Source organism: Rhinoraja longicauda, chromosome 3, assembly GCF_053455715.1.
Source record: "Rhinoraja longicauda isolate Sanriku21f chromosome 3, sRhiLon1.1, whole genome shotgun sequence".
NCBI lineage: Eukaryota > Metazoa > Chordata > Chondrichthyes > Rajiformes > Arhynchobatidae > Rhinoraja > Rhinoraja longicauda.
In genome coordinates, this window is record NC_135955.1 from 50,699,517 (window position 1) to 51,276,232 (window position 576,716).

At 41.1% G+C, this 576,716-nt stretch overlaps 5 protein-coding genes and 1 non-coding gene across 11 annotated transcripts; 5 read left to right on the forward strand and 1 right to left on the reverse strand.

Moving 5' to 3' along the window:
* Positions 1-50,016: 50,016 nt before the first annotated feature.
* Positions 50,017-50,123, reverse strand: LOC144592515 (U6 spliceosomal RNA). The gene has a single exon (XR_013547140.1). It is a non-coding gene; the product is annotated as a U6 spliceosomal RNA (small nuclear RNA).
* A 1,017-nt stretch (positions 50,124-51,140) lies between these two features.
* On the forward strand, positions 51,141-75,732 carry sptlc1 (serine palmitoyltransferase, long chain base subunit 1). Of its 2 annotated transcripts, XR_013547052.1 has the most exons (17): positions 51,141-51,207; positions 56,718-56,825; positions 56,922-57,016; positions 57,867-57,960; positions 58,289-58,361; positions 61,238-61,370; positions 63,414-63,543; positions 63,653-63,742; positions 63,922-64,029; positions 65,138-65,233; positions 65,948-66,044; positions 66,506-66,560; positions 68,437-68,554; positions 69,406-69,479; positions 72,499-72,717; positions 75,472-75,580; positions 75,713-75,732. XR_013547052.1 is itself a non-coding variant. In XM_078396098.1 (15 exons), exons 1-15 carry the CDS (start codon positions 51,154-51,156, stop codon positions 72,593-72,595), a joined length of 1,422 nt encoding a protein of 473 aa, XP_078252224.1. In that variant the 5' UTR covers positions 51,141-51,153; the 3' UTR covers positions 72,596-74,283. The 2 variants fall into 2 exon arrangements, 1 of the variants encoding a protein (XP_078252224.1); XM_078396098.1 differs by lacking the exons at positions 75,472-75,580; positions 75,713-75,732 and having other exon boundaries at positions 72,499-74,283.
* A 75-nt stretch (positions 75,733-75,807) lies between these two features.
* LOC144592253 (uncharacterized) lies at positions 75,808-131,576 on the forward strand. The gene is made up of 13 exons (XM_078396785.1): positions 75,808-75,822; positions 75,924-75,987; positions 94,676-94,715; positions 97,171-97,289; positions 101,381-101,692; positions 105,198-105,272; positions 106,505-106,582; positions 108,704-108,781; positions 114,545-114,622; positions 117,591-117,668; positions 123,065-123,352; positions 127,531-127,818; positions 128,963-131,576. The coding sequence occupies exons 1-13, from the start codon at positions 75,808-75,810 to the stop codon at positions 128,989-128,991; spliced, it is 1,542 nt and encodes a 513-aa protein (XP_078252911.1). The 3' UTR covers positions 128,992-131,576.
* An 18,457-nt stretch (positions 131,577-150,033) lies between these two features.
* On the forward strand, positions 150,034-359,825 carry ror2 (receptor tyrosine kinase-like orphan receptor 2). Of its 2 annotated transcripts, none has more exons than XM_078396964.1 (8): positions 150,034-150,473; positions 338,689-338,976; positions 342,741-342,777; positions 349,194-349,321; positions 351,701-352,015; positions 353,582-353,836; positions 355,273-355,475; positions 356,826-359,825. In XM_078396964.1, the coding sequence occupies exons 1-8, from the start codon at positions 150,380-150,382 to the stop codon at positions 358,272-358,274; spliced, it is 2,769 nt and encodes a 922-aa protein (XP_078253090.1). In that variant the 5' UTR covers positions 150,034-150,379; the 3' UTR covers positions 358,275-359,825. The 2 variants fall into 2 exon arrangements, with proteins under 2 accessions (XP_078253090.1, XP_078253089.1); XM_078396963.1 differs by having other exon boundaries at positions 353,594-353,836.
* Positions 359,826-393,982: 34,157 nt separating this feature from the next.
* Positions 393,983-405,103, forward strand: nfil3 (nuclear factor, interleukin 3 regulated). Of its 4 annotated transcripts, XM_078396966.1 has the most exons (3): positions 393,983-394,302; positions 395,426-395,514; positions 403,051-405,103. In XM_078396966.1, exon 3 carries the CDS (start codon positions 403,307-403,309, stop codon positions 404,816-404,818), a length of 1,512 nt encoding a protein of 503 aa, XP_078253092.1. In that variant the 5' UTR covers positions 393,983-394,302; positions 395,426-395,514; positions 403,051-403,306; the 3' UTR covers positions 404,819-405,103. The 4 variants fall into 4 exon arrangements, with proteins under 4 accessions (XP_078253092.1, XP_078253091.1, XP_078253093.1 ...); XM_078396965.1 differs by lacking the exon at positions 395,426-395,514; XM_078396967.1 differs by lacking the exons at positions 393,983-394,302; positions 395,426-395,514 and adding an exon at positions 394,442-394,665.
* Positions 405,104-413,308: 8,205 nt separating this feature from the next.
* Positions 413,309-543,008, forward strand: auh (AU RNA binding protein/enoyl-CoA hydratase). Its single transcript, XM_078396099.1, has 10 exons — positions 413,309-413,575; positions 419,446-419,513; positions 420,875-420,962; positions 449,875-449,961; positions 478,940-479,032; positions 481,356-481,412; positions 525,866-526,053; positions 529,119-529,169; positions 539,555-539,602; positions 541,775-543,008. Exons 1-10 carry the CDS (start codon positions 413,347-413,349, stop codon positions 541,850-541,852), a joined length of 987 nt encoding a protein of 328 aa, XP_078252225.1. The 5' UTR covers positions 413,309-413,346; the 3' UTR covers positions 541,853-543,008.
* The last annotated feature ends 33,708 nt before the right edge of the window (positions 543,009-576,716 follow it).

Below are 576,716 nucleotides of genomic sequence, written 5' to 3' on the forward strand. Positions count from 1 at the left end.
GGTGGGGGGGTTGGGGGAAACCTTTTTTTCAAATCTCCTCCTCAACGGAGATGCGACCTTTACCGTGTCGTATCTCCGTTCGTGCTACGGCCTAACATCGTGGAGTCGGCGTCCTCCAGCTGGGATCGACCTTGAAGACTCCGGTCGCAGGGCCGGGACTTACCATCTCGGAGGCTTCGGCCGTGGGCCCTGCAGACCGCAACATCGAGAGTTCGCAGGTCCCTGGCTGGCGACCGGTTTTTGGGAGCTCCAGCCGTAGCAGCTTCGACCGCCCCGAAGCGCGAGGTACGATCGACCCGCTCGCAGGCCCTTCATCGCCCTGCGTGGCCCGGCCGCAGCACTTTCCATCGCCCGGTGGGGGCTCAGGACCTTCATCGCCCTGCGTGGCTCGGCTCGGCCCTGGGACTTTCCATCGCCCGGTGGGGGCTCAGGACTTTCATCGCCCTGCGTGGCTCGGCCGCAGCACTTTCCATTGCCCGGTGGGGGCTCAGGACTTTCATCGGCCTGCTCGGCTCGGCCCTGGGACTTTCCATCGCCCGGTGGGGGCTCAGGACTTTCATCGGCCTGCTCGGCTCGGCCCTGGGACTTTCCATCGCCCGGTGGGGGCTTCAAAAAGTTGGGAGCCTCGATCACCTCGTGGCACCACGGGAGAAGAACGAGGAGGAGATAAGACTTTGCCTTCCATCACAGTGAGGGTATGCCTAGAGCAATCACTGTGATGGCTGTTTTGTGTAAAAAATTATATCTGTGTGTCATGTGCTTTTTAATGTCTACTGCCGGACCCTGACGTGAGAGGACGCTGGCGTTGAGTATTCGCCGCTTTTCCGTCAGGATAGTTTGTCTGTTTGTTTCTATGTTAATTGTTTTTGTAAAGCGCTTTGAGCATGTGATAAGGCGCTATATAAAATAAATGGATTATTATTATTATTATTACAATGATGGAGTAACTCAGCGGGACAAGCAGCATCTCTGGATAGAATGAATGGGTGATGTTTTGGGTCGAGACCTTTCTTCAGTCTACCTCCTGCTAAGAGTAGGGGTGACACCGTGGCGCAGTGGAAGAGTTGCTGCCTGACAGTGCCAGAGACCCGGGTTCGATCCTGACTGTACAAAGTATATTGTACAACATTCTCTCTGTGACCACGTCGGTTTTCGCCGGGTGCTCCGATTTCCTCCTACATTCCAAAGACATGCAGGTGTGTAAGTTAATTGGCTTCTGTAAATTGTCCCTGGAGCTTAGGATAGAACTAGTGTATGGAGTAATTGTTGGTTGGTGCAGACGTGGTGGGCCAAAGGGCCTGTTTCCACGCTGTATTTCTAAACAGAAATCTAAACTAAGAGTAGAATGCTGGCACATGAAGCAATTGCTCAAGGCATTGGCTTCTTACGTTTTGCAAATCATTCTAGGGCCAAGTACCTGATCCACACCCTAAACGAGAGAGCCCCTGGGACATCAACCCTCTTTAGGAGGAAAATACTTTCGAAAAATCTCACTTTAGCCCATTTATAAATCTGAATGAGAAAAATGTGTTAAACCACAGAGGGCATGTTTGGTTTAATTTAAAGGATACCTGCACAGAAGGTTTGACTTTTTGGTTTTTGATTGTTACCTCACTGCAGGAGGATGACGGAGGGTAGAGGTGGAACACGCACAATTTGTGAGGAAATGCAGAAAGGGAAAGCAGCAGGTTTAGAATACAGCATGGAAACAGGCGCTTCAGCCCACCGAGTGTGTGTTGACTAACGATCGCCCATATATTAGTTCTATCCTACACACTAGGGACAATTTTACAGAAGCCAATTAACCTACTAACCTGCATGCCTTTTGAATGTGGGAAAAAAATCAGAGCACCCAGTGAAAAGCCACGCGGTCAGAGGGGGAACGTACAAACACCATAAAAACAGCACCTGTCGTCAGGACAAATCCGGATCTCTGGCGCTGTAAGGCAGCAACTCTACCGCTGTGCCACTGTGCAGCCAGCTTTTAGATAGCACTGGAAAGTTGGTGAAGTCGTCAAAGCTAAATACGGAAAGCATGATGTAGCAGTCATGGGATCATTATCATGAAGAGCCTTTAATGTGTAAACTTCTCAATAATGCACTAATTGCTTTCAGCGGGATTGATCAGAATTGCTAACAATTTCACGCTCTTTGAAAATCATCTTTATAATTTCCAATTTAATGCAAACTTGTTTTAACAGTGTTTCTCCTGCTGCTTACGTACGACAGCATGCTTTGTGATTTAGCAGATTTGATGAGACAATTGTGCTTGCAGAGTGTGCATCTCACAATCTCTGTCCCCACCCTCACCCCCTGAAACAGTAAAGATTTTACTGGGTCTGTGGCTGAACCCCAAAATCTCCACTGCAATGCAAGCTTCTGCAAAGTGTTTCAAGCAGCAGATTTTGGAAACAAAAGTGTTGGAGGAGAATGAATAACCCAAGCATTTTTTTGTCCCCCATTGCTATGCTCAGTCAGCACACCCATTGCTTAGAATAACATTTCTAGTAGACATCACTGTGAGAGGAGTATATGCACCCATTTAGTTTAGAGGAGTATATACACTGCAGATTTAGTTTAGTTTAGAGATACAGCATGGAAACAGGCCGTTCGGCCTAACGAGTCCGTGCCGACCAATGATCACCTGTACTCTAGTTCTATCCTGCACACTCGGGACAATTTACATCAACTACAAACCTGCACATCTTTGGAATGTGGCAGAAAACCGGAACACCAGGAGAAAACCCACATAGTCCCAGGGAAACATACAAACACTGTACAGACAGCGTCCTTCGACAGGATCGAACCTGGATCTCTGGCAATGTAAGGTGGCAACACTACCACTGTGCCGCCCTCTGGAGTTACTCCAGTACTTTGTGTCTCTTTGTGTGTGTACACTCATGCCTCCTGAATGCAATATTATTGAATGGGACAGTACTGAAGGAGTAATGTGCAGGTTTTTTCAATCCCTTTTTCCTCCTTGGAAGAGTTAGCTCCACAAATACTGGAATCAATAACAAAACAGACAAAACAGCTCAGATGAAAATATACATAACCATCACCCATCCATTGACAAAAATGGCGTTTGCTTTTGCAAAACTATGTTTAAGATGGTGAAACATGTTGAGATTTATGACATTCCTCAAATGATTTAAAATCAGATGTAGAATTACAATGTTCTTTATACTGCTGGGACCACATGATGTTTTATTAAAAATCTGGCAGTATTTAGAAGTTTAAATTTCATTGTGTATTTCTGAAATTATTCTGAAAGTCTTTGATGTGACTTTTTGAAAGCAGACTTGAGCTTTGTGCTATAAAAATAAAATTATGGATTAATTTGTTCTGTTAAATACTCTACAGGGATCTAATTTGACTTCATTTTTTTATATAACATGTTACCAATAAATGATTCAAGTTTCTAGTGTGTTGAAACATATTGAAATTAAATATCTCTGAAACCTGTCATTATGTCAGTAAAAGGACCTCTAAGGAGAGGTTCATAATTTCATAGTGCAGGCAGTCTCCTGGGCTTGGTTATGAACTGTTTGTATATTTTCACAATCTGCTATGTATTAATGTATTTCCTGCAGTATGCAAGGTATTTGTATGCGAAGGTCCTGAAGGGAAGAATTAAGGTGTTGAAAAAAGCTAATACACATTGTCAGTTTGGATGCACAAATGACCCTGTTCCTGTTTTTGAGGAGGCAGTGTAAAATAAACCATGTACATTAAGTATGATCTCATCCTGGAAGTTGCCTGAATTACGTAATTAGCAGTGGCACTGACAACTGCAGCATCACGCTGAGACTGTGTGTGCTGTGAAGGGAAATGATCCTGACGGCATGGTTTAGGGCAAAATGCCAACATCGAGGATCTTCAAATTCCATTGGCACATGATTCGCTAAAACATTTCAATTTGAGATCCGCGACAGTTCACAGAGGAACACACACCAGGACAAGAATTAAATATAAACTGAATGCAATGTTAACGTCAAACCTCGGAAATCACAGAACGTGGAAACAAGGAACTGCAGATGCCGGTTTGTACCTGAGATAGACACACAGCTGTAGTATAGACACACAGCTGTAGTAACTCAGCGGGTCAGACAGAAAAATGATGGGTGACGTTTTGGGTCGGGACACTTCTTCAGACTGAAAGTAAGGGGTGGAGGTGAAAACATAACAGGACCAACCAGGGCCGGCCATAAATGACCTCAGGCAGGGAGGTGCCCATGTGGGCCCACTGTTGGCTAGGGAAGGGGTGATCTCAAGAGGGAACTATGTGGAGAACTGTGGAACTGGTAAAACGACTAGGGTGGAGGGAAGGGGAAGGGAGTATAAATAATGTTACTTAAAATGAGAGTATTCAACATTCACACCGGGTGTTGTAAGCTACCCATGCAAAATATGAAGTGCTATTCAATATGCATGCTCTGCAAAAATCAATTGCTGAGAAGTTCTGATGGCAGACGCAAGATTAATATCAGCCTTCGATATAATACGGACAATTGATCGACCATCAGTTATCACTGTACCTTGGTACACGTGACAATAAACGAAACTAAGCTAAAAGATAATTCCAAACTCCAACCATCCTTTGCATACATTTCTCTACATCTCCATTCTCTACAGAGCGGTCACGGTGGCGCAGCGGTAGAGTTGCTGCCTTACAGCGTTGCAGCGCCGAAGACCCGTTTTCGGACACGACTAAGGGTGCTGTCTGTACGGAGTTTGTACGTTCTCCCCGTGACCGCGTGGGTTTTCTCCGAGATCTTCAGTTTCCTTTCACACTCCAAAGACGTACAGGTTTGTAGGTTAATTGGCTTGGCGTATGTGTAAATTGTCCCCAGTGTGTGTAGGATAGTGTGGGAATCACTGGTCGGTGTGGACCCGATGGGCCGAAGGTCCTGTTTACATGCTGTATCTCTAAACTAAACTAAACTAAACATCACTAGATAAAAATTTTAGAGCATGCTCACAGTATTCTAAATTGGTCTAATGAGCGCTTTACATAACTATAATTTCTGCAGCTTCACTAATGTAAGGGGGAGGTACACGGTTGATGGTAAGACTGTTAACACTTCTCTTAATACAAAGGCCAGTATTCCATTACCCTTTCTGATTATTTTTCTGTCTCTGACATTTTAAGTTTTGCCATATCCATCCAGGGCATTCCTTGCCCAATTCACCAACACAAATGTCAGTGAACAAAATAATCTGCTGTTTCATGATTCAGGAGAAAGTCTGAATTAAAATCTGCCACATTCTTCCAGCCACATCTGCAACACCAAGCAGGGGCTAGGCTGCAATGGCATTGACTATCAAAGTGATCTGATCATGAACTTGTACATCAACCACACCCTTCACACTGGAATTGAGTGCAGGATTTTCCTCTCCGCACAGGGCAGCAGGTGAAGCAAGCACATTACTGTGCCAAGATTGTGCGCTTCCGCATGGTGCAAGATGATATCAGGTCTGCGTGCTGCACACCAGCTCAGCTCTGCCCCAGATTCCACTTCCTCACTACCCATCTGGTATGTGGTCAAGGGCAGCTAATCGATAAGGACAGCTCACATTCTCCAGGCAGCTGAGCCAACATGGCAAACTAAAAGATAGTTATCAGTTTCCCAAGAGACCGCAGAACTGAGAAAAGGCGCAGCGTGGAAGATGTTAAAAGCAGCCATTGATGTAAGGGCTCGTTAGTTTCAGAATAAGCGGGGGCCAGGCTTTAACAGAGCCGCCATTTTGGAGCGGCCATTGTGAGAGTGGCTGTGGGTGGCGTTCCAAGTGCAGTGTTTGAGTTGAGTTGGCTTGTGAACTTCATCCTGACTGCAGTCTACATCCCACCCTGGGCAAGATGGCAAGCTACACTTGGAGACTTGAGCGCCACGAACAACAATATTGAAGCAGCACACCCTGGAGCATTCCTCATCATCACTGGCAACCTCAACCAGGTTGGTGGAAGAGTTGTCTGCCCAACTATCTTCTGAAGAAGGGTCTTGACATGAAACGTCACCTATTGAGTCTGAAGAAGAGTCTCGACTCGAAACATCCCCTATTCCTTTTCTCCAGAGATGCTGCCCGACTTGATGAGTTACTCCAGCTTTTTGTCTCTATCTTCAGTTTAAACCAATATCTGAAGTACTTTCCCACACATATTATCTACGCATCACCTTCAACAGCGGATGCAACCAGGATGAAGGGATGAGGAAAAGTAGCCAGATAATCCATGACAAACTCATTTGATTCACATCAAGTCTGCTCAGCCCCAGCTCCCCATTCTCACGCAGTCTCACGTCATTCTTTCCATTTGTCACTGACCACCACAATGTCCATTTGAGTGACTCTGCTTCTTCCCAGTGACGGAACTATATCACCCATCACTGCTGAAATTAGGATCATCAATGTCTCAGGCTAATTTCCAGGTCACTCCAGGAGAAAAGTTAAGAAAATGTGCTTTTCTTTCATTACCTTGAGCACTTTTTAAATTTGTTATGAGAATGTTGCATATGGGATAAAAGACTGTGTTACTCACAAGAGTAATCTAATTGGTTAATAAAGACTCTTTTCACGTTCCAATTGGTGCAGACAGTTGGAATACCATAAGGAGAGATATATACGTTGATCAATGAGGTGGATTTGGGGTGGGACTGTTGAAAGCAGGATGCTATATGATGAAACCTTCAGCCAATCAAAGATAACTGTGTGACGAAAGGGCTGGACCTGAAATGGTATCTGTCCATTCCTTCCATAGGTGCTGCCTGACCTGTTGAATTTAGTTTAGTTTAGAGATACAGCACGGAAACAGATCCTTTGGCCCACAAAGTCCGCACCGACCAAAGATCCCCTAATACAAGCACTATCCTACACACTTGGGAGAATTTACAATCTTTACTGAAGCCAATTAACCTCAAACCTGTATATCTTTGGAGTGTGGAAGGAAACCAGAGCACCCGGAGAAAACCCATGCAGTCACGGGGAGAACGTACAAACTCCGTACAGACAGCTTCTGTAGTCAGGATTGATCACTGGTCTCTGGCACTGTGAGGCAGCAACTCTACCGCTGCCCCACAGTGCTGCCCCTGAGTTCCTTCAGCACTTTGTGTTTTGCACAGAGTTAACAATCATTGGCTCAGAAGTTTGTACTGATCCTGATTTTCCTTTTGCAGACATCAGCAAGAGATATTTGCTATGGGAAACAATCTGCAAGGCATGACAGCCTCAGGTTAGTAACCGATGAACTTTTCACTACTCACTTTTCTTCCAGAGAGTACATAGCAAGATTACGAGGATCATAAACCTTCCCAGGTGAGGACTGCATTGATTACATTTAAGTGGTCACTCAACGCGTCATACTGGTCCATGCTTTGTATCACATCACTTGTCACTGAGCCTTTGTCTTTGCACAAGGCTTTATCTATTCATCTGAAGAAGGGTCCTGACATCAAACATTGCCTATCCATGTCCTCCAGGGGTGCTTTCTGAGCCATTGAATTATTGTTGCATTTTGTGTTTTACTTTATCATGCACCAGTCTGCAATCACCGGTATCTTCTCGGCCTGATCCTCAATTGTCAAGATGGCAGCTTGGGAATGAGAGGAAATTCACTGAGCACATTATTTGTCAGGAATCAGACCAGGTGAGAGTTGAAGAAATGTGTGGTGCAGATGTTCAAATGTCTGGTATCGTGAGCCAGAGATTTTACATTCTAAAAGTTTCTGAAAGTCTCTTTGCTACCATTTGCTGTGATCGCGTAGGTTTCCTCTGGGTGCTTCAGTTTCCTCCCACATCGTAAAGACATACAAGGTTGCAGGTTAATTTTCTTCTGTAAATTGATCCTAATGTGTAGGATAGAACGCTTACTATCTACAGTGCATTCAGAAAGTATTCAGACCCCATCATTTTTCCACATTTTGCTACGTTACAGCCTTATTTTAAAATGGATTAAATTCTTTTTTTTTAATCATCAATCTACACACAATACCCAATAATAAACAAGCGAAAACAGGTGCTTAGAAATTTTTGCAAAGTAATTAAAAAGAAACAACTGAAAGATTACATTTACATAAGTATTCAGACCCTTTGTATTCACACTCAAAATTGAGCTTATGTTCATCCTGTTTCCATTGATTATCCTTGAGATGTTTCTACAACCTGATTGGAGTCCACCAGTGGTAAACTAAATTGATTGGACATGATTTGGAAAGGCACACACCTGTCTATATAAGGTCCCTCAGTTGACAGTGCATGTCAGAGCAAAAACCAAGCCATGAAGGCGAAGGAATTGTTCGTAGACCTCCGATACAGGATTGTGTCGAGACACAGATCTGGGGAAGGGTATAAAACAATTTCTGCAGCATTGCAGGTCCCAAAGAGCACAGTGGCCTCCGTCATTCTTAAATGGAAGAACGTTGGAACCACCAGGATTCTTCATAGAGCTGGCCGCCCAGCCAAACTGAGCAATCGGGGGAGAAGGGCCTTGGTCAGGGAGGTGACCAAGAACCCAATGGTCACTCTGACAGACCTCCAGCCTTCCTCTGTGAGGACGGGAGAATCTTCCAGAAGGACAACTATATCTGCAGCACTCCACCAATCAGGCCTTTATGGTAGAGTGGCCAGACGGAAGCCACTCCTCAGTAAAAGGCACATGACAGCCCGCTTGGAGTTTGCCAAAAGGCATCTGAAGGACTCTCAGACCATGAGAAACAGGATTCTCTGATTTGATGAAACCAAGTTTGAACTCTTTGGCCTGAATGCCAAGCGGCACTGTTCATCACCTGGCCAATACCATACATACGGTGAAGCATGGTGGTAGCAGCATCATGCTGTGGGGATGTTTTACAGCAGCAGGAACTAGAAGACTAGTCAGAATCAAGGGAAAGATGAACGGAGCAAAGTACAGAGAGATCCTTGATGAAAACCTGCTCCAGAGCGTTCTGGACCTCAGACTGGGGCGGAGGTTCACCTTCCAACAGGACAACAACCTTAAGCACACAGCCAAGACAACGCAGGAGTGGCTTTGTGACAAGTCTGTGAATGTCCTTGAGTGGCCCAGCCAGAGTCCGGACTTGAACCCAATCAAACATCTCTGGAGGGACCTGAAAATAGCCATGCATCAGCGCTCCCCATCCAACCTGACAGAGCTTGAGAGGATCTGCAGAGAAGAATGGGAGAAATTACCCAAATACAGGTGTGCCAAGCTTGTAGCGTCATACCCAAGATGACTTGAGGCTGTAATCGCTGCCAAAGGTGCCTCAACAAAGTACTAAGTAAAGGGTCTGAATACTTAAGTAAATGTGATCTTTCAGTTATTTCTTTTTAATCACTTTGCAAAAACCTGTTTCCGCTTTTTTATTATAGGTTATTGTGTGTAGATTGATGATTTAAAAAATGAATTTAATCCATTTAAAAATAAGGTGGTAACGTAGCAAAATGTGGAAAAAGTGAAGGGGTCTGAATACTTTCTCAATGCACTGTATGTGTTTACACATAATAAGGGTGAACGCTGGTCGGAACGGGCCTGGTGGGCTGAAGGGCCTGCTTTCACACTATTTCTCTAAAATAAAAACTAAACTAAATCAAGATTAAAGCAGCAGGCTCAGAACATTGGCTGCTGGACTGGCATAGTTTCCAAGCTGTGTAGGAAGGAACTGCAGATACTGGTTTAAACCAAAGACAGACACAAGTTGCTGGAGTAACTCAGCGGGACATGCAGCATCTCTGGAGAGAAGGAATGGGTAACATTTCAGGTCAAGGTTCTGAAGAAGGGTCTCGACCCGAAACTTCACCCATTCCTAGTTTCCAAGCTATTGGATTTTATTCTACTTGATACTACAGCACAGTTTACCTTTTTAAGATTTTGCATAATGGTATAATATATTTCCTAGGGAATCCAGTTAGTTTAAAAGGAGGTAGACACAAAATCCTGGAGTAACTCAACGCGTCAGGCAGCATCTCAGGAGAGAAGGAATGGGTAACGTTTCAGGTCAAGACCCTTTAAAAGGAGCACAGGAAAGAGAACATGATGATTGAAGGCAGTATGGGGATGAGGCCCTGTGAGTTTACAGGGAGACCCAGAACAATAGCCCCAGTGACTTTGAAAGGGGCATTGGAAGCAGGGCTCTGGTGAGTTTAAAGGACCACAGAAACTGTGGCCCAGGTATATTAAAGGAAGAGCAGAAACCTTGGCCCCTGGTGTTAAATGCAGTGTGGAGACTGGGGTCTCAATGTGTTAAAGGGAGCGTGGGAATTGGCACTAGGTGAGCCAGAGGCTGGACCAAATAGACTTCCCTGCAATTAGACAGCGGTTTATTTAAAGTTTTACCTTATATGGCCTTTGATGGGCTGCTGACTATGAAAGGTTCAAGTACAATAAACAATTGCAGCCTGCTGTTAGATTGCTTCAAGAGTAAAGGAAGAAGCAGGGGATACAAATATTGGCCTCAAAATGCTGTAACACTCCTGGGTGGAGCATGTGGGTGTAATTCTGGGCCCAGAATGTACCTTATTGCTTCCCATAGCTACAAATGAATCAGAACTGAAGTGCTGACCGCACCGGACTGAAATTGCAAGCAATCAGTGCCTGGGAGAGATGATTTGGTGCCTGGGAGAGGTTCGTTGCTGTCTGTGGGTGAGGGTAACTGGGTGGGTAGTGTGGAGGTGAGGAGAGTAGTTTTGTATCATGGAATCGGGGGGCAAGCTTCTTGAAACACGTACGAACCCTTTGTATATGCCCCAGTGCCACTTTGGGAGAGCTTATTCAGCATGTGGGAAATGTGTTTGGCAAATATAACTGGAAATGTGCCCAGTATTCAGTGAGGAATTGTATTAAGCAATACATTCTGCTGTTACTGTAATCTAGGTCAGCACATCAATGCATCTGCCAGCAACTCTATGGCCGTAAATACTATCCCAGCTTGTAATCATCTTGCACATCCTCTACACCTTGTTAAAAGATTCGAAGTCCATTTAATTTCTGAAATAGCAACATGTGGCATGTTCTTTGTGTAAGGGACCATAATTAAAGCTAGGTGTTCCTGGTACGGGTGCTGTCAGGGAGATCTCTGAAAGGATTAATACTGCATGAGTGTGGTCTATGAATGCATAAAGTGTGGGAAAGGCTGCAATGCAGACAAATCCCTGTGCCCAATCTGATTGTTTCTGTGGGTGGCAGGAAAAGTCATGTGAAGTGCTCCAAGTTTTAATCACCTCGCTAATGCAATAAAGAAGAATAAACGGTGAATGTGGCAGTATCGACAGAAACAGTCTGGAGTGAGCCTGAGACAAGGACGCTGAGACCTGGACTTGCATGTTCAAGGACATATTTGAGGAGGCAAACATCACAGATCGCAGTAAAAAATAATGCAGTCTTGGTATAATGTAATAAAAAGGAACTGCAGATGCTGGTTTATACCAAATATTGAAACAACTGCTGGTGTAACTCAGCGGGTCAGGCAGCGTCTCTGGAGAAAATGGATAGGTGATGTTTTGGGTTAGGACCCTTCTGGGTGTTGTTTTTATTTTTAAAAGAGTATGATTACAGTGAAGGACTATATGAGTAAAAGCTTGGAGGTTTTGTGAGCAAATAGAACTGGTGTTTTATAAATTCGTGGGGTGAAAATCACCTGGACGCAGTGTTGTGGTCCTGTTGATGTCAAGCAAAAAATCACACCAAAATGTCATGATTTGAATTTCACAATGAAAGGTAAGATGACCACACATGAAGACAATGTTGCTGCAATATAGATTAGATATTTTTTGACTGCACAGTACCATTTATAGTTTCAGAATTGTGGAAAGAAAATTCTAAGCTTAGATCTTCAGAGAGTAAGATTGTTTTCAGATTATGGAATTTGCTGTCTTAGTGCAAAAGTAGGTAACACCCTGGCTGCTGGTAATATACGATGGTGATACAATGCACTGACTTCACAAGCTGATTGAAGATGGAATTATATAGGCTATTCAGCCATATACCAGTGATAATGCTTTGCAGAAACCTTAATCATCTCACCCTATCAAATCCTTCTATTTCTTTCTTACCAAACACCTCTCTCAATGTTACTCCCTCGATTATTACATGCTTCAGCACATTCTATTTTGTTCTCTGATTAAAGGGGTTAGTCTTGAATTCCATATTGGGCTTGTTCTTGTGCTTTTATAATTCCGTTTTGCACTTTTCATCAAGTTTGTTTCATGCATCGACCGGATGTGGCAAAGCCGGAATTTATTGCTCACGTCCCCTGTACTTCCATCCCATTAAATCCCTTGATAATTTAAAATTCCACACTTTTGACTCATGGAAACTAACAATTTCTTAATATAAATGCAGTCAAATGAATGGATGAATCAATGAAATGTACAGAGATCTGCATCCGCATCTTTACCAATGCATCTGAATTTGTTTGAAGGCAAATGTCTAAATGTAAGACATTGTTGCAAATTTCTGGTCAACTACTTATGGTGAATTTCGATTGTAGTAATTTTGAGTTGTAACTCTTTCCTTGGAAAATTAGCTGGTATCCACAACAAAGTGTAAATACAGGTTGGGAAAATTTGCTGGATCTGCCCTTTGCCAGTAACTGCTGATCCAGCGGTAGACACAAAATGCTGGAGTAACTCAGCGGGTCAGGCAGCATCTCAGGAGAGAAGGAATGGGTGATGTTTTGGGTCAAGACCCTTCTTCAGGTCTGAAGAAGGGTCTCGACCCAAAACGTCACCCATTCCTTCTCTCCTGAGATGCTGCCTGACCCGCTGAGTTACTCCAGCATTTTGTGTCTACTTTCGATTTAAACCAGCATCTGCAGTTATTTTCCTACCCTGCTGATCCAGCAATATCATTGAAGCTGCAACCATTTATTCTATTTAGTAACCAATGAAAGCACAGCCACGATCCAGGCAGCTACACCCCATGCAGCTCATAAAACTATTATATTACAATAATCATGAATTCATCAGAACAGAAGACACTGTATCTTCTTTCTGCTCGCCCACAATGAGAATTGTTAGTACAGGTTTATTTACACCACATGTTCCAATGTCTTTCCATTTGCATGACTAAATCAATGCCAATTCTCCATAAATAAGCAATAGTCATAGTTTTCTAGTGCACAGAATACAAAGCAAGGACTTTTCAAACACATCTTGAAGCATTTATACTCTCCTCATTATTATGTTGGCCCTGAAAGACTGTACTTCAAAACCATAAAAGTTTATGATAGCCTTGGATTACAATCCGAAACGTAATTGAAAATGAGTTGCAGTGCACATTTTTGCTTGCTGACTTTTCGAGTTTGTAGATGGCTTGTGTTTAGGAAGTCACTTCAGAGACCAATGGAACAGACCATCGCCTCTGATTGGTGAAGTGTGTATCTTTCACCATGGCTGCCATTGGAAATCATGCCCCAGGCTTTCCCTTCTGACAGCAAAGGCCATGTTTCGAGCAAGCAGAACCTCAAACTGCCTTGGAGCTCCCTGGAGACTGCCTTACAGGGATGGTGCCCTGTCAATCTGAGTCAGATTTGATTTTCCCCAGATAACACTGGATTGCAGTTTCACCTATACCAGAAATGCATCTTCAACCTCAAGAAATTAGACATTTGCTTTCATCAGAGGGAATGAATTTCACCTATTGTGACAGAGAATGGCATCTAATGCAGGATAAAATTTGAACTGCAGCTGAGTTTAATATGTACAGATGAACAATGACCCAGATTGTGGAGTCAATGGCAAAGGAAGGACCTTGGAAAAGTATATCTGCAAAATCGGCATTTTCCTGAGAGCACGTTTCCCTTTTCTAATGTCAAATTCAATCTGGCATTTTCCATTCAAGAATAAGGCAAGCACGAGGCTAGATGATCAACGAGTCAAATGAAAGAATCCTATTGGACAGCAAAGCTGGAGTAAAAATCAGGAAATATAAAGCACACATTAAGAGCTCAATAGGTCCTGAATGAATGTGGTTTGTTGCTTTGCCCCCCCGAGTTCCACCAGCAGTTTTTTAAAAAATTATCGTTGTTTCTTAAAAGGAAAATATATTGTCAATTGTTGAAGTCTGCAACAAATCAACAATTTCCATCTAAATACAATTGCAAAGATAGTGTATCCGTTGGAGGAACAGAGCATCATTCTCAGCAGTTATGGGAAAATGTTACCTTCAAAATTTTACGTCCAAATTATGGCCCATTTTCCCCAGTCTGATTTCAAACGTCGAAAATCAGTGACCAGCGATATGAAGTGTTTGCTAACAGTCTTGGGGAATTAGAATGTATTTTGGGTAACTACAGTTCTTGAAGACACAGTATTTCACACATTAGAAAAGGGTCACCACAATAGCCATGCCGTTAGTATGAAAATACTTAGACCTCCTTTACCAGACAAGATCTACTGTATGAATTTACTTCATTTTCTATTCAACCTATTATTTACAAAACAATCATGAAAGAATATTCATATTTATATCAATATATGGTTGTTTGTAGATAGTTTCTAACTAAATGACAGTAGAAACTATAAAAGATCGGAGAGGGGTATCTACTAATGAATGATACTTCTAATTCGCTTGTCACCAGCTATTGGGGAGTGGGGGGGAAAGTGGGAACAGTAGCTCTGGGATCTTGGTTTTGTATGGATCCCAATATGCAAAATTTACAAAACAAAATTAAGTGGAATGTGATCAGAGATTTCAAAGAAAGGATAAAGCAAAATTCCAATTGACTCCAAAGACTTACGGGTATGTAGGTTAATTTGACTGGGTAAATGTAAAAAATTGTCCCAAGTGTGTGTAGGATAGTGTTAATGTGCGGGGATCGCTGGGCGGCGCGGACTTGGTGGGCCGAAAAGGCCTGTTTCCGCGCTGTATATATATGATATGATATGATATGATGACTCGTTCCAATTTGCTGCACCATTTCATAGGGATCCAAGCACGGTCTCAACATAATTCCCAGCTCTTTCCCTATGCACTGTGACTCCAGTTGTAATTTGAATGTTTGCTGGTCTCCGCCAAAATTAAAAATTCTCAAAATTGCCAACTCCACGATAGAGGGTAATCCAAATATTCGTAATCACAGAATGAAGACATTCCTCCTCTCCTCCATCTTAAGCGAGTGACCTCTTATTCTGAAATAGTTTCTCGCAGTTCCAGACACCCCCACCAGGACAAACACTCTCTCGGCATCCACCCTGTCAACCTCCTTCAGAATCTCATGCATTTCAATAAGATAGCCCCCCCATTCTTCTCACTCCAATGAGCAGGTCCAACCTGCTGAACCTTCCTTCATATATAATAATAATAATATTCATTTATTGTCATTGCAACGAGTACAACGAAATTAAAAAATAGCCAATCCTGATGGTGCGTAAAAACATATATGCAATAAATGCAAAAACAAATAAATACAATTATATTAAGTACAAAAGTTTTAACAGAGTTGCCTAGTGCAGAAAGTAGTGTTCAATTCTCGTATGGCCCTGGGGTAAAAACTGTTCTTAAGTCTGTTTGTTCGGGATTTGATCGATCTGAAACGTCGACCAGAGGGCAGATGAACAAACAGACGGTGGCCGGGGTGGGATGGATCTTTTATTATTTTGCCTGCTCTACTGAGGCAGCGTAGGCTGAACAGGTGCTCCAGGGAGGGCAGTGAGCAGCCGATGATCTTCTGGGCCATTGTGATGACCCTCTGAAGGGCCTTCCTGTCCTTTTCTGAGCAGCTGGCATACCATGTGGTTATACAGTATGCCAGCACACTCTCGATGGAGCAGCGATAGAAGGACATCATGAGCTTCTCCTGCAGGTTGGTCTTCCTGAGGATCCTCAGGAAGTGGAGTCTCTGCTGTGCCTTCTTCACTGTGGTGATGGTGTTGGTAGACCAGGTAAGATCCTCTGCGATGTGCGTACCCAGGAACCTGAAAGCGGGTACCCTTTCCACACAGACCCCATTGATGTAGAGTGGGTCGTGTTCTGCACTGGTTTTCCTGAAGTCTATTATAAGTTCCTTTGTTTTGGAGGAGTTCAGGACAAGATTGTTCACTGAACACCATGCTGCCAGCCTTTGGATTTCATCCCTGTAGGCTGTCTCATCTCCTCCTGAGATGAGTCCAACCACAGTCGTGTCATCCGCAAACTTGATGATGGTGTTGGTGGGATGGGTGGGGGCGCAGTCGTGAGTGTAGAGGGAGTAAAGGATGGGGCTCAACACACAGCCCTGTGGTGAGCCAGTGCTCAGTGTAATGGTGGAGGAGAGGTGAGGGCCTATTTTGACGGTCTGGGGGCAACCCTATCATTGCTGGAATTAACCAGTAAGTAGTTAAATAACTTGGGTGATTTGAATCCACGTTCCATGCCTCTCGCTCAAAATATAATAAAAGAAATATTGCTTTCAATGCAGTGGACACAAAATGTATACAAAACTTTAGTTATTACAACTGGTGTAGATGGACACAGCATGAGATCAGGAAACTATTTCCTTTTCTGTTTCCTTTAAATAACGTGAAGATCCCTCTGTGCCATGTAATGGAAGCAGGTATTTTATTAAACTACAGGAAATAGATTGCAGACAACCTAAATCATGTCAAATATTAAAGTTGTCCTTTTTGCCTGAAGATAAAATCTTGGTGAACAATAAATTTAAAGAATTAATTGATGCCACATCCCAGACAGGATGCTGATTTTTTTAAAGCTGATCCCACAACTGGCATGCCGAACATTTGTATAGCTTGATCTCCTTGCATTTATTATTTTGCTGATGACTAGAACATTAATTATTTCAATCTGTGGTTGATGTGGATTGCAATAAGGGCTTAAAGGTTTGGATGCTTCAGTTTAATTTCAGTGCTAGGGTTAGGCTTATTTTTGCCATGTGCTCTGAGATATAGTGAAAAGTTTTTGTTTGCGTACAATGCAATCAAATCAGATAATACTATACACAAACACAATCAAACCAACACAAATATAACAGGTATTTATGGGCGACACGATGACACAGAGTTGCTGCCTTACAGCACCAGAGACCCGGGCTCGATCCTGACTACGGGTGCTTGTCTGTACGGACGTTTGCACATTCTCCCCGTGACCTGCGCGCGTTTTCTTCAGGATCTCCGGTTTCCTCCCATACTCCAAAGACAGACAGGTTAGTAGGCTAATTGGCTTGGTATAATTGGAAATTGTTCCTGGTGTGTAGGATAGTGTTGGTGTGCGGGGATTGCTGGTCTGTGCGGACTCGGTGCGCCGAAGGGCCTGCTTCCACGCTGTATCTTTAAACTGAACTAAACAAAGATAGAGCAAAGAGAAAAATATGAGTGTGCAGAATATAGATTCTCAGCATTGTAACTTAACAGTTCCAGAGAAAAAGTCCAATGTCCACAATGAGGTAGATTGGAAAATCGGAACTGTACCCTAACTTTTATGTTACATGTCTGAAATCCATTTATTCCTATAGTGGAACACAATTGTGACTGTTCTGTTTTATCCAGTCACTCCTGAAATTCAACCACCATTTAACCTTAGTGCCTCCATCTTGTATTTTGTTGCAAGGGGCAGTGTTCATTTTTTTTCCTGAGATAGTCATGCAGCAGTGAGATTTCAAGAGATCCTTTTGGACTCGGTCGTGGCTTCCCAACTTAATACCTGATCAAGGCAGGTCTGCTTCAGTTATTTTAACTTATCTGTTCTCCTTAGGCCTCCCTCCCCCAATATTGTCTGCGCCCCCAGTCACTGTGCTGAACCCAAATCAACCCCTGACACTGATGTTGAGTGGGAACAATGTTAGCAAATGCACGATTTTCCATTCTAATGAAAATAATGTTTAAATAATACTGCATGTTTGCAGTAAATCAGGGTTTTATTGTGTGTAAAATGCTGATCTTTCCTTCTCATGCTGATAGCTTTTTGCTTCAGGCCATGATTTGAGGAATATATGAGATGAAGTGGCTTCTGATGGTATTTCTCCCAGAAACCTAATTCTTCCAAATCTACTGCATTGTATATATGTTACTGTAGTAACCAAGAGTGCATCGTACAAACTATGTGCTGAAGATATATTTTGTTTCCATGTTATACTTACTAAAATACATTTTCATAATGAGACGTGAATCAGTTCCAGAAAGGGTATATATTGCAATCGTCAAGGCTTTAGGGAATTGAAATGTTGATTAGCCTACTAATCATGAGGTCATCTCTTATGCCCAAGAAAAATAAGAATAATAAACATGAGGAATTCCATTGGCAGAACGCTGGAATATTTAACTCTTCAATGTCAACAGGCATGATTTCACCTCGACGCAGCTCACTGTTATCGTTTGGTTCAGAAACAAACTGCAAGAGAAAAACACCCTTAATTCGGATGCTTAGCATTTTTTTTCAGCACCACAAAGCTGAAAATGCTAATTTTGGCAGAGGAATGCGAGTGTGACCATTTCTCATCTTATCCTGCATTCTGGAAAGTCAACCATCCATTTCACTATTACATCTATGTGTCACACAGTTTCCACGGTGACACAGCTAGTCAGTTTATGTCTCAGAGTTCCAGTGAACTGAATATAACCCAGACCTCCAATGCAGTCGATGCAGAGTCTGCGTTTTCTCCTTGATAATGTGTAAATTTCCTCCAGGTACTCTGATTTCACTATCATATCCCTTGCTTTCCCTCTCTCTCCATCCCTTCCCCCTTCCCAGTTACCCCACCAGTCTTACTGTCTCCAACTACATTCTATCTCTGCCCCGCCCACTCCCCTGATATCAGTCTGAAGAAGGGTCTCGACCCAAAACATCACCCATTCCTTCTCTCCAGAGATGCTGCCTGTCCCGCTGAGTTACTCCAGCATTTTTTGTCTCCCTTCGATTTAAACTAGAATCTGCAGTTTTTTCCTACACATATCCCAAAGACATGCAGGCTTAGTTTAGTTTAGTTTAGAGATACAGCGTGGAAACAGGCCCTTCGGCCCACCGATTCCACGCCGATCAGTGATCCCCGCACATTAATGCACACCAGGGACAATTTTACATTTATATAAAGCCAATTAACCTACAAACTTTTATGTCTGGAGTGTGGGAGGAAACCGAAGATCTCTGAGAAAACCCAAGCAGTCACTGGAAGAATATGTAATCTCCTTACAGACAGCACCCATAGTCGGGATTGAACCCGGGTCTCTGGTGCTGAAAACGCTGTAAGGCTGCAACTTCACCGCTACGCCACCTTGCCGCCCTTTAAGGATTGAGCTTAATTGGCCATTGTAAATTACCATTCGTACAGAGATGAGTCTGGGAAGTATTAATTGGAGTGCAGAGAGAATAAATAGACTTAGTGTAAATAGGTGCTTGTCACAGACTTGGTGGGCCTAAGGGGCTGTTTCCCCACTGAATTCTATGACTCTTTTAATAAAAATGCTACCTCATCCTCATGCTCTTTCCTGCCCAAGGTTTGTTCTTGGTGGACTGTGAATTGAAGAAAGGGTATCAGCATGCTGACCTACTGAGAATTTCCAACAACGTTTTTTTTCAATGCTGTATTCAATATCGTCTGGAACTAAAAATCAGGCACAGCTGACACAGGGGTGGCACAGTGGCGCAGCGATAGAGCCGCTGCCTTACAGCGCCAGAAACTCTGGTTCGATCCTGATTACGGGTGCTGTCAGCATAAAGTTTGTACAATAGACAATAGACAATAAGTGCAGGAGGAGGCCATTCGGCCCTACGAGCCAGCACCGCCATTCAATGTGATCATGGCTGATCATTCTCAATCAGTACCCCGTTCCTGCCTTCTCCCCATACCCCCTGTACATTCTCCCTGTGATCGCTTGAGTTTTCTCTGGGTGCTCCGGTTTCCTCCCACACACCAAAGATGTGCAGGTTTGTAGGTTAATTGGCTTTGGTAACATTGTAAATTTCCCTTGTGTGTAGGATAGTGTTAGTGTAGGGGTGATCACTGGTCGGCGCGGACTCAGTGGACAGGAGGGCCTGTTTCCACGCTGTATCTATAAAGTCTAAGCTGGATTTTGCATGAAGGTATTACCAGTTTCGCACGAATGTCACCAAATACAAGGGAAATAAGCTACACTTAGAAATTACAACCCATTGGATCTGCACACAATTGCATGATTGCATTGAAACTGTAAGAAAAAGAGCCTCAGGCATACAATGAGCTTAGATCCCACACCATCTATTTATTATATATTTCCCTTTCAAGCACAAGCATACATTCCAATTCAAAAGGACAGCTATATCTTTGCAGCATTCAGATTTTGGATTGAAAATATGCTTTCACAAATGAGATGCAAACAGATGGTTGCTGCAGCAATTAACTAGGAGCATGCAGGAAAGATGTCAATCGACAATCCCCATTGTATGATCTCATTTTATTTGCATGGATTTAAATATTGTATCAATTGCTGTTGATCCAATACTGTTACGATAACTGCAATTTAAAAAAAAATTGTATTATATTTTCACAGGATGTTGACCATGCATCATATATTCACAAGCTATTGAACAGTTAATTCAATAATTTGTCACAGATCAGTGAATCAAGGCAACCTCAGACCAGTGATGCTTGACTGACATTTTTAGCTGATGTGCGGATAATGCCTTGGAGAAAGTTACAGCCAAAGGGAATAATATGTGACATGTCTGCTTGCTGATGGAGTAGACAATGGGTCAATAGTTCTTTAGAAGAATCTACTCCACCTCCGTTTCAAATAATTAAAAGGATATAGTTGATTTTATTCTCAAAGAGGAAAGTTCAGTTCCACCTTAGAACTCCAGAAAGCCCCATAACCATAATCCCTGAGGGCAAAATGCATTGGGAGATGGGAGTGGGAGAGAAGGCCAGAGTGAAGATATACCAAGAGCAGGTTAACAAGAAACCGCAGATGTTGTAATCTTGAATAAAACACAAAGGGCTGGAAGAACTCTGCAGTCAGGCAGCATCTGTGGAGGGAATGGACAGGCAATGTTTTGGATCCGGTATCACCTTCAGACTATGAGGAGGTTTCAAAGTGAGGGAAAAGAGGCAAGGAGGGAACTCAAGGATATGAATCAATAAATGTCTGTGACTCTGAGTTCTATGGCATAGAAACAGGCTCTTCGGCCCAACTATGCTGACCAAGATGTCAATCTGATCTAGTCCCATTTGCCTGTATTTGGCACATATTCCTTTAAACCTTTTCTGTTCATGTCTGATGAGGTGAAAGGAGTTTTCCATTTAAAAAAAGGTCCTCCTTCATATTCCGCTACTTAAAAATTGTTGACACTGTAGAATAGCTTTACCATGACTTTGAGTTACAATAAACATACTAATCAAATATAATTTATGTCGCATTTAAATCAACCTGATTTACATGGGGCATGTACTGAAGTACACTTTTACTGCACTATAATAATGAAGCAAACTACAGTGAAATATGAATGTTTATGGTGTATTACATATCTTGATGTAAATAGATTTAAATCCTATATGGTTTACATGAACAAAATTGCTCAATTGTAGTTAATCAATGCCAAGATCTGGACAGCTTCCTCCGATGAATATGCACCCATAGAAAGCCAGGTTGGTATTGCCTAGACTCACTTTATTTAAGATCATTAAATTTGATCAGAGTAATGTTATATTTAAATTGCATGTCTATCTATTTATGAGCTTGCTGTTACCATTTTTGGCATCAAAATTTCCTCACAAATTTAGATAGAGTGAGTGATTATACAAATGCAAGCCTTCACCACAAAAAGCACAAATTTAAGTACGAATTACCATTCAGATGGCCGGAGAATGTTGAAGGGCACGATTTCAATGGACATCCAGATGTCACTTGTTTGGGGGTACATTTAGGGTTATTATCGCACATGTACTGTGGTATAGTGAATCGCTTTGTTTTGCATGTTATCTCATCAAATCAGATAGTGCTCTTCATAAATACCACCAAGTTAAACTCAGGGTGCAATAGGTAGAGCAAAGAGTAAGATGTAGAGTGCAGGATATAGTTTTCAGCATTGTTATGCATATTCCAGAACCAAAGTTCAATGACTGCAATGTGGGAGAGATGAATCGTACAGTACCCATGCTTGTAGTTGGACCATGCAGAAGGCTGATTGCAGAGGGGAAGAAGCTGATCCTGAGTCTGGTAGTGCACACTTTCAAGCTGCTGTATCTTCTGCCTGACAGGAGCGCGGAGTATAAGGAATGACAGGTTGGAAAAGATCTTTGATTATATTAGCTTCTTGTCCTAGCTAGCTTGAACTGTAGATGAAGCCAATGATGGGGAATGTTGTCTGTGTGATGGACTGGGCTATATCTATAACTCTCTGCCATTTCTTGAGGTCTTGGACAAAGCTGTTCACAAACCAAGCTGTAACAGTATCTTTATGCGGTGCATCTGTGCAAGTTTAAGAATTAATGATTCAATGGTTCTTTACTGTAAGTCTGAAGAAGGGTCTCGACCCGAAACGTCACCCATTCCTTCTCTCCAGTGATGCTGCCTGCCTCACTGAGTTATTCCAGCATTTTGTGTCTACGTTGTTTACTGTAATGTATGTACTGCAGAGTGAAATTCTTTTTGCACAGCTTGCATATGCACAAGTTGTCATATTTTGGTGCCATTTACACAAAGAAAAAGTCCAAAGTCCGGTTCACATGCTGGATGTACTAAGCGCTTCTGATTCAGATAAGTCCAGGTTTGCCCTAGTCACCCCCCACCGACGTCCCTCTCCTTGGCTGGGTCCTACTACGCAGTGGCGAGTCAAGCATGCCGGCGCACGTGGCTGCACACCGAGTCCATCTATTTTCACATTGGCGTGTTGGGATCATTGGAGACATGCCGTGTTGGCGTGTTGGGATCATTGGAGGCATGCCGAATTTCCTCGGTGCCCTGAGAAAAGAGAGCCATTGGTTGTCACCTCAATGTGGATGGTCTGCAACAGATTGATGGTAATATTTACGCCAAGGACTCGAAGCTTTCAACTATTTCCACCATGGCACCATTGATGCTGTTTTCGGCAATTACATCACCATGCTTCCTAAATTCGACAACTTGCTCCTTTGTCTTGTTGACATTGAGGGAGAGGTTGTTGTCTTGACACAATATTACCAAGTTCTCTATCTCCTTCCTGTGTTCCGTCTCATCATTGTTTGTGGTCCGCCACACCCTAGTGGTGTCATCTGCAAACTTATAGATAGAGTTAGAGCTGAATTTGGCTGCACAGTCGTGAGTATACAGGGAGTATAGTAGGGGACTGAGAATGCACCATTGTGGGACACCAGTGAGTGAATGATAAAAGAGAGAGGAAGAAAATGGTCAGATACTCAACTTGGGGGCACAACTACGGGTCATATTCCTTCATGATTTAGATGGTGCAAGGCCTAGTATACAAGCTTGCTGATAATGCAAAATAAAGAATTTTAAACTACTGGGATGAGAATATAAATTTATGAAGAGATATTAATAGATTAAGCAAACTGAGAAATGAACGTCTGCATAAACAAATGCAAGGACATATTTGGGCTTGAAAACCTAGAACAGAATATCTTCTAAATGATGAAAAAACAGAAATTGTGTTAGCGTCCAAAAAAACAAATTGATCATAAAAATGTCATGCCTTTAGGGATGTCCCCAAAGAACTAACCTACAAAAGGTGGAGTTATGCTACAGCTATGCAAAACCTTATTTAGGACATATCTGCAGTACTTTCAGTGTTTATGCGATAATCTTTAGGCTTTGGAGAAAGTACTGCAAGAATTCAGCTGAATGGTTCCACCAATTAAGGAATATTTTAAGGAGTGATTTACACAAAGCATGTTGTATTCTGGAAATATGGAAATGTACGGGGCGATTTGATTGAAAGTTTTAAAATTTTAAGGGGAACTGATAAGAGAGAGAGAAATAACTCATTCCATCTGGTTGGAAATTAGATCCAATAGAATTAGATGCCGAATTTTTTAGGGATAAAATTAGGTAAAACTACAACATGCAAACAGTAATAGAAGTTTATGACACCCTTCCACAAATAGCAAATGATGACAGGTAAATTGCTAGTTTTAATCCTGAGATTGATAGTTTTTATTATTAACCAAAGTTATTATCAATGGAGGGAGGTCACAGGCAGAGAAAGCCTTGGTTTCTATGAATGGCAGAATATGTTGAGGCATTAAACGGCTACTCATTATGGGGTTTTTTTCCTGAACCTCACAGGATAATTTGCACGTGTTTGCAGTTTGTGACGCTCTAAGTGGCAGGCATGTGAAATTATCCCAATTATTATACTCTGGTTGCAATAAGCGAGTTCGGTACCTCGACTGAGCATGTGCCGGTCATAGGTCGCACGGGCTAAACATTCTCGCTAGTTGATCTGCTGCGTGTATACAGACCTGCGTTTCATCTGTTTTTTCCAGTTTTGCTTCATAGAGGTAAGAAAATACTGCTTTAAAAATATTAATTAGGTGTATTTATGGTTAATTTGTATGAGATAGCCCAGCTGTTGGCGGCTGGCAGACCCTACAGGAAGTGTCTCAACCTGAAACGTCAGCCATTCCTTCTCTCCAGAGATGCAGCCTGTCCTGCTGAGTTACTCCAGGATTTTGTGTCTACCAGGTGATATTATAGGGAGGGTTTGATCAGACAAACCGCTCCGCTGGATGCTGACCTCTGCAGCTGTCTAATCGCTGCACGAACTGCAGCTTCAAGTTTACAGTGGTCATCGATTGACATTCCGGACTGTAGCCGCCGCCCGCACAAAGCAGCAATTCATTCACTCAAACCTTTATTTTTCTTTTGCATCGCCGACAATCCGGAAAACCAAGAATAACTCATGGTTTGGGAAGTGCGACATATTCCTGCTTGAGGAGCAGCTCTTACAAATGCAAACGAAAATCGTAACAATCTCGCTCACTCACCAAAGCATAAAGCAATAAAACCTACAAAATCATCGTAGTCTTGTATGAATTAACCCTAAATACACCTAATTAATATTTTTTAAAGCAGTATTTTCTTACCTCCACGAAGCAAAACTGGAAAATACGGATGAAATGCAGGTCTGTATACACGCAGCAGAGCAGCCGGCGAGAATGTTCAGCCCGTGCGGCCTATGACCAGTGCATGCTCAGTTGAGATGCCGAACTCGCTTATACCAATATCCATTGTGCAAGCAGCTTTATGAGAGGGAAGTGATGAAGGAAGCACTATGTGTGTTGGCTTGCAGACAGCACTAATACTTTTATTACAGGATATAAGGTTGCAGTTGCTATAGATTCATAAGTTTTCAGATAAACAACACTAGTTAGCATCTCTGAGCTTAGGAAAAATAAATGGGCAGCACGGTGGCACAGCGGTAGAGTTGCTGCCTTACAACACCAGAGACCCGGGCTTGATTCTGACTACAGGTGCTGTCTGTATGGAGCTTGTATGTTTTCCCTGTGACCTTGTGGGTTTTCCCGGAGTGTTCCGGTTTCTTCCCACATTCCAAAGACATACACGTTTGTAGGTTAATTGGCTTTGGTTGTAAATTGTCCCTAGCGTGTAGGATAGTGCTTGTGTACAGGGATCGCTGATTGGCGTGGACTCGGCGGGCTGAAGGGTCTGTTTCCCGCTACATCTCTAAAGTAAACTAAACTAAACTCTGGGATTTGTTTTGCCACCCGTGGCATATACATTATCGATTGCTTCATCACCGTCGTACCACAACCTGCAAAGTAAAAGAGGATACTTTGCTCTGTGACAGAGATATTCTTAATTTAAGATCATTGGATACAAGAGCAGGTGCAGAGTGCGAATTGTGGCATTGTAGCGACCATAGGGATTGGTCCTGAGATTCGAACCCTCGGATTGGCCAGCAAGGTCACGTGGCGGTTTTGGCGCCCAAAACCAGTCAGTGGGAAGAGAACTTCGATGTGAACAGTTTGAGTTAATGGTTGTCTGTAATCTCATTTGTTATCCTTTATAATTGAATATTGCTGCCGCAATAAACTTCTTTAACAAAGTACAAGCCTCCAGACTCGCAAGAGCATGATATATGGATAGATTTTGTTTCTGTGATAGTACAAAACTGGTGATAAGGAAATTGCAATCTCCTTTAATGGAACTAAATATCATCAAAGAAGGAAACTGGACAGCTGGCTCACTTTGTTTACATAATCACACAGCTCTAAACATACTCCCTTCTGTCCACCTTTAAATTTAAGGTATTGTTTTACAACCATGTATTGTATAATAGGTACACTGAGTGAATCAACATCACATTGAGGTGTAGATTTGACGGTTGAATTAAAGTATTTCAGTTGGTTCATTGCAATGCATTCAGAAAGTATTCAGACCCCTTCACTTTTTCCACATTTTGCTATGTTACTGCCTTATTTTAAAATGGATTAATTTATTTTTTAAATCATCAATCTACACACAATAACCCATAATAAAAAAGCGGAAACAGGTTTCTGCAAAGTGATTAAAAAGAAATAACTGAAAGATCACATTTACTTAAGTATTCAGACCCTTTACTCAGTGCTTTGTTGAGGCACCTTTGGCAGCGATTACAGCCTCAAGTCTTCTTGGGTATGATGCTACAAGCTTGGCACACCTGTATTTGGGTAATTTCTCCCATTCTTCTCTGCAGATCCTCTCAAGCTCTGTCAGTCAGGTTGGATGGGGAGCGTCGATGCACAGCTATTTTCAGGTCCCTCCAGAGATCGGGTTCAAGTCCGGGCTCTGGCTGGGCCACTCAAGGACATTCACAGACTTACCACGAAGCCACTCCTGCGTTGTCTTGCCTGTGTGCTTAGGGTCGTTGTCCTGTTGAAAGATGAACCTCCGCCCCAGTCTGAGGTCCAGAACGCTCTGGAGCAGGTTTTCATCAAGGATCTCTCTGTACTTTTCTCTGTTCATCGTTCCCTCGATCCTGACCTGTCTCTCAGTTCCTGCCGCTGAAAAACATCCCCATAGCATGATGCTGCCACCACCATGCTTCACCGTATGTATGGTATTGGCCAGGTGATGAGCGGTGCCGCTTGGCATTCAGGCCAAAGAGTTCAATCTTGGTTTCATCAGACCAGAGAGTTTTGGCAAACTCCAGGTGGGCTGTCATGTGCCTTTTACTGAGGAGTGGCTTCCATCTGGCCATTCTACCATAAAGGCCTGATTGGTGGAGTGCTGCAGATATAGTTGTCCTTCTGGAAGGTTCTCCCATCTTCACAGAGGAACTCTGGAGCTCTGTCAGAGTGACCATCTGGTTCTTGGTCACCTCCCTGACCAAGGCCCTTCTCCCCCGATTGCTCTGTTTGGCCAGGCGGCCAGCTCTATGAAGAGTCCTGGTGGTTCCAAAGTTCTTCCATTTAAGAATGATGGAGGCCACTGTGCTCTTCGGGAGCTGCAATGCTGCAAAAAATGTTTTATACCCTTCCCCAGATCTGTGTCTTGACACAATCCTGTCTACGCACAATTCCTTCATCTTCATGGCTTGGTTTTTGCTCTGACATGCACTATCAAATGTGGGACCTTATATCGACAGGTGTGTGCCTTTCCAAATCATGTCCAGTCAATTTAATTTACCACTGGTGGACTCCAATCAAGTTGTAGAAATATCTCAAAGATAATCAATGGAAATAGGATGAACATAATCTTAATTTTGAGTGTCATAAGCAAAGGGTCTGAATACTTATGTAAATATGATATTTCAGGGTTTTTTTTTAAATTACTTTGCAAAAATTTCTTAACACCTGTTTTTGCTTTTTTATTATGGGGCATTGTGTGTAGATTGATGATAAAAAAAGAAAAGAATTGAATCCATTTTAAAATAAGGCTGTGACGTAGCAAAAGTGATGGGGTCTGAATACTTTCTGAACGTACTGTATACTCTACTAATAGGTAACTGCATAAAGTTAAAACATGTTATTACACTATTCTCAATCAGATCTGCAAACTAGTTTTTTCAAAAGCATTAGTTAATATTTTTTAAGAAAAGCTTGCTTTTTATATAGTGCTTTTTGTGCACAGTCGCTGTTCCTTTGGGAATAAGTCTGGCTGTCAACTTGGACACCCCAAAGGGCTGGATCAGAAAATAAGATAAATAACATAACAGTCTGTTTGGGGAGAGTACAATGAGAAATCTATCCATGGGAGCTGCTGGAGGGAGGGTTAAGCTATGGCATAATCTCAACCCGCATAACAATAACATGGTTTTCATTCTCAGAACATCTATTCTGATATTTCCCCATCAGTCAGAATGCCCTGATAAGAACTCGTCAGCAACAACACTTTCTAACCTTTCTTGTCTCAAAACATTCCAGGAGATCCTTGGAGACTAATATCCAAAGGCCAAAGCCACTTGCTTCCACGTGATACAGGCCTTCCCTTCCCTTCCCTTGGCATTTAGTTGTGTGTTTTTTGTGTGTAATTAGATGTAGTTTGTCTCAGTAATATCCTGTGCTCTTCATTCCTTTTGAGTATCTCTGCTGTCCTCACTTTGGAGACTTGTTTCTAAAAGGCGACAAAAACTCACATGAGCTTTTTCATACAGTCAGAGATTAATACATTGCGGAACCAGGCCCTTTGGCCCATGCCGACCCAAGATGCTAAACTCGCTCCATTTGACCACATTTGGCCCCATCTATATACTAAAACCCTCGCTTGTTTGTTCCTGAACTACAGCCAAAACGGTACACGAAATCGGTGTTATATATTTAAAGTTATTCACATTTAAAAGTTTAAATCTATCTCCTGGGGGGGGGGGGGGGGGGGAGGGAGGGAGGGGGGACGATAAGGCGGGTTGAGGGGGATGGAGTGGGAGAGGAGGGGAAGGGAGGGTGGGAGGGGAAGGGGAGGGGAGGGGGAAGGTGAGAGAAGAGGGGAGAGGCGAGAGGAGAGAGGAGAGGGGAGGGGGGAAGGAGAGGGTGCTGCACCAATGCAGGAGAGGTTTGGACCCAACGGGTCCATTTGGCCGAGTATCCCTCTAAATCTTTCCTATCCAAATGTTTTTTTAGATGCTGCTATTGTACCGGCCTTAACTACTTGTTCCATGTACACATCGCCCTAATGTGTGGAAAAAGTCATCCTTCAGCTTGCAATTAAACCTTTCCCCTTTCACATTAAATCAATGCCCTCGAGTTCTTCATTCCCATGACCTGGGAAAAAGACTCTGGGACTTCTCCTCATGATAGACAATAGACAATAGACAATAGGCGCAGGAGTAGGCCATTCGGCCCTTCGAGCCAGCACCACCTTTCAATGTGATCATGGCTGATCATTCTCAATCAGTACCCCGTTGCTGCCTTATCCCCATACCCCCTGACTCTGCTATCCTTAAAAGCTCTATCTAGCTCTCTCTTGAATGCATTCAGAGACTTGGCCTCCACTGCCTTCTGAGGCAGTGAATTCCACAGATTTACAACTCTCTGACTGAAAAAGTCTTTCCTCATCTCCGTTCTAAATGGCCTACCCCTTATTCTTAAACTGTGTCCTTGGTTCTGGACTCCCCCAACATTGGTAACATGTTTTCTGCCTCTAACGTGTCCAACCTCTTAATAATCTTATATGTTTCGATAAGATCCCCTCACATTCTTCTAAATTCCAGTGTATGCAAGCCTAGCCGCTCCAGTCTTTCAACATACGACAGTCCCGCCATTCCGGGAATTAACCTAGTAAACCTATGCTGCACCCCCTCAATAGCAAGAATATCCTTCCTCAAATTTGGAGACCAAAACTGCACACAGTACTCCAGGTGCGGTCTTACTAGGGCCCTGTACAACTGCAGAAGGACCTCTTTGCTCCTATACTCAACTCCTCTTGTTATGAAGGCCAACATTCCATTGGCTTTCTTCACTGCCTGCTGTAGCTGCATGCTTCCTTTCAGTGACTGATGCACTAGGACACCAAGATCTCGTTGTCCGTCCTTTTCCTAACTTGACACCATTCAGATAATAATCTGCCTTCTTATTCTTACCACCAAAGTGGATAACCTCACACTTATCCACATTAAACTGCATCTGCCATGCATCCGCCCACTCACAACCTGTCCAAGTCACCCTGCAACCTCATAGCATCTTCTTCACAGCTCATACTACCACCCAGCTTTGTATCATCTGCAAATTTGCTAATGTTACTTTTAATCCCTTCATCCAAGTCATTAATGTATATTTTAAATAGCTGCGGTCCCCCCACTATATGCGGTACCCCACTAGTCACTGCCTGCCATTCTGAAAGGGACCCATTTATCCCCACTCTTTGCTTTCTGTCTGTCAGCCAATTTTCTATCCATGTCAATACCCTACCCCCAATACTATGTGCTCTAATTTTGCCCACTAATCTCCTATGTGGGACCTTGTTGAAGGCTTTCTGAAAGTCGAATGATCTTATAATATCACCCCTCAGCCTCTGCTGCTCCAAGGAATAAGTCTTTAGACTTTAGAGATACAGCACAGAAACAGGCCCTTTGGCCCACCAAGTACATGCACACCAGTGATCACCCCATACACTAACACTATCCTACCCACTAGGGATAATTTTGGAACCTACCGAAGCCAATTAACCTATAAACCTGTACATCTTTGGAGTGTGGGAGGAAACCAGAGCAATTGGTGAAAACCAATGTGGTTGCAGGGACAACATACAAACTCCATACAGACAGCACCCATAGTCAGGATCAAACCCGGGTCTCTGGCGCTATAAGGCAGCAACTCTACCGCTGCGCCACCGTGCTGCCCTAGCCTCAATTCGCATATTTGACAGTTCTCTCTGAAGAAATGATTCACCACTAGCCCTCAGTCTGATACTGCAATCTTCCCCCTTGCAGTGCCCTTGCAATGTGGCCCAATGATATCCACATGGTCCCCGATCCTCCCATTGCCAAGTGGTCCAACCTTATATAGTCAATGAGTTTTGAAATGCATAAGATGATTTCACTTCCTTTGCAATACCAGAGAAACTGCTCTCTGGATTTCCATCTGTTCGACTACCTTATATTTACTTTACTTAATTTAAATCATTACATTATGGGAAACTTTTAAATGGAAGTTATTATATAAAATGTTGAGCAGTTGACTGGGACCCAGATGCATCTTTCACTTTTGGAGAGGGATGTTACATGCAAATAATGATGGTTTATTTTGAATATTTCACAACAATTGAATGTTGAGGGACTGAGAGCTCTTTTGTTCAAATTGATTAGTTTCATGTGCCTATGTGGGTGCAGCCAAGTACAGCTAACTTCTGGCAAATTCAGCATCAGTGTAAAACTGTTGCTGTCTGCCTAGCTAGATTTTCTGCTCCTCTTGGAAATAATTGGACCTTGCAGCAGTTTGGGTGTGTGCGACCTTCGCCTCAGTGAGACAGGTAGCTTGGTTGACTGCACTGCCTCAATGATCTTCCTTAATGCCTGTAAGCCGTCAGCCGTGCAAAACAAAAATACAAACTGCAGTTGTCAATTTTGCAAGTTTAAGCAGAGCAGCTGGTTTAAATGTTGCTGAGTACACGTCAGGAACTTAGATGTTGCAATTTTGTGTTATTACTTCTTAGGTATAATGATAACTTCTAACATATTGTTTCTCTGATACTGGTGGTTCACCCTCAGTCTGCCAGACCGTACTCTGGAAATAGCTTTCTTTGAGTTACTCTCATCATCCCAGCAAGGTTTTTCAAGTCCTTGCTGCAGTCTACCACAAAATGTCCAATTTGTCATCTTATATAATATGATCAAAATGTTATTAGATTAAATACAGAGAGTAGGGAGTATATACATGAAGCTTCCTTTAATTCAGTACAATGTCTTCAGTTTGTGTACAACTGTACAAGTTCGAAACAGGACCTTCGGCCCACCTTGTCCATGCCGACAGTTAGTTGAAAGGGTTTCCGTGTGCAGATCACAGAAGGAAATAAAGGAAGTATTTAAAAACAACATGGGGAATCCTGTAAATGAGAGAAATAACAAGAGGCAAAGAGAGAGAGAGCACACAAGTTGTACCAGTGAATTGGATTGCAAGTTTGAAACATTCAGCAGATGATAGAGGAGGACGAATATCTGAGCAGTTTATCCAAGAATGCGATTACATCATGTGGAGAGGCAGAGCTCAGGGACAAGGGCAATGGGACTCTCTGGTCACCAGCAAGGGGGAAATCTAGTGGAGATAGACTAATGAAGGGTCCCCAGCCTGCCCACATCTCTCCACAAATGCTTCCTGATCCGCTGACTTCCTCCAGCAATTTGTTTTTTTGCCATGGAAGCTGGTTCTGCCTAAAAGATGTGATGTAATTGCTGAATGTAGGAAAAGGCTGAAAGAGTAATGCCCAGAACATTAACCCAGGCAACCAAAGGCAGAATGAGGACTGGTGGTGTGGGGGAGGAGGCCATAGTCATTCAGCTGGGAAACAGGCCCTTCGGCCCAACTTGCCCATGCCAACCAAGCTGCCCATCTGCATTCGGCCCACCTGCCCGCATTTGTCCCACATCCCTCTAAACTTTCCTGTCCAAATGTCTTTTAAATGTTGTTATCGTACCTGCCTCATCTACTTCCGCTGGCCACTCATTCCATATGCCGACCACCCTCCGTGTGGTAAAAGTTTCCCCTCAGATTCCTGTTAAATCTTTCCCTGCTCACCTTAAACCTGTGTCCACTGGTTCTTGGTTCCTGTACTCTAGGTAAAAGACTCTGCACCTACCCTATCTATTCCCCTCATGATCTTATACACCTGTATTAAATCACCCATCATCCTCCTGTGCTATAAGTATAAAGCTCTAGTCTGTTCAACCTCTCCCTATAGCTCTGGCCCTCAAGTCCTGGCAACATACTTGCAAATCTTCTGTGCACAATTTTCAGCTTAACAATATCTTTCCTATGTCAGGATGACCAAGACCAAACACAATACTCCAAATATGGCCTTAGCAACACCTTGTACAACTGTAATATAACATCCCAACTATACTCAATACCCTGACTGATGAAGGCAAATGTGCTGAGAGCCTTCGTGACCACTCTGCCAGTGATGCCATTTTCAAGGAACTATGACCTAACTATGACTCTTAGATCTCTCTGCTCTACAATGCTCCCCAGGCCTTACCATTCACAGTGAATGGTGGATTTTTAAGGGGGGCCAGTGGAAGGTGGAAGGACATAGAGAGACTGAAGTAATTAGAGTTAAGCACACTTGAGGGATTGAGCATATTTTCTGCAGGTTGAACTGAAAAGGCAGAAATCCTCAGACTAAATTACTGAGGACAATGCCTTAATGACAATGAAGTAAACACTCGCAGAAGGAAGCCTCAGAAGATTGTTGCACGGGCCATGTGGAAGCAGCTTTGTTTTGCACCAAGAGCATCCTTACTAACAGGTAAATATTGGAAAAGTAACCAGGCGATGCTACAGTGAGCAATGAGAGTAAAGTTATTGTTGAAGTGCTGCAGTGTTGTCACTGAGCAGCTCCCTGGTGGATATGTGAGACATAATATTGGCCATTAACAGTCATTGATGTGTAAGACTACACCAGTTTATCAGGGTTAAATAAAGCCAATGACTGTTTGAAGTGATTCAGACATTGAACCAACTATACTAACCAACACTCTCTGTATGTTGCTGCAAATGTTTCAGTGCAGTCCAGGGAGGACTTGGTCTGTCGATGTGGAAGTAAGGCACAGCAAGAATTTAAGAGAGAGTTAGATAGATCTATCGGAGCTAGTGGAATCAAGGGATATGGGGAGAAGGCAGGCACGGGTTATTGATTGGGGATGATCAGCCATGATCACAATGAATGGTGGCGCTGGCTCGAAGGGCCGAATGGCCTCCTCCTGCACCTATTTTCTGTTTCTATGTTTCTAAGAAGACTGCATTGCACTATACTATACCTCACTCTAGGCTTTTCTCTGATTTAATAACGCACCTGTTTTTAACCAACTTGAACAAACCAATATCCAATATCTTTGATGGAGGTACTAGGAACAACTACATATTTTCTCAAATAGTGCATTGTGTGTGGTGTTTTGGAGCACTGGAAAGAAAGGATTAGGAACCAGCAACATGAAAAAATGGGAAGTAGGTTCATAAAATAACAGTATGCATCAGACCCAAGTCCTTGCTGATCTCTAAAACCACTAGTTTAACCAATAATAATTCACTTTATGATAAACAGAGCAAATGAAAGCCGACGCGGACTTTGTAAAACTAGGGTGGGAAAGGTAGCTAAACCAAAGCTAGAAAGCATTATATTGTCTAGACCCAACACGTAACAATAGCCTAGTGCTAACAGCCAAATTGTTTGCAACTAACTTCAATGAAGAACAATTTGAAAATTACTTGTTAATTTTTTACAGTGATATTGGTTAGTACATCAAGAAATGTCATTCTGAAGAAGGATCTCGACGATGCTGCCTGTCCCGGTGAGTTACTCCAGATTTAATCTTCAGGAAATACACCCTGGCTCTTCATCAAAATGGCATGGCTAATGGCATGTTGGCCTTCATCGCGAGAGGATTTAAATATAGGTGTAAAGAGGTCCTTCTGCAGTTGTACAGGGCCCTGGTGAGACCACATCTGGAGAATTGTGTGCCGTTTTGGTCACCTAATTTGAGGAAGGACATCCTTGCTATTGAGGGAATGCAGCGTAGATCCACGAAGTTAATCCCCGGGATGGCGGGACTGTCAAATGAGGAAAGATTGGAAAGACTGGGCTTGTATTCACTTTCTATTTAGAAGGATGAGAGGGGATCTTATAGAAACATATTAAATTCTAAAAGGACTGGACAAGCAAGATGCAGGAAAAATGTTCCCAATATTGGGGGAGTCCAGGACCAGGGGCCACAGTCTAAGAATAAAGAGGAGGCCATTTAAAACTGAGATGAGAAAACACTTTTTCACCCAGAGAGTTGTGAATTTGTGGAATTCTCTGCCACAGAAGGCAGTGGAGGCCAATTCACTGAACAAATTTAAAAGAGAGCTCTTGGGGCTAGCAGAATCAAGGGGTATGGGCAGGCACAGGTTACTGATTGTGGATGAAGGGCTCGAAGGGCTGAATGGCCTCCTCCTGCACCTATTTTCTATGTTTCTATGTTTCTAAAATAGCACCATGGGATACTCTATATCCCCCCTGAGAGAGAAAATAGACTTGCGGTTTAATGTCCAAACAGCAAAACCTCCCACACCATCGCTGGATTGTCACAATAGATGTTTTGATTTTCTGATCAAATCTCTGAAATGCAACTTGAACCTACAATTTTCTGACTTAGCCACAAGAACTGAGCAAAGAGAGCAGGAAGTGTAGGAAAGAACTGCAGATGCAGGTTTAAATCAAAGGTAAACTCAAAATACTGGAGTAACTCAGCGGGACAGGCAGCATCTCTGGAGAGAAGGAATTCCTTCTCTCCAGAGATGCTGCCTGTCCTGCTGAGTTACTCCAGCATCTTGTGTCTACCAAAGAGAACAGGAAACCACAAACATCAGTTGTGGATATGTCACTGGACTCTGACATCAAAGACATAGCTGAATCTGACACATATTTACATTGTTCAAAATCATTAACATGAATGGAAAAGGAATGTTTAGAGATGATTCAATGAAGAATGATACTTTAGTGTCACATGTACCTAGGTACGGTGAAATTCTTTGCTTTTGCACACAACACACAAAGTACACAAAGAGTCGCCCGGTATCTGGCACCAACAAAGTTACAAAAGTATTCAATAAAGTCCCGATGGACCATCCTTGTTCTCAGTCCCGTCCCCCCCCCCCACCGCTCCACCTCGCCCCATTGGGTATCTGGGGATCTCTTTGTTCTTGTTGGCCGCCCCCTGCTTGGTCCAGGCCTCCCCACCGGGTTCCTCTTTGTTCTCCGCGGCCCATCCTCAGCCTGGCCACCTCTCCCACTCGTACTGTTCGCCAGCGAGCCGTCCATCTCCTCTCCTATCCTTCTGCCTTTGTGCCCCAGGGGGTGCCTCCCACAGCCGACTTTGAAGGATGCTGCTAATGCACAGGTCAGTAATCTGTTGAGAGATAGAAGAGAAGAGAGGGATAAGAAGAAAAGATAGAATAAAATGTTTTTTCCAGGATGTAGCTAATGATACTTCAGTGATTGGCACTGAGACCTAATGTATTTTTTATGTTTTCAGCTCAGTTGCCTTTATTATAAAAAGAACGTGAAGTGACCAAAGGTGGTCTTACAGAATACCTGGAGTACCCTTTTCAATCTGGACAATGTATGGCATAAAATATACTTTGGACTTGCAGAGGGTGATGTATGCAGAGGAAGCCTTAAAGGGTTAAATATTAGTGCAAGCTGAAGAACCATGGCTTGTATCCAAGAAGAGGAAAGTTTGAACATTGATCTGATCAAGTTGTATCAAATATTGAAAGCATTTGATACAGAATCTGGTGGGGAATACAAGTGGGACATCATTTTTTTTAAAATTAGAGCTAAGGGAACAATCAAAAAGCATATTTTTCCACAAGGAAACTGAGACAGGAACTTTCAAAACGGAGATATGACAGTAGGGTATCAAGGGACAGAACAGATGTGAGTAAGTGAAGTACTGATAAGATGATTGAATGTAATAGAGGAGGCCTGACAGGGGAGGAGGTGCTCAATGACCTACGCCTGATACTTTCAGCAAAACTTTAATGGGCTGTCATTCTGGACTTGGGGTGCACCACAAGTGATAGTGGATGAAAGAAAGACATATGGTGAGTGCACTTGCCAGTGACGTTTTCATAAGTTCATAAATTATAGGAGCAGAATCAGGCCATTTGGCCCATCTAGTCCTCCACCATTCAATCGTGGCTGATCTATCTTTCCCTCTCAACCCCATTCTGCTGCCTTCTCCCCATAACCCTTGACGCCCATACTAATCAAGAATCTAATAATCTTCACCTTAAAAGTATCCATTGACGGTCTCCACAGCCTTCTGTGGTAACGAATTTCACAAATCCACCACCCTCTGACTAAAGAAATTCCTCCTCATCTCCATTCAAAAGGTAAAGGTTTTAATGCAGCCAATTCATTGACATTTTATTTGCAGGTTTCTACCAATTCATGGCAGTGGGCATAGGCAGACCCCTAGGATGTGATCCAAACTCTAGTACCAGAGAGGACAATCCAATGTGCGGTTTGGTGTTAAAACAGGTGAAACACTTGGAGTTGGGTAAAGAGAGAGAACTCTTGCAATGGAAAGCCAGCAGTCAAATGCTCAGCCTGAATTGATGGAAGTGTCACGAAAGGAGCTACAGATGGTTGGGAAGGGCCCAGAGGGAAGAATAAGCCTTTGGCAAAGGGCAAAAAGTCCAGGTTGAAGTTGACGGAAGAGATCAGCAGCAGGAGCCATTGATAAAACAAAGATGGTTTAATGACAGAAGGAAGTGAAAAAAGCAGAACCAATGTATTTTTCACCTACACTCTGATATGTCTCTCAGCCAACATCCTCGTTTTCCCTTTCCCTACACCCCTGCAGCATGACCAATACCAAACCACACATAATCCTCTGAAATTTTCACCACCCCCAACGGGATCCCACCACTAGTCACATTTTCCCATCTCCACCCCTTTCCGCCTTCCGCAGAGACTGTTCCCTCCACAACTCCCTAGTTAACTCATCCCTTCCCACCCAAACTACCCCCTCCCCAGGTACCTTCCCCTGCAATGCAGAAGATGCAACACCTGCCGCTATACCTCCTCCCTCAACTCTGTACAGGGACCCCAACAGTCCTTTGGGGCAGAGGTTCACTTGCACCTCCTCCAACCTCATCTACTGTATCCATTGTTCAAGATGTGGACTCTGATACAAAGGCAAGACCAAACGCAGACTGGGCAGTCGTTTCGCGGAACACCTTCACATAGCTCGCCTGAACCTACATGATCTCCCGGTTGCTGGACACTTTAATTCTCCTTCCCATTCCCACACAGAACTTTCTGTCCTAGGTCTCTTCCATTGTCAGAGTGAGGCTAAATGCAATTTGGAGGAACAGCATCTCATATTTCGCTTGGATATGAATATTGTTTTCTCTCACTTCAGGTAGCCCTGGCATTCCCTCTCTCTCCATCCCTCCCCCACCCGTCGCACGAGCTTCCCATTTTCACCTTACAAACAGCTTACAATGGCCTGTTTCCTTTATCATCGTTACATTTTTGCATATCTTTCATTCATTGTTCTTGATCTCTCCACATCACCGTCTATATCTCTCGTTTCCCTTATCCCTAACCTGTCGGCAGAATGGTCTCGACCCAAAACATCACCCATTCCATCTCTCCAGAGATGCTGCCTGTCCCGTTGAGTTACTCCAGCTTTTTGTGTCTATCTTCGGTTTAAACCAGCATCTGCAGTTCCTTCTTACAGCAAACCACTATTCATTAACCTTCCAACAGGGACTCAAGGCCACATTTTGCCAGTCAGCAAACTCTCGGTGATTCTGTTCAAACTGATGGTGAAGTGCAGCAATCCCTCCCTCTGGTGAATCCTGCAATGCACTGGTTTCACTGGCCTGTGTGCAGTTACTGGACTGACCCTTGCTTGTGCTGAGGACACCCACTAAAACTGATTGTTCAACTTCACATGCATTGCCTGACACCAGACTTCCCTTTTGTGTGGGAGTATAAGGATAAAAATATAACAGGGTTCAACACAAGGCAAGTAATTACTTTTATTGATTAGGGTCTTGGCAACTAAACAATATTCAATTACACCACAAATTAGAATCAGAAATTCAAACTTTGGCCCAGCGATGAAAGATAACAAACAATTTCCTCTTTCAAGGTTATAAAATGTATTAGAAAATACATTTCTGCATACAGAATTTTGATCACGACGGGACATTACTGCATTATCCTACAAACTGAATCAAGGCCACTCAGTGGCAGAAGCGAACACATTTATCTTGGCCGATAAATCTGTGATATTTTCATCATCGGTATTAAACAGTGAAGTGGACTTTGTGAACTGTTCCTCTTCTTTGTTGGAGAGGAGAGTATTGCTAAGGGGTGTGTTGATGGTGGCAATGGAGTGGCCTGGGACACAGATCCCACAGATCTGGGACACCCATCCTGTGAAAATCAAAAACTGCAGATGCTCAAAATCTAAAACAAAAGCAGGACATGCCCCATCCATTGGAAGAGAAGAGAAGAGATTGGATGAGGCTGAAGAAGGGTCGCGACCTGAAACGTCACCTATTCCTTTTCTCTGGAGAGGTTGCCTGACCAGGTGTTGCCTGACCAGGTGTTGCCTGATGCTGGTTACCCCAGCATTTGTGTCAATCTTCGGAAGAGAAACAGAGTTGACATTTCAGGTGGGAGTTTTGACGAAGGCAGATAATTCCTTGGAGTTGTTTGTGTGTCGACTAATGAATACTAGAATTGCTGTGAGAATGCACTTCTGGTGAAATTAATTTGATATCATAACCATTTGCAAAACCTATTGGTGTTATTCGTTCTTTGGGAGATATTCGTCATCATAATAGGGCATTTGGGATTTTTGGTGCAGTTAATAAATTTACATTAAACAAGATGTTGTTTCAAAGATCTCATTTGTCCTTTCATTGTTACAGTTAAATTATAAGCGGTCTCTGGCAAAAAGTGAATAATTTTCATGCTTGTTATGCAACAGCACCACTGAGTGGCCAAGGGAAAAGCTGGAACTGGAGTGTTCTGCAGCTGACTGCAAGGTCAGCAAATGATTTGCAGCAAATGATTTGCAGCAAATGAGCATGTGGAGAGATTGATATGTTGCTTACATAGAAACATAGAAACATAGAAAATAGGTGCAAGAGTAGGCCATTCGGCCCTTCGAGCCTGCACCGCCATTCAATATGATCATGGCTGATCATCCAGCTCAGTAGCCTGTACCTGCCTTCTCTCCATACCCCCTGATCCCTTTAGCAAAAAGGGCCACATCTAACTCCCTCTTAAATATAGCCAATGAACTGGCCTCAACTACCTTCTGTGGCAGAGAATTCCACAGACTCACCACTCTCTGTGTGAAGAAATGTTTTCTCATCTCGGTCCTAAAAGACTTCCCCCTTATCCTTAAGCTGTGACCCCTGGTTCTGGACTCCCCCAACATCGGGAACAATCTTCCCGCATCTAGCCTCTCCAACCCCTTAAGAATTTTATATGTTTCTATAAGATCCCCCCTCAGTCTTCTAAATTCCAGCGAGTACAAGCCCAGTCTATCCAGTCTTTCCTCATATGTAAGTCCCGCCACCCCAGGGATAAAGATAAAGAAGCAAGGAAGGACATGGAGCCAATGGGGCTACGGGTTTTGTGTAGGAAGGAACTGCAGATGCTGGTTTACACAGTAGATGGACACAAAATGCTGGAGTAACTCAGCAGGTCAGGCAGCATCTCTGGAGAAAAGGAATAGGTGATGTTTTGGGACAAAACCCTTTTTCAGACTGAGAGTTAGGGGAGAGGGAAACTAAAGGTATGAAAGGGTACAAAGAACAAAAGAATTAATAGATATGAAAAGAACAGATCAAGGCGAGCAAAAACGATCAAGGAAAGGTAGGGCCCACAATGGTCCCTTGTTGGCTGTGGAAGAGGTGATAATGATGGGGTATGAACAGTGGAACTATGCAGGACAACAGTGAAACTAGTAGGATGAAGAGGGCGAGGGGAGGGGGGGGGGTGATTGGAGAGAGAGGGGATACAAGGGTTACTTAAAATTAGAGAAATCAATATTCATACTGCTGGGTTGTAAGATGCTGCTCCTCCAATTTGCATTTTGCCTCACTCTGACAGTCGAGGCCCAGAAGTGTTAAACTCATTAACTCCCCTTCCCATTCCCATACTAACCTTTCAGTCCTGGGCTTTTAATATAAAATTTGAAATATTACTTTATAAGTGAAAATTAAAAAACGTAAGGAAGGAAATAAAGTTTAAAAAAATATTTTGAAAGAATGTAAGTAACTTAGATATATCTCCTTAGGTAGCTAGTTTTTTTTTTAGCCAGTTTCTATTATGGTCACATACACCTGGGTGCAATGAAATTCCTCCTTTGCATGAAGCTGATAGAACAGTACACATGACTTGTTTATTTTCTAATTGTGCTTTGCACTATGTCTTGTTTTAATGTAACATTTGCTTTTGTGTGTTTGTATCTATATGCCAGTTATGCTGCTGTTTTTTCAATGTATCTGTACTGCTCTCTACTTGTGTATAAACTTAAATACTAATTCCTGATGAACAGCACTGTTTACCATGTTCAGTTGGTGGTGAGCACCCAATCTGCACACTAAAAACATTAATGTCAAGATTCCTAAAGTTCCACTTATTGAAAACTCCTTCCAGATTTATAAAACCCCAAGTACCCCTGCTCGCACCTCTTAGTTTAGTTTCAAGATACAGCATGGAAACAGGCCCTTCGGCCCACCGAGTCCATGCCAACCAGCGATCACCTATTTCTTTTCTACACACTAGGGAAAATTTACAGAAACCAATTAACCTACAAACTCGCACATTTTTGGAATGCGCGAGGAAACCGGAGCACCCAGAGAAAACCCATGCACCCGTAGTCAGGATCGAACCTGAGTCTTTGGCACTATTACACTTGTTCCATTTCAAACTCTTTGTGCCAATAATGTTCCCACCGCAATCATCTGCCCAACTTACATAGAAACATAGAAAATAGGTGCAGGAGGAGGCCATTCAGCCCTTCGAGCCAGCACCGCCATTCATTGTGATCATGGCTGATCATCCACAATCAGTAACGTGCACAACTTCCCATATCTCCCAATATCCCTTGATTCCACCAGCCCCCAGAGCTCTATCTAACTCTCTCTTAAATTCATCCAGTGATTTGGCCTCCACTGCCCTCTGTGGCAGAGAATTCCACAATTTCACAACTCTCTAGGTGAAAATGTTCCTTCTCACCTCAGTTTTAAATGGCCTCCCCTTTATTCTCTGTGGCCCCTGGTTCTGGACTACCCCAACATTGGTAACATTTTTCCTGCATCTAGCTTGTCCAGTCCTTTTATAATTTTATATGTCTCTATAAGATCCCTTCTCATCCTTCTAAACAGTGAATACAAGCCTAATCTTTTCAATCTTTCCTCATATGATAGTCCCGCCATCCCAGGGATCAATCTCATGAACCTACGCTACACTGCCTCAATTACAAGGATGTCCTTCCTCAAATTAGGAGACCAAAACTGTACACAATACTCCAGATGTGGTCTTATCAGGGCCCAATACAACTGCAAAAGAACCTCTTTACTCCTATCCTGAAATCCTCTCGTTGTGAAGGCCAAAATGCCATTAGCTTTCTTCATTGCCTGCTGTACCTGCACGCCAACTTTCAGTGACTGGTGTACAAGGACACCCAGGTCTCACTGCACTTCCCCCTTACCTAACCTGACACCATTGAGATAATAATCTGCCTCCTTGTTTTTGCCGCCAAAGTGGATAACCTCACATTTATCTACATTATACTGCATCTGCCATGCATCTGCCCACTCACTCAACCTGTCCAGGTCACCCTGCAACCTCCTAACATCTTCTTCGCAGTTCACACTGCCACCCAGCTTTGTGTCATCTGCAAACCTGCTGGTGTTACTTCTAATTCCTTCATCCAAATCATTAATATGTAAATAGTTGCGGCCCGAACACCGAGCCTTGTGGCACTCCACTCGCCACTGCCTGCCATACTGAAAAGGACCCGTTTACTCCTACTCTTTGCTTCCAGTCTGCCAACCAATTCTCTATCCATGTCAACATGTGAACACCCTACCCTCAATACCATGTGCTCTAATGTTGCTCACCAATCTCCCTTGTGGGACCTTATCAAAGGGTTTCTGAAAGTCTAGATACACTACATCCCTGGCTCCCCTTCATCCATTTTACTTGTCACATCCTCAAAAAATTCCAGAAGATTAGTCAAGCATGATTTCCCTTTCATAAATCCATGCTGACTTGGACATCCTTTTACTGCTTTCCAAATGCATCGTTATTACCTCTTTGATAATTGACTCCAGCAGCTTCCCCACCACCGATGCCAGGCTAACTGGTCTCTAATTCCCCATTTTCTCTCTCGCTCCTTTTCTTGAAAAGTGGGATAACATTAGCTATCCTCCAATCCACAGGAACTGATCCTGAATCTATTGAACATTGGAAAATGATCACCAATGTGTCCACTATTTCTTGAGCCACCTTCCTGAATACCCGGGGATGCAGACCATCAGGCCCTGGGCATTTATCAACCTTCAGTCCCATCAGTCTACCCAATACTATTTCTCACCTAATGCAAATTTCTTTCAGTTCCTCTGTCCCCCTAGATCCTCTGTCCTCTAGTACATCTGGGAGATTTTTTGTGTCTTCTTTAGTGAAGACAGTTCCGAAGTATCTGTCCAACTCTTCTGCCATTTCCTTTTTACCCATAATAATTTCACCCATGTCTGCCTTCAAGGAACCCACATTTGTCTTTGCTAATCTTTTTCTCTTAACATACCTAAAGAAGCTTTTACTGTCCTTCTTTACATTCTTGGCCAGCTTCCCCTCGTACTGCATCTTTTCAGCCCTTATTGCCCGTTTTGTTACCTTCTGTTGTCCTTTGAAAGTTTCCCAATCCTCTGGCTTCCTGCTACTCTTTGTTATGTTATACATCTTTTCTTTTAGTTTTATTTGATCCCTAACTTCCCTTGTCAGCCACGGTTGCCCTTTACTCTGCTTAGAATCTTTCTTCCGCTTTGGAATCAAATGATCCTGCATCTTCTGAATTATGCCCAGAAATTCCTGCCATTGCTGTTCCACAGTCATTCCTGCTAGGACCCCTTTCCAGTCGACCTTGGCCAGCTCCTCTCTCATGCCTTCATAGTCCCCTTTGTTCAACGGCAACACTGACACTTCCGATTTAACCTTTTCCCTCTCAATTTGCAGATTAAAACTACCTTCTTCCCCCACAACAGTAAATACCAAAGGCCTTACAATCGACCATTGTACAAACTCTGCCACTTAACCCTGACTCACATTACATTTGGGAACTTCTACAATAAAGAATTTTCACAGCGGGAGGTGAGAGCCATGAACTGCATCCTCTACTTTATCAGAGCTGAACACCAGAACCACGATACTGGCCGACTCAACACAATTCATATACTGTGGGTATGAAGTCTTGAAGTTGCAATATAATGTGACTATGTGTCAGTTGGAACAGTCTTCTTCCATGCACCCATTTCAAGCTGGAAAGGGTGCAGAGAATATTTTCGAGGATGTTGCCAGGACTTTAGAGCCTGAGCTATAGGGAGAGGTTGAACAGGCGAGGTCTCTATTCCTTGGTGCTCAGGAGGATGAGGGGTGATTTTATAGAGGTGTACAAAATCATGAGAAGAAGAGGTTGGGTAAACGCACAGAGTCTCTTGCCCAGAGTTGGGGAATCTAGAACCAGAGGACATAGGTTTAAAGTTAGAGGGGAAAGATTTAATAGGAACCTGACAGGTAACTTTTTCACACAAAGGGTGGTTGGTGTAGAGAACGAGCTGCCGTAGGAGATAGTTGAGGCAGGTACTATCACAACGTTTAAGAAACATTTGGATGGGTACATGGATAGGACGTTTAGAGGAATTTGGGCCAAACACAGGCAGGTGGGACTAATGTAGCTGGGTCATGTTGGTTGGTGTGCGCAAGTTGGGCCGAAGGGCCTGTTTCCACATTGTAAGGCTCTATGACTCAAAATCTATCATGATACATGTCGGAGCTGCTGGTGTTAAAAGCATGAATATACAGTAATGCGTTGGAAAAAACCTGCCTTGGGTTCTATGCTGTTTATGCTCTTTGTAATATTGCAAATCATTGCCAACAGAAGCTAAAATGAATTGGTCCTTTCAGAGCCAATTGAAATTGAACCATCCAAGTTGCTGTCAAGTAATTTGACACAATACAAGTTAATTTGTCGGCAACAAATGTAAAATAAGTTTTCCAGCTCCTGTTTGAAATAGTAGAATCTTTTGAAATATTTCAAAGGCAAGGTGAGCCACAAGACCCATGTCAAGCAGTTGTATGTCAGAAGAGTAGCATTTTTACAGGATATGAATATAAATTGAATTCCGCACAATCACCAGATGCTGAGATCACAGAGAAACAAATTCCACAAGGCTCTAAATCCAATTTGTTGAATCTATTTTTACTCATGGTGTCACGCCTGATCAACACAATGTATTTTTTCTGTGGTGCCAGCTATTGTTTGTAGGTGAGTCTCATGCTGAGCAGTGGAAAATCATTAATCTTTCATTTGTCAACCAGTGCTGCCAGAACAAGGCTTCATCCCAGGTAGAGCAGCTGTTGCTAATAAACAGTGATAAGAGCACTTGGACATTGCACACAGTTGTATCCTCACAAACTAATTAAACATTGGAAAACCTCTATTAAGAACTCATTAATCTGCAACAGTATCAATCACAATGTGGGCGGCACAGTGACACAGCTGGTAGAGATGCTGCCTACACATTAGAGGCAGATAACATGTTCCCAATGTTGGGGGAGTCCAGAACAAGGGGCCACAGTTTGAGAATAAGGGGTAGGCCATTTAGAACGGAGATGAGGAAGAACTTTTTCAGTCAGAGGGTGGTGAAGGTGTGGAATTCTCTGCCTCAGAAGGCAGTGGAGGCCAGTTCGTTGGATGCTTTCAAGAGAGAGCTGGATAGAGCTCTTAAGGATAGCGGAGTGAGGGGGTATGGGGAGAAGGCAGGAACGGGGTACTGATTGATAGTGATCAGCCATGATCGCATTGAATGGCGGTGCTGGCTCGAAGGGCTGAATGGCCTACTCCTGCACCTATTGTCTATTGTCTCACAGAGACCCAGGTTCAATCCTGACCTCGGGTGCTGTCTGTGTGGTGTTTGCTTGTTCTCCCTATAACAATGTGAGTTTCCGCCGGGCACTCTGGTTTCCTGCCAGATTCCAAAGACACGTTGGGTGTAGATTCATTGGCTACTGTGAATTGCCCCTAGTGGAATTGAGTGCAAAAGTAAGATAACATGAACTAGCCTGAACAGGTGATCAATGGTCTGCGTGAACTTGGTGGGCCGAAGGGCCTGTTTCCATGCTGTATCTTTCAATCAATCAAAAACCTCTGTTATTGTTGTATTTTTGTCTTGTCGCTTTAATACATTTACTGTTCCAGGCAAATCTTGTGACTTGAAATGTTCAGGCTATCTTTGAGTTGTGCGTCTTGAGGAACTCCAGACAGCATTCAAAAGTTAGAAAACTTACAAAATTGGACTAACTTCACAAATCTCATCCTTATACACTGTACTTTAGAGCTAATTCTAAGCATGTCTCTACATTTTTGTAAATAATAATAATAATAATAATCCTTTATTCATCCCACGATGGGGAAATTTGTAGGGTTACAGCAGCAAAGTGGACAGCAAAAATAAATACGCATCAATTAAAAAATAACAAAATACATTTACTGTTCCAGACAAATCTTGTGACTTGAAATGTTCAGGCTATCTATGAGTTGTGTGTCTTGAGGAACTCCAGACAGTATTTAAAAGCTAGAAAAGTTACAAAATTGGACTAACTTCACAAATCTCATCCTTATACACTGTACTTTAGTGCTAATTCTAAAGGGCCTGTCCCACTTTATGCAATTTTAAGGCGACTGCCGGCGACTAGGCTGTCGCCGACAGTTCACTGGGGTGTCGCGGGCATGATCGTGAGGAGTCTTCCAAGAATCGTAGTGGATCTCAGCGCATCGCTGAGAAATTATCCAGAGTGAAATTTCTCGGCGACAGCTGGCTTGTCGCCAGGTATTGTTGCTTATTGCGAGTGCTGTCGCATGCTGTCCCCAGGTTTGCTAGGTTCTCTTAGATGCATTTAGAAGCACATTATATTAAAATAAGTAAAGTCATTTCAAAATACCATAAAATGCTTGTGTTTAACCAATTTATTTACCGTCAGGACATTTGACAGGTAGATTGGAGGCGACAGTTTGATGGTCAAGTAAGCGTGGGAATTTCATGATGTTTATGGCCATCAGCCATTACATTTAAAGTGGGCTCCCAACCCAGATATGCAACCCAGAAACCAGATATGCATCTCCCATACATTTTCAAAGAATGCCCACACACTTTTCACAAAAATCCACATAACCACTTAAAAATTTTTTTTTTTTAAATCCAGTTTATGCCTTGTTACAGTGATGCTTGTTTTTTAAGTAACCCATACAAGATGTTTTAGTTCAAAACTCTCAAGTATTTACCGACTTGTCAGAGATTTCAGCAAAAATTAGGACGCCAGAGAAGTATTGACAGCGTGGGAATTTTGCGATGTTTCCGAAGACGCTGTAATCGCAACCTGATTCGGCATTGTCGTGGTCATTGTCATCGGGTAAAAGAAAAGTTTGCCGATCTGCTATGACTTTGACAGTCGCTGGCAGTCACCTTAAAATCACCTAAAGTGGGACAGGCCCTTTAGCATGTCTGAACCTGAAACCATTCTAAACCTGAAACATCACCCATTCCTTCTCTCCAGAGATGCTACTTGTCCCGCTGTTACTCCAGCATAAAAGCACATAATCAATAGACTAACTCAAATTACTTCCCCCTATGCTGCGTTTCTGTGCCTGACAAACAACAGGAGACAGTCACGCCATTTTATTATCTGGAACAAATCCATCAGCAGCTCTTAACGTTAAGCCTAAATATTCAACTAATGTAGCCATGGAGAAACTTTGCAGACTGAAGAAGGATCTCGACCCGAAACGTCACCCATTCCTTCTCTCCTGAGATGCTGCCTGACCTGCTGAGTTACTCCAGCATTTTGTGAATAAATACCTTTGATTTGTACCAGCATCTGCAGTTATTTTCTTAAAATATCCATGCTAGTATCAGTCCTTTGACACCATGGGCTCTCATCTTCCTTAGCAGCCTCATATTCTGCACCTTTTGAAAACCTTTAGAAAATCCAGGTAAACAACATCCACAGACTCTCGTTTGTCTATCCTGCTATTTATATCCTCAAAGAATTCCAACAGATTTGTTGGGTAAGATCTCCCCTTCACAAAACCATGCTGACTTTGGCCTATTTTATCATGTGCTTCTAAGTACTCAGAAACCTCATCTTTTATAATGGATGATCTTTATAATCTTACCAACCACTGAAGTCAAGCTATAGTTTTTAGAATGAAGTTTCCCTTCATTTGTTTCGATCCCTTCTTGAACAGTGGAATAACACTTGCAAATTAAGGATTAAAGAGTTACGAATTCTGAAGAGAAGGAATGTAGGGTGGAAGAGGAGAATAGTCAATAGTCAAGTTTATTTGTCACATACACATAAATGTGCAGTGAAATGAAAGATTACCCACAGTCCAACAATAAGAGCAATAAAAATAAGCAATAACACACACAATCATAAACCAACACCAAACAAAAAGAAACATCCATCACAGTGAGTCTCCTCCAGTCACCTCCTCACTGTGATGGAAGGCCAGAATGTCTTTTTCTCTTCCCTGCCGTCTTCTCTCGCGGTCAGGCTGTTGAATTTGCCACGTTCCAGGCCGCGCCGGACGGAAGGTCCGCAGCGGGCCGGCCCAAGCCCCGCGATTCAGGGCGGGCGAAGACGCTGCTGCTGCACGTCGGGGCGGTCGTGGCTCCCGACATTGAAGACCCCGCAGGGCGGAGAAAATCCCACGGCCTATTTCAGGCCGCGCCAGATGGTGAAAGGTCCACGGCGGGCCGACCCAAGCCCCGCGATCCGGGGCGGGTGAAGACGCTGCCACTGCCAGAGCTCCCATGCCGGAGAAATAGGTGCGACTCCTGGTGCGGCACAGTGGAGGGATTGGGAAGGGAAGTGGGGAAGGGAGTGGGGGAGGTATGGGAAGGGGAGTGGGAAGGGGAGTGGGAAGGGGAGTGGGAAGGGGAGTGGGAAGGGGAGTGGGAAGGGGAGTGGGAAGGGGAGTGGGAAGGGGAGTGGGAAGGGGAGTGGGAAGGGGAGTGGGAAGAGGAGTAGGGAGGGATGTGGGAAGGGATGTGGGAAGGGGAGTGGGGAGGGTTGTTGGGGGGGGGGAGGGAGGAAAGAAGAGAAAGGGGGAGTGTTTTGTAGCTTTCATCCAATGGTATGAGTTATAACCTAATCAGTCTGAAGAAAGGACTAGACCTGCAAGTCAGCATTTCCATTGATGTTGCCTGACCTGCTGAGTTACCCCAGCACTTTGTATCCTCTGGTATGAGCATTGAATTCTCCAATGTTAGGTCAGCTTGGGTAGCGAACCATTTTAACTCCTCTTCCCATTCTGACCTTTCCATTCAGGGCCTCTTCCATTGCTGCCCACAACCTGGAGGAACAGCACCTCATATTCTGCTTGAGTAGCTTACAACCCAACAGTATGAATATTGAATTCTCCAATTTTAAATAACTACATAACCCTCCCGCACTTTCTTCTTCCCCCACCTCCCTCCCCCCACTTTCCTCTATGCCCCACCTGGACTTGCACCTATTTTTCCCCCTTCCACCCATGTTCCTTTCTCCAGCTTCGCAATTCACAACTCTTCAAACCTTTTGTCTCGCACCTTCTCTATTTTCATCTCTGGTCTTTGTCCACCATCTGCCTATCAAAATTCCCAATCACTTGCCAGGTTTTGTCCTATTGAAATGTCACCTATTCCTGTTCTCCAGAGATGCTGCCTGACCCGCTGAGTTACTCCAGCTTTTTGTGTCTATCTTCGGTTTAAACCAGCATCTGCAGTTCCTTCCTGCACATTTTGTCCAAGCTTTGCTGTCTTCCAGCATTCTCCCCAATTAGTCTGAAGAAGGGTCCAGACTCAAAACCTCACCTACCAATTTCTTCAGAGATGTTGCATGACCCACTGAGTTACTCCAGCACTTTGTGTCCTTGTTTGTTTCCACAATAAAGGACCAGTGATGCAATGTGTTGGAAGGGAGTGCAGATGCTGGTTTAAACCGAAAGATAGACACAAAAAGCTGGAGTAACTCAGCGAGACCAGTGATGCATTGTTAAACCAAGATGATATACTAGCAGGGACGGGGCTATTCAATAAAGGGAGTGGAGACTAGACTAAGAATAAAATTTGCAAAGCTAGTCATTATATCAAGAAGATTGTAAAATTAAGCAACCAGTGTTTAAAATTGCAAAATATGGAACGCTTCACGAATTTGCGTGTCATCCTTGCGCAGGGGCCATGCTAATCTTCTCTGTATCGTTCCAATTTTAGTATATGTGCTGCCGAAGCGAGCACAACTACAGAGGGCAGCTGGACGCTATATAAGGTCCCATATGTCGCACAGCTTTACATCTGTGGTGATTTATAAATCTTTGTTTTTCTGATACACGTTTAACTCCACAATTTACAAGTTAGAAAACGTATATCTTGCTGAATGTCTGCGAATTCTTTTTTTGTTGTCAAATATTTACTGAGAACTATTGCAGCGCAATATGGGAGCCTCTGTATGTAAATGATGCGCCGCTGATAACCAATAGGGATCTGGGTTCTCAGCAAAATAAGTAAATGTTGAGGCGTGGGTATTGCTTCACTGAAAGGTTGTGCCCAACACTGTTAATGCTACAAACTTCACATTTTGGTGAGGACTGAAAGTGAGAAATACTTTGCAATTCGAAAGTTGTGATTCGGCAATGGAGGTATAAATTGCAAATCAAGGCCATTGATTTGCTGAACAAACTACTCCTTGCTTGGCGTGTAATTAAAGTACCTTTGCACCACAGATAAATTCTCACAATGGCAGTCGCACTGCTACAATTTTTGTAGAAAAATATATATTTTATATATATATATAACATATTAAAATTCTTCACGTTTAAATTATGTTTTATTTTTAATTGTTTACTGTATATCGTATATTTTCTCCTCATTGTATATCGTGTTGTTACTTACGAGCAAAGCACCAAGGCAAATTCCTTGTATGTAAACATACTTGGTTAATAAAATTTATTCAATTCAATTCAAAAGTAATATATATATTATACATTTGTTTATATATATTTGTGTATGTATATATGTATGTTTACATATACTATCATATCATACATATATCTATCTATATGTGTGTTTGTGTGTGTGATGGACAAAATGCTGGAGTAACTCAGTGAGACAGGCAGAGTCTCTGGAGAGAAGGAATGGGTGACAATGAAACTTGATTCTTCCCTGGGCATCCGGCGCCCGCATTAAAGATGCCGGCCGCCTGTCACAAGGCTGCAACCACACATGCGCGCCGCCATCTTTGGCACTGGCAACTGGATGGCGCAGCAAGATGGCGGCGAGTCAACAGTGGGTGTTGGTAGAAATGGTCCAGGCCTTTTACGAGGTAAGATAAAACTAACCGCACAAAATATCGCTAGAGCGTGTGAGCCAGGTTGTTTATGATCAGCAGCCGTGGTCACGCTGTTTAGCAGATCGGCTGCGGGACGTCGGGAGGCGGTTGGGCGCTAAACTGTTGATTCCATCGCCGTAAGTAGGCGGCGACCGTCGAAGAAACAACCAATGGCAGCGCAGCGCCCCCGTGACGTGCCTCCGCGGCGTGTGACTGACGGGGCAGCCGTCCAATGGGGACCGAGCGGGGGCGGTGCCTGCACCAGCCCGTGATGTCATCCAGAGCAGTGCAATTGAGAGTTTCAGGGCTTGGATTCAATCTGGGAAATTGAGAACATAGAAAACAGGTGCAGGTGTAGGCCATTCGGCCCTTCGAGCCTGCACCGCCATTCAATATGATCATGGCTGATCATCCAACTCAGTATCCCGTACCTGCCTTCTCTCCATACCCCCTGATCCCTTTAGACACAAGGGCCACATCTAACTCCCTCTTAAATATAGCCAATTAACAGGCCTCAACTACCTTCTGTGGCAGAGAATTCCACAGATTCACCACTCTCTGTGAAAAAAAAGTTCTCATCTCGGTCCTAAAAGACTTTCCCCTTATCCTTAAACTGTGACGCCTTGTTCTGGACTTCCCCAACATCGGGAACAATCTTCCTGCATCTCGCCTGTCCAACCCCTTAAGAATTTTGTAAGTTTCTATAAGATCCCCCCTCAATCTTCTAAATTCCAGCGAGTACAAGCCGAGTCTATCCAGTCTTTCTTCATATGAAAGTCCTGCCATCCCAGGAATCAATCTGGTGAACCTTCTCTATGGCAAGAATGTCTTTCCTCAGATTAGGAGACCAAAACTGTATGCAATACTCCAGGTGTGGTCTCACCAATTCCCTGTACAACTGCAGCAGAACCTCCCTGCTCCTATACTCAAATCCCCTCGCTATGAATGCCAACATACCATTCGTTTTCTTCACTGCCTGCTGCACCTGCATGCCTACTTTCAATGACTGGTGTACCACGACACCCAGGTCTCGTTGCATCTCCCCTTCTCCTAACCGGCCACCATTCAGGTAATAGTCTGCTTTCCTGTTCTTGCCACCAAAGTGGATAACCTCACATTTATCCACATTATACTGCATCTGCCATGCATTTGCCCACTCACCTAACCTATCCAAGTCACGTTGCAGCCTCCTAGCATCCTCCTCACAGCTAACACTGCCCCCCAGCTTCGTGTCATCCGCAAACTTGGAGATGTTGCATTCAATTCCCTCGTCCAAATCATTAATATATATTGTAAATAGCTGGGGTCCCAGCACTGAGCCTTGCGGTACCCCACTAGTCACTGCCTGCCATTCTGAAAAGGATCCGTTTATTCCTACTCTTTGCTTCCTGTCTGCCAGCCAGTTCTCTATCCACATCAATACTGAACCCACAATACCGTGTGCTTTAAGTTTGCATACAAATCTCTTATGTGGGACCATGTCGAAAGCCTTCTGGAAGTCCAGATATAACACATCCACTGGTTCTCCCTTATCCACTCTACTAGTTACATCCTCGAAAAATTCTATAAGATTCATCAGACATGATTTACCTTTCATAAATCCATGCTGACTTTGTCCAATGATTTCACCACTTTCCAAATGTGCTGCTATCCCATCTTTAATAACTGACTCTAGCATTTTTCCCACTACCGATGTTAGACTAACTGGTCTGTAATTCCCTGTTTTCTCTCTCCCTCCCTTTTTGAAAAGTGGGGTTACATTAGCTACCCTCCAATCCTCAGGAACTACTCCAGAATCTAAAGAGTTTTGAAAAATTATCACTAATGCATCCACTATTTCTGGGGCTACCTCCTTAAGCACTCTGGGATGCAGCCTATCTGGCCCTGGGGATTTATCGGCCTTTAATCCATTCAGTTTACCTAACACCACTTCTCGACTAACCTGGATTTCACTCAGTTCCTCCATCTCATTTGACCCCCGGTCCCCTGCTATTTCCGGCAGATTATTTATGTCTTCCTTAGAGAAGCTAAACTATTTATTTCACGCACATGGCCTCTCCCTTATTAGGTTGGATTATATGATGAAAATATGGGTTGGAGAAGCTATGGCACACAGATGGAGTGTATAGCCAAGGTGAAGTAAAACGTGGGATTGTGAGTTGCTCACCCACGAGTTCAGGAAAGAACCTGGTTATTAGGGTGAAGGTAGACACAAAATGCTGGAGTAACTCAGTGGGTCAGGCAGCATCTCAGGAGGGAAGTAATAGGTGATGTTTCGGGTCGAGACCCTTCTTGAGGTCGTCTCTGTGTGGCCCATATTGGGGTTATCATTCATTTTCTCCGGAGATCAAACCTGGATCATGTACCCAGTGATATAATGCATGAATCTTTAGAGAAAGAGAGCAAAACCTACCCAGTGTAGTCTTTATTCAGATGCCTATGTAGCTGCATCAAGCAAACAGTGCAAAAAGTCAAAGGAGTGGAGAGAGCCTGTCGGCTTCTTGATGGTTAATGGTTGGTCCAGACTCTCGTGCTTGCTGTCTTCTAAGACCTTCATGATAGGGGACAGGAAGCTTTGGGAGGCTATGTTGTCTGTGGCCTTTCTGTCAGACAGACTGGCATGGAAGGATCTGCAGATCTTCAATATGTCTGTCCGTGGGAATGTTACCCAATCATTCTCTTCCCAAAGGCTCTGGGCTAATGCTGACCAAGATGTCCATCTCAGCTGGTTCCACACTGTCTAGCTTTCTGAAGACTTCTGAGGATAAAATATGTCTTGATGACCTCCTTGGATGGCCTCCCACATGTACCATGGATCTAAAGAACGGCGTCATGGTTCTCCAACCTGCATTGTCTCCTTTTAGCTCCTCTAGATTATATGGGGTGGCACAGTGGCTCAGCGGTAGAGTTACTGCCTCACAGAGACCCGGGTTCAGTCCTGACTGCAGGTGCTGTCTCTATGGTGCTTGTACTGCGTGGGTTTTCTCCGGGTGCTCCAGTTTCCTCCCACACTCCAGACATACAGATTTGGAGATTAATTGACTTCTGTAAATTGTCCAAATTGTCCCGAGTGTGTAGGATAGTAATAGAGTATGGGATGGTCACTGCTCAGCGCGGACTCGGTGGGCGAAGGGCCTGTTTCCACACTGTATTTCTGAAGTGAAGTAAAGCAGCTTTACGTTCAACTTCCCTGGTCCCCCTGGCCTCCATCTGGTCCTCTTGTAGCTGACGGAGGCTTGAAGGGGGCAGTCATTAGAGAAGAACACCAGCTTGACAGTGGATCTGACCGTGACTGCCTTTGACACAAATTGGAAGTCGATCTGGGGCCAATCGACCCAGTGGATTGCTTCTGTACTCTGCCTGCTGCATTTCTAAGGCAACGCACAATGCTGCTTCTTTACCCATTTCCATCAGTAGTCTGGAGGTGCTGTCCAATCTGCTGTCGGCACTGCCTGATCACCAGCCGCATCAGTGATCTGTTGAATTCACCGACTGGCTGGGACGTTGCATCCTAGCCACAGTGGGAGCTACGGGAAGAAAGCCAGATGCTTACCCCACGTGGGTGATTAGTCAGAGAGGAGAGTTACAAAACACCACGAGATGTCCACCAGCCACCTCTTGATTTCAGTGATTGAGTGTTGCTGCAACAGGATATCCAGGCCAGAAGCCCAGCAATAATTTCTCCCAACCATAAAGCAAACTGTGGGACCACCATTATGACTCTCTGTGATTGGTCTGATAGTCCACACTCTTGTTTTTAAATGATGTCAAGGTTTTCCAAGATGGTGCATATCATGCAGTGCTTTGCACGCTGCACATGTTGAGTGACGGAATAATCTAACTAAATTCATGTTTGTGATTGATCATTGGACAACAAATGTTTTTTTAATGTCACATTGCAAGATATTGCTAATTCAAATATATCACCAATGGAAAATTCAATGGAACATTTTATATAGCATTGTGAATCAATGGTTATGTTTATGATACATATCAAACCATCTCTGTTTCCTAAACAGTTTTTCGATTTCTATGTAGAGAATTCATTGATAGTTATGTGTCCTTATTCCAAGGAGTACACCAGTCTCTAAACATTTGGTCTTTGGAACTTGTATATGAGCTGCGTACAAAGTTGCACTCTCTAATGTGAGGATTCATGTAAGCTGGAGTGAGTACGCCTCACCTGATGAACAGGCTATTGCTGCAGAGGTGACGTGTGTGAAGTCCTCACCAGACTGGCTTTAAAAGAGTTGAATATGATTAATTTAGCATCAAGTGTAGAATTCCACAGCAATTTAACTGTATGTTTTATTTTACTTCATAATTAATAGACAATAGACAATAGGTGCAGGAGGAGGCCATTCGGCCCTTTGAGCCAGCACCGCCATTCAATGTGATCATGGCTGATCATTCTCAATCAGTACCCCGTTCCTGCCTTCTCCCCATACCCCCTGACTCCGCTATCCTTAAGAGCTCTATCTAGCTCTCTCTTGAATGCATTCAGAGAATTGGCCTCTCAGAGCATATGCTTTAAAAAAAAAAGTGAAATGTAATACATATAACAACTACAGCATGGAAACAGGCCTGTCCGGCCCTACCAGTCCACGCCGACCATTCTCCCTGACCTAGTCTCATCTACCTGCACTCAGACCATAACCCTCCAATCCCCTCCTATCCATATACCTATCCAATTTACTCTTAAATAATAAAATCGAGCCAGCCTCCACCACTTCCACCGGAAGCCCATTCCATACAGCCACAACCCTCTGAGTAAAGAAGTTCCCCCTCATGTTACCCCTAAACCTTTGTCCCTCAATTCTGAAGCTATGTCCCCTTGTTGGAATCTTCCCCACTCTCAAAGGGAAAAGCCTACCCACGTCAACTCTGTCCGTCCCTCTCAAAATTTTCAAAACCTCTATCAAGTCCCCCCTCAACCTTCTACGCTCCAAAGAATAAAGACCCAACCTGTTCAACCTCTCTCTGTAGCCTAAGTGCTGAAACCCAGGCAACATTCTAGTAAATCTCCTCTGTACCCTCTCCATTTTGTCGACATCCTTCCTATAATTTGGCGACCAGAACTGCACACCATACTCCAGATTCGGCCTCACCAATGCCCTGTACAATTTCAACATTACATCCCAACTTCTATACTCGATGCTCTAATTTATAAAGGCAAGCATACCAAACGCCTTCTTCACCACCCTATCCACATGAGATTCCACCTTCAGGGAACAATGCACAGTTATTCCCAAATCCCTCTGTTCCACTGCATTCCTCAATTCCCTACCATTTCCCCTGTACGTCCTATTTTGATTTGTCCTACCTGGTGCTTTGGATATATTGTGTGGATTACAATGATGGAATGAGATGCTGTTGCTTGTGTGATTTAGAGAATTACGTAGAAACAGAACAATACAAGATATTGCACCACATTTGTCACAGTGAGGAGATATTTGCTCTAATAATGAGTTCTTCAATTAATCGTCGATTTTTTTTGTCTTTAGGCACCAGCATACCATCTGATTCTAGAAGGAATTCTTATTTTGTGGATAGTGAGACTACTTTTCTCCAAAACCTACAAACTTCAGGAGCGTTCCGATCTTACAGAAAAGGTAATCAAGCAGATTTTTTAAAATAATTAAAATTTAAAAAAACATTTTTTGGGTAGTGCAACATCTTGTAATTTCAAATGGCTTCTTCCCTAACAGGAAAAAGAAGAGCTTATTGAGGAATGGCAACCAGAGCCACTTGTCCCACCGATGTCAAAAAACCATCCTGCTCTTAACAATAACGTTGTCTCAGGGTATGTGAAATAATGCATTGCTGAAAATGTTATCCATTATCATAATAATTATTTTGTTTTAACTCCTAATTGGCATAGATCAGTGGAAACACCATTTTTCTAAATATGTATTTAAATATTTCATATTTTAAGCACCTATTCTTAATAGTGTACTTATAAAAAGTTGTTATTTACTGTTCTGCTGAGCCACAGGAACTGGGAAGGTCCCAGGTACATGGATAGGAAAGTGTTAAAGAGGTTTACAGGGATTTGGATCAAACGCAGGCAAATGGGACGAGCTTAGATGGGGCATCTTGATCGGCATGGAAGAATTAGGTCAAAGGACGTGTTTCCATGCCGTATAATTCTGATTCTAAGAATAAAGCCTTATCTGTGGTATGTTAGCTGGTCTATGTCAGACATGTATTAAAACCAGCTTCAGCCCCTTGGGTTCTGGAGTCCTCAGAGGCTCAATTATCATACTTGCTTTGTGACCTTGAATGATCCCTGATGTGTTTGAAGCAAAGAATGAGGCAGAGGAGAAATTCTTTTGCTTGCAGAATACGGCCAAGGCTTAAATTATTGCCTTCAGGAAATAGGAAAGGAAGAAAATTGCAACAACAAACAAGAAAATCTATCATCAGAATGTCATTTTCTCAGTTAATGAGTTGATAAAATCAGTATATTTAATTCCAATGCACGAGGTTTGCTTTGTTTTCTACTAGTTTAATTTGGAATGTCTTTTTGAATTAAAATTTTGTTTCAAACTAATCTAATTTTCTCTTTATAACCATACAAAGCTTAAGGGGTTATACTTTTTTTGTCTGGGCTTTCTCTGACGTCTGCTAATTTTAATTTTTATTACTTTCAGCCCTCCAACACACAACATCGTGGTTAATGGCAAAAAATGCATAAACCTTGCGTCCTTCAATTTTCTTGGATTGCTAGACAATGAAAAAGTCAAGGTAAGTATTTTGCTGTGTTGGTCCAAGCAAAAAATATGCTTTTATATTAAGCATGTGTCATAAAATGAAGGGAACTGGTGATTAATAAATGACTATTAAAATGGACTTCATTGTAGTGGAATTGCTGAATGGGACATTTCTTCATAGGGGCCGTGTAATTTCTGGAGCAAATGAAGGCTCAAAAATAATGAGTGTAGTGTGTATATTTCCAATTGCAACTTCCTGGTAATGCTACGCTCCAGCTTATGAACGAATCATATAATTTAAATGTTGAATCCTTAGAATTTACTTCTATGTTTTTGAAAAGTACATCTTTGTTCATGCACAGAATGCGGCTTTAGCTTCATTGAAAAAATATGGTGTTGGTACCTGTGGACCCAGGGGGTTTTATGGAACATTTGGTAAGTTTAAACTTTTTATAGCTAATTAAGTGGAATTATCTCACTTTTTCTGTTTGCAAATCTGTTCGTGAACAGAGTATTTTAGAATCAGTCGTTTTCCAAAATCACTTCATAATTGAAAACAATCTTAAATGATTTAGTATTGTGATTTAGAAATGGGCTTTCTTTGATGTCAACCTGTTGGTCTAGGATCAACCATCAAAGAGAATGTGACAACGGATTAGGCTGGCTCGTATCCACAATAGGCCTCTATTTATCAGACCTAATTAACTGCCTTTTAACGTTGTTTATTTTAATGTTCTTTCCCAAATCTTTACATGACTTCAAATTAAATGATGGTTTCATCACTGAGCAATGTAAGTTATTTATCAGAAAAAAATTAATTTCCTGTGAGTTTATCCAGGACTGGTTTTGGACTCTAGAGTGCTGAATGAATGAAACAAGCTGTCTCTATTGCCAATAAAAACCTTCATGGGGTATGGTGGTAGTGTACTGGTTAGTGTACTGCACTGATGACCTATATACGTCAGTGGTGGAATTTAATTTCAATTAATAGGCTGGAATTTTATAAAACTTAGTCTTTAGGAAGGGTGATAATAAACTTACCTTATTATGAAAATCTACGGTTTATTAATTTCCTTGTTCAGAAATCTCTTGTCCTGGCCTGGCTGGAACATCAGACTCACCCATGTAATAATTGACACCAAAATATCACGCTGAAATGTTCTCGCTGCCAAGAATAAGATATTTTATTGTTTGTGCAGAGTTCTTTCATCTCCAAAGCAATCTTTGATTTTCTTTATCCTGTACAGCCAATAATCTTCCAGGTAGCTCTGCTATAATGCGAATTGGATGTAACATGAGTGATGAATTAGGGAACACTATTTGTTTGAAACTCTAGCTCCTTTCCCTGATTGATACAACAATGTTTTCAAAATGCAATTTCCGTTACTCTGAGGCTTCTTAGAAACCCAACAATCGTGTTGCAGCGGAACTACCTGTATTTTGTGTTTCATTGTTGAAAATATTACTCATTGATCTGTACAATCATATCATCAACACAAATTGACATTTGTATGATACAACACCCAAGGGCACTTCATGTGAGTGCTATCCAGTAATCTTTTGTCGCACGTTTTATGAGGAAACAACATAGCAACTGATCAAAACCTTAGTCAAACAGGTGGTTTTAAAAGCAAATGTTAAGGTCTGGTGAAAGTTAGGGGAGGGAATTCTGAGTTGGTCTTGGACAATTGAAAGTTGTCACCAATGATGTAGCGGTTTAAAAATCAATGAGGTTTTGTTTTCATTCTTTGAAAGTCGTGGATGTTCAGCTTGCAAAAATCAGAGGAGTACAGAAATCACACAGCTATTTTTTGAATGAAGAATGAACGTAAATAATGAATGTATCATTCGAGATCCCTAAATGCAGGTGTTAAGGTTTCTCAGTATTTAGTTTTTATTCACTGCTTTAACACTATTTGTTGGCAGAAACAGTGGTAATGGTGACATAACTCTGGTCAAACACCAATGCGAAAGATAACGTAATATACACTGATCAGCCAAAACATTATGACACCTGCCTAATATGCTGTTGGTCCTCCGTGTGCTGCTAAAACAGCGCCGACCCGCCGAGGCATGGACTCTACAAGACCCCTGAAGGTGTCCTGTGGTATCTGGCACCAAAACATTAGCAGATATCCTTTAAGTCCTGTATGTTGCGAGGTGGAGCCGCCGTGGATCGGACTTGTCGATCCAGCACAAACCACATATGCTCAATCGCATTGAGATCTTGAGAATTTGGAGGCCAGGGCAACACCGTGAACACTCCATCATGTTCCTCAAACCATTTCCCGAACAATGTGGGCAATGTGGCAGGGCGCATTATCCTGCTGAAAGAGGCCACTGCCATCAGGGAACACCATTGCCATGAAGGGGTGTACCTGGTCTGCAACGATGTTTAGGTAGGTGACACGTGTCAAAATGACGTCACATGAATGGCCGGACCCAGGGTTTCCCAGCAGAACATTGCCCAGAGCATCACACTCCCTCCACCGGCTTATCGTTTTCCCACAGTGCATCCTGGTGCCTCCTTCATTGCCCTCGCGCATGGATGAGCCTTGGGCGCCCAACACCCTGTTGCTGGTTTGTGGTTTGTCCCTCCTCGGACTACTGTCGATAGGTACTCACCACTGCTGACTGGGAGCACCCCACTAGACTTGCCGTTTCAGAGATACTCTGACCCAGTCATCTGGCCATAACAATTTGGCCCTTTTCAAAGTCGCTCAGGTCTTTACTCCTGCCCATTTATCCAACACATTAACTTCAAGAATTGACTGTTCACTTGCTGCCTAATATAATCCCACCCCTTGACAGGTGCCATTGTAACAAGATAATCAATGTTACTCACTTCACCTATCAGTGGTCAAAATGTTTTGCTTCATCGGTGTATATTAATTATATTTTTGAAAAGAAAATTCAAAATAACACACATTGTTGGTTTCAACATATTTTATTTTTCTCTGATAACTACTAGACTTTGGCCCTGTCATGATTTCTGCTCTCAATTCTCCTTGAAATGACAACTAGTGATCTCGGACTAAAACTAGGGATACATTTTTCTTTCTCCTTCAATTGACTATGTTGGTGCCGTATATAAATTGTCAACCACTGTTCCGATTATCAAAATAAAACTGATTATTATAATTGTACACCTTTAGTCCATCAACTCTAAGCCCTATTCCAGTGACTTGCTATCAAATATGGTTTATCTCTAAATTAGGAATATCTTCAAATTGCTTTGTGAACCGGCCATAATTTGACGTTTAAGTGTATACTTACTAGCATTTTTTTCTTCATTGCTTCCTTTTCGTTAGATGTTCATTTAGAATTGGAAGAGAGAATTGCCAAGTTTATGAGAGCAGAAGAGGCTATTATTTATTCCTATGGATTTGCCACGATAGCCAGCGCCATTCCAGCCTACTCAAAGAGGGGAGATCTTGTATTTGTGTAAGTCTTTTCTTATTTAATTCAAACCTTACATATACCAATAGACAATAAGTGCAGGAGTAGGCCATTCGGCCCTTCGAGCCAGCACAACCATTCAATGTGATCATAGCTGATCATTCTCAATCAGTACCCCGTTCTGCCTTCTCCCCATACCCCCTGACTCCGCTATCCTTAAGAGCTCTATCTAGCTCTCTCTTGAATGCATTCAGAGAATTGGCCTCCAGTGCCTTCTGAGGCAGAGAATTCCACAGATTTACAACTCTCTGAGTGAAAATGTTTTTCCTCATCTCCTTATTCTTAAACTGTGGCCCCTGGTTCTGGACTCCCCCAACATTGGGAACATGTTTCCTGCCTCTAATGTGTCCAACCCCTTAATAATCTTATATGTTTCGATAAGATCCTCTCTCATCCTTCTAAATTCCAGTGTTTACAAGCCTAGTCGCTACCCATAAGTAAATAACGTTTTCCCCCCTAACAAGCCCAGCTGGGAGAAATAAAGCAATAGGTGATACAAACTTTAAAACTAGAATTTTATTTAGAACTTTGGCAGCGAAATTTGAATGAAATTTAATTTCACATCCTTACCTCAACAAATCCCCACACAAATTCCACTCATTACTGAACAGCGCTGTACTTTGAAATGTTGGCAAATTTCTATACAACCCTTCAGGTCATTTTGCAGAATATTATGATGGAAATAAATGAGCCCAGCAGCATACTTCATTTAATTACATGTAAATTGGACAGGAGTTGACTTCATTTAAAGTTATAAACAGAGGCTAAAGAGGCTGATTCTGCTTTCCCTGGAGTGGAGGAGGTAAAAAGGAACATGATTGTGGTACATGAAATTATGAGCGATTAGATAGACTGCAGGAAATCTTTCCTTACATCGGAAATAGACAAAATCACAAGACATTAAATTTAGTGTAAGGAGTAAGAAATTTAGTGGAGACTAGACCAAATGGGCCTGTTCCCCGTAGAGGGGGGACAGGGAAGGGAAGAGGGTGCCGCTCACCTCGGCCCCGTGGCGCCAGCACTGCAGCCAGAGCGAGCCGTGGACCCAAAGCCTCTCATGTATTGGTCTAGCACCCTCACCCCCCCCCCCCCCACTCACCCACTCAATCCCCCTTATGCCCCCCACTCACCCACTCCATCCCTGCAGTCCCACCCCCACTCCCCCCTCCCCTCCCCCCACTCCCTCCTCCCCACCAATTTTGAAAAATTAAAAAGTGACATTTATTCCAACCCCAGAACAATGGTGAGTAAGGTGGGCCTAAAATTGTCGTGCTATCATGTACCGTTTTGGCCAGCCACAAATATATTAATATACACACAAACAAACAGAGAGTTTTAGTAATATATAGATTTGAGGGGGACCTTTTTCATCCAGAGAGTGGTGAGTATCTGAAATACACTGCCAGTGAGAATGGTAGAAGCAGAGTTGCTGACAGCATTTAAGAAGTATCCAAACAAGCATTTGAACCACCTGGGCATAGAAAGCTGTGGACCCATTGCAGGAAGGTGGGCTTAATATGAGTGTGTCCCCAGTGGTCACGTGATTGTGATGGGCAGCTTGTCCTGTTTTCTTGCTGTACGACTTTATTTATTAAATAGATCAAAAGATGCTTGCTCTGTATAGAGTGCAAAGGCAATTTGCCATAATGTTGCCTGGGATAGAGTGTTTCAGCTCTGGGGTTGTTTTCCTTGAAGCAGTGGATACTGAGAGGAGAGCTGATTGAGATATCCAAAAATTATGAGGGACTCTGAGAAGGGAGGTAATGATAAATTAGTCCCCATAGGAGGTGCTTATTAGTTTAGATGGTTACCTTAGATAGATATTCTTGTGATTGTAATTTTATGAAGCAGTGGCAGAAAACAAATCGTGATCAGTATTAACCCAGACTGACTAGAAAGATAAATCTGCCTGGAAAAATAATGTTTCCATTTAGTTACTTTGATTAGAATGTTTGTGGTGAAACATCGTGGATCATCTGCACTATTAGAGGACTTAATGCATTTTGATGCATTAACCTTGTGTTACAGGGATGAAGCTGCGTGCTTTGCTATTCAAAAAGGCTTGCAAGCTTCTCGAAGCAGCATAAAATATTTTAAGCATAATGACATGGATGACCTGGAACGACTACTGAAAGAACAGGAACTTGAAGATCAGAAGGTAAGATGCATCTAAGTCAATTGGAATCAAATAGAACAAGCTTGTTTCAAAGGTTCTCCATCTTTTGCTGAATGTTTAAAATAAATCCCATGTAAAATTATTTTTCCAGAATCCACGTAAAGCTCGGGTAACCAGGCGATTTCTTCTAGTGGAAGGATTGTATATGAACACTGGATGCATTTGTCCTCTCCCAGAACTGGTAAGTGAAAAATGTTTGGGGAAAATAAAAGATGGCTTGTGAGAGAGGGAAGAAGTAATATAGTAATGTAATGGAAACTGAAAACATTTTGTACATGTTCAATGCCTTAAACTCATGAATCTTCTACCAGGATTATTTCTAAATCATTAAAATATCATTTCATATCCCTTGCTGACCAGGTCAAACTGAAATACAAATACAAAGTGCGAATATTCTTAGAAGAAAGTCTGTCCTTTGGGGTTCTAGGGGAACATGGACGAGGTGTAACTGAACATTTTGGGGTGAATGTAAGTTGTTTTTTTCTTGTAATATGTGATTTGCAAATTGTGCATTACTTTGACACCAGTGATATAACAACATGAGATTAAATTGTTGCACCAACAATCTAGATATGTGTAGTAATGATGCTAGGACACCATAGCAGCATATTTGAATTCTGTTTCTTTAAAAATAATTTGGAAATATAAATCTGGTATAATTGCCTATTTAGGCAAACTACTAAATTATTAGCTACTGGTTTGTTAATGGCTTGTAGTGAGAGCAATCTTCTGTTCTCTCACCATCTGCCCTAGACTGTTGCAGACATTTAAAGGGTATGTAGCTAAATTACAGAATGAACTAAAAATCCAGGGCAATGAATAACTGGGACGAAAGAGGAATTGAGTGCTGGGCAGATCAGCAATGATCATTTTGAATGATGTGGCAAGCCTGAAGGATTTAGTGGCCTACTAGTAGTTCATATTTTCTGTTATGTTTTTATGACGTAGACCTAGAATCGAGCTGTGTAGATGCCTGCCATTTGTAACACTATACCTTTGCTGTTCTTTTTGAAATAACTATCTAATTAATATTAGTCCTGCAAGTAGTTGACTCTTGCCCTGGACCAACATGGTTAAGGTAAGTCCAAAATGGTCTACGAAGTGCCTTGATCAAATTAAAGACCCTGGAATGAACGACTTGTTAAAGAAGATCCAGACCACCAAATCAATGGAAAGCTAATAAATGGAGTTTGCCAACTTTGCAAACATCTTGGGAAAAGATCAAATCTAATGCTTCAGTGATAGAACTCCCTTTGTGTTGACTAGTTACCTAAGTCAATCTCCTACCTGACACGAAGCCATGGCACCTAATCGTCTGAGGAAGGGTCTTGAACTGAAACCTCACCCATTCCTTCTCTCCAAATATGCTGCATGTCCCGCTGAGTTACTTCAGCATTTTGTGTCTATCTTCACCTAATAGGTGAAGCAGGATTAGATGGTGTAACATTTTCCTAATAAGGCCATGAGCCAATATATTGCCTTTGTATTTTTTTGACTTTGTATAGCTTCTAATAGAATTTTTTCTTTAGCAGTGAAAATATTTCATAATTTTTCTTTCCCAATCAAAATATAACAGATTGATGACATTGACCTTATAAGTGCAAATATGGAGAACTCATTGGCTTCTATTGGAGGATTCTGCTGTGGAAGATCCTTTGTTATTGATCATCAGGTAGGTATTGATCATCAAGCAGCTGTTGCATTGAAACATCTATTTTTCCAAAAACCTTTACCCAGATGTCAGCCCACTGCCAACTAAATATCACCATTGGCCTATCTACATTTTTAAAGAACGGTTATTTGAATGACATAGCAGAAGATAAAACAGTACCCAGTTGGGAAGAAAATTGTCAGGAAAGAGTAAATATGTCCAAATCTTAAATTATCATAAAATTTATTGATTTAGACTTTAAAGATACAGTGTGGAAATCGGCCCTCCGGCCCAACAAGTCCGTGCCGATCAGCAATCACCCTGCACACTCGTGCTATCCTACAATTTACACTAGGGACAAGGGACAATTTACAGAAGCCAATTAACCTACCAACCTGTACCTCTTTGGAGTGTGGGAGGAACCCCACGTGATCACAGGAAGAACCACTACCATGACATTGTAGAAAGTACAAGTGCTTACTTTGTGTAAAACAAAATATTTTTTGTTCCCATTTTGAACATGACCCTCCAAGGCAAAGGCAATAAATGTACTAATTTAGCTTAAACTAGGTATATGTAGCATTTTGTGTGGAGACCCAAATTCTTTCTATGTAATACCTTATGGTTGAATGGATTTTGAATCAACGGGTTTGTTTTCCTGAATTCATAAGCATACTTTTGAACTGAGTTTGCTAACGGTGCATTTTCAGTTAATTGTATTGTCTTTATCTGCAGCGTCTTTCCGGACAAGGCTATTGTTTCTCAGCATCTTTGCCACCTATGCTTGCCTCTGCTGCTATTGAGGGTCTCAACATAATGGAGGATGATCCAGGTATTTAAATTATCAACTCTGAAGTGTAAAGAACCAGTTCAGTGAAATTTGTTACTAAATGACACAACCTGTAGGAGTACCGCGGAAATAATCTTACACATTGATTTATCCACTTCATGATATTTGTTAATTTGTAATTGCAGTTGTATAATGAAAGGAAAACATTAACTACAAATCACATTTTTCCTACATAAATGAAAATGCCAAACTTAGAATCATGATTGTGCTGTATTATTGTGCTTAATTGCTGCCGTTCAAGGTAATCTTAGTAAATTAATCATATTTGTGGACAGAAAACATAAATTGTGTACTGAAGAAAAAATGATTTTGTTTTCATTTTGAGAAAAAAAATCTTCACACAACATGAAGTCAGAATGCTATTAATTCTGTTTTGAAGATTTAAATATTTGTGATTTACCTTGCTTATTAACATAGGATACAAATTCTAAAATGTTTTTCAGATATTTTCAGATTACTAAGCCAAAAATGTCACCGAATTTATTGTGCATTGCAGGGGTAAGTGCATATTTGTTAATGAACTGTTAGTAAACAGGATGCATTTTGTTTTGACAACTGGTTATATTTAGAATCTTCAGTATATCTGTTGTTTTACTGTATGTTTCCTTTTTTGTTTATTATTCACCTACAACTTGAAACTTGTTTTACTGTATGTTTCCTTTTTTGTTTATTATTCACCTACAACTTGAAACTAAATAGCAGACTGGTCACCAAACTTTCCGACCTTGGATTTTCCCAAACCATCTGCCAATGGATCAAGGACTTCCTGACCAACCGCCCCCAGACCGTCAAAATAGGCCCTCACCTCTCCTCCACCATTACACTGAGCACCGGCTCACCACAGGGCTGTGTGTTGAGCCCCATCCTTTACTCCCTCTACACTCACGACTGCGCCCCCACCCATCCCACCAACACCATCATCAAGTTCGCGGATGACACGACTGTGGTTGGACTCATCTCAGGAGGAGATGAGACAGCCTATAGGGATGAAATCCAAAGGCTGGCAGCATGGTGTTCAGTGAACAATCTGGTCCTGAACTCCAAAACAAAGGAACTTATAATTGACTTTAGAAAAACCAGTGTAGAATACGACCCACTCTACATCAATGGGGTCTGTGTGGAAAGGGTACCCGCTTTCAGGTTCCTGGGTACGCACATCGCAGAGGATCTTACCTGGTCTACCAACACCATCACCACAGTAAAGAAGGCACAGCAGAGACTCCACTTCCTGAGGATCCTCAGGAAAACCAACCTGCAGGAGAAGCTCATGTTGTCCTTCTATCGCTGCTCCATCGAGAGTGTGCTGGCATACTGTATAACCACATGGTATGCCAGCTGCTCAGAAAAGGACAGGAAGGCCCTTCAGAGGGTCATCACGACGGCCCAGAAGATCATCGGCTGCTCACTGCCCTCCCTGGAGCACCTGTTCAGCCTACGCTGCCTCAGTAGAGCAGGCAAAATAATAAAAGATCCATCCCACCCCGGCCACCGTCTGTTTGTTCATCTGCCCTCTGGTTGACGTTTCAGGTCGATCAAATCCCGAACAAACAGACTTAAGAACAGTTTTTACCCCAGGGCCATACGAGAACTGAACACTACCTTTGCACTAGGCAACACCGTTAAAAAATCTTGTACTTAATATAATTGTATTTATGTATTTATTTGTTTTTGCATTTATTGCATATATGTTTGTACGCACCGTCAGGATTGGCTATTTTTTAATTTCGTTGTACTCGTTGCAATGACAATAAATGAATATTATTATTATTATTATTATTATAAGTATTCCCTTTTATGAGCTTCAAGCTCTTTTCCACCAAGAATAAGGGATAGAACGAGAGTATGTGTGTAGGAAGGAACTGCAGATGCTGGTTTATACCGAAGATAGACAAAATGCTAGAGTAGCTCAACGGATCAGGCATTATCTCTGGAGTGAAGTATGGGTGACATTTTGGGTCGAGATCCTTCTTCAGACCAGAACATTTGGCCTGCTACAGGCGAATCTCCATGAGTTTTCTTTGATACAATAATATTGAGTTTTCTTTGATACAATAATAATAAAAAGAGATCTTGTTTTAAAAATGAATGGTGCCCAGGAGGCCAAGGCAAGTAAACTTTACCTGACTAGGCTATTATTGAGCCTATTTTGGAATGTTGGTCTTGGAATAAATTCATAGTTAGGTAAGGGTTGGCTTAAATTCAATATTGCCCAACTAGATGAAAACAAGATCAACTGGACAAAACTGAAAGTAATGTAGTTAATGTTAGCAAAATAGTTACTCTCCCACCTTGTTGCTTCTTTTGGCAGTTCAGATGATTGGATTATGGAATTATGTTAAAGTTTATTTAATATTTATATTTTTTATCATTACAGTATGCCTGGTTTGAAAGTTGTGGGCGATTCATTTTCTCCGGCCATTCATTTGCAGCTGGCAAAAAGCAGAGGATCACGAGAAAGTGACGTCAAATTACTGCAAGAGATTGTTGATTATGTAAGTGTTTCTTTCTGCAACATAGAAACATAGACCAGAAAATAGGTGCAGGAGTAGGCTATTCGCCCCTCGAGCCAGCACCGCCATTCAATATGGTCATAGCTGATCATCCAAAATCAGTACCCGTTTCTGCTTTCTTCCCATATCCCTTGGTTCCGTTTGCCCTAAGAGGTATATCTAATTCTCTCTTGAAAACATCCAATGAATTGGCCTCCACTGCCTTCTGTGGCAAAGAATTCCACAGATTCATAATTCTCTGGGTGAAAAAGTTTTTCATCATCTCAGTCTTAAATGGCCTACCCCTTATTCTTAAACTGTGACCCCCTGGTTCTGAACTCCCTCAACATCAGGAACAATCGGCAACAATGATACATAAATATTTAAATTTTAATTTACTATCTTGAAAAATTGTGCACACTATTTTATGACATATATCTTGCAACATCAAGTTTTGTTAAAGTGTTAAACAATTTCTTGATATTGAATCTTTGTGAAATTATGTTGATCTAATTACTGTTAACAATTAGTCATGTTTAAAGGGATCTCGCCATAACCACCACGATTACAATGGGGATTTACGATGCTAGGTATAGCGGTAATCCTTGAATTTGGGTATGAGTGTATAGGAAGGGTAATTCAAATTGCTATTTAAATATTGCATTTCGTTATACTAATGCATTTTTATAGTTTGACATTTAAAATTATGGTATAAATTTACCAAATGTTATATTAAGATAAGCTCTCATAAAATATTTTTTGTGTTGCTATAAGAATACGGAATCTAATAATTTTCAGTATTAAATACTATTTTGATGAAAGTATTGATTTGATCGTGTTTTTTTTCCTAATAGTGCTTGAATCGAGGGATTGCATTAACTCAAGCCCATTATTTGGACAAGGAGGAAAAGGTTTTGCCATCACCAAGGTAAATCTTGTTTGTATTTTGTATAATAAAAATCTATTCAAAAAAATGATCTCCTGCTTTAACCATTTTGCTATCCTTTTTGTTTCATTTATTTTCAAAGTAAATTCTTATTATATTACTCTTGGGCAAGGCTGATCTACATACTGCCGCCTGCTTGTTCCTATATGAATAACATCGAAACTAAACTTACCATTGAATATCAACAAATCACGTCTTTGACATTTTTTGCGTGCCAACATTTCATTTTAAGATTTTAGATTAATCCTTTCCTTGTCTATTGCAGTATTTCGGATACTGTTTCATAGGCTCATAGTTCAAATACATCCACAGAGGCTCCGGTCACAAGTTTGTCTACTCCCAGACCGGTCACTCCATCCCTGCACTCTGGTCAGCTGATCGGACTTCCACTCGTCCATTACATCATCACAACAACGCACACGAGCGTGCCCCCTGTCTACAAGCCCTGGCTAAATCACCCGTGTCCATCCACACCACACAAAGCAACATGAAGCTCACTCTGCTCAACATCCGGTCCCTCAACAATAAAAGCCTCATTCTGAATGACTTCATCCTGGAAAATAAACTGGACTTCCTCTGTCTGACAGAAACCTGGCAACAACCTCTGGACTACCTCTCACTCAACCTCACTACACCCAACGGATACTCCTACATCAATAAACCACGCTCGGAAGGCCGAGGTGGTGGGATTGCCGTAATTCACCGACAGGACTTCAAGATCAACCTCATCTCCATCTCATCTGCTCCGTCATTTGAACACCTGGCTTTCAAACTCTCTGGCCACACAAAATTAGTCATGGCAGTTGTCTACCGCCCTCCCAAACCACACCCATCATTCCTTTCTGACTTCTCTGACTTTCTGACCCAGTTCTGTTCTCTCTCCCCCTCAATCCTCCTCCTCGGTGATTTCAACATCCACATGGACTCCACTGACTCCACAATAACCGCTGACTTCACTGAAATACTCAACTGCTTTAACCTCACTCAACACGTAAATTTTCCCACCCATAACCGTGGGCATATTCTGGACCTTGTCTGCTCCACTGGACTAAATCTACATCACCTCTCTGGCTCCGACCCCACCCTCTCTGATCACTTAGCCATCACCATGTCTGTCAACATTCCCACCCCAGCTCCAAAGCAAAAACGCAAAATAAACTTCCGCAAGCTGAACTCTGTTTCACCTACCTCGCTCTCATCCTCCCTCTCTGAAATAATGTCCGCCTCTCCCTTCGTTGACCTCCACAGCCCCTCTGACCTCACTGACTACTACAACCGCACTCTCTCCTCCTGCCTCGACCAGCTTGCACCTATAAAAACCAAAACAGTTTCCTTCACCCACTCTGCTCCCTGGTTTACCCCTGAACTCCGCGTGATGAAAACTCATGCCCGCCAACTTGAAAGACTCCGCAACAAAACAGGTCTCACAATTCACTCCCAAGCCTACAAAGACCACATACAGCACTATAAAGATGCCCTCTCCCATGCCCACTCCACCTACTACTCTCAAATAATTCACTCTGGCTCCGGAAACCCAAAAACACTCTTCTCTACAATAAACAAACTCCTCAGCCCCCTGGACACCATCTCCCAATCATTCACAGTTGACAAATGCACCACTTTCCTTTCATTCTTCCAAAGCAAAATAGACAACATCTACAGCACCTTATCCACCAACGCACCTGCTCCCCCTCAAACCACCTGCCCCCCCTTATCCTGTCAGCCCCTGCCTCAATTCTCCCCAATCTCCACCACCGACCTCTCTGACCTCTTCACAGGAATAAAAACTGCCACCTGCTCTCTGGACCCCATCCCCTCCAGCTTTGTCAAGGCCTGCCTTCCTGCTCTCTCTCCACTTATCACTGCAACAATAAACTCCTCCCTGTCCACTGGCATCGTTCCGCCATCCCTCAAAATCGCTGCTGTCACCCCCATTCTGAAAAAACCTGGTCTAAACCCTGACACCCCAAACAACTTCAGACCAATCTCCAACCTACCCTTTCTGTCCAAAGTTTTGGAACGTGCTGTAGCTTCCCAACTCAAATACCACCTCTCTACCAATAACCTGTATGAAACTTTCCAATCCGGATTCCGCTCAAACCACTGTACTGAAACTGCGCTCCTCAAAATCACAAACGACATTCTCCTCTCCTCCGACGCTGGCAACCTCAACATCCTCATCCTACTTGACCTCAGCGCCGCCTTTGACACCATATAGCACCTTTTCCATATAGAAAATAGTTCAGACTATAGATAGAGACAAAGCGCTGAAGTAACTCAACGGGTCAGGCAGCATCTCTGGAGAAAAAGGATGGGTGACGTTTCGGGTTGGAACCCTTCCTCAGTCTGAAGAAGGGTGCTGACCCGAAACGTTACTCATCCTTTTTCTCCAGAGATGCTGTCTGACCCACTGAGTTACTCCAGCTCTGTCTATCTGGAGAATAAACTGGCAGCATTTCTTCCTACACAAATGGTCCAAACTTTTGCTGATAATGTAGAAAATTAGATAGATAAACAACTAAAATTTCAAATGAGATTTTAAACATCATCCCCATCAGATGAATATATATATATATATATATATATATATATATATATATATATAAAAATCCATTGTTACTACTTTGAGGTGATGAGTTGGGCAGTTATTGCTTTCATCCAGGCCCACATTTCTCCATCAACATCACATTGCATCGTCTGGTTATTATCACATTGCTGTTTGTAGAACTTCATGAGTCTTCCCTACATCATTAGATAAACCACACTTCTTTAACTTTAAAATACACTGGAATTACTTGAGGTTGTGAAAATTACAATATATGTGTAGATCTTTTTAGCTATCAAATAGCAGATGACCCTACAGATGACATCACTGAAAGGTGGGAGATAACCAAAAAATATTTTTCTGTATAACCATATATGAATGCAATTAGCTCTTTCAATAAGTGAACTTCTTGTACCTCTGGAATCCTTAATATACACTTTTAATTGCCTTCCATAGTGTCCGGGTGGTGGTTACGGTAGAATTGACAGAGGAAGAATTGGACATGGCTGCAGCATTAATCAAGGAAGCATCAGAATGCGTCTTGCACCAGTAGGATGGTTTGATGCTTGATTTTTGTGGACTAGAAATCACACATGGATGTCATACCCTAAAGGACCATACTTGCAGAATATGCTGAAAGAAATCAGAACTGAAAATAAGGATAAGCGATCCACAGTAAATGAATTTAACGTATTTTACTTTTTACATGTTTTGTAAAATGATGGAAATTGTACTTAAGAACCTGTGTACATTTGTTTGATAAATAAGTGCAAAAATTGATTTTCAAAGTTCGATCAGCTGAGGACCCAGATAAACTCCTCTCCAACAAATTCTTGTCTAAAATGTTGCTTTATATTATAATAAGATTGTTCCACTATTAATGAGAATTTTGTGCATATAGGTAATGGGGTAGAGTGAAATATTCTAGAACTAGATGGTATTAAATGAGAAAATGGTATAAAGATTTCCGTAAGATGTATAAGGCGCTGGAATACATTGCCTATTTAAGATTGCCAACTTTATTGATCGTACTATAAAACTAATTCTGCATTTGCTGAATGAGAATTTGGCATGTCACACATTTACAAGAATTGCCCTCATTGACTCATTCATTATCTTATTTTTAATATTACTAATCTTGCTTGATTTTTGGGATGTAGGTACCCTATGGACTTCAGATGATAAACTTTAGGTTTAAAAGACATGTTGGTCGTATGATCACCCCATATTTTAAACGTGGCAGCAAATGGCTTAATTTGATTGAAGCTAGACAGGGATTGTAAGGTGAAGTTGCCGAAGGAAAACCTGCTTCTGGCTGACAATGTGTCACAATATAGACAAAGTTCACTTATAAACCTTAATCAGGAGGAGAAGGGGCTAAATTTCTCGTTTCCATTTGAGTTGCAGATTAGTCCTGACTGTTTTACATTTTCAAAATATTGTAAAATACAGTGGAATCTAGAAAAGAATGGAGATCATCTCTGCCACTTTCAATGCACTGATCCGTGATGTAATACTATGTGCCACACTTCTCAACAAATTAGTGTGCTTCCATCAGGATATTGCAGTGTTTCATAGTCTGGCTTACCTGCTGATAATTTTGTTATGCAGAAATTTGCACAGTCAATTTACAGTTTGTCATATAATGTTGCAGAGGTTACTATCAGCATCATTTTGTAGGAAACCCAGAGAAGTGTGACATTTGTGCTGTTCAGGAGATTTGTACAGAGATGTTAGTTTTAAGATAAAGTTGGTTCCATCTATTTTAATACTGGTTTACAGGATTTGCAGCATTAAATGCAAGAACTGCATGATTTTTCAAATGCTAACGACATTAGGAATAATTATTGTAAAATTTTATTTAAAATTGAGCAAAAATAGCAAAGGTAAATGGCATTTTTGGTGACTGGGAAGGTTATTTTTGTCGTCTGTGCCTTTTACTGTTAAATTTATTGTGTTTATCCAGGACTCAAGAACATCAGGTCTTTCCTACCAATTATATATTTTTTCCAGGGAATGGGCGTCTGTTTACAGATGTATTTGTTATATACCTCTGCGTATAACTGCACTGTATGTGTGCATTAGAAAATTGCACAACACTATGTGAAATTGCAACTGGTATTTTCATTGGAGTTAAAATATGGGTACCATTGTAATCTCGCAGTTGACTTGCCAGCTGCACAATAAAACCAAATGTCACAAGTAAAAGTGTGAGTTTATATTTTTTATTCATACCAAAATGTGTACCATAATAATAAAATAACTAAATACTGTCTCAAATATTGTTATTTTTAATACAGTACAGCACAGTAACAGGCCCTTCACCCCACAATGTCTGAACTGAACAAAATGCTAAGTTAATCTCTGCCTGCATGTGATCCATATCCGCCTATTCCTTGCATATCCCATGTGTCTATCCAAAAGCCTCTTAAATGCACTATCGTATTTACTTCCACAATCGCCCTTGGCAACGTGTTCCAGGCACCCACAATTCTCTGTGTTTAAAAAATGCCTTGCCCTATACATTCTCCCTCTTGCTATGCTCTCTTGTCTTTGGACATTTCCACCTTGGGCAAAAGATTCTGAGTGTCTACCCCAAGGTTCTGAATGTGTAATACAGTATAACACAAGCTGTATAAATGATCTGGACATTCCTAATGATGTCATGTGCCATAGCTTGGCTTTGCATATTTTAGTAGAATTGCACTCTCCACCAACACACCAGCTGATGTTTATCAGTTTTGTCACCTAAACATAAAATCAGCTACATAACTGCTGCCAAATTTTGAATTAAACATTATTAGTTTAACGTTTCCTCCAAGCATGACAATTTAATGATATTTTGGGAGTAGAATGTAAAGAGAAGTGACGCCCTCTGCAGACATCTGAAATCTGACGGAAAAGGGCAAGCTAAAGTCAATATCCTTAACCAACCATGAAAACATGACAAAATTAACAATGAAAGTATTGGATAGGTGAGATACATGAGAGGGCAGGAACACGGACAAATAGAGAGAATTAAAAGCCAAAGTATTGGAAATTAGCTGCCACAAGAGGTATTTGAGGCAGGTGCTATCGCAACATATAAGAAACATTAGGACAGGTACATGAATAGGACAGGCTTAGAGGGATATGGGCCAAATGCAGGTAGGTGAGACAAGTATAGACGGGACATGTTGGCTGTTGTGGGCAAGTTGGGCCGAAGGTCAGTAAGACTGACTCTTCTGACTCTATATTTCAAATAGTTATTTTCTAGTTCTGAATCAACTCCAGTAATTATTGAAAGGGTATTTAGATTTAATTTCAATTTCGATTTTTTTAAAAAGTGGTTATTTGAAGAAAAAGAATCAAGCGCTACTTGGAATTAGAGAAACTTGAGACCCTTCAAGGGTCCTGACCTGAAACATCACGTATCCATTCCTTCCACAGATGCTGACGGACCCACTGAGTTACTCCAGCACTTTGTGTTTTGCTCAAGATTACAGCATTTATAGTTCCTTGTGCCTCAACTTGGGTTGCATCCTGATCATTTGCCAAGGTGAGTATCGTGTTGAAAAGCAAGTATAGAATAGTTCAACAGTGCTTAATTGTCACATGTGCAAAACATAGTGAAATTCTTTTTCACGTCGCCAAATTTAACGTTATTTTCAAAATCTGGTCCATGTGCTAGGTCTTGTGGGGCGGCTCCCTGGATTGTTCAGCATACTGCCGTTCCTCTACCTGCCCAGCCACCTTTGTGCCCCGGTGCATCTCCTGTGGCCGATCATGAGGGCTCAGAAGGTAAGACCCTAGTTGACTTTCTTACCGGCGTTGCTCCTCGTGACCGTCGTCGCCAACTCCCTCCTCTTCAGTGTTACAGTCTTCTTATTTCCCCTTTACAGGCCACAGCCTGCGTCCGGCCACGTGGACCGCCAAGTCTTTTTACGATCCACGGGGTCTTTTCGGGTGAGTTCTATTAGTGATACCACTGTAAAACTCTTCTGTCAAGTGCTCCAATTAATTTAGACATGGATCAATTTTGGGAACTATGAATGAATGAATGAATGAATAATGAATGAATGAATGAATGAATGTTTATTGGCCAAGTACAAGGAATGTGCCTTGGTGCTCCCCTCTCAAATGACAACACTAACATACAGTTAATAATGAAGAATAAAGCATAACCACATCAAAACAATAAGGATACAACATTATGGTCTAAACATGTGGGTGAAAATAAACCAGAGCAAAAAAGAGACTACAGACTTTGGTTATTGAGTAGAACTACTACTCGTGGAAAAAAAGCTGTTATGTCTGGCTGTGGCTGCTTTGACAGATACTGTGAACCTCAGGCAAATAGAAAAACCAAAAGTTACATTCAGCAGGTCAAATAATTGCCACTGACATTGAGGAAAAGTATGCTATTTGCAGAGTCCCTGATGTTAATGTGCTGGGAACTTAACCCAAACTGGCGATTTCTGGGTCTTGTGCAACTTAATGCTGTCACTTGGGTAGGTTAAAACTAGCACTGTCCACAAAATAGTTGAAAAACAAATGAACAGCAGGAAAGGCATGGCTCCCCATTTTGCAACCTCTCAAGGACTTTGAAAGATTCTGAATAGTTCTGACATTCAGAAGCAATTAAAAACTAACATCAATTATAACATGTTAAATATTTAATAAAAATTAGACTAGACGAGCTAGATGCAGGAAAAATGTTCCCAATGTTGGGTAGTCCAGAACCAGGGGACACAGTCTACGAATAAAGGGGAGGCCATTTAAAACTGAGGTGAGAGGAAACTTTTTCACCCAGAGAGTTGTGAATTTGTGGAATTTTCTGCCACAGAAGGCAGTGGAGGCAAATCCAGTGGATGAATTTAAAAGAGAGTTAGATAGAGCTCTAGGGGCTAGTGGAATCAAGGGATTTGGGGAGAAGGCAGGCACAGGTTACTGATTGTAGATGATCAGCCATGGTCACAATGAATGGCGGTGCTGGCTCAAAGGGCCAAATGGCCTCCTCCAGCACCTATTTTCTATGTTTCTATAATTAAAACTAAATAAATATTACTTAAAATCTCCAAATAATTACACACCTTAAATAATTACACACCATAAATGGAAATTATTTTATCCTTTCATGCAGCAGTTCCGGCCTTTTCAAATGAATTCATTTCTTGAGCCATCTCCAACCTACCATGCAGCGTCCATTATCTGAGCAGAGCAGGAAATGACCCGTAGAATCTAGCAAGCAAGGGTTTCCCCATTCTAGTCAGTCATTAACTGATTGGCACTCATAGGAGGTAAATGCCAGGTATTTAGTGTGGAACTATTGGTTTGTCCAACTGGTTTTGGCCCATCATTTCAGGCAACCTGGTCAAATAGGGCAGGACAGTGATGTGTCGGTGGAACTGCTGCCACACAGCATCAGAGAGCCAGGTTCAATTCTGACCTCAGCTGCCATCTGTGTGGAGTTTGCACGTTCTGGCTATGACCGCATGGAATTTTCTCCGGACACTCCCCTTTCCTCTCACATCCCAAAGACTAGCAGGTCAATGGGTTAATTCTCCCTTGTGTGGATGCTAAAGTGGGATAACATAGAACTAGTGTGAACGGGTGATCAATGATCAATATGGACCTGGTGAGCTGAATGTTGTATCTCCAAACAAACAAACAAAATGCTTCACTGATATGTTAAGTATTTCCTGAATTTGTTTTTTCCAAATACAAGCTTACGTTGATATAAAGCTTTTAGTACAAAATCATATCCTAAAGAACATTTGGGTAATGAAGCTAGAAAGCAGCATGAGTAAGATATTTGTAAGCTAATTGAACTGGTGAATCTTCAAGTTTACAAGGATGGAGGAATAATTGGAGAGGCACAGAAGAATTATTAAGCAAGCTAGAGTGAGAGAGTAGGACCAATGTAGGACCAATGATGGAAGAGTTTTCAGCCATAGAAAATTAGACAAAAGAATGAGGAAGACTTGTCATAAGAATAAAATGTTGTCGAAAGATATTACATTTGAAAAGTCTGCAAAGCTGTGCATGGAAATGACCATATAGGGATTGATATGCAAGGACAAATATTTTGAATTTAGTATGCGGCAAGAAATGAACCCAGTGTGCATCAGAAGGACAAGGTAAAGAATATGCAGTACTTAATGCAGGACAGGAAATAGGCAGCTGAGTTTTGGAAAAGTCCGTTCAAGCAAGGTCAATGATATATTGCTGGCAGTGAGCTTTCTTGGGTAGCTGAAGTTGGAAGAGACAGAAATTCAGACATTAAGATGTCATTTGGAAGTAAATGGTTTTGATTATGACTAGGATGTTGGTCCAAATATTTTTTGAGGTGGAAAAAGATAATAACCAAGGCTGAGAAAACGTTCAGGATGGAAAGTGAGTAATGGCTGTAAGGGAGCAGAGTTTGTATTGGGTTGTATTCAGAAGCACATCTTCAAGATTTGAAGACGGAGAGTAGTGCGTTCGGCTGAACGCACTATGAGAACTACACTCGCCCTCCTGCAAGGCCTATACATCAGGAGATGCAGATTCAGAGCCAGCAACATAATGGAGGACCCCTACCACCCCAGCAACGGACTGTTCCAGCTGCTACGGTTGGGCAAACGCCTCCGCTGTCACGCTGTGAAAACAGAGAGGATGAGATGGAGTTTCTTCCCACAGGCCATCAGGACTGTTAACTCTCATATCACCAGGGACTCATTTAATTTACTGTATTAATTAATTTTTTTGTGTTAAAAAAATTATTTGTATTCTGTTTTGTAGTTTAGCACAATCCGCAGGCATTGCCACTTTCATTTCACTGCACATCTTGTATATGTATGTGACAAATAAACTTAACTAGACTTGACTTGACTGCTGGGAAGTTAACCATTTGAGCTGTAGTAAAGGCCTCAAATTATAACATATAACATATAACAACTACAGCATGGAAACAGGCCTGTCCGGCCCTACCAGTCCACGCCGACCATTCTCCCTGACCTAGTCTCATCTACCTGCACTCAGACCATAACCCTCCAATCCCCTCCTATCCATATACCTATCCAATTTACTCTTAAATAATAAAATCGAGCCAGCCTCCACCACTTCCACCGGAAGCCCATTCCATACAGCCACAACCCTCTGAGTAAAGAAGTTCCCCCTCATGTTACCCCTAAACCTTTGTCCCTCAATTCTGAAGCTATGTCCCATTGTTGGAATCTTCCCCACTCTCAAAGGGAAAAGCCTACCCACGTCAACTCTGTCCGTCCCTCTCAAAATTTTAAAAACCTCTATCAAGTCCCCCCTCAACCTTCTACGCTCCAAAGAATAAAGACCCAACCTGTTCAACCTCTCTCTGTAGCCTACGTGCTGAAACCCAGGCAACATTCTAGTAAATCTCCTCTGTACCCTCTCCATTTTGTCGACATCCTTCCTATAATTTGGCGACCAGAACTGCACACCATACTCCAGATTCGGCCTCACCAATGCCCTGTACAATTTCAACATTACATCCCAACTTCTATACTCGATGCTCTGATTTATAAAGGCAAGCATACCAAACGCCTTCTTCACCATCCTATCCACATGAGATTCCACCTTCAGGGAACAATGCACAGTTATTCCCAGATCCCTCTGTTCCACTGCATTCCTCAATTCCCTACCATTTACCCTGTACGTCCTATTTTGATTTGGCATGATAGGCTGAATGGACATAATGGAAATATGAGGAAAGAAATGTATTTATCAACCCCAACAAAACTGAATATCACCTTAGGACATTTTAATAGGAAAAACTGAAAATCATAAAACTGTTGTACATTCCTGGAACAAAAACATAGAAACATAGAAAATAGGTGCAGGAGTAGGCCATTCGGCCCTTCGAGCCTGCACCGCCATTCAATATGATCATGGCTGATCATCCAGCTTAGTAACCTGTACCTGCCTTCTCTCCATACCCCCTGATCCCTTTAGCCACAAGGGCCACATCTAACTCCCTCTTAAATATAGCCAATGAACTGGCCTCAACTACCTTCTGTGGCAGAGAATTCCACAGACTCACCACTCTCTGTGTGAAGAAAACAGTAAATTAGTTTAAAGTTTCTCATAATAATTTTGCCTTCTGTTTCAAACAAATGTAAAATAATATTTTACATGTTTAATTCATTCACAAGATGTGGACATCAAAGTTAATGACAATTTGTTTTCCATCCATAATTGCCCTGGAAGTGAGGAGGTAATTAAGAATCAAACACACTTCCAGTTTGTTTTGTTGATGAGGGTCATAATAGATAATGTTTTAAGTAAACACCAATTATGCCCACGCAAGTTTTTGATGCTGCAGTCCATTCTCGCACTGCTAACATCCCTGCTTCATGTCTTCTGTGAACCATCACTTAGTTCCTGCACTACTGCAGACATAAAGACTTGCTATTGTTGATTATTTATTTACCTTCCTCAGCTAGCTGCACAATGGTTTGTTTATTTGCTTTATCTTAAACTGAAATTTGCAGTCGCCAATGAGGCAGATTTACCTGGTAATGGCTGCAAAGAAAGTTTCCAGCAAATCAATCACTGGCAAGATTTTCACATTTTCCAGCACTTGGTGTTATATAATGTCAGCTTTGTGATCATAGCTGTGATTCTCAACAAACTGACTGAACTGCCAATCTTATTAAAATAGTTTTACAGACAGCAAATCAAGAAGGAAAGAATAGCATTTTTAATTGACCTTTTAGATTGCATTTCTTGATTAGTATGGGTGTCAGAGGTTATGGAGAGGCAAGAGAACGGGGTTAGATGGGAGAGATAGATCAGCCATGATTGCATGGCAGAGTAGACTTGATGGGCCGAATGGCCTAATTCTGCTATAATCACTTGTGACCTTATGTATATAAATATTGAATATAGATTGAAACATACACTTATGATTATGTTAGAACCTGAAATTGAAGTACAGAGTTATCAGGATAGTTTATGACAAGACTGCTTTATAAATACCTGAAAATAAACAAGTTCAAATGAATTTTCTTGATTGATGTGGAAAACTGCACACACTGCAAACTGGGGAGGTAAGGTGAATACCGACAAGGTGAATCACTGACAGAAACTTAAGCTTTACTCTGCAAATACAGAAATCCCAAAACTACCAGTAGGCACAGATCCAATAGTTTTGCCATCATAACTACATAATATGGGCCAATATTTCTGTTAGTAGGCGTGAACCCACTGCTGAATTCATAGATGATGGCGGTCCAAATGCAACATATTTAATTCTGACCAGATAATCAAATCATTCCTTTTATATTTGTCTCCTCTGCATCTTCCTTCAAAGACCCTATCTGCTCATGCTAAGATTACCAATTGCAGATATTCGCAAACCTATTTGCATTTCCCACGCTCAATGCAGTTCTTCAATTTCCACAGAGATCTTAAACAACTCGATCACCAGTTCCCTGAAAGAATTATAGAATAAAATGGTGAATTAATTGGGTCCTGTGGTGAGGGACAAACCATCAATAAAGGAATAGAATAAATTAAGACGGTAGAGAGAGCAAAGAAAAGTGAGGGGTCAATGAAAGAGGGGGATAAGGAGATCAATGGTAGAGAGAATTCAAAGAAAAGACATGATATGAGAAGCAAAAACAGAGACATGAGAGGCAATAGGGAAATGGAAACATTGTACCGTATGTGTCGGCCAATGTAAACTACTGTTGGTACTTCCAAAATTCTTCAGAACTGTACTTACAAAATCTGCAGGGACTGATATTTAAGGAGCAATAAAGTATCTCTTCAATTCAATACTTGAGCAACAACCAGTTGTTCCCATCCTTGAATAGTCTGTAACTATTCTTCTTGAAAGTGCGCAATGACAGGAAAAGTATTCAGCGTTCACATACAGCAGCATAATCTGCTAGAATAACGGAACAGAAGAGAGAGGCAGGGGCCATAAGCAGGTTGTTCAGGGAATGATTCTCCCATTTGAAACTCAATAAGGAAGAATGTGGAAGCTCCTGTGTTTTATCCCATTGAAATATACCTAATACTCTGGCCATAACAACAACTGTGTGGTGGTTCAAATAAATTTTGATTCCATTGACTGCTCCCTCCAGATCTGAGTTGGAAAAATCTCAGTATATTTGCTTTTGCTTTTCATTGTTGGATAAGGGAAGTAATTTTGCACTCTGTTCTAAGGGAACCAAACATTCCTGATTTTTCTTTGTGTAGGAAGGAACTGCAGCAGGATCGTTTCGCTGAATACCTCTGCTCAATCTGTCTACACCTACAATGCCCTCCATAATGTTTGGTACAAAGACCCATCATTTATTTATTTGCCTCTGTACTCCACAATTTGAGATTTGTAATAGAAAAAAGTTTCACCTTGAAGAAATTACAGCAGTGTTTATACATAGTCCCCCCATTTCAGGGCACCATAATGCTTGGGACACAGCAATGTTGTCATGTTTAATATTTTGTTGCATATCCTTTGCATGCAATGATTGCTTGAAGTCTGCGATTCACGGACATCACCAGTTGCTGGGTGTCTTCTCTGGTGATGCTCTGCCAGGCCTGCATTGCAGCCATCTTTAGCTTATGCTTGTTTTGGGGGCTTGCACCCTTCAGTTTTCTCTTCAGCATATAAAAGGCATGCTCAATTGGGTTCAGATCAGGTGGTTGACTTGGCCACTCAAGAATGGACCATTTTTTAGCTTTGAAAAACCCTTTTGTTGCTTTAGCAGTATGTTTGGGATCATTGTCTTGCTGTAGACTAAACCAATGAGTTTTGAGGTATTTGTTTGCACTTGAATAGATAGGATGTATCTATGCACTTCAGAATTCATTATGCTACTACCATCAGCAGTTGTATCATCAATGAAGATAAGTGAGCCAGTACCTTCAGCAACCCTACATGCCCAGGCCATAACACTCCCACCACCGTGTTTCACAGATGAGGTGATATGCTTTGGATCTTGGGCAGTTCCTTCTCTCCTCCATACTTTGCTCTTGCCATCACTCTGATATGTTAATCTGCGTCCCATCAGTCCACAAGACCTTTTTCCAGAACTGTGGTTGCTGTTTTAAGTGCTTCTTGGCAAACTGTAACCTGGCCATCCTATTTTTGCGGCTAACCAGTGGTTTGCATCTTGCAGTGTAGCCTCTGTATTTCTGTTCATGAAGTCTGCTGCGGATAGTGGTCATTGACAAATCCACACCTGACTCCTGACAGGTGTTTGGGGATTTTTCTTTATTATTGATGGAATTCTTCTGTCATCAGCTGTGGAGGTCTTCCTTGGTCTGCCAGTCCCTTTGCGATAAGTAAGCTCACCAGTGCTCTCTTTCTTGTTAATGATGTTCCAAACAGTTGATTTTGGTACGCCTAAGGTTTGGCTGATGTCTCTAACAGTTTGGTTCTTGTTTCCCAGTCTCATAATGGGTTCTTTGACTTTCATTGGCACAACTTTGGTCCTCATGTTGATAAACAGCAATAAAAGTTTCCAAAGACTAGAGGAAAGACTAGGTGCTGAGAGCTCTCTTATACCTGCATTAAGGAGGCAATTAAACACACCTGAGCAATTACAGACACCTGTGAAGCCATATGTCCCAAACATTGTGGTGCCCTGAAATGGGGGGACTACGTATAAACACTGCTGTAATTTCTGCATTGTGAAACCAAAATGTATAAAAATACCCTTTAATAACATCTGATATTGTGCACTTTAACCACGTGTGATTTTTTTCTATTACAAATCTCAAATTATGGAGTACAGAGGCAAATAGATAAATGATGGGTCTTTGTGCCAAACATGATGGAGGGCACTGTTCCTGATCTCCCGGTTGCTAAACACTTTAACTCCCATTCCCACACTGACCTTTATGTCCTGGGCCTCCTCCATTGTCAGAGTGAGACCCAGCACAAATTGGAGGAGCAGCACCTCGTATTTTGCTTGGGTAGCTTACACCCCAATGGTACGAACATTGACCTCTCTAACCTCAAGTAACCCTTGGTTTCCCTCTCTCTCCATCCCTCCGCCTTCCCAGTTCTCCGACCCAGTCTGACTGTCTCCAACCACATTTTATCTCTGTTTGGTTCGTTGCAACCTTCTCCCACCTAACAATAATCTATTCTACATTTTCCTCGATCTCCATCCCCTTTGTCTCGATTTCACACCTCACACTTCCTTATCTATGTATCTCCCTCTCGCCTGACTTCAGTCTGAAGGGTCTCAACCCAAAACATCACCCATTACTTCTAACCAGAGATGTTGCCTGTCCCACTGAGTTACTCCGCATTTTGTGTCTATCCTGATTTTTCTTTGCTGACGATTACGGATGGATTGAGCTCACAACGTTTGCACAACGATGGATCGAGCTCACAACGATTTTCTGTGGATCAAGATGTTTTGGAAAAACAAGGAACTGCAGATACTGGTTTGCAAATTGACATAAACTGCTGGAGTAACTCAGCAGGTTGGGTAGAATCTCTAAATTAGGAAGGTGTCAAAGGTTACAGGCAGAAGGCAGGAGAATATTGTTGAGAAGGAAAGATAGATCCGCCATCATTGAATGCGGAGCAGACACAATGGGCGGAATGGCCTAATTCTACTTCTATGTCTTATGGTTTGGAGAACATGGATAGGTTGTCTTGGTGAGCCTGAGCAACATTCTACGAGGTACCCCTCTATCCTAAAAACCATCCACATCCACAGTTTATTCTAACTTATCGCTATCAATGCGCAACATCTAAATAAAGGAAGCATCTCAATTGTGCACGTACACTAAACAATCAGCCAACTTGCATTGTAACATCACAACAGTGACAAAAATGTGCTCCTGTCCCACGTGTGAACTCGCCATATTGTTGTATGGCTCAGAAGTATAGACAGGAAAGTGAACACATTTAGTTGTGCATGCTGAAACCCATTCCTTTTCCAGTAGAGGAAGATTCTCCACAAGGGAACGAACGTTGCATTGCCTTTTGAAGAGGTATGTGCTGAGGAATGCCCTAAGCTCAATTCAACCACTGCTGCAAAGGCTCTTTGCGGAACAACCTAGGTAACTGCAGCCACTAGACATTGATGTGCTGAGTCCTGTGTACCATCGCCACCATTTTTAAAGAGGAAATGAGTGTGGTGTTTATACATCATAAGAAATACATTGATGATGCAATGAATTAGAGTAAGACGTATATCAATTGTATTTACTGTGTGTCATATGCAGAACGTATAATCTTTTTAAATGAAAGAAATGTTTGGAATCCATTTCAGCAAGTGTATTACCAACTAAGTTTTGATGCTGAACACCACGTTGTAGTGGCTAGAATCATCAGGACTGCAAGACTTGGCTTCTTTGGATGCATTGTCTAGTGGATATCTCAGCTATCGCTGATGATGAGCCCATCTAAAACTTAATAAGTAAACTTAAAAAGCTTTTCACTGTACCTCGCTCGGTACACGTGACAATAAACTGAACTTAAACGTATTTCCTTTTGTTGCTGAAGATGGACACAAAAAGCTGGAGTAACTGAGCGGGACAGGCAGGCAGGCAGCATCTCTGGAGAGATGTATTGGGTGACGTTTCTGCTGTTGCTGTGCGTGATCGGAGTGTCCTTTCCTCGCTCTGCACAACTATATATTCGCACCTGCAGGACGCGCTCGTAACTCCTGCTGAGGACGGTGATGCCGGTGGCGGGGGCGCGCTCTGTGGTCCCCGGGAGCCTCCGCGCGCGTGAGCATTGACAGCGCTCGAGTGTGAAGGGGAGACTCGCTGGGCTGCAAACCTTGCGCTCTCTCGGCTGCAGGAGATGTTGCAAAACCCTCCTCGATCTGCTCGGGGCCAACTTTGAGCTTTGGATGCTCGATTGGGAGGGAGTGCGCAGGAGAGGCGAGCGGCTCTGTAGCCCGGTGCAGATTGGGGTCGCCCGTTTTCGTGGTCGTGCCTCCCTGGGGGGAGGTGTGGGGGGGGGGGAGGGGGACCACTCGGGCGCTGTGGATGAACACGACCAGGTCGCCCTGGTCTGCGTGCAACTAACGAGTGATGTACAAAACCAACATAAAGTGGAAGCTTCCTGCGAAACACTTGGTGCCGCTTCTGTTCATGTGCTGCCCACTTTTCGGAGAGATTTACACAGGTATGGTGTTTAAAGTGGAAAACGTGAAAATAAAATGCCATCTTATATTTGTCAATTCACGTTTGAACAAAGCAGTTGCAAAATTATTCGTTTTTATGACTTACATTTTCACAGATTTTCATTTTGAACTTGCAGGTCTCAATCATGCAAACTTCCGAGGCGCGCTTTCATTTAGTTGCGCAGACTATTTTCTAATTTTACTTGGTGATTTTAGATCAAGGACAAAGAACGTGAATTGGAATTGTGACCGAATACTTTCTCAGAGGACATTTCCGATGATTTGGCGTTTATTTTTCAATTATCCCTCTTTTTTTTCGAATTATGAGAACTTTCATGTTCTCATTAGAATTAATTTGCTTAATGGAACAGACTGATGAAAAAGGGTCTTGGGCGTTTCTGTTTTTTGTATTTTACTAATGGTCCATTTTGGTAATGTTATGGTGGGTGTCTATGTTTTAAAGAGGGTTTATCATCTCCCTCCTGATGTCGTGGTCAATGTTTATTTCAGTCAATGCCCCAGAAATAGATTATTACTGTTGCCAGCATCTTCTTGTTGTGTGCACTGCTACATCCCATGCGGCAGCATTCTGGTGAATCTCCTCTGAACACACTGACATGCTGAGTTCCTCCAGCAGTTTGTTTTTGCTCTAGATCCCGCCATTCGCAGTCTCTTGTTTCTCTATTTCCTTCTGATAGTGTTGTGGTCCCCCACTTACTCAACAATGCTATTTTTTATATATCCACAAGGCATTTACTGTTTATTTTGATATTACTTCAATTTTCACAATACTCCTGATGTGGCCTGTCTGATGTTTTGTAAAATTGTACCAATTCCCTCTATTCCAATATGCCATGCATCCTGTATGTATTCTTTATGATGATGTCTGCCTGTGCTGTCAACTTCAGATGCCCTTGAACTTGTACACCAAGATTCTTTTGTTCCCCACGTGGTGGGCATATGGAATGAGCTGCAAGAGGAGGTCGTTGAGGAAGGTACCATAACATTTTTAAAAAGAAATATGGACTGAACCTGAATAGAATAGGAAAGGTTTAGAGGAATATGGGCCAAACCTGGGCAAATGGGACTACATCGGGCATCTCGATCGACATGGAGAAGTCGGGCCAAAGAGCCTGTTTCAGTACTGTTTGACTCTACTCTGCCCTAAAGCCCTATCTGCCATTGAGCATGCCCTACCCTTATTAGTCCTCCCTAAGTGCATCTCTTTGTATTATCTATATACTAAAATTCTCGTTTGTTTGTTCCTGAAGTACAGCCAAAACGGTACACGATAGTGTGACAATTTTAGGCTCACATTACTCACCGTCGTCCCTTTGGTGCTAATGGAAGAAGTTTCATTGAAATCGGTGTTATATTTTTAAGGCTATTCACATTTAAAATCTATCTCCTAGGGAGGGAGGGGGGGGTGGAGGGAGAATAATATTTACAATACAATAAAACAAAACAGAACCCACCACCATAATACAAGACAAACAAATATACTAACTGAACTACTATACAACTATGTTACAATCCTTGTCCAGGAAGCATTCAACCCCTCGCGGTGCCCAACAGTCCCGGAAATCCCCCTGGGTACCCGTGGACAGCGCGTAGCCCCTCTCTAACACCATCCGGGCACGGACGTAACCCTGGAAAAGGGGCAGGCAGCTGGCTTGGGCAGAGCCCTCTTCCGCCTGGCGCCGTGACTCGCGGATGGCCAGCTTGGCCAGGCCCAGGAGCAACCCAACCAGGACATCTTTGGCCCATTGCAAAGCTAACTATGGCGGTATTGCACAGTGCATCTTGAGTTCATTCAACTGAGTCCTGCCTAGTTCTTCTTGAAAGCAGCAAAGTTGGTAATTGTTTGGTCCATTTTGGTAATCTTCAGTGTATTTTGAGCCTTGATGTTTGGGAAGTTGATCTGGGTGAGTTTGTTGACATTGGTTTCCATATCCTGCTAATGGGTTTGGAAGATTTCAGTGGTAGCATTGGTGTGTCTCCAAAGCTTTGATTTACAAGCTGTAGGTAGACTTTGACTTGGACACAGATAAATGGGCAGGGATCACTGCAGCCTGGTGGACCATGAGCTGTGTGACATATTTGAGATTGTGATATTTAAAACAACCTTTCCCTCAGATAACCAAAGGTTTTGCTGGTGCACTGAACATGATGGAGAATCTCATCGTCAATGTGATTTAATTAAGAGATGATTCCTGAGGCATAGGAAGTGGTCCGTGTTTTCCAAGGTCTTTTTATTGTTGGATGGCACAATTGTACAATGAGAGCAGGTTGGTAGGGTACTTTCAGTTGACTAAGCGTAAGGCTGATTCTCTCGTACAGTTGCAGTTGTAGTACTTGTTACCTTTTGGTCTTTTGCCTTCTAATCAAATCCCTACCTACATCGCCTTATCTTTAATCAAAATAATTTAAAATAGGACACAGAAAAACAAATATGTGGATTCTAGAAATCTAACACAAGAACAGAAAATCCAGAAATACTCAGCAGATCCATTAGCGAACATAAATATAAACTGTTAATTTAACTGGTGTGGTTCTATTCAGTTTCTATAATTTTTTACTTGTCGGTTTCCTACAACTAATCAGTTGAACGTTTCTGGTATTTTGTAATTTTGTGTCAATATGTATTTCCTTTGCCTCTGCACATCCTGTTTGCTTTAAATATATAAAATGAAAAAGTAAAAAGATGCCAGCTAATAACTCAAACCGTGAGATTTGACAGAGATTGGTGCACAAACATTTGATGGCTGCTAAAGTCATAGTTCTGGGATCTGCCTGTTGAACTGATCTGGCAAAGCAACCCATGGCGGTATTGCGCATTACATCTTGAATTCATTCAACCGAGTCCTGCCTCGTTCTTGAAAGCAGCAAATTCTCTTAAAACATTATCATTGGCATTGAATTAGCATTAAAGCACAAAGGTTCTGCTTTTAAATAAAATATATAATAGTGATAAAGCTTGGACAGCAATGAAGGTATCAGTGCAACATACTGTTATTGTCACTTTTGAAATGTTTAGTTCAGAAATTAGATCAAACAAGAAAGAATCACATAGACAGTTAAAATATAATAGAAATATATCGTTAAATTTTAATGAAAAACTTACAAAAGAACTGTCTAAATTATTTTGGTATGGATTATATTTAATATTCTGAAGTGTAACATTATACTTTTGATGAAGCATTAATATGGTTTTGATTAACTAGTATTACATTGTTTTTGAGTTCTCTCTGTTGATCTTACTGATATTCTCCACTGACTTGCCATCTGATTCTGGTTTAAAAAAAATTCTGTTGGTTAAAAAAATTATCGCCATCCAAAATTTATGCTTTGACTGTTTCTTGCGTCGTTTCTGTTACTGCCTTCTTAACCTGGTTTGTGCTTGTGCGACAGTATGTAGTACTCCATTGAAATGTTTTGGTTTGAGTTCTTGAAATACTAGTGACAACAAATGATCTCCAAGAAGATTTTAAGTGTCATCAAGTTGTCAGTCCACCTCCGTCTCAATTATTTGATATAACAGCTCTGTGAAAATATTAGTCTATTGGAGGAACATCGGTTTTGCACCAGCAAGGACCTGAATAGGGACATTGAAAGAAGTCTGAAAGCTTTTAAAATCTATTATGTCATGCAGACGACACAAATGTGTCCAGTAAATGGTGTTCTTCCCTGATTTTAAAGCCAATTTCAGCATCTGTAAATTTGAATTACTGGTGATAGGTTTTGTTTAAAAACAATGATTTTTTTTAAATTACAAATTTTTGCTTGTTTAACTGTTATAGTAAACCAATATCAAGATATCATTCTTGATACTTATGAAGAAATAGACTTCCATGTTAAATTAAAACAAAAACTCAATATTACTGTCCAATTACATTGGCTAAAAGTAGATTATATATTTAGCGATGTTTATAGTCATACCTCATGGAAACAAGCCCTCCAACCCAACTTGCCACACCACCTATCATCTCCCATCTACACTAGTCCCACCTGCCTGTATTTGATCCATATCCATCTAAACCTATTCTATCCATGTACCTATCTAAAAGTTTCATAAAAATTGCGATAGCACCTTCCTCAATGACCACCTCCAGCAGCTGTTCCATACATCCACCAACCTTTGTGTGAAAAAGTTACCGTTCAGGATCCTATTAAAAATGTTCCCCTTCACCCTAAACCTATGTCCTCTGGTTCTCTATTTCCCCTATGCTGGGAAGGAGACTGGGCATTTTACCTGATCTATTCCTCTCGTGATTTTGTACACCTTTACAAGATCACCCCTCATCCTCCTGCGCTCCAAGGAATAAAGTCCTAGCCAACAGAGCCTCTCCCTATAGCTGAGGCCTACGAGTTCTGATAAAATCTTTGTAAATCTTCTCTGCACTCTTTCCAGCTTGACAACATCTTTTCTATGACATGGTGCCCAGAAAATCTACTGATGCAAATAGTCTTTTTCAATACTCTATGATTTGGTCAGCCTTGTAATTAACGAATGTCAACAATTTGACTGTGGTCCTAACATTTTATCTTGTTTTTCACTTTACTATATATTTAAATACTAAGAGGTAAATTTCATAATGAATGAAATCAAATTGCTTTCAAGTGAGAGACTAACAAGCTTCTGGAATTTGTTGAATCCATGCAATGTAGGTCAGATACTTGAAAGCATTTGAAATAAAAATAGTTGATCCCTGCATTCCCCAGAAGAGGAGTTTATATTGATGAAACTTGCATGTTATGTAAATAGTTTCTATTCTATTTTGACTGTGATTAATGCTTGTAGATAAACATGAATTAAAGAGTTACCGTGTAACTATTCCAGAATATTCACCGCAGAACTTATTTTTTAAATAAAAATGTTAATATTATTAACTTGGCCCAAAGGAATTTAAGTACACAGGTAACTTGAAATAAAAACTATGAATTTAGAAAAAAAATTGTTTGTACCAGTTAATATAAAACATTAAGTCTAACATTAAGATATGTACCTGAAATGTTAACCTTGTTTCTTAATCTTTAGATGCTTCCTGACCTGAGTATTTATAGCATGTTTTTACTCTTGGGAGTGGTTGGAATTTTGGGAGGATTATTTCAGTCATGATTTGTTGTGCAAAAAAATTAATTTATGTTAGAATCTAAAGGGAAAGAGGATTAAGATAATGTTAATGTGCATTTTTTTAATTAATCTGAAATTAATTCATCATTGGAACAGATGGAAGGTGTCTAGTCAGGAACCCATGACATCTGACTGGTGCCAGAGCACAGAATATCCAGGCCACAGAATTTGCCCCTGATCAGCTTCCTCTGAGCAAAGAACCCTTCTTTAAGTATAGACTGCCTGTGCCAAGTAAAGATTCTGAGAACTAAGCCCAGCCCAAATTTTCCGCAAGTCGTAAACTACTGTCGGCTGAGATTGCTGTCGTCGAGGGTCATAAAAGTTGCACCGGCAGGTTAATTGGCTGCAGATTAGTACAAATCTTAGTTAATTTTAGGTCCTAATTAGAATTAATAAATTGCATGACTACGGGAGTTACCAGTCTGCAGAATGCCAGATTGGAGAGTTTCAACCTGTACTTTGGAAAGTAAACGTTATATTTTCACTCTAGTGTCTTCACACAGACCCTGTAAAAGGTTTAATTCCAATGAATGCAGATACAGCTGTGCAGCTTGTTATTGACTGGTGCACCATTGTCAAGTTTGCAGACGACACAACGGTGATCAGGCTTATCACCAACGGGGATGAAACAAACTATAGAGCGGAGGTGCAGAACCTGGCGGACTGGTGCTCGGATAACAACCTGTCCCTAAATACCACCAAGACCAAGGAGCTGATCATCAACTTCCGTAGGTCACATAACGGGGAATATGCCCCGATCTCTATCAATGGGGACAGTGTGGAGAGAGTGTCCAGCTTCAAGTTTCTGGGCACTCACATTTCGGAGGACCTAACATGGTCCAATAACACTGCTGCGCTGGTCAAGAAGGCACAACAAAGACTGTTCTACTTAAGAACACTGAAAAAGTCTGGTCTACCCCAACAGCTGCTGACGACTTTCTACCGCTGCACCATAGAGAGCATCCTAACGCATGGCATCCCTGTGTGGTACCTCAGCTGCACGGAGGCAGAAAGGAAAGCTCTACAGCGGGTAATCCATAGAGCTCAGAGGGCCATCGGAACACAGCTACCAGACTTGGAGGGCATCTACAACACACGATGCCTCAGAAAAGCCACCAGCATCCACAAAGACTCTTCACACCCCTGCAACAGTCTGTTCGAACTCCTTCCATCGGGCAGACGATACAAGGCCTTCTACGCCCGCACCTCCAGACTCAGGAACAGCTTCATCCCCAGGGCCATAGCTGCTATGAACCGGTCCTGCTGAGCCGGATGGCCGCAACGCATAGACCAACTTGCACTTTACCCTGTCTAAAAACTGTTCCAACTGTTTCGTTTCGTTGGGTTGCTTTTAATTACTTAAATTATTGCATCGTATGGGAGGCGCATTCCCAATCTCGTTGTACCCCTGGGTACAATGACAATAAAGATATATTGTATTGTATTGTACCTAGAAGGCTGAATGCTGCCTGCTGCATCGCAAATCATTTGCTGTTTACTTTAATGAAGTTCCATGTAAAGAACAAGCTTTTATTTACATAAAGGCTTTGGCATGCAAGTGTTAGTGTCCCCGGATAGTTGCACTAGATAGCCATTTTGCTGGCATACCAATGACTATTTTGACAGTGGGTTTGATCTTGCAGACTTAAATGGCACCCACAAACTTGCAATACATACTTCAAGTAAGTACAAGAGTATATGACAGAATATGGAGCAGATTATCAATCAGTCAGTCTGTGCAATACAAAGAGTAGGTTAGATTTTTTTTTCAAACCGTTCAAATTCATACTTTCTGTAATCATTATTCATCAGAAAATCGAAATATTCATGTAGTCCAGGTGGGTAGTTGTATGTTCGCAGTCATTGCATAATAAAATGGCAGTTTTAAGAGGGTAGCAACTGCTGGGCCCATGGTACTTGTTTGCATGATTTCAACTAAAGCCCTATTGCTAGAAATGTGGGTATTGCTGGACATGGGGAATGGGATTCCTTTAGAGGACTCTCCTGGAATAGGTACAGTAGATTCTTCTGGATTACAGTTAGGACCATTAGTTTCCAGGAAAAATCAACAGCACTGTAGACCGACATGATCCATTGCAAATCCCCCCATACTGGCACCACGTCCATTGAATTTCCATTCACATGATCAGCATTTGAGCAGTTCATCAATGCAGACATTATTTGCTGTGACTCTCAAGCATCACAAAATGTGCTTTTGACCAGATCATAAGCAAGCACCAAACACAGCAAATGTTGTTAGACAGTCTTGTGGGAAATTTAAGGGGAAAGATACAGTTAATGGCAAGATCAAGTTTTGATGTGGTAGAGGGATCTCTGTGTCTAAATCCAAAGCACCCTCAAAGCAGTAACACAAGTAAGTCAGAGTGGTAAAAAAGGCATATGGTATGCTTGCCTTCACATCTCAGGGCATTGAGTTTAAGAATCAGGAACTCTTGTTGCAGCTTTATGAGACTTTGGCTTGGTCGCCTTTGGAGCATTGTGTGCAATTCTGGTTGCCCCATTGCAGGAAGGATGTGCAGACATTGAAGCGGGTGCAGAAAAGATGTACTAGAATGCTGCCTGGACTACAGGATATTAGCTATAAGGAAAGGTTGAACAAACTTGGATTGTGTTCTCTGGAGTGTTGGAGGCCGAGGGGAACCCCAATTTGAAATAATGAGAGGCATAGATATAGTAAACAGTACATATTCACCAGGGTTAATCTGCAACTGCATGCATGAGGGACTGCACGTTTATAGCCCAACAGTGGTGGTTGGTGCCCTATCAACAAGACAAGACAAGGGTTGAAATGTCAAAAACTAGAGGGTTTAACTTTAATGTGAGAGTTTAAAGGAGAAGTGGGCCAGTTTCCTACACAGAGAGCGGTGGATACCTGGCACATAGTACCAAGGGTGATGGTGGTGGCAGATTCAATAATGGCCTTTTAGATAGGCACATAGATGTGCAGTGAATTAAGTGATGTGGCTCTTTGAGTAAACCAAACGAGAAGAAATAGAAAATGCAGATGACTGTATAAATAAAGAGCATAAATTAGGTGGTTGATGAATGATGATTAATACGATGATAAATTATTTCACTCAACCAAATTTGCGCTTAATGCTGCATTTGAACCTCTTTCCATCCCACCACATCTAATTCTATAAAAGATTTTCTCTATTCCCTGGTGCCTATCTGGCTTCTGCCTAAATGAATATCTTCTCTTTAAATACACCCTGTGGTCGCGAGTTCCATGTTCTGGCTGCTCTGTAGGTCAAGGTCTTTTACCTGAATGTCTGTTTGATTCCCTGCATTGGTGGTGTCTAGATTTCTGTATTTTACAAAAAGTTTTAACTTGCCAGATATTAACTTTGATTATTGTCCTGTTCCTTTCTTAAAGGTAATTCTCTATTAACACTCGATTCGGAATTCATGGAACAGTAAGTACTGTGATCAGTCAGCTATTTAACAGTATATTTTTTAAGGTTCTCAGATCATGTTAATCCAAGTAAAGGTTTGCATGGTTTAATGGAGATGCAGGAAACTGCAAATGCTGGAATCGGGAGCAAAAAACAAAGTGTTGGGGGATCTTGCAACATTTGGGGAGGGATTGGATGGACAATGTTTGGTCGTGAGCCTTCTTCAGACTGATTAAGTTGGAGAGAGTTGAGGGGGAGGAGGGGAGTAGCTGGAAAAGAGAGGTGGGGTGGAGCAAAACCTAGCAAGTCATAGTCAATACAAGTGTGGTGGGGGGGGGGGGGGGTTGATAGCGATTGGCCTATGATGGAGTAACGTACAAAGGCTAGAGATGAAAAAGATAACGGTGTTAGATAAAGAAGAAATCTTCTTCTTCTTGCGTATGGCGTGCACAGCCTAAAGTTGTAGGTCAAGGGTAAACATCCAGGCCAGGGCAGCATCAGTTGTTGGGTTGATGGCCTTGATGCCACCAGGGAAAAGCCTCAGTGAGCAATCACTCACGATGTGTGGGATGGTCTGGTCTGGTCTGGATATCCGCAGTCGCAAGCAGGGCTGTCTGTCATGCCCCACTTGTGCAGGTGATGGGCTGTTCTTGCATGGAGGGTGTGGATCCTGTTCAGGGTTAGCCATTGCTTGCAATGGAGGTCAAATCCTGGTGGTTTCACTGTGGGGTCTATGATGACCTCTCTGTTGTTGATGTTGGCATCTTTCCAGGCTCTGCGCCACTCAGTCTTGGGGTCAAAGTCTTCCAGGGATTTGGCTGAAGACCAGAAGGGTTTGTGGGACTTCAGGCGCATGTTGGGCAGATTGTTCAAGTCAGCATGGCTGGGAAGGCTAGGGTCAGCTTCGATGGTGCACCAATCTTTCAACATCCTCTCCCTTCTGCGTATGCTGGGAGGGGCGATGTGAGAGAGTACAGGGAGCCACTGCAAAGGTGTTGACTTAAGCGTCCCTGTGATGACCCGCATTGAAGAGTTAAGGACAGTGTCAGGAAAGAAGAAATGTGGAGGGGTGAAATGTATTGTCGGACGAAGGTATAGGGGATATGGAGGGGAAAGGTTTGATAAAATGGAAATGTGGGACGGGGATGGTAAATGAGTGTACGGAGGAGGGGAAAGGAGCAGGGTGATTCGGGTGTTTGAAGGTGGTTATGCTGGGAGATATTGTTGGGGGAAGGGAGGGGAAATAGATGTGGGTAGGGCGGGTATTGCTTGAAATCGGTGAATTGAATGTTCATATTGTTGGATTGGAGGCTACTGTAGCAGAATATGAGGAACTATTCCATTTTGTGTGTGGCCTCACTCTGGCAAAGCAGAAAGGTTGGTATGGTAATGGGAAGAAGAGTTAAAATGGTTAGCAACGGGGAGATCCAGCAGGCCTTGGTGGAAGTATCGTCTAGTCTACATTGATATAAAGGAGGCAACTTTGGGAGCACTGAATGCAATAGGCGAGGTTGGCAGATGTGCATGTGAAACTCTGTCTCACTTAGAAGGGTCCCTGGATGGAAGTGAGAGACTAGATGTAGGGACAGGTGTTGCTTCTCCTGTGGTTGAAGGGGAAAGTGCCTGGTCATAAGGTCATAAGTGTAGGAGCCGAATTAGGCATTTAGTGCAAGGTAAAGCCAGCAAAGTCCGATCAAGGATAGTCCTAGGGTCATCGATGAGGTAGATAGTAGTTCAGGACTGCTCTCCATAACCACTATAGATTATGTACAAATTTCTGCAAGATTATGATTCAGCGCTGAGAACTGCCATGTGATTATCTCCTACAATCCAAGTTGAAACAGCAGCAAATAAAGGCTGAAGAAGGGTCCCAAACCGAAATGTCACATTTCCATGTTCTCAGAGATGCTGTGTGACCTGCTGAGTTACTCTAGCATTTGTGTCTTTCCTTATTGTGTCTTTGGTATAAACCAGCCTTTACAGTTCCTTGTATATACAAATAAATGTGTTTGTTTCATGCTTAAGTACGCTGTGATTTCCAATAATTTGCTTATAGTTAGAATTTGAGTATGACTCACATCACATAATGGGCAAGCAATCATTCTTGAAAGCATCGAACTATGAACGTCCTGGTTCAAGAAGGAAGTTACAGATAAAACAAAAAAATCAGAGCCATTGATATAGTGTCTCCAATGTAATATAAACATCCTAATATAAACACCCTAAAGAACTTGAGGGAAGAATTAGCGAAAAGAGATTGACTCAAAGTCACAAAAGGAAATATTATGGTAGTGACTTTAGTGTCATCAATTTATTACCTTAAGATGAATAGTCAGTTGTAATTCTGACAGCCAGGTCTTTCTTTCAAACTACCCAGAGGGCTAAGAACATTTGCAACAGAAAGAAACAATGCAATTTGTAATATTACCAAGCACCAAAAATATTTTTCTTAACAAGAATAATTTATTTTCTGCAGTGAAGGAGATGGATTCTGTCAGCAATACAGAGGAGTTACATGTGCTCAATTCATTAAAGGCAAGAACATTTATGTTGAATCCCTCGAAATGCAGGGAGACATTGAAAACCAAATTATTGGTAAGCACAGCAGAGGAGCAACCATTTCTACTGCTTCCCTTTGGACAAATCCCCACTGAAATGTTTATTATCATCTGGAATGACACATCAATCGCAGCAGCATTTTGATTTTAATATATTATCAGATTTCTTTTTTGCATGATGCTTTTTTGCGACATTTTCATTTTAATTCATCAATTGCGAGTCTCAAACCTGAAATATTTCCTGTGATTCTCCTTCCAAAGATGCTTTCTGTTCTTTTGAGTTTTGATAGCATTTTTGTTTTATTATAGAATTCTAGAATTTGCAGTTTTCAAATGTTCTTTTTACTTCTTTATGGTTGTGTGAACTATTGTACTTTTCTCTATTTCGTAAGAGCTGTTTAATGATGGAGGATTATGCCTTTTAAAACTAACATAATATAAAGTAAAAATGAAAGTAAGTTTTTCAATTTTAAAATAAAACACTTTAAATTTGTTATATCTAGTAGGCAGCAGCTATAGAATTTAAATATTCACCATTTAAATAAGCAGAACTAGCCAAGTGTAAAGTGTAAGAAGGAAATGCAGATGCTGGTTTAAACTGAAGTGTGATGTTCAACAGTCTGCCATTTTTCTGATGTAAATCTGAATTTGACTGAAAAGTTATGCTTTTTCTGGATGTAATTATAAGTAGTGGTGGACGTTTTGGTGAAAACTATACTTGCGATGAATGATTTGCAGTTTGAAGAAGCTATGGGAGAAAGAAAATTCTTCAATGTCAGGATAGGTCAGCAATAGCTGCACTTGTGCAGGATGTCCAACAGCTGGATTCTAATACACACAAGGCTTAAGGGGTTGTCAATGATACAATAGTGCTGAGAATATGGGCCTCGATGTGAGGGGAGGGGATGGGTTGTAGTCAGGAATATTAGGATAGGGCATTGGACACTGGAGTGGTATCTTTGATCAGTCATTGTAGGATGGGATGGCATTGAGAGATGGAGCAAGGGGGTGGAGTGGAATGGAGAAGAGGAAAGGACCAGGGTGACTGGGATGGTGGGAGAAGTGTATGTGCACAGGTTGGGGGGAGTAATGTCTGATTTACATTGCTATCAAGTTCATATTGCATCCAGCTATGGATAAGTTATGGAAAGCTATGGATCCAGCTTTCAGAATAAGTTAACGAGACCAGAGAAACATTCAGTAGATCAAGCTGCAGGACTGAGTCTTGGGTTTAGGGCATTTCCATAAACTGGAAAATGGAGAAAACAGGCAAGTTTTAAGTTGCAGAGAGACGAAGGTGGAGAAAACAGAGGGAATGTCTACAAGGTATAGAATAAATCTGTAAAGTGAGAAAATCTGTATCTGTGAAATTCTTTGCCACAGAAGGCTGTGGAGGCAAAGTCAGTGGATAGATTTAAGGCAGAGATAGATAGATTCTTGATTAGTACAGGTGTCAGAAGTTATGGGGAGAAGGCAGGAGAATGGGGTTAGGAGGGAGAGATAGATCAGCCAAGCTTGAATGGCGGAGGAGACTTGATGGGCTGAATGGCCTAATTCTACTATCTCTTATGATCTTATGAAAATTGGTGGGAATACGCTTTGAATCTACATAATGACCGACCAATGCTATCAATTGTCAACTAAGCCTTTGGCTTATCATTTTGTTCAATAGATTTTTACTTTTTTATTTCCATGATTTCATACAATATTAGAGATCATTTCAGTACATTGTCTAAGCTAGCACACAACGCAGTTGTATTCTTCCACTTATCTTCCCTGTAATCTATTCTCTCCACATTTTCATCAAGCCCCGATCACTCACTCAACTGTGTACTATGAGCAAGTTACAGTGGCTAATTAACTACTAATTTGCACATCTTTGAGATGTCTAAGGGAACCAGAAGATTGTGAGGGCAAACAAGTGGCCACAGTGAGAACGTGCAAACTCTACACAGAAAGTTTAGGAGGTCAGGATTGAATTCGGTTTTCTGGAGCTATGAGACAGCAGTTTTCCTAGCAGTGCCACTCCCTCAAGTATTATTTGTATACTTCGAATTTAATTGAAACATGCATTATCCTCAAATATATGGCAGATTAGTACAGGTGTCAGGGGCTATGGGGAGAAGGCAGGCGAATGGGGTTAAGAGGGAAAGATAGATCAGCCATGATTGAATGACAGAGTAGGCTTCATGGGCCGAACGGCCTAATTCTGCTCTTATCACATGAATTTACAAAGTTACTTCAGGAATTAGAGTTGAATATTCATTTCCAGGGCACCACAGTGGCGCAGCGGTAGAGTTTGCATGTACGGTGTTTGTACGTTCTCCCCATGAACTGCGTGGGTTTTCCCCGGGATCTCTGGTTTCCTCCCACACTCTGAAGATGTACAGGTTTGTAGGTTAATTGGCAGTTTAATTGTAAATTGTCCCTAGTGTGCACAGGATAGTGTTAATGTGGAGTTTGCACGTTCTCACTGTGGCCACTTGTTCGCCCTCACAATCTTCTGGTTCCCTTAGTCATCTCAAAGATGTGCAGATTAGTAGTTAATTAGCCACTGTGACCTGATTGGCGCCGACTCGGTGGGTCGAAGGTGGGTGGGCCTGTTTCCACGCTGAATCTCTAAATTAAAACTAAAACATTGGACTTTGTCTATTGAACCGATGTGCTCTACCACACTCTATCTTCCTCTTTGCTCTATCTGTTGTACTTGAGTTTGATTTGATGGTATTTATGCACAGCAATATCTGATCTGTTTGGATGGCATTGCAAAATAAAGCATTTCACTTTACCTCGGCCCACGTGACAATAATAAACCTAAACCTAGAATCAAAGTTGTCTGATTTAAAGACAATTTAAATCAAGTAGTAATGTTTTGGTTCAAGTTCAAACCAATATAAATTATTTAATAAAAGAGCTGAAGTCATAATATGAAAGATATGTTATTTTAAGCTATTTTACTGGATTGCAGATGAAGTAATTTACTGAACGGTGAGAAATTTCAAATGAAGAGCATATGTTAAAACAAGCATCTTTAAAGCTGCTTATACACCGATCAGCCAAAACATTATGACCACTAACAGGCGAAGTGAATAACATTGATTATCTTGTAACAATGGCACCCGTCAATGGGTGGGATATATTAAGCAGCAAGTGAACAGTCGGTTCTTGAAGTTGATGTGTTGACAAACCAGCGACAGGGTGTTGGGCACCCAAGGCTCATCAATGCGCGAGGGCAATAAAGGCTATCCCGTCTGGTCTGAACCAACAGAAGGTCTACAGAGCATAAGTCACAGAAAATTTTAATGGTGGTCACGGGAGGAATGTGACACAATACACAGTGCCTCGCACCCTGCTGCGTATGGGGCTGCACACGGAGGACCAACAGCATATTAGGCAGGTGGTCATAATGTTTTGACTCATCATGTCATAATGTTTTGGCTGATCGGTGTATACACCGAAGACCACTGACAGGTGAAGTGAATAACATTGATTATCTTGTTACAATGGCACCTGTCAAGGGGTGGGATATATTAGGCAGCAAGTGAACAGTCAGCTCTTGAAGTTGATGTGTTGGATGCAGGAACAATGGGCAGGAGTAAAGACCTGAGCGACTTTGCCAAGGGCCAAATTGTTATGGGCAGACGACTGGGTCAGAGCATCTCTGAAACAGCAAGGCTTGTTGGGTGCTCCCTGTCAGCAGTGGTGAGTACCTACCGACAGTGGTTCGAGGAGGGACAAACCACAAACCGGCGACAGGGTGTTGGGCGCCCAAGGCTCATCGATGCGCGAGGGCAACAAAGGCATATTAGGCAGGTGGTAATAATGTTTTGGCTCATCAATGTATTTCATTGAGCAGTCTGTTTCAACTAATATTGTACTCTATTTAAAGAAACATTTTTGGTTGTAAATAAAAAAGCTCATTGGGTGAATTGGCTCAAATAAATTCCACACATTTTCTTCATTAATATTTTGACTCTTGAGCATTATTCTTCATAATCTGCATTGTTTATGAATTATATCCATTTAAATAAGTTGCGGGTAAATATCTGCAAGCAACTGCGACAAGCCATTTCTTCTGTTATAGGTTTTGGTTTGCTCTGATCTGTTAACTTGTGTTTTCCATTTCAGCTGTTCAGAATACGAATGTTACTTCCATAATGTTGTCCGATCAGTGCTCCCAATTTGCCTTTCCGGCCTTCTGTCATTTTGTGTTCCCACTCTGTGATAACGACTACACTGTTCTCAAACCACGGGAATTATGTCGGGCTGAGTGCGATATTCTGGAAAATTATCTGTGCAGTGCAGAATATATCTATGCAAGGTCAAACCCACTCATTCTTATGCAACTTCAGTTGCCAAACTGTGAGGACCTGCCACTCCCGGAAAGCCCGGAGGCTGCAAACTGCCTGGGAATTGGAATTCCTCTGGATGTTAGCAGATGTAAGTATGAAAAGATGTAATTTACTTTGACTAAATTCATTAATAATTGACAAGTTCCATTGCCTTATTTTCAACTAATCAAATTGTCTCTCAAACACTTGAATTGTTTAGACCATTTGAACATGCACACACAATGGCCTGAAGTAAAAATGCATGGTTTAGCTCACAGGCCAATAGAATACAGTAGCTGAGTTTGAAATATCAATACATGGAATTAATAGTTGTGCAAAGAAGCAAAGGTCCTGGCAACTGCCCTTCCCCTCACCCCCATCATCACTTTTTGCTGTGAGTTAAAGCACTTAACTGGTCGATTTGACACTGACAACATCTACGGACCGAGGATGGGAATCTTATATTGGACAATAAATAATGCATTCTTATGTGATTTAAGGAAAACTTTATTCCCGTATTGGGAATATAATTTCACTGTCAATAGCTATTTACAAGGTGAGTTTACTCTGTGCCAAACTGCAATTCAGCTGCATCATCAACATGTAATACTTTAGAACATATGCCACTGATGGAATCTTGATTTAATTAATAGTAATATTGCTGTAAAGCATGGATTTAATTTACTGAGACATAGCTTCCATAGATGTATAATCTATGTGCTGATTATATCTGAGGATAGGATGCCACACATGCTGGTTTTTGTAGGTTGTGCTTGTATTTTCATGTTAAATTGAGGCAGAGATCATGGAAATAAATTTCAATACAAAATGGCAGTATGTACGCAAAAGGTGTGTTTATAACTTTCACAACTCAATGCTTAATATCATTGAGTTGAGAGAAATCTAAGGACTATCTTTTTTCCCTCCTATTTTGATGTCCAGATAGAGTGGACATGGAAAGGATGTTTCCAGTATTGGGAGAGTCTCGAACCAGAGTGCACAGACACAGAATAAAAGGATATACCTTCAAAATGGGAATGAGGAATTTCTAGCCAGAGGGTGGTGAATATGTGGATTCATTGCCATAGATCGCTGTGGAGGCCAAGACATTGGATATTTTAAAGGAAAATATTAGTAGGTTCTTGATTAGGAAGGATGTCAAAAATTATGGGAAGACGGCAGAAGAATTAGGTTGAGAGGGAAAAATAGATCAGCAATGACTGAATGGTGGAGTGGACAAAGGGCTGAATGACCTAATTCTGCTCCTATTTCGTATGGTTTTGGGAGTGCTCGTCAATGTGTAACACATGTGGATTCCTGTTTTGGAGAGGAAACCCATGTACTTACATGTGTTATGTAAGACTTCACAGCAAAATCTTGAATTCTTCAGATTATATTGACACTGTCAAAATATTTGCAAGGACATTTTTATCTCTATATAAAAATGTGCAAGATTGTAAAGCTAATTCAAAATTCTTCTGAATAATAACCATGTGTTACTGGGAGCCATGCACTACGATGCAAACTATTTCCCACATACGAATAAAGCATGATTTCACAATATTTAAGAACATATTAATTCAGTATCAGTATGTCACAACATTATTTATGCATCGTCATGTATTGTTTCCAGATGTTTAAGTTGTATATTGAATTCTGTACGTATCACAGAAGGACTCATTCAATCGGGGAAGGGAGTATGAGTCCATTGATTTGATGGAGTTTGGTACGCAGTGAGTGTGCTGTGACTGGACAAACATTCAGAAGGGAGGGATAGATCGGGGAGCAGATGAGGTGCTCCTGATCATGGGTTGATGGTTGGTAACCAGCAATTGCATGGGAGGCGGAGGATGAATGTTGCCTCTTCTGATTCAAACTTACAAACCACCTTGATGCAGCTGTTTCTCTCTACTTTTAGCTTCTGTGTTTCCAGAAAGCTTGCTAAGCTGTCTGATTAAAGTCCAATTTAGATTAATTTGCCTATTACATGCTACTTTTTAACACAAGGGCCTGTCCCACTTAGGCGATTTTAAGGCGACTGCCGGTGACTAGGCTGTCGCCGACAGTTCGCCGGGGTGTCGCGGGCATGAGAAATCAACCGGAGTGAAATTTCTCGGGCGACAGCTGGCTTGTCGCCAGGTATCGTTGCTTATTGCGGGCACTGTCGCATGCTGTCCCCAGGTTTGCTTGGTTCTCTTAGATGTATTTAGAAGCACATAATATTAAAATAAGTTAAGTAATTTCAAGATACCATAAAATACTTGTGTTTATCCAATTTATTTAGAGTCAGGACATTTGACAGGTAGATTGGAGGTGACAGTTTGACAGTCAGGTAAGCGTAGGAAATTTCACGATGTTTATGGCCATCAGCCATTACATTTAAAGTAGGCTTCCAACCAAGATATGCAACCCAGAAACCAGATATGCATCTCCCGTACATTTTCAAAGAATGCCCACACACTTTTCACAAAAATCCATTTAATCACTTTTAAAATTAAATTTCTTAATACTGCTATTAGTAAACTGGAAGTCAATCCAGTTTATGCCTTGTTACCATGAAGCTTGGTTTTCAAGTAACCCGGGCAAGATGCTATATTTCAAAACTCTCAGGTACTTACTGACGTCAGTGATTTCAGCGAAAATTAGGACGGCGGAGAAGCATTGACAGCATGGGAATTTTTGCGATGTTTCCGAAGACGCTGTAATCTCGACCTGACTCGGTATTGTCGTGGTCATTGTCGTCGGGTAAAAGAAAATTTTGGCGATCTGCTACGACTTTGACAGTCGTCGGCAGTCGCCTAAATAATCGCCTAAGTGGGACAGGCCCTTAAATAAGTTAACATAATTGAATAAATGATTCAACTAATTTTGAAGACAATTGTTTCTCAGGACAAACATAGGATCAAATCTGCACTGATATCTTTAGTTTACTGAGACTTACATAATTCCTGAAGCAGTAATAATTGTGAGGAGTGTTGCAGAAAATTAATGAATACAGATTATTTAACAATATTTGACACGAGGTTCTCAATCTACTTCCTGTACTCCGTCTCATTGTTATTTAATTCCAGCCCACAATGGTGATGTCGTTTGCAAATTTCAAAAATTAAATTTGATTTGTACATGGCTGCACAGTTGTGGCTGTACAAGGAGTAACAAAGGGGGCTTTCGAAGCCTTTCTTATCCAAATACCTTTCTAAGAGTCTTTTAAACATATTCTGCATTTTTTGTACCATTATCACGTAAGGAAAGAATTACATTGGTTATTGCATTTGTATAGTTTTTTGGTACTTTTAAGGAACAATGCGTGTATTGATTCAGTCTTTCTGCTTGGTATGGCGTGGCTTTTTGTGATCTCAAAGCCAAATGGCTCTGACTTGTGTTCCTGTTGTGATGGTGACTATCGACCAAGGGACTCATCACTTCCAAGTGTAGTCATAATCTTGAGGTTGATTGGGTTGATTAAATCCTGTTCAGGATAGGAGGTGATGTCTCCAAACTCCATCTATGTGCCCTTTGTTAATATTCTTTGCTTGCTGACTCACTGATAATAGTTTAATATTTTTGTTGATTTTATGTAAGTCCACAATTATAAGCTACAATTTTGTTCACAGATATTCCTCCCGAATTTGATAAATTTGAACTTTTTGAACCTGAAGATCTGCACAGTCCGCCACCTACAACTGAAAGTAAGTCTTTTGCCCTTGTTCCAGATAAAGTCAGAATATAACAAATTTAATTTGCAGTAGACATTGCACACACATGTTAGTTGAGGTAAATGGTAAATTCAGTGTAGTTTTGGTTCGAAGGACTAGGAGGCAAGACCCAGGGTTGTACAAATAATTCTGGCTAGAAGAAGAAGAAGTTGTACAATCATTTTACAAATTAATATAAGCCAGTTATATAAAAAATATAGCAGCTAATTTTGAAGACAGTTGTTTCTCAGAACATAGAATTAAATCTGCACTAATATCTATGGTTGACAGATTTACATAATTCCTGTAGCAAGAATAATGAAGAAATGTTACAGAACATTATCTTAGTTTAAAAAAAATCCAACACTGTAATTGTGTAGTTGAATCCTGAGTATATCCCAGATAGTAGATCAAATTATGCCATTCCCTGCGCAATACTTTTTGGAGGATTTTGGGGGAAGTCAGAACATATTGTCTTGTGAGATAACTTTTATGCAGTGTGAAGCCTGAGATCACTACACCTCCTTCGGGACCAGGACTGAGCTGCTGGGCCAAGTCAGAGATCGCCAGTACCACCGCACATGAGTCTTCATGGCGAGGTTCAGTGCTCCAATGCAGTCCTGGACCTTTTTACCATTGTAAATAAAACATATCACAAGAGTTCACCCTCCTGCAAGTGTCAGTGCGGTCAATGCCAAACCCAGCGTCAACCCAACACCACAACCGGTACATGGATAGGAAAGGTTTGGAGGGATATGGGCTAGGCCATCACAGTCAGCCAGTGATAGGGATCAGAGCGGCCTCCAAGGGATGGAGTGCTGTCACATTGTCTAAGTTTCTTTTGAATGTCTTCTGGCCACTTTTGTTTTGTACCGCTGTCATATAAGATTTTTTTTTCTGTACGTTTGAATGACAATACCTGCAATGATTCAAACGTACTACTTGGTAAGATGTGGATTTTAATCATGTCAAAGCCAACTAGCTGTGACCTTTGAACGTGTTGTGATGGTGAATATCGACCAAGGGACTCATCACTTCCAAGTGTAATAATAATCTTGAGGTTGGTTGGATTGACTGAATCCTGTTCAGGGTAGGAAGTGATGTCTCCAAACTCCTTCAATGTGCCCTTTCTTAATATTCTTTGCTTGCTAAGCCACTGATAATAATTTAATGTTTTTGTCGATTTTATGTAAGTCTTCAATTATAGGTGACAATTTTGCTTTCAGATGAATCTTCCCAACTTGATCAATATGACTCTCATGAACCTGGCAGAAGCCTGCTACATCCGCCACCTAGAGCTGAACGTAAGTCCTTCGCCCTTGTTCCAGCTACAGTCAGACTATAACAAATTTATTTTACAGTAGACATTGCACACATATGTAAGGTGAGGTCAATGGTAAATTCAGTGCAGTTTTGGTGGGAAGGAGTAGGAGGGACTAGGATGCAAGACCCTGGTTTGTACAAATAATTCTGGCTAGTTATACGATTATTTTACAAATTAATATAAGCCAGTTATATAAAAATATAGCAGCTCATTTTGAAGACAGTCGTTTCTCAGAACATAGAATTAAATCTGCACTAATATCTTTGGTTGACTGAGATTTACATAATTTCTGTAGCAAGAATAATGAAGGAATGTTACAGAACATTATCTTAGTTTTTAAAAATCCACCATTTTTATTGTGCAGCTGAATCCCGAGTATATCCCAGATATTAGATCAAATTATGTCATTCCCTGCGCAATACTTTTTGGATGATTTTGGGGGAAGTCAGAACATATTGTCTTGTGAGATAACTTTTATGCAGTGTGACGCCTGAGATCGCTACACCTCCTTCGGGACCAGGACTGAGCTGCTGGGCCAAGTCAGAAATCGCCAGTACCACCGCACATGCGTCTTCATGGCGAGGTTCAGTGCTCCTATGCAGTCCTGGACTTTCTTACCATTGTAAATAAAACATCACAAGAGTTCACCCTCCTGCAAGTGTCGGTGCGGTCAATGCCAAACCCAGCGTCAACCCAACATCACAACCGGTACATGGATAGGAAAGTTTGGAGGGATATGGGCCAGGCATAGATAAATTGGACTAGTTACATTAAGCAATTTGGTCAGATTAGGTGATTAGTGGTGGATCTATGGAGAGAAGGAATGGGTGACGTTTCGGGTCAAGACCCTTCTTCAGTCTGAAGAAGGATCTCGACCCGAAACCAGGGCCGTCTTAACGCATGGGCCTGATGGGCACTTGCCCGGAGCCCCACGAGCATAGGGGCCCCATGCTGATCTGTGTATGTTAAGTGACTTGCAATAAATAAATACTACTTTAAAAATGTAGGTTCAATAAGTGCTTTTTTCGCTACATTTTCGGTCACTAAGTGCTTCTCACAGCGATCTGTAAGTGCTTTTCGCAACAATGTAGCACCCTAAGTCCATCGCTAAGTGCTTTTCGGTAAGTGCTTTTCGCCGGCACGACGGGGGGGGGGGCTGGTAGGGAAAGGGGGGTGGGGGAGAGTAACGGTAGGGGCCCCAGTACACTGCTTTGCCCGGGGGCCCATAATGCTGTAAAAACGGCCCTGCCCGAAACATCACCCATTCCTTCTGTCCAGAGATGCTGCCTGACCCACTGAGTTACTCCAGCATTTTGTGACTACCTTCGATTTAAATCAGCATCTGCAGTTTTTTTTCCTTCACAGTGGTGGATCTATAATAGTTCCCCCCTTTTTTTCCTTCTTTCCCTCTCTGTAGAATGTGTGGGTTTTATAGGGAATAGGTTGACACGGTTCAAGTAACCAACCGATAGTAGCTGATTGGACCCAGCTGTTACCAGTGATGCTGGGATTGGCCTCTCCTGGCCTGTCAGCCAGTGATGGGGATCGAGCGGCCTCCAAGGGATGGAGTGCTGTCACATTGTCTAAGTTTCTTTTGAATGTCTTCAGGCCACATTTTGTTTTGTACTATAAGAAAATAACTGCAGATGCTGGTACAAATCGATTTATTCACAAAATGCTGGAGTAACTCAGCAGGTCAGGCAGCATCTCGGGAGAGAAGGGATGGGTGACGTTTCGGGTCGAGACCCTTCTTCAGACAAGAAAAAAATTTCCCGTACATTTGAGTGACAATACCTGCAATGATTAAATCTTACTCCTTGGTAAGGTATGGATTTTAATCATGTCAAAGCCAAATAGCTGTGACCTTTGAACCTGTTGTGATGGTGAATATCGACCAAGGGACTAATCACTTCCAGGTGTAATAATAATCTTGTGGTTGGTTGGATTGACTGAATCCTGTTCAGGATAGAAGGTGATGTCTCCAATCTCCTTCAATGTGCCCTTTCTTAATATTCTTTGTTTGCTAAGCCACAGATAATAGTTTAATGTTTTTGTTGATTTTATGTAAGTCTTCAATTATAGGCGACAATTTTGCTTTCAGATGAATCTCCCCAACTTGATCAATATGACTCTCATAAACCTGGAGGAAGCCTGCTACCTCCGCCACCTAGAGCTGAAAGTAAGTCTTTTGCCCTTGTTTCAGCTACAGTAAAAAAATGACCGTTTAACCCTTTTTTTGTGTTATACTAGTGCACACACATGTTATGTGAAGTAAGTTGTAAATTCAGTGTGGTTTTGGTGGGGAAAGGTTGGGAGAGACGAGGAGGCAGGACGATAGTTTGTACAACAAATTCTGGCTGGTTGTACACTCACTTTAAAAACTGATATAAGCAGTTTGCATTGCATGAGCTCCACAGTCCTTTTTTTGTACGGTTGTGGAAAAGAAGACCCAGCAATCGCATAGAATGTTTTACATATTCAGGATATTCTGGCTGTCGTAAGATATTTAGCACCATGTCAAAGTGAATTAATATCTACATTATTTGACATACAAAATTGTTGTGTATTTGTGCTGTAATTGGACTATGAATAAATCTCGGACACGCACAAGTATTCAAACGTGCCTATATTCATGTTAGCGCCATCTTAAGTCCTCCTTGAGTATGCGTACAATCGCGCAAGTCATTTCATATTAAAAGTCATTTCATTTTAAATCAGGTTTGCATACCCAACAGAAATCCACAAATGGTAATTTTTCCAACATGTCCAATGTGCTGGTCAGAGTTTTGATCAAATTAAACCATTTCTAAACTAGCAACCTACCATGTTCTACGACCAGGATCGGACACATTTTATGCAGGACCTTGTAATCTTTTTATGAGAAAGATATTAGTATAACTAAAAGATTTCATAATATTAATTTAAGATGGTGCTGGAGAGTACAATTAGGTGATCTTGTAATAGTTAAAACTTTCTTCCACAGTAGTTTCTTTTCTTATCATCTATCCATTCCAGTGCAAAGAAAATCATTAAACCCAGCCCTATAAGTCTCCTTTCAGTCACTCCTAAATCAATTCAGCTTTTGGAACTACCAGACTTTCTTTCTTGGATCTGATACTAGCAGCACAGCTGATAGGACAAACAAACGTGGAATGCAGGAGACTCCGGTGGCTGTACGTACTGAAAACAGCTACACCCTCTTGGAAGCAGACAATACAACAAAATTGAGTGGTAGCCAGGGCTGTTATTCCAACCCTGGTGCTGAGGCTCAACGGGGAAGAGTGACGTCAGGCAGAGCCGTAGTGGTGGGAGACTCCATCGTCAGAGGTACACAGGAGATTCTGCGGCAACAGGCGAGACTCAGGGATGGTATGTTGCTTCCCTGGTGCCAGGGTCCAGGATGTCTTGGAGCGGCTGCACAACATCCTCAAGAGTGTGGGGGAGCAGCCAGAGGTTGTTGTGCATGTTGGCACGAATGATATAGGTTGGAAGAGGAAGGAGGTTCTGCAACAAGATTTTATGGAATTGGGCAGAAGACTGAAAAGCAGGACCTGCAGGGTAGTGATCTCAGGATTGCTTCCAATACCTCGTGCTAGTGAAGGTAAGAATAGGAAGATAGAGGATATGAATGTATGGCTGAGGAGTTGGTGCACGGGGCAGGGATTCAGATTTCTGGATCATTGGGATCTCTTCTGGGGCAGGGGTGACCTGTATAAAAGGGAAGGGTTGCACCTAAACTGGAGGGGGACCAACATCCTAGCAGGAAGGTTTGCTAATGCTACACGGGAGGGTTTAAACTAGAGGGTTTAAACTAGACTCGTGAGGGATAGAGGCACATGAGAGGCTAGTTGGTGTGGAGGGTGGTGTGGGTAAGGTTAATGGACAAAATAGGCAAAAAGCCGGAGAGCAAGGAAGGAGGGTTGGTTTAAACTGCATGTATTTTAATGCAAGAGTCTTGATGGGTAAGGCAGATGAGCTTTGGGCGTGGATAGGTACGAGCGACTGGGATGTTGTAGCCATGACTGAAACCTGATTAAGGGAGGGACAGGACTGGCAGCTCAATGGTAGGAGCTTCAGTAGAGACAGGGGTGAGGAAAAAAGAGGAGGGGGAGTTGCATTGTTGGTTAAGGAGGATGTCACGGCTGTGTTCAGAGGTGACATTACAGATAGTTCGTCTAGTGAGGCTCTATGGGTGGAGCAGAGGAACAAGATAGGGATGATCACCTTGTTGTGGGTATACCACAGACCCCCAAATAGTCAACGGGAATTAGAAGAACAAATGTGCCGGGAAATTGCAGACCGCTGCAGGTCAAATATGGTTGTTGTAGTAGGGGATTTTAACTTTCCCAATATAGATTGGGAAGATCGTAGCGTGAAGGGTTTAGATGTGGTGCAATTCCTCAAAAGTGTTCAGGAGAGTTTTCTTAAACAGTATGTGGAGGCAGCCATACATGAGAGGGCAATGCTGGGTCTAGTATTGGGAAATTGGGAAGGGCAAGTTAATGAAGTGTGTGGAGGAGCCTTTTGGGACCAGTGACCCAGAGTTCGATTAGATTTAAGATAGTTATGGATCAGGACGGAGCGGGTCCACGTGTTAAAATGCTCAACTGGGGTAAGGCCAACTTTGAGGGTATGAGAGAAGGTCTCGCTCAAGTTGACCGGAGCAGGTTATTTGAGGGGAAAGGAACATCGGCCAAGTGGGATGTTTTTAAAAGTGTACTGTAGAAAGCTCAGGATGTGTACGTCCCCGTTAGAGTGAAAGGCAAAGTAGGCAAATGTAAGGAAGCTTGGCTGACGAGGGAAATTGAGACGTAGTCAAAAACAAGAAGGATGCATGGGACAGGTAAAAGCAGCTGGGATCAAGTGCATCCTTGGAGGAGTTTCGGGAACTAAGGAGCAAACTAAAAAAGGAGATCAGAAGGGCAAAAAGGGGCCAGGAGATAGCTCTGGCAGGTAGCATAAAAGACAATTTCAAAAGATTTTATAAATACATTCGGGGGGGGAAAAGGGCAACTAGAGAGAGAGTGGGACCTCTCAGGAATAAAAGCGGTCACTTCTGTGTGGAGCCACAGGAGATTAGCAAGGTGCTCAATGAGTATTTCTCTGTATTTACCAAGGAGAAAGACAGAACGGAGGAAATTGGAGCAGTCACTGGAAGTGTCTTGAGAGTAGTCAGGGTTACCGTCAAGGAAGTACTGAAGGTACTGTCGTGTTTGAAGGTAGACAAATCTCCGGGGCCTGATCAGATATATCCGAGGACATTGCAGGAAACTAGAGAGGAAATTGCGGGGGCCCTAGTTGAAATTTATGAGTCGTCCTTAAATACAGGAGAGGTGCCAGAGGATTGGAGGGTGGCAAATGTTGTGCCTCTTTTCAAGAAGGGCTGTGGCGAAAATGCTGGGCACTATAGGCCGATGAGCTTAACATCTGTAGTTGGTAAGCTAATGGAGAGTATTCTGAGGGGTAGGATATACAGGCATTTGGATGGGCAAGGGTTGATTAGGGACATTCAGCATGGTTTTGTACGTGGGAGGTCGTGTCTCACAAATCTGATTGATTTTTTGAAAACGTGAGCAAAATGATTGATGAGGGCAGAGCTGTAGATGTTGTGTACATGGACTTTAGTAAGGCATTCGACAAGGTGCCACATGGTAGGCTGCTCTGGAAGGTTAGATCACGTGGGATCCAAGGAGAGATAGCTGAATGGTTAGCAAATTGGCTCCATGGAAGGAAGGAGAGGGTGATGGTGGAATGTTGCTTCTCAGACTGGAGGCCTGTGACTAGTGGTGTAACTAGTGGTTGCTTTAGATGAGATCATACAGAGCAAGATTAGCAAGTTTGCTGATGATACAAAAGTTAGTCGTTTTACAGATAGTAAAAATGGTTGTGAACGATTGCAGCAGGATCTGGATCGATTGGCCAGGTGCACGTAGGAATGGTTGATGGAATTTAATACAGAAAAGTGTGAGGTGTTGCATTTTGGGACGTCAAACAAGGGCAGGACCTACACAGTAAATTAAAGGTCTCTGGGGAGTGTTGTAGAGGAGAGGGATCTAAGCCTACAAGTACATGGTTCCTTGAAGGTCGAGTTGCAGGTAGATAAAGTGGTCGAAAAGGCTTTTGGCACTTTGGCTTTCATTAGTCAGAGAGTATTGAGTATAGAAGTTGGGAGGTCATGTTGCAGTTGTACAAGATGTTGGTGAGACCGCATTTAGAATATTATGTTCAGTTCTGGGCACCACGTTATAGGAAAGATATTGTCAAGCTTGAAAGGGTTCAAAAAAGATTTACGAGGATGTTGCCAGGATTAGAGGGTGTGAGCTATATGGAGACATTGAGTAGGCTGGTCTCTATTCTTTGGAGCGTAGGAGGATGAGGGGATATCTTATAGAGGTGTACAAAATCATGAGAGGAATAGATCGGGTGGATGCACAGTCTTTTACCCAGAGTAGGGGAATCGAGGACCAGAGGACATAGGTTCAAGGTGAAGAGGAAAAGATTTAATAGAAATCCGAGGGGTAACTTTTTCACACAGACGGTGGTGGGTGTATGGAACAGTTGAGCAGGGACTATCCCATTGTTTAAGAAACAGTTGGACAGGTACATAGATAGGACAGGTTTGGAGAGTTATGGACCAAGCGCAGGCAAGTGGGACTAGGGTAGCTGGGACATTGTTGGCCGGTGTGGGCGAGTTGGGCCGAAAGGCCTGTTTCCATACTGTATCACTCAATGACTCTAAACCACAGAAGCAGGAAGTCAGGGAGGGGAAACAAGAGGTACAACTGGAGTAATGGGACTTTCACCCACCCCCTCCACCCCACCCCTGCATCCCATCCCGCCCCACCCCCTCCCCCCCATCCTGCAGCATACATCTAGCTAATGTTCAGTCACTCTATAAGAAATTTGAATAGCTTGAAGAATTTGAAAGAGCAATCGGGGACCGCTGGGACCATGTGCCTTTATGGCATGGGCCAGCATCCCCGTGCGGTCCTGGACTTTGTTACCATGGTAAATGAAACATATGACAAGAGCTTTCCCTACTGCAAGTGTCGGTGCTGTCAATTTCAAACCCGGCATCAACCCGACACCACAACAGGTACATGGATAGGAAAAGTTTAGACGGTAATGGGCCAGGCATAGATAAGTAGGATTAGCTCCATTAAGCAACTTGGTCAGAATAGGAGTCTGAAGAAGGGTCTCGACCCGAAACGTCACCCATTCCTTCTCTCCTGAGATGCTGCCTGACCTGCTGAGTTACTCCACCATTTTGTGAAATAAATACCTTTGGGCAGAATAGGTGATCAGTAGTGGATCTGTAATAGTTCCCCCTTTTTTCCTTCCTTTCCTCCCTCCCTCTAGAATGCATGGGTTTTATGGGGAGTAGCTGACAAGGTTCAAGTGGCCAACCAACTGCAGCGGATTGGACCCAGCTATAACTAGTGATGCTGGGGATTGGCCTCTCCTGGCCTGTCAGCCAGTGATGGAGATCAGAGTGTTGGGACAGAGTGTTGTCACACAGTCTAAGTTTATTTTGAATGTATTCTACTTTCTGGTCATATTTTTTGCACTGCCATCATATCAGAAAAAATGGTTATTGCGTTTCTACAATATTTTTTTGTATGTTTGAGTGACAATCCCTGCAATGATTCAACCTTATTGCTTGGTATGTGTGGATTTTAATCATGTCAAAGTCAAATAACACTGATCTTTGGACCTGTTGTGATGGTGAATATCGACCAAGCCGTTCATCATATCCAAGTGGAATTATGATCTTGAGGTTGGTTGGATTGACTGAATCCTGTTCAGGGTAGGAGGTGATGTTTCCAAACTCCTTCTATGTGCCCTTTCTTAATATTCTTTGCTTGCAGAGCCACTGATAATAGTTTAATATTTTTGTTGATTTTATGTAAGTCTTCAATTATAGACTACATTTTGCTTTCAGATGAACTTCCCCATCTTGATCAATATAACTCTAATGAACTTGGAGGAGGCCTGCAAAGTCCGCCACCTGGAACTGAAAGTATGTTTTCTGCTCATGTTCTAGCTAAAGTCAGAAAATGACCATTTAACACGTTTCATTTGTAGTAAGCAATGCACACACGTTAGGTGAGGTAAAATATAATTTCATTGTGGTTTTGGTGGGGAAGGTTAGGGAGTGACGAGGAGGCAAGACGGAGGTTTGTACAACAAATTCTGGCTGGTTGTACACTCATTTAAAAAATTGATATGAGCAGTATACATTGCATGAGCTCCACAGTCCTTTATTTGTATGGTTGGGGAAAAGATGAATAAAATCGTATAGAATATTTTACTTGAGGATATACTGAATATTGTACTATATTTAACTCCATGTCACAATGAATTAATATCTGCTGTATTTAACATACAAAATTGTATTTTTTTTTGTATTGCTTTAATTTCCATTGTCCCTATTTATTAAGCACCAATCATAAGGAAACAACATGCAGTCTTAAACAACTGTGCAAGTTGGCCTTTGATCATTTCCAACACGTCAGATTTTTGATCAAATTAAACCATTTCTGAAACTAGCAGCTCATCATATTCTACGACCAGGATTGGCCACATTTCATCCAGGACCTTGTGATAATTTTATGAAGAACATGTTACCATAACAAAAGATTTCATGGAAAGTCCGGTCATCTGTTGATGCTCTGACGAGCTTACGGTGATTGAAGTGTGAGCCGTAAGTGATGAGGGTAATACAGCAGTGGTCTGAGGAGGCTATGGGTCAATTTCAGGACTGTCTTAAGGTAGTGGACTGGAACATGTTCAAGACCACATCATCCAGCCTGAATGAGTGTACTCAGTCATCCACTGTTTTCATCAAGAAACACATTGACAACTGTGTTCTGACAAAGACAATTGGGGGCTTATCCCAACTGGAAACCTTGGATGAACTTGGAGGCCAAGTCAATGGATATTTTTAAGGCAGAGATAGATTCTTGATTAGTATGGGTGTCAGGGGTTATGGAGAGAAGGCAGGAAAATGGGGTTAAGAGGGAGATTGATCGGCCATGATTGAATGGCGGATTAGATTTGATGGGCCAAATGGCCTAATTCTGCACCTACCACATATGAAATGAATGGTACTCCTCAAGATTGCGTGCTCAGTCAAGTATGCCAGCTTGATCTTTTGATTCACTGATGTTGGTCAGATCAAAAAAGGTGATGAGACTGAATACAGGAAAGAGACCAGGAACCTTGTCTTGTGCATCTATCCCTTAATGAGAGAACACGTATCGACACAAAGTGCTGGAGCAACTCAGCAGGCCAGGCAACATCTCTGGGGAAAAGGAACAGGTGACTGAACCATTTTTCAGACTGAAAGTAGAGGGGGTAAACTGGAGGTAGAAAAAGCTTTTTTTTATAGCTAAAAAATGATTGAATTATTCATTGATTGAATTAAAGCTTTTTTTAAATAAAAGCTTTATATTTTCGATATATACCAACATCTGCAGTTCCTTCCTACACAAGAGAAAATGCACATTGACCTAAGGAAGAGGGGGGTGAACACAACCCTGTCCTCATCAAGAGTTGCTGCAGAGATCGTTAACAACTTCAACTTCCTCAGTATCCATATCACCAGCAACGTAAACATAGGATTCAATCTGCACTAATATCTTTGGTTGACTGAGACTTGCACAATTCCAGTAACAATAATAATTGAGGAATGATGTAGAACATTTTTTAAAATCCAACATTGTAATTGTGCAGCTGAATCCCGAGTATATCCTAAATATCAGATCAAATTAGGTCATTCCCTGCGCAATGCTTTTTGGAAGATAACTTTTGTGCACTTGGTGCAATTAGATCAGTGTCGTGCAGTTATGGATTAGACTCTGCCAACGTATCAGTGATATCCTCCTCCCAATTTTTCTTGGATAATTTAGGCTGAATTACTTCTGTTGGGTCCTTCAGACAATATTACAGATCCAATACTAATAACCTGGATGATGAAGCTGAGACAGCTAGCTCGGCCTCTCGAGCAACTTGACTTGAAGTGCAGGGTGGAGCCTGAAAATGCTACACCTCCTTCCAGACCAGGACTGAGCTGCTGGACCAAATCTGTGGTTGCCAGTACCACCACCGCACATACCCCTTTCTGGCGAGGGACAGCATCCCATGTGTCTTGGATTTCCTTACCACTCTAAATAAAACATATCACAAGAGTTCACCTTGCTGTGAATGGCAGTGCCAAGCCTGGTGTCAACCCGATACCACACCAGGTACATGGATAGGAAAGGTTTGGAGAGATATGTGCCGGGCATCGATAAGTGGGACTAGCTCCATTAAGCAAATTGGTTAGAATAAGTGATCAGTAGTGAATTTGTAATAGTTCCCCTTTTTCCCTTTCCTTCCTCTCCTCTCTCCCTCTAGAATGCGTGGGTTTTATGGGGAGTAACTGACAAGGTTCAAGTGGCAACCAACTGCAGCTGATTGGACCCAGCTATTACCAGTGATGCTGGGGATTGGCCTCTCCTGGCCTGTCAGCCACTGATGGAGATCAGAGCGGCTCCCAAGGGACAGGGTGCTGTGACACTGTCTACGTTTCTTTTGAATGTATTCTGCATTCTGATCATATTTTTTGTACTGCCATTATATGAGAAAAAATTGGCTATTGTGTTTGTACGATTTTTTTCATACGTTTGAGAGACAATACCTGCATTGATTCAACCTTATTGCTTGGTAAGGTGTGGATTTTAATCATGTCAAAGTCAAATAGCTCTGACCTTTAAACCTGTTATGATGGTGAATATCGACCAAGCCTTTCGTCACATCCAAGTGGAATCATGATCTTGAGCGTGGTTGGATTGACTGAATCCTGTTCATGGTCGGAGGTGATGTCTCCAAACTCCTTCTATGTGCCCTTTCTTAATATTCTTTGCTTGCTGAGCCACTGATAATAAATTAATATTTTTGTTGATTTTACGTAAGTCTTCAATTATAGACTACAATTTTGCTTTCAGATGAAGTTCCCCAACGTGATCAATCCGATTCTCATGAACATGGAGGAGGCCTGCAAAGTCCACCATCTGGAGCTGAAAGTAAGTCTTTTGCTCTTGTGCTAGCTAAAGTCAGAAAATGACCAAGGTATGGAGGGATACAGGCCAGGCAAAATGAAATAGGACCAGCTCCATTCAGCAATTTGGTCAGATTAGGTAATGACTGGTAGATCTATAATAGTTCCCCCCTTTTTTTTTCCTTCCTTTCCTCCCTCCCTCTAGAATGCATGGGTTTTATGGGGAGTAGCTTAACATCTATAGTTGGTAAGTTACTGGAGAGTATTCTGAGGGATAGGATATACAGGCATTTGGATGGGCAAGGGCTGATTTGGGATAGTCAGCATGGTTTTGTACATCAGAGGTCGTGTTTCACAAATCTGATTGATTTTTTTAAAGACGTGACCAAAAAGTTTGATGAGGGCAGAGCTGTTGATGTTGTGTACATGGACTTCAGCAAGGTGTTCGACAAGGTTCCGCATGGTAGGCTGCTCTGGAAGGTTAGATCGCATGGAATCCAAGGAGAGATAGCTGAATGGGTAGCAAAATGGCTCTATGAGAGGAAGCAGAGGGTAATGGTGAAAGGTTGTTTCTCAGACTGGATGCCTGTGACTAGTGGTGTGCCTCAGGGTTCGGTTATGGGCCCGTTACTGCTTGTCGTCTACATCAATGATTTGGATGAGAACATACAGAGCAAGATTAGCAAGTTTGCTGATGATACAAAAGTGAGTGTTTTTGCCGATAGTGAAGATGGTTGTGAACGATTGCAGCAGGATCTGGATTGATTGGCCAAGTGGGCGGAGGAATGGTTGATGGAATTTAATACAGAGAAGTGAGAGGTGTTGCATTTTGGGACGTCGAACAAGGGGAGGATCGACACAGTACATGGTAGGCTTCTGGGTAGTGTTGTAGAGCAGAGGGATATAGGAGTACAGGTGCATGGTTCCTTGAAGGTCGAGTCGCAAGTAGATAAGGTGGTCAAAAAGGCTTTTGGCACTTTGGCTTTCATCAGTCAGAGTATCAAGTATAGAAGTTGGGAGGTCATGTTGCAGTAGTATAAGACGTTGGTGAGACCACATTTAGAACATTGTGTTCAGTTCTGGGCACCATGTTGTAGGAAAGATATTGTCAAGCTTGAAAGGGTTCAGAAAAGATTTACGAGGATGTTGCCAGAACTAGAGGGTGGAGCTATAGAGAGAGGTTGAGTAGGCTGAGTCTCTATTCCATGGAGTGCAGGAGGATGAGGGGAGATCTTATAGAGGTATACAAAATCAAAAAATCATGAGAGGAATAGATTGGGTAGATGCACAGAGTCTTTTGCCCAGAGTTGGGGAATTGAGGACCAGAGGACATAGGTTCAAGGTGAAGGTGAAATGATTTAATAGGAATCTGAGGGGAACTTTTTCACGCAAAGGGTGGTGGGTGTATAGAACAAGCTGCCAGGGGACGTAGTTGAGGCTGGGACTATCCCACCATTTAAGAAACAGTTGGACAGGTACATGGATAGGACAGGTTTGGAGGGATATGGGCCAAGCGCAGGCAAGTGGGATTGGTGTAGCTGGGACATTGTTGGCCGGTGTGGGCGAGTTGGGCCGAAGTGCCTGTTTCCACACTGTATCACTCTATGACTCTAGCTGACAAGGTTCAAGTGGCCAACCAACTGCAGCTGATTGGACCCAGCTGTTACCAGTGATGCTGGGTTTGGCCTCTCCTGGCATGTTAGTTAGTGATGGAGGTCAGAGCGGCCCCCAGGGGATGGAGTTCTGTCACGCTATCTAAGTTTCTTTTGAATGTACTCTGCATTCTGGTCACATTTTGTTTTGTACTGCCATCATATAAGAAAATAACTGCATTGGTAATTGTGTTTGTACAATTTATTTTGTACGTTCGAGAGACAATACCTGCATTGATTCAACCTTATTGCTTGGTACGGTGTGGATTTTAATCATGTCAAAGCCAAATAGCTCTGACCTTCGAACCTGTTGTGATGGTGAATATCGACCAACGGACTCATCACTTCCAAGTGGAATCATGATCTTGAGGTTGGTTGGATTGACTGAATCCTGTTCAGGGTAGGAGTTGGTGTCTCCAAACTCCTTCAGTGCCCTTTCTTAATCGTTGCTTGCTTAGCCACTGATAATAGTTTAATGTTTTTGTTGATTTTATGTAAGTCTTCAAATATAGGCAACAATTTTGTTTTCAGATGAATTTCCCCAACTTGATCAATCTGATTCTCATGAACCTGGAGGATGCCTGCAAAGTCCGCCACCTAGAGCTGAAAGAATGTCTTCTGCTCTTGTTCTAGCTAAAGTCAGAAAATGACCATTTAATAGGTCTCTTTTGCAGTAAACAATGCACACACAAGTTAGGTGAGGTAAATTATAAATCCAGTGTGGTTTTGGTGGGGAAGGGTAGGGAGAGACTTGGAGGGAAGACGGTGGTTTGTATAACAAATTCTGGCTGGTTGTACACCTACTTCAAAAAATGATATAAGCAGTTTGCATTGCATGAGCTCCACAGTCTTTTATTTGTATGGTAGAGGAAAAGAAGACCTAGTAATTATATAGAATGTTTTACATCTTCAGGATATTCTGAATGTCATACTATATTTTACTCCACGTCAAAGTGCACACTGGACAATTTGATAAAGAAAATTTATAAATTGTAATTTTTTGTATTAGAATTTAATTTCCATTGTCTCTATTTAATAAGCAACAATAATAAGGAAACAACATGCAGCCATTGAGCATTTCCAATGTGTCCAATATTCTGGTCAGAACTTTAATCTAAATAAACCTATTTTGAAACTAGCGGCTCACCATGTTCTACAACCAGAATCCGCGATGTTTTGGCCAGGACTTTGTAATCATTTTACAAGGAAGTTTTGATTGTTAAAATTTTCACAATCGTGATTTAAGAAGGCACCAGAGTGTTGCAACATTTTATTCGTAGGTCCTCTTGAAATAGTTAATACCATCTTCTGTGATTGTTTTTACTTTATAATCTATCCATTCCAGCGCTACAAAAGTCACTAAACCCAGCACTGTAAGATCCTGTCTGTCACTGCTAAATCAAAGCACCTTTTGGAACTAGCAGTCTTTCTTTCTTGTACCTGATGCAACCAACACAGCTGTGAGTAGAAAAAAAACTTCATCCACCCATGGCACTTCATCCACCCAAAACTTCAGGCACACTTCCAGCTAATATTCAGTGGCCTTGGCCTTAACTTGGACAGTCCAATCGATCAACAACTATCGGGCTCAATCAACAAGACCAGAAATCTTGTGTCATGGTGTTGGAACAATATCTAGCCCTTAATGTCAACAAGCCAAAAGGAAACGGGGGGAGGGGGGCGGGGGTGAAAACAACTGTCCTCATCAACGGAATTGATGTAGGGATGGTCGTCAGCTTCAAGTTCCTGGGCATCCATACCACCGGTAACTGAACCTGGTCCCTTCACACTGATGCAATGATCAGGAAAGTGACCAGCGTATTTAATTTCTTAGGTGTCTGAGATGATTCTACATGTCCATGAAGATTCTCTAGAATTTCTGCAGATGCGCTACAAAAATCTTACTGTGTGAACCTCTGCTTGATATGCCATGTGCTTTGCTCTTGATCTCCAGAATTTGCAGAGTGGTACATACAACTCAATCCATCGCAGTCTTTTCACTTCCTTCCACCCAGTCCATCTTCACAGAGCGTTGCATCAGGAAGGCTGCAAGTATCGTCAAAGATAGACAAAAATTGCTGGAGAAACTCAGCGGGTCAGGCAGCATCCCTGGAGAACATGGACAGGTAACGTTTCGGGTTCCGACCCAAAATGTCAGCTATCCATGTTCTCCAGAAATGCTGCCTTCTCGCTGAGTTTGTATCTGTTTTTGTAAACCAGCACCAGCAGTTCCTAGCAATGTCTTTTGTATCTGAAATTCCTTTTTTCTCTACTATAAATACCTACCTTGCACAACAAACTCTCTATCTCTGACAGCAGTGCTATTTTTGTGATTGCACATGCCGGTCAGTAGGGCCTACCAGCACCTCTTAAAAAGTTAAAAACTAGCTTATCAAATTTTTACAATTTTTAATATTGCAGAAAGATTAAAGTTTTTTAAAAATAAAATGTATTAGTTAAATCAAGTTGTCTGGCCTTAAACAGCTTAAGCAGCTCATGGGGCGACGATCTGCCATAGACACCACCAGCAAGGAACAATATGCGGTCTGGCACATTTCTGTCGGCAAAAAAACACTAGCTTTCAGCCTATGTTTTTGATTAAGGTCGTGTTCAACAGAGCATATTGAAAAGTTGCTGTATTTTTAATACATTTTGTGATCACTCTGCGATTTTTATTTTCTATAAATAAAACTTCCTCTGTACATGGTTAAGACTCCTTATTGCTACACTGGATTTCATGTGGAGGAGTTGCCACGTCTGTCATGCAGCTTTCTGTCTGAGGATTTTCAAAGCAAGATCACACAGACTATTGCACAGTTAAACTCACGATCAATATTTAAATTGCCAATATTTTCAGACTGTCAAAGTTTTGACAGAGAATTCAAGTCAAGTCAAGTCAAATTTATTTGTCACATACACATACACGATGTGCAGTGAAATGAAAGTGGCAATGCCTGCGGGTTATGCACAAAAAGAATTACAGTTACAGCATATAAATAAAGTTAATAAGTTACTATTAGTGTCGACAAAAATTTAGTCTCTGGGGTTATAAAAGTTGACAGTCCTGATGGCCTGTGGGAAGAAGCTCCGTCTCATCCTCTCCGTTTTCGCAGCGTGACAGCGGAGGCGTTTGCCTGATCGTAGCATCTGGAACAGTCCGTTACTGGGGTGGCAGGGGTCCCTCATGATCTTGCTTGCTCTGGATCTGCACCTCCTGATGTATAGGTCCTGCAGGGGGATGAGTGTAGTTCCCATGGTGCGTTCTGCCGAACGCACTACTCTCTGCAGGGCCATCCTGTCCTGGGCAGAGCTGTTCCCAAACCAGACTGTAATGTTGCCGGACAGGATGCTCTCTACAGCCTTGTAAATGTATTTTTGTGTGCAAAATATTAACCTAAAGTGAAAAACAATTAATACTGTGTAAAAAAAGATACTAAGTGCTGGAGTAACTCAGCGGGTCAGACAGCAACTCTGGGGAAAAATGGATCGGCGATGTTTTGGGTTGGGACCTGTCTGAAGATGGGTTCCGACCTGAAACGTAACCTGTCCATGTTCTCCAGAGATGCTGCTTGACCTGCTGAGTCACTTTGTGTGTTTTTTTTAATCAACCAGCATTTGCAGTTTCTTTTATCTTACAATTAATACAGTATACTATTTCATCTGTGGTTCTGCAAATTAATTAATTCTGTGAATATATCTAACATTGGTGAGCATTAATCAACACCTATATCTTCAGGATTAACTTTGAATATGATAACTATGATTTCAGGTTATTTTCTGACCTTGTTGGCACCAATGAACAATATCACAACAGTCCAAGGCCAGACAGCGAACTTACACTGCAAAGTTGTGGGCTATCCATTACCAAACATAAAATGGCTAAAAAATGATTCTGCAGTTTATCAGGAGCCAAGAAAGAGCACAATAAGTAGAACAGAATACGGATCCCGACTGCGAATTGTAAAACTAAACAAATCAGATGCGGGCTATTACCACTGTGTTGCATCTAATGGCAATGGAACCGTCAAAGCCACTGGGCAGTTAAATGTGACGCTTGGTATGTACTTCTTAGTTATACAAGATACATTGAAGCACATTTATTAACTGACCTTTCGCATGTAAATAATGTAAGTTGGTGAATAGAATTCATGGGTTAATTTGCTGATTACTACTATTATTTCTCTTTCACTCCACATCAATGCATCTTTCTCTTTTGTTATTATTATCAAGTTGATCAATGAGTAAAGCACATGCTTTGTTTGGCCGTTCCTCAGGATTGAAGATAACTTGCTTCCCCTACAGTTTTGTGGATTCTGAGTTTGTTATTGGGGCCAATGAAAGAACCGCAAACATTCCACAGATGAGGGGGGTGACAGCTGACCAAGTGGGTGGATGGGGAGTTTTTGATGTTGTGAGCTACTTCAACCATTTACACAGGGGTTTCATGTGCTCTTGATGCATGACCTTGACAATGTTAATGCCATCGTGAATGCTCCTCCTCCCCCAACGTCTTCATTTTGGGTTAAAGATTGAGAGGACATAGTGGAAACATTGCATTTCACCATGGAATCTCTGATCACCCTTGAATCATTTCCTCTGTCTGCCTGGTAACCTCTCCCATGACAGACCTCAGAAGAGCGACATAGTAGCGCAGTGATAGAGTTGCTGCCTTACAGCGCCAGAAACCCGGTTACGATATTGAATACAGGTACTGTCTGTACGGAATTTGTACTTCATGTGACCGCATGGGTTTCCCCAGGTGGTCCGATTTCCACCCACACTCCAAAGCCGTACAGGGCGGAGAAAGTGTTCGGCATGGACTAGAAGGGCCAAACTGGCCTGTTTCCGTGCTGTAATTGTTATATGGTTTATATATGGTCCATAGGTTAATTTGGCTTCCGTAAATTGTAAATTGTCCCTAGGATAGTGTTGGTGTACGGGGATTGCTGGTCAAGTCAAGTCAATTTTATTTGTATAGCACATTTAAAAACAACCCACGTTGACCAAAGTGCTGTACATCTGATTAGGTACTAAGGAAAAAAATGAAATGAAATGAAATGGTCGTCAAGGACCCAGTGGACCGAAGGGCCTGCATTCGCGCTGTGTCTCTAAACTAAACTAAACTAATAGAGTGTCTGTTTAGGAAGCATGGGAGTGGTGTAGCTTGCCCACAGTAGCTGACTGCGTGTAACTGGGGCCTTAAGGCTGGCAATGTTAGCCTTTTCTGATCCTTCCAGTGAACGGCATGGTGCAGCAGTGGTAGAGTTGCTACATAACAGCACCAGAGATCTGGGTTCATCCTGACTACGGATACTGTCAGTCTGGAGTTTATATGTTCTCCCCGTGACCTGCGTGGATTTTCTCCAGGATCTCCGGTTCATCCAATACTCCAAAGACATACAGATTTGTAGGCTAATTAGACAATAGACAATAGGTGCAGGAGTAGGCCATTCGGCCCTTCGAGCCAGCACCACCATTCAATGTGATCATGGCTGATCATTCTCAATCAGTACCCCGTCCCTGCCTTCTCCCCATATCCCCTGACTCTGCTATCCTTAAGAGCTCTATCTAGCTCTCTCTTGAATGCATTCAGAGAACTGGCCTCCACTGCCTTCTGAGGCAGAGAATTCTACAGATTTACAACTCTCTGACTGAAATTTTTTTCCTCATCTCTGTTATTAATGGCCTTCCCCTTATTCTTAAACTGTGGCCCTTGGTTCTGGACTCCCCCAACATTGGGAACATGTTTCCTGCCTCTAACGTGTCCAACCCCTTAATAATCTTATATCTTTCAATAAGATCCTCTCTCATTCTTCTAAATTCCAGTTTATACAAGCCTAGTCCCTCCAGTCTTCCAACATATGACAGTCTCGCAATTCCGGGAATTAACCTAGTAAACCTACGCTGCCCGCCCTCAATAGCAAGAATATCCTTCCTCAAATTTGGAGACCAAAACTGCACACAGTACTCCAGGTGCGGTCTCCCTAGGGCCCTGTACAACTGCAGAAGGACCTCTTTGCTCCTATACTCAACTCCTCTTGTTATGAAGGCCAACATTCCATTGGCTTTCTTCTCTGCCTGCTGTACCTGCATGCTTCCTTTCAGTAACTGATGCACTAGGACACCCAGATCTCGTTGTATGTCCCCCCTTCCTAACTTGACACCATTCAGATAATAATCTGCCTTCCTATTCTTACCACCAAAGTGGATAACCTCACACTTATCCACATTAAACTGCATCTGCCCTGCATCCGCCCACTCACACAACCTGTCCAAGTCACCCTGCAACCTTATAGCATCTTCCTCACAGTTCACACTACCACCCAGCTTTGTATCATCTGCTAATTTGCTAATGGTGTCAGTGAATATAAGCCCAGTCGATCCATTCTTTCATCATATGTCAGTCCCGCCATCCCGGGAATTAACTTGGTGAACCTACACTGCATTCCCTCAATAGCAAGAATGTCCTACCTCAAATTAGGAGATCAAAACTGCACACAATACTCCAGGAGTGGTCTCACCAGGGCCCTGTGCAACTGCAGTTGGACCTCCTTGCTCCTAAACTCAAATCCTCTCGCTGTGAAGGCCATCATGCCATTAGCTTTTTTCACTGCCTGCTGTACCTGCATGCTTACTTTCAGTGACCTATGTACAAGGACACCCAGGTCTCGTTGCACCTCCCCTTTTCCAAATCTGACACCATTCAGATAATAATTTGCCTTCTTGTTCTGCTCACTGCTGCCCTGTAGAATACCTGTCGTGCATTTTCTTCATTTGACCACGGGTTGTGCTTGACAGATTGAAGGTGGTGGTGAATTTTATCATCTTTTCCCCTCACCTCCAATATGGTTCCCGCTGAGGAGGAATTAATTGACAAAAATAATGGAATATCTCCACAAATCTTGTCACCTCCAATCTAAAAACAAGGTCACTCCAAGGTCTGCTGTCAAACTGCTGTATACAGACGACATTTGCGAATGTACTTTTTGGAGGCCAAGCTTTAAGTCATCATTAAATTGTTCATTGAAGCACATTGTCTTCAATGGCCAGATTAGGTTCAGTGTGAGCAGCAGGGATGAGGAAGAAGACTGTAGTTTAAAAACCAACCATTAGTACATTAGTATTCCAGAGTGACTGCTCTAGAGGTAAAAAAAAAAAAGGAAGGCAGGCACTGGGGGAGTGGCCATCTTGGAAGGGTAACTTTTTTCTTGTTTGAGGGTAATGTTGAGTGTTTGGCTCATGAGGCTTTGGTGAGGAGGCTGAGCAGAGGTTAACAGCAAGATAAGATAAGGTCCTTTTTAGAAAAAATCTTCCTTGCTCTTACTGCAAATGAATAGCATTTAGGGCATTGGTATGCTCCTCCTACAGGATGTGGAAAATCAGGGAGTCTTCCAGGTGTCCCCGAGGACTACAACTGCGGGATGTGCATCCAGCTGCAGCTGCTGACTGACTGCATGAGGGCACTGATGCTGCAGCTGGATGACCTTATGATTGTCCGGGAGACTGAGGGCTTCGTAGATAGGATGAGAGTGAGGTGGTCACACCAAGTGCAGGCAGAAAATACTGTAGATGGGTGACCAGAAGTGCAGAAATTCCCAATGGTCATACTCCTCAAAAACAAGTATACACTTTTGGATTGGAGCATGGGGGTGACTGTTTAGTGGAAAGCAGCAGTAAGGTTTGTGGCACCAGCCCTGGCTCTGAGGCACAGCGGTGAGGGTCGAGTGAGGTGAGACAGGGCTATGGCGATAGGAGACTCATTAGTTAGGGGGACATACAGTAGGTTCTATGACAGCAAACAAGACTCCAGGATGATGTGTGCTTCCCTGATGCCAGGTTCCATAATGACTCAGAATGTCTGCAAAATATTCTCAAAGGGGAGGGTGAGCCGCTGGAAGTCATTGTGTACCTTTCCTGTTCTGTTACATAACATATTTCCATGTGCAGTTAAACTCCGCAAATTAAATTTTTTACTTTAAATCATTGTTTTAACATATTTCGGCATTCTATTAGGACATCTTTTGATTGTTACTTGTAAGCACATTTTCAATCTAAAACTGAAGCCCCATTTGATAATGTTATTATTTGTTTTATTTAAATGTTCCAATACCGGTTGACATGGATTAGACGCAGTCAAGTTTAAAAACATTGGTTATCTGTCTATAGTTTATAATCTGAGAGTTTTAAACATTACTTAAATATTCATTTCTGACAAAGCTGATCTTTTGCCTCCAGGTCATTTTCTGAACTTTTTGTCGCCTGTGAACAATATCAGCACAGTAGAAGGCCAGACAGCGAATTTGCATTGCAGAGTATCTGGTTATCCAGTTCCAAGCACAAAGTGGCTGAAAAATGATTCATTAGTTCGCCAGGAAGGAAGACGGATCACAATACGGAAAACAGAATATGGTTCTCGATTGCGAATTCAAGACTTGAATAGAGCGGACACTGGCTTCTACCAGTGTGTTGCTTTCAACAGTAATAATACTCTCTCAGCCACTGGGGTTATTTATGTGAGAGCTGGTATGTACCTTTTAACTTCATTAGTCTCATTCTGCTACCTTACACTCACCTTAGTCCCCCAAAAGAGTTCTGCCCCTATTAATAATGCCAGTATGTTCAATGGTTTATGAACATATTTTATTATAACAGAGTGAAAAGTCCTTTACCTTTTGGTTGACATCTTATAAATTGCAAAGCCCAGGCTGATTTATTTTGGGGAAGCTACATTTTATGCATGTTCCCAAAGTTGTCATTGTTGGAGCTGAGAAGTTTGTAAGAACTTTCATGATCAAATATCATTAGCACTTTCTGGCCTATTTACTGAAACTTAGATCAGATCTTTTGCGAAATTAGAACAGTACTTTAGATCCATGCAAAGATTGATTGCATTATATGGGTGAACAATCTAACCGACTCATCTTTGTCCAATATAACGTAATAACAGAACAGTTAAATGAATGGCTACTGGTAATCCTCTGTTAATTTGGAACAAAATTGTCCACATTGTGATGCACAAGTTACACTTAACTGAGAAATGGAGTGGAAGAAAATGATGAATCGTATATTAAGCAATCTGGGAAATTTGTTATAACTTGCCAATAAAGTTGGTCATACTTGAAGAATGTTCATTAGTTAGTGTTGGCATGCTGACGCCAAGGAGCATGAAGATCGACTAAACTTGCATCCAGTGATATTGAACATAAATAACATAAATTGTAAAATGTCTTACTAAGATAATATATAAGCAAAGAGAGAAGGGTCTCGACCCGAAACGTCACCCATTCCTTCTCTCCAGAGATACTGCCTGACCCGCTGAGTTACTCCAGCATTTTGTGATACCTTTGATTTGTACCAGCACCTGCAGTTATTTTCCGACACAAGAGAAAAGAATTGATTCATGCATTCGTTGAACATACCCTGCATACCAAGTGATATAAGACTTCAAAAGAACAATATATTAGGAAATAATATTAAGCAATCACATGAAACTAAAACTAAATTTCAAACAGCTGGCATCAATGCCAGTGCAGTAAGCCCCCATTACTTTTAATGGATTACTTTTGAAAGATGGATTATATATTATGAAAACAATCTGCCTTTTACTGAATTCATTAAATGTTATAGCTTGTCACAAATTAATTTTGATTTTGCTCTTTTCTCATAGGGCCATCTCCGGCGCTCAGTGGACCATAAGAAGTGTGAACAGAGTCAACTCCTTGTTTCAAAGATTTGATTTCTGGTCTTCTGAATATCATGGCACATTTGGTGGATCTTAACTTATCAATACAGAAATGTTGTTTACATTTTCTTTTCTGTATTGACTATTTTCAAATGCATGCTGTGACAGAATGGGTCAAATTAAGTGCATTTTTTTCTATCTATCTTAGTGATGATAAAAGTGGAGAAAGAGATATTAACCTGGAAATGTTTGATTCTCCACATTTTAAAAAAAATGTATTTTCCGCTCTTTTTATATGTCCGTATTTTATTGGTTATGTATTTTGTCTGTTTTACTCTCATTTCTGTGTAATTAACAGAGGTCTATTTAGTATCCAGGGCAGGATGGGTTTCAATCCCAGTTTCCATGAATGCCTTAACTCTATGCAACACATTTTATTGTAGAGAACATTCTCTGATCTGATAGGTTTTTGCTTCCAGTTGGTTGAGTTCACTGAAGTAGATTGTAGTCTCAAGTAAGGGTCCTGTAGCTGCCAGTTATAGAGTCATACAGCACAGAAACAGGCTCTTCGGCCTAACTTGCCCACGCTGACCAAGATGCCCAAACTACACTAGTCCCACCTGCCTGCATTTGGCCCATATCCTTCTAAATCTTTACTCTCCATGTACGTGTCCAGATGTCTTTTAAATTATGTGATAGTGCCTGCCTCATCACCAGCTCGTTCCATGCACCACCCCTTGTGTGAAAAGTTGCCCCCCGGGTTTCTATTAAATCTTTCCCCTCTCATCTTAATCCTATGTCCTCTGAGACATAATGATGGGATGAATTCTGTTTTGGACCCCAGCATTGATTTTAGAGAGTCTGAAATGTAATCTGGGTGGGGTTTGGGGTTGGGTCTTCGTATGGAGATAGAAAGGTCCAACCCTAAATCAGTAGTTGAGCTCGGATCTGGGGAAGCACCTTTTAAAGCACAGCATATAGACTAGAAAGGGCCATTGTGTTTGTCTTTTGTCACATGCCCATATGTCCAGAGATCAACTGTAGTGACTTTTTGTTCTATACCCTTAAATACTCGTGTCACCTCAATCAGCCATCTACAATTTCAGTGTAGCTCTCATTAAAAATATGCAAATACAAGATCATATTTTCCACGTTTATATTGATTTTATCCAGATTTTTCTCGAGTACCTCTGATAGTCTTTGCACCTTTTATCAATGGTCAGACTTTTTGCCTGGTTGACAGCAATGTAGTCAACTAAACCTTTGGAAAACTGTCACCTAAACATTTGGAAAACTGAAGCCAGTGTCTTCAGTTCTCAACAACAATTCTGTTTCCATAGTCAGCAACTCCATCTCTCTTCCTGGAAAGTATGTGAAATTGAACCTGGTTCTTTGCAACCTTGCCAGTCATATTTGGCCCCATGTTAGGCCTTAGCAAGTCTGATTTATGTTTGCATTTCTGCAATGTCCCTGAAACCGCCCCTGTTTCAGCTCAACAACTGCTGAAGTCCTCATCCATCCTTTCAGTACCTCTGGGCCTGACTGTTTCAATGCACCCCACTTCAAGGATGGCCTCTCAAGAGATCACCCATAGAATTGTGTCACTAATTTACACCAGATCACTCCTGCATTTACAAACCTGCATTGGCTCCAGTTGAACCGATGTTTTGAATTTATGGTTTTCATCTTTATTTTCAAATCTCTCTCCCCATTATTGGCTCCATGTAACTCTAAATCATATTTGCACTTCTCAGGACCACCTAGCCAATTTTAGATTTAAATGATGCCCATAACTACAAATGCCAAGGCCAGGCTCTGTGGAATTCCAAACCAGAACTCCACGTCTCTCTTCCTGTTTTTCTTACTTCAAGATGCTGCTTAAAACCTGTCACTTTGAGTAACATTTGATCATCTATTTGGATATTTTCTTGTGCACTTGTGCCGAGTATGGCCGAGTATAAACTTTTGTCTGATAATACTCCTGTGAAGTGCTTTGGAATGTTTTTTGCTCTGTTAAAGACATGGCGTCGCAGTGTCAGAGACCCGGGTTCGATCCTGACTGTATGGAGTTTACACATTCTCCCTGTGACCGTGAGTTTTCTCAGGGTGCTCTGATTTCCTCCCACATTGAAACATCGTACAGGTTTGTAGGGTAATTGGTTTCTGTAAATTGCCCCTATTATTAGGATGCGAAAGTGGTCCAACGTAAAACTAGTGTACGGGTGATTGATGGTCAATTGATTGGTGGTCTGAAGGGCTGGTTTCTACACTATCTCTAAACTAAACTCAACTAATGTCATGGGACCCTTTGCATTCACCTGTAAAATAAAGCCTCAGTTTAATGTCTAATTTTAATAATGAATTGGCAATGTGCTGTGCATTCTTAAAATTATTTTGTAGCTATAATTTATAATTCCAATCATAAAATTGCTCAATTGTTTTGTTTGTGTTTGTGGAAACCATATGGACTATGTGTTTCAGATGATGTGAAGTCACTGAGCTTGTGTGTCATTTCTTGCCTAAACACAAATATATGTTGAAACAAATCCTCAATCTTTGTTGCTTGCATTTTTATTCGCCCTGTTTGTTTCACGGTCTTGGGTTAATTCTTTCATTATATCGACCTTGTTCAGAGTAGCTCCCACCCGCAAACCACCAAGTAATATTTGTAGGTTTTGGAAGCTTCCATTCCTGACAACCTGGCAATGCCAAGACTTGAGGTGGACAGAGTCTGGGAGGGCCAAGTGCTCAAGAGATCGGTGGGATAAGGCTGAAACAAAGACTTCATTTAATTCACATGTAATTAATCTTCACAAGGAGGTGAAATAAAAGTGCATGTTCCAGCCAAAATCAACTTTATGTACTAAATGAACTTGCGACTTCTGGAATCTGATTCATTGCCCCATTTATATACAGTAATCAATAAATGTTGTTGCATTTTCAAATTCTTCCACATGTTGGTTTCAGAGTCCTGGCAAGCAACATGGGAACAGTCACACATCAGTAAAATTTAGGCTCCTGCTGTTGGGAAAGCTTGAATGAAGCATTAAACAACTTCACATGTACCTGGCTAAAGTTGAATCAGGATTGGAAACATGAGAAAAACTAATGCATTCTTTAATAAAGCACATGGGGCATTACAGAATATTGTTTTTAAGTCTTGAAAGTATGCATTTATGATATTGGGCCTACCATGCAAATAATTTTTCTACATGTTCAAATAGTCCACATTTTTCAAAGGTATTTTGATTTTGTTGTTGACATGCCTTGTTAGTTACTTGCTCTTTCTGATATATAACATGTTAATGCCCAGTTTTGGCATGGAATGCAACAAATCGGATTGTTTCTCCTTCAAGTTTCCCTGGCGATTGTAACCAGAGACTTAAATCAAGCCAAACTCAGGGGTGTACTACAAAAGTACTATCAGCATGTCCCACCAGGAGCCAGAACATCCTCAACCACTGCTACACATTAATAAAAAATGCCTATCATTCTGTTCCTCATCTACCGGATTTCGGGACATCTGTTAATCGGGTTGTGCTTCTGTTCCCTGCATACAAATAAGAACTGAAGCAGGAGGATCCGGTACAGAGATTGTTCAATGCTTTTTTGGCGGACACAGATTACATCTTACACGACTGCTTTGAGTCAGTGTACTGGTCCATATTCAGGGATTCTGCAGCCAATCTGAATGAATATGCCACTGCCGTGACTGACTTCGTCAGCAAGTGTGATGAGGAGAGTGTGCCGAAGAAGACAACCTGGAGTGTTCCCCAGCCTGAAACTATAGATGAATCGTGAGCTACATTCCCAGGTGAAGGTCAGATCTGCTGTAAACAAATCAAACGATCCCAAGAAAGTTTGCCATAATCTTCACAAAACTATCAAGAATGCCGAGAGACAATACCGGGACAAATAATCATTCGGACACCCACAGACTGGCACGGTCTAAATACTATAACTGGCTGCAAAGCCAAGTCAGCACGGAAAGCAACTGGCCTGGACAGAGTTCCTGGCGTCCTTAGGAACTGCGCGGACTAACTAGCCTGAGTATTTGTGGACATCTTTAATCTCTCCCTATTCCGTTCTGAGGTACCCACCTGTTTCAAGAAGACCACTATCATCTCGCTACCAGAAAAAAAGCATGCCTTAACGACTACTGTCCAGTGGCCTTGACATCCACCATCATGAATTGCTTTGAGAGGCTTGTTAGAGAATGCATTCAATCCAATCTACCAAGTAACCTTGACCCACTGCAGTTCACCTTCCGCAACAACAGCACCACGGATGATGCCATCTCCCTGGCCCTACACTCATCCCTGGAACACCTGGAGGAGAGAGATTCCTACGTCAGATTTCTTTTCAGAGACTACAACTCTGCATTCAATACAATTAGCCCAGCCAAGATAATCTCCAAACACATGGAACTTGGAGTCAGCATTCATCTCTGCAACTGGACCCTTGACTTCCTGAACAACAGACCACAATCAGTGAGGATAAGTGACAAATCATCCTCTGCAATCATCCTCAATACTGGTGTTCTGCAAGGATGCATTCTCAACCCCTCTTATCACCCACAAATGCGCAGCCAAACACAAATCCAACTCTATTTACATATTTGCAGACGACATCACCATAGTGGGCCAGGTAACAAATAATGACAAGAAGGAGATTTATTCACAAAATGCTGGAGTAACTCAGCAGGTCAGGCAGCATCTCGGGAGAGAAGGAATGGGTGACGTTTCGGGTCGAGACCCTTCTTCAGACTGACAAGAAGGAGTAAAGGAAGGCGATTGAGAACCTCATATGTGTGGGAAGGTACTGCAGATGCTGGTTTAAACCAAGGATAGACACAAAATCCATTGTCAGAGTGAGGTCCAGCGCAAATTGGAGGAACAGCCCCTCATATTTCACTTGGGCAGCTCACACCCCAGCGGTATGAATATTGACTTCATTAACTTCAAGTAACACTTCCTTTCCCTCGCTCGTTATCCCTCCCCTTCCCAGTTCTCCGACCAGTCTGACTGTCTCCGATAATATATTTTATTTATCTCTGTTTGCTTTTTTGTTACCTACTCCCAGCTAAAATGATCTATTCTACATTTTCCTTAATCTCCATCCCTTTGTCGCATTTTCACACCTTACACTTCTTTATTTATGTATCCCCTCTCCCCTTACTTCAGTCTGAGGAATGTCACCTATTCCTTCTATCCAGAGATGCTGCCTGTCCCGCCGAGTTAGGGCAGCATTTTGTGTCTATTGAGAACCTCACAACCTGGTGTTGAGACAACAACCTTTCTCTCAATGTCAGCAAGACAAATACGACTTCAGGAAGCGATGCGATACACATACACTGAACGCTAAAGTAGAGATGGTTGAAAACTTCAGGTTTCAAGGAGTAAATATCACCAGCAACTTGTCCTGGACCAGCCATATCGAAGCATGGCCAAGAAAGCCAACCAATGCCTCTACTTCCTTAGAAGGCTACAGATGTGCCATAGAAAGCATTATATCGGAGTGCTCAATGGCATGGTTTGGGAACAGCTCCATCTATCACCAGATATTGCAGAGAATTGTGGACACAGCCTAGACCATCACACAAACCAACCTCCCAATCCATCAACTTCATTTATACCTCACGCTGCCTCGGCAAGGCCACCAGCATAATCAAGGACAAGTCACGCCCTGGTCACTCCTTCTCCCCTCCCCCATCAGGCAAGTGGTATAGGTGTGAAAATGCACACGTCCAGATTCAGGGACAGTTTCCTCCCTGCTGTTATCGGGCAACTGAACCATCCTATCACCAACGAGAGAGAGGTCCTGAGCTATCATCTACCTCATTGGAGATCCTCGGACTATCTTTAATCAGACTTTAGTGGATTTAATCTAAACGTTATTCTCTTGATCCTGTCTTTGTACAGTTGGACATTGTAATCTTGTATAGTATTTCCGCTGACTGGATAGCATGCAACAAAAAAACTTTGAAATAAAAACAGAAGATACTAGAAATACTTAGATGGCCAGCCAGTCTCCATGGGGAAACAGTTGACATTTTAGGTCAAAAGTGAGAAGTGGGAAAACATTAGTTTTCAGTTTCAGAAAGGATGACGGAAAGGTTAATATGATAAAGGGGACATCTCTGTCGGGACTGCCATGGTGATCAGCTGTTGATGAAATCTGGTAGATCAATGAGGACAGTTAGAAGGAGACAAAACATACAAAGGAACAACAAAGCTGTGAAATGTAAGTCGGGGAATGGGGATAAAGGACGGCAGAACAGGAAGTGTCAACAGGGAGATAAAATTTAAGCAAACGTTACAGATGAATAAACTACAGCAGAACGACTGTGGGAGAGAACTGGTGTCTGTGTGGCAATCTTCCTGGTTTTTATCAAAGAGCTTGTGCAGGCGTTCCAGGCTGATCAGGTCATTCTTGCAGGTGATTCAAATATCACAGCCGTAGAACAGAGTTGGGCCATTTATACGCATAATAAATGCCTACGTAACGCTGATATCAAGGCTTACATAAAATGGCCAGTATAGAATAAAATACGAAATAAAAGCCAATTAACTATCTAATGCCGAACACTTTAATATTAATGTTTGAATTGCAAGCATTTTTGGCACTGATAAAAAAAAACAAATCCACAAACAAAGTGATGACCAACCAATCGTGTGTTCTGTTTAAAAGCAGTTTTTTTTCTTTAAAGTATGGTTGTGGCTGGGTGGAGCACACACTAAACTGTAATTTTGTTGAGTAAACTAAAATTATAATCCCACACGTATAGTTTAAACTTTATTTTAATCAATAAAAAATAGTTTTCAAAACCAAATTCTACACATTTTCTTCAGGAAAGCTTTGATGTTTCATTAAAATTGCCATGTCCCTCTCTGAAGTTTAAAAATATGTAATGATTTTTTTTCAAATTTAGACTAGCTGCAACTCGAAGTTAAGTTGAGAATAGTTAATAAAATAACATGTATATATAGAAAGAAAGAAGTGAGTTATTGTAATGATATATATGTGATAATTATAGATTACATGAAATATTTTGTAAAGTAGATTTTATGCTTCCCATTTCAGCTGTATTTATAATGATTTCCAAGCCAACCCATTGGATTTTTCTGCCTCTTTATATTCCCACTATATGATGGTATTCCCAATCAACAGGAATTATGTTGAGTTGAATATGACATTTTAGAAAGTGATCTGCACAAACAAATCACATTAGCAGAATGTTGAGCCTACTCATTCTTATGCAGCTTCAGTTGCCGGTTTGTAAAGTAATGTCATTCTCCGAAGGTCCAGGTCTTCAAAATGCCCGAAGATTAGAATCTGTGCAGATAATAACAGACGTACAGGTATGTAGGTTAATTGGCTGGGTAAATGTAAAAATTGTCCCTCGTGGGTGTAGGATAGTGTTAATGTACGGGGATCGCTGGGCGGCACGGACTTGGAGGGCCGAAAAGGCCTGTTTCCGGCTGTATATATATGATATGATATGATATGATATGCCATTGTGGTGAGGTGAATTTCAATTGCCTGTGTTTGCAATAACTGACAAACCCATCATAGATAGTTTTGAGTCACTCCGAAGGCTAAAAATCTTTGAAATTCTCCATCTGAGAAGACTAAATATTCTGCGAACAATTAACTTTCATCAATCAGGAATTTAAGCAATTTTAAGGCTAGGTAGGATAAGTTTCTTTTAAAAGGGGCAACAGACTTAAAAAGCCTTCTGGCATGCATCTGCTCCTGATTTTCATATTCTACCTTTCGCCTCAGCATTTCAACAACCAAAACTTATTTAGATTAAGCAAATCATCAATGATTACATGTTCATATTTATCAGTTGACAGAAATGGTATTGGATGTTTTTGTGGTGTGGGACTGAGAACATTAAATATCTGTGCCTGGATTACTGGCCATCTCCAGGGGATATGGTTTTATTGTCTGAGATTGACTGCCAGTCAGAAACAGGTAGAAGCTGTCCACAGTCAGCAAAGATGTATGATATAGTGGCTGCAGCGTTTGGTTCTGTGACATGCATTCCATGGAAAGTATGTGCTGAATCTGCATTGAGAGACATTCAACATTCAAAGGATAGATGTACCTATGCCGTATGGGACATAGTAGAAGCATTAAAGTTTTGTTGTATGCATGCAGCCACTTACACATTGTGAGATGTTGAGGTCAATTAGTGTGTCACGCTTATTAAATGCCAACAATACCACTTTGGAATTCAATACTCCAAGTGAAACTTTCAACCTCACATGACGGTGCATCATTCAGTTGTTGATTGATCTAGGTGGGTTGTTGCTACTTATGAGCAAATTGCTAAAGGCTGTCGGGAGTGGTGGGGCAGATGATAAAGGACTGTCTTGATTTCAAGGGTTCTACACAGCTCAGTTGCTCCCAGACCTCAATGCAAATGCCATTTTCCTTGGAGTGCTGTGAGAGGTTGGTTGACGCATATCAGCTCCTATCTTAACAAGGACCTGGATCCACTATGATTTGCCTTCTGTCACAATAGATCAATAGGGGATGAAATCTCACTGGCTCTCCATTCTACATTGGATGAATGGAACAATAAGAACATGGATGTCAGGCTATTGTTCTTTGACCACCAAGGCTCAGCATCGAACACCATAATCTTTTCTAAACTTTTCATGGAACTCAGAGAAATGGGCCACTGCTTATCCGTCTTTAATTGGATCCTCGACTTCCTCATCGGCAGACCACAATCTACAAATTGGCAACACTTCCTTGTCGATAACCACCAACAGGGCTTTGTGCTCAGTCCATTGCTCTACTCTCTCTGTACCCTTCAATATGTAGCTAGATGCAGCTCCAATGTAATCTTTAAATTCACCAACATTATTGGATGAACAATGGATAATGATGAGTGAAAGTGAAGGATGAGTACAGGAGGGAGAGTGAAAATCTGAGTGACTGGTGCCAGAACAACAATCTTCCTGCCATGTCAGTGAGACTGATTGTTGACCTCAGCAGGGTAAAGCCAGTGATCCGTGAACTTGTCTTCATTGACAAGCGGCAGTGGAGAGAGCAAATCAAATGCCTGGGAACAAAGAAGATTACAGAAGGGTAGATTTCGGCGTTTTTTCCATCTGGAAATCCATTGTAGATCTAGCTTTCTGATCTGGATTAAAGAATGGGATTTATATCTCATCAAACGTGCAAGTTTTTTTTACAGTAGGTAAATCAAATTAATTGAAGAGGTAGGTTCCCCCATAGAAGGTTAATGTGCTGCATTTTCTATGAGAAATGTTTGAGCTACACTAGTTTATATTTCCAGTGACTTGCCTCTAAAACTTATACTTTGAAATGTATTGTCTGAGCAAAATTGCTTAGCCTTACAAAAGGATTAGCTGCTGATTTGTTTGCTTTTGTTTAGTCTTTAGTTTCTAATATGCCTTTAGTGTGTAACATCTTTGTTCATATGTCTCTATAAAATGATGGGGTGGGGAAGTACAGTTTACGTTAATTTTTATTTTGTAACATTACTTCAAATACATGCCAGGAAGAAGTGGATTAAGAAGCAAAACAGATTTGCTGTAAATTATGCGGCATCGTCAACTAAAGGAGTATTTTTCATGATTTGTGTAGAAGGCCTGGGATAGTTTCAGGTTAAAAAGATTTCTCGCATCAATATATTGGTCTTGGTTGCTTCCAATAATGGTGGGTTGTTGATATTTCTGTACAAATTACACATGGTGAAGACCATCCTTCAGATCTGTTTACTTTTTATAACCTCAATTTAACACAGATGGCGGTACTGTTGCTGCCTTACAGCGCCAGAGACCCGGATTCGATCCGTACCAGGGGTGCTGTCTGTACGGAGTATGTACATTCTTCCCGTAACCTCGTGAGTTTTCTCAGGGTGGTCCGGTTTCCTCCCACATTCCAAAGACGTGTAGGTTAATTGACTTGGTAAAATTGTAAATTGTTCCTAGTGTGTGTAGGATAGTGTTAGTGTACAGGGATCACTGGTCGACGTGGACTCTGTGAGCCGAAGGGTCTGTTTCCGTACTGTATCTCTAAAAGAAAAAAAAGAAAATTGCTACGGTAAGGATGATAGAAATATGATACAAAGGGAAGAGATTTTTAAAAGAAAATGCATGCAACAAATATATTTGTTCAACCAGTCTGATAAGGTTCTCAATGGAGTCTGAACAACATGAAAATAGTGATTCAACACGAAATATTGAATTGTAAATATTGAACGTTTTTTGAGCCTTGTTAATTTTTCTCCAAAACTTATTTACATAAATTTCTGGGCTCATTCACTTGAATTGGGCCAGAGGAATAAAGATAATGCCCCCCAGCGTCTGCAGTAAAGGTGCCTCCTCTGTCTTAGAAGGACCTCACCAGTAAAAGTCTTTATGTTTCATAGAATCATAAATGTGTCAAAGCACAGAAAGTTTGACTCTGTAACCACCAGTTTTATAGGCAGTGAATTCCAGATCAAGACATTTAAACAAACCTCATACATAACTTGCGTTTATATAGTATCTTCTCTCTAGTGGTGCATGGGGTGCTCTGGAGGGATAGTACCTCTGATGTGGAGGGGGCGGGGGCGGGGGCGGGGGGGCTTTCATGTAATGGCAGCTCATCCACATCGGTCTACCTGGTATTCAGCTCTCAGCTATGGCTCCAACCAGCTGTCTTCAAACAACAGCAGCCACATCCTGTTCAACGGCTTTGGCAGATCAGTTTAGTTTATTGTCACCTCTACCGGGGGTACCGGGGGAAAAGCTTTTGTTGCATGCTCACTAGTCAGCGGAAAAACAATACATGATTTAGATTAGTTACCAGTTAGATTAGTTACCAATTAGACCATTTAAATCAGATAGTCAATGGATTCACATCCACGGTGAGATAGGGACCTGCTCAGCCTAATGTTCAAAAACTGTTTTCGCTGCCTGGGTGGAGGAAATCAACAGGATTATGCAATGACCAGGAAGGTGATCCTGCAGTGCACAATGGATAGGTCATGCCTGAGCACAAAGGTTCAACTAGGCCATCCACTGCAGCCAAAGTAGTTATAGGTCATAAATCCTCATTGTGCCACTGGACTTTGGCTTCAGGTAGGGTGGGTTTGTTCCAGTGTAACAGTTTCTCATTCACACAGTGTAACAGAAACTCATTCACACACTAGTTTTATGCAACTCTTCATTTCAACTCTAATGTGGCTGCTGTCGTGGGCAGACAGCTTGTTGGAGCCACAGCTGCATTTGGCCCTGACCCAAAATAGCCTTGTCTCAAAAAAAATTGGTTGAAGAAATTTACCGATGGCCGAGCATGACTTGGCTCAGTTGTATGCTGAGAAGCATGTCTATGCTGTTATAGTGAAGTCTCAAAACAGCTACAGAGGACTCCACAGAGATGAGGATAAATGAAAGAGAGGGTGAGACGATGGAAAATAGAAGTTTGGGAAACAAGGAAAGAATGGAGAAATTGAGAGGACAAGGAGGGAATTAGTAATGGGGAATGTAGAGGTATGTGATCGAGGCACCTGATGTTATGGAGTGGCCTTGTATTGGAAGATTCTGATGAAAGGTCATTGATCTGAAATATTAACTCCATCTGACTTGCTCCATCTGAAGTATTTCCACCATTCCCTGTTTTTGTAACTGACAATTAGGTTTGGCTCTTTAGCTCAAAGTGGCTACGTGTTGGATTATTCAAGCATTCCAACGTTAACCACTGAGGCAGCTTGGAGACATCAGAGCCTTTACGACTGGAAAAGGTCAGCCAGGAGTCATGCCATGGAGAGATTTTAAAACAGAGATGAAAACGAGAACAAGATACAATGGCACCAGTTTACTCGATATTTAAATGGAAGAAACTTCTCCTCATTCAGTATTGGCAGTGATTCAGGGCAGGGAGGAACATGGCTCCTGTTTTGAAGATGTCATGAGGGAAAGCACAAGGGACAGAAAAATGAGGCCAAAGAGAGGTCTTGAAGGGCAACATCCAACTTTAACTTACTTTTAATTCACTTTTTTAGATGTTAACAAATAATAAAATTCTTCTGTGAACCAGGGAAATGTGGGAAATGGGGCCCTTCTGATTTTAAAAGATATGTGGAAATGGGGTCCTGGAGTGTTTAAAAGGAGTATAGGAAAGAGCTCCATTGAGTTTATGAGGAGTATTGGAATGAAGCCCAGGTGAGTTTATAAGGAGAAATGAAAATAAGGCCCCAGTGAGTTTATAACGAATGTGGAACGTACTCTGATGGGTTTAATGGGAACGGAGAAAACATCACTCAGTGAGCAAGATTCCTATCAGTCAGGATTTATAAGCCATTAGACAGTGGATAGTCGGACTGGTCCAAAGATGTGAATGTGGGCACTTGATTCCAGTTTTATATAATTATTATTATTATACAGTTAAACCTGAGAATTCCACATATTTACTGTAAGAGACATTATTGCAACAGCAGATTTATTGAATTTTTTCCTTTGGTTTCTCCTCTGCATTGGAATCTATTTGTGTACATTGGCTGAACACTGCTCATTCGATCAAAGCTAAGAATTGTATCTTGAGTGTCTTGTACTACAGCCCATTTTTTGCTAAAGCTTCCTCTGAAATTGGCGACACAAGTGCCCATACTTGTGACAGTGTTTCATTAGTTTCAAGAGTTAAGATGAGTTGAGAGTATTTGATTATCATATGTAAACTAACAACCGAGAAATAAAATTCTTACTTGCTCCAGCTTAATAGACTCATAAAACAATGACACTGATTAATACATAATAGTTAATAATACAATATATTAATAATCCTAATATTGGGCAACCATAATAGTGCAAAACCAAAGTCTGTAGTGTAAACAATGACAGTCCATGCAATATCAGAATTACTGAGGTTGGTGTAATGTGTGATGTTCAAGAGCCTGATGGTTGCTGAGAAGATGCTGCTTTTAAATCTGGTGGCCATGGTTTTCAGGCTTCTGTTCATTCTTCTCCGGAGGTAGTAGAGAAATGAGAGCATGTATTGGTATTTTAGCTTTATCCAGTTCTCCAATGGATTAAGATATATCCCATTTTTTTTCCAATATGAAGGTAGACGGGACACTACAAAAAGGAGGTCCTGGGTTCTTTCCCAGATGTTTGCTGAATTTAGCAAGGAGGAGATATGCTGTTCACTAGACCTCAGCAATTTCTATTAATACCTTAATGCTTTTTAATATTGTGCCTTTTGTAGTTTTATGTTGATTCACTAGAGCTCACATGTGTTATGCCCATTGAAAGGGAAACATTATTTAGAGAACCAAACATATAATCCTTCTTGGAAATTCACTGCATGTTTATATCAAACATTCACTGTGCATGTTTATATCAAAGGGTGTGAACCCATTGGCAGATGTATAATTATATGGATCTTTAATTGCTTACTTCAAGGCTTTGAGGCTCAGAACACTGACACTGAACGACTTATTCTACTTGATGATATTTGTGCATATGCTGCTAAATCAACCAAACGACAGATGGATTAAGATGTGTTTAATAAAGAAAATAGGCTTGTAAAGTTTAGAGAAAAAGGGCTATGTAAAATTTGAAAAGGAAAGGAGAAAAAGGTCAAAGCATGATGGAATGATTAGGAAAGGTGACTCAAAGCCGACTCTAAAATGCATCCCAGTAAACTTCTTAAAATATGGAGTTTGATGGCACATGGCTGCGGGCTAAGAACGTGCATGGGTGGAATGAAATGATGGGCCTGTACAGTCAGGATATTAAATAGTGAAGTTATTAGGTGGGTTTATGAGGCTGACGCAAGTCTCAGATGTGGAGGAATTTGAAAGCAATTATAGATTTGAGTTTAGTATTCCTTTGTTTAGAGTGATGTCGAACTACGAACCAAAATCATGGATTATAGAGGAAAGTGATATAATGTGGCTGGATCTATTGATGTGAGACTGGAAGGAAGGATATTAGGGAGATATTGTCTCCATATGACAGAAACATTGTGTAGGACAGAATAGTTTAATTTAGTTTCTTGTGACATTTACTGAGGTACCATGAAAAGTTTTTTTGTTACGTGCTATCCAGTCAGTGGAAAGATTATACATGATTACAATCAAGCCATCCACAGTGTACATATAAAGGATAAAGACAATAACGTTTAGTGCAAGGTAAAGTCCATCGGTCTCCAATAAGGTATATGGTAGGTCAGGACCGCTCTCCAGTTGGTGATAGGATGGTTGAGTTGCCCGATAACAGCTGGGAAGAAATTGTGTCTGGAGGAATACTTTTTCACACTTCTGTACCTCTAGCCTAATGGAGGTGGGGAGAAGATGAAGTGTCCAGAGTAAGACTCGTCCTTGCCTATGCTGGTGGCCTTGCTGAGGCAGCATGGTGTAGGGCCAAAGGAAGGGTGGTTGATTTGTGTGATGGTCTATGCTGCGTCCATAATTCTCTGCAAGTTATTGCCATCTTGGATGGAGCTGTTCCCAAACCATGCTGTGATACATCCTGATAAATTACTTTTTATGGCGCATCTGTAGAAGTTGGTGAGAGCTGTTGGGGGTATGTCGAACCTCATAAGCCGTCTAAGGAAATGGAGGCATCAGTGTGCTTTCTTGGCCATTGCTTCGATGTGGCTAGTCCTAGACAAGTTGTTGGTGATATTTACTCCTGGGAACTTGAAGCTTTCAACCATCTCCACCTCGGTGCCATCAATGCATACCAGGGTATGTGTATCACATCGCTTCCTGAATAATTTGTTGGTTGGTGTACATTACCATAATAAAATTCCAAACTCCACAGATGTCATGGTTTTGCATGCTACATTTCAGGCCCAGCAAATCCTGAAAATTAGGTGGAATCAATGACACCAATAAATTCATCTTACCATATTGTTGAAAGAAATATAGATTCATCAACAACTTGCATTCTGAGAGTTGTCGAAGCAAACCATTGCTTTCAAACAGCATTCATCTGGAAGGATGCGTCTTGACTAATATCCATAAACTGACCCGCTGAGTTACTTCAGCACTTAGTGCTGTCCAGGGATGCTGTCTGAACTGCTGAGTTACTCCAGCATTTTGTGTCAATCAGTCTGAAGAAGGTCCCGACCCAAAACATCACCTATTCATGCTCTTGAGGAATAGTGTCTGACCTGCTGAGTCACTTTAGCACTTTGTGTCAGAAGCAAAGGGATGTTTGACGTTTCGGCTGAGGGAGTCGTCGTGGCTATCCCTCGAGGTCGAGTTCCGATGTCAGAATGAAGACGCCTGTGCGTGTGTTTGTTTAACGTGTACTTGATGTTACACGCCAAGAAGCACACGGTCCTTCACAAATCAATCAACTAATTCCAATGGCAAGGGAACCAAGACGATTGGAGCTGATAGATTTGTTGCAGCCTTCATCCGCCTTCACAGCCGTCGAGTTCAAGATAACTTTGTCCACCTGGTCCGCTGTTGAGGTCTTGTACGTTGGATCATTTTTATTCTGAACCCTCATCCTCGACCTTACCACCATGGATGACCCTACCAAAAGCTAATGCTTCCGACGGCATCGCTCTCGGAATCATGGGTGCATGCAAGCCTCTTCACCACAACAAGGTGAACGATCCGAAGAATCACCTCAGCACTTTGTGTCAGAAGCAAAGAGATGTTTGACGTTTTGGCTGAGGGAGTAGAGGGAAGATAGCCAGTGTGAAGAGATGAGAGGGCAGGGTGAGATGTTAGGTGGAAGGTGGAATCTGGAATCAGGCAGGGTAAATGATGATGGACAGATTAAACCAGATGGGAGGAGGAGGAGGGGGGGGGGGTGGGGGGGATATGGTAGAAATAGAGGCTGGAGGTGATTTAGATAAAGAAGGGGTTGAAGGCAGATGGAGCCAGCTGTGATAGGAAAGGATGAGGGTTACCTGAAACTGGAACATTTGGGCAGAAGAGAAGCATGATTGAAGAGTTTTGAGCAGTGTAACTTTGTGCAATGGATGCATACCTAATACACATTCAAAGACCTTGGAGAAGAAATGGAGATTAGTAATGGGAGTGATTGTCAGAACTGCAAAAAAACTCTAATAATCCTGCATCTCATTATTCAGAAATCCAGATGGTTTGGCTTCTGACTCACTTATTTGTCCAATTTGTGAATGGGAATGGGGGGGGGGGCTCCAATGTGCAACTGAGCTCCATGGTTAGAGGCTGGGGTGTGGAATGTGGAATAATATCTCTCACTGTTTCTTCTCCCTTTTGCATTCCGAAGTGAACATTCCTTCCATAATTTCCCGTTAAGGTTTACATCTTCACCAACCACTCATTTTCTCATGGCGCTCCCATGACACCACAGGAGATGCAACATCTGCTCCTTTACTTTTTCCATTGACACCAACCGGGGATCCAAACAGGTGAAGCAACAATTCATGTGCACTAATTCCAATTTAGTGTCTGGCCTTTGGTACTCACATTGTGATCTTCCCTGCATTGGAGAATGCAAATGCAAATTGTTGACCGGTTTGCGGAGCATGTCTATTTAGACTGCAAGGGCGAGTCTGAGTTTCCAGTTGCCTATCACTTAATGTTGACTCCCATTCCCAAACTGATCTCTTTCTCTTTGGCCTTCTACATTGCTCTAACGATATCTAAACTAACAGCATCTCATCTTCCATTTAGTTATGTTGCAGCCTTTGGGACATTAGTGAATTTAATCATTTCAGATAATCACCATTTTATCCCTCTTTCCATAGATTAGGCTGTACCTATTTGCTTCATTGTGCTTTTCAGTTTCAATATGGTTTTCTTTTCTCGAACCACTGTCTATTAAAATAATTAGTAACTTGACAACTACAGTCTGATTGAGTACGATGCTAAAGAACTCAGGTAAAACTCAGCTCAATGGGTATCAAGGTGAAAAAATTCATATGACTTAAGTCGCGCTTTACACAAAGGAAGATAGTTTGGGCTTTCAGGGGTCACTCATCCCATTCTCATAATGTTGCTATAACTGTTCCTCAGGCCGACCCTAAACTAACCATCTTCAGCTGTTTCATCAATGACCTGCCATTCAACATGATGTCAAAAGTGGGAACCCAGTAAATTTCTGATAATTCGACACACTCAGGATTTTGATGGTGCCGGATCAACCAAGTATATGGAGATGATCACCAAATAACTCCAACTCTTTGTGTCTAATTGTGTGGACTATTTTGGTGTTAGAGTTGAAGAGTCAATTAGTTGACGTGGGGTGCCACAGTGGCGTAGATTCTGGTCTGAAGAAGGGTCTCGACCTGAAAAGTCACCCATTCCTTCTCTCCTGAGATACTGCCTGACCTGCTGAGTTACTCCAGCATTTTGTGAATAAATACCTTCGATTTGTACCAGCATCTGCAGTTATTTTCCTACACTCCTTGACACTTCAATGACCTTTAATTTCTAGGCCCCCATCGCCTCATCCTTGCTATGGAATCCAGTCCTGATACATTCCCCACCAGAAAGGTCTCTAATTCTTCCTTGAACAGAGATCCAATCAGTTCCTCTCCTCTGACACTCTCCTGAGCCTGGTGGAACTTGTTCTCGCCCTCAACAACATTGCCTCCTGTCACCTTTCAAGTTAAAGATGTAGCCATTGCAGCTGTTGGTACCAACTATGCCCCCCTTTTTGTTGTTTACATGGAACAGTCCTCCACTTTCTCAATCTCTCTGTCTCCACCACAGGAGACAAACTATCATCTGATGTTTACTACAAACCCACTGAACACAGTTATCTTGACTACTTGTCCTCCTCCCCTGCCTCTTGCTAGGACGCCATCCCTGACTCTCAATTTCTCCGTCTCTGCCACATTTGCTCTCAAGATGAGGCTTTCCACTCTGGAACATCGGAGATTTACTTTAGCAAACATGGTATCCCCCCTGGTGTTGTAGATGTACCCCTCACTCTGGTCTCCTCTGAATCCTGCAGTTCTGCTCTCACTCCCTCTCCCTCCAGACGGAACAAGAATAAGGTTCCCTTGGACCTTACCTTTTACCCTACCAGTCTCCGCATCCAACACATTATTCTCCAATATTTCCACCACTTTCAACGTGATCCCACCATCAGTCTCATCTTCCCATCCCTTTCCGGTTTCCCTAGGGAAATACTCTCTCTACAACTCCTTGGTTTACTCCTCAAGCATGGACTTGCCAATTGAAACAATGAACACTTACACTTGGTCCAAAAGAGGTCTGCTGGATGTCCAGGTTGCTAACTTTTTAAACTCCTCTTCCCATTCCTATCCCAAACTTTCTGTCCTGGGCCTCCTCCATTTGCCCCCCCCCCCCCCCCTCTCTTTACCATGCTCCTCACCCTGGTGTGCAACAATTCCTCCCACCATTTGCCACTCCTCTTCTCCTCCTCCCTTTCCCACCCCATTCCATTCCACCTATATCCCTTGCTTTACATTTACTTTTTTCTCATTATCTGACATCTTTTTGTCTCCTTTTCATCTCAAGTCTTTGTCTACCCATCTGCCAATCAAACCTCCCTCATATGTATCCATAGAACACTTGCCAGGCTTTGTCCTGACTCACCCCTTTTGCAGCTATCTCCAACCCCCTCCCCCACAATCAGACTGAAGAAGGGTCCTGACCTGAGACATTGCCCATCTGTGTCCTCCAGAGAAGCTGCCTGACCCTCTGAGTTGCTTCAGCAGTTTGTGTTTTACTTAAGTAAAATAACTCCTACTAATATGATATGTGACCACCTTCTAACTCTTTATTCCAGCGAAGTAATGTATTAGTAAGCAACAATAACCTGTCTGGTTGTTCTTGATTCTCTGTAGAACAACTGGTCAGATAGATAGATAGACAGCGTACTGGTTGGTTCTGCAATAAGATTGTCTATCTATCTGCAATGTTAACCCAGGTATTTTTTTCTAGCTCCTTTGACGCTGCCTAATCTGTTGGACATTTAAAGCATTCTCCTTTTGACCACGTCTCAGCAATAGCTTTCATCAGTTTTCCTCTGATTCCCCCCCCCCCAAATCTATCTTATTAAAAGTCAGATCTTGTGTATGAATTAATATATATGTATGTATCTGTGATTTCGCTGATTACGGCAAAACGGTAAACCGTAGCGCCACGATTTTTGCGCCGCCTTAAAAACCACGCGGACAGCTGCTGGAAAATGGTTTTTTAATTTAATTCGGTCGCATATTTTTTTAAGTTACAGAGGTTTTAAAGCGCTGCCCCCCCCCCCCCCCCCTGATTTGTTGAAGGTTTTTAGGGGGGCGTTGTGGTGCGGCTGTGCTCAGGACGCATGCGCGGCATCTCCTCACTTGTATATATATTTCACTGATTCGGCTGATTACGGCAAAACGGTCAACCGTAGCGCCACAATTTTTGCACCGCATAATCACACCGCTGGACGTTTGCCGAAAATGGTTTTTTAATTTAATTCGGTCGTTTATGTTTTAAGTTACAGAGGTTTAAAAGTCAAGACTTTTTTTCTCTCAGTTATTTCGTCTGATTTCGGCAAAAACGGTGAAGCGCAGCGTCACGGTTTTTGCACCCCCTTAATCACAATGCTGAACGCTGCTGGAAAATGATTTTTGTATTTGATTCGGTCGTGTATTTTTTAAGTTACAGAGGTTTTAGTAAAAAAATAATAATTCCAGCCGCTTTTTCAATTGCCTTCAGCGTGTGACGGGCAAGAGAGAGTAGGGGAAAGGGGTGTGCTGGGGAAAGGGGTGTGCTGGGGAAAGGGGTGTGCTGGGGAAAGGGGTGTGCTGGGGAAAGGGGTGTGCTGGGGAAAGGGGTGTGCTGGGGAAAGGGGGGGGTGGGGGAGAGTAAGAGTGTGTCTGGGGGAGAGAGAATGGTGGCGGGGTCTGAGAATGGGGACTGGGGAGGGGGACAACAGGGGTCGTCCGGAGGGGGCTTGGTGGTGGGGGAAAGAGGGGTACTGGGAAAAGGGGAGGTCGTGGGGAAAGGGGGGGTGTGGGGAGAGTAAGATTGGGGTTGGGGGACGAGAGAATGGGGGGGTGTGGGAATGGGCCCAATGGGCCCTCTTCGCTAGTTTCCTTTAAAACCAGTAGAGAGCTCCAAAATAGCAGAATCTCTTCGGCAATTGTGGTCTTTTACCCTTGTCCTGCCAATCCCTCCTCTACATTCTCTGCCACTTAAAACTAACTTGCCTTCTCATTTTTGTAGTTCTAATGAAAGATCATTTACCTGAAAAGTTAACATTGTATCTCTTTCCACAAATGCTTCCAGCAGTTTTTGTTTGCATTTTATATTGATTACTTATTGTGCTTTGCTCCACTTGTGAGGTCTGTTAAATTTCCACCAGCCTTCATTTGTCAGACAGCCTTTAGTCCTTTCTTGATAGCTATAACCTCAGTTCTTTCATAATCCTTGCTGATCTATTTACTATTTTCTGTATGCTCCGAGAGCTATATAATAATTAAACCAGAACTGTGATCCAATAAAGGACCAATAGAGATTTAACCTGACTTCATTTGTCTGAAAAAGGGTCTCGACTCGAAACGGCACCTATTCCTTTTCTCCAGTGATGCTGCCTGACCCACAGTTGCTCCAGCACTCTGTGTCCGTTTGAGTATTAACCAGCATCTGCAGTTCTTTGTTTCTTGATTTTTTTCAATTGTATCTTCCCAAAATTAAAACTGAGAGCCCAAATTTTCAAAGTAATGGCTCGGGAAAGTTTAAAAAGTGCTCCAATGTTAATATAAATGCATTGTGTTTGATCAGTGTTTGCAATTAAAGCGGAGAACAGGGTGCGCATCACAACTGAATGAGGCGGTTTACTGTTTTGAAGAGCCAGCCCACCCTCTATTGTTGTTTTTCTCCCTCTGCAGCTTCTTCACTTGTTGCTGTGCATTGTCGGAGAATCCCCTATCCCCGGCTGTGTGGAGCTGCATTTTCCCACCTGCAGGACGCGCTGTTAACTTTAGTCGAGGGGGCGGGCGAGTCCCGTCTGCCTGGACCTGGACCTGGACCTAGCAGGCGCGCGCTCCGGGGTCTCTGTCGTGCCCACGCTCTCTGTCGTGCCCGCGCACAGCCCGGGGTCGCGCGCACACGTACACAGACAGAGCTCGAGTGTGAAGGGGAGACTGTCGCTGGGCTGCAAAACCTTGCGCTCTCTCGGCTGCAGGAGATGTTGCAAAACCCTCCTCGTATTCGATCATCTCGGGGCCAACTTTGAGCTGTGGATGCTCGGTTGGGAGGGAGTGCGCAGGAGAGGCGAGCGGCTCTGTAGCCCTGTGGCTCTGTAGCTCTGTAGCCCTGTAGCTCTGTAGCCCGGTGCAGAGTGGGGTCGCCCGTTCTCGTGGTCGTGTCTCCCTGGGGAGGAGGGGGACACCGCTCGGGCGCTGTGGATGAACACGACCGGGTCGCTTATTTTATAGTTGCTCTGGTCTGCGTGTAACTAACGAGTGATGTACAAAACCAGCATAAAGTGGAAGCTTCCTGGGAAACACTTGGTGCTGCTTCTGTTCATGTGCTGCCCACTTTTCGGAGAGATTTCCACAGGTAAGAATTTTAAAGGCGAATTTAATTTAATTCGAGGAGAAAAAAAAAGTGGATTGTTCAATCTGAAACTGCAAGCCGTATATTCCAACTAGTCGAACGGAACTTTGAGGTGTTCAGTCCACAGTAAAGTTTAAGCCTCTTTATAATCACTTAAAACAAAAGAACTAAGTGGTCTTCAGGCTGAATTCGTAAAATGTTTGCGGCGAGAAAGTATGTGTCTTTCCCTCTTCGTTTATGTGTTCCCAGCAAACAATGCTGGGATAAGGTAAACTCGAATAAACTCTTCTAATTTCCTGTCTGCTTTGCCGAATGCACGTTTGGAATCGGGGAAACATCGCGCTTCACGTTAACAAGTAACACGATTGTTTTTAGAGGTCGCTAAACTCAGTGATTAACATTTGACCTCTGTTTGTGAGTTATAGTTTCTCCAGATTTCCGTTCGGTATGTGCAAGTCTTCCATTGCAACAGGCTGCTGATGCATATTTTGTTTCTTTTTAAAAATGGGGTTGTAATTTTTTTTTTTAGCACCCAAGGGATAAAGTGATTGCATTCATTCGAGGCTAATTTTGGCCAAGCGGTTTCCTGTATTTTATTTGACTATGCAGCCGCTGAAATGCAATTAATTGCTTTGGAGTCGGGGGTTAAGAAAAGTGTGTTGAGATGAACTTTTCCTTGATGTTTAGGAGCATCGCTGTTGTGTGCCACGATATCGGGGTCTGATTTCTATGAGACGAGCTGGGCAACAACCTTTCCTAATCGGAAGAATTTGAGTTTAATCTGTATTGGAGACATAGAATGGCAAGGAGCTAATTTAATTAGATACATGTGTTTTTGTTGCCTGAAAGCTACAAAAGTTCAATTATGCAGCAGTATTTCTACCCGGTACTCGCTGTAAGAGAGAGCCATGATGTTGCAGATTAGGTTGCGCGTGTTAATCAGTTGCATATTGAGAGCGGTGTCTTCCTGGCAAATTCTTTGTCGGTCCCTCTAATCCATTTTCTTCTCAATGGGAGGTGACAGAAGCTTACGTTTCCTGGTGTTCAAAGGCAAATTTCCTAGGTTCTGCCATTTGGTACCACTGAGGGGGGAAGGGAATCAAACGCTGCGAAGATAATGCAGTTTAGATGGAGTTTATTTTCAATTGGCTTTTTACAGCCCGCTTTTGAAGGCACGGCGATAATGCGTGCTAAGACTGGCTGTGTGTATCCTGTTGCTAGGAAGAAAAGCAGTCTGAAAAGAGATCAGATACTGATTTTTTTTGTGTAACCTCAAGTGCTTTTTCTGAACCACCTATAAGAATGTAGACACAAGGGGCTGTAGATGTTGGTTATCCAAAAAAAACTCCAGCACTTTGTGCCATCTATAAGAATGGCCCACTTGCTTGATGCGTCACTCTTTGTTATTGTTACAATGTTGGAATGCTCACAGTTCAAATAACATGGATGGAGATAATACGTGATTCAGAATTTATGGATGTAAGTTTTTGGGTGCTTATTCTGCATTTCTGCTTCATCGTGTCATGAATGAATGGGTCATGCAAGGCTAGTTAGGATGCATCAATTTTCTAATGACAATGTTTTCTTAATCAGCTGGTTCTTTTTGTGGAATTGATATGATGCAATACAGTTTCATGAGATTAATTCTATCATGTTATGCCTCAAGATCAAACCTCCTACTTACAGGAGTGTCCTTTGTCATCCTAAAGTTGATTGCATTCATTCTTGTGGTGAAGTGAAGCCTTGGTTAATATTTTAAGTCTTAAACAGGAATAATTTTACATGTTTCTGTTTACATGTTATTTTTAAATTCATGATACTTTTCTCTTTTCTTTAAGCATCAGAAAATATTGTAATCAACATTTTCTTCCACACCCCTCCTCCCACCACTGCTTCAGGCCAGCATGGTGGTAGCTCTCTGGTAATGGATGGAAAGGAAATAACTTTCACCGTCATCCATTTTCACCTCTTGCCCCGGGTGCTCATTTGGTGGGGCAAGGTGCACCCATGGCTGTGTGTGCTCAACTTTTCATTCTTTCTGTTGAACTTCACAGTCGGGAAGTCATCTCATGGGCAGATCACTGTCTAGGTGAGGAAGTTGAAAATTGCCTCCCATTGAATGAAGTCTAGCCTCCTTTATTGTAAAGTTTCAACTCGTCCAACATATCCTTGGAAACCAAACTTCTAGTGGGTTCAGCTAATTAGTCATTGGGGTGACACAGGAGTGCAGCGATGGAGTTGCTGCCTTCCAGGGCCAGAGGTCCGGTTGTGATCCGAACTACGGGTACTGTTTGTACGTTCTCCCTGTGACTGAGGGGTTTTCACAGGATGCTCTGGTTCTCCCCCCCCCCCCAACACTCCAAAGACACACAGGTTTCTAGGTTAATTTGCTTCGGTAAAATTGTAAATTGTCCCTAGTGTGCTGGATAGTGCTAGCGTATGGGGTGATCGCTGGTCGGTGTGGACTCGTTGGGCTGAAGGGCCTGTTTTCGTGCTGTATCTCTAAAGTCTGGAATCGCTGCAATCAAAGTCTTTGCAACCATTCTCATATTAGTTGTGCAAATGATCAAAGATAATCGAGCTTTAGTCCGTCAATGGAAGTAAACAGAGATTACAAGGAAGAATCCTATTGACAGTGTAAGGGAAACTATTAGTGCCACTACATGATGTTGGTTCTACCTACAGCATTGATAAATAGTGAAAATTAAACAAACTTTTCAATACTTCCTCAGACTTGCTGAATAGAAACCAGGTGCTCAGCAAAAAAAGTTTACGTCTCCTGGATTGTGCCAAGTGTTCCATTCTGCTGCAAAAAGATTTGCCAGTCATATTTTGAACCACATCTATGGCGTCACATGCTGCTGGGTTTAAGGTTGTCTTGATGTGCAGATATATGGCTGCACCTTGATGCTTTCTGATGCAATAATGGTAGGTCAGTTAATATAAGTAAGACCTTACAGAATAGTGGAATCTGAAAAAGGTGATTAGTTGGTTCTCAACCAGAGGAATTATTGGAGGTCTGGTTCCTATTTTTAACCCATTAATATGGAGTGTGTAGGAAGGAACTGCAGATGGTGGTTTACACCGAAGGTCGACACAAAATGCTGCAGTAAATCAGCGGACCAGGTAGCATCTCTGGAGAAAAGGAATAGGTGATGTTTCGGGTCCAGACCCTTCATCAAACAATATAGGTATATGACAGACAATATGGAGTAGATGGTAAGTATTTGTTTAACTCAGTTGTTGCTTGTGAAGTGAACACTTAACTCATTGTCAACACATTCAGTGGTAATACAGGTTTGTATGTCGAGATGTGACCTGAATATTGAGGAAAATATGTTGGATTCTGTGCAAAGATTGTTTGCTGGACTATTTTTTACTTTTTACTGTAAACATATAATTTCTCACAAGATAGGATAACCCAGCACATGAAAGCTATGAGTTCCTGGGACAGCAATGATTTCTAGTTTTATTATTAGTTTCCTGCATGTCTAACATGTTTATACTGGGTAAGATTGCATTGACAATGATAAGATAAAGATGGAATACAGGAGATCATAGATTTAATTGCATCGTGCACAGAAACCTATCTTCTCAGCAGTTGAAAATGGGAATTAAATGTGTGCTTGACTGTTCATGAATGTTGAAATCCATCTACTTGAAGACATACATAATGCTACTCAACAATTAAAGCCTGAGACTGTACAAGTTAGCTTTACATAATTTAAATATGGATAATATAAAGACAAGGTTCTCAAAAATTACAATTTTGTGTCAGATGTTTTAAGTTTAATTAAAACAATACATGTCCTGTGGACATATATGGTTTCAAGTCGTAAGATTTAATGTAATTTCTTTTAAACCCAGATTCAGTTAAATGAAAACATCATTTTCAAATAAACTCCAGTGATGACATTTTTGTCCTTTTTTTTGTAGGGCCATGAAGAATTACTTGGCTACAAAGAGTTTTATTAATTTAATGGATCCCATCTGGCTGTATTTAAATCTTTCAGTTGTGCTAAAAGGAATGTCTGAAATGAAATATAGGTGGTTTTAAAACTTCAAAATGGTTTTAAATGTATGCTTTCATTGAAGACAAGCATGTTATGTAAAACTATTAATTTTGATAAAATGTAGTAGTTAATGACCAATCTGTTTCTTTATCTATTTCTGTTTCTTGTACAAGTTATCAAATCTTGTAGAAAGGATATTGTGCTCTAGATGAATTAAAATTGGGACACTGTAAAAGTAATAAATTTCCTCTGGCAATAAAGCTGTAATATATTGTCATTGACATGTGGCTATTATGTTCAAATTGCCTTTTTCAGGTTCAGCTTGTGATATCTAAATTATGAATGTTGATGTTCAAGGCATTTTATTAAAATACTCTTGGTCTTTTCAACAAGAGATCAAAATGCATGCAAGCTGTAATGTGATGTTGATTTGCATTGTGTCAAGCATAAAAGCTTATCGAGTTAAACATTTTAAAAATAATTGCAGCCTTTGCGTGAATACGCTAAACATTACATTGTTAGGTGGCATAGACATGTGACACTTTTCAAAAGTTCAAATCCTTTAAGCTCGTAACCACTTACCTATTCATAGAAAAAAGCCTTGTGCATAATTTTTGAAATCATCTTATTTAATTGTATTGACTTGTTGGGGGGGAAACTGATAACTTTATACTGAATAAAGTGGGATTATATGCTATAATTGTGGTTCATTAGAAAATTTGTGCGTTGATATCCCTTTTCCACTCCAACTTATGAGAAGTTAAAGGCAGCACAAGTGTTGAGGGTTATATTATACCAAACTTTCGAGATTGAAGCAGCCACTCTGCTGTGCAGAACTGATTGATGTGGTTACTTTAACCAAAACACACTCTGGTAAGGCACAGATATTACTGCGTAATAGAAGAATTACTGTTTGCATAATATGATACACCGCCTACATGGCTGTGTTAGTTTGGCATATCTATGCAATCAGGCACTTGAAACTGTACTGAGCAGAAGCTGATGACATGCGTAGTGATTGAAAAATGGATCCTTAGTTGCCTGCCTTTCAGCTCTGAGCAGCAATATGTGTATTAAAAAAATGGTTTGTAGAGATGACAAATGGTTATGGGGGGAGGGGGGGGGGGGGGGGGGTCGAGCACCAGTGCAAGTGGTTTCATGAGTTTTTGTTTGCAAGCCTTTTTGGGAGCATAGTGGTCAGATTGCTAGACTTATTGGTCAGAGGCCTGGACTTCTGATCTGGTGACATCAGTTGGATTCCCACAATTACAGCTGAAGAATTTAAAGTAATTAAATCAGGGATTTAAAAAATGTAGGTTCATTAATGATGACCATGGTATGCAGTTTTTTTTACTTGATGAAGGGGATGTCCTGGAGCGAATAGTTAAGTGAAGTTTGCAAAGCAAAAGTGCTGGTTGAAATCTATTTTGTTTATTACAGTGCATTCCCATGTTTGAGAATTGAACACTATGGGTTCTAATAAAAAACAGTTTTAAGTTATCACCCCCAAAGAGTCAATGGCATAATGAAAATTCAAAATTGGACATTTGTAAAAAGAAGAGTTATGGATTGTCATTAAAGCCCAACTATTTCCTAATCTCTAGCATGGAAGGAAACCTGCTGTTATTGTGCAGGCTGGATTGTATCTGATTCCAGACCCACAACAATGTGGTTGATTCTTAATTGGTCCCTGAGGTTTGACAAGTAACTCAGTTTGGGGCAGTTTAGGCTGGTCACTAAATTGTCGGTAATAATCACATCCTGTGAATAACTTGTCCAAATCTGAATTATTCAAATTGTTCATGTTAATTTTCTTGGAACATTTAACGAACTTTTAAATATTTTTTTATTTTATTGCCAAATATTTAAATGGAAATAATTGTCGAAAATGAAATGTGGTTTTCCAAAATCTAACCATTTGGCGAATAATTTATAATCTCTGAATTAACATGCTATTTGCTATGATATATGATTTTCAATTGCCATGATGTGGAACTGTGATAAATTATTTAGCTTTTTAGAGCACTTGATTAAACTAAAATCAATTTAAAATGGTACTTAAGGATAAATGTGATATGTTGGCAAAGCAGTAAAGGTGAAAGAAGCAGAGCTTTCACTTTTATATATAATGTCATTTGCTAATAAAGCACTTTGTGTATTCAAAATAACTTTTTTCTTGAAATGACCACTGTTGGATGATATATTATTGCAGTTATGTGGTGGGATGATGCTGAGTATCTCAGTAATGCATTTTTTAAACATAAAACTTGAATTTTCCATGAATCCACTCTTATTTAAATACCTATTATAAAATTGGATTGATGAAAGTGCGTGAGAGGGAACATATGTGGGAGTCAAATATTAATTTTCTTTCGGGGAAAGCGGTTGGCAAGATTTCTATGCTACGCTGGGGTCAGGGTGCAATGTGACTGGTTTTAAATTGTTACAAGTTGAGGCTACCAATGTTAGATTACATATGGATGTTGGTATTTCAGTACTGTACACAATTTGAGTATAAATCTTAGATTAGGCAAGTAACTGACTTGCTGCTGCTCTGCAATTTGTAATCTGAGATGTCAAAGAACTGAGAATGTCTTCAGGGTGTCCTTAGAAGAAAGAGACCTGAAGGGCGGATTTATATGATCATCACAATTTGCTTGGTACTGTTTAATTATTAGGAAAAATTGTGGGAAATCTGAAATATTTACTCTTTTGAGTTGTGTGTATATTTATCATCATCAATCCCATGCTGAATTAAAGAAATGTATGTAAATTATATGGCAGGGTTCATCAGGGATGTTTTTATTAATATGCTGCTAGACTGACCATTATGTGGAAAATAAAGACTTGGTACCTACAAGCAATTATCCAACAGTGTAATTGGTTTTGTTTCTCTATCGTTTACTGGATTTTTGATAAAATAAGGAGGGGAAAACACATTGCTGACATAAACCTTTATGTACATTACTTCACAAAGTATTCTCACTTTTTGTGGTTGTCTGTCTTCATCAGGCATCTAACTATTTTGTTAGAATTTCATTGGATCAGGGCGATGGAATCAATTTGAGTAGGGAATATCATTATCTATTATGACTGAACTGGATGGTGTTCTGAAGGACCGGATTGGCAAAGCTTTCAGTGGCTGGTGCCTGGTCCAATACAGGATAATTTACTCAACCAAATCTTCACTAATGTGCCTTAAAAAGGTTTACTGTCCATGAAAGCAATGGTGGAGCCACCAGCACATTTCTTGTAGATATCCCCTCATTGAAGCAGACCGCATGATTAGAGGGATAAATCGGGAACAGTTATAACTCTGAAATTGTGGAACTTTGGACTCTATTGCTGCAGAATTGTATATCACAATTTCCCTAACCCTAAAGCCTTTAGACTGATGTGATTCAATGACGAATCGGAAGAAATCAAGGTATATGGGGAGAAGGCAGGCATGGATTACTGATTGTGGATGATCACAATGAATGGCGGTGCTGGCTCGAAATGCCAAATGGCCTCCTTCTGCACCTATTTTCTATTTTTCATTGTTGCTAAATGTAGTAGAAGAGCACCAGACAACCTAAAAATGAGGATTCAAACATGTGAAATTATGGTGTAGGACTATATGCATGTGGGAAAGTGTGGGAATTCAGTGATCCCGTGACCGAATGATCATCCTGGGAATCTGTAATCATAGAGTCATGCAGCATGGAATGGGCACTTTGGCCCAATCCTTCCATGCCAACCAAGATGTACCGTCTAAGCTAGCCCCATGTGTGCGCATGTGGCCCATATCACTCCTATTTCCTATCCATGTACTCTCAAGTGTCTCTTAAATGTTGTTATTGTACCTGCATCAGCTACTTCCTCTGGCAGCTTATTCTGTATACCACCACCCTCTTGAGTGGAAAGGTTGCCCCTCTAGTTCCTATTAATTTTTTCCCCTCTCATCTCAAAGCTATGTCATCTGTTTTTTTTAATTCCCCTACCCTTGGTAAAAGACTGTTTTATCCTGTCACATCCAGCCACAAATAACGCGTTACAATTATGAAACTTGCAAGAAAATTGTGGAACATGGCAGGTACAATACTTTGCAGTGACTGGCAGAGCTGAAGTGTTTGCAACCATCTTCAACCAAAGGTGAACAGTGGATGATCCTCCTTTGGCTCTTCCTGAGTTGCTCACCACCAGACTCATTTTTTTAACTTATGAAAAAAAACTGCAGATGCTGGTTTAAATCAAAGATAGACACAAAATGCTGGAGTAACTCAGCGGGTCATGCAGCATCTCGGGAGAGAAGGAATGGGTGATGTTTTGGGTTCAGACCCTTCTTCAGACTGATCAGTCTGAAGAAGGGCCTTGACCCGAAACATCACCCATTCCTTCTCTCCCGAGATGCTGCCTGACCCGCTGAGTTACTCCAGCATTTTGTGTCTACCTTCATTTTTTAACTTGTTCAGTTTATGGGATGGTTAAACAGCTGAAGATGGGTAGTTTATAAAGCTTGACAATATCCTATTCTAGGGCAGAAAACCTCCAGGACTAGATGAGAAGTTTTCCCCCGGCACACTATAACACTGGGATCTTCCCATTGTGTCTTGTTCACAAAGCAGGTCACATTTAGTGGAGCCACTTACAACCACATCTTCTTTCAATCATCAGCAAAATACTAGTGTTCTACTCAAAACCCATTTCATTGACAACCTAAATGTACTCATCATGGCTCTGTTCCTGCCCCTAGCTATTGCAATTATAAATCCCTGTAGTTTTGACGGTAAAAGGCTGCATAATTGAAGACCCATGGTTGCTAGTGTGACATTGTGGCATAAGCATTATTTGGATTTGAATGTAAGTGCTGCATGTACTTGAAACCGGTTTTCACACTAAAATTAGTCAAATAGTAAACCTGTGTGTTCTTACGGATGTTCAGGGACAAAATGCATTAAAGATGGTGAAACGTGAATCTGAGAGAATGCAAGGTAAATTCAAAAAGGAGATTTTCTCATGATTTTTATAATTCTGAGATTTAACTTGAGTGGCAGTTTATGTTAGAGAAAGAATGTATGGGGATTTGTTGATGTTGAGCACCGAGGAGGAAGTTTAAAATGCAGTTTGCAGTAAGACGTGTTTTGTGAACCCAAAGATATGGACCAGACCAGAAGCTGGAAACTCCTGTGATGCGGGCGGCTCTGTATTCAACAATTTTAAACTGCCACCTATCTCCTTCATATCTCATGCCCGAGAACAAATGTGAATTTTAGGGTTAAGCTGGAGCCTCGAAATTGGTGGAGGGAAAACATTTACTCCTTTTATTCTATTTAAACATAAGAAGCATATGATGTGATACGTTGCTTCTCTTTTGAAGTATGCATGCCCTTTTCCTGTCGAGATCCCACCCATTGTGTAATTGGACCAAGCACGTTCTGTTGTGATTCACTAATGCTAATATCATTTCTGTTGGATTTTGCATATATGATGTGATAAATTACTGATAGAAATTTGATCGTGATTAAGCAACTTAAAGCTGTTACTGTAATAAGTGTACTTCCCAGTTTAAGGGTGCAGAGGAGGTTTACCAAACGGCTGCCTGGGTTAGAGGGTTTCAGCTACAGGGAGAGGTTGGATAGACTTAGCTTGTCTTCTTTGGAATGTTGGAGGTTGAGGGGAGGAGACCTGATAGAAGTATGTAAAATAATGAGTTATAGATTGGGTAAATAATTAGAACCATTTTCCCAGGGTGGAAATGTCCATCGTTAGAGCACATAGCTATAAGGTGAGAGGGGCAAAGTTTAATGGAGATGAGTGGGACAAAATACTATATGGTATTTAAGATAGGTGTATGGAAGTGTTGGGAATAGAGGGATATGGATCATGTAAAGGTAGATGAGGTCAATTTAACTTGGCATCGTGTTCAGCACATAACATTGTGTTCCTGTGCTGTAGTGTTCTCTGTTTATCAAGGAATACACTAAGGAGATTCAAGTCCAATGGGGTATAAATTGTACATAGGCAATCACCCTCTGTAATATTCTGTGACAGGCATCATTACAGATTTGAGGTTCCTGTGAAATGTTAACTGTAGTTCACATATCACCCGACCTGTGATCTGATGCTATTGCTGACCCAGAGGTTCTGGTCTACCTCTGGCCAAGGGGCACAATCAGCTGCTCTGAGCTTGGCTTGGGTATCTGACCCATGGGCCATAACTACCCCTCCTTCCATGCCATTTTATCTCACTGCCCCAACCTTGTTTGACCTCATTTCCGCAGGAGCCTGACATTGTGGCCTGATCACTTTAACAGCATTGCTTCAGTTGAATGCAAGTAGCAGAAACAAGCAGCAGTGACTGTGAAGCACGTAGGTTAAGTTTCCAGACTTCATAATTTCTTAAAGCACAACTCGCATTTTTTTTTGTTGGATGTCACCACTGTATGGAGATCCCATTTCATGCATAAAATATAAGAGAAATCCATTTTCTAGGCATTATCTTTTCCAAGACCACTGATGCACTGAATTTCTTTTGCAACTTAATTACCCTGGTTTTAACAACTCATTAGAGGCTGGTTATGTTATGAACCACTGCAGATTGAGCTTGGATTGCCATCTCCATTTTCATTCGGTTTTAGTCACGCTTTGCCCTGTTAGCATGTTAAGCAGTCACTGCTGGAGAATGGGGATTAAAAAAAATTTTAAACACCTCGTGTTAGCATCATCCTTTTTTTGTTTGAAAGAAAAAAATGTAATGGAAATATTTAAGTTTTAATAAAGGGTGTGGAGGAGAAAAATAAAATTTAACATTCTAGGTCAATAACCTTTAATCGGAGTTAGGAGTAGTTGGAGATAAACAGCTTTTAATTTGGAGAGAAGTTGGGGGAGCGAGAACATAAGGAAGTTGAGTAATAGGATCAAATGCAAGAGATTAAATTGCCCAAAGCAGTGATAATGTGCCTAAAGTAAGCCAGTGATAGTGCAACAAATGTAGAATAATTATCTGAAATTGCCAAAGGTATTTGGAAGGAATGCTGGAAATTTCCAAAGTTGCAAGTGGAATCCTGAGCAAGTTTTCCTAATTAGTTGGAACTATGTAAAAGGAAGCTTTTTTTCGTGGGTTCCGACCATTTTCTTTGAAGGACTAAGATCGCCATTCAGGGCGGTTCCTGAAGAAATTTCTAGTGCCTAGGATATTAATTTTATGAAATTTAAATGCTCATCCACTGAGTCTATGTCCACAGCACTGCACTTTAACTTCAGTAGCATTTGAATGTGTGTCCAGAACATTAAAAGATGGCCTGTTGATAGGATGTGCTTTTCTGAAGTTAACAGTTGATGGATATAGTTGGAACAGAATTGAGGAAAAGTTGTATTGCTCAAAATTGACTTTCTCATGTGGAAACAGGAGGACTCCAGTCCAGGTCCATTGTCTTCCTGAGAGAGTCGCTTGTTTAGTTTTGTGCCCCATGAGATCTCCTCCTTCTTTAGGCTGGAATGAACTGCCTTTACTCAAAAACGTGTGTTATTCTACATCCCAAGATAGAATTCGGTTCTCACCTGAGGGCATTGACAATAGCCTGTTGATGCCTCAACTAACTCCATTACTTTTTTATTTAAAAAGCAGTCCTTTTGACAGGAGAAAAATGTAACTATCTTTGATTATATTTCTACATAGACATTGGTTTCTTTTCATTTTCCCTGTTGTTCACGTATATAGAAAAATAGGCGCAGGAGGAGGCCATTTGACCCTTCGAGCCAGCACGACCGTTCATTGTGATCATGGCTGATAATCCACAATCAGCCTGCCTTCTCCCCACATCCCTTGATTCCTTGATTTCTTCTGATTTGTCATTGAATCACATCAGTCTAAAGGCTTTAGGGTTAGTGAAATTGTGATATACAATTCTGCAGCAATACAGTCCAAAGTTCCTCCATTTCGGAGTTATAACTGTTCCTGATTTATCCCTCTAATCATGCGGTCTGCTTCAATGAGGGGAGATCTACAAGAAATGTGCTGGTGGCTCCACCGTTGCGTTCATGGACAGTAAACCTTTTTTAAGGCACATTAGTGAAGATTTGGTTGAGTAAATTATCCTAAGTATTGGTCCAGGCACCAGCCACTGAAAGCTTTGCCATTCAGGTCCTTCAGAACACCATCCAGTTCAGTCATAATGGATAATGATATTCCCTACTCAGTTTGATCCAATGAAATTCTAACAGAGCAGTTAGATGCCAGATGAAGACAGACAACCACAAAAAGTGAGAATACTTTGTGAAGTAATGTACATAAAGGTTTATAACTCAGCAATGTGTTTTCCCCTCCTTATTGTTTTTATCAAAAATCCAGTAAACGATAGAGAAACAAAACCAATTACACTGTTGGATAATTGCTTGTAGGTACCAAGTCTTTATTTTCCACATAATGGTCAATCTAACAGCATATTAATAAAAACATCCCAGATGAACTCTGTCATATAATTTACGTACGTTTCATTAATTCAGCATGGGATTGATGACGATAAATATACACACAACTCAAAAGAGTAAATATTTCAACAGATTTCCTGCAATTTTTCCTAACAGTTAAACATTACCAAGCAAATCGTGATGATCATATAAATCCGTTCTTCAGGTCTCCTTCTTCTAACGATGCCCTCAAGACATTCTCAGTTCTTTGACATCTCAGGTTACAAATTGCAGAGCAGCAGCAAGTCAGTTACTTGCCTAATCTAAGATTTATACTCAAATTGTGTACAGTACTGAAATACCAACATTCATATGTAATCTAATATTGGTATCCTCTACTTGTAACAATTTAAAACCAGTCACATTGCGCCCTGAGCCAAGCTTAGCATAGAAATCTTGTCGACCGCTTCCCTTGAAAGGAAATTAATATTTGATTCCCACATATGTTCTCTCTCACGCACCTTCACCAATCCAGTTTTATAATAGGCATTTAAATAATATCGAAGTACGTTGTAACTTTCTTCTTTCTCTCTCCCAAATGAGGCAACATGCAAACTAGCGGAGCAACACCTCGTATTCCAATTGGGTAGTTTACAAACGAAACATTGTATGAACATTGAATTCTCCATGTTCAGTTAATTAACCTGCTAGCAACTGCCTCTCTCTCCTCCCCCTCTTTGCCTGGCTTCTCAATTCTCATCATTTCTGTCCTTGTCTCACACTTTTTGTCTCTTCATCTGTGTCCAACCATCTACCTGTCAAACCCCACCCCTTCCCTGTATTCATCCAGCACTTGCCAGGCTTTATCCTACCCCCACCTCTCCCAGTTTTCTCTACTAGCCCCCTCCCCAGCCACAATCCGTCTGAAGAAGGGTCATGACCAAAAATGTGCAGGAAGGAACGGCCCATGCTGGTTTTTACCAAAGATAAATGCATAGTGCTGGAGTAACTCAACGAGTCAGGAAGCATCTCTGGAGATAAAGGATGAGTGAAGTTTCGGTTTGGAACACTTCTTCAGACTGAAAGTAGAGGTGGGGGGAAACTGGAGGAAGGAAAAAGCCAGAACAAATTGGAACCAGCAATAGGTGACTGAGGAAGGGTGGAGCCATAATAGCCCATTAGCTGGGGAAGAGGTGATAACGAAGGGTTACAGGGTTATGAACAGTGGAACTAGTAGGATGACGAGGGAGTGGGCAGAGAAAGAATGCAGGGGTTACTTGAAATGAGAGAAATCAATGTTCATACCGCTGGGATCTAAGCTGCCCATGTGAAATATGAGGTGCTGTTCCTCCAATTCCACTGATGTGGGCTCCTGTATATCGATGGGACCAAGCGCAGACTGGCGATTGTTTTGTTGAACACCTATGCTCAGTCTGCCTTGGCCTACGCAATCTCCCGGTTGCCAAATATTTTATCTCCCCATTCCCATACTGACCTTTCTGTCCTCGACCTCCTCCACTGAGGCCACATGCAAATTGGAGGATCAGCACCTCATATTTCACTTGTGCAGCTTACAACCCAGCGGTATGAACGTTAATTTCTCTAATAGGCCATTACAGATCCACCTATCCTTGATCGTCTATTACCGGCTCTAATTTGTTCTGGCCTTTGCCTGCGTCCAGTTTATCTCCCTTCCACGCCCCCCCCCCCCCCCCCCCCCCCAACTTTCAGTCTAAAGACGGGTTCCAAACTGAAACATTACCCATCCTTTTTCTTCAGAGATGCTGCCTGACCTGCTGAGTTGTTCTATCACCTTGTGTCTTATCGTGTCGAAATGCCACCCATCCATATTCTCCAGAGATATTGTCTGGCTCGCTGAGTCTCCAGCACTGCCTTCTTTTGTAAACCAACCTCTGCATTTCCTTGAGCTTCCAGTTCTGTGCTTTAGTTTGTTAAACTGCATGTATTTTAGATTAGCTTCCTTTTATTTTTATTTTTTGCTGATGACAATTTCATCCAGATCATGGAAATCCCTACAATCAATGCTTGCTTCTTATATCATATATCATATATATGCGCGGAAACAGGTCTTTTCGGCCCACCCAGTCCGCGCCGCCCAGCGATCCCCGCACATTAACACTATCCTACACCCACTAGGGACAGTTTTTTACATTTACCCAGTCAATTAACCTACATACCTGTACGTCTTTGGAGTGTGGGAGGAAACCGAAGATCTCGGAGAAAACCCACGCAGGTCACGGGGAGGACGTACAAACTCCTTACAGTGCAGCACCCGTAGTCAGGATCGAACCTGAGTCTCCGGCGCTGCATTCGCTGTAAAGCAGCAACTCTACCGCTGCACTACCGTGCCGCCCAATCTCTTCTCGAGATACTTTCTCTCCTCACTCTCATAGTCTGTTGATAGTGTTCTGTCTCTGAGTCAGAAGGCTGTGGATTTCAGCACTTTGCTTTTGTCTAGAATTCTTAAATTTACTGACACTTGATTGTGTAGGATTTCCATGAAAAGTTGCTGGTTTCAAATAAGTCAGGGGCTCCCATCTTCATTGAATACAAAAGATCCTAGGCCAATATTTAAGGAAGAATAGGGATGTTCTCCTTGGAGGTCTCCATGCATTTAAAATCTAAAACTTAACCTGACCGTGTCCATTCAAAATCTGATCTGCTGCTGTGTACGTTTTCTTTGCTTGACCTGACCCTGAAGGGTTTGCAAGAAATTGCATTGAGTCAGATGAGATTCACACCTGAGAAAGGTATTCCCATTCTGAGTGAAGACCTGTGCCTGCCTTGGAGACTGACCTGAAATGATGCCTGGGATCGGGTAAGAGGTTTCCCAGATGGCGTTCCCTGGCCACTGACTTGCCAAATATCACAGCCAGCGACTGACACCAAGTCATACCCAAAACTAATGCTGGCAAATAACCCTCACATCCTGGATCAAGCCCCTAATGCTTGCTGATCAAGTGTTCAGCCAACACAAGCACCACCAGTTGACATCGATCAGTCCAGAGCCAACATGGTCTGACTCAAACCAGGCTGATCTAAACCTGAATCTCTCTAAATTTAGCAGATGTTCCGTACAATTGTGTCCAGTTTTGCCAAAATTGGCTTAAGTTCTCTTGGCCAATGTTTCTGCCAGGATTAAATTAATAGCAAATTGCCTGCCCATTTATCAGATTTCTGTTTCCATACAACAGTGATAGTTTTCTAAAGACCCTAATTTGTTTTGAAAAATATTGGTTTAGGAAAGATACTGGGCACACTTGGATTGTGAAAGACACTATTAATGCAAGATATTTTCAAATGGAGAATTATTTCATTGCCATGGTTTTGATAATATGTTCTTGTTTCAACTCTTATATGAGGAGCTGCAGATGCTGGTTTAAACCAAAGATAGACACAAAATGCTGGAACAATTCAGTGGGACAGGCAGCATCTCTGGAAAGAAGGAATGGGTGTGTTTCAGGTCCAGGCCCTTCTTCAGACTTGTCAGGGGAAAGGGAAACAAGAGATTTAGTCAGTGAAGTGGAGAGATATAGCACAAATGAATGAAAGATATGCAAAAAAAGTTACGATGATAAAGGAAACAGGCCTTGTGAGCTGTTTGCTAAGTGAGAACGAGAATCTCGTGCTAAAAAGTAAAGATGATAAAGGAAACACGTTCTCGTTCTCACCTACTAAACAGCTAACAATGGCCTATTTCACCTATTGTCGTAACTTTTTTGCATGTCTTTCATTCATTTGTTCTATATCGCTCTACATCTCTGTCTATATCTCTTGCTTCCATCCTGAAATGTCACCCATTCCTTCTTTCCAAAGATGCTGCCTGTCCTGCTGAGTTACTTCAGCATTTTGTGTCTTAAATGAGCATTATTATGGGCTTATCCAGATGTAGACTTTTTTTCTTCCTGTGATTCACAAGAAAGGACAGAAAAAGATAGGAGCAGTTGTAGGCTAGTAGCCCCTCAAGCATGCCCTGTCGTTCAATGTGATCATGGCCAATCTATGTTGACCTCTGCTACTCTTGTGTTGGTTGCTTGTAGCCTTCAATTCCTCAATCTTTTGAAATATTTATCTTTCCCCACCTTAAAAATTTCTAATGATTTTGTTTCCTCCACTCTCTGGGACTGAAAAGTCCAGCGGCTCACTAAGAAATTTCTGGGCACGTTGGTTTTAAATGATGGCCTTCTTGTTGTGTCTTCCTGTCCCAATCTTTTCCCTATACTACTTATGACTGTTTACCCTATTCTACTTATGACTGTTTACCCAGGACTGTTGTTCATCCTTATTCCACTCTGAGGTACCTTGAAGAAACTCCATGTGTTGTGGAGTCTAACCAGTATTCCTGTGTTGAACCAATGAAACCTCCCTGCGTCTACATTTCTCCTGTTAATTTTGCAGGTGGGAAGTGTTGCACATATCATTATCCTTGTTTATGATTCTGCTTTTACTTTGAACTTAATTTGCAGTTACACCAGGTATAATTATAATTGTAACTTTTTTATGGCTCCAATTCATCTGACTCTCGAGTTGAATATACATTTTTTAGTTTGCTTCTTTTTATTATCCATGACTTGTTAAACTTGAATACCTATTTAGGGCCCATTCTGTCAGCACAAACATCTTTTTTTAATATCTGCTAGAGATCAGACTAGATAAAGAATTAGTGCTCTGTTGACAGGATGCAGGTTAATCTATTGCCTACATATTAAAAATGTTAAACTATTAAAATAGTTCATTCCATATTAGTATCATATTCATGGGGATTTTAATCCAAGTATATTTTTGTTTTACCAAATGGCTGAAATAAGAATCATCATCTTGTGTACATAATTACATTTTGGCATGCTCTGAAAAGGTCTCTATACTCTTGGCAGAGATATCAAATGAAAAATCTTCTCGTCTCATCTCTCAGTCTCTTTTCTTTTTGATGTTTAACCCAAATCAGAGGGCTGCAGGCTATCTTGTTCTACACTTCATGCACAACACAAATTCGATGGAAAAGAATGTTGGCTGTGATAATGAGACGTAATCCGCAATTTTAAAGATTACTGCAAGTGTTGGAAACAATCATTTAATGTATACTGTGTTTTATATAGACAAAGTATTTGTGCAACTAAATTTCAAACCTTTATATTGTTCAAACTTGATATTTTCTACTTGCATTGTTTTTTTAAGATAACTCATGAGGAATACACAGTAAAAGTGTGGTTAACTGCTACAGAGGGCCTGACTTGCAGAAAGTCTATGTGTATTCTCCTATTAAAATTTTAAAGAAGCCTAACTTCTTAAATGTTTTTCTCTCAACAGTAATGTGTGTCTTTAGGCAAGAGAATTCTGATTGTGTGAGTAGAAGGGATTTTTTTTAATTTTACTAGAAATGGATGTTAAATTGTTTGATAAACTATTGTTGTACAAGTTTCAACAGAAGAGACTGCCTTGTTAGTTTATCAAACAAAATCCCTTAAATGGCCTTCCGCTGTGAACCTGTGGCCTATGATTATTACTTTTAATAAACGAGTTCAGTTTTCTGTGCAAGTTTCGTGTTTAGTTACTTTATCGCATAACTTTTTTTGCTGGTGATTTTGTGAACTCCGTAAGGGTTCACTAGGTTAATTCCCAGAATGGCGGGACTGTCGCATGTTGAAAGACTGGAGCGACTGGGCTTGTTGTATACACTGGAATTCAGAAGGATGAGAGGGGATCTTATTGAAACATATAAGATTATTAAGGGATTGGACATGCTAGAGGCAGGAAACATGTTCCCAATGTTGGGGGAGTCCAGAACCAGGAGCCACAGTATAAGAATAAGGGGTTATAAATGAATAAGGCCATTTATAACGGAGATGAGGAATAACTTTTTCACAGAGAGTTGTAAATCTGTGGAATTCTCTGCCTCTGAAGGCAGTGGAGGCCAATTCTCTGGATGCTTTCAAGAGAGAGTTAGATAGAGCTCTTGATGATAGCGGAGTCATGGGGTATGGGGAGAGGGCAGGAATGGGGTACTGATTGTGGATGATCAGCCATGATCACATTGAATGGTGGTGCTGGCTCAAAGGGCTGAATGGCCTACTCCTGCACCTATTGTCTATTGTCTATTGAATTTCCGTTCTGTGAATTGCCATAGCACAGGGGTTCACGTTACATATTCCATTAGATTAATAGGGTGAAGATAAAAGATATTCCATGAAATGAAAGAATTGTCAGATGTGAATGCAAGAGAAATTGATCATTTCTGACTTACAAAAAAAAACAGTTTTGGACCGTTCTCGGGAATGGAAAATTTGCATAATGTGGGGTCTGTTTGCACTGCACAAACTGTTATTTCCAAGTGGCTGGCTGGGCTGATGGAAGGGCGGGACTGAAGGAATGCCCAGCCTGTGCCTTTATTTGCCCGGCATGTTTGACTGATCTGCCGTGTCAGGTCTGGCACGTGCAGGTTTACAGAGCCTTTACTGTAGCAACAGTTTCTCAGAGTGCGACTGAAAGAAAAGGCAAAGAGTAAGATAAATTTAATAAAATTGTTCCGGCAGTAATGTTTTTTTCATGTCTCGGTATCGTTACAGCATAGATTTACTGTCAGATGTATCTTTGATCTTCAGTAAATTGTGATAGGTCAACTTTGATTTCAACTTACTAGTTCCTGATAATTTAATATAGAAGAGGGTTCACTAGAAGTATGGGAGACTCGATCCTGTGCATGTCTTCACTTTTCTACACCCAGCTCCTGCCCGTTGCTTCTGCCTCACAAGGCTTGTTATTCTTTTCAAACTTAGCCATTTCAATCCCAGAATGATTAATTTAAATTTCAGTCTGCTCCCCCTTCCTCTCTCAACTTGTCATTCACAACCAGTGTGGTTTTGCATCAATCTCACCTTCACGGATGACTCTTTCACTTCAGAGGCAATCACTATGAATGAGACCAACTTTCGTTGACTTTTCCTCATTGTTTCTTGGTGTCCAAATACGTTGCCCTTCACTGCCACGGATAGGCTAGGCAGACGGAACGTGGTCCCTTGATTGAATGGCATTTCACAATTGTCACCTTTCTATTTTCCTCCTAACATTTATCACTTGTTTCGCAACATAAACAGAAAATGCTCGAAATACTCATTTATGGCCTGCCCTGCTAATTATTAACAACATTTTCTGTTTTTGTTTTAGATTTCCTGCTTCTGAGGTTTTCCTGGTGTTCACTTTTCACTGCTTCACTTACTCATTTGTTGCCTCCGTTTGTCTTTTGATGCATGACCTTCATTAAATTTCTCATTTCTGACTAGTATATTTTCCATCTTTTTAAATAGGACACAATGGTGTGCGGCAACCAAAATGATGGAATTATTTATTCATTCTCGGATATGATTTGAGTGTGTTAAGCACAATCATCATCTTCTCAGCCAAACCTTCTATTGTATTTTTCCTCTTCCTACAAAGGAGAAATCCATGCTGCTTTTGCAATCAGACCAGTACTCTTTCATATTGTTGTTTCTGTCCTATTAACTCCCTGCTTCCCACAATTCAACTCTTGCCTTCTGCAAGTTCATTAAAAATGCAAATTAATGTCAAGGCTTTGAAGACCTGCAGCGTTTTTACTGAAAATAGTGCCAGGATGTCATTCTGTTGAAATGACAGCAAATTCAACAATGGTTTCAGCAAATAATCTGTTTATGGGTTTGTTAGGGGGTCGGGTATGATGATACTACATTTGGTAGGATTGTAAGCCTACAGAGGATGCTGGAGGAGTCAGGAGTATATGGATAAGTTGAGGCAGTGAACATTAACAAGAAGTCAAATGACCCAGTTTTACTTCTATGTTCAGATGCTTGGATGGAAACCAACTGCTTGCCTAAACTCACCCCAACAAGCCCAGAGCTCCTGGTGCTGCAATTTATGTTCCACACTTCATTATCCATTCCCAGAAAGACCCTGCTGAAGGCTTTGTGCAAGACCCAATCCCCTCCTCACCCACCCATCTCTTTAGTTAACCTTCATTTGGAATAAAAGTCGGCCTCGGTGTTGGTGCTCTGCTATTTTAATCTGTAAATATCTTAATGTTTCATCAGTTTCAAAGATCATTGACCAAGTTGATGCTTTCTTTTTGGTCAGTATTTCATTGTGATCTGCCTTCCTTACCACAAATTGCCCCACATTCCTTCATTTTAATTTCAGTGTTATTTTTTTTAGAGTTTCTTATGTCAACAGTTTGCAAGAGGAAGTTGCAATCTTTCTTCTCTTTAGGTGTAGTAAGCATTTCCTCACTGTGTTCTCAAAAAAGAAGCCTGATACCAATTTTAATTCTTTCTCCCAACCAAGTCATATTCTTCCCAAGCAACAGAAATAGTTCTCTCCATTTAATGTTATCAGTTTTAATTTATCAAAAACCTTCATGTTTTGTACCTATTTGTGATATTCAATAATGTATTCTCCTGCAACCTCTGCTCATCCCCTCTGTCTAAATTGCATAATCTCAAGTTGGCCTATCATGACATTCATTTGCCTTGTCTGTTTATATGTATTCATAATTTAATTCTTATATCAATACCAATCATCCTTGTATATCGGCAAATGTTGAACATGTTGCTTTCAAGCCACAATTTACAGTTATAATCTAGGCAAATAGTTGGTGTCTCAATCACACATCCCTTTGGACACCAGTGATCACAAGCTGCCAATTTTAGTCCCTGCCCATTATTCATGTTCTCTGTGGCCTGCAGTTCTGACTATTTCTCTATGTCCTTCAGTTCAATAACCTTCAGTTTTGGTCAACAATCTCTAAGGGATTTGATCAAATGCTCTTTTAGGTCTGTAAAAATAATATTGAAATGAATCTTCCTATCTACTACTTTAGTCATCTCTTTGAAACAAAGAATGCATGTTGTTCTCCTCCCCATCCTTCAACTAATGTTGTGTGATCTTGAACATCAACTGAAGAATACTTTTCTGATAAGCAGGACTATCATTGAAGGGTTAGCTGGGGGAAATATTCAGGCAAGCCATCCAGTAAGGAAAATCTATTAACTAACTAGATGAAAAACTTGATAGCACGTTGTAGTCTCAACTAGCCTTGGTTAAATCTATGGCCAGTCAGTTAATGCCATGATACATTTTAAATATCAAATTTCACCTACAAAAAGTAAGCATATAATTCCATGTGTGTATGTTGAATGCATTGATCATTGGTGAAACATTTTGGGAACTAATCAATATATACATTATTCAATATACACACATTCGTTGGTGACACCGCTGAGGAACTCGAGCTTTATTACATCAAATGCTCAAACATGAATGTCGTTTTAGATTAGCTTTTCGTAAATGGTGTCAAATAATCATTCTATTTGCGTTCTTTAGGTTAATATTTTTTTTAAAGAAAGGGTGATTCAACACTTTCGTTACACTAATGACTTTTGGGTATGAACAGGAGCACAAAATGGATTGTTTAAATGTCATTGCTCACACATGCAGAGCACAAGGCATTCATTGTATGCATCATTCAACTGCTGCAAAAACAAAACCAAAAACCTGCATGTTCTTACTTTATTAAAGATTTGTTGTAATTTCATGATATATCAGTAGTTCCAGTGACTAGGAAGTGCCTCGCTATATTAAACAAAACTTCTAGAACAAGATTTTCAAAGCTGTAATCCAAGTTACCCTGCCGCAAGGAAAATAAAAATGTGACTTCTTATTACAAGGTAACAGCACTCCATACTCCAGCAAAACAGCATGGCTCACTGAATACACAAAGGCAGGCATTTTTCTGTAGGAATAGCAGTCAGGGATTGCTGTCTGATTTACTCTTTAATTGGCAAGTTTAACTGCATGTGTGCAAGTATTCAAAAGAAAATGTTCCCTTCCACAAATGTAAGAACAGTGATACTTGGTTAAGAGACTTGGCATTTAAACATGTGAAGCGCATGAATTTGATGTTCTCATCTGCAAAATATACCAGAAACGCTGGGATAAACCCCATTCGTTTTAATTACAAGCAAACAAATTTGCTGCAATACAAAAAAATACTTTTACAGATGTGGGTGGTTTCAAATTTTAAATGTAGTTATCTCAAATAATCTTATCTTTTTTGCTCCTTTATCTAGCTATAGTGCATCAAATTGCATTTCAATCTTTCATTCCCAACTTTACTTAGTAAGTATCCTTCAGTTAGATTAGGTATGGGGCGAAAAGATTTTTTGTTATTTTTCACACAGACTGCAGGATACCCGTTACCACACGATCTTAGGGTGGTGTGCGAGACAATTACAAGTGGTGTAATGGCTAGTCCTATTTGTTATTGACCGCATAACTTTAGCCCAAATCCTTTTAGAAGCATAAAAAAGAGGCCATTCAACTCTTCAATATGATCATGACTGATCATCCAAAATCAGTACCACATTCCTGCTTTTTCTCCATATCCCTTGATTCCTTTAGCCCTTAGAGCTAAATCTAACTCTCTTGAAAACATCCAGTGAATAGGCTTCCACTGCCGAAGAGGCAGATAATTTCACAGATTTACAACTATCTGGGTGAAAAAGTTCTAACCTGGTGAACCTACGCTGCACTCCCTCAATAGCAAGAATGTCCATCCTCAAATTAGGAGACCAAATCTGCACACAATACTCCAAGTGTGGTCTCACCAGGACCATGTACAACTGCAGTAGGACGTCCTTGCTCCTATACTCAAATCCTCTCACTATGAAGGCCAATATGCCATTTGCCTTCTTCACTGCCTGCTGTACATGCATGTTTACTTTCAATGATTGATGTACAAGCACACCCAGGTCTCGTTGCACCTCCCCTTTTCCTAATCTGACACTATTCAGACAATAATCTGCTTCGTTTTTGCCACCAAAGTGGATAACCTCACATTTATCCACATTATACTGCATCTGCCATGCATCTGCCTACTCACCCAACCTATCCAAGTCACCCTGCAGCCTCATAGCTTCCTCCTCGCAACTCACACTGCCACCCAGCCTTATGTCATCCGCAAACCTGGAGATTGAATTACATTTAATTCCCTCGTCTAAATTGTTAATATATATTGTAAATAACTGGGGTCCCAACACAGAGTCTTGCGGCACCCCACTAGTCACTGGCTGCCATTCTGTAATGGACCAGTTAATTCCTACTCTTTACTCTGTGCGGGAAGGGGAATTAAAGTGAAGGGACCAGGTTAGGTTGCTGGTAATATGGATGAGGTTATATGACATGAATATGTATTATATTGAAGATGATGACCATCTCTGCAGCAGTTCTGTTAATGAGGAAAAGTTGTGTTTATTTTCCCCTCCCCCTTTCCTTATTTCAACAACCAGGTCTTGCTGATATTAAGGGTTACGTTCTTGGTCTGACACCATGACACAAGGCTCCTGATCTCTTTCCTGTAATCGAAATCTTCATAGATGTTGATTCAGCTGACACCAGTGACACATCATTGGCAAACTGAAAAATCGAGTTGGTGCTGTACTTGCCACACAGTCATGGGAGTAGAGAAGGGGAAATGGTAAAGATGAGGCAATGGGGGCCAAGGAACTGGAATTTCACTGTCCCTTAATTGGTACATGTGACAATAAACTGACCGTGAAACTTTGATGTCCAGTCATTTTACACTTTCATTCTCCATTAAAGAGGCCTTGAGGGTCTTCTGTTTCTTGCGCGAACAAAGAGCCACACAGTTGTCCTCTACTAACACTCGCCTCTGCCTGGTGGAACTTTTGATTCCTCTTACTTTCTTCAAGTCAAAGTTGAAGCTATGGGCACTTGCAAGGGGCCCCAGCTCTTGTATGTCTTTGGCAATGTTGAACAAGGTTTCAAAGCACCCCAACACCACCTCCCCAACTCTGCCACATTCACGACCGCATTGGGGCTGTCTCCTGTGCCTAATCAGAACCTATCAATTTAATCAGCTTCATCGTCAACTTTCACCATGCCCTCAAATTTACTTGGACCATCTTTGCCACCTCTCTCCCATTTCTTGATCTCTCTGTCTCCATTTCAGCAGACAATCTCTCCATTGACATCTACTACAAACTAACTGACTCTCACAGCTACTTTAACACCACCCCCACCCCATCTGTTGCAGTTTCTGCACCTCTGCCACATCTGCTCTTGAGATGTGGTTTTCCAATCTAGGACATCTGAGATGTCCACTTTCTTCAACTATCCTGTAGTAAAGGAGCCCTCACCCATATCTCCTCATTTTCCACAGTTCTACTCTTAGCCCCTCACCCCAGAGACAGAATAGGGAGACAATTCCCCTGGTACTTGCTTTACACCCATCAGCCCTCACGTCCAACACTTCATTCTCGTCATATCCACCACCTTCAACACGATCCCATCACTGGTCATTTTGCCCCACCCCTTTTCTGCTGTGATGTCAGTGACTCCTCGATTTGCTCAACCCTTCCCACTCACCCTCCCTGTACACAGGCATTTTCCCCAGCGAGGTAACATTTGTCCCAAACACCAACTCTCACCTCCATTAATGGACCCCAATGGCAGTTCCAATTGTGACAGGTTTACTTCCACCTCCTCCAATCTTGCGCGTTTTGCATGCGGTGCTCTCAATGTGGCCTACTCTACATTAATGAGATCAAGCGTTGGCTGGATGACAGTTTAGCTGAACGCACGTGCTCTATCCATCAGGGCCTGCTGGAACTTCTGCTTGCTCATTGTTTTTATTTCCTCTTCCCAATCCCATACCAACCTTTCTGCCCTCTGCCTCCTCTATTGCTGGAGTGAGGCCATATAAGAGTGGGTGAACGGCACTGCTCTGGTCTGCTTGGGTTACCTCCTCCCCAATGGCATGACTATTACATTCTCCAATTTCTGGTTTCCCCCCCCCCAAATCTCATCCACCCAGCTTCTCCCTGTCTGCATACACCTTTCTTTCCACTCCCCTGCCCAAGTCAGCTGGTTCCTTACTCTCCTCCATCTGCTCACCTTCTGCTCCTTGCTCTGTGTCCCCCATTTTCCTTTCCTCCTCCCCCTCCCACCACACTTTTTCCCTTCCACCCAACTTTACCCTGGCACTATATTTCACTCCTCATCTTTCCTGAATTTGCCAACTATATCCAATTGGGTTTAACACAAAGTAATAATATCTGATTAATTTTAAATGAACTCAAGTGCAGACAAGATATTTGGCTTTATCAGATGAAGAAATGAAAAACGTTCAACACCATGCCAAAAATATGGAACAACAACAAAGAGGAACAACATTTTAAGAGAAATATAAATCATTGTCCCTAAGTGCCTGTTTCTTCACAACTCCGTCCAAAGTATACTACTTAATTCTGAAGAGATTTAAAGCATCACAATTTTATCAAGTTTTGATTAAAGTAACACCCTGAAATTTTGGGCAGAATGTAATGATGGTGGTTTATAGAAGACTTTCATGTTGTGTGGAGAGGCAGTTTACAAGGATGTTATGTCAAGATGTCACAAGCATTAACAGAAGGAGCAGGGACTGCTCCTTAGGAATCCAGCAACTTCAAAGTGGAACCTGATATCAATTAGTGGGAGGGGGAGGGTATTTTCCTTATTGATATCTTAGAACCAGATTTGGCAATCTTGGGGTAGGGGCACAACATGTAGGATATGGATGAGGAGAAATTTCTTCCATCAAAAGGCAGAGTGAACTGTGGAATGTGCTACCAGAGAGTTTTGTTTATGTTTAGGAAGGGATATTTCTGGGCATAAAAAAAACATCAGTGGATAGGGAGAGCGCATGGGAATATGATATTAAGATAGAGAGTCAGCAAGTGAGCAGTAGAGCAGTCTCGGAGTTGAAAGCTTGCTCCTAGTTTTCTATTTCTATTAGGATAACTGGCGCAAACTTGATTGCAGGACTTGATTGTAGTAGGGTATATTAAAAATGAAATGAATTCCAAATCCAAAAAGCAAAGCACCATTTAAGAATGGTGCATAAATTGAGAGAGAACACACAATCCCTAATCCCGGAAGTCTAATACCATATGTGCTTAGATGACCAAATCCCTATGCAAGGAATGAGAAAACATATTTCTGGTCACCAGCAGTCAAGTATGTAGACAGAATGGAAGCAGGAGATGGAAAAGATAAGCAGCGATGAATGCGACCACATTTTTTGCATGAAGCATCAACTTCCAGACAGCTCTTTAACTGATTGAAAATGGTCTTACTCACAACATTATTGCGATGGGCCAGACTATTACAACCCACTGAATAATGACATATGAATAAACTGGGCATTAATGGAGCCCTTTGCCACTTACTTCATTTTAAATGTGGTGAAGGTTATTTTAAAACAAAGCTTAATGGTTTCAAACCTTCTATAAAACTTAGTTCAATGAACACCCTCAACTTTTGCTTCTTTGAAGACTTTTTAAAACAAAGGCCAAATCAATGAACATAAGATATGGTTGGGCAATTTTAAATGATGCTGATTAAACACAATTTATTAGCACAGGCATCAGGTTCTTGAAATTTTGTGGCAGGAATAATGAGTTATTAATCATCTACCAAATTAAAAAAGGTAAAGATAAAAATCCAAACTACTGCAATAGAGTATAGTGAAGGGGTTTGAATGAAAGAGAGGGACCTATTCAGAACAGAGTTGGCATCTGAAGGATCTAACCAATGAAGCAGTGAAAGGTTATTGAGGCAGGTACTAGGCCAACATTTAAAAGCCATTTGACCAGGTACACGAATAAGAAAGGTTTAGAGGGAACTGGGCCAAGCATGGGCGGTGTGGTTGGGTCCAGCATAGATGGGGCATCTTGGTGGGCCTGGGCAAGTTGAGCTGAAGGGCCTGTTTCCATGCTGTCAGACTCTATGACTGCCTGGCCCCTTTTAGTTTGCTTTTTCTTTCAATGTTAACTGTTCAGAGAACAATCGCATCCACATGCATACCAGGCCCAAGAATCCTAATGTACAAATTATATTAATGAGATATAATTTTTCATCATGCTAAGCCTATTAAGCTACGATCATGCACTTGCTTGCTTTAGACTAAGTCTTCTATGAGGGGGTATTGTTTTCCATGTGTGCGTAAATAGTCAGAGAGATACAAATGGCTGATTGATGGTGGTGCTACGCACCGGCCATTTGGTCCCATTGTCCAGTCTGACCATCAACCTGCCATCAACTAGTTCATATTTTATTCTACCCACACTCTCATCAGTTCTCTCATTGTTCTACCACTGACCACATACTTGGGGCAACTAACCCACTAAACAACAAGTCTTTAGGATGTGGGGGAATCCCATGCCACCATAGGGTGAATGTGCAGACTTCACGTTGACAGCACCAGAGGTCTGGTTTGAACCTGGGTGTCCGGCAACATTACAGTCTGGTTTGGGAACAGCTCTGCCCAGGACAGGATGGCCCTGCAGAGAGTAGTGCGTTCGGCAGAACGCACCATGGGAACTACACTCGTCCCCCTGCAGGACCTATACATCAGGAGGTGCAGATCCAGAGCAAGCAAGATCATGAGGGACCCCTGCCACCCCAGTAACGGACTGTTCCAGATGCTACGGTCAGGCAAACGCCTCCGCTGTCACGCTGTGAAAACGGAGAGGATGAGACGGAGCTTCTTCCCACAGGCCATCAGGACTGTCAACTTTGATAACCCCAGAGACTAAATTTTTGTCGACACTTTTTGTGCTATGTTTAGTAACTTATTAACTTTATTTATATGCTGTAACTGTAATTATTTTTGTGCACAACCCGCAGGCATTGCCACTTTCATTTCACTGCACATCGAGTATGTGTATGTGACAAATAAATTTGACTTGACTTGATGCTGTGAGGCAGCGACTCAATGAACTGAAGCATTGTGTCATGGGTTGATGCAGGTATCAAATAAATCAAAAGTGAATTGCTGGAATAAAGATCAGTCATGCTGGAAGTAACTGATAAGTTGATGATTACGTTTGGTCCCTTCTTCAGTATTTGCTATTTCAATTTAAGTTTTGGGGGTTTTTTTTACATACAAAGTACAAATTCTGTGCAGTTGAAATTAAATGTTCATGAACCTGTATTTATTTCTTTTTACTGTAAAAATTGACCTTGAAGTGTTCTTGATTTTAGAGACTGCAACTATGAGAATTTTACAAATCACAATGCCAAAGATATATAAATCTTAACCATTAATTAAGCCTTGGGATACGAAAGCATTCTTAAATGATGGATCATTGGCAGAATTATATGGCTGAAGGGCATTGATCCTCATCTTGCAAAACCTTGACATTTGTTACTGTTCATTTGAAAGAAAAAAACCATCAAAAATTCAGATGTGGATGATGGTACAAAAAAGTAACGTCAGGTTTTGATGTTTAGTTCTTGAAATGTCTAACTGGACGTCCTTTCCATTTTTAGCAGCACCTTGATTACAACTTAAAACGTTATTTTTGCAATTCTCTGTTTCCCAGTTCTGAAGAAGGGTCTTCCATGTGAAATCTTACACTGAAAATCTGGAATGTAATATGAATGTGACCGACACACCACTGCACCCTTTAGCTCCTGCCAACAAGAGCTCTGTGTTCCTTAACTGAATGTAATAGCCAGTGGAGTATTTTCAAAGTAACCCTGGCACTTGTTTTCTGTACTTGATATTTACTGTTTATTTTTATAGTAAGGCCACATAATAAGTAGCTAAAGAATAGTTACTCATGAGTTGTTTTGCTTAGTTCATTGAAATTATTGAAACTGCCTGCTGGATGTTGGTGGGAGTCAGTGGCTAACCAGTGGCTAGAGGGAGTCGATGCCAAAAGCATTTATTTTCACCAAAAATATTCCCGAAGTTATCGCTGCTTTGTTTTCAATCTGCAACCAACCCAATTCTGACTTGGTAATATTTCTTGCTTGCCTCTTGGTGGAAATTGACTGAGCAATTTGATCCCACATCTTTGTCAATAAAATGTCTGTACACACAACACATTTGCACAAGGCTCGTTCTTTCCCTTGCCCTTGTGAGTAGGACTAATCTCCACCTCCCTGAGCAGCACCATTGATGGTCAAATATATGGGCATCGAGTCTAAAGCATTTCCTTTATGTTCAACTGGTTTTTTTTTAAACTCCACATATTTTAGACAAATTACCAACTTTTATTCTTTGGCCAGCGGTTGTGATACTCAAGTCTATTAAATTCCTCCCTTAATTTATAACGACTGAAGAAGCATTTATTTTAGCTGAAAATTTGAGGTGTTCCTTGCAATTTTCGGGGAACATCAGGATATTCCTAATGCATGTAAGAAATAGAAAACGATAGCTTTATAGTGCTCCACTGATGGATCTGAATCACTGTCAAGTTGTGTCAAACAGATTGTGACTGACCTGTTCTAAACAGATACACAAGGCTTCTTGAGTTAGAAAGAATGCAGTATATAATATGTAGATGATGTATAACCAGAAACTAGTCTATTTAATTATACTCTATTATTCCGCCACATGCAACTAAATCTGAATTGTTTTTAGATTCTGGCCTGGAAATGATAGATTATGTTTGTGCAGCCTGCCAATGGCACAGAAATTGGCGCTGAACTATCTGGTGCTTTACAATCATATTTCTTCTTGATCAAGAGGAACAGAAACCAAAGTGTGGATAGCGGGGAAAAAATGGGTAGCAAATGAGTATTCAGAACTAACTCAAATTGTTTTATTCAAATTTGGAAGTATTTCTTTGTGATTTAAAAAACACAGGGATGGTGGAAATTTTCAGCAGGTCAGGCAGCATCTTGGAACATCTGCAACTTCTAAATCATTTTCTTTTTCCACCGATGCTGCCTGACCAACTGAGAATTTCTTGAATGTTCTGTTTTTATTTAAGGTTTCTGGAATCTTCTGTTCTTTTTGTCTTTAAAATTTAAAGTGCTGGTGGTGCATTCCAGACTGTAACCACTTGCTGTGATTGAAAAAAAATGTAATCTTTGTCCATCACCTTCATTCTCTGATCCTTATTATTGATCTTTCCACCAGTGGGAATGTTTTTTGTTCTCTACTGTCTTTCGTCTTCATGGTTTCAAATATATAGATCCCATCAGAACCTCCTCTGAGTCAACTCCACTTTCTCAAGTTTTCCAATGAGGTACATGGGAGGTCAGCACTGCACTCTAGTTGATGAGAGGACCGTTCAGTTGCTTGTTAACAGCTGGGAAGAAACTGTCCCTGAATCTGGAGGTATGCATTTTCAAACTTCTGTACCTCTTGCCTGACGGGAGGGGAGAGAAGAGGAAGTGGGACTGGTCCTTGATTATGCTGGCAGCCTTGCCGAGGCAGCATGAACTGTACATTGAGTAAATGGAAGGGAAGTTGGTTTATGTGATGGTCAGGGCTACATCCACAACTCTGCAATTTCTTGTGGTCACGGATAGAGCTGTTCCCAAAGGTGATGATGCATCCCAATAAAATGCTTTCTACGGCACATCTGTAGAAGTTAGTGTGGGTTGTAAGGGACATGCCAAACCTCCTAAGCCTTCGAAGGAAATTGTCATTAGGCTCCAAATTATGTACGAGTCCCACGTCAATGAATTCCCAGACTGTAAACTGGTTAATTGCTCTGATATTTTAGAATGGTTGTGCACTTCATAAAGAAAATTAACTCAATTCTGGTCACCTAAAAGTAGGCTATTTCTCAATCAAAGTGGAATCTTTCAAAATCAAGGCTGTAGATTGCCACCTACAGCACCGTTTGCTCTGTCTTGGAGACACCAGGCAAGTGAATTATAAGCATGATGCTTGGGCATTATTTATACATTCTGTTTTTGTCCAAGGAACACTTTTCTTGGTGATGATTTTGTATCTTAAACTGTTCCTTGGGGAAAAAATGTAAGGAACGTGCTTTGTTTGATTAACTCTGGGAGTATGTCTCTGGACTTGTTATCCTGAATGTAGCTGTTAAATTTTAATCTGTTCAAGATGTGTTCTAAGCAATAGCTCATGCAAAACCAATCTTTGTTTTCTGAAATAACAAGAGTCATACCGTCATAGTAATACAACATGAAAACTGGCCCTTTGGATCAACTTGCATGGGCCATCATGATGCCCCATCCAGCCTGACAAACCAGCCTGCATTTGGCTCATATTCCTTAAACATTTCCTATTCATGTACCTGTCCAAATGTCTTTTAAATGTTGTTATAGTACATGATTCAACTATCTCCTCTGGCTGTTTGTTCCATATACCCACCACCCTCTGGGGAATGTCACCCCTTGGGTTCCTATTAAATCTTTTCCTTCTTGCCATAAACCTGTGTCCTCCGGTTCTTGATTCCCCTACTCTGGGTAAAAGACTGTGCATTCACCCTACCTATTCCCCGCATGATTTTATACACCACTATAAGATCACCTCTCTGCCTCCTGCGCTCCAAGGGATAAAGTCCTAAAAAAACATTTTAGATCAATTTATTATCTGAAATAAGTATACAATAAAGGGAAATTGTTTGCTCCGTTACAAACTACTCGACCAGCGACTAATCATGTGAAGTTCTGGATTCTGATGACTTTGACATTATCAATGAAAGATGGGTTCAAGTGGGAATGAAATGAATGGAAAGATTCACATATTACAATTTTTGCATTTACTTTTTGCCAATACCTCCTTCATGTTTGTGTTTTTGAGACCTGTGCCATTTATTGCAACCACTTTTCAAAAATAACATTAAATTCGTGCTTTTTTCAGGTATGAGGTATCACTGGCAAGGCTGCATGTATCCCTTGTTGCCCATGAGAAGGTGGTGGTGAGCTGCCACCTTGAACTCCCAAAGTGTGATGAGGTAGGGAGTTCCAGGAGGTAGAGCAGCAAAGAGGTGATATATTTCCAAGACAGGATGGTTGCAATGTAGAGAGGAGAATGCAGATGGCGGTGTTCCATACTTCCATTGTCTTTTTGATAGTGCAGTTCCAACCTCATGAATTGTTGTTAGAGAAACCGAGGCATGAGGCTAAACTGCATGCTGTAACTGTTAGACAGTGTGGTCTTTGGTGAGAAAGGCAATCAATGTTTAGGGTGTTTGGAGCAGTGCTAATTAAACAGGCTGCTTTGTTCTCGATGTCATTGAGCTGCTTAAGAGTTGTTGCAGCTGCACTCATCTAGACGATTGAAAGTTTTCCATTAACTCCTGACTTGGGACTTGTCAACATGGAAAGGATTTAGGTGTCGGGAGATGATTTACTTGCTAGAGGATACCCATCCTCCAACATCTTCTAACTAATGATATTTATGTGGCTGATCTAGATGGGTTTCTGTTAATTGTTTACCCCCATGATATTGATGGTGGGGGACTCTGGCATTGAATGAGAAAGGAAGATCATTAGCCAGAAAATGCATCTCAGTCTTTTTAGTTTCTCTGTTAGTTCCACGGAATTAATTACACAATGAAAGCAAGGCACAAATTGTTTGAAGCTGAGGCGATTTTGCCCAGCAACATGGCATTAATGTTTTATTGGAATACTGTTACATTATTTAGCATGCTACCCTCAAAGAGATGGGAAAATTGTTTTTTTTATTTGACCCATCTACAGTATTAATACTTAACATTTTACGTTTTATTATCCAGAAGTTACAAATGCTCAGATTTCTATATTTTCTTGCAACATGAAAGCAGGCCAGTTGGGTCCATCGAGCCTGTTGTTTCAGAGCAATCCTGTGACTTTCCATAATTTCTCCATACTTTATTCTCGATAACCATCAACCCAAACACCTTAATGCTGTGTGCTCAGTTTCCCAGCTCTAATGTCTCTATACCCATGACTGTGTAGCCAGAATGGCTCCAATGCCATCTTTAAATTTGCTGTTGATACTGCCGTTGTTGAAAGAATAATGGTTAATGATGAGTCAGAGTAAAGGAGGGGAATTAATAATCTGATTAATGGTGCCCGAACAACAATCTTGCGCTCAACATTGGCAAGTCCAAGGAGCTGATTATTGAATTCAGAATAGGAAAGCCACAGATCCACGAACTTCTCAGGACCGCAGTGAACCGATGAACAGCTTCAAGTTCCTGGGTGTGCGTATTTCTGAAAATTTATCCTGGACTCAGCACAATGATGCAATCATAAACAAAGCACATCAACACCTCTACTTCCTAAGAAGATTGAGGAGATTCAGAATTTTGCCAGATATTCCATCAAACCTTTGCAGGTGAACAGTAGGGAGCATACTGACTGGTTGCTTCACACCAAGTTAGGTCACTTGAATACCTAGGATGAAAAAGGTTGCAGAAACTGATGGACATTGCCCAGTCCATCACGTTTACTGATATTCCTTCCATCAAAGTACAGGAGATGCTGCCTCAAAAAAGCAGCTATTATCATGAATCGTACACACTACACGCTCTCATCTCACCACTACCAGTGGGAGGGGAAAAAAGGTACAGGAGCCTGAAAACTGACCTATAGGTTCAGAAACAGCTTCTTTCCAGCAAGTATCATGCTCTTGAACCACCCTGAACAACTCTAACCACTAGTTCAGTAACTATGACCTACTATGAAGTTTGTATTGGTCACACTGTGGATTTTGGACTATTATGGTCTGATTGCCTAATATTACAGATTATTAATTTATTATATTGTTGGTTATTGTGTATTTGTGTGTTTTACATTTGAGGGCCTGTAAAACTGCAGCAAGTAAGAATTTCATTGTTTTGTTGCCAGTATATATGATGGTTGAACACTCAGGACACATGATTCTCCAGATCTCTACCAGCTGCTCCCAGATTCAACCTGAAACATGTACAACAGGGACAATTTACGGTGGCAAATTAGTCTGTCATCCTACTCATCTTTGGGATGTAGGATGAAGCCTGGGCACATGGGGGAAACATTCAGAAATGTGGGACAACTGCAAACTCCTTATAGTCAGCACTGGAGCTCGGGATTGAATCGGGTTTGTTGACGCAATGATAGCTCAATTAGCTGAACCTCCTCTGTTGCCCATTTCTCATGCATCACTCCACTATGCATCAATAGAAGTATGCTTAGACAGAATACGGATTTTTACAGGATTGCTGTCATTGGGAATCTGAGGTATATTATTAGAATCGACTTTTGATTAAAATATTGATTTACTTTGGGAGCTCAACAGTAGTCATGTCAACAGTTGTAAAAGTACACATTAAGTACAAACTTGTGTAAGAAAGAACTGCAGATGCTGGTTTACACCGAAGATAGTCACAAAATGCTGGAGTAACCCAGCGTGTCAGGCAGCATCTCTGGAGAATAGGAATAGGTGACGTTTCGGATAACGAAGGGTCTCAAACTGAAACGTCACCTATTCCTTTTCTCCTGAAATGCTGCCTGACCTGCTGAGTTACTCCAGCATTTTGTGTCTATCTTAAGTACAAACTTGTTAGATTTCACACAGAAATGGGAAATATATGCACATGCTCAAAATAAAGAGCAGTTCAGGCAGCATCAATGGAGAGAAAAGTAATTAATGTTTTGGATTGATAAGCTTTCAACAGAACTGGTACTTTGGATTCAAAGGAGAATGGTTACTAACCTATAGTAACTCTAATATTTAGAAAATAATGTACACCATGAAGTATTGGTTTGAGTACTGCAGTTACTTGATGTGAGCGATTTCTCAACTTTTTGCACACTTTTATGCACTGAACATATGGTTTATGTAGCATATTAAAATATTTAGATGCATTCCAGATGTTGCAACGTGATGACTAATCTTCACCTAAACAGGCATAATAAAATCTCACCAGGAAAGTTGAGCGTGTGGTTTTCCTATGGTGTTTAACTGCTTTAAAAACATACCAAATGGGAAACATGATGGGATATCTGCCCCATATAAAACACTGATATGTAGTCCCATGGAGTTAATTGGTACCATTGACAAAAGGGGCAAAGCCATAAGATTCTACTTTAAGATGTAAAGATGTGAGAGTTACAGCATTTCAGGTAAACCGTAGTAAATCTTTATAAAACCTCTTAAATTTTAGGAGCATCTTGATTAATTAAGCACTATAAAGTGTACTAATAAAATTTACAAGTAATTGATATTGCTGCCCTCGATATCATGTAATTAAGCATTGTGGCTCACCGTGGCTGTTCCAACTGATAAACTGATCTAAAGGCATAACACACCAACCTCCAGAAATATGAAATAACCTCAAAATGGTGGACTTGCTTCATGGGTCAGACAGCATTGTGGAGATAGAAATAGAGCAAATGTTATTGGTCAATGGCTTTTCATTAGGACTGGAAAATGTTTAAGAAATGACATTGTAATATGTTGCCAAAGGATGATTGGAGAAATTTAATATAGTTCTGTGCTAGTTGATCATGAGATATTAATCACTGTTCTCCAAATTTCAAATTGCTATTCTTGCCCTCTACAAAGACTACTTCCCTATTGGAATTGAATCCATTACCAAGGAATAGATAGCTATTTAATCTTCACACAACAATGGGGTCAATAAGGCACCTTCACGCTCTTTGCCCATGCCATTCTGGGGATAACCCTCAGTCCACATTGCATCTTTGTCCATAGACCTGCTGTGGTCTGGAATTTTCACTTAATGAGAAAACTTACTGGGGTAAAGATTCTCATGCACCGACATTGCTGGATCACACACAAATGTGTGGCTGCCAGATTCTCTTCTCATGTCGTACAAGCATTCCTCTTTTGGCCGGCTTACAATTGGAGATCCAATGGTAGACACAAAATGCTAGAGTAACTCAGCGGGTCAGGCAGCATCTCAGGAGAGAAGGAATGGGTGACGTTTCGGGTCGAGGCCCTTCTTCGGACTGATTAGTCTCAAGAAGGGTCTCGAGCCGAAACGTCACCCATTCCTTCTATCCTGAGATGCTGCCTGACCTGCTGAGTTACTCCAGCATTTTGTGTCTACCTTCAATTTGAACCAGCATATGCCGTTACTTTCCTAGGAGATCCAATGGTGGTCTGAAGAAATGCAATAAAAATGCAACATACCTTAAAAATATAATTTCTGAGTTCAAAAGTTAGGGGATTCAAGCCATCATTTGGTCTTGATTGCCCAGTGTTCTCCATTAGCTTGTAGTTGGCTTTAAGGAAAAATGTCCTGCCCTAGAAGCTTGAAAGAGAGTGAGAAGGAAGAATGGGGAGCAATCTGTGTCTTCTTTGAATGGGTTTATAGTTCCATAATTAGACTGCTGAGTCATCTCAGAACCTAAAGCTCCATCTTTAATTTGAGAAATTGACAATTAACTAATTTTAGTGATGTGTGCATGGTCATGACTGATTACATTAGGATAAAGAGGGGGCTGTTCTCAGGTCCAAGGAATTTTGATTAACATTTTGGGCAAAAAGGTACAAGGGAGATACGAGGAAGGTTTTATTTCCATTTTGAATAGTTTGGAATCTTGCTTGAAAGGGCTGACAGCAACAATGAGTAAGTGGAACTGAATCGGCATTTTTAGAATAGTTTGCAGTGCTATGGGGAAAGGTGGGGAGGGGGGTGGGGGGAGTAGAACTGACACAATTGTTCTATTTGGAGGCAGCATACAAGATGAATGGCCTCCTGTGTCTTAAAAATACATCGTTCTGTGATGGTCTTATGTAATAACGGGTAGCAATAGGAAAAGTAATAAAGCAACAGATGGTTTTGGAGGGGGTGAAAATGGGAAAAGCAGAAACATCTGAAATTGGTTGCATTCAACCTGGAGCCAGAAGGCAGCATTGCAACTAATCCAAAGGTGAGGTGTTGATCCCCGGGCTCCTTTTGAACAATGCAGGAGACTGAGGAAGTGGGTCAGAGTGGGAATGATGCAGAGAATTCAAATGTCAAGCAGCTCAAAAGTCCTGTTTACCTACTGAGCAGAAGTATTTTTCATGCCTGAAACAAACTACGTTATATTTCCCCAACACAGAGAGACTCCATTTTGAGCAGTGGATACATTCTTCTCAAAGGGGAAAAAAATCTCTCGTAAATGGCGGATTCAACTGGAAAGCATGTGGAAACCCTTACAGTGGGAAATGAGAAGATAAAAGAGCAGGTATTGGATATCCTTTGATTACACAGGAAAGTACCGTGGAAAGGATGAGGATTGTTGGAATTGGTTGAACCATGGTATTTTGGAGGAAATGGCCTCTAAAATGTTGGAAAGAAGGGAAAGACAATTTTGTTGTTCAGTTAATGGATGTGGCTTTGCGGGGTGAGCCAACATTTACTTGTCCATAGATAGACACAAAATGCTGGAGTAACTCTGGGACAGGCAGCATCTCTGCGTTTTGTTTACTTGAAACATCCCTCATTACCCTTGAGAAGGTGGTAGTGGGCTGTCTCCTTGAACTGCTGCAGTCCTTGAGAAGTGGGTTCCATCTTCTCATTGTTAGGGAGGAAGTTCCTGCAATTTTACCCGGTAATGGTGAAGGAACACCAATATTTTTCCAAGTCAGCATGATGTGCCGTTTGGAGGACAATTTCCAAGTGATGATGTTCCCATGATTTTCTTGCCAATTTCCTTCCTGCCGGCAGAGCTCGTGGCTTTGGAATGTACAGTCTGAGGAGTATTGGTAAGTTGCTGCAGTGCATGCTGTAGATGAGCAAACTGCTGCAGCAGTGCATCGATGGTGGAGTGAGTGAATGGTTGTGAATGGGGATGCCCAATGTTGATGAAGTTACATTCATGCAGGGAAGTGGATGGTATTCAATCAAACTCCTGACATGAGCCTTGCAGATGATGGACCGGGTTTGGAAAGTTAGGAGTGACTTACTTGCTGTAGTATTCCTAGCTTCAATGTGTTCTTGTAGTTACCTTATGTGTATGACTACTCAGATCCATTTCTGGTCAATGTAACACCCAGCATATCGATAGTGGGATATTCAGTGATGGTAACACCATTGAAACCGGGGGGGGGGGATAGCTGGGTTATCCCATATTAGATATTTCCATTGCCTGGAGTGAATTTTAATTGCCACCCATGGGCTCGGGTCTGGACATTGTCTAGGTTTGGCTGCATATACATGTGAAGTGCTTAGTTATCTTAAGGAGTTGTCAATGGTGCTGAACATTCTATAATCATCAGCAAACATCTCTACTTCTTACCGTACAATTTAAGGAAGGTCATTGATAAAACAGCTGAAGATGGTTGCCTGAGGAACCACTGCAGAGATAATTGATCTCCAACAGCGACAGCTATCTTCCTTTGTGCTAGGTATGATTCCAGCCAGTGTGGGATTTATTCCCCTTGATTGCGATTGACCCCTAGGACTCCCTGATGCCATACTCGATCAAATGCTACCTGATGTCAAGCGCGGTTGCTTGTACTTCACCTTTGGAATGCAGTTCGTATGTCTATTTTGGTCCAACATTGTCATGAAGTCAGGAACGTAGTGACTTTAACAGAGCTCAAATTGAGCTTCTGTGAGCAGGTTGTTGCTAAGTGCTGCTTAATTATCTTTTCATTACTTTGGTGATTATTGAGAGTAGACTAACGGGACAGTAATTAACTGTGTCGGATCTGCCATGACATACCAGGGCAAGTTCCCCACTGTTGGTAGATGCCAGTATTGTAACTGTATTGGAACAGCTTGGCCGAAGGTACTGTAGGTTTTGGAAGGTCAATCTTCAGTACTATTGCCAGACTGTTGCCTTTGCTGTATCCAATGCCTTTAGATATTTCTTGGTGCCATAAGAAGTGAATCAAATTGTTTGAAGACTGGCATTTTATATTCTGGGGACCATTGGAGCAGGCTGCGATGACTGAGTTTAGTTTATTGTCACGTGTGCAGTGAAAAGCTTTTGTTGCATGCAACATGTCAGCGGAAAGACAATACATGATTATAATCGAGCCATCCACAGTGTACAGATACATGATGAAGGGAATAATGTTTAGTGTTAGGTAAAATCCGAACAAAGAGAGTCCGAGTGTCTCCAATTAGGTATATAGTCGGTTAGGACCGCTCTCTAGTTGTTGGTAAGTTGGACAATCTACTCGACAATTCTGGCTAAAGATTCTTGCAAATGCGACTGATTTTTTTTTTTGCATTGCGGTGCTGAGATCCCCCCCATCATTGGTGAATAGAAATATTTGATGAGCCACCTCCTCCAGTGAGTTATTTAATTGTCATCTCCCTTCGTTTATGTTGTTTGGAAGGCAAGTGGTTCTGTTTTGTAACGTGACCAGATCGAACCCTCATTCTGAGGTGTGCCTTGTGCTGCTCCTTGTTTGCTCTTCTGAACTCTGAATTAGTATTGATCTCCCGGTGTGATGGAGATGGTAGAGCAGGAGATGTGTTTAGTCCAGGAAAGTTTATAGGTACAGTGCAGAAACAGGCCCTTCGGCCCACCGTGTCCGCACCGACCAGGGATCCCCATTACTCCAGCACACACTACACACTGGGGACAATTTATAATTTTTACTGAAGCCAATTAGCCTTCAAACCTGCACATCTTTGGAGTGCTGGTGGAAATCGGAGCACCCAGGGAAACCCCACATGGTCATGGAGGTCCGCCTAGCAGAGCTGGTTCTTGCCCTTAACAACTTCTCCTTTGACTCCTCCCACTTCCTCCAAACCAGAGGCGTGGCTATGGGCACTCACATGGGCCCTAGCTATGCCTGCCTCTTTGTCGGGTACGCCGAACAATCTCTGTTCCGGACGTACACTGGCCCCATCCCCGAACTCTACCTCCGCTACATTGACGACCGCATTGGTGCTACCTCTTGTACCCATGCAGAACTCACTGACTTCATACACTTCACTTCCAATTTCCATCCTGTCCTTAAATATACTTGGACTATCTCCGACATCTCCCTCCCATTTCTGGACCTCACCATCTCCATCACAGGAGACAGACTAGTGACTGACATCTACTATAAACCCACTGACTCGCACAGCTATCTGGACTATACTTCTTCCCACCCTGTCTCCTGCAAAAAGTCTATCCCCTACTCCCAATTCCTCCGTCTACGCCGCATCTGCGCCCGGGATGAGGTGTTTCACACTAGGGCATCAGAGATGTCCTCATTCTTCAGGAAACGGGGCTTCCCCTCTTCCATTATAGATGAGGGTCTCACTAGGGTCTCTTCTACATCCCGCAGCTCCGCTCTTGCTCCCCTTCCCCCCATTCGTAACAAGGACAGAATCCCCCTCGTTCTCACCTTCCACCTCACCAGCCAGCGTATCCACCAAATCATCCGCCAACATTTCCATCACCTACAACGGGACCCCACCACTGGCCACATCTTCTCATCCCCTCCCCTTTCTGCGTTCTGCAGAGACCGTTCCCTCCGTAATTCCCTGGTCCACTCGTTCCTACCAAAACCACCCCATCCCCGGGCACTTTCCCCAGCAACCGCAGGAGATGCAACACCTGTCCCTTTACCTCCCCCCTCAACTCCATCCAAGGACCCAAACAGTCTTTCCAGGTGAGACAGAGGTTCACCTGCACCTCCTCCAACCTCATCTATTGCATCCGCTGCTCTAGGTGTCAACTTCTTTACATCGGCGAAACCAAACGCAGGCTCGGCGATCGTTTCGCTCAACACCTTCGCTCAGTCCACCTTAACCAACCTGATCTCCCGGTGGCTGAGCACTTCAACTCCCACTCCCAGTCTGACCTTTCTGTCATGGGCCTCCTCCAGTGCCATAGTGAGGCCCACCGGAAATTGGAGGAACAGCACCTCATATTTCGCCTGGGCGGCTTGCAGCCCAGCGGTATGAACATTGACCTTCAACTTTAGATAGTTCCTCTGTCCCTCTCTTTCCCTCCCCCTTCCCAGTTCTCCCTCTATCTTCCTGTCTCCAACTATATCCTTCCTTCGTCCCGCCCCCCTGACATCAGTCTGAAGAAGGGTCTTGACCCGAAACATCACCCATTCCTTCTCTCCTGAGATGCTGCCTGACCTGCTGAGTTACTCCAGCATTTTGTGAATAAATACCTTCGAGAAAAAGTAGAAACTCCGTACTGACAGCACCTGTTCTCAGGATCGAACCTGGGTCTCTGGAGTTGTAAGGCAGCAACTCTACCGCTGCGCCACCATTCTACCTCATGTTTAGAGGTCCTCAAGGTAACACATCTTTTGATTGAGCCATTGGAGTGAAAAGGAGAAACCAAATTGACCGAGAGAGAAGCTTCTTCATGGTGAATGTCCCCAGCCCATAACACTTCTATGTGCTGCTGACATCTCCATTCATAGTTTTGAAATCACTAAACTTATGATTCCTGTACGTATCCTCTTATATTCTTACAGTCATCCCAAACATTAATATTTTTGTCCTAACTTTTCCCGTCTCATTCATTTATCACCCCATCACAATTTTGCTGCTTGATTAACAATGCCTTGATTTGGTAATTCTCTCTCAAGTAAATCTCGTTTCTTCTTGTGCCATTTCCCTTCCCTACCTCTGATTTACCAAGATATCTATGGTTAGAAAGCAAAATGAAGCAGATGCTGGAAATCTGAAATAAAAACTGAGAATGCTGGAAATAATTAGCAGTGAATTCAGTATCTATGAAGATGGAAATAGAATTAATGTTATGATGAAACTCCAGTGAAATGCCTTGTATTATTTTACTACATTAAAGGAGCTACAGAGAAATCAGTTGTGGAGATGGTTTTTGGATGAGAGTTTATAACTTTCTCAACCTAGGAATCAAATGTGCACTATACTTTTGAGAAAGAAATATTAACCTGGAAATGTTTGATTCTCCACATTTAAAAAAAATGTATTTTCTGCTCTTTTTATATGTCCCTATTTTATTGTTTATGTATTTTGTCTGTTTTACTCTAATTTCTGTATCCAGGATGGGTTTCAATCCCAGTCTCCATGAATGCCTCAACTCTATGCAACACATTTTATGGTAGAGAACATTCTCTGATCTGATAGGTTTTGGCTTCCAGTTGGTTGAGTTTACTGAAGTAGATCGTAGTCTCAAGTAAGGGTCCTGTAGCTGCTTGTCATAGAGTCATACAGCACAGAAACAGGCTCTTCGGCCTAACTTGCCCACGCTGACCAAGATGCCCAAACTACACTAGTCTCACCTGCCTACATTTGGCCTATATCCTTCTAAATCTTTACTATCCATGTACCTGTCCAAATGTCTTAAGCATGTTGTTGTCTGCAGCTGAAGCATTTGTGATTTAGGGGGAAATAGGAAGTCAACTATAATGCGGTTCCATACTTTTTTGCTGAGAATGCCTCTTGTTTAAATTGTAATGATGACTGGCTGGCAATACATAATGCGTTTCATCACGTTCTCTTAAGTTGGGGACAAGATGTGAGTATGGGTGGGTGTAAAGAAGGTGGAATGATCTAAATATTTGTTTGCTTTTCCACCACCCTCTTCCCTTTCTCCCCCCACTCATTTTCTTCTCCTACTCCCACTTGCCAAAGAATATTTATTATCTCATAACCAGGTATAATAAGGTGTGTATAAATAAAGCCATATGGTCTGTTCAATGAGTTATGTGCCCTTCTACTTAAATGAGAAACAATGTTATTGCCAATTATAAAATAACTTTATTTAATAAGATGTTTTGTTAATGCAGAGAGAACCATTTATAATTTAACTTAACGGCTATGCTCTACTTCTGTAGCTATTAATTTGAAGACTGATTGGGGGAAAATGCACTAAAATTTTAAAATTATTATTTCCATTTATGAGCAGCTTTTGCTTAAGTTAAATTATTGACTTTTCTGATGATTGAAAAATGCTTTATTTGATTGCACACATGGCAGAGAGAAAGTTCATCCAGTGAAAAGATTATTTTTCTCAAATTACGTGAGGAGAGAGTGAGAGAGGATGAACTGGCACTTTTGTTCCTAGATTTAATCAGTTAGAAAGAAAAAATGACTCATTTAGTTCCAGTGTCTTTGTGGGGGTCAGCTATAGAGGTCCCAAGTAGAAACTTATTAGTAAGCAGTGGTAACAAAAGAATTTGCAAAGGCATTTTGCAGCAATTATATGACTTTATTGATTCAACTGTTTATTCCCAGAAATGCAGTCATGAGTGTAAGAAACTGTTTCTGGAAAATGTATACAAAGTTTAATGAAAGTTGTTTTTTAATTTTTACCCTCTTCCCTCTCCCCTCATTCATTCCTATATCTTATGTCAGCTGACTATTGCTAATAGTTCTCTTCATTCTTGTATGCCAGCACTCTCAGATGCAGGAAACTCAATTCAATCTGACCACAGGTGTCATCTTTGTAGAGTTTGCACGTTCTTCCTGACCATGTGCCTTTCCACCTGCATGGAACTGCAGATGCTGGTTTATACCAAAGATAGACACACAATGCTGGTGTAACTCACTGGGTCAGACAGCATCTCTGGAGAAAATGAATTGGTGACGTTTCGGGTTGGAACTTTTCTTCAGACCTGAAGTCCGAAGAAGTGTCTGAAGAAGTGTTCCGATCCGAAACTTTATCTGTTCCTTTTCTCCAGAGATGCTGCCTGACCGCTGAGTTACTCCATTTTGTGTCTCTCTTCTGTCTTTCCGCCAGGTTCTCGAGTTTTCTCCCACATCCCAAAGATGTGTTTGTAGGTTTATTAGCCACTGTAAATTGTTTCCTTGTAATGAAGTATCAAAATGATCAAAAAGGGAGTTGGTGGGCAGGAGAGAGAGAGAAATGTTGTAAGGCAAATAAGGTAAGGTGAGGAGGTAAGGAAATGCTGAGATTTCACTAGTGGTAGTTGGAGTGGACCTGATGGGCTGAATGGCCACTTGTTCTGTTGTAATATATATGAGACTTCCTTTCATCACCAAAGTCTTTAAACATGCTCTGGCCTCTTGAATTTTTGCCCACGTTTCCAAAAACCCATGTTTTGAAATTTTGCAGGCTGATTATACCACTAACGCAGGACAGAAATGATTCTGACCAAAGTTGCCTCTTGCATCTTGCACAACTGTGATGAAAGTATAGGAAGGAGCTACAGATGCTGGTTATTCACCAAAGATAGACAGAAAATGCCAGAGTAACTCAAAGGGACAGGCAGCATCTCTGGAGAGAGAGAATGAGTGACGATTCTCGACCCAAATCGTCTCACATTCCCTCTCTCCAGAGATGCTGAGTTACCAGCATTTTGTGATGAATTTAATTTAGTTTCCCTTGTCTTGCTACAGCAGGACCTGTAGCCTTGACTAACCTATTCCATCGTTCTCCAACAATTGCTGTCTGCTGTCATCTATTATCATCTATGTCATCTATTAAACAGTTACATTCGTATTTAATCATAATCAGAAGAGCACCTGCAGTGGATGCTTTTGTTTTCCTTTAAACATTATTGTTGGTGTCCCCCAAGGATCTTTCTCTGAGCCTCTAGCTGCCCTCTCCTAATTATACATGAACGCCATCTGTACTTTCTGCGCTATCTCCAAAGTGTCTCATAACAAGAAGTGAATGAGCAGGAATTTCCTCGATCTAAGTGCCATCGTTGCTCCTCCAATCCTGGACTTTTGATATTCCCAGAGTTTATCCACTTCATCGCTGTCAGTTGTGGCTTCATTCGACCAGTCCCTATGTCCTGGAACTCCTTCACCAAATCTCCAGGGTCTGCTTCCAATTTCTCTTTTAGGTTTAAGTTTATTATTGTCATGTGGTCCAGTTTCAATTTTTTGGCATCTGCTCTAATGCCTAATTTTATAGATTGGTGTCAGGTTAAATTTATGCCATCCCTTTAATGCTTCCTGCACATGGACTATATGATTTGTGGACATAGCAGTAAGGTGGAAGTAAAGGTGCTGAAAAATACAAAGATCTAAATTCCAAGATTTATAGCCTCAGAATCCTTCACAATGTGCCTGTTCACATGTCCTATTCCTATCCATGTCCCATTGCTACATTTTATTCTTCACAACTCGCAGTATCCCCCCAAATGAACGTCATTGGTTGCGGATGACAGCTCATTGTCACTTCATCTAAGACTTGAGCACAAATGATTATTTTAGATCAGACATAGATACAGAAGATGCTGGGAATACCCTACAGGTCAGTCAGCATTTGTGGAGAGAAAAGATGGGTTAACATGGAATAATCATCCTCCTGGAATAGTAGCTCTATTTCTCTCTTCCATGGTTCTGCATGAATGCTGAACATTTCCAATGCTTTGTTGTCATATCATGTTTCCACTATCTGCAATGTTTTGAAGTAAATTGGAAGTTTGCACATAGCTCCTGTGCTTAAAAGAAAAAGGAAAACCAGGGAATTTTGAGTGTTTAGCCTGACATCTGTTGATGGAGAAATTACTGGAGTCAGTAATTAAGGATGTAGTGACAAAACATTTCAAAACTTCAACTGAATGAGAAAAAGGACATTGGATTTTGGGATGGGTGGATCTTGCTTTATTTATTTGAATTTGATTCTTTTATTTGAATAGTGGTCAGCATTGTATGTGAGTTAATATCTTTAAAAAGTTTCTATACGTGCATAATTTCCAGAATGCATTTAATAATATGTGTTATGAGTACAGTTTAAAACTGAAACTAATGGAAATGAAGGCATATCAGCGTGTGGCAGATAAGTTGTTGAGAAGGATTAATGTACAGGATCTGACAGCACCTTCCCAAACTGCATTCTTGCCATCTAGAATAATGAGTGCAACTGCATACTTCTGATTTGTTGAGTGTTTCTGGCATTTTCTGCGTTATTTCAAAGAACATCTGCTGTTTTGTTTTTCTGTGGTATCTATTTTACATCTGGCATTCCAAGACCTGAAAAGAACCACCAAAACTAGGGGATGGGACTCTGTTGTAAAGGTTGTGTGCTGAAAGATTGTGGAGAGCAAATCTTAATGATAGCTGAAGACAGAACTCTTGAAGCTGGCTGCTCACCTGGATTAGCATAACAGCCTCGTAACTGTGTTGCTTGGTGTCACTTTTCCTATTTTAATTTAACACAATTATGGTTTATTTTGAAGCTAGCAAACTTATTAAAATATATATATATATATATATCTTTTTTTCTTAAAAAGAATAGCAAATTCAAGATTGATGGGATCGGCACAGCATTAAAGATATCAGTGTAACCTCCTAAGATGGTTTCAGGTTTGAAATGGTTATTTCAGCATATGGCAGGATCCAATTAGAGATTGGAAGGGATCAGAGTATACGTCAAGGCAAATAGCATTAGAAATCAGATGAAACAATTGGCATGAATTCTTGGGAAGGAAATGTTTAGAATTGGAGTTAAAATTTAACAAGTAAATGAATAATCAGGGTCTTAAAAAGGAACTTGGAAGCCTCGATTATATTGCAAATTTTGAAATGTAACATAATACTGAAGAGAGTCTCTGTTAATATGGTGTTTTCTGACCAGCATTAATGTGGTTTTGATTAGTTGGCATTTCATGTTTTAACTTCTGTTTCCGTTCATCCCACAAACTATATTCTCCATTAACTTGCATCTGATTTCAATTTGCTTTTTTCTGTTTATTGAGATAAATAACAGCTTCACATGGCTGTCTATTTTGAAAACACTGTTCCTTAGCTTCATGGAATCCTAGAAAAGTTGCAGCCTAAAAAGCCATTCGGCCGATAATACTCATGCCAGCTATAAAAGAGGTACCCAGCTTAATCCTGGTTTCCACAACTTGGTTTCTAATCCTGTATAATCCTTGCTTCGTGGCTCATAATCGTTGCTTCGTGCCTTATAATCCTCTACATCGTGGCTCATCAAGCATTGTTCCAGTACTATTTAAATGGAAGGTTTTCTACATATACCACCGTTATAGGGCAGTGAGTTACAGACTCCGATCAACCTCTGGGTGGACATCTTTGTTTGTTATCTAGCTAATCCATCTGCTAGTTACTTTAAATCTATACCCCTTTTTAATTAAAGCAAAACTCTACTTGTAGATCTTTCACATTTTGTCTTGCCCTATAATTTTAACTGTCTTAGTCAAGTCTCTCAATTTCCTTAGTAGCTATGATAAAAGGAAGAAGAGACTAAGATGTTCTCTTTGTTTTCCTTTATTAATATTGCAACCTTGTAAATCCGTTCCAATTCAGTTGTATCTTTCCTGTAATGTGGTGATCTGGGCTGTGGGCAGGATTCAAACTATGGTGTGACTAGCATTTGTATAAAGGCCCAGCATAACCTCCTTGCTCTTTTAGATTCTCGACCACAACCAAGAAAAGGGCATCTTGAATGCCATTTAATTACCTGTGGTTATCTGTTCCGCAACCTTTTCTAAGGATGTGAACATTCAAGCCAAGTCTCCTTTGTGTCTCTGTACCACCCAATGATATTGGTATATTACAGCAAACGCTCATTCTAACGGATCATGGGGGGAGGGAATGGTGTCTGTCATTGCCAATTGCCCGCTAGAACCAAGTAAAGTATTAACATTGTATGTAGTTGAAACTCGAGATGATGGTTAATACACAAAAGGACAAAAGTGCTGCAGTAACTCAGTGGGTCAGTGCTCCACTGCTGCCGCCACCTCCCTGTCCCATTGCATTGTCCATTCTGCCACTCCTTCCTCCCCCGCAGTCACTGACATCTTCTAGGTGGAGTATATTGGTGACTTCGGAAGAGAATGAGGAGGAGGAGGAGGAGGCGGCTGAGGAGGGGAGAGGCTGAGTGATGGGAGATGGAGGAGGAGGCGGGTGTGGAGCGAGGAGCGGACAAAGCGACGGCCGACGGGATGAGGCAGCAGCTGGTGAGAGGGGAGGGAGCTCCATGGTGACTGTCGGTGGCAGCAGCCTGAAGAAAGTGCTGTCCCCAGGGGCTACAACAACAGCCGTGTCAACTGGACTGTGCGGTGGGTGAAGTAGGACTCGCGAGGCCATCGTGCGAGTTGGGCGTGTGGTCAGAAGCAAGGGCTCTAAACGGCCGTGGACGAAGTGCCAGCCGGGGGTGTCGTCTGCAGGTCCGTCCGCTATAACCAAAATCTGTTGTAAAGAGGTCCGTTAATACAATGGTTTACTGTATTGTGATGTGTACCAAGATACAGTGGGCAGCTTTGTGCGCTATTCAGTCTATCCTTCTGTTTATTGTGCATTCTTTAAACTTGTTGCACCTCCCAAAAGATTTACTTAAACACATCTCTGGATCAACTTTTATTATCTCTTTTCTGTGAAACTACTTAACCCCATCCATACCTTCTTGCATCCACAGCTGCTTTCCTTGCTGTCAACCAAACAGTCAACTTTGAAACATCTGCAAACTACTTTAGCATACTCCCTCTATGGTTAAGACTAAATCATAAATAATGTATTACAAAAAAAAAGTTTAAATTCGTACCTTTTTTGCATTTCTTGCATTTTTGTCACAAATCCATCTGTCAGCCAAAACCTTTCACCTCCTACCACCAATCCAAGTTGCCACTGGTGGATTCCATGGATGATTACATTTTGACACGCTTGTTGTATGCGACTGCTTTAAAAGCTTTGTTAAAACCATATAGACCACATCAAGCACATTACCCTCATCTGCAGCTTTGGCTTCTTGTTTTGTGAAGACAGCCACCAGTATCAAGAACGTTGCCTACATACTCTGCCCCCGCACCTAGCTCTTTAATTCCTAATAAACTCTACTCTTATTTGTAATTCTTTTGATGTAAAACACTTTGAATATTTTAAATATAACAGCTGGTATTTTCTCTTCTTTGCTTTCCCAATTTCCTTTTTTAATTTCACTCCTTCACATAGATCCTGCAATTTTAAAAAAAGGTTTGCTCCCATTTCTCCCCTTTCCACCCTATTTCTTCCTCCGTGCTTTCTTATCTGGATTTGACAGTCCCACCTGTTCTCCTCATAGGAACATATTTATTCTTAGTCCCTTGGATCTCCCTTAGATGTCTTTCTTTGCTCTGACTGTTTTGATTTATCTTCAAGTAGATGTTTCCAGTCTACTTTTGCTAAACCTCTTTTTTCAAGTAAAACCGACCCTAACGCAACTTTTCTGCTGTTTTATCTTTTGTCGTTTTCCACAACTATGCTAATCTAAATGCATTTTCATCACTCGTATCAATGCTTTCCAACTGCTAATATTCTCAACTGCTCAGCGTTATTCCTTGTACTAAATCCAAAATAGCCATTTTGCCCATCTCCTTAACAGTCCACACATCTATCTGCCCCTTGCCACGCCTTCTGTTAAGCTTGCACTTTATCACTGGTTTCTTAAACTAGTCTTTGCTCATGGGTGCAATATGCAGCACTCTGTTTAAATGTTTTCATTCAAGTTCTTGAAATACTGAGAGAGTGATGAAATCCAGTGCTTCAAAGACCAGCTACATCTGGCTGGCTGTCTTTGTTGAATGGACATATGTTAAGTCATCATATGCCAAATAACTCCAGATCTGTTTTTACTTCACAATCTTTGATTGTATAAAAATAACTGAAAAAATGATTGAACTAAATATATCAGTAGATGGTTGTGAGAAAAAAAGCAAGATCCCATCCTGTTTAGTTCTGAGCTAAAGTGCACAGTTTTAAAACTATTTTTAAAATCAAGGGAAGAAGCTGTTTGATAGCTTTTGCTTTAGACCTCCAATTTAAATTTTGCCAGTATGAAACAATGTCTGAAAGCTAAAGACAAGGAGTATGGTGCTAAAGATTGAAATATTTTTCCCATTGTAGTATATATATAATTTGTTATTGATTATTAATTTATTATTTATTATTGTTTCCAAATCACAGATTATGAAGAAAATGTTTCTATTTATTATCTTCCTCTAGTTTATATAACATTTTTTGCAGGAAAATAAGAATATTTTTCGCTAATGGTTCTTTTGGATTCCAGCATCTGACTGAGGGGACTCTGCTAATTTGGCAGTGGTTCCATTTTTTGGTCATTTGACGTGTATGTGAGATCCTTACTCTATTTAAATAATTTCTTCCTGTGCAGTTTGGCCACCGTGTTTGGTAACAGGGACATTCGGCGCGTTGGCTCTGATGACAAAACAGGTTTTATTAAATGAATGCCTTATTTCAATGGAGCAAATGCAGTAATATTGATTAAGAATCCATGTTCTAGTCCCAAGTGTTTATGAATAATTGGCTTAATGCACATTTGCGCGTGACTTCATCTTCAAGAATTTGTGAATGTAATTGTTGTTTGGAATTTACAGTTAAGTTCAACTTGTTATTTTATGTTACTTCACTGATGTTTTATCATCCAAGCTGTACTCAGGCAACAATGTTTAATCAGAGGTAAGGGCTGAGTCACCAAAAATAATTGACAGAAACTGTGCAATAAAATTGCTAGACTTGATTCTCTGAAGCAAGTTAAGTTTGTGACTTTTTACCAGAAATCTCGTTAATTTTTGTCTGGGGTTGTCTTCATGAATGTAGACATGGAATTTTTCCTTACTGAAGCTCTACATCTTGAATGCTGTAGCGTGAGTTCAGAAGGTTCACAAACTTTACTCACTGCGCGCCAGTCCACACATCCAAGTTTACATGTACTCGTGAACAGTTAGTCTTTTGAATTATAGGTCTTCATTATCCACCGTTGCCTTTAGGATGTGTGTTAATTACACAGTTCAGTTGCCCATTGGTTAAAATGCAAACTGGTTTGCCGTTTTCTGTTTGAGTTATTTTTCACTTGTTCAGTAACTATCACATTTGTTGACACAAATGAATTTCTTCATACTTTATCTTCTCATCTGTTCAGTTGCTCATTGTGTTGCTCAATGAAAATTTGTTAAAGACATGGGTGACTTTGTGTTCCAAGTTCTAAACCTTCCTTTCAAATATCAAAATCTAGTCAAAGTTTTGTAAACTTTTTTACGTCTTCATTCTAAACACAATAGAATGTGGGGATAAGATATATAGACATTTAGATGGACAAGGGCTAATTCGGGATAGTCAGCATGGTTTTGTATGTGGGAGGTTGTGTCTCACAGATCTGAGTTATTTGAAGATGTGACCAAAAAGCTTGATACGATATGATAAAACTTTAGTCATTCCTGGAGGGGAAATTGGTCTGCCAACAGTCACAACACACAAGGTACACGAAAAACTTGAAATTTAAAGTGAAAACAAAAAGAAAAAGACAAGCGACTGTTGGCTGGCTGGTTCACCGGAACAAATGAATGAACAAACAAATAAACGCACTTATCCTCTGGGCAGAGGATTCTAAACTAGAGTGCGCCCCCCCCCCCCCCCCCCCCCAACACTGGGACCCTCTTTGTTCTCCCTCCATCCCTCACAGCAGTCCCCGCACTCCGGGTCCCCATTGTCTGCCCCTCCCCCCTCATGCTCATCGACCGTTGATCGCGGGTCGATCACGAGGCCTCACTGCTGCCGAGGCCCTTGCTGCGAGGGCGGAGCTGCAGATGTTGTATATATGGACCAGCACAGCATTCAACGAGGTTCTGCATGATAGGCTGCTCTGGAAGGTTAGATCGCATGGGATCCAAGGAGAGATAGCCGAATGGATAGAAAATTGGCTTCATGGAAGGAAGCAGAGGGTGATGGTGGAAGGTTGTTTATCGGACTGGAGGCCTGTGACTAGTCAATAGTCAAGTTTATTTGTCACATACACATAAATGTGCAGTGAAATGAAAGATTACCCACAGTCCAACAATAAGAGCAATAAAAATAAGCAATAACACACAATCATAAACCAACACCAAACAAAAAGAAACATCCATCACAGTGAGTCTCCTCCAGTCACCTCCTCACTGTGATGGAAGGCCAGAATGTCTTTTCTCTTCCCCTGCCGTCTTCTCCCGCGGTCAGGCTGTTGAACTTGCCACATTCCAGGCTGCGCCGGACGGCTACAGGTGTGCCTCAAGGTTCAGTGCTGGGCCCGTTACTGTTTGTCATCTATATCAATGATTTGGATGAGAACAAACATGGCAAGATTAGCAAGTTTGCAGATGATATAAAAGTGGGTATTTTTGCAGATAGTGACGATGGTTGTGAAAAATTGCAGCAGGATCTGGATCGATTGGCCAGGTGGGCTGAGGAATGGTCGATGGAATTTAATACACTGAAATATGTGGTGTTGCATTTTGGGAAGTCTAACATGGGCAGGACCTACACAGTAAATGGTACGGCTCTGGGGAGTGTTGTAGAGCATTGGGATTTAGGAGTGCAGGTGCATGGTTCCTTCAAGCTGGAATCGCAGGTAGATAGGGTGGTCAAAAAGGCTTTTGGCGCATTGGCCTTCATCAGTCAGAGTATTAAGTATAGAAGTTGGGAGGTCATGTTGCAGTTGTATAAGACGTTGGTGAGGCCCCATTTGGAATATTCTATTCAATTCTGGGCGCCATGTTATAGGAAAGATATTGTCAAACTGGAAAGGGTACAGAGAAGATTTATGAGGATGTTGCCAGGACTAGAGGGTCTGAGCTGTAGGGAAAAGTTGAGTAGGCTGGGTCTCTATTCCTTGGAGCGCAGAAGGTTGAGGGGTGATCATATAGAGGTGTACAAAATCGAGGACCAGAGGACACGGGTTCAAGATGAAGGGGAAAAGATTTAATAGGTTTCTGAGTGGTAACTTTTTCATACAAAAGGCGGTGCGTGTATTGAACAAGCTGCCAGAAAAGGTAGTTAAGGCTGGGACTATCCCAACATTTGAGAAACAGTTAGACAGGTACACGGATAGGACAAGTTTGGAGGGATATGGACAAGTTTGGAGGGATATGGACCAACCGTGGCCAGGTGGGACTTGTGTAGCTGGTATATTTTGGCCGATGAGAGCAAGTTGGGCCGAAGGGCCTGTTTCCACACTGTATCTCGCTATGACTCTAATTAAATCTGTTCATAATGAAAACCATATTAATGACTTCATTTGGTGTCATGCAGTTCCAGTCAAATTCTCAGTCTATTATTGCATCAAGGCTTGGCATGACAACAAGGTTAATCACAGCTAAAAAACTTGTTACTCTCACAGCAGGTTACTCACAACATGAGCTGTAATGGGAACTGGGAGACAAGGCCAGATAGGTTAGCATTATTTTTAAAGTATTTGTCTAAATTGGAGTCCTGGTGTGACTAATTGCATTTTTGATTACGAGGGAAGTGAATAATCACTGTTTTTTTTCCAATATTTACAGAGATGTGGAGCTTCCATGAACACTTTAACCTTTTGTTATTTGTTGATATGCTGCAAAACAGAATACATAAGTCATTGTAGGTGTGTGCTTTAAGCTTTGGTTATATGTTGAAATGATGTGCAACATTTAATAAATGTCGCCTAATCGGCAACATTGAAATCCGGCAATAGTTGATAAATGTTCCTTCTCACGATGAATTTACGCACATATACAAGTTTTTTGTATACTTACCTATCCAATATTTCGAGTTTTTAAATTAAAACTGAATTACATATTTGCATTCAGGAAACAATGTTTGATGGTTTTGAAATTTGTTTCCAAAATTAAAAGGGTTGACTCCTTTATACTGAAAGATTTTGCAGGACTGATTTACAATGTAATATTTTTAAGCCATTGTTTACTTCATAAGAATATTATCAAACAAAAAATAATAATGCCTTGCCAAAGAAAGGTTAGAGGGTAATGATCAATTACTTGGTTAAGAGGCAAAACTTAAGGAGCATTTTAAAGGAAGAAAAGATAGGAAAGACATGAAACCTACACTAATCTTGGTTTATTTTCCTCTCGCATTCCTATTAACTCCCCCAGATTCTACCATTCACCTATACAATAATGAGTATTTAAACTGTTCAATTAATTTATCAACCCATTCTTTGGGGCACGAGAAGAAACAAACGTCTGGAGGATAAACGTGGTCACAGGGAAAGTGTGTGCGCTCGACACAGCACCCAACATCAGGATTGAATTGCACTTCAGGCTGCAGCTTTTACAGTACTGCCACTGCACCACCTCAGTTGTAGATTTGATTCAAAACGTGCATGCAGAATTTTTGAAACTTGTGGAATTTATTTTTGTAAACCTTTTGAAAGAATGAACCTTTCATTGTTTGAGATAGTTTCTTTATAGGACCTGGTTAAATAAAAGCTGTCAAAGTTGGCAACTCACTAAGTTCAGTAAAGAGCTGAAGCTTTGGTACTTGGTACCAACACACTCCAGGAACACATCATAAATTTGGGCCCTTCCATCCACCCATTTCCATCTATTAATGTTAGGCAGCAGAAGAATTATACTTTAGTGCCTTGAGGCAGTAGCATAAACAGAGCTAATTGCACAATGAATTGAACATTGCGACCAAACTGTTTCATGAATTTTTGTTCCACCTATTCCCAACTCCAAAAAACAGTTTTTTAAATTCCTTTCTCCTGTGTGCACCTTCCTAGCTATCCCTTGAGGGCAGCTTGTCCCATAAGCTCAAGGTGAAAAGATTTCTTCTGAATTCTGTGTGGTATTCCTTAACGATCTTATTTATACTTTTTAATTTTCACCCTTGACTGGAAATGTATTCTCTTTGTGTTTATAATCAGGTATAATCGGATTCCTTTGTAATTTGGGAAACGTTTGGCTTTTTTTTGCCTTTTTAATCTTTATTCATTGTACCTTTCAGTTCATTGAATTAAAACATACAACACAGAAGGAAGCCACTCAGCCCTCTGTGCCTGTGCTGGGTTTGAAATGGAAGTTGTGTTCATATATCGATGTTTTGTTAGAAGCAGAAGTTATTTTTATCTTTAACTGTGTGTTCAGTTCTCTCTTAAAATGGCTAGTAGATTGGCTTCCCTTTATTCTTCAGGGAGATCACTCGAGCTCCTAGTAGCTTGGATAATTCTCTTTTGTCTTTCCTCAAGATCCTTTTCTATTGATTTTTGCATGCATGATCCCTGGTTATGGTTCTGCCCATCTGAGGAGCAAATAAAATTCTATGCTGACATAACCATGTGGTGGATCCCCTCGTGCTCTTGGAATAAAGGATAAAAACTTTAACATATGCTAACTCTCCATATAATTCTGTCTCTCGTTCCTAGTAAAGTCCCAGTAAACTACCTTTATAGCCTTTCTGAAGGCTTTACATCTTGTGCTCAGAATAATCCACAATATTTCAGCTGGGTCCCAAAGGAACCCCTTTATTTTTATGTCCTCTGCCTCGAGTTATAAATCCAAGAAATCCATTTGCTTTTCTAACTGCTTAATCAGCTTTTGCAGAATCCGTGAGGGACCAAGCTCTTGTTAAATTACACTTCAGGAATTGAGCCACTTATTGTATTTTTTTTCCCTACCAGCCATTCCAAAGAGCATCACATATATTTCTCCATCTTTAATTTTATTTGCCATGTTTCTGTTCATTTCACCACACTATTTATGAAATCCTGAAATGTCCCAAGTATCCACCTCACCAAATGTTGTATCACAATGATGTGCTTAGCATGCAAGTTAAGGCCAGTTATAAAAGTTAGTGAACCCAAACTGACTGTTGTGGAAACCACAGCAAATCAATTCCCAGTGTGAAAACTTGCAGCCATCATTGTTTCTTGCTACTTATCGCTGTAATTTTCTGCTTAATTCCTACCATCTTTCTTTTTTTTCTCTTGCTTCCTGTTACTATTTCCCTTTTTCTACACGGTCACAAATTGTTGATTGGGGAATTTTCAAGTAAGACATTTAGGGTTTCATTGCATATTCCCAACTGCATTTGATTAATTATATAAGATACAGCAAGAAACACCTTTTTAAAACTTAAAGGGATCAAAATGATTGAAATAGTTTGGCTAAATATAAAGCAGCCTAATACACAATGCAATACTGTTCAATTAAGATCCATAATGAAGGAATGTACCAGATGCCCAAAGTAGTGACCGTTGCCTAAAAACTAGTACTTGCCTGATTTTCTGCTGCTGTTGCTACATGACATCTAATTCATTAAATGTCGATGAAAAGTTCAAGTCAAGTCAAATTTATTTGTCACATACACATACTCGATGTGCAGTGAAATGAAAGTGGCAATGCCTGCGGGTTGTGCACAAAAATAATTACAGTTACAGCATATAAATAAAGTTAATAAGTTACTAAACATAGCACAAAAAGTGTCGACAAAAATTTAGTCTCTGGGGTTATCAAAGTTGACAGTCCTGATGGCCTGTGGGAAGAAGCTCCGTCTCATCCTCTCCGTTTTCACAGCGTGACAGCGGAGGCGTTTGCCTGACCGTAGCATCTGGAACAGTCCGTTACTGGGGTGGCAGGGGTCCCTCATGATCTTGCTTGCTCTGGATCTGCACCTCCTGATGTATAGGTCCTGCAGGGGGACGAGTGTAGTTCCCATGGTGCGTTCTGCCGAACGCACTATTCTCTGCAGGGCCATCCTGTCCTGGGCAGAGCTGTTCCCAAACCAGACTGTAATGTTGCCGGACAGGATGCTCTCTACAGCCCCAGAGTAGAAGCAATGGAGGATCCTCAGCGACACTCTGAATTTCCTCAGTTGTCTAAGGTGGTAAAGGCGCTGCTTAGCCTTACCCACCAGTGCGGCAATGTGCGTTGCCCACGTCAGATCCTCTGAGATGCGGACTCCCAAGTATTTGAAATTGCTCACCCTATCCACAATAGACCCATTTATCTCCAGTGGCGTGTACGTCCTTGGATGTTTAGCCCTTCTGAAGTCCACAATCAGCTCCTTTGTTTTAGTGACATTCAAGAGGAGGCTATTGTCCTGACACCAGAGTGCCAGATCAGCCACCTCCTCCCGGTAGGCCTTCTCATCGTTGTTGGAGATCCGGCCCACCACCACAGTGTCATCAGCAAACTTGATGATGGAGTTTGAGCTGAACCTGGCCCTACAGTCATGTGTGTACAGGGAGTACAGTAGGGGGCTAAGGACGCAGCCCTGGGGGGATCCTATGTTCAGGGTGAGGGAGCTAGATGTGTGTTCCCCCATCCTGACCACTTGGGGCCTGGCAGTGAGAAAGTCCAGGACCCAGGCACACAGAGGGGTGCTAAGCCCCAGTTCCAGCAGCTTCTCAACCAGTCTGCTGGGGACTATTGTGTTGAATGCTGAACTAAAGTCAATGAACAGCATCCTCACATAGCCCCCCTGGCTGTCCAGATGAGAGAGAGCGGTGTGTAGAACCTGGGAGACCGCATCATCCGTGGACCTGTTCGGACGGTATGCGAACTGTAGTGGGTCCATGTTGCGAGGAAGGAGGGCGCAGATGTGCTTCTTGACTAGCCTCTCCAAGCATTTCATGACAACCGAGGTGAGGGCCACCGGTCGGTAGTCATTTAAACACGCTGGAGAGGCATTCTTTGGCACCGGTACAATGATGGATCTTTTGAAGCATGCAGGGACCACGGACTTTGCCAAGGAGAGGTTGAATATTGTGGTGAGCACTGGAGCAAGCTGAGTAGCACAAGACTTTAGTACTCGCCCAGATATACCATCTGGGCCTCCAGCTTTCCTCGTGTTCACACGCGTCAGAGCCCACCTCACCTCATGCTCGGACACCGAGAATGTGTGCACATCCCCGGCGGTGGATCCCCCTCCAGCCTCGCTAGCCAGCGCCCCTTCGGTGCTGTTTTTAGACGGCGAGCTGGTGGTGTTACCCGTCTCAAACCGTGCGTAAAAAGAGTTCAGGTCATCAGCTAAGGAGGAGCCGGCACTTCCGGTTGAGGGGGTGCTGGACCTGTAGCTAGTTATAGTCCGTAGCCCCTGCCAAAGGCGCCTGGTGTCCTGCTGCTCCATCTGTGACTCCATCTTGTCCCGGTACCTCTTTTTTGCATCCTTCACTGCCCTTCGCAGTCGGTAGGACTCTCCCTTGTAGTCCACATTGTGGCTCACATTTCAGATGCTACCAATGAAGGCTGCAATGTAACCCAGCATAAACAGCATTTACAAAGGCATCAGGAACCTAAATCCGGGCTACTCACAAGGATTATTCAAATGGTTTTGTTTCAATGGAACAAATATGTATGTTTGTGCATGTTACAAAATGTGGCTGGAATACCACTTTAAAGGTGAAGCTTGGTGAACAAAGAGAGGGATCTAACTTTTGAGTCATCATTTTATTCACTTTTGCATTTAGGCTAGAAAAGGTGAGATCACTCCATTGGAGTCCTCTCTTGCCCTTCAAACTTTGCCAACAGTCTGTCTGCCTCTTCCTTCTTTGTTGTTTGTTTGTGTTAAATGTTTTTAGTGTTCTTTAGCTTGTTTCATGTGGGGAGTGGGGGGGGGGGGGGGGGGGGGGAAATTGGGGGAAACTTTTTTCTAATCTCTTACCTCAACGGAGATGCGATTTTTTTTTCTCCCGTATTGTATCTCTGTCCGCACTGTGGCCTAACATTGAGGAGTTGGTGGCCTTTGCTGGAGACCGACTTCGAGAGCGCCACAGTGGGTGCCTGCGGACTTTAACATTGTGGAGCTAGCGGTCGCTGGTTAGATTCCGACTTCGGGAACTCCAAGCCCCAGGAGCTTCAACCGCCCCGATCACAGGAACTTCGATCGCCCCGAAACGGGAGCTTCGATCACCCCAATGCGGGAGCTTCGATCACCCCAATGCGGGGGCTTCGACCGCCGGCTGTGGGAGCTTCGATCGCCCCGACCGTAGGAGAATAAAAGAGGAAGAGGATTGGACTTTATTGCCTTCCATCACAGTGAGGAACGAGAGGAATCCACTGTGGTGGATGTTTATGTTAACTTTTATGCAGTTGTGTGTCTTGTTGCTTTTTTTTTAGTATGGCAATTTGAATTTCACTGTACCTTGTGGTACATGTGACAATAAACTGACCTTGAAACCTTGATTTGTATTCTCTGCCTCCAGCTATAAATCTATGAAACCCATGTGATTCTGCAGCCGCTTAAAATGCTTGCCCTGCAACCCTTCACAGTTGGCACCTGAAATTCTAGCTGCTTTTCCCTGACACTTTTGATGAATCAGTTGTCATGTAAGTAACTGCAGCAGAAAAAAAAAAAATTTAGTTGACCTCCTATTGCAAGCTCAGGTCAATTCTGCCCAGATGTTGAATGTCTGAGTCAATCAAAGGCTTCAGATGATTTCAGTGTCAGTTCTTTTACAATGTTAATAGATTTTAAAATTCTGGCATGTAATGCAGCTAAGCTGTATCTGAACGCACAGTTAATCTTTTCCAGAAAGGGTGACTGGATAAAGCATCCCAATGAATTTTCTTCAGCATTTCCTACCTTGGATGACCCGATTCCAATACGTGTTAGCTTGAAATTGGACCTATTATTGCCAGAATTATACATTCGAAGTTGACCTTCAGAGAGTTGGGAGAGTTCATCAATAAGATTTTAATGGCGCAGCCTTCTTACAACTCGTAAAGGAATTTCAACATTTTGCTTTGCAATGCTGCAAAAAGGCCATACCAGCATACCACAGAAGTGAGTTTTCCAAACAGTCTAAACTAAAACCAAATTGTGCCCTGGAGCACAAATGCATTGTCCTAAGCTTGACTGCATACTGTCAGATCCACTGCGCATTTATTTCGAGTGAATGTATAATTTCTGAATAATTTACCAAAAACACTTGAACATTGAAATCTCCATTATTGTGTTAAAATAAAGGTCAAGCAAATTACTTTGTTGTCCAAATATATATGAACATAGATTAATTGTCATCTATATCAACGATGTGTATGAGAATGCTCAAGGCATGTTGAGTAAGTTTATAGATGACACTAAAATAGGTGATATCGTAGAGAATCAAGAACTCGAGAACATAGATTGAAGGTAAGACTTTACATTTAGGTAAAAGGTAAAAATTTAGCAGGAACATGTGCGGCAGCTTTTTCAGTCCGAAGGGAGTGGCAGTATGAGATGAGCTGCCAGAGGACGTATTTGAGGCAGGCACAATAACAACTTTTAAAAGACATTTGCACAGATACAGGAAGAAGAATGGTTCAGAGAGATTTGGGACAAACGGGCAAATGGAATTAGCAGGTGAGGAATTTTGGTCCGCATGGATGAGTTGGGCTGAAAGGGGCTGTTTTTGCACTGTCTGACTCTGACTCTAATTACATGATACTTGCCTGCATTACACATAATTCATTTAAAAATATTTATATTCAGCTTCATCTACTTGTATTTTTCATTGAGCTCGTCACAGGCGTAAACCTCCAATGTAAATCAAGGCTTTTGTCATGTGGTGATTCTTTGCTATAAGTATACAGTTTCAAAACTTTGCATCATAAAACTATTTCCTAGCAAGCAAATAACTATTTTGTACTTGCGTATAAAATAGTTATTTTGCATGTTAGGAAGAACAAGATTGCCACATGTAAATAACTATTTCTACACAACTCGTGCACGTCTGATCCCTCTTGTGCGGTACAAGTGAAAACCACTGGGTGTGTTTAGTGGACAACAGCACATACGATTGAGGGAACTTGCACAACATTTACTCTGCAGTGGAGGGTTGAATGTTAGTTTAAAGGGGCTTGCCCTTTCCTGGGCTACAAGCTTTTTTCCAGGTAGGGTCTTCTATAAGATTCATGTCTGTCATATTGATTGCACTCCCACCTCCACCAGGGTTTCAGGCACTCAATCAACATCCCAGCCTCCCCAATAGGCTCCCCCACAAATCTCACTCTCGCGTTTATCATTGCTCCCGCCCATCCTGAGTCTTTCAGTGAGTAACTGTAAAGGTTTAGGAAGGAACTGCAGATGCTGGTTTACACCGAAGATAGGCACAAAATGCTGGAGTAATTCAGCAGGACAGCCAGCATCTCTGGCGAGAAGGAATGGGTGACGTCGCCAATTCCTTCTCTCGAGATGCTGCCTGTCCTGCTGAGTTTTGTGTGTAACTGTAAAGGTTCCTTTGCCATCTGCATTCAACCACATCACCATTCTGCCCCTCCTGGGAGTGGCAGGAGCTCAGAGAAGAAAGGCTTTTGTGGCAGTCGACACTCGGTTCCATAATGTTGATTGCCTTGTGCCTTGAAAGCAGTAGCATACGTCTGTCTGAGGGTTTCACGTGGTTCAGCTCAGTCTTCCCGTAAAGCAAGAGAGATCTGTGATGAGGAAGAAAGTAATTTTATGTTTAGAGAGACACAAACTGCACAGGGCAAGGCATAGATTTGATTCTGTACATTAGAACTGTTGAATTTATACTGTTCACTCAGAATATGGAGTTGGCTGCTTGCATTTGTTTATTTCTGCTACCTCGCAAGGGTGTGGAGAATTTTCTCTCCAGCAGTTCTTTTAGATGGCCAGTAAAGAAAGGAAATGGTTCTAAAATCATGGGACAAAGATAATTACTTCCACTACTCTGGTTTTTTCTTCCTGCTGACGAGCCCTAACAAGAAGTCTGTCACTGGTTTATTTATTGTTCTGTTCGTGGAGTGACAGTGAATTGCAGGCAGTCTTTGTTACATGTATAAATCATTTACAGCAAAGCAGTTACTATTCAGATGCAGGAAAATTAGGTCTGACCTAGAATAAAACTCTATAGTGCAATCAGGTGCCATTTGAACCATTTTGTCTGTGACTGCACTTTGAAAGGAATGCCTGAAGCCCTCCTTTATCGACTTAAACTGAAAGGTAAGTTATTTTCATGTCTCCTGTGGTCCCTTTTGAAATATCCCATGCTATTTTATCAAAATTTATAAGATTATTAAGAGGTTGGACACGTTAGAGGCAGGAAACATGTTCCCAATGTTGGGGGAGTCCAGAACAAGGGGCCAAAGTTTAAGAATAAGGGGTAGGCCATTTAGAACTGAGATGAGGAAAAACTTTTTCAGTCAGAGAGTTGTGAATCTGTGGAATTCTCTGCCTCAGAAGGCAGTGGAGGCCAATTATCTGAATGCATTCAAGAGAGAGCTAGATAGAGCTCTTAAGGATAGCGGAGTCAGGGGGTATGGGGAGAAGGCAGGAATGGGGCACTGATTGAGAATGATCAGCCATGATCACATTGAATGGCGGTGCTGGCTCGAAGGGCCGAATGGCCTCCTCCTGCACCTATTGTCTATTACATGTTCAGGTTGTGTATTATAGATTTCAGCAGCTATCTGCATGAGAGGGAGTGGAATATTCCCTTTGATTACCTTGTACTTTTTGACATTTACATTCTTTTAAGATAGTTACCGACTTGCTTTTCTCAACTACTTCTGTCACACCAGCTAAAACTTATAATTACTTCCCATCTGGTTCACCTTCTGCTCGAAGGAGAATAATCCCAGTGAATCCAGTTTCTCCACCTGAACAGGGTCTTTGCTGCCTGGTATAATGCAGAGAAAGAGAGATTCCACCCTTTTAGGAATGCATTGACTTCCTTCCTAAAGTGAAGTGCATGGATGGTGTAGGTTTTTTCTTCAATTTAGTCCCTGATTGAGTGCGCCATATGCTGCTTTTGTTACACTATCAATTTGTCCCAATTGCAATGTTTATCTTTGTAAATAATTAATATAATAAAGTGTATGGCATGTACTTGCCCTGGAATTGGAATGGGACAAACTGATGGAGAAAGTAGGGATGAAAGTCGGACATAAAGTGAAAGTCAATGGCCAGAAAGAAAGCACAATTCAGAAGCAAAACACCTTTGCATCGTGTGTAGTTGTGTCTTGGAAGACATCACCAGCAGCTTATCCGACGTTGCAGACACAATAAAACCTTGGAGGCACCAGAGACTGCAGATGCTGGAATCTTGAGTGAAAACATGTTGGAAGATTTTAGCGGGTCAGGCATCATCTGTGGACCACCCGGTGGTTGCAGGGTAAACCATCTACAAAATGCACTGCAATTATTTTGTTTCAGTGCAGAGATACAGCATGGAAACAAGCCGTTTGGCCCACTGCGTCCACGCTGACCCTTTGAGTCCACGCTGACCATTGGTCACCCTTTCACACTAGTTCTGTGTTTTCTCACTTTCTTCTCCACTCCTTACACAACAAGGCCAATTAAGAAGTCTTTGGGATTTGAGAAGAAACTGGAACAGCTGGTAAAAACCCATGTGGTCACACAGAATGTGCAAACTCCACATAGACAGCACCCGAGGTCGGTATAGAGGCTGGGAGTTTGGGGCTGTGAGGCAGCAGTTCTACCAGTTGCACCACTGTGCTGTCACCGGCACCTGTGGCTTCTCTTGCAAGCTGCATTGCATCTTGACATGAAAGTTTATTGTCAATTCTTCATCGTAGCTGAGTCTAAATGCTGGATTCCCACAAGGGCACCATAGAAGTACTTCACCAGAAGGACTGCATCAGTTCAAGACCGCAGCTCACTATCGCTTTCTCATAGGTAATTACTGGTGCGAAATAAAAGCCGGACTTATCAAAGAAGCCCAAATCTCCAAAATACAGTGCCCTCCATAATGTTTGGGACAAAGACCCATCATTTATTTATTTGCCTCTGTACTCCACAATTTGAGATTTGTAATAGAAAAATATCACGTGGCTAAAGTGCACATTGTCAGATTTTAATAAAGGCCATTTTTATACATTTTGGTTTCATCATGTAGAAATGACAGCAGTGTTTATACATAATCCCCCCATTACAGGGCACCATAATGTTTGGGACACAGCAATGTAATGTAAATGAAAGTAGTCATGTTTAGTATTTTGTTGCATATCCTTTGCAATGACTGCTTGAAGTCTGCGATTCATGGACATCACCAGGGGTGCAGTGCTGCCGGAGCTCACCGGACGCCGCTCCTGCACCTCTAAAAAAAATAGCCAAATAAACAGCGGGGAATTTAACAGCGGCTGCTCCGGCGGCACCTGAGACAGCGCCGGCACCTAAAAACTTAGCACTGCAACACTGGACATCACCAGTTGCTGGGTGTCTTCTCTGGTGATGCTCTGCCAGGCCTGTATTGCAGCCATCTTTAGCTTATGCTTGTTTTGGGGCACAGCCCCCTTCAGTTTTCTCTTCAGCATATAAAAGGCATGCTCAATTAGGTTCAGATCGGGTGATTGACTTGGACACTCAAGAATTGGACAGTTTTTTTCTTTGAAAAACTCCTTTGTTGCTTTTGCAGTATGTTTGGTATCATTGTCTTGCTGTAGAATGAACTGCCGGCCAATGAGTTTTGAGGCATTTGTTTGAACTTGAGCAGATAGGGTGTGTCTACACACTTCAGAATTCATTATGCTACTACCATCAGCAGTTGTATCATCAATGAAGATAAGTGAGTCAGTGCCTTCAGCAGCCATACATGCCCGGGCCATAACACCCCCACCACCGTGTTTTACAGATGAGGATTTGGATCTTGGGCAGTTCCTTCTCTCCTCCATACTTTGCTCTTGCCATCACTCTGATATGTTAATCTTCGTCTCATCTATCCACAAGACTTTTGCCAGAACTGTGGTTGCTCTTTTAAGTACTTCTTGGCAAACTGTAACCAGGCCATTGTATTTTTGTGGCTAATCAGGGGTTTGCATCTTGCAGTGTAACCTCTGTATTTCTGTTCATGAAGACTTCTGCGGACAGTGGTCATTGACAAATCCACACCTGACTCCTGAAGGGTGTTTCTGATCTGTCGGACAGGTGTTTGGGGAGTTTTCTTTATTATAGGGAGAATTCTTCTGTCGTCATCTGTGGAGGTCTTCCTTGGCCTGTCAGTCCCTTGGCGATTAGTAAGCTCACCAGTGCTCTCTTCTTAATGATGTTCCAAACAGTTGATTTTGGTAAGCCTGAGGTTTGGCTGATGTCTCTAACAGTTTTATTCTTGTTTCTCAGTCTCATAATGGCCTCATGTTGGTCCTCATGTTGATAAACAGCAATAAAACTTTCCAAAGGTGATGGAAAGACTGGAGGAAAGACTAGGCACTGAGAGCTCTCTTATACCTGCATTAAGGAGGCATTTAAACACACCTGAGCAATTACAAACACCTGTGAAGCAATGTGTCCCAGACATTATGGTGCCCTGAAATTGGGGGGTGGGAGGGACTATGTATAAACACAGCAGTAATTTCTACATGGTGAAACCAAAATGTATAAAAATGGCCTTTAATAAAATCCGACAATGCGCACTTTAACCACATGTGATTTTTTTTCTATTGCAAATCTCAAATTGTGGAGTACAGAGGCAAATAAATAAATGATGGGTGTTTGTCCCAAACATTATGGAGGGCAGTATAAGTAACACATAAAGCTGCCATCGTGAGTAGATAGATGATGAATGAATTATGACTTCTGGGTGAATGTTGTGAGTGCTTGGGCAAATATCAATTGTTTGTTGTTCATTTCATTTTTCTATTTCGGGATATATGACAATAAAACACTCTTGATATCTGTCTGTCTTAGAAATGAGACAGGCAGAGCCAAGAACGGTGATGGAATAAGCTTGGGATGTGGGGTGAGTTTGATTCCCTTTGTATGACGATATCTGGCTGTTCTTAAGTGATGAGTCTGTCTGTGGATGGCTCGTGGAATTTCAAGGTTTTCAAAAAAATTGTTGTAGTGGTTTTGTGCAATTGGATATCTTTCGAAATGATATGAGAGCATTATGAGTTACACGCATTACACAGGGACTGAATTCATTAAATGGGCAGACAAAGCAGATCTCATGGAGCCTAACATGGGAGCAGGAATAAACTATAAACCTTTGGGATTTTTAAGTTTAAGATCAGTTTCCTACCTGAACCCCAGGACCCTTGATTTCCTTAGAATCATTTTACAACAATTCAGTCAATAAATGATGGGAGCATTTATTCACAGCTGATGTAACTCAAATTCCTCAATTTCTGCGGTGAGATTTGAACGTCTCTTCAAATCATTAAGCCAGGCCCCTAGTCCATCCACACGATCAACTTGCAACTGTGGCTATTGCAGCATTGATGTTGTCTGACTCCAAAAGTATACACTCTAGTCAATGGCAGAGCCAGCTGGAGATAAATTCCTGTTGTTATTGACAATTGTGTGACTTTGGAAGATAAATGAAGACGCACTATTCAGTCAGTGGTGCAGATTCATACCTCTGGATTGTTGTCTTATCGTCTCGAAACAGCAATGTGAGGAAATTCCTTATTTAGGGGGGTGGGGGGGGATCTTATCTTCCCTGTCTCCAAGGCAAAGTCACTGTGGGACTTTGAAAGATAAATTAAGATGCACTATTTAGTCATTGGTATTGCCCAGTATTTTGGGCACCATATCTGAGGGAAGGATGTGCTGGCTCTGGAGAGGATCCAGAGGAGGTTTACAAGAATGATCCCGGGAATGAGTGGGTTAACATTTGATGAGGGGTTGACGGCACTGGGCCTGTACTCGTTGTTTAGAAGAATGAGGGGGGACCTCATTGAAATGTACAGAATAGTGAAGGGCTTGGATAGAGTGGATATGGAGAGGATGTTTCCACTAGTGGAAGAGCCTGTGACTAGAGGTTATAGCCTCAGAATTAAAGGACGTTCATTTAAGAAGATGAGGAGGAATTTCTTTAGTCAGAGGTTGGTGAATCTGAGGAATTCTTTGCCACAGAAGGCTGTGGAGGTCATCAATTGATATTTTTAAGGCAGAGATATATAGATTCTTGATTAGTACGAGTATCAGAGGTTATGGGGAGAAGGCAGGAGAATGGGGTTAGGAGGGAGAGATAGATCAGCCATGATTGAATGGCGGAGTAGACGATGGGCCGTATAGCCTAATTCTGCTCTTATCCTTTATAAACTTATGAAACTATGGCACATCTGAGTTGTTTCAATTGCCCTAGGTGCATCTCATCCACCCTTAATTTGCAACAAAGTCCCAATAATTAGAAATGTTCTCTTTCAGGAGTTTGCCATGTTTTTTTTTAATATAGTTTTGTAGTGAATTAATACTTGATACATCTGAGCAGGCAGGTTGTAGCTCCCAAAGAAAGAAAGCTTTTGTATTCCTGTCCTTAAGGTGTCCTGTAGCACTCTATCGTCAATGTGGTGTGGTTACTATGAGATTGGTGCAAGGCGGGATTGCAATAATCAGGTCGGTGTGATAAAGCTCGTCTTCAAAAAAAGTATGTAGAAATGGTAAACCCTAGCATCCAAAGTTTTGGAGATTTAAAGTCTGTTTCCCCTATACTATTCAAATAAATTAGATAATCAGTTATTAACAAATTCCATTAGTTGAAACATTTACTGCTTCCATCTGCTTTTCTTTAAAACAAATATTCTGATAATTTGGATATGTGATATCATTTTGACCACCCTTCACTGTGATATTCTTCACCATGTGTAGGGATTAAAGTTGAACATGCTGCTTGAGCTGCATTGTACTGTTCTAAGGGCTGTTAAGCCTTCCTTATTATGATCTAGCTGGATGTTTCATGATTGGCATTTGGTTAAGATGCATATTTGTTTTGAACAAGAAAATAGATTTTCTTAAAAATTAAAAAGAAAGGTGATAGACATTGCACAGATTGGATTGAGGGGAACAGTATCAAAAAGTGTTGAACATTAACAAAACATCCCTTCTCAGAATTTGTGGTTAAAACCACTTACCGAGTGTTTTTTGCTCATAAATTGTTAAATGAAAATTCTGTGCAATGTGGATTGTTCTGGAACCTTCCAAAAATGTCTCCTTGAAAGGTTATTAGTTTAATAGTTATATTAAATTGAGGTTCATGTCAACACAACTTGGTTGTTGGGATTATGCAGACAACTATTGTGATTAACGTAATTGATTTGAATGGTTAGTGTTTTATATTGGCTAAAGTTTGCATCTGTGGGCTGTCTGAATGTGATATGATACAGCGCAAGTCCTATTTCAGCAGACTAATGGACATATATTATTTATTATTGTTTTGCTAAATTTGAGCTTCATTCACATTTAACTGGATCAACATTGTGTTAAAACTGTTAACATTAAAGATTAATGAGGTTTGGAATTTTGTCCCAAGTGGTCAAATGACAGTCTTTGGTTAATGTTCTTGCATGCGTTTCTACGGGTTAATTGAGGTTAGGGAAGTTAACTCTTTACAAAATTAACACACTTTTGCTGAAACAAGATGACTCCATGATGTCAGTTCATTGCAATAAACAAATAACATTTAGACACGAGGCATTTGTAATTAATAAATGGAAATAAATTGCCTGTCCTCAATTCACGAGGCTATTTGGAACTGTTTGAAAATATTGACTGGAAGATACGTAAAGCAGAGTTTCTTGCTTAAAGGTTGTGTTCATGTTTTTGTACAATGAATGAAGAGAATTCATTGATTGTGCTCAGAGACTTTCTAAGGGAATCTGCAGTGCAAATGCCACAATTTACGATTGGGAGGGAATCTTGAATATTTGGCTTTACAGAAACAGATGCTGCTTCTTGGGTTAGCAAATTCTGGAAAATTAGTTGCCTTAAGTGCATTCTCTGATAATTATGCAGAATTTAAAAACAGCCTAAAAATGTTGCTAAAAATATTGTTTGCCCACAGAATACAAGAGTTACGAAGGGTTGTAAATCTTAAATCTTATATCCTTTGAACTTGTAATTCGTTCTAAATTGTGATCACTTAACTGGAGGTCATGTAGTATTTGGGTTTTTGCCAGTTGCCTTAGTGGGAATAGTCACCAGATTGTGGACATGGATGTTTTTTTATTCTCTTCATTCTCAATACTGCTCTTCTAAATTGACAGTAGTCAATTGTTAGTGATTCTGATGCAGTTTTTTGACCAGATATGTTGACCATCTCTCTGCCTCCACAGATGCTGCCTGACCTGCTGAGTTCCACCAGCTTTTTTTTTGCTTTAGATTGCAGCATCTGTAATTCCTTATGACTCAATTTCATCTGATGGATGATTTGTGAATGATAACCATATATTACAATGGGTTTATCTACTGTGGCAACTCCTAATGAGCTATTACGATTTAGACTGAGTTTATTTCTTTAAAGTTTCAAGAACATGGAATGATTACATATAAACTTTTTTGTTGGTATGTGTTGTGTTCTTTAAAAAGATACAGTGAGTCCGACTGTGTTTTTACGCGAGTGTTTATTCAACCGCACATCTGCTCCCCCAGGCCCTCTGATGACCCCCTACCAATAGACCTGTGTAGTCTTAAAGGCACATTGCAATAACACCACATCTCCCCTTTCTAGAATCAATCGGTAGACTGCGGTTGATTCACCAGACCTTAAAGGATTATTCTGCCTCTTTAGCTGGAAGGTCTGTTCCTATCTGAACTAAATTAATTCAACATAAGTACATGTGAACACATTGTCTTAGTGAAACATTTTTCTTTAGAAACTCTCTTTTTTTTCACTTATAGTTCAACCTATCTGGTCTCACCACTCTTCTCCCAAACCTGGTTCTGGGAGTGGATGGCAGTTCTGGAATGTTATCTTTTGGTGGCTCTGCTGAGCTCTGCTCTGGAATGTTCTCTTTTGGTGGTTCTGCTGAGCTCTGCTCTGGAATGCAACCCGGGAGTTGGTCTTTCATACCACCCCCACTCTGGTCCGGCAAGGGTTTCATGGGAATTAGATGGCGACGGTTTCGCCTGACCGTCCCGTGAGGTCCCTCCACGATGTAAGAGCGGGGGGCGGTGTGGCTGCCGATCACAGCTCCAGCTTCGCCTTGATCCGTGACCCACACTTCTTGTCCGGGAAAGAGCCTGTCGAGACTCCGTGCACGATGCCGCAGGTTGTACCGTTGTGCATCTCTGATTCTCTTCTCCTTTTCCTTCCACGCAACCACTTCATTGTCGGGAAGAGCAGGATTCAGCAGGGCTGGAAGTGTTGGTACCGTAGTGCGAAGCCTTCTCCCCATAAGGAGTTGGGCCGGGCTGTACCCGTTTTGCAGTGGGGTCGCTCTATATGCAAGTAAAGCGAGGTAGGGATCCGCCGCTTTCTTCAGGAGACCCTTCACTGTCTTGACTGCACGTTCGGCCTCCCCGTTACTCTGAGGATATCTCGGGCTGCTTGTGACATGGCGGAAACCATATGACTTTGCAAACGCAGCAAAGGCGGTTCCGGCAAACTGAGGCCCATTGTCTGTGACCAATGTCTCCGGAATGCCGTGACGTGCAAACATTGATTTGAGGTGGTGGATTACATCTGTCGACTTGGTGGGGCTGAGTGGAGCGATTTCCACGTATCTCGATGCATAATCCACTACCAGCAGGTAGTTCTTGCTTCCCAGCATGAACAAGTCAGCTCCCAGCTTTTGCCATGGTCGGCCTGGGTATTGTGATGGCATCAGCGGCTCTGTGTGGTTCTGTCTCTCTTTGCTGCATGTCTGGCAGTTGAGGACCAATTCGTTCAGCTGCTGACTTAGTCCAGGCCACCACACTGACCGTCGTGCACGCTCTCTACACTTCACCACTTCATCGTTCCTCATAGTTGAGGGTATGACTAATCTGTCCCCTTTGAGTAACAGTCCGTCATTTACCGTGAGCAATGCTTGTTCTGCCCAGTACAGCCTGAGTGCCGGTTCACTGTTGCTATTCGTTGGCCATCCTTCCTGGCACAGCTGCATTACGCGTGCGCACACACTGTCCCTTTTTAGCTCCGCTCTCAACTCATCCAGGTAGGCAGTGCTTGCCGGCAGGTTCTCCATTATCATGTCCACATAGATGTTTGTATTCTCAAACAACTCCTTTTCGTCAGGCGTTTCCCCCATTTTCACAGGAGCACGCGACAGCGTATCAGCTGTCCACAGACACTTTCCTGGCACATGAGAAATGGAGTAAGAATAGCGCATGAGGCGCATCCGGAAACGCTGAATCCGTGGAGGGAGAGCATCCAGTGCCTGTGACCCCAGCAGACTCAGGAGAGGCTTATGATCCGTCTCCATCTGGAAGTGTTTACCGATGAGAAAGTTGCGGAACCTTTCACAAGCCCAGGTCAGGCCCAAGGCCTCTTTCTCCACCTGCGCGTATCTCTGCTCCGTCTGTGTGAGAGATCGCGACACGTAGGCTACCGGTCTCCACTCCTCATCCCATTTTTGGAGAAGTACACTTCCCAGGCCGTAAGATGACGCGTTTGCTGAGACTTTGCATTCACGGTTCGTGTCGTACATGGCTAGTACAGGTGGGGATACCAGTGCATTTTTCAAATCTTGAAACGCTCTTGCCTGGTCGACGCCCCACAGCCAGCAGTTCCTCTTTGACAGGAAGTCTCGCAGAGCCTTGTCTCTCTCTGCTAGTTGCGGGATGAACTTCCCCAGCTGGTTAACCATTCCGAGAAAGCTCCTCAGCTCACTCACATTGGTCGGCTCCTCCATCTTCCTTACAGCCTCAGTCTTGCTTGGGTCAGGACTAATGCCACTGGAGGAGAGGACATGACCAAGAAAGGTCACCTCTTCCTTCGACAGGTCACATTTGTCAATGTTAAGCGTAATGCCCGCCTTTTGGATCCTCGCCAGCACAGTATGCAGACGAGCGTCGTGCTCCTCTCGTGTTTGGCCCCAGACCAGTACATCATCCATGTGGCAGACGATTCCCTCGAGTCCCTCCGTGACCTCTGACACCATCCTATTTTGAAAGTGTTCGGGGGCAGAGGCAATGCCGAAGGGCAGCCGCTTGAAGTAGTAACGACCGAAGGGTGTGATGAATGTTGTGTATTTTGCTGAGTCTTCGGTCAGGGGTATTTGCCAAAACCCCGTGTTGGCATCCAACTTGCTGAATATTCTGGCTCCAGCCAGCATCCCCAGTGTTTCCTCCACCGATGGCAGGATGTACTTTTCTCGACACACCGACTCGTTGAGGTTAGTGAGATCGACGCATATGCGTACGGCTCCTGTCTTTTTCGGCACCACCACCATGCCTGAACATCAGTCAGTAGGCTCTTCAACCCTGGTGATCACCCCCAGGCCTTCCATGCGGGACAGTTCTCGCTCGACTTTACCCATCAGCGGCAACGGAATCCTTCTGGATGTCTTCAATGAGAACGGTTGGGCCCCTGGTTTCAGCTTGATGGCATACTGCTGTCGTACCTCCCCGAGACCGCTGCATGGCTTTGGGTAGTTAGTCTTAAGTGTCTCTATGGTGATGCTGTCTAGCCGAACCACAAGCTCCAGCTTGCCGATAGCAGGCCTCCCCAGCAATGCAGTGTGCAGGTGTCGTGTGACGTACACATCCTCCATCACCCTTTTCTCTCCTCTCACCAGGAACAGCCCAGCGACGCCCACAACTTCTAGTGGACTCCTCCCGGGTCCCAGCAGTGGCTTGGTTGCTTTACGGAGGGTAGGTGGATCGCTGTCTCTATAGATCTCTTTAAACACGGTGTGGGGTAGGACTGTAACATCGGCGCCGGTGTCAATTTTGAATGACACATTTTTATCATTTATGTCGATGTTTACCATCCATGGCTCTCCATCGGCTGTGACGCTGCCTAGGAACATAACATCCTCGTCCTCTTCAACTTCCTGCACGGTTTTGGGTGATCTACACACACGCTTGTAGTGTCCCTTTCTCCCACATAATTGGCATTTTGCATCCTGTGCCGGGCATTCCTGCCTTGGATGGGACGGAGAGCTGCCACATTTATGGCACTGTACATTTTTCCCCCTGCTGTGTTGGGCGCTGTGTGTTTTGAGTTGGTGGCCATAAGCCTGGTGAGGTTTGTTTTTGGCACCTTTACTACTGCTCTTATACACTCTGTCCACAGATTTAGCATCACTTGTCTCTGTCCTGGTGTCACCTCGCAGAGAAGATTGTTGCCGTTTCACCTCCTCACTCTGCCTCGCCATATTGACGGTCTTTTCGAACGTCAATTCTGCGACAAGCTGCATACGTTTGGACAGCCGCTGATCCATCAGTCCGACAACAAGCCTGTCGCGTATCAGCTCGTCGTGTAGCACCCCATAGTTACAGTGCTCTGCCAGCGCATATAACGCAGTGACAAAGGCATCCACTGTTTCATGTTCTCCCTGCCTGCGCATGTTGAACTTGGCACGCTCATCGATTATATTTGTCTTTACTATGAAAAATCGTTGGAAGCCATCGCGCACCCCTATGTACGTTCCGCTTTGTGCTACTGTCAGGTTTAACCCGCGCAGAACATCGTCCGCCTCATCTCCCATGCAATAAATCAGCGTGTTAACTTGATTATCTTCGGAGCTGGCATTCAAGTTACTTGCCAGACGGAACCTTTCGAACCTCCGTATCCATTTGGCCCACTCTTGCGGCTTTGAAAAGTCGAAGGACTCCGGAGGCTGGATGCTAAATGTAGCATTTGGTCCTACCGGGGCTCTCTGTGCGTTGTCGTCTTGCATGTCGCACTCTTCTTTCTCTTTTGCCGTCAACGAGCTCCAAACGATAGTTGTTCGACTCAAAGTACACTTCACGCACCCTACAGGACTTCTGACACCATGTTGTGTTCTTTAAAAAGATACAGTGAGTCCGACTGTGTTTTTACGCGAGTGTTTATTCAACCGCACATCTGCTCCCGCCGGGCTCCTCCCTGTCGCCCTCTGATGACCCCCTACCAATAGACCTGTGTAGTCTTAAAGGCACATTGCAATAACACCACAGTATGGGCAAAATTCAACATTCATTTATATTATAGTGGCTTTGGATTTGTTATGTTTTGAATATTGCTTTAGAGATGCGCACTGCTGGCTTTGGTGCACAAAATCTTAGTGGAATCACATTGTTGATGAGAAGGAGGATATTGATTGGTATTGGTTATTGCTTGATTGTCATTGTAGATGGTATTGCTGAAATGCCTTGAAATATCATTTCACCACAGGAAGATTAAATTATTATCAGACATTTTAAATTTTGTTTCCACCTTCTGTTGTTAAATATTAGTTATATTTTGTCAGTTTATGATGTCATCATGATCTAACTATAATAATAATAATAATAATAATGTATTTTATTTATATAGCGCTTTTCATATACTCAAAGACGCTTTACAGAGATTTAGAGAACATAGGGAAATTAATAAATAGATAAATAAGTAAATAAATAAACGAACAGAGAAAGGAGACAGAAGGTGAGGTGACCTTCAGTGGTTGAAGGCAGTACTGAACAGGTGAGACTTCAGCAATGTTTTGAATGTGGTGAGTGTGGAGGAGTCTCTAACGTTTTGGGGTAGTGAGTTCCATAGGGTGGGAGCAGCGATGGAGAAAGCCCTGTCCCCCCAGGATCTGAGTTTGGTCCGGACGTGGGGGGATAGGAGATTGGCAGCAGCAGAGCGGAGGGTGCAGGTGGGAGTGTGCCTGTGGAGGAGGTCGGTCAGGTAGGATGAGGCCAGGTTATGGAGGGCTTTGTAGGTTATGAGGAGGATTTTGTACTATATGATCTGAACTATATGATCATATATGAACTATGTAAATACCAAATGGTATTTAGTAATATATTCCTTTATTTGTCCCACATCGGGGAAATTTACAAATTGATAAACAACAAGCAGTATCCTGATTTTAGTTTGGGCTTTTCATAAACGTAAAATTTTAAGTGACTTGCACATTTTCAGAGCACCTTCATGTAATTATTCTTTTATAAAATTCTTCTTATAGATACACTTAAGGTGTGAAATCAATGATTATTGAAATATTTGCTTTAATTTTATTCTTTGTGATTTTATTTACACTTTATTTTCAATTCTGAAATTTTTCCAGAGTAAACAATTCCTGTATTTCTGGCTAAATCTATATCTAGGCATCGGTGATTTGTTTGTACATTTGAATTGAAACTGAGTTAATCCAGCTGTTTATATCAAGGAAACCATTGGTTTTTAAATCGTACTTTTGAGGGAAATTAAATAACATTGCAATGCCACCACGTCGCAAGACCTATACTCCAGTCCTGTTTAAAATCCTCAAGACTGCCCCTCCCGATGCTGCCAAGGGCTAGACTTCCACCTCTGTTTTCTTTGGGATTAGGTTTCAATCTTTGGTAATTTATGCAGGCAGAGTTTGCCTTGAGCAATATGACTTGCTCTACAACATGGACTGTTGCTTTCGTGGGGTGGATGATGTGCAATTGCTTTTTAAACCAGCCACAAGGCAGAATTTTCAGCTCATTGTGAGTAGTTAAATTCTGGAATATCTGCCATCAGGAGCTGAAGAAGAACCCAATTTCAGATTTCTCTGTATAACGATTTTCTCGACTTCCTCTAGCTTCAGAGGTGGTATTGAACTCGGAACAAATGATCCTTTCAGAACGCTTCCCCAGATTTGGTTTTTCCACCGAAGTGATGAAGTGGAAATAAACCATGGGATATTTATGTCTTACTTGAATTTGAAAATAAATCTACTTTTAGAAGCTAAATTATTCAACAAATGCCCTTTTAAGCACAGGAGGTGAATATATATTTTTTAATTCCAGAAAAGAGCTTGAAAGCATGTCATGTGATTGATAATTGATATGATTCAAACGCATTAAAATATAAAAGCACACAATTCCTCTTTTATTCACTTATTAAACTTGGATTTTTTAATTAAGCCTAACGTGTGTAAGATTAGGAGCACAGTTTCTTAAAACATAGAAGAGAAAACTATGCACAAATTATTCAAGTGAATTATGTGTTTAGTCACAGTTTTTGCACTGAGAAGACTGCTTTCATTTTTCTTTCAGTCGCACAGTAATCTGCGAGATGCAGGTGGGTGAATGTCCTTGATACTCTTAATTCCAGATTTCTGTTTTGACTTGGCATTCTGAAACATTCTGCAAAATGTTTGCTTTCTGCATTATTCCTTGGCACTAAAACTAAACTTCTTGGGGAGTGTGAGGGAAGCCTGGGACAGAAGTATGTTTATGATGTGTGAATTAAAAGGGTGGAGGCCATTTGTTCAGCACTTGATGTTTTTACCAATGAAGCTAACTCCAAACTCCAGTCATCATTCCACTTTGGCCCTCGCCATTTGTCTTTGTTCTTTTCAGCAATTTCACAATCTTGTCTTCCACTCTAACTTTCAGAGTGAGATCTAACCTGCTTCTTTGTACTTTTTACAATTAATTGCTGACCCCAGGCCCCCTGTGGGATGATGGTATTTGATCTGCTGTCCCTGGAGTCCTGATGCACGCTTTCTTGGGTGCAGTAAATGATATTAGCAAGAATGAGGACCCAGTGGCAGAAGTAGGGAGAGCGACATATTGGTGGGACAGCAGAAGGGGGCATTGCTCGCATTGAAATGGACGACTGTGTGCTTTGAAAAGCCTGACCCTTTAGAAGTATTGACTGGCCTAAGCATCAGGCTAAAGCACTCGCACATAATGACAAACTGATTGAGAGCGCAGAGCCTCAGAACCTTGAACCGTTTAGAAACAAACTGCTAGAGCAACTCTGCAGGTCAGGCAGTATCTGTGGAGGGAAATGCTGGCTGGCCAGCTGTTACCCCAGCAATTTGTCTTGTGCTCCCGATTCCAGCAATTGCAGTCTCGAGTTGACGTCATGCAGGTTGTGTGCGGCACAGTGGCGCAGAGGTAGAGCTGCTGTCTCACAGCGTCCGAGACCCGGGTATGATCCTGACAACGGGTGATGTCTGAGTGGAGTTTGTACCTTCTGCCTGCGTGGGTTTTCGCCAGGTGCTCCGGTTTCTTCCCATGCCCCAAAGACATGCAGGTTTGTAGGTTAATTGACTTCTGCAAATTGCCCCTCGTATATAGAATGCAAAACTGGCTTAAGGTCGAACTAGTGTACGGGTGATCGTTGGTCAGCGTGGATTTGGTGGGCTGAAATGTCTGTTTACGTGCTTTATCTCTAAAATTAAAAACAAAAACTATGTATGTGCTTTGCATTTCAACTGAGAGCGTAAGGAGAGATCCAAATCTGTTATTCCTTGCTACACGAGTGAACAGCCAATTGTTAAGCAGCAACATAAAACATTTTTAATGTGAGTGGTAGTGTGCCCATGTTTACTATGGGTTAGTTGATTGCATCTGTGTCTCCTGAGCCAGAGATTCTGGTATTGGTTTATTATTGTCATGCGTACTGATTTACAGTGGAAAACTTTGTCGGGTGTGCTGTCCAAGCAAATCCTAACATATATGAGTACAATCTAACCAGACATGAGCACATCAGATAAGAGCAAAAGAGAAAATAAACAGAGTGCAGAATATAGTGTTACAACTACATAGTGAGTGCAGATTGAAAAATTGGAAAAACAGAATATAGTCTTAGCATATGAGAGGTCCAGTTTAGGGTCTGGTAACAGCAGGAAAGAAACTGTTCTTGAGTTTGGTGGTAGGTATTTTCAAGATTTTGTATCTTCTGCATGACGGGAAAGGGAAGAAGAGAGAATGATTGGGTGTGAGTGTTTCTTTATTATTTTGGCTGCTGTCCGAAAGCAGCATGCGGCATGGGTGGAGTCAATGGGATGGGGAGGGAGGGAAGAGGTTGGTTTGTGTGATGGACTGGGCTGTGTTCAGGTTGTGGGAGTGGAGAAATCAAGCCCCACGATGGTTGTGTGAGTACCGGGCCCGGCCTTGATGCACCACATGTGGCTCTGCAGCTCCCCGGCCTGTGAATTCCTAGTTGTTTCTTCCCTCCCAGTGTTGGGTAAACTAGTTAATTAGTTGTAGCGGACAATGGGCAATAACTGACACTGTTTCTACCCATGGTCCATTATAGCGAGGCTTTACTGTACCTTTGTCTCAGCATCTTTACTGCTGTTAAGATTCTCCATAAATAATTTGTTTCGTACATCGAGGTTTTGAATACATCCTTCTGATCAATTTACCTGTATTTTAGTGTTGGTTCTGTTTTTCTGGTCTCTGCTTTTTTTTTGCAATGCTTTAATTTGGCTGGATCTACTGGTTTTAATGATCATAACCTATTCAAAGTTTTCCATTGTTATACTGTTACATTGACAGTAACTTTTGAAAAATGCACTAAAACTAACAAAGGTAAAAACTAGGAAAATGTAGTAACTAAAATCTAGGTTTTTCACAGTTTGAGCTGTTTGGCAGTTCTTTCCAATCTCATTAAGTTAAATTGGGGACCTCATGGTACTTATACACCATTCTTGCAGTAAAAAAAATCTGAAAGTTAAACTTTGCATGATTATTAAATGAGTTTTTAATAAGCTTAGCAGATTATAATTGCCTTGCGGCTAAATGTCTGGTACTTAAATAATTTTATGTATAGATTGTTATTTTGTTAATTTGTAAAATATCTTGAATGTTTTTTAAAATTGTTACTATATGTACATTTCTACCTTTCAATAAGTGTATGCACCAATCTTCCCCCAGTGTAATGTTTAAAGTACTGTAATATATATTGCTTTTTAAAAAATAATTGCTGGCTTGTTGTTTGAGAAGGCCCATGACTGCTCTGCCATTAAGGTTACAGCTTTGTGTAGGAAGGAACTGCAGATGCTGGTTTAAACCAAAGATAGATACAAAATGCTGGAGTAACTCAGCAGGGCGGGCATCATCTCTGGAGAGAAGGAATGGGTGACATTTTGGGTCGAGACCCTTGATCTGAAACATCGCCCATTCCTTCTCTCCAGACGCTGCCTATCCCGCTAAGGTTTCAGCGTTGCTCTATACTAGGGATCCCTAGATCTGTTCCTCAAAAGCAGTGTTGGGAAAGGAGAACTTCATGCCACAGAAATCACAATCTTTTTATTGCCCTATGTTTTGCTGGATGGATTTATTCAGGATTATTGGTGAGAACCATCACTGCAAGATGTAGGACAGTAAAAAGATGCTGCATGCAAAATGTTATTGTTGCGGTGATTTATACATCTTTAAATTCCTAGGTTCACATTAGTTTTTCTTGTTTGTTTGCAGCACTTTTCCTGGATTTGATTGTGACTCAGGTCCATTCATTGAAGAAGACTTTATCAGGACTTGACTGATAAAGCCATTCACACTAATGATAAGCTTTCTTGAATCCAAGACAAATCATCAATGCTTGAATCAAAGACTAGCCATCAATCCTTCAATGGCATCATATTAGGCAAAGCAATTATAGTACTTAGGTTATATATTCATTCCCATCATGGTATACTGCCAGAAGGCTCAAACATCAGTTGTGGACTTTGGACCTTTTAACAGTTGTACTTTACCTTATCTCAAGAATGGTTCAGGCAACCTTTTTTTCATTTTGTATTTTAAATGTGAAGCCTAACTTTATATTCTGCGGTATGTTGTTGCACACTTCCATATTTTCACCCATCCATGGTTTTAATGATTCTTCTGTTATCCTACTGTCTGAGATTTTCTGCAGAATATTAATAATGATTCCTATTGTTGCAGTTGTGGATACAATTTGGATGTTGGATTGAGAGAATCATATTAGTGGTATATTACTTTGGTGCAACATAACTTAAAACACAGCCTCTTAATGCAATCTGATTTAGGAAGAACAATAGATATTTTATGAAGCAATGTTTAACACAGAAAAAAATGTATATTATGTAACATTTTAGTAGCAAAGTTCAATACTAAATAACAAATTCTACGTGATTTAAAAAAATGGCTGTGAATGTAGAAAAATAAGCTATTCATTTGTCACAATATAATGGAGAAAACCTACACATTCTAACATTTTCATATGCCTCAATGTAGGAAAGTAAGTTTCCTTGAGCTGTTCTACTACTAAATTTATTCTACCTGAATTTGTTTTTGTACTTAACGTTTTGTACGAAAAATTGAAGATTTTCAATTTTCAAACACTTACAAAACCAAAGCAAAGGTATTGTTCAATGGGAGTCTTAATTAATATGTCCACACTGAATATTAATTAAATCAGAAACAGAATGAAGAAATAAATTATTTTTGAAAATCTGAAGGAAAAGGCCACCTCAATTTGTTAGCCTCGATTACTGGAACAACTAGTTAATGTTTTAAGTAGAAGGATCTAAATAAATCATTTTTTGTTTTCAACCTCTGAAGCTTTGCTCGAGCATTTATGTATTTCAATTATGAATATGCAGATATTAAAATCAGTACTTTGTCATTTGGTCGGTGTGTTAAACAAATTATTTTTACCTAAACAAATAAAGCAGAAGGTAAGAAGTGTCTGAAGACCAAGTCTGAAGAAGGGTCCCAACTCAAAGCGTTGCCTGTCCATTCCCTTCACAGATACTGTCTGATGCACTGAATTTCCCAGCAATTTGTTTTGCTGAAGGCAAAAGGTAAAATGGCTTTTTGCTGTCTGATCCAAATGTGATAGTGTTAACATTTCTACTCAAAGTACTATTCATGATGATGATGATGTCATCTACCAAGCAAGAAGGTTAAGATGATCTGTGGGCCAAATGCTACATTCTCTATGTTCTAAAGCCTATCCAACCTAACCCCAGAAGGCAAGACGTGGACTTGGTACTTGGATGGGAGGATATCTAGCAATGGCAAGTGATAGAGGTTTTACCTAGAGTGCAGACAGGTGTCACCAGATCACACTGCCTGAGATTCGGCCACGATGCAGAGGCTAAGGCGTAGCCTTGAGATCAATATGTTGTATTCTTTTTCTTTTTTGAAGCATCATAGAATAATGGACTGTCAGGAACAGTCAGCCAGATTTATTGATGTTAACTTTGCCAACTGGAGGTTAGGAGTAACAAAAATTGGTTAAAATGGTTGAGCTGTAGCAGTAGATAAAGAAGGCATATGGCAAGCTTGCCTTCATCAGTTGGGGCATTGAGTATAAAAGTATTGCAGCATTATACAACTTCAGGCGACACGTAGAGCATTGTGCTCAGTTCTTGATGTCATGTTATAGGAATGATGTAGTGGCCTTGGAGAAGGGGTTAACCGGGATCTTTCTTGCATTGGAGTGTTGCGCGTCGATTAGCCTGAAATAAAGGTGAGGAGCCAGGTATTTCGGGAGGGATTTATTCGTTGTTGTTCTCTAGTCCCGTCGAGTCTGCAAGAGAGATATCGCACCTAAAATGCCGTCCTTTATCCCTGTAGCTAATAATAATAATAATAATACATTTATTTTATATGGCGCTTTTCAAGATACTCAAAGAGGCTTTACAAAGCAAACAAGACATAAAAACAAACAAACAAACAAAAGATTTGTCCCAACGGAGAAGCGGCGAACAAATAGCGCCAGCGTCCTCTCATGTTATGGTCCGGCAGTAAACAATAAAGAACACAAGTCACACAATTACAATTTAACACAAACAACCATCACAGTGATAAGGGCCGCCCCCCCTGGACTGGTCCATTCCCCTGCTGAGGGGTTCGATAGTGGTATGGCCCGACCCATGGGAGCCGCCACAGGAGTATATTAACCATAAGGAGACAGTGGATAAACTTGGATTGTTTTCTCTGGAACATTGAAGGTTGATGGTGACCTGATAGAAATATGAGAGATGTGGATAAGGTAGATAGATGGGTCAGAATCCTTTTTCCCAGGGTGGAAATGACAATTAGAAGGAATACATTAAATATGAGAGGAGGAAAGTTTAAAGGAGAAGTGCAAGGCAAGAGAAAGGAAGAAGCCAGGAATGCACTGACAGGGGAGGTGTCAGAAGTAGATAGGGTAGCAATGTTTAAGAGGGATTTAGACAGACACGAACAGGCAGGGAATAGAAGGATACGGATAATATACAGGCAGGAAGGATGAGTTAGATTGGCATCCTGGTTGGCACACAGACATGGTGGACTGAAGAGTTTGATCTTTTGCTGGAATTTTCTGTATTTCATTGATACACATGGCTTTTGTGCATTTTGTGAGTGAAACCCGATTTATTACAATATGCTTAATGAGTATGCAATACATTTAGGGTGGTCGTGAAATGTTTCTGCAGTGTTATAAATTTAATCACAGTGGTTATTTTACTGTTTTGTGTGTGAGAGTGAATCATTTGCAATCAAAGGGACAAAAATGTAAAAAAATTGGAAGCCTTAATTTCAATTTGGGGATCCTGCAATTTACATAAGTTTCAAGAACCTTACTGGAGAAAATGTGATGGTTTAACATGACCATGCACATATTGACAGGAAATGCTGAAAAAATAAGATACTGCATTTTAGAAGCTCTACATCCAGAGTAGAATAGCAAATTGTAATAATTTGTCTAAAATTTAAAAAGTGAATTAATATAATACTGAGGGATTTCATATCATATCATCATATCATATATATACAGCCGGAAACAGGCCTTTTCGGCCCTCCAAGTCCGTGCCGCCCAGCGATCCCCGTACATTAACACTATCCTACACCCACTAGGGACAATTTTTACATTTACCCAGCCAATTAACCTACATACCTGTACGTCTTTGGAGTGTGGGAGGAAACCGAAGATCTCGGAGAAAACCCACGCAGGTCACGGGGAGAAGGTACAAACTCCTTACAGTGCAGCACCCGTAGTCAGGATCGAACCTGAGTCTCCGGCGCTGCATTCGCTGTAAAGCAGCAACTCTACCGCTGCGCTACCGTGCCGCTACGTGTTTCAAATGAACACATGGTGGATTTCTTGATTTTTAAAATATTCTGCTGGTGGGAACTAAAAACTTTTATTTACATGGTGCCTCAAACATGCAAAGAATGTCACTTGCATCAGGAACGTTAACAAACTGATACTGTACGACCATTGGTGAGGAGATCCTAAGACAGATGACTCCAGTTTTCATCAAAAAATAGGTTTTAAGGAGGAGCTTAAAAGCAACTTTATAGAGAATACTTCTGAGGCTCAGCGGGGAAAAAAAGAGAGGGAGACAGCTGAAGAGAAGGAATACTAAAGTTATTTGTATCAGGAACACCCATTTGGTCCATCTACCAAAAAAGATTTAGGTTCAGATTTTTATTTTGCATATGGGCTGAAGCAGTGTTGGTGGTGAAATTGTGTATCCAATCCTTCTGGTGGAATGGTGGAAAACAGATCATTGAGGCCAGAGAGACTATTTCCTTAGTTAAGGCTTTGTGACTGCAGCAGGGAGGGGGTGGAACTTTGGTGCAGGGAGTGGATTGGGGTGTGGGTGCCAGAGAAAGAAACAGCACAGTGGTTAAAGAGCTGTTGCAGAGTGGGCTGCATAGTGGTGCAGAAGTAGATTTGCCTCCTTACAGAGCCAGAAACCCAGCTTCGATACTGACTATGGGTGCTGTCTGTACAGAGATTATATGTTCACCCTTTGATTGTATGGTGTCTGTCTACATCCCAAAGGTAGGTAGGTTGGTGCGTTATTGTAAATTGCTCTAATTTCATGAGTAAGAGGGAAATGGGAGTGCAGGATGTGGAAGGGGGTTAGGAATTGGGAGAATTAATGGAAATTGGGATTCGTACTGATGGGTGCTTGATGGTTTATGCAGGGGCAGTCGGCCAAAGGCCTGTTATTGTGGGCAGTATGAATGCATGCCTATTACGTGGGAATTTATGGACAGAAGTGGAGCTGAAGAGAGAATCAATGCCTTAGTGATTTGGGAGAACGAAGGTGTGTGGGAGATGATTTGATCTGATAGAGAGGAGTCAGAATGACGTATCAAAATCTCTGGTTGAGGAAGATGGGGTTGCTGAGGATGGAGATCTGAAGTATGTGGGAAGCGGCACGACAGTGAAAGAGTCACAAGGGGAGGATGAGAACAGGCCAAGACCCTCCTGAGGCTGGAAAGGAAATTGAAGGCAGATTTTGTTAAAAGAACGGGGGGGGGGGGGAGAAGGAAACCCAGCTATGCTGGGCAGGGGAAACAGAAGAGGCATAGAGGCATCATGCAATTGGGATTGTAGTAGACAAGAAAATTACCTAGATGGGCAACAGGAGAGGGTGAAGTATTGGGTAGAGGCTTATGAGATGGTAAGTGAACGATGCCTGAGGATGCCAGCAGCTTTGGTGTGAAAAGGAAGTGATTTTCTAGGAAGAAGAAGAGCTTCTTGGCTGTCTGGCAAGTAATACTGAGACACATCTTAATAATCTGTTTATGATCTGCTTTAATGGTAAAGGGCTGTGCCATCAATTAACTTGGAATGCCCAATAGAATTTTGTACAGGAGATGTTGAATAAGCATCAAGTGCCTCCTGATGCCACTTCCATTGCCCAGTAACATAAAGCTCCAGAGCATCATTCATACAGGATTCTTGGCAGTAATTGTAGCTCATAGTCTCCAGCTCAAACCTGACAATGGACCTCTGAGCACAAAAAGTGGATGCATCTGGTAGTAGCCACAGCTGGCACAGTGATTAATTTCAGAAGGGTCGAGAGGGTAGAATTTGGATACTTGCAGGTGTGAGTATTAAATCTCTGGAAAACAACAAAGAGGGAGGGACAAGGATGAAAATGATCCTGGTGGTGAAAGCGCTGCTATAGTCACAATGTGGTCAGCTCCATATGATTGCTTGCCAATTTGCCCTTCCTGTTGGAACTTTCTAATTACTAACTTATGTGCTGAGGTTTTGAGGAGACCTTCAATAGGAAATAACCAACTTTTTGAGTCTTGTAGATGAAAACTAAAATACCATACCAGTTCAAAAACAATATATCAAAATAGAAATAGGAAAATGCTGACTACTCTATCTTCCTTGTTGTAGTGCAGAAACTTGGAACACCTTGACCCTGAGTCAGACATAGTGGGCAGGAGATAATTAATTCAAAGAACAAGATGGTGGGATGCACCTCGTGCAGGGATAAATCCGAAATTCAAAGCCGTTTACACAGAGTGGACAACACATCAAGAGTGTCCATGACTCTCCCTGCAGAACTGGTGAATATTTCATGACCTGGAAGTAATGCGACACAATCATGTGCATAGGCACATCCTGGAGGTGATAGACAAGGCCAAGAGGATTTGTACTCCAGGGGTGCGGTGGGGGGAGGGAAGGGGAATATGTTGACCCTGGTCTACATCCCAAAGGGAGACAAGCTGATTCTTCTGAGTGACCTGATCACTAGGGTGGGAAGGGATGACCACTGACAAGCTATGGTCAGCAAGAAAGAAATAAGGAAGGCTAACAACTGAATCCTTTTCCTGTCAATTAGTAGAGCATGATCTTATCATAGCTAATACCCTGGTATATTAAGAGGAATAAGCTCAAGTCCTCCCCCCCCCCCCCCCCATACCTCGCAGACTGGTTTTACCTATTTGGTTTTGTCTGAGAGAAGGACCATGAACATGTCAACATCATCAATAACATGGCCCCACGACTAGACTGATCTCTACCAAATCTGTTTTGTTATCTCCATGGGCCTTGCTCCAAATCTTCAGCACCAGCATAAATATTGCTACAAAATAATTTGTCAGAGCTGTTGAGAATCCCATAATGGTAGCTCTTCTGAGACAGTTCCTCTGTCACCTCCCGGCCTATGGGAGTGACACTGCTGCAGTTTACGCTGAGGTTTCTCATAACTGGCAGCTGTGAAGACACTCTTGGTTTAGTTTGGATTAGCAGGATTAGTTTGATGAGAATGTCAAGGAGATCAAGCAGCTGATTAACTCCTACAGCAAATCATTCCTGGACTGCATGAATTTATGACTGGAAGCTTCACCGTCCCTCAACAGGCATGAAACAGCTCTACGAGCACCTGAAGGTCGACATCCACTTGACAACCCATGACATAAAGAATGGAGCACACGAGGCTTAGCTTTTAGCTGAACTCAGGATGCATGTGGTTTATTCATGCTATTGGGCTAGAGAGGACCACAAATACCCATGAGGAAGGGATGAGTGAGACAAGGAGCTGTAGAGGGAGTGTTCTCTATGGAAAGTGGTGGGGATAGGAATATGTGACTAGTGGTGGAATTACATTACACGTGGCAAAAATGTCTGAGAATGATGTGTTGGATGCAGAGACTGGTGGGGTGAAATGTAAGGATTGGGGGAGAAGGGTAAGAATCATCTTCTACCCGGGGAGAGTGGGAACGAGAACAGAACTATGGGACATGGGTGAGGGATCCATCCACAAGGAGTAAACCACAGTTACTGAAGAAAGATGACATCCCACTTGTCCAAGAGCAGAGAACCTCATTGCAGATGCGATGGAGATGGAGAAATTGAGGAAGAAATTACATCCTTGCAAGAGGCGGGGTGGGAAGAGATGTAGTTAATATAATTGTGGGAGCCGGTGGGATTAGAGTAGATGTCATTTGGTCGTCTATCCCCTGTGATGGAGACCAAGAGATCAAGAAAGGAGAGAGAAGTGTCAGAGATGGTCTATGAATTTGAGGGCAGGGCGGGTTAGTGATAAAGTTGAAGAAATCAACAAGTTCTGCATGGGTGCAAAGGGCAGCCCTGATGTGGCAGAGAAAGATTTGGGGGATGATGCCAGTGCATGTTTGGAACAAGGACTATTTGATGAAACCAGCAAAAGGCAGGCATAGCTGGGGCCCATGCAAGTGCCCATGGCTACACCTTTGACTTGAAGAAAATGGGAGGATTCAAAAGAGAAGTTGTTGAGGGAAAGGACAAGTTTCACTAGGCAAAGGAGAATATTAGTGGAGGGGAACTAATTAGGTCCTGGTTCACGGAAGTACCAAAGGGCCTAGAGACCTTCCTGGTTGGGGATGGTGGTGTAAAGGGACTGGAAATCCATGGTAAAGATGAGGCAATGGGGTCCTAGGAATTGAAAGTTATTGAAGTGATGAAGAGCGTGCTATGTGTGTTGAATGTAGGCCGGAAGGGACTAGATAAGGGGGACAAGATAGAATCAAGAAAAAAATAGAACAAACAACATTGGAAGATACTGAATTAGAACCGCAAGAGATCCACACCATTTCACAATCAATTTTCTTCCTGTGGTTATACATTCTCTATATCGGCTGGTTATACTCCTCAAATATGCTGATGAAAAGTCAGTCTGGCTTTGAATCAAGTCAAACTGTGCTATATAACTTGGCAGTGAAGTTGACCAATTTGTGTAATGGAGTCTTGTGGATGTTCAACATCTGCAACAATGTACTAACTGAAATATAATTATTGCCATTTCAAACTTAAAGCTATTTTTCTTCCTCTAAGATTGATAGTTAACCCCCACGCCTCAAACAGCTTCAGGGACCCACTGTCCCTCTTGAAATCTTACATTCTCTGTGGATACCTTAAGCTTATTTCATTCAACTATGTCTATTCATTTGCAGCCTGCTATAGTGTATTCTTCACAGCTAAGTTTCCCATCTCACTTAATTATATCAGATCAGTTTGCATGCTTTGCATTGATGCTTTCATTCTGCTTGCTTATAGAATTTGTATAATGTTCTGCCCCCAGCATCCATTGAACACCATGTGGTTTAGGTTTATTTTTGTCATGTGTACCATTGTATAGTGAAAAGCTTTGCTTTGCATGCTATCCAATTAAATCAGATAATATCATGCATAAATACAATCAAGCTGAGCTCGAGTACAATAGGTGGAAGATAGGGCAGCGTGGCGGTAGAGTTGCTGCCGTACAGAGCCAGGGACCCGGGTTTGAACCTGACCACCTGACCATGAGTGCTGTCTGTATGGAGTTTGTACATTCTCCCTGTGACTGCGTGGGTTTTCTCCGGGTGCTCTGGTTTCCTCCTACATTCCAAAGATGTGCAGGTTTGTAGGTTAAATGATTTCTGTAAAATTGTCCCTGAGTGTAGTATAGAACTAGTTTACAGGTGATCACTGGTTGGTGTGGACTCGGTGGGCCGAAGTGTCTGTTTCCACGCTGTATCTCTAAACTAAACAAATGGAAAGATACAGAATAGATTATAATTCTCAACATTGTAACGCATCAGTTATCAGTTATCAAGCTGTGTTACTTGGGAAGTATTGTGTGGGTTAGTAAGGAGTAAGACCTGTGTGATCTCCCGGACAAGTTTCGATCACCTAGCTTGGGGTCGGAGAGGAATTTCCCGGATTTTTTTTCCCAAATTGGCCTGGGTTTTTAATCCGGTTTTTCGCCTCTCCCAGGAGATCACTCAGTTCTTTTGGGTGGGCGGTTGGAGTAGCGGCCGGGCGGTAGGTTTAGAAACCGAGCACGGGGCTTTGTTTGGGGAGTATGAGTCCCAGGGCAGTTTATTGTTCTGGGTGTCGGATGTGGGGAATCTGGGAGTCTGATAGTCTTCCAGACATCCACATCTGCGCCAGGTGCGACGAGATGGGGCTCCTAAGGGACCGTATTAGGAACCTGGAGCGGCAGATTGATGACCTCCGTCTGGTCAGGGAGAGTGAGGAGGTTATAGAGAGGAGTTATAAAGAGGTGGTCATTCCAAGACCACGGGAGGTAGACAAGTGGGTCACGGTTAGGGGGGGCAAGGAGCAGAGGCAGGGACTAGAGAGTACCCTAGTGGATGTACCCCTTGGTAATAAATACTCCTGTTTAAGTGTTGTTGGGGAGTACAGCCTACCTGGGGGCAGCGACGGTGCCCGGGCCTCTGGCACGGAGTCCGGCCCTGTTGCTCAGAAGGGTAGGGAAAGGAAGAAGAGAGCAACAGTAATAGGGGACTCTATAGTGAGGGGGTCAGATAGGCGATTCTGTGGACGCAGTCGGGAGACCCGGATGGTGGTTTGCCTCCCTGGTGCCGGTGTCCGGGATGTGTCTGAGCGTGTCCAGGATATCCTGAAAGGGGAGGGAGAGGAGCCAGAGGTCGTGGTACATATAGGTACCAACAATATAGGTAGGATAAGGGAAGAGGTCCTGAAAGGAGAATTTAGGGGGCTAGGAAGAGAGTTAAAAAAAAAGGACTTCCAAAGCAATAATCTCAGGCTTACTGCCTGTGCCACGCGATAGTGAGAATAGGAATGGAGTGAGGTGGAGGATAAATACGTGGCTGAGGAACTGGTGCAGGGAGCAGGGATTCAAGTTTCTGGATCATTGGGACCTCTTCTGGGGGAAGTATGACCTGTACAAAAAGGACGGGTTGCATCTGAACCTGAGGGGAACCAATATCCTGGCGGGGAGATTTGCTAAGGTAATTGCGGAGACTTTAAACTAGTACGGTTGGGGGGAGGGACTCAAACACAGATAGCTAATAGGCAGTGTGTGAGGCAGGAGGCAGAAAAGGGAAACACTCAGACCCAATATGTAGGAGAGAAAGAAGGGAAAATAAATAAACTGAGAATAAGAAATGATGGGTCCCTTAAATGTGTATATTTTAATGCTAGGAGCATTGTAAGAAAGGTGGATGAGCTTAGAGCCTGGATTGACATCTGGAAGTATGATGTTGTGGCGATCAGTGAAACATGGTTGCAGGAGGGTTGCGATTGGCAATTAAATATTCCAGGATTTCATTGTTTCAGATGTGATAGAATCGGAGGGGCAAGAGGTGGGGGTGTTGCATTGCTTGTCAGGGAGGATATCACAGCAGTGCTTTGGCAGGACAGACAAGAAGGCTCGATTAGGGAGGCTGTTTGGGTGGAACTCAGAAATGAGAAAGGTTTAGCAACACTTATAGGGGTGTATTATAGACCGCCAAATAGGGAACAAGAATTGGAAGAGCAAATATGTAAGGAGATAGCAGATATTAGTAGTAAGCATAGAGTAGTGATTGTGGGTGATTTTAATTTTCCGTACATAGACTGGGAATCACATTCTGTTAAAGGGCTGGATGGTTTGGAGTTTGTAAAATGTGTGCAGGATAGTTTTTTGCAGCAATATGTAGAGGTACCTACCAGAGAAGGGGCAGTGTTGGACCTCCTGTTGGGAAATGAGACGGGTCAGGTGACGGAGGTATGTGTTGAGGAGCACTTTGGGTCTAGTGATCACAATGCCATTAGTTTCAATATAATTATGGAGAAGGTCAAATCTGGACCAAGGGTTGAGATTTTGGATTGGAGAAAGGCTAATTTTGAGGAGATGAGAAAGGATTTAAAAGGAGTGAAATGGGACTTTTTGTTTTATGAAAAGGATATAATAGGGAAATGGAGGATATTTAAAGGAGAAATTTTGAGAGTACAGAGTCTTTATGTCCCTGTTCGGTGGAAAGGAAAGAATAATAATTTGAAAGAGCCGTGGTTTTCCAGGGAAATTGGACACGGTTCGGAAAAAGAGGGAGATATACAATAAATATAAGCGGCAGGGAGTAAATAAGGTTCTTGAGGAATATAAAGAATGTAAAAGGAATCTTAAGAAGGAAATTAGAAAAGTGAAAAAAAGATATGAGGTTGCTTTGGCAAGTAATGTAAAAGTAAACCCCAAAGGGTTCTACAGATATGTCAATAGCAAAAGGATAGCGAGGGATAAAATTGGTCCATTAGAGAGTCAGAGTGGACAGCTATGTGCTGAGCCGGAAGAAATGGGGGAGATATTAAACAATTTCTTTTCTTCGGTATTCACCGAGGAGAAGGATATTGAATTATGTGAGGTAAGCGAAACAAGTAGAGTAGTGATGGAAATTATGAGGATTAAAGAAGAGGAGGTACGGACACTTTTGAAAAATATAAAAGTGGATAAGTCTCCAGGTCCTGATAGGATATTCCCTAGGACATTGAGGGAAGTTAGTGCAGAAATAGCAGGGGCTATGACGGAAATATTTCAAACGTCATTAGAAACGGGGATGGTGCCGGAAGATTGGCGCATTGCGCATGTTGTGCCTTTGTTTAAAAAAGGTTCTAAAAGTAAACCTAGCAATTATAGACCTGTTAGTTTGACGTCTGTGGTGGGAAAATTAATGGAATAGATACTTAGGGACAATATATATAATTATATGGATAAACAAGGCCTGATTAGAAACAGTCAACATGGATTTGTGCCTGGAAGGTCATGTTTGACTAATCTTCTTGAATTTTTTGAAGAGGTTACCAGGGAAATTGATAAGGGCAAGGCTGTGGATGTTGTCTATATGGACTTTAGTAAGGCATTTGACAAGGTTCCACATGGTAGGTTGATTAAGAAGGTTAAATCGTTGGGTATTAATAGTGAGGTTGCAAGATGGATTCAACAATGGCTGAATGGGAGATACCAGAGGGTAATGGTTGACAACTGTATGTCAGGTTGGAGGCCAGTGTCTAGTGGAGTACCCCAAGGATCTGTGTTGGGTCCACTGTTGTTTGTCATTTACATTAATGATCTGGATGATGGTGTGGCAAATTGGATTAGTAAATATGCAGATGATACTAAGATAGGTGGTGTAGTTAATAATGAAGTAGAGTTTCAAAGTCTACAGAGAGACTTGGGCCTTTTGGAAGGGTGGGCTGAAAGATGGCAGATGGAGTTTAATGCTGATAAGTGTGAGGTGCTGCATTTTGGTAGGACAAATCAAAATAGGACGTACAGGGTAAATGGTAGGGAATTGAGGAATGCAGTGGAACAGAGGGATCTGGGAATAACTGTGCATTGTTCCCTGAAGGTGGAATCTCATGTGGATAGGGTGGTGAAGAAGGCGTTTGGTATGCTTGCCTTTATAAATCAGAGCATCGAGTATAGAAGTTGGGATGTAATGTTAAAATTGTACAGGGCATTGGTGAGGCCGAATCTGGAGTATGGTGTGCAGTTCTGGTCGCCAAATTATAGGAAGGATGTCGACAAAATGGAGAGGGTACAGAGGAAATTTACAAGAATGTTGCCTGGGTTTCAGCACTTAAGCTACAGAGAGAGGTTGAACAGGTTGGGTCTTTATTCTTTGGAGCGTAGAAGGTTGAGGGGGGACTTGATAGAGGTTTTTAAAATTTTAAGAGGAACGGACAGAGTTGACGTGGGTAGGCTTTTCCCCTTGAGAGTGGGGAAGATTCCAACAAGGGGACATAACTTTAGAATTGAGGGACAAAAGTTTAGGGGTAACATGAGGGGTAATTTCTTTACTCAGAGGGTGGTGGCTGTATGGAATGGGCTTCCGGTGGAAGTGGTGGAGGCAGGCTCGATTTTATTATTTAAGAGTAAATTGGATAGGTATATGGATGAGAGGGGATTGGAGGGTTATGGTCTGAGAGCAGGTAGATGAGATTAGGTCAGAGAGAGTGGTCGGCGTGGACTGGTAGGGCCGAACGGGCCTGTTTCCATGCTGTAGTTGTTATATGGTTATATGGTTATATAGACAAAGTCTGCAGTGGGGTTGCAGTGAATCAGAAAGTATCAGTTTATGGAGACTGATAACTGAGGGGAAGAAGCTGTTCCTAACTAGTGCATGCTTTCAAGCTTCCATATCTTCTGCCCAATGGTTGTGGGGAAAAGGAGGAATCATCAGGTGGGGCAAGTCTTGGATTATGTTGGCTGCTCTTCTGAAGTTACTGTTTCCAACCAAACCGTGATGCAATCTAACTGTATGCTTTCCATGGTGCATCTGTAGAAGTTTGTAAGAATGATTGGACATCTGCCAAATTTCCTCAGCCTCCTGAGAAGGTGGAGGCGTTGGTGCATCTTCTTGGTGGCTGCGGCTTCAATGTGGTTGGTCCACATCAGATCATTGGTAATATTGATGCCAAGGAACTTGAAGGTCTCAACCATTTGCACTTCGGCACCATTGATACTGATTGGGACTTGTACTCCACCACGCTTCCTTGTACCAACCTGGATAAGGTACATTTTTGTCTGCACTGTTTCCTGTTAGCCAGTCAATCTTCTGAACATTCAAAAATGTTACCAACCTACAAATCTGCACATTTTTTGGATTTGGAGGGAAACCAGAGAACCCAGAGGAAACCCACGTGGTCACAGGGAGAATGTGCAAACTCCACATAGACAGCACCCGAGGTCAGGAACAAATGGGGTATCTGGTGCTGTGAGGCAACAAATTTATCACCTGCACCACTGTACTGCCCTTCTCAAAATATGAAGTACTAGAGGGCTTAAGTGTAGGGTGCAAGGGGCAAAGTTTAAAGATGATGTTTTATACAGAGGGTGACGAGTGCTGCAATGATTTGCCAGGTGTGGTGGTGGAGGCAGATATGATAGTGTAATTTATGAGACTTCGATGCAGATGGATATGGAGGGATATGGATTATATGCAGACAGATAAGAATTTGTCTTGACGTAATGTTTGACACATTGTGGGCCAGAGAGCCCATTCTTGTGCTGTACCATTCGACCATTCGATGCTCTAAGACTGACTTACTCTTCCTTGTGACGCTTTTCACTCTACCTTGTGACGCGTGACAATAATAAACTTTAAACCAAAACCTAAATTATGACAACTCTCGATTCCACTTGCAGAGACAACAACAGCCAATTGTTTGGTATAGCTGGGCATCACGGATATTTTTGAGATTACAATTTTAAAAGGAGATGAGAATATGATTGCATCAAGTTTACATAAAAACGATGAAGAGTGCCCACAGTTTGTCGTTATTGTCACAATATTCAGACCTAGACCTTAATTAAATGCTTCAAAAAGATGCTGCTGCCTTATTAGAAAACTACCACATTAAAGGACAATACTGCCAAAACTAAAATAAGTCGTAAATAGCACTTTAAATTTAAATTTTTGGGGGGGTATATTTTGGTAGACAATAGACAATAGACAATAGGTGCAGGAGGAGGCCATTCGGCCCTTCGAGCCAGCACCGCCATTCAATGTGATCATGGCTGATCATTCTCATTCAGTACCCTGTTCCTGCCTTCTCCCCATACCCCCTGACTCCGCTATCCTTAAGAGCTCTATCCAGCTCTCTCTTGAATGCATTCAGAGAATTGGCCTCCACTGCCTTCTGAGGCAGAGAATTCCACAGATTCACAACTCTCTGACTGAAAAAGTTTTTCCTCATCTCAGTTCTTATTCTTAAACTGTGGCCCCTTGTTCTGGACTCCCCCAACATTGGGAACATGTTTCCTGCCTCTAACGTGTCCAACCCCTTAATAATCTTAATTTTAACTAAAATACTAGCGCATAGATTAAGTACAGTGATGAATAAATTAATACACCCTGACCAAACAGGCTTCATTCAGAAACGATATTCATACTATAATCTAAGAAGATTATTTAATATTATATATTCCAAGAGAATTATTAATGAAGATCTAGCAATAATCTCACTTGATGCTGAAAAAGCATTTGATCAGGTTGAATGGTCTTATTTATTTTCGGTGATGGAAAATATGCAGCTAGGGGAGAAATTCTGTACATGGATAAAACTGTTATATACAAATCCCACGGCCAGAATATTTACAAACCAAAGGTTGTCATCGAAATTTAGCCTATCTAGAGGTTGTAGACAAGGATGCCCGTTATCCCCATTATTATTTGCGCTTGCTATTGAGCCACTGGCAGAAAGAGTTAGGGGGCATCCGGAAATACATGGATATAACACAAAGGACACAGTGAATAAAATTTCTCTATACGCAGATGACGTATTAATTTACATTACAAAACCAGAAATTAGTATCCCAAACTTATTAAAGCTAATAACCCAATTTGGTTCACTTTCAGGATACAGAATAAATTGGAATAAAAGCGAAATTATGCCAATAAGGGAACATAATAAACAGATAATACAACAATTTCCATTTAAAATAGTAAATGAAAAATTTAAATATCTAGGTATCTATGTAACTAAGATATATACATCATTATTTAAAGCAAATTTCCCCCCATTACTGAACAAACTACATAAGAATATTCAATATTGGAAAACACTCCCTATCTCAATGGTTGGCAAAATTAATGCCATAAAAATGATTTTTTTACCGCAAATATTATACCTTTTTCAGACAATTCCGATATATCTGACAAAAAACTTTTTTAAAAAATTGGACTCTATTGTTAATGATTTTATCTGGGATTATAAGAATCATAGGATAAACAAAAGACACTTGTGTAAATCAAAAATAAATGGAGGCCTGGCTTTACCCAATTTTTTGTTTTATTTCTGGGCAGTTAATATTAAAAATATGAATTTCTGGTTGGAAGAAATAGATCATCAACCAGACTGGTTAAAAATGGAAAAGGAAGATTGTTTGCCTTTTGATATTGGTTCGATATTATTTGCTACGTCTAAATTAAACAAAAAAATTTATAGGGAAAACCCTATAATATTTAGTGCTATACGAATTTGGAAACAATTAAAAAAGACATTAAAATTAGATAATTTATCACTTTTTCTTCCAATTGTGAATAATCCTTTGTTTAAGCCTTCATGGGTAGACGGGGGTTTTACACAATGGAAGGATTATGGAATTAAAAATATGGGACAACTTTATAAGGAAGGCACTTTTCTGACATTTCAGGAGTTGCAACAGACTTATGGTCTTCGTGGAAATGATTATTTCAGATATCTTCAACTTAGAGATTATGTAAAATCGAACTCCCAAAATTTTCGAATTAGAAATTCAGAAATTCTTGATGAATGTTGGAACAAACATCCTAATACAGAAAAATTAATATCTTATATATATAATATCTTATTAGACAGTGACATTCCCTCCACGGACTTATACAGACAAAAATGGGAAAAAGAATTAAACCAAGTAATTACGAAAGATACTTGGGAAGAAAGTTTGCAACATATACATCAGTGTTCACTAAACGCCAGACATTCTCTAATACAATTTAAAGTAATACATAGGTTACACTATTCAAAAACAAAACTACATAAAATTTTCCAACATATCTCACCTAAATGTGATAAATGTCAACATTTAGAAGCTACATTATTTCATATGTTTGCAAACTGTATAAAAATTAAAAAATTCTGGGTAAATATTTTTAGCATAATATCTAAAGTAACCAGCACACAATTGGACCCAGATCCAAAATTAATTATACTCGGAATATTAGAATTAAATCAAACATTTAGAACAACACAAAGAAACTTTATGGATTATAGTTTAATAACAGGAAAAAAATTAATTCTAAAATTTTGGAAAGGCCCTACGTCCCCCACAATCAAAATGTGGATTATAGAAATGACGGAGACCTTAAACGTGGAAAGAATCAGATTTTCCCTGTTGGATAAACAGGAATTATTTATTGGAATATGGTCTCCTTTTATTGATTACTTAAAGGGTCAGAATGGTTCAGCACAGGAACCTGACTAGCACTCGGACTAAAGAATGGATGAAATGCTATACTTTGAAATGTACGAATATATCTCGAATGAAGTTTTTGATATTTTAATAAATTTCTCCACTCTTCTTTAACTAACTTTTTCCTTATCTTTATAATCTGTTTTTGTTTTTGTTTTTATTTTTCTTCTCTCTTTTTTCTTTCTTTACTTCATCTAGTTCTTTAGTTCTATCTAGTTTTAAAAAAAAAGGGGCAAAAGGTATTGGAGACAATATAATAATAATTGACAATATTATCAATTTAATAATGTATGACTGTAAAGATGTAAACAGGTTATGTACCTATCTCCAATAAAAAATTTATTCAAAAAAAAAAAAAAATACTGCCAAAACTAAAATAAGTCGTAAATAGCACTTTAAATTTAAATTTTTGGGGGGGTATATTTTGGTAGACAATAGACAATAGACAATAGGTGCAGGAGGAGGCCATTCGGCCCTTCGAGCCAGCACCGCCATTCAATGTGATCATGGCTGATCATTCTCATTCAGTACCCTGTTCCTGCCTTCTCCCCATACCCCCTGACTCCGCTATCCTTAAGAGCTCTATCCAGCTCTCTCTTGAATGCATTCAGAGAATTGGCCTCCACTGCCTTCTGAGGCAGAGAATTCCACAGATTCACAACTCTCTGACTGAAAAAGTTTTTCCTCATCTCAGTTCTTATTCTTAAACTGTGGCCCCTTGTTCTGGACTCCCCCAACATTGGGAACATGTTTCCTGCCTCTAACGTGTCCAACCCCTTAATAATCTTATACGTTTCGATAAGATCTCCTCTCATCCTTCTCATGGATCGTAGATTTAATAGTTAAGATAATAAAATAGTTTCATGGTAATGTTTTATCAACTGATGGAACTCCAGACTGTGAGTGGAGGTGGTTGTATATTTCGCCTCTTTCTCTTTTCTTACTCTTTCCTTTCTCTGAGGAACATTTATTTCATTGGATTGATAATGTATGACTTGGAGCCAAAGAAACACTTAAATGTTGATTTGATGGGTGGAGTATCCAGAGATATTATTTTTCCATAAACCACTCCTGAAGTTGTAAAATACATTTAACTGTTCTGGTGATTGGAGCGATTACATTTTGTATTTCCTCAGATGAGCACTCTTTAAAAATGAGTGAAATTAAATGTAGAAATGTTCGCAGTCAGCGACCAAAGAGTTGAATTATGATCATTCCTGATCATTTCAAAGCATAAAATTTTGAAAAACGTAGAATTTGTGAACATTCCTGAGATTCCAACTTTTTGCTTAGTTTCTTCAAAAGCAAAACTGCTGCCTTAAAACATAAATCTAGGATTAAATAACCTAATAAGGGCATGGTGTTCTCTCAAGGAAGGAAAACACTAATTTGTACCAGATGGTATAGAAATAAGCTTGAGGGGGTCTTAACTTTCAATGACCTGAAGTGACAATTACCATTCCATTCAGCTGCTCCTGATAATAATAAGCTGCTGGGGGTGGGGGTGGAAGCACAGACGAAGATTAAAGTCACTCGGAAATTTCCCACTTAACTAAAATGAAAATATTCCTAATTCGTTTTTACTCTTCTTCTGACACGTACCTTTGAAAATGTTTTTATTTTTACTTTTCAGCACAGTCATTTTAAATTATTTTATTCAAGTGTCAATCTTAGAACAACAGGCAGATTGACTTCAGAAAACGAGAAACAATGAACTGCAGATGCTGGTTTGCAAATGAAAAGACGTACAGTACTGGAGGAACTCAGCGGGTCAGGCAGCATTTCTGGACAACATGGATAGCTGACGTTTTGGGTTCTGATGCTTCGGAATGATTTGGGGAAAAAGAGAGAAGAAAGTGGGAGGGTGGGGTTGTATGTTAGTTCCGAAAATTGGATAATCTGCCCACATGTGCTCGGTCTGCCAAAGCCTGCTAGATCTCCTGGTTGCTATCCCTATAAACTCCCCTTGTCATTCCCATACTGTCCTTTTTGTCCTGGAAGGCCTCCATTGTCAGAGTGAGGTCACGTGCAAACTGTAGGAAGAGCACCTCATATTCCACTTGGATAGCTTACAACCAAATGGTATGAACTTTGAATTCTCCAATTTTAGATACTAAAGTACAAAAAACCCCATCCCAATAGACAATAGGTGCAGGAGTAGGCCATTCGGCCCTTCGAGCCATTCGCCATTCAATGTGATCATGGGTGATCATTCTCAATCAGTACCTCGTTCCTGCCTTCTCTCCAAACCCCCTGACTTCGCTATCCTTAAGAGCTCTATCTAGCTCTCTCTTGAATGCATTCAGAGATGGCCTCCGCTGCCTTCTGAGGCAGAGAATTCCACAGATTCACAACTCTCTGACTGAAAAAGTTTTTCCTCATCTCCGTTCTAAATGGCCTACCCCTTATTCTTAAACTGTGGCCCCTGGTTCTGGGCTCCCCCAACAATGGGAACGTGTTTCCTGCCTCTAACGTGTCCAACCCCTTAATAATCTTATACATTTCGATAAGATCCCCTCTCATCCTTCTAAATTCCACTGTATACAAGCCTAGTCGCTCCAGTCTTTCAACATATGACAGTTCCGCCATTCCGGGAATTAACCTAGTAAACCTACGCTGCATGCCCTCAATAGCAATCCCCTTCACTTCCTCTTTTTTTTCCCCCACTCTCCCTTCCCTGTGCACCACCTGGACTTGCACCCATTTCTCCCCTCCCTTCCAGTTACTTCCTTCCTCTGCTTTCATAATTCACACCTCTTCCATCCTTATCTCATACCATTTGTCTTTTCATCTCTGGCCTTTGTTCAACCATCTGCCTATCAACACCCCCTCCCCCATTTCCTGTGTCTACAGGTCACTTACATTTCCCCCACACACCACCACCATCACAATCAGTCTGAAGAAGGGTCCCAACCTGAAACATCATCTCCAGAGATGCAGGCTAACCTATTGAGCTCTAGCACTTTTGTGTATTTTTGACATCTAAAAGTCACAGGTATCATCCAAGCTGCAGAGCCTTTCTGTCCCCATGTATAACAAGCATGGTCCATAGGAAGCTTTTTCAATTCAATGTTCCCTTTCAAGAACAGCATCTGTAATTTCTTCAGTGAACAATCTGAACTTAAAGTATCTTATCTCCAAAACCTGTAAGCATGTTCATTTATTTTTAAAAAACTATTTGCATATTAATATTTCACCAATTTAGATTATACACCCTTTTTAAACTGAGGGTCCATTTGAAAGTGTAACAATAACTTTCATTTTTTAGCATCTTTATTGTAAATTATCTTACCAAGATTTTTATTTCAACGTCCTATACATGGGTTTGTTCTAAAATTACTTAAGTTAAATTTTTGCGTGTGTGTGATCTTGCTACTCTTCCTGAAAGATCGATTTAGAGCCCGGCATTAAATTTTTTACTGATTGTAAAGAGGAGTAAGTGGGAAGAGCAAGAAAGAGCATGTGAATGGGAGGTCTGGGGGAAATTTAGTTTATTGTCATGTGCACCGTCAAACGCTTTTTTCCTGCATACTATCCAGTCAGTGGAAAGACATTGCAATCAAGCCGTGTACAGATTAAGGATAAAGGGAATAACATTTAGTGCAAGATAAAGTCCAATTAAAGATAGTCCGAAGGACTCGAAAGAGGTAGATGGTAGGTCAGGGCTGCTCTCTAGTTGGTGATAGAATGGTTTAGTTGCCTGATAACAGCTGGAAAGAAACTGTCCTGAACCTGGAGGTGTGCATTTTCATGTGATGGTCTGAGCCACGTCCACAATTCTCTGCAATTTCTTACGGTCTTAGATGGAGGTGTTCCCAAACCATGCTGTAACGCATTGCAATAAAATGCTTTCCACGGCGCATCTGTAGAAGTTGGTGAGAGTTGTTAGGGACATGCTGAACGTTATAAGCCTTCTAAGGAAGTTGAGGTGCTGGTGTGCTTTCTTGGTCATTGCTTTGATATGGATAGTACAGGACAAGTTGCTGGTGATATTTACTCCTAAGAACTTGAGGCTTTCAACCGTATACCTACTTCGGCGCTGCCGATGTATATCGGCGTGCCACTTCACTTCTTGAAGTTGATCTCTATCTCCTTTATTTTGCTGACATTGAGGGAAACATTGTCTTGACACCAGGTTACGAGGTTCTCAATCTCCTTCCTGTACTCCGTCTCATCATTATTTGATGTCTGGCCCACTACGATGATGTCGTCTGCAAATTTGTAAATTTTGAATTTGTGGCTATATTCGGTGTAAACCAACATCTTCAGTTCCTTCCTAGACAATTTGTAAATTGAGTTGGATTTGTTTTAAATGGACAATCTTGGATGCATAAGGAGTAAAGGTGGCTGGGAATGCATCCTTGTGGAGCACCAGTGTTGATGATTATCGCAGAGGGTGACCTGCCATCTATCCTCACTGATTGTAGTCTGTTGGTAAGGAAGGCTAGGATCTAGTTGCAGAGATGAATGCTGACTCCCAAGTTCCATAGTTTGGAGATATGCTTGGATGGGATAATGGTATTGAAAGCAGAGCTGTAGTCTATGAATAGAAGTGTAACATAGGTGTCTTTGGTGGAAAAGATCTGGATATCAGTGTTCCATTTGTACATCAAGCCCATTAATATTGAAGAAGGGTCTCGACCCGACACGTCACCCATTCCTTCTTTCTAGAAATGTAGCCTGTCCTGCTGAGTTACTCCAGCATTTTGTATCTATCTTCCATGAATATCAAATTTGCAATAGTTGACAACCTGTGGTTCCACAAATGATGTCCCTTGTAATGACATTGCCCTTACCTGTTAACTTAAAAATGAACTGGACTTGTGCTGCTTTTTACCTTGACACTGGCCAGCTATCAGAGATGGATACGTAACTGTTGACTGCTGCTGCATAGTGGGGCTTCTTCCACAACCATGTTGAGCCTCAGCATCCACGATGAGGTCAGTAGTTCCTGGAAGCTCCTGCCGGGAAAATCTTTGATTGCAACAGATAAGATTCTGTTTGCGTTCAGTGGAATTCAGGTAATTTACTCTGCTGGTTGTGATCTTAGCCATTCGGCCATTCTTGATCTGGGGGGACTCGAATTGTGTGGATCAGGTGGCTGTGTCAGAGTTGTGATACTCATACAGAACTGATATTATGCCAGGCAGCCAATGTTCAACTGAAATCAAAAAGTCTCACAGTAGAGGATTGTATTGCCTCAATATTTAATTTTTTATTTTAGTTTATTGTCACGTGTACTGAGGTATTGATGGAAAGTATGGAACCAACACTATGTACTTGGCATCTAAGAGTGTTGGTGTTTGTTATTCTAATTTAATGATGGATGCAGTGTGTGGTGAAGTTAGTTCCAGAAATGCTCTTCTCAGTAAGCTGAGTACCTCAAAATGGGGAGCAAATTCTAAAACCATTCGATCAACAGCTCTGGCTCTCTGCTTCTCCACTGCCGTGTATGCCAGCGCAATATGGGAGCGCTCAGCTCATGCAAGGAAGATTGATCCTTTGCTAAACACAAGCTGTCGCTGCATCAGTGGATGCATGAAACCTACCAAGACTGACAGCATCTACCTACTCTCTGGTATTGCACCTCCTGGAATCAGAAGAGCTGTAGCCAGTCAAAACGAACACCTCAGACAATCAGAGGATGAAAGACATGACCACCCTTTGCTACCTCAGTGGTTGAAATCACACAGAAGTTTCCTCTCTTCTGTCCATCCCCTGGACTGCAGTGCATCGTCCAGAAGGCTCAAACTCTGGGAAGAGAGACTAGAGAAATCTCTGGAAGACATTCACATGGCAATCAATCCCTCTGAGAAACTCCCACCAGGTTCCGACCAACCATGGATAACCTGGCGCAGTCTCAACAGACTGCGGACAGGCATGGGGAGGAACATGCTGAAGTGGGGATATACTGAAGATGTGGCAGACTGTGAGTGCGGACGGGGCCTCCAGACTATGGAACATCTCCTGAGCTGTGACATGCTGCACAACACATGCACTGTAAAGGATCTTGCAGAGGCTAACGACGTGGCATTAAAATTTGCTCGCTATTGACAAACTGTTGTGTGATGACACGAAATTTAAAAAAAAAATCTTACCTTAGTAGTATTGGCATTGTGCTTCATTGAATTTGATTGCATTAGCACAGGGCATTTTCATAACTCTAGTCTAATTTTCTGAACTTGGCATTGTGCTGTCGAGATTTCTCTAGTATTGGCTTTATTTTGTCTCTGTACTTGGTAACATAAATATTTTGCATTCTTCATACTTGGAATACACATCACCATGAACAGTATTGGTAGTGCTGCTCCATTCTAAAGTTGCAGGCTTCCCAACAATGACTGCAATAAGTTGCACTTTGCAGAGAATTTAAATGACCCTGGAGCAGACTTGATCATATTCCACTTTACAAACAAAGTTGTTGGGTGAGTATCGTCCTCCCACAACCTTCTGTTGAGATTAAGAAGTTTACTGTTTCCAAACAGTGGTGAAAATAGATTCAGCCAATTTGTTCACTCCTTCTTTGAAGAGCCTGTGTGGCCTAAGGGAATTCATCTACAAACAAGAAAGCTGTTCACTGCTGTCGCTTTGGGACACAAAGAGAGAATGATTAGTTTGCTGCACTAAGAAGTTTTTGGTTGTGATATTCAGGGAGAAAAATGCATTCAACTTGTTTGTATTGAATAAAACTCATGGCTAATGTTGGGTACAGTACAATAGTAAATATTAGAAGTAGTATTTTCCTACTTTAATTCAGGATCAAAAGATTGAGTTCAAATCTGGTATAGTGATTATGCCTTCTTGCCTACATGTTTTATGGCCTGTAGTGCTGGCGCGTGCCAGTGTTCAAATTTAATAATACAATAATAATAATACATTTTATTTATATAGCGCTTTTCATATACTCAAAGACGCTTTACAGAGATTTTGAGAACATAGGGAAATTAATAAATAGATAAATAAGTAAATAAATAAATGAACAGAGAAAGGAGACAGTAGGTGAGGTGACCTTCAGTGGTTGAAGGCAGTGCTGAACAGGTGAGACTTCAGCGATGTTTTGAATGTGGTGAGTGTGGGGGAGTCTCTAACGGTTTGGGGTAGTGAGTTCCATAGGGTGGGAGCAGCGATGGAGAAAGCCCTGTCCCCCCAGGATCTGAGTTTAGTCCGGATGTGGGGGGATAGGAGATTGGCAGCGGCAGAGCGGAGGGTGCAGGTGGGAGTGTGCCTGTGGAGGAGGTCGGTCAGGTAGGATGGGGCCAGGTTATGGAGGGCTTTGTAGGTTATGAGGAGGATTTTGTACTGGATTCTCTGGGGGATGGGGAGCCAGTGGAGTTTATAAAGGACGGGGGTGATATGGTCACGGATCGAGGTGTGTGTGAGTAGACGGGCAGCGGAGTTTTGAATGTATTGAAGTTTATTGATGATTTTTGATGATTTTTGAGGGTGCGCCATAGAGGAGGCTGTTGCAGTAGTCCAGACGGGAGGTGATGAAGGCGTGGATGAGGGTTTCTGCAGCTGTGGAGGAGAGGGATGGACGGAGACGGGCAATGTTTTTGAGGTGGAAGAAGGCTGTCTTTGTGATGTGTTTGATGTGTTTGTCGAAGGAGAGGGTTTGATCAAGGATGATTCCAAGATTCCGGATGTGAGGTGAGGTGGATACTGGGAGACCATCAATGTTGAGGATGAAGTTTTGGGTGGATTTGGTGTTAATTAGGCGTTAATCCAAAATTGATACCTAATTCTGAAGTGAGGAAAGATGCAGTCTGCTTCCTGGTTTTGGGTCAGGCTGTGTAAAACGCTTTTATTGCATTGACTGTTTACCTTATGCCATGGTGGTTTTTCATCATTAGAGGTGCACTATAAAAATATTTATTTGCCTATTTTTCCCACAAGAGTTAAATTTATCATTTTAATTTTTGATTGGCCACTTTTATTAACTTCTATTCCATTCATTTTCCAGGTAATTAGAATGTAGGGTGGCTCTGATGGTTTGGTGTGATTAACCAAAACACCAGACTTTGGTGTGAATAACCAAAGTCTGTAGTCTCTTTTTTGCTCTGGTTTATTTTCACCCACATGTTTAGACTGTAATGGTGTATCCTTATTGTTTTGATGTGTTTATGCTTTATTCTTAATTGTTAACTGTATGTTTGTGTTGCCATTTGTGAGCGGAGTACCAAGGCACATTCCTTGCATATGCATACTTGGCCAATAAACTTATTCATTCATTCGTTCATTCATTCATTCATTACAATGGGGCGAAATGCAAGAGGAAACTCCAGTTAAGAATTAGTTTAATTGGTAGCTTCAGGTCTGCTTAATAATGAACAAGTCTGACACAATTGATTGCTTTTATAATAGTGGTGTTAGGTGCACAGGTACAGGATTTATTGATGTGCCTGTGATATATCCTAGTACTGTCTTATATTTCAAATTTTAAAAGGCTGGGAATAACTTTAGAAAATAAAAATTCTTTATAGCTTTTGCTTGTTATTTCCAGCCTCATATCTTGAAATAATTCTGGTCAGATTAAAGCTGCTGCAACATGAAAAACTTGGTTAATGCAACAAACCTTTAGATTCTGTAATGAACTATTATTGGGAACTCTTCATAAAAGGTTGTAATAAGCAAATGTCAAAATATATTTTTCTACATAGCAGATTTATTTATACATGATATACGCTGTTGTCTTTGATTTTATTATTGTTTCTTTTCAAAGAAAAGATCTACATAGTGTTGATTAAGACCACATATTCTTATTTTTATAAATATTCTGCCAGTGTGGATTGTTTCAATTTCTCATGCTGTAAACCTTTCCATATTGATGGTATTCCTGGAATCAATTATTAGAATTTATGGGTCAAAGAATAGGGAGAGAATGACATTGACAGTGCACAGTTCTGAGAGAGGTGAGAATACTGACGTACAAGAATTAAACAAGTGGACAATCTCAATTTAATAGATAAAAACAACCACATTTTCATAACTCCTGTATCTTTCCACAGCTAAACTTCTGCACAATTCTGCAAAGATTTGCATCTTCAGTTAGAAATTATTTTGAGGAAATATAGTTGGTAATGGACATCTTAGAGTAGTTAGCATAGATCGTTCAGCCCATTGTATGAGTACCTTTCTTTGGGGAGAGCAAGAACTCTCCAGTAGGACACACTCTCACTATTGGTTTACAACTTCAAATGGATATCTATTTTCCTTTTGAAAGATAATATTTATATATAATATTCATTTATATCGCTCTTTCAGGTAATGAATACCAGATCGCTGTAATTCACTGAGTAAAAGATTAATTTCATCTACATTTTCCTCTCGTTTTTTCCACTAGTTATCTTTGATCTCTGATTACCGTCTCTCCTCTCCTGCCAAGGAGACATCCCTCCCACTCCATTAATTGTCCCCAAAACTTTAATCTACTGTAATACCTATCTTTAACTTTTTTTTGCTTAAAGAGCAAGATTCCTGGCTTCACTTACCTTTCTCCATTACTAAATAACCACTTCCCTGATAGTACAATGTTAAATCACCTCTGTATCACTACAAATGTTTTAATGGCCTTCATAAAGGGCTCTGTCCGGAATTGGATGCAACTTATAAATGCTGTATAACCAAAGATTTCAAAAGATTTACTATTACATCTGTTTTGTATTCCACACCTCTATTTGTAAAGCTGAAGGTTGTATGCACTTTTCAACTGTCTCCTCAATGTCGTCAGATTTGTTTGTGAATGGTCTGATATTTTTTCCCCCTCTGCGAGTTGTCTATTGTAAATTGTTCTGTCCCCTAGTCTATAAAGTAAATTGACTCCATAATTTTTGTCACAAGGTTTATGCAGAAGTAAAATTTTGAATAAAAGATAAATCAGATGACCTACGGGATGAAATATTACCTTATTGCAAATTCTGCATGTGGTCTAATGTTGACTGTAGCCATTCTACTGAACAGGAAACTGTGATCAACTAATCATGGATCATATGGTTATATTTCAGTCCTTTCATGTGGAAACAATAGTGTTCTGCTCAGTAACTTCAAAAAAATTGAGTCAGTGAAGTGAGCAGAATATAATTGCACAAAGAATCTTACAGAGCTGCAATAAAAAGAAATGAACTTCTGTCAATCTCATTTTGCCTTTTTGTTTTTTTCCATTGTATTCCTATTTGAGGGCCTCTGTATTTGAACTGTTGTGTTACTCATTACAAATTTGTTTTATCTTGTATTATAATTTTTCATGCTGAGATCAATTGCCACTGCTACAGAGTGCTTGGAACTTGAAGCTGAAAGTTAACTTCAAGTGAGTGGATGAAACTTTAGCTGTACTGTTAAGAGCCATTTTTGTGTTGGCTGTCTGATCTGCCTCCACTGCTAGCTGCCAGCCACATGGCTCTTGTCAAAATAAGAGTAAACATTGTTGGATTTGCTAAGAATGGCTGTTGGGAATAGGGTCATCCTTGTGTCTGACCTTAACAAATCTGGTGTGTTTACTTAGGAGCTGCCACTAGTTGTATGAAACAGACACATCAGAATAGTTAACACAAGCATGGTACAAAACCATTCTAAAAGGTTCCAGAGACTTTTATATTTAGAGTCAATAAGATCTTTGTTTGAAAATTGGAAAACTTTTTATTTGCATTGGAGCCGTTTACATAAAGAAATCAGATTAATGTTCAAATTGAATGGAAAAATAATTATTTTGGCACTTCAAAAAAAGTTATAACGTAAGCATTTTTTCTAGAGCTTTTTGCATTTTATCCATTTTAATACACTGAGGTGATCAAACTGCATCTAACAAGTGGGATACAAATGTGTGGTTGAAATACAAATAAAAACTAGACTAAGGCAGTCAAACACGTGGACCACAGAACAGTTCTTTTGCGGGTGCAATGTGCCAAGTAATATCTTTTAAATATTTATTTAACAGAAAGAGGAGCCATCTTATGGCAGGGAGTTGTTACAGTCTGTAAATGGATAATAAATGAATGTGAATCAGCTGAGTTGAAGTCTGGGTGCAGGGAAGGATGCTCTTGGGCTTTTTCTTTTTTTTTAAATGTCATTGAATTTTGTAAGGACAGGTAGTGTGTACAATTACAATTGCAGCACTCGGTGAGAAACATAGAGACAAGATAAAGTAATGTCCGTTTAAAGCAAAGCATAAGGATTGAAACAGCGTATAGAAGAACAAACAGCAAACAAAGAAGAAAACAAAAATTACCTTTTAAAAAAATACTAAATGTCATTCAGGAAATGAAGGAAATAAACAAAAAATGGAAGACAAAACAAAACAAAAACTAACATTGGGCCTTTTCTGATGTCCCGCTGAGTTATTCCAGCTTTTTGTGTCTATCTTCCTTTTTCCATATAGTTGTGACTAAAACCTTAATAAGTAAAGTTGTCTTGCTGGGGAACATCACAGAACAAATGGAGTGGTCTCAAAGTGAAAGCAGTGCCCTCAAAAGTCATGGCTAATGGTAGTATCGATGACCAACAATAGTTTACAAAGCAAGGCACTAGTCTGAAAAGCAAGAGCTCAACTGTTTTAATTAAGATTACTTCCTGCCACATTCTGAACAGATTTGTGAGGGAGATTAGTAAGGTGAAAGTGTGACTGCATTGGAATGAATTCGAGAAGTGTTTCCCAATGAAAAATAATGTCTAGGAACCGCGAGCTACACTTACTAATTTTAGCCAAACACTAATTACAGATATAATTCACATACATATATATCGTTATTTTTAAAAAAGGAACTAAAATACTTGCATTTAAAAACTACCCACGACTGCTGCTTTTCATCTTGCCCATTTTGCCCACAAATGGAGAGAACCAGAGTAGTATTGCTTAATGCAGCATGCTAATGTAAATTGGGATCACATGCCTACTTGCTCATTCACATTAAGGACAGCTTGCAGTGCCCAATTAATGCATTAGGTCGCTTGCCTTTCGGATGTGGAAGGAAACTGGAGTACCCAAGGGAAAATGTGGGTTATTAGAGAAAACGTACCGACTCCACACAGACTGAGTCTGAGGTCAGGATTGAGGCCAAGTTGGCGGCAGCAACTCTTCCAGCTGTAGTGGTGGGGCTTGTTATTAATGTCTTGATCTAGATTGCACAAAAGTAACAACAAAATGCTACAGTAGACTACTCGTTGTGTCAAGGTATAAGGCCTAAGAAAGAACAAAAATGCCGTTATTCTAGAACCAGAACACTTTACAAGGGACTGCAGATGCTGGTTTACAAAAAAAGACGCAAAATGCTAGAGTAACTTGGCAGATCAGGCAGCATCTCTGGAGAACATGGATAGGTGACGTTTCAGGTCGGGACCCTTCAGTCTGAAGAAGCAGAAATGAATGAAGGGAAAAGTATTTTTTTCTTTAGGAAATAGGTGCTTTCTTCCCTAATTGTCGTCAAAGGTGAGGTTGAGCCACTGCTTGTTCTTACAGTCTTTGCTATAAAATAACATTTAAAATTATGTTGGAGAGTGAGTTCCAAGATACGGACCCAGCAGCAATGAAGAACGGGTGATATTTTTCCAAGCCAGGATAGTGTGTGACTTGGAGAGGTACCCACAGCTGATGGTGGCTCCCACGGATCAGAAGCACCAGTCCCTGTAGTTGATATTGTAGGTATTTGAGGGGTTGTCAGAATAAACAAGATGAATTACGACAATGAACTTTGTGGATGGCACACATTGCAGGTGCTGTGAATAGACAGTGGTGAGAATGAACTTTTCAGGTGATTGCTGGAAAGTGAACTAATATATCCAGGAAGGTGTCGACCTTGATTATAGTTGGAACCACTGGTGGGGAATGTTTGATCATATATGGCCTTGTAGATGGTGGAAGGCTTTGGTGTGCCATGAGGCTTGCTGAAGGAAACCCAATCTCTGTCCTGCTCTCCGAGCCACAATATTTATTTGGCTGGTCCAGTTGAGTGTTTGTTCAGTGAGGTTGCCCCACTCAGAATGCTGATATTGGTGGCTTTGCAATGAGAATGCCATTGATTATCAAGGGGAACTGGCTCGATTTTCTATTGTTAATGGTCGTTGCTCGACATTAGGGGGAATGAATGTTAGTCGTCACTTAGTGGCCCATGCCTGAATATTGTTTTGCTGTATGCAAACATTGTTACTTCATTTACTGAGGAGTTGCAGACAGAATCTAGTATTCGGCTATCATCGACAAGTCTCTTCCTTTTAACATGTGTAGGAAAGAACTGCGGATGCTGGTTTAAATCGAAGGTAGACACAAAATGCTGGAGTAACTCAGCAAGACAGGCAGCATCTCTGGAGAGAAGGAATGGGTGACGTTTCGGGTCGAGACACTGCTTCATTCGGAAGAAGGGTCTCAACCTGAAATGTCACCCAATCCTCCTCTCCAGAGATGCTGCCTGTCCCACTGTTACTCCAGCATTTTGTGTCTATCTTCCTTCTAACATTTTGACAAAGGAAGATCGAGCAAATGCAATGATAAATGGTCAATAAAAAATCTTGTAAAGAAGCCCATAGGAAAGAACAGCCATAATATAATGGAATTTGATATCCATGTTTAAAAATTATGTAAAAACCATTTCACACCAGGAATTTCAATCTAATCAAAGGAAACTAAAGCATAGAGGGAAAGGATGGTGTGGCAGATTGAGCAACTGTTAAAACATGACACTGGACAGGTAATGTGCTGCATTTAAAAGGAGAGTGGTCCAACCAGAGATTTTATGAAAATTAAAGATGGTATTAAATTTATGGAAAAGGCTTCAGGTAGTTGCCAGAAAAAGCAGGAAACCTGTGGGTAAGGAGTATTTAAGAATTCTACAATAATTATGAAAAGAAAAATCGGACATGACAGTAAATTAGCTATAAATATGTAACAGTAGCCTATAAATGCTTTATGTATGTAAAAAGAAAATACTGAGGGCAAAACTTGGTCATGATTTGAAGAGAAATTATCATGGAGATTTAACAGAAATTTATTTTAAAATATAGATGTGTCTGTCTTCACAGAACAAGATGCAAAAATCTCCTAAGTAATGAAGAACCAAGGATCCCTTGTAAAAGGAAATAAAATAAAAAGTTTATACAAAAATACCAAGGAGTTAGTGAACCTTAAAACTGATAAATTCCCAGCATCTGCTGTTTTTTGCACAATCTTTTTCCTTTCACTCTCTTGTAGAATTTGTGTAATTTGTGTATAATCTATGTTCTGTGTGCTCTTGAGTCTAGGTCTGTGGTGCTGCCGCATACAAGCTTTTTTATTGTGCCTGCACCTCGCTGTGCATATGACAAGAAACGGAAATAGATGTCGCATGCTGTCCCCAGGTTTGATAGGTTTTCTTAAGATGCATTTAGAAGCACATAATATTAAAATAAGTAAAGGGCCTGTCCCACTTAGGCAATCTTTTTGGCGGCTGCCGGTGACTGTCAAAGTCGTAGAAGATTGCCGAACTTTTCTTTTACCCGACGACAATGACCACGACAATGCCGAGTCAGGTCGAGATTACAGCGTCTTCTGAACCATTGCGAAAATTCCCACGCTGTCAATGCTTCTCCGGTGTCCTGGTTATCGCTGAAATCACTGACAAGTCGGTAAGTACTTGAGAGTTTTGAACTATAACATTTTGTATGGGTTACTTAAAACCAAGCTTCACTGTAACAAGGAATAAACTGGATTTACTTCCAGTTTACTAATAGCTGTATTAAAAAAAAATTTGTTTTTAAGTGGTTCAGTGGATTTTTGTGAAAAGTGTGTGAGCATTCTTTGAAAATGTAAGGGAGATGTATATCTGGTTTCTGGGTTGCATACCTGGGTTTGGAGCTCACTTTAAATGTAATGGCTGAGGCCAAAAACATCGCAAAAATTCCCACGCTTACCTGTCGCCTCCAATCTACCTGTCAAATGTCCTGACAGTAAATAAATTGGTTAAACACAAGCATTTTATGGTATTTTGAAATGACTTTACTTATTTTAATATTATGTGCTTCTAAATGTATCTGAAGAGAACCTATCAAACCTGGTTACAGCATGCGACAACGCCTGCAATAAGCTACGATGCCTGGCGACAAGCCAGTTTCAAACTGTTTGATTTCTCGGCGACATGCCAAGATCCATTACGATCCACTACGATTTTTGGAAGACTCCTCACGATCATGCCCGCGACAGCCTAGTCGCCGGCAGTCGCCTTAAAATCGCCTAAGTGGGACATGCCCTTAAAGTCATTTCAAAATACCATAAAATACTTGTGTTTAACGAATTTATTTATCGTCAGGACATTTGACAGGTAGATTGGAGGCCACAGTCTGACGGTCAGGTAAGCGTGGGAATTTTCACAATGTTTTTGGCCTCAGCCATTACATTTAAAGTGGGCTCCAAACCCAGATATTCAACCCAGAAACAGGATATGCATCTCCCATACATTTTCAAAGAATGCCCACACACGTTCCACAAAAATCCACTGAAACACTTTTTAATAAAATAAAAAAAAATACAGCTATTAGTAAACTGGAAGTAAATCTGGTTTATTCCTTGTTACAGTGAAGCTTGGTTTTTAAGTAACCCATACAAGGTGTTATAGTTCAAAACTCTCAAGTACTTACCAACTTGTCAGTGATTTCAGCGAAAATTAGGATGCCGGAGAAGCATTGACAGCGTGGGAATTTTCGCAATGTTTCAGAAGACGCTGTAATCTCGACCTGACTCGGCTTGTCGTGGTCATTCAATAGTCGTTTATTTGTCACATACACATAAATGTGTAGTGAAATGAAACATTACCCGCAGTTCAACAATAAGACCAATAAGAATAATCAATAAAAATGCAATAACACACACAATCATAAACTAACACCAAACAAAAGAAACATCCATCACAGTGAGTCTCCTCCAGTCCCTCCTCACTGTGATGGAAGGCCAGAATGTATTTTCTCTTCCCCTGCCGTCTTCTCCCGCGGTCAGGCTGTTGAAGTTGCCACTTCGGGGCGGTCGGGGCTCCCGACATTGAAGCCCCCACCGGGCGGAGAAAAACCCGCGGCCTCTTTCAGGCCGCGTCGGACGGTGAAAGGTCGGGCAGACCCATTGTCATCGGGTAAAAGAAAAGTTTGGCGATCTGTTACGACTTTGACAGTCGCCGGCAGTCGGCAAAACAATCGCCTAAGTGGGACAGGCCCTTTAGATAACATGTGAGAAAAAGAGACAGGAAGGGTGCACAGTACCTGAAATTGAAGAATTCAATGTTCATGCCATTGAAACAAAGAACTAGGTGGAATATGAGGTACTGTTCCTCTAGTTTGCATTTGGTTTCATCCTAGCAATGGAGGATGCTAAGGACAGCTGGTCGGCGCGTGAATGGGATGGGGAATTAAAATGGCTGCCAATGGATAGGGCACTGGCGTTCAGCAAAGCAGTTACCTGTGTCTGCATTTGGTTTCTCTGATGTAGAGAGGGCCACATGGCGAGCACTGAATGCAAGAGAAGCTGTTTTTACTGATGCCGACATGTAGAATGAATACATTGTCTGTCAAATTCTGATTCTTAAAGTGCTTGAATTCCGGTCGTAGACCAATTGGAATGCTGTTTAATAATAGAAAATGTCAGAAATACAGAGAATCTGAAAGAAAAACTAGATTAATGTTTTACTATAGTCAACTGCTTTGAATCAGAGTTTTAAATGGGGATTTTTTAATGCCTCAGATAAGCAATCTATTCATGTTTAATTATTCTTTGAATTTTTTTACTCTGTTAAAAATGCGCCATACTTAGACTATTCATGGACTGCTTATTTTTGGTGAAGGGTGCAATTGATACAGAACATTAATTTGAAGAAGGAAATTGTACATGACTGTGCATACGAAAGGGATACTTTAGGCTGTGCACAGAGTGAAATAGGAAACTCATTTGGTTTTCTGGTCCATAACTTTGAGCTTTTCTGACAGTCTTTGCTGTTACCAGTTTGTCTCATTCATTTTCTGCCTCAAAGTAACCACTGTTTATTTACTCTGTTTATTGATTGTGATTTTGAGTGTGTCAGGATGTTATTTGTGTGTTATGGTTAAGTTCTCTCTGAGCATCCAATTTGAACCAGACTTTGTGGCTTGGAGTTGAGGGAGGGGGGAACACGAGTTCCATATTCCATGGATGAGAGATGTTCCCCTAATGAAGTTTGTCTAATCCACCCGGGTCATGTTACATGAAATGTGTGGCAACATATGAAAAAGGGAAACTGGTTTGGGAAAAAGAAACTAGATCCAGTACTTAGCAGCAAGAGAGAAACAAGGGCCAAACTGTTTCCTTCCGAAGACACAATAAACTACAGATGCTAGAATTTTGAGCATAGCACAGTGTTTTAGGAACTCAGCAGATCAGGCATCATCCATGGAGGGAATGGACAGATGACATTTCATGCTTCTTCAGGCTGAAAGGTGTAGATTTATATTTAATATTGTCAAGTGCACTGAAGTACAGTGAAAAGCTGTGTTTTGCATGCTATCTAAACAGATCAGATATGTCTGACAAAAATACAACCATCAAACTCAAGTACAATTGATGGAGCAACAGAGAAGATATAGTGTAAAGTGGAGAAAACTGGAAAGGAGAGGTAAAACCTGGCAAGTGATAGGTGGATACAGGTTACAGAAGGGGGGTTTGCAGATGGGTGGATAAAATGACAAAGGCCAGAAGTGAAAAGCAGACAAAAGGGCATCATATAAGAAAAGGAGGAGTGCAATGTAAATCCAGAAGAAGGGATATATAGGTGGTAGGGGATAGAGAGGAGGGGAAGCAAGGGGGATAAAAAGGAACTGTGGACCATGGGATGGGAGATGATTGTATGAAAAAGGAAAAAGGCACAGGGTGAGTGGGGTGGTGGAAGATGGTGGTGATTTGACTGTGCACCTGGTTGGGGGGAAACGGGAAAGAGATATATATTTTTAGATTTAGAGATACAGCCCGGAAACAGGCCCTTCGGCCCACAGGGTCCGCGCCGCCCAGCGATCCCCACACATTAACACTATCCTACACACACTAGGGACAATTCTTTTTTTTACATTTGCCCAGCTAATTAACCTACATACATGTACGTCTTTGGAGTGGGGCTTGGAGATATTTTTCTTGAAATTGGGAAACTCTGTGTTCATACCATTCGATTGTAAGCTACATCGTATGAGGTGATGTTCTTCCAGTTTCTGTCGGCCTCATTTTGGCAATGGAGGAGGCCCAGGACACAAAAATGTTAGTAGGGAATGGGAATGGGAAGGCAGTTGAAACGGATAGCAACCATGAGATGAACCGATGGACCATTGCGAACATAATGCAAGTATTCAGCAAAATAGTCACCTAGTCTACATTTGGTCTTGCAGACATAAATCAGGTCACATTGGGAGCACCATATACTATAGACGAGTTTGGAAGAGATGTGCGTGAACACTTGGAAAGGCTGCGAAGAGAATGCATAGAGGGAAGGTGTACATATGCTGAAATTGCAGTGGAGAATGGCTGGGGAGGGGTAGGTTGGGTGGGAAAGGATGAGTGAATCAAAGAGCTGCAGAAGGAGTGGTCTCTTGAGAAAGTGGAAAGGGATGGGGACGGAATACACGACTCGATCACGATGAAGGTGTTGGAAATGTCAAAGCGTTGTGTTGGATGCAGAGGCTGGTGGGTGAAACATGAAGACCAGCAGAACTCTACCCTTGTTCTGACGAGGAGAAGAGGTTAAAAACTGCGGGACACAGAAGCTGCACGGGTGAGGACACCATCCACAGCAGCAGGAGAGGAAGCCCCGTTCTCTGAAGAGAGAGGTCATCAGGAGTGGAAAGGCTCACCTTGGGAGGAGATGCGGCGGATATGGAGAAATTGAGAGTAAGGGATGGCGTCCTTGCAAGAGGGAGGGTGGGAGGTGATGTAGTCAAGGTTGTTGTGGGAGTCGGTTGGCTGGTGGTTGATATAAGTTGTTTGTCCCCTTTGATGGAGATAGAGAGATCAAGAAATGGGCGAGTAATGTCAGAGACAGTCCAAGTGAATTTGAGGACACGGTAGAAGTTAGTGGTAATCAAGGAAGTCTGCATGAAAGCAGGAGGCATCCCTGATGTAGTGGAGTAGCGGAGAATGGTGAACAAGGAGTGTTCAACATAACCAACAAAAGATAGAGGTAACTGGAGCGAGTGCCTATGGCTACATCTTTGACTTGAAGAAAGTGAGAGGAGTCGATGGAAAAGTTGTCAAGGGTGAGGGCAAGTTCTGCCAAGCTGAGGAGAGTGTTAGTTGAGGGGAACATATTGGGTCTCTAATCAATAAAAACCTGTGGGCCCTTAGGCCTTCCAGGTGGGGAATGGGGTGTAAAGGGACTGGACGTCCATGATGAAGAGGGGACGATGCGAGCCGAGGAATCAGGTCGGAAGGGACTGGACAAAGGGGGACAAGATAGAATCAATGTATTTCGAGTTGAGTTCTGTGGGCAGGAGCAGGCAGTCTTCCATGTGAAAAGTTTTGCATGAAAATATGCAGCAGAACGAAAGAGAATTAGATTTGATTCAGCTGGTTTAACAATGCTGCCCTACAATCCTGACCACAATTCAAGTCTGCAAACGACCATTTTAATTATAGTTCAGTCTGCTGACTTGAGAGGCCGGAAATTAATACACACAAACACGGCTTTCAATAACTCACTAACTAGAAAACATTTTCATGTTGTAAAATGTCTCAAGGTGCTTCACAACAGTTCTATCAGATAACTTGGGCACCAGCCACGTAAAGAAAAAGGTTTAGGTGACTGTATGTTTGGTCAGAGCTTTGAAATGTGCCAGAAATGAGGTTGTGGGAGGAAAGAAAGAGAGAGGGTGAAGTTAGGGATAGACAACTGAAACTATGGCTGCAAATGCTGGGCTGAGGGAGTGGGGAATCAAGGAGGTGCCAGGGTTGTTGCAGTGTAATGATTACAGTAATTTGGTATTCTAGCATTAACCATAATGTGGTATAATAGTTTGCAAAAGTACACATTGTAACTTGATAGTTGAATAAATCCATTCATTTGTCTGATGGCTCTGCTCCCAATTCTGTCACACATTAATGAAGAAACATGGTAGACACAGTATAATATTTTTATATGAGGATTTTGTTTACATTATTTTATTTCAGTAACTTTTATCTGCTGGAAATCTGATGAAAAGTTATTGCCCTGCAACAGTAAATGTTTCTCTTTCTACAGATGGTAGCTGGGCTCTTTGGAGATTTTTCCAGTAACTTCTATTTATATTGCTCACCTGCTATTGATTTAAATATAACAGGTATAACAGAGCTTTATTTGTCGTTCGGCACCGAAGTACCGAACGAAACTACATAGCAGTCATAGAAAAAAAGAACACAAGACACATAACCCCAACACAAACGTCCATCACAGTGACTCCAAACACCCCCTCACTGTGATGAGGTTAGGACAGAAATAGTTGAACATTATTGCAAGGAAAAATGAGAAATGTAGTAAGGGGAAGAGTCCATTCAGCCCATTGAATCTGTGCAGCTCTCAGAGCAAGCCCATGAGCAGCATTTCCCCAGCGTATTTCCCTTAACCTATTCTCTTTCACAGTACCATCAACCCTCCTTTGATTTTCCTATGACTCGCGCATGGTGGGGCAAAATATGATGGCCAGATTAACCTCACAACTAGGTCTTTGGGGCGTGGGAGGAAATCAATCTAACAACTAGGTCTTTGGGTGTGGGAGCACCCTGGGCAAACCCACTCAGTCACAGGGAGAATGTGTAAACTCCACACTGACCCCACTGGAGGTCAGAATCAAACCACGGTCATTGGCTTAGAGATGTTCACACCACATGCAGTGCTGCCAAGCCTGCGGGGATGCACAAATAAAAACTGGACAGAACAATAATCTCCACCTTACATATTCAATGCAAGGAGCATGATTCCTAATTAAGGATAATAAATGTATCTGCATACAAACATTTAATAAAAATGAAAGTGGTTTCTTTGAGAGGGAAGTGTTCAAGCTGATGTGATTTGGCATAATTTTTGCTTAAAATCTAATGTTGAAAACTGAGGAAACAATGTAGAAGTGGAATGGAGGGCAATGTATTACAGATCCCTAACCAATTAGGGGACGTACCTTGTACAGGTTGAACACCGATTTCCCAGCACCCTCGGTTCCAGAACCTTTCTGGATTTTCAGTTTTTTTTGGACCAACAGAGGACATGTGATAATGAAAGGACAATACACCCCTGGCCCGCTAATGACACCCCTTCTGTGTCTCTAAAGCACCATGGAGTGCCAGAAACATAAATTAAAAATATAAAATGTAAACTGAATGTGAATGGAATGACCTGCTGACCCATCCCAGGTTCCCACCATCTCCCCGGCCGTTTCGAGCACAAGCTTCCGATCCCATTCTCGACACACAAACTCCACCTGCGAACCCTTCTTCACCCAATGCACAGTCCGATGACATGGCTATATTGTAGCTGATATTGTAGCCCCTGGCGACAGCCCTCTACCCCCCCTCCCCCCCTTCTGTATTCCATGGCATGTTCCATGTTGGGGTATAGTATGGAACGTCAACCAAATAAGATGCTTTGAAACCGCCATACTGAGTTAATAAAGTGCATTTGTAGAAGTTACACAATCCAAGCACATTATGTCAGTGATGAAGAGAGTGACCTTGATTCTATTGAGTTAATATATTTGGTCTATGCTTGCCTATGGCACATTTTTAATTCGCTCTTACATTGAACAATAGCTAATTAGCCATGCCACTCTCCCTCTAACGGTGTGGAGAACAAACCATTAGTTAGTCCCTCCTCCTACTAATTATGTTCATTAGACTTATGCCAATTTTTGTCACTTCAACAGGATATTGTTGGCAAGAAACTACGTGCTTGTATTTTCAACCAGTTTACTAATGAGACCATTGACATCATATTAGTGGGAAAAGTAAAATTTTAAACTGTGTGAAAAGCAACCTAATCTGGTCCCTTCACATTGAAGCAGTACTTAAGAAAGGACATCAGTGTAATTACTTTCTTGGGTGCCTGTGAAGATTAGGCATGTCCACATGAATTCTCTTGAACTACAGGCACGCTGTAGAAAGTATTCTGACAGGAAGCATCTCAGCCTGGAATGGCAACCGCTCTGCTCTTGACCACCTGAACATGCAGAAACACAGCCCAGTCTATCACTGTGCGTTGCATCAGTGAAGTGTCGTCAAGGCTGTTTGCCAGCCTCTCTATTATTCTCTCTCCTACTTTCTGGGAGAAAATACAGGAGATTGAAAGCTCAGGTGTCCAGACTAAAGAACAGGATCCTCCCCACTGCTACTGGATTCCTGAACGTCTTTCATGGACCCTTCCTAGAGGTGCTGCCTCATACTGTTTCTCTTAACTCTACCTCATTCACTTAATTTGTCATTGTATTTTAAGATTTTTCTGCACTTCTTCGGGTTGCGCAACTGTCTTGCTCCGTTCTGCTGCTTTGCACGTCATTGTATTTATTATATTTTATCATTACTGTAATTATATTGCTTATTCTGAGCACTTTAGGTGAATAAAGAATTTTATTACAACAATAATAATATATATACATCATAAATGTCATATTATTATTGTTGTAATAAAAAATTTTATTCACCTAAAGTGCTCAGAATAAGCAATATAATTACAGTAATATATATATATATATATATATATATATATATATATATATATATATATATATATAAAACAACAAAGTAATCTGCATCTGATGTGCAATTACACATTCAGCATCAAATCAGATTGGAAATTTGCAGCATGAAGAATTCCTGTTAAATTTGACTTTTGCGTGGAGAGTTAATCAGTTCAATAATTACTGCAGTGATGGAGCTGTGAAATGTGTTACTGAGTTGTAATAAAGCTTTTGATGACATCATAAACCACATAAGCAAGCTCTAAGTAGTTTAAATGTCAGAATCCTGGGATTATATTACAGCCTTGAACTTCATTCAAAGCATCTGGCATTTTTAGTTTTAATAATCTGTGTGAAGTACTTGATAAAACTCAACTGTGCCACTTGAGATGATGATTAAAGTAGATGTTAATGTTTGCCAGTACTGATTTTTGTCCTGTCTGAAAGAGAGTTTAACAGTTTTTACCCCAGAGAGTACTTGAATTGTCTCTTGTGGAGTAATAGAGTAACTGTTTGAATGTAACATATCTATTTTTGATAACGCAATGAAAATACAGCATTTACTTATCGCAAATGCATTGTCGCAGATAGTTACAGCCTAACGACCTACTCTTTGCATTCAATGGCATTCCTGTTGAGAGAAACAGCTCAGGAAGCCATTTAGTCCCCTAGTGCACACCAGATCTTGAAGAATAATCCAGTTAGTCTCTTTCATCACATTCCTGCATTTTAAAATAAACTACTCCTCTAATGCCCCACTGAAGGTTACTGAGGAATTAATTTCCTCAACACACCATAGTTTTAAGGTGAGAGGGAAAGATCTAACAGGAACCTGAGGGGCAACTTCTTCGCACACACAGAGTGGTGGGTATATGGAATGAGCTGTGAGAGGAGGTATTTGAGGCAGGTACTTAAGCATTGAAAAGATATTTGGACAGGTAGGAAAGATTTATAGGAATATATATGGGCCAAACGTGGGCAGGTGGGATGTGTAGATGGGACATTATGGGCAAGTTGGGCCAAAGGGTGTTTCTGTGCTGCATGACTATGATCTCTACAACATTCAGGGATGGGCTGATAAATAATGACCGTGCCACAAAAGTATCAGTCAATAACCATCAACAAGAGAGCCAAACGGCCTACTCTTATCATTCAATGGCATTAACACTCCACCATCAATATCCTGCATCTGAAACAATAGGTCAGAGGTTAGTATTCAGGGGTGAGTGACCCACCTCCAGATACCATAATCTACAAGACACAAGGGAGGAGCAGGACAAGGCAACACCAACTCTCAAGAACCAAACATTCTACACATGGCTTTTTCTGCCTTTGCTCTGCAGCTCTGTTTATCCATAACCACTTACCATGCCAAACGTCACTCATCACTGGGTCTGGCTTCAACTACCTCCGCCCATTGTTCTGAATTTCCCTTAAGTTCCTTCCATTTTTCCCAGCCCTCTTGAGAATGAAACTTTCAGCCATGGTTCCTAATATCTTTTTTGAATCAGCATCTGTTTTTGCCTCTGTAAAGTGTTAAATTTGCATTCAAGGGAAAACACTGTGGTGATGGGATACTTATCAAGTGCAAAGGAAAACGGTTGTGTTTGTCAGAGGTCAATCATCCGTGTTCCAGGACATTACTGGAGAGATTCCCTACGGTAGAGAGCTAGGTCCAACCATTTTCAGTTACTTTATCTAGTACTTTATTTATTTTATTCAGTTATTTTATTTCTTTCATCACAATGTCAGAAAGGGGAATGTTTAGTGATATTTGCACAATCTTCAACTCCATTGGTATCCCTTGGCTGGTGAAGCGTTTCATGTCTGCACCCAGAAAGACCTAGAGAAGGGATTGTAGGAGCCCTGGTGGAGATAGACGAATCATCATCATCGTACAAAGGTGTTGAAAGACTGGAGGATGGCTGATGTTTTGTCTCGATTTAAGAAAAGGGTTGCAAGGAAAAGCCTGGGAATAATAGACCAGTGAGCCTAATATCTGTGATAGGCAGGTTAATGGAGGGGGTTCTGAGCGATAAGATATACATGCATTTAGATAGACAAGGCTGATTCGGGATAGTCAGCATGGTTTTATACATGGGAAATTGTGTCATGAATCTTAAGGGGTTTTTTTGAAGAAATTACCCAAAAAAGGTTGCTGAGCACAAAGTAGTAGACTATGCAGACATAAGCAAGGCTTTTGTTAAGGTTTTGCATGATGGACTGCTCTGGAAGATTTGATCTATGGGATCTAGAGAGAGCTAGCTGACTATCGAGAACTGTCTTCATGGAAGAAAGCAGAGGGTGATGGTGGAAGGTACTTTTTGGACTGGAGATTGTGAATAGTGGTGTGCATCAGGGACAGGTGCTGGGCCCATTGCTGTTTGTGGTTTATATCAACGATTTGGATGAAAATGTACAGGGCATGATCTGTAAGTTTGCTGATGACACAAAAATGGGTGGTATAGATAGCGAAGATGGTTATCAAAAAATACAGTAGGATCTTAATCAGCTGGGAAAGTGGACAGAGGAATGGTTAGTGGAGTTGAATTTAGATAAGTGTGAGGTGTTGCATTTTGGGAAGTCAAACCAGGGCAGGACCTTCCCAGTTAATGGCAGGGCCTTGGGAATATTGTAGATCACAGGGATGTAGGAGAGCACAGTACATAATTTCCTGAAAGTGGGTCACAGGTAGATAAGATGGTCAAGAAGGTTTCTTGAAGTCTGGTTGGAAGATAAACCAGGGCAGTGCACGCACAATAAATGACAGGCACTGAAGAATGTCATAGAATGTTGAAAGCCAGGGTTCAAGTACAGCGTTCGCTGAAAGTGGCAATGCAGGTAGACAAGGTGGTGAAGTAGGCATATGGCATGTTTGCCTTCATAAGAGGGACCATTGAGAGCAAGGTTTGGGAGGTTGTGTTGCAGCTGAATAGGACATTAGTGAAATTACACCTGGGGTATTGTGTGCAGTCCTTGGCCCCATTCTGTAGAAATGATGTGATTAAGCTAAAGATGGTGCAGATTCACAAAGATTTAGCCAAAGCTGGCTTAGGTTATAAGGAGAAGCGAGATAGACTGAGATGATTTTCTCTGGAACGAAAGAGACGTGAACTTGAGGTGTGACCTTATGGAGGTATATAAAATCATAGATAAGAAGGTTGGTCACAGCATTTTTCCCATGGCAGGGGAGTCTAAATGCGTAGGAAGGAACTGCAGATGCTGGTTTAAACCGAAGATAGACACAAAAAGCTGGAGTAACTCAGCAGGTCAGGCAGCAACTCTGGTGAAAAGGAATAGGTGAAGTTTCGGGTTGAGACCCTCATTCAGACTAAAACTAGAAAAGTCTAATATTAGAAACTAAAACTGGTGGTATAGTGGACAGTGAAAAAGATTGTATGTAATTACAATGGGATCTTGATCAGCAGGGCCAATGTGCTGAGAAATGTGCGGAGTGTTTTAGTAAGACAGAGTAAATAATTGGGTTCTGGGGAGTGTTGTTGAACACTGAGGGTACAGGTACAAACAGTGCCCTCCATAATGTTTGTGACAAAGACTCATCATTTATTTATTTGCCTCTGTGCTCCACAATTTGAGATTTGTAATAGAAAAAATAACGTGTGGTTAAAGTGCACTTTGTCAGATTTTAAAAAAGGCCATTTTTATCCATTTTGATTTCACCATGTAGAAATGACAGCAGTGTTTACACATAGTCTCCCTGTTTCAGGGCACCATAATGTTTGGGACACAGCAATGTCATGTAAATGAAAGTAGTCATGTTTAGTATTTTGTTGCATATCCTTTGCATGCAATGACTGCTTGAAGTCTGTGATTCATGGACATCACCAGTTGTTGGGTGTCTTCTTTGGTGATGCTCTGCCAGGCCTGTATTGCAGCCATTTTTAGCTTATGCTTGTTTTGGGGGCTAGTCCCCTTCAGTTTTCTCTTCAGCATATAAAAGGCATGCTCAATTGGGGTCAGTTCGGGTGATTGACTTGGCCACTCAAGAAATGACCATTTTTTAGCTTTGAAAAACTCCTTTGTTGCTTTAGCAGTATGTTTGGGATCATTGTCTTGCTGTAGAATGAACCGCCGGCTAATGGGTTTTGAGGCATTTGTTTGAACGAGCAGATAGGATGTGTCTGTACTCTTCAGAATTCATTACGACACTACCATCAGCAGTTGTATCATCAATGAAGATAAGTGAGTCAGTACCTTCAGCAGCCATACATGCCCACACCATATCACCCCCCAGCACTGTGTTTCACAGATGAGGTGGTATGCTTTGGATCTTGGGCAGTTCCTTCTCTCCTCCATACTTTGCTCTTGCCATCACTCTGATATAAGTTATCTTCATCTCATCTGTCCACAAGACATTTTTCCAGAACTGTGGTTGCTCTTTTAAGTACTTCTTGGCAATTTTAACCTGGCCATCCGATTTTTGCGGCTAACCAGTGTTTTGCATCTTGCAGTGTAGCCTCTGTATTTCTGTTCATGAAGTCTTCTGCGGAGAGACATCATTGACAAATCTACACCTGACTCCTGAAGGGTGATTCTGATCTGTTGGGTTTTGTGTTTATTATAGAGAGAATTCTTCTGTCATCAGCTGTGGAGGTCTTCCTTGGCCTCCCAGTCCCTTTGCGATTAGTAAGTTCACCAGTGCTCTCTTTCTTCTTAATGATGTTCCAAACAGTTGATTTTGGTAAGCCTAAGGTTTGGCTGATGTCTATAACAGTTTTATTCTTGTTTCTCAGTCTCATCATGGCTTCTTTGACTTTCATTGGCACAACTTTGGTCCTCATGTTGATAAGCAGCAATAAAAGTTTCCAAAGGTGATGGAAAGACTGGAGAAAAGACTAGGTGCTGAGAGCTCTCTTATACCTGCATTAAGGAGGCAATTAAACACTCCTGAGCAATTACAAACACCTGTGAAGTCATGTGTCCCAAACATTATGTGCCCTGAAACAGGGGGACAATGTATAAACACAGTTGTAATTTCTACATGGTGAAACCAAAATGTATAAAAATTGCCTTTACTGAAGTCTGACAATGTGCACTTTAACCACATGTGATTTATTTCTAATACAAATCTCAAATTGTGGAATACAGAGGCAAATAAATACATGATGGGTCTTTGTCCCAAACATTATGGAGGGCACTTTAGTTCCATGAAGGTGGCATACTTAAACTAAAGTGGAGTTTACCTGTATGTTGACATGCTGGGTGAGAGGATTAACTACATCACTCCATTACAGAACGAGTCCAAGATACTGTAGATATTTTGGGGTATTTTTCCCACTAAATGGCGCACTTAGCATTTTTTTTGCCAGAGAATTGTTAAGGTGGAATGAAGAAATGGCCAGCTTTGTCCTATTGAATTTCAGAGGTAGTCCTCTAGAATGTGCGGATCATTTGCAGGGAGTGTAATTGCCTTTAATCAACCATTTCTTTTGAAGGGGAATTACCCAAGCATTTCACATCTGTTTACCATCTTCATGATGACCAGCAAAATAATCCTTCATAATATATGCCAGCTACAACATTGCAGCCATAGAATTTCCTAGCAAAGAATGGACATTATTACAAATTCAATTCATTGAAAAATAAAGAGCATGCATTTTTAAATACTTTCATTTTAGTGTCACAATGCATCAATGGTGCATTCAGGAAAAGTGGATGTTCCCACAAATGAAAGTAGAATTGCAAAGTGTGTGTTTTGTGTCTTTGTGGAGATGAGTTAATGTAATGTAGGGTGGAGATGTTTCAGCACATTAACATTTAGGCCCCAGGTGTTTGGAAGTATTGCAGTTGAGCAGTTAGTGTTCAACATCACAGGACAGGGGCCTTTTCTGCCACAGCATCACTTTTAGGATGGAATCTGGTTCTTGGCAGAACTGGTGAGGTTTATTTCAGTTAAGCATTCCTCCTGTCTGTTTGCAATGATATAGAGAGGGATATAATCTTAACCAGTGTGCAATGTGTGTCTGGCAGCACCAAGTTATTAGTTTTTTGCAAGCTTTCTGAAAATTCATTTTGGGTAATTGTGACTGGCTTATGGGTAGCTCTCTTTCTACCTTGCCTGGTCTCCTGCTCACACTCTTCCCATAGTTATTATTGGAAATGATTACTTTTTCTAACTACCTATAAAGTACAGTTAATAAAAATGAAAGCATATTTTCCTTGAGGCTTTGGATCTAATATTAGAGAACAACTGAAACTAGATGGAGTTTCTTTTTAATAAATTTTCTGAACATTTTAGAATCTTTATATTTTAAGCACAAAAGTGACAACAGGTGTGCAATATGCACAGTCAGTTCAAAGTGTGAATTGATCTGGTTTTTATTTCCCCCACTCCTTGCACATAAGCTTACATCTCCACAAACTTTATCAAGATAAAGTCTTGTTTAGTTTAGACCAGGGGTGTCAAACTACCGGCCCACGGGCCACATCCGGCCTGTGAAGGGGTTCAATCCGCCCGTGGGATGATTTTGGGGGAAAAAAGTATATTCACGGCTCTCTATCGCCGCTCGCTCTCTCGCCACTCTCTCTCTCACCACTCTCTCTCGCCGCTCTCTCTCTCTCTTGCCGCTCTCTCTCTCTCTCTTTAGCCGCTCTCTCTCCCTCTCTCGCTGCTCTCTCTCCCCGCTCTCTCTCCCTCCCTCGCGGCTCTCTCTCCCTCCATTGCCGTGCTCTCTCCCTCCCTCGCCGCTCTCGCTGCCCTCGCTGCTCTCTCTCCCACCACTAGGGGTGCCAACTATCTCACTCCCAAATACGGGACAAGGTGACGTCACCCAGCCAGTGGCCACGTGTTGTTTGCTGCTGTGGTTCAAAATGCTTTCCAAGAAAAGAAAAGTTGACATCGAAGGTCGGATATTCAACAATAATTGGAAAGATCTTTTTTTCTTCTGTGAGGTCAACGGCAAACCTGTGTGTCTGATATGCTCGCAACAAGTGGGTGTGGCAAAAGAGTACAATATCAAACGACACTATGAGACGTCACACGGAGAAAAATATGACGAGGACGCAGGACGACTCAGAACGCAAAAGGCAAACGAGCTTGAAGCAGCAGTCAGTGTTCAACAAAAGTCGAGAGACTCATGATGGAGCTGTCAAGGCCAGCTATATTATTGCCAACAAAATAGCTGCTGCATCAAAGCCATACTCAGAGGGGGAATTCATCAAAGCATGCATGCTGTCGGCAGCTGAGCTGGTGTGCCCGGAGAAGAGACAGGCTTTTGGTAATATCAGCTTGTCAAGAAATACTCTGGCAGAGAGAACCAGGGACCTTGCAGAGATTTGAACAGTCAACTAAAAGACAAAGTGAAGTTATTTATTGCCTTCTCTATTGCAATTGATGAGAGCACCGACGTGTCTGATGTAGCTCAATTGGGAATATTTATTTGTGATGTTGATGCATCTTTGACCGTCACCGAGAAGTTTGTGGAGATGGTGCCCATGACAAACACCACAATGGCGAACGACGGTTTCTCCAGCCTCGTTGAGACCTTGGACAGACTGGGGGTTGACTGGAGTCACGCAGTCAGCATGGCAGCAGATGGTGCACCGTCCTTGGTCGGAAAAAAGGCAGGTGTTGTTGCGAAACTCAGAGAGAAAGTTCAGACAGAGAATCCAGAGCAGGAATTCTGGAATTTTCATTGTATTATACACCGAGGCGTTATGTAGCAGGAGCCTGAAAATGGACAATGTCATGGATGTAGTAATCAAAACGGTTAATTTTATTAGAGCCAAGGGATTCAACCATCAGCAATTTGACACACCTTTGTCCGAAAGTAATATTGGACCTGGCCTACCCTGCCACACTCAAGTCCGTTGGTTGAGCAGAGGGGTTGTGCTCAAACGTTTTTTTAAATTACGTGCGGAAATTGGACTGTTCATGAATGAGAAACGGAAGCCAGTGGCAGAGTTGGATGACCCAGACTGGCTTCATGATCTTGGATTTCTGGTGGATATAACAGAGCACTTAAATGTGCTTAATGTTAACATGCAAGGCTGCAACAAACTTGTTACGAAATACTACGACAGCATTTGTGCCTTTCCAATTAAATTAGGCCTGTGGGAGATGCAACTATCCCGGAGCAACTCAGCTCATTTCCCCTTGTTGCAGTCTGTGCGTCTCGCTCATGAGAATAATGACAACATGGACAGGTACAAGGACAAAATATCATGGCTGAAAAGTGAGTTTCAGAATCGTTTCCAGGTCTTCAATCAGCTCGAGAAGGAATTCTCACTATTTTGCTCGCCGTTTGCCATCAACGCAGCATCAGATGTGCCGGAGGAACTCCAAATGGAACTAATTGAAGTTCAGTGTAACTCGGCTTTGAAATATAAATTTGAGACTGTGGATCTGGACTCATTCTATCAATGCCTGGGACTGATGTACCCCAAGATGACAGACTTTGCCTCAAAGATCCTTTGCATGCTCGGGACAACATATCCCTGTGAGCAGGCGTTCACCATAATGACCATAAAAGATCCAAACTGCGCTCGCAGCTGACACAGACATCTAAATGACTTTATGAAAATCACAACTGCCCAGAAACTGGTCCCTGATGTTGACAGGCTGGTTAAAGCTAAGAGATGTCAGGTGCCTGGAAGCAGCAAGTGAAAAATGAGTCACACTGTTCGATGCACTGCGACATGTAAGCAAAATGCATTATGAAATATTGAGTGTCATAAACATTATGATTCATTCATTTTCTGACTATTCTATTATTGTAAATGCGATCACTTCACTAAACATTCGAGGGTAAATTAAACTGCTAAAGTGTTACTGCTAAACTGTAAATTAAACTGCTAAAGTAAAATACAGGGTAAATTAAACTGCTAAAGTGGCAGTCAGTGCCAATAGAAAAATTACTTGGGAAAAGGGCAACAAAATTTTGGATCACTTTATTGAAAGATGGTAGAATGTAGAAGGCTCACCAGGAATGCCTTTACATCGAAATAGAACAAGGTAAGAACAATTATGTTAGCAGCAGATGAGAAGGGCTTGGCCAAGTTGGAAAATGTAACACTTATGGAAATAGGCTACCTTATTGACTACATGGATTAGTAGTTGGAAGGACATTGTGGATCATATATAACTCCAAAGGTTCAGACTTTGCACTTCACTATTAGGCAGTTACTGGGATGGAAGAAGAAGTTCTAAAACAGAATGCTGCTGCTGCAGCTGCAAATTTGAGATGGAACACAAAATGTGAGGAGTATTTGCATGTCATCTGTGGAGAGAGGGTTAAAATGGAAAAGCATGAAATTGGTGGGTCGAGAATGGAAATTGTGTTGAGTCCAAAGATGATGCATTTGGTTTTCCATCAATTTAGTTTATGGAAACTTCTGCTCATAAATTATTGGATATCAGTCAAGCACTGTGACAATTTAAAGACCATCTAAGCTGGTGATGGCATTATCACTGGCAACACGTCATGTTTCTTTGGATAATATTGCCAAGGGGTACCATGTAGTGGAAAATAAGAGAGTTCAAGCTTAGTTGAATGGAGCAAAACAGAGGATGAATGAGAATAGAGGCCATCGAGATGATTATGGGTGTGACCAGACTTAAGATCTGAAGAAGGATCCCAACCCGAAACGTCACATATTCATGTCTCCAGAGATACTGCCTGACCCGTTGAGTTACTCCAGCACTTTGTGTCTTTTTTGTAAACCACATCTGCAGTTCCTGTGACTGATAAGAGTGGAGGCAGGCATATTCAGTCTCAGGCAATGATGGAGAGATGTTGGAAGAGATGGCAGTCAATTTGAGGAGGAGGAAGAGGAAAGAAAGATTAACTTCCATTGCATTCAATTAGACCTAAGAACACAACAAAGCATGTTCAGTCTTTTGTGCCTGATCTGCCATTCAATGTCATGGTTGATCTTTTACCTCAGTGATCCTTTCATGCATAAACATCGTAGGTGTTGATTTCCTAAATATTTATAAATGCATCAAGATCTGGCTTGAATGTTCTCAGCTACTGAGCCTCCTCATGGATAGTAATGCCATTAAGACATTTCTTTTCGACTCAGTCCTGAATGACTGACCATTTATTCTTGAGAGTGACCCCAGCTAGCGGAAACGTAATTCCTACATTTACTCTATTAAGCGCAATAATAATAATAATAATAATAATAATAATAATACATTTAATTTATATAGCGCTTTTCAGGAAACTCCAAGACGCTTTACAGAGCAAACAAGACATAAAAACAAACAAACATAAGAATTTTGCATGTAACAATGATATCACCTCTGATACTTCAGTCCAAAGAGCACACCAAGTCAATTTAACTTCTCGTTGCTGTTCCAGGAATTAATCTGGGGAACCTTTGTTGCACTCCTTCTATCTCTCCTCGTGTGGGGCAACTAGACCCGCACACAATATTCCAGCTGAGATCTCAGCAGGGCCCTATATAATTTCCAAAAGATGTCTGAACTTGTATCCATTTGCAATAAATTTGCTCTCTAATTACTTGCTGTGCCATCACATCAACTTTCACAAGGAAAGCCAAGTCTCTCTCGACACCAGTACCTTCAAGACTTATCATATCATATCATATCATATATATACAGCGGAAACAGGCCTTTTCGGCCCTCCAAGTCCGTGCCGCCCAGTGATCCCCGTACATTAACACTATCCTACACCCACTAGGGACAATTTTTTTACATTTACCCAGCCAATTAACCTACATACCTGTACGTCTTTGGAGTGTGGGAGGAAACGGAAGATCTCGGAGAAAACCCACGCAGGTCACGGGGAGAACGTACAAACTCCTTACAGTGCAGCACCCGTAGTCAGGATCGAACCTGAGTCTCCGGCGCTGTAAAGCAGCAACTCTACCGCTGCACTACCGTGTCTCAGGAAAGGTGAGCATGGTTTTGGATGGATAGACGATGTTGAAGGACTTCAGAGACAAAGGTGAGGTTGGAGATGAGGCAGTAGTTTACAAGGTTTTGTGTGTGTGCACAGATTTGATAGAGAGTGGCTCAGTAAAAAGTAGGTACAACTGTTAACAACATCAGCTGTTATGGGCAGCCACAAGTGAAAAGTGTTGTTTGGTATTTAGCTGGTAGAGGATCAAACAGCAGGAAACAAGTCTCATGAGCAAGTGAGGGGAAGGGAGGAAAGAGGAAATCAGAAAAATGTGCCAATTCAGAGCTGGGAGGGAACAGAATGTTGGAGGAGCAGAATGTTGGAGGAATGATGGGAGCATTGGAGGTATATGAATGGAAGGTTTCAATGTGAAGAAAAGGAAGATGAGTTTAAGAACTGGAGATTGGAATAGAAAATTGAAGCTGGGGGCCATTTCAGGACGGTCTTGGAATAAGTAGTGATCAGTTTTGGCAAAAGAGAGCATAACAGTATCAAATGCCTTTGTGTGATCTTGTCAGCAGTGCTGGTGAACAGCTAAACCACTTCTCCACAGTATCCATTCATGTCTTCCTCTCCTTGTTGGGTTGTTGGCGTAATAAATCTGGATGAGTACTGTTGAAAACTGGAACAGTAGAACTAAGAGTTCATACCCTGTCATAAATGTGATGTCTTCTGGCCCAGAGTTTTGTCCACTCCTACGCTTCAGCATGTTTGTTCACCGTAGTGGTTTACAGGATACAGTACTCCCTCACAATCCTGATGTTAATGACCTCCCTGATTGCAAGAATAAAAAGTCTTGAAATTATTTATAAATAAAATGTACGTATTTCTAACACCTTTTATAACAGAAAAGAGCGGTTTTTAAACTTTGAGATTTAATGCTTTCCTAATTCATTAAGAACCCTATTAGTTCAGAATAAATCATTATAACAACATTGTTCCTCAACTAACGATTAAAAACTCATGATATCCTGACAAATCCTTCCAATGCCATCAGATTAATTAGACAATAGTTAAACTGTAGCTCTATTCTCATTACCTGCTGTAGATCTTTATCCATTTTAACTTTATGTAACAAGAATTATTGTGGTGCAAAAGCAACAATTGCCGTTGCCTATATTAATGGCTGTCGGAAATTCTCCTGTCACCTTTTCACAATGTGCATTTGTGCACAAGCCCAAATGCATTTTCTGTTCTGTTTGAGGTGTACTGCTCTTTCTTCCAACATACTTCTGATCTATATTCTGCTGGACTGCATGTTCTTCAAAAACTTTAGTTATGGAACTCTTGTCAGAAACCTTCTGAAAATCTCCAAGTATGTAATGAACAATGTTTCCATCAACATTATTTAATAATTTGGAGGAAGTTGAAATGACGTACTTGGCAGGATTGACTATTAAATCAAGGGAACACTGCACTAAACATTGTGAATTGGGTATAAAGACTTTTTGGAAGTAGTCTGTTTTCTGTTTCAATAACATTTTGTCTCTAACTGCTGGTTTTCCAAGTAAATGTCACTTTGGCAACTGGTTTTCACTCCATTACAGATATTCCCTCTGCTCTCCATCCTCCCCTTCTCTGCAATTTAAAATGTGCCTATCTTTTCACTGTTCCAGTTCTGCTGAAAGGTCCTTGGCCTAAAACGTTGAATTTCTATCCCTCACTATTGTTGATACTGTTGTGCGTTTCCAACATTCTGTGTTTTATTTGAGAAGAAATACATTATCATGAGAACAATGTATGATCACAGATTATGGCGCATCACTCAAGAAATGCAGTGTTAATCTGGCTAAAACATGCTTGTCTTCACAACTTGTTTTGCATTGCTGTGGCTGGTGTGATTAAAACTGTTGTAGCAGTTTTCAGGCAATGTTTTTTACCACTGTGTTAGATGTAACTTATGTGTGGGCTAAATACCAATTAGTAGATTGGTATATATATATATTAGTAAAGGGGAAGGGGATACCTTTTTCAGTTTGCTTTCTTACATATTTTAGTGATGAAATCTTTAACTACTTGGAAGTGTTGATTGTAATTTGAGGGATCTAAACAATTATGTTGGTGTATTCCCTGCAGTCATTTGGCTGAATTGTTAGTGATGGGGCTCAATAATGAGGGAACAGTATACTCAAAGGTAGCAAAATCTAGGCATACAATGATGCCAATTTAAAATTGTACTGTGAGGTAATTTCAGTTGATTTGAAATATGGGATCCTTACCTAAATTGTGATGGTGTATTTTTAGAATAAGTAGTGTTTGGAACAAGTGCACATTAGTTTGGCTTTGCTACTGAATGGTAGAACTGAATATTTGCTAAATAAATATAGAATTAACTCTTATTTTTAGAAAACATTGTGGTGTTGCGTTCTACAATGAGTACGAGCACTCTTCCACAAGAAAGCTAAGTTTTGTAAATTGAACATTTAAGACTGCTGCAATTAAATTCTAACTTCTAAACTCTTTTAAGGAACAATTGTACATTGAGAAACCATTTCCACTGCACAAGGTTTCAATCAAGCACAAAGCATACCAGAAAGAAAAGGGAAGTGATGATTTATAACTGGGAAGAGTGGTCTGTCTGAGGAGCTGCCAGTGCTGGCGGTGAAATACATCTCAGCCCTCTGAGAATTTAGTCAGATTTTTGAAATGTTGCCTGGGAAAAAAAAATTAGAAGCAGCAAAATGTGAATGTGGATCAACAGTTCAGAAATTGATTCATTTCTTCTCTGTTAGATAAAAATGATTTAATTTAAATACTCATATTTCCTAATTATCTGGCAAATATATAAAAATGTACATTTTTGAAGTAAGTTTTAAAGGGGTGGTAGGGGGGTCTGATTTTCGGTGGGATTTGTTTGTTTTAAAATGACATGGCTTGCAGGGTTAATTGAATTTCCAGTGATTTGGAGGATAGGATATGATTCTGGGATTACGCTAGTAAATGTTTTAAAATTTCACACAGCAGTAATCCATTTTCTATCAATGTTCACTATTTTGAAAGATTACTAGGGTTTGTCATTTTAGGCATCACTGAAGTAACTTTTAAATCTAAAAAATGTTAACTGATTTGGTAACAGGTCATTTCAGTACAAAGGCCTTGCATCATAGGGTTTTAATTATTTTTCAAAAAACTAATCGTTTTTCATCTATTTGTTGCAGGTGCAATTCTATCAGATAATTATAGTTGCTTATTCGCTTTCAGGTGGTCAGTCAGCAAATTGCAGCAAACATATTAATTTGGTTGTAAAAGGGCAGTCATAATTTCAAGAGACCCAAATCAATTACATCAGTCTGCTGGGCTTTGAGGTAGTTCTCTGGGCAGGATGTTTTAATCAAAGATTCAAAGAAACAAGCATCAGGTTAGCAGTGGCCCATTTTAGTGCCGTTTCAATATAAGAGCACGAGTGCAGAGAGAGCTGTGTGTGTACAGATGTATGTTTAAAAGTTGACAGGAGAAATGAAAAGTACATAAGACATCCAGCCCGTGGTTTTGCTTGAAATGTCTTCTAGCGTAGTGCAACACTCAGCATTGTTTCACCTTCAATATACTTGCTTTCAGACAAAAGCCATGTCGCTTACGGACCACTGAATTTTGATTGTCATTTTCTTTGCCATAATCCCAATTTCTCAGCATCTACAACAAGCCAAGCTCCATATTCAATGGTTCATCTTTCATAATTTCTGATACCTCTAATGTGATACCACCAGCCATGGAAGCACACTTCCCCCACCCTCTCCCATGTTCCTTCTCGGCATCTTGAAGAGACTGTGACCTCCATGAGACTGTGGCTCATTCTTCCATCTCTGCCAATACCGACTTCCTTCTTCACGGCGTTTTCGCATGGAGCCACAGAAGTCACAGCAACAAACCTTTTATCTCTTTCCTTCCAGCTCTAAACACATCTTCCAGTTGACTTAGTGATTTACTTGTACTACTTACAATTTAATGTATGGCATTTATTGCACATTTTGTGATCTCCTCTATAGTGCAGACTATAGTGAACACGAGTTGAGGGATCACTCTGCAAAACTCCTGTTCAGTCTGTAACAGTGGCCCTTTTAATAATCTAAATATCTCTGATTCACGACTCAACATTAAATTTAACAAATTCAGATAATCAACCATCCTCACATTTCCAGCCTTCTTGCTGCCTCGATCCTGGTGGGTTTAGATTTTTTGTCGTCTCCTATTTATACCTTATCCAGACATACTTGTTCACCTAAAATGGACACAAAGTGCTGGAGTAACTCAGCGGGTCAGGCAGAATGCTGCCTGACCCGCTGAGTTACTGCAGCACTACGTGTGCATCTTTGGTATAAACCAGCATCTGCAGTTCCTTTCTACACACACCTGTTCACCTGTCTGTCCCACCTTCTTTCAACCTGCATCATCACCTGTCATTCAATCCTACTGATCTCCCATCTATCACTGAGCTGCCCTTTTGTCCTCTGTCCAAACCTCTTTATATGCATCTTTATCTCTAACTGCTTTCAGTTCTGATGGTCGCTGGATATAAAAACCAGATTGAATAGTTCAGATGTGGTCTGACCTCCAGCTGCATCTTTACAACATTTTCTGGGTTTCTTGCATTTGCAATATTTTGCTTTGGGCATCTCTGTGTCTTTTTGCTGTTTTATTTGGTTTTCTGCTGAATTAACTCCAAGACCTATTTTGAACAGTTCTGGATTTTTAATGCATCTCCCTGGCCAATATTCACTGTCAGGCAACCCATAAAAAACTGTTCTGGACATTTATGGGCGGCACGATAGCGCAGCGGTAGAGTTGCTGCTTTACAGCGAATGCAGCGCCGGAGACTCAGGTTCGATCCTGACTACGGGTGCTGCACTGTAAGGAGTTTGTACGTTCTCCCCGTGACCTGCGTGGGTTTTCTCCGAGGTCTTCGGTTTCCTCCCACACTCCAAAGACGAACAGGTATGTAGGTTAATTGGCTGGGTAAATGTAAAAATTGTCCCTAGTGGGTGTAGGATAGTGTAAATGTACGGGGATCGCTGGGCGGCACGGACTTGGTGGGCCGAAAAGGCCTGTTTCCGGCTGTATATATATGATATGATATGATATGATATGATATATGTTGGTATATAGGCTGCTACATTACCTTTATCAAAACTGTGACCACACATCCAAATTACTGCTTTGCCTTTTAAGCATTTTGAGAATTCTACAGTTGTTGCAAATTCCCAAATGTAATTTTTTGAAGAAAACTACTTTTATTATTACTAACACTTTTGGCATAACTTTTCGTTTATCTAAGCTGCAAGTGATCTTCACTCTTGAATTGTCACATTGTAACAACAACCCCTCCCTCACCAATCACCTCACTCCAAGTTCCCAGTTTAAAAACCTTGCTTCTTGCCATCGATTTATTTGGCCATTTCACTGCTTATTTTGGCAGAATATCTTCCATTTGCCCAGTAGACCGACACTAACATCCTGTGAAATGAAAACTCTTCCTGGCATCATTCTTTTCAAAGTCAATGACTTTCCCAATCATTAGTTCTGCACTAGTCTACCAAGGTGGCTGCGGAAATAATCTTTGGAAAACCATTTATCAATCCCTACTCTCAACACTTTTCAAATTAACTTCACTAAATTTATGGTTTGCTTTACCAATATCCCAGGCACCCACAATAAACCAATGTTTGGTTTATTCCATTTTTCTTGTACAGGTTTCTATGCTCTGATTTTTTTGTTTCTGAATGGGGCCTATCAACTGCACTCGCTGCTGAATGATGTCAGTATTGTGCACTGACCCATTCCACATCTGGAAAAGCAATCTTGCTGACCATGACCGTCAAGGAGCTGAACAGTAGCTGGGTCAAACCCGGTGTAACTGAAACATATGTGCAGGCTAGATCAAATGCCAGCCAACGATTTCAAGAAGAATGATTAGCTAGCACCAAATAAGATTCTATCTTGCCCGAACTCTTAAGGCTTTAGTAAGGCATTCCACAAAGTCAGGAACCAGCTGAAACAGATTAAGGTGCCTGGGATCCATGGTGGTTTGGAAAATTAGATTCAGAATTGGCTTGGCCATGGAAGACAGAGGTATTGGCAGAGGGGTGTTATTCTGATTGGAGATCTGTGTTTAGTGATGTTCCACAGTGATCGGTATTGGGACCTCTTTTTTTAAAAAAAAGTATATGTCAGAGTTGTGGATAGCAAGGAAGGTTGTTGAAGGATACAGCAGGATATAAATCAATTGAAAATATGGATATCTGCATTTTCTTATGGGATATTCACCCATCTCTCCCGTTCCTACTCTTCCACTTCATGCTCATTGACTTTATGTTCTGAGCACACATCTCAAAATCTTGCTCCAAGAACACTTCACACTTCCTTATTTTGCTGAATTGTCTCCAACTCCACACCTAATTTTTTGACTGAACTAACAATTCAGAGATGCATATCCTCTGGATGTGAGTTTTCTAAGACTTCACATGGTACTTAACACTCTCTCCCTTGCTGAGATAATTCATTTTTCTTTCACTAGTGCTATTATTTTACTTGCTCTATTTTATTTAATGTTTTTTAATTATTTGTATATTATACTGAACATCTACTTCCTCTTAATTTAGTTCTGATTACTCTTTTATTTGCTCTTTTTGATAGAAGAAGATGGCGTGAGGATGCTGGGGTGCTACTTTTTTAATGACAGGAAGTGCAATTGATCCTTTTTTGAACTGGAACTGTCTTTTTGTAACTTGGAAAATATTAATTATGTTATAGTCTGTTCTAACGCTTTGAGATGATTTACTATGGTAAAAGGTGCTACTTAATTCATGCTCTTATTTAAATGATTTCCATTTGATATAAAAAATGAGAAAAATCCCCAAAAAAATTCAGTCAGACCATTTAATACTTTTCATAACTGTATTTGTAGTTCCTGCAAGAGCGCTGAATATTCAGAGCACCAAGGGCTTCTCATTGCTCAGGGGGAAATTTGAATTTGGAATCACACTATCAAGAATTTGTTGGTAAACCTTTAGACCAAGATGAGACTGAACTGTATCAAAATTATTTATAAACATTCTTGTCGCACATTTGCATGATTTTTGAGGTTGTTGTGCAGAAGGTGCAAATAGAAACATTCTATACATCCAGACAAGATGTAAAGGAACTTGGAGCTTGTAGAAGATGTAGAAGCTTGGAGCTAGAGTCAAATAACATAATTGTTCTTATTCTTGCCTTGATCTCAAATATGGCTTGTTAAGAAAAATATATTCCTGTACTATTTCTTCTGCATTTAATTCACAAGATTAAAATTTGCAAGTCATCCATGAGTTGAAGAATAAAGTTACTTTGCAAGCTTGAGTAACAACACACCCAGCAAGAATGAAGATTTGTCCCGTTATGCTTTTCTCCTTTTTCACCCACTTTCGTTACTGTGACTTAATATATGATCCAGAAGCTATCAAAGTAAAGAGAAAGCATTTTGTGCAGCAGCATTTGGGTAAGATCGCGGCTGTACCTAAGTGATTTCATTTTGTACAGATGCTTCAGAGACATTGCGATTGTGAACCACCTGGATTTCAAAATAAAGTGAACATGCAATGTTGGAATCTTGAAGGTGTTTCTATTGTAATTTAAATATGATACGGCGAGAAATGCGATGAGGATTTGAGCATTGTGCTTATCTGTTGCAAAATCAAACACAAGGTACTTGGTGACCAAAATAAAATCAGAAAATGCTGGAAATGCTCAGCAAGTCAAGTCAGGTAGCAACAGTGGAGAGACAAACAAGGTTTAAGTTTCAGTCTGATGACCTTTCATCAGAATTAGGAAAAATGTTGGAGACATAGATGGCATAATGGCACCAGAGGAACAGCTCAACCCAGGATAGTCTACAACCCAATGGCATGAACGTTAAATTCTCCAATTTCAGTGAACTGGCACCCCACCCCCTCCGTTCATTCTCTCTCCTCTAAGCTATTCTAGTTTTCTGTTACACCATCTTCACACCCTCTTAGTGTCATAGAGTCAAATAGCATCAAAACAGGCGCTTTGGCCCAACTCATCTATGTCAATCAAGTGGCCATCTAAACTAATCCCATCTCCATACATTTGGACCATATCCCTGTTGCAAGGGAACAGGTTCAAGGGTCTGACTAGTAGAACAGAAAAAGGCTCACTCGTCGGTTTAGTTACAAATCAGTTTTATTGGCAAGAGAGGACAAAAACAATACTTGTCTTGGTATGCGCGAGGTCCAGTTTTAAGGCAGCACACCCCTCTTTCTCTGCCTCCGCCCGTGGCGCTGATCATGACTCAGTCTGTCGGTGAACCCCTCTCGTACATGAGCTTGAACTAACTCCTGGCTTACTGGCGCCTGCCTTTATACAGGTAAGAAATCAGGTATTGAAATTACCGCCAGTAAGTTCTGGCCAATAGCGCTGCTCCCAAATTCAAACTATAACCAATTGCAGGGGACTGCAAACACAGCCAGTGCCCCCCTTTCCCCCCCCCCCCCCCCGCCCTCCTTACCTCCATAGATGCTGCCTGAATTCCTACAAATCCTCTCCTTTTGGTGCCACTGTGACACAGCTATTAGCTTTACAGCTCTGGAGCCCTTGTTCAGTCCTGATCTCCATTGCTCTTGGCATGTTCTCCCTGTGACCTTGTAGGTTTCCTCCCACATCAAAAAGATGCATGAATTTGGTAGTAAATTGATCACTGTCGTTATGTGACCCTTGGTGTGTAGTTGAGTGGGGGGAAACTGGAGTGAGCTGATAAGAATGTGGAAGAGTCCGTTTCCATACTGTATCTCTCCCTGAAATGCTTTGCAACTCATAGATGGGGAAGGGTGGAGAAAATCAAGGCAATGCCTATGATGGAGTGGTGAACAAGAGAGGGTGAGTGATCCAAAGTGTGGCGGTGGCAGCTGAGGGAGGGTGGTGAATGCTTGAAAAATTGGATCTCTGGCAGAGATGAGATGTTTGAGGACAGAACAAAAACAAATACTGTCAAAAATACTTTGACATAAAAGCTTTACTGTTGATGGGTATTTTCATTTCTAGTTGTCAGAAGTCATGCCACATCTGTGGAGGGAGAAACATTGAGTTAATGTTAAATACACATGATGATCTTTTGTCGGAATTGGCTGTCTCTGGTGCAAAATAAAAAGAAGTCTGATTATCCAAATTCATCAAACAATATTGAAACATGAAGATGCGTGAGTTACAATAAAATATTTTTTATTTTTTCTGGCAGAATTCTACCCTTATGCCAACCTTGGCAATTCTTATCACTTTTTAATTTTATCCAAATAGATAAAAGTTCATAAAGTTTGGTATTTTGAGCACCAGTAGAAAGTTCTTAACGTGTATTTTATGAATCTCGGGAAAATAGTTAAGTGACAAGTCCCAATAATCCAATTGTGTGTATGTATCTTCCTCAATATAGGCATGTGCTTGGTGATCAGGTTGAACCAGAATCACCCATGATCGGTATCTTAAGTACACCTCCCACACAGGCCCTACAGACGCCAGCTATGCAGTTCACAATGTCCCCCCAGCCTCGTTGGCCTGCCATCCAACAGAGAAGAACGGACCACAAGCTGTAGTCAGGCCTCAGGTATTAGAACCTGAGACCGGACTCCCCAGAACTCCCTGTTGATCTCTCACTTCAAGCTGATGTCATGATGTCAAAGGCTGTTTCAACTGTGTCCATCGGGGATGTCGAGAAATATATTTGCTTTTCGAGAAAATCAATTTTAACTGATCCATAAAAAAACGTTTCTGCTAGTCATGCAGTTTTAGTTAAGGGGCAGAAATGAAGGCCAGCCATCCCATCAGCTCTGTTTGATCAGGAACTATCCCAGCGAGGCCAGCAGTGGGACGACAGGTTGTTTGTCATTACATCTGATTTCCAGCATGCTCAGTATTTGTGTGTTGCTATGCTTTGGCTAGAAAGAATGTGCAGAAGGATATGCAACAAAGACATAGGACAACTCCACCTCAAATCCACCAGTTGTTTTCTGTTTAACATTCCTTCCCCACCCCCCGAAGGATGGATTATCCCAGCATTTTCACCACTCCAACAATTAAACTATGACTTTACTATGTATGCCTGCAATAAGTTAACATAATCACGACATTCACGCAAGCCTCAAAAAGGCAGTTCAATTCTAAACTGCTGGCCAAGGAAAGTGCAATCTAGCCCAGTACTTGAGGGAGAGAGAGAATAAATACAATCGTCTTTATAATTCTACTAGACCAAGTGGACCCGTTGGGCCCATTCCTCGTAGAGGGGGAACAGGGAACAGGGAAGGGGAGAGGGTGTCACTGAGTGAGCCCTGGAACCAAAGCCTCTCCTGTATTGGTGTAGCACCCTCAACCCCCCCACTCAATCCCCCTTATCCCCCCCTCGCCCCACTGACCCACTCCAAACCCCCTACCCCACCCCCACTTGTCCCTCGCCTGCCCCGCCCCACTCCCCCAGCCCTGCCTCCACCCCATTCCCTCCTCCCCACCCCTATTCCCCCTTCCCCTCCTCTCACCCCCACCTCCCCCACCCCCACTCTCCCCTCCTCCCCACCCCCTTCCCCCCACCCCCACTCTTTCTCCCACCCCCGCTCTCCCCTCCTCCCCACCCCCACTCTCATGCCCCTCACTGTCCCCCTCACCCCCACTCCCACTCTTCCCACTGCCCCCTTCCCCCCACTCTCTCCTCCCCACCCCACTCTCCACTCCTCCCCACCCCCACTCTCCCCTCCTCCCCACTCCCACTCTCTCCTGCCCCCCACTGTCCCCCTCCCCTCCCACACTTCCCCCCACCCCCACTGCCACCATCCAAGGTGGTGTCCATTATTTTCCTTTAATATTCTTTGAAATTTATTTTTTTGTGATTGGTCTCAACTTCTTTAGTTGCTTTCCCACTGCGGAAATTTGTCAGGTACTTCCATTCCATAATCCTCTCTCCTTCAACTCCCCTTATCCCCTTTGATTAGTACGGGTGTCAGAGGTTATGAGGAGAAGGCAGGAGAATGGGGTTAGGAGGGAGAGATAGATCAGCCATGATTGAATGGCGGAGTAGATTTGATGGACTGAATGGCCTAATTCTACTCCTGTCACTTGATCTTATGATCCCCTGTTCCATACTTCCCAGTGCTTCCTCTCTAGCCCCAGGGTTGCTGAAGACTCCTCTTGTATTTCATGTGGATCTGTCCACGCTTCAGAGGTTTTGCATTTCTCATAAAATACCAGGAAAAGTGTTTGGATATTATAAAATATACACATTGAGGAGAAATGCATTGTTCTTGGTGTGTTTCCAATTATCAAGCATTATAAATATTCACATTAAGGTTTTTTCCTCATTTGTTCTTACAGCTGTTGAGTGCAGTTAAGGATGGGCTGGCTCTGAGGAAATGTGCAAAACTCATTTAAATGAGTGGGATGAATTGATGAAAGATCATTATGAAACATTTCATAAGCTGTTGGAAAATCCCAAATGGTCCATTGTTGAATTTATTATAAGAACATATGAATTTACTTGAGATGAAACATTGAGCGATGAACATTTCTTCAGCATCTCATTATGAAAAATTACCGTCTTCCTGGAACCAAGATATGTGCATGATGCAGCTTTTGAAATGTGTTTTTTTAAATCTTGACGAGGGAGTGAATGAGTTTAAGTTTCATTAATATTGAAGATCAACTGGCAGTTTGCCACAATCTGTTCATCAGCATAATGCTGAAGTGGGTTCATTGAGTGCTGAATTCCATGTTAAGTTAGTGGGAGGATGTACAATTAAGAGACAGTTCATTTGGCCAGAATGTGAATATACCTTCATAGTCTATGTAGGGAGGTGAAGAATGTTACAAATTTGGAAGGATGATAGATTTTAAGCCACATGGCTGTTAACGAAATGGTGGTATGAAATTCAATCTTAATTTTCCGTCTAAAATGACATATCTGAAATGTATTGTGTATACACGTTGCATGTATATTCGATATTTTTTAAGCGTAGAGTATACCTGCAATTCTTGTTCTCTAAAGAGTTTTTGTTGCAGGGTGTTAATAGAAATGACAATCTCGCACCTTCCTTCAAGCAAGTTGGGAGTGTTTAATTGTCATATGTACTGAAAACGCAAAAATGATTTTTTTACTTGAGGCAGCATAACAGATCTGTCAACACAGTGCTCATAGATAATATAATTAATAGAAAAAAGTTTAATAAATGAAAAACCCTAAAATTAGTGCAAATAAGCCCAAAGTCCTCAGTGCAAACAAGACAGTTTATAATTCGTATTTTAGTTGGTGTTTGTAGTGATCAAGAACCTGATGGTTGCTGGTAAGAATTTGTTGTTGAACCAGGAGGTCACAGTTTACCAACTCCTATATACTCTTCCAGACGACATGAGTGAAATGAGAGTGTGGTCAGAGCAGTGTGGGTCTTTGATGATGCTGACTGCCCTTTTGAAGCAGCGCCTCCTATAGATCCCTTCGATGGTGGAGGTTGGTGAGACTGCATTGAGAGTATTGTGTTCAGTTCTGGGCACCGTTTTATCGGAAAAATATTGTCAAGCTTGAAAGGGTTCAGAGAAGATTTACGAGGATATTGCCAGGATTAGAGGGTCTGAGCTATAGGGAGGTTGAGTTGGCTGGGTCTCTATCTTGAAGTGCAGGAGGATGAGGGGTGATCTTAGAGAGGTGTATGTAATCATATTTATGAGGAATCGATCGGGTAGATGCACAGAATCTCTGAAAGGGTGGTGGGTGTATGGATCAAGCTGCCAGAGGAGGTAGTTGAGGCTGGATCTATCCCAACGTTTAAGAAACAGTTAGACAGGTACATGGATAGGACAAGTTTGGAGGGATATGGAACAAGCACAGGCAGGTGGGACTAGTGTAGCTGGGACATGTTGCCTGGAATGGGCAAGTTGGGCTGAAGGGCCTGTTTCCACACAATATATCACTCTATGACTCTATAACCAAAGTTCATGCAATCCTCGAAATTTGTTTTTGGCGATTATGGGTTTTGGAGTTGAGCTTGATCCAGTTTTCATTCAGTGTTAATGTATGTTTTGAAGTTGAGCTTGATCCAGTTTTCACTCAGTGTTAATGTATGTCTACTTGCCAGCAAGTTGAACTAATAGGTGACAACTCCTTCCATCCCCTCATTTCCTTCACAACACACCCAACTCCTAAACAGCTAACTAGGATCCACAACAACAAATATCTTGAGACTAGCTTTTCCTCAGTAATCCATTTAATCTGCCCTCCATGGATTTTATCATCTTGAAGTACTCATTGGGAAGAAATTAACACAATTAATACTTTCGTGCCAGGCTATCTTCTTGAAAGTATGGATCTGGATTCATTTTACATTTGGTCAATCCTAAATACCATTGGATTCTAAAAAGAGAAGTAATAATCATCAAATGACATATCTTTTTGCCATTGTTATATTTATTTGACTTCACTCCTTGGATGAGACTGATGCAGGCCTGATATGTCAAGCCCTTACGAATACTGCGCCATAGTAATACCAGCCCTTATTGATTTCTCGATCATTATTCAAATATTTATTGGTGGCACATGTACAGTTTCTTCAGCCCACACTGTATTTTCTTAAGTGTGCGCCTGTTAATGGTATTTACCTTGCAATTATTTAATTTTTGAGTTTATGTGCGTGTAGTTTGTCAAATTAGCAAGTCTTGTGCACACTGAATAATGTTCCCACTTGCAGGGGGATGGTCAAGGGGAAATACAACAGATGGTAGTAATCTTGAAATTCTTAAAGCAGTTGTGATGGATTATTATTTTAAAACATTTAATGAGTAGACTAGTCTTAGGCTTTCATGTCATAAAGCAGATTTATTTCAGGCATCAAGTAAGAGCACAATTGATTTAATTAGCATCTGCCATGCATATATCACACATGAGGTGCAGGTGCTGTGTATAATGAGGGAGATACTTTCCAGGTTTTGACAGCTCTGGGGGCTTGGATCATTGTTTCATGCTGAATGAATATATTAAAACAAAAGTGAACTTTAAAAAAATATTCCCTTTTTAAGATGCATTTCTCTAATTCGGTTTCATTTGTGTTTGTTGCTGATCTTTCACATATAACAACTCCTGTGAGGGAATGCAAAGTGATATGTCTTTGTCATATTCTACTTGCATTGCAGCCATGAGATTCCCACTGCATGCAGGTGTAAATTGTGTTTTATGCATTCGAGAAACTGCTGCTTCAAACTGGAGGAAACTGGGTTTAAAGTAAATGTAAACTTCCAACGAGATTGAAATTGAAAGCTTGTAATTTAGTTTTCTCTATGGGGTCGTGGATAGGTTGAATCTTTTTCTTCCAGTGCTCCCAAAGAAAGATCAATATAGAGTTAAGTGGCTCGTTCAAAAATGATCTGGTGAAATATCTACTGCTTGTGATCTTCTTTCGTATATCAATTACAACAATCAAAAATGGCAATTGGTGCTTCAGAGTACCATAGTTGACGCTTTGCTGCAAATGTTGCCAATTCCGTAGAACTACCCAGGGTGGACGACGAGAACGTAAAGCAGCTTCCACCCCAGTGCTTGTGATGAGAGAGGGGTTCAGAAATGATAATTAAAGTTAGCAATAGAGCTGATGGAGTAAAAAAACAGTGATATTTGTGACTGCACATCTGTGGGAAGGGGTCCATTTTGTGGCTTGAATTGTGCACTCATGCTGAAGTTTTTTTGGGGGTAGACTCTAGGGAAGGAATAGTATTTCTCCTTAGCATAGAAGCAGGCCCTTTGACTCACCGAGTCTGCACCAACCATGAGGCACCCATCTACACCAGGCCTATGCTAATTCAATTTTATACTCTTCACATTCCCACCATTATCCCCTCCCCCCAGTTTCGAGAGTAAGAGATTGTTTAGACTTTTTCCTCCCTTTAATTTCAGAGAACTCAACTTATTTTACTTGACTTAGCACAAACCTTTTCTCAAACCCAACAGCAAAATTAGATTAGTTCACTTTGCATGTATAGTTAACCAGATCTCTACTACAAAGCATTACATCCTCTCTCCCCATCATTCCTTAGCCTACTTTTTGATGATGTCTTCAAATAAATTGGATACATATCTTGTTCCTTGAATCTAAACCTCTGCCCCAGGTGTATCTTCAGGTTTTTTTAAATTTGAAACTCTTTCATTCCCATTGGACTAATTATTTCAACATATCCGCATGTGGGTTTGAGGTAACGAATGAATCATATACCGCTATACATTATCAAAATTCAAAACAGTTTTTGAACATTTAAATTAGTAACAGGTGGCCCAAAGACCATCTGTTACAACAACTTTGAAATTATGATATCTAGTTGTGGAAGTTATTAGATTGATGAGCATTGTAGAAGAAAATGGAAGACTGATTCATTAAAACAGACAGCTTTTCCAATGATTTGCTGTCCAAGGCTGGGGTAACTACTATGCAGTGACTTTGACCGTCTCTCCACCATCATTAAGTGTTCAGGAGGCTGAGTCATGGCTCACTAACTTCAGCCTCCAGGAGAGTTGTTGCTCCACTGCAATTTGCTGACTGTCATAACAAATCCACAGCAGCCAACATCTCCCTCGGTCTTCACTCAACCGTGGAACATCTCAATAACAAGGACATTTACGTCAAACTCGTGTTTATTAATTTAGCCTTCAGCATCACAATCCCAACTAATCTCATCTCCAAACAAAGAAGTCAGCACATCCCTCTGCAACTGGATCCTTGACTTCCTGACCCATGGACCACAATCGGTGTGAGAATAGCGACAAAATATCCGGTGCCCTGCAAGGGTGTGTCTCAGTTCTTTACGAGGTTCAGCCCTATGCACGACTGTGTGGCCAGGTTCTGCTGTAACTCCTTTTACAAGTTTGCAGATGACTCCACCATAAATGGGCCAGATCTCAAACAATGACAAGACCAAGTACTGGAAAATGCAATTGAGCTAATATTCAATGTACTTCTCCTGAGCTGATTGAGCAACTACTGCCTCATCAGTCCCCTCTTGATCACCAGTGAAGTGATGGAAGGGGTTGTTGTCAGTGCTATCTAGCTCCGCTCACTCATCAAGCTGAGCACATTCGGGTTCCACCAGGAGCACTGCTCCAGAAATCATCCAAGCTGTGGCTCAAACATGAACGAAAGAGTTGTATTCTGGATGTATGGTGAGAATGTTTGCCCTTGACTTCAATGCAGAATTTGATGTGCAGCCTCAAGGACCCTCATAAAATAGCAGATATTCACGAGAAAACTCTCCATTTGGTGGAGTTATACATGGCACAAATGAAGTTGATTTTGGTTGTTCAAGAACAATCACTCCAGCTGCAGATGTTCCTCTGGCCATCATTCTAAGTCTAATCATCTTCCACAGTGTCAGTGATCTCTCTTCCATCAAAAGGTGGGAGTTGGGGGACATGTATTCAGAATTGAAAAGCGTGTCCCCTTCAATCCAGATTTCTCACATTGAAACAATGCCAGTGCTTACCAGATTAGTACATAAATCAGATTTACATTGGAGTTCTGCGTGAAATTCAAATGTTTTTCTTTGCATTAATTTAAAAGAAAATGTGATTGATTAACCTTAAAATTTTGGGGCTATTCATTCAGGATTGAATCATGGGAGTAATAAGAGTTAGCAATAGTGCAATTAACCTACTACAACTGTGGGCTAAAATTTGTCAGGCTTGAAGATGAAAATTAAAATAATATCTATAATTTTCTTTAAGTGGCAATAATTCTGATTACCAGAGCACTAAAGGCTAACTCGTGTTGTTTAGAGGGGAAATTTCAATGCCACAATGAAAGCTTAATTTAAAGAAGCAACATGTCATGCTTGGCGAATGGGAGTTGGTGATTGTACTCCACTCAACATAACCACTCATTAGTAATTAGTTTGAGCTTAATCAGATTAGTAATAGAATATATTTTAAAATAATCAAAGGATAAAACACAGTTAATGCTTCGATTTTCTGAACTCTTTGAGTAGTGCATTGCTTTACATTGACACAAAGAGACCTGAACAAGGAACTCCAAATGCTAGAATCTTGATCAAAGCATAGAGTGCTGGAGTAACTCAGCAGGTACGCTTTCATCCCTGAAGAAGGATCCTGACCTGAAACATTGCCTATCTCTGTCCCCTAGGAACTGAACATTGATGTATTGGCCATGCTTTTCGACTGGCCACAGTTCTTATTAAAAATCAGTGCGTAATTCAGTTTTAATGAACCAATTAATATAACAGTGAAGTGAGCTAGCATGGAGGATATTGAAAAGGTGTAAATGGTGACCAAGAAAGAAATATGTTGTCGTGAGGAAATTGATGAGAGGACAGGAGCAGTAGTTTGCTGAAATATTTATAGGGGGTAGGCTTTTGAGTGGAGGAAGACATGTTGTGGCATGTGTTCAGACGTAATGATTAAAGATAAGAATTAATTGGATCACAAAGTGAGCTGCTGGAAGAACTTGGTGGGTTAGGCAGCTTCCGTGGAGAAAATCATCAGTTAAATTTTTGGGTCGTGGTCCTTCATCTGGACTGAGAGAGTAGAGGGAGATGGTCAGTATAAAATGATGAAAGGGAGGGGTAGGGGTAGGGCAAGCAAGAACTGGCAAACAATAAGTTGATCCAGGTGAGGAGGAGTTGATGGGCAGATGGATTCAGGTGAGAGAAAGGATGGTGGAGGTGGTGACAAGCTGGATAGTGAAGTGGAGACAACAAAGGGGTGTAGCTAATGGAATTTGATATGAAAGGAAGAGTGGAACCAATAAATGGAGGATGGTGAGCAGATGGGGAATGTGGGAGAAGGACATCAAGGGCCCAAGTGGGAGGAATGTGTTAGTGGCAAGCAGATGGTGCAAGTAGAGGAGGGACAAGAAACTGGGGAATGGGGGAAGGGGTTGTTGCAAAGAATGTGTGGTGTGGGTAGTGTGGTGTGTGTAGTGGGTGTGCAGTGTGTGTGTGTGTGTATGTAGTGGGTGGGTGTGTGTGTTTGGACCCGAGTAGATTATAAGGAGAAAGAGGGTGAGCGATTACCTGAAATTGGAGATTTCCATGTTCATGCTTTTTGGGTTGTAGATCTGGCAGAATATAAGATCCTGTTCTTCCAGTTCGCATTTGGCATAACCCTGGAAGTGGAGATGGCTAAGGACAGATAAGTCAGTGTGGGAATTAAAGGGAAATTAAAATAGCTTCCAAAGGGAGATCCAGAATGCCATTGCGGACAGAGCTCAAGTAGTCCTAAAGCAGTTACCTAGTCTGCTGATGTAAAGGGGTTCACATCGAGAGCACTGTGTACAATAGATGAGTTAGGCAGAGAACTTGTTGAACTAAGGAGATAGAATGAGAGCAATGAAGAGGCTCTGCTTTTATCTAGCATCTGTCAACCCTCTGACCAAAAATGGTGTGTTGCCAATGTATAAACTTATAAAATGGAGTTGTGATGTGAATTGACAAGTGAAAGAAAAATGTGTGTCACCGTGGACAATTGAGAAGAAGACATCATCACTAAACTTGTTCACAGGGAACCAACTTACTAATGTTTGTGACTGAATGTTGGGCAGTAACCATGTGGGTAATGCTTCATCTGTTGAAAATGTAAATAATAGTTTGGTTTGTTTCAACATTTTGTTATCAAATGGGTAATAATATATCGAAATGATTAAAACCGATCAAAATTGGTTGCATTCTGAAGAAGCAACTACTTGTGGTTGTTCCGATAAAAAATAATTGATTGAAACATTAAGACTTTTTCTCCAACAAATGCTGCCTGATCTCCTTAGTCTTTGGAAAATTCTGTTTCAGATTTCTAATAACTTCAGCTTTTGCATTTAAACTACCTTTCACCAGTCTAGGACAAGTCAGGAAAACGTATCATCCTTATACACTGTTTGAGGTGCATATTTTTCTGTGCCACATCCATTCTTGAGCTTTGAGCCCGAGATATGATTGTTTAAAAAAAATACTTGCAAGCTATTCATAGTTGGGTATAAAGGCATTTTTGTGGTATGTTTCCGTCCACCACCCACATTCCCTTTTTCTTGAGCCAACTATATCTTCTGGGATTGAAATTTATCTCTAGAGATGTTGGTGTGAGCATCAACTGGGGAAAAACTGGTGTGAATATTTTTTTTAGAAAACACTATTCACAGAAGAAGTTGCAATTCTTTTCAGGCAGGACATGCTGCTCTTGTAGTAGAATTAGAATTGTAATTTATCAAAATGAATGATGTGGTTGAGAGTTTTATTCAGAGACAGATTGTTGAAAGCGTTGCATTTAATATTGTTTAAAACTTTTCCTTCTGCAATCAGTCTCATTAAATCAAATCATCAGAACTTTTTTGTTTGTTACGTTGCACAGACCTTTTATCAAATGTACTCTGGCACCTTTCTCCAACTCTTTCCCCACTATATCAATTACCGTATCAAGGCTGCATCCATGCAGAACTTGCTGATTTCTTCACTTTTATTATTAATTTCCACCCTGCCCACTAATTCGCTTGGACTACCAATTATGCTCTTGTGCCCTGCTCATTTTTGTCAGCATGCATTGTTCTTGCAACTTACTGTGAATTTTTTTTGGGATCTATTTTATATGGTTTAATAAAGATCACCAGAGCATGGACCCATCAAGCTGCTGGTGCTTGCGGAATAATAACACAGCATGAGAATTTATTCATCACATGCGCTGGATATGAAGAGGAATTCCCTGCTTGCGGAAGCCTCACGGTCACATTAGACACAACAACAACAATTAATATACAATGAAATTGAGGTTGTAGTTGTATTCAAAGGTTGTGGTTTGGGTTGTGCAGGGTTCAAGAATCTGATGGTTGATCAGAAAAACCTGTTCTTGAACCTAGAAGTTAGGGTTCTCGGGCTCCTGTGTCACCTTCCTGATGATAGCAGCGAAAAGACAGCATATTCAGGGAGGTGTGGACCTTTGATGTTAGCTGCCTTCTCGAGGCAATGCTTTCTGTAGAAATCTTCAATGGTGATGTGGTTAGCTCCCATAATGGACTGGACGATGCCCACCACTTTCTGCTACCACATTCGTTTTTGTGCGTTCGAATTTCTGAACCAGGCCAGTCAGTATGCTCTCTGTCGTACACCTGTGAAAGTTCAATAGAGTATTTGATGACATGCTGAACCTTGTACTTCTGAGGAAGGAGAGCAAGCAGTTGGTGAGCTTTCTTTGTGATTGCATCAATATGTTGGCCCAGCACAGATCATCAGCGATGTGTATGCCTAGGTACTTGAAAACTATTGATTCTTTCCATCCCACCAATGAAGACAGGTGTATGGTCCATCTGCTTTCTTTTGCTGAAGTCAACAGTCAGCATTTTGGTCTTGCTTCTATTAATAGCAAGGTTGATGTCCTGGCATCACTCACCCTGATTAACAATCTCACTCCAGTACTCTTAGTTGTCGACAATGGTGATATCATCGGCAAATTTAAAGATGATGTTGGACCTGTGTCTAGCTACACGGTCATGAGTATAAGGAGCATAAAGAAGGAGACTGTGCACCCAACCCTGAAAAGAACTACATATCCCAAAGATATGTGGGCTTGTAGGTTAATTGGCTTCTATAAATTGCCCTTGGAGTGTAGGGAGTGAATGCAAAAGTGGGATAACATAGAACTAGTATAAATGGGAGATCTATGGTCGGCGTGCACTTGCTGGGCCAAAAGGCCTATTTCCATGCCTTATCTCTAAAATAAAATAAACGCCCTTGTGCTGATGGGTCACTAAGGAGAATGAGGTGTAATGCTGTGAAAGATGAGGATCCAGTTGCACAGGGATGACCAGAGACTATTTCCCTTATTTCTAAGAGTCTATTACACTCTAAGAGTTACACATAGCTGTTGGAGCTAACAGAATCGAAGCATATGGGAGAAAGCAGGAATGGGGTACTGATTTTGGATGATGATCGTATTGAATGGCGGTGCTAGCTCGAAGGGCTGAATGGCCTACTCCTGCACCTATTTTCCATGATTCTATTTGACGATGGGATCGGAAGGGAGCTTTGGGGCCCGTGTAGGTATGATGAGGATGTTCCCTCCAAGGTAACATGAAAAGCATGTTCAGGAGAGATTGTTGTTGGTTGAGCTGTTCAGCTTCACCTCATAGGAGGTGATGGTGTGTAAGCCCTGCCACTGTTGCCGAGCATTTGTCTGAGCTTCCCGTTTAGCCCAGAAGTGTCTCTTTGCATTCGCAATGGTCTTCTGGAGGTCATACCTGAACTATTACAAGAGAAGAGTCTTTAAGAGCGGAGGCAGAACACAAATTAAGCTGCTGATGTAATTTGAGGCTGAGAAAGGGTGTGGGGAATGTAAACTAAAGCAAATGTTTTTATGCTTGGAAGGTTTACCAGAAGAGTACAAACGTCTCCACTTAATAGCATTTCTTCTGAACCTTTTCTCAAATACTTGTATAACTTTTCTACTTTTAGATCATATTGTTACTGAGAAACAAAATTAAGTTTGTAGTTTTAATTTCTTTCAAATACAATACCTGATATAAACTTGATATTCTTACAGTATTGGAACTGGGCGAATTTGTACAAAAATAAGCAGGAGAAAATGAGTGATGTTTGCTGTTTTTGTCTTAATACATTTTAGTTTAGTTTAGTCCAGAGATACAGCGCGGAAACAGGCCCTTCGGCCCACTGAATCCACACCGACCATCGATTCCCGCATATTAACACTATCCTTCACACACTAGGGACAATTTACATTTATTCCAAGCCAATTAATCTACAAACCTGTACGTCTTTGGAGTGTGGGAGGAAACCGAAGATCTCGGGAGAAAATCCACACGAGGAGAACGTACAAACTCTTTACAGACAGCACCTGTAGTCAGGATCGAACCCGGGTCTCTGATGTTGTAAGAGCTGCAGGGCAGCAACTCTACTGATGCGTCTGATACTAATAACATTTTCTCAAATAAATGGGCATAAAGTTTGACCTGTCATTTCACAGAATATTTCCTCATTCATTGAAACACCTACTATCACCAACTTCTATTTGAGCAACAGAAACAAACATCTACATCTTTTTTTCCTCCATAGGTTTTCTTGGTTTTATTTGCAATACATACCTTATTAATATATACTGTAAATACAATTGATACACACCTCTCTCTACTTTCATTGTACCATCAATTCAACATATTCTCTCAGCATCACTCCCGTTTCCTCAATCAGGAATCCCCCTCCGTGATTCCTGCTGCTTTCCGGCTCCACAACCATGTTTTTACTCGCACTTGCCATCCCCTCTTGTGAATTGACGGGCTGTTAGGCCAGGCTCAGCCGCTCAATGTCCAGTGTTGTCAGGACCCTGGTCGGTGATCCTCACCCACTGAGCCTTTGTGGCGGCCTGCATTGAACTTCAGTGCATCCGTCAGCAGGCTCACTCGCATGCTGGAATGTGAAGCAAATCTCTGCATGTGCTTGCAGACATCTCCTTACACTGAACAACCAACAGGTTTCAGGCAGAGCAAAGTGTGTTTTTCAGCATGTTGGTGATCTTCCAGCATTACTTGATACGTGCCCCTGGGTACAGCCCGTAACTTAGAGAAACTGAATATAAAAACGATGCAGTTATGGAAAATATGAAATGAAAGCAGAAAAGGCTAGAGAAACTCAGCGGGTCAGGCAGCATCTAGGCAAAGAGAAAAGGTTAACATTTCAGGTGTGTAATCCTTCTTCAGAACTGGGAAAGAGAGATGCAAGTTTGCAAGGTTCTATTTCTTTTTTTTCTAACATGTTTAAAATTTTTTGTTCCATATTACAGTGTCCTCTGATATGCAGCTGATTAAGGCAAACCTCCACAAGATCCTGTGCTTCAGCAAAATACAAAGTGTTTGAGGAACTCAGCTGGTCAGTTAGCATCAGTCCGAAAAAGGGTCCTGACCCAAAATGTCACCTGTCCATTCCCTCCATAGATGCTGCCTGGTCTGCTGAGTTCCTCCAACAATTTGTTTTTTTGCTCAAGATTCCAACATCTGTAGTTTCTTGCGTCTACAACTCTTACTTCAGAACTTCTTGGCGAACACGCAGACCACAAAGAGGTGAACAATTTTCTCAGGGCCAGCATGTGACAGGAGTAAGACTGATCAGGCAGAAAGGATAGATGGGAAAACCCTCTCTCATTGCCAGCCATGCGAGGTATTAGTGCTTTTTCTCCCAAACGACTTTGACGTCACCCATTCCTCCCAAACGTCGCCCATTCCTTCTCTCCTGAGATGCTGCCTGACCTGCTGAGTTACTCCAGCATTTTGTGAATAAATACCTTCAATTTGTACCAGCATCTGCTACTTTCTTACACTATTTATTCACAAAATGCTGGAGTAACTCAGCAGGTCAGGCAGCATCTCGGGAGAGAAGGAATGGGTGACGTTTCGGGTCGAGACACTACTTTTGACTAGGGGAAACCTTTATACATGATTCACCATGTACTTCTCCCATCAGGTCTGTAGGATTTTGGACGTAGTCAAAGGGTGTTTTATTGCATAAATGTTTTTAGGAAGGACAGGTTGTGTGGAAGGTTACAGCCAAGCGGCACGAATATTGATTTCTATAACTTCAAATAACCCTTGCATCCCCTCTCTCTCCATCCCTCCCCCACCTTAGTTGTCGTACTAGTTTCACTGTCATCCTGTTCAGTTTCACTCTACATAACTTATTATCTCTATCGCACAGCCAATAATGGACCATTGCGGGCTCCACCTTTCCTTGATCATCGTTGCTGTTTGAATATCTTTCATTCATTTGACCTATGTACGTACTATATCTCTCGGGTCCCGTTCCGCTGACTCTCAGTCTGAAGAAGGGTCTCGAACCGAAACGTTACCTATTCCTTTTCTACCGAGATGCTGCCTGACCGGCTGAGTTACTCCAACTTTTTGTGTCTATCTTTAGCTCAAAGGTAATCTGAATGGAACATTGTGCAGCAATGATGCCAGGCCCATCCTTCCTAACACCAGGACAGGTAGAACCGTGGCACATTGTGACACATGATGTTTATATATTTCAGGTCTAAGCACAACTTCATGCAGCCACACATAAAATTGGCCATGTAGTTCAGGACTATGCTGAGACTGTTTTTTCTCCTTTTTTTCCTGGAAATTCATACATCACGAACTGCCAGATGCCATCCACCCTTAGTCAAGAAATAAAATGGAAGTGGCTTGGTTGACTGTCCGGGCACAGGGACTCATCCGCACAGCGTCCAGCACCACTGAGAACATTTGGTGACCAGGTTCTTCCTTACCATCAAGAGGGAACACTGCTCCCACAGTCCCAATTTCTGTTTAACCGTGGTTTGATCCTTATGTGGCTTCCTCTGTCTTCTCTCTGCAGCCCCGTTTACCCATAGCACCACTCACTGTGCCAAAGCTCCCGTTACCTCATCACTGGCTCGAGCTTCAACATCATGACCCATTGTTCCTTATTTCCCTTTAAAAAAATCCTTAAACTCCCCCCCCCCCCCCCCCTCAGAATGAAACTTTTGGCTAATATCTCCTTTGACTCCTCATCTGGTTTTGTTTATACCTCTGCGTAGTATTTAATGCAAGTAGTTCTGAAAAAACAATTGCAATCAAAATTTTCAATCCTTTATGCAAAGTGCAAATAGAAATTACTGTCATTTAAACCTTTATCCTAATAATAAAAATAGTTACACTTCTGAATTGTATCCAGTAAAAATGTTTGTATTCATGGGCGGCCGATGTATTAGGCTGAGCAACATGACCTTGTTCCAGGTTCTAACATTAGCTTGCTGATTATTAAGTAAAGTTAGAGAGAGCAATACAAACTAATGATTGAAGAATTCAGAAACTTTGCTTTTAGTACAAATATCTTTTGAGAGAACTGAATATTGTTGGAACTGAATTCTAAAAATGACTGAAGTTTATGACCAAGACATTTTGTGCATAAAAATGCAACAGTATTTAATCTAAAAAGTATTGGCATGCAGTAATCACAAACTGTATCTTGACATAATATGTTTGTAGAAAATATATGATTCTCACACCCATAAATCTCTATGGTGTTTGTGAATGGTGGATCCTTCAGTACAAGAGCAGGATTTGCCCAAAGGGTCAAGATTTGCTTTTAATGAAACAGTCTCTGGTGTACCACTGTGAAGAAATCCAGCACTGTATGTATAACTGTGCTGCAGCAGAATGGTTACAAAGTCTTCCTCTTTCAAAGTAAATACCTCTTTTTTTTAACCAGTGTTCCTAACATCTGTGATCCCAGCTTGACACTGGTGATTACCTCTCATCAATTTGTCCAATTGGCCATCAGAGACACATGGAACCCATATCCATCCCACTACTGTCACTCAAAAGCAAATTTATCCCGTCAATAGACAATAGGTGCAGGAGTAGGCCATTCGGCCCTTCGAGCTAGCACCACCATTCAATGTGATCATGGCTGATCATTCTCAATCAGTACCCTGTTCCTGCCTTCTCCCCATACCCCTTGACTCCGCTATCCTTAAGAGCTCTATCTAGCTCTCTCTTGAATGCATTCAGAGAATTGACCTCCACTGCCTTCTGAGACAGAATTCCACAGATTTACAACTCTCTGACAAAAAAAGATTTTCCTCATCACCGTTCTAAATGGCCTACCCCTTATTCTTAAACTGTGGCCCCTGGTGGTCCACTCTACTGAAGCAAATATTAATTCCCATTAGGAAGTGCCATGTTAAGAGATTCCCCTCATTGAAAATTGTAGAAGCAGGTTTACATTTCTATTATCACTTTGGATATGCTGTACATTTTGTATGTGGTTATGTGTTTACAGTTATGCATCAGAAACCTTGTGCGCACAATGCATTGAATGTTCAGTCTATTACTCTGTCAGCGTTTCAGTCAACTGGCCTAGGTTCCCCTGCATTGTTATTTCACCATGCATTTTACAAATTTATTTCTAGGCCTATCTGTCATTCAATACTTTCTAGGGTCCCCTCCTCCCCCTGTCCAAAACATGAATAGAATTCCCTTAGTCCTTACATTTCGCCTCACCAGCCTTCGCATTCAACATATCATTCTCCAAAGTTTCTGCCATACACAATGTGATCCCATTACCACCCATGTAGCCTTTGTCCATCCATCTGCTAATCAAACCCCCCCCCCCTTGCCTGTAACCACCTATCACTTGCCAGGCTTTGTCCTGCCTCCACTTCTTTTTCAAGCTATCTCTCACCCTACAATCAGTTTGAGGAAGTTTCCCAACCCAAAATGATGCCTATCCATGTCCTCCAGAAATGATGTTTAATCTGCTGAATTACTTCAGCATTCTGTGTTCTAAATAAGATTTCAGCATCTGCATTTACTTGTGACATAGACAGTACAGTACAGCCCCTTCGGCCCACAATGTTTGTGCTGAACATAATGCCAAGTTAAAGTGCCAAGTGTCATTGTATTAAATATAGTTAATCTAATAAACAGTGCCTGTAAGATTACCGTGGAGGAAAGAACTGCAGATGATGGTTTAAACCGAAGACACACACAAAATGCTGGAGTAACTCAGCTGGACAGGCAGCATTCCTGGAGAGAAGGAATGGGTGACGGTTCAGGTCGAGACCCGAGTCACGATGACCAAAATCAGAGACAGAATTTAAAGTGAATGAATATTAAATTGCATAGATATGTTTTAAAAGTACTTGTATAGCTGTCAGACTTGTGCAGATCACTCCCATTTTCAGGCATGTTTTATAGGAAGGGAAAAGGGAGTTTGAAATATCTTAACCCCGAATTTTGAATGGTGTCTTACTTAATTTTATAAGGAGTATTAAATTATTTGGTAAAAGATTGGATAAGATCCTGATATTGTGTGGAAGTGATACACGTATGTCAGTTGGAAACTGAAGACATTGTACTTTTTAGAATTTTTGTGATCTTTTCATAATGTGTAATTCTGCAGGTAATGTCAGTTTTATTCTCCTATATTGTGTTGGTATTAAGCTGTGTCCCTACAGTGCAGTTGTGATACAATATGCCTGAAATGTAGATGTTATTCTTTTCTGTTTAGTTCAAGGCCACTCGTTCAAGGGTATTACACAAGGGCGACTCAGGAACCCTGCAAATCTTTGATGAAACACAGGTTTCCAGCTGCACATCTCCAAATGGAAAGCTTCTCATTTCAGTCCCGTTGACAGTTGGCAATCAGAGTTGAAGCACAGGGAAGATAGACTGGGAGCAATAGTTTTATGAAATGATTTAATTTTTATCAACTTACTTCACCATAGAATATTTTAATAACCTTCTCTCACTGACTTTTACCAGAGACCAATGAAATATACTCAACTTAATGCTGTTAATATTCTAGAGACAGCAAAATCTGTCTGTGGGGACAGACATATGGATCGTCACTGGCTAAGGCCACAAGTGAAGGGGATGTTTTAACAACCTCTTCCACAGAAGGCAGTGGAGGCCAATTCACTGGATGTTTTCAAGAGAGAGTTAGATATAGCTCTTAGGGCTAAATGAATCAAGGGATATGATGAGAAAGCAGGAATAGGGTACTGATTTTGGGTGATCAGCCATGATCATATTGAAAGGCAGTGCTGATTCGAAGGGCCGAATGGCCTACTCCTGCACCTATTTTCTATGTTTCTATGTTTAAATGTCTAATGGTGGTGTCATGCCAACTGTTGTCTCTCCGCTAACGTATTTGGCATTTTTTTTGTCTGAGAAGTTGAACAAATGTGGATGAAAATAATACCATATTATCTAATATACATTTATAAAGATAAAATTTGAATGATGTTATTGCAAATACTTTCCCTTCGATTTGGCTATGGTCTGCTTGACATTGTTGCATCTCTGATAATGGCGATAATGAATAATCCACCGGTACCTTTCCGGTTGTTGTACCTCCATGTTGATTTATTGAAACATTTGAACTGTGATGGTGCAGGGTGGGTGCATTATCACATTAGGTATGTGGATGTAGGAGTTCTTTGTAGTTGAAGGAACTGCTGATTATGATCAGATCACAAAGTGCAACAAAGCAAGGTATCACTGTAGTGTTTAGAACGTTGTGCACTTTGCGTGATGATTCTTGTACAATAGTTATCAGTACAAATATATGAACTAGTTATGCAGTACTTCACTAAAGAGCCTTTGCACCATGGTCTACTTTGTTGATATAAATGTATGTTCATGGAGCTTTTTATTCTATACATGGGCATGTACAATTGTATTACTGGTTCAACACTCTTTCAGAATCAACCACATGCCACAGAGAGCTGTGTGCTTTGGAACAAAATAACTTGACATCTACCAGTGAATGATTGTATACTATTACAACACTTTATAATACATTAATCTATAAGTAATTCTGGTGAGGAATTATTTGTGCATTACTATAAATGGATTGCTGACATTTTAAGTCATTTTAACATTGATTTGTTTATCTTTATAATGTAAATGGAAAATGTGACAGACCTACCTCATGTTCTCCAGCAACTTGGTCTAATAATCCACAACTCGTTCGGTGGTATCCATACATATGTGATATCCATACATATCTCACTGTAAAATATTGTGAAATAACAATAATCGCTAAACAATCCATTATTTATTTTGTCGTTCATAATTCATAAGTTCTAGGAGCAGAATTAGGCCATTCGGCCCATCAAGTCTACTCAGCCATTCAATCATGGCTGATCTATCTTTCCCTCTCAGCCCCATTCTCTTGTCTTCTCCGCTTAACCCCTGACACCCTTACTAATCAAGAATCAGACAATCACCGCCTATCTATTGAACTGGCATCCACAGCCGGTTGTGGCAATGAATTCCACAGATTTGCCACCCTCTGACTAAAAAATGTCTTCTCATCTCCTTTCTAAAGGTGTGTCCTTTTATTCTGAAGCTATGGTCCATGGTCCAAGACTCTCCCACCAATAGAAACATCCTCTGCCAGTGCCTTACATAGCCTCAGCGTTACATCCCTGTTTTTGTATTGTAGCCCTCTCAAAATAAATGCTGGCTTTGAATTTGCCTTCCTTACTACCGATTCAACCTGCAAATTAACTTTTTGGGAATCCTGCACCAGCACTCCCAAGTCCCTTTGAATTCCCTCCCAATTACTGAATTCTCTTCCTATTTAGAAAATAGTCTATGCTTTTATTCTTACTACCAAAATGCATGACTCCACACTTTACTCTGCTGTATTCCATTTGCCCCTTCTCAGCCCACTCTCCCAACCAGTCCAAATCATTCTTCATAGTCACTGCTTTCTCTACACTACCTGCCCCTCTACTTATCATCTGCAAACTTGGCCACAAAGCCTTCAATTCCCTCATCCAAATCATTTTTATACACCACGAAGATTAGCGACCCCAGCTACTTCATTATTCTGTTATGTTTTAGCCAATGAAATTGGTCAGAACCTGTAGCTAGGAAGCGTGTGAGGGTCAGCGTGAAACGCATTAGAAGCCATTTGAGAAGGGTATTGTGATGAAGTTCAGGGGGTTCTGATGGGAAGTGGGTGGGAGGTTAGTGGTCTGTGGTTGGAGGGTACTGTGGGAAGATGGTGATCAAGGGTAGCTTGCATCAAAGAATGGAAAGCTTTGGGGGTTGGTGTGAATGACTAAAACATGTTGGCTCATGAAGTAACACTTCTGCTTGTCCTGGCTTACAAAGTGTGCTGTAAAGATGCCTGCTCTGGTTAATTCAACACTCCTTGCTTGTTTTTTTTTGCTGCCAAATTTCTAAGGACTGCGTAATGGGATCAATTGTCTGCAGTTAAAAATAGAATGTGTTAAAAAGAAGGCAAGCAGACTGGTTATGATTTTCATCCTGTGTACAGGTTGGTTGTCCACACCTTGTCTCAACTCCATTAAGATCAGATGTAGGAGACTGTTGCTAGATTTCTGTTCCAAACTCTCTTCACTTTAACCTTCGACAGACCATGTCCTTCCGATTCTGTGAGTTGACGTGAAGCCCCTTGAATATGGTCTCTTGCCTGAGGACTGCTACCTCCCAGGTTCAAGAACAACTTCTTACCATTATTCATCGGGTTCTTGAACTACCCTATGCAATCTAATGTGCCTGGAAAGTTGCAGCAAGTGAGAATTTCATTGTTTAATTTCATATCCCATGCATATGATTGGTTTGGTTTATAGGTTTATTATAAATGCCATATATACCAAGATACAGTGATAATATTTGTTTGCTTGTTATGACAAATAAACACTTTTGAACTGCTCCTGCATTTTAGAGGACTTCCTGTCAATATTTTTGAACGGTGAAAATCACAAAGCTGATCAACTTTTATGGTCCATGGTGAGATTGATTTGAAAAAGCATCATTGAAGGTGGAAGGGGCTTCAAAGTTTAACTGGATTAACAGGTGGACTATAAGCATCCATCGATAATAATTGTATGAGGTGTAATCCCTGAATGGTGGAAGTTCCTTGGTGTTTTGTCCGAGGGTAGGTTCAAGGACCTTAGCTTTTCCGTATCAACGTTAATAACGAGAGCAGAAGCCAATTGTAAGCGCATTAAAAGAAGAACATAAAGTGGGACCAGGTTTAGGCCACTTGGCCCCTCAAGTTATGCTGATCTGCCCCAGTCATCTCTTTCCTGCTGTTTCCCCGTAGCCCTCTGGTCCCTGATCTTTCAGAAATTCATCTACTTCTACTACAGGGAAAGGTTGGACAGACTTGGGATTGTTTTTTCTGGAACGTCGGAAGTTGTGGGAGACCTATTTCTCATAATGGAAATATCAAACCACAGCTTTAAGGTGAGAGGGGCAAAGTTTAAAGGAGATGTGTGGGGCATGTTTTTTTACACAGAGGATGGTGTGTGCCTGAAACAATCTGCCAGGGTGATGGCTGAAGCAGACACGTTAGTGCTATTTAACAGACTTTTGGGTAGATATATAGATATGCAGGGAATGGATAGTTATGGGCTATATGCAGGTGGAGAAGTGATGGTCTTGGCATCACGTTCGATGCAGATATTGTGGGTTGAGGGGCCTGCTCTTATGCTGTACGGTTTTATGTTCTATGTTCCTCTTTAAGTGCCCCAATGATCCAGTCTCCACAACCCTCCTGGATTGAGATTCAATAACCTTCTGCAAGAAGTTCCTGTGTACCTCAGTTTTAAATGATTTCCCCTTAATGTCATAACTATGTTCCTGTTTGAGATTCTCGCACTGATGGAAACAACCCAATTTCTACCCTATCATACCTCTTCAGGGCTTTTAAAACTTTCAATGAGATCACGACATATTGCACTGAACTTCAAAGTACATAGATCTAATTTCATCCAAAGTGTCATGTGGTAAAAGCTTTAGGGTCAAGGCTGATGTTATTGGGCGAAGAGAGATTTAAGTTAGTTATGCTGATGGATGGATAAGTAGGAAATTCACATGGTACTGACTTTTGAATAAATGATATTGTTGATAATAGAATGAATTGGCCATAATTTCAAAGTGAAAATAATACAGCAAAGCAATATATATATTTTTTAAACTAATGGGATATTGGTACTTATGCACAGAGGTTATTATGCTGGAGCTTAACAATGTCTGTTGTAATACTGTATTACAACAGTCTGTATTACAAATGTCTGTTGGAATACTGTATGCAATGCTATCATTTAAAGTCAATCTGTTGGTGGTGAATCTGTGGAATTCTTTGCCACAGAAGTCTGTGGAGGCCAAGTCAATGGATATTTTTAAGGCAGAGATAGATTCTTGATTAGTACGGGTGTCAGGGGTTAAGGGGAGAAGGCAGGAGAATGGGGTTAGGAGGGACAGATTGATCAGCAATGATTGAATAGTAGACGATGGTCTGAATGGCCCAATTCTGTTCATATCACTTATGAACAAACAAAGAGGTTTTGAGTGAAACTTAATGATCTTGGTGAAAAGATTAGAAAAAGGTGAAAATGTGCAGTTTTCCATAAGGCTAATAAATAATTTCACCTGAGACACAATATTTCATACAGAGTATTAAGTAATATAAATGGAGAGAATGAGCTCCATGAAAATGAATGGACTCGATGGGTCGAACTGCCTAATTCTGCTCCTATGTCCCATGATATTATTTAAGTGATCAGACAAGAAAGGATTTAGAATTAGTGAAAATAAATTTACGATGGATATATATTATAATAAATTGTATTAACTTATTCCAGAATGTTATTTCACCAAAAATGTAATCAGATGTGTAATCAAAATATAATCGAAGCCTCTTGGTAGTTAAGTTGAATATTATAGAAATGTTGTCTGAAAAGTACATTCTTGAATTATTATTATAGCTTTCAAAAGCTTGCATGCTACTTAGGCCAACAAAAACAGCACTTTAGTTCTTAGTACCAAGAGGAATTGTGCACATTTGTCTTGGTAACTTAAAACAAATATATATTCTAAAATGGATAGTGCAGATAGATTGTTGGAATTGCGTAGAAATTGCAGGCACTTCTATTTATATTTACTTTAGTTTAGTTTAGAGATACAGCATGGAAACAGGCCCTTCGGCCCACCAAGTCCATGCCAATCATTGTTTACCCACGCACAAGCTCCATGTTATCCCACTCTCGCATCCTACACATTCGGGCAATTTACAGAAGTCAATTAATCGACAAGCACGCACATCTTTGGAATGTAGCAGAATACTGGAACAGCCAGAGACAACCCACGTGGTCACAGGGAGAATGGACAAACAGAGGGGACCCATAGTCAGGATTGAACCCGGGTAACTGGTGCTGCGAGGCAGCAACTCTGCCACTGCGCCATTGCACCAACTACTTGTTAAAGTACAATATAGTTAGTGAGATTAAAACCATATATATCTTAATGTATTGTAACAATTGGAAGATGTTTTTACATACATGTATATATAGATGTGTCTTATGCTTACATTTTTAGATACTACGTTCATAAATAAGCAATGTGATTTATTTCTCCCCAGGTGCAAAATGCAAGGATTAAAAGAAACCTGAATATTATATTGATATAGAGCAAGTAGTGTAGAAAGTAATGTACTTGTAAAATCATTAAATACCACTCAAAAATGGGTTGCTTTCAGCACATAACTTTTTAGAAAATCTATGAAGTGTAAACCTCTACTCAGTGGCAGCACTTTTGCTCTGATTTAGAAGCTTGTAGAGGTAACCTTAACTCCAAAGGCTTCACTATATAATCTTGGTTGACACTTCATAGTATTACCGAGGCTTTACATTTAAACGTGATTTTGTTTCAGATGAAACATTAAACCAAGGCGCCAGTCTGCCAGTTCAAGTGGTCGTAAATGATCCTTTGACACTGTTTGAAAATGAACAGTGTTGGGCCGGTTTGGTGGGTATGGATAGAGGTGGGGGTTAGGGTTCTGATGTCTTTGCCTATGTTTATTATTTAACAAACTTCACCGTTTCATTTGGACATTTATTTTATTGATGTTTGTGTGATCTTGCTTTGTGCAAAGAGGCCACCAAAGAAGACTATACTTTTTAATAGTACATTATGGTACATTGCTCACATTTACTGATATTTTGTGAATATAAAACAAGCAATATAAATGCATCGTTGCATATAAATGCAACAGTAAAATTTACCAGTTAGTAGCTGTTGTTTAAGCTAAGGGAAATGTTGGAGAGCAAGTTGTACCTAGTCATATGATGCTTCCTTTTTGCTTGGGTAGCAGTTTGGATCTGGTAATGCTGTTTATGTTGCGAGATCAATGAGCTGGAGAACATGAACCGGGAAATTCAGATGTGTTTTTTTCTCTCTGCACCACTGAACATAAAATTATTTGATCCATTTTTGTATTCTCATCATTTCCACATGGAATTTCACCACGCTGGAAACTTGTCCAGGCACTTCTGATTGCGATTCCTTTTACGCGTAATGTACTTCCCCTTTAATTGCCATTAAAAAGGGGTCTCAAAGCAAGATCTAGCCCAGTGCTGTTAAACTGACCTGGATCCCCTTTTTACCACCCCACCTGTCTGCTAACGTCTGGTCACCTCAGCCTCCTGGTGGCCATGACAGCCCCAATCATGTGACCCAGGCTCCAGGAGGCCTTCCATCCCCCTCTCCTTCCATGATTTCAACAGATCAACAGTTCAACAGAGCTTTATTTGTCATTCGGTACCAAGGTACCGAACGAAATTACATAGCAGTCATACACAAAAAAGAACACAAGACACATGACCCCAACACAAACGTCCATCACAGTGACTCCAAACACCTCCTCACTGTGATGGAGGCAACAAAACTTCCACTCTCTTCCCCACGCCCACGGACAGACAGCTCGTCCCCGACCGACCCGCACAGTCCCCGCAAGAGGATGGAAGTCCCCGCGGCCGAGTCGCACCGGGCACTAAAACATCCCGCGGCCGAGCCGGGCGATGGAAGGCCCCGCGGCCGAGCCGTGCGCAGCTAAGTCCCGCGGCCGAGCCGCGCCGTGCGATGCTAGGCCCCGCGGCCGAGCCGCACCGGGCACCACTAAGTCCAGCGGCCGAGCCGCACCAGCGATGTTAGGCCCCGCGGCCAAGCCGCGCCGTGCGATGTTAGGCCCCGCGGCCGAGCCGCACCGGGCGATGTTAAGTCCAGCGGCCGAGCCGCACCAGCGATGTTAGGCCTCGCGGCCGAGCCGCGCCGGGCGATGTTAAGTCCAGCGGCCGAGCCGCACCGGGCGATGGAAGGCCCCGCGGCCGAGCCGCACCGGGCGATGTAAAGTCCCGCGGCCGAGCCGCACCAGCGTTGTTAGGCCCCGCGGCTGAGCCGCGCCGGGCGATGTAAAGTCCCGCGGCCAAGCCGCACCAGGCGATGTTAGGCCCCGCGGCCGAGCCGCACCGGGCGATGTAAAGTCCCGCGGCCGAGCCGCACCAGCGATGTTAGGCCCCGCGGCCGAGCCGCGCCGGGCGATGTAAAGTCCCGCGGCCGAGCCGCAACGGGCGATGTTAGGCCCCGCGGCCGAGCCGCACCAGGCGATGTAAAGTCCCGCGGCCGAGCCGCACCGGCGATGAAAAGTCCCGCGGCCGCGCCGGGCGATGTTTATGAGGATGTTGCCAGGACTAGAGGGTGCGAGCTATAGGGAGAGATTGAGTAGGCTGGGTCTCTATTCCATGGAGCGCAGGAGGATGAGGGGGATCTTATAGAGGTGTACAAAATCGTGAGAGGAATAGATCAGGTAGATGCACAGCATCTCTTGTCCAGAGTAGGGGAATCAAGGACCAGAGGACATAGGTTCAAGGTGAAGGGGAAAGATTTAATAGGAATTTGAAGGGTAACTTTTTCACACATTTGGTAGATGCACAGAATTTCTGAAAGGGTGGTGGGTGTATGGAACAAGCTGCCAGAGGAGGTAGTTGAGGTTGGGACTATCCCATCGTTTAAGAAACAGTTAGACCGGCGATAGGACAGGTTTAGAGGCATATGGACCAGACGCAGGCAAGTGGGACTAGTGTAGCTGGGACATTGTTGGCTGGTGCGGGCAAGTGGACTCTATCTATATATCTTCTATTCTATATATTACTTGTGAATTAATATATATGTATGTATATTTGATTTCGCTGATTTCTGCAAAACAGTGAACCGTAGCGCCACGATTTTTGAACCGCCTTAATCACCACGCGGACAGCTGCTGGAAAATGATGTTTTTATTTAATTCGGTCGCATATTTTTTAAGTTACAGAGGTTTTAAAGCGCTGCCCCCCCCTGATTTATTGGTTTTCAGGGGCGCGCTGTTGCGCGGCTGTGCTCAGTACGCATGCGCGGCATCTCCTCACTCGCACCAAAAAAATGGACGCCTTTTAGCGGAGCCAGCCCGCGATCACCAGATCACCTCTCCTCTCTCCCCTTGCTTCTCTCCTCTCTCCCACACCCGGGAGACCCTCTCCCCGCTATCCCCCCCCCCAGACCTTTCACTGATCCGCTCCCCCCCCCCGGGCCTTTAACTGATGCTAAGAGTGTGTCTGGGGGAGAGAAAATGGGGGGGTCTGAGAATGGGGACTGGGGAGTGGGACAACAGGGGTCGTGCGGAGGGGACTTGGTTGTGGGGGAAAGAGGGGTACTGGGAAAAGGGGAGGTCACCCTCCCTCCCCTCTCCCCCCTCCCTCCCTCCGCCCAAGGGGAGGGTGTGGGGAGAGTAAGAGTGGGGCTGGGGGAGGAGAGAATGGGGGGTGTGGGGACGGGCCCAACGGGTCCTCTTTGCTAGTATATTACTAAAACTATCATCTTGTATGTATATTGTTTGTTTGTTTGTATGTTTGTTTGTTCCCAAAATACAGCCAAAACGGTACACGATAGCACAAAAATTTTAGGCCCACCTTACTCACCATTGGCCTGTGGTGTGTGCAAGTAGCAGGTTTCATTCAAATTGTTGTTATAGTTTAAACCCGGGTTGCCAGGCCCGCAGGAGAGGTTTGGACCCAATGGGTCCACTGTCGTCTAGTGTCTCCTATAAGCTCTGGTCTCCAGGGACAACTCTACCTTCTTGAAAACTCTGATCCAGGGTTAATCCCTACCACACCCATCTTTTCACCATGACTTATCAAAATAACATCATGGAGTCATTCAGCACTGGACCACCATGTCCATGCTGAGCATCAAGTAGCCATCCATTTACTAATCCTGGTAATTCAACTGCACATCTACTTTTTTAAACATTGTGAGAATGCCTTGCGCAAGTCAATCCCTTGGACAGTGTTTAACAGGTAATCGGTATAAACTGCAGAGGGGCCAAGTTCTGTGGTGGTGGATCTGCAACTGAAATGAGTACTGGCACTATGCATATTGACCCTACAACAGGCTGTAAACAACACCAAAGAATTTCCAGGCTGATTTCGAATACCACCATGGTGTAGGAGAATTTAAACGCTTGTTATTTAAAAAAATCTTAAATTAAAATCCTGGATCCATGAAAATTGCTGTGAAGTTGATAAATTGTCTTTAGACCTAACTGATCTCCAACTGCCCAGTTTATGGAAGGAATGACATCATTAACAGCCGGATTGATGTGTCTGTTCTTTGGTTAAACACAATTATGAATGGTAATGGACTGTTTAAAAGCTAACCGGAGGCAGGGGCATGCATGTTGACCATTGCAGGAACATTTTCTTGGTAGATTTTGAGGTCCATCCATCTGCAGCTGCTGCTTCAAGGGTCAATCTTCATGGGATGAAAAGTGCGAATGCTCACTTGCTTTATTTGTGGAATGTTAATTATATTCAGAGCCACACAGATGGCGAAGCATTCCGTGAATGCGGACGACAGCAAGACCTTGACAATACTGAAGCTTGTGCTAATTACTGGCAAATAGCACTAATGCCAGGTAATGACCATCTTCAGTAGGAGTGTCTGGCAACCTATCCTTATTATTTAGCATTGTTAGTGCAAATTGAACTACTCCCCACCTGCCATCAACGTCATGCATATTATATTTAAGCAGAAACTTAAGTGGAGCTACTGTATAAACACTGCAACTATAAATAATCCTGTGGAAAGTGATGGGCCTACTGACACTTATATCCCAAGGCCAGGTCTTTGGTGGAAAGATGTGTAGCTGTCCTTTTACCTGGATGAGTGTAGCTCCAATCACACTCAAGATGCTTGAACTCAATACGCGGACAAAGCACCAGCTGAATTGGCATACAATTCACCAATTCAAACTTTGTCTCGCTGTACCACCACGGCTGCCATTTGTAACTTTGACATTCGCAAAATACATTGTATCAAGTCTTTGATGACATTTCCCAATCTCACGACTTCTACGATGCAGATGGACAAGAGAACAGAACCACAGACACCACGTGTCACACGCCATCCCAATCTGGAAATGTATCACTGTTCCTTCGTTATTGTTGGGTTTATATATTGTGGGACCATCCAACAGTAATCTAGAGGGACCATTGCCACAGGGGGTAAGAATGTGGTCTGCCTCTAGGCTCGAAGGCTATTGGGAATGGAAAATAAGTGACCGTCATCCCCATAATGTCCACATCCCATCATTTGTTTTTATTTAATTTTGGCCCCATTCAAGCCTGTTGATCCTTGAATACCCCATAAAATTATTTAACAAGCTCCTCAAATGAATGAAATTGCTGTAAATAGTTCATTGGGTAACTAGGGATAAATGATATAGTCCGTTCTAACTACATCCACATTCTGAAAATACGGAACTAAATTTGTGCTTTTGGTTTATGGTGGGAGAGGGAAAGTATTTGGCATTCCATTAACCTTTAAAGAATCTGATTTCTAAAATTGTCAATCGCTCTTTTTGTTTGAGGAGAGGAATCCTTATAAAGCAGTGATGCATTAGAGTGTAAATTCTTCATAGGCTCGTGCTATCTACAAAACAGATTAAATCTGAGTTTTGAAAGCATAACATTCATCAAATAAATAGAAGGAAATAATTTAAGCTGTACAAAAAACCCTTTACGTAAATCAAAATAATCCAACCATTTGCAAACCTTTATGGAAGTGTAAGCATGCAAGTTGAAGTAACTTGGTAAATATGTAAATATACACAGCTTTTAACAAATTATGTTTTAACCCAATGATCAGGAACAGTAATTTTCCTATAAATATCAAGTTCTTGAATTGACCTGCACAAGCCTAATCCGACCACAGCAACAGAACACTACCGACCACCTCATGCACTACCATGGACTTGTTTTCTAATTCTGTTTTATACTAATATATTGGCTTAATACAGTCCTTCTTCTTTTCACTGTTTTGCAGAATATATATGTATATATATTTGTATCTGCATCCCACCAAATTTGTGCATATGACTGTAAACATGACTTTACTTGACTTGGCACTGTCCCAAATCCATGATTGCTGGTAGGGTATGTTGTTTTTTTTGGGACCTTGCATTTTTATAAGGGTGTATAGGTATAGATTTATTATTATCACATGACCCAAGATACAGTAAAAAGCTTTCATTTGCGTGTTATCCAATCAAATCAAATAACACACACATTAATATATTCGGGGAAATAAAAATACATTAATATATTCGGGGGAAAAGCAAGTGCAACAGGTAGAGCAAAGAGAAAAATACTAAAGTGCAGAGTACAATTCGTCTGCAGAGATTTCTTCAGAGATTTCAAAAAGTTAACCATATGGTTAAGTGTGAGAAGGCTGTGGTATGAGAGTGAGGCACTTTCACATCCTTCCTATAATGTAAGGTCCAAATGCACAACGTATTCTATTTGTGGACTAACCAAAACATTATCCATTTTCAGTTTAGCTTCTCCGCCTTGTGTTAAATATCTCTAATTCTACAGCCTGTGATGCATCAAAGACAAGTGATTGGAAGTGGTCTTGATTTGCACTTTAATATTCCATTTATCAGCCCCTTCCTGAAAATTCTCTTGTTCTTGCTCCGTGGAATTGTGAAAGGAATTAAACATTGTGCTATTGTCAGCAAATTTATTCTGTAAAGATTTTATTTTCGGGATCTAGGGTTGCCAGCAAGGCTAACATTTATTGCATCTCACTAATTGCACTTGAAAAAATTACAGTGTGGGCTTTTTAGAACCGCTGCAGTCCTTTTGATCAAGGTACTCCCACACAGATTGGATGACTGTCCTTGAAATGAAGGATTTGAGGTAGATGTGCACGATTATTCCTTCATAATGAGAGGATTTCAGTTTAGGAGTAAAGAGGTTCTTCTGCAGTTGTATAGGGCCCTGGTAAGACCACATCTGGAGTATTGTGCACAGTTTTGGTCTCGTAATTCGAGGATGGACATCCTTGTAATTGAGGCAGTGCAGCGTAGGTTCACGAGATTGATCGGGACTGTCATATGAGGAAAGATTGAAAAGACTAGGCTTGTATTCACTGGAGTTTAGAAGGATGAGAGGGGATCTTATAGAAATATAAAATTATAAAAGGACTGGACAAGCTAGATGCAGGAAAAATGTTCCCAATGTTGGGGGACTCCAGAACCAGGGGCCACAGTCTTAGAATAAAGGGGAGGCCATTTTAAACTGAGGTGAGAAGGAACTTTTTCACCCCGAGAGTTGTGAATTTGTGGAATTCTCTGCCACAGAGGGCAGTGGATGCCAAATTACTGGATGAATTTAAGAGAGAGTTAGATAGAGCTCTGGGGGCTAGTGGAATCAAGAGATATGGGGAGAAGTTGGGCACAGGTTACTGATTGTGGATGATCAGCCATGATCACAATGAATGGCGGTGCTGACTCAAAGGGCTGAAAGGCCTCCTGCACCTATTTTCTATGTTTCTATTATGCCAGGTTTAGATAAAGGAATAAAAGGAAAGGTTGTTCCCTCCAGCTGATGTGCCATTTAGTCCTTGCACCAAGTTTAAGATTTTAGGCAAGAAATATGGAGGTCTAAGATAGTAAGAAGCGTAGCAATGGCCAGAAACCTATAATAATATCCTATCCTTAACTTCCTGTCCTTAATAGTTTTTAAATAAAATTGGATAGGCACTTGAGGGAATTAAACGTGGATGGTGATAGGGTTAGAACTGGTAAATGGTTCCCCAGTGGAGAATTGGATTGAGCTCAGCCAATCGAATGGCCTTCTTTACCCTAATGACTATGATACCCTTCCCTTTGCTCTCTCAGTGCATCCTTATGCCTGAAATCTGCCCATCCCCACACTGAACTGTATTCCCACAAACTATTGATCACCAAACCCCTTCCTGGCCCTTCTGTCGATTAATGGTTCTCATTAGTTCAGGCCCTCCTATCCATCGAATCTGCTGTTATTGATACAGACTTCAAAGCCACAATCCTTGCAAACTCCTACTAAATCTTCATTCCCCCTTCCCCTCTTCAAATTCTGTGTATGTTTATAGGCTTTCAAATTCCTACCCATTTTACCCAAAAACTATGAAATCTGCTTATTTGAATCGCAGATAGACGCAAAATGCTGGAGTAACACAGGGGGTCAGGCAACATCTCTGGAGAGAAGGAATGGGTGACGTTTCGGGTCGAGACTCTTCTTCAGACAGAATAGTCTGAAGAAGGGTCTCAACCCGAAACGTCACTCATTCCTTCTCTCCAGACATGCTGCCTGTCCTGCTGAGTTACTCCAGCATTTTGTGTCTATCTTCGATTTAAACCAACATCTGCAGTTCTTTCCTGTTTATTTGAATCTCTCCAAACAGATTTCTAACTCCTCCATCAGAGTAAACATCATTTGATCAATGACCCCAGTGATCCAATATAATTGTGGCAAAGACGATGTCTCTTTTCAACCTTTGAACCACTTCCGACCCATTGAAAGGAGTTCAGGAACAGATAGACCTGACCACTGAGGTCCAGAACATTTTCGAAGGTGCCAATTTGTTTTAAAATTTATACATGGTAGTTTAGGATGGTGGATTGGGAATAGATTAGGATTTTAATGGAGTGCGATTTTTGCCAACAAAGGTAGGAGTTGCTTTGCGAGTTAAAGATCGGATCAGTCTTGAAGAAGGATCTGGACCCAAAATATCATCTGTCCATTTCTCTCCACGGATGCTGCCTGACACGCTGATTTTCTCCAGCATTTAGATTCCAGCATCTGCAGTCTCTTGTGCCTGCATCGGAATTGTTGGCAGATTTAGAATTAGTAAGTACTTAGCCTTAATATTTTCGGAAATTATATTGGTAGTTGGTGGATGAGCTTAGATATGCGGCTAGGTAATCTAGTGGCTGGGAGTTAGGCAAGAATTGTGAATTTGGCTTGGGCAGTGATTGCCTGGGGATGGGGGTTTGCGGTGATGATGCCTTTTGGACTCAACTATAATTTCTACACCTTCAGCTAATTAATAATTTCCTGCACACATTGTTCATTTCTTGTTGAGTCTCCTGATATTATTTTGCTTCTCTTTTTCACTCCTTATCTTAATCTTGTGTTGTTCAATAACCATGCACAATTATTCCTTTCATGCCATGCTTTGGACCCTGCCATAAAGCCTCCCGAGACTGAATGTTAAAAGCTTATAAATCTCTTAACTTTTCACAGTTCTGATGGAGGGTCATTAATCTGAAACAGAACTCCACAGATGCTGCCTTATCTCGAGTATTTCCAACACTTTGAGTTATTCCAGATTTCTCTCTTCTACATTGAATATAATGATTTCAGTTACAGCAGTAGCAGTGCACAAAGTCATTGTCTCAATGGGCCAGCTGTGGTGGGGAAAACATGCCAATGTTTCCATTTCTACTTCCTATTCACTTACGACGATTGTGCTGCTAAAGGTCTATGTGGAATAGATCATGTTTATTTGTGGTACTCCACCCAGCCTAAGGACCTGACCTAAAATTCCCTCTACGTAGCAGGTCAGGCAGCATCTCTGAAGGAAAGGCATAGGTTTTGGGCCAAACCCCTTCCTCAGATTCAAGAAGAAGAACCCATCTGAAGAAGGGTTTCGACCCGAAACATCACCTATTCCTTTACTCCAGATATGCTGCCTGCCCCATTGAGTTACTCCAGCATTTATGTCGATCTTCGGTGCAAACCAGCATCTGCAGTTCCTTCCTACACAGGCACTGTTGATATTCATTTATCAAAAAATAAAATGCTGTTAAGGTATGGGCATCATTGAAAGATGTTAAAGAATGGGAAAATATATAGTAATGGAAAACGATGGCTTAATGAATGGAGACGAACAAAAAGTTCATGAAGACACAGATTATGTTATCTGGAATGATTAAGAGGAAATCATAAAGCCTCAGTTATCCAGTGTGGTGGAAAAAACTTTTTAGCCCACCGTGTCCATGCCAGTCATCAAGTACCAATTCATACTGACCTCATTTCCTAGCATTTCCTCCATGGCCTCCACCAGAGACATGAAGATTATCCTGGAAAGCAGAAAATAAAGAAGTGTGGGACATGCTCAAGAAACTGGAGCAATCCATTTTTAGGAAAAGCTGCAAATTTGGTCAATAAGAAGGTAGTGAAAAGGATAGATGCTGCTGAAACATTTAAAATGAGATGAGAAACATTTAAAATGAGAAGTGCAGGAAAATTTAAAATTAAAAACATTTAAAATGAGAAGATTGGTTCACCTAGTGGAGAGATATAGATATGAAAGCAAGAATTTAGTAAAGACGTATCAACTCATCTAAACTTTTGTCCTGAAGAAGATTGTTCAAAATCAGCAAGGAATTCCAACCATTCCTCCCTGAACCAAATAAAGCCTGTTTGTTCTCATGAGATTATGAAACTCAATCGATGCTGGCTTAAACATGATAGAATTGAGATGATCATCATTGCTGAGAAATTGGAAGGAAGCAGAAAACCCCCCAGCAAATAAACTGGATGGATGAGGTAAAGAAGTCTATCATATCAGCTTTACCATATCGCCTCTGCATCAGCTTTAGTATGTTTTTGTTGATGGGTCCATTGACTCAACAGAAATCAATACTCGTTTGATGGCATTTCACTGACTCTGTCATCAACTTGTACCCTGATTCCTTCATAACTCAAGATGGGGATAGAAATAATACTGAAATTTAAAGATTTAATTTTAGTTAATATATATATTTATAGAACGACAGAGTCTGCCTTCAATTTACATCAAAATTATGACTGTTTGTAGAGGAAAACCTTTTATGTGAAGGATTGAACACTACGAATAAATCATATGGTTTCTATAATAAATTTCATACATGAGAAACAGTGCAGTTGGTAGTTGTGTTTATAAAGTTTTCAGCGTTACTGATAAACTGCAGCTGTGGTTGAAAAGCGTAAAGGAGATGTAAAACATATTGAAAGGAAGGCATTTTGCACAACTAACCAACACAGCTTTGGCAGCTGAGAGGAAAGGCACTCTTTCATTCTCATTGATTTAGCCTCTCTTGTTCGTCGCCCTGCTTCTTCTAAACTAGTTTTGCAGATTGTTGCTCTGTAGGTAATCTAAATAGTTCTCAAAGCTAAAACTAATTTTGGATAAGTTTGGCTGTTGGCACCTTTTCCCACAGCGCAGAACTGCTGTAATTATTGCCATGTTTTTCAGATGAAGATAACTTGCATATTTCAATATTATTATAGCATAACAAATTTAAAAATCTGTTTCTCTGACTATAACATTTACCTTCTACATTTGGGTCATATTTGGAAGAAGGAGCTAGATTGGCCTTTGCTTTTGTACTTTTGTACTGAGTGATGAGTTTGTGTCGCTTCATTATGCTTATTTGTTGTGGTATCAACCAAATTAATGCAGGGGCATTATCCCCCTGCATAATCCTGTCTCAACCAGTGTGCATAATTAGACATGATGACTGAATCGTGTTCAGGGTTGGTTATGATGACCTCAACAAAACTCCATTATCAACATTTCTTGCTCGCTAGGCCACTGGGAGAACCACTGCACTTTGATCTTTATAGTGGAATAGTGGTAGATTCTTTTTATGACCAACAATTTTACTTCCAGATGAAGGTCACCAGTCTGATCCAAGTGGCTCCATTGAAACTGGAGGAGACCAGCACCATTCTTTGCCTACAGCTGAAGGTAAATCCTATTGATTTTCTCTTATTACAAAGTCAAAAATTAGTATTTAGCCAGTTCCCCTTGCAGATGATTTGTAGAAGTGTAGCTTTTCAACACAACATATTCCCAGATTGAAGGGATATTAATTGGAAATTGAGTGTGACTTTGGGAGGTTGCAAACAAATTGCTTGGTGATTGTACAACCATTTTTCCAGTGCATATGGGCAAGTTTCATTCATTGGTATCTGAAGTTTTATTCAGATGTTTAAGGAATGGAGTGCCTTGCAATCAGGGGAGCCAGTATGGTCATTTGTTTATGTCTTTGGAATCCAGTGAATGCAGCAGAGCAGTTACCTTTCAGTACTCTTGACGTGCAGGTCCTTTTTGGACCATTTCACTGCCACTTGTCGTGCATTGTTACTTTTCTTATATTGATTTCCAATGTATTTAATTATTGATTTTTTAAAAACATGTTATGCAACCATGAACAAGCACACAGTCGTATCAATTAAAATGTTTTGGTATTAATCCTTCCTGGAAGCTTTGATAGATTCATTGATATTTTTGAGTGATATTAAGACTCTAACTCTTTTACCCTTTTACCTCTCCCATAGATCAGTACTGTTGTTCTCTTATCCCTTGCACCCCAAACCCAATCAAAAGTGCATCCAGCATAAACCATGAACCAAAATGTTCAGTCGTGGGCAGAAGTATGGGAGAGGGGGAAGGGACCAGAGTCAGAGCCTTAATATCACTCAAAAATGTTAATGTTTTGTCTTTAAGCATTCCCACAATAGCCTCTTGTCTAACTATCTTTCACCTGTCATACCTTACTGGACCATTCAGGACTTCAATTGCAAACATCCTCCTTGCTATTCCATCGGGTCCTGCTGACTGTTATGTTTCTCCGCTTGCCTTTCTATTGAGCAGTAGAATTTCTCTTGTTAATCTGCATAAATTCTGAATTTTGCAGTAATGTTGAAGTCTGCAACCACAATTTTTTGTTGGGTTCTTACCTTTGCTTCTCAGTACTGATGGAGAGTGAAACATCAATATGGTAACAGCAGTTTCTGCTATAAGTGTGCAACCATTTAAATTGGAAATTTAAGAATGGCATTGTTAAAACTGGATGCATTCATGCATGCATTTTCCCCATAATTTCCCACCCTCCCTAAGATGGCTTTAGCGGTTGTGGAGGCATTAGTGGTGATCATTCAAGAATCACTAGTGTCAGGAGTGGTTCCAGAGGATTGGAAAATTGCAAATGTTACTCCACTGTTCAAGAAGGGAGCGAGCCAAAGGAAGGGAAACTCTAAGTTGGTTAGCCTGACCGCAGTGGTCGGTAAGATTTTAATAGTCCATTTTCAAGGATGAGGTTTCTGAGTGCTTAGAAGCACATGATAAAATAGGGCGATGTCAGCATGGTTTTGTGAATGGGTGGTCTTGCCTGACGAATCTGTTAGAATTCTCTGAGGAAGTAAATGGCTGGATAGACAAAGGAGAGTCCGTGAATGTTGTTTAGCTGGATTTTCAGAAGTCCTTTGATAAGATGCCACGTATGAGGCTGCTGAAGAAGATGAGAACACATGGTATTAGAGGGAAGATACTAGCATGGAAAGCAAGTAGAGGTTGGTTGAATGGCAGAAGGCAAAGAGTGGCAATAAAGGGGACTTTTTCTGGTTGGCTGCCAGTGACTAGCGGAGTTCCGCAGGGCTCGGTGTTGGGGCCGCTACTCTTCATGTTGTTTATAAATGATTTAGTTGAGGGAATTGAAGGCTTTGTGGCCAAGTTTGTGGATGATATGGAGGGGCAGGTAGTGTAGAGAAAGCAGGGACTCTGCAGAAGGGCTTGGACAGGTTGGGAGGGTGGGCAAAGAAGTGGCAGGTGGAATACAGTGTAGCAAAGTGTGGAGTCGTGCATTTTGGTAGTAGGAATAAAGACGTAGACTATTTTCCAAATGGGGAGAGGATTCGGAAGTCGAAGGTGCAAAGGGAGTTGGGGGTGCTGGTGTAGGATTCGCAAAAGGTTAATTTGCAAGTTGAATTGGTAGTAAGGAAGGCAAATGCAATATTACCATTTATTTGGAGAGGTCTAGAATATAAAAACAGGGATGTAATGCTGAGGCTTTATAAGGTGCTGGTCAGATTGCATTTGGAGTTTTGTGAGCAGTTTTGGTCCCATACCTGAAGAAGGATGTGCTAATATTAGAAAAGGTCCAGAGGAGGTTTATGAGAATGATCCCTGGACGACTGGGTTAACATATGATGAGTGTTTAACGGCATCAGCCCGTACTCGCTGGGTTTATAAGGATGAGAGGGGACCTCATTGAAACTTGCCAACTGGTGAAAGGCCTGGATAGAGTGGATGTGGAGAGAATGTTTCCACTAGTGGGAGAGTCCAAGACCAGAAGGCATTTCCTCAGAATAAAGGGATGTCCCTTTAGAAAGGAGGTGAAGAGGAATTTCTTCAACGAGACAACTGTTGAGGCCAAGTCATTGATTATTTTTAAGGAGGGGATTGACAGATTATTTGTAGTAAGGTATCAAGGGTTATGGGGAAAAGGCAGGAAAATGGGGTCGAGAGAGAAAGATCGATCGGCCCTGATTGAATGGCGGAGTAGGCTCGATGGGCTCCTATGATCTTATGAACCCAATAATGAAATGATTTTGAATTTGTGGATTTTCACACTTTACAATTCCAAATTAAAATCAACTCCAGAATATAAGGAGCTAAATTTTGTATGCTAATGCACATGAGTGCACTGCAACGATTCAAACATTGCTTTTGAAATTTAGAATAAGAATGAAAATTCATGTTTTATGACTTTTATTAAAAATATGTGTCAATGATTTAGGAAAGCATCCAAATTAATGGCTCCTGATTTTATCACCTCAGTCACCCCAAGCTTTCCTTTTGCTGTTTATCATCACCTCATGTCACTTTGTCACGCCACTTCTGTTATCTCTCTCATTTTGCTGTCTGTACTTTATTGATCTTCCAAGAATTTGTTTCCCCATTCACCATAACTTTTCCCATCCTCACCCTCATTGTTCTCCCCCTTCATTCTCACTCTCCATCTTCACATCTGTGCCATAACTCTAAACTGTGGCACAAGGTAAGAAATTAATCCCAAGGATAACAGTGCTTCTTTCGTGTCCATCATCTATGTTTCCAATGTTACATCACTGGCATCTCTCGTCCTGAAAAGGACGCAAGCTTCCGGCGACAATCAGTGGGAGCCATCACTTGTACAACAGATGATGGTGGTAGCAGAATTAGCTTCCAGTTTCCAGCCCCGCGACATGGACACTTCTGCTATGGGGTCATAACAGTGCTAGAACCACTGTTGTTTACAAGTTGTTTTCAATTGTGTTACTGCTTCTTCTCAAGCCTATCTACCAAAGCCATGGATCCTTCTACTGGCAGGCACTATGATATTGGTTTACACGTTGACAGTCAAAATACTCTCCAGACTCCGATGTCCTTACATTTGGCATAGGGCTATTTATGCCTGAAATAGTCAAAAGCTTTACAGGGGGTGGGGGAGATGTCACCATGCCAGCCAAACAGTAATGAGTTAAATCAATCGGTCATATAGTTTAGACACAAAATGCTGGAGTAACTCAGCGGGACATGCAGCATCTCTGGAGAGAAGGAATGGGTGGCGTTTCCAGTCAACATGCTTCAAAAGGGTCTTGACCCGAAATGTCACCCATTTCTTCTCTCCAGAGATGCTGCCTGTCCGGCTGACTTACTCTAGCATTTTGTGTCTACGTTCAATTTAAACCAGCATCTGCAGTTCTTTCCTAGTCATATAGTTTAGTGAAAAGCTTTTGTTTGCATGCTATCCAGTCAAAGGAAAGACTACACATGATTGTAACCAAGCCATCCATCGTGCACGGATGAAGGGTACAACATTTAGTGCAAGATAAAATATGACTAAAGATAGTTCAAAGGTCTCCAATGGGGTAGATGGGAGATCAGGACTGCACTCTAGTTGAGAGAGGACGTTCAGTTGCCTGATAACAGCTGGGAAGAAACTGTCCTTGAATCTGGAGGTATGCAAAGAGGTATTAATACTCTCCAGGTATATGATAATATAGAAACAAAAGTCTAACATTTTCAACGTGGTAACACAATTAAATTAAAATGTCATAACAACACTTGTAGTTTTTCTAAAGATTAGCATATTTTTCCTGCCTTTCTTGCCCTAAATTCATTCAAATCATCAGACAGTTTTTAGTGAATGCTGATGCTCAGCTTTAGGATAACTCTATTCTCTTTGTATCTGCTTCTTCTCATATCGTATTGAGTTTCTTGAAATGCTTCCATAAGGTAAATGGATCTAGTTTTGAAGATCAGATTTCTTTTGGACCACTTCAACGCTAAGGTTTGGAGGATTGATTTCAATTAATTACATGGCAATGTACGAACACAGCCTGCTGTTCAGTTGGGTCTTAACCCCTAACCATGTGGCAATAAAGATTTTCTTTTAAATCTTTACACTTCATCACCTGCCATTAAAAAGGTAATAAGTACCGTCTCCCTGCATTTGTTTGTGTAACATTTTATTTATACATCAGTATTATTACTTACTTTATATTGTATCGTAATCCCATGCATGGAAAATCTTTTAGCAATGATGCAGCACGTTTTCAAATGTCTTAGTATCACAAATGCGCAACTTAACATGGAAATTAAGACTTTATAATGTTCCCTTGTTTGATGGGAAGGTCTGAATGAGGAAGGTTTTTAAAGATCAAGGAGGGAATATTAATAATTTGTTGATCATATCATATCATATCATATACATACAGCCGGAAACAGGCCTTTTCGGCCCTCCAAGTCCGTGCCGCCCAGTGATCCCCGTACATTAACACTATCCTACACCCACTAGGGACAATTTTTACATTTACCCAGCCAATTAACCTACATACCTGTACGTCTTTGGAGTGTGGGAGGAAACCGAAGATCTCGGAGAAAACCCACGCAGGTCACGGGGAGAACGTACAAACTCCTTACAGTGCAGCACCCGTAGTCAGGATCGAACCTGAGTCTCCGGCGCTGCATTCGCTGTAAAGCAGCAACTCTACCGCTGCGCTACCGTGCCGTTGTAATATAATGTAAATCCTATTGCCTCGATGAAATGTCGACAAACACTCTGTTTCATATTACCTCCAAGATGTTTGAGGGCATTCTGTCTTTTAAAATGGAGTGTCATTCATTCATATGTCTAGTTAAGTCCAACATTATGGTAAATTTTTAAAATCACATAATTTTCAGTTTACGCCTGATTTCTTCCTCTCCTTTATTTGTTTCCCCTAAGGAAATTACTCTTTTTCTATGGGATCTAGTTCCACAAGTACCAGTCAAGTGGTTAAGCCCAAATGGAACATTTAACTGTTATCAAGTGACAATCCCAGTTCCAACCCAGGATGAATCTATTACCAGAGAGCTTTCAGCAAGGATTTAATGTGGAATGTTTCTTGTCGGTGTGGAATGTCCCCAGTTGCTGTGGTTTGGTACTTGAAGATGTTATGTGTTTACTCCATCATCAATTCAGTTTCCAGTTTTTAAATTCTATGTTTTCCTAAAGTCATTTTGTGTATAAACCACCGATCAGCCAAAACATTATGACCTGATGAGCCAAAACATTATGACCACCTGCTTATTATGCTGTTGGTCCTCTGTGTGCAGCCCCATATGCAGCAGGGTGCGATGTACTGTGTATTGTGACACATTCCTCCCGTGACCACCATTAAAATTTTCTGTGACTTGTGCCACAGTAGACCTTTTTTAATTTTTATTATTTTATTTTTTCATATTTCAGATACAGCGCGGAAACAGGCCTTTTCGGCCCACCAAGTCCGCGCCGCCCAGCGATCCCCGCACATTAACACTATCCTACACACACTAGGGACAATTTTTACATTTACCCAGTCAATTAACCTACATACCTGTACGTCTTTGGAGTGTGGGAGGAAACCGAAGATCTCGGAGAAAACCCACGCAGGTCACAGGGAGAACGTACAAACTCCTTACAGTACAGCACCCGTAGTCAGGATCGAACCTGAGTCTCCGGCGCTGCATTCGCTGTAAAGCAGCAACTCTACCGTTGCGCCACCGTGCCACCAGACCTTCTGTCAGTTCGGACCAGACGGGATAGCCTTCATTGCCCTCGCGCATCAATGAGCCTTGGGCGCCCAACACCCTGTCGGCGGTTTGTGGTTTGTCCCTCCTCGGACCACTGTCGGTAGGTACTCACCACTGCTGACCGGGAGCATCCCACAGGCCTTGCCTTTGCAGAGATGCTCTGACCCAGTCGTCTGGCCATAACAATTTGGCTCTTGTCAAAATCGCTCAAATTTACAATTTACACACTCTTATGGTATCTAACTTTTTTTTCATTTATTTATTGATATTATATCTCTTTATTTATATATATATATATAATATTTATTTGATTGTTATGGACAGGTGAGATTAGAAAACAGCTGAGTTTACATATTTTGGTTACATTTTATGTAGTTGGGAATTTAGCAATACACTAGGAGGCATTCCAGGAACATAGGCAATAACGTCCACTAGGCCAAACGAGATTATGCATTTCAGCATAAAAACAATTTGAAAGATTCCTGAAGGAGAGAGAATTATTTTAACAAATGATTTGGACGAATCTGAGACTCCAGTTTAAAGCTCTGTTCTCTCTGACACTGGTCAACTCAGTGGACCGGGTGACCTGCTACCATGGTATGAGGATCCAATCCTATCAAAACAATCTCATTTCCAATATTTGGGATGAACTGTAGGAGGTGAACGTGGTGGGAGGTTGCTCTGGCCTTCTGCGTGTTTGGAAGCATTGAGATTTGTACTGTTGCTTGTTCTGTGGTGGGGGAATTAAATACTTGCATCATACAAAATATTTAACACTTTCTTTCTCCCCTATTTGAAAAGCATTTATTTTTAACGTAAACCATGGTTGTTTGAATGATTGGTCACACTAAGCTTGGGCAGCACCCAAAGCTATGGGCTGTAGTAGTTCCCCTGTATGCCATTGCCCATTGCAACTGGGTTTGCACTCCTGTGAGTTCCAGGTACATGTGCATCAATGTTTGTGTAACCTTATGTCCTTTTTTGACTAAGAGCTGTTTCAAGAATAGTTTGTAATTACATTCCCTCTTTAAATAACGGGTAAGGTTGTAAAATTTTGTCTGCAGGCTTAACCACAAACCATTCATTGTTTGACCAGCACAGCACAAAGTAGTGTCAGCTTCATTAAAACAATGTGGGAAGCAGAGACAATGTAAAACTTTTTGCCACTTAGGAAACTTTTTTTTCAACTTTGTTTTACTTATTTGCAACAGTTGATTATGAAATAAACCAATAAATGTGCTAGATTTTTGTTTTTAAATGCTTATTTAATATGCTAAAGGGACAGACAAATTACATGGTAGGAGAATATTACTTTGAATTACAATATGAATCACTGTGCATTAAAGATTTGAGAAGAGGAAAAACCTGATTGCTGAAAATATTTTGCTGAACAATAGTCCTGCTGTGTGAGCAATTGGTTCCATATGTGACTTTTCTCCAACATACTTGCAAGGCTCTCCACCATCATTTGCATGAGTTTGTTTTACAGAAAAACTGATAGCACTAATGAATCAGTGAACAAATGCTACTGCAATAAATGCAAGAGGGGCAGTACTGATGATCCTTGTGAGTCTGTTTATAATGGTAATGTACAATGTCTTTACAAATGTTTCAGTGGTAACTGAAGTGCAAAGCCAGTGCTTTCTCTGCACAATGTCTGTTGAATTCAGAGACTGGACTCCTGTCCACATATCTAAGCAATTGTGCTTCTCTCGCATATCTGCAAGATCTCTTATAGAATCACTCTAAGCAGTATGACCGTGAGGAGTATTGAATATTCATATTTTGATGCGATTAATTCAGAAGGAGAACAATTTTAAAGCAGATCTGTTGTCTATGTACTTGGGCTTTTTGCATTACTTAACGACAAAAGTGGTGAAAATAAACAGAGGCCAATCTGGTAGCTTGTAGCATTCTAACTAAATATTTTGGAAAAATGTTTGAATTTTCCATCCACATGTTTTGAAATGGTTACGCTATTATTAAACTTGGGTTTGGACTCTGAATCGACGTTTTACTCATAAAAGAAAGTTGTCTCATCTCAAATCTCCTTACTTGATACTTTAGCATTTAAAAATCATAGTCTATCATTTTTGTCTGTGTTTTTCCAACTCTTATCCAACCACGCACTAACTAACTGCCAAGTAATTCAGCTCCATGACAAGGCCATAATCGGATTTTCCAGTGGGGATGTCACGCTCTGTAATCATTGGATGACAGACGGGATTATTCTTATAAGCATTAGCCTTGACATTTGTGTGGTCTATTGCTGTTTTAAGCTGCATAGCAGTAGTAAGAAAAAAAAGGAACGATATACTCGATCTGGAGGAATAGGGTGAGCTGGGATAATATGTCCAGCTGACACCTGGCTGAAGTGGAGATTCAAAGGGATACGTTCATAAGTGCTAGGAGCAGAATTAGGCCTTTCGGCCCATCGTCTACCCCATCATTCAATCATGGCTGATCTCTCCTCCTGACCCCATTCTCCTACCCTCTCATAATCCCTGACACCCGTACTAATCAAGATGCTGTTGGATTGATACTTTATTCTTTGTTTTTGGCTACATAGTACACAAGTGTCGCCACAAGGCGCAGACAAAGTTACAAAGTACCCTTAAATATTGTCGGTCCGTTCTTCAAAGTATTCCATTTCAATTTGAAACTGAAACATTGGATCAAATGATTGAATTTGTTTATTGAAGTGTTTCATTTAATGCAACTGGTTTTGTGTTTACTGAACTAAACTGCAGTCATTTTCAATGTAATCTAGCATGGCATGAGTTAATTTCTATGTACAAACAAAAATAATTTATCTGTTCAATTTCCCCTTTCTCGCTCAAACAAAAACCCAAAATGCATGAAACACTCAGTCAGGCAGCAAAATCAGTTGGAGATATATAGTTGAAATTTACGGTGATAGACCCTTCTGCAGAATTATGAAGAGAGCAAGGTGCAGGTAGGTCTGGTGAGGGTCAGGGGGTTGTGAATAGAACAAAGTGAATAACTCTAGTAGGTGAGGGCAGGTTATCTTGAGCGTAAATTATAGATGAAGTTACTTGGTTTATAGATTATTGATGTTAAAGAAAGCAGCTTCTGAGGAACATTAAACCTATGAAATGAGGGTGCCGAGAGCAAAAACAGGGCAAACAGTAGATCATAAAAACTGCATAATGCAGGGCTATAATCGATGCCTAGCAAGTCAGGCCGTGCTAGTGGATAGAGAAAACAACTAAGCCATTATTACTTCATTTTCCTTCCCACCCAAAACGTACGGATTTAGTTTTCATCAGTGCCCAGAGGTTCCCATCTGATCAAATGGGCTCCATGTTAGAAGGTTATGCTTCCCCCAATTTACACTTTTTCGCTAATTTTGTTAGAAAATTGGTTTGATTGTCCTGTGTTTAAAGGAGCAAGAATGGGTCCATGATCACCAGGACATGAATCAAATTTCAAGAAAATTTGTGGTAATGTCGATGTACTTAAAGCAAATAGAAATGGGATTATTTGAAGAAGAAACTCGAACAGACCATGTTTTCTCTATAAATGTGTAGGAAAGAACTGCAGATGTTGGTTTAAATCGAAAGTAGACACAAAATGCTGGAGTAACTCAGCGGGATAGGCAGCAACCTTGGAGAGAAGGAATGGATGACGTTTCAGATCGAGACCCTTCTTCAGACCTATGTAGACCTCTAGGCCATTCATAAAATAAGGCTGGATTCTTTTCTTGTAATAACTTCACAGTAAGGGCCATTTGTCATCAGTTCTCTCCTGCTCCTACTAGTAAATCAAAACGGCAATTGAAATTTTTTGAAGATTATCAGTCTTTCCCATGACCTACAGGTTAAACTTCCCTTGAGTGTACAGATGGCTGTTTAATGCTTTTGATTAAAGTTGTCAGGGTCTCTCTGGATTATATAAATTATAGGATTCCATTTCTAACTCGATACAGGTTACATCATGTTTGTTCTACCCATTTCACTAGGGATTTAATGATTGCTGGTTGTTGGGCTGTTAAAATGAATCCCGGAAACCACTAACAAAATCGGTACTCCATTGTGTTGCTTATATTTATGGTGTAGTGGTTGTGTTTATTTGCGGTGCCTCTCCCTTTATGCAAGACAGACCTCCATTCAAATTCAAGGTGTTTTGAAATTGCTCTGTCTATTGTATGTTTTTTCCGATATTACAGGGAAAAACTCCTTAAATTATGTAATCTATTTACTTTTGAGTCTTATGCAATAGCAGAATGCTATACCTTTTAAGGTCCTTCTGCATAGTCCAAACACTCTCCCCTCTCCCACCAAAAAGGATAATGCTTCCCATGCTAACTGCCATGCTGAGTTAAATGTGGCACATTTGTGGTGCTTTATAGTAGCAGGTTTTATGTCTTTGGGTAATATAAATCAAGAGAAAATGTAAACAATACAGTTTTCATGCTTCTAGTGAATGAGAAGGAATATCAGTAAACATGGCCTTGGGCACTTTCATGATGCTATGCATTCTGGTCACAGAATATGCCTGAACATTCTCATTATAATCTTCTGCTAAGAATCTCTTTAAATAATCCCCTGTAGAGGCAATGGAGTAGTTAAGCCCTGAGGAATGATGATTCAGTAGCTTGGATCCTGATTTTGTTTAAAAACGAGAATTATTAAGTCTGGGGTAGTGATATAAACATTGACAGACCGAGGATTTATCATTAAAACTTTATAGAGATGTTGCCTTACATTAATTGTAAGACACATCTTGATTTTATTCTCAAGAGAGGGGGAATCAAACAACGGATAATTATAAAGGGGGAATAGAACACAAAGTTGTATTTTGCTCCAACTGTGCAAGACTTTGGCAAGACCATGACAGGATACGCTCTTGGGCTATAATCAGTATATTTCATCTATTAACACGGCATAGAAGACCTCTCGGCCCATTGCGTCTGTGCTGACACATCTCCCCACCCCGGCCTCTACTCATGGCACCCCAAGATGAGGGATGTCATGTAGGGTAAAGAATTACCAGAACAGACGTGCTTTCCACAGTTTTCACAATATGAGAGAATCTAATTGAAATCCATAAGAATCCAAGAGTACTTGGCAAGGTAGTGCTCTGAGAATATTTTCCTGGAAAACATTATAGTTTGTAATTAAGATGGTGCCTTGAAATATTTTAGTTGGTCAGAAATTGAGAGCATAGTTTTGTAAAGGATAAATCATTTGTAATCAACCTGACAGAATTATTTTTTTTAAAGAGATGACTCAAATATCTATGGATATTAACTTTTTTGGACTTCCAAAGGAATTTTATGAAATAATTCACAAGATAATTAACTAAGGATGAAGCTCACTGAGCTGCTGGCAAATGATTGTTGTAATTAGTAAGTTGACTTACTGATAGGCAAAAAATCAGGGTTAATGGGCAAGTACTCACTCCGACACAATCTCCAAGATTGTTCACAACTTTTGTATTATACGTTAATGGATATTAAGACATAGATCCAATTTGCTCATAATTAGAGAAGTGTGTAATCGAGCAATCCATTTCTGTGGTCAAGATTTTATTTTTGGGGTTGTCATGCTGAAGGCTAGGATGTTAGTAGGTGATGATAAAGGAGGTGGAAATGGCTTTTATAAGTGAACATTCTGTTGGCTGCTTCTCAGAGCATTGAGAAACCTGCCTGCCGGTTATTGCTAGATCTTTAACTGCTTTATGCATGGGCGGCACGGTAGCGCAGCGGTAGAGTTGCTGCTTTACAGCGAATGCAGCGCCGGAGACTCAGGTTCGATCCTGACTACGGGTGCTGCACTGTAAGGAGTTTGTATGTTCTCCCCGTGACCTGCGTGGGTTTTCTCCGAGATCTTTGGTTTCCTCCCACACTCCAAAGACGTACAGGTATGTAGGTTAATTGGCTGGGTAAATGTAAAAATTGTCCCTAGTGGGTGTAGGATAGTGTTAATGTACGGGGATCGCTGGGCGGCACGGACTTGGTGGGCCGAAAAGGCCTGTTTCCGGCTGTATGTGTATGGTATGGTATGATAGTCAATTTCTGATAAAGGTTTTGAATGCATCCAAAACAACCAACAAGCCCACGTTCTTATCCAAATAATTTTTTAACGGTTAGGAATTTGTCGAAAAATTAAAAAATCATATGTGCAATATGCCATGATTAAATTCTGATGAAATATGGGGAATACATTGCAAATACTGGACACCCCCCTCATTGGATGAAACAACTGCCCTCCAGGGCAAGTCTGGATGACAGATGAGGGCAAGGAAGTGGAGAGTGCAAGAGCAGCCCATACAAAAACGCTTTCCCACACCACCGAAGCCAGGATACATTCTGTTGGGATCTCCTCGCACATCTTTGCTTATTGTGGCTTTTCAACAATAGTTCGTACCGCAGCGAGTTGTGTATTTTTATTTAAACTTGGTTTTAATAACAAGCATTAACTAGCAGTGAGACTAGCAGTGACTATATTTTATATTTTATATTTTATATTTTATGTTGATTGTTGTTTGCTGTGCCTTTTGTTTTATGCACTTTGTTCCTCGGGATTGTGGGAAACGGTATTTCGATTTTCTGTCTGTGTAAACTGGCTGAGGATTGACAATAAAATTGACTTTGACTTGACTTTGACTAATAAAAAAGAAAATGTCTGCTCATTTATTTCTTGTGCATATTTTGTAGAAACAAACAGATGGCATTTCCAGTTGGGACCCTTCTTCAGACTGGTAGAAAGAGGTCAGAGGAAGGAGTGTGGCAAGAGTTGGCAAGTGATGAGTGGATTGAGGTGAAGATACATAGGTTGACAGATAAGTCAGGTGGGGGGGGGGGGGGGGGAGAAGGGTGGAGGTAGTAACCAAGGCTAGAGGTAGAGGAGAGAAAATGGTGGAAATAGTAGAATCTTATAAGAAAGTTAGGTGGGGGCTATGATGTAGAAACAGAAGGTGGTGGGTGGAAGGGAACAGGGTAGGTCAGATTAAAAGGGGACCCAGTCTGGGGAGGGGTGGAGTTGAGCAGTTGGAGGAGGGAAAGGAACTGGATGATGGGGCAGAGGGAGCTGTGGAAAGCAATGTGCGGGTGGGATTAGGCAGGGATGGGGTGGATAACTGGGTAAATGAGAAGGAGAAGGGATTACCTGAAATTCAACATTCATTCTGTCTTGTCGGCTCAACAAGCAGGATATGTGCTGTCAGTCTGCTTTTTGCTCAAGACTCCTGCATCTGAGGCCTCTTATGTCTCTAACTTGAAAACATGGCAGATATCAGCAAACTCAGAACTGTTTGAACTCAGTGTCTGATAATGGAAAGTCCACACCACTGTGATTGCCAGATCTTTGTGGGCATCTTTCTGTAAAGTCAGCATGGTTGATGCGGTCATTTCACTGTAAAATTACAAAAATCCATGCTGGTGTGTTAACAAAACAGCAGACCAGGTAGCGTAAGAGACCAGGCCATCAAATGTATTGATAAAGATTCGCCATTTCGCTTACAAAACTGATTAGGCCACATGTGTATTTCCAGAATTTATTGTTTGAGTCCATCCTGTCTTTCATTCAGCATTCCTCTGGTGATGCTCCTTCTCTCTCCATCCACCACACATTATAATCACTGCCTCCCCGTCTTTCCCTCCCTGTGGGCTGAAACCTCTAGTTTCAATTGCATTAAAACACCAATTAAACAATTATCTGCCTCTTTGGAAATTCCCATAATTGCCGGGATCTTGTATTCCACTCTCCTTTAAAACTCAGAGTTCACTGGAAAATATATTGTAATATCATGTAACATCCTTTATTTAAAAAGTAAATCCGAAGTGTATTGAAGTATTGTAGGGGTAACCTGCAACAATCCAGAAAATTGGCCTGATGGGCACCACCATCTAGCGTGCCGGATTATTCGACTCACTTTATCAAAGTAGTGAGAGTTCTATAACTAGTTATAATGATCCCTGACCTCTGGGGTCATGAACTGTCCTTACTGTACAATCTTCCAGAGTGGGATCATCAGTTTCATTGTGATATGCCACTTTAGGCTTTGCCTTCCGTTTCCCAACATGATATGGTTAAAACTCCCTCCCAATTTAATTCATTTTGAGCACTGAGATTACTGTGACGGGTTTGTCCAGCTTTTTCCCTTGTGACTTCATGCGCATTTTTGATCTAATGTTTAAAGCCAATTAGCTGTGTATTCTAGTGCATCTGCGGCCTTTACAAAATTAAATTAAAATTGATTAGATACAGTGAAATGTGAAACAATGCATACTGTTTGTGCAGCTTGTGCTTGAAAGTTTTGAACTGATTGTTTCTGATTTTCAATTTCCAGGCTATTTTCTGACCTTTCTGGCTCCTGTGAACAATATCACGATAGTACAAGGCCAGACGGCGACCTTGCACTGCAAAGTTGCAGGGAAACCACCTCCAAACATAAGATGGCTGAAAAACGATGCACCGGTGTTTCAAGAAGCAAGACGGATTACAATAAGGAAAACCGAATATGGTTCCCGACTGCGAATTCAAGACCTGGACACAACCGATACAGGCTACTACCAGTGTGTCGCATCTAATGGGAATAAAACCATCACAGCTACCGGGGTACTATATGTGAAACTTGGTATGTTTTTTTTTTTGGACGCATCTGTGAACACTAGACCTTGAGTTTGGTTATTTTGTGTTCCCTCTCTACTGTTCTCACACTTGTTGAAATACTTCACAAATGAAGCTGCTAATTACGATTCTCACAAAAGCAGAAAATGCAGGAAGTGCTCAGCAGGTCAGGCAGCAGAAGTGGAAAGAGAAACTGAGGCAACGTTTCCGGTCGGACCACACGTCAGAAGGAAGGTTCTGCAACCTGAAACGTGAATGTTTGTCTTTCCACAGGTCCTGGCATCCTAAGTGTTTCCAGCATCTTATGTTTTTGTTTCGTATCTGCAGCACGGCGGATATTTAGATTTTCATTTAATTGCGATTGTCGCTTGTTTTTGTTCTGCACATCTTGTTCCTTCCTAGCAGGATACATGCTGCTGCTGCGGAGCATTTTTCCCATCCAGTTGCTGACTCAAAGCTGCTCAATTTACTTGTTTGTGATTCCACCTACTGGGCTAGTACCAGACCCAATACCTAGACCTGATCCCCAAAACCACACTGGGCCAGTGACGCAGAGTGAGATAAACCACACATAAAAAAACAAAATCACTGGGCAGAAGAGAAGGAGCACTTGATGTAGAAACAAGGAACTGCAGGTGCTGGAATCTTGCATAAAACATAAAATGCTGGAGTAACTCAGTAGATCAAGCAGCATCCTTGGAGGACATGGATAGGCGGCATTTTGGCTCAGAAACATTCTCCAGACTAATTGTGGTGGCGAAGAGAAGGTAGGTACAGATACAGATGTATGAGCAGGTGTTACATCTCCTGCAGTTGCTAGGAAAAAGTAACTGGGCAGGGGATGGTTTGGGTGGGAAGTGAGGGGGGAGTGGTGGGAGCCACTTTTACTGAAGAAAGAGGACCTGAGATTATGATCTTTAGTTGGAATTACCAAAGTTAGCACCAACTGAGCATCTCGTCTCATTCTGGGCTGGACCATTCTGTGTCCTGCCACAATTGGTGACCCCGACGCTCCAAACTAGGCATTTTAGAGTACGACATGCACGCCGCCAGCGCTCAACCCGCCGTTCCGGCCAACCAGGCCCAACTGAACGCGGTCGCCCTGAAGCTACCAACCTTCTGGACCTCTCAGCCGCAGGTATGGTTTCAGCAGGCCGAAGCACAATTTCATATCCGCGGGATCATGGTCGACGAGACCCGTTTTTACGACGTCGTCGGCGCGCTCGACTAGGAGATGGCCGGCCGTGTGGCGCCTTGCCTGCACGATCCACCGGCGGCCGGTAAATATCAAGGCCTCAAGGCGCTGCTTCTCCGCACCTTTGGGCTCAGCTGCATGGAGCGAGCAGCGTGGATCCTCAACATGGGCGGGCTCAGCGACCGGAAGCCATCGGCCCTCAAGAGCGAAATGCTCACGCTCATGGATGGCCACCAGCCCTGCTTGCTCTTTGAATACGCGTTCCTGCAGCAATAGGCAGACGACATCCTCCTGCTCCTCCCTGGGGTAAAGTTTGATGACGCCCTGGAGCTAGCGGAGCGCACCGACGAGCTGTGGCTGGTCAGTCGGCAGGTGATGGGCATGCTGGATCGGGGGTCCACAGAGCCCTGGAAGGCGCAGCCTCGATCGTTTGGTTGTCGGCAACGCCCTGAAGGTCCCAGCGACCGCGCCCTGTATCCACCGGGAGTCCGGCTGGGCAGCCGGTCCCGGGCGATTCCGGTAGAGGGGGGTGGTGTTATTATCGTCGGTGCTGGGGTTCCATAGCCCTGCTCGTACCCGGGAAACGTCGGGGCCGGCCGCCAGTAGTCGCTGCGGCGGCTGGCTTCTACTGGGCACTTGGCAACATCCACAATTGCAGCCCATTGCTGATCCAGCATCTCGACACCCATCTCCACACAATCCTGTCAACCACCTCGTCAAATACCTGCCAACTGAGGCAGATTTTGGAGATTCTACGTTAGCTTCATCAGCCACCTCTATGTCTATAGAATGGATTGGAAGCAAGTTATCGTTGACCCCAAGCAACTGCCTTAGAAGCAGATTTCTATGCTGACTATATTTGAGAGGATTTTAGCAGATACTCAGTAAGGCTGTGGTTTCATCGTTTCAGGACTCTGCAGCTCCAATGGATGTAATTTTGCGCTGTGTAATAGTATCACATCATATGACAAACTTACATTTCAATCATATTTGAAGCCTCTGAATCAAGGTTTGTGGAGGGAAGTGCAAAAGTTACAGTCCCATCCCTTGTCTAAACATTTTATTTTTCAAAATAAATTTTATGCACCAGACTTAATGTCAGTGACGCCCAAACTTTCTGATTTGGAAGGCCAGTTTGAGGTTTTCGCAGAAGACCGTGGGTTGAAATCATTTCCAGCTGTTCCACACACACAGGCTACTGGGCATGTCTTGTGCACAATGCTCATTTGCCATGTTGCACAAATTTCATTATGAACAGTGTGTGCCTGAAACTTCAGCTGGTCTTAAGCATTGTATTGAGGCCTGCTTCAGCCTTGGAATATTCAAGTCTGGGAGTTATTCAAACTACCAATTCAAAGGTTCGAGCATCCAGATTTGATTTTGTGTCTGAGTTTGGGCATCTGGTTTAGACAATTAATATATTCAACAGCCATAAAGAACTGGCAATGGATTTAGCAACATTTGCAGTAATCTGTAGATCATCATTTTTCATCATCTTTCGGGGTAATGGTTGAAATGACTTGTACCAAGGTTGGAATTAGTAATCAGATTTTTTCATTGTATGATACAAAGTTGGCTATTAAATTGAACTAAAGGAGAGTAACCGTGATATCACACATCAAGATTGCATCGTTTACCCAGAAGGATGTTGGAATGACTGCTGGAGACATGAGAAGTAATGTTATTCTGAGTTCGCTTTTGAGATTGATAAATATCCTGTCTAATATCCTACCTTTATGAAATATTCTGTGGAATACAAGAATTAGCATCACAATGATTAAGCCATAATTCAATCAGCAATTTTCATATAACACTGAAGTTCGGATAAAGGATGAAATCTGGAAGCTATTGTTCTAGTAACCCTCCATAAACTCTGCTAAATACCTCATTGAGATCCTAGATATTTATAACACAAAGAATGAATTATCAGTGTATACCCTTTCAATACCCAATAATGCTGCCAAAGAGAATTACCATGTGTCAGTTAAAGTTTAAATTAATTTCAAAAATTGTGATGAGTTTTAATTACTGTCAAATAACGAATACAGAACTAAAAAAATATTTCTAAAATTGGTCTTGATCCTTCAGATTTTGATTGGAATTGGAGATCTAAACCTTTGTCAAATTATTTAAAAAAATCCTAATTCTCTTTCATCTTTCAATAGCACCTTCCTTCCGTTGTGCCTTCCATATGTTATTTGGCATTTAATTAAATATTCAAACTAATATTACCAGTTCTTGACTGTGCATGTTTCAGTGAGTATTTTTCAGTTTGATTGGAGAGGAGATATATTATTGCTTTCTACCTGCACAAAGAATCCCACAGAGGACAATGTGCTATTTCAACTCTAATTCCTTTAAGACTCGAAGCAAACACCCACAAAATGTTTACTGATAAGTGTAAGTCAGTTGCCTCCGATTGACAGCAAATTCCTGTGCCAGGAGGAGAAGTCTTCAGACAATGGCTCTTTAACTGTTCATAAGACAAAAAAGGACTGGCAGGATTATTAATTGTTTAAGAATTAATTCAACATTTTGTGAGGTATTCATTTTAATTTTATATTCTTTTCTTATAGGTCAGTCTCCTACTCACAATCCACATCACAGTTCACAGTAAGTATTGTTAGTTAGTGAATCAACAATTTCTATCATTTTCTTAAAATTGAGAGCATCTTTTATAAAGGCTATATTTACTCTTTTCCTTTAGAGTTTTTATTTGAATATTTTCAATGTGAGCTAAGGGGAAACATCTTCCTGTGCATCCTTCCACAACAATATATTCGAGGGGGTGAATTCAACATAGGAAAAGACGAAGGCAATAAACTACGTTCATAAATGTTTGGACACAAAAGCAAATGCAGTTGCTGGAAACTGGAGCAACAAGCAAACTGAGGAGGAACTCAACGAGTCGATCAGCATCTCTGGAAGCAAATGGATAATCGATGTTTTGGGTTGAGACCTTGCATCAGTCCTGAAGCATAACTATCCCTACAGATGCTACTTGACCCATTCAGTTCTTCCAGCAGTTTGATTATTACTTCCTTAAGTGCCTGTCCCACTTAGGCGATTTTAAGGAGACTGCCGGCGACTAGGCTGTCGCCGACAGTTCGCCGGCGTGTCGCGGGCATGATAGTGAGGAGCCTTCCAAAGATCGCAGTGGATCTCAGCGCGTTGCTGAGAAATCAAACGGTTTGAAATTTCTCAGCGACAGCTGGCTTGTCGCCAGGTATCGTAGCTTATTGCGGTCGCTGTCGCATGCTGTCCCCAGGTTTGATAGGTTCTCTTAAGATGCATTTAGAAGCACATAATATTAAAATAAGTAAAGTCATTTCAAAATACCATAAAATGTTTGTGTTTAACCAATTTATTTACCGTCAAGACATTTAACAGGTAGATTGGAGGCGACAGTTTGACGGTCAGATAAGCGTGGGAATTTTCGCGATGTTTTTGGCCTCAGCCATTACATTTAAAGTAGGCTCCCAACCCAGATATTCAAGCCAGAAACCAGATATGCATCTCCCGTACATTTTCAAAGAATGCCCACACACTTTTCACAAAACTCCACTGAACCACTTTAAAAATTATTTTTTTAAATACAGCTATTAGTAAACTGGAGGTAAATCCAGTTTATTCCTTGTTACAGTGAAGCTTGGTTTTTAAGTAACCCATACAAGGTGTTATAGTTCAAAACTCTCAAGTACTTACCGACTTGTCAATGATTTCAGCGAAAATTAGGACGCCAGAGAAGCATTGACAGCGTGGGAATTTTCACAATGTTTTTGGCCTCAGCCATTACATTTAAAGTGAGCTCCAAACCCAGATATGCAACCCAGAAACCAGATATACATCTCCCTTACATTTTCAAAGAATGCCCACACACTTTTCACAAAAATCCACTGAACCACTTAAAAATTTTTTTTTAATACAGCTATTAGTAAACTGGAAGTAAATCCAGTTTATGCCTTGTTACAGTGAAGCTTGGTTTTTAAGTAACCCACACAAGATGTTATAGTTCAAAACTCTCAAGTACTTATCGACTTGTCAGTGATTTCAGCGATAACCAGGACGCCGGAGAAGCATTGACAGCGTGGGAATTTTCGTGATGTTTCAGAAGACGCTGTAATCTCGACCTGACTCGGCATTGTCGTGGTCATTGTCGTTGGGTAAAAGAAAAGTTTGGCGATCTGCTACGACTTTGACAGTCGCCGGCAGTTGCCAAAAAGATCGCCTAAGTGGGACAGGCCCTTGAAGGTTTTGCTGCCTCTCCACTTCTTTCTTCACGCTACATGAACCCCATCAACTATTTTACTCTGCACTTGGAATTGAACAAAAAGTTCAGAACTGCAGTACAATTTCCCATTTGTCTTTTGCTTCTGTTTATTTAAACTTAATCTTGGGAAAATGGTTAATAAATAATTTAAAGTAATCATGTAGTTATTAATTTTCATCATTTCAATTATACAATTTGGTTTTTACTGTTGTTATTGCAGTAATCTACTGGAAGTGACACTTATTGAGGAACGGTTTCAGTCTAATGCCAAGAAGTCAGCCTTTTGCGTTTTTGTGGAATTTTCTGTGTGAACAAAAATATTCTGCAACAACTCCTCAATTCTTGCAGCTTATTTTCTTTCCTTTGGTTTCAGTGTCTTGGGTTAATTCTTTCATTGCACAGACCTTACTTTCAGTGCATTTGCCACCTCAAACTGCCAAACGATATTTGTTGGTTTTGCAACTTCCATTCCTGACAATCCAGTCACACCAAACTCAAGACGGACAGAATCTTGGAGAACTAGATGTACAAAAGGTCAAAGGAAAAAGGCTGAAACAATGGCTTCATTTCATTCGCATGTAATTCATCTCCAAAAGGAGGTGAAATAAATGTGTACAGTTCCAGCCAAGATCAACTTCTATTATTCAAGTGCATTTTCCAGTTTTTACTTCTTTAACCGTATTATGTGGAAGTAGAATGGGGCTATTTTTATGCTCTGGACTTGAGACTCCTGGAAGATGATTCATTGCCCCATTTATTTTGAGGAATAATTTCCCAACTTTTCCATGTTTATACTGTGGGATGTTTTCAGAGCCTTGGCAAGTAACATTGGAAAGGCCATGCATCAGCGAGATTTGGTCGTCTGCTGTTCAGGAAATATGAATACCGTGTTAAACAATTCCATGCACTTGGCTACAATTGAAATTCAGGTAGGATGGTGAGGTATAATTAAGAGGAGAGAGAGGACCATGCAATGGAGCTAAAGCATAAATGGAGAGGTAGTCTTGGTAAAATAACTGGAAATAGCGGAGGAATATATTAGCGATCCATAGTGTGGAAAAAGAAAGAGCATTAAATTCATAACCAGACTTGGGAAACTAATATAACAATGTTTTATAATTGGTAAAGATTCTATTTATCCTCAGAAAAACTTTGATCGCGAAAATATGTGGTGAAAGGGGGACTATATTTTAGTGCTATATGCCACAACTACAGCAAGGAAAAATCGAATCTCAATAATATTTTTTTAATCTATCTCTGCAGTTTCACTAATTCTCATCATGAAATATAGTTAACACAGAATGGGCAATGTCTGTGTCGAACACGATGCCTAGTTGAACTGATTTAATCTGCGTGCACATGATCCATATCCCTTTATTCTGCCGGATCTGCACGCACATGATCCATATCCCTCCACTTCCAGGTGCTATCTAAAAGCTTCTTAAATGCCACTGTCATATCTGCGTCCACTACCACCTCTGACAATGCATTCCAGGCTCCAGCATTCTCTGTAAACAACTTGTCCAGTACATCTCCATTAAACTTTCCCCCTCTCACCTTATAGTTATGCCCTCTAGTGTTGGAAGTAGAAAAGAATCAATGGACCATATTACAATTTTGGGGTACACAAAAAGCACGGAATATCTTCTCTATGAGGGACTTCAATGTCCATCATGGGCAATGGCATGGTAGCACCACCACTAAGGAGCAACCCACGTCATGAAGCACATCACTGTCTGACTGGATTTGTTACAGGTAATGAGTGAACCAACAGAGAGATAGAACTATTTATCTCATCCAATCTACCCATGGCATATGTATTGTCCTTGACACATTGACAAAAGTGACTGGTGCACTTCCTTTTGAGTCAATATCACATCTTCACATCGATCCTGTGTGTGCTGCCACAATTTAAATGGGATGGGTTTAAAACAGACCCAACAGCTCAAAATCATCTTCCATGTGGCGCTGTGGGCCATCAGCAATGCTGAAATGTGCACTCCCACTATCCATGGTCTGGCATATCCTTTGCTTTACCATTACTCTTGTTCCTGGGGATCAACACTGGCTCAATGACAAGTGCACAAGTGATTCCGGAGAGCAGTTGCTTGCATAAAAATGAGCTGTCAGCCCAGTGAAGCTGTAATGCACAACTGTGCACAGCAATAAGTGAACTAAGCAATTTTGTAATTAACAAATCAAATTGAAGTTCTGCAATCTACTGCACCGTGCTGTCTATGCTGGTGGGCAGTTAAAGAACCTACAAGAGGAGGAAGCTCCAGGAATATCCCATCCTCAGTGATGGTAGGCCACAGCATGCAAGTGCTAGAAGGAAGACTGAAGAATTTGTAATCCTTCCAAGATTCTTTTGAAACATTTTTTCAATCTCTTACCTTGCTGGAGATGCAATTGTTTTTCGGATCGTATCTCCGATCGCTCTGCGGCCTAATATCGTGGAGCTGGAGGCCTTGCCTGGGACTGACTTTGAGCCCCCGCGGTGCGTGGACACCATCTGAGTGTGCGATTCCTTGCCTGGATCGATGCTCCAACCGCGGCCTGTGGACTTTAACATCAAGCAGCTCACAGTCTCGGGTTGAGACCATAGTCGGGAGCTCCAAGCTACATGAGGTTCGACAAGCCCCGACCCGGGGTAGATCGCCCGGCAAGGGGGAGCTGAGATTCCCCCCCCTCCCCCGCCGATGCAGGAGCTTGATCGCACCGACGAGGAAGGCCCGCCGCTGGCTAAGGGAGTCAAGATTTTCCCGTGAACGGAAGGTTAGAGCCCCCCGACCGCTGGAGGACAAAGAAGGAGGAGATTGAACTTTTTTTCACCTTCCATCACAGTGAGGAATGTGGTGGAGTCATGTTAAAATGTATTTTGTGTGTCCTGTTGCTTTTTATTGTTATGACTGTATGGCAAATGAAATTCCTCGTATGTTGCAAAACATACTTGGCTAATAAAGTATGATTGTGATTGATTGTGATTATGATTCCTACCATCCCAGAAGACACTCTGCAACCATTAAATCCACTCTAGATGATGTCATGAAATAGCTGAGAGTATGGGATACAGCAGAGATTACAGGACCAGACAATACCTCAGCTGTAGAACTAGAGACCTGAACTTGCTTAGACTCTCCTCTTTACACTGGCTATCTTCCCTCTCCACCTTCAGTCCTGAAGTAGTCTCAACCCGAAATGTCTATAATTCCTTTCTCTCACAACACATGCTGCTCAACTTGCCGAGTTCCTCCAGCAGTTTGTTCTTTGCTCCACATCCCAGCACCTGTAGTCTCTTGTGCACCACTTGCTCACCAATAACTTGCTCACCAATGCCTAGATTGGGTTTTGTCAAAACCGTTAGATTCCAGACTTCATCGCAGCTTTGGCCCAAGCATGGAACAATGGGCTGAATTCATTTCCCAAGAGGGGAAATGAAATTGACTGTCCTTAACATCAAGACAGCATTTCCCAGAATGTGAATTCAAGACACCTCATAAATAGATGGCCACCACTCCAATATTGGAATCACAAAGGAAGATGGTTGTAGTGTAGGAAGGAATTGCAGATGCTGTTGGAAACCGAAAACTGGGAGTAATTCAGTGGGTCAGACAGCATCTCTGGAGAAAAGGAATAGGTGACGTTTCAGGTCGAGACTCTTCTAACTGGCACAGTTGCACAGATGGTAGAGCGCCAGGGACCCAGGTTCAATCCTGACCTTGAGAGCTGTTTTTGTGAAGTTTGCACGTTCTCCCTATGACTGCATAGGTATCTTCCGGGTATTCCATTTCGTCCCACATCCCAAAGACGTGTCGGTTTGTAAATTAATTAGCTGCTGTAAATTGTCCCTATTGTGTAGGGAGTGGATGCAAAAGTGGGATAACATAGAACTTGTGTGAACGTGTGATCCCTGGTCAGCGTGGACTCGGTGGACCGCAGAGCCTGTTTCCATACTGTATTCCTAAACTAAAATTAACATTCATAATATTGTAGAATTTCACTTTTAAGTTTGTGAATGACAAACTGAAATTGGAAACTGGTCTTAAATTTAATGTAACAATGATGACAAAAGTTGTTTTAGATAGATTTGGAAATTTAGTTTTAAATGGTATGATGCTCAATGCCTAATATTCAAAGGAACATTTTTAAAATTCTACACATATTCAAAAGCCTTGCCTGTCAGAGCATCGATTAAGCAAAATCGTTCAGACCACCACCTGGAATTTGCTCCATTTCCAAGTGTGGGTCTTTCACTGCCCATTATGTTGCACATTGGGATTCATTGACACAAGCATGAACCCAGGGCAGGAAGATGTGTTCCAGCAAAAATAGCTACTAACGTAGGTGATACTAAGATAGTGACAAACTCCCCAGATTGTGCCTTTTACAGAGTCTCGGGCTGATAAGGGCCATAAAATCAGTCGGATCTAGGCAAAATGTTGGCCCGAAAACATGTGAAATAATTCTCTGGATTTTCATTAAGAAAAACATGTTTGCTATCAATCTGAACACTAGGTAGTCATTAACCTTTAGCATTAGTTTCTTCATTTACGCTACTTAAACTTTCAATATCTGATTACTTGGATAAGTTTAAATGTAACCTGTATCACAATGGTGGCCATCAGAAGAGATTCAGGTGTGTAATCCAGCCTTTGTTTAAGAGGTTTAAGAAGTTTAAATCAGTTAGCCAAAGCAGGAAATACCCTATCCCTTTGAAGGTCCCAACATGGGCTCCTACAAAAATGTATTTATTTTGCAGTGATGATGACAATGAAGATGGATTCTGCCAACCATACAGAGGAATTGCCTGTGCAAGATTCATTGGAAACCAGAGCATTTATGTTGATTCCCTCCAGATGCAGGGAGAAATTGAAAACCGAATTACCGGTAAGCATTCTATACCCCTATCATAAGAAATTAACCATTTGTGCTTCTCATTGAAGCAGGAACACCTTTTTAAAATCAAAAATATAGCCCTCAAAGACAACCCCTCAAATTTCACATTTAAAAATGTCAACTTATTGTTTGTATTTGATCTTTGAAAATATGTTTATACCGTGTGCATACCACACAAACTGATCATCTACATGTTCAAACAAAAAGCCAGCATTTTTCTAGTTTCTTTCTAGTTTTTGAATTCCAGCCATTGCTTTTTGGAACGGCTGTACTTTCTCTTTCTGTTTATTAAAGGCCTGTTTAACAACGTCGGACTGTCATCTAAAGTCAGCGAAATAAAAAGTATAATTGGATTTTTTTTAAATAATAGCTCTTTAACTTTTTGATGCCATGTCTGCAGATACGAGCAACACAATTTAAAGGCTGAAACAAAAACAAAGCAGATTGCCCAAGTTTGATTTGCACTTGTTTGTTTGCCTCTTAATATCATGTGAGCTATCTTCTTCTGATGTTATCTGCGTCTTGATTTGACTCTATGTCTCGCACTGTGTGGGTCAAAAGCTGCAACGATCTTTCTCAGCATTGCTGCTATTTAGTGATTGAAATGCTGTTGATGCCTGTATTTATAGGAAATTAGTTTATGTAAAATGTTCAAAGTATGTACATGAATACAACACAAATATCAAATTTCACTTTTTTATTATTTCATTCCCACTAAAATGCTTACTGAATAATTTTGACAAGATAGAGATACTATTATATATCCGGGAATTACTTATAAACATCAAGAAATAATAAAGTGAACTGTAATTGTGCAAAATGGAAAAGTCCCCCAAAATTTTATGTTTAGCTTTGAGGAGGATAAAATTACAGCATTCTTGCTTGAGTCACATTTTCTGATCCATAAGATTTGTGGTATTTGATTTTTCTTGTTACTTATTATACCACTCCCTTCATAAAATGAAATGAAGTATGACAGCTCTGCTTTTGCCTTTATTCCCTGCTTTCCTTCTCTCTTTCTGCTGTTTCCCAGTCAGACCCTTGCCCCCTTAATATGTACAAGTTTTAATGAGCATGCTACTGTGACACTGGTGTAACAGACACTGCTCTCAATACTGATAACATCTTTAAAATCTTTGAAATACCAAAGGTACCCTCAAATTAATGTCAGATAAATATGTTTCCAATATGTACAGCAAGTTCATTTCTCAACTAAATTACTGATCGGTTCATTATCTTTCCTTTTATTGATCAGATTCAATGCTTTTTGTTCAAATGCTTACTTCAAATATGCAATTTCTGCGTTGAATAACAAAGGATTTTCAAACTAGTACTAGGATCCATCCACTGTGTTGACAATATAATTCATGCAATGAATATTCACATCCTGTAGTATAGAGACACCATATGGAAAAGTGAAGCAATTGCTGGCCTGTCGGTATTTTGAGATGCTGTGATAATTAAATATTGTTTGACAAAGAAAAATGAATTGACTTGCTAACATGCTTCCAAAGAATGAAGATCTAAAGTTTGTCGAATGATACAGCCTTTGAGTTTCCTGGGTGCTGTATTTTCTTGACAATCCATTAAAATTAGTTTGTGATGCTTCATGTAAAGTGCTGTCTGCATCTTCTACGCAATTAATCTTTATTTGTTCATGATAGACTTTAGAACCATTTTGCAACCAGTCTAATATAGATTTGACAGCTGTTACTGATGGTATTGAATTGGAGGAAATGGATAAAATCTTGTCCTTTTGTGCTTTTAAGTGGATATAATTTGGTGATTCTTGCTGCCAGTAGACCTAAACCAAACAATTTTCAGAAACATGAGTGGAAGAGATTATTCTTTATATCAGTATCAAAACAAAATTATTGACCTATGTAAAACAATGTGAGCAATCTACTTAAATCTGAATAGGTTCCATTTATGACCAGCAGCATCAAATTGATCAACCATTGGATTCTTGATAACAAGTATGTTCTGGTTAAAACCATTATTTCCCTTTGAAGTAAGGCCGTCCTTGACTGGAATTCAGGCTAAATAATTTTGTTGAACTTTCTGTGAAGAAAACCACCACGTATATATGTAGTTACGCTTTATTTTGATTTTTTAATTCTTAATTAGAAGTTTACTATTTAAATTTCACAACCTTTTCTTCAATGTTACTTGGCCACCAAAATTTTTATCACTATTTTTAAGGCTAATATCAATATGAAATATTTTCACTTCAGACTAGTTGAAACTTGAGTTAGTGCCTTAATCAAATAAAGGGAGTATATAAAGCTGGCACAAGTGAAGTATTGTAATGCACTTGATAACTAGTTTAAAAGCAATAATGTTCAATTAAATTTTGTTTTCCCATTTCAGCTGCATTTACTATGATTGGCACTTCGACCCACCTCTCTGATCAGTGCTCACAGTTTGCTATCCCATCCTTCTGCCACTTTGTGTTCCCACTCTGTGATGATAATTCCCGCAACCCTAAACCACGGGAGTTATGCCGGGACGAGTGTGAAGTTCTGGAAAACGATCTGTGCAAAGCAGAATATGTCATTGCAAGGTCAAACCCGCTCATTCTTATGCAGCTTCAGTTGCCAAACTGTGAGGACCTGCCACTCCCAGAAAGCCCAGAGTCTGCAAACTGCATGAGAATTGGAATTCCCATTGATAGGATTAACAAATGTAAGTATAAAGAAGATTGTTAGTCAGCAAATCCCATCAATCAATGATTTTGTTGTATCTTCCCAATGATCTTCCTTGAATCAAGCTATCATGTACCTAGACATTAGGAACTAAAAGATTTGATGTTCACAAGGCATGCAAAATCTACTTCAAGAACTATTAATGTTGAGACTTAGAGAATGTATATTACAGAACAATAAAATTTGTAATCTGTGGTCAAAATAACTGAAAACAACAGGCGATGCTGAATTTGCTTTTTCCCAATATGCTCCTTAATGATACCATCTTTTATTTGGGTTCTAGTTCTCAGAAAATCATGAATCGTATTTTAAATGTTGAAGGATCCACATTACTCTATATACATTTGGCTGCACATATGGGCTAACATATGATGAGCGTTTGAAAGCACTTGGCCTGTACTCACAGGAATTTAGATGGATGAGGGGGAAACCTTCTGGAAACTTACCTAATAGTGAAAGACCTGGATAGAGTGAATATGGAGAGAATGTTTCCTCTCCAGAATGTGGGAGAGTCTATGACCAGATGCCATAGCCTCAGAATAAAAGGACATACCTTTAGAAAGGAGATGAGAAGGAATTTCTTAAGTCAAAGGGTGGTGAATCTGTGGAATTCATTGTCACAGAAGGCTGTGGAGTCGGTCAATGGATATTGTTAAGACTGAGATTGGCAGATTTCTGATTTAATGGGTGTCGAAGGGTAATAGACAATAGACAATAGGTGCAGGAGTAGGCCATTCAGCCCTTCGAGCCAGCACCGCCATTCAATGCGATCATGGCTGATCACTCTCAATCAGTACCCCGTTCCTGCCTTCTCCCCATACCCCCTCACTCCGCTATCCTTAAGAGCTCTATCCAGCTCTCTCTTGAAAGCATCCAACGAACCTACGCTGCACTAATGCGGCGATGGCAGGAGAATGGGATTGAGAGGGGAAGATAAATCATCCATGTTTGAATTGCGTAGTAGACCTGATGGGCTGCATGGCCTTATTCTCCTAGAACTTATGAACCTATTTCCTTTCCGAGACATTAATCTGAAAATAACTTCCTGTTTGAGCTCTAGGCTTTGGTGCTTAAATGCTCACCAGTTTTAACTGGAGATAAGTCAATGTACCTAATATGCTAAGATTAAATATATTAGTGCATTCGTTGAATTTTATGCTACTTTGCATTTTAGCAGATTTTATCTCATGGGATTATAAAAGCACATTCTTCAAAAAAGTAACACCCAAATAATTTTAATAGAGAGAAATTAAATGGAAATGGGTGTGTACAACAAGATTGAAATATTTCTGTTTGTGCTTTGACTTGGTTGCATAGGAGTGACACGGCCACACTGCCATACTCTTACATGTGGATTTTATTAGATTGACTCGAGGTGATTAAATTAATATTGGCAGAGTGTAAATGTTTTAAAAAGTGGTTTGAGTGATGATGTGTAACAGAAGAACCAACTTTAACTGTTGAAATAACTTGATTACTTCTGATCATTAAAATGCAATGTATTAAGTCTTGTGTGCCCAATATGCTAAGTGGATCTTTGTTTAAGTTGGCCGCACAGATCACAACTGTTACAATGGCAGTGGAGCAGATTATAGAGGAACAGTCAGCATGACCAAGTCTGGATACAAGTGCCAATTGTGGAATTCCCAACACCCTCATGCCCATCAGTTCAGCAGCTTGGAATATCCGGAGCTTGGAGGTGGCCATGCATACTGTCGAAATCCCGGTGGACAAATGGATGGGCCATGGTGCTACACACAGAGTGAAGCTCGTCTTGAGCTCTGTGACATCCCTGCTTGCTGTAAGCATTAGTAGCCTGTTTCATGATAACATAACCTGCACCATGACAACAATTGTTAATGGGACACCAAACATGTTACGGTATGATGGTGAAATTGCCTGTTTGTGATTTGAGCATAAAATGTTTAAATAAAAGGCAAGTTATCATTGGTCCGAGGTAAAGTGGATTAGCTTACTAGCCCTATATTTTCGGAGGAGATATCCATGATGTGAATGCAGGACCGAATATTGATGGTATCACTGATTATCTATTTCCACATCTTAAACCCGCTCTTGGTCTGACCTTACCGTATTTTAGCTACAGCTGAAACCCGTATGTATGCCTTTTGTTACCTACAGACTGTTCCAAACACTCTGAGCAGCCTCTCAATCTACCATTTGTGAACGTGGCCATCTGTAACCTGCTGGCTATCCTATAATTCAAACCAAGTCACATATTCATCTTTGATTCTGCAGTTTGACCTTTATTGGCTCCAGGTTAAACATAGTTTCAATTTTGATATTGTCACCCTTGTTTTCATATCCATTCATTGCTCTGACCCCTCAGGATCTCTTATGCCCAGCACTGTAATCTTCTGAGACATCCATGTTATTGTAATTCTAGACTTTTGACCATGCTTAAATTTAATGTTCATCCCTTCCATAGCTTGGATCGATCAAAGATGTTTTTAAATCCAACTTTTAAATTCTTGTAGCGCAATAGCTTTTATTAGCAATGAGACTAGATTATGTTCAAGAGACAGACATTGTCTCTAAGACAAATTGTAGATTTGAAGCTGTATTCTGCGTCCAATTGAACACTAATTGTGGACATCATTGGGGGCACAGTAGCGCAGTGGTAGAGTTGCTGCCTGACAGCACCATAGATCCTGGTTTGATCCTGACTATAGGTGCTGTCCTTATGGAGTTTGTACATAATCCCTGCAAAGGCGTGGGTTTTCTCCGGATGCTTCAGTTTCCTCCCACACTCCAAAGACATGCAGGATTGTAGGTTAATTGGCTTCTGTAAATTGTCCATCGTGTGTCGGATAGAACTAGTGTGTGGGTGGTTGCTGTTTGGCGTGGGCTGATGGGCCTGTTTCCATGCTGTCTCTCTAAACTGAACTAAACGAAACTAAACTAAACCAAACCTTCTTAAGAAGATGTTGTAGTCTCCAATAAGGATTTGAAGTTGTTGTGATGGTGTCATTTTACTGATGTTCAGCTGAACAGAGTGGCTTGTGAGACAAGTATGCCAATAAGCCAGTATGCCAGTAAGCTAGGAAATTAAGAAAATTAATATATTTTTTTTAACTATTTTCTTTAAAAAAAATCATCAATCTAAGTTTATAATAGGTGTATACATGTTCTATCACATTCACAATCACAATCACATTGAAATATTCTAAAAGGGCAAACAGCCATATTAACAATGTATTTATGTTTCTCTCTCTGCAGATCCACGTGAAAATAGCAAAATGGAGATTCTGTACATCCTTGTTCCGAGCATAGCCATTCCATTGGTCATTGCTTTGCTGTTTTTCCTAATCTGCATGTGCCGAAACAAACACAAGGCATCAACCCCTTCTCCACAGAGGCGGCAACTGATGGCATCTCCCAGCCAGGATGTGGAGATACCACTCATTAGTCCTCACAAACAGGTAACTTCTGTAGCAAAATTATTTTCTTATCACGTGCCAGCATAACTCGGTGGCAATGTCCTCTGTCCTGCGAAGGTTTATACATAATCTGCAATGGCATTCTAATGCAGTGGTTAAAGGGTGCTGTGTTATCAGAGATAGTCACTCTGTGGAGGGAATGATCAACTTGTTTGCTTGGTTCATTTGTGGAAATGAGCACAAAGATCCAATTAGAAGATAGACACAAAATGCTGGAGTAACTCAGTGGGACAGGCAGCATCTATAGAGAGATGCTGCCAGTCCTGCTGAGTTACTCCAACATTTTGTATCTTCGATTTAAACCAGCTTCTGTAGTTCTTTCCTACGCAAAGATCCAATTGCACTATTCAAAGAAGAGTTTGGAGATTCCCTGGCCAACATTCCCTATTATTTGTCTCATTACTTTCTATGATATGCACTGATGACGAAAAGCTGCAGCATATGTATTTAATAGTAATTTGTCTTGATGTAACCGGCTTTGAAATATCTTGGGGGTGAAATTTGTTTTGAACTATATTTCAATAAGAACTTCTAAACTCAAGATTTCTGTGCCACTGCGATAATCTAGTTTCTGTGTACCAAGTTATACCAGGCTCTTGCATTGCTGTGGAATTAGTGCTTGTTGATGAACAGTCAGTTTTTGAGGCTGGGATGATGTTTGGAAAGAAAAGGGTCTGGATGACTGGAAATTGTACACCATTTAAACTGGTGATTTGTATTCCCTGTGAAAATCTTATGCCAAAGTCCATTCACCCAATCTCAATATTCAGTCCAGGGGAGATTCCAAGTTCTTCCAGGAAGTTCCCTTCTATATGTGGTCAATACCTCATTGAGATCAATAAGGTGTTAGACCATTTTGATGTGCACTTTGCTAAGTAAATGGTTCTGTCCTTGAAATTTGGTGTAGTGCCTCACTATAAAATGGAACCATGAGAACCTCTAATTGAATGTGACATTCTGATGTGCTTTGGGAACTTTAACATTTTTCCAAAATTTTTATTTGATCAAGCTATTTTTGATAGCGGTACTGGAACAGGTTACTGATTTTAGATGATCAGCCAGGATCGTATTGAATGGCGGTGCAGGCTCAAAGGGCCGAATGGCCTACTCCTGCACCTATTTTTCTATGTTCCATGTTTTTATTTTGAAGATCTGTTTACAATCTGCATGTGCTTATCGATTATAATCATATTGCTTTCAGCATTTTACATTGGAATCCTGACCAGTTTGATATTAAAATGAAATACATGTTGAAGTTGACAAAACAAGATTAGAATTGTGCATGGATACACCTTCCTAAGAGAACCAATTTGTTTTGGATTGTCTTTTCAGGGGAAATTGAAAGATATTTGCCTATCCGCAGTGCGCTTTATGGAGGAACTTGGGGAGGATCGGTTTGGGAAGGTGTACAAGGGGCATCTGTACAGCACAGGACCGGGCGAACAAGCACAAGTTATAGCTATTAAAACCATAAAGGATAAAATGGAGGTGTCACTCCGGGAAGAGTTCAAACACGAAGCTTTGATGCGATCTCGGTTGCAGCACCCAAACATCGTCTGTCTGCTGGGCATAGTGACCAAGGAACAGCCCATGAGCATGATCTTCAGTTACCCTTCCCAGAGTGATCTTCACGAATTCCTCGTCATGCGATCGCCACACTCTGACGTTGGGAGTAGCGATGACGACAGGACAGTGAAGTCTGCACTGGAGCCTGCGGACTTCCTGCACATTGTCACTCAGATAGCAGCTGGCATGGAATATCTGTACAGCCATCATGTTGTACACAAGGATCTGGCTACTCGCAATATCTTGGTGTGCGATAAACTCCACGTAAAGATATCTGACTTGGGTATTTTCAGAGAGGTTTATTCTGCAGATTACTACAAGCTGATGGGCAATTCCCTTCTGCCAATCCGCTGGATGCCGCCTGAAGCAATCATCTTTGGCAAATTCTCCGTTGATTCCGACATATGGTCTTTCGGGGTTGTGGCATGGGAAATATTTGGCTACGGCCTGCAACCCTACTGTGGGTATTCCAATCAAGATGTCATAGAAATGATTAGAAACCGCCACGTGCTGCCCTGCCCTGATGATTGCCCTGCCTGGGTATACAGTTTGATGCTGGAGTGTTGGAATGAATTTCCATCAAGACGACCGCGATTTAAAGACATCCATGCACGCCTCCGAGCATGGGAAAATCTATCCAACTATAACAGCTCTGCTCCTGCTTCTGGGGGCAGCAATGCCACACAGACTAGCTCCCTCAGCACGAGTCCAGTCAGTAACGTTAGCAATGCAAGATACGTGGGACCCAAGCAAAAAGCACATTTTCCACCACCTCAGTTCATACCGGTAAAAGGACAGATGCGGCCAATGGTCCCACCGCCCCAACTGTACATTCCAGTCAATGGCTACCAGCCAATGCCAGCCTATGGCGCATATTTGCCAAATTTCTATCCAATGCAAATCCAGATGCAGATGCCTCCACAGTTGCCCCCACAGATGGTGCCAAAGACGGGTTCCCATAACAGTGGAAGTGGATCTACAAGCACGGGCTATGTCACAACAGCACCCTCGAATGCTTCCGGTACAGAGCGCATTGCTTTGATCCCAGACCAGTCAAACGGGACAGAGGATGAGCCTAATGAGCCCACTGTTGCAGATGAGGTACCTGCACCCGAGAATCTCCAAGAAGACGAAATGTTGGTACCTGAAACAGAATTACTTGGCGATGCTGACCCACCACAAATTGCTGATGTAGAAATGGACACAGAAGCATGAACCATTTTTGTCGCCAAAACAAGAAGGGTCTCGGCCTGAAATGTCGCCTATCCATTTCCTTTGCAGATGCTGCCTTACCCACTGAGTTACTCTGGCACTTTGTGTTTTGCTCAAGATTGCAGCATCTGCAGTTCCTCGTGTCTCCTAGGCCATATCCATTACCGACACAATAGTAAGATAAGAAGAAATGTGAAACAGCAGTGTTATTTTTTTTTAAACTTTCCTTTAACAAGAATATTTCTGTTTATTGTTGACAATGGTTTAATTAATCTGTGGCCTATCTATTTGTATTATGCTGCCCTCAAAGTTGTTATTGGTAGTAAGAAAGCCCCAATCCTTGCTATTTCTATTCACTATTCAGTTGAACATATGCAAACAGCAGTGGTGGGTAGTAACACAGACTTGAACGGATGTGTTCTGAAGGTTTGTATCTGGACTGAATAGGCAGTTTTGATTTTCTACTGTTGCTATGCAACTTTACACTGTCAAGCAATATCTTGTATTTATAAAATAGTATCTTAGATGCTGAGACTTTCAACTGTAATGAACATGCTTTATGAAGTAAAACATGACACATGGGGAAAGGTTACCAACAAAAATTCTCCAATTCTAAGGGGAGGTATTTTTGTTTTATGTATTTGTACATGTGGATGATAGTTGCTCCATTGTCTTGTTATGAACATTTTAGTAGAATGATAAGGAAAGACATTTGGATATCTCGACAGTATTGTGAATCGCAACCCATGTCTCGGGCTCCTGATAACAATCAGCTGGCTGAAGTAAAAAAGGCTGCCTGCAAGTAACTGTAAGGCATTTACATGGGAAGAAAAGAAAAATGAAAGAAGATTCTGAAATATCGTACCATTTCACAAAAAAAGAACCGGTATGTAGCTAGCTACTGTATGGCATTTGGCAGAGTAGAACTGCTCTGCTTTATAGTAACACTAAGAAGGAAAAAGCTATGTTCCAAAGCAAACTACACCTCTCGCTGTATTGTATGAACTGATTAATGATGGTTTAACTACCAACATCTATTTTGCATGTATAACGTCAAATAATTGATTACAGATTTCCACTTTTTAACATTAAATAAAACATTCTTTGTGAATACAAAAAAATAGATACTCACTTTTAAAAGTCCTATAATTTGACTTAAATTGTCAATCTTTTATGTTTTGCAAACTCTTTTTACTATGGAATCTAATCTTTCCTTTATTACTCTTTGAAAGGAATTGTGCTGTACAGAAGATGGACTTTGCATTCTTACAGACATCAAGCCATTAATTGTAATTTATATTTCATGATATTTGATAGATCTTTTGACATATACGTGATAATGCAACAAAAGTTTGATTTTATAATTTAACTGTAAACTTGCTAAGTGAATACTTATTTCATTGGATTTGATTTGCCTTTTACTGTGTGGTCTTTTAAATTTCCTGTTTAGTTTATGAGGTTCTCGCTAAGCACATCAAGAGATTTGTATTACTGTAATGAGCACACTGTTTATATATTTTGTAAACCAAGCGGCATAGCATTTCAAATAAAGTGATTAAATACCAGGCATATGAGTGTTCTTACGGTAAGTAGTGTTTTCAATGATAAGTCACATTAGATATGTGGCAACTCCATTTCAAAACTAGATTGCTTGAATTCAAACTGAGCGAGCATCTGGCTGCTTAATGTTCCAAGATACAGATGCAACAGGTGAGACGGCGGTAGGGGTAAAAGAGATGAGGGGGGAGTTTCTTTATTAATTAAGGAGACCATTACATAGTAGTCCAAGATGACATTACAATTGGATGGCTTATCCAGTGAGGCTCTATATATAGGTGGAGATGAGAAATAAAAAGGGGATGATCACCATGTTGGGATTGCATATGTAGGTCCCCAATTGGGTCAACAGGAATTTGGGGAACAAATAATGTGCCAAGAGATCGCAGATAGCTGATCGGGTTGCATACTTGGAGATTTTAACTTTCTCAACACAGATTGGGATTGCTATAGAATCAAGAGCTTCATAGGGGTGGAATTTGTCTATGTTCAGAAAAGTTGCCTGAGGCAATATGTACAGGGCACTACAAGGGAGTGAGCAAAAATTGATCTACTCTTAGGAAATTGGGCAGGACAAGTGACTGGAATGTCAGTGGACGAGCCTTTTGGGACCAACGTCCACAGTTCTATTAGTTTTTTAAATAATTCAGGATAAGGAAGTGCTGGTCGACCAATTAAAATTCTAAACTGGAGCAAAGCAACTGATGGTATTATACAGGAGCTTGCAAATGTTGGTTGGAGTATTTTGTTTGTGGGCAAAGGGATGAGATCCAGCACGGAAACAGGCCCTTCGGCCCACCGAGTCTGCACTGACCAGCGATCCCCTTACACTGGCACTATCCGACACAATAGGAAGCCCTTTTCCCTTTGCAGAGGCCTTAAAAAACAGGGGCACAGATTGTAATGTTGCCTAATTGGAGGAGATGAGGGAAATATTTTTTGGTGGTAGTGACAAGGAACTTGCTGCCTGAGATATAGTAGATGTAGATATAGTCAGTAGATTTAGAAACATTCTTCGCACTTAAAAAGTATTTGAATCTACACCAATGTAAACATTTCTCTTTCCACAGGTGCAGTCTAAACTATTGCATATTTCCATTATTTTACATTTATTTCAAATTTCCAGCACCTGCAGTTTTTTGTCAATTTTATTTCAGTCCAAAAGTAGCGTAAATTATTTGACAACACTGACTGAATTTCAATAAGGATTCACAGGTCGTGGTTCTCTAGAATCTGCTTATGTTCGGGATTAGTTTTGCAGACAGGATCATTAAAAAAAAATTCTCTTGTTTTATGTGAACCACTACTTTATGTTTAAACTTTTCACTGTGGACTGTTGTTATAGAATTATTTATTTAATATTATTTTCCCTAAGTTAGAATATTTTCCAGGATTCACAAGTATTCCAGATCTATATAATATAAAGTTGTAGCTCTTAAAATATTATTTAATATCTGCAATTTTATTCTGACGATTTTAAACAGAATAGAACAGTGCATCCATTGCTAACATTGGCTTTAGAATAAACAATTGCAATTAGGAAATGTATAGATATGTGTTCAACAGTGAATAAACTAGCATATGTCTTTAACATTACTGATTCCCAGTATAAATAATCAACTTCCATTGATGTGGCAGCTTTAATATAACAATTTTAACATTGCAGTTTTAACATAACATCCGAAGATGCTTCCTTATTTCATTGTCAAAATAACGTCATCAGGCCAAATAATACCAAGGAAGAGGAGAGCCGGAGAGGTTTAATGATGAGGGCTGGAGGACGTGAGTAAATTCACGCAAATAGGGGTTTGTCAACTGACTGGACTAATACATTTGAGTAAGGGGTGATCTAATACATTTGAGATAAACACGAGGCCAGAATTGGGAGAGTGACAATCGTTCTCGGGCTGGAGTGGGGTCAGACAATGCAGAATTTTCATTTTGATGTAATGTTTAAACAGCAATCAATACTTTCACTAAGCACACAGGTGATGGATATGTGGGGAGAGTTAGATTTTTGCAAGGAGTAGAACAAAAGGAAGCTGGAATAAAAGGCAATAGAAGCGACATGGTAGTTTAATGTAGAATTACAGCATGGAAACAGGCCCTTCGGCCCATTGTATGCCGACCATTGATCACCTGTTTACACTAGTTCTATGTTATCCCAATTTCTCATCCACGCCCTACACAGTACGGGCAATTTACGGAGGTCAATTAACGACAAGCCTGCATGTCTTTGGCATGTGGGAGGAAACTGGAAAACTTGGAGAAAACCCACATGGTCACAGGTAGAATGTGCAAACTCCACAGAGAGTGGCACGAAGGTTAGGATCGAACCTGGGTCTCTGGCGCTGTGAAGCAGCGACTCTACCAGCAGTGCCGTGGATGAAGGTTTCAGCAGTAGATGAACAGAAATAAAGGTATATTGTTACAATGGTATCATAATCCTTCTACCCTGGAAATGTATATTAGCTAGGAATTATACTGTCAAAAAGTTCCAAAGACGTGCAGGTTTGTAGGTTAATTGGCTTGGTATAAATGTAAATTGTCCCTAGTGTGTGTAGGATGGTGTTAATGTGTGGGGATCGCTGGTCGGCGGGGACCCAGTGGGCCGAAGGACCTGTTTCCATGCTGTATCTCTAAACTAAACTAAACATCCATGCCAACCAATATGCCCATCTACATTAGCCCCATTTTCCTGTGTTTGACACATGTCCTCCCTGTACAAATGTCTTTCAAATGGTGTTATGCCTACCTCAACCATTTCTTCTGGCAGCTCGTTCCATATACCCACTATGTGAAAACGTTGTCCCTTGGGTTCCTATTAAATCTTTTTCCTCTCACCTTAAATCCATGCCCTCTAATTTTTGATGCTCCCAGGAAAGACTGTGCATTCACCCCATCTATGCCCCTCACGATTTCATACAGCTGAATGTTACCAGCTTAATTTAAACAAATTCACCATTTACACTGAAACATCAGTAGACTGCCAATGCCATTTCTCCAATTAGACAATATTTGTAATTGAGTTTTCTTTTGTGTTGCCATTCCTATTGCTGGAATACTTGGGAATAGATCAAAGGCTTCAGAGAGACTGGAGCCAGGTACAGGGAATGCATGGGATTTAATCCTGAACAGATAAAGTCATTGGATAAACAGGAACCCTGCTCATAAGTGGATTTCTGCAAACAGCAAGTGACAATTCAATAAGATAATTTTCAATGAGAGACTTTTAAAAATGAAATTCAAATTCATATTTGTGCCAGGACCCCTTTGATTGTCAAAGTCAAGATCATTATCACCTTCCACTTCCTAGGTTTGAGATCATTCTGGGCACAGCCATTGATTGGTGTCATGTCCCACGATTGCCTCTTCACTACAGTAGGGAGGGTCACTGATGCCCGACTCCCAAGGAGCGATGACTTAATTTTCTTGTTATCCTAAAGGTTGACAAAGAGTAGATGTTGGGATTTGCCAGCATGGAGAAAATTAATGGTCTACTAAGTAGCAGTAACATTCATGGTACAAAACATGTAGACAATGGCCGCCTCTTACAAGAGAGAACCACTAACCACGATCCCTGATGTTCAATATTGTTACTGTCACCAAGCATCCAACCATCCCTGAGGGTCACCACTGATCAGAAGCTCGTTTGGTACAATCACATAAATAATGTGACTACCGAAGTAGGCAGATCAAAGGCATCCTTCAGCGTCCTTCTGCATGGTGGAACATTCTTCACTTACCAGATGAGTGTGGCATCATGGACTCTCATGAAGGTTGACACCACCCACCACCATGCCATCAACCAACCCAAATATTCATCTTTAACATCTTTGGAACACAGTAGCTGCAATATGCACCATGTACAAAATGTTGTTGCTCACTCCGGCTATGCCGAGAACACTCAAACCTGCAAGCTTCCACTATAAAGGAGGATAGGGCAGTCGCTGCACTGGAACACCACCACCTGCAGAATCCCTCCAAATGGTGCACTGGCCTGACTTGGAAATATTCCTGCATTGACACTAGATCTAAAACCAACACCATTGTGGGGCATGTTCACCAATTTTGCTGTATAAATTGTCATTCATTCATTTTTCATTTCTTTACTCATTTTATCGTGATATTGTTGAATGGTGTAAAGTTGTAAAGAGTTTGTCTTCAACTGAATTCAGGAAAGTCTTTCATGAGAGATGCCTTTTACTCTTATATGTAAAATACAAAGTGCTGGAGGAACTCAGCAGGTCAGGCAGCATATGTGGAGACTGAAGAACCCCTAATCGTCATTTGACCATTCCCTCCACAGATGTTGCCTGAACCATTGAGCTTCTCCATTTGCTTAAGATTCCAGCATCTGCAGTGCCTTGTGTCTCCTTCAGCTCTCTTATATAGGTCTATGTCTTCAGTACACAGACTGTACCAAGCGCTCATAAGATGTCACTGATTGCTGTTATCTTGAATCTGTTCACAATCCACCACCAGAAATGTGCTGCTGACTGCCTGACATGCTTGCAAAATCTCTTTATCAGTGAGAGAACATCATGACAAACAGCTATTTTTAACCAATTTTTCAGGCGGTGATTGGAAAGTTCATTCAAGGTACCTTAATGGGATTCAACTGTTCTAATAGAAATGTTGACTCTGTGATAATCAGAAGTGCAGGTTAATCAATGAATCGTAGTATAATTTCACATAAAAATCACATTTGGGTGTAATGCCCAAGTGCTGATTGTTTAGATTGATCCACCGCTTATTGACTGCATTAAATTATTTCAAGATAAAAACTGTCGTATTGCTTAAGGCAACATTATTTTGCAATTTTCTAACAGGCACACATGCAGTGTGCTCGAAGACAGCTGATGGGAAAGAAGGAGAACATTGATAATCATCTACGATGTGTTTAAAAACAAATCTACTAATGGCTAGACTTCTATTAAAAAGTTGACACCACTTTGCAGTGTCTGACGTTTTACTGGAAGAAAGCATGAAGGATGGTGCAATTAAGGATGAGTTCATCCATAATGCCATCTGATGATCCATTAATGATAATCGCTGTATGTTGGAATCCATCTTTTCAGAATGGTGACTGGCCCAGCTAATGTGAGGTGAAGCATTATTCCTTGACCGTGTTGCATTGGAAGTAATGATTGCCTGATGTTGAGGAAGCATGAAGAGCTTTTTGTAAAGTGACATTTTTGATAACTTATTTCAAGCATTGAAGGCCACCTACAGTGGAGACAAAGGCAGCAATTAGAGATATAACAGTGAATCCCTTCCTTACATAACTCTTAATATCAGGAAGGCAACCTTATAAGACGTAATGGCATCAGAGGCAGGACTGCCTCTACACAACATCGGGCACTATGCTGACATTGTAAGCTGTATCAAAGTAATTATAGGCTATTTTATGAGCATTCATTTATGGCTGGACATTCTTTTCTGAATGGAAATATATACAATTTCATCTCTCCATGTATTCATCAAGACTAAGACAAGGCACAGTGACACACAGAAGAGCTAATGCTCACAGCACCAGAGACCCGAGGTAGATCCTGTCGATGGGTGTTATCTAGGCAGAGTTTGTATGTTCTTCCAGTGACCGCTTGGGTTTTCTCCGAATGCTCCGGTTTCCTCCCATATTCCAAAGATGTATAGGTTTCTAGGTTAAGTGGCTTTTGTAAATTGATCCTGATGTGTAGGATGCGAAAGTGGGATAACATAGAACTAGTGTTCAGGTGATCGATGGTCGGCATGGACTTGGTGGGCTGAAGGGCCTGTTTCCGCGCTGTATCTTTAAAACACTAAAACATCACCACACATCAGTGTCTGTAATTTGGTGTGAAATACTGTACACCAAATACTCCAATAAGTACAAGCCTTTCATAAAGACCAACTAGAGCAAATAAAAAGAAGATAGACACAAAATGCTGGAGTAACTCAGAGGGGCAGGCAGTATCTCTGGAGAGAAGGAATGGGTGACGATTTGGGTTGACACCCTTCTTCAGACTTCACCCGAAATGTCGCGCATTCCTTCTCTCCGGAGATGCTGCATGTCCCGCTGAGTTACAACAATATTTTGTGTCTATCTTTGGTGTAAACCAGGATCTGTAGTTCCTTCCTACATAGACCAAACAAATAAAAAGTATTCAGCAAAGTTAAATTCTACATTTGAACAAATCTGTTATAATAAAAATAAATTCCAGTCTGGTCAATGAACAATGGAATTGTCCTTGTGGATGCCCTGAGAGGGCCACAGCACCAGTCATGGGAAATAATGAGTGAAATTGTCTGACACAATGTGAAGAAAATAAGAAATAAAGAAACCTCTCTCTGACCATTTGGTTTACACCCAAAGTTTGCTCTCTCGGTTATGAATGGAACTGAATGTGTTTGGAACTGATGCTGCTATATATTTAAATGTTGTGTGATACAGTGAAACTGTTAATGTGATATTGTGATGGTTCAGATCTGGGGTTCACTCAGTAGTGCAGAATGTGCACTGGGGGTCTAAAATGCAGACAGGATGTATAGAGGCAGGGGTTTGAGGTGAAGCCAGGGCCAGAATCCGGGCTGTGGTGGATATCGGGGTTCAGTTCCTGAACACATGGGGTCGGCAATGCAAGGAGGTTCACGACTAGAGTTAGCGTGTGAAGCGGCAACCACTGGGTTATTCATTATGCTACTGTGGGAAATATGTTATACCATGTAAAATGTTTAAAAGTGAATGATCAGATATTAATAGGAGGTACACCCAATAATCTGAAAAATGTGAAGATCTGACATTACCAAAGTCCCATGGCATAGGATTTTGGAGTTTTACAGTAGATTTTATATCTGAAAACAGGAAACGTCAAATTCAAATAATTACACAAATCAGCATTATGAAAGAAGTTTTTCTGTAATGTTAAGCTCAAAACAACTAGTTGGTTAACTTGGCTCCCTAATGTATTTTAGGGAAGAAAATCTATCATCCCTATCTCATCTGGACCATGCATGATTCCAGGCATCGGTGGAAGACACTTCATTGCAACAGAAGACTGTGGAGCCATTCAATGGATATGTTTAGAGATAGATAGATTCTTGATTAGTAAGAGTGTTAGGGGTAATGGGGAGAAAGCAAGAGAATGGGGTTGAGAGAGAGAGAGATAGACTTGTTGGGCCAAATGGCTTAATTCTGCTCCAAGAAAGTATGAGGACTAACTCACAGTGTTTGTGGGACTTAGTTTCCTATGTCAGTATGTTGAGGAAGCAATAACGGACAGACTATTTTAGATATAACTAGACCAAGTGGACCTGTTGGGCCCAATCCTCTCCTGCATTGGTGCAGCACCCTCTCCTCCCCCCCTCCCCTCCCCTCCCCTCCCCTCCCCTCCCCTCCCCCTTCCGTCCCCCTCCCCACCCCTCCCCCTCCCTTCCCCTCCCCCCCCACTCCATCCCCCTCAACCCCTCTTATCCCCCCTCCCTCCACCCCCTCCCTCCACCTCCCTGCCTAGGAGATAGATTTAAACTTTAAAATGTGAATAACTTAAAAATTATAACACCGATTTCAATGAAACTTCTTCGATTAGCACCAAAGGAACAACAGTGAGTAAGGTGGGCCTAAAATTGTCGTGCTATCATGTACCGTTTTGGCTATAGTTCAGGAACTAACAAACAAACAAACGAGAGTTTTAGTATATAGATATTGTGCAATTTGGATTCATTAATAGTCATGTAGTTAAGCAGCCTTTAGGGAAGAGTGCACATTATAGATTAAATTTAATATAAGGATTAGAAGTGATCTCATTCAATCTGAAACCAGGGCGGTAAATCTAAATAATACAAATAGAGATCAGATTTGAATTGGCTGTGGAAGATTGTGAAAGTACACTGAAAGATATGACAGTAAATGAGCAATGGTTAACATTCAGTGAATTTATACACAGTTTACAACAAATGGAAATATTTTTAAAACTCAACCCCAACAGGACAGTGGTTCAACCATGATTATCAAGATAAATAAAATATAGTATTACAGTAAAGGAAAAGACTCATGGCAAAAAAAATGAGATCAGATAAAATTTCTGGTTTTGGAATGAATGGTCAAGAAATCGTAAGGAAAATAAAACTAGATAATCAGTTAACCAGCAAGAATCATAAAATATATTGTAAACATTTCTACTGTAGTAACACATAGGAAGAAAGGGATTGGCATAAGTTAATATTACACCTGAAAGACAGAATAAATTATTATGGGGAATAAGGAAATGGTAGATTAATTAAGCCAACTTTTTTATATGTCTGCATAGAAAGTATAGAAAAGCTTCTGGAAACTAGTGAATATGTCTGGAGTGAAGGAGGAGCTCAAAGAAATCAGCATTACTTAAAAATAAAGTATCGGAATCTGGCTGTGAATAGATTATCAGGCCAGATGGATGCTGAAAGTGGTGGCTATGGGATTGTGGATGTGCTGGGCACCAATCTTCCAAAATTCCAAGGATTCCAGATCATTCTCACAGATCAGAAGTTGACAAAAATAACAACAATTTAAGAAAAGAGGGAAAGTGAATGGAGAACCACAGACCAACTGGCCTGATATTAGTAGCAGGGAATGTGTTAGAGTCTATAATCAAGAAGCTGGTAGCTGGCAGAATAGATCGGACAGAATCAACACAGATTTAAAAAAGGAATAAGGGTGGAGGGTCCTGACCCGAAACCTCACCTGTCAATTTTCTCCAGAGATGCTGCCTGACCCATTGAGTTATTCCCGCAGTTTGTGTCTATTTTTTTTTTAAAGGGAATTATATTTCAAAAATTGACAATGTAACTCTCAGAGTAGATAAGGGAGAACCAGTGATGTGGTGAATTTGCACCTTCAAGAGGCCTTGAACATGGACCACAAGCTCAAAAGATAACAAAGTTAGAGCATATTTTATTTGGGGTAATATAGTGGCACAGATTGAAGAATCATTTTCAGACACAAAGTAAAGAGTACAAATAAATTCACACAATGCCTATCTATGCTCCCCAGAGATGCTACCTGACCCGCTGAGTTACTCCAGCACTTTGTCTTTTTCTGTAAACCAGCATCTGCAGTTCCTTGTTTCTATAGTAGAAATAAATAAGTCACTTTTGGTTATGAGTCTGTGATTAATAGATTGTCGCAGGGGCTGGTGCTGAGGCTCCAGCTGTTCACAGTCTACACCAATGATTTAGACGAAGGGCCGAAGTGTAATAATCCAAGTTTGCTGATGAAACTAAACTGGGTGGCAGTGTGGGTGGTGTGAAAGTTACTTGACAGAGTTGCTCAGAGCCTTCAAGGAGACAAAGACAGACTGCATAAAAGGGAAGAACATAACAGATGGAATATATTGCAGAAAAAATGTGGTCATCCATCTTGCTGCAACAAACAATGCAGATGATTGTTTTAAATGGTCAGGGATTAAAATATATTGATGTTCATTAGGACCTGGGTGTCCTTGCATCGCAGTCATGAACAGTTACTGAACAATTAGGAAAACAAACAATATATAGGCCTTAAATGCAAGAGGACTTGAATACAAGAATAGAGATGTTTTATTGCAATTATTTCAGACCCTGGAGAGACTGTTTGCGAATAATTATATGAGGGTCTGGTCTCTCTAATTAAGGAAGAATATATTTGATATATCCCATGAAAGTTCAACCGGATATTTCCTGGGAAAGTGGATGAGGAGATGCTAAAGAGAATGGAAACACCTATGGGGTTTGGCAAGGTAGGTGTGCATAGGTTCATCAGGCTCCCACCACCAGTCACATATTCCCATCCCTACCCCTTTCCACTCTCTGCTCCCTCCACAACTCCTTGGTTCACTCATCCCTTCCCATCCAAACTGTCCCACAGGTACTTTCTCCTGCAACTCCCAAGGCCTGCTGGATCTCCTGGTTGCTAAACATTTTAATTCCACTTCCCATTCCCATACTGACCTTTCTGTCCTGGGTCTCCCCCATTGCCGGAGTGAGACCACGTGCAAACTGCAGGAAAAGTACCACGTATCCAGCTTGAGGAACAGCACCTCATATTCAACAGTATGATTATTGAATTCTCCTATTGCAAGTAATAACACCCTTTCCCCTCTCTCTTCCCTGTACCCTCCCTCTACCACCCACCCCCCTCTCCCTGGTGCACACCCATTTCTCCCACTACCCCATCCCTCTTTCATCCCCTCCCGCTGACCCATTCCACCAATATCCCTCCCTCTGGCTTTATATTTTCACTTCTATTCTCACCATATCTGACACCCTTTTGTCCACTTTTCATCTCTTGCCTTTGTCACTTACTCCACCCATCTGCCAATTTATCCCCCCCATCTTATCCACCACTTGTCCCATTCCGACCTCTCCCAGTTTTCTCCTGCCTGGTAAAATCAGTTTCAAGAAAGCACCTGACCTGAAATGTTGCTTATCCATTCCCTCCAGAAGTGCTGCCTCACCTGTTGAGTTTCTTCAGTACTTTGTGGTTTGTTGTCGGCATAGGGATGATGTTTCCCCTGACTGATGTGTCCAGAAGTAGGAGTCATGGTTTCAAAATAAGGGGCCAGTCACCAAGATCAAGCCAAAGAGAAATTTCTAGTGGTGAATCTCTACAATCTGTATTCAAGAAGGCTGTTGGGGCTTATTTGCTGAGAATATTCAAGACAGCGATCAATAGATATTTTGGATATGAAGGGAATTGAGGTTAGTGGAGATCATGGCTCACTTGGGATGGAACATCTATGGTCTATTGAACAGTGGAGCAGACACAATGGGCCAAGGTCCAACCCTTGCTTTTATTTGTTACTAGACCAACTGGATCCGTTCGGCCCAAACCTCACCTGCATTGGTGCAGCACCCTCTCCTCCCCCACTCGCCCCTCCCCCCTCCCCTTTCCCCCCCCTCCCCTTTCCCCCCTCCTTCCCCTCTCCCCCCTCCCTCCCCCTATCACCCCCTCCCCTCCCCTTCCCCTCTCCCCATCCCCGCAGGGAAATTGGGATGCGCAATAAATGCTGGTGGTGGAGGCAGAAATGTCAATGGTATTTAAGAAGTTTTTAGATAGGCAGATGGATATGGAGGGATGTGGATCACCTACAGAAAGAGGAGAATAGTATAACTCTGCATTATGTTCGGCATGGACATTGTTGGTCAAAGGGCTTGTTTCAGTGTTTTATAGTTATATGTTCTATATCATCCACATCCTGGGAACAAATAATTGTATAAAATTACAGTATTTTTTGAAATGTTAATGGTTGAAATACTGTAAATACCCATCCAACTAAAGACTGGGCCAGGAAAGATTTAAAGAATTAAAGAGCAAAGTAAAAATGAATCCCATCATCCCTTCTCGTAACTACCCAAAGTAAGCATAAGGCAACTGACTCAGCAGTTTATTTTTCATAAAACATTGCTACAGTGTTTGCACGTATTGCTACATGTGCATCTTGTCTATGCAATACCAATAACATTGATGCCAACAAGGATTATCTTCAAGAAATGACTGAAATCAAAACTATGAGTAAGATGGAATTCAAAAATGACTCTAATTCCAATAACCCCGTTTTGTTGCAAAATTTAGCAGAATGAGCTGACCATTTGTTGCATTTCAACTACAACTAGAATATAAAAGCAGGAATGTAATGCTGAGGGCTTGTAAGTCACTGGGCAGACCACAGTTGGGGTATTGTGAGCAGATTTGGGCACCGTATCTGAGGGGGGATGTGCTAGCGTTGGAGAGGGTTCAGAGGAGTGTTATGAGAATTATCCTGGGGATGATTGGGTTATAATGAGGGTTTGACGGCTCTGGGCCTTAACCCGCTGGAGTTAAGAAGGATGATGGGGGAATCTCATTGAAACTCAGTGAAAGGCTTGGATGTGGAGAGGATATTTGCAGGGAATTGAGTTATCCACAGCTCCTCCATTTAACACCTTCCCAATCCAAAGAAAAAATGATCGTTAAAAGTCATTTTTACAAAGAGCCAGGGACTTAATGTGTGAATGCCCCCCTGTGATTCTGACTCTTTCACAAAGCCAGCAACTTTATGCCCTGTGCTTGATTCCATATGCATCAATTAACTTTGCCTTCTACAGTTTTGCGACCTGTTTTGGTGGTTCTGAAAAAAATATACAAACTACCATCTTGTAGCAATTGCATTGAAACCTGTATGAGAATAATTACTTAATTAATCAAACATGTTCCAGGAACCATCCCAGGCTGCAACCCCCCCCCCCCACTCCCCTCCCCCCACTCCTCCACCCCCCTCCTCCCCCCCCCCCTCCACTCCCCCACCCCCCTCCTCCCCACTTCCTCCACCCCACTTCCTCCACCCTCTCCTCCATGACGAAGTGCATGAGTCTTTTCGATTTAAATGAAATTGATTGTTTACCGACTTTGGCAACATTCCCCAAACTCTCGGACTTAGTAGTACCTCTTCTGAGTCAGTTCCCATAATGTGTGAAATTACCAAACCTATATCCAATCCCTCTCCTTGGATGGAAATTCACACATCAAACAGTTGGTCCAAGATTCCCCAATGACTTTAAGATGTCTCACGAGCGAACATGAGTGCCAATTTGACATCTAAAAAAAAAATTTGTAAATAATACTGATGAGATTTCTTTTAATAACCCACAGCATGGTTTGAAAACAATTGTGACTAATGCATAGAACAACATTGACTATTTTTGGTAAAATACAATGCAGAACATGGGAGTTATATTTAAGGGTTGTTTTTGTTCTCTTCAGTGTCGGAAAAACATAAACTTTAAACTCCTTGAAGATGAGTTTCATTTTTGGCAAGTAAGTATGAATTTTGAGGGGACATCTCATAATGGCATTTGTCACTGTAAACAAATCACCGTGAATAACTAAATAATATATTTGTTCATATCAATTTTTTAACTCAGTCTTCAATACATGCTGGTAATCTGTTGAGTTTAGTTTAGTTTAGGAATACTGCGGGGAAACAAGCCCTTCGGCCCACCAAGTCCACATCACCCGAACACTAACACTATCCTACACACTAGGCCCAATTTTTACCGGCCAACTAACCTCCAAACCTGTACATCTCTGGAGTGTGCGAGGAATCCAGAGCACCCGGATAAAACCAACATGGTCAGGGGGAGAATATACAAACTCCATACAGACAGCACCCATGGTCAGGATCAAACCCAGGTCCCTGATGCTGTAAGGCAACAACTCTACCGCTGTGCCACTGTGCCGTCCAATCAGTGAAGCTTATCAATGTTCAAAGGATATTATTAATTGATATATCATTTGCATTATTAATTGATGTGTTTCTCAGTTCAGTAAACCCTTGTTATAACGACCAAAAGGGAGGGTGGGGGGGCTGGAAATACTGAAACTACGTAGTTGTTTTCACATATAAAGTTCTTTTTTAACACCTAAAAATGTATTTTTGTTATAAGTTAAAAATACTAAAGGCTGTTTGATCCATTGTTTAATAGAGTGAAGTGTCAATCAAAGCGATTGCTTGCCAGTTTCAATGCCTTTCGATTTCAATAGTCTCTGCTGTGTAACAAACAGCCTGTGTTCTTAAAGAGGCAGTCCGTTATGACCACAATCCATTATAAAGAGGCCTGTAAACAAGGGTTTACTGTATTTTATTTCTAATATTAATTACAATTTTGCTCTTGTAATCTGTCTTTTGGCCAGCAGAGAGCACTAGCAGGTTGGCTGATTTACTTGTTTCTTTATTTCTGTGATAATGGGCAACTGAATATACAGAAGCATTATTCTTATGAAACAGTGAAATTGCATTTGTTGTCTGCATTGAGTCTGCTATTTTACAATGCTGGAATCTAGACTCTTCCTTGGTGTGATTATTGCCATTAAAATATACCTTTGGTAATATTAGTAGATGTGTGCTCAACAGGTTTGTTGTTTCAACACTTGCATTGCCTTGTATATATGTCTCTCTCTTCCATTTTGGAAAAGACAGTAACTTGTCTAACACGAAGAGACAAATGTCCTAGGTAATATTGCACAAGCATATCATCTGATGGTCAAATTATTATCATCCAACAATATCTTGCCTTTTGTCACCATGATGTGGGAGAGGAAACATTAGTCAGTTGAAGATATCTTCAAATAAAATATTTTAATAATTGACAAAGCAGCAGATGCCTTACAAAGCTTTCAATGGATGTTCCTGATGTACAGCCCAGTGGTCTACTCAAGCCAGCCTCAGTTACACCTTGGGAAGGCAACAATAACAACAGTGATGTATTTGGAAGAATGATTTAGTCGTGCTGCAAAAATTATGGAAGATGTCAACAGAATTTTTAGCAAAACAGATAATTATGTGCTACAAATATAGCAAGTAAAACATTAACCCTGCTTGAATAGAGGAACAAACAATATGCTATAATCGGCTCTAATAATAATTTTAATGACTATTTCTCAAATTAACACAAATAGCTGTCAGTGCACAGTGTGAAACAATGCAACAGTGGGCCCCTGCAGCCGATTTTCAACCAACGTTGACATTTCCAAATTCCCACTCACTGTTGCTGCCTCTCTCGCACCAAAGATTAAGTGCCACATTTATGACAATTATGTGCTGTGAATCTGTATCTGTTGACAAGAAGACTGAGATGCCTTTCTACTTTTTCAGACTCCTCTCCTTGGGCTAGATTCAATGTTTGGCGGTTAACATTGTTCCTTTCCATGTTAATTATCTTTGAAAAGATGATTTATGTAAAAATGTGAGAAGATTAGAACAGAATGCTGTTTCCTGCTATGACATTTATAAATATAAAGATGAGCCTCTAACTGAAAGGAGGTTTCACTGCTCTAATCTTCTAGATCTACTGGCTTCTGCACAAGTAACTGCAGTTTTTAACTATATTTACTATATTCAGAAATGTTTTTTGGGATAAGTTTTCTTTTAGATAGGCTGCTCTTCTTCAGCCAATACGACCAGCACTAAGTCATGTTATTTTTAGTAAATAATGTTTAGAATTAGTCAACTGTCTATTTCCCTAATGAGCAAAATATAATCATTGGCGGATTTAGGTTGAAGCTGATTATTTACAAACACCATGTTATTGATAGATGAGCCGTTAATCCGGTATATCAACCTCCAAATATATGCTATTACCAATATTAAGAGACATTTTTGTCCTTATTTCAGGTTTACATTGGCAATTTATTGTCCAAGGAGCATTACAACCATTTTGTCACGTATTAATTAGATTTAGATTCTAATGCCTGTAGTGGGGGCAGGATGGTGAAGGTTTCTGGTCTACTGGAGGTTTGTTTATATCCTGTTGTATGTTTAATTGAAGAAACAGGAATGACTTGGAGCTCAGCCTTTGAGTACACATGACTACACGTGTTACCACCGACTGCAGTGATCTTGGTTCTACAGTGGAATCAATGCAGGCTTAACATTTCTACTTGTCCTGTGAATTAACACTGGGGAACTTGCAGAGATGGTGAAATATTGCAACAAGAGAGACCAAAAAGAGGTTGGTTCAAATTTGCATGTGCCCAAACTTCACTGTGTATGTATCTGTGGGGGGACCATTGATGTGCATTGTGGCTTATGTGTCTTCTTATAGCAAAATGTAGAAGGATGGTGAACCTCTGAGGAGAACACAATTTGAAACAGGATGCCCCATTAATCCCTTTATGTTGACAGGATAGAAGACTTAACTGAGGTCAAAAAAGGCCACATCTTCTTTTCTCTTTAGTCTGAAGAAGGGTGCTGATCCAAAACATTGTTCCTTTCATTTCAAGGATGCTGCCTGACACACTGAGTCCCTCCAGCACTTAGTTTCTTTTCCCTAAGATTCCAGCATCTGCAGCCTTTTGTGTCCCTGTCTTCTTTTTATTCATCAGTTCCTAATGATTGATGTTGACCTGTTTCCACTGCTGTTTTGAAGGTACTGAGGTGACTGAAGAGGACGACACAAATAGTCTCGACTCATTTGCAAATGGGGCAAAAGTGGCCTGAATGGACAAGCAGATGAATTGTTTGTGAAGTGTTGCACTCATTCCACCATTTGCAGCAGGCCCCGTGTGCAGAATTCATGGGCACAAGCTTTGTGAATGCTCCAGGAGCTGTGTGGATCAGGAGTCGGTGGGGATGTCACATTTTTTTCAGAACATCTCTGAACTTCATCCTCTGTCCACTTGCTAATCCTTTCCTTATACTGTAGAACTCAGGAATCTGGTGTCAGGCATGCAAATGCCATGGCTGTCCAATAAAGTCAACTCAGAGTTATTTGGGCCTGGATGTTAGAGATGGACTTTAGAGATATGGCATGTAAACAGGCCCTTCAGCCCACTGAATCCACACCGACCGACAATCACCCCGTACACTAACACTATCCTTCACTCTGGGAACAATTTACAATTTACTGAAAGCAACTAACCTACAAACCTGCAAGTCTTTGGAATGAGGGAGGAAACCAGAGCACCGGGAGAAAACCTATGTGGTCACAGAGAGAATGTACAAACTCCATACAGACAGCACCTATGGTCAGGATCGAACCCGGGTCTCTGGCGCTGTCAGGCAGCAACTCTACTGCTGTGCAACTGTGCCACCTAGATGCTGGCTTTGAGACAACATTGATGTTGGTTCACTATCCTACCAATGGATTTGGAGGCAGCATCTTTCCCATGCCTTGCATTGCCTTATTTCGACAATCCAAATGTAAGAAGCATACAGAAGGGCAGTCACTGTTGCCCAGAGTGGACAATGAGTTTCCTGCCAGGTTAGACATCTTGATCTCCAAATTCCTTTTTCCTTGGTTAGCTGAAGATGATGGTTAATTTCATCATTTCATCATTGAAATCTGCCCTCACTAAGAGGCATCTCCACAGAAGTGGGAAGTGATTGATGTCTTCCAGCATATCAACATGGACCGCCATGGTCAGAGAGTGGACATACTTGTAAAGTAAGGTTAAGTAAGGTTGAGGCCCACTCTCTCGTATGCCTCAGTTAACCAGTAGATGATGACTTGGAAACTTGACCTCTGAATATCTGTCAATATAAGCTTTACTTATCAACAGCAGCCCAGGCCCTTTCCAGAAGGAGGATTTTTTGGAGATTAAGTACAGCATTTCATCGAGAAAGATTGACAAAAGTGACACAGCCTTTCTTGACACCAGGTTCACAGCAGATTTAAGTTTAGGTTTATTGTTACATGTACCAAGGTACAATGCCAAACATTGTTTTGCATGCCATTCAATCAGATTATTTAATACAACTGTATACTTAAATACAATCAATCCAAACTCAAGTACAATAGGTAGAGCAAAAGGGAAGACACAAAGTGCAGAATATATTTCTCAGCATTACAACGCAACAGTTCCATAGACAAAGTCCAATGTCCGCAATGGGGTAGAGGTGAATCGAACAATATCCTAATTTATAGAAAGTCAGTTCAGAAGCCTGATAACAGAGAGGAAGAATAGCTAAGTGAAGATTAACTTTGTAACAGAGCTAGAAACAAAAAGCTGGAGTAACTCAGCGGGACTGGCAGAATCTCTGTAGAGAAGGAATGGGTGATGTTTCGGTCTGTTGGGATGGATCATTGCTTTAATGCCATCATAAGACAAAGGCATGATGCAGACAAATTTCAGTGGCTTGCTGAATTTGAGGAAGGTCTTCCCTGTTATAACTAAATTTGGTTAGTAAAGGTGTCAGAGGTTTAGGGGAGAAGGCAGAAGAATGGGGTTAGGAGGGAAAGATAGATCAGCCATGATTGAATAGCAGAGTAGACTTGATGGGCCAAATGGTCTAATTCTGCTCCTATCACATGATCTTATGATCTAAATAAAGGCCACCCATAGTGACGAGAGCTGCTCCCTGAATGATCTTAAATGTGTTGCAGGGTGAAGATTATGTCCATTGTGTTTTGATAGATGGGATCCACATTGTGATTTTAGGAACGGCTCTCATCTATTCTGAGGAGTTGAAGAGAACATATGCTGTGGACATGAAGTGAACCCTGGCAATGACTTTTCCCATGACAGTCAGACAGATCCACAGTCGCAGTTGTCTTTCCCTTTGAAGAAGGAAACATTTACTCTGAGATCCTCTGGCACGTCCTTCTCCTCCCAAATGTGGGTGAAAAGAAACTTCCACTCCACTCTATCCAGGACTCTCACTCTTCAGTAAGTTTCAATGAAGTCCCCCCTTTTCCTTCTAAGTGAGTACATGCCCAGTGCTGTCAAATTCTCATCATATGTTAACCTGCGATCATTCTCCTAAACCTCCTCTGGACCCTCTCCAACGCCAGCACATCCTTCCACAGATATGGGGCCCAAAACTGCTCACAATACTTCAAATGCGGTCTGACCAGTGCCTTATAAAGCCTCAGCACGACATCCCTGTTTTTCTATTCTAATCCTCTCAAAATAAAAGCTAGCATGGCATTAACCTCTCTTACGACCGATTCGACTTGCAAATTAAGGTTTTGGGAATCCTGCAACAGAACTCCCAAATCCCTTTGCACTTCCAATTTCTGATTTCTATTCCCGTTTAGAATATAGTCTATACCTTTTTTCCTACTACCAAAATGCATGACTCCACAGTTTGCTATGCTGTATTCTATCTGCCACCTCTTTGCCCACTCTCTCAACCTGTCCAATTCATTACAACGTTAGAGACCTGGGTTTGATCCTGAGTATGGGTGCTGTCTGTACAGAGTTTGTATGTTTTCCCTGTGACTGTGTATGTTTTCTCTGCGTGTACCGGTTCTCTCCCACATTCCAAAGACGCGCATGTTTGTGGGTTAATTGGCTTCTATAAAAATTGCCCCTAGTGTGTAGGAGAGACCAGTGTACGGGGGATCGCTAGTCAACGTGCACTCGGTGGACCAAAGGGACCGTTTCCATGCTGTGTTTCTAAACTAAACTAAACTAAAATACTTGTAGCCACATTCGGCCGACATATCCATCCATAACCATCCCAACAATTTCCCAAACACTTATTTGGGGTGTATGGGGTTGGCATTTGTAACCTGGAAAGGACATGTAAAATATATTGAGTTGTCAGCAAGAATGAACTATCTTGGCACCTTAGTAACTGAAGAAGGATCCCATTACATTGTCTATCCAGTTCCCTCCTGACCCACTGGGTTCCTCCAGAAGTTTGTTTTTGCTCACTGCCATCTCTTGTCTCTGTATCTTCCTGTCCAGTGGATGTGCCTTGACTTGAAACAGAGGTCTGGTTTTGATTTTGATTTTTTTTTTTCTCTCATTAGGAACTAATCGATAAAATAGAATTCTGAAATCTGTCTCACTTTAATGCAAATAAGAGATCAAATGTCTTCAGTCAAACCTCGTCATTCAGGGAAATAAAAGCTCAAGCCAAAACAATAACCATTCATGGTAATAGTATTTAAGGAAATATGATTTCTTACTTACATTGAGTAATGTTTTTCCATCTCTGAAACAGCACAAATGAACAATCATTCAATTTTTTGGCACAACTTTAGCAGCAGCAATCAAAACATTCTCCCTCTAATTTCCATCTTAATCATTTTGGGAGATATAACCCTGAAGCAAAAAATATATTTTTCTCCCTTAATTTATGAAGGATTCCTAATTCCAGGATTATCAGAAAAGTTCCTACTTATTCAATTACTTTCCTCTTCGGTTTGCCAAAAAATGACAGCATGCAGGGGCTTTCCAGAATGTGCATTTGACTAAAATCTCTCTGAGGAATTCAGCCAATTGCGATATAAATATATTGATTTGAAACTTCTTACAAGTTTAAACAAAATTTCCTTCAGAGACCACATTGCTGCACTATGACACAGGTATGCCATTTACATTCCTGGCACTCCTATTTCCAAACCAGCTCTCTTATCTGTTTCCACAACAATGTACAGTAATAACAGATCCCTGACCTTTGCATTGTCTAACATGACTTGGCGCTGTTGTTTCTGAGTAGTCATTTGTCCATGGGTGCTGATGGGAAATATACCAGGTGGTGTTTTGGACCTGAAATCAGCCGCAGATTTAACAACGTGCAGGTATTGTTTCAGACAAAGACCTCTCTGTCTTCATTTTATGTTATTATTATTTGGAAAACGGGATGACACTGCCTCATTTTGGCAAGTGACCCAGATTATAATTCACTGCTAGTACTTAAAGCATGGTCTGCTTTTTTTCCAATGTTTTATTCTACTTGGCCTAGTTTTAACTATGGTCTGAATGTATCTCCAGGGTACATGTGAGCCACTGTGACAGAGGGCAAAGGCTCCCGGAAATTCCATGTTGCCAAATAATATTGATTTTTCTGAATAAAGTATAATTACCTAGAAATGTATGTTTGGGTAAAAATAGATATTAAAATGGCAATCTGGGGGAGACTCTGCCATTTTGCTCTCACACTAATGGTGAGTGTTTTCGTGTGTGCAAGTTGTGCAAAGGGCTTATATCTAAGCATATTCATTTATGATCTACTGTCCAGAACCTCAGCTGAAGCTTTGAAACGGATGGTTCTCAATTGCAGCATTAATTGGAGATAGTGGACCAACAATCTGTGACATGCTGTGATAAATTTCTCATTATGTTTGAAAGCGTACATGAGATCTCTAGCTGTGCGGAGAAGCCTAGCTCCAATAATAGACAAGAGTGCTGCAGTAACTCAACGGATCAGGCACCATCTCTGGAGAAAAAAGATGGGTGATGTTTCGGGTCAGGACATTTTTTCAGTCCAAAGGGCCTGTTCTGTGATGTGCTATGTTCTATATAATGTGTTTGCTAGCAAATCCTATTTGGTGCCATTAACACTGAGATGGTGTATTCCCAAGCTGAGCCACTTTATAGAGTCATAGAGTGATGCAGTGTGGAAACAGGCCCAACTTGCCCACACCGACCAACATGTCCCAGCTACACTAGTCCCACCTGCCTGCGCTTGGTCCATATCCTTCCAAACCTGTCCTATCCATGTACCTGTCTAACTGTTTCTTAAAGGATGGGATAGTCCCAGCCTTCCTCTGGCAGCTTGTTCCATACACCCACCACCATTTGTGTAAAAAAGTTACTTTTTCTATTCCTATTAAATCTTTTCCCCTTCACCTTGAACCTATGTCCTTTGTCCTCAATTGCCCTACTCTGGGCAAGAGACTCTGTGCATCTACCCGATCTATTCCTCTCATGATTTTGTACACCTCTACAAGATCACCCCTCATCCTCCTGCGCTCCATGGAATAAAGACCCAGCCTACTCAACCTCTTCCTATAGCTCACACCCTCTCGTCTTGGCAACAGCCTTGTAAATCTGTTCTGAACCCTTTCAAGCTTGACAATATCTTTCCTATAAAATGGTGCGCAGAACAGAACACAATATTCTAAATGCGGCAATATTCTTATGGTCCTTGACTGCTCACAATTGCCTTTCTCGGTGACTGTAACCTTCTCCTTTTAAAGAGGACGTGTATCCACCATTTTAGCTGCAAGTGCAAGGAGAGCACTGTGCAGAAAAAGCAGGCATAGCATGTTGAAAACAGGCACAAAGGGAGTGCACAAGTGTAATTAATTCAAGTTGTGTGTTTTTGACATTGATTTATGTTGACTTGTCTATTTTTGATTTTCATGATTTGTCCAGAAAGGATCACAGAAATAATTAGTAACAGGGGAACCGGGTCATTAGAACATAGAACAGTGCAGCATGGGCACAGGCCTGTCGGCCCACAATGTCAGTGTGGAAAATCGTGCCGTTAAACTAATCTCTTCCATCTTCATATGATCCACATCCCTCCATTCGGTGCCTATCCATGTGCCCATCTAAATGTATCTTAAATGCCAATTCTGGGGTGTTGGTTGTGACTGAGCGATCAGCGTCTGGTACTCAACCGTATTTCCCCTTATGTGTTGAGGAATCATCTTCCCAATTGCTTCTGTGCTTGCGGTGAGCAAACCTATGCTGTTGTAGGGAAAAGCTCCAGCATTGCCCATGAGCATGCACAGAGGGAATGTGAGAGGTGGGGGCAGAATTTAGTTCCAAATGAGGATACTTGGTGACTTGAAGTCTGCCTTGTAACTGTTAAAATATCCAAGCAGCAGCTGCCATTATCTTTATAGGTTTAGGAGCAGCTCCATCCAAGACCACAAGAAATTGCAGAGAATTATGGCCGCAGCCCAGACCATCACACAAACCAACCTCCCTTCCATTAACTCCATTTATACCTCACACTGCTTCAGCAAGACTAGCAGCATAATCAAGGACGAGTCACACCCTGGCCACTCCCTCTTCTCCCCTCTCCCTTCAGGCAAGAGGTACAGAAGTGTGAAAACGCACACCTCCAGATTCAGGGACATTTTTTTCCCAGCTGTCATTTTCCCAACTGAACCATCCTACCAACAACTAGAGAGCAGTCCTGAGCTACTATCTACCTCATTGGAAAACCGAGGACTATCTTTGATCGGACTTTACTTGACTTTATCTTGCACTAAACGTGATTCACGTTGTTCCCTTTATCATGTATCTGTATATTGTGGGTGGTTCAATTGTAATCATATATTGTCCTTCTGTTGACTGGTTAGCACACAACAAAAGCTTTTTACTATATCACTATATTCACTATACATGCATTTCACTAATGCATGTGACAATAAACTAAACTCAACATATAAAGATCTGCAGATTTATCTCTAAGTTACAACTGAAGAGTCACACTAAACCTCATCCCTATAAATTTTGTGGAATAAATTCAATATGTACAGGTTGATTTCTGCCATTGTCAATCTAACATCATTCAAATTGTTGGAGTGATCAGCGAGTTAAACTATTCCGTACAGTTCAGAGATGCTATGTGATTGATAGGCTGGTGAGGCTACATTTTTGAGATAGTATACTTGCACTAAAATTTTAAGTCTAAGTATACTATCTCAAAAGCAGGTGAATGCAGTGACAATTACAACTCCTGTGATAGGTTTTATAATCAAGAATTACAGACTGTAGATTTATATTTGTCACCCTAATTTTTCTTGACCAATATACAGTTGATTGCAAGCAGTTGATGAAAGCCATCTCGGAGATTTTTTTGGCAGCAGATAAGCACATAATTACGTTTCAAGAGCCAGTTGCATATTTTGGATACAAATATTGAGATTTTGAAGAGATTGGTAATCACTTAATTACTGAAGATACACATGTCCTGCAAATCTGCAGGCCCTGTGGTTCAACGCTGTTACAAATTGCATAGGAATGCAAATGCAAGTTATTGTGGGACCCAAGTGAACTAGGTCCCAATTGCATCCAATTTCACTGAGCTTTCTTGATGCAGATAAACATCTGCTTGTCTATTCTTATTGTGGTTAAAGAACATTTGCAATCTAAAGGCCATTAACGTTGAGGGAGTGAACAAAAATACACATCTCGGGATTCAAGTAAATGTGAAACTATTAATGGTGAACAATTGCTTGCATTGTATCAAAGTCAGAAATCCAAGCCCCCTTGTTAAAAAAACCCAGTAACACTCCCAACTAAGCTGACTGACACATCAATAATAAAATACCGTAGATGAAATCAGGACATAAAAATTAATGTTTTAATTTGTTTCTGGTCCACCCAATGTAGATTTGAATATTACTGTTGTTTGAAGAAGTGGATGTAAATCAGGGCATAAACTTCTCAGTAGATGATATTTGACCTCCTGTAGCTATTTACGCATAAATCATTAGTCTCCCAATGCTCCAGGCAATCCGTGACATTTTCACATTTGGAAGACGAGAAATCTTTCAAGAAAATGTAGATCAGTGGTGGCATTACCCCAACACAAGTCAGAATTTAGTAATAATCCACTTTTTCATTGCACAGTTAAATCAAAGGCTGATAACCTTACAAGAAAAATTTGCAGTAGTCTACATAGTTAGAATTGACTAAACATCCAAACCAACCTGTCCATGCAGTATACAGCAGTTCAAGTTGTTACTTGTAAAGTCTAGAAATGATAACATATACACGTTGAAGCCTTCTTATTTTAGCATTAGTTGCCACAATTAAAATTATAATGAGCAGAAAAAATCAAGAAGTAACTATTAATTATATAAGTACAGCCATAATCCATTTTCTGATTTGCCATGATAAATATTTTTACTACACAACTATCTTTCTAAGAATTAAATGAACAATGTTTTACTCTGGCAACATTGAAATCCATAACCAATGAGGCAATTGCATAATAGTCACTGTAATCTGTACACACCTAAATGTAATGCAAGCAGTTATGCTTTGTGATTGTGTAAACTCTCTCCGCACTATTTCAGTTTGGCAAAGATCTGCTTCCCAGTTATATATTTTGGCTCTCACAACACAGCGTATCTGCCTTTTTAAATGACATTTGCCTTTACATTCATTTTTGATTCCTTTGTTTTCTTTCTAATATTAAACAAATATGAGTATGAATTCATCTCTTTCCAAACTTTAAGTTCATGCTGACATATTTATTTCTATTTAAATGTTCAACATACATGCAGTCATATCTTAATAATAGTTCTGCCTGCATGCATATTGAATATTTAAATCGTAGGAGAGGTGAGATATCTGGGTGATTGTAAGAAATTAATAAACATTTAATAAATGAATTAATAAACATTTAAAAGATAACAATTTGATTCACCAAATCAATTACATTTTAATCCATTCCATTTTTGGCGCTTGCAAACTTTCATCACAATTTGGAAGTGATGGGGATGATTTTGATATCTTGCAAACCATTTTCCTGACATGCTTTATAATTCTGGATGTGTAGCCATTATGCAATGTACAATCTGTTCAATTCTGCTTTAATGTTTGAGGCTGTTACTTGAAATCCTGGAGATTAAGGTGAAATGAGCAGCTATCTATTGGCATGGAGGAAGAATTGAACACCTGTTAGGCCTCAAACTGCAAGCAATCAATCAAGAGCTGACATGATGAAATAGAGATACACTATCAATCCGAGACCTTTAACTGTGGCCAGAGGCAGGGTCTGAATTGATCTTTTGGCCTGCGCATTGCTTGAGGAGCATCTCCACACAGTGCAGAATGGCACTGGGAGGTAACCCGTGAGCACTGAAAGCCACCAGGACTGGAAACATGGTCAATGGACACAAAGGAAGAAAAATAAGCCACTGCAGGTGGCAGCTTCACCCTGAGGCACAAGTGTGGTGTGCAGTTGGCTCAGGGTGGAGAAATCCAGTCAGAGAACCGTTACAGGATATAGGTCACCCCCAGGTAACGAATGCCTGACTTATGTACAACCTGTACATACAGACCAGTGAGATGGATTTACCGGCTGGCTGTGGGCCTGCAGGTGACCGTTCTGGAAACCATCTGGAATATAGCCGCATCAAACCCAGGAAGAATAAATTCTTGCTAACATTTGATGTCCATTTTGCAAATCCTGTCGAGGGACAGGCCGACCAGGCCAGCAGCTGTGCCCTTTTTAAAACCGTCCACAGCATTTAAAACTCGTCTGCAATAAAATCTTTTAAAAGAATATCATTATTAGCTCTGTAGGCTTGGGATAAATTTATTAATGTCAACTTTATTATTAAGAATATAACAAACGAGATTTCAAATGCTAATCCAGATTATCTATACCGACGTGACAACCCACCTCTGCAGGAATCTTCTGCCGTGAAAGAACAAAGTTCATGGTCACATTTTCGACTTGTGAACTGTTTGGATTATGAACAGTTGCTAGCAATAGATCCTTCCTGTAACTCAGAGAGGATCTAAATGGGAATCGCTAGCACATAGAGCATAGAATGTAGAACAGTACAATACAGGAACAGGCCCTTCGGCCCACAATGCCTGTGCCCAACATGATGCCAGGTTAAACTAATCTGCTCTGCCTGCACGTGATACACATCCCTCTATTTCCTGCATAGACATGAGTCAAGATCTTCATCAAAGCCCCTGCAATCTCCTATCCTGCCTCTCTCTCGGTAACAGATGGATCCCATCGGGCCCTGGAGATTTATCTACTTTAATTCTTGGCCGTGCAGCTGGCATTTACTGCCCATTCCTACTTGTCCTTGAACAGTGATGATAAATCACCTTCTTGAAATACTATAATCCTCCTGGTAAGGGTATACCCACAGTGTTCTTGGAAAGGGAATTACAGGATTTAGGTACGGATATGGTTTCTACATTTGGTTGACATGCAACATGGAGGGGAGCTATTGGTGATAATGTTTTAATATGTCCTTCTTAGTGATAGATGCCTTGGGTTTTGGTCGGGTTGCCACAATAGTAGAGATGAATTACTGCAGACATTTTGTAAATGGCACAGTGTGTTGGTGGTGGAGAGAATAAATATTTACGGTGAGGTGCCAATCGAGCAGGTTTGTTTGTTCAGGCCATTCGGCCCACCGAGTCCTCGCCAACCAGGAATCACCCTGTGCACTAGCCCTATCCTACACACTAGGGACAATTTACAATTTTACCAAGGCCAATTAACCTTCATAACTGTATGTCTTTTGAGAGTAGGAGAAAACTGGAGCACCCGGAAAAAACATATGCAGTCACAGGGAGAATGTACAAAATCCATACAGGCAGGACCCCTTAGTCAGGATCGTACCCAGGTCACTGGCACTGTAAAGCAGCAGCTCTACTGCTGTGGCATAGTTCTGCCCCTCATAAGTCACTCACCACAGATTACCCTGCCTCTGACCTGCTTTCATGGTCTGTTAAAATAATTTTTTGAACTATGCGTTCTGCAGAAACTATTGCTGATCCTACTAAATGTCATGTATTGGTCTTTTGATTCTCCCTTTTGGACATGGTCATTGCATGGCACTTGAAAGGCATGATGCCATATGCCATTTGTTAGCTCAGGCTTGAATCTTGCCTAAATCTTCCTGCTTGGATGCTTGGAGAGTTTCTTTTTCTGAGAAGCTGCAAATGGAATTGAAAGTCATGCAATCGTTAGTAAACATCCCCACTGCTGACCTTATGATGAAAGTAAGGTCATAGAATAAGCAGCAGATGATGACTGGGCCTGTGATGCTGCTTTGTGAAATTCCTGCAGCGTAATCCCGAGATTGACCCCACAAACCAGTGCTATTAGTTTTTCTGTAAGATTTAACTCCAACTACTGGAGTATTTTCCCTAGGTGTCCAATACTGGAGTATTTTCCCTAGGTGTCCAATATTCCCTAGGCTATATTTTTTACTCGGGCTTCTTGACAACACAGTTTGACATATTGGGTTAAACACTGCCTTGATATTAAGGCCAGTAATTCTCAATCACATCCTTGCTCTTTATTTGGTTGGTGCTATATTGTCCTGGTGAAACCAACATATGGTGACTTCACGTGTCACTTTCCACATGTGTGTTGATGATATTCAGCACTACCTTGCTACCACCTTTAACTACCACTTCTCTATTTAAAAAAAAAATTCAGATGGCAAGTCTGCCATTCAGTTCTGGCTGAAAATAAATCTCCTCAAATTAAATAATGGGGAAGAGCAAAGCTGCACTCATCACAAAGAAAATGATTTTCTCATTGATTCCCTTCATCTCCTGAGTAGATGTTCATAAACAGAGCCAAAATACTACAGATAAACATTTACAGCATCTCTTTATCAACTCTTTTTTCTTTTTCACTGAGTATTTCCACATTGCTTGGAACTTAATGCTACTTCAGACTGCCAGATGAATTTCAGAATGTGTGTACATTACTCAATTCATCTGCAAAGAAAAGTTTATCAATGCTTTTGTTACCACAAGACTTTATTATTCCAATACTGGTCTCATGAGTCCTATTTTCTGTAAATGCAAGATTATCCAATTTCCTACCGCCACTGATCTAAGATTTCATTCATCCACCGCCCTTGCACTTACTAGCCTAAGTGAGCAATGTATAAAAAATGTTTTGTTTTTTAGTTCTCACCCTTATTTTTAAATCCCACCATTGCCATTGTCTGTGAATTGATTGTATGTGTTCTTTGGATTATTTATGATTCCAAAATTTACCAAAATTTTACCAAAAAAATTACCAAAATTGCTGCCTGGAATAGGTGATATTAATTTTAAGAAATAATTGGACAAACTTGGATTGTTTTCTCTGGAACACCGAAACTTGAGGGGAGACCTGATGGAAGTTTCTAAAATTATGAATGATATAGATAGGATAGACAGTCAGAATCTTTATCCTAGGGTGGAACACTAGAGGGCATAGCTTTAAAGTGAAAGGGACAAAGTTTAAAGGAAATGTGGAAGCCACTGTGCAGAGCTTTAGGATAATTAAGAGGCTGCATTTTTCACCTTCAGGCCATCCAGAGAAAGCTCTGGTCTTTCCTTTTCCAGAATCCTGATCTCTAGCATACAGTAAGATACCCCAGAACCCCTTTCTATAACTTAGGTAAGTGTTGGTGGAAGATAAAAACTATTTTTGCAACAATCATCAGCTACTTCCTTTGCACCTACCAGGCATGCTGGATAAGAGGTGGGGTGTAGCTAGGTGGATACATTTTCCAAGGAAGGTGTGAAATTAACTTAAACTAGCAGTTAAAAAAATACACAAAGTGCTGGATTAACTCAACAGGTCAGGCACCATCTCTGGAGAACATGAATAGGTGATGTTTCGGGTCAGGATCCTTCCCTTGTATCTCCTTAAACCAGCAGTTCCCCATTGCCAACCCATTGGCAGTTAAGGTCACCAACGAGAGGTTAAACTTCCAAATTCCATGAGAATTTTAAACTCTCATCTCAGTCTTTGGTTTTAGGCCAAGACTAATTTGTATTCCTGGGCAGTAAGTAGATATGGAGTCTCCAATAATACATCCCTCTGGCCAAATGAACAGTCACCACGTCTTATCACAAGAAAGTGTAATTTAGTACACCAATGTTGCACTTAAAATAAAATAGTCTCAATTACTTCTTGTCACTGTCATTAGATGGCCTCAATGCTATTTCCAGATCTTTGCTATTAACAGTTTTATGAACTGGTTCACCATCCTGCTCTGAATTGTGATTCGTATAGGACTTATGTTGCAATGGCGAACAGTTTGTTTACTCAGTTCCTGAAATAGCAAGGAACACTTTGTGCCAGAATTCTGATCAGATGGCCATTTAGGATTCTGCACTGCAATGGTATCTGCTTTCTGATTGAAAGGAATATACCTATTTTGGTTTATTTTGGTTAAGTTATGACAACAGTAATGCGGCCAACGTGCCCAATGTGTTTTATGCACTGAGGTATCATTTGGCATATTTAAGTATTTCCATTCTCTCAATTCTCCAAGTACGATTATCCTGATTAAATCTTCCAACATATGGACAGAAGCAAATTCAAATTATATTGATATTTGTTTCAAAAATGTTTCCGATGATATTAAAGATGACTGTTTGTGATGAGCATTTGATGGCACAGGGCCTGTACTTGCTGGAGTTCAGAAGGATGAGGGGGGGGGGGGGACCTCATTGAAACTTACCGAATAGTGAAAGGCTTGGTTAGAGTGGATGTGGAGACGATGTTTCCACCAGTGGGAGAGTCTTGGACTAGAGGTCATAGCCTCAAAATTAAAAGACGTTCCTTTAGGAAGGAGATGAGGAGGAATTTCTTCAGTCAGAGGGTGATGAACCTGTGGAATTCTTTGCCACAGAAGGCATAGAGGCCGTCAAATGATATTTTTAAGGCAGAGATAGATAGATTCTTGATTGGTATGGGGGTTAGGGGGAGAAGACAGAAGAATGGGGTTCGAAGGGAGAGATAGATCAGCCATGATTGAATGTCGGAGTAGACTTGATGGGGCCGAATGGCCTCATTCTGCTCCTATCACTTATGACCTTATGCCCTCTTGAATAGTTTATCAAATTGTACCTGAGATAAGTTGCATTAAGAAAAGATAAATAAATAATAAAACACAAACTGCTGGGACTACTCAGCAGATTATTTGGCTTTTGCAGAGTGAGAAAGTCAATGAAAATTTCATGCCAATGATCTTCCATCAGAACCATTAATTGTAGAATAGTATTCATCCAATAACTACCTCAGGTCCACTTGAATTAACAGCCAAAACATACAGCTCTTGCTGTGATTTATGCAATACCTTTTTTCCAAGTGATCAGAGGCACCCACAACAGCAGCATTGATTAAAGGAAGATTGCAAACATGACATTTGGCATCTCCCTGGACAACAGCCAAAGCAGAGAAAGTGAACTGTAGGTGACACACTGGATTTGGCTTCCTTTTGCTGTAAACATGCTAGGGCTGCTGATGGGGGAATGATGTCTCTAGAAAGACTAAGAATACGAGGCAAGGAAATAAGCGATAGGAATGACTGGAATTGGTGCCAAAGTTGATTTGACCAACTCATAGGATCAGAAAAGGTGAGTCGTGTGGCACTTTCACTCCCTTGAGTACATTGAGCACTAAATCCCTCACGCTGCCTGTTAACTCAACTCCAGTGTATCACTCCCCATGCACATTCACATTGCAGGGGCACAAACCCATTTTTATGGATGCACCTCCCCACCTGTTCTTTCAACCTCATCTTTTTTCAGCATCTTGCCTGATACTTATGTACACCATTATCAAAAGCTTTTTTTAATCTTTCCATTCAAAACAGGTCATTTTCTCTCTGAATTGGGTAATTTAAAAATTCTCATCATTGTTTGTTGTTGCTCTTGAGCTGTGCTTGTGATAACTTTCTTTACTCAAGGAATTACATAAATACAGGGTTTTATTCCTTTCCTCCCAACCGCCTGGTAACTCTTCTCAGGATGCTGAGAGATCAGGCACTGCGACGGGTCACAGGATGAAGGCATGATAATAGCAGCTCAGGCATGTAGAGCAAACCTGTATGAAGTTGTTTTTGTAATTGCAGGCAAGCTGCATATTGAAGGAGTGGAAATCCGTGTAATGGATAAATATTATGGCCTATCTGGGAGTGATTCATGTTGTCAATGACTGTTCCCTCATTGCAAGTGTAATTAATTACACAGCTTGCCAAACATGTCACCTGTCATTTGCTTTATACATTTGTGTGCCAATGGTAAGATCCTGCAAATATTCCTTATTAAGGACTCTGAGGATTTTTGTGACTAGAGTTTGAAGGCAATGGGCATTGTGACGGTGAACAGTTTTATATGTCCAAAGTTAATAAGTTAGCGCCATTGTTTCAAAGCCATGATTCTATGACTAAAGCCTTTCCCAGATTCACACAACTGTAATGTTGCAATACCATTTCTGCTCCTTGTCAACGCCTCAACTACCTCCAAGACCATTGTACTGTTTTATTACTTTCGCTGGAAAAATCGAAGCAAATTAAGATAAAATTCTAGACTCTATTTAATGTCACACTTAATGAGCTGTTAATACACTGATAACCCACTATTCTCTGGGAGTTACTCACACACAGCCTCACACGCTTGGGTTAAATGACGATCAATGGATTGAAGGAAGCTTTCCAACACATTGTCACTTTCAGCATGTTTGGCTTCCCACCAAATACCAAAACACATTTGCTAAGCAGACCGATTTATTCACAAAATGCTGGAGTAACTCAGCAGGTCAGGCAGCATCTCAGGAGAGAAGGAATGGGTGACGTTTCGGGTCGAGACCCTTCTTCAGTCTGAAGAAGGGTCTCGACCCGAAACGTCACCCATTCCTTCTCTCCCGAGATGCTGCCTGACCTGCTGAGTTACTCCAGCATTTTGTGAATAAATCGATTTGTATCAGCATCTGCAGTTATTTTCTTATATCTTTTGCTAAGCAGACCTCTGATTTGGGCTTTGAGACTGATGGCAGGGTATATTTAAAAATGAATCTGCACAAATCAGTAAAACAGAATTTTACTTAAGTACAAGAGTGTAAGAATAGTAGATTACACTGAGCCTGTGCACAAGAGTCACCACGTTTCCAGCGCCATCTTGTACCCTTCAAGTTGCAAAGTTGTTAAAAATGAAATCTTAACTTGGCCATAAAGACCTGTTGTCCTGGCAGTGGCACTGGGTTTGTGTTGCAGCGGTCGGCCTAGCCAGATGATGCTGTTCTTGCAAACTTCACACCATTTCCACAAGTGATTTTTTACAATTGTTATTATTTTAGCAAGTTACAAATACTTCCAGTTGGCAGTCAATGAAATCAATACTGAAGCTCCACCAAAAACTAATATCCACTAACTTTCGTTAAGCACCAGTGTCTCACAGCGGAATAACGATACCTTATGCAATTACATGGAATGTACCGGGAGTATGCTGTACAGTTTTAGTCTCCTCATTTATAAAAGGATATAGTTGCCCTAGAGTGAATGCTGCCATAGAGGGAATGCAGCAAAGAATCCTAGACTGGTTCTATTGATGATGAATTTGGAGAATGATGGGAAATAGAGTATACTGTACCTGTAAGAAGGAACTGCAGATGCTGGTTTAAACTGAAGATAGACACAAAATGTTGGAGTACCTCAGTGGGACAGGCAGCATCTCTGGAGAGACGGAATGGGTGACGTTTTGGGTCAAGACCCTTCTACAGTCTAAAGAAGGGTCTTGACCCGAAACATCACCCATTTCTCTCCAGAGATGCTGCCTGTCCCGCTGAGTTACTCCAGCATTTTGTGTCTATACTATACGTGTTCTCTAGAGTTTTGAAAAATAAGAGGACATCTGGTTGAAACTTACAGGGATCCATGAGCTAGATGTAGGGAGGATATTTCCTCTGGCTGTTGTAACTAGAACTAGAGGTAACCGCTCAGAATAAGAGTTGGTCATTTAGGAATGCGATTGGATCACATGGTGGCTCACTCACTGAAATTCATACAAACTATAGATCAATAGATTTCTAGATGTTAGTGGAATACGTGAATAGAGCATAGAGTCGGGATGGAAGATCAGCCATCGCTTGATGAATGGCAGAGGAGGCTCAAGGGGCCAATGGCCTACATCTGCTCCTATGTCTTATGTTCTTATTTGATCTAATATCTTCAAAAAAAAGTTTAAATATTATTGGCACCATTGAAAAGTTGGTTAGTTTGGATCCCCATGCCAAACAATTATGCAACACTCATGCCTATTTTGGCAAGGGCAACTGATGTTGAAATTTCCCGTCAGTCTATCAGATACCAGAACTAGCAATCCATATAATGATGGTTCATTGATACAAAACATCTCACACTATTTTCACCTTTCTTAAGATTGTAAAGTAATATCAACTACAAATTAAAGCATGGAACCTTTATATGTGCATAATGGACACAGACTGTTTAAGAAAATCTACATTCAAAAGAAAATGCCAGATCAGACCAGATCTCCTGTGCAGAAATATAAATAAATGTTACATGTGTGTGTGTATGTATATGTGTATATATACAAGAAAATAACTGCAGATGCTGGTACTATATGCTGGTACTGCAGATGTGTATATATATATATATATATATATATATATATATGTGTGTGTGTGTGTGTATGTATGTGTATATATATATGTATATATATATACAACCTTGCGCACTCTGAACTGATGAGCAACGTGGATTTCTCTGGGCCATTGAATTTGCAAGCAGCCTGGCGGCGCATGAGCCCACTTACAGTTGAATGCAATAGAATCAGTCATTTCACAATCTCCTGGCCAATCCTCCGCGGGGCCGTGGAAAATTTGCACTGTTTCCAACACTGGGATGGATGGATGATAAAAGAATCAAAGCCCTGTATAGGTATTCAATATCAAGGAGAAGTGTAAGCACGTGCACATATACTGTACGTCCAAATGTCCTTGATATTGAACAGCGAAATTGCCTCACGCTGAAATTGGTATAGACTCATGAAATTCTTGGTTGGTATACATCAAACGCTTTGTTACTTTATTTTTAATCCCAGTAAATTGGTGGAGATTTGTCTGGCAGCTTCTATAACATGTGGTGAAAATTACTTGCACAAGTTTTTCAGTTTCTTTTTTTAAAAAGCGCGTTTTTAGTTTTTCTAAAACAAAGTTCCCAGCACAATCGCACAATTTGAATCTCTCCAGGTCTTGCCCTTTGCAGGGTCCTCTCGGTGAGTCGGACCACCTTAAGGGCGATTTGGCAGTCTGGATATTACCTAAATAGCAGTTTAGTGAGACCAGTCCCCTCCCTCCCCACGTCTGCGTCCGTCGCTCTCTGTCTCTCCAGTTATGCAACAGCCTGTGATAATGTGCTGTTTTTCGATCTGAGCACCCGCCCTCTCCGCGGCTGGGTTACGGCCGCATTGGCCGTTCACTTGTGCCAAGTGTAGCTGCTCCCTTTCGCTGGGCGGACGAGCGCACTGTCAATCAGGCGCTTCCTTATTTCCCCCCACTCTCTCAGTCTTGGTTGCTCGGCGGCTGACCTACTAACACACATCTCGGGCACCATCAGCAGCAGCAGACGAGCGAGCGGCTTTTATGTGGAGAGGCAAGGCGAGGTTTCAATGAGAAGTGGAAGAGAGAGACAGAGAGCTACAAAGTAAACGCGGGAGGACTTCCACTGCTCTCTCAGACAGCTTTGGTTAGACATTTACTGATCGCCTTTGCTGGTGTTTGGCGAGGTAAGGAATAGTTTTGTCTGTTACCTTATGGTGTGGTGTGTATTAAAATTGATTTAATCTCCGCCTCAAGGCACAGCGCTCCTGGGGAGGCAACGTTGCAAGTCTCGCTGTGACGAGCAGCTTCTAAATATAAATTCTCTAATTATAATATCTATCCATAGCGGAGACACTGACCACACCATCCTATTATGTAACCATCGGAGCGCTGCTAGTGCCGGCAACGAGCGTCTAGATGTTCGGTGGTGGAAGCACAGAATTAGAGAGGGGTCCCACAACACATAAAAGATTGCGGTAGATGAATAATTTTGTAACAAGGAGTTGGGATGCCCTTGGTCTAGATCTTGTGTATGCATTGTCGAACAAGTAGGTTGGCGCTGGGCGCTGTCCCCACAGACAAATTAGCCTTTATGTGATGAATTTCCCTTTCGACTGTTATATATTTTATGACATTATTACGCTATTATTTATAGATTGTTCGCCTGCCGAGCACATCCGGTGACTTGGATTTGGAGGGCTTGTTCCTGGAAACATTGCATAATATAACCATTATAAAACGCTGGCAGCAGCGAGAAGCTGAATGGACGCTTTTGTAATCCTGCTATTAGGAAATTAAGACGCGGGTGCGATACTGTCTTGTCCTTTTCTTGTAACAAAATAAGAGTATTTTTAAATGGTGAAGCAGATATATATAATCTGTTGATTGGAAGCGCTAAGGGTTGCCTATTTAATGTAAAAATCCGAGTGTTTCCATCACCTTGTGTTACTCGCATCGCTCAAAGGCAACACGCATTGAGACGACTGGTTCTCCCGGCCCTTTGAAGAGAGCCTGTTAGAAAATGTTGCACAACCTAATCGGGAGTGGGGGAAACTGAAAGTCGAAAGAGACAATGTTAACCGCATAACTATTGCAAAGCAGGGAGCTATGTCTTGGAAAGGGAACGACGATTGTTTGGGGCGACCAGGGATTAATTTCTTAAAGTGAAAAAGCATTTAAAATTGTTGGAATTTAACGGATCTAAATCCCTTTCCCAGTTATTTGCTCGGAAAACACGGGTGGAATTTTGGTTTATGTGTAAAGTTTTCAGTCATATACCGCAGCATTTGTGTTTTTTCCCCCCTCCAGTACAAAGGAGTATGTTGTAGGCGTTGGTATCGGGAACACGTGAAGGGCAGCGGCTACATTCCTTTGTTCGGGGTGGATTGGAGTGAAGAGTAAGTCGAAGAGCTGAATGAGGATGAATCAGCCGCAGGATCAGCTTGGATGCAGCTTTAGTCACGTATTCTGACTCTCACTGTCGCAATCCAATGAAAGGGAAAGAAAACACACACACACACACACACACACACACAGGTACATTTTCTTGTGAGGCAATCGCTTCTGGACTGACACATCGTTCCAGAACATTTCATCGTGCAGCGATAGACACCTTTAACGTGGTCGAGCCGTCCAGTGAGAGTAAGAGACAGTGGCGATAGGGCATTGGCTGAAGCTTACCATAAATGAGGAAAGCAGCTTATTCAAGACCTTCTTTTCGTGGTGGACCTGTTAGTTTAGCAAAAGTTCTCCACTCCAATTCTCTTTGTGATAGATGGCCTCGATTCACTCCGAATGATGGTTTTATTTTCTAATGATAAATATGTGGATTTCTTTTTCCATATCTCGCAATTTGTTAATGGCTTCAGAGAAACCCCCTAACTTTACAGTTTAAAAAAAGATCTGTTTAATTTGTAAAATATGCATTTATAAAAATATTCATTCAAATATTAGTGTCCGCGGCAGTTGAAACTGTTTAATTCAGTCTTTCGAAACAGACAAACCGATTTTTTCTCCCTTAGCAAATTATTTTTGCCAGTCAGGCTATTTTGGTTGCACTCGTTCAGTTGCCCTTTGTTACTTTAAGTACATTATAGCGTTTGAAATGTGTGTCACTATTATTGTTGACCTGACAGCAGGAGTCAATTGTGTATATGGCTGGCTAAGTAGGTCATTTGTATAATGGCTTTATTTTCCTGGTTCGTGGTAATGTCATCAACAGCGTTGGAGTGGACCGCTGAGTTGCAACGCGGGTACTCGTCTCAAGAGGGCGCCACGATTATCTTCATTGCAATACCTGTGATTCAGAGTAGAACCGGGAAGTTTTTTGCTCCGCTCTAACATTTAACATTGTGAAGAAATTAGGAGGACAGGCAAATCTAATTATATGCACTAATCGGAACCGTGGGCACCCAGAAACGCTGCATAAATACCAGTGTTTTCTGATGCCAATTGAATTAAAATTTCAATTAAGCCGAAAGAGACTGCAGATGCTGGAATCTTGAGCAAAACGCAAAGCGCTGGAGTAACAGCGGGCCAGGCAGCATCTGTGGAGGAAATAGATAGGCGACCTTTCGGTTTGGGACTCTTCAGATAGATTCTGAATTGAAACCAAATTTCAATTGGTTTACCCAGCATGTGGATCCAGTATGTTTACATATTCTGTTGTGCTGCAGCAAGTTAAGAACTTCACTGTTCTATCAGGGATATATGACAATAAAACACTCTTGACTCTTGGACCAAGGATAGTCATTCTAATCCAGGTGAATTTAAAAATGGTGGTGTTGGACTTTTCTCAGTATCCAATCCATGCTAAATCCTGCCAGCGGAATTCCGGCATTTTATCAGTGTTTATTTTAATCTTAAAGCCCTGAGCTATGGTAGTGTGATGATTACCCACTGTCTATCTATCTATCTGAATGTCCATTTGAGTGAAGATGCCTTAAGGTATCCAGAGATAGTTTGTGGAACCTCACATGGAGTATCCAGTGTAAAATATCCTCTATACCTGCTATATATGTACCTGATATATCCTTTATATCCTCTATACCTGCTGTAGAGTGAGTTCAGGGAACATTCACCAGGTTGGTTCCTTGGGTGGCAGGTCTGTGATATAGGGGTGATTGAGTAGAGTATGCCATTTTATTAAAAGTTCAGAACAATGACTTCATTGTAAAATTGTCACAGAGCTCAGCAGGATAGTTACAGGAAAGCCATTTCTCCTTGTTCAGGAATCTAGAGTTAGGGTTCACTGTTTGCAAAATAAAAGACATTTCAGACTGGAGTAAGGTGAAATTTGGTTCACTTTTGTAATTCTCCATCCATATGAGAGGAATTGAGAGATATACAGATAGTCCAGGAAAATCGTGTTAGTGTAAATTAACCAAGGTTTTTTTGAATGTTGGTGCAGCTCAAGGGACTTCATGGCCTATTCCTTTCTCTTCTGTTATTGTAATCACTGTTACTGTTTAAGCAGTTGCTGCACTTTTACTGCCTTTCAGACTAACAGCTCAATCCTATTATATTTCTCATTTGACTTATTGCCAGCAAGCAAACTACACATCATGAATCTAATGTTAAAATCTAATGTACATTTTATTGCAAGTAATATTAAATGGAAGTGGATTCTCGGTATACATATCTTCCTTTTGCAAGAAAATTGTTAACAAAGCTCAATATTTACAAATATTAACTATTAAGCATTAAGAAAATTGAAGCAAAGTAATTTACTATAAGTATATGAATTGGGTCAGTTATTCTATTGATGTGAATGAGGGGTTTTAACCATTTTCATTCCCAAAACAAACAAACAAAAAAGAAATAAGTTAGCTTTATCATCATTTCATCCTATTCTGTAAATAGAAATACGGCCATAGTACAGTTGAGTAATACAATAAGCACAGTGTCAATGGGTACTTGTACAACATTTTTTGTTTTTTACCCTCAAGGTTTTGTAGAATAATGATAAACAAGGATTATGTTACATATATTGTTTCTAATTATGAATGAACCTTTAAAATGTAAGTCTGCTTGCTTTCCCCTTACAAATATAGAATGCTTTTGTGGAAACAGGTTATATAATTGCGACCTAACAATTGTGACATGGTTTTTTTTGTAGTTCGTCAAATGTCATAACTTGAAGTTTTTTTCTGAAAGTATTTACATTCAATGAATTGGTGTATGAAGATTTTGGGGAAGTTGAGAATTGAGTTGATATTTCTGGTTGGCACAGTGGTGCAGTTAGTAAACCCTCTTAGGGCCAGAGACCCCATGTATAACCTGACCCTGGGTTCCATCTCTGTGGAGTTTGGCCATGTGGATTTTATCTGGGTGGTCTGGTTTCCTCCTACACCCCAAAGATGTGCTGGTTGGTAGGCTAATCTTCAATCTGGAATAATGTGAGGAAAGCGAAGAGAATGTGGGGAGAATAAAAGTAAAATTGGATGGTTCATGATTGGTAGGCCAAAGTGCCCATTTCCTCTCTATATTTTTCTTTGACTCAATGATAAATAGTTCAATAAATAACCATTTTAATGCATTACTTAATTAAATTATTTTTAGTGAATTTCTGTGGAGAGTAAAGTCCATTAATTTGTTAGGGAAATGATAATGATGTTAGATATTGGCATGCTTGAAGATAATATATTTCTAAGCCATTGGGCAAGGAATGTTATAGTTATATGTTATACAGTGTCCTCCATAATTAGTTTAGAGATACAGTGCAGTAAAAGGCCCTTTGGCCCACCGGGTCTGCGCCGACCAGCGATCACCCCGCACATTAACACTATCCTATACCCACTAGGGACAATTTTTTAATTAACCAAGCCAATTAACCTACAAACCTGCATGTCTTTGGAGTGTGGGAGGAAACTGAAAATCTCGGAGAAAACCCATGCAGGTCACGGGGAGAACATGCAGGCTCTGTACAGACAGCACTCTGTACAGACAGTCGGGATCGGGTTGGGATAGTTTGGGACAAAGACCCATCATTTATTTATTTGCCTCTGCACTCCACAATTTGAGATTTGTAATAGAAAAAAAATCACATGTGGTTAAAGTGCACATAGTCAGATTTTAATAAAGGCCATTTTTATACATTTTGGTTTCACCATGTAGAAATTACAGCAGTGTGTATAAATAGCCCCCCCTTTTCAGGGCACCATGATGTTTGGGACACAGCAATGTCATGCAAGTGAAAGTAGTCATGTGTGGTATTTTGTTGCATACAATGCATGCAATGACTGCTTGAAGTCTGCGATTCATGGACATCACCACTTGCTGGGTGTCTTTTCTGGTGAGGCCAGTATTGCAGCCATCTTTAGCTTATGCTTGTTTTGGAGGCTAGTCCCCTTCAGTTTTCTCTTCAGCATATAAAAGGCAGGCTCTATTGGGTTCAGATCGAGTGCATGACTTGGCCACTCAAGAATTGACCATATTTTAGCTTTGATAAACTCCTTTGGTGCTTTAGCAGTACCAAAATGTACAAAAATGACCTTTATTAAAATCTGACAATGTGCACTTTAACCACATGTGATTTTTTTCTAATACAAATCTCAAATTGTGGATACAGTGGCAAATGAATAAATGATGGGTCTTTGTCCCAAACATTATGGAGGGCACTGTAGTTACCCTAACTACAGCATTAATAAACAAATTTGACCAGGATAGTATTTCTCAGCCCGTCACTTGCCTTCTAACATTTAAAGTAGTTATTGAATAACCTTAAAATTCATCATACAATTTACAACAAGAATGGGAATTGTCCTTACATAAATCATAAATTTATCAGGAAATTATTGTTGAATTATTTTTAAATATGTTTTTTCCATTTAAGCATGGACCCTGAGGAACTGAGTTGATATTTTCGTAAGCTTTAACAGCTGACTAGTTTATTTATTGTGAAAAGTAACTCATGATTTCAAATAATCAATTGTTTCTGGGATCTACCTTTGCAGAAATGGTTTAACTCAATAAAAAAGAGAGAAGTGCTCTACCAAGTAGTGAAAATCTGCATTAAAATAAGCAAAATCATCAGATGGTTTATTTGGTAAGCTATTCCTTTGAAGTTGAAAGCGTTAATGATAGATGAAATAGACAATTAATAATATTGTTAAATGGAAAATTGTATTCCCATGTCAAGAGCATTTCAGAGTTATCCATTAGGATAATCAGACAGTTATTTTTATATGTATCTGAATTGTAGATGAAATTATTAGAAAAGCAAATGAAGGATCTGTCAGTATCCAATTAATAATCAGTAATACTTTAAAGATGGATTTTGAAAATGGAATAAAATCTGAATCAGTTGGAAATCCTTAACTCCAATTAAATTAATTTTCATAAAGATTCTGTGAAGTTTCCTAGAATCTAGCCATTGAAATATAAGCGATTGATATTTTCTTTGTCTGGAACTGGCCATCTCCACCATGTTCTGTTAGAGGGCAAAAAGATTAATAGCCAACATTTATAAATGCCCAGTCCTGTTTTAGATGTTGTAGTAGTTGGAAATAGTTATAGTTCATAAAAATGATTATAATTCTTAAAATTTGTTTTAATTTCAAAAAGCAGATAGAGGTTGGAGAAGGCACATTTGCGCAGAAATAGGACTATCATGTTTACATACGAATATAAATAAATATTTAATTGGAGATGGGGAAGGGGATTTTATGTTGCTTCATATCTTTTCTTGAATCGGATTCATCAGCATTGTATTTTATCAATAGTGACAGCAATCCACTACCAGGATAAATCCACCTGTTTCAGAGAACAATCAATCATCTGCATTGCTTTTAATTTAAGAAAAACTAAAGCAATCTTTTAGTTAACCTTCACAAAAGTTAGTGTACACAGAAAACAATTATAATTAGTAAAAGCAGCTTAACTCATGGTTTATATATTGTTTGATTAATCTGTGATCCAGGACTGTTTATTTTATATTAATTAGGTATGATTACTTAGAATACATTTTAAACAAAAGCATTGAACCTCCTACTTTTGTTCTATACGGGCCAGTGAAGCTGCACAATACTTCCTCTATTGCACTGTCATTATTTATAAACTTGCTCTGTTAATATGTAAAAGGTTTAGCAGTCAAATTATCAGTTTTCATCTGATCCTGTATTTGATCATTTTTTTACACAAAGAAGACTGGTTATTCTAAGTGTTGCTACTAATCATTTCCACTAGTAATCACTCTTGGGATTTAACGGTGAGATCCAGGCTTACTGAGTAATTTTCCAAGTTATGACTAACAAAAATAATATTTATTGAGTATGTGGTTATTTTCAGCATATAAATCTTTCAAGAAACAGACTAGTAAAAATACAAATGAGTCCTTTTAGACAAACTGACTGCAGTACATGATGTAACAACAGTTTTTAATCTCTTTTTTAAAATCTGAAGTCTCTTGTTTGGTGTCCTTGTATTCTTATCTCATCTGTGTTTTGTCCTGAGTTCTTGTTGCTATGTACTTCTGACCTCTCGATATAGAGTTAGACAGATTGCCAATGTAATGGTTGCAGCTTCAGTTGTGGTCTAACAGTATCTATTAGAGATACAAATACAAAAGGGCTTCCCCAATTCCTGGATGCCTTTTGGAATTCATAATCATAATCATACTGTATTAGCCAAGTATGTTTTGCAAATTGAGGGGCAGATGCTGTTAAAAAGAAACTGACAAAACCATTTGTTTGAAGGGATGTCTACAATAGCAGAGTAGTCATGCCAACAATAATGCTGGGGTATTTTGTTTAAGAAAAGGTTTATTTTAAGACTATACTTTAAAGAAATTTATTATTACTGTTTGGGAATCTATTCAAAGAAATTTACATACGTCTACATTGCAGTTTTTAAATTATTGTCGAAACAAGGAACTGCAGATGCTGGTTTACAAAATAAGGCACATGGTGAAACCAAAATGTATAAAAATGGCCTTTATTAAAATCTTACAATGTACACTTTAACCACATGTGATTTTTTTTCTATTACAAATCTCAAATTGTGGAGTACAGAGGCAAATAAATAAATGACAAGTCTTTGTCCCAAACATTATGGAGGGCACTGTAGATATATTGGGACATATTGGCTCATGTTTCACCCCAATAATGTGGACAGTGGCACTCACTACCAACCTTGAGGAAAGCTGTCTGCAAAGACCCAGCAATCCATGTGCTGTGAATGTCACCTCTTCTGGTGCTGATAGCTCCCTGGGACCTCTAGTATCACACAACTGTGGTGTCAGCAACTGCAAGCAGGCTAAATAGGCAATGTCAGTTTAAAAGAAAACTGAAGTAGAAACCATTATTGTAATCCACATTTTATCATGAATTCAGGATGGGATATGGTCTGCTTTTTAACCAAAACATTTTATTTAAAAAGCAAGTCACATAATTACAAATATGAAATCAGCTTTTTTAATCAGTAATTATATCTTTAAAATGTTTACCTCTCACAATAGTGCAACTTTTTTAATATCATTTTTACAGCAGGTGTCGTTTGTAAATACCAGAGGATCTTATGTTTGCTGATTGGAGAATTAGGCTGGGGAAAATTGCAAATCTGTCAGGGAATCACTGTAGCACCTGAGGATTTTCATTTAAACTCCAGGAGTTGATGCCTGATTTTTCCTATAATGATAAAGAGCACCAATGGCTCCATGGTGTTTTCTAAATGCAGATTCTAAGTCTTAATAAAGGTGAAATGGGTCTATGAAATTGAAGAATTGAAGATAATGTATACCTGGAACTTCATGCCAGATTGGTAAAGCTAAATGCACTGTATCATTGAGTCTATCATGGATATCAAAGAGTTCTGGAGGTTATCTGTAATACACTCTCGAGAGTTTAGCACTGCCAGCAGAAAATGAAATTCTCGGCAATTCTTTAACATGGCATTTGTTTCAAAATGATTCATTTGTTTAATTTTCTTTCTTCCAGGATGTCGATTAAATCACAGTGCAATTGAAAGACTCCTATCAAGTCCAACAATAAATCTTGCAGCTGTGTTTGAAATCTAAATGAAGATCTGGGTGCGATTAAGGTTTCAGATTTCATTTGTATTGTAAACAGTGAAGGTTTAGAAGTAGAAGCCAGCTAATGGAAGAAACATTTTCAATGAGGTATATTCTTGAAAATAGTTAAGACCATTTTTGTCCCATTGGCCGAACATACACATGAGAACAAAGTTGACATAATGGAAGCACAGGGACCAGCTCTCCAGAAAAATACAGGATTGGTTGGATCTTGTGTTTCTGGGGAACAAATGATGGTATTAGCTCCTGCTTTTGAAAACAGTGCAGAGACCTTTTCTGCAGATGACAGTATGATGAGTGATGACCAGAGCATCGGGTCTCTCAAACAAAAGTCCTCGACTTGTCGCAGAAAACGGGAATTCATCCCTGATGAAAAGAAAGATGCACTGTACTGGGAGAAGAGAAGAAAAAATAATGAAGCAGCCAAAAGGTCACGTGAGAAGCGGCGTTTGAATGACATGGTTTTGGAGAACAAACTTATGGCATTAGGTGAGGAAAATGTAAGACTGAAGTCGGAGCTTTTAGCTTTGAAATTAAAGTTCGGATTAATTACTGCGGCATTCTATGCCCAGGAGATACAGAATCTTGGGAATTCTCCAGGACCATGTTTTCAAGACTATAAACCCTCCAACATAAATTTAGCTGCTTTCCCACCAGAGCATGAACATAATTTCCTTCCAAATGGCTGTATTTCTGTCATTAAACACTCTCCACCAAGTTCATTGTCAGATGTTTCGGAAACGTCTTCAAATGCCAGGGAAAGTCCCCTTCTCCAGGTTGCATGCAAAAGCCCAACCAGTACTTTCAATGTTATAAAACAAGAACCTCTGGAATTCAAACTAGATACTGGGACCTGCTTAAGGGAACCCAGTGAGGTTAATGGTTCATATATTGCATCTGTGTACAGGAACTACATTGGGAATGCTTTCAGTGGAAATTATTCCCATTCACCACCTTCTTTACAGATTACTAGATCATCAAGTAATTCCCCAGGAACATCAGAAGCTGATGAAGGCATCCAAGGGAAAAATACATCTGAAGAAGATGGAGAAGATGAACAGCGTGTACCAAAAGGTCCAATACCCTCTCCTGTAGAACCAAAAATTGTGAGCAATGCCACGGCTAAGGTTCCTGAATCAAATTCTTCTGCACTGCCTCACAAGCTTCGCATCAAGGCAAGAGCAATGCAGATTAAAGCAGAGAATGCGCAGGCACATTATGCAAAGACAGGAAAACAACCATCTGCCAGCAATATTTCCACTGAAAAATCTTGCTCATTGGACAGTACATCAATGTTTAAATGCAATTCTTCAAAGCCAGTAAACTCATCTCTTGCTCCTTTGTCTATTCAAGTTGCAAGCATCAATGATTGGTCTCAGAAACCAGAACTCTGGCGTCAAAAGGAGATTGAAGAGAAATTGGAAGGGGCATATAATAATGTTCAGCCATGCGCTCCAGTTGCACTAACAAACCAATTGGTTAATTCTGGGAAGGACTCTGCTTGCAATGGCATTCACCAAGGGGCACACTTGGAATCTGAGAACTTGTACTTAAAACAAGGTATTGCAAACTTAAGTGCAGAAGTTGCTTCATTGAAAAAACTCATAGAAAAGCAGCAGGTTACTGCTTCAGACTCTGGCAAATGCACTACCGAGAAAAGACTTGCCAATTGAGATTCCCACACGAAGTAGAGTAGTACATTTTATATTATGCTAAATTTTCACTGGAACTGTTGTCATTTCACTGTAGTTAAATTGTAATTTCTTGTAAATGCTTATGTACGTTCTGAACTGTACATTATGAAATTTGTCTTTTGTGACTTTGTAATAAACATAGTCTGATGAAAACAGTCACTTCTGTACATTCAAATGCCTGATACAATGCTACAGATGAATCTTTTACTTTTTTGTTTTATCAGACAACAAAAAGCAAAATATCAGGTACAATAATTAAACTGTTGGTGAATAATGAGACTTGCCTGATTTTTGTTGAACATAGGAAATTGTCAAAAAATTGTTTGTATTTCAGTTTGCAAATATGAAAGTTCTGTTACATCCAATTACTTAAATACCATTGCCTGGAACATAGCTAGTTGAACTCAATGTAGAAGATAATTCCCCTGGATCTTGAGTAATTTAGTATATTTACAAAATTATAATTGAAGATCGTCAGTATATTTACAAAATTAAAATTGAAGATCGGTGAATTAAAGTCGCACACACAATATTTTATCGGTAAAGTGCTATTCGCGTTTATAGTGATACAGAGCGGAAACAGGCCCTTCGGCCCACCGAGTCCGCACCGACTAGCGATCCCCGCACACTAATACTATCCTACACACACTAGGGAATATTTACAATTTTACCAAGCCAATTAGCCTACAAACCTGTTTGTCTTTGGAGTGTGGGAGGAAACCGGAACTTCCAGAGAAAACGGGGAGAACGTACAAACAGGTCACGGGGAGAACGTACAAACTTCATACAGCTAGCACCCATAGTCAGGATTTAACCTGGGTCTCTGTTTATTTCAACTTTAATTGAATTTCAAAGGATTTTTTCCTTTCAGAAAATTAAATTTGGTTCCTATTCCCATGTGCTGAATTAAATGAAGATTTTATTCCATTTTTAAGATCTAGTGACAGCATCAAAACTTTCTCAGGCCAGCGCCACATATATAAAATTATGTTTAGATGGTAAATAAAACTCTCTTGGCTTTGTATCTAAAAAATATCTTAGCCCTAGTTTTTATTATTTGCAGGATGTGGGCATTGTGGTTGGCTGACATGCATTGTGTTCCTATTGTATTTGAACAGAGTGGGCATTTCATTGTCCTTTTTAAAGGCAACCACAACACAGTTGATCAGCAATCATGAGTCGCTGGATAAGACTGATCAATATCCTTCCTGAAATTAGACTAGCATAACCAAAAATACTTCTGTAATAATTTGGGACATCCATGGTCGCCAACACTGTTACTACCTTTATACTCTATTCTGTTTAATCACTTAAATTCAAATTAATAATCTGTGTGGAATCCAGACTGGGCTATGAACACCTGACCTATAGGCACCATATGCATGAATGAGCTTCCATAAATATTATTGAGTTCAAACAAGACTTGGAAAATAAACCCGTTTGCATGTAACCTTCCCACAGTAATTGGGCACCTTTGGCTGTTAAGTAGAGTCGCTACCTGACAGCGCCAGAAATGCAGGTTCGTTCCTGACTATGGGTGCTGTCTGTACGGAGTTTGTACGTTCTCCTCGTGATGGCATAGATTTTCTCTGAGATCATCGGTTTCCTCCCACACTCCAAAGACACCACAGATTTGTAGGTTAATTAGCTTGGTATAAATATAAAATTGTCCCTCGTGTGTGTGTGTAGGATAGTGTTAATGTGCGGGGATCACTGATCAGTGCAGGTTTGGTGGGCTGAAGGGCCTGTATCCGTGCTGTATCTCTTAAAAAAAACCAAGGGCTGCCTGTTCCCCCAAAGCAGGTCACTTAAGAGAATTTGAAAAATGACAAGCAATCCTCTTTATTTGCAATGATACTCTATAAAAAATGTAATATCCACTAATACTTCAAGCCTATCAAAACTAGCCAATGATTGTGACATCCTGATCCCCATTCCAACAAGGCAGGGGAAGAAAATAAATGTTCACAATAATTAATCCCCTTCAACATCTTTCATTGCAATCCTGTGGAGGTATGGTTACCGTATCGTTATTTGTGTATTTTCCGACTTATGGACAAAATTAACTTGTGTAAATGGAAGTCTGAGGATACTGAAGATAGATACAAAAAGCTGGGGTAACTCAGCGGGACAGGCAGCATTTCTCGTGAGAAGGAATGAGTTCAAGATGTGGGTCGAGATCCTTCTTCAGACTAGTCAGGGGAAGGGAAACGAGAGATATAGACGATGATGTTGAGAGATAAAGAACAATGAATGAAAGATATGGAAAAAAGTAACTATGATAAAGGAAACAGGTCATTGTTAGCTGTATGTTGGGTGAAAACGAGAAGCTTGTGCGAATTGGGTGGGGAGGGATGGAGAGAGGGAATGCCGGGGTTACTAGAAGTTAGATAAATCAATATTCATACCACTGGGCTGCAAGCTGCCCAAGGAACGTATGAGATGCTGTTCCTCCAATTTGCATTTACCCTCACTCTGACAGTGGAGGAGACCTAGGACAGAAAGGTCAGTGTGGGAATGGGAAGGGGAATTAAAGTATTTAGCAACTGGGAGATCAGGTAGGTTCAGGTGTACTGAGCGAAGGTGGTCAGCGAAATGATCGCCCAGTCTACGTATGGTCTCGCCGATGGATAAGAGTCCACATCTAGAACAACGGATACTGTAGATGAGGTTGGAGGAGGGGCAAGTGAACCTCTGCCTAACCTGAAAGGAGTGTCGGGGTCCCTGGGCAGAGTTGAGGACACCCTGTGTTCCACTCGTACAGGCTTGATTTCAGGCTACTAACCTTAACCACTATGCGTAGATCTATGATAATTTGATTTTGTGTTGCCTGCACTATTCATCCCAGTGCTTTACTTAATTTCATTGGACTGTAATTAATCTTGCTTGCATACCGATTTCACTCAGAAACTGATTGTGGTTCCACATTACTGGAAAATATGAGAAAGGGAAAAAAAATGTTTACATTCATACCTAGATTTCAGGCTAATGAGATGGAGGTACAACACAGTCATATTTTAGTGAACGACTGTCGGTGAATTGGCCCAATTGATCAAAAGCCACGTAGTCAGTTGATCATTATGGGCAAGAACGTAGATCTGATAATATTTTAACATTTAAGTTAACAGGTGAAATTCGGCTTATTGCTTGCTCACTCGGTTTTGGCAAAGAACATTTGGGTTAAAAAGTTATCACAAGAAAGCCAATTGTGTGGTTAAGTTTCAAGTTTAGTAATATTTAAGGTGGTGCGACTACAAGTATGCAGTAACTGCATTACACATTCCTCCAGTGCTCCCAGCATAATAGCAATATTACACAGGAGTTGCAAGGAACTGGCCGCCCTCTACTCATTCGGGATTGACAATACATTTTTGGGTTTCTATGCCTAAGTGGCTGGCAGGCATGGGGAGTGAGTGTATGCTGTAAAATTTCAGGGGAGTTGGTGGACAATGATAAAGATGGAAGCAGGCGAGATTTAAACCTAAGCCGCCTAGGTTTTGACCTAGGTAAAGGAAAATGTCCTTCATAGACCTTTCAGAATTTTACACAACTCTATTAAGTCTTCCATCAGCGTTCTCCACTGCAGAGAAAGCAGCCACAACCTATTTCAATTTTCTCCAGGATGGAATTTTCCAATCCTGACAACTGCCTGAAAGATTTCCTCTTATGTAAATTCCAATAATGTTGTACCCTTCTAATGTGATGTAGGAGCCGTGTGAGGTACTTAAAGTTGTGTCCTGACTAAGGTTGCCAACTTTCTCACTCCCAAATAAGGGACAAAAGGTAACGTCACCGCCCGTGCCCCACGTGACCTCACCCAGCCAGCGGCCATGTGCTCCCACTCCACCAATGGCAGCCGCCCGGGCCGGGAGGCGCATCGCTACGCAACCTCCGTCAGGCGAACGCACTCCGTTAACCTACAGTGTTCGGGCCTACAGTGGCCCCCGAGCCTACAGTGTCCGGGCCTATAGCGACCCCTGGGCCTACAGTGTCCGGGCCTTTAGTGTCCAGGCCTAATACAGGACAATGGCGGTCCCATAAGGGACAAACCAATTTAGCCCAAAATATGGGATGTCCCGGCTAATATGGGACAGTTGGCAACCCTAATCCTGACTGGAGTAAACATTTCCTGCATAAGTTCCATGCCTCGGCGAATAAAGGAAAGCATTGCATAGCCTTTTTAACCAGCTATCTTGTTACTTGCAGGAATCTGTGACCATATATTCCAAGATTCTTCTATTTCTCCACAGTCAGTATAGTTCCATTTATTGAGGATCCCCTTGAGGTTGCTTCCCCCAAAAGAACTACCTCACATTTTTTTAAATTTGAATTCCAGTTGCCAATTTTCTGCTCAAGTGTCTAAATAATCTATATCTTAAAGCAATCTAAATCTTTTCTCCCCACTGTCAACCACTATGTATTCTTAAAGGATTGGACAGGCTAGATGCAGGAAAAATGTTCCCCATGTTGGGGGAGTCCAGAACCAGGGGTCACAATTTAAGAATAAGGGGTAGGCCATTTAGGACTGAGGTGAGGAAAAAGAGTTAGATTTATCTCTTAGGGCTAAAGGAATCAAGGGATATGGGGAAACAGCAGGAACAGGGAACAGATTTTAGATGATCAGCCATGATCATATTGAATGGCGGTGCTGGCTTAAAGGGCTGAATGGCCTACACCTGCACCTATTTTTCTATGTTTCCATGTTTTCTATGTTTTGAGTTATAGAGCAATACAGCATGGTTACAAGCCCTTCAGCTTCACTGAACTACTGCTATTTGACCGAGCTCGGGCCATATCCCTCCAAACGTTTGCTGTTAAGTGTCTATGTGTTTTTTTGAATATTACAATTGTACCTGCATCCTCCACTTCCTCTGGCTGCTTTATCCATTTACACATTAGAAACACAGAAACATAGAAAATAGGTGCAGGAGTAGGCCATTCGGCCCTTCGAACCAGCACCACCATTCAATATGATCATGGCTGATCATCTAAAATCTGTGTGAAAAAGGTGCCCTTTTTAAATGTTTCCCCAATTAGTTTATAAAGCCACAATCTTATTTTGTTATCCTAAAAATGTAAACTTTCACATACAGTTAAACAAATCTTTTACTTTTCAGTCTGTCAACGCAAATTAGTTCACCACATCAAGCATTGCAATGGCAACTTATTAAAACGATTGTTGTTTCTTTTCCATCTTGATGTGAAAATATTCATGGCCTACTGGCTAGATTTCTACTTAATGTTTGCATAAGTTTCATTTCAACGTGTGTTTTCTAAATCTGAAATGCATAACACTGCACAGAGAATACATATTATGGCCATGATGTGAAAATTCCATTTGGAATTTTATATGTACAGATCCTAAAATTAGAACTTAGAATTTTGACGGTCTCACTTCAAATATTTATATAACCGGTGGAGTATTAAATCAACACAGAAACATTTTTGCAACAAATAAGGAATTCCTCAGAATATTCCAGTAATACACATATAAAATACTGTTATTTGAAGAAATTATTTTAAAGCCATAAGGCCCCAGTGACCTTAAATGAACTTACATTGCTATATTTTGATGCCTAAATTTGTTCTCTTCACATTTGGTAATATTCATGTATATTTACTTATTTCAAAGTTTTATATTTTTGCACATCCCTCATCAAAAGAATCACAATTTAATTGATGTATACCGTGAAACTGAGTAACAATTTTAATATCTATTCAGATCCATCAAATGCTTCCTTGGGAGTTAAGATTTATTAATTTCCCCAAATTTACAATAAATAAAGTAAAACGTTACACTGCATTGAACAAAAGAAGCATTGTGACCAGGAGAAGAACAATTTGCAAATACTGAATTGTATACGCTCAAAACAAAATCCATGAACATCTTGAAATATATTCTGAAATTTATAATTTTGTTTAGAAATATCTCTACTCATGCTACAAATGCCAAAATTTTGTACTTGAAAGTAGCAGGCATCTCAATGATACATTCCACGATGGTTTTTTTAAAAACAAGAGGCTTTATTGGTTTAATAGACTGTTTAAAAGAAAATATTGTATATTTGATCTGTAGGCAAAACAAGCTCAAAATAAAACATAGAATTTCTGTATCAATAACTGCAGCATTATAATTCTTATTTTTTGATGATCAGGTTTATTCGTGGCCCGAGGAATTGAGGGCTGTTATTGCCGAGCGTACTGAACATGAATCCACTCCTACGTCCAACTTCCTCTTTCACGGTACAGCCAGAACAAAACATAATGACATTTTAATTGAGAACTCATGTTATTTAATCGGCAATCCTCCAAAGGCCATTTGGCCCATCAAGTCTACTCTGCCATTCAATCATGGCTGATCTATCTTTCCCTCCTAACTCTGTTCTCCTTCCTTCTCCCCGTAACCTCTGACACCTGTACTAATTAAGAAACTATCTATCTCTGCCTTAAATATATCCATTGACTTTGCCTCCACAGTCTTCTGTGGCAAATAATTCCACAGATTCACCTCCCTCTGACTAAATAAATTCTTCTTCATCTCCTTCCTAAAAGAATGTCCTTTAATTCTGAGGCTATGACCTCTAGTCCTTGACTCTCTCACTCGTGAAAACATTGATTCCAACAGGCCTGAGGTCTCAATTAGTTGAAAGCTATGAAAAAGTCTGGAGCCAAGTAGTCCAATTGATAAACCAAACTGAGCATCATTTAACAGAACATTGGAGAGTAAATGTCACTTGATATTACTGTTGATGACACCGTTCATCATGTTATTAGCAAACGACAGTGGACATTGGCTTCCAGTTTGTCAAGTTAGATTTCTACTTTTCATGAACAGGGCAAATATGGGCAATTTTCCATTTTGTCAGGTTGATGCCTGGGTTGTCATTTCACTTTAGGAGCTTGGCAAGGTATGCATCTATTTAGGGAGTAATAGTCTTCAGCACTTTGCGGTATCTAGTACTCTGAGTTGACATTGTTATCATGTGGAATGAATGAAGAAATGGCTGAAGGTGAGTTTCAGTGATAGTGAGCGTCTCAGGAGGAAGCTGAGATGAATTCCATAGATAAGCATGCAGCTTTCGCAGCCTGTGCCATGAAAAACCAGAGGTGCAATTTGTGAATGCAGTCCCAAAAGTTGCAGCCAAGGCCTTGATGACCTCCAGTGATTAGTGTACCGTCTTCACCATTTAATTTAATCATAACTAATCTTATATCTCAGAGTCACTTTGCTGTAATGATTCCATACCACTTGATTTCTTAATATCGAATAAATAAATGCCATACTCAACATTAAGTTTATTTGAATATTGAGGCCCCTGCAACCCTCTTGGATAGAGTATTCTAAAAAATGTACTACCATTTGGGTAATGAAATTTCTTCTGATATTTATTTTAAACGGATAAGCTTTTATTAGAACATAGATTTCAGCACAGAAACAGGCTCTTTGGAATGGAATGGAATACTTTATTGTTACATGTGACTAGGCACAGTAATTTTTTTTGCTGCATACTCAATGTATACAAATAGCGGCCACCTACCGCGCTGACAAAGTTACAAAGCATGCCGGCTCCACCTTTTGTTCTCCCTCCCCCCCCCCCCCCCCCCACACTGGGTCCCCATTGTCCTTTGTTCTCCCCCCTCCCCAATTGTCCAATGTTCTCCCCCCACCTCCCTCACGGCGGTGCCCCCACGCCGAGTCCTCCATTGTTCTTCCCCTCCCCCGTCACGGCGGCCCACAATTCTGTGCTGAACATGATGCCAAATTAAACTAATCCTTTCTGCCTGTACATGATCTATATCCCTCTAGCCCTATATATTTGTGCACATATCTGAAAGCTTCTTCAATGCTGCTATTTGCATGGGCTTTCAGAAATACCAGTGGCACCAGGTTCCAGGCAACTATCGCTCTCGGTGTAAAAAAGAACTTCCTCCAACATCAAACTTTAATTTACTCCTGGTTCTTGTTACCCTGCCATTGAAAACATAATTGCTGCATCCACCCAATAAAACTCGCATGAATTTTGTGTGTTTGTTTTATTATTAACTCGAGAGTTTATAGACCAAATAGTATTTCTAGTTTCGTATTTCTTCATGGTACAATCTGGTGAACCATCTTGTCATAAGTATACATTTCCTTATGTTAAAAACAAATGGCATTATTTTATAACTCTTTTTATCCAGTGGTGAGGTACAAATTTTGCATTGATGGATTGTATCGTTTGTTTTCAGTGATGATTTTTGCTTCCACAGCCATAAGCAATGTACAGCTTTTCTAACAAGATTCGAATATATTGCTGGATTATATTGTAATAAATGTTTAATGTGGAATATGTGCACCTACAAAGCAAATAAAAACTATTCCAAGGTCCCTCAGCTCTTGCACCTGCTGACTTGCACACCAGCCGAGCTTCACTCATTCTGCAGCCGCGGCGCGGAGGCTTCTGGGGAGTGTGGCAAGGAAGGTCGGGCGCCCCTGGTGCCAGGGTCAGAGTTGAGGCGCAGTTACTATGGCGGCGCTGACAGTTGTTTGCAGGCCGCTAGCCCTGTGGCGGGGCGCCGGCCCTCTGGTTACTGCCGGCCGGGGGAGGTGCAGCTCGGCAGCCGGGAGCTGCTTCGCTGCGTTTGGGAGCCGAGGCGGGAAGCGTGAGGCAGTGGGGCCGCCTGGAGGGAGAGGTTACAGTGAAAGCGCAACAGCAGCCGAGCTGCGAGTGCATCACCTGGAGGCGGCGTCGGCAGGTAAAGGTCACCCTGCTGGGCATGGGGAGGGAGAGATAGCAGAGTCAGAGAGTGAGGGAGAGGTTGCATTGAGGGAGAGATAGCAGAGAGTGAGGGACAGATTGCAGAGAGCGAGGGAGAGATTGCAGAGAGCGAGGGAGATTGCAGAGAGTGAGGGACAGATTGCAGAGACTGAGGGAGAGATTGCATAGAGGGAGATATTGCAGAGGGATAGATTGCATAGAGGGAGAGATTGCATAGAGGGAGAGCAGCAGAGTGAGGGAGAGATTGCATGGAGTGAGGGAGGGAAGATAGCAAGTCAGGTGAGGAAGAGAATAAGTACACGATTGCAAATAGCAGGCACTCACTCTTCTCAAATTGACCTTATTGCTCTGTGGTAGATCAGAATCCAAGGTTGCCCTTGAGCGCAGATTTCATGTTTTTTTTTAGCTGAAATCCCTATATCTGTGTCGAAGGGTTGCGGTAGTTTCCCTACTTTGTTACTTTAATTTGTATTTTTTCCCTAATTTACTTTCTACTTCTATCGTTTACCGTTTAATCGATCAAAACTTTACTCTTGATTTAAATAGAGTCAAGAGTGTTTTATTGTCATGTGTCCCAGATAGAACAATTAAATTCTTACTTGCAGCAGCCCAACAGAATATGTAAACATAATACACTGTAAACAATATAATAAATAAGAAAAAAGTCCAGTGTGTGTGTATATATACACACATACTCATCAATATATATATATATATATAATTTATCATATATATCACACATATCACACATAGATATATACACACACACACATCCGTACACACAAAAAACAAACAATAATAATATAACAATGCGTGACATTAACCGCCTCAAATTCTCCACTCCCCTGACTAACTCTAACCTCTCCCCTCCTGAACGTGCAGCCCTCCACTCACTCCGCAACAACCCGGACAATCATCAAACCCGCTGACAAGGGAAGTGCTGTGGTAGTCTGGTGTGCTGACCTCTACCGGACCGAGGCCAGACGACAACTCTCAGATACCTCTTCCTACCTATCCTTGGACCATGACCCCACCGACAAACACCAGACCTTTATCATCAGCACCATCACGGACCTCACCATCTCCAGCGATCTACCCTCCAATGCCTCCAAACTCGTAGTTCCCCAGCCCCGCACGGCCCGATTCTACCTCCTACCCAAAATCCATAAACAGAACTGTCCCGGCAGACCCATTGTCTCTGCCTGCTCATGTCCCACCGAACTTATTTCCACCTTCCTCGACTCCATCCTATCCCCTCTGGTTAAATCCCTCCCCACCTACGTCCATGACACCTCACATGCTCTCCATCTCCTCGATAACTTCCGGTTCCCAGGCCCCCACTCCCTCATCTTTACCATGGATGTCCAGTCACTCTACACTTCCATCCCCCACAAGGATGGTCTCGAAGCCCTCTGTTTCTTCCTCGACCGTAGAACCAGCCAATCCCCATCTACCAACACTCTCCTCCGCCTAGCAGAGCTGGTTCTTACCATCAACAACTTCTCCTTTGACTCCTCCCACTTCCTCCAAACCAGAGGCGTAGCTATGGGCACTCGCATGGGCCCTAGCTACGCCTGCCTCTTTGTCGGGTACGTCGAACAATCCCTGTTCCGGGCGTACACCGGCCCCATCCCCGAACTCTACCTCCGCTACATCGACGACTGCATTGGTGCTACCTCTTGTACCCATGCAGAACTCACTGACTTCATACACTTCACCTCCAATTTCCATCCTGCCCTTAAATATACCTGGACTATCTCCGACATCTCCCTCTCGTTTCTGGAACTCACCATCTCCATCACAGGAGACACAGGACATTTACTATAAACCCACTGACTCGCACAGCTATCTGGACTACATTTCTTCCCACACGGTCCCCTGCAAAAAGTCGATTCCCTACTCCCAATTCCTCCGTCTACGCCGCATCTGTGCCCGGGATGAGGTGTTTCACACTAGGGCTTCAGAGATGCCCTCGTTCTTCAGGAAACGGGGCTTCCCCTCCTCCATTATAGATGAGGCTCTCACTAGGGTCTCTTCTACATCCCGCAGCTCCGCTCTTGCTCCCCCTCCCCCTACTCGCAACAAGGACAGAATCCCCCTCGTTCTCACCATTCACCCCACCAGCCAGCGGATCCAACAAATCATCCGCCAACATTTCCGTCACCTACAATGGGACCCCACCACTGGCCATATCTTCCCATCCCCTCCCCTCTCTGCGTTCCGCAGAGACCGTTCCCTCCGTAACTCCCTAGTCCACTCGTCCCTTCCTACCCAAACCACCCCAACCCCGGGCACTTTCCCCTGCAACCGCACAAGATGCAACACCTGTCCCTTTACCTCCCCCCTCAACTCCATCCAAGGACCCAAACAGTCTTTCCAGGTGAGACAAAGGTTCACCTGCACCTCCTCCAACCTCATCTATTGCATCCGCTGCTCTAGATGTCAACTTATTTACATCGGCGAAACCAAGCGCAGGCTCGGCGATTGCTTCGCTGAACACCTGTGCTCGGTCCACATTGACCAAACTGATCTCCCGGTGGCCGAGCACTTCAACTCCCCCTCCCATTCCCAGTCTGACCTTTCTGTCATAGGCCTCCTCCAGTGCCATAGTGAGGCCCACCGGAAATTGGAGGAACAGCACCTCATATTTCGCCTGGGCAGTTTGCAGCCCAGTGGTATGAACATCGACTTCTCCAACTTTAGATAGTTCCTCTGTCCCTCTCTTCCCCTCCTCCTTCCCAGATCTCCCTCTATCTTCCTGTCTCCACCTATATCCTTCCTTTGTCCCGCCCCCCTGACATCAGTCTGAAGAAGGGCCTCGACCCGAAACGTCACCCATTCCATCTCTCCCGAGATGCTGCCTGACCTGCTGAGTTACTCCAGCATTTTGTGAATAAATACCTTTGATTTGTACCAGCATCTGCAGTTATTTTCTTATAATAGTATAACAATAATAGTCTATGTAGTTCAGAGCTTATTTGAGATTGTAGTTTAATAGGCTGTAGGGAAGAAGCTGTTCCTGAACCTGGACGTTACAGTTTTCAGGCTCCTGTACCTTCTTCTGGATGACAGGGATGAAATGAGTGTGTGGCCAGGGTGGTGTGGGTCTCTGATGATGCTGGTTGCTTTTTTGAGGCAGCGACTACGGTAAGTCCCTTTGATGGTGGGAAGGTCAGAATCGGTGATGAACTGGGCAGTGTTCACAACCTTTTGCAGTCATCTTTGCTCATGTGCATTCAAGTAGCCGAACCAGGCCATAATGCAACCAGTCAATAAGCTCTCTTCTGTACACCTGTAGAGAGAGGTTCAAGAGAATCCTCTCTGACATACCAAATCTCCATAATATTCTTTCCACACCCAACCTTTCTCCAAAACAACGATGCTTAAATTGTTGGAGCAAAAAATTGTATCAGCTTGACTGTTATGTTTTCAGTCCATAATATAAATATTTGGTGCCAGCCTGTGGAAGTTTGTTTTTGCAGGCAATTTGAAACAAGTTGCCTTCAATTTGAAACAAATTGCCGTACCGCATATACTAGCTTGAGGATTATGCACATTGACCAAATAAGCAATAAATATTGCAACAAAGTAGTTTGTTTAATAGCCCATGTTTGTTATTCCAACATTGTTTTCTTTGGCATTTACAATAGTTATCTTCTATTTGTTTCCATTTGAAGTCATGTGAACAGGTATCACTTAATGGAAGTGATGTTTATTGGGACTGATATTCTGAATAAATTACACAAATAACATATCTTATCAAAAATTCTTGCAGCCCCCTTTAGTTAACTAGTAATTTTTTTTCCAACGACTAGTTTAATTTCAAATTATTCATTTAATAAACTCTCTAAACCTTGATGTTTGTTTAGCTGTGAGTTTAATGTGAACAAGGCATTTCATTATTCCCTGGTGTATGGCAATAAACTAATCTGAATCTCATTTTTTTTTGGTACTCTTTCCCATATTCCACTTTTTCCAATAACTATTATTACCGCCCTTACATTCATTATTGCGAGTTAGCAGACTGAATTCTCGAGACTCAGAACCCATCCCAACAAATACTTACTTTCCCAACACCTTTCCCAAACCTCACTCACTTTCTCCTAACTTTAGAAACTCTTTCTCACCCAAAACATATTACTTTGTTTATTACGCCTATTATCATTATCATAATACTTAAAATTGTTCTCTAATGCAAATGGAAATCATACAATCTGCAGATAGTTGTACTACAACATGTGTTTTCATAATGTGAATTGGATATATATAACACGATAGATGAATTTTGTATTATTTGGACCAAATTGGTTAAAATATTATTTCTATAGGGAACAAGAGAGGTACTTAAAAGATGCTTTGGAAATTGACAAGGGACAAAGTTTCCATTGCAAAGAAACTATTTCTATCTAACCGCTCAACCCTCCTCTCGCAGTAATCAGAGACTATTGTTTCTTAAGAACACAATCTGTCAGTTTCACCACAGCCAGCCATTGAAATTGTCAAGCTTCACTTCCATTGACACTTATGCAACGATACTCTATTAAACAGTGCAACATGTAGCCTTCGGTATTTTTAGATTGCAGTAACAAAAAAGAACTTGATAGAGTAGGTGCTCTACTCTAAAGACCAGCAAGACCAGGGAGCTGATGTTTGACTTTAGAAAGGGAAAGTCAAGGATCCATGAACCTGTCTTTATTAATCGGTGGGCAGTGAGCGAGTCAACAGCTTCTAGTTCCTTTGCATACATATCTCTCAAGATTTGTCCTGGGCCCAGCACATTAATGCAATTGTTAAGAAAACCCCATCAATGCCTCTACCTTTTTGGAAAATTGAGGAGATTTGGTATGTTGATGGATACAGCATATAATTGTAGGATGTGGGAAGTCAGGGAAACATCCAGTGCCCCTGAGGACTATACCTGTACGAAGTACGTTCAACTGCAGCTCCTGATGACAGCATGTGGCAAATGGAGCTGCTGCTGGATGAACTCAGGATCATCTGGAAGGATGAAGATATCATAGATAAGATTATAATTTTTTAATTCTCCCACTGCTGTTCTGACTGTAAAATTAATTGGCTCCACCTTTCTGATTCGACAAAGTCTCCTTTTAATTTCTCTGATTTTATTGTTCCTCTTACCTAACATAAGGACTTTGTAAAATATTTTCCTTAACTTTTGTAGAATTCGTAAACTAATGGAATATTATTAATAGAGTCATGGAGCCATAGAGTCATACAGTGTGGAAACAGGCCCTTCAGCCCAACTTGCCCGCACTGGCCAACATGTCCCACCTGCCTTTGCTTGGTCCATATCCCTCCAAACCTGTCCTATCCATGTACCTGCCTCACTGTTTCTTAAACGTTGGGATAGTCCCAGCCTCAACCACCTCATCTGGCAGCTTGTTCCATACACCCACCACTATTTGTGTGAAAAAGTTACCCCTCAGATTCCTATTAAATATTTTCCCCTTCACCTTGAACTTATGTCCTCTGGTCCTCGATTCCCCTACTCTGGGCAATAGATTGTGCATCTACCCGAACTATTCATCTCATGATTTTATACACTTCTATAAAATCACCCCTCATCCTCCTGCACTCCAAGGAATAGAGACCTAGCCTACTTAACTTCTCCCTATAGCTCACACCCTTCTAGTCCTGGCAACATCCTCGTAAATCTTCTCTGGACCCTTTCAAGCTTGACAATATCTTGCCTATAACATGGTGCCCAGAAATAAGCACAATATTCTAAATGTGGTTTCACCAACTTCTTGTATAACTGCAACATGACCTCCCAACTTCTATACTCAATACACTGACTGATGGTTCATCATCTCTCTATTTTTACAGGCATTGTTGTATTTGGAATAAATAGACCACAGTCCAAAAATGCTATCAGCAGGAACCTTGTGGAAATGGTAAGCACAAGCACATATGTAAATTTGTAATTTATTGGAGAGGCATAATGATACAATTAGTCGGCATAGTGGCAATGTGTTTGAGTTGCTGTCTTACCGCACCAGGTACCCTGGTTCGTTCCTGATTAAGGGTGCTGTCTGTACCTCCCTGGGATATTTGGGGTTTTCTCCAGGTGCTATTTCCTCTCTCTAAACACATATGCAGGTTTGTAGGTTGCGTTGCTTCTGTAAATTGTCCCTAGTATGTAGGATAGAACTAGTATATGGGTGATCACTGGTTGGCGCGGACACAGTAGGCTGAAGGGTTTCCAGGCTGTATCTCTAAAAATAGAGAAAAACTATTGTGCACTCATAAGAATATCATTGGAAAATGGATTATGCCCAAGGACTAGGAGTTGGATAATGGTATTTCTCTGTTTAAATAACGAGATGGAGCAAGTCTAGGTACCTTCAAACTATTTTTTGGGAGAAAAGATTATACTAAAAAAAAAGAAATCCCAAAAGCTGAAATGTAAAGACTGGTTTCAAAGCCATACAGCACCAACCTTGTTCAATCCTTTCAAGGTGTGAGGAAGTGTGGCAGATGTTATTTATTTCGATTGCCAAAGGGTTTAGAAGTGGTGGATTAATAATTCATGACTAGAGCCTTTGTATGTTCAGTCAGGGTACTCACTGAATAGAAAAATGGATAATTCTGGAAACTGAACAAAATGAAGAAAGTTAGGATTAATTTTACTTGTTGAGGTTCATGGTAGTATAGAAATTGTACTCTGCACCATTATTTATTTCACCATTAGTATGTATAATTTGGACATGAAAACAGAATTACAATTTCAAAATTTGCACATGTCATCAAATCAGTGGACTTAGTTAATATTGAGGAGAATTGCAATACAATACAGACATAAATACTATTCCAATATGGGCATGTTAATTGAAAAAATATTTTAATGCACATAAACATGTAATACTGCAATTGACAGGAGAATTAAGAAAAAAAATCATTGTGGGTCAAGGAGGAAGAGGATTTCAGAAGAAAGGGGTTGAGGGCAACATATTCAGAAATTGTTTAAGTTTGATCCTTGGGATTGACTTGGGGATATGGTTTCCATATTGGTTTTCTAAAACGAGGCCATAAAAATAAAATGAAAGTGGTTAAAGCTTAATGCCATATGGACCAATTGAAAGCTGATGACTATGGAGAAGCTGAGTAAATATATTAGAAAGAAAAAGATCTGAAAGAATAAGCTGGTGAGGTAGGAGAATGTTCCTTTGTGAGATAAACATAGAGGCAAAGTACTATATATATTGTTTTGACATTGTTCTTCTGAATCTTAGATTTTATTTTTTCTCTCGTTTAGATGGCAGCAGCAATAGAAGAAGTGAAACACGATAACAGCGTTCGGACAGTTATATTGCGCAGTGAGGTACCTGGAATATTTTGTGCAGGTGTGTCATCAGCATTACCTTTCAAATAGGTTTAAACAACATGCGTTCAGAATATAATCAATTTGATCAGACTTTCATTTCCAAAAGACAATGTGAAATATTTGCAAAGGTTTATTTAGAATATTGTGAAGTGTTGCTTGCTTTGTACACATTCTATTGGTGCATGAATGCCATTTTACTTGATACTGTTTAATTTTGAAAGAAATATTGATGATTAGAACCCGATGAAGAAGAAATTTTAAGTTGATTTAAAAGATCAAAAAAACTATGGATGCAGAGGTTTATGGGCAGAATTTCAGCATTTTTAGCCATTGAGCTGCCATTGATGAATCAAAGCAGTGGGTAGAAGTAGTTATAGAGATAGAGAGGGGCTGTACTGCAGAAGGATTTCAATATAAGAACTTTGATCTTTGGTGTTGTAAAGAGATTTTGTTAATGTGGAAGATTTTCAGAACATGGACTGTTCTGCCAGGAACAGTACTGTTCCTGGCAGAACGTTTCGGGTCGAAACGTCACCCATTTCTTCTCTCCAGAGATGCTGCCTGTCCCATTGAGTTACTCCAGCTTTTTGTGTCTATCTTTGGTTTAAACCAGCATCTGCAATTCCTTCTTGCACACAGAAAAATACAGCACAGGAACAGCTCTTTGGCCCACAATGTCTGCCGAACATGATGCAAGTACCAACTTTTACCTGCCTGCACATAATCCATATCACTCCATTCCACGTGCCTATCTAAAAGCCTCTAAAATGCCATTATTATATCTGCCTCAACCACCACCAGTGCGATCAGGCACCCACCACCTGCTGTGTCAAAGAAAACTTGCCCCACACATCTCCTTTAAACATTACCCCTCTTCTCTTAAAGATACTTTAGATTATGTTAAAATTTCGTGTAAATTTTCTGTACTACAATCTCCTTACCTCATTTGATGATGTCATGTATTGTGAAAACGGAATATTCTCAGAATGACATTGCTTACGTCATTGACACCCACCCTTCACCCCGATTTACTTCTTTGAACAATTGTAATATTATCTACTCTGACAATTTGGACTGGAATAATAATCATTAGTCTCCCTTTAGGTCATAAGTTCATAAGTGATAGGGGCAGAATTAGGCCATTTGGCCCATCAAGTCTACTCCACCATTCAATCATGGCTGGTCTATGTCTCCCTCCTCACCCCACTCTCCTGCCTTCTCCCCATAAGCCCTGACACCTGTACTAATCAAGAATCTATCTGTCTCTGCCTTGAAAATATCCACTGACTTGGCAAAAAAATCCACAGAAGTGGGAGTTTGGGGGTCCAGGAGTTTGGAGATGAGTTTGATTGGGATTGTGGTCTTGAAGGCAGAGCTGTAGTTGATAAATAGGAGTCTAACAGAATCCTTGTCTAGGTGTTCCAGAGGTGGGTTTAAAGCATGGGAGATGCCATCTGCTGTGGACCTGTTACGACTGTAAGCAAACGGCAGTAGATCAAGGCTGGCTAGGAGACTGGAGTTATTGTGCATCATCACCAGTCGTTCGAAGCACTTCCTGATTATGGATGTCAGAGCCACTGGACAGTAGTCATTAAGGCGCTGTGCTCTGACTTTATTTATATGGAAATTGCGTAGCAGTATAGTTGGAATAATATTGAATGGTCTAGAAAATCCGCCGGTCTGGCACCACTACAGTCAGATTAACAAAATTTTACTCTAATGGCATCCTTTGTTGGATATCATGAGCTCAAAAGCAAGATCAATGTACAATTCTGAAAAGAATGAATAATCTTTATCAGGTGTTAGACCGTGGGTGCACAAGACACAAGATTTCACAGAACTTGAATAATGAGTGAAGGTTTGCTTTAAAATTTATAAGCATTATCACAATTCATTATTTATTCACAAAATGCGGGAGTAACTCAGCAGGCCAGGCAGCATCTCAGGAGAGAAGGAATGGGTAGCATCTCAGGAGAGAAGGAATGGGTAGCATCTCAGGAGAGAAGATGCTGCCTGACCTGCTGAATTACTCCAGCATTTTGTGAATAAATACCTTCGATTTGTACCAGCATCTGCAGTTATTTTCTTATCACAATTCATAATCAGTTAGATTTTCCATTCAAGATGTGTTTTAATACTTTGCTGTCATTAGTTCATGTGAAAATAGTTTTGAAGAATTTAAAAAATAATTTAGAATCCTTTATACTTTTAAAATTTGTGATTAACAATGACACAATCCAGCAAATATTTATACAGCTGAACATTTTGTTACTTTGAAAGTAGCAAAGGAAGCTCAACATTCAAAATAATGCATTGCTGAGGTACACAGCTTTTTGGATAATTTAATCATGTTTCTTTCTGTATGATCCTGCTGTTTATGCTGGTTAATTGTTTTTTTAGTGTACTCATTGTAATCAGAACTTTCCTAGGAAATCTGCAGTGAAGTGACAGCCAAGCTGTTTCCTGATTCAATGAATTGATATGTGTAACAATGTGACAACACCAGTTAAGTAGCAATTTCCTGAAAACAAAATTGCAGCAATAAAGACAAACGATTCTGCCGTTTGATCGACTTGTAATTGAAAAACAGTTTTCTTCTGAATCTTGGTATGATCTGACTGGATAGCATGCGAGCAAAGTTTTTTTGTTGCATCTCTGTACATGTGACAATAATAAATCAATACCAATCCCGATACCAGTAAGGGGAAAGATTGAGTTGATTAGATCTGTGTTCATTTGAGTTGAGAAGCATGAGGAGATCTCATTGAAGTGCCCAAAATTCCGACAGGGCTTAATGAGCTGAACACAGAGACTATTTCTCCTGGTAGAGGGGACCTAGAACCAGGGTCACAGTGGGGGTTAAGGGTTGGAAGGTACATGGGTCCAACTAGTAGAGTTACTGCCTTACAGTTCCACAGACCTGGGTTTATTTCTGACTTGCTTCAATCCTTATCTTGGATCCTGTCCATGTGGAGTTTGCATCTTCTCCCTGTGGAGTTTGCATCTTCTCCCTTGAGGTGCTTTGGTTTCCTCTCGCAAATCGAACATGAGTAGGTTGGTAGGTTAATTGTTCAATGTAAATTTATTCCAAGTGTGCAGGTGAGTGGTATATTTTGGGGAGAGCTAATGAGAATATGTGAAGAATGGAAGAAAATATGGGATTAATGTAGGATTAGTGCAAAATGGGTGTTTGATAGTCAGCACCCAAACTATCAAACAGAGGTTCATGAATGAATGAGATATGCAGAAATTTATTTACTCAGAGGGTGGTGCCCGTTTAGTTTAGTTTAGAGATATAACGCGGAAACAGGCCCTTCAGCCCACCGAGTCCGCACCGACAGCGATTCCTGCACATTAACACTATCCTACATGCACTAGGAACAATGTTCCATTTACACCAAGCCAATTAACCTACAAACCTGCACGTCTTTGGAGTGTGGGAGGAAACAGAAGATCTCAGAGAAAACCCATGCAAGTCACGGGGAAAATGTACAAAAATCTGTAAAGACAAGCCCCCTTAGTCACGATCGAACCCAGGTCCCTGGCGCTGTAAGGCAGCAAATCTACCGCTGCACCACTGTGCACGTGTGGAATCTTTTACCACAGAAGACTAACTAAATATATTTAAGGAGAGAAAGAGATTGCCAGATATGAGACATCAAGGGGTGTGCAGAGATTGACAGATATGGCAGAGAAGATGAACCATGATCAGATTGAATAATGGAGCATGCTCTAAAAGGCAAAAGGTCAACGCCCGTCCTATTTTCCTGTGTTTCTATTTCTAACCTTGTTTTTACTGGTGAAAGGGCATTGACTTGCTGGGTATTCAAAATTTTCTGTTTTTAATCATTGTTCTGTGTCTGGTACTTTTAATTTTGCTGTGCTTTTATCATGGTATGACAAAAGAGAGCAGATGTAATTCCACCTTGGACTTGCTAATCAGTAACCAGCTGAGATAACCTCTCCATTATAGAGATTGATCATCTTGCTGAGGTACCAGGTAGTTGTAACTAGTACTACTGCGAAACTGTACTGCCTGTTTCGTAGTGTCCTCCTTCCCTGCAACAAGGGGTAACGTACCATTTTTGCTCCAGGTTCCAGGATCCCAAATGCTTTTTGTTGCAGTATTTATATTTTTTATATGGGTGCTGCTGAAATGCATTATGTTTGCAGTTGGTGACATGGGATAGTTGCTCCTGTGAAACATAAATTTGTTAACCCGTTCACTGCCAGGATTTTTTTTCACTTGTAAACTCTGACGTGAGTATACTCAGTGGGAGCACTGAACAGGTTGAATTTACTCTCCCATGGATCCTAGCCAAATGATATGGAAAGGGTATCTCTCCAAAAAATGCCGAAAGTACCCTGCAGATCGGTGAAAAGAAACAGAGAAAACATTTCAAGTCAAAGACTCTTCATCAGAACTGGGGAAAAAGAGAAAACAAATCATATTTAAATTGTGAAGTGGAGAAGGTACGGAAGATTGGACAAAAGGAATGCATCTGATACGATGAGGCCAATGTTGCCATGCCATTGATCTTGTTGATGTTAATGAGCACAGTTGAAGAGGACGTGAGCAAATGTTATTGAATGAAGCCAGCTAGAAGATGCAAATATGACAAAGCATATAGTTGCTGAAGTCAGAGCTCTAGCTCATGCCCAGCAAAAGTATGAAGATGGGGACAGATATATTTATCAATATTACAGGTGGATGACTCGCAGCAAAACTGGTTAGTCTTGATACAAGCAAAGAAAGCAAATGACCTAAAGTTAACAATTTGTTATTGAATCTGGAAGGCTAAATTGTGCAGATGAGATGCAGCTCTTCAAGTGCATTTTGGACTCATTATAACAGTACTGGAAGGATAGGTGAAGGCAACATATGATGGAAGACATAATGCAATCATGTTGGAACTGACAGAAATTAGAAAGGGTAATTCGTTGAATGTGAAGGCTGGAAAATGAGGACCAAGGAACGCTATCCTTGCTCTGTACAAGAGTAGAAGAGTTGAGGTTGGAGATGTCCGAAATGGGTGAGATGTGGAATGTGCTATGATGAGGACGATGGTAGAGTGAAAGGCTTGGGTCAGCAAGAAGGAAAACATCTCTGAAGCACCTTTGGGAAAAGCCTCAATATTGGAACAAATACTACGTTGAGTAGGGTTGATACAAAGAATGTTCCAAATATCAAAAGAAAACACTTGGCCTCGTGTAAATTCCCATAACCACATCTTTGAACGGACAAAGGTAACTGGAGTTGAAGGAGAATTTTAATGCGAGAATGAATTCAGCCAGGTCAATGAGCACGATGGAAGGGAACTGAGCCTCTGTTCAAGGAAGAAACAGAGAGCCCTCTAACTATCCCAGTATGGAATGGAGATGTAACGGATTATATTTCTGTGGTAACGATGAGCTGATTGGAGGGCATTAGAGATGTCATGGATGTAAGTGAGAAGTGTCTGAAAGTGGGAAGAAAGGATAGGGTCAAAATAGGAAGAATAAGTTTGGTGGGGCAAGAACATGCTAATATAGTGGGTCTTCTAGATATGGATATTGGGCAAAAGGAAGAAATGGTTTCAGAAAGGGCAGGTTAGATGAGGTGAGTGCAAAAATCAAGATGTTCATTATCATGTAGGCTGGGAGCAATAGATAGACCTAGAGATAGCTAGAGGCCAGACTTTGGAGCCAGTTGGATTGGAAATTTGTTTCCTCATTCACAGTTCAGATGGTGGACTGCAACTTGAAATGTAAACTCTATTTCTCTTTCCACAGATGGTATGTGACCTAGAAACACAAGAGACTGCAAAGTTGGAATCTTGAGGAAAGCAAAGAGGTGCTGGAGGACCTCAGTGGGTCAGGCAGCATCTGTGGAGGGAAATTAATAGATGAAGTTTTGTCGTCAGGATCCTTCTTGCTATATGTATGGCCAGTGTTTTCTCTTTAATTCAAATTTCCACTGTCTGCTGTATTTTGATTTTCAGGAATATATCCAGTTTAGGCTCTATGGCAGTAAATCCAAGTGAACAAGTATTTTCTTTGCTGTATCTCTTTTTCTAATGGGAATGTGTCAAGTACATTACAACAGGGTCACTGATATCCAGAAACAACTGAATAAGCAACAGAATCCTTTTTTTTTGGCAGTCTTTTTAAAAATGCTTCACTATAATGGATGCATTTACTGCAGCCCATCTTAGTAGATGGAGAATGCATAAATGACAGGAGGCCCAATTACATATTATTTTGTAATAAAACAGATTTTTATCTGATTTCCCAATTCAATACCAGTGTTTCAAATGTTTTCTGTTCATATGTTACATCTCTCAGTTACAGTACGGTGCCATTCTGATGCAATACCGACATGTTATCTGATTCTGAACTTCCACATATGCAGTAATTTCCGAAATGATAAGTTTGCATGATTGCGTCAAAGGTTTTTGTTTCTGAAATGGATCCTGGCCTCACCACAACCATGTTGCTAGGAATCTATCTGTATATATTGCTAAAACTCTCATCTTGTTTGTCCGTTTGTACATACCCGAAACAGCCAAAACGGTACACACCACACCTTGCTCACCATTGGCCTGCGGTTCAAATGGTTGTTAAATTTTATAACCTCTTCGGATCATTCACCTTGTTGTGGTGAAGAGGATTGCGTGCCCCCATGATTCCGAGAGTGATGCCGACGGAAGCATTAGCTTCTGGTAGGGCCACCAATGGCGGTAAGGTCGAGGATGAGGATCCAGACTAAGAACGATCGAACCTACAAGACCTCAACGGCGGACCAGGCGGACGAAGTTATCTTGATCTCAACGGCTGTGAAGGCGGATGAAGGCTGCAACAGATCTAGCAGCTCCAATCATCTTGGTTCCCTTGCCATTGGAATGAGTTGATTGATTTGTGAAGGACCATGTGCTTCTTGGAGTGCAACATCAAGTACACGTTAAACAAACACACGCACAGGCGTCTTCATTCTTCGGAACGTAGACCATCATCCTCGACCTCGAGGGATAGGCACGACAATATTTTAAAAGTTATTCACTTTTTAAACTTTAAAAATCACTTTTTAAACTTTAATAAATCCCTTTTCCACTTGCCCTGCCTGTCAGCCGCACCTGCGCAGTAATACCTCCGTGTTCGACATCACAATGGGAACCCAACGGGTCCGCGACTGCGCAGTTGGGGCCCATTGATCTAATACAGATGCTCCCCGACTTACGATGCTTGCGATGGTGCAAACGGCAGCCACAGCTCGCTTCCAGCCATGTGATCAGGTGTATTAAATGCATTTTGACATGATACTTTTGGGATGAGGAGAGCTCTCCTGGTGCTGGCCGCCGCGATGACCGCCCCGGGGCCGGGGTGAGTGGCTCCCTCTCCCCTTTCCTCTTCCCCCTCACCCGCCCCCAGCCCCAGGGGAGTTTTAAGGGGGGTTGAGGGGGGATGGATTGGGTGAGTGGGGGAGGAGGAGAGGGGCATAAGGGGGGAGGGGGAGTGGGGGAGGGTAGGGTGCTACACCAATGCAGGAAAGGTTTAGACCCAACGGGTTCACAGCAACTAGTATATTACTAAAACAGTCATCTTGTATATATATTTGATTGTTTGTACGTACCCGAAATATAGCCAAAACGGTACATGATAGCGCAACAGTTTAGCAACATGATAGCGCAACAATTTTGGGCCCACCTTGCTCACCATTGGCCTGCCTTTCAAATGGTTGTTATATTTTAAAAGTTATTCACTTTTTAAACTTTAAAAATCACTTTTTAAACTTTAAAAATCACTTTTTAACCTTTAATAAATCCCTTTTCCACTTGCCCTGCCTATCAGCCGCACCTGCGCAGTAATACCTCTGTGTTTGACGTCACAATGGGAATCCAACAGGTCCGCGCCTGCGCAGTTGGGGCCCGTTGATCTAATACAGACAGATGCTCCCCGACTTACGATGCTTCAACTTATGATATTTCCAATAACGATATTTTGACTTTGCGATGGTGCAAATGGCAGCAACCCGTAAATGGCCGCAGCTCGCTTCCGGCTATGTGATCAGGTGTATTAAATGTATTTCGACTACCCGCAGGAGAGGTTTGGACCCAATGGGTCCATGCCCGTCTAGTAGTAATTTAAAATTCTGTGGGATATAATTTGTTTTTGCAGCCACCAAATGTTGCACAAATGGCAACCAAAGTTTGTGGATGGAATGAATGACTTGGAAGAGGGTTTCACCATGTTTAGCAAATTATCTTTTTATAAAACCAAAATTATTTGGGGTGAAATGTAAAAGGCAGATCTGTAATTTTATTAAACTGGATAAAAATTGTGTTAACGGAAAGCTCCAGCAAGCTGTCGGAAGTTGTGTTTACGATTTGAACATTACAGTTTGGTATGCTTGTATCAGATATTAGATGCTATCTAAGAAAAACACCATAGAAAGGTCACAGTTGAGAAGACAAACTTAACTATTACTATTTCTGGCAACTGCAAAAAAAAGTTTTTTATAAACTACTTGGTGCAGTTGCAATTAATACACATATTTTTAGAGGTAGTCCGTATTGGTGGCGTGGCAGTTTAATTTTGATTTTAACTTTGTTAATTTACATTGAGGACAAATTATTAATTTGCTATTTATTTGTCTAAAAGGCTGATAGACGTGTTGTCTTATTTACCAATGATAACAGTTTATATTGTGTCTTTTAATGTAGAAAATTATCCCCAAGGGCTGATGTTGAATATTCTGATCTATTTTGACTATTTTTGTTAAAAGGATTCCATGAGGCATGGTGGTGTTTATTCAAAAGGATGCTTCTCCAAGGAGGAGAAAGCAGTAAAAAAAACTAAAGAGAGAGGGCCAGAACAATGTCTAAAGTGTAGGTATGCTGAACTGGAATATGGATGCACAGGATTTTAGAATTAATTATAATTTGGAATGAATTACATGACAGTGCTAGATATAGATTCAACAATTAAGTTGGAACAGAATTAGGCCATTTGACCCATCAAGTCTACTCCGCCATTGACACCCTTCTAGTCAGGAACCAATCAATCTCCACCTTAAAAATATCAATTGACGGCCTTCACAGCCTTCTGTGTCAATGAATTTCACAGATTCACCACCCTCTCTAACCAGAGAAATTCCTCCTCCATCTCCCATCTAAAAGAATGTCCTTTTATTCTGTGGCTACGGCCTCTGGTCCTAGACTCTCCCGCTAGTGAAAACATCCTCTCCGCATCCACTAAAGAAAGGCGTTGAATAAATAAAAAGAAAACATTTCAAGGATATGGTGGAGTAGATTAGCTAAATGACTTTGTTCTGTGCTGTATTATTTTATAACTGGGTGTTGAGTGCACAAGATGATGGGAAATTGCAAAGTCAGTGGGAAATTGCAAAGAGGAATGGCAAGGCCATCAATTATTTAACAATAAGAGACAACTTGAAAATTACAGTGTTGGAATACAAAGTCACCAATGGCAAGCAGTGATGGCATGAAGTAAAATACAGGAAGAAAAAGGAGGAGGAGATACAAGTTTGAAAGCTCGGTTCATTGTTGAATAGAATGTAGAGGCTAGCACCAATCTTGGTCAGTAGGAGTTGGTAGCTAAAGTTTGCTTCTCGGGAGGAAAAAGGGGGTAGCTTCAGTGTCGCCCTGTTTAACTTTTGAGAGTTTTAACTTGCCAATACTAACCTTGGTCAAGGAATTGCAAGCAATGGGAGAAACAGAGCTGTAGATCATCAACATGTAGTTGGAGACTGATCCCATCTTTTCATGAATTGTTGTTGCATGCATATAATGATGGAGGAAAGTGTAGAACTATGGAACATTTCAAAGCCAATGATGTGGTGGTAGAGAAATGCCATTAACTGAATGGTTGATTAAAAAGAAAAAACCATGGTTGGTATAAAAACAGAAAATGATGGAGATACTCATCAGTCAGAAAGCATCTGTGGAGAGAGAAAACAGAATCAACAATTGAAGTCGGTGACCTTTAAATCATGATAAAAACTTTCAACCTGAAATGCTAACTCTGTTTTATTCTCCACAAATGCTGTTTGATCTGCTGAGTAGAGTCATAGAGAAACAGCATGGAAACAGTGTGTAGGAAGGAACTGCAGATGCTGGTTTACACCAAAGATAGGCACACAATGCTGGAGTAATTCAGCGGGTCAGGAAGCATCTCTGGAATAGGTGACGATTCGGGTCAAAATACTTCTTCAGACTGCGAGACAGGAGGGAGGGAAACTTGAGGTATGAAAAGGTTCACAACAAATCAGAGCTGGCACCGATGACCAAGGAAAGGCAGAGCCCACAATGGTCCAGTGTGGGCTGTGGAAGAGCTGATAACAAAGGAATATATGGATGTGAACAGTGGACCTGGCAGGGCAACTAGGTTGGGGGAGGGCGGAGGGAGAGGAAGTGCAGGGGTTACTTAAAATTTGAGAAATCAACATTCATACTGCTGCGTTGCAAGCTGCCCAAGTAAAATATGAGGTGCTGTTCCTCCAATTTGCATGGGACCTCACTCTGACAGTGGAGGAGGCCAAGGTCAGTTTGGGAATGGGATACTCTCTCCCCTCTCACCTTAAACTTATGTCCTCCAATTATTGATTCCCCTACTCTGGGTAAAAGACTCGGCATTCAACTTATCTATTCTCCTCATGATCTTATACATCTCAATAAGATCACCACTCTTCTTCTGCTCCAAGGAATACAGAATTAGCCTGTCAAATCTCTCCCTATAGCTCAAGCCCTCCGGTCCTGACAATATCCATGTAAATCTTCTCTGCATTATTTCCAGCTTAATAACATCCTTCCAATAACAGGGTGACCAAAACTGAACACAATGCTTCAAATGCGGCTTTACCAACATTTTGTACAGCTGTAACATAACATCCCAGGTTCTGTACTCTGACTGATGAAGGCCAATGTACTGAAAGCCTTCTTGACCATCCTATCTACCATTAAAACCACCTTCTAAGAACTATGTACCTGCACTCATCGATCCCTGAGCTCTACAACACTCCCCAGAGCCTTGCCATTCACTGTGAAGGTCCTGCCCTGGTTTGACTTCCAAAATGCAATACCTTGCACAAATCTGCATTAAACTCAATTAACCATTCCTCAGCCCACTTGCCCAACCGATCAAGATTCTTATGTAATTTTTGATAACTATCTATGATACTACACACTTTAGTGTCATCTGCAAACTTAAAAATCATGCTGATATTCTCATCCAAATTGTTGATTATAAACCATAGACACAAATAGGCACCAATCCCTAAGGCACGGCACTAGTCACAGGCCTTCAGTCTGAACAGCAACCTTCCACTGTCTTTTCCACTGCTGAGTCTTTTACCTATGCTTCCTTCCATAGCCAATTCTCTATCCAGGTGTCTAGCTCTCCCTGGATCCCATACAAACAAACTTTCCAGAACAGCCTACCATGTGAAATCTTATTAAATGCCTTGCTGAAGTCCAAATAGACAACGTCGAAGGCTTTGCCCTCATCAATCTTTTTTGTTACAAAGTCAAGCCCTAATCTGGGTCCCCAGAACTATGAAGTAGTAATGTTGCATACCATCTTGATAGAGGTAGTGTTTTGCACCTCAAAGGTTGTTGGAACCAAGTTCAATAAGCAGGAGCCTGTGTTATCAAAAATACCATGTCGTAGGATTTTCATGCCTGTACTATATGAGTTTTAAACAGTGGCATCTGCTATACATTGGCCAGGTTAAGATAACAAACCCAGGGGCTTGTGTCCAGCATTTTGTGTCCAGCATTTTGTGTCCACCAGGGGCTTCATTCCTGACTAGATAATGGAGATCATCCTTCTTAGGGTAGCAATTTTATTTAGCATCTTTGCCATCTGCTTTCCTAATGTATGTCCCATGCCAGAAAGTCTTCTTGAGCTGTTGCTGCAAAGGTGCAATTGGATCATCTTTGGTGCACGATTCTGGAGATGATGTAAACACGGGTTTTTCAAGCTCTCTTCTAGCCTAACTGTTCTGTTGCAATCACTGAGGGACCATCTCAATAGGAATAATGGAAAAGCTAAGCAGTCATGTAGACAATGGGTTAATAATTAGGTTAGAGGTACATGTATAACTGAGTTTTTGAAATCTTTGCAGTTCAATAAAAAGGGGCTATATAACATTTGGATACTTATACATTTGACTTATAGCAGAAATAGATTATTGGAGGAAGGAAAGAAATGGTGCAAACAGTTAGTTATTGTTATTCAGTGAACTAGATAAGGAACCAGTGGCTGCAACCTGGTTTTAGTTCTTCATGTCTGTAATGATCATTTGGTTGAAGATTCTCACATTTTGGTGATCCCATTGGTTACTCCCATTATATAGCCATAAACATGCCAAAGATTTGCTCTGAGCTCTTTTAAGAAAGCCACTTAAACTGTACATGCAGTGAAATCCTCTGCTCAGTGAGAGTTCTAGTGATTTGATTGATGCTTGGATAATCGGTGAGGCTGTGATTCTGCGATGCTTTGTGCGTATTGGAAATAACTCCTGTTTTTGAGACATTTGCCTTTCACTCACTTTGTGGATGCAGCAAAATGAAGCAGCAACAATTTGGATGGTTCCCCCTCCAGTAATCACCTGTTTGGGTCGTGCATCTTCATTTACAATCTTTGTTTACAATTATTAGGTCCCCAGTTTTTGATGTAACAGCAGCCTAAATTGAAGTTTGCTGAAATTTTGAGCATTTATTTTTTCTTCCATTTTGCATTCTCTGTGCTCGATTGGATGTGATTGGCAAAGCAGCATGAGCTTGTAGTTTTTGTTTCTGGTGTCAAACCGATAATTTGGCACTTTACTGGTGTCAAGCATTATACTGCAACACTGTAAGATGTCATGTCACTTGTGTTTGGTTTGTGTTGTGCTTTTATTCGGTTATTTTATACTTTTTTAACTTGATAACATTCGTTCATAGCCTCATTTGAAGTTAACGTAGCTGTCTTGTTGCCTCCACAAAGTAATGTTAAATCAACTTAACGATTTACAAAATAGAATTATTTTAATATATATTTTAATATATGCCTGGAGATTTAATTGCATCAGACTCTCCCCGACTTGCGCAATAGGCAATTTATGTAAACTTGCACAAACAATTGTATATTCAGTCCCGAGTACAATCAAGGCAGTTTGTAATTTCCACAACTGTACAATCTCTCAAGTTTACATCTGTAGTTCCTTGTGACTAAACAATTGCAAGAAAGGGGGTAGAAATAAGCTGGCAATGGCGGCGGTGCCTACGCAGAAGGTCGCACTCCGCAGAAAGTACCCCAATGGCGAGACGGAACTCAAGTTTCCAAGTAATCTGAGAAAAACCCAAAGTGCCTGAGTAACTCGGCGCATGAGGCAGCATCTCTGGAGGACATGGATGTATATTTCCTCCACAGATGGTGTGGAGAGGTTTTGAATTATCAGCTGCTGCTGAGTTTCAGCTGGACGCTGCTGAGGCAGCAAGCTTTAGCCCAGTAGTATTTATTCGCAGTTGAGAGGGAAAGGTAGATCAGCTGTGATTGAATGGCGGAGTAGATCTGATTGACCTAATTCTGCTCTTATAATTTATAAATTTATGATTTGTCGAGCACGCAGCTACGGATTTCTGCTGGGTTTCAATTAATACTCGAGTTATTTTAGGCAAGGTGAAACTCGGTGATTCTGACTTGGGTAAAATCTGACTTGTGTAAGGGTTCACGGAACCTAACCCTTACTTAGTTGGGGCGTGTCTGTACCTTGTTCCAACACCCCCACTCCCCACCTGAGAAAAACATATGACTAATTCCAGGTTGTCTTGTATCACACCAAAAATTTGAACAAGCATTTCTGGGTGCAAGTGATCCCAGAAGTCCCAATCCGGTTTCTGCATCAGGGGCACATTGGATAACACCAGCAAACTCCCAACCAACTGTCGCACAATCACCGTCCTTTTTTCTTTATTAATTCAGACTAATCTCTCCCATTCCCCATGCTATCTGCATTAGTATCCTTACTCCCCCAGTCTATGCTATACTGGGATGGCCCTTACTACAATTATCCATCATTGCTCTGCATCGATAACTTCCTCAACTCCAATCCGAGCACCGTGAATCCAATTGTCACCACATGGACAATATCTGGTCTGTTGTGCCTGAGGTCTTGGTCATCAATTAGGGTGCCCAAAAAGTTCTAGTCCATTACACTTATGATTTGATGTACTGTTTTGGAGTTTATAAAAGTTTGACAGTACAAATCTACTTTCACATTTTGGCTATAAACTTGGAAAACCTAACAAATTAAGTTGACGTTAGGACTTAATTTCTTCCTGCCTTGAATGGGAAGAAATTTATACTTTAGGACATTACTACCTGAATTTTGGCTGTTGTGTAAATCCACTTTTGAATTTATGCACTTGTTTTTCATTACTGATGATCTTTTTTTATGCACATATGCAATCAACTTATTCAAGTGTGACAACTGGCCTTTTCAAAAAGAGGTTCAATTACCTTGCAAAAGCGTACTATGTGACATTTGAAATTATGAGAAATTAGGGAATGTGTTATATCACCTTGGCCTTTTGCTGGATCTGTGGAAATCGACTGTTTTTAATTATTGTTTGCAGTGGATAGACTGAGATAATTAAAAACGTATGTAGAATGTTTAATTCTAGAATGTGATTGTATTTTGTTTTATCAGTTGGCTTCCTTTTAAATTGCAGAACTTACAGGAGCAATATGAATTTCAAGAAATACTTTGTGTAGGCATTTTGTAATTGAAATTGTTCATTTAATTTTTTTGAACATGGTTTCACTTGTGTATTGAGTAGGCTTAAAGAAAATTCTAACATTTTTATATTTATAATCACTTTTACTTGTTAAAGTGCTGCTGTTATCTATCACTTGCTTATTTGGAGCCTGCCCAAAACTGTAGTTAAGGAGTCAACAAAAGGAACTGCATATGCTGCTTTACAAGAGAAGGCACCAAGTTCTGGAGTAATTCAGCAGATCAGGCAGTATCTCTGGTGATCATAGAAATGTTGACTCTCCATATTCACCAGATGTGCTCTCTGATTAGCTGAGTTACTGCAGCACTTTGTTTTTATCTGTGGTTAAAGAGTTCTGATTTGGGACAGTGATTTGTTTAATTGAATAATAATTGTATTTGTCCAAATCCAATGTTTTGATTCGCTATAGTATCTTCAATTCTTTTCACAAAATATTTTAGTTTAAATGAGACACCTCATTGTGGCCCTTACACTTCTCCGTGGCGATAACATTCTTTTTATTTTCTCATTTGCACTGCCTATAGTACTCGTGTATGGTATGATCTAGAATAATCTTGTATGATTAGAGCAGGCAAAGCATTCCGGGCACTCTGCTGTATATGTTAGTTGGGAGTCACCATGTTGTAGACATTGACAAAGTCGAGCTTTCTGCATGGAATTTCAGCATGAATTTTCTGTGGCACAATTTCTGTTGCTGCCATTTTTTTTAGCCAAGATGGATATGACAGATAAAAGAAACAGTGGTCAGTTTAGCAGTCATTGATATTCCTGTGAGCTCTTGCTTGGATGATGAATAATTTTGCAGGATGTGAATCCTTTCATTGAGGGTACTGTGCGGCCTTATACTTGGGCAATGGTTATGACACAATCATGTTAAAAGCAATTCTTCAGAAGGTGGACTATATTGGAGTTCGCTTTTTCTACAGCTGCTTTGCCCATCCTTTCTAACTCTGACCTTAAAGTCACCAAGGAAGATAAGTTTGGTCCCTTGGGTCTTTATAAACAGTGATTGCTCAAAGTCAGAGCAGATTTCTTCCACCTCATCCATTGCCACCTAATTTGGGGTATATCCACTAAAAGATGAAGTATTTCATCTTCCATGAAATTAGCTTTCTCAACACGATAGATATCAGATCAGTCATACAAGTGGAATATGATTCAGTAAGTTTACAAAATTAATAACCATCAACATTACACATTAAATGTAACACATGTCTGTAATTGCTCAACTTCGATCCAATTTACCCATGATTCATCTTCATAACTTATTCAAATCATTCCTCAGAAAATTATTAATCTGCATGAAACAGTGTGAAAAAAGAAAATACTAAGAAAGAGGAACAGAGAATGTTGTGATAATAAATATAGCATCCCAATGCATTCTTGCACAAATAGTGAAATATAAATGCATTTGTAAACACAAAATCTTCATACTTTGGCTTCACCACAATTTTTGAAACCTCAAAATTTCAAAAATGAAATTTATTAACCAACAATCATGATTGAAACTCTACATTAGTTGTGCAGATTTAACCAACTTATTATAACTTTGTATTGTGAAGCCACATTTAAATGTTGAATTCTATTAACTTGAGTGGGAGTGTAAGACAGATGATCTTGGTCACTTATCCAGCTAATGGTAAGAGAATCAGGCTGGGAATACAATGAGCAAACAACTAACACAGTACTACGACTTTCACACTTTCACTGAAATTAGATTTTTTTTGGCAAGTTGTTGTTAGAAAATTGATCTTTTGTCACCAGGAAACATTTCTATCATCTCAAACTAACCAGTTGTGCTTACTATTTAATTTTCTTTTCATTGCATTTCTATCCAAAGTATCAAACTGTTGAATAATTTCCGACCAGATATTTATATAGTTCTTCCTTATAATAATGGACATCAAAACTGTTGCATCAGAGAATCTGCTTCACTTCTGTAATTTTTGTGAAAGGTGAAAAAAAATCTTGGTTTTGAGGCTGCCACATAAGTAAAGCTTAAAAATTATGCATGGTATTATTCCCAGCAATGACTGACATCCGAAGGAATTAGCTAATTTTCCTTTCTGAACACAATGTAGAACTAATTTTGGGATGAAAGGGCTTATTTAACAGCAAGACCTAATGAGCTTTAACCAGGAAACAAGCAACATGGTTGAAAAATGGGTGTTGTAGTTTGCTTACTTTCATAACTGATCATCAGTTATCGTCAATAAGCAAAATAACTTAATAGCCCTTTGAATGAGAGACGATTTGCTGTTAATTTCAAAAGTAATGAGGACAGGTGCTACTACATTTAGGATACCTTTTGTTGTACTTTTGACATTTACAGGTGAAATTTTATTATTCTACAAGATAGGGTTTGGGTTAGGCATCATTTTCCTTCTGATATACTCCCCTCATCTCTATTAGAAGGTGGAAATTCATATTGGGCGGTAGTTACGTTGATAGTTGTGGCCAACCAACATTTCACCTACAATTGTTTATGTAGATAGTGGGTGTTGATGGTCCATTGGAACGGATCTACCTTCTGTATAGGTTTGTTTCTGACCTTGAATTGCTTTGTCCCCTTCTTGGTTTGATGCTGAAACTAATCGTAGGTATTTATTCACAAACTGCTGGAGTAACTCAGCAGGTCAGGCAGCATCTCAGGAGAGAAGGAATGGGTGACGTTTGGGGTCGAGACCCTTCTTCTTCAGCAGTTTGGGAATAAATACCTCGATTTGTACCAGCATCTGCAGTTATTGTCTTATACTACCTGAAACTAATCGTAATCACTTCAGTTCCTTCACCTTAATTGACTAACTCACCATTAAATGAATTAAAAATAACAGAGTCTAGGATTTATTTTCCCATTGCATATCATTGCAGACCCACAAACAAAGTTGATTGTAGGTTTTATGAAATCTGGATTATTAAAAGGTCTTGCTTCCGGCGTTTTCTGCTGAGTCTATTTGCAGCAGTGAATCTCCTTTATGTCTAGGAAACCTCATATTTGTAGGTCAGGTGCGACGGGGTGCTGTGGGGAGGGGGTGGTGGAAATCGAGGATAATACCATTATGAATTATTTGGATACGGTTTCTTTATTAGGAAACAAATCAAATAATTGGTAGAAAATCATCACTATATAAACCTTGCGATATGTTTTTAGAATTATTTTGTTTTGGAACCATTGACCTCACGATGGAATCTTAAATCTTGTGGCTCTTTTTTAATGTGACATATTAGACTTGGTTTAACTATTTTGTTTAACTATTTGTGACCTTAGTTTATTTAGTAATCAAATGCAGGTAATTGACATTGAGTGTATTAAAAACCTTTAGCATGTGGAGTCCTTTTATCCACTTGAGCACACTGAACCATTCAATGAAATCATGACTATTTTTGTACCTTATTTACTTTCCCATCTGATCCGTGTATCCCTTGATTGCCTTCCTATCCAAAAACATTTCAGTCTCAGCCTTGAAAATGTTGTAAAATCAAAATAGCATTATTGGGTTACATGTCCAAATAATGCCTGAAGCATCACCTATCCATTCTTCAGAGATTCTTCAGAGATTCTGCCGGATTTGCTGAGTTACCAGTGCTTTGTGTCTTTTTTCATAGTTACAAGCTTGCTTGTAGCAATCAATAAACAGATAGCAGTGATCCTAAAAACAGTGGATCAAATTAAAATTTCACAGTCTGGCAAATTTATTTGTGGATGGAGGTGGCCAATTATATAGCTTACAGGTGACGGCACTAAGAGATTTCCAACTGTCTATGAAGGCATGTGGGGGCTGAAGATGAGACAAAGGCAATTGTCCAGGCATGTCTGGTTAGAGACTACAAGCGAGTGATTCAATTTGGCTTTCTTTCCAGATCCCCACCATTACAAAAGCCAGTCTTCAGCTAATTTAATTTGATTGATGTGATCGGTAGAAAAAGCTGAGGACACTAGATGCAGAATAAACAATGGGTACAGACTGCATTCAGATGCAGTGCTGAAGATTTGCATTTCAGAACAAGTGGCACCCCCAGATAATTACATTGCTCCAATAGTTACATTTACAACATTGATATCCTGTTCACTAAAAGCAGAACCATCTTTTTGCCAATCAGTATACTGTTACAATAATCAGCAAGCAGCTAATAGGTGGACCAGTGTACTGAAATCCAAAATGGAAGTGAGATGAATTGGCCTTGATGTAAAGGCAGCTTTCAACTGATTGTAACATTAAGGTGCTCTGAAAGAACTGAAGTCAGTGGGTATCAAGAGTAAAATATCCCAATGGTTGGAATTATACAGCACTCAGAGGGTGTGGATGTTGGAAGATGATCATCCCAACCCAAGGACATCACTACTGGAGTTCTTCAGAGCATTGTCCTATGCCAACCATTGTCAATTGATTAATTAATGATTTTCTATTATATGGCCATAAGTGGGAATGTTCTCTGATGATTGCACTATTTTCAATTCCATTTGTATTCTTATTCACAGTCCATGTCTACAGACAGCAAGATAATGATATTATTTGGACATTGGAGAGTAATATTTTGTGGCAGACATCGCTGTCAAGCAAAAGTCTAATTACTATTCAATGACATTCAGTGTAATTTCCATCAGCTGCCCTCTGTGGTTTCCCCATTGACCAAAAATTCAATCAGGCCCACTATATAAACATGGTGGCTAAAAGAAGCGGTCAGAGTTGGTTAATCTGTGGCAACTAATGCACAAGGGACTTTCCACAAGAAGGGAACTTGATTCAATGAGGCTTCATTTGGCCAGGCAAATGGAGATGGCGAGAATAAATGTTTAGGAAGGTGAAGGGGTACAGATCAAGGCGATCGCTTGGTCATAGAGTCGTACAGCATGGAAACAGGCCCTTCGGTCCAACCTTCCCATACCGACCGACTCGTCTCATCTACACCAGTCCCACATGCCCACGTTTGGGCCACATCCCTCTAAACCTATCCTATCTATGTACCGTTCCAAATATTTCTTAAACGTGGCAATAGTCCCTGCCTCAACTACCTCCTCCGGCAGATCGTTGCGTACACCCTCCACCCTTTGTGTAAATAAAATGTTACCCCTCGGGTGTTTATTAAATCTTTACCCCCTCACCTTAAACCTATGTCCTCTGGCTCTCAATTCCCCTACTCTGGGGAAAAGACTCTATATCTATTCCTCATGATTTTGTACACCTCTATAAGATTGCCCCTCACCCTACTGCGCTCCAAGAAATAAAGTCCTAGCCTACTCAACCTCTGCCTATAGATCAGGCCCATGAGTCTTAGCAACATCCTTGTAAATCTTCTCTGCACCCTTTTCCTGCTTGACATCTTTCCTATAACTTGATGACCAAAACTCAACACAATACTCTAAATATGGCCTCATCAACGTCTTTTAGAACTGCCATATGACTTCCCAACTTCTATCCTCGATACTCTGACTGATGAGTCAGAGTATTGAGTATAGAATAGAGTATATTTCTTGAATCAGAAACTCAACATCTTTCAGGACAAAGCAATTGCCTTGATCAGTGTCTCCATCTCCTTCCTGAACATTTATTTCTTCATCACCATTGCACTGGAATACAGGAATACAGAGCTTTATTTGTCATTCGGTACCGAGGTACCGAACAAAATTACATTGCAGTCACACACACAAAAAAAAAAAAGAACACAAGACACATGACCCCAACACAAACATCCATCACAGTGACTCCAAACACCCCCTCACTGTGATGGAGGCAACAAAACTTCCACTCTCTTCCCCACGCCCACGGACAGGCAGCTCGTCCCCGACCGACCCGCACAGTCCCCGCAAGGGAAGATGCAGTGTGGATGCAGTGTGTGCCATGTACAGTTTTCCAAACTATGACTAGTACTACTAAGAAGGAAAGGGCAAGAGGCTAGTTGGAATACCACCACTTGTAGAATCCCCTCCATGTTGTACACTGTACTGATTTAAAAATCTATCTCTATTCCTTCATTATCACTGGATCTAAACCGTGGATCTGCCTCTTTGAAAGCACTGATGGAAATAGTTTCAATAGAAGGGCTGCATCAAGCAACTGGCAATGGTTTGAAATGTTATTGATTATACATTAAAGGTAAAATGCACTGTAACCTTTGATTAGTGGTAATTTATTAACTCCAGTTTTGTGACCCCTTATTTTATGCAATACCCTTTCTTCTGATACCTTATCAAATAATGTTTGAAATTCCACGATACCCATGGGTTTCCCATTTTTCCACAGTGCCAGAGATATGGGTGTTTCCGTAAATAAGGGTACCAATCTGTGACATGGGTGGCCAAATTTCAAAGTTATTAAATCATAATGAAATACCACAGGATTAAAAATGGGCCTACCTATGATCGTTTTGAGCTAATTTAAGATCAAAATCAACCAAAATTTGACCAAAGTTTAATACTTTCAAAATCTGAATAAAAAAGAGAAGAAAACATTTTTTTTAATAAAATATATGACATATGGGGCACTTACTGATTTTGAAGCTCCCTTACAAAATGTCGGTACCTAGGGCGGCACGGTAGCGCAGCGGTAGAGTTGCTGCTTTACAGCGAATGCAGCGCCGGAGACTCAGGTTCGATCCTGCCTACGGGTGCTGCACTGTAAGGAGTTTGTACGTCCTCCCCGTGACCTGCGTGGGTTTTCTCCGAGATCTTCGGTTTCCTCCCACACTCCAAAGACGTACAGGTATGTAGGTTAATTGACTGGGTAAATGTAAAAATTGTCCCTAGTGGGTGTAGGACAGTGTTAGTGTGCGGGGATCGCTGGGCGGCGCGGACTTGGTGGGCCGAAAAGGCCTGTTTCCGGCTGTATATAAACATAGCACAACAACATAACCCATCATGTGGCCCGTAGTTCACGCCAGAGTCATTATAATCGCGTTGTTTGAATTTTAAAAACAATCGTGGCGAGTGCAAAACAAAACAGAGCGCTAAAAATAGCATTGACAACAGGACGGACTACAGAATGAGACATCGCTAAAATAGGTGAGCAAACTAGATTTTTATTTCATGATTTCAAGTTCTATTCATTATTAAGTAATTCAATGGAAAGTATTCACTCGAGTTTGGAAGGATGAGAGGGGATCTTATCGAAACATATGATTATTAAGGGGTTGGACACGCTAGATGCAGGAAAAATGTTCCCAATGTTGGGGGAGTCCAGAACCAGGGGCCACAGTCTAAGAATAAAGGGGAGGCCATTTAAAACTGAGGTAAGAAGAAACTTTTTCACCCAGAGAGTTGTAAATTTGTGGAATTCTCTGCCACGGAAGGCAGTGGAGACCAATTCACTGGATGAATTTAAAAGAGAGTTAGATAGAGCTCTCGGGGCTGGTGGAATCAAAACGAAAAGGCAGGCACAGGTTACTGAATGTGGATGATCAGCCATGATCACAATGAATGGCGGTGCTGGCTCGAAGGACCAAATGGCCGCCTCCTACACATATTTTCTATGTTTCTATGAAAGCTTAAACACAAAATATAAACAATAAAAAAAGAAACAATAAATATAAAAACGGTTCACGGGTGACACATTTCACACGTGACCAATGGGGGCACCACTACTCACGTTCTGCTGTAAAAACTTGGAATATCAGAAAACCATCTAATCGAGTGATAAATAAAAATCATAAGCATAATCAGAATTTGGCTTATATAGTGTTATTTAATTGCAAAATTAATGTAATTTTTCTGGTATAAATTAGCCTAAGGATTTGTTGAACTCTGCTTGAAAAATGTCACAAAAAAAGGCAAGATAACAGGGACCTTTCTGATATTTTTATTTGTAAAAGCAGATTTCTTTATTTTTGCTTCATCTCATTATTTTGGCTATACACGGTGATCTATACTACTTAAAATACAGGATATGAAACAATGGGAATATACATAAAAAACAGGAAAGTACCCTGAAGTTTGGAGATCTTCAGTTTCACTACTGAGTGCTGTATTTACGGAAAAACCCATATGCTAAACCACTATTCGATTAAGAGAGCTGCTGGAGAAGCACCAGCGGGTCAGGCAACATTTGTGGAGGGAACTTCAGTCCATTTGAAGGGTCTCAACCTGAAATGTCGACTGAACACTTCCTCTCCACACATTTCCTTGCTGATTCATCCAGCAGCTCTCCCTTTATTGCAACTGAGTCCAGCATCTGTAGTCTCATCCCGCTATTGGAATTGTCAAATAGAATTCCTCTTCATTAAATCATAGTGTTCTGTTTTATTGTGTTATGATTTTTCCGAATGCTGGTTATCGTGACTGTGGTAATCATTTCAAGAGATTTCCGCACAACTGAGCCAAGTTGAATGAGCTGTCGTTGCCTGTATTTACTCTTTACTTTGAATAGCAGTATCACATTTATTACCTTCCAATCTGGTGGAATTATTGCTGAAGCAATGTATTTCTGGAAGATGTGTTTCAATACATTCACTTCACTTTGGACCCCTGGGGGTTGAAACTATCTGATTCATGAATGTTGTCAGTTTTCAGCTTCCGTAATCTCACCCGTATTTTAATTTCCCAACTCTTTCTTAAAGTATAGTCCTCACTTTTTTACTGGTACATTTCTTGTTTCCTCTACAGTGAAAACAGATGGTAAATATTTGTTTAATGCCTCATACAATTATTTACAATATATTTTGCTGCTTTTCCTTTCATAATCTAACATGCCATTTATCAGTTTTTGAATAATTGCTGATTCTTAAAACAGTAGTAAACTTGAGGCTTGTTGCACTTATAGACAATAGGTGCAGGAGTAGGCCATTCGGCCCTTCGAGCCAGCACCGCCATTCAATGTGATCATGGCTGATCATTCTCAATCAGTACCCCATTCCTGCCTTCTCCCCATACCCCCTGACTCTGCTATCCTTAAGAGCTCTATCTAGCTCTCTCTTGAATGCATTCAGAGAATTGGCCTCCACTGCCTTCTGAGGCAGTGAATTCCACAGATTTACAACTCTCTGACTGAAAAAGTTTTTCCTCATCTCAGTTCTAAATGGCCTACCCCTTATTCTTAAACTGTGGCCCCTGGTTCTGGACTCCCCCAACATTGGGAACATGTTTCCTGCCTCTAACGTGTCCAACCCCTTAATAATCTTATATATTTCGATAAGATCCCCTCTCATCCTTCTAAATTCCAGTTTATACAAGCCTGCCATTCCGGGAATTAACCTAGTAAACCTACGCTGCACGCCCTCAATAGCAAGAATATCCTTCCTCAAATTTGGAGACCAAAACGGCACACAGTACTCCAGGTGCGGTCTCCCTAGGGCCCTGTACAACTGCAGAAGAACCTCTTTGCTCCTTTACTCAACTCCTCTTGTTATGAAGGCCAACATTCCATTGGCTTTCTTCACTGCCTGCTGTACCTGCATGCTTCCTTTCAGTGACTGATGCACTAGGACACCCAGATCTCGTTGTACGTCCCCTTTTCCTAACTTGACATCATTCAGATAATAATCTGCTTCTTATTCTTATCACCAAACTGGATAACCTCACACTTATCCACATTAAACTGCATCTGCCATGCATCCGCCCACTCGCACAACCTGTCCAAGTCACCCTGCAACCTCATAGCATCTTCCTCACAGCTCACACTACCACCCAGCTTCGTATCATCTGCAAATTTGCTAATGGTACTTTTAATCCCTTCATCGAAGTCATTAATGTATATTGTAAATAGCTGCGGTCCCAGCACCGAGCCTTGCGGTACCCCACTAGTCACTGCCTGCCATTCTGAAAGGGACCCATTTATCCCCACTCTTTGCTTTCTGTCTGTCAACCAATTTTCTATCCATGTGAGTACCCTACCCCCAATACCATGTGCTCTAATTTTGCCCACTAATCTCCTATGTAGGACCTTGTCGAAGGCTTTCTGAAAGTCAAGGTACACCACATCCACCGGCTCTCCCCAGTCAATTTTCCTAGTTACATCCTCAAAAAATCCAGAAGATTAGTCGAGCATGATTTTCCCTTCGTAAATCCATGCTGACTCGGAACGATCCTGTTACTGCTATCCAAATGCTCCGCAATTTCGTCTTTTATAATTGACTCCAGCATCTTCCTCACCACTGATGTCAGACTAACTGGTCTATAATTTCCAGTTTTCTCTCTCCCTCCTTTCTTAAAAAGTGGGATAACATAAGCTACCCTCCAATCTACAGGACCTGATCCTGAATCTATAGAACATTGGAAAATGATCACCAATGCATCCACAATTTCTAGAGCCAACTCCTTAAGTACCCTAGGATGCAGACCATCAGGCCCTGAGGATTTATCAGCCTTCAGTCCCATCAGTCTACCCAACACCATTTCCTGCCTAATGTGAATCTTCCTCAGTTCCTCCGTCACCCTGATCATCATGACTTAATCCTCTCCTTAACCTCCTTAGTTTGCTTCAGATGATCATTTCTTTACCATTGTGGTTTTTTTTGTCTCAATGTAATGTACATTTTTGAAAATTCAATTTCTCTTTAATACTTTGTTAATTTTGACTGAACCTTTAGCTATATTTTAAATGTCCATTTTTTAAAACAATTTTTTGATTTATTATTGAGTTTCTTAATATTTAACATTATGAAATAGGTTTTATTTTGGATCTTATTTATATCTTTTAAATTTTCTTTATTTTAATATTGCAGATTATCTGTAGTTAGTTCAATGAGTGTTCAATGTTGGATTATTTTCTATTTGGCATTGGTGGATTATCACATGTGCAGAAATACAATGAAGAACTTCAAGCCAATTCATACCATAAACAAGCGCAAAAGGGAAAAATAACAAGTGCAGAATGTGGTTTTACAGCAGTACAGTGTTACAGTTACAGAGAAAATGTAGATAAACAAAGTGCAAGGGCCACAAAAAGTATGATAGGGAGATTGGGACTACGCCCTATTCTTATGAGAGATCTGTTCAGAATTCTGAATAACACCGGGGAAGAAGCAGTTCCTGAGTTTGGTGATATGTGTTGTAAGGAGTGGGGTTGTGTTTACAGAAAATGGTCCGTATCTCAACTTCATCGTCATCTGTCAAGTGTCAAGAAATGCAGGTTGAAAAAGAAATAAATCTGTTTATTTATATGCTCTTTATTTCATATAAATTCCATGAGAGTACATTTTATTCAGTGGGGTAAACCCTCATTGTAACGGACCATGGGGGGGGGGGGGGGGGGGGGATAGGAGGGGAGGGGAAAGGTGTCCGTTATTACCGATTGTCCGCTATAACCAAGTAAGGATTTATCATTGTATGTAGTTGAAGAAAGAGCTAGACATGATGGTTAATACACAAAAGGACATGAAGTGCTGGAGTAACTTAGCGGGTCAGGCAGAATTGCTGGGAGAGCATGGGTTGATAACGTTGGGACCCTTCTGCTGAGCTATTCCAGCACTTTGTGTCCTTCCATCTTAAAATTTGGCGTTGATGCTGCTGGTCTGCACCAGCGAGCCGTTCTTTACAAAATACAGCAGGGTCGGATGAGAGGGCATGAGAAAGCGCTGTCTCCTGGTGCTACAACGTGAGCTGCAACAACAGCAGTGTCAACCGGACTGTGCGGTGGGTGAAGAAGGGCTCGCTAGTGCATCCTGTGTGCCAAGGGTAGCATTGGAAGCCGCCTCTGCAGTGACTGGCGGTGGCTTTGGCAGGCCCGCCCTCTATAACTGAAAATCGTTATAAAAGGGTCTATTTATTCACAAAATGCTGGAGTAACTCAGCAGGTCAGGCAGCATCTCAGGAGAGAAGGAATGGGTGACGTTTCGGGTCGAGACCCTTCTTCAGGTCAGTTAAAATGTGAGTTTACTATCTCAAATTTTGGGGTAGTTATTTGTGAATTCGATAAAGGTGAATTTCCATTACCCAACTGTAATGCAGAGGTCTCCTGAAGTTTATGAACCTGCCAACAAGCACATTTTTGGGTTGTGGAAGAAACCCGGGGAAACCCATGTTGCCATACTCCACAACCCTGAAAAATTATTGTAGTAAAGACTAGTCGTGTCATTTAAATGTGGAAAGACCGAACATTTGAGTGTGCAGTTCAGCAAAGTTGTTCTTGACCTGGGAATGAATGACACCCTACATTTGGTGAAAGATGGGGTGGGGGTGGAGGTGTGGGAGATGAAGCGCAGAAGACTGCAGACAACTTAATCACATAATTTGGAGGTAAAGTAAAAACAAAATGTCCTTGCCATACCAACTGCTTTGATCATGGGGCTGTGGGTACTTCCCAAAATTCCTTGCGAAGCCCAAATCCTCGAAAGATGTGGCATATGATGTCATTCGGAGATGAGGTTGTATTTTGTATTAAGGGGACTTTACAAATAAAATTGCGTAATTTTGGACTAGATTGAATTTAACTGCAAGCATCAATAATAGTATTGAACTCACTGGAAATGGCAGGAAATGGACAGGAAATATCAGACTGAGAGAATAATTCTGATAATGGGCAGAATTGTTTTAATTTCTTCTGTTGCTATCATGCCAGTCTCTACCACAATACTTTGTTATTCTTTATAGTTTGCTTTCTTCTCAAATTCTGTAGAACTTGAGCAATTGTAGTTTCTGGGAAAGACACATTGTTCCAATATAATCTTGGCTTGAATGTAAAGGTTGACATAACATTCAGGATAACAGAAGTAACATTTTGAATACACCATTGTTCAGCTTCAACATTTTTGAAGTAGATGTTGTATTGGTGAAAATAATGATTCAGTACAAGCTTGCAGATGTTGTATAATTAGTCTGTCTGTATAAACTGACTAGAGTCATAGTCATAGATTGATAGTGTGGAAACAGGCCCTTCGGCCCAACTCGCCCACACCGGCCAACAGTGTCCCAGCTGCCCTAGTCCCACTTGCTTGTGCTTGGTCCATAACCCTCCAAACCTATCCTATCCGTGTATGTGTCCAACTGCTTCTTAAACGATGGGATAGTCCCAGCCTCAACTACCTCCTCTGGCAGCCTGTTCCATACATCCACTACCCTTTGTGTGAAAAAGTTACCCCTCGGATCCCTATTAAATATTTTCCCCTTCAACTTGAACCTATGTCCTCTGGTCCTCGATTCCTCTTCTCTGGGTAAAATCATCTCCTGATAAACTCCAGCAAGCACAGGCATAGCCTCTTTTCATACATCGTGCAGCGTAGGTTCACTAGATTAATTCCCGGAATGGCGGGACTGTCGTATGTTGGAAGGCTGGAGCGATTGGGCTTGTATACACTGGAATTTAGAAGGATGAGGGGGGATCTTATTGAAACATATAAGATAATTAGGGGATTGGACACATTAGAGGCAGATAACATGTTCCCAATGTTGGGGGAGTCCAGAACAAGGGGCCACAGTTTGAGAATAAGGGGTAGGCCATTTAGAACGGAGATGAGGAAGAACTTTTTCAGTCAGAGGGTGGTGAAGGTGTGGAATTCTCTGCCTCAGAAGGCAGTGGAGGCCAGTTCGTTGGATGCTTTCAAGAGAGAGCTGGATAGAGCTCTTAAGGATAGCGGAGTGAGGGGGTATGGGGAGAAGGCAGGAATGGGGTACTGATTGATAGTGATCAGCCATGATCGCATTGAATGGCGGTGCTGGCTCGAAGGGCTGAATGGCCTACTCCTGCACCTATTGTCTATTGTCTATTGTCTATTGTCTATTGACCTCTGAATTCTCCCCACTGCTTCAGAATATTGCATATTCTTCAAATATTTGGTTATGGGATTTAAGCAGGATGTTGAGAAATAATGGAAGATTACAGCATGAAACATTAAACATTTTTCTCTCGCTACAGATGCTGCCTGTCTTATTGAGTATATCTGGCATTTTCTGCTTTTGTATGGATTTCTAGTGACCTTTTGATCTATAGGGTCTGTGAAATATTTTTTGTTTTTCATTGTTGGGATATTTTTGCCCCATTATTTTCTAATGTTCATTTAGAATATTAATCCATTGGCCGTCTGGAAATGACAGAAGAGTGAAATATTTCTACTATATGCATTTTGTTTTACTTGCATAATTTCTTTAAATATATGTATATAAACCATCTGACTTTGAAACAAGATATCTTGTTTTACCACACTGTTTATAGCACTTTTGAGAAATTCAAGATCTTCGTCTCAAGTTAAGAGGACATTCTGTATAAACCAGATTTATTTATTTTGCAGGTGCTGATTTGAAGGAAAGAGCAAAAATGCAGCCCAGCGAAGTTGGTCCGTTTGTTTCCAAGGCCAGAAGTTTAATTAATGAACTCGGTAAGTTGTGATCCAGAGAATCATTAACAGTTATTGTGAATATAATATTTGGAAATATGCCTTAAGGCTGAACTTTGATATAAAATACCGAGATTGGCTAGGGACAATGATAATAGACAATAGACAATAGACAATAGGTGCAGGAGGAGGCCATTCGGCCCTTCGAGCCAGCACCGCTATTCAATGTGATCATGGCTGAACATTCTCAATCAGTACCCCGTTCCTGCCTTCTCCCCATGCCCCCTGACTCCGCTATCCTTAAGAGCTCTATCTAGCTCTCTCTTGAATGCATTCATAGAATTGGCCTCCACTGCCTTCTGAGGCAGAGAATTCCACAGATTCACAACTCTCTGACTGAAAAGGTTTTTCCTCATCTCAGTTCAAAATGGCCTACCCCTTATTCTTAAACTGTGGCCCCTGGTTCTGGACTCCCCCAACATTGGGAACATATTTCCTGCCTCTAACCTGTCCAACCCCTTAATAATCTTATACGTTTCGATAAGATCTCCTCTCATCCTTCTAAATTCCCGTGTATACAAGCCTTGTTTGCTCCAGTCTTTCAACATATGACAGTCCCACCATTCCGGGAATTAACCTAGTAAACCTACGCTGCACGCCCTCAATAGCAAGAATATCCTTCCTCAAATTTGGAGACCAAAACTGCACACAGTACTCCAGGTGCGGTCTTACTATGGCCCTGTACAACTGCAGAAGGACCTCTTTGCTCCTATACTCAACTCCTCTTGTTATGAAGGCCAACATTCCATTGGCTTTCTTCACAGCCTGCTGTACCTGCATGCTTCCTTTCAGTGACTGATGCACTAGGACACCCAGATCCCGTTGTACGTCCCCTTTTCCTAACTTGACACCATTCAGATAATATTCTGCCTTCCTATTCTTACCACCAAAGTGGATAACCTCACACTTATCCACATTAAACTGCATCTGCCATACATCCGCCCACTCACACAACCTGTCCAAGTCACCCTGCAACCTCATAGCATCTTCCTCACAGTTCACACTACCACCCAGCTTTGTATCATCTGCAAATTTGCTAATGGTACTTTTAATCCCTTCATCCAAGTCATTAATGTATATTGTAAATAGCTGCAGTCCCAGCACCGAGCCTTGCGGTACCCCACTAGTTACTGCCTGCCATTCTGAAAGGGACCCTTTTATCCCCACTCTTTGCTTTCTGTCTGTCAACCAATTTTCTATCCATGTCAGTACCCTACCTCCAATACCATGTGCTCTAATTTTGCCCACTAATCTCCTATGTGGGACCTTGTCGAAGGCTTTCTGAAAGTCAAGGTACACCACATCCACCGGCTCTCCCCTGTCATTTTTCCTAGTTACATCCTCAAAGAATTTCAGAAGATTAGTCAAGCATGATTTCCCCTTCGTAAATCCATGCTGACTCGGAACGATCCTGTTACTACTATCCAAATGCTCCGCAATTTCGTCTTTTATAATTGACTCCAGCATCTTCCCCACCACTGATGTCAGACTAACTGGTCTATAATTTCCCGTTTTCTCTCTCCCTCCTTTCTTAAAAAGTTGGACAACATTAGCTACCCTCCAATCCACAGGAACTGATCCTGAATCTATAGAACATTGGAAAATGATCACCAATGCATCCACAATTTCTAGCGCCACCTCCTTAAGTACTCTGGGATGCAGACCATCAGGCCCTGGCGATTTATCAGCCTTCAGTCCCATCAGTCTACCCAACACCATTTCCTGCCTAATGTGGATTGAACATCTAAAGGTTTCTGTTGCAAACTACCATGAGTTAAACATTGTTAAGGAAAATAACTGCAGATGCTGGTACAAATCGAAGATATCACAAAATGTTGGAGTAACTCAGTGGGTCAGGCATCATCTCAGGAGAGAAGGAATGGGTGACGTTTCGGGTCGAGAGCCTTCTTCAGACTGAGTTAAACATTGGATCAACGTGGTTTCCCCTGCAATATATACTGTGCGCCAGGATCCAAAAAGCATAGCCATTGCTCCTCAAAGATTATGCAAAGAGTGGAAGCTGGTTTGAACTCATTGCGGATAGGAACTACAGAAGTGAGCCCTCTAAGCTTCCTTTCTTTGGTCCCCAACCACCAGAGTGTACCTTGACCAAGTTGGTACCTTAGTTTCAATAATAATCAACATTACTCCTGACATGCTTTTTCACATACTTCGCTGACCTTAGGTTGGTCACTTGACTCAACAGTAATGGAACGTACAATATGCTAGTATAAGAGTAGATATTGTGGTAGGAAACAATTTTGCTGATACTGATGTCCTTTTGGCCTTGTGAACACCAGTTGAGTTATTGAAACTGTTCTGAATCTACCTCATTTTTCAGATATTTGAATATTACATGATTTGACATCATGATGTTTTTGAAATACTTTTACAATGTGTGTTTCTTATGTTTTTGCTTATTATGATAAACTATTAAACTGCTGAAACAATGGTTTATGGAATTACTTCATTAAAAATATATATTTTGTGTAATGAGAAAAATAGATTTTTATTAGTTTACAAACTGGCATTTGTTAGGAATTTAAAACCAAGTTATAATGGAAGATTAAGTGAATAAACCATGATAAATGAATGTCAAATCATGTAATATTCAAATATCTGAAAAATGATGTAGATTCCTACTCTTTGCTTCCTGTCTACCAACCAATTCTCTATCGATGTCAATACCCTACCCCCAATACCATGTGCTCTAATTTTGCTCACCAACCGCCCGTGTGGGACCTTATGAAAGGCTTTCTGAAAGTCTAGATACACGACATCCACTGGTTCTCCTTCATCCATTTTACTTGTCACATCCTCAAAAAAATTCCAGAAGATTAGTCAAGGAAGATTTCCCCTTCATAAATACATGCTGACTTGGACCAATCCTTTTACTGCTATCCAAATGCGCCATTATTACCTCTTTGTAATGTAAGAAAATAACTGCAGATGCTGGTACAAATCAAAGGTATTTATTTCACAAAATGCTGGAGTAACTCAGCATGTCAGGCAGTATCTCAGGAGAGAAGGAATGGGTGACGTTTCGGGTTGAAACCCTTCTTCAGACTGATGTCAGGTGGGCGGGACAAAGGAACGATATAGGTGGAGACAGGAAGATAGAGGGAGAACTGGGAAGGGGGAGGGGAAGAGAGGGACAGAGGAACTATCTAAAGTTGGAGAAGTCAATGTTCATACCGCTGGGCTGCAAGCGAAGTATGTGGTGCTGTTCCTCCAATTTCCGGTGGGCCGTTATTACCTCTTTAGTAATTGACTCCAGCATCTTCCCCACCACCGATGTCAGGCCAACTGGTCTATAATTCCCTGTTTTTTCTCTCGCTCCTTTTTTTGAAAAGTGGGATAACATTAGCTACCCTCCAATCCACAGGAACAGATCCTGAATCTATTGAACATTGGAAAATCATCACCAATGCGTCCACGATTTCTAGAGTCACCTCCTTGAGCACCCTGGGATGCAGACCATCAGGGCCTGGGGATTTATCAGCCTTCAGTCCCATCAGTCTACCCAATACTATTTCTTGCCTAATGCAAATGTCTTTCAGTTCCTCTGGCTCCCTAGATCCTCTGTCCTCTAGTACATCTGGGAGATTGGGTCTTCCTTAGTGAAGACAGGTCCGAAGTACCTGTTCAACTCTTGTGCCATTTCCTTGTTACCATAATAATTTCACCCGTTTCTGCCTTCAAAGGACCCACATTTGTCTTTACTAATCTTTTTCTCTTAACATATCGAAAGAAGCTTTTACTGTCCTTCTTAATATTCTTGGCCAGCTTCGCTTCGTACCTCATCTTTTCAGCCCGTATTGCCCTTTTTGCCACCTTCTGTTTTCCTTTGAAAGTTGCCCAATCCTCTGGCTTCCCGCTACTCTTTTCTTTTAGTTTTATTCCATCTCTAACTTACCTTGTCAGCCACAGTTGCCTCTTACTCCCCTTAGAATCTTTCTTCCTCTTTGGAATGAATTGTATCTATTCTTGCGATGAATAGATACGACAAATTCTCAGGCAGTGGTCCAAGTTAGATTTGACCTTTGACGAGAAAGCAAGACTCTTTTCTCAGAATCGTCCAGCTTAGACATGGGTTTCAATGACACTATTTTTGTGTGTTAGTGTGTGTTCTCGTAGTTTGCTCAAACTAATGATAACCTTTAAAACTGAGGGAGTTCTCTCTGTTGGTTTGTTCCTCCATGCCTTGCATAGTCCAACAAGCAAATGTATAGCTTATGTTTTGCTGGTAAACTGTAAGTACAGTTTACTGAACAAGTGGGCAAGCTATATAGTGGAACAAATAAGGTGTTATTTGATGCAATATAGATATAATTTAGCCTGTTCACAGTTCTTTGTTGGGCCTTTGGATGTAACATCAGACAGGGTGCAAAAGAGGGAGAGGAAATCTTTAGGTTCCTGCATTCTTTACTCAATATATTGCTATGTTGGCTCGCTTTATCTTGGCTGTCTTTCACAGGCAATTAATCATTTTCTTCATCTGCCTCCATGTCCTCAACATTTTGGAAATGCAATTACCCTGACAGCAATTTCCTGCCAGGTCACCACGTTTCCTCTAAGTAGTTGCCTGGGATGCCAAAAAAGAAATGTTCCGTACTGGAGCTAATTTCTTTCTTTCTGGATCTGTTTCTCCCTTTGCCAGTAAAAAAAATCTCAAAAATACTTATGGGCAGCTCCAATCCAATATGTAATTATTTGCTAATTTTAATATTTTACTAATCTTATGGAGTTCAAGATATCTCAATAGCTTGCTTATTCTAAGTATAGGTATTTGATACATTTCATTTGATACTTTGGAATACAATCAATTTTTATTTTCCTGATTTGTATTTGACTTACAAACCTGATAGAAATATGCCATTCACTTACTCTATTTAGCAATATTGTCAAGTTTGATCAAAATAATTTTTTTGACCATGCTTTGTTCACCTTGGGTAATCAGTGTTAGAGCATTTATATATCTACTGATAATTGTCAAAAAATATTCAACAGTAAAGCATTGGAGTGCTCTTTCTAACTTTAACAATTTTTGGTAAGTAAAATTACCACAGGTTGTATCCCTTGATTTCTCTCACACATTTTAAAAATGAGATAGAGAACATTGCTTATATTCTAAATCTAGGTTGTTTCTATAAATTGTATTGCAAAATACATTATTGATTGAAAAGTTGAAATTTTAAGTGATATTTATTTCTTGCTCCTGTAGCGTCATTGTAATTACGGAGAAGTGACTAGTTGTTTAAGTTCAATGCATGTCAAGCAGTTTTTGTTGATCGTCTGTACCCAATTACCCAATTTTTGAAAATTGCATTTTGGAAAGGACATATAAAATCAACTGCAAAGGTCAATATCTTGTAGTTGCTATACCAGAAGTTGGGAAACCATTGCAGCTTGATCGGGCAGGAGTAGATTTAGATTTAGATTTAGATTTAGATTCTACAGCACGGAAACAGGCCCTTTCGGCCCACCAAGTCCGCGCCGCCCAGTGATCCCCGCACATTAACACTATCCTACACACACCAGGGACAATTTTTACATTTACCCAGTCAATGAACCTACAAACCTGCACGTCTTTGGAGTGTGGGAGGAAACCGAAGATCTCGGAGAAAACCCACGCAGGTCACGGGGAGAACGTACAAACTCCATACAGACGGCGCCCGTAGTCAGGATCGAACCTGAGTCTCCGGCGCTGCATTCGCTGTAAGGCAGCAACTCTACCGCTGTGCCACCGTGCCGTAATGGAAGCTTGTTAATTATGAGGGCAGAAATATTTTAAATCAGAATTTGAGACTGGAGGATGATGAATTGGTGGTGGAGAGGAGCTGGTTGGGTTAATTAAAAGATTATGCAATTTTAAAAATGGGAATTAATGCACGAGTGGAAAAGAGACTAGTACCCAGAGGACAATAAAAAAAAGCCTTCCATTAGTTTGTCTGATTTCAACTATTTTGGTCGAGAAATATCACACAAGGATTACAATGGTTATGTAGATGTCAAGTCATTAGGGCCTGTCCCACTTAGGCGATTTTTTAGGCGACTGCCGGCAACTGTCAAAGTCGTAGCAGATTGCCAACATTTTCTTTTACCCTACGATAATGACCACGACAATGCCGAGTCAGGTCGAGATTACACCGCCTTTGGAAACATCGCAAAATTCCCACGCTGTCAATGCTTCTCCGGCGCTCTAATGTTCGCAAAAATCACTGACAAGTCGGTAATTACTTGAGAGTTTTGAAATATACCATCTTGCCCGGGTTACTTGAAAACCAAGCTTCACGGTAACAAGGCATAAACTGGATTGACTTCCAGTTTACTAATAGCAGTATTAAGAAATCTAATTTAAAAAGTGGTTAAATGGATTTTTGTGCGGAGTGTGGGCATTCTTTGAAAATGCACGGGAGATGCATATCTGGTTTCTGGGTTGCATATCTGGGTTGGGAGCCTACTTTAAATGTAATCGCTGATGGCCATAAACATCGCAAAAATTCCCACGCTTACCTGACCGTCAAACTGTCACCTCCAATCTACCTGTCAAATGTCCTGACGGTAAATAAATTGGTTAAACACAAGTATTTTATGGTATCTTCAAATGACTTTACTTAATTTGATATTATGTGCTTCTAAATGCATCTAAGACAACCCAGCAAACCTGGGAACAGCATGCGACAGCGCCCGCAATAAGCAACGATACCTGGCGACACGCCAGCTGTCGCCGAGAGGTTTCACTCCGGTTGATTTATCAGCGACGCGCTGAGATCCACTACGATTCTTTTAAGACTCCTCACGATCATGCCCGCGACACCCCGGCGAACTGTCGGCGACAGCCTAGTCGCCGGCAGTCGCCTTAAAATCGCCTAAGTGGGACAGGGCCTTTAAGAACAATTGGAAACGTGAATGAATGCGGCTCATAGTAATTGGCCACCTTTTTATTGTGGACAAGTCATTACACGGCAATCTTCCATCTTGCTTTGCAGTTGTAAGTGTTATAGATCTGTTGTGGTAGTTTGACTAGCTCAGCACTGCAGTAATGATATTGTTAGGGCATCTGTCTTTCCTACATTCAGAGCTTACAGCTGGCTAAAACACTTGCCCTTGCATAAGGCCAAATTGAACAAACTAAATTGGTTTCTACACATGCACAGAGTTGCCTGTGTGAAATCATCCATTCTGCATTTTTGAGTGGAGATGTTTACTAATAATTTGTCCTTTTTCCATTTGTATCTTATTATAAGGTGTAGGCACAAGAAACCTAAGGTGTACCTGGTATTTCTACTTGCCCTATTGCACAGCTGCCTCATGGTTCTAGTGACCCAGATTCAGTCTTGATTTCTGGTATTGTTTGTGTGAAGTTTGCATGTTCTCCTTGTGATCACATGGTTTTCTTCCCACATCCCAAGGATTGGTAGATTCATTGGCAGTATAAATTGCCCTTATGTGAATGGAGAAATCTGGAAATGTGGCATGAATTTAAAAACATAGGATTATTGTATATGGATCCTTGAAGGCAGCTGCAGATTCAGTGAGCTGAAAGGCCTGTTTCAGCATTGTGTAACTCCACATGGAACCAGGGTTGTTCTTCTAACTTGAAGGTGATCATGGAATTGGTGAGTAAGGCAAGGCAGCACCTTTACCACCTCAGACAGTTGAGGAAATTTAGAGTCTCTCTGAGGATCATTCAGTGCTTCTACTCTGGGGCTGTAGAAAGCATCTTGTCCGGGAACATCACAATCTGGTTCGGGAACAGCTCTGCCCAGAACAGGAAGGCTCTGCGGAGAGTAGTGCGTTCGGTTGAACGCACCATGGGAACTCACTCGCCCACCTGCAGGGCCTATACATCAGGAGGTGCAGATCCAGAGCCAGCAACATTATGGGGGACCCCTACCACCTCAGCAACGGACTGTTCCAGCTGCTACGGTCAGGCAAACGCCTCCGCTGTCACGCTGTGAAAACAGAGAGGATGAGACGGAGTTTCTTCCCACAGGCCATCAGGACTGTTAACTCTCATATCACCTGGGACTAATTTAATTTTCTGTATTAATTTATTTTTTGTGTTAAATTTTTTTTTTCTATTCTGTTTTGTAGTTTAGCACAATCCGCAGGCGTTGCCACTTTCATTTCACTGCATATCTGGTATATGTATGTGACAAATAAACTTGACTTGACTTGACGTGAATTGGGGATGTGCCATTTCATGACTGCTTCTTCTCTTCAATGCCCTTGCCTATCCAGGTCTAGTTTAATGTCAGATGCCTCCACCTCATGCACTTTGTTTTTCAATAGTCATAAGGAGTAGATTTTGATTTTATTATTTGCTGAGTTGATTTTTGTTTATTAGTTAAATCAAACATTTCCCAATTCCAGTATTCCTGTAATTAATGTTGATTCTCATGTAGTTGCCTCTTGGTTCCTTGCAGCAATACCAGATTAATCTTAATTTGTTGAGATTCCAGGCAACCTTGGAGAATTTTCACTGTGTTTCCTGCACAACCTAGATGTAATCATTCACTGAAATGTGGCAGTTTACTTTTAAGAATGATTAGGAGATGTGGAAATAAAAATGTTCATCAAATTAATCGAAAATTAGATGGTTGCACAAAGTAAAACTTTTTTTTCTGAAATCAATGCATGCCATAGCAAATATTAAATTGATGAGGATGTACTGAATCAAGGGTTTGGTCAGTGAAACCGTGTTAGGGTAATTACCCTGCACCTGGAGTACTGTGTGCAGTTTTGGTCTCCAAATTTGAGGAAGGATATTCTTGCTATTGAGGGCGTGCAGCGTAGGTTCACTAGGTTAATTCCCGGAATGGCGGGACTGTCGTATGTTGAAAGGCTGGAGCAATTAGGCTTGTATACACTGGAATTTAGAAGGATGAGGGGGGATCTTATCATCATATCATATCATATATATACAGCCGGAAACAGGCCTTTTCGGCCCTCCAAGTCCGTGCCGCCCAGTGATCCCCGTACATTAACACTATCCTACACACACTAGGGACAATTTTTACATTTACCCAGCCAATTAACCTACATACCTGTACGTCTTTGGAGTGTGGGAGGAAACCGAAGATCTCGGAGAAAACCCACGCAGGTCACGGGGAGAACGTACAAACTCCTTACAGTGTAGTCAGGATCGAACCTGAGTCGACGGCGCTGCATTCGCTGTAAAGCAGCAACTCTACCGCTGCGCTACCGTGCCGCCCATTATTGAAACATATAAGATAATTAGGGGATTGGATACATTAGAGGCAGGAAACATGTTCCCAATGTTGGGGGAGTCCAGAACAAGGGGCCACAGTTTAAGAATAAGGGGTAGGCCATTTAGAACGGAGATGAGGAAGAACTTTTTCAGTCAGAGAGTGGTGAAGGTGTGGAATTCTCTGCCTCAGAAGGCAGTGGAGGCCAGTTCGTTGGATGCTTTCAAGAGAGAGCTGGATAGAGCTCTTAAGGATAGCGGAGTGAGATGGTATGGGGAGAAGGCAGGAACGGGGTACTGATTGAGAGTGATCAGCCATGATCGCATTGAATGGCGGTGCTGGCTCGAAGGGCTGAATGGCCTACTCCTGCACCTATTGTCTATTGTCTATTACCAGAAACACTATTGCATTTTCAGATGTGAATTTGAAATCTTTATTTTCTGGAGAAGCGGAAGCTAAACTAAGTTGGGCATTTAACTTGAATGGGGAAGCTTGATAGTAGTCAAAGTAATTGTACACATTTACTGTAAATGCCAAGTGGATATTTTGTTTGAAATAAATTAGTTTGTGCCTTTTAAGGACATAGATGTTTGCCAAATAGTTATCTGCATTTGACACCAAACATTAGAGATTGTGACTTAATGATGTTTGAAAGTTGGATAAATGTGAGAACTTTGGTTGTCTACATATAGCTCAGTTGGGGTAATCTTTGCGAACAGGTGTGAAAGATGTGTCACAATGCATATAAAACATTTCAGCAACAGGGTAGTGTTAATGAATGGGTGCTCCAATAGTCAGGAAGGAGGTGGTATTGGGTCTGTTGAAGAGCATTTAGATGGATGTCCCCAGGGCCTAATGGGATCTATTCTAGGTTATTGAGAAAGGCAAGAGAGGCGATTGCTGAGGCCTTGATGGAGAAATATTTGCATCCTCTCCAGCCTCAGATGAGGTCCTGGAGGACTGGAGAGTAGCCAATTGTTATTTAACCGATTTCAATGAAACTTCTTCCATTAGCACCAAAGGGTGAGTAAGGTGGGCCTAAAATTGTCATGCTATCATGTACCATTTTGGCTGTAGTTCAGGAACAAACAAAGAAACAAACAAGAGTTTTAGTATATAGATGTGTGGGGCAAGTTTAGGGAGATAGATGCCTAGAGCTCATGGCGTGGTGATGTGGAAGCGGATACAATAGTGGAGTTTAATAGGCTTTTAGATTGGTGCACATAAATGGAGGAATGGAGGAATAAGGATAATGTGTGGGCAGAAGGGATTAGTTTTATTTGGCATCATGTTCAGCACAAACATCATGGGTCGAAGGGTCTATTCCTATGCTGTACTCTTCTATGTTCTATGGCGGGTGGACATATATACATATATTGTAAATATGTAAATATTATATTCTATGTTCTATGATGGGTGGACAATATATACATATATTGTAAATTTCCCCGGTGTGGGACGAATAAAGGAATATATTATTATTATATTCTCAAGGGCTGAGAAGAACCTAGACAGTATGAAAAACATTTCATTTTTCCCCAATATTAAACTCTAAATGGTACCAACAGGTGAAAAAAAGACAAATTCTGGGGTAACAGCGAATTTTCTGGAGAAAATGATTAGGTGATGTTTCGGGTTGTGAGCCTTCCAAAGACTGATTGTGATGGTGGGGCAAAAGCTGGAAGACAGGAAGGGCAGGACAAAGCCTGGCAAGTGACAGGTGGATATAGGTGAGGTGTTTTTGATAGGCAGATGGCTGGACAAAGGACAGAAATGAAAAGACAGAATGTATGAGATAAAGTTAGAAGTGGAGCGAATTGTGAAGCCAGAGGAAGAAATATAGGTGGAGGGGGAGAAATGGATGCGAGTTCAGGTGGGAGCACAGGGAAGTGAGGGTGGTGTGTTTGTGTGTGGGGGGGGGGGGGGGGGGGGGGGGCAGCATTTCTTTGTAGGTTGGTTACCTAAAATTGGAAGAATTCAATGTTCAGGTTTTTTTGGGGGCAAGGTGACCTTGGAAATCCAACAGAAGATTACCTGGAAGGCCGAGGAATATCTGCACGTTGAGGACATGTGCCTATCTCTGGTATGCCTTCTTCTGTGAGTTGAAGGAGAAATAATTGTATCCTTTCCTTGAGTAACAGAGGTCAGGAACAGCAGTCTGGAATGAATTTTGAGCCCAGAAAGCTAAAGGTATTTAAACTGAAATGAGATTATATATCTTAGTGTAGACAAATTTATTTGAGTCTTGTATTTTCAAATAGCATGGTTTCAGACAAAATTGGGTAGAGTCTGAAGAAGGGTCTCGACCCGAAACGTTACCTATTCCTTTTCTCCAGAGTTGTTGCATGGCCTACTGAGTTACTCCAATTTTTTGTGTCTATCTTTAGTAAAACTTTGAGTTCTGTGCACAATAAGAAAAACTTTTTTTATCTTACTAATAATCTTGTTAAGTTGATAACCTTGTTGCAAATACCATTTTCCATGTCGCTATACTATTGATGGCATTTTGGCGAGTTTGACAATGAATAGAGACCTCCATCTACTCACCTGCCTTCATCCGACCCCAACCCCCACCCTTGCTGTGTGTTCATCATCCCCCCTGATCTCCCCCTTTCTGATACGGAATGCTCTGTCTTCAGTAGAGGCTTCACCTTTGTTCCCCTCCGCCCCCACCTCAAGTTCCGGGTCCGCCACGATGTAGAGCTCTTCTTCCGTCGCCTCCGCCTCTGTGCCTTTTTCTATGGGAAGGAGTCCTCACCACCCAGTGATGACCTCTTCTCCTGTCTCCAACGGACCCCCTCCTCTTGGACTCCCCTGGATGGCCATCTACCTTCATTAGACCTGTTCATTTCCAACTGCCGGCGGGACATCAACTGCCTCAAATTTTCCACTCCCCTTACTCACTCTAACCTCTCCCCCCCTGAACGTACAACCCTCCACTCACTCTGCAGCAACCCCGACTGGATAATCAAACCCGTGGTAGTCTGGCGTGCTGACCTCTACCAGACTGAGGCCAGGCGACAACTCTCGGACACCTCCTCCTACTTATCCTTGGATCATGACCCCACTGACGAGCACCAGACGTTAATCTCAAACACCATTACTGGTTTCATCACTTCTGACTCTCTGCCCTCTAAAGCCTCCAACCTTATTGTTCCCCAGCCCAAAATCTTCTCCCCAAAATCCAGAAACAGAACTGTCCTGGCAGATCTATTGTTTCTGCTTGTACATGTCCCACCAAATTAATTTCCACATACTTCAACTCCACCCTATCCCCCCCTAGTTCAATCCCTCCCTACCTATGTCCAAGACACCTCACATGCTCTTCGTCTCCTCAATAACTTCAGTTTTCCATGCCCCCACTCCCTCATCTTTACTATGGATGTCTAGTCACTCTACACCTCCATCCCCCACCAGGAGGGTCTTAAAGCCCTCCATTTCTTCCTCGACAGCAGAACCAGCCAATCTTCCATATACCAATACTTTCCTCCGCCCAGCAGAACTGGTCCTTGCCCTCAACAGCATCTCCTTTGACTCCTCCCACTTCCTCCAAATCCAAGGCATACCTATGGGCACTCGCATGGGCCCTAGCTACGTTGAACAATCCCTGTTCCAACAGTCCACTGGCCCTATCCCCGAACTCTACCTCCGCTACATTGACGACTGCATTGGTGCTACCTCCAGCACCCATGCCAAACTCACTGACTTCATCAAATTCACCACGAATTTCCATCCTGCACTCAAATTCACTTGGACCATCTTCGACATCTCCCTACCGTTTCTAGATCTCATCATCTCCATCACAGGAAACAGACTATTGACCGACAGCCACTACAAGCCGACTGACTCCCATAGCTATCTTGACTACACATCTTTCCACCCTGCTTCCTGTGAAGACTCTATCCCCCTACTCCCAATTCCTCCGTCTACGCTGCATCTGCGCCCAGGATGAGGTGTTCCAAACCAGGGCATTGGAGATGTCCTCATTCTTTAGGAAACGGGGGTTCCTCTCTTCCATTATAGATGAGGCTCTCACGAGGAACTCCTCGATATCCCACAGCTCTGCTCTTGCTCCCCCTCCCCCTCCCCCCATTTGTAACAAGGACAGAGTCCCCTCTGTCCTCACCTTCCGCCCCATCAGCTGTCGCATACAGCATATAATCCTCCAACATTTTCGCCACCTCCAATAGGATTCCACTACTGGCCATACCTTCCCATCTCCACTTCGTTCTGCTTTCCGCAGAGACCGTTCACTCTGAAACTCCCTGGTCAACTCGCCTCTTCCCACCCAAAGCACCCACTCCCCAGGTACTTTCCCCTGCAACCGCAGGAGATGCAACACTTGTCCCTTTACCTCCCCCCTCGACTCCATCCAAGGACCCAAACAGTCTTTCCAGGTGAGGCAGAGGTTCACCTACACCTCCTCCAACGTCATCTACAATATCCGCTGTTGCAGGTGTCAACTTCTCTACATCGGCGAGACCAAGCGCAGGCTTGGCAATCGTTTCACTGAACACCTCGGCTCAGTCCGTCTTAACCTACCTGATCTCCCGGTGGCTCAGCACTTCAACCCCTCCCATTCCCAATCTGACCCTTTCTGTCCTGGGCCTCCTCCATTGTCAGAGTGAGGCCCAGCACAAATAGAAGGAACAGCATCTCATACAGTATTTCGCTTGGGTAGTTTACACCCCAGCGGTATGACCATTGACTTCTCTAACTTCAGATACCCCATACCTTCTCTCTCCATTCCCTCCCCCTTCCCAGTTCTCCCACTAGTCTTACTGTCTCCGACTACATTCTATATTTGTCCCGCCCCCTCCCCTGACATCAGTCTGAAGAAGGGTCTCGACCCGAATTGTCACCCATTCCTATCCAGAGATGCTGCCTGACCCGTTGAGTTTCTCCTGCATTTTGTGTCGACCATGATTTAAACCAGCATCTGCAGTTCTTTCCAATGCAATGAATATAAGAAATATTGAAAATCTTGCTGATAAATGATCAAATGAATTTCCAAAAGAGTAGTAAGGCACCCAGTGCAAAATATGTACAAAATTGCTTTATTCTGGATTAAACCAATTTTCAACAGCACAATGCTGTCATTTCTCCCCCAGAGTTGTATGATTGAATACCCAGTGTTTTTACAAAATATTCCTACTTGAGATATCGATGGTAATATTTTTTTCCTTTAATATGATATAGAGTTGAATATGAAGAAAGATTATATATATATAAGTATAAGAAAATAACTGCAGATGCTAGTACAAATCGAAGGTATTTATTCACAAAATGCTGGAGTAACTCAGCAGGTCAGGCAGCATCTCAGGAGAGAAGGAACGGGTGACGTTTCGGGTCGAGACCCTTCAGTCTGAAGAACGGTCTCGACCCGAAACGTCACCCATTCCTTCTCTCCTGAGATGCTGCCTGACCTGCTGAGTTTCTCCAGCATTTTGTGTATATATATATATATATATATATAAAAATCTATATATAGATCTATATCGATAAGATATACATTTCAGTGCAGAGGAGGCTGTTTGGTTCACTGTCATTTTGTTAATCAGCCTTATAAATGGAACATATTTAAAGATACTCGTGTAAATATCACAGGAAAAATAAGCATGATTATGTCTGATAGAAAAGGATTAACTTTTTGGTGTGTTGTTATTTTCGAGGCACTAAACTTGCAAGCATAAAAAAATGTTCTTCACCCTTGTACCTCCCCTCAATTATGGACAGCTCATGGTAGATTTATAGTTTCACGAGTATACTTTATCATCTGGTCCTGTTAACTCATTAGGAGTTATGGTGACCTGGGATGGTATTTGGCTATCATTGCTGCCTTGGTCAGCACAGGATGTAAACCAAGGGTATGTCTGGAATAAATTATTTAATCTGGCAATAATCTGCTTTGAAATTTTGGCCTGAAAAGTGTGGATGACCATTTATTTGTTTAAGGAAGGATTGCTAAACATGAATGTGGGGAGGGACTGACAACATTCCAATTATCCTAATAATACTTGCGTATAGGAATTAATAGGGAGGAATAAAGGCCTGCCATAGATTTTTAATCATGAAAATTAGATAGAAGGAACAGTGTAATATATTCTCCTTGGGTCTAGAAATAGTCCATTCTGATAAACTATAATACAAGAATAGCCATTTGGGACGCAACGGTTGTAGGGGAAAAAAAGATTCATGAGGGCAAAGCGGTAGACATTGTCTTTGTGGACTTCAGCAAGGCATTTGATAAGGTTCCACATGGTAGGCTGTTTGGGAAGGTTAGATTGCATGGGATTCAGGGCGAGCTAGCTGACTGGATATAGAACTGGCTTTATGGAAGGAAGCAGAGGGTGATGATAGAAGGATGAGGATGAAGGATCTGGACCCGAAACGTAACCCATTCCTTCTCTCCAGAGATGCTGCCTGTCCCGCTGAGTTGCTCCAGCATTTTGTGTCCATCTTTGGTGATGATTGAAGGTTGTTTTTCAAACTGGAGGCCTAAGCTAGTCATGTGTTTCATGGATCGGTGCTGGGCCCATTGCTGTTTGTGGTTTATATTAATGATTTTGATGAGAATATAGAAGGCATGATTAGTAAGTTTGCCCATGACACTGAAGCGGGCGGTATTGTAGATAGCGAAGATGGTTATCAAAAATCATAGTAGGATTTTGATCAGTTGGGCAAGTGGGCTGGGGAATGGTTAATGGAGTTTAATGCAGATAAATGTGAGGTGTTGCATTTTGGGAAGTCAAACCAGGGCAGGAACCTCACAGTGAATGGCATGGCCCTGAAGAGTTGTAGAGCAGAGGGATCAAAGAGTGCAGGTACATAGTTCCTTGAAAGTGGCATCACAGGTAGATACGGTAGTCAAGACAGTTTTTGGTATCGGCCTCCATCAGTCAGGGTATTGAGTATAGGGCTTGGGATGTTATGTTAGAGTTGTACATACTGGAAAGAGTGCAGAGAAGATTTATGAGGATGTTGCCAGGACTTGAGGGCCTGAGTTATAAGAGGCGATTGGATGGGCTAGGACTTTATTCCTTGAAATGCAGGAGGATGAGTGGTGATCTTATCGAGGCATATAAGATAGATAGGGTGAATGCACAGAGCCTTTCACCCAGAGTAGGGGAATTAAGAACCAGAGGACAGTTTAAGGTGAGAGGGAAAAGATTTAATAAGAACCTGCGGGCAACTAATTACACAGAGGGTGGTGGGTGTATGGAACAAGCTGCCAGTGGAGGTGGTTGAGGCAGGTATTATAAAAACATTTAAAAGACATTTGGACAGGTATGTGAAAAGGAAAGGTTTAGAGGGAGATGGGCCAAATGCAGGCAGTCGTAGAGTCACACAGAGCAGAAACAGGCCTTCAGCCCAACATGCCCATGCTGACCAACATTCCCCATCTACATTGGTGCCACCTGCCTGCTTTTGGCCTATATCCCTCTAAACTTACCCTATCCATGTACCTGTCTAAATGTTCCTTAAATGTTGCGATAGTAACTGCCTCAAGTATCTCCTCCAGCAGCTTGTTCCATGCACCCACTGCCCTTTGTGTAAAAGAAAGTTACCTTTCAGGTTCCCATTGAATCTTTCCCCTCTCACCTTAAACCTATGTCCACTGATTCTTGATTCCCCTACTCTGCCAAAAGACTTTGTTTACCCGATCTTTTCCTCACATGATTTTGTACATCTCTAAGACCACCCCCCATCCTCCTGCGCTCCAAGGAATAAAGCCCTAGCCTGCTCAACCTCTCCCAATAGCACAGTCCCTCGAGTCCTGACAACATACAGGTAAATTTACTCTGAACCCTTTCAAGCTTGACTACATCTTTCCTATAACATGGTGATCAAAACTCAACACAACACTCTAATTGTGGCCTCACCAACATCTTGTATAACTGTAACACGACCTTCCAACTTCTATACTCAGTACTCTTACTGATGAAGGCCAATGTACCAAAAGTTTTCTTGACCACCTAACTGCACTGGTGGGACCAGTGTAAATGGAGCACCTTTGTCGGCATGGCCAATTGGACCAAAAGGTCTGATTCCATGCCGTGTGCCTCTTTAGTCATCTTCTGTAAGGCACCTCAATTTTGCTACATTTCTTCCATTCCTCTCCTTTCCCAGCACTTCCGGCTTGTGGCTCTGCAGATCAACTTGACCTGGCAAATTGCATGTTGTAGCCATTCCATGAAGAGCAGAATTCCATGAACTGAGCCTGGTCTTGCGTTGGCATATTCTCAGACTCTGTCCTCAGGCCAATTTAACAACCTGTTAAATGTTCTGTTTTCAAGAACATTTAAACAGTTTAAGTGATTATTCGAAATGCAAGTGAAACATGTTTTAAAAATCAACTTAAAACATGTTAAGATTATAAAACAATCTAAAACATTAAGATGCATTAAAGAAAAATAAAACAAACACATTTCTTGAACTTAGCTATCAATCAAAGTCAGAGAGCTCATGGTTGATTTGGACTTGGGTCTCGCTCGGCCGCGTGGACTTTCCATCTCCTTGCGGGGGCTGTGCGGGTCGGTCGCCTCGGTAGGGGTCGAGTTGTCTGTACGTGGGAGGTGCGTGGGGGAAGAGAGAGGGGAAGTTTTTGGCCTCCATCACAGTGAGGGGGTGCTTGGAGTCACTGTGATGGATGTTTGTGTTGGGGTTGTGTCTTGTGTTTTTCTACTGCTGGCTAAGTAATCTCGTTCTGAACGAATGACAAATAAAGCTATTTTGGATTTTTTGGATTTGGAATCAGCAATGGAGCTGGTGATCAAATGTACTGGAATAAGACCCACCATCTACCCCCACTCCTGAGTAGTTTCTGCCTTCCATATTGTATTACACAGATTTGGAAGATGGAGATAAGTTTACCCTTTGAAAAGGGCTTTACCAGCAGTTTGCGCATAACTGCCAGAAAATGCTACATTTTATCTGGGGCTTTGATTATTTTTTGTACATGGAAGATGGAGATCTCAAGCAAGACCAGTATTTATTTCCCATCCCTAATTGCCTTCCAGGGATATCTCAAATGTGATTCTTGTTTGCACATGTCATCGTTCTCATTTTCAGCAGGAAGATTTTCCCCCTACTGAGCATACATGCAGTACCTCGTGCATGCAACTTTGGGCTCCACCCATCTTTTGGAATGGATTGTGGCAAATTTTGGAATTTATTTCTTTGTGTCAAGTTGGCTTGATGTAGATTTAATTAGAAATAAGTTAAGCGACGAGTAAACTGAAAATTGAAGTGATTGTAGTGATCATATAAGTTTCCAAATACCCAATTGATGAATGGTTTTGTTTGTTCCACTTGCAACTGAAAGATTGTGCAGCAAGATAAAAGAATTGTACATGAAGGCTTGGAGTACTCTACTGAAGATGATGGATATAACAAGAAACAGCTCATGCCTCTTGAGGTGCTGCTTTCGCCATAGGCAATCTCATTATTGCACTTAGTTCAAACAAGTAAAACACTGCCATCAGAAGGAACACTTGAAATATTTAATGATGCATTTACATATGTGCAAGGGAGAATTTTAGAATAAAAAACCCATGTGGGATAAATATCACAATTATCCTGAGGTCTTACCTGATAAGATTATTCTCACAAGTAAACTTTAATATATTTTGCAGCAATTGTTAGATGTATTCATGAATTATGAAGCTTTTACCTTTTATTGTTTAGTAAGGAATATGTTAATTGTTTCTGAATTCAAATTCTTCCTAAAATGAAGTATTGAGTGCATAACTAAAGAATGACTTTATTTCATATGCTGCAGTGCACGACCCAGTTGACAAAAGCATAGCCCAAAAAGAAAAGCTTTTGTGCAACATGTTTAACTTAGTCACAGAACAATTAGTCTCAAACATTTATTTCAGTCATTGTAAACGTCTGTTCAATGACGTTACATCAGTAGCACAAGCATGCAATATGGATGCTTTTCATTCTTCTTCAACCTCTATAACCACAGAAGGAATGCAATTGAATGATCTGTGTTTTTAGTTACAGGAAAAATAAAATGTAGTGAAAAGTAATGGCAATCTTAAGGCAACTTGATTAGCTATTTTCTGAAATATGTGTACGCGTTTCTTAATTGTAAAAATTTGTATGTTTAGGAATGTTAAGACCAATATAAAATTCACTGCAACAAAATTATTGGAATTATTTTAATACTTCAAAAGGAAAACTATATTTAATTTTGTGTTTTGGGCAATGTGCTTATTAAATCCTACCTATAATTACATTTAGGAATGCACAAACTTGAAATCTTTTTCAGTGATCTTGTTCCAGATTAGGAATAAATGTTTGGCATTTTTATATTACCTTTGTACCACCTTGTGCAAATAAAATGTTAAATAATTAAACTAAAATTCCAGAGTTAATATGGCATTTGAATACTTATTTATTAATTTGCTTTTTTAAGGATTGGCAGATTTTAATTGCATCCTGAAACACTAGATAGAATCTGATTGTTAGTGGTTACTTTTCAATGCCCTGGCCTGTCATGGAATCTGAATAAACAGGAAATTGTTTATACTGATTAATGTGGCACATTTCTAACTTAATGCAGTATCATTATGGATATCTCCAATGGCATTTAAATTCACAAGAAGGGAATAATAGTTTTTTTATGGTTTTACCACCAAATGCCTTGACATAGTACAACACTATGTTAAGAATGTGAAAGGGTGATCAACGGAGCACATTCACAAAGCATGCCCTGTGATGTAAACACAAGAGACTGCAGATGCCGGAATCTTGAGTGAAAAATCAACTACTGGATGAACTCTGTTACTGTGGAGGAAAATGGACAGACGATGTTTTGAGTTGGGATCTTCTTCAGGTGATGGAGTAGAGGGGGGATAAATGAGGGAAGATAGAGGGAGGCAAGGGAAAGTGGAATCTTATGAGGGAAGAAGTTGGGGAATGAAATGCGGAACCAGAGGAAGGGATGGCGGAAGGGAAGAGGCAAAGGTAAATGGGGACCTTTTGGGGACCAGATAAATGGGGAGTAAGGAGGAGAGGGACATGAGTGGGTGGAGGAAGTGGAATCGGAACAGGGGTGCAAGGGGAGGGGAAAAAAAGATGTGCGTAGGAGCGGTGTAACTGAGTAGTTGAAAAGGAGTGGGAGTGGTGTTATCTGAAATTGGAGAAGTTAAAGTTCATCCCTTTGGTTTTCAGGCTGCCCTATGAGGTATATGTGAGCGTGGTATAGTTCCTTGATGATATTGTCTGGCTTTTTTCCTTTCATGGTAGGGAGATTAGAGCCTGTGATAGACCGAGCAGAGTCTACATCCCTTTGTAATCCCTACATTCCTGGGCATTTGAATTGCTGAACCAAGATGTGATGTAACCAGTCAGTGCTCTCTTCTATGCACCTGTAGAACTTCAATAGAGTATTTATTGTCATAACAAATCTCCTAAATATTCTAAAGAAGTAGAGGAGTTGATGAGTTTTCTTTGTGATTGCATCGATGTGCTGGGCCCAGGACAGATCTTCAGAGATATGCAATATCAGGAACTTCAAGTTGTAGATACTGTCCTCATTGACCACTTTTGCACTGAATTAATATTTATATGATTTATATTGTTCTTTTATTACCCACATATCCAATGTATAAAGTGATAATATCATATCTGTTCTTATAGAGGTTGTAGAAAATCATGAGAGCAATAGATGGGATGGACACAAAGTGAGACTAGTGTAGATGGGACAAGTTGGACACTGTGGGCAAGTTGGGCTCAAGAGCCTGTTTCCACACTCTATAATTCTATGACTATGTTTATAGACAATAGACAATAGGTGCAGGAGTAGGCCATTCGGCCCTTCGAGCCAGCACCGCCATTCAATGTGATCATGGCTGATCATTCTCAATCAGTACCCCGTTCCTGCTTTCTCCCCATACCCCCTGACTCCACTATCCTTAAGAGCTCTATCTAGCTCTCTCTTGAATGTATTCAGAGAATTGGCCTCCACTGCCCTCTGAGGCAGAGTTTAGTTTTGGGTGTTGTGTGTAATCAGGCAGTCATGATAACCTTACCCAAAAGAGTAAAACCTCAGCCATGTATCACTGCCATTTTTAATCTAAAGAAGTGTTATATATCAATATAACATTCCAACTTGACCTATTTGTACACAATATCACATGAACATCATGATAAGTTTGCATGCAGAATGACATTTTGCTCACCTTGCCCTTGCTTATCCTGAAAAATTAAAAACAGTGCTCTCTATTGCAATGATTACCATCTTTTCAAATAGTTTCAGAGTAATAGAAAGACAGTGATGGATATTGACGATTTTTGTGTCACGAAGATCTCTCTTGCATTTTGGCTGAAATTGGCTTTTGCCAGTTTGCACCCATGTTACCTTATATTCTTGTTGCACTTTGACCTGAAATACTGCCCCAGGTTTTATTTTTGCTTTTCCTCAAAGTACCTCAAGAATTTCTATATGCCCATTGATGTTCTTTTAAAGCTTGAGTTCAAAATGTTCTTGTCATTCTTCATGACCTGCACCTTGCCAAGAACGGCCAGACCTCGGTCTTTTTCAATTTCATTTCCACAAATCAGAAACTTCATTTATGTCTTAATGGCCAGAACAGAATAGTTTTCAAATAAAAACCTGACCAGAGAGTGTATTGTTCCAGTGTCCCAGCCTAGTGAATTTACTGCTGTAATTGTCTAATCTAGCTTGGCATGTGTTTGTTCTTTTTTAATTGTTGCTCAGAGAAGGGAAAGGAAAAGTAATTCTATTTATTTTTTTCCTTTTGTAACCTCTGGATGCACAACCAACCTCAGAACTAAAAGAATAATTTCCAAGTGTTGGCACAGCAGCCAATTTATGCACAGCAGGGTCTTACAAACCACAGTGAAATAATGACCAGTTAATCTATTTGTGAATAGCGATGACTGCTGCAATGTCTGATACCAGTGCTCAGTCTCTCTCTGATTTCTCAGTTCCTTCAGCATAGTTCACTAAATACGATCTTTGTTTTCTTCTGGTTTGTATGACATGTTTTTTAATGTTGTAACTTTTGACTGATTGTTCTGCCAGTTTAAAAATAGGTCCTAGGTCTTTCTGGGATTTTCAAGTTACTTCAGTTGCTTAAAGTATTGATTTTTATTTTTCAGTCATTTCCTCATTCATCTCCGAATTATACTTGGCTATCCACCGTATTAAGCGTGTGGAAGAATCTTTCAAGCAGAATATCAAAATATTCTTGAAGTATGGATAATATATAATGGAATCTTCCAACATCTGTTTTTTATGTCAATCCCTCAAAAAAGGGAGTCATCAGCCCAACTCCAGCAATGCATTAGTCAGCATAACTGGCATCTTTACAATCTTTTCCCTTGAATACGAGGAACATTACATATCTACCTAATATCACTATCATATCCTGAGGGAAAATAATGAAGGAAAATTATGAATCAATTGTGCACAAAAACAAATGACCCAAACATATTTTTAGAACACAAAATCAACCTATTTCTTCGGGGAGTTGAACCATTTGGGGCAATACCTCAGCTTGATTAGCTTTGCATTAAAGACGTTATGCTTATCAGATCAAAATTAGAATTTTGGTGTGATGGCATTTTAGTTTCCACATCCTTTCCTTTAGCAGCATCATTCAAAAACTACATATATAATGATGGCTCCCACCTGCACTGTACCATTTTAACTGTCCTTTCATTAAATTGCAAGACTGCATTATCAGCATCCAACAAACTGCTGGAGGAACTCGGTGGATCAGGCAGCATCTGAGGAGGCAGAGATTATTGACGATTTGGGTTGAGAAACTGCATCAGGATTGAGAGCACAGGGGGAGGAATTACAACATTCATATGGATTCTTCAGGTACTTATCACAATCTGTGACACAAGCACCAAAAGTTCTACCCTTGACAATTACAATGGTCAAATGACCAATGATGGAGAGACAGCCTGCCACCTGTGCTTTTCACCCATCATGGAACTCCTCAACATTGTTCTTCATACACCCTCGCCTAGCGCAGCGGTAGAGTTGCTGCTTTACAGCGAATGCAGCGTCGGAGACTCAGGTTCGATCCTGACTACGGGTGCTGCACTGTAAGGAGTTTGTACGTTCTCCCCGTGACCTGCGTGGGTTTTCTCCGAGATCTTCGGTTTCCTCCCACACTCCAAAGACGTACAGGTATGTAGGTTAATTGGCTGGGTAAAATGTAAAAATTGTCCCTAGTGGGTGTAGGATAGTGTTAATGTACGGGGATCGCTGGGCGGCACGGACTTGGTGGGCCGAAAAGGCCTGTTTCCGGCTGTATATATATGATATGATATGATATCCCATGACAAAATCCAGGTCCATCACTGATTTTCTGGCACCTTTAGTTCCAGAGGCTTTCTTGATTATCTATTTTGCTGGATCAACAGAGGTCACGACCTCCGCGAGGAGTCGAACGGTTCCAGAACAGTCTGCCTAGGCCGCTGGGGGGCTGAGATACTGGCTCGGAAGTCAGCTATTAGAACAGATTTGCTGGTTCCGATTGGGCTAGAGTTCCAGAGTCCCTGCCGCAGGGGGCAAATTCGTCCCGCCGATCGACTGTGGAAGTCGGTTATGGAAACCGATCTGCAGGCTCCAGCCGGGCTGGAGTGCCAGAGCCCTGACCACAAGGGGCAAATTTGACCCACCGATTGTCCTCATAAGTCCTGATGAAGTCGGTTAGCGGCCTCACCTGGCCTAAGCGCCACATTTTCAGGGAGATTTCAAGTGGACTCTCGTAACTTTGTCTGAATTAAATGAGGTACTGCTGGACCACCAGTTGCCGGAAAATCGGTGGTTGACCTGCATTGCCTTTATCTTGACTGACAAAATCTTGTAAAGGATACATTAATTAAAATGCCACAAAGATCTTGGGTACACTTGTAGTTCTGCTGAATTTCTAATTGTTGGTGAGGAAATGCAGCCACAGCTTAAGAAACTCATCTCTCATACATGGGGAGAAAAGACACATATGGGGATATCAGAGAAATTGTACTCATGTCAATTATTTTTAAAAAGGAAACAATTTGACTTTTGACACGGTGTTCTCTTGTCGGTCACAGGAATAGTCATTGCCAGGGTTCCCTTCATCTCCTTGCCTCTTGAATTGCTGAGTAGATTCCATTCATCTGGTGCTTCAATGGATGTGATCTTCACTGTAGGGAACAGCAACCAACACCTCACACAGCCTTTTTTGATCTTTCAAAAGATTTTGATTTTGCCAGTCAAGAAGATTTGTGGTGCTTCTTCAATTTCAGCTGCCTAAATAGAAGCTTCATCTTGCATTAGCTTTTTGATGGCATGCAAGCTATGATCCTAAATAAAGGGTCCTAACAGATCCAATTTCATTAAAGGTTAACATCAACTAATGTGGAGTGATAGCCTTTATTTTGTACAATCTTTTTCAGTGCTGTCGTACTTCCAGGGAGTTTTCACGACTGGAATTATTCTCAGATTGTCTGGTTTCTGTCATATTCCACTGTTATGCTGCTCAGATACTCAGTTATTAGGGTATATCTGACACATGGTACTTTGGCTGTTCATTCCATTGAGCACTTATTTGGTCAAGGCCAGATTATATTGGTTTCATGTGCAATTAGCTAAACTATCAAGTTCTTTGAGCCTTCGAGCTAATGGTATGTCTCATGGATCAGCAGTGGTGTTTCTCCTTTTTAGCTTGAATATTAATGACCTGCCAACAACTCCCTCACAAAAAAAGACAATGTTAATGATTGTGCTTGTGAAGCACTGATTGTCACTTTAAAATGTAAGCTTCTATTGGGTGGGAATGCAAGACTGATGTCAGATACCTGTATATGATATGCTGGCAGATGCCTGTCTCTGGTAATTTTAGTTTCTAATATGTCAGGATTAGTCAACTTAAGTTTGTCACAAATTTTGTATGTTTGTTTTTAAATTCTACCTAATTTTAATTTCCAACTACCATTATTCCTCTTTTAACTTGACAGCTCCAAAAGGATTGGTTAAGTGAATAGTCTTGGTCCTGCACACTGTCACAAACCATTCCCTGTATTCTCTCTGCTCCTCCATCTATATGAAATTTAACCCTTTTCCAGTTCTGATGAAGTAATAAGCGAGTTCGGTATATCGATAAACGCAAGGAATCATGGGATTTGTCAAAGGTCATTCGGGATAAACGAAGAGCGCTGCAAGTGAACTTAATGGCTAATGTACACTGAAACAATGGTTGATAAATGATTAAATAAAATGAAAGAAATCAAGAGTTGTATGAACTTCTGTACATTTACTAATTGAGTTCTGGATTTCAGTTCATATCAAACCTGGTTGAACATAAAGATGAACTTCTGATGAAAATAATCTGCAAGTGCAACAACATCTCATTTACACACCAATGGAGGCATTAAATTACATAATGCTGCTCAGACGGTGAAAATATCATCAATATGTGGAACTAAAATGATGGGTAAAGTGTTTATCAGGATGTTAAACCACTTTGGACGACCTATGGCCCATTCAACATGAATGCAGACATTGGCAACCTTCTTGGTTTTGTGTACTTTTTCTCTGGTCATTTGGTGATAACCACTGCTGGGAGGGGGAATCTCTAAATAGGCATGGCGAAACATCGTCTTCTTGAATGGGAAATTCTCTATCCACCATTATGCAATCCCCAGGATCAACTAAGTTCAAAAATCCACTCTTCCTAACAATGTATGTATCAGATGATCGCCCACCCCAAGCTTTTGATAAGAATGTGATCATGCCATTTGGGGCAATTCCAACCAATAGTTTCACAGTATTGTGTCAAAGCCTACAACTGTAGATGCCGTGGTTGTTCTATAAATATCTCTGTGCGGTCAAGAATGCATCTCAGTGCTGGGCATTTATTTATTATCTGTTTCGACGGCGTGGACCTTATCAAATCATGATCTGTAAGCATATCCATTACATACCGGTTACAATGCAAAAGAAAATGGTGCAAGTATATTGAACTAATTTATCCAATCACAAGATTATAACTGAAAATTAGAATGTCAAATACTGATTAAAATTATCCAATGTAATGGGAATCAGAAGAGACATGATTAGTCAGGAGACTCGAGACTCGTCAGGAGACTAAGTTTTGTACTACACAACTTTTCTTACACATGTACATGCAGAACTCATTCAGAAGTCAACAAACGTGCATTCAGCCCGTGGCCGTGGACTAGTATAGTAAGAGGTGAAAACCCCACAAATACTTTTCATATTATTGATAGTTATAGAAATCACACTTTTCATTTTATTCTCCCCCCCCTCATCCAAAACAAAAACAATAAAAAATGGTTGTTCTTAATCATCACGATCTCGCTCACTTACCGAAGCGGGCCAGCAAGCGACCAGGAAAAAGCCAATTAAACCATCAAAATCATCGCAGTTTTGTAGAAAAGTAATCATAAATACACCTAGTTAATAGTTTTGAAAGCAATATTTTCTTACCTCGAAGAAGCAAAACTGGAAAGTATGTATGAAACGCAGGTCTGTATACACACAGTAGCTCAGCTGGTGAGAATGTTTATCCCGAATGACCCATGCCCTGGGCATGCACAGTTGTAATACCAAACTCGCTTATTGATCTGCAGTGATAACTCTACTCTTTACTTCAAAAACGGTTGCCTGAGCTGCTGAGTATTTCCTGTGCATTTCCGATTACAGGTATCAGGCATTCACAGTTTTAACATTTTCAATTAATTATTACCTCAGTAACTTTAAATATTCACGTGTTAAAATCAAACATAGCACTGTTTATCTAGCAGTGAAACCATACTTAAATTCTCCAGTGATATCATGTATAAACTAGCTATACAAAGTAAAGCAAGGAATAAATTATTTGCCCTTCGTGCAGCTCCAGTTCGGATGGAAAGGCCTCACTGCAAAAGGCTTGTTGCTAACCGAATAAACTAGTGGACAGCAAGCACATTTTGCACCATTCCAATCCCTAGGCTTCCACTCTTTAGTAACTTTGCTTCCCCCTTATCTCCACTGCATGGATGCTGAAGCAGACTTAATAGCCAGATTGTGATAACTGGGTGATTTAGGAGATTTCCACTAAACAATAGCTTAGCCCATTCAAAATATCTCCTAAACATCCCCAGTTGCAAAACTCTTCACTTTTGGCATGAAGGATCAACAGATGTATCAGTCACCACATCATCTCTGATCTGACCATCAGATTTTAGCTGGCTTGCAATTGTGGAACATGTCTAGAACTGCATCATGCAGAATGTAAGGCGCATTATTTTTTAAGTAAAAATGTGAAAGTTGTTGGTACTCAGAGGACCTGTCTATCCTTGTACATTAATTGTTGAAGCTTAGCATGCTGATTCTGCGTGTCTCATACATATACCAATGGCATCATTGCAACAACCATGAATATCCTTGTGCATAAGGTGCAATACATCTTTGACTCATGCCCATTGACTCTTTGGTATCCCTGCCGTAAATAAAATTTTCTCCACGTCTTTATTGAGTGCTATTGTCTTTTAAAAAAAACGTTCAAGATCAGCAGTATACAATAAGTAATCTTTTGCCTACCAGAAATGATATCACATATACTTCATGTAACAGTGGTGCTGCAAATTGATTTCCTTACACTTTGAAATTTGCTTTACAAATAAAAGGTGCTTGATCATCTGATGTTGTCATTCTCTCTGCACAAGCACCAGCGCAGGTGTTGAAGGTGCAGATTAAGAAAACCATGTTGAATTAGACATAATTACCTCAAATTGACCTGTCCAATATGGCCAAAGGCAATCATAGCTGTTGAACAGTCAGTGAGATTTGATATTGCAATCACTAGGTTGCTCATTGAACTTGGTAATATCCATTCCATCCTTTTACTTACTATGCCATATTCATGGGAGTGTTTCCATCACACAGATGCAGTAGTGTAGGAAGACACACCATCAGTTTGTTAAGGTCAAATGTGAATGGGCAATAAAACCTGCTCCTTCTTGTGTCATCCTTATCCAAGAATGAATCCAAAAGTTGTTTTTAAACCATTATAATTGAAAATAATCGATCCATTATGCTCCCCCCTCCTTCAGTGGTTTTAATGGTGACATAGGTATTCTGTGGCATGCTGAACTTCTGAACCCAGTAAAATCTTTCTTTACGTTTGTGAATTTGTTTGAATTCCTATGTCTATGAGTCTTAAATGTTCCTCCGTGCATTCATAAGCAGAGGGAAAAGCTTGCCGAGCATCTAAAACTTGATCCTTTCATATAAATAAGTTTGTTAGGAACTCATTCAGATCAAAATATTACTTTGAAATCTGCAGAGAAAGAACTTCAAAGTCCAACATTAGTATTTTAACTGCTTAATTGTGACAATTATCAGCTTGAAAAAATAGTCAAATAATTCTGAAACTTGTCAGTCTTTGAAATGAAAATGTGTTGGTCAATGAATAAAGCAACTGTTGGCTTACAAAAAGGAAAATAATAAATGAATTGCGAGAGATAAATCTCTGTACATGGATGCTTTCATACATCAGTAGTTTGGTAAGAATATATAATGGCTTTGTTATATGTAAAGAGGCTTTTAATAAAATAATTTTCATGTATTTGTTTACTGACATTGCAATTAGCAGTTTTTAACTTGGCATTGATGTCAAATTAAAAATAAAACTGGTTTTGAAGAAAATACTATTTCTAGCACTACAATTATGGTATAATGGAATTTTATTTTATGTCATTAATAGGTAATCTTCCAATGCCCACAATTGCTGTACTTGATGGAGCTGCCTTGGGAGGAGGTCTAGAAATGGCTCTAGCCTGTGACATACGCGTAGCTGGTAAGATGCTTTACCATTATACCAATGGTAAAATGTATACTGCTCTTAAATGTAAAGTAAAAGTATGTTTTAAAGTATGCCGTCTTCAAGAAAAGTGATTTTATTTTTATATGAAGGCACAAAGTTTCAGTTCATAATATAGTGTTCTTAGTGCACCAGATCAATAGAAAAACATACCAGACAACACAGCACCTCATATTTCACTTGGGCAGCTTACAGCCCAGCGGTATGAACATTGACTTCTCTAACTTTAGATAGCTCCTCTGTCCCTCTCTTCCCCTCCCCCTTCCCAGTTCTCCCACTGTCTTCCTGTTTCCAACTATATCCTTTCTTTGTCCCGGCCCCCCCAACATCAGTCTGAAGAAGGATCTCGACCCAAAACGTCACCCATTCCTTCTCTCCTGAAATGCTGCCTGACCCGCTGAGTTACTTCAGCATTTTGTGATACCTTCGATTTGTACCAGCATCTGCAGTTATTTTCCTACACTTTTTGCTCACTCCCTTTCACATACAAAGGGTTAACTATACTTTTAATTGACTTTAATACAAAGTCATGATGAAATCTATTTATGTCTGATTACTAATAATGAAATTGCTAAGTTGGGTGTACAAATGTTCGCTGTAAATTCTGTTGATACAGAAAAGTTGTCACGTTTCTGTGGTCGTCAATTATCAACATACTAATCTCATTTGCCTTTTATTAATAGGGCCCCTTTTTTTTGTTGCAGTTTTTTATTATATATAGCCCTAATAATTGTATCATATTGCATAATACATCTGTGGATTATGTGAAGCTATTTTATTGGAAATACTTTGCGATGTGAAAATTGTTTCTAACTGCATACTCCACAGAGTCTGCACGATTTTACTGCTGTGAAATCACCATATCTGATACTCTCATGCATGAAGGCATCCAGACATGTTCAGTGGTGCTCAGTGTGCAACTAGATATCATTTGCATGAATTTTGTCTGAGTGGGTCTCAGACCTTCAAAACATATGATACCACAATGTGTCTAAGAGGATGTGTTTAACACATTCCAGTTCATTAAGACTATCTTCGGGAAGTAGGTCCTATAGGTTTTCCCTTGAATGCTTTGCAATGGCAGATTCTTTTCACAGATGCCAAGCAATTTTGAGATTGTTGCATCGGCGTATTTACTTCCTTAGACGTCTGAGAAGATTAAACATGTTTATGAGGATTTTCTTGAACTTCCGCAGGATGCACTATAGAAAATATTCTAACGGAATGCATCTCAGCCTGGTAATGACTCGGTTTTGAATCACCTGAATATCTAATAATGCCCTCCACCACACACTCATCAGAAGAAGAGCCTCTTCCCCACTTCTTTCAGACTCCTGAACCAATTGCCTTATTCACACCCCCTACCTGAAGATGCTTGAAGGGCCTGTCCCAGTTAGGCGATTTGAAGGCGACTGCCGGCGACTAGGCTGTCGCCGCACGTTCGCCGGGGTGTCGCGGGCAAGATCGTGAGCAGTCTTCAATGAGCCTTAGCGGATCTCGGCACGTCGCTGAAAAAGTTACCTGTCCAAATTTTTTCGGCGACAGCTGGCTTGTCGCCAAGTATCGTAGCTTATTGCGGGCGCTGTCGCCTGCTGTCCCCAGGTTTGTTAGGTTGTCGCCGGTACTGAGGACGGATGAATTTCGGTATAAAAAACGTTGAGAATTTCTTTAATCTGACTCACCAGAGCCATTTTGTTGCGTCTTTTGGCCCTTCTAATCTGCTTATTCTTTCTTCCTTTGTTTGTTTTCCTCAAAGGCCCTGTCTGATTCCATCCTCTTAAATCGGCATGTGCCTCTTTTTTCTTTTTGATCAAATTTACGACCTCTTCTGTCATCCAAGGTTCCCTTATTTTGCCACCTTATCCCTCCTCCTTACCGGTTGGGGAAGTTAAAATCACCTATTAAGCCAACTCTGGTGCTTTGGCATCTTTTGGTAACCGTTTACATATTTGTATATCTATCTCCTGCTGCATATGACATTATTACTTTCATCCACCCTGACGCTAGGATAACAGTTTAACTTTGAGTGATAATTAGTTAGAATTTAGCTTAATGTTGAAACATTCAGTGGTGCAGTGTGGACCAGAGCAGCATTGTCCACATACATTATGGCCATATTTCTTGTTAATGTTTTCTTACAACTCGTTGATTTTAGCTGTAACATTACATTTGATAGCGGATGCAGCAAGTTGAAGGCCTTATAAGGTGGTAAACCTTTAAACTATAAAGAAAACAATCTGTAATAAGATTAATGAACAATATAATTATCTAATGTATTTCTGCACTTGTATTGTTACAGCTTCCTCTGCAAAAATGGGACTTGTTGAAACAAAATTGGCAATTATTCCTGGTGCAGGTATGGTATCCTATTTTAATGTTAGCTCTTAATGTTGAGGCTATCATTTCGTAATGTACCACCCTCACCATTCACATCTGCTGCCATTACCCTTTTCCTCAAAAGTTTCATACCTAACCCCTTTATACTTTTTCAATCACACTTAATTTCAATCTTTGAAATGGCCATAGATAAAGTCTAGATAACTGGAAGACAGCAAATATGGTACCTTTATTTAAGAAAGGCAGCAAAGATAAACCAGGTAATTACAGATTGGTTCGTCTAACAACACTGATTGGGAAATTATCTTAAAAAGTTCTGAGGGAACAGATTTAACTTGCATTTGGAGAGGCAGGACTCAATCAAAGATAGTCAGCATGGCTTTATTAGGGGGATTTCGCAATGAGGTAATTAAGTATGTTAATGAGGAAAGTGCAACTTGTGGAACGGCCCTCCCCCTTTTCATAATGGTTTAAAGCTAATACAATAGACAATAGACAATAGGTGCAGGAGTAGGCCATTCAGCCCTTCGAGCCAGCACCGCCATTCAATGCGATCATGGCTGATCACTCTCAATCAGTACCCCGTTCCTGCCTTCTCCCCATACCCCCTCACTCCGCTATCCTTAAGAGCTCTATCCAGCTCTCTCTTGAAAGCATCCAACGACCTGGCCTCCACTGCCTTCTGAGGCAGAGAATTCCACACCTTCACCACTCTCTGACTGAAAAAGTTCTTCCTCATCTCCGTTCTAAATGGCCTACCCCTTATTCTTAAACTGTGGCCCCTTGTTCTGGACTCCCCCAACATTAGGAACATGTTTCCTGCCTCTAATGTGTCCAATCCCCTAATTATCTTATATGTTTCAATAAGATCCCCCCTCATCCTTCTAAATTCCAGTGTATACAAGCCTAATTGCTCCAGCCTTTCAACATACGACAGTCCCGCCATTCCGGGAATTAACCTAGTGAACCTACGCTGCACGCCCTCAATAGCAAGAATATCCTTCCTCAAATTTGGAGACCAAAACTGCACACAGTACTCCAGGTGTGGTCTCACCAGGGCCCGGTACAACTGTAGAAGGACCTCTTTGCTCTTATACTCAACTCCTCTTGTTATGAAGGCCAACATTCCATTGGCTTTCTTCACTGCCTGTTGTACCTGCATGCTTCCTTTCAGTGACTGATGCACTAGGACACCCAGATCTCGTTGAACATCCCCTCTTCCTAACTTGACACCATGTTGCTGGTCCCAAAAGACTCACCCACTGGCACTTCAGTCAGTTGCCCTGCACAATTCCCTGAGAGTAGATCAATCTTTTCCCTCTCCATTGTACAGTAAGATATCCTGAACCTCTCCTGACCAGAGTCCTGAACCTCTCCTATACCCTATAATATCCTAGTTACACGTACCTACCCACCGTACCTAGCCATGCCCTGGGTTCATTTGTTGTTAGGCCTCCAGCATTGAAATAAGTGCAATTTAATCCAAGTCATTCCTCACTCCTTGTCATGCTCCGACCTATTGTGACTATAGGGGTTGCAATTATTGACTTCTGTACAGACGTCCAGCCTCTCACTTGCCTCCCGACTGCATTGTATCCCAACCCCCCGTCAATCACCTTTAAACCCTCCCGAGTAGCACGAGCAAACCTGCCTGCCAGTATATTTGTCCCCCTCCCTTTAAGTTGCAACCCATCCCTCGTGTTCAGGTCACCACTGTTCCAGAAGAGATTCCAATGGTCAAAAAATCTGAATCATTGCCCACTGTACCAACTCTTCAGTCACAGATTCACCTATGCTATCTGCCTTATCCTACCCTCGGTAGCAGAATCTGTATCCATTCTTCCTGCAATTCCGCTCTGAGTCCCTCAAGCAGGTTTCCGGTCTGACAATCATGTTAAAATGACTATTATCAAAGTCATAACTGACTGTTTTTGGCAAACATACTCCCATCTTTTGTTCTATAGTTTTCTATTAAATTGTGGACAGAGATTACATCATAGGTGCTGACTTGACCAAGTCACCATTGTGCTGACTTGTCTAATATCAGGTTTACTCAAATATCTTATTGATGTCATTTCTTTCTCATCTTTAAAAGCTACTCTGATACACAAGGCAATGTAAGATGAATTGGAGTAATATCGCAGAAAGTATTACAGAATTTTAAATATCAAACACAAAAGGGGACAATCATATCCATTCTGACCTTTCCATTTGCATCTCGTTATTTTACTGGTTTGATTTTTTTCCAACAACACTATCCTTCTGGGCTCCAAATATTTATCTCCTACTGGAAATTGAGATTTTTAAATTAATCATTCAAAATAAGAAAGTTGTTGGATGTGAATGCATTTAAAAGTATTTTGAGATTAGGTATAATTATAATTAATATAAACTTCAGGAGCACATTGGAGTCTTTTGTGGCTCTTTAACAACAGAATAAGGCTGGAGATTGGAGGCTGAGCAGTCTTAAATTAATGGAAAACAAATTATGACATTTCAAGCCTGTATTACCAGGATATCGGCATCATAGATTCTAAACATTAACGGTTTGTTTACATTTAGAAAAAAAACGGATAATTGATTTGGGACAACCTAGAAGATTTGTGGGCAAATTATGCTTCACGAGGTTTACTAATTTTCTCTTAAGAAATCATAGATTGCACAGATAAGTAGTGTGTTTAAGGTCATTTAGATGTTATTTAAGAGGGTTGTTACAAAAATTAGGATAGGAGGTAATTTGATTCCTTATGAGATTGTGAAATTGATTTGCTTACCAGCTTTTTTCAGCCCTGGGATACTGAAGTATTTGTGATTTCTCCATGGATCATATGCATATTTTCAATGCAAATTGACATTTGACAAGTTAAAATACGTGCCATGTACGTTCTGGGAAAATGTATTGTTGGCATTTAGCAATGTCGACCCTTGTGCAAGAAGAAGGCTGCCCTATGGTATGAAGGGCAATTTTGTGCTTTGCCCTTGCTTGCTCTGAGCAAAGCTTCAGAATGAAATGACAGTCAGCACCTTCCCTTCAAAAGGTGGGCTCAGTTGGTTTCAGCTAACTTCAGCTGATGCCAAAACTGCACCCTGTAGAAATATGCTAATAAATTAAAGAGCTGATTAGCTTGACCATGCAGTCATCAGAATATTTGCAACCAGCACTGTCAAACTTGCCAGTTTATCTTGATTACAGCACACATTTCCCAGCATTATCCAAATTATCTTGTTTAAACACCCAGGTATGTAGAATTTAGTATGTAGAATATTTTACTCCAGCAGGCTATTGAAAATGTACAATGAAATCATTCAAAGATAATTAGATGCGTACAGTGTAAGGGAAAGAGTGAACTGCAAGTTATTTTTAAACTCAATGCATAAATAGTCAGGTATATTTATGGGTGTAATTAATATTAGATTAAATGTACCACAATGACGATCTTGGTGTTATTTCAAACTGTACCCTTAATTAGACATCTTGTAGACTGTGGTTGTTTGTAACATGAACAAATTTCCGATACTGAGTAGTCATTTATCTGACGAGACACTGTATTCTTTACTTTTATCACAAAGGAGTATGTTTTTTGTTCAATTTTGATCTTGTTAATTATTAGTTGGATGTTCAGAGAAGAGTTTCACTAATCAGGAATTCCTCTCCCAAACCTATTTAAACAGCAGATTCTGAATCCCTGAACTATTTAGGATGTGCTTTATAGTTTGTACTGTTGAACGTTGTATTTAACCATCGTTAAGATTTGGGAAAGTACAAATCACTCATTTATTTCCAAAGTTTGTTTTGGGAGAGTGATGCTGACTCTCACACTTGATCTGTCTCATTTGATTGCTGCTATAAATCGAGGACTGTTGGCAACAGGTTTTGGAGAAGCAAACAAAGTTGATGTTTCAGGTTGATGAGTCTTTAGCTCTGAAGATTATATGCATAAGTGAGCTCTACACTTGTGTGTGTCCGCCCTGGAACGAGAATCTTTAAGAATTTGATCTACCAGGTTGCTGGCAACATTTGCCATTTATCTCACGGCTGGAATTATGGTTTATCAGCTGAGAGAAACTTGGTTGCACTTGCATTTATAGATACTTGCACATCTTTTAGGGATTGAAAATTCTTTGAATTTTTTAATATATTGGTACACTTAAAATATCAATACATTAAGAGCTTGAACTTAAAATTGCACAAGCTATGAACTGTCGGGATATATGATAAACTGCACTTGAAATTATGCTTCCTATTGTTATACACACTGGAGTTGGGCACAGTCTAGTGTTGTGAAGCAATTTGAGCAGGCACTTTCAAATCCTGCTTTGATCACAGATGTCTGTACACCACTAAATTTGATAGCCCTCAAAAAAGAAAAGGGATCGTATACTTAGCATGCACATTGTTTTTGATGGAGCACGCATGGTAACTTTGTATGGCATGCATTCAGTGCCACCCACTTTAGTCATTTTCTGCACACTTCAGTGATGGACCCAGTGAGTGGCTTGCCTAAAGTACTTTAAAATGAGTTTGATGCAGTTTTGTGGTATTATGGCTGCAGCTGGTCTTGATGTAGCATGTTGCAGCTGGAGTCAATCTAGGATACTCTAAAAAATGGTGTAATTTGGAAAGAAATAGGTTTATGGTTTATGTTTTGAAGGATAAAGAAAAAGAAAGAGAAATTACTTGTTTGCCATGCCAAGGGGTCCTCCACAAAAACTCTGCAAAGGCAGTGAAAGGGCAAGCTGCGCTAGGCAATACCGTATGCTGTTCTCAAAAGCATCTGGATGCAATATTCTAAAACCTTAAATGATTTCACACCGCCAGTTAAAGTCACTTCATGGTTGTTTAAATGCCACATTCAATTGACTGCCCAGTTGAGCCCGGACACTGTTCAGCACACCTTTCATCCATCTCTTATAATCAGGGCTTGCATTTAGTTTCGTTTATTGTGACGTGTACAGTGAAACGCTTTGTTGCGTGCTAACCAGTCAGCGAAAAGACTATACATGATTACAATCGACCTACTACAGTTTACAGATACACGATAAAGGGAATAACGTTTAATGCAAGATAAAGTCCAGTAAAGTCCGATTAAAGATTGTCCATGGGTCTACAATGAAGTAGATAGTAGCTCGGGGTGCCTGATGACAGCTGGGAAGAAACTGTCCCTGAATCTGGAGGTGTGGTTTTTCATACTTCTGTACCTCTTACCTGATGGGAGAGGGAGAAGAGGGAATGACCAGGGTGAGACTCGTCCTTGATAATGCTGGTGGCCTTGCTGAGGCAGCTTGACGTAAAAATGGAGTCAATGGGAGATTGGTTTGTGTCATGTTATGGGCTGCGTCCACAATTCTCTGCAAATTCTCTAAAATGCATTCACCATTCATTAATTCATTTTACCTTTGCTCACTAAGCCCTGCTGCATGATCCATGCATGTATCTCACAGTTTGCACATCTACTCCCAAATTTATCCATGAAGGACACACCACTCAAATACATTGCACAACCTTCATTCTCTCAATGATGATGATTAGAGCAGTCTTTACTAAGAGCGTTGCCAATGCTTGGAAGACCCTATGTTTGTATCTAATTGTCCTCCAATCGTTCCATTTGCTCCTAACTATATGACCTCTTCTGATCTATAGTCTGTAAATGTGTAAAAATACACATGTACTTTCTCGCCATCCCCCACAGTAGCCCTTCCTTGTTTTGTTTGCCTTACAGATTGCTAAAGCACACAGCCGCCAGCTCAAACGAAGATACCCCACAATTTAGCAGTTATCACAGAGATAAACACTGACAGGTGTCAAATCTATGTTGAAGGTTAGGTCCCTCATGAAATCTGCTGTGAAAGACTCAGATGAAGACTTTCCAGACTAATTTAAATTGCATACTGAAATGTCATGAGCTTTGGCAGGCCTGGCAGGAAGTTTAACATAGGTATTCTATAGCCCAAAAGCATCTGATCTTAGAGTTGTGCATATAACTTGAATTCTATCCTTTCCACCTTAAAAGTGTTGGGCAAATCCAAATGCAAACTTGTGAGTCTAGTTATGATATGATATTTGATGGCTGATTTCCCACTTTCCATTGAAGTTCAAGGTTCTAGCATTTCAAGCAAAAAACAATATGTTTTGGAACTGTTGGGGTTTTAACTAAACTGTTTCCATTAGTGCTCTGGAAACCAGTGTGCAAATGGGCTTGCAGTATCTCATAGCAATTTGGTAATATGATATCTAGTGGTTTACAAGGATTACCCCAGGAATGTGGCAGTGAATTTTATCGGCACAAATTTATCCTCAGATAGCACAATTAAATCTGTAAAAGCCCATCCCTCCTTTGTTAACAGTGTTTTGGCTGTTATGTGCCAGCAAAACAACCTAGATTGCTGCCCTTCAAGCTTGGGTTTACAGAGCCCTCCATAATGTTTCGGACAAAGACCCATCATTTATTTATTTACCTCTGTACGCCACAATTTGAGATTTGTAATAGAATATATCACATGTGGTTAAAGTGCACATTGTCAGATTTGAATAAAGGCCATTTTTATACATTTTGGTTTCACTATGTAGAAATTACAGCAGTGTTTATACATAGTCCCCCTATTTCAGGGCACCATAATGTTTGGGACACAGCAATGTCATGTAAATGAAAGTAGTCATGTTTAGTATCTTGTTGCATATCCTTTGCATGCAATGATGCTTGATTCATGGACATCACCAGTTGCTGGGTATCTTCTCTGGGGATGCTCTGCCAGGCCTGTATTGCAGCCATCTTTAGCTTATGCTTGTTTTGGGGGCTAGTCCCCGTCAGTTTTCTCTTCAGCATATAAAAGGCATGCTCAATTGGGTTCAGTCGGGTGATTGACTTGGCCACTCACGAATTGACCATTTTTTAGCTTTGAAAAACTCATTTGTTGCTTTATCAGTATGTTTAAGATCATTGTCTTACCGTAGAATGAACCGCTGGCCAATGGGTTTTGAGGCATTTGTTTGAACTTGAGCAGATAGGATGTGTCTCTACACTTCAGAATTCATTATGTTATTACCATCAGCAGTTGTATCATCAATGAAGATAAGTGAGCCAGTTCCTTCAGCAGCCATATATGGCCAGGCCATAACACCCCCACCACCGTGTTTCACAGATGAGGTTGTATGCTTTGGATCTTGGGCAGTTCCTTCTCTCCTCCATACTTTGCTCTTGCCATCACTCTGATGTAAGTTAATCTTCGTCTCATCTGTCCACAAGACCTTTTTCCAGAACTATGTTTGCTCTTTTAAGTACATCTTAGCAAACTGTAACCTGGCCATCCTATTTTTACAGCTAACCAGTGGTTTGCATCTTGCAGTGTAGCCTCTGTATTTCTGTTCATGAAGTCTTTGCGGACAGTGGTCATTGACAAATCCACACCTGAATCCTTAAGGGTGTTTCTGATCTGTCAGACAGGTGTTTGGGGATTTTTCTTTATTATAGAGAGAACTCTTCTGTCATCAGCTGTGGAGGTCTTTCTTGGCTTGCCAGTCCCTTTGTGATTAGTAAGCTCACCAGTGCTCTATTTCTTCTTAATGATGTTCCAGACAGTTGATTTTGGTAAGCCCAAGATTTGACTGATGTCTCTAGTATTTTTATTCTTATTCCTCAGTCTCATAATGGCTTCTTTGACTTTCATTGGCACAACTTTGGTTCTCATGTTGATAAATAGCAATAAAAGTTTCCAAAGGTGATGGAAAGACTGGTGGAAAGACTAGGAGCTGAGAGCTCTCTTATACCTGCATTAAGGAGGCAATTAAACACACCTGAGCAATTACAAACAACCGTGAAGCCATGTGTCCGAAACATTATGGTGCCCTGAAATGGGGGGGACTATGTATAAACACAGCTGTAATTTCTACATGGTGAAACCAAAATGTATAAAAATGGCCTTTATTAAAATCTGACAATATGCACTTTAACCACATGTAATTATTTCTATTATAAACCTCAAATTGTGGAGTACAGAGGCAAATAAATAAATGATGGGTCTTTGTCCCAAACATTATGGAGGGCACTGTTTATGCAAGATGTTTGAGACCATCCTCTATAATCTTCTATAGTTCTGTCTGCTGAAAATGAGCAACCTTTGTTATATTATTTACCTCAAAGGCCAAGGAAGCAGATTATTTCAATATTTTTAAAACCGAAGTAAAGAAATAGTTACTAATCAAGGGGGTGAAAGGTTATCACAGATGGGTGGGAGTGTGGAGTTACAATAAGTTACCCATGGTCTAACAATATGTCAGAGCAGGCTTAAAACCAAGTGGCCTGCTGCTCGTTCATCTGTAGACACAAGGGACTGCGGAAGGTGTTTTACAAAGCTTATATGTTCCCAGTTCACATGTTCCATCAGCAATGCTCAAGATTCCAATGTGTCACACAAGACAGGCACAATGCACGTATAGAAGGGTTTGGTACTGATCTATAATTTTGACTTGAGATATTTACTTTTTGTTTGCTTTCATTTTTACATGGTGGCCAAGTGAATGTTTTAACTTTCCTCTGCACACTGGTCCTCGGAACAGGCTTTGACAGGTAAAGGCTAAGAATATGTAATTGTATCTTAAAATTTAGTTCAAGTGAACTTGTCAAATCTAGTGACTTTTTAAATGATAACCTTGTAGAGTTGAAGTTTTTAGTTGTAGTTAGCAGTTTCACTTGAGGTGGTAAACAAGTACCCCAGGGTTGGTGGGTGGACGGGGGGTGGACGGGGGGGGTGGACGGGGGGTGAGGGGGGTGGAAGGGGATGCTCTGTATTTCTAATTAGGAAGCCTGTTATTAAAGAAATCCTTAAAATATTTTAAATTGGGATTAAGTGAAATCAGTGGACACATTTAGTGCTGTTTTAAAATTCACGAAGGATCTCCAAAACCATAGCATGTTTGTACACGGTGATTCTCAGAGTGCAGATTTCGGTAATCAACGTGCATTGGACAGTCGCATTAGCTATCGGCACGATCACCTTCAATGTGACCTCATCATCAGTCAATAGACAATAGACAATAGGTGCAGGAGTAGGCCATTCAGCCCTTCGAGCCAGCACCGCCATTCAATGCGATCATGGCTGATCACTCTCAATCAGTACCCAGTTCCTGCCTTCTCCCCATACCCCCTCACTCCGCTATCCTTAAGAGCTCTATCCAGCTCTCTCTTGAAAGCATCCAACGAACTGGCCTCCACTGCCTTCTGAGGCAGAGAATTCCACACCTTCACCACTCTCTGACTGAAAAAGTTCTTCCTCATCTCCGTTCTAAATGGCCTACCCCTTATTCTTAAACTGTGGCCCCTTGTTCTGGACTCCCCCAACATTGGGAACATGTTTCCTGCCTCTAATGTGTCCAATCCCCTAATTATCTTATATGTTTCAATAAGATCCCCCCTCATCCTTCTAAATTCCAGTGTATACAAGCCCAATCGCTCCAGCCTTTCAACATACGACAGTCCCGCCATTCCGGGAATTAACCTAGTGAACCTACACTGCAGGCCCTCCATAGCAAGAATATCCTTCCTCAAATTTGGAGACCAAAACTGCACACAGTACTCCAGGTGCGGTCTCACCAGGGCCCGGTACAACTGTAGAAGGACCTCTTTGCTCCTATACTCAACTCCTCTTGTTATGAAGGCCAACATTCCATTGGCTTTCTTCACTGCCTGCTGTACCTGCATGCTTCCTTTCATTGTTGGTCCATGGTATCCTGCGGACATTTTACTGAGCAAAGGAAAGTGTGAGCACTCAGCTCCCACACCAGTAAAGGAATCAAGGGATATGGGGAAAAAGATATGGACAATATTGGTCGTGAAATCAAACTAGGGTTTTGATGACGATGATGATGATGATGATGATGATACCACAGAAGGCAGTGGAGGCCAATTCATTGGATGTATTCAAGAGAGAGTTAGATATAGCTCTTGGGGCTAATGGAATCAAGGAATATGGTGAAAAAGCAGGAATGTGGTACTGATTTTGGATGATCAGCCATGATCATATTGAATGACGGTGCTACTCCTGCACCTGTTTTCTATGTTTCTATGTCCCTGCCCCTTTCCACTTTCTGTAGAGAACACACCTCTATAACTCGTTAGCTCACTCATTCCACGCAGACCGACCCCTTCCGCATGTACTTTCCCCTGCAACTACAGGAGATGTAACACCCATCCCTGTACCATCTCCTTCACCATCCCGAGACCCCAGCAGATGTTCTCGGTGAGACAGAGGTTCACATGCACATCTTCAAATATCGTCTTCTGCAGTCGGTCGGCCCTATTTGGGCGAGACCTGAGCAGAGAGTAGGCGATCGTTTTGACGAACACTTGCGCTCAGTCCGCCTGTGTGATCTCCCAATTGCTAACTATTTAAATTTGCTTCCTATTCCCACACCACTCTCACTATCCTGGGCTTCCTCCATTGCCAAATTGAGGCCACATGCGAACTTGAGAAAAAGCACCCTGATATTCGCCTTGGGTAGCTTCCAATGCAATGTTAAAAACATTGAATTCACCAGTTCTAAGTAACACATTCTGCTTCCCCTTCTCTCTTTGCTGTGGCCCCCACCACCCGCACTCATTTCTCCCACTATCCTGCCCGTCTTTCCCCCTCACATTGTCTCCTTGCAAAATATCCCTCCCTCTACCATTACATTTCATTCTTCTTCTCTCCTTATTTTGCCCCTTTATCTCGTTTTCATCTCCAGCCTTTGTCCACCCATCTGCCAATTGCCCCTCATCTGTATCGACCTGTCAATTGCCAGACTTTGAGCCTGTCCCACCTCTTTTCCAGCTTTCTTCCTCCAGCGCCCGGTGCGGGGACTGTGCGGGTCGGTCGGGGACGAGCTGTCTGTCCGTGGGCGTGGGGAAGAGAGTGGAAGTTTTGTTGCCTCCATCACAGTGAGGGGGTGTTTGGAGTCACTGTGATGGACGTTTGTGTTGGGGTTTGTGTCTTGTGTTCTTTTTTTTTTTTTTTCTATGACTGCTATGTAGTTTCGTTCGGTACTTCGGTACCGAACGACAAATAAAGCTCTGTTATACCTGTTATACCTGTTATACAATCGGTCTGAAGAATGGTCCCAAACCAAAATGTTGCCCATCCATAACATAAAATGTTTTTTCCACTGATGCTGCCTGACCGATTGTGTTACTTCAGCTTTTTGTTTTATGCTAGAATCAAGCATCTGCAGTTCCTTGTTTTTGCCATTGTCTTGTACAGCTGTAGCATGAAGTCACAACTCTTGCATCCAATAGACAATAGACAATAGACAATAGGTGCAGGAGTAGGCCATTCAGCCCTTCGAGCCAGCACCGCCATTCAATGCGATCATGGCTGATCACTCTCAATCAGTACCCTGTTCCTGCCTTCTCCCCATACCCCCTCACTCCGCTATCCTTAAGAGCTCTATCCAGCTCTCTCTTGAAAGCATCCAACGAACTGGCCTCCACTGCCTTCTGAGGCAGAGAATTCCACACCTTCACCACTCTCTGACTGAAAAAGTTGGGAACATGTTTCCTACCTCTAATGTGTCCAATCCCCTAATTATCTTATATGTTTCAATAAGATCCCCCCTCATCCTTCTAAATTCCAGTGTATACAAGCCTAATTGCTCCAGCCTTTCAACATACGACAGTCCCGCCATTCCGGGAATTAACCTAGTGAACCTATGCTGCACGCCCTCAATAGCAAGAATATCCTTCCTCTTTTCTGACTGATGATGACAAGCATGCCAAATGTCTTGTTCACCACCCAATCTACCTATGTCATCACTTTCAGGGAACTATATTTCTATTTCTCTCTGTTCTGCAACATTCTCCAGGGCTCTGTCACCTATTGTGGACGTCCTGCCCTCGATCGACTTCCAAAAATGCAACAACTCGCTCTTGCCTGCATTAAACTTCATTATCCATTCCTCAGACTACTCTCCCAGTTGGTGTACATACTGTTGTAATCTTAGATAAATTTCTTCACTGTGTGTCCACCACACCACCAATTTTGGTGTCGTCCATAAAGTTACTAATCATGTCACCTTTATTCTCATCCAAATGACAAACAAGGGACCCAGCACGATCTCTTTGGCACACCACTGGCCTCCAATCTGAAAAACAATACTCACTACAACCGTCTGAATCTCTGCAAGCCAATTTTGTATTAATTTGGGGTTATCTCGCTCTGGATCCCATGTGGCCTAACCATCCACACTAGCCTACCATACGGACCTTGTCAAAGGCCTTGCGAACGTCTATGTAGTCACTGTACCTCTCTACACTAATCAATCCTCTTTGTGACCTCTTCAAAAAACTCAATCAAACTTTGAGATACTATTTCCCATGTACAAAGTCATGCTGACTATCCCTTATCAGCCCATGCCTTTCCAAATGCAGATAGATCCTGTGTCTCTGAATCCCCTCCCAAATCTTTCTCATCACTGATGTTAAGCTCACTAGCCGATAGTTCCCTGCCTTTTCTTTGCAGTCCTTCTTAAGTAAAGGTACAACATTAGCCACCCTCCATTCTTCCAGAATCTCACCAGTGGCAAACGATAATATGAATATATCTCTGCCAGCGCCTAACAATGTCTTTCCTGGTTTATTCATTGTTTTCATAAAGAATTTTGTTTCATTAAATCTTACAAAATGTATAAACTTAAACAGCTTTGCTGATTGCAAACTCGAGTATGGTCGAGTATGGTCATGGATATACTGTTTTTCTTTAAATAAATGTTAATAAATAGATAAATAAATAGTCTGAAGATGGGTCTCGACCCGAAACGTTACCCATTCCCTCTCCAGAGATGCTGCCTGTCCTGCTGAGTTACTCCAGCATTTTGTGTCTTATCTTCTTTTAATAAATAGATATTAGACTGAGAATGGCAAAACTGGTCAGGGTATGAAAGCCAAACAAAATTGTATAATAAGCAAAATATAGTAGATATTTCAACTTGCACCCGCCATCGGGATCGAACCCGGGTATCTGGCACTGTAGGTGCTGTGAGGCAGCAACTCTAACGCTGTGCCACCATGCCGACCACTTTTGGATATTTAGATATCCGAAGAGAACTGATTAATGTAAGGCTGCATTTTATATAAAATATTTGAGTTTTCATTTGTTAACTACCTTGGATGTTTTCTACATATGTATCTATAGATGAATTAGCCCCATTTGTGTTGTTCGTGAAATTTAAGGGAAGCAATGCAGTTTTTTTGTTAATTTGTACATTTGACATAATAAGCTTTTTACTTTCAATTCCTTTGTGTGTCATAATATTGCATTGTATAGCAAGGGAGGGTCGTGATGCAAAAGGGTTTAATAATAAAACTGAAAAGAAGAATAGTTACATTTAACATGTGTCAAACCTAGATTAGACCACACAGGGTACTATGTAACATTCTGGTCTCCGCACGGTAAAGGGATTTGGGACACTGAAGTGGGTGGATAAAAGAATGACGTGAAAATATTATGGTGTACACATCAGGAAAGGTGAACGGACCCTTGTGAAGAAATAAATAAATATTAGAACCTATATTATTAAACACAGCTGTTAATGGTGATTCCAAAAGAGTTGTTTAATAGAGGTCTCTTAACATTATGAAGAGTCATAATAGCATTTATCCAGAAAGATTGTATCCACGTGAAGAAGAGCATAACTAGAAACCTCCAATATATAATCAAGTAATCTAATGGTGAATTCAGAGAGAACAAAGATTACTGTGGATACAGTACTCTATGCCGCAGGGAATGGTGGATGCAAACTGTATAGATGCATTTTATGGGAGGTTGGATAAACATGAAGGAGACGGGAAAAGAAGATTTAGTTTAGTTTAGAGATACAGTGCGGAAACAGGCCCTTCAGCCCACCGAGTCCACGCCGACCAGCGATCCCCGCACGTTAACACTATCCTACACACACTAGGGACAATTTGCACACACACCAAGCCAATTAACCTACCTACCTGTACGCCTTTGGAGTGAGGGAGAAAACCGAAGATCTCGGAGAAAACCGATGTGGTCAGGGAGGGAACGTACAATCTCGGTACAGACAGCACCCGCTGTCGGGATCGAACCCGGGTATCTGGCACTGTAGGTGCACTGAGGCAGCAACTCTAAAGTTGCGCCACCATGCCGCCCACTTTTGGATATTTAGATAAAGGATCTTGGGAGGAAGCTTGAGCAGAGCATAAACAGAGGCAATAACTGGGGCAAATGGTCAGTTGCTATACCATATAATGGCATTTATGGTGCTATGTAAATGCCCAGATGCAGAAAAACAATATGTGTTTTGCAGAAAATATTGCAGAAGCTGATTGAAATAATGGAAAATCTAGTTCTGCATAATGCTTAGAAAATAGAAAAACGTTCAATGATTAGGAATCAGTTTGTAAAGTGCAGAATACAATGTTGGTTTGGAAACACAAAAACACCACAGAGATGCACAAATCTGCTGATTTAGAGTAGAGTGCCCATTAATCTCTGCTGCATTTACAAACGTGTCTCCAAGTTTATGTAAAAATAATTTATCATTATTTTTTCATTAAATGAAAATGGTTGAAAGTGCATTTGTGGCTGCATTAAATTTAGCTAGAATTTGAGCAGTTCCAAAACTTTAGATTTTTTCACTAGATGAGATTATATCAAGGAAATAAAACATTGAATGTTTCTCCTCCTTAAATTATGATTCTTCGATCCTTACTATTCCAACCTTACAATAGACAATAGACAATAGACAATAGACAATAGGTGCAGGAGTAGGCCATTCAGCCCTTCGAGCCAGCACCGCCATTCAATGCGATCATGGCTGATCACTCAATCAGTACCCCGTTCCTGCCTTCTCCCCATACCCCCTCACTCCGCTATCCTCAAGAGCTCTATCCAGCTCTCTCTTGAAAGCATCCAACGAACTGGCCTCCACTGCCTTCTGAGGCAGAGAATTCCACACCTTCACCACCCTCTGACTGAAAAAGTTCTTCCTCATCTCCGTTCTAAATGGCCTACCCCTTATTCTCAAACTGTGGCCCCTTGTTCTGGACTCCCCTAACATTGGGAACATGTTATCTGCCTCTAATGTGTCCAATCCCCTAATTATCTTATATGTTTCAATAAGATCCCCCCTCATCCTTCTAAATTCCAGTGTATACAAGCCCAATCGCTCCAGCCTTTCAACATACGACAGTCCCGCCATTCCGGGAATTAACCTAGTGAACCTACGCTGCACGCCCTCCATAGCAAGAATATCCTTCCTCAAATTTGGAGACCAAAACTGCACACAGTACTCCAGGTGCGGTCTCACCAGGGCCCGGTACAACTGTAGAAGGACCTCTTTGCTCCTATACTCAACTCCTCTTGTTACGAAGGCCAACATTCCATTGGCTTTCTTCACTGCCTGCTGTACCTGCATGCTTCCTTTCATTGACTGATGCACTAGGACACCCAGATCTCGTTGAACTCCCCCTCCTCCTAACTTGACACCATTCAGATAATAATCTGCCTTTCTATTCTTACTTCCAAAGTGAATAACCTCACACTTATCTACATTAAACTGCATCTGCCATGTATCCGCCCACTCACACAACCTGTCCAAGTCACCCTGCAGCCTTATTGCATCTTCCTCACAATTCACACTACCCCCCAACTTAGTATCATCTGCAAATTTGCTAATGGTACTTTTAATCCCTTCGTCTAAGTCATTAATGTATATCGTAAATAGCTGGGGTCCCAGCACCGAACCTTGCGGTACCCCACTGGTCACTGCCTGCCATTCCGAAAGGGACCCATTTATCCCCACTCTTTGCTTTCTGTCTGTCAACCAATTTTCTATCCATGTCAGTACCCTACCCCCAATACCATGTGCCCTAATTTTGCCCACTAATCTCCTATGTGGGACCTTGTCGAAGGCTTTCTGAAAGTCGAGGTACACCACATCCACTGACTCTCCCTTGTCAATTTTCCTAGTTACATCCTCAAAAAATTCCAGTAGATTTGTCAAGCATGATTTCCCCTTCGTAAATCCATGCTGACTCGGAATGATCCCGTTACTGCTATCCAAATGCTCAGCAATTTCGTCTTTTATAATTGACTCCAGCATCTTCCCCACCACTGATGTCAGACTAACTGGTCTATAATTCCCCGTTTTCTCTCTCCCTCCTTTCTTAAAAAGTGGGATAACATTTGCTATCCTCCAATCCACAGGAACTGATCCTGAATCTATAGAACATTGAAAAATGATCTCCAATGCTTCCACTATTTCTAGAGCCACCTCCTTAAGTACTCTGGGATGCAGACCATCAGGCCCTGGGGATTTATCAGCCTTCAGTCCCATCAGTCTACCCAAAACCATTTCCTGCCTAATGTGGATTTCCTTCAGTTCCTCCATCACCCTAGGTTCTCCGGCCCCTAGAACATTTGGGAGATTGTGTGTATCTTCCTCAGTGAAGACAGATCCAAAGTAACGGTTTAACTCGTCTGCCATTTCTTTGTTCCCCATAATAAATTCCCCTGCTTCTGTCTTCAAGGGACCCACATTTGCCTTGACTATTTTTTTCCTCTTCACGTACCTAAAAAAACTTTTGCTATCCTCCTTTATATTATTGGCTAGTTTACCCTCGTACCTCATCTTTTCTCCCCGTATTGCCTTTTTAGTTAACTTTTGTTGCTCTTTAAAAGAGTCCCAATCCTCTGTCTTCCCACTCTTCTTTGCTACGTTATACTTCCTCTCCTTAATTTTTATGCTGTCCCTGACTTCCCTCGTCAGCCACAGGTGTCTCTTACTCCCCTTAGAGTCTTTCCACCTCTTTGGAATAAATTGATCCTGCAACCTCTGCATTATTCCCAGGAATACCTGCCATTGCTGTTCTACCGTCTTCCCTGCTAGGGCCTCCTTCCAATCAATTTTGGCCAGCTCCCGCCTCATGCCTCTGTAATCCCCTTTGCTATACTGTAATACCGACACTTCCGATTTTCCCTTCTGCCTTTCCATTTGCAGAGTAAAACTTATCATGTTGTGATCACTGCCTCCTAATGGCTCTTTTACCTCTAGTCCCCTTATCAGATCAGGATCATTACACAACACTAAATCCAGAATTGCCTTCTCCCTGGTAGGCTCCAGTACAAGCTGTTCTAAGAATCCATCTCGAAGGCACTCTACAAACTCTCTTTCCTGGGGTCCATTTCCAACCTGATTTTCCCAGTCTACCTGCATGTTGAAATCTCCCATAACCACAGTAGCATTACATTTTTGACACGCCAATTTTATCTCCTGATTCAACTTGCACCCTATGTCGAGGCTACTGTTTGGGGGCCTATAGATAACTCCCATTAGGGTCTTTTTACCCTTACAATTTCTCATTTCTATCCATACTGATTCAACATCTCCTGATTCTATGTCACCCCTTGCAAGGGAATGAATATCATTCCTTACCATCAGAGCAACCCCACCCCCTCTGCCCACCTGTCTGTCTTTTCTATACGTTGTGTACCCCTGGATATTCAGTTCCCAGCCCTGGTCCTCTTGTAACCATGTCTCAGTGATCCCTACAACATCATACTTGCCCATGACTAACTGAGCCTCAAGCTCATCCACTTTATTTTTTATACTACGCGCATTTAAGTACAACACTTTAACTTCTGTATTTACCTCCTCTCTCACATCGTTCACAATTGGCCCTGCCCTTAATTTCTTTTCCGCTCTAGAACTTCTGTTCCCATTCTTCCGAGAGTCTTTTGCAATATCTCCTGTATTCCCTTTTACCTCATCTTCATATTCACAATTTGTTAACCCCTCCCCCCCACTACTTAGTTTAAAGCCACAGGTGTCACACTAGCAAACCTGCCTGCCAGAATGTTTGTCCCCCTGCTGTTAAGATGCAACCCGTCCCTTTTGTACAAGTCACCCCTAGCCCAGAAGAGATCCCAGTGGTCCAGAAATCGAAATCCCTGCTCTCTGCACCAGCCCCTCAGCCATAAATTCATACCCTCTATCTCTCTGTTCCTGGCCTCACCAGCACGAGGTACCGGTAGCAGTCCAGAGATAACCACCTTCGACGTCCTACTTCTCAGTGCTTTTCCCAACTCTCTAAACTCCCGCTGTAGCACCTCCTTCCTCTTCCGCCCGACGTCATTCGTGCCCACGTGCACAACGACTTCAGGTTGATCGCCTTCCCTCACTAGGATTTTCTGAAGCCGGTCTGTGATGTGTTGAACCCTGGCACCAGGGAGGCAACAGACCATCCTCAAGTCCCTCCTGCTGCCACAGAATCTTCTGTCCGTCCCTCGGACTATGGAGTCACCGACCACTACGGCTCTTTCAGACTTCGGTCTCCCCTGTCGAGTATCCTTGCCAACAGGTCCGCCACTCGGACTGGAAACGTCTTCTGCCCCGACAGTTCCCAAGAGGGTATACCTATTTGCAATAGGCACAGCCACTGGGGTCTCCTGTAGTCCACGTCCACTCCCCCCTGAAACAGTCTCCCACCTTCGCTCGACCTGGACCCTTGGCGTGACAGCCTCACAATAGGTCCTGTCGAGGAAACTCTCGCATTCTCGGATGGCCCTGAGGTCATCCAACTGCCTCTGCAACTCCACCACACGTCCCTTCAGGAGCTGCACCTGGACACAGTTCTTGCAGGTGTAGCTCCCAGAAGCTCCAGCGACGTCCCTGTCTTCCCACATCCTGCAGGAAACACACCGCACCAACTTTTCCGCCATCACCTTGTGCCTATAACCAGCTCTGGCTTAAAACAATCGTATCCTCCTCACCTCAGCCTCCTCGCCGAAGACTCGCAGCCAAAGACTCGCACTTTTCTCACTGGGCTGCACCTGAACAGGGCTGCACCCTTTTGCAAGTATTGCTTATATTACCAATTAAATTGCCTGATTGTCCAATTTACCTGACTTCTCACTTAAACTAGCACTTACTTTAGTGCTCAGCCAACGGGCGTCCTTGCTCTGCTCCCGGACTTTTGAAATTACTATTCCAACCTTTAATATACAAAAAAATGGGTCAACAGATGTTTTTCTTGTCTGTGAATTTAGTAAAGTGATACTGAGTAAAGTAAAGAATCTTTCCACCATGTGTGATTCTGGTCAGTTAATTCTCCTAGTTCCCTTGAGGAATACCAGTCCGCAGCATTTTCAGTGGTTGTAGAATTTATAAATATGCTTTGAAGTCGATCAGCAACTGTTTCAAAAATAAATATGTATGTGGGCAACAGAGACAAGTTAATATTAACTAATGCTATTATTAATTCCCATTTATATCCTTAAATTTATATTTACATTTTATTTTATATTTAATAAAATAATTGTTTTTCATTTTGGAGAATGGCAAAATGTTACATTTTGCAATTTCTTAACGTCCAGGATCATGATAAAAGAAAATTAAAAAAACTGCATATGACAATTAAGTACTATTGACCAGAGGAAATAAAACAAGGAAATTCTGGAAATATTCAAGGCAAGCAGCAGGCCATAAAATGAAAGCAGTGATTATGATATGAAATTGTTAAACTTGTTATCGATCTTAGAAGATTGTAAAGTGCTTACTTAAAAATCGATGGTGAAGTTGGTGGTGTTCCTGTTGAGCTTCATTGGAACAGCGTATCGTGCAAAATGCAAAGAGCTTGGATTGGGCGTGAGACTGGAAAAATCAAACTTGAATTGGAATATCCGCTCCCTAATCACTCACAATGAGCACACCCCGGTTCTTGGCTGGTTGTTGTGCAAACAAGAGATCCAATAGTTATTTTTCCCCACCTCTTCTCACTTATTCCTTCCCTTTGATAAAGACACCATTTATATTTAAATTCTCTAACTTTCAATCAAATCATTGTATATTCAGATTACTATTCCAGTGAATCTCATCAATAAATCAAGCTGCAGCACTCAGTTATACTTATTTTTCTGAAGAATTAGTCACCCACTTCAAATGCTGTTCACATGTGAAACCATTCTGTCGAAAGGACCAGGCACACACTGCACATGGACCTTCTCTGCAGAAAGTCACTACCTTGTGCTGGACCCGGTTGGGATTCCAATGGCGGAATTGGACGGTGAGATACTCTGGCTCTTCTCAGGATTTCATGTTTAACCAACACACAGAGTGATGCTGAGTCTCGAACGATTATCAGGCAGATCAATTCCGTAAGGAAATGTCAAATTCCTCAACCTTATCTGTCCATGTTCCTGTCCAAATATCTTTAAACATTTAAAAGTTTAAAAATGTTTAAACTATTAAAGTTTTAACATTTAGAACTTTAAATGTTAAAGTTCCCATCACTGTCACTTTTTTTCTGGTTCTGATGCTATTTATTCCTCTCAATCCTCCTTGCACTATGCAGGAGGAAATATGCAGCAGGTCAGACTGCATCCAATTCTGTTTGACCTGCTAATTATTTCTAGCATTTTCTGTTTTTATTTCAGATTTCCAGTGTCTGATTTTTTTTTTGTCAGATTTTTCAAATACTAAGATAGTGTCTAAAATTAGGTCACTCACTACTGCATCATTTCCAGTTTATGGAAACTTATTGAACAAACAATGTTTAGAAATCATACGGTGATGTCAGCAAGACCTTATCATTTTCAGAAGCTTACTGTTGAGTAAGTCTGGAATAAGTCAATATGCTGACCTGATAAAAGCTGTCTGACACAGAGAAGGGGAGGAATCATCTCGAACTGTATTCTTTTGAAAGAAGTTAACTCATCAAGTGAATGTTGTTATTATAATGACGAATTTAAAAACAGAGTTTCAGCAAACCACTTTTTCCTCAGTTTCATTTATAAGAATTATTGGTTTATACCTTGGAGACACAAGAAACTGCAGAAGCTGGAATCTTGAACAAAACACAAAATGCTGGAGTAACAGAGTATGCCAGATTGAGGATGGCGACCTGAAATGTCGTCTTTTCATTTCCTCCACAGATGCTGCCTGATCTGCTGAGTTCCTCCAGCATTTGATATTTTGCTATATGTGGGTCTTGGGTAGTTTAACAACAGCTTGAATTTATATTTCATTTTTATTGTAGAAAAATATTCTATGTCAATCCTAGGCAGCATAACTCGGCAGAAATTGACACTAAATTAAAAAAGTATGTAATTTATGAATGATAAGGAAACTTAACAGATGGACAGTTATTGAGGATGAAGGTAGTTTCAGTAGCTTGAAAAATGTTTTTAAAATGCATGGGGGAATTTGTGTAATGTCTGATTTCCACGAATTGGGTCACTTGTAACCCGGGGAGCCCCAGCATACATGAAATGGCAGGAAAGTGATCATATTACGACCAAATACCACTTCATTGAATCTTTTAAAAATTGTTTATATTGGATAAATGCTGGTTGAAGTGCAAGAGGCTGGTGTAACGTTGATAGTGTCGAATTAATAGTTTTAATCTTGTGTTTATTACTTCAGAAATGACTGATTAGTTTTAAAGCCGATGTAAACAATTAAACATTTAGATTATCATTTTCAAGAGAGAGTTAAATTTAGCTCTTAGCGCTAAAGGAATCAAGGGATATGGGGAAAAAGCAGGAACGAGGTACTGATTTTAGATGATCACCCATGATCATATTGAATGGCGGTGCTGGCCTGAAGGGCTGAATGACCTACTCCTGCACCTATTTTTCTATTCTTCTACGAAGTACACACCCTAAAGACGTACAGCCTTGTAGGTTAATTCGCTTCAGTAAAATTGTCCCTAGTGTGTAGGTGTGTTAGTGTACATAGCTTTCTAACTTCTAACTTTCTAAGTTTCTCTAACTTCAGATAGCTCCTCTGTCCCTCTCTTTCCCCTCCCCCTTCCCAGTTCTCTCACTGTCTTCCTGTCTCCAACTACACCCTGAGAATGATCAGCCATGATCACATTGAATGGTGGTGCTGGCTCGAAGGGCTGAATGGCCTACTCTTGCACCTATTGTCTATTGGCTATCTTTATCCGCCCCCTCCCCTGACTTCAGTTTGAAGAAGGGTCTCGACCCGAAACGTCACCCATTCCTTCTCTCCTGAGATGCTCCCTGACCCGCTGAGTTACTCCAGCATTTTGTGATACCTTTGATTTGTACCAGCATCTGCAGTTATTTTCCTACACAGTGTTAGTATACAGGTGATCACTGGTTGGCGTGGACTCGGTGGGCCAAAGGGCCTGTATTTGCACTGTATCTCTAAAGAAGGGGAGTGGGACAGAGGTTTAGTGATGGAATTCCTTGGCTTGAGTCCAATGTGCTGTGTTAGGGAACGGGAAAAGCATAAGATTGCGTGTTGGAGGACTTCATGGTTCTTGGAGCATTGGAGGGATGGAAGAATCTACAAATTTAGGGAAGCTTGAAGAGTAGATAGATTTGAACTTATTTTCAACTAAAAGGGAACTTTTACTCATAAGGAAAATGTTTTCTGACCTTATTAAATGGCAGAAGTGGTTGTTACAATTAGTAGAAATTAGTGATTATTTGAAACTGGCAATTTATTAAATTTCTAAGTCATCATGTGACCAGAAAGAAATGTGGCTTTTTAAGATAATTTAATTTTCTATTTTGTATTTTTCAGACAAAGGTCAGTTGTTTACCAAGAAGATAAATCAATTTGACAATATAGCAGTTAATTGAACTAGTGCTATTAATGGCAAGATCCTGAACAGCATTGACCTACAGATGGATCTTGGGATCCAAGTCTACAGCTCCCTGAAAGTAGCAACACCAAGTAGATAGAGTGGCAAAGAAAACCTATTGAATTCTTGTCATCACTGGTTGGGTTATTAGATATAAGAGTCAGGAAGTCATGCATTTTCATAAGACTTTGGTTAGGCTCCATTTGGAGAAGTGCATGCAGTTTTGGATGCCCCATTTTTTTACATAGAAGGTAGTAAGTGCCTGGAATGTGTTACCAAGGGTTGTGGTAAAGCCATATACAATAGTGTTGTTTAAGAGGCTGTTAAATAGGCACATGGATATGCAGGGAATGGAGCGGTATATATCATGCGCAGGCAGATGAGATTAGTTCATCTTGGGATCATGTTTGCCTCAGACATTATGGGCCAAAGGCCCCGTTCCTGTGGTGTACTATTCTATGTTCTATGTATTGAGTTAATTGAATTCTTCAATCTATTATTTTTCATCATGGTCCATGTTACATTTGTTTTCTGAAACTATCACCGGGAGAAGATTGTTCAGGCATTTGGAAATTTAACAAGCCAATCCTTTCAACGAAACGGACTATTAAGAAGTTTTTAAACAACTCTCACACTTTAATCAGATCTTTTATGTTTTCCCTCACCTCACTGCAGCCATTTCTGCCAAAGTACTGTGGCTGCCAAGGGGAGAGATCTTTGAACATTGACCTGTTCCCCAATGCCAAGCGCAGCAATGAAGAACTCACTGCAAAATCTGCACACAGGTCATCTTTTTGCACGTGCATTAGTCTGCAAAATGTTTTTTTATAACATTCTTATTGCCAGACTTTGTGAAATTTGATGGGATTATTGGTTGCTTGTGGGTGTCAGCACTGTAAGGCACTGTCAGCACTGTAAGGAAACTCAATGTAAAGGTAAAGGAACCATTAGGAGGTAGCGACCACAACATGATAAGTTTTAATCTGCAATATGAGAAGGAGAAGGTGAAATCGGATGTGACGAGCAAATGGGACTACAGAGGCATGATGGAGGAGCTGGCCAAAGATGACTGGAAAGGGACCCTAACAGGGGTGATGGTGGAACAGCAATGGCAGGAATTTCTGGGAATAATCTGGAAGATCTTTTCATTCCAAAGAGGAAGAAATATTCTTCGGGGAGAAAGAGACGACTGTGGCTAACAAGGACAGTATAAAACTAAAAGAGAAGGTGTATAACATAGCAAAGATTATTGGGAAGCCAGAGGATTGGGAAGCTTTTAAAGAACAACAGAAGGTAACTAAAAAGGCAATACTGGGAGAAAAGATGAAATATGAAGGCAAGCTTGCCAATAATATAATAGAGGATATTCAGTTATATAAAGAGTAAGAAAGAGGTATGAGTGGAAGTTGGGCCACTGGAGAATGATGCAGGGGAAGTGATAATGGGAAATAAAGGAATGGCAGAGGAGTTGAATAACTTTTTTGCACCAGTCTTCACAGTGGAAGACACCAGCAACATGCCTGAACTTCAAGAGAGTCATGGGGTTGGAAGTTAGTGAAGTGGCTATTACTAGGGAGAAGGTGCTTGGGAAGCTGAAAGGGCTAAAGGTGGATAAGTCACCTGGACCTGATGGACTGCACTCTCGTGTTCTGAAAGAGGTGGCTTTAGAAATTGTGGAGGCATTGACAGTGATATTTCAAGAATCACTAGAGACAGGAGACATCCCAGATGATTGGAAAATTGCTAATATTACCCCGCTGCACAAGAAGGGTGCAAAGCAGAATCGTGGGGACTATAGGCCGGTTAGTCTGACTTCGGTGGTTGGTAAGATTTTAGAGTCCATTATAAAGGTGTACTTAGAAGTTCACAATAAAATAGGCTAAAGTCAGCATGGCTTTGTGAAGGGGATGTCTTGCTTGATAAATTTGCTGGAATTCTTTGAAGAAGTAAATAGCAGGACAGAAAAAGGAGTCAGTAGATGTTGTTTACTTAGATTTTCAGAATGCCTTTGATGAGGTGCCACACGTGAGGCTGCTAAGGAAAATGAGAGCCCACGGTATCAAAGGGCAGATACTAGCATGGATAGCAGGTTGGCTGGATAGCAGAAGACAAAAAGTGGCAATAAAGGGGGCTTTTTCTAGTTGTCTGCCAGTGACTAGCAGAGTTCCGTAGGTGTCTGTGCTGGGGCAGCTACTCTTCACGTTGTATATTAATGATTTGGACGTTAGATAGATTTCTGATTAGTACTGGTGTCAGAGGTTATGGGGAGAAGGCAGAAGAATGGGCTTAGGAGGGAGAGATAGATCAGCCATCATGTAATTGATGTAGACTTGATGGGCCGAATGGCATAATTCTAGTCCTATCACATGACCTTATGACTGCATGCAACCCTACATTGCAGTCCATTTTCAGTAGACCAAAAGAGGTTAAACTGCAATTTTTAGTCAGGTGCCTTTTATCAAACAGTCAAATAAAATTTCTGCCAGATATTATTGTGGTAGATGTGACAGCAGAACGACATGCGCTATTAAAGTCAATCCATTTGATTTTCAAGCATAGTTATTTTAACTTCAGAGCAAGAAATAATTTTCAATAAAATTGCTTTCAAAAGAAATGTTACTCATTGGAAATTCATCTTTATACTTGTAGAATAGTTGGAAATATTCGGACCTATATTGTGACAGTTTCAATTAATTTGAAGAGAGTGAAAATTGCATGTCAGCTTAGAAGTCAAGAGTCCAAATAAGGTGGTTTAATTAAATGTTTTCAAAAGGACATTATAGTTTAGCAGAGCTTCAGCCTGTAGTGTTTTGGCCATTGGTGTTTAATCCAAATATTTTATAGATCACATGGGATCCAACGAGAGATAGCTGAATGGACAGAAAATTGACTTCATGGAAGGAAACAGAGGGTGATGGTGGAAGGTTGCTTCTTGGACTGGAGACCTGTGACTAGTGGTGTGCCTCAGGGTTTGGTACTGGGTCCGTTACTAATTGTCATCTACATCAATGATTTGGATGAGAACGTACAAGGCAAGATTAGCAAATTGTGAAAAATTGCAGCAGGATCTTGATCAATTGACCAGGTGGGCTGAGGAATGGTTGATGGAATTTAATACAGAGAAATGTGAGGTTTAGTTTAGTTTAGAGATCCCCGTACATTAACACTATTCTACACCCACTAGGGAAATTTTTTACATTTACCAAGCCAATTAACCTACAAACCTGTACATCTTTGGAGTGTGGGAGGAAACCGAAGATCTCGGAGAAAACTCACGCAGGTCACGGGGAGAACGTACAAATTCCGTTCAGACAGCACCCGTAGTCAGGATCGAACCCGGGCCTCTGGCGCTATTGCATATTGGGAAGTCTAACATGGGCAGGACCTACACAGTCAATGATAGGGTTCTGAGGAGTGTTATAGAGCAGAGGGCTCTAAGATTGCAGGTACATAGTTCCTTGAAGGTGGAGTCGCAGGTAGATAAGGTGGTCAAAAAGGCTTTTGGCACATTAGCCTTCATCAGAGTATTGAGTATAGAAGTTGGGAGGTCATGTTGCAGTCATATAAGACATTGGTGAGGCCCATTGGTTCAAATCAGAGACTACCAGTGCGACAATGTGGTCAAGACTAGACTGCCGGGAAGAAGCCCTAGACAGCCACCACCTCAACCTGAGGCTGACTGAGTGGCTGGGTGAAGCCTGAGATGCCAGTTCTTCCTGCCCACAGACAACGAAGGACTGTGCCCACACACAGAGGCACAGCCTGAGCCATCAGAATAATTCGGAGATCGCCAGCATTATCTCTTTAAGCCGAAAGCTGCGTTGCCAGGATAAACCTGAGACTACCAGCGCCTCCTCTCAAGGCAAGGATGAACTGCAGGGAGAAACCTGAGATTGCCACACAGCCTCCTTCGAAGACCAAGATGGGGTTGCTTGGACAACCCCGAGATCGCCAGTGCCACTGCATATGCACCATGATGGCGAAGGACCCATGTGGTCTTGGACTTAATACTTGGACCCTGTAAATAAAACATATCATGAGGGTTCACCCTACTGTGAGTGTCGGTGTCGTCACTGTTGAACACAGCGTCATCCTTGATGCCACAGTAGTCATTAGACTACTTACTAGGGGTAAAGTATATAAAACTTATACAATACCCCTTTACTAGGGGTGAATAATATATAAAAAGGGCAAGGAGGATTGGGAGGAATAAATAGCATCAAAACAAGAAAAAGTGGTCGCGGTGGGAACGTTAACATTTAAAGTTCTAAATGTTAAAACTTTAGAAGTTTAAACATTTTAAAAGTTTTAAATGTTTAAAAGACATTTGGACAGGCTCAAGGATAGAGAAGGTTTCGAGTAATATGGGCCGAAGGCAGGCAAATGGGACTAGCTCAGGATGGCACGGTCGGCATGGACAAGTTGGATCAAATGGCCTGTTTCTATGCAGCATAACTATCAATAATAGATGCATTTAAGGGCAAGCCAGACAAATACTAGTGGGACAAAGGAATAGAAAGTTATTCCAGCAGACTTATTTGAAGGATAGAAAATTAGGTTCATATGGATTGTATATATTGTCAGAGACCAGCATTGATGAGTTTTAATGGCTTTTGCTGTGGAGTCTATTCTGACGTATGCAGTTCTGTATAGTTTGGCCAGAAGCAACAGTTAATGATAATTATATGCTCTATAGCTTTATACAGTATTGTTATACAGATGTCGAAACAATGGCCTTGTGATTCAAAGAGATAGTGATCCACTTATTCATGTGGTTCAAATAAAGCCAGCAACTCTCATGGGATGGCTGAAAATTAAAATTAAAACTAATGCATTGGTAATGGCAGAGTAAGATTATCATGAGAGGTAGCTGAGGACAACCAGAATCTTGTGATGCATACTATATCTTGTGACATTTGTGTCAGTTTGGGGTAATGAGGTCAGAAAACAGATTGTAAGATTTAGATTCTGTGTTTTTTCCTTCATGATTTTTTACTTTGTAACTTTCCTTTCATTTTACCTTTGGGATTAAATATATACTCACAATTGTGATTCCACACATTGGCTTTTTATTTTTTGTTTTATACATTTTCTATTTTTTAAAAAACTCTGCTTTATTCCCAGAATGGCGGGACTGGAGCGACTAGGCTTGTATACACTGGAATTTAGAAGGATGAAAGGAGATCTTATCGAAACGTATAAGATTATTAAGGGGTTGGACACGTTAGAGGCAGGAAACATGTTCCCAATGTTGGGGGAGTCCAGAACAAGGGGCCACAGTTTAAGAATAAGGGGTAGGCCATTTAGAACGGAGATGAGGAAAAACTTTTTCAGTCACAAAGTTGTGAATCTGTGGAATTCTCTGCCTCAGAAGGCAGTGGAGGCCAATTCTCTGAATGCATTCAAGAGAGAGCTAGATAGAGCTCTTAAGGATAGCGGAGTCAGGGGGTATGGGGAGAAGGCAGGAACGGGGTACTGATTGAGAATGATCAGCCATGATCACATTGAATGGAGGTGCTGGCTCGAAAGGCCGAATGGCCTACTCCTGCACCTATTGTCTATTGTCTATTATATGTGTATTAATACTTCTTGGAATCTACCAGATATTCATTTCTTGAGCTTCTTAATAGTAATTGTTTAATACCAATATTTTCTTCCTTTGCTTATTTTCCTTAGATTATGTAAGTTTCTTTATGTGCTGCTCACCTGATCATATGTTTTAGTCCACACGTATCAACATATTTTAATAACAAAAACTTGCATCTTTTTTGCCACTTCCTGCCCTAAAACATGAGAATAAGTAAGATCATTGCAAGTTATTTGGCCGTTTCTAAAGTTTGAAAGATAAAAAACAAAAGAGGTGTGAAATCAAGAACTCAAATATAAACAAAATAGTGAATGCATAATTCCAAAATAAAAGAGTCCGTGTGCTGCAACAAAATTATAAATAATTGTTTCTTATTAGATCAGTTGCTGTCTAAATTCCTTTTGAATTAGTCACTACTCTGGCTATGAAAATTTGCAAGGTTTTGTGCCTTCCAAAATTAACTTAAAAAATCATTGCCTTGTTTGTGAGTAGGAATACCAGTTTGGTGATGAAAAAAAGGCTCATGTCCATGGGAAACTAGACTGCGTTATACCAGACTGATATCTTTTATTGCTTATACTATAGTCTTTCTGCCAGTCCAGGAACCATCCAGGTCATGTCCTCTTCTCGCTGCTACCCATCAGGCAGGACGTACAGAAGCTTGGTCCCATACCACACTCAGGAACAGCTGCCCTACTGCTACCATAAAACTATTGAACTGATCTACCCTAATACTGTCTCAGCAGTGGAATACCTCTTGCACTACCATGAATTTATTTTCTAATTGTATTTTGAACTAATGTCTTGCTTTTACACAGTGTCTTGCCAGATGGGAGAAGGGAGAAGAGGGACTAGTCCTTGATTATGCTGGTGGCTTTGCTGAGGCAGCGTGAAGTGTAGAGAGAGTCAATGGAAGGAAGGTTGGTTTGCATGATGGTCTGGGCTACATCCATAACTCTGCAATTTCTGCAACTCTGTAACAGTCTGAAGAAGGGTCTCGACCCAAAACGTCACCCATTCCTTCTCTCCAGAGATGCTGCCTGTCCCACTGAGTTACTCCAGCATTGCAGTTCTTTTTTACACACTGCAATTTCTTGCGGCCTTGGATGGAGCTGTTCAAAATAAAATGTTTCCTACGGTGCATCTGTAGAAGTTAGTGAGGGTTGTTGGGGATATGCCAAACTTCCTAACCTTCTAAGGAAGTAGAGGCATTGGTGTGCTTTCTTGGCCCATTGGTTTGATGTGGCTAGTCCAGGATAAATTCCTGGTGATATTTATTCGTAAGAATTTGAAGTTTTTGACCATCTCTACTTCGGCACCATCAATGTACTGAATGGTGCATATTGCTTCGCTTCCTGAAGTCAATCACAAACTCGTTTGTCTTGCTGACATTGAGGGTGAGTTTGTTGTCCTGACACCAGGTAATGAAGTTCTCAATCTCCTTCCTGTACTCTGTCTCGTCATTAATAGCACTGACTCTAAATTCCATGATTTTGTGGATGAGCCTGGTACAGATAATGGTTTTGTAAGCAGAGCTGTATTCGCTGAATAGAAGTCTGACATAGGTGTCCTTCTTATCCATGTGTTCTAGAGATGAATGTTGGGCCAGGGAGTTAGCATCGGCTGCAGACCTGTTGTGGCGTTAGATGAACTGCAGTGGGTCACGGCCACTTGATAGACTGGATTGAATGTATGCCATAACCAGCCACTTGAAGCATTTCAAGATGGTGGATATTAAGGCCATCGGACAGTAGTCATTAAGGCATGACATCTTGCTTTTCTTTGCCACTAGGATGATAGTTGTCTTCTTGAAATAGGTAAGTATAGAACGGAATAGGGAGAGATTAAAGATGTCCGTGAACACTCCCGCTAGTTGGTCCTAAGGATGCAGCCAGGGATTCCGTGCCAGCCAGTTGTTTTCCATGAGTTCACCCTCAAGAATGCCGATCTAACTTCTGCAACTGTGATCCTGGGAAAAGGCACACTCGAGTCTGATGGGACAGATGTCATTGGCCTGTTGCCCTATAATATTTAAGTGACCAACCTAAATCCCACATGGGAATCAGATGCCTGCCCTTGTGTTATTCATTTGAAAATGGAAATGGACAAGACAGATTAGGCTCTTTATCTGATTTTTTTCAATTTTGACCTACTGTGACCTATACTTTCTTTTTCACCATTGAGTTTCTGCACTATGTTAACTTTTTTTGTTGTGTTTTGTATTTGTCCATTAATTTCTAATTGATTGCACATTTTAGATTCATCAGCATTAAGAAAATATTCAATTTTTGATACAATTTCACGTAGCACATCCCTAAAAAAACAAATATTCTGCATGTCAAAGTAATGTACTATTTGTAGCTCCTTAGGATTCACAAGACTCATAGATAGCACTGTATAAAAGCAGGTTATTTGGATTCTGTCAATGGATTCTGATCATTGTAATGCTGTTTGACCTATAGTCGCTTTCACACTGGTTCCCCTGTCATCTATAGGTGTGTCTAGTGTAGTTGGGCCATCTTGTTTGGCATGGGCAAGTTGGGCCAAAATGTCCGTTTCCATGCTGTATGACTCTGTGACTCTAAAACCTGTTGCAATCCATTATTATGTGCAGGGAATCATAAATTAAATTTCAAAGACGTTTATTAAGAGTGAAAAGCAAACCAAAGGATACATCACCGATGAATCTTTTTTTTCTTCTTTTGGAATCTGGTTTACACTAACATTGGCTGTCTCCTAACGGGTTGCCGTTATCACTTCTGTTTCTGCATCCACCTCCTAAACTTAAACCTGCCCAATTAGCATTGTGGTATCTGGCAGGAGAAAAAAAGTGATAGATGTTTTTATTCCCTTTAAACACCAGCCAAAATTTAGATTGATAGCTATAACAGTTTTGTTAAACTTTAGCATTAGATTGATCAAATTGTCATTTTACTAATTGCTTCAGCAGGCAAAAGCAATATATAAGTGTATATCTCCTTGCAATGGATAATCAATTTATGGTGATTACATCAGGGTGCATGGTGGTGGCAATTCCCACTTCTCCCTTTACCTTCGTTGACCTAAAATAATCAGTGACCTAATAAGAAAAATAGTGATAGTCTGAAGTAATCACTTTGTTGCACAGGCTAGTGTGATAAGAGGAGAGACACTGACTGCTCACAGGATTTATAATCTCCTCACTTTGCATTTGATGACTAGCTTCAGGTAGCATTGTAAAAAAAAATTGGTTATTTCATTATCATTATGGCTCCATTATATTTTCACAAGTTACTTCTGAAGTTGTTATAATTTATTTACTTACATTACTTTCTCTGTTTTCACTATGTGAATTGTATTTAATGATCTTATAAGGGTTAAATAATGTGGACCAGTTTCTTACTTTTGATATTGTGAAATGACTAAGTCAGGTATAAAATGATAAATTGACTTAAGATAAAAGGTGATAAACTATTTTCTCTATTTGGATAATCCAGAACAAGTAAGAAGAATCTTTAAATTCGAGATAGCCTAGTAATGAAGTTCATGGATGCGAGAGGCTCCAAGTGGCTCAGAATACATTAAAATTATGAAAATCTTTGCTCTCACAGGTTTTGTGGTGTAGGACTCTCAGATTTTCCAGACTATTGGATGGTATTCCTATTAATAGCCCAACACATCCTTAATTCACATTTTTAGATGTTACATGATACTATATTAAATATTTCAGTGAAGCAAGTGAGTTTAAAAGAAGTGTGGGAATGGGGGCCCTGATAAATGTTAAAGTGTGGATGGAGCCCCAGTGGGTTTAAAAGGAGTGTGGAAAATGGTGACCTAGTGACAATGGGGCTGTGTTTCAGGTTATAAATGAAATTAATGTTTTAACAAATTATAATGCAATCTTATGCTGAGTCACAAGTAGCAGCAAAGCAGTTTCAGTATTTTCTGAAATAAACATTAGGCTACTTCTCTGAAATTGCTTAATAATAGTTTCCTCATGAATCATTGCAAAATCAGCAGATTATTTAATTTGTACATTAATATATTGTGGCTTGCTAATTTCAACATTTAAAGTTGTAGCACGGATGGGAATTGTATTGGTTTTGCTTTCAATGGGATTTCTTGCCAAGTGTTTTACAAACCATGGATGAAAGTGAATCACCCTGAAAGCAATGATTATTATTAGTGTTTTTAGAAATCTTAAAATGAAAGAAGAACTGATAGCGCAGTTTTGCCTTTTCTGTCCGACTCTAATTGGATCAGCTGACTTTAAAGTATTGCAAAGTTTCATTCTTCCCGTGAGAGTGAAAGATGAACTGTGTTTTTGTTCAACATAGTTTGGTGCATACATGTGATGGGAAATTATAGTTTCATAATTTTAGCTGACTGTAAATACATTCTGGCATAAGATATGATTAATTAGCGGTAGAGCTCCTTTAGACATTTAGATGAAAAACTACATTTGAAATATTGAAAATTATCTCTATCAAATTCAAAACTAAATGAGTGTTGGATAGAGTCATACAGCACGGAAACAGGATCTTCGGCAAGAGCTGTGCCTGCCTTCTCCCCATATCCCTTGATTCCACTAGCCCCTAGAGCTCTATCTAACTCTCTTTTAAATTCATCCAGTGAATGGGCCTCCACTGCCTTCTGCGGCAGTGAATTCCACAAATTCACAACTCTCTGGGTGAAAAAGTTTTTTCTCACCTCCATTTTAAATGGCCTCCCCTTTATTCTTCGACTGTGGCCCCTGGTTCTGGACTCCCCTAACATTGGGAACATTTTTCCTGCATCTAGCTTGTCTAGTCCTTTTATAATTTTATGCGTCTCTATAAGATCCCCTCATCCTTCTAAACTCCAGTGAATTTGTCTGGATTGGTCTATATCCCACCAAACCTTTCCTATCCATGTACACGTCCAGTGTCTTTTAAATGTTGATATTGTACCTACCTCAACTACCTCCCATGGAAACTAATTTCATATACCCACCACCCACTGAGTCACTAAGTTGCCCATCAGGTTTATATTAAATCATGCCTTCTCACCTTAACCCTATGTCTGCTGGTTCTTGATTCCCCTACCCTGGCTAAAAGACTTTGTGCATTCACCCTATCTATCCCCCACATGGTTTTATACACCTCTATAAGATCATCCCTCAACCTTCTGCGCTCCATGGAATAAAGTCCTAACCTGCCCAACCTCTCTCTGCAGCTCAGCTGTCAAGTCCTGGCAAGTCAAAACTAATGTAAATGTGCATTTGAAAGGCAAGAAATATTAATAGGTTTGTATTGATTTTAAAATGTTATTTTCTGCTGGAGAATATTGCTGTAAGTTTGTGCGTAAAAAGAAAATGCTTATACAAGACAGTTTAAATCATCGTGAAAGGGTGATTAAAAACACCTACATTTTTTCATTAAAGGATGAGAAAAAAAGTAGGGTTTGTAAAATATATCAAGATCTGGAAGTTAGTTTTATGAATGAAAGAGAAAAATCTAGTCTTTCTGCAACAAAGATAGTAGTTAGCAGTGCATAATTGTTTCTATCTCCATGGCATTGGTGCAGGTGGTTATCAGTAGTTTGCACCGTGCAGTAAGAATTCAAAGAAATGATCGCTTAGAAACATGAAAAAGCTCATTGCTCATGGAGTGATGATGAAAAATAACCTATACTAACAGATTCAGCTGTCTGATGTCATGTGCATGAAGATGCGAAAGCAAGTTGGGAAGGCTCTGTTTATTAGACAATAGATAATAGACAATAGACAATAGGTGCAGGAGTAGGCCATTTGGCCCTTCGAGCCAGCACTGCCATTCAATGTGATCTTGGCTGATCATTCACAATCAGTACCCCGTTCCTGCCCTCTCCCCATACCCCCTGACTCCGCTATCATTAAGAGCTCAATCTAACTCTCTCTTGAAAGCATCCGGAGAATTGGCCTCCACTGCGTTTTGAGGCAGAGAATTCCACAGATTTACAACTCTCTGAGTGAAAAAGTTTTTCCTCATCTCCGTTCTAAATGGCCTACCCCTTATTCTTAAACTGTAGCCCCTGGTTCTGGACTCCCCAACATTGGGAACATGTTTCCTGCCTCTAGTGTGTCCAATCCCTTAATAATCTTATATGTTTCAATAAGATCCCCTCTCGTCCTTCTAAATTCCAGTGTACGCAATCCCAGTCGCTCCAGTCTTTTAACATACGACAGTCCCACCATTCCGGGAATTAACCTAGTGAACCTACGCTGCCATCCCTTAATAGCATGAATGTCCTTCCTCAAATTTTTGGAGATAACTGCACACAGTATTCCATGTGTGGTCACACTAGGGCCCTGTACAATTGCAGAAGGACCTCTTTGCTCCTATACTCAACTCCTCTTGTCATGAAGGCCAACATGCCATTAGTTTTCTTCACTGCCTGCTGTACCTGCATGCTTACTTTCAGTGACTGATGAACAAGGACACCCAGATCTCTTTGTACTTCCCCTTTTCCTAACCTGATACCATTCAGATAATAATCTGCCTTCCTGCTCTTACCACCAAAGTGGATAACCTCACATTTATCCACATTAAACTGCATCTGCCATGTATCTGCCCACTCACACAACCTGTCCATGTCACCCTGCATCCTCATAGCATCCTCCTCACACTACACACTGCCACCCAGCTTTGTGTTGTCTGCAAATTTGTTAACGTTACTTTTAATCCCTTCCTCTAAGTCATTAATGTATATTGTAAATAGCTGCGGTCCCAGCACCGAGCCATGCATTACCCCACTAGTCACTGCCTGACATTCTGAAAGGGACTCGTTAATCCCTACTCTTTGTTTCCTGTCTGTCAACCAATTTTCTATCCATGTTGTTGGATGGGTGCTCAAAATAATGCAACTTTGCCATCCTTGCAACCCCAAAGCATGTACACTGCATCATGCATCATCAGTATCTGAGAATTTCAACGTCACATGTTCCCCACGGATGATCACATTTCAGAATGATTACCCTGCTGGCAACTTCTGCAAAATGGAAATAACAAAAATGTTACATTTTACAAATCTCCAACTTAAACTCCAACTTAAAGATATTTATATTTGGAGGAACATGTTTGTACTTACAATAATGAGTTGACATCGGCTTAACATTCAATCAATGTGTAAATCATACTTTACTATTATAAATATGTGACAATCATTTCCTGGGGGGTGTGCTTGATATTTAATTCCAAGGCAGCAAAATGACTTGAAGCAGCTCAAAAGTGAAAGAATAGATGGAAACGCTATTCACATATTAGACTTGCATACATTTTAAGCATCCATATTTTTGACACCTCTGCCAAAATTCAGAGAGTAGGAAAGATTAGGTATGAATTGGGAAAAGCAAGTATTTGGAAAATGCAATTAAGAAGGTATTTTGCTTTGTTAGAGAGCAAGAAAACTGTAATGGTATAAATACAGAAAATGTTGGAAACATTCAGCAAATCAGGCAACATTTGTGGATAGAGAAACAAAGTGAATATTTCACATTCAGAATTGGGAAAGAGGTAAAACCACAGTGATATGTTGAGTTCTATACTGAGTTACTAAATATTCAAACTTATAACATCTATCATTCTTGCATACATTTTAATGATAATTATCCTTTAGTCTTTTAGATTAGACATTAAATTGATTTGTGCTCGGGTGGGCATAAACAATCCATGGCACTATTTCAAAGAGCTGGAAGTTATCCAAGAATTCTACTTAATATTTATATCTCAACCAACATTACTGAAACAGATGCGCTGGTTATTATCATTGCGTTTGCTGGAGTCTGTTTTGTACAAGTTGGTTGCGACAACCTATTGATTAATGGGATGTGGACATTGCTGATGAAGTCAGCACTTTATGCCTTATCCTTAAATAGCAGCCAGTCATTTGACTGATTTGGAATAAAACATCATGGACACTCCATGAGAAACATACACTGACATTTATATATTTATAATGCTGATGTATTATTTACAGAGTGTTGAAATGATAAACTGAGTTATTTGTGTCTATGAACCATCACAGTCCTTTTGGTCAAAGGTTTGCTGTCATGTTAAGTCAGGAATTTGTGATTTTGTTGATTTTTTAGATTTTTTTTTTTAGATTTAGATTCTACAGCGCGGAAACAGGTCCTTTCGGCCCACCAAGTCCGCGCCGCCCAACGATCCCCGCACATTAACACTATCCTACACACACCCTACACACACCAGGGACAATTTTTACATTTACCCAGTCAATTAACCTACAAACCTGCACGTCTTTAGAGTGTGGGAGGAAACCGAAGATCTCGGAGAAAACCCACGCAGGTCACGGGGAGAACGTACAAACTCCATACAGACGGCGTCCGCAGTCAGGATCGAACCTGAGTCTTCGGCGCTGCATTCGCTGTAAGGCAGCAATTCTACCGCTGCGCCACCGAAGGGTTGGCAGTATATCTCTAATCATGTACGACTTGAAGGGGATGACCTGCCATGCTTTGTCCTGCCCCTCCACCCTTCTGGCTTTCTTTCTACCCAACTCTGCAATCAGTCAGAAGAAGGGTCTTGGCCTGAAACGTCGCCTATCCATGTTCTCCAGGGATGCTGCCTGTTCTGCTGAGTTACTCCAGCATTTTGAGTGTTTCCTTTGTGAACCAACGTCTGCAGTTACTTGTTTTTACGTTTTGACTTGAAGAGGAACTTAGAGGAGTGGCATACCCATGCAAAAACTAACCTTGTATTTTTTGTACGGTACATGGTCCATGCTGTCAAAGAAATCTCAATGAATTGCTGCTGTGCACCTTGGTGATTGCAACAATGGAGTGCCTGTGCTTTTGATTTTGCAACAGTGACTACATATTTAAAATACGCTTGGAAGTATAGGACAGACAGCCGGACCCTGTTTGGAGATATCAAATACTAGAGTGCATAGCTATAAGATGAGAGGGGCAATGTTTAAAGGAGATGGGAGGGGCAAGTTTTTTTTTCATAGAGGGTGGTGAATACCTGGAACGTGAGGAATATGGATTATATACAGGCTGATAAGAGTTGGTCTTGGCATTATGTTCGGCACAGACATTGTGAGCCAATGGGCTTGTTCCTCTGCTGTACTGTTCTATATTCTATGTTAAAGATCTAAAAGGGAATATTAAAGTCACTCTATAAAATCAAGTTTATTTTAAATGTACATAATACCTGTTTTCCATAGGCCTTTGTCTCTGAGTACTCCTATGAACCCTGAGCCCAGTTACTGTTGAAATCTATCACCATGGAACCCTTAATGTAAAAGCAAAGTGTCTTGTTCAAGACACTTGAACATCATTTCTCATTCAAGAGTTGGAACCTCTAATATTGTAGAACTTGGCTGGTGTTGCATTGAAATGTTTGCCTGGAACTTGGTTGTGCTTATTTCTTGGTAGGGAACTGTTTTTTCTATCCTAGAAGTCAAAGTCAAGAAATCTACCAATTGACTATAATTGAAACTATTAAAAGTTAAATATGTTTGCACGTGAAAGAGGGTGTGGAGTGAGGTTGCATTACAAAGTGAGACGTACAAGGGTATTGTCATCTTCTATAGTTCCTTGGGGAAGCCTAGGCTTGGCCCTGCTTAGAAAAGGTCAGCTCCATCTCATTTGTTGACATAAATGCATGCAAGTGTGCCCCTTGCACTGTTTATCCTGGTTAGGTCCAGCTCGTTTTTGTAGAAGATGATGAAGAGGTTTATCAGTGAGCATCATAGTGATGTTTGGATGATGCTGTGGTTAAGCGACTGGCATTTTGCTGAAGGTGTGAGGTGCAACAACAATCCTAAGTGTTGAGCAGTGCATTTCGTGGGGAATGGCATTTGAGGCTACATTAACTAACTTTTATTTATCATAAAACTTGTGACACTGCAGCTGGATTCTTGTTATTTTACTCTATTTAAAGAAGCTCTTTGTATAGACACATCTGAGATGCTTCATTGTACATCTGCAAGTTGTTATTCAGATGGTGTACTCTGTAGGTGGTAGTCATGGTTGATTGTACAGGCAGCTGTCAATCACACGTCAGTCTGTTTATGTCTGTGACTTAACACTGATCTAAGCACAACAGTCAGGAGTCCCTTCTGCTGAATCACTGGTAAGTGATCACTTTGTGATATGACCACTGGTATTTGTTTATTATGGTCACAAGTACCGAAATTTGTTTTGTCATAGAGACATAGAATCATGCAGTGTGGAAACAGGCCCTTCAGCCCAACGTCCCATCTATGCTAGTACCACCTGCCTGCATTTGGCTCATAGCCCTCTAAACCTATCCTATCCAAGTGCCTGTCTAAATATTTCTTAAATGTTGCCATTGTACCTGTCTCAGCCACCTCCTCCGGCAGCTCGTAGACCCACCACCCTTTGTGTGAGAAAGTTACCTCTTAGGTTCCTATTAAATCTCTCCCCACTCACCTTAAACCTATGTTCTCCGGGTCTCGATTCCGCTACTCTGAGCAAGAGACTGTGCGTCTACCCGATCTATTCCTCTCATGATTTTGTGTTTTATCCAGGTAAATCATCAGTACATGATTATAATGAAACCATACATGAGTACAATAGGTAATGCAAAACGAGGCAGGAAATAGGATGCAGATTAAAAAACTGTGTAATGGCCGTAATGAGGTAAATTGGGAGGTCAGAAACACATCCTTAGTTTATGAGAGGTCCTTTCAAGAGTCTGATAGCAGGGAAGATGCTGTTCTTGAATCTATTGGTACCTTTAGTATCTTCTGCCTGATGAGAGAGGGGAAGGAGGAATTCCCAGGGCATGGGTGATCCTTGATTATGGTGGCCGTGCTCCCAAGGTAGCAATGGAGGGGCGGGGTTTGTGAAAGAGGGGTGCGAGTGGGAGGCTAGTTTTTCTGACGGACTGCGCTGAATCCACAATTCTGCAATTTCTTAATGTCTTGTCAAACCAAGCTGTGATGCATCTTAGTAGGATGTTTTCTATGATGCATTTCATGTCATATGGTCATGTGATAGGAGCGGAATTAGGCCATTCGGCTCATCACGTCTACTCAGCCATTCAATCATGGCTGATCTATCTCTCCCTCCTAACCCCATTCTCCTGCCTTCTCCCCATAATCCCTGACACCCGTCTGTAGAAATTGGTAAAGAATCATTACATCTCCTGTACCTGTCTGTGATATTCCATTATTTATGATTATCTCCTGATGATCATTTGCCTGAGCACAGAACATTGTGCCAGTAGAGACCCTTTCTATTCTCCTCTGAACGTTTTCTTTAAGCAGGTTCAAGCCATCCAATCAGTCCGAAGGTACCAGATCCAAAACGTTGCCTATTCATTCCCTCCACAGATACTGCCTGACCCGCTGAGTTACACCAGCAATTTGTGTTTTGCTCAAGCCTGCTTTGACAACTTTTGGTTTTAAACCATGACAGATTAAAAGCAGTGCCCTAACCATGTAGGAGTTGTTCCTTCTGCTCTTACTAAGGTATATTGTCTGGGGTCTCAATAGCAATTGGCACTGAAATAAAAAACAGCAAATGCTGGGAAAACAGCAAGTCAGCTGTTATGACACTGCGTCTAGATTAGTCACAGAGACACACAGCACAGAAACAGCTATTTCCACCCAACTTGCCCGCGCCGACCAAGAATCCCCATCTACACTAGTCTCGCCATATCCCTCTGAACCTTTCCTATCTATGTACCTGTCCAAATGCCTTTTAAACCGTATTATATTACCTGCCTCAACACCTACCATTCCATACATCATCCTACCTCTGTGAAAACTTTGCCGCTAAGGTTTCTATTAAAGATACTGTGTTGTTCCTTGAACTTGCACTGGATTCTGTTGTAACAGTGCAGGAGGTCACAGAGAGAGGTCAGACTAGGAGAGGAATGGAGAATTAAGGAGGCAGGCAACCAGAAGCTTGGGTCTCTCCTGCTGACTAAGCGCAGGTGCTTTGTGAAACAATTGCCCAATCTGCATTTGGCTTCTCCAATGTAGGGGACACACATTGTGAATAGCTAATGTAGTACACTAGATTGGAAACGATGTAGGTGAATCACTGCCTTAGCTGGAAAGGCTTTTGGGTCCCTGGAATGAACAGGGATTGATTCTCCTTGCTCTCAAACAGAGAAGGGTTCCATGTGTCCTCACCTTACACCTCACCAGCCTCCGCATTCAACAGCACATCCTTTGCAATTTCAATGCATGTCAAGGGGCAATGCCTCCCTTTCATCAAGGACTTGTTTATTTTTGCACTGGGATTAGTGTTATAAATTTATTGAATTTATGTTTATTATTATATATTTTCTGTGTATTGTCTTAACAGGCCAGTTATGCTGCTTCAAGTAAGAACATTGTTTTTTCCGTTATTGGTATATGTGACAAGTAAACAGTCTTAACTCATCTGGGCATGTTGCTCAACCTATTATATCGACAGAAGAGCTTAACAACCCCTTAATGGCTACATGTTTCCCCCTACCACAGAAATTCCCTTTGCTCAACCCATTGCCCCATCTCACCTACTCTGCTAGAAGGGTCTCGACCCAAAACATCACCCATTCCTTCTCTCCTGAGAGGCTGCCTGACCTGCTGAGTTACTCCAGCATTTTGTGTCTACCTTCTACCTGGACTAATATGTTTGCTCTCTTTCTCAGTTCTGATGAAAGATCTTCAATCTGAAACATTAACTGTTTTCTTTTCACTGACCTCGAGGATTTCCAGCACTTTGGATTTAATTCATTTTTAATCAACAGTTTTAGTTTTGGTAGTTACTGCCGATCTTGTTCCCATCCCAGTAGCCAAGTGCTGACGACCACACATTGCCTTGGTCATGGAGTCACAAGTGTATTCAGCAAGGTAGAGCTGATGTTTTATTAACAAAGAAACCTAGAAAGTGATGTATCAAATAAACTATTGGGAAATTTAATACATAAATTGCCTGCTACTATTTCATAAAGCATCTCTCATTTCATCATATGTAACTTGCCTCTTTATCTTTCTTTCATAAATTAAAAATCACAAAATCAATATCTGAAGCTATGATTGATTCAACTATGGGCCTTGGGGCATAGTGTCATGCTAAATCTTGGTAGCATATTTGAAGAACCTCACTGCCTTTTCTGTGAATGTAGCACTTAGAACTGAATTATTATGTGGGCATAATGGATCCATTTGGAAATTGTGTTTTCATTAAACTAAGCAGCACTTGTATACAACTAATCTATGGGAACATTATCATAATAACATATTCAGTCTTCGATAAGAGTAGGAATTTCCAGTATTTCCTTCTTGTAAGTTGCTGAATAGGCTGCTCATATGCTGTCAATTGCTATATCTGAAATAACCCACTGCTTTTCCCACTTCAGACCTTGCTCACAGTATTCTGTCCCTTAAATATAAGCAGTGTGATTTTAATTAGGGCAGTCTCAAGAGCCACCTGGCAATACATTCATCAATGTGACTGTCAGAGCATTTGCTTTCTTTCATTTATATTGCTTAAAAATAACACTTCAAAGCATGTTCTATTTGTGTCCTTGACAACCATGTTAAAGCCTGGTTATGTTTATTATTTACCTTGGTGCTGTTTCTGCAGTCATAAAACTTCTTGCAGTTAACCCCCAGGGTGTTTCAACTGATTTCAGATGGCCAATTTAGTGAATTATTGTCATCTATTCCAAGTCTGAAAAGTTTTCTTGTCCTGGTGTTGCCATACCAGAAGTTTTTTATGAACAATAAAGATTTGGATGCCATGTTGTGTGAAGCAAGTTTGTAGTAAAATATGACCATCAATTTTGTTCATCTACTTTAATCAAATAATGCTTAATGCCAGGCAGTGAAGTCATGAGCCTACCCCATGTCCTCTTCACTTCATTAAATATAGTATTTTCTTCTATTAAAAAGATGGTGGAATATATTTCATGACAATTAAATATGTAGCATGAGTGATTACGCAAGATTTACTGTGGTAAAAATAGTTTCATATGTTGTCGTATTCAAACATACTTTTGTTGCTTGTTATAACAAGTGTCAGTATTACAGTATAGCAAAGGGGATTACAGAGGCATGAGGCAGGAGCTGGCCAGAATTGACTGGAAGGAGGCCCTAGCAGGGAAGACGGTGGAACAGCAATGGCAGGTATTCCTGGGAATAATGCAGAAGTTGCAGGATCAATTTATCCCAAAGAGGAGGAAAGTAAGAGGCACCCATGGCTGACAAGGGAAGTCAAGGACAGCATAAAAATAAAAGAGCAGAAGTACAACAAAGCAAAGAAGAGTGGGAAGCCAGAGGATTGGGACTCTTTTAAAGAGCAACAGAAGATGACTAAGAAGGCAATACGGGGAGAAAAGATGAGGTACGAGGGTAAACTAGCCAATAATATAACGGAGGATAGTAAAAGTTTTTATAGGTATGTAAAGAGGAAAAAAATAGTCAAGGCAAATGTGGGTCCCTTGAAGCCAGAAGCGGGGGAATTTATTATGGGGAACAAGGAAATGGCAGACGAGTTGAACCGGTACTTTGGATCTGTCTTCACTAAGGAAGATACAAGCAATCTCCCAGATGTTCTAGTGGCCAGAGATCCTAGGGTGACGGAGGAACTGAAGGAAATCCACATTAGGCAGGAAATGGTGTTGGGTAGACTGATGGGACTGAAGGCTGATAAATCCCCAGGGCCTGATGGTCTGCATCCCAGAGTACTTAAGGAGGTGGCACTAGAAATTGTGGACGCATTGGTGATCATTTTCCAATGTTCTATAGATTCAGGATCAGTTCCTGTGGATTGGAGGGTAGCTAATGTTGTCCCACTTTTTAAGAAAGGAGGGAGAGAGAAAACGGGAAATTATAGACCAGTTAGTCTGACATCAGTGGTGGGGAAGATGCTGGAATCAATTATAAAAGACGAAATTGCGGAGCATTTGGATAGTAGTAACAGGATTGTTCCGAGTCAGCATGGATTTACGAAGGGGAAATCATGCTTGACTAATCTTCTGGAATTCTTTGAGGATGTAACCAGGAAAATTGACAGGGGAGAACTGGTGGATGTGCTGTACCTTGACTTTCAGAAAGCCTTTGACAAGGAGATTAGTGGGCAAAATTAGAGCACATGGTATTGGAGGCAGGGCACTGACATGGATAGAAAATTGGTTGACGGACAGAAAGCAAAGAGTGGGGATAAATGGGTCCCTTTCAGAATGGCAGGCAGTAACTAGTGGGGTACCGCAAGGCTCGGTGCTGTGACCGCAGCTATTTACAATATACATTAATGACTTGGATGAAGGGATTAAAAGTACCATTAGCAAATTTGCAGATGATACAAAGCTGGGTGGTAGTGTGAACTGTGAGGAAGATGCTATGAGGTTGCAGGGTGACTTGTACAGGTTATTTGTGGTAAGTAATAGGAAGGCAGGTGGTGAGAATAGGAAGGCAGAGTATTATCTGAATGGTGTCAAGTTAGGAGCAGGGGACGTACAACGAGATCTGGGTGTCCTAGTGCATCAGTCACTGAAAGGAAGCATGCAGGTACAGCAGGCAGTGAAGCAAGCCAATGGAATTTTGGCCTTCATAACAAGAGGAGTTGAGTATAGTAGCAAAGAGGTCCTTCTGCAGTTGTACAGGGCCCTAGTGAGACCGCACCTGGAGTACTGTGTGCAGTTTTGGTCTCCAAATTTGAGGAAGGATATTCTTGCTATTGAGGGCGTGCAGCGTAGGTTTACTAGGTTAATTCCCGGAATGGCGGGACTATCATATGTTGAAAGACTGGAGCGACGAGGCTTGTATACACTGGAATTTAGAAGGATAAGAGGAGATCTTATCGAAACGTATAAGATTATTAAGGAGTTGGACACGTTAGAGGCAGGAAACATGTTCCCAATGTTGGGGGAGTCCAGAACAGGGGGCCACAGTTTAAGAATAAGGGGTAGGCCATTTAGAACTGAGATGAGGAAAAACTTTTTCAGTCAGAGAGTTGTGAATCTGTGGAATTCTCTGCCTCAGAAGGCAGTGGAGGCCAATTCTCTGAATGCATTCAAGAGAGAGCTAGATAGAGCTCTTAAGGATAGCAGAGTCAGGGGGTATGGGGAGAAGGCAGGAACGGGGTACTGATTGAGAATGATCAGCCATGATCACATTGAATGGCGGTGCTGGCTCGAAGGGCCGAATGGCCTCCTCCTGCACCTGTTGTCTATTGTCTATAACATGGATTGCATTATTTTAGTCTGAGAGATAGGACTAGCAGTATTTTTTTTACATCATTGCATCATGGTCGGAATTTGCTGAAGCAGTTTTGTACCTTATTGTTTTAAACAGGTGGCACACAACGCCTCCCTCGCATTGTTGGAGCAGCCATGGCAAAGGAACTTATCTTTTCTGGACGAGTGGTTGATGGCACTGAAGCAAAAACAATTGGTCTGGTCAGTCACGTTGTGGAGCAGAATGAAGCTGGAGATGCAGCCTATCACCGAGCATTATCCCTTGCAAAAGAATTTTTACCTCAGGTACATAAATTCTTTTAATATTTTTCTTGTTAAGATTTTTCAGTACATTTTCCTAAAACTTACTATTATATTTTAAAGAATGTATAACACCAAACAAAACTATGTTACAAGCAACAAGATGGCTAGGACATGGACCCAACCCCAAATTACCAGCTCACAGCAGAATATTTTTGGGAAGTTCATAGATCAATTGAAAACACCTCTGACAGTGCAGCAGTCCTTCAATACTCTGCAGAACTAACAACCTATTTTTTTGTGCTCAAGATTCTGAGCTTGCTAATAAATGTTGGCCTCAGTATCAACATTAACCTTAGTAACACCTCCACAATAGCCACCATAGATGTAATTTGTAATTATAAATGTGGACAATGAAATTGAGGAAAATGTTCTCTTGACTTTCTTTTTAGCAGTCTGTAATGGGTCATCCAACTTCACTATGGCGTTGAGGCACTTGCATGGTGTTACACACAGTTATTGCGCTGAAAAAGAGCATTTAGCCTGATTTGCTCATCTTGGTGTTTGTGCTTCCGTAATCCTCTTCCCATCCTCTTTTATTTCACCTCATCAATACCTTTTCCACTTCTTTCTCCCTCACGGTAATCTATCTTACTTGATAGGATAGGCATCTGTGCAAATCACCTGAATTACTTCTTCCAATGATATATTTTACATTTCAACCACTCTAGGCAAACAAATTTCAAATGAATCACTTATTCGTAACTTATATTTTGGTCTTGGGTTAAACATAGAAACATAGAAAATAGATGCAGGAGGAGGCCATTTGGCCCTTCGAGCCAGCACCGCCATTCATTGTGATCATGGCTGATCATCCACAATCAGTAACCTGTGCCTGCCTTCTCCCCATATCTCTTGATTCCACTCGCCCCTAGAGCTCTATCTAACTCTCTTTTAAATTCATCCAGTGAATTGGCCTCCGCTACCTTCTGTGGCAGAGAATTCCACAAATTCACAACTCTCCGGGTGAAAAAGTTTTTTCTCACCTCAGTTTTAAGGTTCTGGACTTCCTTTAAGAGGAAATATTTGTATGTCTAAATAGAGAAAAGAAACTCCACTGTCCATTCAATGCTGATGAATGTTATTACAATTTTGGATTAGATTCGGTAAATCTTATTTGCACCTTCTTCAGTAACTTTGTATTCTTTCAGTAATATGGAGGCAAACCTTTCAGTCCTTCAAGTAAGTCCATTATGGTCTGTGCATGATGAGCGTAACTTGCTAATTAGAATACAAAGTGCTGGAGTAACTCAGTGGGTCAGGCTGCAACTCAGGAAGACATGGATGGGCAATGTTTTGGGTTGAGCTGCTTCTTCAAACTGATTGTAGTGGGGGAAAAGCTGGAAAAGAGGTGGGGACAGTGCAGAGCCTGGCAAGTGATAAGTTGGTACTTGTTAATTTTTCATATCTGACTCTTCAAAATGAACCCCGAACTTTGTTTACTTTTAATATGACCAAATTAGCTTACAATGCTGTTTCTCGTTATCTGGTCACCCCCATTAATGCACTCATTTTCCGTGGAGATATGAGATTTTTTACTTAGCAAAATATACCACTTCACAGTTACCCCCCAATTATATAATCCCATTTGAAATATTGAAATTATACCTCTAATTCCAAACTATAAGCTATTCATACAACAGGCTTCCCAGTATTAAATCTTTGAACATTCTGGACATTCTTTCCCAGTTTTAAACTGATTTATCACCTTTAATTAATATACTCAGATTTCCATTTCACAGATGCTTTGCTTACATTTGTCCACTTATTTGTTGACTCCGCAGTACTTTTAATAATTAACATTATTTAAAGAAGGCTCCCGGAGTGAAAATAAGAAGCTTGCTTTTATAGTTATTATTATTACTGTGAGGTGTTCTCAGCTATGGAAGATAGTTGGAACCTGCCAGCATAACCAGGTAAGTGTCTCTTTTAATCATTGAGATGCAGCACAAGAACAGTCCCTTCAGCTCAATGGGTCTGCACCAACCATTAACTATGCTAAAATTCTACCACTCGCCTACTTGCTTTACAACAGTCAATTAACTATCAAACCGCACATCTTTGGGATGTGGAGGGCAACTAGAGAACTTTTGGAAACACAAGAGACTGCAGATGCTGGAATCTTGAACAAAAACAGACTACTGGAGGAATTCAGCGGGTCATCCAGCATCTTCAGTCATGTCTCAGTTTGAAGAAGGGTCTTGACCCGAAACGTCACCCATTCCTTCTCTCCTGAGATGCTGCCTGACCTGCTGAGTTACTCCAGCATTTGTGAATAAATACCTTCGATTTGTACCAGCATCTGCAGTTATTTTCTTATACTACCTGTTGCTCCACTGCGATTTCACCTCAAGGTATGTCCACTTTGAAGAAGTTCTCCTCCTCTCTTCGACGAGAGTTTAGCAGCATGCTCTCTCGCTGCTCCCCCTCTGTGATTTCTCCCAGAGTCGCTACCACAGCCACATCTGCTAAAAGATCAGTCTGAAGAAGGGTCTCGACCCGAAACGTCACACATTCCTTCTCTCCTGAGATGCTGCCTGACCTGCTGAGTTACTCCAGCATTTTGTGAATAAATACCTCAAAATGTTGTTTGTCTGTTTCCCTCCAAAGACGCTGCCTTACCAGCTGAGTTCCTCCAGCAGTCTGTTATTTTTTGCCTATTAGGAATTCTGTGAAGTTTTAATGATAGTGCTAAGAACAAAGACTTACTTTCTGGAAAACTTGCAAGGTCAAATATGTCTTCTGTTACTTCCTGGCATTGTAGAGTACAACATAATTCATATGGTGTTTAGGAGAAGAGGTTTTGGCCTGTTAGAAAATTCATTTCAAAATTAAAGTGCTATGTATTCTTGCCCCTTGCTGATTAAATGTGTTTCAAGACAAATAGTCCAATGAGAAGCAGCTGCTCTCAATTATATGATTTGCACTCTTTGAAATTATAAGGTCAATGCTTTGTACATATTTGATTCATTAGTATGTTTGTTTATCATGTGTGTTCTAAGATTCTTGAGTTAAATAAGTTTGTGTTAATAATTTCTTGTATTTTTAAGGGACCCATTGCAGTGAGATTAGCGAAACTAGCCATCAACCGAGGCATAGAGGTAAATTTTGTTTGTCTATGTTTGTCCATTATTTGTCTTATCAACTATGGATCGTATAATATTATTCAATAGGAACTGTTATTTTAAATAGGTTATTTTCAGTCCTGTGCAAGTACTGCCCATCCTATTCAGAACTAAATTTAACAATGCTAAACTCTTAACTATAGTTTTAGGGGATGCATTGGGAATTGGTTTACATGTCAGTATTGCTATTTGTTATTTCACTTATGGGTTGCACAAATGATGTGTGAAATTTATTTATAAATTAATTCTGATGGAAATAGGCTGGAGTTGCAAAGCCTACATCTGATTCACAAAGTGTCATTGTCATATTAATTTAATCCAGTCATTCTGTTGTTTTATTCCCAAGGGTTTCTAGAATAGTTTCCGTAAAGGGATTCGAATTTATTAAAGTCCTAGAATTCTCTTCTATTTATGGAAGAGGATTCTAGGATTTAAATTCTCATTTTTAAGTTCAAGTATCATCCTCATCTCTTATTATCTGTCCTTCAGGCAGGCAAAACTACGTTTGAAGGTCAGGCAAAACTGTATTTTGGGTATTATAAGTGTGATCAAGACATACAATAAACCATAGGATAGCCACTTTGATATAATATGCACTTGCATGTTTTTTTCATATAGATCCAAGTTTTAAGTTTTTTTAAATATTCTTTCAAAAGTTCACTTTTTTATTTCTCTAATCTTCTCTATTCCATTAATGTGTCAAACACTACATTCTCTTGAATCTGACATTCTTGCACATACCTCACTCCATTCCTCTATTAAAGACCTTCTGTCACCGATGGACCTGAACCCTCAACATTTCCACATACATTTCCATGCACCTCTTCCTTTCCTGTAAGATAGTCTTTGATCAAACAGTATGGACGCTTTAAGAACCTATACAGTAAAACCTCAATAATCTGCTATCTAACTATTCAGAAATCCCTAGGGTTCAACACATGAGTTTATGTTTGCTGCGTTTCCTTTCGATTTGCTGAGGCCCTAATTTCTGTACTCCCTCACCACTTAGTGTAGAAACAAGGATCTGCAGATGGTGGTTTACACAAAAGGATACTGAGTTCTAGAGTAATTCAGCAGGTCAGGCAGCATCTCTGGAGAACATGGATAGGTGATGTTTTGGGTCGAGACCCTTCTTCAGACTTACTGCACTACTCTGTCTTATTTTCCACTTACTTGGTTCACTGGAAAATTTATCATACTGTATAACATAAAAAAGTGAATTGAAAATGTGTTGAGGTACTAATAGAAATTGTTTCTAGTTGTTCAGAGAATGCCACTACAACACCATGCAAGTCATGCCACATTGGAGTTTTACTGTATTCCTTTTGGCATCTTCCAGACCAATTAAATGTCTGTCTATAGACATAAAAACCTGGAGTAACTCAGCGAATCAGGCAACATCTCTGGAGAGAAAGGTCTTGACCCAAAACGTCACCATTCCTTCTTTTCAGAGATGCTGCCTGCCCTGCTGAGTTACTCCAGCTTTTTGTGTCTTCGGTTTAAGCCAACATCTGCAGTTCCTTCTTACTCATAAATGTCTGTCTAGTTCTGCACCAAACGCAATAACAGGGCCTTCTGAAATATCTGGTAAAATAACAGTGAAAAAAGGGGTTTTATAAACTACCCTCTGTTTGTTAAGAACTAGTCGCAGAGTGAAAATTGGGTGCTTAACTTCACAAACATAAAAATTACCTTATCTGTATAGGACTGAGAATTTAAATTTGGTTAGGTGTTAAAAAATAATGTCTGTATTTTTCCCAGAACAAAATCTTTACTCGGTCTTGTTTGATTATCAATCCAAAGCTCTATCATCATCATCTTTATGAACATTGACTTGGGCATTGAGTTAACACTGTGACTTTGCTTCTGGATACCAAGTTTGGGCTGATGGATTAATAATTTCCTTCTGCTCAAATACATGTTTTAGTTGTCCAAGTTACACCATTGATAGTTTTCTCCTTGCAGGTCAAGGTCATAATGGGTTCAAAACTATGGCTATTAAAAATTCAGTTTGGTAAAAGAAAGAAAAAACAAAACACACATTTCACAATTCTTGAATGTTTATGTGGGATGGCATAGTGAATGTTTTACACTTCATCGGTTTGTGTTTTGCTACCGTTTGGTACTAAAAGTGGAGAAACATTCCCTTCTCCAAAGAATGCTGCAAATACTTAAAGATTCTAATGTTGGATTCAGATGATAAACTGGACACGGTGTCCCAGGGCTAACCGAGCTTTCCTTTTATAAAAATAAAAATAAATATCAGCAACTGAATAAAATCTCATGGAATGTGCAGCACAAGCAGGCAGTCAGCCCACTGGTGCACATCGTTGATACCTCTTTCAGCTAACTTGTTCAGTTTATATTTCAATTGCTTTCTTCACCTTACTATTATTTACCTTCTCCTTAAACACATCTTTACTGATCTATTCTGCCATTGCTTCTGCCTGTGAGATTTCATCTCCTGTTTAAGCCAGAACTACCAAAAACAGAATGTTCTTGACATGTAGAAATATTCAACCATTATTAAAGATCTATTCATACAGTTAAAAACAGGGTTTTTTTCATTTTACAATGTTGAAAATCTGGCACTAAAATACACTCAAATACTTAAACTTTGATTTTAAGCCTTATTATATAGCTTCACTGTTTGCATTCGTCCCCATTTGTGAGTCAGAAATAGTCTGGCACAGTTTGTGCAAATTCCCCATTTCGAGTGAAACAGAATTATTGTAGCTGCAGACTCTTTGCTGATTCTGTAAACCAGACCTTCCTGGCAAGAGGCTGTTGAAGCCTTTCACGGCGACAGGTCCATTCTCACTAAGTTTCCTGCACACGAGACGTGTTAATTAGTTAGTTAGGGAGCAGAATGGAGATTATGTGGTTGCAACCAAGACTCTAGGATGGTGTGTTGCTTCTCTGGTTGTCCAAGATGTCTCCAAGGACATTCTCAAGGGGGAGGGTGAGCAGCAAGGTCATCATGCACATTGACACAAATGACGGGTAGGAAAAGTGATGAGAGTGAATGCAGGGAGTTAGATAAAAGGTTAAAATGCAGGACCTCAACGGTAATAATATTAGGTCATAAGGTCATAAGTGATAGGAGCAGAATTAAGCCATTCGGCTCATCAAATCTACTCTGCCATTCAATCATGGCTGATCTATCTCTCCCTCCTAACCCCATTCTTCTGCCTTCTCCCCATAACCCTGACACCCATACTAATTAAGAATCTATCTCTGCCTTAAAAATATCCATTGACTTGGCCTCCACACCCTTCTGTGGCAAAGAATTCCACAGATACACCACCCATTTTCAGATTACTGCCAGTGCCTCATGCTAGTGAGGGTTGGAATAGGAAGATAGGACAGATAAATGGGTGGCTGAAGTCTTGATGGGGGGGGGGGGGGGGAGAGGAGGCCTCCAATAGCCAGCAGAAGGTAGAGAAACAGAAATGTAGACAGATTATTGTGAATATGCTAAAGCACCAGGGTTGGCGTAGTGAGCAACTTTAACTTCCCCAAATTTGACTGGGACTTGTTAATGTTAAAGGCTGAGACAGAGTAGAATTTGTTTAGGTGTAGCCAAGAGGGTTTCCTGAAACAGTGTGTTCATAGTCCAAATTTATAGGAAGGAACTGCAGATGCTGTTTTAAACCAAAGATAGGCACAAAATGCTGGAGTAACTCAGCAGGACAGGCAGTATTTTTGGAGAAAAGGAATGGGTTACGTTTCAGGTTGAGACCCTTCTTCAGAGTCCAATTCAAGGAAGACCATTCTGGACTTTGTACTGGGAAACGAGCCTAGACAGGTAACTGGTGTTTCAGTAGAAGAATATTTTGGGAACAGTGATCACAACTCCTTCAAATCCATCGATCAGCCAAAACATTATGACCTGATGTGCCAAAACATTATGACCACCGGCCTAATATGCTGTTGGTCCTCCGTGTATGTGCAGCCCCATACGCAGCAGGGTGCGATGCACTGTGTATTATGACAGATTCCTCCCCTGACCACCATTAACATTTTCTGTTACTTGTGCTACAGTAGACCTTCTGTCAGTTTGTACCCTCATTGCCCTTGTGCATCGATGAGCCTTGGGCGCCCAACACCCTGTCGCCGGTTTGTGATTTGTCCTTCCTTGGACCACTGTCAGTAGGTACTCACCACTACTGACCAGGAGCACCCCACAAGCTTTGCCGTTTCAGAGATGCTCTGACCCAGTCGTCTGGCCATAACAATTTGGCCCTTGTCAAAGTCGCTGAAGTCTTTACTCCTGCCCATTTCTCCTGCATCCAACACATTAACCAAGAACTGGCTGTTCACTTGCTGCCTAATATATCCCACCCCTTGACAGGTGCCATTGTAACAAGATAATCAATGTTATTCACTTCGCCTGTCAGTGGTCATAATGTTTTGGCTGATTGGTGTTGTTATGAATAAGGACCAGTCTGGATCTTGGGGGAAGGTACTAATTTGGGATAAAGATGATCACAGCACTTTTAGGCATGAGTTAGGGAGAGTAGATTCAGGCAGTGTTATGGGTAAGTTCACATCTGACGTGTGGGAGTTGTTTAAAGGCCAAATGATCAAAGTTCAGAACTGGCATGTTCCAGTAAGAAGGAAGGATGAGGGTGGCAAGGTAAGGGATTCTTCAATGACCAAAGAAGTTGTAAATTTGATCAAGAAGAAAAAGGAAGCATATAGGAAGATTTAGAAAGGTGAAATTAGACAAGGTCTATGAGGAATATAAAGCACACAGGAAAGAACTCAAGTAGACAATTCGAAGGGCCAAAAGGGGCCCTGAAATGTCTTTAGGGAGTTGTTTTAACAGAAAGCCCCAAGGCTTTTTATATGTACATTTTTTTAAAAAGCCTAACCAGGAAGAAGGTAGGATTGCTCATTCCTCTGCCTGGTGTCAGAGGATATAGGTGAGGTACCAAATGAGTACTTTGCATCAATAGACAATAGACAATAGACAATAGGTGCAGGAGTAGGCCATTCAGCCCTTCGAGCCAGCACCGCCATTCAATGCGATCATGGCTGATCACTATCAATCAGTACCCCGTTCCTGCCTTCTCCCCATACCCCCTCACTCCGCTATCCTTAAGAGCTCTATCCAGCTCTCTCTTGAAAGCATCCAACGAACTGGCCTCCACTGCCTTCTGAGGCAGAGAATTCCACACCTTCACCACCCTCTGACTGAAAAAGTTCTTCCTCATCTCCGTTCTAAATGGCCTACCCCTTATTCTCAAACTGTGGCCCCTTGTTCTGGACTCCCCCAACATTGGGAACATGTTATCTGCCTCTAATGTGTCCAATCCCCTAATTATCTTATATGTTTCAATAAGATCCCCCCTCATCCTTCTAAATTCCAGTGTATACAAGCCCAATCGCTCCAGCCTTTCAACATACGACAGTCCCGCCATTCCGGGAATTAATCTAGTGAACCTACGCTGCACGCCCTCCATAGCAAGAATATCCTTCCTCAAATTTGGAGACCAAAACTGCACACAGTACTCCAGGTGCGGTCTCACCAGGGCCCGGTACAACTGTAGAAGGACCTCTTTGCTCCTATACTCAACTCCTCTTGTTACGAAGGCCAACATTCCATTGGCTTTCTTCACTGCCTGCTGAACCTGCATGCTTCCTTTCATTGACTGATGCACTAGGACACCCAGATCTCGTTGAACTCCCCCTCCTCCTAACTTGACACCATTCAGATAATAATCTGCCTTTCTATTCTTACTTCCAAAGTGAATAACCTCACACTTATCTACATTAAACTGCATCTGCCATGTATCCGCCCACTCACACAACCTGTCCAGGTCACCCTGCAGCCTTATTGCATCTTCCTCACAATTCACACTACCCCCCAACTTAGTATCATCTGCAAATTTGCTAATGGTACTTTTAATCCCTTCGTCTAAGTCATTAATGTATATCGTAAATAGCTGGGGTCCCAGCACCGAACCTTGCGGTACCCCACTGGTCACTGCCTGCCATTCCGAAAGGGACCCATTTATCCCCACTCTTTGCTTTCTGTCTGTTAACCAATTTTCTATCCATGTCAGTACCCTACCCCCAATACCATGTGCCCTAATTTTGCCCACTAATCTCCTATGTGGGACCTTGTCGAAGGCTTTCTGAAAGTCGAGGTACACCACATCCACTGACTCTCCCTTGTCAATTTTCCTAGTTACATCCTCATCTGTATTACATCCGCATCTGTATTCACCAAGGAGAAGAACATTGATGACAGTAAGATCAGTGTGGAGAATACTAATGTGCTAGGGCAGTTTGAGATCAAGATGGTGGTGCTGTTGGGGTTCTTGAAGTGCATTAAGGTGGATAAATCCCTCAGGATTGGATCTATCCCAGGTTATTGAAAGAGGCAAAAGATATGTAGACAGATTATTGGAAATATGCAAAAGTAGCAGATTTGTCGTAGTGAGTTACTCCAGCATTTTGTGTCCATATTATCCATGCTATTTGATAAAGCTAGTGCTGCCTTCCAGAACAAAGTACGCCACCCTGCAGGTCACCACGGTTCGTGTAAACATCCACATACTATTTAAATATAACAGGGCATCTGTTTTATACCAGCCTTGTCAACAGTGAACTTCAAATAAAATGTAGACTTCCAATAAATTGCCAGTGATTGCTACATAAAAGTAAATACCATTGGCCTGCAATGACCTGCAACTACATTTAGCAGCTTTGGCTGTACCCACTTTCCTGAAAATTATTTCTTTCAAGGAAAATAAGGCCACACTAACAGCATTTAATTTTTTTTTAGGTTAGTAAATAGAGGACCACACATGGTGTTCAGCTAACTCATCAAGTTGCCTAACTTTTTTAAGCATTTTTAAAAAAACCATGGGAAATATTTGGCTTTGTACATTGTTTATTTTTAAATGTCACAAAAGTCCTGATGAATTTGGTATTAAAAAAATAAGAACACTTATACTGGTAATCACCTTTTTTGACATTTTGTGATCTATTGTAACAGTTGTATCTGTAGTTGCCAGTTCAAATAGTACTGCATGCTTCAATTGAGCAGTTCAACAAGGGGACTACTTACGCAGCTGCAACTTGACTCAAGGTGTTCTATCTGAAACTATTGGTGCCAGGGGAACTGTAGGAATGAATTATTTTGCATGCTCTTTGAAGACAGTTCTCCTCTAATATCTCCCTGCAGCAGAATAAATCAGCCTTCTACCATCTTTTGTAGAATGGTAAAAATCCAAAAGAAATGTAGAGAGGTTGTCTATGGAATAGAAAGTTTCCTCTGTGTCATATTGCAAAATGTTCGTTTCTTAGTTGTTGTGTAAAGGATTCCCTGACAAATTAGGTTTGTTTTGTGTTAAGTGGTATCACAAATGTGGTATCACAATTATTTCCATCATGTTGTGCAACCAATGAAACTAAAAGGAGTTAATGAGGCAGGCAGCAACTGGGGTTGTTAATTAATCTATTATCTCAAGCACCTTACATTTACATTATTGTAAAAAACCTTTTCATAGGAATGTAGGATAGGGTGTCTCGTGGTGGCTGTTGAGGGTTCAGGTTGATCATTTTATTGCTGGGTTTGTTCGATGCAAATAGACTAAACAGAGGAACAAGAAGATGAACAGTGAATGTTAGGCCTCTGGGGAGTGTTGTAGAGCAAAGAGATCTAGGAGTGCAGGTGCATGGTTCCTTGAAGGTCGAATCGCAGGTCGATATCTGAGGTGGCCAAAAAGGCTTTTGCCACATTGGCCTTCAGAGTATTGAGTATAGAAGTTGGGAGGTCATGTTGCAGTTGTATAAGACTTTGGAGACACCGCATTTAGAATATTGTGTTCAGTTTTGGGCACCATGTTATAGGAAAGATATTGTCAAGCTTAAAAGGGTTCAGAGAAGATTTACGAGGATGTTGTGAGGATGTTGCCAGGACTAGAAGGTGTGAGCTATAGGGAGAGGTTGAGTAGGCTGGGTCTCTATTCCTTGGAGCGCAGGAGGATGAGGGGAGATCTTATAGAGGTGTACAATATCATGAGAGGAATAGGGTAGATGCACAGAGTCTCTTGCCCAGAGTAAGGGAATCGAGGACCAGAGGACATAGGTTCAAGGTGAAGGGGAAAAGATTTAATAGGAATCTGAGGGGTAACTTTTTCACACAAAGGGTGGTGGGTGTATGGAACAAACTGCCAGATGAGGTGGTTGAGGCTGGGACTATCCCAACGTTTAAGAAACAGACAGGTACATGGTTAAGACATGTTTGGAGGGACATGGACCAAGCGCAGGCAGGTGGGTCTACTCTAACTGGGACATGTTGGCCAGTGTGGGCAAGTTGGACGAAGGGCCTGTTTCCACACTGTATCACTCTATGACTCAATGAATGAGAGCCTGCAGATGCTGGAATGTTGAGTAAAAACAGACTGCTGAAGGAACTCCAAGTCAGGCGGCATATATGGAGGGCATTGAGCAAATGATGTTTTGGGTCAAGACCCTTCTTCGAACAGCAATTTCCCCTCGCTTACTTCAATTTGAAGGAGGCAAGGTGTGGAGTTATAGATGGGTCTAGGTTGGGAGGAGATAATTAGTAGATGCCTCGGGTGGGGGGAAAGAAGGTGAGAAATGGAGAAGACAAAAGGGTGTAAATGACACAATCTGATGTGAAATGTAGAACCAATGGAGGGGGGGGGGGGCGGTTGAGAGAAGTAAAATTAGGGATCTGGAATAGGGAGGGGTGGGTGATGATTGGATAGAGGAGAGGAAAGAAAAGTAAGTCATTTTACCTGAAAATGAAGAATACAATGTTCATGTCATTTAGGTTGTAGGTTACCTAGGTGGAATGTGAAGGTGTTGTTCTTCCAGTTTACGCATGGCCTTATCCTCGCAATGGAGGGAGTCAAGGACAGATAGGTCAGTATAAGAATTGGAAGGAGAATTAAAATGGCCACTTACCGCAGTCTCCAGCGGGCCCAGTGATCACAGAGCAAGTGTTCGGCAATGTTGCTGCCAAGCCTATGCCTTGTAAAAATTATTCGTGCTCAAATAGGATAGGATAAACATTCATTAATAATGCAAGCAAGGCTTGCGTATATATTCATAAGAGGAAGATATTTAGTTTAGTTTATTGTCACGTGTACCGAGGTACAGTGAAAAGCTTTTGTTGCATGCTGTCCAGTCAGCGGAAAGACAATAATTGATTACAATCGAGCCGTTTACAGTGAATAACATTTAGTGCAAGATAAAGCCAGCAAAGTCCGATCAAGGATTGTACAAGGCTCACCAAAGAGGTAGATGGTAGTTCAGCATTGCACTCTGGTTGTGGTAGGGTGATTCAGTTGCCTGATAACAGCTTGGAAGAAACTCCCTGAATCTGGAGGTGTGCGTTTTCACACTTTTATACCTTTTGCCTGATGGGAGAAGGGAGAAGAGGGAGTGGCCAGGGTGCGACTCGTCCTTGATTATGCTGCTGGCCTTGCCAAGGCAATGTGAGGTATAAATGGAGTCCATAGAAGGGAGGTTGGTTTGTGTAATGGTCCGGGTTGCGTCCACAATTCGCTGCAATTTCTTGCGGTCTTGGAAGGAGCTGTGATGCATCCTGATAAAATGCTTTCTATGGTGCATCTGTAGAGGTTGGTGAGCGTTGTAGGGGACATGCCAAACGTCCTAAGCCTTCTAAGGAAGTAGAGGCGTTGGTGTGCTTCCTTGATCGTTGCTTCAACATGGGTGGTCCAGGAGAAGATGTTGGTGATTTTGAGTCCTGGGAATTTGAAGTTTTCAACCATCTCTTCGGCACCGTCAATGCAAACTGGGGTATGTGTACTGCTTCGCTTCCTGAAGTTGATTACTATATCCTTTGTCTTTCTGACATTGAGAGAAAGGTTGTTGTCTCGACACCAGGACATGAGGTTCTCAATCTCTTCCTGTACTTAGTCTCATCATTATTTGATATCCAGCCCACAATGGTGGTGTCTTCTGCGAATTTGAAAATTGAATTAGATTTCTATATGGCTGCACAGTCGTGGGTGTACAAGGGGTAAAGAAGTGCGATGAGAACGCATCTTTGCAGAGCATTACAATGTTATTGACATCAGAAGATCAACTAATGAACTAATAGAATATAGAATAAAATGAGTAATTACACCAAATTTTAACTGCCATGTCAAATAATAAAACTACAAGTACAGGTGTGAACTTGGGTTGTATTTCAGATTTTTGCTATGGGAGCCATTGGGAGGATTACTTCAAAGAGAAGCTTCAGTTTATTTTTCGAAGTCATCATTCTTTACTCTACCATCGTTCTCCCTTCATTCCTCTTTCTTTTCTTTAATTTTTCTCCCATTTATTAATACTTATTTCTTTTTCAGGTTGATTTGAAAACGGGGTTAGAAATAGAAGAAGCTTGTTACGCTCAGGTATATGCTTAATGTTGTCGGTTTACTCTGTTTTAGCTGCTCATTCTTAAATGACATTTTCCCCTAAGTATTTGTATCTTATTGTCAGGTTTACTGAGATATACGACACACATTCTTATGCTTGCTATCCTGGCAATTCATACCACACGAGTACATCAGGAAATTCAAAAAACAAAATAAACAGTGTCACAGTGAAACTCTCCGACATTCACACTCTATTTCTGACCACGTCAGCACCACGTCAGTATATCAAGTCACACTCGAGATTAGAATACAGTAGGTACACTGACTGCCAAAGTGTAAACTTTCTCAAGTCAATGTGGTGAGGATTTGAAGTAGTTATTTGTTGTCCTGCCAACACATCCTGCATGTGCAATGAGCTTCTCCTTTGAAACGCTGCTACTTTTTATATCAGGTTCATTCATTGCAACAAAACTTTATGAAGTAGGGAAAAGCAAACAAAATAGTCATCTTCATAATTGTGAATACAGTTTACAATTGCTAACCATTTATCCTATGCCGTGTATATTAGTATCCAAGAAGTTGGCTGGATTGTCATTGCTTTGACAAGTAATTTCAAAAATTTTAGGATTATAGAATAATAGATCATGGAAACTGAGCCCTTTGGTGCAACTTTCCATGCTGATCAGGTTTTATCTATTACTTATCCCTCCTGGAGTTTAGCAATATTTATCCACTCTTCATTAAACAGACAAAGCTGTGTCCTTAAGTTGTTTTCATCATTGTTGTCTGCTTTGTCATTGCAAGCTCTATAAACATACAGGATATCGAATTAGCGAGTCTGTATAAAAATGAGCAGCAGCACACATTCAGCCAATTTTTTGTGGGTAGTAAATAGATTAAAGATATTCAGTTTGCTTTTAAAGCTGAGTTCGGTAACATTGTTTTTGATAAATTCTTTCCTAGAAAGTCAGCAGCAAGAGGAAATTGCATCAGGAGTGATCACATCATAATGGAATTGTTCTTGGTCATTAGTTAATAAGAATGGAAATGCCAAGGAGGATGTTTGAAAGTCAAACGCAGATTCAGGAATCGATATTTAAAGTGTTTATAGAGATGAATTGCAGATTTTTTACTAGATAATTATTGCATTTAACATTATTAGGCTGCAAGAAAAGAAAAAAGCTTTTGTGGAGACTAGAAATTGTAGGTTTTTTCGTTTAGTTTTAAGATACAGCGCGGAAACAGGCGCTTTGGCCCACAAGTCCGCACCAACCAGCGATCCCTGCATATTAACACTACCTGACACACACTTGGAACAATTTTACATTTATACCAAGCCAATTAACCTGCAAAGCTGTACGTCTTTGGAGGTAGACACAAAATGTTGGAGTGACTCAGCGGGACAGGCAGCATCTCTTGAGAGAAGGATTGGGTAACATTTCAGATCGAGACCCTTTTTCACATGTCTTTGGAGTGTGGGAGGAAGAGTCCTGACCCAAAACTCTGTCTGCCCATTCCCTCCACACATATTACCTGACCCACCAGGAATGAGTAGGTTAACCTATGATGAGCATTTGTCAGCACTGGGCCTGTACTCGCTGGAGTTTAGTGGAATGAGGGGAGACCTCATTGAAACATGCAGAATAGTGAAATGCTTGGATAGAGTGGATGTGGACAGGGTGGTTCCACTAGTGGGAGAGTCTAGGACTAGAGGTCCTAGAATTAGAGGCCCCAGAATTAAAAGACGTTCTTTTAGGAAAGAGATGAGGAGAAATTTCTTTAGTCAGTGGGGAATTCTTTGCCACAGAAGGCTGTAGAGGCCAAGTCAGTGGATATTTTTAAGGCAGAGATAGATAGATTTTTGTTTAGTACAGAGGTCATAATCTCTACGGGGAGAAGGCAGGAGAATGGGGTTAGGAGGGAGAGATGGATCAGCCATGATTGAATGGTGGAGTAGACTTGATGGACCGAATGGCCTAATTCTACTCCTATCACCTATGACCTTATGACCTAATTTCTCGATCACGGTTTTGTTCAAAATCTTTTGCGGGTGTGTTCATATATTTGACTATATGCAATACAGAAATTATGACGAGAGCAGTTTTTAAAGTTTCCGGAATCTGCTTCATTCTTAATATGGTGTTTTACTTTCCTAGTTTTACAGCGAGTCTGAAGTCAGAATCTAAACCTATTTAAAAAAAATTGCAGGTGATTCCAACAAAGGACCGAATTGAAGGAATTAATGCTTTCAAAGAAAAACGACTACCCCGCTACATTGGGAAGTAAAGGTACACATCAGAAGCAGCATGTACAACGAGAGGAAAATATTACTATTTATGGTGTTTTCTATCTACGGTATTCAGATGCTACTTGATGAAAAATACTGTTCAACAGCCATAAGTGTATTATCTCAAGAAAAATGTGCAGAGCTACTATACATTTTTCTGCATATTTAACATTTGCTGCTATACAAATTCTTTGGGATGCCCTATTTTATGAAGCATAAATATTGCAACTGAAATCTATTTCCCCTCATGATTCAGAAATAATTTTAAACAGTTGCAAATGCAAGAAATGGAAGAATAAGAATTGGCATATTTAGACCTTGAATATGTGCCAGTACTCAATAGGATTGTGGCTGGTTTATATTCCAATCCCATATAAACATGTGATGATATTTGCACCTTGTTTTGAATGAAGGGGTATGAAAGATTTATCACCCTGTATAGCATTCTTGTGATCTTAATGTAGCTTTGTTAAAATGTTAATCAGGTTTTACAAGTTAGTATTGATTTCATAGATCAAAACATTTGAAACATATCTCCTTAAAATCTGATTGTTATGGATAAAGATATAATTCTGAATGTCTAAACAAACTTTTTAAAATTTGAAAATGTAGCACAGTTGTCAACATTAATGGGAAGAAATGTGATTTTATATGACAATGAAATAAATAACTTATGCAAAGTACATTATTTGTTACATTTCTGTTCTCTTGCCATCGTGGAGCAGATGGTATTAATGGTTGGTTTGTTAACTCAGTTATTACAAAAGACCTGTAATACATAGAGGCATTCCTCCAAAACTGCCTTCATAAAGTGGCAGTTAAAGTATCTGCTGCACCAAAATGATACTTGATAAGAGTCATTCAGCACAGAAAATTGCCCCTCAGCCCAAATCACCCATGCCAATCAAGCTGGTCACATTTGCCTGCTTTTGGGCATATCCCTCGAAACCTTTCTTATCCATATACCCGGCCAAATGTCTTTTAAATATCGTTATTGTACCTGTCCCAACTACTTCCTCTGGCAGTTTGTTCCATCTACCCACTACCATGTTGAAAATTGAAGAAGTTGCCCTCAGCTTCTTATTCATTATTTCCTCTCTCACCTTAAACCTGCCCTCTAGTTCTTGATTCTCTTACCCTGGGAAAAAGACTGCATTCAGCTCATCTCTGTACATCCATGTTCTCCAGAGATGCTGCTTGATCTGCCAAGTCACTCCAACACATTTATCATTTTGCCTATCTATTCTCCTCATGATTTTATATCCCTCTAAGATCACCCATCATCTTCCTAAGCTCCGCCAAACTAAATTCTCCCTTTCTCCAGGTCTCCCTTTTGCCCAGGCCCTCAAGTCCTGGCAACATCCTCAAATCCTCTGTGCATTCTTTCCAGAGAATTTATCATCTTTCCTATAGCAGGGTGACGAAAACTGAGCACAATACTCCGTGCGGCCAATGTCTTGTACAACAGCAACATGATGTCCCAGCAATGGGCCCAGCACCGATGCCTGAGACATACCACTAGCCTTAGGTCTTCAGTCTGAAAAACAACCTTCCACAATCATAGTTTTCTACATTAAGGCCAATTCTGTATACAGTACGATGTACCAGCATCTGCAATTCCTTGTGTCTAAATGTGTACAGAATCAGCTTTATGGTAGGATACAGACTGATGGGTCCAGACCCAAAATATCACCTATCCATGTTCTCCAGAGATGCTGCTTGACTCACTGAGTTACTCCAGCACTTTGTGTCTTTTTCTGTATATTGTTAGCCAGCTGTCCCTGGAACCTGTGCAATCTAACCACCCCGATCAGCCTACCACGTGGAACCTTAAAGGCCATGGTGACGTCCATATAGACCATATCTATGGCCTTGTCCTCATCAGTTTCTTGGTTACTTCTTCAAAAAACATTAAATTCGTGAGACACTATCTTCACACACAAAACCATGCCAACTATCCCTAATCAACCAGTCTTTCCAAATGCATGTATATCTTAGACCTCAGAATCTGCTCCAGTAATGCATTTTTGTATTAACAATGATGATTATTTTTTAATTTCATGTCATCACACAACAGTTTGCCAATAGCGAGCCAATTTTAGTGCCACGTCGTTGGCCTCTGCAAGATCCTTTACAGTGCATGTGCCATGCAGCATGTCACAGCTCAAGAGATGTTCCATAGTCTAACGGCCCCGCCCGCACTCGAGTCTGCCGCATCTTCAGTATATCCCCACTTCAGCATGTTCGATCTAATATGAACCGACAGTTAAAATGAATTACTTCATAGTGTTGTTCAATTCTTTCTGCTGCCCAAGCAATCTCTGAGTAAGTTGCGCTGGAAACTAATAATTTTTATTGGTTATATTTGCAGCTTTCAATATTTTCCACTAAATTTTGAAATTAATGTCAACATCTATTATACCTTGAAGCCTAATTAGTCAGTGTTTCATTGGATCTATAGAACCCTTTGTCTTTTTAGGTATATCTGCGCAGCCTTACTTCAGCAGAATATGGATGGCAGGCTTATTCAACGACAGAATCCAAAGTGTAAATACATATGAAATAGTAGAAGACTAATCAATGCCAAGGTTGTTTTGTTGGACCAGCAGACAAAATGATACACATCATGAGCATTGCTATTTCCAAAAGAAATAAAAGCTGTCTAAACAGTACCAGTAATGTGTGGAGAGTAGGAATTGTATGAAAAATTGTTATTTTAGGCATGTTAAGAATGTAGTTTGATGTACTGACACCTAAATCAATAATCCTCTGCAGCAGCTAGTTGAAAACTACACCACAAGAACATGTTATTGCATAGTTCTAAATTTGTGAATTTGTCAGCATCCAGGACTTGTAAAGTTTAGCAGCAAGTATTTTGGTCGCTCCGATGCTGCACATCATGTTATTAAACACGTGCAATAATTTTCTTGTCACTTCAAATGGCTCCTACTGTTTGATTACTTTCGAATCTCTACAGGCAAATTTTAACAGTGAATCAGAATCTGCAATTGAGCTCAACTGATGTATGTAGGTACTGCTGGGATGTTGATTTCCTGATCAATCTCCAAGAATTCACAAACATTACTTTGGTTACAAGATAAGTAATCAAGAAAAGTAAATTTAATCTAGTTTACTTCACTACCTGCTCCATACAGATGAGTGCTTGCACATAATCCACACAACACTAATCCACATCATGGGAATGAGCAGAATCCAAAAGTACAGGTTCAGAATAATTAAATTTGTGTTTATGCAGATGTTATGCTGTCTGCACACAACCATGAGTAGACATAAAACAAACTCATTAGTTTGTGCAAAAGAAAAGTCTGGATTATTTTTTAAATCTTTTATTCCTGCATTTTACATTTGACTTGATAGAAATTTAAAGTCCATGCCAAGTCATGGAACCCATAGTTTCTTCACCACATAGAATGTGTAGCATTTAAGCACCATACCATAAGTCAACATAGACTATTTTTCATATTTCTGTGAACTTCAAATAATATTATTTAAACAAACTTTAATTGAATGTTTTAAATATTGACTGCAATTTATAGACTATCTTCCAGATAAATATTTGGAAAATTCTTCAAAATTAGAGTAAATAATGCATATCTGAAAGGCAGTAATATTCATAGGGCTTGAATTTTTTAGTTTTACCAATGAAACAAACATAACAATCCCCAAAGGCATATTCCACTGACAACACTCTGATGAAATAAATGTAAACTATCCAAAATTCACATTTACTGTTTTGTATACTACCAGTGACTTCAAAACTTGCATCTGGACTACAGACAGAACCCATTTTTTTGGGGTGAGATTTGCTGCCAATGGTGTGATGATGGTGAAAGACATGGAGTAAAAGCATAGGCAGAAAGAAAGCATGCAACCAATGGTGTGTAGTTATATGAAAGAAAAAAAAAGTATTTTATCGAAGATGTAATAGCTAAAGCCCGAACTAGTCAGAATACCAAAGACTCGTTAATTCTGCTAACGTAAGTCAATCCATCAGTCAGCTTTCAGGTCACCCGAATAGTACATCATAAAGTATCATATCAAAAACTCCACACTCATGTTCCAGTACACTACTTAGTTCCTTGACAGAAAATGTAACTCAAAGGAAAAATGAGGATGTCATTCATTAAGGTGTTTGAACAATGTGCAATTGCTTTATGGACCCCTAACTGCTGTTTCTCAAAAGAGCCCCTTGCAGTGGGAATTCCTTCATATCCCCATCAGCTTCTCAGCAAATATTTTCCAAATGTTTTCCAAAGTTATTTGCATGGAAAGTAAACCAATAAATATTATTCCTGAGGGATCTGACAATAAACATGCTGTCTATACTCTGACAGGTTGACACAGACATTGAGGAATTGCTCACAATTAAAGGTTAAGATGTTGAATGGTAGATATTTACAACAAAAGACCATTACAGCAAGTCAATTCTACCCATTTTTCAGTTACTCCACTTTCCAGAGCTCAGTCCTTATCCTTGGAGGTTGCAACTCTCTGAGTGGTGATGCATAAACAAGGTAAATGACCTACTTATAACCAGGTAAAATACCCAAATTATTTGCAGGTTAGCCAAGTTTGCACATACACTTTTATAACAAATGAAACCAGATGTTTATTGAGGAGAAAATTAGAACCCATTTAACAGTACCCATTATATTTGGAATGGAGAGTGGAAAACAATGGTTACGCAGTTTCACATCTTCACTATTCCCCACAATAGCCACACTGTACTGAGGAGGAGACAAGCAAAAGTGCTATTTTGTAGTATTGTTCATTGGTGCCAGTGCTGATTATTTGACAGAGTAAAATGTGTGCATGTCAAATTGTTAACATTTTACATTTCTTTGGCAATGGATTAGTTCTGCGGGCAAGGTAAATCTGAGATTCCAAAGTTGGACATGGAACTTCAGACGTCAACCAGCAATGTGTGATCTCTGAGTTTAGCAGTATGACTATTAGATGATTGCAAATGGTTGACCTCAGGGCCATCTGGGAAAACGAGAGTTTCCTGGTTAGGACCTACAGTGAGGTTGCACGCCAAGGATACAGGAAGAGTGAAGGTGGGTGACTATGAGAAAGGGGAGTAAACGTGGAGTGCAGGAGACCTTCTTGGGAGCTGTCGGGGCAGAAGACGCTTCCAGTCCGAACGGCGGACAAGTCGGTGGCTCCATTGCTAGTGATGAGACTCGACCAGCAAGACCGGCGTCGGGCAGAGCCATAGTGGTGGGTGACTCCATTGTCTGAGGTGCGGACAGGAGATTCTGTGGTGGCAGGCAAGACTCGAGGATGGTCTGTTACCTCCCTGGTGCCAGGGTTCAAGATGTCACGGACTGACTTCAGAACATCCTCAAGAGGGAAGGTGAACAGCTGGAAGTAGTTGTGCACGTGGGCACAAACGAGGTTGGGGAGAAGAGGAAGGAGGCTCTGCAACATGAGTTTAGAGAGTTAAGGGCCTGTCCCACTTAGGCGATTTTTTAGACAACTGCCGGCGACTGTGAAAGTCGTAGCAGATCGCCAAAATTTTATTTTACCCTACGACAATGACCACGACAATGCCGAGTCAGGTCGAGATTACACCGTCTTCGGAAACATCGCAAAAATTCCTACGTTGTCAATGCTTCTCCGGCGTCCTAATTTTCGCTGAAATCACTGACAAGTCGGTAAGTACTTGAGAGTTTTGAAATATAATATCTTGCCCGGGTTACTTGAAAACCAAGCTTCACGGTAACAAGGCATAAACTGGATTTACTTCCAGTTTACTAATAGCAGTATTAAGAAATTTAATTTTAAAAGTGGTTAAATGGATTTTTGTGAAAAGTGTGTGGGCATTCTTTGAAAATGTACGGGAGATGCATATCTGGTTTCTGGGTTGCATATCTGGGTTGGGAGCCTACTTTAAATTTAATCGCAGAAGGCCATAAACATCGCAAAAATTCCCACACTTACCTGACCGTCAAACTGTCGCCTCCAATCTACCTGTCAAATGTCCTGACGGTAAATAAATTGGTTAAACACAAGCATTTTATGGTATCTTCAAATGACTTTACTTATTTTAATATTATGTGCTTCTAAATGCATCTGAGATAACCGAGCAAACCTGGGGACAGCATGCGACAGCGCCCGCAATAAGCAACGATACCTGGCGACAAGCCGGCAGTCGCCTTAAAATCGCCTAAATGGGTTAGGCCCTTGAGGAAGAAGACTGAAAAGCAGGTGGTTATCTCTGGATTGCTTCCAATACCTCGTGCTGGTGAGGGCAGGAACAGGGAGATAGAGGATCTGAATGTGTGGCTGTGGGGCTGGTGCAGGGAGCAGGGATTTAGATTTATAGGCCACTGGGATAACATCTGGGATAGGGATGACCTGTGCAAAAGGGACGGGTTACACCTTAAGTGGAGGGGGACCAACATTCTGGCAGGCAGGTTTGCTGGTGCTACACGTGTGGGTTTAAACTAAGTAACAGGGGGGGGGGGGAGGGGTTGACAAATTGGGTATATAAAGATGGAGTTAAAGTGGAAGTAAGTACAGGAAAAGTTATAAAAGACTCCCAAATTAAAGGGGAGGTGAATACCGAAGCTTAAGTGCAAGTGCAAGCTTAAGTGAATACGCAAAGTATAAAAAATAAAGTGGATGAGCTTGAGACTCAGTTAGAAATTGGCAAGTATGATAGACAATAGACAATAGACAATAGGTGCAGGAGTAGGCCATTCAGCCCTTCGAGCCAGCACCGCCATTCAATGCGATCATGGCTGATCACTATGGGATGTTGTGGGAATGACAGAGACATGGCTGCAAGAGGACCAGGGCTGGGAACTGAATATTGAGGGCTGTGCGTCCTATCGAAAAAACAGACAGGTGGGCAGAGGGGGTGGAGTAGCTCTGTTGGCAAGGAGTGATATTCAGTTCCTTGCAAGGGGTGACATTGAATTAGAAGTAGAGTCAGTATGGATAGAACTGAGGAATTATAAGTGTCAAAAGACCCTAATGGGAGTTATCTACAAGCCCCCAAACAGTATCCTAGATATAGGGTGCAGGTTGAATCAAGAGTTAAAATTGGCATGTCATAAAGGTAATGCTACGGTGGTTATGGGAGATTTCAACATGCAGGTAGGCTGGGAAAATCAGGTTGGTACTGGACCCTAAGAAAGGGAGTTTGTGAGTTTGTGGAGTGCCTCCGAGATGGATTCTTAGAGCAGCTTGTACTGGAGCCTACCAGGGAGAAGGCAATTCTGGATTTAGTGTTGTGTAATGAAACGGATTTGATAAGGGAACTCAAGGTAAAGGAGCCATTAGGAGGTAGTGACCATAATATGATAAATTTTAATCTGCAATTTGAGAGGGAGAAGGTAAAATTGGAAGTGTCAGTATTACAGTTGAGCAAAGGGGACTATGGAGGCATGAGGGAGGAGCTGGCCAAAATTTACTGGAAAGAGACCCTAGTAGGGAAGACGGTGGAACAACAATGGCAAGTATTTCTAGGAAGGTGCAGGATCAGTTCATTCCAAAGAGGAAGAAAGATTCTAAGGAGAGTAAGAGGTGACCATGGCTGACAAGGGAAGTCAAGGACAGTATAAAAATAAAAGAGAAGTATAACATAGCAAAGATGAGCGGGAGGCCAGAGAATTGGGAAACTTAAAGAGCAACAGAAGATAACTAAAAAGGCAATACGGGGAGAAAAGATGAGGTATGAAGGTAAGCTAGCCAAGAATATAAAGGAGGATAGTAAAAGCTTCTTTAGGTATGTGAAGAGAAAAAAAATAGTTAAGATAAATGTGGGTCCCTTGAAGACAGAAGCAGGTGGATTTATTATGGGGACAAGGAAATGGCAGACGAGTTGAACAGTTACTTTGGATCTGTCTTCACTAAGGAAGACACAAACAATCTCCCAGATGTACTAGTGGCCAGAGGTCCTAGGTTGACGGAGGAACTGAAGGAAATTCACATTAAGCAGGAAATGGTGTTGGGAAGACTGATGGGACTGAAGGCCGATAAATCCCCAGGACCTGATGGTCTGCATCTCAGGGTACTTAAGGAAGTGGCTCTAGAAATTGTGGACGCATTGGTGATCATTTTCCAATGTTCTATAGATTCAGGATTTGTTCTATAGTTTCAGGACTAGTTCCTGTGGATTGGAGGGTAGCTAATGTTATCCCACTTTTTAAGAAAGGAGGGAGAGAGAAAACGGGGAATTATAGACCAGTTAGTCTGACATCAGTGGTGGGGAAAATGCTGGAGTCAATTATAAAAGATGAAATAGCGGAACATTTGGATAGCAGTACGGTCCGAGTCAGCATGGACTTACGAAGGGGAAATCATGCTTGACTAATCTTCTGGAATTTTTTGAGGATGTAACTAGGAAAATGGACAAGGGAGAGCCAGTGGATGTAGTGTACCTGGACTTTCAGAAAGCCTTTGAAAAGGTCCCACATAGGAGATTAGTGGGCAAAATTAGAGCACATGGTATTGAGGGCAGGGTACTGATATAGATAGAAAATTGGTTGGCAGACAGGAAGCAAAGAGTAGGGATTAATGGGTCAGTTTCATAATGGCAGGAGGTGACTAGTGGGGTACCGCAAGGCTCGGTGCTGGGACCGCAGCTATTTACAATATACACTAATGACTTAGATGAAGGGATTAAAAGTAACATTAGCAAATTTGCAGATGACACAAAGCTGGGTGGCAGTGTGAACTGTGAGGAGGATGCTATGACAATGCAGGGTGACTTGGACAGGTTGTTTGAGTGGGCAAATGCATGGCAGATGCAGTTTAATGTGGATAAATGTGAGGTTATCCACTTTGGTGTCAAGAATAGGAAGGTAGATTATTAGCTGAATGGTGTCAAGTTAGGAAAAGGGAAATACAAGGAGATCTGGGTGTTTTTGTTGGTCAGTCACTGAAAGGAAGCATGCAGGTACAGCAGGCAGTGAAAAAAGCTAATGGCATGTTGGCCTTCATTACAAAAGGGGTTGAATATTGGAGCAAAGAGGTCCTTCTGCAGTTGTACAGGGCCCTAGTGAGACCACACCTGAAGTATTGTGTGCAGTTTTGGTCTCCAAATTTGAGGAAGGACATTCTTGCTATTGAGGGAGTGCAGTGTAGGTTCACGATGTTAATTCCCGGGATGGCGGGACTGTCATATGTTGAAAGAATGGAGCGACTGGGCTTGTATACACTGGAATTTAGAAGGATGAGATTTTATTGAAACATATAAGATTATTAAGGGATTGGACACGCTAGAGGCGGGAAACATGTTCCCGATGTTGTGGGAGTCCAGAACCAGGGGCCACAGTTTAAGAATAAGGGGCAGGCCATTTAGAACAGAGATGAGGAAAAACTTTTTCACTCAGAGAGTTGTGAATCTGTGGACTTCTCTGCCTCAGAAGGCAGTGGAGGCCAATTATCTGGATGCTTTCAAGAGAGAGTTAGTTACTCTTAAAGATGGTGGAGTCAAAGGATATGGGGAGAAGGTAGGAACGGGGTACTGATTCTGAATGATCAGCCATGATCACAGTGAATGGCGGTGCTGGCTCGAAGGGCCGAATGGCCCCCTCCTGCACCAATTGTCTATTGAATGATTGTGTCCCCTAAGATTTATGTTCAATTGACTTTAGATACCCTACAAATTAAATGGGTCAAAATGTAGAATGGTTCTCACTGGATGAACAGTGGGCCAACTGACAATTGAATAATTTGGAGTCTGCTTAGTTTTTAATGAGATAATTGCATTGAGCTACTATATTTCAGCTTTGACAGACAAAAGTGGATAGTACCTTGTAGACATTAAGTCATCATATTGGGCCATGAGAAGCTTATGCCTGAATGAATTTCTCAGTAATTTGATAAGCTTCATCAGGTGATATCTTACCATGAATGTCAAACTAATGACTGATGCTTGGAAAAATTTACTTGGGCAACCGTGAAGTGCATTATCAAGTAGGGACTTTCCAAAAACCTGACTGAGGTGAAGAAAAAAAATGTGGAAGGTTCTCATAATTTTAAAATAGATAATTGCCAAAGTTATTCAATTATCCACATATTCTCTGTTATTTGACCTTTATTCCAGCTGGAGTTTATTGCCTATGCTACTGATTTTTGTCTGACAATAACGGTTCTAGAAACCATGATTAGACAGATAGTGTTTTAGTCTCTAGAATTTTGCTCCGTTAGTTATTTTAGTTTCTGCATTCAATTGAAGTTTTCTGTGTATCGTACATCCTATTTAACCACATCCTCTTAATGTGGATGAACTTGTGCCCCATATTAATGCCTATTTATGCTTTGTCAAAAACAAAGTATGTAATTTTAATTGCATTCTGTTATAATTCTTCTAATCCTATTTGAAAGCAATTTACTTGTCCGCAAAAATAATCTAGATAGCCCTGGTGCATAGTCATGTTAAAACTTGTCCATGCCACTTCATTTCAAAGTCAGGTGCTGAGTCAAACACAACAATGGATCTGTTGAATTTCTACATTTCCAAAAGCGACATGGAAATTACAAGCTGCGACTTGCTGCCAGGTACGGCCTTGTTGCAAGGTTTGGCCTGCCTTTATTCTTATGTGACAGGTCAGGCTTTTGAATGATTCACGAAAGAATGGCACCTTTCCTTGCACTGATTGCGATTTCAGGTATTTTAGTAGAAAAGAGAACGTGTACATTAGCAAAGCTCGGAATTCAACAGGGAGAGTTAAATTTTAGCCAGGAAAGCACCAAACGTCCAAATCCTTCTCTTATTAAGGTACACAGTAAAGCAGTTGCACATTACTATATAACCGCAAACCCAGTCAGATGTAGTATCAGATGGTTTTTGATAGGAACAAGAGATAGGAAAAAGATTCTTGGAAATAATCTTTTCAAGAGTGGGGTGCAGATGATGCACAATGAAGGGGGAATCTTGTCAATTCTGCAACTTCACGTTATCTTTCATGGTACCAATATGCATCATCAAGACTTTTATTGCAAACAAAGAACACATTTACAGTGCAGCTAGCTTCTGAAAAAGGTCAAGACTAAATTAAACCCAAACTGTACTCATGGGCTTTATGTGCACACTCTCACTGCACCATGTTGTTCCCAAGGGTTAACAAGAGATGTTGTGGTTGGTGTAGACCCATATTTACTGCAAGGGTTGGGGCCCAGGACCCGGTGGAATTCATTTCAATTCATTTCACCCAAAATCTTTTGCATTTAGTATGCAAAATAGCAGCAGTAGGAAACACAGCAAAACTGTGAAGGATGTATGGATTAAATCTCATTCTTCCACTTTTTTCCCCATCTGGATCCTGATATTTGCTTAATAAGCTAGGCTTAATACCCAAATACAAACACAAATTTTATCCATCTTAATGAAATAGTTTTTTTATTCTTCAAAACTCTAGAAAGCACAGGGCCATTCTAATCACTCTCTCTTCATAGGGCAACATGTTTATCCCAGAAATTAATCAGATCTTGGCATTTGTTCTTTCCTCCTTCTCCAAACTACACCCACAAACCCACCACTTCCTTTTTCTCGAAATATTATATTCTCTACTTTAAAAAAATTTCAACACACCAACTGCTTCCAATAATATTAATTATGTTTCCCTTCTCCTGGTTGTTGCTTTTACAGACCGTTTTCAGATTTTCTGTTTGTATTGTGTGTATTTGTTCCTGTCACAGGAATTGACTTACACAAGACAAAATAACAAAAGCGGCGCTGTACTCTGATTACACAAAATGCTGGCCAAACAATGTTACGCAACACTGTTTACATTGATAGGCCTTTGATTCATTATGTGTATACTGTGAATAATTAACTTTCTTACATAATGCAGCCCTCATTTAAAATGCATGAATATTTTCATTTAAACAGCCAGTAGCAGTTGAAAGCCTTACGTTTTGATGAAAGACATAAGTAACAATAGCCAGTGTGAATGTTAAAGCGAGTCACTACATGATATTGCCATTTTGTGCTGTTGTCTAGTGATGTCACTGCGACAGGTAAATCTGCAGCTTTAAATATTTTAAAAAAAATCAAAGCTAATGTTGAAAAAAGGCTGATCTTAAACCATATTTATGGGAATTTTTAAAAACCCTTCAATGTTCCTGACACATTAAAATTAATGGTGAAAAATCACAGGCTGAGAGGCAAAAGAATATCTATTTTAGTTATGGTATTGTACGAATGTACACATACCTGAGATTTTCCTGTATCATAGCAATGCCCTTTCAATCCCTTAATGGATTCAATTAAATATTTTTCCTCTGCATATCAGCATGTCAATGACTTCCAGTTGCTCAAGAGCAAAAGAGGTTGACATTATTTTCTTTCCCATTTCATGCCACACGAAACTTGGGCAGTGACAGTTTGAGTCTCGCAAGCACTTACAAATAGTGAAATAATCTGCCTTACAATGCCAGTTGAGTGATTGATATTGTCTGGGATCCATAAGGCATTACTTCTTATAGCTTGTAATTAGGTTTGGCAGGATTCAATGGTTTTAATCAATAAGCCAATAAAGACCAATTTCACCCCATGTCACAGATTGAGGAAAAAGATATTTCTGACTTATCAGGATAATCAGAATTCTTTGTTGGGATTTATAAGCATTTTTCAATCTTTTTCTCTATGAATGCTACGTTACTGACAAATGAACATAATGATTTCTTAGTTTTGGAGTTATCACTGTTTCACTTGTTCGACTAAAAGTAGGCATGCCAGAATATGATTCATCAGGTATTATTTATTCAGCAGGTTTGATTTATTTATGCTTTTAAAAAATATATTGACTTTTAATGATGTATCATCGTTGACAAATTATATGGCACCACATCCTGAATTATGCAAACCTGAAAAATTAAACTCATTACAAATAAAACATGTAAATTACCTAAAAATAACTCACGTTCCCTGTTAAAATGACTTTAAAATATTTTAAAAAGTTAAACTCTGGCTGGCTTACTTTTAATGCAATACTGCAATAGTGATATCGCAGTAATTAACATGCAATTGTAACTAAAGTGTGTCTTATGTCTATTTGCATTTTTCCGAGATCATGTAATGATATTTCAATGCTTAATGTGTGCAATTATGCTTGTAACAGAGTAAAAGATGGCGAATAATATAAGCATGCCAAGGGTCTCCAATTTATTATGGGAATTATACTTTCTCCCCATCTTCTGCCAGAAGAGACGAGCAATGAACCAGCTCCAAGTGATCCAAACTCTGTCACATTTCTATATTCAGGTTATTCATATAAATGAGGGCCCTCTGCGAGCATGGAAAATCTGGAACTAGAACATAAGCAAGTTGAGTGTTCCAGACTTTCAGTCTGAAGAAGGGTTCCTACCTGAAACATCACCCATTTTTTTTTCTCCAGAGATGCTGTCTGACCCGTTGAGTTACTCCAGCACTTTGTGTCTTTAGTTTACTCAGTTGCACGAAATGTTTATAAAATCAAAATCTGCAACATCTTTTATTAAAATAAAAAGCCAATGCATGTAGTTAAGCTATGTCTCCAAATCAATAAACCTGAACAAAAGTGTGACTGCAAAACCTAACTTATTACAAGCCCTTACAAACAATAAGGTAACCTGTTTAGTAAGGTTAACTGAGGAATTAATATTGCCAGGTGAACAATATTCCCTGGGGAATCCTCCTATTCAGTGAAAATGCTAAGTAAAATGTTACTCTTACCCAAGAGATCACAAAAGGCCTTGTTTAACAGCTCAGTATGTTTCTATATTTTCAGTACATCAGTGAGTCTGTGCAAATCACATTGATAGCCTCTCTTTGTGGAAGTACCCTCATCACTGAGAAAGATACAGAACTAGTGGAAGATGGCATTGAACAAATATTACAGAATGATTCAACACTGGAGGAAAACTGGACAAGATTTTATTACTTGGTGACTGTCAAGGATACTAGTTCTTTAGCCAGGTGGCAAGTTAAAGATACAGCCCCTTATCGCATTGTTATATCTACCTTGGGAATTGCAGCTTCATCACTATTCAGATTTCTGTTTCCTTGGCAGCAGTGCTAATATATTTCACAGCTAATCAACATTTTCCTGACAGGTAGGGATTTGTCCAACATAAGATGTATTTTAGAAAGTAATCGTGCATGGAAATTGAACTTGCAAGACAAATTGTATCATGAAATCTCCTGGATATGTTGATATACTTAGCATAGACTTTAGTGAATCCTAACAATACAGCACTGTGATGTATCACAGTCAAGCAGTAACGTTTTAGTGAAGACTATTATAATGTTGGCACCAAGAGCTGTGATTTATCACAGTTGCACAATGATGTTCACAATTAACAAATCTGTTGCACTGCAGAAACAAGGAACTGCAGATGCTGGTGTCCCAAGGAAAGTTTGTGGATGACACAAAGCTGGGTGGCAATGTGAGCTGCGATGAGGATGCTATGATGCTGCAGGGTGACTTGGATAGTGGGCAGATGCATGGCAGATGCAGTATAATGTGGATAAATGTGAGGTTATGCACTTTGGTGGCAAGAACAGAAAGGCAGATTATTATCTGAATGGTGTCAGATTAGGAAAAGGGGATGTAAGATATTACGGCATGTAGATAGAAACAAGCACAGGTTTTCAGTCCACACTGTTGCCAGTGTGGGTCTTTATTTTACACAAATACACTGCGTATACTCACACATATTCACAAGACTGATAAGATATTGAATATATCACATGACACAAATCATACCATTCTAGTACTCAGTTCTTAAAGTTACAGTTACCATTGTATACAGCGGATGTGCAACGAGACCTGGATGTGCTTGTACATCAGTCACTGAAAGTAAGCATGCAGGTACAGTAGGCAGTGAAGTAAGCTAATGGCATGTTGGCCTTCATTACATGGATTTGAGTTTAGGAGCAAGTGGGTCCTACTGCAGTTTTACAGGGCCCCGGTGAGACCACACCTGGAGTATTGTGTGCAATTTTGGTCTCCTAATTTGAGGAAGGACATTATTGCTATTGAAGGAGTGCATCATAGGTTCACCAGGTTAATTCCCAAGATGGCCGGACTGACATATGATGAAAGAATGGGTCGACTGGGCTTGTATTCACTGGAACTTAGAAGGATGGGAGGGAATCTTATAGAAACATATAAAATTCTTAAAGGATTGGATAGGATAGATGCAGGAAAAATGTTCCCGATGTTGGGGGAGTCCAGAACCAGGGGTCGCAGTTTAAGAATAAGGGGTAGGCCATTTAGGACTGAGATGATTTTAGATGATCAGGCATGATCATATTGAATGGCGGTGCTGGCTCGAAGGACCGAATGGCCTACTCCTGCATCTATTTTTCTATGTTTCTATGAGGTTATGGAGTACTTACACGTTTTGTGGAATTCTTTGCCACAGAAGGCCATGGAGGCCGTCAGTGGATATTTTTAAGGCAGAGATAGATAGATTCTTGATTAGTACATGTGTTGGAAGTTATGGGGAGAAGACAGGAGAATGGGGTTCGGAGGGAGATAAACCAGCCATGATTGAAAGGCAGAGTAGACTTGATGGGCCATTTGGCCTAATTCTGCTCCTATTCCTTATGACCTTAAGACATTATGAACACAAATAGGTGGCAATTCGGGTCATGACCCAAACCGAAACATCACTTATCTATATTTTCCAGAGATGCTGCCTGACCAGCTGAGTTACTCCAGCATTTTGTGTCTTTTCTTTACTCAGTTGCACTAATTGTAAAATTATAAAATCAAAATCTGCAGTATTTTTTTCTAAAATACAAAGCCAATGCATATAGTTAAGCTATGTCTTCAAATCAATAAACCTGAACAAAAACCTGACTGCAAATACAGAACGTGGGTTTAAATGAATGGATCTAGAGAATGTTACTAATGGAAAAATCCATGAAGGAGTTTTTGAATAAAGCCTCGAAAGTAAAATCGATTCCCACTGGGAGGAAAGTATTGAACAAATGTCTCTCGATATGAGGTGTAACTTTGAGACCTATCAGTAGGGCCGGATTAAGCTAGTGCGGGGCCTGTGGCTAGGGTTGCCAACTTCCTCACTCTTACCACTGACAACAATTGACCGACCACACAATTGAGAGCTGGTCAGGAGCTGTGGTCTGTAGTAAACACAAAATGCTGGAGTAACTCAGCGGGACAGGCAGCATCTCTGGAGAGAAGGAATAGGTGATGTTTTTCGGGTTGAGACCCTTCTTCAGACAGGTCTGTAGTAATGGGTTTAATTTAATTCTACATCACCAGCAAGGTATACATTACAAATGTGTGAAAGTAGCTCAGGTTGTGTAAGGGGTTTCTGCGCCGAGCTTTCGCCCGACCTAAGGTCCCCGTGCCTTGCTCTGATCCCTTGACCAGGCCGCGCACACTGGTTCCCCGTGAGTGGTTCGACCCACTCACCCCCTACGGTTCTAGACACTGGACTTAGATGCAGGAGCGTTTATAGTGCAGAAAAATTCAACCAGACCAGATTTGAAGACCAGGGTTTAAATGGAAAAGGCTTTTATTAAGCGCTTGGGACTATTGTCCATGAATGCTCTTCACAGTTCTATAAGACATATCTATAAAACACATACCGAATTACATGAATACTTTTGACTATGAATCATAAAACGTACAGTTCTACAAGACATATACATGAATACTTTTGACTATGAATCATAAAACGTACAGTTCTACAAGACATATACATGAATACTTTTGACTATGAATCCTAAAACGTACAGTTCTATAAGACATATACATGAATACTTTTGACTCTGAATTCTAAAACGTACAGTTCTACAAGACATATACACGACTGTAAGATGGGGAACGTACGACACATCGCAAAATTGGCCAACACATGTTTACTTATACACCCCCGTTAATTAAACCACCCTCCCCTCTACACTAAACTATATCCAGGATGTACAGGATCGGGGTACATGCTCACCATGGGGCTATTACTGGGGTTACTGGCTGTTCGTGCTGCTTCTCCGCTGCTTTCCGTGAGGGTCGTGCTTGTCCCCTGAGTTTCTTCCTTCCGTTTCTTGCGTTCCTGGCCAGTCGTTGCGAGCGTTGCTGTCCCTGCTGCGAGCGTGTCTTTCTTGCCTTTCTTTTCGTCTTCCTCCTGGCTTGCGTTCCTTGCAGGTTTTCTTGCAGTATTTCTTCTTGCTTTTAAAACCCAAAAGTCGTGGCCAGTTATACTATTCTGACCCGTCCTATCTCCCACCAGATCTCGGGATCTCTTTGTTTAAAAGATATGTATTGAGTTTTCTCTTTGATCTGTGTTATGTCCGGGGGTACCGGGGATGGTCAGACGGTATGTTAATTGGTATTTTGCTGCGAGGTGATGGGTTTAACTGGTTTCCCATCACCTACCAGGTAGTTTTCTATGGGCTATTGTGCCCCCTTAACGAGATTAACTGTGTAGGTCGGCTTGGGCATTGTGAGTATGCTGATGTCAGCGCCCCAGTGTCTGGACTTCAACCTGGTTTCGCAGGTTTCTGCATGGCCAATATCCATCCATTGTTCTGGCCGTGGCTTTGCAGAAACCTAGAGACTGGGCTGTAAGGGTTTTGCTTTTGTGGCTGGTCACGAGGTCCTGCGGCCATCTTAGGACCCACGGATTGTGACATCCCTTGGTAAACTGACCGCAGCCTTTCTCCGCTATCAGCCCCAGTCTCCCGTTTAAAATGTCCAAACTGCAGCTCTTTGGTTTGGTGTTGATTGCAGAATGAAGGAAAACTTCTCAAATCTTACAGTTGTCTAGCTGGGCAAGGCTGCAACATCACTTAAAAAGCTTTACAAACTGGACTGATATATTCTGCTTTATGTGTGTTAGCTAATTCATCTTCCTTCTCCATTACTGATGCGATGTGTCTACAGGGTGGGCAATATAGTGGAACACAACACAACAAATTACCAAGGTACTTTCAGAAGTACCACACAAATCCATCACATCTACCTTTGGGATGACAAGGGCAATAAATGCAGGGGACCCCATCACCTGCAAATGACACATGGAGCAGGAATATTCCTTCATTGGAACTGGATCCATTCCTGGAATAACCCATCTGTGTGGATGTGCTCTCATCATTTAGAATGATAATAGTTTCAGTGCCTTGATATCAGTGTGACAGCACTATGAAAGCTCTCCAAACAATTCCATTCCCCTGCTCCATCTTGTTGCCAAGAACATAATTCCTTTTGAACTATTTGGCTCAATTAGTTTTGAAATATAGTATTGAATCCTCTTCCAACATCCCTTCCGTCAGTACTTTAGAGATCTTGTTGCCTCTAGGTTATTGCCAAGTACCTTAATTCTTTTTCATCTGGTTATCAATATTTCTGCTTCTCTTCGGTAAAAGAGGATGAGAAGCAGGGACATGGAGTACTGTGTGCAGTTCTGGCCACCCTGGTACAAGAAGGTTGTCATTGAGTTGGAAAGGATACAGAGAAGATTCATAAGAATGTTACTGGGATAGGGGAGCTTGAGTTATATGGAGAAGCGGGATAGGCTGGGTCTTCATTCCTTGGAGTGTTAGAGGGATTGAAAATCAAGATGGGCACAAATAAGGGGAATGGTCATTGTCATTGTCCCAGGCCAGGGGAATCTAAAACTAGAGGGCATAACTTTGAACTAACAACCTCTAAAGAGAAAAAATATTTAGAAAAGGGTCATGTGGGTGGTGGGTATTTCGGTCTCAGAGGAAATCATAGAAATCATAGAGATGGATACAATTACAATTTTTAAAAGACATTTAGGCAGATACACAGATACCAAAGATTTAGATGGATATGGGTCAAACACAGGCAGGTGAGATTAGCTCATGCAAACACACTGATTGACATGAAATGAGCTGCCAGAGGAAGTAGTTGAGGCAGGGATTATCGCAACATTTAAGAAACATTTAGACTGGAACATGGATAGGACAGGTTTAGAGGGATATGGACCACACGGAGGCAGGTAGGACTAGTGTAGATGGGACATGTTGGTTGATATGGGCAATTTGGGCCGAAGGGCCTGTTTCCACACTGTACGACTCAATGATTGTATGACTCTTGTTGGGCCAAAGAGTCTGTTTTCTAGTGTCTGGTGACTGTATAGTGTCGCAGTGTACTACTGTTATACACTTGTACTGTATCTGAGATGCTTTTCTAATATGTATCTAAGTGCTTATGTATAGTGATACGTACTAAACTGTGTACAAAAATGAATTTCACTGTACCTCAGTACATGTGACAATAAAGTACCATTGAGCACTTCCTATTGTATAATTCTATAAATCTCTAAAAGATATTCCTATTTTCCCTTAAATAAAAATCACAAAAGAGGAAATAAGTGTTGAGAATGCTCTCAGGTTTGAAAAAAACCAATGATCTTGCTTCCAATCTCTGGCTGACTACATAACTGGGTTCTTTCCTCTGAGTGTTTAGTTTGAAAATGTCTTCTATTTTGAATTGTTTGAATGGAGCAGACCTTTTTCCCTTTTCATCGAACAAAGTTAAATTAATTTTCTTCCAAGTTTGGTACTCGCAGCCAACTCTTACATAATATGTCCTATAAACTGTTGATTCCACAAGGAAATTACACTCACTATAGCAAATGTTCCATTCCTATTAGGTTCAAAATTAGTCCTTTCAAATTAAAATCTGTTTTAAAGCTGCCTAATCATGCTCTGTTACCTTTTCATTGCTACTTCTAGTCAGTGAATTAGCAACTGATTAACAGTTACACTGAATTAGCATTGACTGTGTGATCACTGGTTGTTGTAAATGCGTTTCTGAATAAAATCTCACAGTAGACACAAGGAATTGCAGTTGCTGGGTTACAAAAAAAGACACAACGTTTTGGAATAACAGCGGGTGAGAAACATCTCTGGAAAACATGGATAAGCGACATTTCAGGTTGGGACTCTTCTCCCGATCCGAAACGCCACCTATCCATGTTTTCCAGAGATGCTACCTGGCTTGCTGGTATTCCAGCACTTTGTGGCTCAAGAATTCTCATTGTCCACTTGAGGATTTAACCTGCTTTGCAAAAAAGAATCACCATGTATTTATGTATTCAAAGGTTTTAGAGGTCTTTTATTGTCACATGTACCAATTAAGGTACAGTAATATTCGTATTACCATACAGCCAGACTAAGAAAAAGCAACAAGTCACACAACTACATAAAGGTTAACATAAACACCCACCACAGCGGATTCCTCACATTCCTTACTGTGATGTAAGGCAATAAAGTCTAATCTGCTTCCCTCATTTTTCTCCCAGGGTCGGGGCAATCAAACCATCCGTCGGGGTGATTGAAGCTCCCTCAGCCGGCGGTCGAAGCCCCCGCATCGGAGCGGTCGAAGCTCCTGCGTCGAGGCAATCGAAGCTCCCATGTCGGGGCGATCGAACATCCTGCATCGGGGTAGTCGAAGCTCCTGCGACTTGGAGCACCCGAAGTCGGTCTCTAACCAGGTATCGCGAGCTCCACAATGTTAAAGTCCGCAGGCTCCCGCTGTTGGAGCTCAGAGGTCGATCTCTGGCAAAGGGATCGCCAGCTTAACAATGCTTAATGTCCGCAGGCTCCCACGGTGGAGCTCCCGAAGTCGGCCTCCAGCAAAGGCCACCAACTCCTCCATGTTAGGCCGCTGTGCGGACGGGGTTACGATCCGGAAAAAAATTTGCATCTCCGTTGAGGTAAAAGATTTAAAAAGGTCCCCCCCCCCAAAAAAAACAAGCTAAAGACCACTAAGAACATACACGTAACACATACTAAAGAGACAACAGAGAAGGAAGGGACAGACAGACTGTTGGCGAGGCAGCCATTACTGGTGCCACCCGGTTTACACATTATCTCAGCCAATAATTCACTTTTGAAATATGATTCGTGGTGTTATTTGGGGAAGCTTGCAGCCTATCTGTGTATCGTGAGGATTTCCAAACAGAAATTAGGTAAATGTCCAGATAACTTTCTTTTGTCGTGGAGGTTGACTAGATTGCTGAGAAAATTTACTTGCTCTTATTTAAATTGTGACACAAAATTTTTATCAACAAAGCAAGGAGGCCAGATTGGAGTCATAAAAGGAAACAGGATCTCAACAAGTGCTTCCCTCTCCCAGTGCTCATGTTTCTAAAGTGAGACTTGAATTTGCAATCTTCTGCTTTAAAAGAGATAGCTAAAAAATGAGAATTCATAAAAGGTCAAGTGATAGATACTTCAGTCATGAGTTCTGCCTTGGACCACTTTACCACAGTTTGAACCAGACCATGAAGCTATTCCAAGTCCATAACATCCAGCAAGTTGCAACACGTAGATAGAGTGGTAAAGACGACATATGGTATGCTTACCTGCATTGGTACAAGAGTTGGTACATTGGTACATTGAGTGCAAGGGTCAAGAAATCATGATGCAGATTTAAGGGTCTTTGGTTAAGCCGCATTTGGAATATTGCATGCAGTTCTGGCCACCCCATTACAGGAATCATGTGGAAGTTTACCAGAATGATACCTGGATTGAAAGGTATTTGCAACAGGGAGAGATTGGACAGACTTGCATTGTTTTCTCTAGTGTGCCAGAGGTTGCAGGGAGACCTGATAGAAGTATGTAAAATAGGGTTTATTAGTCTGCCTCTAATTCCCAGGATGGCAATATTGAATTCTAGAGGACATAGGTTTAAAGTGAGAGGGGCAAAGTTTAAAGAAGGTATGCTTGCAAGTTTTTATTTTACCCAGAGGATGGTGAGTGCCTGGAATACAAGTTTGAGGCAAGTATGATCATGGCATTTAAGAGACTTTTAGATGAGCATATGGATATGCATGGAATGGAGGGATAGGCATTATGTGCAGACAGATAAGGGTCATGTTCAGCACTGACATTGTGGGCCGAAGTGGCTGTTTCTGTGCGGTATTATTCTACGTTCTATATTTGATAAGAAGTGTGAACAAGAGTAGACAATCTGTCCCATGAGCCAATTCTACAAACTTCAAATATACCTTCCTGTCCTATAACCCTTGATTCCCTTACTGATTGGAAATCTATCACACCCATAAATGTGCCCAAGGATGCCACCCCCCACAACTCTTTGTGGCATGAAGCTCTAAAAGCACGGATCCCTCCTAAGAGAAGAAATCCTTCCTCATCTCAGCAGCCATTTGTTCTGAAGCCATGGCCTCTGGTACTGCACTCCCCTATAAAAGGAAACATCCTCTCAACATTTATCCTGCCTGGCCCCAGTAATTTTGAGTTTAGTTTAGAGATACAGAGTGGAACAGGCAATTTGGCCCGCCGAGTTCATGCTGATCTGCGATCACCTGTACACAAGTTCTATACTACACTAGGAAATTTACAGAAGTCAATTAACCTACCAACCTGCACATCTTTGGAATGTGGGAGGAAACTGGAGCACCCAGGAAACTCCATGCGGTCACAGAGAGAATGTACAATCTCTCTGCAGACAGCACCCATAGTCAGAAACCCGGGAGTCTGGTGCTATAACCCGACAACCCGGGACTCTGGTGCTATAAGGCAGCAACACCTCTGCTGTGCCATTGTGCTGCGGTTATCTTATGTTTCTATAATATTGCTTCTCATTTTGTCAAATTCCAATGAGTAAAAGTCCTAACCTATTTAACCTTTCCTTGTAGGGCAATCCCTCTCTACCCTGGATCACCCGAGTTGTCGTCGTCGTGGCTATCCCTCGAAGTTGAGGATGATGGTCTACGTTCCATTGTTTTTATGAACTCTCAGGTGGCTAATGAGTCCAATCCTGGCTTTGAAAGTTCTTTGGTATTCAGGGCAGGTAATTCCAGATGTCAGATCAAGCTTTGGTTGTTGCTACCTCTCTTTATGTTTACTTCCCTTTTCTTCTAATTCTGTGCATCTGTTGGCTTCGAAGGTCGCTGTTCCTTTTTGGATGATGGTTCGCCAGAGTTTCCTGTCCTTGGCATTGGTTTCCCAATTGTCGATGTCGATTTCACATTTCTTCATGCTGGCTTTTAAGGCACCTTTGAATCTCTTCTTTTGTCCACCTCTTTTACGTTTGCCTTCTTTAAGCTGGAAGTAGAAAGTTTGCTTTGGTAGACGCTCGTCTTCCATCTGAACAACATGACCTCTCCATCTTGGTTGGTTCTTGATGACAAGGGCTTCGATGTTTGATGTTTCTGCATCATTCAGCACCCTGACGTTGGTTCTTCTGTCTTCCCAGCTGATATTTAAGCTGCTTCAAAGACACCGTTGATGGGACTTTTCAAGTGTTTTCAGATGGTGTTGGTATGTTGTCCAGGTTTCTGATGCATACAGGAGCGTTGGAATCACCACTGCTTTGCACACCAACATTTTGGTATCTGTTCGGATGTCACGATTTTGAAAGACTCTCGTTCAAAGACATTCAAAAGCTATTCCAGCACACTTAAGACGATGTTGGATCTCGTCATCAAGGTCAACATTGGAGGAGAGGTGACTTCCAAGGTATCGAAAGTGATCCACATTTTCCAGGGTTGTTTCACCAAGATGAATTGACGGTTCTTTCCAATTTGTCTCAGTTGGTGATGATTGGTAGATAACTCGAGTCTTCTTGGAGTTGATGGTAAGTCCAAGTTTCGTGTATGTACCGTTGAAGGCAGTCAGGATCTGTTGCAGATGATTTTCTGAGAGAGCTGCAACACAGTTGTCGTCTGCATATTAGAACTCTATGAGGGAGCTCGTAAATGTCTTAGTCTCGGACGAGACAGGCAAGATTGAAAAGTCTGCCATCTGTTCTATAGGCGATTTCGATCCGGGGGTAGGTCGTCCTTGATGATGTGGATGGTTGTCGCAATGAAGATGGTGAACAGTTTTGGGGCAATCACGCATCCCTGTTTCACTCCTGATCTGACATGAAACGGCTCACACTTGCTGTTGCTGGCCATGACTGTGGCAAGCATGTCATCGTGGAGGAGTCTCAGGATTCGAATGTACTTTTCAGGACATCCATAGGTGGGTAGGATGTCCAATAAGAGTTCCCTTGATACCGAGTCAAAGGCCTTAGTGAGGTCGATGAATGGCATGTACAAAGGTTGAAGTTGTTCATGACATTTTTATTGTCGTTGACGCAATGTGAAGATCATGTCGGCTGTTCCACGTGATGGTCTAAAACCGGCTTGTGTCCCCGGAAGGATCTTCTCGGCTAAAGGCTTGAGTTGGTTGTTCATGATGTGGGCGAGGACCTTGCCTGCTGTTGCTAACAGGGAAATTCCATGATAGTTTCCGCAGTCAGATCGATCGATCGCTTTTCCTTTTGTAGATGGTAACGATTGCTGAGTCTCTAAAGTCTCCTGGTACGTCTTCATTTATCCAGATCTTGATGAGACGTTGATGGAGTTGGTAATGGAGCAGGTTACCTCCAATTTTGTAGACCTCGGCTGGTATTCCGTCGGGTCCAGCTGCCTTGTTGTTTTTCAAGGTTTTGATGGCTTCCTAGATTTCTTCAACTGATGGTATTCTGCCGAGGGAGTCGTCAGCTGGCTGCTTTGGAATGTTGTTGATCACATTCCTGTCAAATGAGGCGGTTTGATTTAGAAAATCTTCAAAGTGCTCCCTCCATCTAGAATTGATGTCATAAACATTTAATGACTCCTTCTGGTGAAATAACATCTTTCTTAAATAGAGGAATTGTTATAGCAGACTAATGATCCTCAACGAGTTGTATTGAGACTTCTCTACTTTTATACTCCTTGAAATAAAAGCCAATTTTCCATTAGCCACCCCCCCCCCCACCTTATTAATGCTGCATTTGTGAGCCGACTTTATGTTTCATGCACATGGTCCTCCAAATCCATTTGTGCTGCAGCTTACTGCAAATTTTCTCTATTCAAATAACACTATTCTTTTGTTTTTCCTTCCAAAATGAACAACGTTAACATTTTCATGTGTTATACAATATTTGCCAATTTTTCCTCAGCTTCCTTCCTCCAAGTCATGAACTTATGTCATAATCATTTGCAATCCCAGCACTGACATCTGTGGTTCTAACGCTGGTTGCCAAACTGAAAATGACCCCTTTATCCCGGCGCGCTACTTTCCACCAGTTGGCCTCTATCCATGTCAAGATATTACCTCCAAAACCTATCTTGTGACTAAAAATTTTGTGAGCCAGCATGTCGAATGCTTTCTGAAAGTCCAAATACATCAACCAGTCATTCCTATCCACTCCGGTTCCCAAAAAATCCAATACATTTTGCCAAACAGAATTTTTCTACATTTAGTTACGCTGATTAGATTACAAGTTTTCAAATATGCTGTGATTAATTATAACATTGTAACACGAGAAGCTAGGCTAATTAACCTACAATCGCCTACTTTTTGCCCCTTACTTTTTGAAATGGCATGTCACATTGGCAATTTTTCTAGCCTTTGGCCTTTAACAGAATATAAAGATCCTTGGAAATCTATAACTATTGGCAGACTGTCCTAGTGACCACTTCTCTCGGATATGCTGGAATATAACCCATTTGTAATAAGACATTACCACTTGCCTAATTCGTTTGCCTAATTCTATTTCTCTGATGATGGCGATTGTACTTAATTCCTCCCCAGCATTATTCAGTATCTATGGAATGTCCATAATATCTTCCACGGAAATCACTGATGTAAAGTATTTCTTTAATTCCTCTGCCATTTCCATGTTCTCTATAGCTATTTCTCAAATCTCATTCTCGAAATAATTATTTTGATCTGAAGTCTGTGCCTGTGATGGGCTCAGCTGTGTCGATCATGGGTATAGTCCTCCTCACCATCAAAATAATCTACATGAAGTAGATCTCAAGAAGGCAGCATCTATCATCAAGGATCTTCACCGTCCAGGCCATGCTCTTTTCTCACTGTTACCATCAGGCAGGAGGTACAGATGATGTCGGTCACCACTTTCATGAAGAGCTATTTGACGACAACTGTCAGGTTCTTGAACCAATCTGCACAACTCTAACCCTGCCTCAGCAATGGAACACTATGGACTTGATTTTTTCTAATTCTATTTTGCAATAATATTTCAATTTTTGCAGTCTTTCTTTTCTTCCATCTGAAGAAGGGTCCTCACGTGAAAAGTCACCTATCCATGTTCTCCAGGGATGCTGCCTGACCCGCTGAGTTACTCCAGCACTTTGAGTCATTCTTTTCTTTTTACTGTCTTGCAGAATTTTATTTGAAATTTATGTATAATTTATGTTTTTGTGTGTGTCTGGGTCTATGTGTCTTGAAGCTGCTGCAAGATTCTCATTGCTCCTATACATCACCATCCTTGTACACATAATAAATTCTACTTGACTTGTCCTCCCCCTTCTCTTTTATGCATTTAAATAAATGCTTTATGTCTGTTTTTATATTCCTTGGTTGTTTGCCCACATGGTCTATTTGCATTCTATTACCTTTTTATTTGTTCATCTTTTGCAAGGAATCTCTCTCCTCCTTTTCACCTTGACAGTTGGTACTCAGAACTGGAGCTGCACTGTTTACTGTATTCAGTGACGGGTACGTTGTGAAAAGAACCTAAAAATACTCTTCCAAGGAAAAATAATAAAATGGATACTTTTACACTTGACCTTTTCAATATTTGCCAATCTAATAGCTTTGGCTGGAGACTAACTTTAAAGATCTGTTGGAAACACATTTTTGGTTGAGATTTTTGCATTTTAGAGGAAGCTTGGATATTATTAAATGCATGAATGATCCATTGCAGATTGCATCTAAAATGCATTTGCCCACTCATTATTATGATTGCATCTACCTGTCTGTGTGATTGTACTGTTTACTGCATGTACAATCTGTATAATTTCTGATGTTGCTTGAAGTTTTGGTCGGGCTTGGATTCCTGTCTCCAATAACAGTTGGATGTCATTCCAAAGATTTTGGAATATCAGAGTAGGCATGGTACCCAAATTATCAGATGCATCTCTGGACTCCTGACTGAGGTGAATAAGAGGAGAGAGGAGCCCTGCACAAGGAGTCTCACAGTCTTTCCTGGACTATAAATCTACCATCAGGAGAATAGGTCTCTGAAGAACTCAGTGTTGGGTACAAAAACCAAGGACACAAGCAAATAAATCAACAAATATCATCTTCCAAATACTCCTTCACTAAGCTAGCAGCAGTATCAATCAATCAAGACTCAACATTCACATGTCCAATCTTACAATCACTCCGAGCTTCAAATTCTGTACTGTGACCATGTAATTATCAGACAGTACAAAGTTGGAGTGCTATCTGGGTCCATGTAATTATCAGACTGTACCAAGTTGGAGTGCTATCTGGGTTCATGTAATTATCAGACAGTACCAAGTTGGAGTGCTGTCTGGGTTGGAGGCATTTATGCATCTTTTCACTCTGGAAACCAAGAATTAAAATCTACATTCAGTAATTGTTTTTCAGACTGAAATCAATGCAGAGAAAGCTGGGAACATTGGAAAGCACATCCACTGATACACAAGGCTTGCCTGTTCAATCTACTGACGGCAATAAATAGGCATCTCTATCTGTCTGGGGGCAGCACACACAGGGAAACTGCTCATTTACACTTTTTTTCCTGCTGTACCTGGAGGTAGAACAAGGTCCAAATGTTTCCTCCAGAAATGTTTTGTTAGCCAAGGAGGAAGAATTCTTGAGGGGAAACTAGTGTTTGTGAAACCATATTGTTATGTGCCAGTTCCTTCAAATGAGGAAGGATTGAAGGAAGAAAAAAATAGTCTTCAAAGTGTCTGGGATCTTTTTTAACAATGGGATTGAAGGTGACAAGAGTAGAAAAACAGTAAACATTGGAACACTTCACATGGGAGGAATTAGTAGATATAGTTTATCCACAATTTCAAAATTTCACAGTGTCATGCAAGAGGTTCAAGAGGTTGTAATTTTTAATATTATGAAGATCAAGAGATCAATAGCTGAGAATAGGATAAAGTTAGTAATTTTCAGACTGGCGGTTTGTTATGAGCAGGGTGCCATCAAGGTGGAGCTGTTTGTGATTTATATTAATGATTCAGATGAAGGCACCTAGTGTACTTTATACAAGCCTACAAAAAATGCCTTATTTAGCTGGCACCTCAAGTCCCACTTACAGCAAACAAAACATCCATTTATCTGGCGCATTTGCTTGCTTCTGGACACTAAATGACTTCCTAGGTACAAACATTGCCAGCAACACTGAAACAACAGCTAACAGCTCGGGAAGTATTTATTAGCTACAGCAAATTCTTACATTCTCTAGCTAACAATATTTTATTCCAAAACTGTGGAGCCAACAGTGTTGTTCCACAACACTGGAAATACTGTTCTCAGCTTCAATTCCACAACTCTCCGCAAAAAGAGTTGATCCCTGCATGTCCTCTTGACATTGCAAATGTTTACCACCAAGAGACGATGGGTCTAAGAGTTTGTGATATTTTAAGTATAATTATAATTTAAATATGACTGTTTAAGTGTGACTAAATTAAAAAGAAATGCATGAATTATTAATAAAACAAACATTTTAAACACAAAATTATAGTACTCACCAAGCACAGCATGTGCAATCTTTCCAGCCTCCCCCTAGCTGAGGTACTGATTGAAGAGAAGCTTGTTTACTCCCTGCATGCAATTCACCAACAGCCAAGCATAATCAAGTGGGCCTTTCTGTTTGAGACAAGATGGCTTCCTCCAGCCTTCGTTTGCAGTCTTCTACATCCCTATCGTTGCTGTAAATTACTGGAGATTTCGGGTCAAAACGTTTCTTGGTGCATAGATCTAAATTTGATGATGCTACAAAGTCAGTTTGAAAATCAAGCTGTGACAAGGATGTAAGAGACATAGAAAAAGGCCAAAAAAAGAGAAAGATTATGCTGGAAAACCCAGTAACTCAGTCTTGCAGAATATATTGAAACACAGAATATGGCGTTTTTCAAGTATGTGAAACAAGTAAACATAGTAAATATTGATGTTAAGAAGGACTTGTATGCCCTTGTGGATAAAAAGCATAAATTTATCCTAAGGGGCACTGTTACAAAAGTAATGGTGATTTTGCTGTAACTTATTTTTGTGACTACTCTCATGTCATAATATGAGCTATTTTATTTTGCAAACTTAAGGGAGAATATATTTGTCTCACAGGCATTACAACACAGACTATCAGATTGATTCCTAGATGAAGGAATTTTCCTCTGAGAAAGATGAGCCTTTGCTCTCTGGAATTTATAAGAATGGAATGCAAACATTGAATTCTCCACCTGGGAGGGTATGGGCGCTCAGCTTTTGAGTATATTCAAAATGTCAATAGATTTTTATTGCCTGGAGAAATCAAGGGATTTGTGCACAGTAACACAACAGTTTCAGCTGTTGCCTCATAGCGCCAGAGACCCAGGTTCAACCCTGAGCTCGAAAGCTGTTTACGTGGAGTTTGCACCTTCTCCCTGTGCGTTTACTCCGGGTGCTCCAGTTTCTTCCCAAATCCTAAAAACATGCTGGTTTGTAGTTTAACTGTTCTTTGTAAATTGCTCCTAGTGTGTAGGGAGTGAATGAGAAAAGGCATAACATAGAACTAATGTGAATGGGTGATGGACTTAGTGGACCGAAGGGCCTGTTTCCATGCTGTGTCTCTAAACTAAAGCAGGATTATAAATTTGAATGTCAGTGTTAACTATGATCTTGTTGAATAAAAGTGCTGACCAAAGCTATTCTAAATTCTTGTAAACTTTAACTAACAATGTTTTGTAGGAAAATAACTGCAGATGCTGGTACAAATCAAAGGTATTTATTCACAAAATGCTGGAGTAACTCAGCAGGTCAGGCAGCAACTCAGGAGAGAAGGAATGGGTGATGTTTCGGGTCGCCCGAAACGTCACCCATTCCTTCTCTCCTGAGATGCTGCCTGACCTGCTGAGTTACTCCAGCATTTTGTGAATAAATACTATCAATGTTTTAGTTTGTGTTACATTATTTTTTTATTTGTAGTGATGAACTGTCCAATTAGGCTTCCTTTGACTCTACTTTTAAGAAGGTAATGGATTGGGGAGGAGAGATGATAATATGGCTGTAGAAATTGCCAGTTTATCTTGCATCTCACTAAAAGCAACTTCTGGAGAGATACTGGATAGAAAATTATTGTAATGCAAAAATAAATATAAACCGATTAGGTTTAATTAATAACGGACTATAAAAAAGACAAGTTAATCACCTAGCTTCTAACACAGGAAGATCACATTTGCAAGAAACTCGTTGTCAACTGATTTGTTAATTGCATGAGATGAAATGATAGCTCAATACTTAGTGCAGCAATTGGAAATTATTGTGTGCTGCTTTTCAACTGAAAACTGGTTGTTGTGACTTATAAGCTGCTATTTTTGTTTTTCACTGATGTGAATAATAATTCTACTGAGATGAGAGAATATTACCATTTACACACAGTAAGCATCCATAACAAATCAGTCTATTGCAACTGGCTTCTCCAGCCACATCTATTACAGACTTTCACCATGCAGAGAATGAAATTAGAGTCAGTCCTTGTTAAACCCAGAGGTGCAGCTGATAGGGTGCTAGAGTAGACTCACAATGTGTCTCTTCTGCCATTGGAGTCATAAACTAATGTTTGTTGGCATGGTCACAAGTCCAGAAGTCAAGATTTTGGAGTATTCTCGCCAATGCCTCCAAGACTGCCAACACTTATCTTATGATCATGGAGTTAAAGATTTTTGATTTGCTGTGCCTAGCCACGTAGAAGCAAATGATTTGGCCCAAGGGAGAATCGGAACATACTGCAACTGGTTTCGAAAGACATAATTCTATTACAAGTTGCTCTGCAATTCACTTGCAAGTAACAATGCGACAGGCCTTTACACTGCGGGAAAACTACAAAGCTTCCTAACCTGGATCAGTAATCCTAGAGCATTCAGTTTAATTTAGGCATTGTGACTGGCGACACCTTCCTCTCCCTGCTTCCGGTTGTTGAAACGTGTAAGGGTTCACCCTATCTGACGAAGATGTTACAGGATGACAGCATCTTGCAACTCCAGTCAGGTGAGTTTCCACTGAACAGTAGGAAAAGACAGTTTTTGGGGGGAAGGTAAATATAGGCCGTGTGGGGCTGGGGAACAATAAGGTTGGAGGCTGTGGAGCGCAGACAGCCAGATGTGATAAAATCAGAGATGGTCTGAGAGATTGAGGCCCAAGTGCTCATTTCTTGCCTTTCCTACCTCCAGTTCCTCCCCCCTCTACTTTCAGTCTGAAGAAGGATTCCGACCTTAAACCTCACCTGATCATTTTCTCCAGCAATGCTGTTTGACCCGCTGAGTTGCTCCAGCACTTTGTGTCTATCCATTCTTCTATACTTAATGAAGGCCACTGTACTGAAAGCTTTCTTGACCATCCTATCTAGGAACTATATCACTGCATTCCTAGATCCCTTTGGTCTACAACACAGGGCCCTGCCATTCAATATGAATGTCCAGCACTGGGTTGACTTCCCCACATGTAACACTATGTATTTATCTGCATTAAACTTCATTAACCGTTCCTCAGCCCACTTGCTCAACTGACTAAGATCTTGCGGTAACTTTTGAAAACCATTTTTACTTGCTATGATACCACGCAACGACTACAACTTTGCCCTCAATCTTTTTGGTTACTTCTTCAAAAAACTGAATTAGATTCATAAGACATGATCTCCCACATACATAACATGCTGACTATCCCTAATCAGCCCCTGGCTATCTAAATGCAGATATACTATATCTTATGCCTCAGTATACTCTCCAGTAACTTGCTTGCCACAGATGTTAGGCTCGCTGGCTTACAGTTCCCAGGCTTTTCCTTGCAGCTCTTCTTAAATTGAGGCACAACATCGCCACCCTCCAGTCATAGCCAATCTTCTCACACCACACCCGTGTTTAATGATGATTCATATATCTCAGTCAGGATGTCTGTAATTTATTTTCTTTCTTCCCACAGTGTCCTCGGATATATCCGATTGTGCCCGGGTATTTTTATCTACCTTCTTCTGCCTTAGGATATTCTGCACCTCGTCAAACGTAAAACGGACTGTCATCGAGACATTTCCATTAACTGTCCCAAGTTAACCAGTCTTCATGACTTTCTGCACAGTAAAAACAGAAGAGAAATTCTCATTGAGGATCTTGCCCATCTCCTGCAGCTCCACACAGCGATAACCGCTTTGGTTTCTGAGGGGCCCTATTCTCTTTCTAGTTACCATCTTTCCCTTAATGTTTTTATAAAATCTCTCCAGATTTCCTTTAATGTTATCTGCCAGAACTATCTCCTGCCCCCTTTTTGTTTTCCTTATTTCCTTCTTATGGATTTTCCTCAATTTCCAAAAGACTTCCTGTCCTCAGCAGAGGCCTCACCTTTGTTCCCCTCCGCCCCCACATCAACGAGTTCCGTGTCCGCCATGATGTGGAGCTCTTCTTCCGTCGCCTCCGCCTCTGAGCCTTTTTCCATGGGAAGGATTCCTCACCCCCCAGTGATGACCCCCTCTCCCGTCTCCAGCAGACCCCCTCCTCTTGGACTCCCCTGGTTGGCCAAATACCCTCACTAGAACTTTTAATCTCCAACAGTCGGCGTGACATTAACCGCCTCAAATTCTCCACTCCCCTGACTAACTCTAACCTCTCCTCTCCTGAACGTGCAGCCCTCCACTCACTCTGCAACAACCCTGACTTAGTCATCAAACCCGCTGACAAGGGGGGTGGTGTGGTAGTCTGGCGTGCTGACCTCTACCAGACCGAAGCCAGACGACAACTCTCAGACACCTCCTCCTACTTATCCTTGGACCATGACCCCACCGACGAGCACCAGACCTTAATCATCAACAACATCACGGACCTCACCATTTCTGCCGCTCTACCCTCTAATGCCTCCAACCTTATTGTTCCCCAGCCCTGCACGGCCCAATTTTACCATCTACCTAAAATCTATAAACAGAACTGTCCCGGCAGACCCATTCTTTCTGCCTGTTCATGTCCCACCGAACTTATTTCCACCTACCTCGGCTCCATCCTATCCCCCCTGGTCAAATCCCTCCCCACCTACGTTCAAGACACCTCACATGCTCTCTGTCTCCTCGATAACTTCTGGTTTCCAGGCCCCCACTCACTCATCTTTACCATGGATGTCCAGTCACTCTACATTTCCATCCCCCACAAGGATGGTCTTGAAGCCCCCCGGTTCTTCCTCGACTGTAGAACCAGCCAATCCCCATCTAATAACACTCTCCTCCGCCTAGCAGAGCTGGTTCTTACCCTTAACAACTTCTCCTTTGACTCTTCCCACTTCCTCCAAACCAGAGGCGTAGCTATGGGCACTCGCATGGGCCCCAGCTATGTCTGCCTCTTTGTCGGGTACGTCGAACAATCCCTGTTCCAGACGTACACTGGCCCCATCCCCGAACTCTACCTCCGCTACATCGATGACTGCATTGGTGCTACCTCTTGTACCCATTGCAGAACTCACTGACTTCATACACTTCACTACCAATTTCCATCCTGCTCTTAAATATACTTGGACTATCTTTGATATCTCCCTACCGTTTCTGGACCTCACCATCTCCATCACAGGAGACGGACTAGTGACTGACATCTACTATAAACCCACTAACTCGCACAGCTATCTGGACTACTCTTCTTCCCACCCTGTCCCCAGCAAAAAGTCTATCCCCTACTCCCAATTCCTCTGTCTATGCCACATCTGTGCCCGGGATGAGGTGTTTCACACTAGGGCAACAGAGATGTCCTCATTCTTCAGGAAATGGGGCTTCCCCTCTTCCATTATAGATGAGGCTCTCACTATATCCTTCTATATCTCTTCTATATCCCGCAGCTCCGTTCTTGCTGCTCCTCCCCCCATTCTTGAACAAGGACAGAATCCCCCTCATTCTCACCTTCCACCCCATCAGCCAGCGGATCCAACAAATCATCCTCCAACATTTCCGTCACCTCCAACGGGACCCCACTACTGGCCACATCTTCCCATCCCCTCCCCTTTCAACGTTCCGCAGAGACCGTTCCCTCCGTAACTCCCTGGTCCACTCGTCCCTTCCTACCCAAACCACCCCATCCCCGGGCACTTTCCCCTGCAACCACAGGAGATGCAACACCTGTCCCTTTACCTCCCCCCTCAACTCCATCCAAGGACCCAAACAGTCTTTCCAGGTGAGACAGAGGTTCACCTGCACCTCCTCCAAACTCATCTATAGTATCCGCTGCTCTAGATGTCAACTTCTTTACATCGGCGAAACCAAACGCAGGCTCGGCGATCGTTTCGCTCAACACCTTCGCTCAGTCTACCTTAACGAACCTGATCTCCCGGTGGCTGAGCACTTCAACTCTCCCTCCCACTCCCAGTCTGACCTTTCTGTCATGGGCCTCCTCCAGTGCCATAGTGAGGCCCACCGGAAATTGGAGGATCAGCACCTCATATTTCGCTTGGGCAGCTTGCAGCCCAGCGGTATGAACATTGACTTCTCCAACTTTAGATAGTTCCTTTGTCCCTCTCTTTCCCTCCCCTTCCCAGTTCTCCCTCTATCTTCCTGTCTCCACCTATATCCTTCCTTTGTCCCGCCCCCCTGACATCAGTCTGAAGAAGGGTGTCTACCCGAAACGTCACCCATTCCTTCTCTCCTGAGATGCTGCCTGACCCGCTGAGTTACTCCAGCATTTTGTGATACATCCAGGAATACATATCACAGCTGTCTCATCCTACCCCATGCCTCTTTCTTTTTCCTGACCAGAGCCTTAATTTCTCTCATCACCCAAGCTTCCTTACTTCCATCTGCCTTGCCCTTCACTCTGAAAGGAACATGCCAGCCCTGAACTCTTATCATCACACTTTTAAAAGCATTCTCTTTCTGGATGTTCCTTTGCCTGCAAACAACC

Bases quoted from the DNA above. Each gene is read 5' to 3' on its own strand.
- sptlc1 (XM_078396098.1), top strand. From the start codon at position 51,154: ATGGCGGCGAGTCAACAGTGGGTGTTGGTAGAAATGGTCCAGGCCTTT. The intron at 56,826-56,921 runs GTAATCAAGCAG...CTTCCCTAACAG, and splicing joins GTTCCGATCTTACAGAAAAG to GAAAAAGAAGAGCTTATTGA. The intron at 68,555-69,405 runs GTAAGTGTTTCT...TTTTCCTAATAG, and splicing joins TGCAAGAGATTGTTGATTAT to TGCTTGAATCGAGGGATTGC.
- LOC144592253 (XM_078396785.1), top strand. The intron at 101,693-105,197 runs GTAAGTATGAAA...TTTTGTTCACAG, and splicing joins TCCTCTGGATGTTAGCAGAT to ATATTCCTCCCGAATTTGAT. The intron at 117,669-123,064 runs GTAAGTCTTTTG...CTATGATTTCAG, and splicing joins TCCACCATCTGGAGCTGAAA to GTTATTTTCTGACCTTGTTG.
- ror2 (XM_078396964.1), top strand. From the start codon at position 150,380: ATGTACAAAACCAGCATAAAGTGGAAGCTTCCTGGGAAACACTTGGTG. The intron at 342,778-349,193 runs GTAAGTATTGTT...TTTATTTTGCAG, and splicing joins AATCCACATCACAGTTCACA to TGATGATGACAATGAAGATG. The intron at 352,016-353,581 runs GTAAGTATAAAG...TCTTTGTTTAAG, and splicing joins CATTGATAGGATTAACAAAT to TTGGCCGCACAGATCACAAC.
- nfil3 (XM_078396966.1), top strand. From the start codon at position 403,307: ATGGAAGCACAGGGACCAGCTCTCCAGAAAAATACAGGATTGGTTGGA.
- auh (XM_078396099.1), top strand. From the start codon at position 413,347: ATGGCGGCGCTGACAGTTGTTTGCAGGCCGCTAGCCCTGTGGCGGGGC. The intron at 449,962-478,939 runs GTAAGTTGTGAT...TGTCATTAATAG, and splicing joins AAGTTTAATTAATGAACTCG to GTAATCTTCCAATGCCCACA. The intron at 526,054-529,118 runs GTACATAAATTC...TGTATTTTTAAG, and splicing joins CAAAAGAATTTTTACCTCAG to GGACCCATTGCAGTGAGATT.